This window comes from Xiphophorus couchianus, chromosome 12, assembly GCF_001444195.1.
Source record: "Xiphophorus couchianus chromosome 12, X_couchianus-1.0, whole genome shotgun sequence".
NCBI classification, from domain to species: domain Eukaryota; kingdom Metazoa; phylum Chordata; class Actinopteri; order Cyprinodontiformes; family Poeciliidae; genus Xiphophorus; species Xiphophorus couchianus.
The window spans coordinates 1,501,835-2,038,814 of record NC_040239.1 but is presented as its reverse complement, the minus strand read 5'-3'; the positions used below and the strand labels follow the sequence as shown (position 1 = coordinate 2,038,814).

The 536,980-nt window shown below is 40.1% G+C and overlaps 27 protein-coding genes, 4 long non-coding RNA genes and 2 pseudogenes across 47 annotated transcripts; 18 read left to right on the top strand and 15 right to left on the bottom strand.

Annotated features, from left to right (window-relative positions):
* The first annotated feature begins 7,232 nt into the window (after positions 1-7,232).
* LOC114154815 (tripartite motif-containing protein 35-like) lies at positions 7,233-9,182 on the top strand. The gene is made up of 2 exons (XM_028034238.1): positions 7,233-8,255; positions 8,385-9,182. Exons 1-2 carry the CDS (start codon positions 7,364-7,366, stop codon positions 8,927-8,929), a joined length of 1,437 nt encoding a protein of 478 aa, XP_027890039.1. The 5' UTR covers positions 7,233-7,363; the 3' UTR covers positions 8,930-9,182.
* A 10,291-nt stretch (positions 9,183-19,473) lies between these two features.
* On the top strand, positions 19,474-63,039 carry sh2d3cb (SH2 domain containing 3Cb). 2 transcript variants are annotated; one of them, XM_028034155.1, is made up of 12 exons: positions 19,474-19,598; positions 23,367-23,958; positions 31,790-31,829; positions 33,400-33,528; positions 35,499-35,866; positions 36,714-36,802; positions 56,968-57,395; positions 57,668-57,783; positions 58,872-59,043; positions 60,067-60,178; positions 60,346-60,552; positions 61,489-63,039. In XM_028034155.1, the coding sequence occupies exons 1-12, from the start codon at positions 19,580-19,582 to the stop codon at positions 61,656-61,658; spliced, it is 2,442 nt and encodes an 813-aa protein (XP_027889956.1). In that variant the 5' UTR covers positions 19,474-19,579; the 3' UTR covers positions 61,659-63,039. The 2 variants fall into 2 exon arrangements, with proteins under 2 accessions (XP_027889956.1, XP_027889957.1); XM_028034156.1 differs by lacking the exons at positions 19,474-19,598; positions 23,367-23,958 and adding an exon at positions 24,951-25,197.
* On the bottom strand, positions 37,471-55,453 carry LOC114154784 (UDP-glucuronosyltransferase 2B31 pseudogene; annotated as a pseudogene).
* LOC114154786 (UDP-glucuronosyltransferase 2B4 pseudogene) lies at positions 44,337-55,465 on the bottom strand (annotated as a pseudogene).
* LOC114154781 (UDP-glucuronosyltransferase 2A2-like) lies at positions 47,064-49,340 on the bottom strand. Its single transcript, XM_028034188.1, has 2 exons — positions 49,252-49,340; positions 47,064-49,102 (listed from the first exon to the last, which is right to left on the bottom strand). Exons 1-2 carry the CDS (start codon positions 49,322-49,324, stop codon positions 47,517-47,519), a joined length of 1,659 nt encoding a protein of 552 aa, XP_027889989.1. The 5' UTR covers positions 49,325-49,340; the 3' UTR covers positions 47,064-47,516.
* Positions 63,040-63,148: 109 nt separating the features above from the next.
* Positions 63,149-70,870, top strand: tor2a (torsin family 2, member A). 2 transcript variants are annotated; one of them, XM_028034218.1, is made up of 6 exons: positions 63,149-63,779; positions 64,398-64,536; positions 65,636-65,901; positions 66,062-66,237; positions 67,130-67,257; positions 68,343-70,870. In XM_028034218.1, the coding sequence occupies exons 2-6, from the start codon at positions 64,407-64,409 to the stop codon at positions 68,585-68,587; spliced, it is 945 nt and encodes a 314-aa protein (XP_027890019.1). In that variant the 5' UTR covers positions 63,149-63,779; positions 64,398-64,406; the 3' UTR covers positions 68,588-70,870. The 2 variants fall into 2 exon arrangements, with proteins under 2 accessions (XP_027890019.1, XP_027890018.1); XM_028034217.1 differs by having other exon boundaries at positions 66,023-66,237.
* LOC114154823 (uncharacterized) lies at positions 64,000-67,323 on the bottom strand. The gene is made up of 3 exons (XR_003597628.1): positions 67,282-67,323; positions 64,888-64,892; positions 64,000-64,010 (listed from the first exon to the last, which is right to left on the bottom strand). It is a non-coding gene; the product is annotated as an uncharacterized LOC114154823 (long non-coding RNA).
* A 13,043-nt stretch (positions 70,871-83,913) lies between the features above and the next one.
* Positions 83,914-89,082, bottom strand: ptrh1 (peptidyl-tRNA hydrolase 1 homolog). The gene is made up of 5 exons (XM_028034231.1): positions 88,655-89,082; positions 86,832-87,051; positions 86,392-86,491; positions 85,154-85,199; positions 83,914-84,426 (listed from the first exon to the last, which is right to left on the bottom strand). The coding sequence occupies exons 1-5, from the start codon at positions 88,841-88,843 to the stop codon at positions 84,184-84,186; spliced, it is 798 nt and encodes a 265-aa protein (XP_027890032.1). The 5' UTR covers positions 88,844-89,082; the 3' UTR covers positions 83,914-84,183.
* Positions 89,083-92,632: 3,550 nt separating this feature from the next.
* On the top strand, positions 92,633-97,005 carry LOC114154796 (natterin-3-like). 2 transcript variants are annotated; one of them, XM_028034210.1, is made up of 4 exons: positions 92,633-93,630; positions 93,805-93,857; positions 95,338-95,419; positions 95,601-97,005. In XM_028034210.1, exons 2-4 carry the CDS (start codon positions 93,855-93,857, stop codon positions 96,743-96,745), a joined length of 1,230 nt encoding a protein of 409 aa, XP_027890011.1. In that variant the 5' UTR covers positions 92,633-93,630; positions 93,805-93,854; the 3' UTR covers positions 96,746-97,005. The 2 variants fall into 2 exon arrangements, with proteins under 2 accessions (XP_027890011.1, XP_027890012.1); XM_028034211.1 differs by having other exon boundaries at positions 92,633-93,857.
* A 7,560-nt stretch (positions 97,006-104,565) lies between these two features.
* LOC114154797 (natterin-3-like) lies at positions 104,566-107,529 on the top strand. The gene is made up of 4 exons (XM_028034212.1): positions 104,566-104,815; positions 104,963-105,012; positions 106,148-106,226; positions 106,371-107,529. Exons 2-4 carry the CDS (start codon positions 105,010-105,012, stop codon positions 107,489-107,491), a joined length of 1,203 nt encoding a protein of 400 aa, XP_027890013.1. The 5' UTR covers positions 104,566-104,815; positions 104,963-105,009; the 3' UTR covers positions 107,492-107,529.
* A 17,715-nt stretch (positions 107,530-125,244) lies between these two features.
* On the top strand, positions 125,245-129,332 carry fam163b (family with sequence similarity 163 member B). The gene is made up of 3 exons (XM_028034236.1): positions 125,245-125,577; positions 127,815-127,930; positions 128,705-129,332. Exons 2-3 carry the CDS (start codon positions 127,838-127,840, stop codon positions 129,143-129,145), a joined length of 534 nt encoding a protein of 177 aa, XP_027890037.1. The 5' UTR covers positions 125,245-125,577; positions 127,815-127,837; the 3' UTR covers positions 129,146-129,332.
* A 247-nt stretch (positions 129,333-129,579) lies between these two features.
* Positions 129,580-161,073, bottom strand: ttc16 (tetratricopeptide repeat domain 16). Of its 2 annotated transcripts, none has more exons than XM_028034138.1 (19): positions 160,891-161,073; positions 151,121-151,226; positions 147,995-148,137; positions 147,071-147,146; positions 146,471-146,573; positions 144,449-144,594; positions 143,631-143,754; positions 143,471-143,551; positions 143,206-143,381; positions 141,869-142,172; positions 140,004-140,355; positions 138,907-139,010; positions 137,700-137,826; positions 137,412-137,625; positions 136,399-136,554; positions 135,667-135,837; positions 135,386-135,562; positions 134,427-134,571; positions 129,580-132,917 (listed from the first exon to the last, which is right to left on the bottom strand). In XM_028034138.1, exons 2-19 carry the CDS (start codon positions 151,223-151,225, stop codon positions 132,799-132,801), a joined length of 2,823 nt encoding a protein of 940 aa, XP_027889939.1. In that variant the 5' UTR covers position 151,226; positions 160,891-161,073; the 3' UTR covers positions 129,580-132,798. The 2 variants fall into 2 exon arrangements, with proteins under 2 accessions (XP_027889939.1, XP_027889940.1); XM_028034139.1 differs by having other exon boundaries at positions 132,828-132,917; positions 134,417-134,571.
* Positions 161,074-169,050: 7,977 nt separating this feature from the next.
* Positions 169,051-175,767, top strand: mymk (myomaker, myoblast fusion factor). Its single transcript, XM_028034226.1, has 6 exons — positions 169,051-170,599; positions 171,532-171,646; positions 172,506-172,654; positions 173,803-173,919; positions 174,034-174,174; positions 175,397-175,767. The coding sequence occupies exons 1-6, from the start codon at positions 170,465-170,467 to the stop codon at positions 175,598-175,600; spliced, it is 861 nt and encodes a 286-aa protein (XP_027890027.1). The 5' UTR covers positions 169,051-170,464; the 3' UTR covers positions 175,601-175,767.
* A 6,094-nt stretch (positions 175,768-181,861) lies between these two features.
* LOC114154777 (tetratricopeptide repeat protein 16) lies at positions 181,862-193,667 on the bottom strand. Of its 4 annotated transcripts, XM_028034177.1 has the most exons (13): positions 193,498-193,663; positions 192,838-193,013; positions 192,542-192,632; positions 192,329-192,466; positions 190,879-190,982; positions 189,883-190,009; positions 188,179-188,393; positions 186,903-187,165; positions 184,734-184,878; positions 184,495-184,660; positions 184,296-184,432; positions 183,371-183,512; positions 181,862-182,792 (listed from the first exon to the last, which is right to left on the bottom strand). In XM_028034177.1, exons 1-13 carry the CDS (start codon positions 193,528-193,530, stop codon positions 182,649-182,651), a joined length of 1,881 nt encoding a protein of 626 aa, XP_027889978.1. In that variant the 5' UTR covers positions 193,531-193,663; the 3' UTR covers positions 181,862-182,648. The 4 variants fall into 4 exon arrangements, with proteins under 4 accessions (XP_027889978.1, XP_027889979.1, XP_027889981.1 ...); XM_028034178.1 differs by lacking the exon at positions 190,879-190,982 and having other exon boundaries at positions 188,179-188,389; positions 193,498-193,665; XM_028034179.1 differs by lacking the exon at positions 181,862-182,792 and having other exon boundaries at positions 183,381-183,549; positions 193,498-193,667.
* Positions 193,668-194,172: 505 nt separating this feature from the next.
* On the top strand, positions 194,173-208,016 carry slc2a8 (solute carrier family 2 member 8). Its single transcript, XM_028034199.1, has 11 exons — positions 194,173-194,308; positions 194,409-194,581; positions 196,634-196,796; positions 197,220-197,426; positions 197,966-198,065; positions 201,043-201,254; positions 202,764-202,913; positions 203,621-203,729; positions 204,936-205,070; positions 205,137-205,282; positions 205,986-208,016. Exons 2-11 carry the CDS (start codon positions 194,487-194,489, stop codon positions 206,130-206,132), a joined length of 1,464 nt encoding a protein of 487 aa, XP_027890000.1. The 5' UTR covers positions 194,173-194,308; positions 194,409-194,486; the 3' UTR covers positions 206,133-208,016.
* A 1,051-nt stretch (positions 208,017-209,067) lies between these two features.
* On the top strand, positions 209,068-223,952 carry hira (histone cell cycle regulator a). The gene is made up of 25 exons (XM_028034136.1): positions 209,068-209,355; positions 211,292-211,354; positions 212,028-212,138; positions 212,724-212,814; positions 212,889-212,983; positions 213,053-213,148; positions 213,596-213,756; positions 214,529-214,696; positions 214,777-214,890; positions 214,967-215,037; positions 215,821-215,926; positions 216,647-216,871; positions 216,943-217,028; positions 217,982-218,182; positions 218,255-218,398; positions 218,470-218,686; positions 219,200-219,310; positions 219,885-220,033; positions 220,105-220,266; positions 220,418-220,476; positions 221,519-221,624; positions 221,690-221,812; positions 221,883-222,046; positions 222,585-222,673; positions 222,899-223,952. The coding sequence occupies exons 1-25, from the start codon at positions 209,319-209,321 to the stop codon at positions 223,013-223,015; spliced, it is 3,066 nt and encodes a 1,021-aa protein (XP_027889937.1). The 5' UTR covers positions 209,068-209,318; the 3' UTR covers positions 223,016-223,952.
* Positions 223,953-225,324: 1,372 nt separating this feature from the next.
* On the top strand, positions 225,325-235,845 carry LOC114154774 (uncharacterized). Of its 2 annotated transcripts, none has more exons than XM_028034172.1 (14): positions 225,325-225,618; positions 226,666-226,770; positions 228,067-228,175; positions 228,745-228,881; positions 229,584-229,652; positions 229,725-229,807; positions 230,308-230,497; positions 230,919-231,107; positions 232,283-232,381; positions 232,466-232,606; positions 233,273-233,398; positions 233,727-233,811; positions 234,216-234,297; positions 234,784-235,845. In XM_028034172.1, the coding sequence occupies exons 1-14, from the start codon at positions 225,546-225,548 to the stop codon at positions 235,300-235,302; spliced, it is 2,007 nt and encodes a 668-aa protein (XP_027889973.1). In that variant the 5' UTR covers positions 225,325-225,545; the 3' UTR covers positions 235,303-235,845. The 2 variants fall into 2 exon arrangements, with proteins under 2 accessions (XP_027889973.1, XP_027889972.1); XM_028034171.1 differs by having other exon boundaries at positions 225,334-225,618; positions 232,466-232,627.
* nudt12 (nudix (nucleoside diphosphate linked moiety X)-type motif 12) lies at positions 235,443-242,498 on the bottom strand. Its single transcript, XM_028034205.1, has 8 exons — positions 242,084-242,498; positions 240,793-240,998; positions 239,772-240,075; positions 238,683-238,962; positions 238,433-238,600; positions 237,171-237,284; positions 236,864-237,063; positions 235,443-236,069 (listed from the first exon to the last, which is right to left on the bottom strand). The coding sequence occupies exons 2-8, from the start codon at positions 240,996-240,998 to the stop codon at positions 235,959-235,961; spliced, it is 1,383 nt and encodes a 460-aa protein (XP_027890006.1). The 5' UTR covers positions 242,084-242,498; the 3' UTR covers positions 235,443-235,958.
* Positions 242,499-246,189: 3,691 nt separating this feature from the next.
* On the bottom strand, positions 246,190-260,367 carry LOC114154761 (solute carrier family 12 member 2). The gene is made up of 26 exons (XM_028034134.1): positions 259,681-260,367; positions 257,909-258,031; positions 257,751-257,826; positions 257,525-257,620; positions 257,061-257,200; positions 256,864-256,974; positions 256,047-256,155; positions 255,832-255,959; positions 255,544-255,628; positions 254,831-254,979; positions 252,499-252,606; positions 251,778-251,901; positions 251,591-251,692; positions 251,363-251,518; positions 250,480-250,579; positions 250,286-250,397; positions 250,067-250,207; positions 249,872-249,978; positions 249,032-249,111; positions 248,698-248,838; positions 248,505-248,624; positions 248,201-248,312; positions 248,023-248,109; positions 247,571-247,706; positions 247,420-247,487; positions 246,190-246,665 (listed from the first exon to the last, which is right to left on the bottom strand). The coding sequence occupies exons 1-26, from the start codon at positions 260,095-260,097 to the stop codon at positions 246,530-246,532; spliced, it is 3,264 nt and encodes a 1,087-aa protein (XP_027889935.1). The 5' UTR covers positions 260,098-260,367; the 3' UTR covers positions 246,190-246,529.
* LOC114154821 (uncharacterized) lies at positions 257,062-257,680 on the top strand. Its single transcript, XR_003597626.1, has 2 exons — positions 257,062-257,186; positions 257,498-257,680. It is a non-coding gene; the product is annotated as an uncharacterized LOC114154821 (long non-coding RNA).
* Positions 260,368-263,308: 2,941 nt separating the features above from the next.
* On the bottom strand, positions 263,309-277,784 carry gramd2b (GRAM domain containing 2B). 3 transcript variants are annotated; one of them, XM_028034207.1, is made up of 14 exons: positions 277,594-277,784; positions 275,892-276,014; positions 274,566-274,653; positions 273,608-273,677; positions 273,341-273,444; positions 271,394-271,489; positions 271,218-271,289; positions 270,086-270,175; positions 267,156-267,252; positions 266,182-266,319; positions 265,723-265,798; positions 265,351-265,455; positions 264,643-264,724; positions 263,309-263,770 (listed from the first exon to the last, which is right to left on the bottom strand). In XM_028034207.1, exons 1-14 carry the CDS (start codon positions 277,680-277,682, stop codon positions 263,708-263,710), a joined length of 1,293 nt encoding a protein of 430 aa, XP_027890008.1. In that variant the 5' UTR covers positions 277,683-277,784; the 3' UTR covers positions 263,309-263,707. The 3 variants fall into 3 exon arrangements, with proteins under 3 accessions (XP_027890008.1, XP_027890007.1, XP_027890010.1); XM_028034206.1 differs by having other exon boundaries at positions 264,643-264,727; positions 277,594-277,783; XM_028034209.1 differs by having other exon boundaries at positions 264,643-264,721; positions 277,594-277,783.
* On the top strand, positions 277,630-283,065 carry LOC114154803 (uncharacterized). Of its 3 annotated transcripts, none has more exons than XM_028034223.1 (3): positions 277,630-277,722; positions 281,510-281,612; positions 282,043-283,065. In XM_028034223.1, the coding sequence occupies exons 2-3, from the start codon at positions 281,592-281,594 to the stop codon at positions 282,925-282,927; spliced, it is 906 nt and encodes a 301-aa protein (XP_027890024.1). In that variant the 5' UTR covers positions 277,630-277,722; positions 281,510-281,591; the 3' UTR covers positions 282,928-283,065. The 3 variants fall into 3 exon arrangements, with proteins under 3 accessions (XP_027890024.1, XP_027890025.1, XP_027890021.1); XM_028034224.1 differs by lacking the exon at positions 277,630-277,722 and having other exon boundaries at positions 281,201-281,612; positions 282,043-282,250; positions 282,338-283,065; XM_028034220.1 differs by lacking the exon at positions 277,630-277,722 and having other exon boundaries at positions 281,203-281,612.
* A 1,048-nt stretch (positions 283,066-284,113) lies between these two features.
* Positions 284,114-324,610, top strand: znf608 (zinc finger protein 608). Of its 3 annotated transcripts, none has more exons than XM_028034122.1 (9): positions 284,114-285,286; positions 305,300-305,570; positions 310,536-310,623; positions 312,574-314,995; positions 315,800-316,244; positions 317,280-317,458; positions 318,590-318,692; positions 319,797-319,853; positions 321,248-324,610. In XM_028034122.1, exons 1-9 carry the CDS (start codon positions 284,570-284,572, stop codon positions 321,265-321,267), a joined length of 4,302 nt encoding a protein of 1,433 aa, XP_027889923.1. In that variant the 5' UTR covers positions 284,114-284,569; the 3' UTR covers positions 321,268-324,610. The 3 variants fall into 3 exon arrangements, with proteins under 3 accessions (XP_027889923.1, XP_027889924.1, XP_027889921.1); XM_028034120.1 differs by having other exon boundaries at positions 284,116-285,286; positions 318,590-318,737; XM_028034123.1 differs by lacking the exons at positions 315,800-316,244; positions 317,280-317,458 and having other exon boundaries at positions 318,590-318,737.
* A 758-nt stretch (positions 324,611-325,368) lies between these two features.
* Positions 325,369-341,342, top strand: cep120 (centrosomal protein 120). Its single transcript, XM_028034137.1, has 19 exons — positions 325,369-325,626; positions 327,076-327,232; positions 327,548-327,662; positions 327,734-327,878; positions 328,687-328,835; positions 329,477-329,674; positions 329,742-329,960; positions 331,047-331,369; positions 331,441-331,590; positions 332,337-332,516; positions 332,585-332,681; positions 333,370-333,555; positions 334,189-334,278; positions 334,351-334,443; positions 335,106-335,267; positions 335,341-335,463; positions 336,582-336,680; positions 339,078-339,223; positions 339,513-341,342. The coding sequence occupies exons 1-19, from the start codon at positions 325,578-325,580 to the stop codon at positions 339,727-339,729; spliced, it is 2,898 nt and encodes a 965-aa protein (XP_027889938.1). The 5' UTR covers positions 325,369-325,577; the 3' UTR covers positions 339,730-341,342.
* A 4,263-nt stretch (positions 341,343-345,605) lies between these two features.
* On the bottom strand, positions 345,606-414,886 carry prdm6 (PR domain containing 6). 2 transcript variants are annotated; one of them, XM_028034183.1, is made up of 9 exons: positions 414,548-414,886; positions 413,083-413,714; positions 403,722-403,870; positions 402,744-402,902; positions 386,580-386,707; positions 378,672-378,796; positions 367,367-367,748; positions 353,086-353,262; positions 345,606-347,301 (listed from the first exon to the last, which is right to left on the bottom strand). In XM_028034183.1, the coding sequence occupies exons 2-9, from the start codon at positions 413,705-413,707 to the stop codon at positions 347,187-347,189; spliced, it is 1,860 nt and encodes a 619-aa protein (XP_027889984.1). In that variant the 5' UTR covers positions 413,708-413,714; positions 414,548-414,886; the 3' UTR covers positions 345,606-347,186. The 2 variants fall into 2 exon arrangements, with proteins under 2 accessions (XP_027889984.1, XP_027889985.1); XM_028034184.1 differs by having other exon boundaries at positions 347,179-347,301; positions 353,076-353,262.
* On the top strand, positions 359,363-364,985 carry LOC114154820 (uncharacterized). Its single transcript, XR_003597625.1, has 3 exons — positions 359,363-359,417; positions 360,194-360,195; positions 364,975-364,985. It is a non-coding gene; the product is annotated as an uncharacterized LOC114154820 (long non-coding RNA).
* Positions 380,795-386,129, top strand: LOC114154770 (GTPase IMAP family member 8-like). The gene is made up of 3 exons (XM_028034157.1): positions 380,795-380,886; positions 381,463-381,531; positions 382,621-386,129. The coding sequence occupies exon 3, from the start codon at positions 382,766-382,768 to the stop codon at positions 385,202-385,204; it is 2,439 nt and encodes an 812-aa protein (XP_027889958.1). The 5' UTR covers positions 380,795-380,886; positions 381,463-381,531; positions 382,621-382,765; the 3' UTR covers positions 385,205-386,129.
* Positions 414,887-423,633: 8,747 nt separating the features above from the next.
* On the top strand, positions 423,634-429,721 carry ppic (peptidylprolyl isomerase C). Its single transcript, XM_028034235.1, has 6 exons — positions 423,634-423,861; positions 426,133-426,246; positions 426,627-426,720; positions 426,952-427,019; positions 427,210-427,326; positions 427,717-429,721. The coding sequence occupies exons 1-6, from the start codon at positions 423,757-423,759 to the stop codon at positions 427,843-427,845; spliced, it is 627 nt and encodes a 208-aa protein (XP_027890036.1). The 5' UTR covers positions 423,634-423,756; the 3' UTR covers positions 427,846-429,721.
* A 45,909-nt stretch (positions 429,722-475,630) lies between these two features.
* On the bottom strand, positions 475,631-477,846 carry LOC114154824 (uncharacterized). The gene is made up of 3 exons (XR_003597629.1): positions 477,722-477,846; positions 476,815-476,857; positions 475,631-476,026 (listed from the first exon to the last, which is right to left on the bottom strand). It is a non-coding gene; the product is annotated as an uncharacterized LOC114154824 (long non-coding RNA).
* Positions 477,847-479,023: 1,177 nt separating this feature from the next.
* snx2 (sorting nexin 2) lies at positions 479,024-501,232 on the bottom strand. 2 transcript variants are annotated; one of them, XM_028034196.1, is made up of 16 exons: positions 501,031-501,232; positions 496,520-496,619; positions 495,159-495,319; positions 494,959-495,025; positions 493,781-493,824; positions 493,319-493,460; positions 492,985-493,063; positions 491,284-491,359; positions 488,426-488,539; positions 487,947-488,040; positions 487,075-487,280; positions 486,097-486,240; positions 483,454-483,465; positions 481,861-481,941; positions 481,708-481,779; positions 479,024-481,408 (listed from the first exon to the last, which is right to left on the bottom strand). In XM_028034196.1, the coding sequence occupies exons 1-16, from the start codon at positions 501,130-501,132 to the stop codon at positions 481,358-481,360; spliced, it is 1,545 nt and encodes a 514-aa protein (XP_027889997.1). In that variant the 5' UTR covers positions 501,133-501,232; the 3' UTR covers positions 479,024-481,357. The 2 variants fall into 2 exon arrangements, with proteins under 2 accessions (XP_027889997.1, XP_027889998.1); XM_028034197.1 differs by lacking the exon at positions 483,454-483,465 and having other exon boundaries at positions 501,031-501,230.
* Positions 501,233-502,551: 1,319 nt separating this feature from the next.
* Positions 502,552-507,069, top strand: rnf214 (ring finger protein 214). Its single transcript, XM_028034189.1, has 6 exons — positions 502,552-502,910; positions 503,614-503,843; positions 503,912-504,045; positions 504,750-504,978; positions 505,673-505,882; positions 506,121-507,069. The coding sequence occupies exons 1-6, from the start codon at positions 502,790-502,792 to the stop codon at positions 506,844-506,846; spliced, it is 1,650 nt and encodes a 549-aa protein (XP_027889990.1). The 5' UTR covers positions 502,552-502,789; the 3' UTR covers positions 506,847-507,069.
* A 5,784-nt stretch (positions 507,070-512,853) lies between these two features.
* On the bottom strand, positions 512,854-527,314 carry sncaip (synuclein, alpha interacting protein). The gene is made up of 12 exons (XM_028034147.1): positions 527,162-527,314; positions 523,504-523,591; positions 523,345-523,417; positions 521,849-522,384; positions 521,512-521,695; positions 521,220-521,446; positions 520,333-520,512; positions 519,539-519,652; positions 518,431-518,556; positions 518,178-518,347; positions 517,993-518,082; positions 512,854-516,441 (listed from the first exon to the last, which is right to left on the bottom strand). The coding sequence occupies exons 2-12, from the start codon at positions 523,558-523,560 to the stop codon at positions 515,502-515,504; spliced, it is 2,697 nt and encodes an 898-aa protein (XP_027889948.1). The 5' UTR covers positions 523,561-523,591; positions 527,162-527,314; the 3' UTR covers positions 512,854-515,501.
* A 2,191-nt stretch (positions 527,315-529,505) lies between these two features.
* lox (lysyl oxidase) lies at positions 529,506-536,320 on the bottom strand. The gene is made up of 7 exons (XM_028034213.1): positions 535,457-536,320; positions 533,530-533,638; positions 532,386-532,517; positions 531,546-531,702; positions 530,936-531,031; positions 530,698-530,813; positions 529,506-530,362 (listed from the first exon to the last, which is right to left on the bottom strand). The coding sequence occupies exons 1-7, from the start codon at positions 535,980-535,982 to the stop codon at positions 530,356-530,358; spliced, it is 1,143 nt and encodes a 380-aa protein (XP_027890014.1). The 5' UTR covers positions 535,983-536,320; the 3' UTR covers positions 529,506-530,355.
* Between the last annotated feature and the right edge of the window lie 660 nt (positions 536,321-536,980).

The following is a 536,980-nucleotide window of genomic DNA, read 5'->3' as shown; positions in this document are numbered from 1 at the left end:
ATATGTTGTTAAACATTTGGAGGATGTATGAAGGAGATGCGATTCATCTCCATCACATCTATGAAATTATATATTTTTTGTCTGCTTCTTTCCTTTTATTGGACAGAGTTTTATGCAAACATTAAAGAACAGTGAGAATATAAAACCAACCTGGTACTCCTGGTACTGAAGCAGCACCCTTCAGTTTCAGTGTGCAGTCTGGTTTGAGCCCAGAGATACTCCACAAATCCACATTAAACAGACAAACATAGCAATAAATAATCCTTCAGTTAATCCTCAAAATAAACATTAAGCAATAACTGAATGACAAGTGACACAGAGTCACATTAGCAGCAAAAAAGGCATGCTAACAGATTATCAAGTAAGTTTATTTACAGTCGCTTTATTCAGTCTTATCAGAAACTGATGCAGCAGAACAATGTTAAGTCCACACCTTTGGACCCAGTATACACACACTATTCATCCAAAATGCTTTAAAGGTTTAACAGAACTGAATGTTCCACAAAATGTCTTTCAATAATCACTCTCAACACATTCCTGTTAGATTTTGTAGTCATAAAGAATACATTTTATTAACATGAAGTGATACCACCTCTGCTCCAGGTAACTAACCTGTTTGTTTACATTGTTTACACTTCCATGCTAATAATCATTTAAAATAATAAAATAATAATATGTATTATATCTCTATGCATAATGGATCCTGCAAAAATGTGATTTCTCTTTAAAATATTTACAAAATGCTCATGCCATCTTAAATAACCAAAATTCCTACAAATGATAACATATGCCAATCTCAGGGTTAGTTGTTTAATTTTTTGCTAAAGTGTTTCAGCAGCCAGTAGAGCAGCCAAACGTTCTTCCTGCTGTTTACGCTGACCCTGGTGGTGACCTTTACAGCTACTTTTCTTTCCCATAAATTCATAAAATAACTAAAATAGTACCACTTCGATTGTCTCATTTTAATATGTTTTTCTATGTGCGTATTGTTAATATATTACATTTATGTTTGTCTTTCAAAAGAAAGAACATCACAAGTAAGAATTTCTAGATTTCAGTGGAATGTGATTTTCACAAAGAGCTGCAAGGAAACAGGAGTTTTCTGCTAAACCTTTTAACATTAAACTTGTTGTTGCGCAACACCCCCCCCTCCTTTCTGTCTCTACTCTCTCACTCTCGTACTTCCTCTTCTGAGAGGGGAGATGTGCTACCAGCTCTCCGTCTAACGGGTCCGTTGAGTTTCCTAAATCTGCTGGGATTTACCCTGTCCAGAACTGAAGTAAACTCTGTTTAAGCTGGTTTCGAGAAACGATTCGCCTGGTTATCTGACGGCCTACATCCAGGTGTCCCACCCTTCTTCCCCCTGTGAATTAGCCAGACTGAGCAGCCTACAGCCAACTAGTTTCACAGAGCACACCTGTTAACGGTCGCTCGTTCTCTATTTTACAACTTGCATTTGTTATTGAACCAGGTAGGTTTTAGTGACTCGGTCGAGTCCCAAGGATGATGTTTTAAATATGGGCTACCAGCAACCTAAAAACATTTTCCACTTTTTCCTCTCCAGAATCAAACATCACAGCTATTTTACAACCATCAAAGAACTTTAAGGCGACTCATTAACTGAATGTCCACAACATCTTTTGATTTTCTTTATGCTAAATATTTTATTAGTAAGGCATTTTTGCAAGGGTCAGTACAGCTTAATTCAGTAGCAGAAATAATCAAATAAGTAAAATCAATCATCTAGTCTATCTTTCCCTACTGCTGACACTGAGAACTAAAAAAGGAACCTTAGAGCGAGACGGACGGAGTTTGGCGCCTCGAACCCCAGACCTGGCTTGATGATGAAGAAGGTGTGGCAGCAGGAGGAGGAAGTTGATCGACGAAGGCCAGGATCTCCGCAGGTCTGATGAGCCTCCTCTCCGCATGGATGCTGAGGTCACACAGGACTTGGTGCTGGCAGGAAAAAAGGCACCAGTTCTTCTTCCTTGTCTTTGTCTTCATCTTTGTCTTTGGGGTCAGAACCCAGCCGATGAGAGAAGTGCGATTCGAAGCCACAGATTGTGGGCCAGACGGGTTGGTCTCCATGTGCAGGACAGTCTCCGGCTCCGTGGCCCCGGCTCTTCTTCAGCTGCAGAGTTCTTTGTCCATCTCGATCTTGGCTCGAAGCTGCCCGGAGGATCCAACGAACGGTTCCTCTTTTGCACCCACCTTATATAGGGTTTATCTGTCTGCTTAGACAGATGATCTCATATCCGTCACTGTCTTAAGAGACATCATGTCATGATGTCTGTGCCAATGTCTCAGGGTTGCTCAACCTCCTGTGTCCCTTGCCTGCACAACCTTTCACCTACTCTCTACCTCCAACATATCAGTGATGTTTAATTGCAGTTACACCTTTTTACACCATTTCAAGTTTAATGTCAAAATCACATTTATTTTCTTTAGCTTCTCTGATTTAGCATTCATTTATAATTTTATAACCATAACTTATTAATTATTCTTATTATAATCTTAATGTGAGTTATTACAGATGTTTTCTGAAAAGAAACCAAGAATAATCTATTATTCTAATTATTTGATACCAAAGTTACATTTGCTTGTTTTTCTTATAAGTGTTCTCACAAATATAAGTGTAAGTATTATTACAAGTAAATCAATATTAATATAAGTATTTTACTTTGAATCTTATCAAATTACTCAAAATGTTTAGATTTAATTTTTTAAAACTTTCATGCTTTAAAATAGTCTCAGCTATTTTTATAAATCTGCAGGCTGGAAACTTCCTCTTTTTCCAGGAAACCTGCTTTTCTTGTTTAATGAATCTCTCTGACTGACTATGATTTCTTATGATTAGATAGAAAAAAGTAGAATTAAAGCAAAGTTTGCATGAGACAAAAACAACACACACAACCAGATTTATTTTATTGACACTTAAGTCTACTGTTGGGCCTTGATGTCACTTGAGTGATTCATTTTAAAGATAACTTTATTTATTATTACTGTTAAACTAAAATCTCTAGCATGGGGAAGTGGGATGAGCTCGGATTTTCTTGACACCCCCTCCACGAGGTCAGACCTTTCACATGCTGGGAGTCCATCACCCTCCTGCAGTTCGCCGTCCTCATCCCCTGGAAAGAGAAGATGTTCGTCTGGGATGTGAAGATGCAGATTCTTCATCCTCAGTTGTCACAGAGGGCTCAGTGTAGTCATCAAAACTCCACTTCTCTTGACAAACTACAACAAGCACACTTTGAAATTCTAACTTTAGCCAAACTACATCAGGAATAAAGTAAAAACTGTCTCCAGTGGTTCCAGATAAACGTTTGATGACCCACAACCATCCAAATCATCTATAGCCTTTAATTTGAACGCAGCAACGTCGTCATTACACTGAAATCTGTAGCAGAATAACTGGAGATGACTCAGAGACTGGTCGTCTGGGAAAGACTGGTTTCAGATTAACTGTTTTCCTGTAGAAACCCACAGCAAAGTTGGTTATGATAACTAAGATCCAGAGGCAAAGCAGCGACGTCATGTTTTCAATTCAAAGAAACTCTTTTTAGGCTTCAGGTGTGAATGATTCTGCATTACATGGACCTCATGCATAGTTTGTAAAGCTTTGTAAATAAAATTAAATTATTATCCTTTCTGAGCTTTGATTTGCTTCTGCTGCTCAGTTGTTGCAGAAGCAGAACCGTTTCATCACTGACAGGTTTTTAGTTAGAAACTGAAACAGTTTATAGTTTCTTTAAAAACTGAAATTAGCAGCAGTGACAGTCAGCTGTGACCTCATTCACATGATCTGAGGTGTGAACTTTGTTTTGTACGTTTTTTCTCTGATTGAGGATTTCTCCTCTTGCATCCTGTTGTGTGAAACTCATTTAAATACAACAGAGAGGCAGTGAGATCTGTGTGAAGATTCACAGCAGAGGTGTGAAGATTGTTAAAGTTTTATTTCTCCCTCTAACATGAGCCTCTTTAAAATCAAACTTATGATTTGAAATGTGGGGCTTTTCTATGGTTTGGTTTATAATCATCCTTTGGCTGCACAGAGCCACTTAAACCTCCTGCAGAGCAGCAGAAAACAGATTTTTGAAAATAGAAATGATTTCTTCAACTCAATTGTGTAAAGAAATGCTCACTATATTCCCAGAAATGGTTGGATTTAAGATGAAAATGGTTGTTTCTCTGGCCTTCAAGGCCATTCAAAACAAAAGAAATTCCTTCTTACTTGGAATAAACAACAGGCAGCGTAACGACATGCCATCTATAGCCGCGTAGAATAATTCCGTTAACTCAATGGAACTCGGAAATTTAGGTATTAATTATTCTATGCTCCACAGCAAAGGGAAAAGGTGTTGAAGCACAACTCAAAACTATAAATATATCGCTGCACTTTACGCTAGCTCGCTGTTACTGTCTCTTACTCTGCAGTTGTGGAGTCACAATGTCTGGGACCATGAGCGCCCCCTGCCATGAGGCAAGAGAACTGCCTGCCTCTCCTCGATTCTGTTCTCTGGTTTCTGATCGCTGCTCAGCACAAGAAACACGTTACACACAGTTGGTGACAAAAACACTGTACATTATATAGATAAGCTAAATTATGGAAAATCAGTTCATATATTAAATGTTTTTTAACCATTTTATTGGTGACGTTCAGACAGGAGGAGCATGGTCTCATTGAATAGCAGCCAGTGCAGTTAGTGAGAGGTTGATCAACTCAAGGTGAGACTCAGCTGGATGCTGCCTCACCTGCTGCGCTTCCGAGCATTTGAATGGGAAAATGTCAACATTCAGCGATTTTGAAGAAAAAAAATAATCAAAATTGGTTAAACTAAATAAAAAAGAAACTTTACAGTACATACCACAAGGTGAAAATAGCAATATAAATTATTTTATCATTATATTTTTCCATTATTACAGGTGAGGATACATATATATATATGTGTGTTTGTGCGTGTGTGTTTGTGAAGCTGAATGCTGAGGAATGAGGAAAATGTTCAGCAAGGAATCCATTCCTGTACAGAAATGTAAAAATGATCTTCAGTAGAAACTGATCAGCTGTTTTCATCAGAGATTTTCCTTCTGGAGGTTTGACTCACATCAGAGCAGCAGGGAAACTCAGCAGGTCTTGTTATTTGTTTTGACAGAATTTGTGGAATAAAATTAATTAAAAGCTTTTTTATCATTCAGTTGTTGAAGATTTGAAACCTTTCAGGGTATCATTGCCCTCGGTCCTTCTGAGTCCTTCTGCTGTTTTATCATCTATGTTTTTATGTCTTATTTTGTAAAGCACTGTGTGGTTTATGACATGTAGAATGTGCTACATAACTTAACTTTACTCACTTATTTACCTCAATGACAACTTTTCCCTGATAAAATAATGAACTGATTTCACATTTTTAAAAGACTCATGTTCAGTCTTTAATTTTTTGCTAGATATGAAAAGTCAGATCTCAGTTTTTCCTGTTCATAAATAATAAATGCCTAAAAGCATAAAAATATCTTTCCCTTCTCATATATTTAACTTAACTGACTCCTGTAGAACCAAAGAAGCAAGAATCACCTGATGACTTTGCTAGAGGTGAATAAAATTCAAAAACCTGCAAAAAAGGACCAATAAAAACAAAAAAATTTATAATTTAACTAAAAGTTGAAAATATAAGTTAAACACATTCAATTTCATAAAATGAAAGATCATCTTTCCCTTAGGGTTGAAGAGAAAAAAATGTTTGAATGTTTTATACTAAATTTAATTCAATGGACAACTCAAGAGCTAATCTACTGTTTCCATTTTTTTAGCAAATTATTTGTCCTCCTTAAACATCTTCAAAATTAAAAAACAATTTGTTTATTAAAATTTATGGCCGGCCTGCACGGTGGCGCAGTTGGTAGCACTGCTGCCTTGCAGCAAGAAGATTCTGGGTTTGATTCCCGGCCGGGGTCTTTCTGCATGGAGTTTGCATGTTCTCCCCGTGCATGCGTGGGTTCTCTCCGGGTACTCCGGCTTCCTCCCACAGTCCAAAAACAGGTTAATTGGTCTCTCTAAATTCTCCCTAGGTGTCAGTGTGTGTGTATGGTTGTGTGTCCTGTGTGTCTCTGTGATGCCCTGCAAAAGACTGGCGACCTGTCCAGGGTGACCCCGCCTCTCGCCCGGAACGTTAGCTGGACAGACACCAGCACCTCCTGACCCAACTAGGGACAAGGCAGCTCTTTCCTAACTGAAAAAGGAAATTAAACTGCAGTAAAACAAAAGCAGAGTTTCCCCAGAAGTTTCCAGTTAAACAATAACCTGTTTGACTGGAAACGTCACTGAGAGGAAATGAAAGTATTTTAACATAGTTGAGCAGAGCTGAGATGCCATTACAGGGAGGAGATCTGAGCTGAAACAAAAATGTTTCCCGGACTTTAAAGAACAATCTCAAGAAAAGTTAGCTAGATGAGTTCTGGAGGACTTTTGTAGAAAATGGCAGAGTTCTTTTTGAACAAGGAAAGTGAATTATTCAGATTTCCTGCATGAAGTGAGCCTGTCAGTATGTCTGCAGATGAACAGGTGGATGATGACTGCAGCTCTCTGCATGGATATGTTTTCCTGCCATGACTTCTGGGAAGGCATCAGTCAGCCAACAGTCACTTCCAGGAGACAAACGGTGTCTCCAAACAGCCGCCGTGATCCCTGAATTCACACATGAAGATTAGAGTCACAGAAATAAACCCAGGCAGGCGGTTCTGATCCAAATGTAGAATTTAAATCACGTTTGTCTGACAGAAAATGGTGTCGCTCCATTAATCAGATGTTTCAGGATAGTGTGTGTTTGGAGTTGATCATGTGTGGCATTTAGACTGAGGCTTGTTGCAAATCCCAGATTTTACAGGAGTTCAAACACTTAAGTCTGGTATGGAGTTTATATGTTCTCCCTGCGCATGCAGAGCTGCTCGCTGGGTACTCCTCCCTGTAACAAGCAGGAGGCAAAAATCACATTTATTACAAAAAGGATTCAATAGAAAACCTGATGGCTTTAATCTCTGTATTTATTGTTTCTATTGTTTCATCAAAATATTTGTGTTCCTTCTGGAGCTTTAGAATTAAAAACAATTTGATTCTGAAAATGTAAAGTAGGTCTTACTGATAGGGAAATTATGATGCAGTAAAAGAGATGCAGAGTTACAAAAAAAGAACCTGTTTGACTGGAAACGTAACTCAGAGGAAATGAAAGTATTTTAACTGAGTTGAACGGAGCTGAAACGCCATTACAGGGAGGAGATCTGAGCTGAAACACGAAGGTTTACTGGGATTTAAAGAAAAAACTGCAGAAACTTTGACCAGGTGAGTTCTGGTTCTGGAGGATTTCTGTAGAAAATGGCAGAGAGAGCTCTGATTGAACGTTACCTGAGCTGCCATGTTTGTTCAGAGACTTTCAGAGATCCTGTGTCTCTGAGCTGCAACCACAGCTTCTGTTCAAGCTGCCTGGAGAAATTCTGGGAACAAACTGGAAACAAGAACTGTCCCATCTGTAAAAGAAGATCTTCTAAGGATGATCTGCCAATAAATTTCTCTCTGAAGGAACTGGCTGAATCTTTTACTGAAAGACAGAAATCTGGATCATCAGAGACAGAAACTGGAGAAAAGCAGCTGATGGTGGTCTGCAGTAAACACCAAGAAGATCCTAAACTGTTCTGTGAAGACGAGCAGAGAGCTGTGTGTCCTGTCTGTGACTTTTCTCTCCACCAGAGTCACAAAGTGGTTCCTCTTGAACAAGCAGTCAGAGATCTGAAGGAGCAGCTGAAATCTGACTTAGAGTCTCTGCAGGACAAAAGGAACAAACACAAAGAAGTGGAGAAAACATACGATGATGTGATTCAACACTCCAAGAAGCAGCTGTCGTCCACAGAGAGACAGATCAGAGCAGAGTTCAACAAGCTCCACCAGTTCCTGAGAGAGGAAGAGGAGTCCAGACTGGCAGCTCTGAGGGAGGAAGAGGAGCAGAAGAAGAAGACTATCAGCAGAGAGATGAAGAGGATTGAGGAGCAGATCTCCTCTCTGTCAGACAGTATCTCTGCTGTTGAAGAAGAGCTGCAGAAAGACAACCTGTCGTTCCTCAGCAGTTATAAAGCCACTCAGAGAAGAGCCAGAGGTCAGAGGTCACTGCCAGATCCACAGCTGTTCTCAGGAGCTCTGATAGATGTGGCCAAACACCTGGGCAACCTGTCCTTCAGAGTCTGGGAGAAGATGAAGGGCAAGGTGAAGTTCAGTCCCATCATCCATCCATCCATCCATTTTCTGTTCACCCTTGTCCCTAATGGGGTCGGGAGGGTTGCTGGCGCCTATCTCCAGCTACGTTCCGGGCGAGAGGCGGGGTACACCCTGGACAGGTCGCCAGTCTGTCGCAGCAGTCCCATCATTCTGGACCCAAACACTGCAGGTAGATGTCTCTACTTGTCTGATGATCTGACCAGGGTGAGAAATGGAGACACATGGCAGAAGCTTCCTGATAATCCAGAGAGAAACACGAAGTATACATGGGTGTTTGGTTCTGAGGGCTTCAGCTCAGGGAAACACAGCTGGGAGGTGAAGGTGGGAGATCATCCTGACTGGAGAGTGGGTTTGGTTAGAGAGTCTGTTGACAGGAAGGGAGAGAGATATGCTTCACCAGAATATGGAATCTGGTGTTTGCTGCATGGTGATGGAAAATACACTAATGGTGCTGGTAAAACTGTCACACTGGATAAAAGTCTCCAGAGGATCAGAGTCCAGCTGGACTATGACAGAGGGGAGGTTTCCTTCTACGACTCTGAAGACAAGAGTCTCATCTACACTTACAGAGACACTTTCACTGAGAAACTCTTTGCTTATTTTAGTGTTGGAAAAGCTGCTGATGCCAAAACATCTGAGATCAAAATCTGTCAACCTGATTTTTCTGTTTAAAGATCAAAGTTGTGTTTTTTTACTAAAATATTTTACACTTTTAGTTCAGTTTCTATCTGCAATCTGAACAATATTCTTATGAAATTATTAATAAACATCTTTGATTATTGAAGATTTTGAAACTTTTTTGACAATAAGAATCTAAATGTGCTACTAAGAAACTATATTCGAAATTAAAACACCACTGAATGTATCTGCTGTTAATTTTGTGAAGTTTGTATAAAAAAAATGTTTTGATCTCAGTTACAGGGAAAAATGTAGAAAATATTAGGGAAAATGTTTTTCAAACTGGACAATATACACTGCCTGGCCAAAAAACAAGTCACCACCAAAAAATGGTCACACTCTCTAATATTTTGTTGGCCCGCCTTTAGCTTTGATTACAGCCCGCATTCGCTGTGGCATTGTTTCAATAAGCTTCTGCAGTGTCACAAGATTTATTTCCATCCAGTGTTGCATTAATCTTTCACCAAGATCTTGTATTGATGATGGGAGAGTCTGACCACTGCGCACAGCCTTCTCCAGCACATCCCAAAGATTCTCAATGGGGTTAAGGTCTGGACTCTGTGGTGGCCAATCCATGTGTGAAAAAGATGTCTCATGCTCCCTGAACCACTCTTTCACAATGTGAGCCCGATGAATCCTGGCATTGTCATCTTGGAATATGCCCGTTCCATTTGGGAAGACAAAATCCATTGATGGAATAACCTGGTCATTCAGTATATTCAGGTAGTCAGCTGACCTCATTCTTTGGGCCACAATGTTGCTGAACCTTGACCTGACCAACTGCAGCAACCCCAGATCATAGCACTGCCCCCACAGGCTTGTACAGTAGGCACTGGGCATGATGGGTGCATCACTTCACCTGCCTCTCTTCTTACCCTGATGCGCCCATCACTCTGGAACAGGGTAAATCTGGACTCATCAGACCACATGACCCTCTTCCATTCCTCCAGAGTCCAATCTTTATGCTCCCTAGGAAACTGAAGCCTTTTTTTCTGGTTAGCCTTACTGATTAGAGGTTTTCTTACGGCTACACAGCTGTTCAATCCCAACCCCTTGAGTTCCCTTCGCATTGTGCGTGTGGAAATACTTTTGTGTTCACAAAAACTCCTGAGTTCTGCTGTTGTTTTTCTTCGATTTGATTTGACCAAACGTTTAAGTAATCGCCGATCATGATCATTCAGGATTTTTTTCCGACCACATTTCTTCCTGGAAGACGATGGTTTCCCACCATCCTTCCAGTTTTTAATGATGCGTTGGACAGTTCTTAACCCAATTCTAGTAGTTTCTGCAATCTCCTTAGATGTTTTCTCTGCTTGATGCATGCCAATGATTTGACCCTTCTTAAACAGACTAACGTCTTTTCCACGACCACAGGATGTGTCTTTTGCCATGGTTGTTTAAGAAATGAGGAGTTACTCATTGCATCAGCTGGGGTTAAATAACTTGTTGCCAGCTGAAAGATAATCGCCTATGCAGTACTTATCCAATAGGAGGCTTGAACCTATTTGCTTAGTTAAATCCAGGTGGTGACTTTTTTTTGGCCAGGCTGTGTATTTTATCATTAATCTTCATTCAATTATCTTTCTCACCACCATTGGAATTTTTTTCACATTCTATTATTTTAACATTTTCTTTTTCTAACTCTGTTTTGTAAAAACTATTTACTGAATTTCAGAAAGAACATAAAGAGCTCAGATTCTTAACTGGGTTTTCTTGTTGCCGTTGTTTTTAATTGTAATAATTCATGTTAGGGGAAAAACTAGATATAAGAAATATTCATATTCCGTTTCTTAATGATTGTTTTTGGCTCATTAATATGATGATTTTTTTATTTCCTCAATACACAATTTATTCACAAAATATTAAACTGTAAAATTGAAGGAACTTTCTCAATAAAAAAATAAGGTTTTATGCTGAGGTGGTTTTTGTTTCTTCCAGAAATGAGTTAAAGTGCTGAAGTGGAGAATGAAACATATTTGCTGAATAAGTTCTGATGTAGTGAAGATTTGACTCACCGGACTGATGAACTGTTTCTGTTTGTGAGGACAGAAGGTGACATCACCAGTAGATTATGTGACAGAACAATAACAACCCATTGCATCACATTCCTGAAAACCTTCCTCCATTTTCCTAGAAGATAATTTTCAGCCTCCACTTCCTGTTTATTACAGCCATGTGTCATAAACATCTGATGAAATGATGATTTGTACTCTGGGTTTGGTCATCTTGGTTTTCTGTCTTGGTTTTTAGGACTTTCTCATGTTCTGTATTTCAGTTTTCTGTCATTATTACCTGCTCTGCTCTGCTGGTTCTGATCCCACAAGGATCCTGAGCCTCATACAGTCAATAAGATATTTACCTTCTGAACTGGGAATGAAGTTGATTAAAAGGTCAGAGGTCATGGTCCTAGATTTAGAGATAAAGCTCGTCTTGGTTTAACTTCTCAAATTATTTTCTTTTTTTATTACTTTATTTTTTGCTTCTGAAAAGCAGAAAAACATTTTACTGAACACTAAACCAGCAAACCAGTGACTGTCTGGAACATCTGGAGCATCCAGTGAACATCTGGTTGACTTTATGCTACAGCTGCTCTGACAGTCTCTGCTTTGCTTTTCTTTCCCAGCTGATCTGATCTGTAGCAGGTCAGCAGGTCAATAGGTCAACAGGTCAACTCTGAAGTCTTTTTGAGTGTTTAATTTGGTTAATCCTCCACTTGAAACGTTACAGATTTATAAAAACACATAAATCCATCAGCAGGTTCTGCCACTGATGGTTCAATAGATTTCCTGATGCAGCTTCCTGTTTCTACACAGTGACTGTTAGAGGAATCAATCTGGATTTATATTTATCTGCTTCTTTAAAGAAAAGAGTGGAGGAGTGATGCTGTGGGCTGTTGTCTCAGCAGGTTGCTGAGAAATGGTTACTATTAGGCCACTATAACAATCATTACAACAAATCATAGCATATAACATAATATAATCTAATCTAATCTAACATGACAAGACTCAATGGGATATGATGAGATATAATATACGATATGCAACACAGTGTAAATAATAGAAAACCACAGTGTTGAAAAATAAAAATATCCAGCAAAAGCAAAACGTTTTGACAAAAAGTGAAAGAATTAATGTGCATTTCTCATACATAAGGTTTTCCCATCCATGTGCTTATTAAAAGAAAAAACACAATTTTCCATAAGCAGATTTCTGTTTTAGTATATAAATGTTGGCCATATAAACATATTTGGTTTATAAATGTTGGATCTGAGCTGAAGGTTGGACAGTAAATGTTTGTTGGTTTCTGAGGTGAGCGCCTCTGGACCTGGAGCTTCAGCGTGTCTCCTGCAGCCGGGACTGAAGCAGCAAAGACTCATCTGATCCTGAATTAGACGTAAATATTTGATGAGCTGCTGCTTGTTTCCTGCAGATCCAAGGGCGTCCAAGGTGAGAGCGCTCTGCAGTTCCTCCTTCCAGTGTTTCCACACACAGAAACTTAGCAAAAGGGAATCCTGTCATATTTCTGACTGATAAAATTTATCATTCACACAGATAAATGTAAAGTTTACGTCTGATTTATCCCTCAGTTTGTGCTCATATAGCTGCGTTTCCATTAAACATAAAATTACACAAATTTAAATTACAAAAATAAATTTCCTAAAACTCACATTTTTTGATTTTCCTGTAGCTGTTTACATCCGTCGCTGCTTTGATTTATAATAACTTTCTGCATGAACAAGCTTATTCACATGTGATTTTAATTTAGTTTCTCATTTAATGGCGACACTGCACTTGCAAAATTGTGTTTTTCAACATTAGCAGAATATAGACAAAGTTTTGTACACATTTGTAATGAAAACGCAGAAAATGATCCGAGATTTAAAGTACACAGGTTGGATTTCACATGCTAACATAATGTATAATTTTTTTAATTCGAAGTCTAACCGAATGTTAAATGACATAACTTTGTACTTTATCTGACATCATAGCTAAACACACTCAATATATGCAGATATATTCCTTTATAGAATATCTCAGTTTATGTCTCACTTATCGTATCCATCAGACATGAGAAGCTTCCAAAGCCTGTTAGTGAATTTGTTCTAATCCACAGGAATCTTGTTATATATAAACTGTCATTGGTTTTAATTTGGTCACTAATTGAACAGAATCTCCTTTCTGCTGGTAGAGAAACGTGTCAGTAAAGTGAAAATCAGCTCAACCAGGTTCTAGAGCTTCACATGTGATTGAAAACAGAAGAGAAAAAAATCACAAATCCTCCTCAAGCTGCTTCCAAATGACGAGTTTTTTATTTCTGGCAGCCATTAAGTCAGGTAGCCTCACCTGGGAATAAGCAGGAAGCCGCAGAGGCAGATAAATCACAGCCGGAGAGATTTGTTCTGCAAACAAACTACAGAGTGAGAAAGAGAAAAGACAAAATAAAATCCTCCAGAAGGTAGAAAACAAGGACCAGGACTAACGAAGCTCTGCATGGAAGAAGCTGCTTTGCATTTACTTCAGTGTTTGGTTTAAAAAGCTGGGCCTGCTCTGCAGCTTCAGTTCAACCTTCATCAGTCAGAGACAAACATCTACAGCGGCAGAAAGAAGAACCTCATCTATATTTTAGAGCATTCAGCAACAAAAGGAGGCCAGAGGCTCCATGCAGACTTTCTGTCATTATTCATACGAGATCTGAGTTGTTCATTAAAGCTGCAGGGATGAAAGCAGCAGGTCTGAAGGATGAAAGCTGGAACGTTTCAGTGGAGGACAGAGAGAGAAAAGAACAGCGAGAATTAATCTGGTCAGAAGGTCCAGACCCGGAGGGACTGATTCCAGGACCCAGTTTGGGTCCAGCGCCACATGTTTAGGCCCCGACGATTTCCACGATGCAGAAAATACAGAATTTAATAAACAAAATGGAATCTACAATAAAAAGTGGAATTTCACAGAATTACCTGACAGCTGGGGAAAAGAAAGACTTTCAGGTTTCTGTAGAGTTTTGGCCACTGCAGCTTCCGTACCCGCCGTTGCCTGGTTACGCAACACAGGCCTGGTTTTCATTAAACATGAAATTTGCTAAAATTGAAAAATATATTTGTTTAATGGAAACACACCAATTAAAAAAACAAAACCCATTTATCAATAAAAAGTGAATCATGTTGATCTGTGCAGGTGAAATCAACCAAAACGCCGACAGTCGTCACATCAGTGGAGATTAGAACGAAGAAATTAAACCAAACGGGTTATTATAGAAGTATAAACACTTTTACTGTGTACAGGGTTTTTATGTGATAAATATTTTGTTGTTCAGTTTAACTCTACAGTGTTTTTAGAAGAGAGATTTTCTCTTATGTTAAAAATCAGATTCTAATGTTTCACATGTTTGACTTCTTTAAAAATGAGGAAATACATTTTAACTCCTTTTAAAACCAAACTTCTATTAAACCACAGCAGTTTGTTTCATTTGAGATACATAAGAACTGGAAATGTTGACGACTGGCTGTTGATATGTTCTTTTCTTCTATTCATGTCATAATTACACACTTTTGGTTAATAAATATAATCAAAATGAAAAACGTGGAATTCAGGAAAACTGAAACAGAAAAGGTGAATTTTGGGGAAAAAATCTATTGGATTTTATACGACTTTAAATGCTGTCAGGCTGATGGTTTTCAGTGTGGCTCCAGAAAACAAGAAAGGAGATGTTGGATGCTGAAGATGAACTTCTGGTCTGACAGAGACAGCGTTGAAAATGATGCTGCTATGAAAGGAGAGGCGGCGTGAAGCTCAGCGGGTCGATTCTGAGCGTTAAACATGAAATAAATGTCAGAAAACCTCCAACAGGCTGAACAAGCAGTTTCTGCTGCTGCTGGATTCATCCTCAGCTCAGATGCGGATCTGATCTGTCTCAGCATCACACATCCAGTCTGGGTTCATCACAGGAAATGACTTTTTACAAAAAAAAAAAAAATAAATTCTTATAGCTTCACAAGTCAGCTGATGCCAGATTTTATCGTACATGCTAGGCTACATGATGGTGAGACATTTTCTCCATGGTTACCAATGATTAAACACACACCTCCATAATTCAGTATTTGATTGCATATTACTAATTTTATTTACATGAGAAGTATGTTAAGGTTCTTACTTGTACAAATGTTTTGCTGTGAATCTGCACAGACCAACAGCTGGTTGGTCCTTCTGACTGACGGATTCTATCCATGCCGTCTTCAAAAGGTTTACGATAAAATAAAAGTTTAGTTTGCATCATTTTGTGGTTATGCACAGCATCCAGTGACCATTTTACAGTGAGATCAACTAAATAAAAGTAATTTCCTGGGACTTAATGGGTCATTTTTGGTTCTTTAAAAACTTTCATGAAACCTGCAGTTTACTATATATTTTTTGTAATTCATTGGTTGCTTTAATAACTTGCAGTCTGTTTTCTGGTAACCTGCAGGGTCCCTCAGCAGATCTTCAGCTGAGTTTACGTCGTATTCTCCTAGGATTCACCATAAATCACATTCCTGGAACAGACAGCCTGTTTTCCAGAACGCAGATTTTACTTTCCACTGATTGACAATCATCTCAGCCTGTAACTTTCTGCCACAGGAAGTGATGTGTGTTTAATTAACGTGCAGCAATTTGGCGTTTCTTGATTAAAACTCTGGAGAATAAAAATATAAAGCATCATAAATGAGCTGTAGCTGACTGAGCCAGATGGAGCTGCTGACAGAAACACGTTTTTAATTTGATCAACCAGATGTCCTCCTGTTCTTCCCGTCTCGTTGTGCTAAAGAAACCTTGACGGTTTGGCGTCTCAGGCAGACGGAGACGCTCCTGTGATTCAGTCAGGTTTCACCGTAACGAGGGTTTCTGCTCTGCAGCTGAAATTTATCTTGCATTATTAAAAGCGAGCCTCTGCTCCGAGAAGTGAATCGGGATCAGAACCTGTCTACATCTATGGACTTTAGAAAGGTTCTGATCCCAGAGCACAGTCAGCTCCCGTCTGAAGACATACGAGGTTTGACTGGTTTGAAGGAGATTAAACATTCAGATTATTATTTTTTTCCTGTTATGCAGAAACTAATCTGATTGTTAAAACACCAAACTGATCCTGGTTCAGTCTGACAGACGTAAACAGAACCGAGTCCAGCATGTTTCAGAAATCAAACTCTTCCTCAAACGTCTATAATTCATTATCTTTATAGTGAGACGGATCCAGTCTAGTTATGTTAGCATTAGCATGTTCATTATATGAACTGATGGATCGTTGGGATTTTGTTGAACCTCACAGTGAAATAATTACATTTTCCTTTATGAACTGAACTCCCTGTGAGATCATTTATTACTAGAGTCCCGATGCTTGAACAGAGGCGATAAAGGACCGTAAGAAAAGTCTGGAGTCTTCATTGCTTACCAGATGTTAACCCCAACATGAGAGAAAGTTAATGGACAACTTAACTTTCTCTTAACAGTTTACAGCCAAATCCTGTAAACTGGATCATTTTTACAGTTGTAGTAAAAAAAAAAAAGTTATATTCTGTCTTTATGGGCATTGATGTCATGTTAGTTTGAATTTAAAGATCCAGAGTCAACACAGCTTCAGTTATTACAGCTGGAAACCAGAGATCAGGATGAACTTTGACCTGAACCTTCAGATAAAGACGGTTCCAAAGTCGGCCTTCTATCACCTGAAGAACATTTCCAGGATCAGAGGACTAATGTCTCAGCATTAGAGAAACTCAACATGTATTTATCTTTAGTCACATTAATTACTGCAGCAGCATCTTCACAGATCTGCATAAACAATCAACCCTCCAGCTGATCCAGAAAACTACAAAACAGCCGAAACACTGAGTTTCTTTAAATCAAGGCTAAAATCCAACCTGTTTAGAGATTTGTTTGTTTCCAGAAACTAACCTGACTTTGTCCATAAATGTTTGGAATAGGCCGTCTCCAGATGTTTATTAACCTGTTTCTGTAACTTCAGTTCAGATGAGAGTTTAGTGTTGATGTGTGACGTTCATCAGGCTTTTCTTTAAGGTTGGTTCTGCTGCCATCTAGTGGCCGCAATGAGAAGATCCTGAATAAAAGTCCCAGCAGTGTAAATCATTTTCAGTGACTTTCTGCCTGTGTGTGTTTTTCTCATCCTGACTCGACTCTTTGCCTCTTTAAGCTGAAATGTTTCCTGGATGCCGGGAAGCTGCTCAGAGTTTGTGCTACATTCAGTAACAGTTTTTCTCTGCTAACGCCTCTTTCAGGCAACGTTGCAGCTGCTGGTGGCTGAACACAGAACAGTCAGCAGGAAAACCAGTAACAAACCAGTCAGTGTGAAACGGGGCAGGAGGTTTTCATGTGCAAAATATCTGTAAGAGGTTCTGCTTCAACAAGTTTCAGAGAATCTGAATATTCTGTTTTTCTTGCTGGGGAAGCAACAGTCCGACAGCTGGAACCTTTACCTCTGGAAATAAAAAGTAAGTCTGGAAGAAGTGAGCCAGACTGACGGGTCCAGTTCTGGAGAAAAGGGAGGGAGATGTGTCACATTTACAGAACCACCCCACAGAGTTCCTGTTTTTCTGTTTCACTGGCAAATAATATAATATATATATATATATATATGTAATATCAGACAAAAACAACCTGAGAAAAATAAAAAGTAAAGGAAGAAATCTGTCCAGATTAACAGATTAACCCTGTTTAAAGTAAAATATCCAATCTGGTAAAATGTGGATGTTTGTCTGTTGTTTCTATTGGTGCTTCATTCACTGAGGTTTGAGTTTTTAATTTGCTAAATGAACAAATAAACTGAGAATCTTTCAGATTCTGATGTGAAGTTTTAAATTGCACCGTTTGCTCACCTGCTGAAGGAACTCAAGAAAATCCCCTTTTTCTTAATCTCTGATTAAACGAGAGAAAATCGTCACGTTATTTTCAGCTTCATGATGCAGAAACAGGCTGAGCTGCTGAACAAACCCAAACAAACAGCCTTCATATGTTTGGTTTTCTCCAAACATCTTAAAGGGAGAAGAACCAAGTTTCCTCCTTCAAAACTGTCATTTTTTCTTCTTCGTTGTTTTTCTAACCATCCAGACATGAACTTTAACCTTTGACCTGCTAACTGATGCTGTTAGAATCTCAGGTGGAGATCTATGGATCGGTTTGGTTTAGTTTAGTTTGGGTTGGGTTGGGTTGGGTTGGTTTGGTTTGGTTTGGTTTAGTTTAGTTTGGTTTGGTTTGGTTTAGTTTGGTTTAGTTTGGACGCTTCAACTTTGGGATAAATTTGCTGGGATGTTGATTCCTGGAAGGAACGGCAGCTGATTTTTCTCATCACTCTTCCTCTATGTAGAATGAAGGACTTCAGTTCGTCTGAAAATCACAACAGTTGATACTCTGAGGTCATTGCTAACGTCTTTCTGCCTTGGCATCGGGTGATGTTTAAGAGCTCAGGAACCTTGTAGAATACATGTTTAATGAAAAAATAAGAAAACTTACAGAACTCTAAAAGACACAGAACAACAGAGAATCATGGAAAGAACATCTGGAGAAGAAGAACCAAAAACTGTCTAAACACTGAGTGGAAAATGACTGGGGAACCACAGGAGGTAATTAAAACAAAAAAACTGAACTCAGGTCTGGTGCGAAAGCAGATGTGAACACCAAGTGGACCAGAGACCGCTCCAAAAGCAGGAAGTGGCATTCTGCCCAGGGCATTCTGGGTAAATAAACCCAGTGCCAGCTCAAGAAATGTCTCCAAAGAGAAATCCTCCAACTGCTAAAATCTGACACCACTCCATTTTTGTGAAGAAGGAAGTTGTGCTCAGTGTCTCCTTCAGTGGTTCTTGGTGCAGCGCCCCCACAGGCGAGGAGGGGAACTGGTTGCTCAAAGGGTTTAGTTTGTTTAACTTAGTTCAGTGAGAAAGAAAACCACAGCAGCTGGAAATGGAACAGTTTTACAACATTGGTCCCCAATAAACTGAGTTACCAAACTCTCAAGTAGAAAAACACTGAAACACAAAAGAGAAACTTAAAATGATCAGATCTAGTAATGCAGCGACAAAGAAATGATCTAAAGCTCAAACTTCTAACACCCAGAAACCACAACAGTTTCAGTTTGATGATCATTGGATCACTTAAAACTGATCGGTGCAACAAGGAAGCGCTTAGTTTCTCCAACCAGGTTCCATTTTTGACTTCATCTTTGTTTTATAGATGAAAACCGTTTGTTCATTTCACATGAGCTCAGGGTGAGATGAGACATCATTTCATTAGACATGAAGAGACAGAAAAAGTCTGACACCTTCCTTCCCTTCATTTCTATTTGTAAAATCTGTGTGTACACCACAGCAGATTTCTGTTTTAGTAACACACACACACACACCCATCCACTCACGCACACATGCGCACACACACACACACACACACACACTCAGAGTGAAGTCGGTGACTTTTCTCTCTGATTACATCAACATAATGTGAAACCCAGTGTGAATTTCAGCCCTTCAACATTTCCGCTGCGTTGAAGGCAGGAAGTAGATTGTCTCTGTGGCGTGAAGCGCGTGCGGCTCAGCATCAAACTGCAGAACAAGTGGAGACGCCGGATTCCTGACACACCTTTCCTCACACACGTCCTCAACCCGACGCCATGAGCAAAATAAAAAAGGGTAAGGGTTCCTCCTGTTCTTAGTTGGAAAAACATTTTACACATAAAGTGATACTATCACTTTAAAAATGTAAAATCAGGAGAAACATGTTTTCTGTTGCTTGATGCAGTTATACTCAACTCATAATGAAGTCTTAAATCTAAAGGCAAAACATTTAGACTTTATCCAGGTCCGCTGTCATGTCGGCGCCCTAAATAATAATTTTGTATTTTTCTGTGTTTGATAATAAAAATACAATGAAATAAATATGGAAATAGGAAGTGAACGACTCATTCTATTAACTGCTGCTAGAATAAAACTTGCCGTTTTCACTTCGTTGATGCAAATCCCTAAAAGAAAATCAAAAAAGTTCGACTTTACAGAAAAAACTCACTCAACTCTTTTTATTTTCCTGCAGAAGGTTAATAAACATCTGACAAACTTTTTCACAGCAGCTTAAATGGTGACCTTCAGGACTTGATGTTAATTTGTGAAAATAGAATTGATTAACTCTTCCTAACGTTTTATAATCTGAAAGAAAGTAAAGATCTGCTGGAAATATTTTTGTGTTTTACCATTTAATAGTAGGAATATAAAACTTTAATGTTTTACTGTTGAATTTTTTAAGTCAATGTTTTTTCTTATTGAGCCTTGAATAGTTGAGAGTTTCTTTTATTTAAAACAAACACTTGAACCTCCTGTGAAAATGAAAAAGGAAATCACACAGTTTTAACTTTTACATTTTTAAAATGATCTTTCTCTGTCTGGTAAACCGGTGCTTTAATTAAATTTAAATATTTCCATCAGATGTTTTTATACAGTACTTATAATTATAGCAGTATAATCCCAGTAACACAGCAGTCCAGTCCCATTTAATGGAAACACATCAGTCACACAGTCGAACAGAGAAGTCGTATCTGATGGTCGGAGAAACGGGGCTGATGTGAGGATTCATGTAATCCTGACAGAATGTGATGAATTGACGTTTGTCTGCTGTATCTACTGTTTCTTTGTCCGCTGTTTCTCTTACAAACATCTTTTCGGACCATTGTAAAAGAAGCACAGGGTCTTCTTTGTGCGTCTTGAAGGGACTGAGGCTCAGCTGAGCAAAGAGAAGACAGTTCATGTCTGCTGGACGGGACAACACTTCACTGTGTGTTAGCTTCACAGTCTGAAGCTTAACGTTAGCCATGTTGAAGTTGCAGGTTGTTTATTTAGTCTGTAAGTTTCCCCAATCAGCATCATGACCCATAAATTCTTCACACAGAACAAACAGCGCCGTGTTAGTAACTGTGTCCATCATTTGGTTTGAAGCTAAATATTTAGCTTGTTTGGAAAATAAATATTTAATTTACTAGCTCTATATTTAATTTGAAGCTACAAATGTTACTTGCTCACTAAATGTTTAGCTTAAGCTAAATATGTAGTAACTATTTAGCCAGTAAGTTCACTTGTTAACTTCAAACTGAATATTTAGCTAGGAAACAAAATATTTAGTTAGCGAGTTAAATATTAGCGTGAAAAATAAATATTCAGTTGGCATAATAAGTGTTTAGCTAATAGCTAAAGACTTAGCTCAGAGCTAAAGTTTGAAGCTAAATATTTAGCTTGTTAACTGAATATTTTGCTAACTTGCTAACTAAACTTTACTTGTAAATTAAATATTTAGCTTGCTGATTAAATATTTAGTATGAAACTGTGAATGAATAACATGGAGAAAATATGATTTTGAAAGATTAACCTCCATTTCTTTGTGTCATGACCAAATAACCCAAATTATTGCTGTTAATTTTTAACTGAGTAACTTTGCAAATGGTAATGAGTAACAGAGTTTGGTGGTTTGTTACAGTTTCATATTGTTTGAGAGAATAAAGTTATGATCTGAACATGAGATCCTGTTGATTCTGTTTTTATTAAGTGATGAACTCTTCCTCTGCTGCAGGTTTTCAAGGCCAGAGGGAATAAAAACAGAATCAGTGACTCATTTTTTTATGCTTTTGGTAATATTTTCAGATAATATCTGTGGCCTTCTGACTTCACCGACAAACATGTTTCACAAGCATCATAACTTCAGAGGAAAACGTTTTATCTGCAGCGCCCAGCTCACAGCTCACAGTTAGTGAGTTAAATCAGGAGTTTTTCTGCAGTGCTACATGGAGCAGATAAATATCTGTCAGGCTTTTAGAGCCTAACTGGCCCCTGAGGCCGAAACTGGGTCTGCTGAGATCTTGTATATTAGAACGTTTCTCAGATGACATGAAAACATTTTGATTCTCCTGCAACATCAGATGAAAGATAAGATATCGGAGGCCAGATTAAACTTCTCTTTTTTATATAACATCTGGCTTCACCTCATTTCACCAGCGGATCAAAAGATTCAGAGGAATTTAAACTGAGGAAATATTAAAGACTTGTCATCTCTACATTTGTGATAAAAGCACACAGATGTTTTGTTTCCCTTTTTACCAAATGTTCTTCCTTGCAAGTCATTTCCTGCGTGTCAAAACTGTTATTGCGTTAAAACAAGTCACTCCAAAATGCAGCTATGACCTTTTTAATGCACGTATTACTCTGGATGTGTTGTTTCTGGTTACTGAACACAGATTCTTCATTTTTTATAGCAAGTGTGACAAGGAAACAGACTGAAGGTCTCCAGTTATACGAGTCATTAACAAGCTGACGGTTCAGAGAGCAGCAGGAGGGAAGCAGCAGGTCATCGGCGCTAGCTAGCTAGCTCACACCTCGCCTCATGACTGCATCTGGATCACTTTTATTTTACTTCCTGCTTGCTTTGCCGGTGTTTGTTACAATCTGAATAAGTCATATCATGAATATTAGCAAACATAAACACATCAACAAATCACTAAACACAACTACAAATTTAAAAACAGAACATTAGCAAAACGGTAGCGGTAGCTCCCAGTGAGAAACCAGGACATCACTGATTGGACGATTCCACTTTTGGCTTTAAAACATGAAATTATAATGATGTTAGTGGGTTTGTTGAAAATATGAATGTTATCAGTGATGCAAACGCAGCTGCTGCTTTACAGCGATGTTTGGAATCAGGACAGACTACAAAACTCAACTTAGTTCTTTCATGTAGACGCAGCTTTCAGCTTCTATGCACCACTAATCTGGAACAAACGCCCAGAAAACTGCAGAACAGGTGAAACACTGAGTTCCTTTAAATCCAGGCTAAGAGCCCAGATGTTTAGTTACTTTTGAACGATAAAAATGAAACATATTTTTTGTATATTGATGATTTTGATGATGGAACTCGGCAAAGTCTGTTACTGGGTCCTTATTTGGTGACTATATGATGTTTTTATGACTTAATTTTTTTGTTTTTATGATGTAAAGCACTTTGAACTGCCTTGTTGCTGAAATATACTAACTGATTGAGTGGTAGCTGCTGTCCACCCATCTAAACACACAGTAGAATCATCTAATCAACGATGTCTCAGGTTTCCACTTTAATCTCTTCTGTTGTCTTTGTTAAATCCTTTAAAAAGCAGCTTAAGACACTTTTATTCAGACAAGCTTTTAGTTAAATGCACCTCTTATTGTTCTTTTTAAATTTGTTTTAACTTGCTTTTCTTGTAATTTCATCTCTGAAAGGTGCAAAATAAATGAAGTTTACTCATTTACTACTTCAGGTTGTCTGAAGTCTGAGGTCCATAAAAAGTGTCAGAATGAGTCAGAAGTGTGTCTGGTGTGTGAATGCAGAGAAATGCTAATAAAACGGATGTTTCTTTGAAGCCTAATGAGCTGCGTCCTCCTCTGCAGGTTTGAAATGGTTGGGGAGCCTCAGCAGCCTCTCCTCCCGCCGCTCCCCGGAGAAAAGCAACAACAAAGCAGCCTCTCAGTCTGGTGCGAGTCTCTGCGGATCCAGGCAGCCGGCGGCAGCAGCGGCAGTGCTGGAGGAGACGCAGTCACTGGAGGACATGCAGTCCGGCCTCCGCAGCCCCGGCTATGCCCGCTCCAGCGACATGTACACCCATGTGGGGACGGTTCCCCGCGGCGAGAAACAGAAGAAGAGCCTCCGGGGCCGGAAGGCTGCGGAGAGCCCGGAGGGCGGGAGCCTGAACCGGGGGGAGCATGTCCGAGACTCCCCGCTGCTCGGCGCTCTGTCCAGCCTCAGCCTGACAAACCTGGAGCAGGTTCGGCCCGCCGCGCCCTGCCGGGTTTCACCTTTGACCCCAGCACCTGCCGGCTGCCCGTCAGATGACCCCGTTACTCAGCGCGAGGCGCAGCATTTCAACATGGCTTCAAAGCAGGACGTTTATGTTCCAATGGACCCGATTTCTGAAAGAGCGCGCAGCCACGGCGACCCACAGGAAACCACCGAGGCGCCACAGGAAGTGGAGGCTGGCGGCAGGTGAGAGGCTGATCGATTTTACCTACAGAGGGAAAAATGCATGTTTTTATAAACCTGCATACCTTACATCTGAATTTACCCATGTGGGATGTTTCCTTTACCCATAAAGGTGCGCAAATTAAAATTATGAAAATAAATTCATTTAATTTATTTTGTTTCTGAGTTAGGATGAAATTATTTTACCAGCCTAAAGAAATAGATTTATTTCAACTGCAAAACTGTCACACAAGTCACATGATCAACAGCCGGATGTTACTACTGACAGAAACGATGAAGGTAACAGGAAGTGGTTGGAGGAAGATGGTTTGTTTTTTCCTTTTTCGGACAATAATTGTGTTTCCATTAACCATAAAATTGCACAAATTGAAATTACGAAAATAAATTTGCTTAATGGAAACACGGCAATTTCGGGAAATAAAGCCTCTCATGTTTTTTGATAAGTTGGAAAGTTTTGAGTATAATTTTCACTTAAATGGGAAAAGTGTTTTTCATTTTGTTGCGCAATAATTGTGCAACTATTATTAGATTTTCCTAAGAAAACCAAAACCTCACTTTTGCTTTCTTGACCATCCATGTTAAGGTTTATTAATTAACAGTTTATATTAACTGAGAGTCTGTAGTTGGTGACTGATAAAAAATAATCCTCAAAAATAAGACTTGGCCAATAACAGTGCACACAGTGAATTTTGTAGATATTTAATCAATATATATTATTCAATCAGCAGCAATCTTATAATTGGTAAATGTAGTTTTCTGACTTTCTTTGTTAAACTGATATATTTTTAGTTCATCTTATAAGGAGTATATGACACATTATTCAGATTATTTCTCACCACTCCTGGATACTGAGTTTATTTTTTGTAACAGTTGTGTTGAATTTATGCTATGAATCCTCACTTTAAAATTATATTTTATTTCTGCTCATTTTTTTAGGGCCCACATTTAGAATTTCATGAGCCACTCTTGGCCCCCCCACCCCAAATTTGGAAACTAGAAGAATGAAATTAAACAGCACAAAAATGAACTGGTTGTTTAAATCTGAACAGCAGTAGAATGAGCGACCTGGTGAAGTTTATCACTAATGCATTGAGCTGGTACAGAAGCGGACATGCGCAGTGACCCTCCGCCTGCTCTGTCAGCTGTCCGCTGCGTGAATCAGAGTCTGCGGGGAAACATGAGCCAGGTCCGGGACGGTCGCTGTGTGTCAGTCCGCTGCAGGGAGGAGGAGACCCGGGGAAGGTGAGCAGCCGCCTCTCTGCGGGCTCAGCGCGTTAGAGCCGAGTTTTAAAAGCGAAACCACGAGAGTCGCAGCTGGAGGAGGAAAGTTGCTCAGGTTTAATCACCAGCTTTCAGGTTTTAACGTCAGAACTTTTAGTGGTTATCGCTGCTGATGGAGTTCTGGTGTCCCAGTGGAAACTGACCACGCGTGTTTGATTAGTTTGGCGCCATAAATAAAAGGTGAAAGCTGGATATTTACCTCCAGAGTGGGTTTACAGTCCGGGAGAGGGAGCGGAGTGGATCAGGATGCAGGCTTTGCCTTACATAAAAGGAGGAATCTGATCCTCCAGTCTAAAAACTGACAGAAACAGAAACAAGAGACTGAATACCTGACTGAGTCTGCAGGACCCGGCAGGCTGCGTCACTGTGCGAAACTTTCTATCACAAATGAGTTGAAACTTTGACTAAAGAAAAATACAAAGTTCATTCCTCAGTGTTTAGTGTAACACAGCAAAAGACTGATGGATGTACTGAGATGCTGCTGCAAAAAATGGCTTAATGCGTTTTATTATCCTGACACGTGATGTGACTACAGCCGTATAATCATAATGATACAGTGGATCCCTGGTTGGGATTAGGGACTACAGCCACGATAGCAAACACCCTCTAAAACGCTCAGAGCTGCCTGGGTTAACATTTCAAACACCAAATATTAATAAACTCTGGAAACCTTCACAGAAAATCTACAGACTCATTTTCATTTTGGGCCACAGATCATGAATGTTCTCAAAGAGCCGGTTGTCCAGAATATATTGATAAAACCCATTATAAACTGTTCAAATATGATTAAATAGCTGTGTCTGCCATCGACGTGTACTTAAAATTAAATATGATCTTTTTTTTAAAATTGACCAGGCCCTGCAGGATTTTGTGACAGTTTTTGTGATTATTATTATTATTATTATTATTTTTTGGCAATCAAAATCATTGATTTTGTGGTGCTAATTTAGAAATATAAGAAATTTTGAGTTATTTTGCTTATCGCGATATTACAGTGAAATACTTTTTGTTATTTCGGCTGAGGCAGAAAAGTAAAAAGAAATACTGCCACCTGCTGGTGGGAGTGTGTCATTTAAAACCAACGTTTTTGAAAATTTTGCAGAAAATTTGCAATGACCTCACAATTACACATTAGTGTGAAAACGTGCAGCGATCTGTTGATTTTGCTTGAATTTCCACGATTGTGGAATCAGGAGAAAGTGGAGGGACTGATTGATGTTGCACACAGATAAAAACTTTGCGTCTTTACCCTTTTTTTTTGCAACATTTTAAAAGTTTGCTCAAATTTGGATGGAAACATACATATTGTGCAGAGGAATCTCAGCTTTTCAAGCTGAACTTTTTCTTCAATACTTTACATGCTTTGTGAAAAATAAATCCATGAGTAGTTGGATTTCCTGCGAATAATTTATATTCACGTTCCAGAGAAAAATCTGAAAACTGAAGTGCGATTAGACGGGGATCCACTGTACTAGTGATATTTCTGCAGTAGCATCGCTATCGGCTGATCAGTTCTGTGAGTAAAACTGAGCCAATATGAACAATCAATGTTTATAGTAGGGAAATAATATTAGAAGACAATAAAATAATGTAACTATTGTTGCCTTTACTCTTATTAATGGACTAATAGTTATCCAAGCCACCTTGGTCTGATGTTAAAAGTAATAATCCTCTTTATTGCACCATAAATGAAATGTGAATTACCACATGTCTTTGCTTAATGCCTCTCCAGGTCTGGCAGGCTTGATATTGCCAAACCTGCAAAATCAATAAATCCCTTAAATAAACTAATAAGCAGCTGCTCTGTAGTAATACCAGGATAGATACTATGGAGCTCTGTTACAGTCAGAGTAACTGTAGTTTTAGTCACAGCTCCAGATTAAGAGCTGCTGAGGTTAATGACGCGACGCTGAAGGCATTTCTGTTTCCACTTCACCAACCAGTCTCAGCAGAAGTGATTATTGAGGCCATCCTGACTTTTGTTGTAGCTGCTTGTTTTTCCTCTTTCTGAGCTTTTTGTCAGCAGTTTCAGGAAACGCGGCAGTGCGAGGTTGTAATGGGAAGCTGCGAGCCGCAGAGCGTGTCTCTGTCTGAAAGCTGCTGCTGGTTTCAGGAGCAGGAAACGGTTTGGGGAATGAAGCCCTGAGGCAGAGAGGGACTTTAACTTCCTCTGGACCTCTACAATACTGCAATACAGATGAAACTGTTGCTATAATTTCTTAGAAAGATTATTGAATGATAAAAGGAAGTTTCTGATTTAAACTTGGATCAGTTATCATTTGTACAATTCTAAGAGAAAATCTTTATGTGGTTATTTAAATGATTCAGCTGTTATGTTTACTGGAGAAGAAAATATCCAAATGGAAATGGATTCCATAAAACCTAATAGTGTCAGACTAAAGACCGTGTCGTTTCAATGCAGCGATTAACTGATCATCAGTAAGTGAGTCTATTAAAGCTGGAGTTCTAGCAGCAGAACGGATTAAGGAAAAACATCAGCCATGACTGTCAGCTACATGTTCACAAAAACTTCTGATTCTTTCTTAATATTAGGAGTCAAAACAAATCTCAGAAATATTCTAGAAAAAACAAAAGACATTTCTGAGTTTGAAAAGTCAGAACATTTTCTGGAGAAAAACTTTCTGAGTTTCAGAAGTTGTAAATTTTCAACTTATGAAACTCAGAAATATTTGAGAGAAAATTTCCGAGTTTTTCTAAAATATTTTTGAAATTAATCTCAAAATTTCTGATTTTCTTTTTAGCAAACTAACAGGTGACTTAACTGAGTTGTTTTTCAATTTTAACATGTTGAGTGTCAGAATCTTTTTTAAGCTTCAGTTTAACACCAGCAGTAGGAGAGGAACCGTCTAAACAGTTTTGTTCCTTAAAACATGAAACTGTTTTTCTACAGTGGTAAGTGTTGGTGGTTTTCTGTTTCACTTTTCTGGTATATTTAAGGAACAAACAGAATTTTTTCATTTACATGAACATTTCAGGATTCACACCTTTATATTTTGTGTTTTGCATGACCAAATAAAGTAGCACATAACTGTGATGTGGAGAGAAATGCTACATATTTATTTGTTTTCAGAAAGAAAAATCTGAGCTGACTTAACCTCTTATTTTGATTCCCCTAAATAAAATCCAATGTATCCGACTGCCTTTAGAAGTCACCTACTTAGCAAAAAATAAATAAAAGTACACATCACAACTTTTATTCTTGGTAAAAAAAATAAAATCCTTCTACTTCATTATATGCTCAGCTCTGTGTTGGTGTTTCACAAAAAATCACAATAAAATGTATTGAAATTTACAGTTGAAACATGATAAACGCAGCAGAAAGGAAAAGGATGTGAATACTTTTAACAATCACTGGAAAATGCATAACTAGCTGTGCAAGTCTGAGTTCACTGCGGACATCATGCGATTAACTGCAGTTAAATATTTTAATTGATTGAGTTTTTTGACATTACAGATTATTTGAAAGGGGACATTGGATGCATATCAATACCCTTCTCAGTAATCAATGGAAAATGTTTTGTTGGCATTAATTGCTGAGCAGATTTTTGTACGTTTCTTCTGGTGCTTTAAAGATTTATAATCAGCGATCAGCTCCAAGTCTTTGAGGGTGGAAGGCCTTCTTTCCATCACCCTAATCTTCATCTCCCTCCCCAGATTCTTCATCAGATTAAAGTCGAGGCTTTGCCTGGGTCGCTCCAAAAAGCTTGTATGTCCTCCGGACAGAAGTAGAGATGCACCAATTCAATACTAATAATTTGTATCGTTACCGATATTGAAAACATTTCTAGATCAGGTATTGGTGACAACATGCCCAATCCATAAAGACAGATCTATTCAGTCTAATTCTATGTTTTCTTATTTATTTTACATTATATTTAGAATTTCTAACTTCACTTTCTGAACCATTTGAAGGAAAGTTTGTTGCCGTTTGTACATATTTGACGAAGGTAGTCAACCTTTTGTTTTTGTCAGTTTTAGTTTCTTTATTATTTATTTTGCATTGGCTGCTCTACCAGTAATTGTGCTTACTGAACAGATTAAATATGTTTTTTCATGTCTGACCAGGCGTGTGTAGCTATTGGTGCGTTTAAGTGTTCTCTACTGGTGAAAAGTTATCAAATTGATTGATTAGTCAGTACATTTATGTCTGTATTTAAAAAAAGAAATGTTTTAAGTTGATTCAGCTGTTTTTCAGCATCAAGTTGGTATCGGCCAATACTAAACCTCAGATATTGATATTGGCATTGGAAGTGAATAAAGTGGATCGGTGCATTCCTAATCAGAAGTAAAATGATCTCATGGCTTCAGATGTTTGTCCACCGTAGCTCATCTTAAATGACTGAGATATTCTCTCTTAATTAAGCCTCTCCTCCATACATGCCTGTTCTGTCTGGAGAGCTTCGCTTACTACAAAAGTTACGTAACTGTGCAGCAAACTGGAGCAACACAGGCTGGAAATCCAGCCTTTGGATCAAACTCTGTGGAGTTTCTCATGCTGAGCTCACATCTGCACCGTCTGCACTCAGAGTTTGTGTTTGGGAACAAAAGGTCGCCTCCCCTGACTCGCTGAAGTATGCAGCGTGCTGAGGAAGAACAGAGCGACAGAAAGAGAAGACGTTTCTCTCTGTCGGCTCGCATTGTTTCACTGACTCAACGCGTCACTGCTGTCAGGATAAAGATGTTACACTTTGTTTCTCTCTCCTTTGTAAAGCTGAGCATTGTGACTCCTGTCAGGCCTGGTGATGAGCCAGCGGATGTGAAAAGTGGATGGAAGAAATATGTTCCTTCTGCAGACAGTTTGTAGATGCATGAGTTTGAGAAATTCCCTCTCCTCCCTGGAGAAGTTTGCTGTGTTGCAAGTTGTTGCTGGGTGTTGTCGAATGAACTCACTGCTGCTGGTAGGAAGTTGTGCAAGAGGACAGACAGGAGACAGGAAGACATGTCTGATTCTAGCACTGATCCAACTCAATCATGCTGTAATATTAGAGTTAGCTATTTGCTTTCGTTACCATGGAGTTGAATGAATCAATCAATTCTGGTTAAATCACATCTCAATAATGCTGCAGTAAACAACATCTGACCTTGGTGTGCGAACCAGGCATGTTCATCTGGTGAGAGTTCATAAGCATTTAGAATAAAGACATGAACATGATCATCAGATTAATAAACTCATGCTGTATAGTAAAACTTTCCAACCACAACCACTAACTGAGTCACATATTGGTTAATTACACACAGATCAATGTTTTACAGACTTTACCTATGATGACTTTTCACTTCTAGCTAATAAAACATGCCCTTTAAAATTAGAATATTGCATCAGACCAATAAAGAAAAAAATTAAGGCAGAAACTGTGCTTTAATCGAAAGTATTTAATACCTGCTTAAGGTACTTTTAGTTTGACAAATGAGCTTCATTGGAACAGATATTCTAATTTATTGAATGACTTTGCATTAATCCAATTAATCTAAATAACAGATTAAAAACAATAAATACATTTGTTGTTGATTTCATATGTCTATTTGTGCTATAATCTAGCAGCAAAAAAGATTTTTGAATTGAAAATGTTGCTTCTTGAGTCAGACTTTTATCATACATTGTTCCTCTGCTGCCTGTCCATTAGAATGAGCTGGATCCAGTTAAATGACATTAATTGGAATATTTTTACCAACATTTGCAAGGATGTGGACCACAAGGCTGCAGCCAGTTTTGGTGATCTAACAGCACAGAAAATTTCTTCAGTTAATGCAAATTACAGAACATTACCAGGTAGTCATATGCATGAATTTATACATGGTTGGATTAATTTGTGCCCTGACCTGTAGCTCCATGTTTTCCTCCCAAAATTACTATTACTTCCTAATTTTCAAATACTTTAATATTGTTTATATTTATAAAAATCCCAAAATTCATCTTAGAAGGGCCTATGTGTTTTATATAAAGTGCAAATCAAAACATACATTAATTAAAAAAGTCTTTGGGCCTGTGCTTCTCAGATAAGTTGGACTAGTTTTTCTGCCAACAGTGTTGAGGCAATCTGTTTTGCAAGTTAGTGCAATGTATACAACCTTAAACTGAACTTCCTGTTTGCTTTTATTAAACTGGTGTCAAAAACAGGTTAGAGTGTCAACTTGAGCTGAAGGACAAAAATAAGACAGAAAAACCCCTGTCTCTTCAGGGTAAACAAAGAAAGAGAAAGAGAGAAAGCAGTCTAATTTGCCATTTAGCAGAAATTTGGGGATTTTTCTGGAAATATTTTCAGACAAGTGAATTTTGTTTGATTTCTCTGATATTCACATTGTTTGGTAAATACTGCATCCAGCATTTAGTCAAAAAGAATGTGTTGACAGAGTTCGATTGATGCCAAACTGGGAGCCAAATCGTGTCTAGTTTGTGTCTTCATTCCTTCTGAGCGTTAATCTGTGAGTGTACATATTGTTTAGCATTCACCAATAACAATAACCCAGTTTCATCCAGTTCAAATTATTTCACATTGCAGGGAAATAATTGTTGTTTCTTTCTGTTTTTCAGGTTAAAAAAAGTGACAAATTGCAATGGAGAATATGTGAAAGTGAGTTTCTTTGAAATGTTTTTTCTCCTCTTTCAGAACTTCTTTCATTCTTTTTTTTTTGCCAACTTCTGCTTTTATAAGACTTCCCTTTTTCTGTCATGTAAGCTTTCTCTGTTAAAGAAAAAATAATTAGAGAACATAATGCAGTTCAAACTTCACAGAGCAGCCCTCCCCACTCAGCTCCTCCAGACTAGTGACAGCAGCAATTAGTCTGCTGCTGCCACTAACAGTGGCATGTTTGTGCCACTAGCAGCAGCACACACATGCTCTTGTTTTGTTTTGAAGTGGTCCTGGCCTGGTTCCCAGTATCTGACTCCCCACTCAGAGGGAGGAACCACCAGGTCCGGGCTGAGGGGTAAACTCTTGATTCACACCTGATTGAACTGTGAGTCAGCTTATTGCAACACTCCTAAGAACAGTTTTAAACAGCATCATTGATGAGCATTGTTGTGATGACGTGCTGAAAGTGGAGTGCCTGAAAGAGCAGGAGCTTCTTAAAGAGACAGAATCCCAATTTCAAGGTGTCAATTTGCAAAGTTATTTAGTTGTGCTATAAAATGACACATGTACCTGGGAAACACATATTACTGCCCCCTTAACAGACACTCAAACTTAAAATAGGATGATATTTTAAGTGGAGTTGCAAGTTAAACACACATTGTTAAACACACACAATTAATATGGGTATTCCTACCCATATTAAGACTTTCTGTTAATTTTCTTTCATTGTAGATACTGGATTTATGCCTAACTCAAAAAATGAGGGTCTGCCACGTTAGAGCAGGGTTGGGTCCCCATAAGTCCTATCAATCGTCAGAGATCCTGAATAACAACATAAACAAGAATACACACACACACACAGTGAGTTCCATTCATTTCTATAGCCTAATACAGAGAATGTCTAATTCTAAACCTATAAATCAGTTCACATCTTATTCCTATACGTAACCTCTGACCCAGAACCAACACCTCCTCTTATGTTTGTCCTCACAACAAAGAATTTGTCAGAAAAATTGTCCTTTCACTGTAGTAAATACAAAGCCCCACACACACATGCTTGTGTTTTGTTTTGAAGCGGTCCTGGCCTGGTTCCCAGCGTCTGACTCCCGGTTCAGAGGGAGGAACCACTGGGTCCGGGCCGAGGGGTGGGACGTGTCAGGCTGAACCATTCCCAACTCATCCTCACCATAAACTCCTCATATACAGTAGCTTCTTTAGCGCCTTTCGTTTGTATAAAGACACAACGGACAAAAGCTGCTGAGTGATGACCCTGTTTCACAATGCCATTGCCAGGGCGACGAGGCCAAGACTCCAATGTCCCTAGTTTTGCTTTGGTGCCACTACTGTGGATGTCAGTGTGGGAATGCCAGAGATGTCTGTCCTTCCTCCCTCTTTCCTTCCCAACTGTCCGTTCTATAGTAAAAGAAATGAAAGCAGGGAAGGCAGCCGTTAGACTGCAGAGGAGATGCTGCAAACCAGCGATTCTTCTCACAGCCCAGCGTCTCATCTTTTGGGTTTCAGTCTGAGTTCTGGAGTTGTGTCTAATTCTGCAACTGTGATGCCTTTCAAGTTCTCCAAGGAGAAGTTCTGGTTGGAGCCGCCATCGGAAAAACTGAGGAAGCAGCTGGAGGAGGAACTGAGGCTGAGCGGCACCTACCTGAAGAGCCACGCCTGGTACCACGGCCCAATACCCTGGGAGGTTTGTTCTGACTGCATGAAAATATTTACATTTAACCGTTACATAGAGAATGCTTTTTCTTTAAAATGAGAACTAAAGGCCACATTGGAAGGATTTTTCATCTAGTTTCTAATGGAAGAATCTTAGTGCACTTGAAATAAGACAAAACTAACTTACAACTTTGCAGTGAGAAATAAGAGCTTATTTTAAGTCAGTAATTCATATTTATTAAAAGCACTGGTTCTACTGGCAGATTATTTTACTTTCCATCAAAATTAAGGAATTACTGACTTAAAACAAGCTCCTATTTCTTGCTGAAAATTACTTATAAGCTAGTTTTGTCGTATTTCAAGTATCCAAAGATATATGTACTTGGAACTCCACCAAAATTATTTGGTAAAATGTTGTGTTTTTGCAGTGTAGATGTTTGTTTTTAAAGAAGGGAAATATCTTCTTCCTGTTTTTGTTGTGAAAAACTATTGAAAATAAATAAAAACACCCACATCACAAAAAATGTGGTTCTTATAATCTTCCAGAGACAGGAAAACACAATTCCTACTAAACTAAACCAACATGTAGGCAATCTTATAGATCACCTTTAACATCGTAACTCTTTACAGTCATTTACTCTCTGACTTTATCTCTATCACATCGGAAATTTCCCCTTGCTCAAATCTCTTAAGATCCCACCACATTTTGTTTTGACTATATTCACGTTAGGACTTTAACTAGGTCATGTCAACAACTTCTTTTTTCTTCAGCCATTCTGTTGTAGATTTGTATTTGGGATTTTTATCCTGATATATTTTTGGTTTGGTTTTCTCCACACTTGCTGCTGTCCATTGTTGGAAAACATCTCCACTTTTGCTTCATCCTTTTAAAGGATTTTCTTTTGACCCAAATCATCACACCTCCACCACCATGCATAACAGTTACTAGACCTGCAGAGGTGTTTAGTTTTTGGTGCCCTATAAACATACATGTTGAAACTGAAAAAGGGTTCAGATAATTTCACATGGCTCTATATTTGTTAGCAAACATCTTTGGTACCTGTTATGGAACTGTCCATATCTAAATCAAAGTTAAGAGTCAAAACTCTCTGTAAGCCTTAAAATGGTCTTATAATAATAATAATAATAATAATAATAATAATAAATCTGATTTGCTGTTTTTGACATAGGAAATGGAATCTTTATTTAAATTGTAAAGGAAATATCTTCGTTGTTTACTCAAAGTCCTCCTATATAATTTAATTTGCTCCATGATGGAGTGCTGTTCAGTGACTTCAGGGAGAGCTCTGCTCAGTTCAAACAGAAATTTTTCCAACAATGAATAGAAGAACATGTTTACGGTGATACACCATGTTCTGTTACCACCGTACACTGTGACCATCGGGGGCGCTGTTGCTTCTTAATACTATTGTGCGTCAAAAACTTTTATGTATTTGTACAGCCTTTGTTTTTATGTACCACTTATAGAAAAAGTGAAAAAAAATTCTATATGTTATCACACTGTAACTTATATAAAAATATTAAATAGTTGAGTAGAGTTGCACAGTGTGGTCACAATATCTGATAAGAACAGTCATATTGTGTGACCGTCTATATTTTCATAACAGTCATAATATTATGTGATGTTCTTTGTCTTTTTCTTTAGACAAACAAAGAACATCACAAGAAAAAGGAAAACTTTTTCCTTAGTTTTCCTCTGCGTTTGTTTTCCCCCCTGCAAACCTTACATTTTTGACGTAGCTTAGTGTTAAAACACAACTACGCCTCCTTTGGTCACTATATGTGGTGGTCACAGAATATGCTGTAACACCTGCTTAGCAAACAGGAGAATTAAAGAATGATCTTCCAAGAGTGAGCAGAAAAACCACCTCAGAAAGTACTTTACTTTAGCAAGGCTTGTTATAATTTTATATCTGATGAGACGAAACATTAGAAACCTCCACCGATTCTCTGCTTTGGACGGATTAAATCTCTCTGCAGGTGTCGGAGAGCTTGGTGGTGAACAAAGGTGATTTCCTCCTCAGAGACTCCCAGTCCAGTCAGGGCGGCTTCGTCCTCACCTGCCGCTGGGAACAGGAAGCCCTTCACTTCCCCATCAGGAAGATGGAGGTCCAGTCCGGGGAATCGTACAGCCGGGCCCAGTACAGCCTGGAAAAAGAGGCCTTTGACTCGGTCCCGGCCCTCGTTCACTACTACGTGGGCAGCCAGGCGACTCTGACGCTGTGGAGCAGAGCTCAGATTAACCGGCCGGTGAACAGGACGCTGCCGCTCAGCTTCCTGGAAACGGCCTTCAGCGCATCGTCCAACCAGAGAGACCTGAAGGGAGAGGAGCGGGTCTGTCCGATCAGGTGGAGGATTACTCTGTTTTATTCTTTGAGTTTCAGTTCTGTTTCTGCATTTATGCAGATTTATGTGACTTCCATGGAAGCGACTTGAAGTGAGAAATTACAAAACCTGTAGAAGTGAAAAGCTGGAGCTCAAAATCTGGCCTGTAGGTAACAATAAGTTCATCAAGAATACAGAAATGTGTATCTCAGATAAGTCTGAGCTGCGCTGATGTGTGACAAGCCTATGTTGGATGTATTAAGATCTGATGATTAAGGTCTGATTTTAATGCTCCATTAAACGTATGGAGTACCATTTGTAAAGTTACACTGGCAAACATTTACTGCAGTAATTTGTTTTATTTAGCCTGACATGAGAGAAAACAAATGGGAATTCATTTGATTAATTTATTTTGAAATGGCATTGCTTAAATCTAAATTTAATTGAAATAGCAAGCTAAATATTTAGCTTACAAAGAAAAGATTTAACTCGTTACTTAAATGTTTAACTTCAAATTAAATACGTACTTGGCTAATTAAATATTGTTTGAAGCTAAATATTTTGTTAGCAAGCTTATTATTTAACTTGGTAACTAGATATTTAGTTTCAGATGATATTTAGCTTACGTAAATGCTTAGTTTGAGGCTAAATATTTAGTTAGCAGGCTCATCAATGATTGTGATCAGAGCTGTCCTCTGAATGAGTCGGGGTGAATGGTCATGTCTGAAGTATGAGCAGAGCCATTATTTGTTTTAGGTTCATTTCACCTCACTTTGATTAATAAGGAAAATTAAGAACCATAAGAAACACAAACTGTTTTCTTTTCCCTGTTTCCTGCTGTTTGATCCCCGTCATCCTGTCTCCTCACAGCCCATCCTCCGTTCAGCCCGGTACTGGATCTGACTGGAAACAGGACAGCCGGGCGCAGAATCCTGCTGCACATTCTCCTCACAGTCACAGTGAGTTCCAACATTTTCTTTTTGTTTTTTGTATCCTCTGATGTCGTATTTATTACATGTTCCATCTGAAAAAGGAAAGGGAGGTTTTTTCCAACAACAAAAAGATTTTAAAAATTGTCATATTTTGATAGTTTTCTCTTTCTTTTGTTATTCTTTGAACTGTTATTTACACTTTCTACTGATTAAAATTGAAACTATAAGAAGTAAATTCATCTGTAACTCTAAGCCTGGTTTAAAATAGCTATTTTATTTATTTATTTAGTGACTTAATAATAAACCTGGATATGTCACGAAGATTACAAAGAACACTGATAATTCAGAAAATTGATACAACTAAAGTGTTGTTTGCTCTGTTGCCTGCAGGTGTCACTAGTGAAGCAGTTTAATCCAGATTGTAATACTTGCTTTGGTGTTTAAAGCTGAGCTCTTCTGCTGCTGTCAATCAGTTTGATCAAATATCAATACAGATATTTGTTGCCATATGCCATAAAAGCGATTGCCCCGGTGAGGTTTAATATTCATAAAGCAAGATGTTTGCTTTAATGACAAATGTTATGATTAATTTTTCTTTTACACTTTATTAAATCAAACTCATACTTCATTAATTTATACATTAACAAGAGCATTTTGTTACTGCTGAGAAAAAACATTTCAGGCTCATTTCATCATGCAGTTTCCATAGAATAACAAAATTTATTCAAAAACATTCATAATTAACCTAAACCTGTCACTTAATTATCAATGCTGCAAACTTTAGGCATTTTTTCCCCTGTTGAACCAATAAATTATAATTACAACACCATCTTCCAATGAAACCTTTGATTATTCCTGTTATGCAAAATTACCATGGTTTACTTAGTTATACAAATTTATATATCAAAATGAGATCTGATGAAGAGCTTCACGCTTCTCAGAAATAGACATTAGAATATAAATTATAAATATTATAAACACAGAAACAGAATTTTTATATGTAGACTTTAGAGAAAAGTATCATCAACAGAAATCTGTGTTTTTACCATCATTCCTTTCTGTGACTGAAGAAAGGTAGATAGATTTCTAACCTATACTCTAATTGTCCTAAAATAATGATTAAACAAATTTAGGTCAGCCCATTCAGTTACACAATCCTATTTGTTTTCATGTATTACAATCTTTTTGTTGTGATATGCTTGAAGATGTTTATGGTCATGATAATTATTCCTTTTTGGCTTTGCTTCGATGAAATACTCTCCTCCATAAACACTTCACTACAGAAATAAAAACAGTTAAGAGCAGCAGAATAATTGCCAACAGAAATGCCAAAACATCAACAGAGTGGTACTGGATCATGGACATCTTGTAGGACTCAGTCCTCAGATGGGCCGCTCCTTTATGCCTCATGACAAACTCGATCCAGAACATGGCTCGATCCAGAGGTTTCATGGGCTGATCCCTGTGGAGGCTGGACAGCTCCTTCATCTTCTCTCTGTATGAAGGCTCATAGAGAACCTCCTTCAGAGCCTCCAAGAAGACATCTTTATTTAGTACTGCAATGTCCAGGACTTTGGCAATTCCTTTGGATGCCATCCTGAAGAAGTTGTCTTGTTGATCAAACATGAGGGGCAAGCCAACCAAGGGAACGCCATGATAGATGGCCTCTTGCAATCCATTGGTGCCTCCATGAGCCACAAACACTTTGGTTTTGGGATGGCCAAGGAGGTCATTTTGGGGTAACCAGTCCAAGATTAGGGTATTGTTGCCAAGGGTGGATGGTTTCTTTCCTTTGTGCCTCCAGATCACCTTCTGGGGAAGCTCAGCAAAAGCAGCAGCAATGTCCTCAGCCATGTCCTCAGGGAGATTTTCTACCAATGTCCCCAATGTCATCACAATGACACCATGTTCTCCAGAACTCTGTACAAACTCCTCCAGTTGTTTGGGGAGAGGTTTGGAGGGTTTGCACTGGAATCCTGACATGTAGATGATGTTTGGCATTGTTGGTCGTGGAAACTCAAAGGTGAAGTCGTTTCTCATCAGCCAGATGTCGGCTGATTGAAACAGCTCCATGTAATATATGTCACTGCCAAAGTGACGATGGACAAAAGGTTTGTAGCTTGGTTCCACAACGTACCAAATTTGGAAACATGTAAAGATGTAGTAGAGGAAGTTCTTGACCCTCTGCATAAAGGTCATCTTATCAGTCACCTCTGATCCTGGTACAGGGATGTAGGAGAGAGGGGAAGGCGTAATAGCTTGATGCCCCTCTCCCTGAATCGTCCATCTGACATTAAAGACAAGCGGAAGACCTAAACGGTGACCCAGAAGAACTCCTCCACCAATTGCTGGATCAGTAAGAACCAAATCATATTTGGCATCACGGAGGCTCTGCATTAGTGCTTTATCCTCAAAAATACCTTCCACCATTTGAAGCACTTGCTTACCCATTTGATAAAAGGTTTGCAATAGATCGTATTCCAGGGAAATGCGAGACCAAACTGAAGAACCATGACGCCTCATGTTTATTGTTTTCATGACATATGACCCAAAGTTCTGCCTGTCGAATCCAGCTGACAAATTTATGGTAATGGCCTTGTAGTGAGGGGAATCAGGCTTGATGTACCAGGTGTCTGAAGGTCGCAGCACTGTGACTTCATGGCCTCTGGCGTGAAGCTCTTCGATGATGACGTTCATGTTGATCCAGTGGCTTCCGTCCACTGGGAACACCAAGACTTTCCCTCCATTTACCGGGGATGACGAGCAGAGCAACACTGCCAGGGTCAACAGGGTCAGTTGGTACATCTCTGAAAGAGATCCCGATGGGAGATACAGAGGTGTTAGCATTGACCGTCATAACAAAGGACTTCCATCAACATGAGGACACTTGTGAATGAGGAACTGAGTTGTCTAATATCGGCTTTTGTAAGTATAAGCAACCTTCTGAGATATGAATGACTTGTAATGGATTAGAGTCTACAGCTGTAGTCTAAATAATGTGATTCTTTTTATTTGCTCCCATGAATTTTAACCCTTTTGCAACTAACACAAAACATCCAAACTGCAAAGATGGTGTCATGTAATTTAAACTACAGCTAGTTTCATTGTTTTCTGAGGTGTGTAAGTTCCTTTAAATGCTTTCCAAACTTCACATAATGTACTATTTTTACTTGATGCTGGAATGATTTGTACTCTTTTGATTATGAAAGTAGCTTGCATGTTGCAGAATTTTTAGCCCTATGTGGTGCTATGAAAAAGTATTTACCACCTCAACGATTTCTTCTGTTAAATGTTTGTGATCATCAAATACCACTTATAATTATATTTATTATGGAAAAAGCTACTCAAACCAACCTGCCTGTGTGGAAAAATGGAATTTTCTCTTATTGCCAAATAATGAATTAATTGTGACTAAATTGATTGTTTATTTTAGCTTCACCTGATTACTGCTATTTTTGCAGAATCTTGGAAACGCTTCAATAGAACATGTCTGACATGAGGTGGGCAAAGAGAGTTCAAATAACATCACATTGTGCCAAGAGCAGAAGAAATTCAAGAGTAGATGAGAAAATGGTCATTGACATCTATCAGTCTGGAAATGGTTACAAAGTTATTTCTAAGGGTACAGGGTATGTTCACACCAGCTTTGTTTAGTTCACTTTAATCCAGCTTTGTTTGCCTAGAAAGTTTGGTTCACTTGTGGAAGTGTGAATTCATAATTGAACTCTGATGCGTACCTAAAAAGTGAATTCTGGCTCGTCTACAAACCTTGGTCTTGGTTTGGTTTAAGTGAACTCTGGTGCACTTTCAATGCATATGTGAACAAGAAGTGGACCGGAGCCTGCTCCAAAAGCAGGAAGTAGACTATAGCGCAGGGCATTCTGGGTAAATACAACCAAAATATACACATGAGGCCAGTGCTAACCAGAGAAATGGCTCATAGTCTTTTACCATAGACAAAAGAAAAATCCTACAACTGCTAAAATCTGACACCACTCCATTTTTGTTCACATTTTGTGAAGAAGAAAGATGTGCTCAGTGTTTCCTTCAGAGGTTCTCATGTTATTTCCTTCAGTGTTTTTGGTGGACCACCCCTCCTGTTGAGAGGGTGAACAGGTAGCTCAAAGGGTCACATGGTCAGGTTGGTTTAGATTGCTTTTTTCTCCTTTAGAAATGAAATCTTCATTTGAAGGTATTGTAAATATGTCTGATCTAACTAATAGAAATAATCTGAGTAAATATAAATGTGACACAAACAGAAAAAACCTAGAAAAACGAGTTGTTGTTGGAACTGGAAATAAGTATTCATTGAGGTTTGTTATACTGCATGTGACTTTTGGGGGATTAGAAGCAATATAAAAATAAAAAACCATCTAATTAGAGGCGTCCATCCATCCATCCATCCATCCATCCATCCATCTTCCTCCGCTTATCCGAGGTCGGGTCGCGGGGGTAGCAGCTTCAGAAGGGAGGCCCAGACTTCCCTCTCCCCGGCCACTTCTTCCAGCTCTTCCGGGGGAATCCCGAGGCGTTCCCAGGCCAGCCGAGAGACATAGTCCCTCCAGCGTGTCCTGGGTCTTCCCCGGGGCCTCCTCCCGGTGGGACGTGCCCGGAACACCTCACCAGGGAGGCGTCCAGGAGGCATCCTGACCAGATGCCCAAGCCACCTCAACTGGCTCCTCTCGATGTGAAGGAGCAGCGGCTCTACTCTGAGTCCCTCCCGGATGACTGAGCTTCTCACCCTATCTCTAAGGGAGAGCCCAGCCACCCTACGGAGAAAACCCATTTCGGCCGCTTGTATCCGCGATCTCGTTCTTTCGGTCATGACCCAAAGCTCATGACCATAGATGAGGGTGGGAACGTAGATCGACCGGTAAATCGAGAGCTTCGCTTTTTGGCTCAGCTCTCTCTTCACCACGACGGACCGGTACAGCGCCCGCTTGACAGCAGACGCTGCGCCAATCCGCCTGTCGATCTCCCGCTCCCTTCTTCCCCCATTCGTGAACAAGATCCCGAGATACTTAAACTCCTCCACTTGGGGCAGGACACCCCCCCTGACCCGGAGAAGGCACTCTACCCTTTTCCAGCTCAAGACCATGGCCTCGGATTTGGAGGCACTGATCCCCATCCCGGCCGCTTCACACTCGGCTGCGAACCGCTCCAGCGAGAGCTGCAGATCACGATCTGATGAAGCCAAAAGGACCACATCGTCTGCGAAAAGCAGAGATGAGATCCTAAGGCCACCAAATCGGATCCCCTCAACACCTTGGCTGCGCCTAGAAATTCTGTCCATAAAAGTGATGAACAGAATCGGTGACAAAGGGCAGCCCTGGCGGAGTCCAACTCTCACCGGAAACGAGCCCGACTTACTGCCGGCAATGCGGACCAGACTCTGACACCGGTCATACAGGGACCTGACAGCCCGTATCAAAGGGCCCGGTACCCCATACTCCCGGAGAACCCCCCACAGGGCTCCCCGAGGGACACGGTCGAACGCCTTCTCCAAGTCCACAAAACACATGTAGACTGGTTGGGCGAACTCCCATGCACCCTCCAGGACCCTGCCGAGGGTGTAGAGCTGGTCCAGTGTTCCACGACCAGGACGAAAACCACACTGCTCTTCCTGAATCCGAGGTTCGACTATCCGACGGACCCTCCTCTCCAGGACCCCTGAATAGACCTTGCCAGGGAGGCTTAAGAGTGCGACCCCTCTATAATTGGAGCACACCCTCCGGTCCCCCTTTTTGAACAGGGGGACCACCACCCCAGTCTGCCAATCCAGGGGAACTGCCCCCGATGTCCATGCGATATTGCAGAGTCGCGTCAACCAACACAACCCTACAACATCCAGAGCCTTAAGGAACTCCGGGCGGATCTCATCCACCCCCGGGGCCTTGCCACCGAGGAGCTTTTTAACCACCTCGGCAACCTCGCCCCCAGAGATTGGAGAGCCCAACCCAGAGTCCCCAGGCTCCGCTTCCTCAGTGGAAGGCATGTTGGTGGGATTGAGGAGGTCTTGGAAGTACTCTGCCCACCGACCCACAACGTCCCGAGTAGAGGTCAGCAGCACACCATCCCCACTATAAACAGTGTTTGTGCTGCACCGCTTCCCCCCCCTGAGACGCCGGATGGTGGACCAGAATCGCCTCGAAGCCGTGCGGAAGTCTTTCTCCATGGCCTCTCCAAACTCCTCCCACGCCCGAGTTTTTGCCTCAGCAACCGCCCGAGCCGCATGCCGCTTCGCCCGCCGGTACCCATCAGCTGCTTCCGGAGTCCCACAGGCCAAAAAGGCCCGATAGGACTCCTTCTTCAGCCTGACGGCATCCCTCACCGAAGGTGTCCACCAACGGGTTCGAGGGTTGCCGCTGCGACAGGCACCGACAACCTTGCGGCCACAGCTCCGTTCGGCCGCCTCGACAATGGAGGCACGGAACACGGTCCACTCAGACTCCATGTCCCCCACCTCCCCCGGGACGTGTTCGAAGTTTTGCCGGAGATGGGAGTTAAAGCTCCGTCTCACAGGGGATTCTGCCAGACGTTCCCAGCAGACCCTCACAACACGTTTGGGCCTGCCAGGTCTGACCGGCTTTCGCCCCCACCACCGGAGCCAACTCACCACCAGGTAGTGGTCAGTGGACAGCTCCGCACCTCTCTTCACCCGAGTGTCCAAGACATACGGCCGCAGATCCGATGAAACGATGACAAAGTCGATCATCGAACTGCGGCCTAGGGTGTCCTGGTGCCAAGTGCACATATGGACACCCTTATGCTTGAACATGGTGTTCGTTATGGACAATCCATGGCGAGCACAGAAGTCCAGCAACAGAACACCGCTCGAGTTCAGGTCGGGCGGGCCGTTCCTCCCAACCACGCCCCTCCAGGTCTCACTGTCGTTGCCCACGTGAGCGTTGAAGTCCCCCAGCAGAACAAGGGAGTCCCCAGGAGGAGCACTCTCCAGTACCCCCTCTAAGGACTCCAAAAAGGGTGGGTAATCTGAACTGTCGTTCGGCCCGTAAGCACAAACGACAGTCAGAACCCGTCCCCCCACCCGTAGGCGGAGGGATGCTACCCTCTCGTTCACCGGGGTGAACCCCAACGTACAGGCGCCGAGATGGGGAGCAACAAGTATGCCCACTCCTGCCCGACGTCTCTCTCCCTGGGCAACTTCAGAGTGGAAGTATGTCCAGCCCCTCTCAAGGAGACTGGTTCCAGAACCAGAGCCATGCGTCGAGGTGAGACTGACTATTTCTAGCCGGAACCTAAGCCGGCTAATTAGAGGCGTGTAGTGTTGAATTACGTTTACTCCATTGCTTTTACTTCAATAAAATCTTTGGCTAGAAGACTCACCTCTGCATCTTAATAGGGGTTTTTATTGCATTTTGCTTTGATACACTGAAGAGTAATGCTGACTAAAGCTTGTTATCAAACTAAAATGTTAACATGTATGAAACAAGGATTAAATCGCTTTTTTCAGCCATCATGCAATTTTTGTTTTGTACCTTTTATTTTTGATGATACAAGTATTTACACACATTTTTGAACATGAGACAATAAAATCCCAAAGATTTGAGTTCAGTTTAAAGGTAAAAGATAAAAAGGAGTTACAGAGAACTGTTAACATACTTCAGAGAATCTGAATGTGCAACAGTTTATAAAAGAGTGCTCCAGCTTAGTTTAGTTACTGAAATTATATCAACAATTTCAACTGATTTACATGTTACACGTTGGTTTATAAAAGAGAATGTAACAATATCATACTCACAAATACTAAGTTTTAAGATGAAAACATAAACATGTTTCATACAAAAAGATCCATTTCACCAAACTTGAACAAAACTCTAAACAATTCTGCAAAGTGAGGTAAATAACCATAAACAATAGAGGATAATGACATTTCTAGAAAAAAGCAGTTTAATGATGGACATTAGACATGCATTTAACTTGACAGCTCTATTAAAGTTTTTTAAAACACAAGGCAGTCAGTTGGATAAGATAAGCAACAAGTATGAATGTGTAAGGTCAGATTAATTATTCCTTTTTGGCCTTGACTCTGTTGATTACTCTAGACCAGAAACATTTGACTACAGAAATGAAAACAGTTAATAGCAGCAGAATAATTGCCAACAGAAATGCCAACACATCAACAGAGTGGTACTGGATCATGGACATCTTGTAGGACTCAGTCCTCAGATGGGCCGCTCCTTTATGCCTCATGACAAACTCGATCCAGAACATGGCTCGATCCAGAGGTTTCATGGGCTGATCCCTGTGGAGGCTGGACAGCTCCTTCATCTTCTCTCTGTATGAAGGCTCATAGAGAACCTCCTTCAGAGCCTCCAAGAAGACATCTTTATTTACAGTTCCATAGTCCAGGACTTTGGCCACCCCTCTTGATGCCATCTTGAAGAAGTTGTCTGGCTGATCAAACATGAGGGGCAAGCCAACCAAGGGAACGCCATGATAGATGGCCTCTTGCAATCCATTGGTGCCTCCATGAGCCACAAACACTTTGGTTTTGGGATGGCCAAGGAGGTCATTTTGGGGTAACCAGTCCAAGATTAAGGTATTGTTGCCAAGGGTGGATGGTTTCTTTCCTTTGTGCCTCCAGATCACCTTCTGGGGAAGCTCAGCAAAAGCAGCAGCAATCCCTTCAGTGATGTCCTCAGGGAGTTTTTCTACTAATGTCCCCAATGTCATCACAATGACACCATGTTCTCCAGAACTCTGTACAAACTCCTCCAGTTGTTTGGGGAGAGGTTTGGAGGGTTTGCACTGGAATCCTGACATGTAGATGATGTTTGGCATTGTTGGTCGTGGAAACTCAAAGGTGAAGTCGTTTCTCATCAGCCAGATGTCAGCTGATTGAAACAGCTCTATGTAATCTACGTCTTTGCCAAAGTGACGATGTACAAATTCTGGGTAGAGTGGTTCCACAACGTACCAAAATTGGATACATGTCACAATATAAATGAGGAAGTTATTGACCCTTTGAATGAATGTCATCCTGTCGGTCAACTCTGATCCTGGTACAGGGATGTATGAGAGTGGAGAGGGTGCAATTGTAAAATGCCCCTCAACCTGAATAGTCCACCTGACATTAAAGACAAGAGGAAGACCCAAACGGTGACCCAAAAAAACACCCCCTCCAAATGCAGGATCTGTAAGAACCAGATCAAATTTTTCATCACGGAGGCTTTGCATTAGTACTTTATCTTCAAAAATCACCTCTGTCATTTGAAGAACCTGCTCATGCATGAGGTATGACTGTGACAGTAGGTTGCAAACTATAGAAATGTGAGTCCTAAATGAAGGTCCCTCTCGCCGTAACTCCAGTGTTCTGTTCACAAATAACCCAAAGCTTTGTTCACTAAAACCAGATGAGGAATTTACAGTTATGGCCTTGTAGTGAAGGGAGTCCGGTTTGATGTGCCAAGAGTCAAAAGGTCGCAGCACTGTGACTTCATGGCCTCTGGCGTGAAGCTGTTCAATGATGATGTTCATGTTGACCCAGTGGCTTCCATCAACTGGAAACACCAAGACTTTTCCTCCATTTACCAGGGATGACGAGCAGAGCAAGACTGCCAGGGTCAGCAGTGTCAGTTGGTACATCTCTGAAAGAGATCCCGATGGGAGATACAGAGATGTTAGACCTGACCCTACTAATCAAGCACTAATGTTAGGTAAACCAATCAACATGCAAATGTTTGGACGTAAAACATTTTGATGTTGGATACTGTCATTTTTTTAATTATGGGCAGTCCTAATTTGAGGTGAGGAACAAAATCCGTACCTATAAAAACAATGAGGTCAGAGCAATTTATTCTGGTTCCTGGAACATGGATTCATTTACTTCCGCACTAACAAGAGTTGGCAACTAATCTATAGGTACAACTGTCCACAGTAACTGTTTGTTTTTGTTAATTGGCAGATGGGAACCAAAGTCAATAATATCAACAATTACGTGTGAGATATTAAGATTTTAGAGATTTAAGTTTGACATTTATGAGGCAATGATGACTACTGGGGCACTTCAGCTTTTAAAGGAGCATTTCATGTTTATGTCTACAAGTCATATTTTGAATTGATGTTGATCTGTAGAGCTCAGTAACCATATAGTAAAGTTTTTGGAGACAACTTGCATTAACATAGGAATGAACAAATGAGAGTTTTTTGTTTTTATGTATATTTTAGCAAATTGGCAGCCGTGATTTTAGAAAAGATTTTTCTGATTTTGTGGCTTCCAGATATTCTGGAAATTCACGCATTTAAGTGGTCAGTCGACACTGTGTTTTCTACAATAGAAATGTAACTTTAATGCAACAGCAACAGTTTATTTATATGTTTATATGGACCAACATATCAGAATGTTTATCCATTTGTTTCATTCACTTACAGTGAAAAATCACTTCTCATTTTCACATATTTAAATCAGTGGTTTAGAATAATCATAAACAGGCAAAACACTTTCAACAACATCAGAAATAAAACATTTCCCTATTCAAAAACATGGAGCTCACCAAATGTTTTCAATTATATACAGTTTTAGATGTACTTAACAAGATGGCATCTGACAAAAAGACTGAGGAAATACATGGCATAATTTTTTGACATTTCTTAATTTCATTAGTAAGTTGATAAATATATTACTGGAAATTTTGTACTCAAGACACTGAAATCTAAAATGCATGGTAACCAACTGCACTGTATGAAATACATTTGCTTCAGTTTGAAAACATTTTCATTATTCTTTTTTAGCTTTACTGCTATAAAACACTCTCTTCCAGAGAAATTTGACTACAGAAATGAAAACAGTTAATAGCAGCAGAATAATTGCCAACAGAAATGCCAACACATCAACAGAGTGGTACTGGATCATGGACATCTTGTAGGACTCAGTCCTCAGATGGGCCGCTCCTTTATGCCTCATGACAAACTCGATCCAGAACATGGCTCGATCCAGAGGTTTCATGGGCTGATCCCTGTGGAGGCTGGACAGCTCCTTCATCTTCTCTCTGTATGAAGGCTCATAGAGAACCTCCTTCAGAGCCTCCAAGAAGACATCTTTATTTACAGTTCCATAGTCCAGGACTTTGGCCACCCCTCTTGATGCCATCTTGAAGAAGTTGTCTGGCTGATCAAACATGAGGGGCAAGCCAACCAAGGGAACGCCATGATAGATGGCCTCTTGCAATCCATTGGTGCCTCCATGAGCCACAAACACTTTGGTTTTGGGATGGCCAAGGAGGTCATTTTGGGGTAACCAGTCCAAGATTAAGGTATTGTTGCCAAGGGTGGATGGTTTCTTTCCTTTGTGCCTCCAGATCACCTTCTGGGGAAGCTCAGCAAAAGCAGCAGCAATGTCCTCAGCCATGTCCTCAGGGAGATTTTCTACCAACGTCCCCAATGTCATCACAATGACACCATGTTCTCCAGAACTCTGTACAAACTCCTCCAGTTGTTTGGGGAGAGGTTTGGAGGGTTTGCACTGGAATCCTGACATGTAGATGATGTTTGGCATTGTTGGTCGTGGAAACTCAAAGGTGAAGTCGTTTCTCATCAGCCAGATGTCGGCTGATTGAAACAGCTCCATGTAATGTACATCTTTGCCAAAGTGACGATGGACAAAGGGTTTGTAGTTTGGATCTGTGATGTACCAAATTTGGAGGCGTGAGAAGAAATAATAGAATACATTGTGGACCCTCTGGATGAATGTTATTCTATCAGGTAGTTCTGACCAAGGTACCGGGATATAAGACAGTGGGGAAGGTGCAATTGCGTAATGCCCTTCACCCTGAATTGTCCATCTGACGTTAAAAACAAGAGGGAGACCCAAACGGTGACCCAGAAGAACACCTCCACCAGTTGCAGGGTCAGTTAGAACCAGGTCATATTTGGCATCATGGAGACTCTGCATAAGTTGGTTATTTTCAAAAACATCTTCCACCATCTGAAGTCCTTGCTTATGCAGCTCGTAAAACTGTGTCATGACATCGTACTCTAGAGATATCCGAGTCCAGAAGGAAGCACCTTGGCGCCTCATGTTTAGAGTTCTTGTTACATATAGCTGAAAGCTTTCTTTCTCAAAACCTCCAGAAGTGTTAATGGTAATGGATTTATAGTGAGGGGAGTCTGGCTTGATGTACCAAGCATCTGATGGTCGCAAAACGGTGACCTCATGGCCTCTGGCGTGAAGCTCTTCTACGATGATGTTCATGTTGACCCAGTGACTTCCATCCAAAGGGAAGACCAAAACTTTCCCTCCATTTACCACGAATGGCAACACTGCCAAGGTCAGCAGGGTCAGTAGGTACATCTCAGAAATAGTTTCTGATGGGAGACACAGAGACATTAGATAGGACCCTCCTAACAAAGGACTTATGATAAAAGTAATGATTAAAACACAAGAGACAGTGTTCTCCACATTAAGCTAATGGACGTATGCAGTAACAAGCAGTCTTCCTACATCCAGAACTAACCAAAGTTTCTGGTGAGTCTTTTGGTACCATGTATACTCCAGAGGTCTGTGTTGCTTAAATTTGGTTTCAGCATTTACCAATGTCCCCAATGTCATCACAATGACACCATGTTCTCCAGAACTCTGTACAAACTCCTCCAGTTGTTTGGGGAGAGGTTTGGAGGGTTTGCACTGGAATCCTGACATGTAGATGAAGTTTGGCATTGTTGATCGTGGAAACTCAAAAGTGAAGTCGTTTCTCATCAGCCAGATGTCGGCTGATTGAAATAGCTCCATGTAATGTACATCACTGCCAAAGTGACGATGGACAAAGGGTTTGTAGTTTGGTTCTATCATAAACCAAATATGGATACATGTTAAGATATAAATAATGATGTTCTTGACCCTATACGTAAATGTTTTTCTATCAGTCAGTATTGACCCTGTTGTGGGGATATAAGAAAGTGGGGAAGGTGCAATAGCCTCATGACTCTCCCTGAATTGTCCATCTGACATTAAAGACAAGAGGAATTCCTTCTGTGAGTCGACTTGAGTTCAGAGTTGAAATAAGCATAAGCTCTAAAACACACGTGTCAAACAAGATTGTAGTTCTTGGGTGGAATAACATCTCTGGAAACCCAAGAAATCCAGATTGTCCAAAAATTAAATATTCCAAAATAGAACATCTGATTAATCGACTTATTGCCCAACCCACGTTAAAACTGACCTTTGCATGAATATGTTTGGTGGATGTTTGCTTTGAGTCTGCCTCAAGTTTGTTGGACCCTTTACAGCAGGGGTCTCAAACTCCAGTCCTCGAGGGCCGCTGTCCTGTAGGTTTAAATGTACCACAGGTACAAATCACTAGAATGAAATGGCTTAATTGCCTCCTTCTTGTGTAGATCAGTTGTCCAGAGCCTTGCTAATGACCTAATTAATCTATTCAGGTGTGGTGCAGCAGAGGCACATCTAAAAGTTGCAGGACTGCGGCCTTCGGGACTGGAGTTTGAGACCCCTGCTACAGTAACATCTTTAAAATAAAGGTCTGTAGGGATTTTACTGCTGTTTGGGGAATGCAGTGACAAATTATCCATAAAACATTTATAAATCAGGCTTAAGTTTTATTAAAACTTACATCTAGTGAGTTAATGATTTTGCACTACATGGTTACAACAGTGTTGTCTAAACTTGACTTTAGTGGTCGCATGAAATTTGTATAATTTTCACGCATATAATAATAACTAATGTTTTAGTCAAAACAGGAGTTAAATCTTGCTAATGCTACTTTGACCTAGCTTATTGCTGTATGACAGCTAATCTGACTAAAGGTTGATTAACTTTACTAATAGAGCCTTCAACATAACTTTGTCAAAAATAATTAGCTTAGCTTAAAGAATGACTTTTATTCTGATTTCTGTAATAGTTTTTTCTCCAGTGAGTTGCATTGCATTTAATGTTAGTTAACAAGGTTCCCTGTTACATTGCACAGAACTTTAAAACTGACAAAGTGCTGTGGTGTGTTTCCCTTGATTATGGTCATTTAACCCATTTAAAGCAAAAGTATAAGAACAATTTGAGATTCTTGCAATACATTAGTTAATTAATAATTATTATTTAAAGCAGAAATATAGAAGTGATTAGGAGCTAGAAATTCAACTTGGCATCACGTGTAATGTTAGGGTTCTTTCCCACCGTCAAGGTTGGGTCCACTTTAATCCAACTCCAGTCCATTTGTCTAGAAAGTCCGGTTCGTTTGGGAAGATGTGAATGCGTAATCAAACTCTGATGTGGACCAAAAAATCAAACTCTGGTCCGTCTACAAACCTCCGTCTTGGTTTGTTTGAAGTGAACTCTGGCTTGGTTTGAATACATACATGAACGCCAAGCGGACCGGAGTGGACTAAAGCACTAGGCATTCTGGGTAAATACAGCCAAAACAAACGTGAGTCTCGCGTTAGCTGGGGAAACACCTTTTGTTCTTTCACCACAAAAAGAAAAAAAAGATAAATCCTCCAACCGCTAAAATCTGATGACACTCCACTAGTGTTTCCATTATGTGAAGCAGGAAGTTGCACTCAGTGGTTTTTATGTCGTTTCCTTCACTGGTTTGTGGTGCAGCGCCCCCACAGGCGAGGAGGGGAGCAGGTTGTTCAAAGGGTTTGGTTGGTTTGACTCAGACTAGTGAGAAACAGAATCACAGCAGCTGAAAATGGAACGAATGTTGCAACTTTGGACCCTAATCAAACAGAGTCTATCAGACTATCAGGTGTTAAAACAGCTTTAACACCACAAGACACTGAGATACAGAAAAGAAAAATATAATTTAATGCTTAAAGCTGAAGGAGATAACTTTTATAGGAAAGAAAAATCACATATTTGTTGAAACTGTCACTATTTCAAATAAACAGTTAGTATGAGACAGAAATCTGTGACAAAGTGGTGCTGCCCTGCCTTTTCCCAGTTCTAACTAGAAACAACCAATCAGAGCTGGGAGTCTAGTCTTAGCGCTGTCAATCATGCCGGCGTGCACGCCACTCCCTGCCCTCTTGCTCTTTGCTACGATACAGCTTCTCCCTGTCAGCAGAGTCTGCCAGGAATGCTAAGCCTGGTTATCATGGCCACCAGTGATGGTGGAGAAATGGTTTTCCTGTGACAGTAAGCTGTTAATCCGCCATTAGCACATTTATTAGCGAGCACATGAAGTTGATTGACAGCGCTAAGCCCCGCCTCCTGGCTCTGATTTGTTGTGTTTGGTGCATTTCTTCAGACTGTAGCATAAAGAGGAGGTGGAGGAGATTCATCTTTTCACAGATTATCTGTCTCATAACAATCTGTTTAATCATGGTGACAGTTTCAAATATGGAAAAAAAACAGTTTTTATAAACTGCAGCTTTAAAGTATGCAATAAGTAGATATTATATTTTTGCTTGTTTCAGTAAAGAGCTGCTGTGTAAGTTAGCAAACATGTAACAATCTGTATTTAGATATAATATGTGATCAATATTCAATACCAACAATTTAACAATTGGATGAACACAATGTTATGTTTATGTTCATCAAAGATTGTTTGCTCATTTCTAGTTTCATATGTTTTGTCCTGATTTGGACCTTTGAACGTGCAGTTTAACAACCTCTTCACCAGAACAAATATTTTGAGAAAGCATGCCCAGAACCAACGATTCAGAGAACATAAAAACTGACTGCAAAGCTTTTTTGTTGTTGTTGAAGGTTTTCAGAAGGCTGTGGCCGTTTTCCAAGCTTTACATAACTCCCAGATCATGTGCAGTAATAGTTTCCTGAGTACACAGCAACAATGGGGAAATTCCTCAAGGTCTCAGGGGGTTTACAGTTTGTCAAGAAAATCCGAGCTCATCCCACTTCCCCATGCTGGAGATTTTAGTTTAACAGTAATAATAAATAAAGTTATCTTTAAAATGAATCACTCAAGTGACATCAGGGCCCAACAGTAGACTTAAGTGTCAATAAAGTTAGTTTAACAGGAATAATAAATAAAGTTATCTTTAAAATGAATCACTCAAGTGATATCAAGGCCCAACAGTAGACTTAAGTGTCAATAAAATAAATCTAGTTGTGTGTGTTGTTTTTGTCTCATGCAAACTTTGCTTTAATTCTACTTTTTTCTATCTAATCATAAGAAATCATAGTCAGTCAGAGAGAGTCATTAAACAAGAAAAGCAGGTTTCCTGGAAAAAGAGGAAGTTTCCAGCCTGCAGATTTATAAAAATAGCTGAGACTATTTTAAAGCATGAAAGTTTTAAAAAATTAAATCTAAACATTTTGAGTAATTTGATAAGATTCAAAGTAAAATACTTATATTAATATTGGTTTACTTGTAATAATACTTACACTTATATTTGTGAGAACACCTACAAGAAAAACAAGTAACTGTAACTTTAGTAGTAAATAATTAGAATCATGTATTATTCTTGGTTTCTTTTCAGAAAAACATCTGTAATAACTCACATTAAGATCATAAAAAGAGTAACTAATAAGTTATGGTTATAAAATCATAAATGAATGATAGATCAGAGAAGCTGAAGAAAATAAATGTGATATAAGTTATGGTTATAAAATTATAAATGAATGCTAAATCAGAGAAGCTAAAGAAAATAAATGTGATATAAATGTGATTTTGACATTGAACTTGAAATGGTGTAAAAGGTTGTAAAACTGCAATTAAACATCACTGATATGTTGGAGGTAGATGGTAGGTGAAAGGTGACAGGAAGGGAAAAAGGGGAACTAACAGGAGAGCAGAGATGATCAGCACCTTATATGGAAACAGGAGGTTGAGCAGCCCTGAGACATTGGCACAGACATCAGGAAATGTCTGTAAGACAGTGATGGATATGAGATCATCTGTCTAAGCAGACAGATAAACCCTATAAAAGGTGGGTGCAAAAGAGGAACCTTTTGTTGGATCCTCCGGGCAGCTTCGAGCCAAGATCGAGATGGACAAAAAACTCTGCAGCTGAAGAAGAGCCGGGGCCACGGAGCCGGAGACTGTCCTGCACATGGAGACCAACCCGTCTGGCCCACAATCTGTGGCTTCGAATCGCACTTCTCTCATCGGCTGGGTTCTGACCCCAAAGACAAAGATGAAGACAAAGACAAGGAAGAAGAACTGGTGCCTTTTTTCCTGCCAGCACCAAGTCCTGTGTGACCTCAGCATCCATGCGGAGAGGAGGCTCATCAGACCTGCGGAGATCCTGGCCTTCATCGATCAACATCTTCCTCCTGTTGCAACACCTTCTTCATCATCAAGCCAGGTCTGGGGTTCGAGACGCCAAACTCCGTCCGTCTCGCTCTAAGGTTCCCTTTTTTAGTTCTCAGTGTCAGCAGTAGGGAAAGATAGACTAGATGATTGATTTTACTTATTTGATTATTTCTGCTACTGAATTAAGCTGTACTGACCCTTGCAAAAATGCCTTACTAATAAAATATTTAGCATAAAGAAAATCTAAAAGATGTTGTGGACATTCAGTTAATGAGTCACCTTAAAGTTCTTTGATGGTTGTAAAATAGCTGTGATGTTTGATTCTGGAGAGGAAGAGGTGGAAAATGTTTTTAGGTTGCTGGTAGCCCATATTTAAAACATCATCCTTGGGACTCGCCCGAGTCACTAAAACCTACCTGGTTCAATAACAAATGCAAGTTGCAAAATAGAGAACGAGCGACCGTTAACAGGTGTGCTCTGTGAAACTAGTTGGCTGTAGGCTGCTCAGTCTGGCTAATTCACAGGGGGAAGAAGGGTGGGACACCTGGATGTAGGCCGTCAGATAACCAGGCGAATCGTTTCTCGAAACCAGCTTAAACAGAGTTTACTTCAGTTCTGGACAGGGTAAATCCCAGCAGATTTAGGAAACTCAACGTACCCGTTAGACGGAGAGCTGGTAGCACATCTCCCCTCTCAGAAGAGGAAGTACGAGAGTGAGAGAGTAGAGACAGAAAGGAGGGGGGGGTGTTGCGCAACAACAAGTTATTTAGTTACAGAAGTTTCTCTCAGGTTTCTCAGCTCTGTGTTTGTGTGCAGGTGTTGCCCGATAATTAAACCCGAGAAATAAACCCATGGAAAGGATTACAAAGTCACCTTTTGTGTTAAAAAGGACAAAGTTTGAAAGGTTTTGGTTGTATTATTCAGAAGCACAGCTGCTTGTTTTTGCGTCAGAATGGGTTAGGATTGTTTCAGTTTTCATAAGCGACTTGAATTTTTTTCATGGAAAATCATAAAAACAAAATATTGTATAAATCATGCAGAGATTAAGGTTTAGGAAGCTTCACAGCATGAAGTAAACAACAGGATCATATGGCTGAACATTCTGCAAACCAGAACCTGATTTCACTCAGGAATCTGTGCAGAAACATTTTCTAACTGAAATGTTCTTTACAATGAGCTTACGCAACACTTCATGCTCAATCTTGCTGTTTCATGCAGAAAACATCTGGAAATCACCAATCTGACTGAGTGAGACCACATCTACTCTGAGCTTATTTACAAAGAATCACAAGAAAACACAAAGCATCTGCACTGAAGCATCATCTTTCAGGGATTTCTCTCACTTTCATGGAAAAACTCACCGGGAGCGAAGCAGCCAGCAGATGTTTCTTGAACCAACCTGAACTCGCTGTCTGTGCTTCCAGTCTCCCTCAGAGCGAAGGCTGGAATGACTGCCAGCTCCGACAGGCGGAGGAGGTTGGTGGATGTCTAATGGGGCTGAAGTTCAGCTTATGAAAGGTTTACACAACCTCATACACAAGCAGAGGTGCTCTTCAGCAGAGCAGGAAGTGCTCTGGTGATTTAAATGTAGTAATGAACCATCACCCTGTGGGTGAGGATTCAGGCGGCACAAAGTTACTGGAAAACACCATAAAACAGGGATCAGCAACTCCAGATTCCTACTGCCCTGCAGCTTTTGAATGCATCCCTGCTCCAAAGCACATGAATCAAACGGAGAGCTGCTGACATGAAATTAAGACATAATAGAGACTTTTCATGCAGGTGTTGGAGCAGGAAAGTTGCAGTTTTTGTGTTTCCATCATAAATGTTTTGTTAATATTCCCCTAATGTAAAAAAACACAAAAGCAGCTCATTCTAGCACCAAAACCTTTTATTACAAAATGGGAGTTTATTCAAAATTGACATGTTTGAATTAAGTAAATTTATTTTTGAAACATCAAATTGTGCAATTATATAGTTAATAGAAACATAACTAGCAGAACTTGAGAACTGGCGTTACAGATGTCTTCTTCTTTTGTTTCTTCTCTTACGTTTTCTACTCATTGAGTCTCATTGGAGACGTCAGACAGTAAATATTTTAACTCCAGCTTTTACTCATATTAAAACAATTTCTGGTGGCTGAACTTAGATGATTAAATCTAAACTTTAGCACAAACACATGTTTCGTTTCTAGGATTACATATTTGCAGGATTCATAAAAAACTTTTTACTTGTGTGGGATTAAAGACGCAGCACAACCTCACAGACACTCAGTGCAGCAAATAAAAGACGGTGGAAGCATAAATTCAGGTGAAGCTCAGTGTGAAGATGCTTGTCTGGGCCTGTTGAAGATATGTGTTAACGTAACAGTGGAGAAAAAAATCTGATCAGCAGTGATTCTTAATGGTGAGCAAAGGTGCAGCTACAATAATCAATAATGAATGAGACGGTGTGTGTGTGTGTGTGTGTGTGTGTGTGTGTGTGTGTGTGTGTGTGTGTGGGTGTGTGTGTGTGTGTGTGTGCCACGCGCCGCCAAGGCATAAACAGAAGTCCTCTTTGTCCTAATAAATAGTGCTGACAGTATTTAGATGAAACTAAAGGACTTTATGGTTTAATAAGAACAAACATCTGTCTGAAGGAACATTGTCTGCTTCAGACTAACTTAGCTAACTTATTGTGCTGTAAATGTAATCTGTTATAATAATAAAACTACTCAATCAGCAGGATACTAAACATAACTAGAGCTGAAAGCAGTTATTAAAGGCTCCAAGCCACCTCCAGTCAATCCAGCTGTGGCTTTAGCATGCCATGATACGCAGCCATGTTTAATTTGTCTGTATATGGGTTTTAAAATATGAATAATTTTCATTAGTTAAAGACAGACCATGATTTATTTTGTGCCAAAAAAATCTAATGATCATGTTTTGTATAGGCCATAGACCTATGAACATGAAAGCAAAATACCTTAAAAGTTGTACTTTTTTACTCTCCTCCCTCCAGGCTCTCCATCCAGGAGCCTCAGTTGTAGCCGGGCCCCCTGTGTCACATCGTCTCCATCCCTATCAACCCCATCAGACTCCACCCTGCTGGGACAGCGGCTCCACGTTCCCCGCTCTGACCCGCCGCAGGACTCGGCCTCCTGCGACAGAGACGGCTCCTGGGAGCTGCAGCCTCAGACCTACGTGGAGCGGCTGCAGGCCGAGGAAGCCCCGCCCACTGCCGACTCTCTGTGTTCGGAGGATGGGGACGTGTACTTCTCTCCGGTAGTGGAGACGGCTTCCTGTTTCAGACCTGGCAGGTACCACTCAGCGCTGATGCCCCAGGAGAACAAGCCCCTGGAGGTGGGCATCCTGCGCAGGGTGAAGGAGCTGCTGGCCGAGGTCGACCCCAGGACGGCGGCCAGACACATCACCAGGACCGACTGCACGGTAACGCTGACGCCATGCTACCCAACGGCCATGAAATAACAACGATGTTTCAGTTTTACATGGGCTGCCTTCTCACAGCACGGCTTGTTGGTCAATTCCAGTTTTCTGCTGAAATCAGATTCTTTTTGCCTGGATATTTATACTAGTAACTAAAGGCAAAATAAACTGTGTGAAGGGTTTAACTATGAACACGTCTCAGTTATATTCTTTACTATGTTACGTTTCTAATATTTTTATGCTTTTCTGCGATCCGACATGTTTTCGGTTTCTAGGTGGCGAGAATTTTGGAGGTGAGTCCAGAGATGAAAAGAAAGATGGGAGTGAGTTCAGGGATGGAGCTGCTGACGCTGCCGCATGGACAGCAGCTGAGACTGGACCTGCTGGAGAGGCGAGCATCCAACCAGACATCCAACCAGACATACAACCAGACATCCAACCAGACATACAACCAGACATCCAACCAGAGTCCAACCAGACATACAACCAGACATCCAACCAGACATACAACCAGACATCCAACCAGACATACAACCAGACATACAACCAGACATCCAACCAGACATACAACCAGACATACAACCAGACATCCAACCAGAGTCCAACCAGACATACAACCAGACATCCAACCAGAGTCCAACCAGACATCCAACCAGACATCCAACCAGAGTCCAGCCAGACATCCAACCAGACATCCAACCAGAGTCCAACCAGACATACAACAAACCAACCAGACATACAACCAGACATCCAACCAGAGTCCAACCAGACATCCAACCAGACATCCAACCAGAGTCCAACCAGACATACAACCAGAGTCCAACCAGACATCCAACCAGACATCCAACCAGAGTCCAGCCAGACATCCAACCAGAGTCCAACCAGACATACAACAAACCAACCAGACATACAACCAGACATCCAACCAGAGTCCAACCAGACATCCAACCAGACATCCAATCAGAGTCCAGCCAGACATCCAACCAGACATCCAACCAGAGTCCAACCAGACATACAACAAACCAACCAGACATACAACCAGACATCCAACCAGAGTCCAACCAGACATCCAACCAGACATCCAACCAGAGTCCAGCCAGACATCCAACCAGACATCCAACCAGAGTCCAACCAGACATACAACAAACCAACCAGACATACAAACAGACATCCAACAGAATCCAACCAGACAAACATCCAACCAAACATCCAACAAATCAAATAAACAAACGTCCAACCAGACATCCAACAAACCAAACAAACAAACAACCAAACATCCATCCAGTCGTCCATTTTGATCAACATTGTCATTGTGGGTTTAAAAAACTTAAAAACCTTCTAAATCCTAAAACTTCTTATACTTTGTGAATATTTTTCCATATTTGAGAATTATGAAGAATCCAGAGGAATAAAGATTTTCCTTTGCATAACCGTTTCAGTTACTTCCCAGTTCTGATCAGGTGTTGGGTGTTGCTGCAGGTTTCAGACCATGGCCACCATGTTGGCCGTCAACGTGTTGGGATGCACGGGAACGACGGAGGAGCGGGCCGCCCTGCTGCACAAAGTCATCCAGATCGCAGCCGAGCTGAAGACCACCACAGGCGACATGTTCGGCTTCGCCGCCGTCATGAGAGCGCTGGAGCTGCCGCAGGTGAGAGGAACGGGCCGGATCAGCATTAATGCTGCTTTTTGCTAACCTTTACTGATGGACAGCTGGGATGGATGGAGCTGTGGAGTGTTTACCTCTTACACACAGAGAATAAAACACAATGAGCTGAACTCTGACCTGGTTATCTCTGGCTGTAAAGGTACAAAGATTGCTGTTATAATTAAACTAGCTGCTGTTACTTATGTCAAAGTTGGAGCTTTAGTTTGGAAAGACAGACAATAGTGTAAATGTGCCACATGTGATCCTTAATTTGACTCTTTCTTGCCTAAAAATGAAGATACATTATAAAACTAAACACAGCATCTTTGGTGTTAAAGCAGCAGGAAGAGAGGAGAGTAGAAGGTGATCAATTTTCCACCATGAATCCATCAAACTGCTGCTTGTTTTCCTGTCTGAGGCCAAATTCACTCAGCAGCTGATTTTTTTTTTTTTCATGCAAGAAAATTTTGATTTGTGCTGCTTCCATTATTTGTAACTGAGTCATATCTGGTGTTTTCAAAGCGTCTGCAGTCTGAACCGTCATGTCGCATTTTACCCGACTTTTACATCATTGCCAGGAGGCATGTGTCATAATTCTGCACCACAATAAGCCAGGCAATAAAACTGGATGTAAGCAACGGCTGAAAATTAGAATAATGAGATTATGAATGCAGTCTGTCAGTGAACGCATCACATCCCAACCCCAGCACTCCTGGTCCGACTCCACATCCAATCGGACTTCTCTACAGCAGCTGCAGTCAACGACCCGTTGCTGTTCGCTGGGTTTCCTTTTTATCAGCTTCCTTCATCTGGTTTCGATGCTTTCGGCTCCAAATAACTTTAAAATGTATCCTTAGACAGCGGCAGCCATTTTTCCACACAGAAGTCTAATTTCAGTTGCATTTAATTTTAGAATGAACAACCATGCAAAAAAAATTGGATTTCCAGAAAAACTCAAAATGAGCATCAAGTTACATAACCATCTTTTTCTGTTTGTGTGGTTTTTGACGCTCCTTCGTTCCTCAGGTGTCTCGTCTAGAGCAGACTTGGACGACGTTACGGCAGCGACACACAGAGGGCGCCATTCTCTACGAGAAAACGCTGCGGCCGTTTCTGAGGAGCCTGAATGATGGACGAGGTAAAACGTGTATAAATACATATTTTATGATATATATATCATAAAATATATCATAAAATATATATATATATATATATATATTTTTTTTTTTTTTTCTTTTCTTACTTTTACTCTGTGAAGTAAAGTTAGAATTAGCCATTGACGCTCTGGCTGTGTCTGTCCTGCAGAAAGCTGTCCGCTGTCCAGCACCACCTTCCCCCACGTCCTGCCCCTCCTCACCCTGCTGGAGAAGAGCTCTGCGGTGGGCGAGGGGACGGAGCCGTGGGAGACAGCGGAGGTCGGCGTGGAGGTGGTCATGCTCCACCTGATGGCGGCGAGAACTATCGCTCAGCTGGGCGGGATCTATCACTCCAACGCTAAGAGCAAATTAAAGGGTAAGAACCTGCAGAGTTCTGGTCCTGCTACCTCCATTGGCTTGGGTCGGGTCGGGTCACAGAGGCAGCAGCCTAAGCAAACCTTCAGCCTAGCTCTGCTTTAGCCATGCTCATTGTCTCCTTCTGTTGATGTATGTAATGTGGACCTCACTGCCACCTGCTGGCATGGAATAAGTATTACAGGATTTAATGGGAATCCCAAAAGCAATTTAGGCTATTTTCACACCTGATAATCTGATGGACTTGGTGCAACTGAGGACCAAAGTTTGTTCCATTTCCAGCTGCTGTGGTTCTTTCTCACTGCTCTGAGTCAAACCAACCAAACCCTTTGAGCAACCTGCCTGTTCCCCTCCTGGCCTGTGGGGGCGCTGCACCAAGAACCACTGACAAGGACACCGAGCACAACTTCCTTCTTCACAAAATGCAAACAAAAATGGAGTAATGTCATATTTTAGCGCTTGATGTTCACAGATGCATTTTAACTGAACCAGTTTTTACTTCAACCGAATCCCGACCGAGGTTTGTAGGCGGACCAGAATTTGATTGTTTTATTCTATTACGCATTCACACCTCCAAAAACAAACTGGACTTTCAAGGCAAGCAAACTAGAGGTGGATTAAAGCGGACTAAACCTGGCCGATGGGAATGCACCTTTAGATGCATATTTTCTTCAAAATCAGAACAAAAAAATATCCATTTAAAATATAATAGTGTAGTAGGGGCAAAATCAGTATTCCTGCAAACTCTTTTCTTTATTGTTTTTGTATTTTCCATTTCTGCTCAAACATAACAAAAGACAAAAAAAAATCTGAATTCTTTTTAGCATAAAATATAGAAACCCTGAGTTACCCTCAGTGGCAGCAGCATCTCAAAGTGTCAAAGTGAAACCAGACGGTTGTAACCGACGTGAGCTGATGGTGAACTGTGACGTTCCAGGTTTCCAGGAGCAGGCCGAGGTCAGGGAGATCTTCCTCACCGACTTCCAGATGAGGCTGCTGTGGGGGAGCAGGGGAGCCGAGGAGAACCAGGTCCTCAGATACTCCAAGTTCGACCAGGTGCTGACCGCCTTGTCCAACCGGCTGGAACCGCCGATCAGACGGCACTGATCCCAGAGACGTTTAACTGATCAGCTGGTGGATTCTCTGACATCCGTTCAAATCACTTTAAAGTGTAACTAACCCTCTGTGAAATCATAAACACGCTCCCTGACAACTGTAGAAAACTTCAAGAGGGTTTCGATGTGGGCATTTCTAAAGAGCAAATTTGATTGACTAGTTCCAGCAACAAAAACATTTCAGAAACTTACAGAAATCATCTGAGGTGACTGCTTTAAAAAGTCCAAGAAGAAAACAAGAAGTTAACGGTTCAATTTATTTTAGAAACATTATTTTTTTAAATGCTGTTTTTAATATCTTTTTTGTTTTTAACTACTTATATCAGTTTTATGTTACTTCAGTAACCAAAATGGATTTTTTTGTATTATTTTTGTTGTATTGATATATCTTTGTAATTTATTGCATAAATCTGAAAAATCAAAATGAATGAATTAAATCAAAAATATAAATGTTAAACCAAAATTCATCGTTGTAACCAATCAGAAAATTAAACTGCAGTGACCACAGTTCATCCAGAGGGGGCAGCGCTGTGCCAGTTTAGCTCTGCAAACATTGCAGAACTGAACAAATTTATCCAGAAACATCTTTAAGTCCGCAGAGAAACTTTACATAGAAACCTTAAGAATTTATTTAGAGAGTTTATCAGCAAAAAACTTGTTTTGGGGGTTAAATACACTTTAAATGTGACAGATTATACAGTTGCTGCATGGAAGCATTTTTATCTGAGCCTCACTGACGTAAACATAAAGGAAGGAGAATGAATGCATGATAAAAGTTTATTAAGGTTTACAGCACAAATTATCTTTAAATTTACATTTTTATTGGAAGGAAATGTGATATGGGTTTTGTTTTTTGTGTGTTTTCTAACATATATTTGGGTTTTAACGTTGAAAAACTCCAACTAAGACACTTAATCCTGTCATTTGTGAGGTGAAACTGTTCTTTTATCCTTTTATCATCCACCGGTACCAGATAATAAGAGTCCAGGACTTCAGACTGTGCAGCAGCCTGTAAACACAATGTTTGTGTGAAATGTGTAGAACTGCAGAATAAAGGAGGTCCAGTTCCCGGTTCTGTTGGGACTACAGGAAGCTAATGCTGAACCTTTGTCTGCAGTGTAGAAATGCTTTTGTCTGCCTGAAGGCTGGACCTTCATTACATATTGGACCAAACAATGTTTCTCCATCTTCACTATTAATTTTATTAATAAATGGTGAGTCGATTGAAGTAGAATCAGTTTGAGGGAACAACTTCTGACAGCAATAATTCAAATGTTCAGAGAACTTATTTAATCCTACAGTTAATATTTATCTGTATAGTGTTATAACTGTGAATAAATAACATTTTCCTCTGAAAATTGACTTTATTAAAACAGTTTCCTGTGTTATTTTTTCTCCAACTTTATTATGGATGTTAAAGGTTTTAATAAATTTACTCCGAAGATCACTGGATTATTTTTAGTGTGTTGCTCTAAAATGCTGCTGCCAGTTTACAAAAAGATGAAAATCTTTGTCTTGTTTGCTTTTGCAGGAATTTAAAAAATAAACATTTCACTAGTTTGAAAATAGCGCCATCTGCTGTTCAAAAATACATTTTCTATCACATTCTGTCTTTTATTTTTATACAATACAGTAATACGATTTGTAACAAGGATTTATTTAGTGTTTACATTTTTTAGATATCAATTTAACAAATAAATCATTGCTACAGGCAGAAGTTATGGCTGCTTTTACTTTTAAACAAAGGTTTGGAGTCAGAATATTAACTTTCTTATTGTTTTATTTATGTGGCGATGTTTTTGTTCATGGGGTGCAAACAATCAAGGATATTTCCATTTATTCTCTTAATTATTTTTCATATTACTCTCTGACAAAACATGAAACATCTTGCGATGTGTTGAGATCTTATTAATCCCAGTTTCTTGGTCAATTGGGAGAAAGTTCCCAGGAATGTTTGCTGATTAAGTCACACAAAACTCTTTATATTTCTATTAAAATGATCAAAATAAAAAACCGAAAAACAAAGAAAAATCTCTACAAGGTTTAGTGTGTAGATTTTAATGATGGGCTGAGTTGTAGCAAAAAAACTAAACAAATACAACCAAAGCCATGAGCAGCTCTTCTGCTTTACTTCCAATGAGCTTAAAGGTGGAATTAAAGTTTGGGTTATTGGAAAGAAGAAACGTACGATGGCGTATCAGTGCCATTGTAGAAAGGAAAAAAGAAGCATATTTCTGCCAAAAAACTCAAAATATAAGAAATTAGCTAGAAAAAAAACGTTGAAATTTATGAGTTTTAAAAGTCGAAAATGTGCTAGAAAAAAACCCGAAATTTTGAATTTAATCTCAAAAGTATTGTAGATATTTTTTTTCAACTTTAGGAAATCTTCTGAAACTTCCTCTTTCTTTTAAATTGATCTCATATTTTCGACTTCTTAAACTCATAAATTTCCTGTTTTTACTATAAGATTTCTGAGATTAATCTCAAAATGTCTATTTAAATCACCGCTCCAGCCCCGTTTCTGTCTATAATGGCCCAGAAATACCTTCACAGTTTTCTGTGAAAAATCAGCTGGACTGTGATCCTCCAACGTGTCCTGCTTCGCGTCGTTCTGGGATTTGTAGTCCCTTTAGTGACCACGTTCGGTACATCTGCATCACTTCCGGTTTCCTTAAAGAACTACAAGCGGCCCGGCGGTGCTCTGAGGAAAACAGCGGAGGTTTTCCGGTTGGGAACCAAAATGCTGGCCGTCCTGCCGGCGCTGCTGCTGCTGCTGCTGCTCAGCTCCAGGTCGGCCTGCGGCGTCTTCCAGAAGCTTTACTGCAGCTTCTCAGACAGCTGCGACTGCGACTTCAAGCCCAACATCAGAGGTGAGTTTGGTCATGTTGTTTACAGCTAATGCTACATGCTAGCAGGCGGCTAACAGGATAACATTCAGCTCAGAAAGACTTACCGGTATGTTTTGGGTCGCCGTCATGTTCTGCTTCAGCTTAAATGTCTTTTTCTGACGGTCTCACATTTTCCGGATTCTGTAACGATCAGCTATGCTGGTCCTGCTGCAGGAAATCATCCCCACACCATAACACTTCCACCTCTATGCTTCACATTTAGTATGAGGCTCTTAGGTCCAGAATTTGTTTCATGCCAAACTTGTGCTCCGTTCTGGTGTCCAAATATTTTCATATTCCAGAAGTCCAGATCTTAGAAAACAATAGTTTAACATTTTCTGTTTCTGATCTAGCATACAATGTTTGAAAACTTCTTTTATCATCTTCTGGTCTGCTCTCAGGGTGAACTTGCTTGGATTGTTGTTCTGAGTGTTTTCCTCCTTTACAGAGGAAAGATTGATGTCAGATTCTTCTGAGACCTGTTTGAATATCTTACTGGACTTGAAAACATGAACTATATTTGGTTTATGCAAAAAATGTCTAGTTTTCTTTAGTTTTAGTCAGTCTAAAACTTCAGCAGCAGTTTATCATTGAACGTCAGTATTTAACAGCACAGAAGGTGTAAACTTTGACAAAAATGTGACTTTTGTCAGTCTAAAAGGATCCTGGGATCCTGGGTGACCCACAAAACGTCTGGACTGAGGGAAACCGCCTCCAGGTTTTCTCGTGCAAATGGTCTCAAAACATTATTATTATTATTATTATTATTATTATTTATCGCGATAACCTATGGTATAATTTATTGTTAAATAACATTTGTAATTGTGACAGGCCTATCTAGTAGTTTGAAATATTAACGTTTCATGTCGTTCCTAAATAAAAACCTGTGGCTTGAATTTGTATCAAAATAACACAATTCAGGCTGATAAGTTTTTATGTATTTGATGCTGCCTCTCAATCAGGACTCCTTTAAAAAACTTTTTTTTTATTTGAATGTCATTTTTTTATCCTGGTAAAATAAAGGTTAAATAATAATAAATACCAGCTTTAAGCATTAACTTGTTTGTGTTGTGATGAAAAGACTTGGAGTGGGACCTGTACAAGAATGTCTTCGGTCAGCACCTGGCCCAGGACCTGGTCGCAGAAGAGGTTTCCAGGTTCCTCCTCAATAAGAGCCCGGATCGGCCCCTGGTTCTGTCCTTCCACGGCTCCTCTGGGACCGGGAAGACGCTGGTCAGCACCATGCTGGGGAACCACCTGTACGGCTCGGCCATGAGCAGCCCCTTCGTCCACCAGTTCGTCCCCGCGCTCCACTTCCCTTCAGCCAAGCGCGTCGCTCAGTACCAGGTGAGTCGCTCTGAACCAAGGCTGCAGAACCGCCGTCAGAACCGCTCTGGGTTTTTCATTATAGTTTAGTTTTATTCCGTTGTGACTTTGTGTTTGTCTAATTCAGTTAGTTTTATTCCAGAATCTGCTGGTTTTGAAGCTGTGTTGCTCTGGTTGGCAGGCGGAGCTGAAGAACTGGGTGAAGGGAAACCTGACGGCCTGCTCGCGCTCCGTCTTCATTTTTGATGAGATGGAGAAAATGCCTGCAGGCCTGATCGACGTCCTGGAGCCGTTCCTGGGTCCGTCCCACGTTGTGTTTCGCACCAACTACAGGAAGGCCATCTACGTCTTCATAAGGTAGCCTGGACACCAGACACACAACCACTCATCTAAAAATTACACAAATTGGAATCATGGAAATAAAAGAGCCTAATGCCATTTTTAAAAAAACTTGAGTTTTTCGATTTATAAGTTTTGCTGCTAGGATGAGGTGATTTTTCACAACAACAAGATGTTACTACTGGTGGAAACTATGAAGAAGAAGACAGGAAGTAGTTAGAGGATGATGGTGCTTCATGTTTTTTTATGACTTATCACATGAACAAACTTATTCATTTGATGTTATTTACGTTTCTATAACAGAAACGTAAATATGCTTCTATGTAATAGAAAGACAACAATTGCGGTATAGTGGTTTTTTTTAATGTTGGCAGAATATTGACGGAGTTTTGCTTCTTTTTCTTCTTGGTTTGCCTTTCACCATCCCAGGGTAAAGTACCTCTATGATGTTTTCCATCATAGATAGGAAAACGGAGGAACTTTCTGCCTAAAAAACAAGATTAATCACAGAGATTTGTAAGAAAAAACGTGGAAATTTCTGTTTGAAGTCAAAAATTTGCTAGAAAAGACAGAAAAGTCCTTGTTCCTCGAGTCTTTTGGTGGAAAAATTCTCCTCCTTTTTTTCTACCTGCGGCGGCCCGATACTCCGTGGTATTGTTGGTTCCCGGTGTGGCCGACTTCCTGACCTTCTCGTCTCCAGCTGTTTGTCACCTTTTCCTTGATGATTCCACCTGAGAGTCTGTTGTTGTTCAGCCGTTTGTTTAGTATGTGTCCGACCCAGCGCCGTCTCTTCTCCTGATTTCTGCCTCTGTTGACAGCTGGCCGGTTCTTTCCTTTGGGTTCATGTTACTGTCGTCATGGAAACGCAGCTGCTGTAAACCTCTGTCTCCTGGTTTCTGTTTGTCTGCAGCACCGCGGGACAGGAGGCGATACACCGGCTGGTTCTGGAGAACCGGCGGGCTGGACGGGACAGAGACGAGATCAAACCGTCCGACCTGCAGGAAGTCGTCCAGCAATCGGTTTACAGCAACAAAACCAGTAAGAGACGGCCCATCAGATCACTGGTTTCTGAAGATTTAGTTTAGGAAAATCTGTATTGTTTTTCCACCAATCCTCTCTCTGGGTTTCCAAAGTCCAGAGTGATGTCATCACTCCCACGGCGGCCATCTTGTTTTACAGCTTCTGTTTATTTGGACTTTGAATTCAGGCCAACTCGCAGAAGGAAAAACAGTTTCTGATAATATTTTCTGTCATTTGTAATTTCCTTTTAAGAAAAGAAAGCTAGAGAGGGAAAAAAATATTAAATTGGAAATTAAATTTAGTATAAAAAATTCACAGATGTTATTTTTAAGCCGTATTGTTCTGATATTGTGATCATCTCTATGGAAACCAGCAGCAGAAACCAGATTTTCTGCTTTTTTTATGATTTCACAAAATTCGGTTTTTACTACTGAAAGTTAAATCAAACTGGGAAACTGGTGCATTACTGAACATGGATAATTCATAAGTTATTACCAACAGAGATTTGAATGTTCCAGTTATTAGATTTACCATTTGGCTTCTTCTGCTGCAGAATTATGACCCATAATGTCTCATATCAACCACATGTGACATTCACACTGCAGACTCTCTGAAAACTGTCCAATATGACTTAGTTCCACATATGGAAGTGGCACAAACTGGATTTGGTCTTTTTTGGTTCATCATAATTGAGATGCTCAGACTGCCATGAAAAAGTCAGATGTATTTCATCTGACTAATAATTTGTCTGCTGTGTGAACGAAGCCAACCTGGAGTTGTTTTTACTCACCTCTATTTTAATAAATATACTGTATTTTGTTTATGTATTTGAAATTTCAGAGGGATCAGGGCCAAGGGTTGATCCACGCCTTCTGCACCTTTTTCCTTCCACTAAACTTTCCATCAATATATTTTGATACAACACTTTAACAGGCAGCTTCCTCACTGAAGTCATGACGATTAATGGCTGTGCAGAGCTGAACATGTTCATATCAACATGTCTGTGTTGGTTTTTTCTGATATCAGAATGACTCAGGATTTTTCCTGACTGATCGTCTCTGCAGTGAATCCAGTCCTGAACCCGTCTCTCTCTCTCTCCCCAGGTGGGCTCTACCTGTCCAGCATCGTCCAGCAGAATCTCATCACTCGCTTCGTCCCCTTCCTGCCTCTGACCCGGACCCACGTGGAGCGCTGCGTCCGCGCCCAGCTCTGCCAGCGCGGCAGCTGTAACCGTGACGACGTGGTGGAGGCGGTGGGAAGAGACATGACCTATGACCCCGCAGAGGGACACTACTTCTCCACCACGGGATGCAAGGCGGTCGCTGCGAAGATCAGCTTCTTCCTGTGAGCCCCAGCCGGACGGTTCTGGTTCCACTGGGAGGAAAATGCCTCCGATCCGCTTTCAGGACGCAGGATTTGAACCGACGACCCGATGCTCATGGGTAACCGGAGGGAAAAGCTCTGTGAAGGCAGAAAGCAGCAGGAGGAAACAAACCGCAGCAGCAGAGTTTGGTGGCTGCTGCCTCTTCTGGGTCTGAACCAGGAATCCTGTCTACCATGGAGATGACAGACAGAAAAACTCTGAAGTTTACAGATTAATCCAAGAAATTTCTGAGCTCCAAAAGTGAAAAATTCAAAAATCTGAAATTTTAACAATAATCTCATACATTTTCTATAGAAAATCTGGAAATTTCTCACTTTGAAAAGTCAGGAATTTGTTGGAAAAAATGTTTAGATTAACCTCTGAAATCTTCTAGAGAAAAACTGAACTTTCTGAACTCCAAAAGTCAAACATTTGCTAGAAAAACATCTGAAATGTTGAGATCTCAGATTATTTATAAGAAACTTGGAAATTTCTGAGTATCAAAGGTCAAACATTTTTTACTTTTCAAGCTCAGAATCTTCTAGAAAATGTTTAAAATGAATGTCAAAAAGTCTGAATTTTTGGCAGAAATTTACTCTTCCTTTTTTCCCCTAAATCTTACTTCTACCATGGACCAAACCTTAGACGACTTTTAAAACCTACAGCTTTTAAAAAAAGGCTGCAGCTGCTTCAGGTCATCAACTTATTTTCTTTAAATTATTTGTGCTCTGTAAAATCATCCGTCAGTTTTCAGACGCCTCACAGGGTTCAGTGAAGATTTTTGATTTCTTTGCAGGAACAAAGACTCTGACTTTATTTTATAAGTTATTATTTAACGGAAAGGGATCAGAGATTTTAATGAAACTGTTTTAATTTCAAGATGTTTAAACCATAAAACGGTTCTTCAGCTCAGATTTTCACTGATGTGAAGTGAAATATTGTATTAAGATGGAGGGAAACTAATGAGCTGAATATATCCAGATGAAGAAATTTCAAAACTGATGAAGTGAGACGGAGTATTAGGGCCGTCGTAGATAAAAATAATAATAATAATAATAATAATTGCCCATGAAGGAGTACATTCCAACAAACATTGTTTAGATTAGTTTCTCATACTAACAAGAAAAAACTTGGAAATTGTCTCATGTCACAAAGTAATAAGTTTGAAAAAATAACAATTTTCCATTATTAAAATCATAAATTTACAATGTAAAAGTGAAGATGTTGTCTGAGTTTATAAAATCAGACATTTCTGACAGAAAATGACAAAGGTTTTGATTGAAAAGATTTTTTTCCAATTTTATGACTTTTTTCTTTTACAGATTTCTAACTTTCCAAAGTCAGAAAATATCCAACTTATGTTAAATTTAAATTAAAATTAAAATTTATGTCTTTAATCATGGAAAATTGACCATTTCTTAGTTGAGATTTATGAATTTTTGACATCAGAGTTACCATGTTTTTTATGATAATGGGAAGTTTTATTATTTTTGTAGCTTTTTCTTATGTTCAATGACTCTAATATTCTGTCACAGATTAAAGGGACAAAACTAACTAAATAAATAAACAATTAATTAAATGTACCATGAAATAAATGTAATTCAATATTTAAATCTTTTTTAGAAACAATTTAAATGTAGTTAAATCAATAAAAATGCAAACTTATAATAATTATTTCATGGTGATGCTGCAGGAACAGAACCAAGAAATAATTAAATACATTTTTAAAAATGTGTTGCGGCTATCATGAGTTTACATTTTAATTATTTAATTTAATATTTAATTGTCTACTACATAAACTATGATCTGTTTATTTATTTAATTTTGTCCCTTTTGGCCTTTCATAGAATACCTTAAGTAGGATTCAAATGTTTAGGAGCTCATCTCTACTTCTGCCAGCAGGGGGCAGCAAAGACTTTTTTGTGCCAAAAGTGGAAGATGAGGCGAGAAAGAGTTCACCTGTTAGTTATATTTGTTCATATGTTTATCCGTTCTGATCAGTAGAGTGTGTGTGTGTGTGTGTGTGTGTGTGTGTGTGTGTGTGTGTGTGTGTGTGTGTGTGTGTGTGTGTGTGTGTGTGTGTGTGTGACAAACACTGCGGCTGCAGATTGAAACGGATCTGCTTCTGATCAGAATGGATCTGGATTCACTAAGATCTCAGCTGTTTCCTTCTGATTGAACCGTTTACAGCTTAAAAAGTGTTTACAGCTAAGAACTGAGTGTGGAAGAAATGATTCTTCAGTATGTTAAATAAACTGTCAGAGGAAATCATCGTTTGAGAACAGAATGTTTCCAAAGTGCGGCCCAGGGGCCGTTTTTGGGCGGCCCTTGATTTGAAATGTAAGGTGCAACACAAAGGATTCATTCAGGTTTTACTTTCAGTTTAATTTAATTTATTAATCAATCTTTGCTAAAATGCAAAAGACATTTTGAACTTTGCAAAATAAAGCAAAATTGAGCCATATCCTGTTCTGGTTTCTGAAAAGTCATAAAACGAATCTAGAAAAAAATGATCAACCTGAAAAAATGTATCTGGAAAAATTATTTACACACTCCTTGGCTACAGAAATCCGACTGATTTCATCAAAATAATATAATTAGAAAGAAAAATACTAAAACGTTTGTTTCAACTTGGCATCAGAGTTTGGACTCCGGTGCTTTGTGGCCAGCGGGGGGCGCCAGACTCACCAGCGAACCGACCCCGGTTTTCCATCCCAGTGGACATTTCGGAGTCGTCCTCCTTCCTACAGGAAGTCACTGCTGCCTCCTATATATGCCACATGGCCCCTCCAACCTGCGGTGATGACTTCATCAGCCTCCGCCCGCCGCCGTCACACAGGGCGGTGCGAGGAAGAGGAGGGGTTCAAAGGTCAGCTCTGAGGTCTCCTCACCCCAGCTGCTGTTGCTATGTGTCGCCATCTCAGTTCACAACAATAAAACACACACACACAGCTGATGATAGGATGGCCGCCCCATGCACACACACACACACACACACACACCTCGGTGACCTCTGGTTGATTTTCACACGCTCTCAGCTGAAGAGTCGACCTGCTTCTGGAAGTTTCTCCTCATCCTTTCATCGCTCTTCCTTTTCTCAACCTGGACAGAAAAATAACATTTTCAACCCGGTTCCATCTTTAATTCGCTTCCTGTCTTCCATCAGAGGTGCTGGGAGTGTTGGGAGTGTTGGGTGGGGGGGACAATGGGACGCTGCTCCGTCCTCCCCCTCTACACCCACCTTCACATCTGTGAGTGCCCCTCTGTCTCTTCATTCTTCTCGCTAACCGCTCCATTATTGGGGCTCTTTCACTTGTAAATGTGGCCAGCGATACTTCTGATGGGTCTTTTGTGCAGGCGGTCCGGGTCAGGAGGAAGGTAGGGGCCAGAGGGGAGGTGGTGGTGGGGGGGCAGGAACGGGGGGTGAGTGGGTCATGGTTGGGGGGGGGGGGGGGGGGGGGCTGTTTCAGGGTCTTGTGCTGTTTTTTCTAGCAGGGCAATTGTGACAAAGAGTTAAATCCTTTTTTTGTGCGTGCAGTCATTTGGGACGACCCAAGCTCTCACTTCAAATTCCAGCAGCCAGCCGGCCGCCCCCCAGGGCTCCCGATACCCCCAAATCTACCCCCACTCCACCCTCAGGGTAAGATGCAGAGGAACGGGGCAGGATGGAGGAGGAAGGACAGTCAGAGTGGAAGCTAAACAGGAAGTGATCAAAGATCATGTGCAGGTCATCCTTCGCTTCTTCACGGATCCCAACATCACACTATGTGTCAACACTAGCAACATCTGACAGATTTAAAGGGCCAGTAACGTCTAAAATCAACTTTTTCAGCTTTTCATCTTGTTATAATGTTAGTCATCTAAAACAAAGCTGGAGAGTTGTTTTGATTCTTTAATCTCCATGGCAGCCATTCAGCTGTGCAAAACACCTGGGTGGACCTGGCTCCGCCTTCGAGGCGCAGCTCCTCCCCCACTCAGCTCCTTCAGACTAGCCAGCAGCAATTAGCAAACAGCTGGTGGAACTGCTGAGCTTATTATAGCTCAGTGTTGCTTCTCAAAGCAACTCTGGTAAACATGTAGTTAAAGGGTTGATAGAGGAGCCATGTTGGGGTGACTTCCTGAAGGTGGAGCTTCTGAAAGAGCAGAAGCTTCTTAAAGAGACAGAGGCCCAAATTCATGGAGTTAAATTACAATGTCATATTTTTTTGTAGTCATATGATGTATTAAGCATTTTATAACTGAAGGTAACAGTAACCTTTAAAGATCAATTTTGAATTAGAAGCTTTGATTTTCTCTGGAAAACGTGACGAGATCAGAGGCTGTATCTGTGTTCTGCCGTCTTATCTGCTGCTTTAGTCTCTGCTGACCTCCGTCACAGATTCACACAGCAGAAGGGTGGTGGCAGTGACAGTCGGGTCTCCAGGACAACAGGTGAACAATGTGGACCCGGGGGGGAGGGGCTGCAGGGAGCTTGACCTTGGCCTCAGAGCGATGGTCAGATGGGGTGCGAAGGCCACCGGCCGTGAAGGCAGACGAGGAGGATGAAGAGCGTGGAGGGATAAAGGCTGTGACGTCCCTCAATCTCTTCAAACCTGCAGTGATTAATGACAAAACACACACACACCTACACACACAGAGGGAGCGAGGTGACCCCGGCGAGGCCGCTGCTCAAACATCGGGCCTCGGCTCTTTGACGTGGTCATTTTCCCAAAGCTTCTGATTGATGAGCGATTCCTTTCCCACCACAAATTATGGTAATATCGCCGATGGAGGAGCTGAGAGTCTGCAGCTGCCGCCTGCGGCTCCCTGATCCCACAGAAATGTTTACTCTTCACAGCAGATGGGACTTTATTCCCACTTCTTACACGCCTCTAAAAGTCTTAACTAGTGTTTAGATTTTGGTTACAACATTTCTGACCAAACACAACAGGAGTTGTTCTTTTTATGGAAGATGCAAATAAAAAAATGTTTTAAGAAACAGACAAAAGTCCGATTTAATGTGGAAATCCAGATCTGGACGTAATTCAGAAAACTGGGACCAAGAGATGAATCAGAGGAAGATGTCTCAACATGTAATGAAGTAACGATTCTCAAAGAAACGGTGGAAGTGGTTTTCATGTTTCCTGGACTGGACTCAGTGGACAGAGGAGTACAGTACTTCTGAAACTTGCTCAGATGCAGCATCCAGTGGATTTTCTTCACATCATCACACAGTCAGACTGCGATTGTGATCAGACAGATTCTAGATCTTGTACTGCAGAAATGGAGCAGAAAGTCCTTTAAACCCGGTGCTGATATGGTTCAGTTGTATCATTTTTCCATGGAATATTGTTCCATTATAGTATCCAGGTGTATCCAGGTGTTGTATTGAGGTATTTGGCTGTCATGGTCTGAGTTTTATCAGCGTCTTTGGCAAAGATTTCAGAGCAACAGATGTTGTCTTAAGACCATCTTTTCCAGGGCAAAGTGACAAAAATCCACATTCTTCACATTTTCCCACGGCACAACTATTCAACACATGAGGAAGACATTCCTTTTAAAGTTTCCCATCTGGATTTTAAAACCAAAAACGTTTTTTGAATGTTTTATTGTTTGCAAACAGAATCTTTCTTCTTTTTTTGGTAGAACTAAACAGTTTCATGATGCTAATCATTTGAGGAAGAGAGAATTGATTTCATGATTTCACGCCTGGGAGGAGAAAGAAAGCAGAAAGTTCTGTCAGTGAGTATCGGACACAAACCGGACCGACACTGTAAAAAAGGAACTGTTGAGAAAATTCATTTTCATTTTACCAACGACTTGTCTGAAAGAAATCCCAACATGTCTTCCTGCCACTATCCAACTGGTGTTGCCTAAAATAAAAGCAGCAAACGATTGGCTGTGAGGACGCGGTGATGTCACAGCACCTCTGCAGCTGAGGGTGGAGGTGGGGGCTGGGGGGGGGCAGTGGCGCAGTTTGTTTTCCTGTGGTGGTGGTCAGGGGCCGGCAGTCAGGGGCTATCAGGGAGGAGCTAACATAAGAGCATGTCTAAATTCACAAGCATGTAAAAGAAACTGTGTGCGGACGTGAAGCTAACAGGCTAATAGTTTGGCCCCAAAATGGCCGCCATGTTTCATACAAGCTTTCAATGGAAGAGCAGAGCACTGGGTTTCAGTGATGGTGGTGATATTGGAGCTGGTGTGTTTATGAATGTGGGCATGTGGGCGTGTGTGTGTGGGGGTGTGTAGGGGTGTGTGTGTGTGTGTGGGAGTGGGCGGGGGGCTCATGGGGTCCCCTCTCGCCCCCAAACATGAACCTATCAGAGCCTCCGTGACGCTCAGCAACCACTTTCTTTAAAAATGATGCTGCAGATTGTGAAGAAGCACACACACCCACACACAGTACCAGCTGATGTTGTAACTGTGTGTGTGTGTGTGTGTGTGTGTGTGTGTGTGTGTGTGTGTGTGTGTGTGTGTGTGTGTGTGTGTGTGTTATGGGAAGGACCAAGGCAGAGAGGGATGCTGGGAAGGAGGTCGTGACGTGACGTCACCCTGTGATGCTCCTCCGCCCACCTCCGCTCCCCTCCCTTCACCGCCACCCGGTTACTCTACAGCTGTGTGTGTGTGTGTGTGTGTGTGTGTTCAGCAATGACACAGCCCAGGTCATGTGACTGTGGAGGTGGTGCTGATGTTGGGAAAAGAGGAGGAGAAAGTGACCTAGAGCAGAAATCACCTGCTCAGCGCCATCCAACATGGAGGCCCGAACCGGAAGGGAAGAGTTTTCTGATCGTTTCAACGTGATGTCAACGTTCACACACATCTTAATGTTCAGTAAACGCTCGTCCACACACACATTCAGATTTGCAGAAATGAAGAAGGTCATGTAGAAATGCTTCTCTTTCTGATTTAAAGTCAGATTTTCTGCCTTTGACTCTTTGAGCTCAAACATTTAAAGCCCTTCAGATGTTCTGACTCTAAGCAGGAAGGAGTTCATAGCGTCAGCAGATGACAGAGAGGTTAAATAGCTGCAGTGATTTTTCTCTGATCATTTCTCTGCTCTCCTAATTGTTTCTTCAGGATATCCTTCCCATCAATAAGGCCATCGATTCGGATCAATTCCTCATTGCAGGTGAAGCGACTCTCCCAGCCGGAACAGAAAAGCTCCATCAGCACTTCTGACGGATTTAGATCCATTTAAATAGATCAGTTCTTGATCTATGTAACGTGGATCTAGACCAGGTTTCAGAACCTTCATGTAAACTCTGGATCTGAACCAACACAAGTTCAACTGTTTTCTTTAGAGTTTCTAGTTTTCTTACACACTATTGAACATTTATACCTGCAAAACAAACCCAGGTTGTAAAATATGTGTGAACTTTTAAACAGTAACTGGTGCATAGATAAGAATATTTTCGTCAGAAACTTGATAATGTTTTAAATAAAACTCCTCATTTGTTCCTGAGTCGTTGGTTTTAGTGGATCAGCTGAACTCCAGCAGCTCTAAGATCTTTTTTTTAGTCAGATGAAGTTTTTTGCAGCTGCAATAACAAGATCTGAACTTTGAACTTATATTTTTCCTGTTTTATCTTGTGTTTGGGAGGTGAGCGAACTCCTCCCTGAGGTTTTTAATCCGCCTGGAGCCGCTCAGCTCCTCAGAGGATTAAAACCTGGTCAGACGCTGTGGTGGGAAAATCAAACGAACCCTCAGACCTCCAACCCAAACCTGGAGGAGGAAAAACCCAACAGGAGCCTTTGGTTTGTTCTGCTGCTGCCCGGTTCTGCACTGAAATGGAAATTAAATAGCATCTAGATAAAAATGTAAAAAACCTGTTTCCTGAAAATAACCTGTGTGAAATGTTAGTTGTTACATTTATTGAACAGATATTTTTTGTTAAACGATTTAATTTCTAAATTGTAAATATTATTATAAAAACATATTTTAAATTATTCTTAATTCTGACTGATTGATCCAATTTCTCTGTAGGATAAATTAAATATGTTTCAATGAAACATAAAAAAAATCCGGCCTTGTTTGATTTAAGTCTTATTCATTTTGTATTTTTCTTTTCAGCTTTTATCTCATGTTTAATTATAACAAATTAAATCCAAATGATAAAAAAATACATTTGAATGATGCATCGAAAAAATGAGGAAAAACAGAAACAAAAACTGAAAAACATGCAACAATAAAAAAAATCAGTTTCTTCATTTAGTTAATAAATTTTTATTATTCATTAAGAGCAAAATGAACAAACGAGTTCCGCCTTTATTGGCTTGTAATGGCGCCTTTTATCAAAAAGGATAAAAGGCTTGGAAAAGGTCACGGTTTGTTAAAGAAAATTAAAATGATACATTCCTGCAGAATTATGCAAATTATAATCCCCAAAACGGCAACAAAAGGCGGCAACAAAAGCTCAGCAGTGGAGCGACAATAAACCTTTTCCAGGATCTGGGCCCGACCCGGCCAGACCCGATCCGACCCGGCCAGACCCGATCCGACCCGATCCGACCCGCCTCACAACCCGCAGCTTCACTCCGGCCAGTTGGACCAAATCTCATCACGGCTCTGATAACTCAGCTGCTTCCTGCGGGGGAAACCCCGAAACATGCAACGGAGCCAATTTAACAAAAAGGTGAAGAAGAAAAAGGTTTGAATTAAATCTGGAAAAGGCCTTAAACAGAAAGTTCTACATGTGCAAAAGAATATAAAAAAATCAAACGAAATGAGAGAAAATCTGATACATAAAGGATTGTTTGGAAAATAAAACCCTGATGATCTTGGTGGTGATGGATGGACGCAGGCAGAGCAGCAGCTCAACATCCCGCTGGGAACAAACACCAGGAGTTCAGGAGCTTCCAGCAACAGATGTCCAGGCACAATTCTCGGCTTGGATTTTTGAATTTTACAAGAATTGCGTTTGGACAATCAGCAGCTAGAGCTCAAAAACATAAAACACTAAAAAACAAGTTTCACTAGAAATGGAAGGATTAAAAGTAAAAGTGAGCTCCTGATGTGCAGCTCAGAGTGAGCAGCAGCAGCAGCGTGTGTGTGTGTGGGTGTGTGTGTGTGTGTGTGTGTGTGTGTTCGCTCTCATCCAGGTCCAGCTGCTAATTAAAGGCGCTTTCTGTTCGTCAGGAAAAACCAGCAGCCTAAAACTCCTGACCGCCATATCTGCACCTGTTACGACGCATTTCTCTCTTCCATCCTTCCATCCTTCCTTCCATCTTCCCCTCCTCCCTCTGGAAAAAAAGCTCCAAAAAGATGCAGCTGCGCTTCTTTTCCAGCTGCGCCTTTTCCCAGCACCAACAGTCCCGCTGCAGAGTGAGGAGGAGCCGGGCAGAGGCGTGATGCTGGCCGGGCTGCACGCACGGAGGACGGGGTGCGAGCGGAAGGCTGGCCGCTGCTGTCCCTCCTCCTCCCCGGTGTGGTGGCCCTTTTCTGGGGCTCCGCTGACAATAAGTGTCCGTGTCACCGAGAGAGAAAGATCCGGAGTGGGGCCGCTCCGCTCCTGGTACTGAGATTTGAATAAACACATACACACGCACCGCGGGGGTGATGATAAATGCCCATTGTGCCCGGAGGAGGAGGAGGAGGAGGAGGAAGAGAAGAGGAGGAGGAGGAGGAGAAGAAGTAATGAATCTGCACTGAGGGAGAGAGGGAGCGAGGAGCGGAGCTCTTAAAGGAACAAGACGCTCATTTTCTCCTTTTCTTCATTTCTGAACCGAAACACTGTGAACCCGCTGCTCACACACACACACACACACACACACACACACACACACACTCTACTGTAACACTCACACACACACACACACAGCTGTGTGAATGACGTCGCCCTTACTCAGCTGGAGCTCGTGGAGACTTCCCCTCTGATGCAGAACAACAACAATAAACAATAAACAACAACAAACAACAAACAGCATCAGGCTCTTTACGTCACCGCAGCAGAAAAGCTTCAAACCCAAAAATCCGTTTAATGGAGCAAAACTCAGCATTTTCGATTATTTTTCAAAATGAGATCAAACTTTGAATAAACATCAATACTGAGCAGATTTAGAATAATTAATAAGAATATTAAATGGGAGAATATTTATTAAATGATTGTTAAAGATTTGCATTTATATTTAAATCTGTATTTCGTTTGTAATAATTTCTCTCAATATAAAGATGCATAAATTAAAGGTAAGTTTATTCATTATTATTAATATTTCTGTTTGTTTAAAATTTTTCTGGTTAAAGTTAAACAGTTTATTGCCAATAACATATTATTAAAAACATCCTGATCATTTCAATCCAAATTAAATACAAATCAGATCCAGTTTAATGAAAAAGAAATTAATCTAGTAAAAAACTGAAAGTTCATTCATTTGATAAAAGTCAACTTTAATTCAATAAAGTATTTATTTAACAGATATCAGCTCAGTTTTGTTCCAGTCGATATGGTTCAGTTCAGATCAATTAAATCCATTTACATTCAATACAGATCGATTTATTCAGACTTTTGGATTCCAGATAGAGACAGAAAAATTTATTCAATCGAAATATTATCTGCTTAATTTAAAAATTTGTTCCAGTAAATCCAACAGAACCGGTGACCTGTAAAAATATCGACTTGGTTTGAATTTAATTTTCCAATTTTTCATTTTTTAGATAAAACAACATTTTTAAATGAACTTTAAACGAATTTAGATTCAGTTTAAATTAGAAACAGAATCCAGTTTCTACGTTAAACTGAAATCAAACTCAGTCCAGGTTTGAAAAATTATTCATTTCAATCAGATTGATATGGATTATTTATTCCCATTTAATCCAGTTTAATTCAACAGAGTAAAAATGTATCAAAATCATCAATTTATTTAATATATAATCCAGTTTAATGGAACATAGTGCAGGTTAAATCAGGTGCATGAAGTCTAATCAATATATTTATGTTTGATTTCTAAATTAATTTCATTCAATTCCATTTAAATCAATTTGAAATGTAAACCTGCTGTTTCTTCATTACATCAGAACCAACTTCAGTTCAGTGCAGTTTAATTTAATCAGGTACAAGCAGATTTATTTATTTTCAGCTGAAAATCAGATGTAATTCTTCAGATCCGGTTTGGTGAACTGGAACTTCTGACATGTAGATTATGGCTGAAATGGTTAGACTGGAAATCTGTGAAGACGATTCACTGAAAGTTTGACTCCACCGCAAAAATCAACATCATTTATTCCACCAATCAAACTGCGGGTAGCAGTTAGCTTCTTTTCTGAACAAATCCAGTCAAGCTAAAGCTACAGATGCTAAGGTAAACAGTCAGACTGCAGCTGCAGTCCGATCTGGAGCATAAACTCAAAAAGTAATAAATAAAAACACTATTTCAACCGCGATGTAACATTTAAAAGTATCTTCATCAGTTTAAGGCGTCACATTGAGGAGTTAAGATGGAGAATCATTTTTAGGATGGCTTTAAATGTGAGTTATTTTAAAATGTTGCTAGCTTCCTCCATGATCATTTCTCTCTGATTCTGACTGCCGTCGACCTCAGGTAAGATAGTGACTCCTCAGAGCTACTCCACACAGCCCTCCTTAAATTAAGCTACTTATTTAAACATAAGAACAGAAAAGGTCGACTCTGAGAGGAATGAGTGTCTGTACTTGATTCCTTTTTAAATTTGAACCAGAGGAGCGGTGAGCGTCCCAACAGAAGAACCGTTGGAGGAGAAGCTGCAGGATAAATCACCCGCAGCTCCTCCTGAACCCTTCATCTCACCGGCTCCCCTTTCCTGCAGTGAGGGAACATTTCCGTTGCTGGGAACGTCCCTGAACGTTGGGCGCTCATTTGTCTCCTGCAGGGCCCCGCTGCTGCCTTTTCATGGCCCTGTAAGAATAATTTAGAGCTGGAGGCCTGAGATCACTGGAGATTATTGCTTTGAAAGGGAAAAGGACAAGTCATTAATGCTTGATGGTCAGACAGAAGGAAGAGAAACGGATCCTTAACTGGAGCTGACACCAGAACCGACTCATTCAGAGACACGGGAGGAAAAACAGGCCTGATGAAGAACGAAGGAAAAACCTGGAGATGTTCAACATGTAGGAAAATATGGAAAATGAAGGACAAACGTTTGAGATGTTTAAAAGACTTAAATCTGGTTTTCATGTGGAAACGACTCACATGAGCATCTTAACTACAAAAAGTAACGAAAGTCTTTACAGAAATGTAGTGGAGTAAAAAGTATAATTTTTATTCTCAAAATGGAAAAAAAAACCTACTTAAAGCTGCAACATGTGACTTTTATTTAAAAACAAATGATTCTTACATATTTGTTAAAACTGTCGCCATGTTGTGACAGTTTGTTATGAGACAGATAATCTGTGAAAACTTTGATCTCCTCCCTGAGCTGCTACTGGCTGAAGAAATGCACCAAAACAACCAATCAGAGCCAGGAGGAGGGACTTATCGCTGTCAATCATCCTCATGTACTCGCTGATAAATGTACTAAAGGCAGAGAAACAATTCACAGTTACAGGAAAAACATTTATCCGCTATTATTGGATTCTATGCTAACTAGCCTTAGCGTTGACAGCATGCTATGCTAGCTCCCAGTGCAGCTAGCACAGGGAGAAGGCAGAGTAGACTGATTTTGTTCAGTTTATCTGTCTCATAACAAACTGTTACAACATGGTCACAGTTTCAACAAACAGCTCCTCCTGTCTCCTCCAAACAGTGTGTGTGTGTGTGTGTGTGTGTGTGTGTGTGTGCAGAGACCCCCCACCAGGCAGCCTCTCCTGGCCGGAGAGCAGAGGGGGGATTTCTCCATCTCTGAATAAATTTGGGGTCTCCTCTAAAGGCTCTGGTGTCCAGCCTGCTGCTGACCTTTGACCCCGGCAGAAGAAAAGTTATTGAGGCCTCCTGAAGCGGAGGAGAGGCTGGGAAAGTGGCCTGATGGAGGCGAAGGGTGGCTCACCGGGGTCACAGCACAGAAAGACGGGAGTTTTCAGAGGGTGGGGGGCAGAAGGGGCAGCTCTATGCCCCCCCCGCCGCCCCTGCCCCCCAGATCCATAAGTGTGTTCCTGCAGCTATTGTCACTCTGAGCTGCAGCAGGACAGAAGGCCTCACACTAACAATGTTTTCTGCCTTTTGTTTCTCGCCGGCCTTTCTTCTTCTGCTCCATCGCGATGCTGCGCCTCCTTTGTATCGATTTCCCTCATTCAGCCTCTTTCTGCCCGTTTTTATGCTCTTTCCACGCCGCACCTCCCCCGCTGCAGCCGTCGCCCCTCTGCTGGCATCCCCCGCAGTGTGAGAACCTCTTGGAGCGATGCTGCTCATTAAAGACAACTAATTGATTGAGAATGTAATTAGAGTGACAATCGGAAAAGGGAAATCAATACGCTGGAAGTCAGGAGAATCACATCAGGCAGGACAAAACGGAGCGGCGGATGTTTGCATCGCTGTCACCTCCAACAGAAGAGCTGAGCTCCGAGTCAACAGGTTTTTGTTGAGTCTATTAAAACTCTCGTCACCCAGATGACAAACTGTTGAGTTAAGTGGCTTAACAAGCCAAACAGCTTTCTGTGAAAATGTTCTGGTTCTGGACTGGAAATGAAAGAAAACGCAGAAAAATATTCAAATAAAAACTGAAAGATTTTCAAAAACCCTGGAAAATTAGGAACAAACAAGAAACAGTTCTGGAGTTTTAAAGAAATTAAGTTAATGCTTTGTTGTGTTTTCTCACACCTTGAATTTCAGAATAAACGAAACAAAAAAAAACTTCCAGGATTATTTTTACTCTTACTTTTAACTTTTACTTGATTAATTTTATTATGAAGTATTTTCTCTCTTACTGGAGTAAAATTGAACATGTTATAACCAAAAACTCACCACACATAAACACAAACCTGCAGTTTTTATTACAGTATCAGAATTTTATTGAAAAACTAATATGGGAAAAAAATATTTTGCCTGATTTTGTTATTTTGTGTTACTTATATGTATTATTGTCATTTTGGTTCTAAAAATACAAAAATGTCCACTCAACTTTATATTTTGGTCCATCTGATGATTTAATTTTTAAATATTAAACGATTGATAATTGGATCAGTTACTTTTACCAAATACTTTTTTACTCTTACCTGAGTACTTTCATGGCATTTTTACTTTTACTTTACATGGCAGCCAGCCTCCTTCCTCAGGTCAGGGTGTTCAATCTATGGCCCCGGGGCCATTTGTGGCCGTTGGAATGATTTTGTTCACATTTATAACGGAAATGCAGCTAAAGACTAAAAACTACAAGTTGTGTGGATGAACTCCTGGACCCAAGAGCAGCAGAACCTTCTGGTGCCACATCGTTATGCTGCAGTTTCATTTTGAGACATGAATAGTTAAAGACACTCTTCGGTTTTATAGAAACACTTAAAGCTGAGATTTACTGGGAGTGAATTAAATTCAGGTTTGGACTCTGCAGTCTGGGGAATTTGAGCCGAAGCAGACAGAAAACCTCTCAGTTCAATTCAACTTCAAATACTTTACTGAACCCAAAGGGAAAATTTATGTTGTAAATCAAATTATCTACGTTTCCTCGAAGATTCGAATGCAGGAAGCATCTCCTGTAGCAGTCTGTAATCCAACGGTAACTTCTGACTGAAGACTCTGTTGTTTGATTATAGATGCTCAGGTGGTTTCATTGCAATGTTCAATTCAGTTTGTTTATATGACCCCAATTCACAACAAATAGCAACTTCATTTACAAACAAACTAATTCAGTGATATTATAGAATGATATGAAAATTGTTTTTGCATAACACCTCCTTTTAAAGTTTAACTATGCTAAACTTTTAACTGGTTTAAACTCTGAATGTTTCTGATGTAAAGTAGGTCTGAGCCAGAGGGCCGGAGTTTCTTCCTCCTGCTACCAAATTATATTTATTATATAAATTAGTTTCTTTATATTTTGATGGATTAGATTTTTTTCCCATTAATTTTCCCTGAGGATCTTGATGAAAACAGAAAAATATATAAATTCACAGCACCTTGTTTTTGTTTTCCAGCCTCTAAGGCTGAATGGACCCAAATCCAGTTTTTGCCTTAATGTGACCTGAACCTGATCTTTTCCTGAGCCTCAGATTTTTTAGAATGCGATCCGCTCCGAAACCATTTCCTAAACTTGATACGTATCAGATCTTTTCAAATGTGACCCAGATCTTTTTGGCCAGTTCATCAGACCTGAACGTCGTCGATACTCGACAAACGTCACCATTCTGCGTCTGGATACGCGCAAACACAGAGCACTTCTTCTTCTTCTCTTCCTTTTATGGTGGTTGGCAAAAACACGACCACAAAAAAAATAAATAAATCTTTCTTTTTTTAACTGAGCATGAAGGCAGAAAGCAACCTAAGACCACAGACAGACTTTCTGCAGCAGAAGTCACCAAATAAGAGGAAACATCTGCAGCAGTTAAATTTTTTATAAAAGCAAGAGACAAAGTTTGTATGAATTGATCAGAGGGAACAGATGTTCAACAGATGTTTCTCCTCTTTGTTCTGAAGTTCAGACTTCATGAATTTTCTCCTCCTGTAATCAGGCGGCCATCTTTACTGGCTGCATCACAGAAAGTTCAGATAACAACTGTAGAGTCCTCCTTCTGCTTCCTGTGCTGCGCTGCTCGTCTGCCCCCTGCTGGTGAGGAGGCAGACTGCGCGTCCTGCTGGGACAGCTGGGAGATGAGCAGATCAACGCTCTGGACCAGAACCGCTTCCAGAACCTTCTGCTCCTCCGCCGTGAACCGACTCAGAACGTGGCGCTCCACTGAGGTTTTCCCGGACGGTCGGCCGATCCCAACCCGGAGTCTGGGCATCACCTGGGGGGAAAGGTCACCGAGAGGTCACTGCTGGCTCAGCAGGTTTCAGTAAGAAAAACGTAAGACCAACACATTACCAGAAACATTCAAAATAATGTTTTAACAAAGAAACCTTTTATTGTTATCAGGTTAGTTATCAATGAACAATCAGGCTTGTTAATAAATAAATGATAAATTAATATTAAATAATCAGCAGTAATCTCCCCAACTCAACACTATTACATGTTTACATACAAACTCATCCTACATACATCTGAGATCGTTACCTTTAGCACCTGGACATTTCTAAGACTTAAGGCCTTAAATTTTGAATTTCTTCCCCCAAACTGTTGACGTTTTAAGACCCTGAATCAAGTAAAGACTAAATTTCTCAAACATTTCTGGTCTCTGTTCCAATAGGCAGTGTGTTTTTGTTTTTGTATAAATACAGAATTATTATATAACATGAACTGGATGTCAGACCAACAGGTCACTGCTGGTTCTGAATACATGTATATTTATTATAAATATTTGTGTATATGTGAATGTATTATGTTGTCTTTGTTCCGTTTTTTACCTATTAATGTGTATAATATGCTTTTTTCCTTCATATGGTTCAAAAGGAAGCACTACAGCAACTCTCTGAAGAATGTGCAGGTTTAATGTGTGTGAGTGTGTGTGTGGTGCGTGCGTGTGTGTGAGTGTGTGTTCGTTCAGTGGAAATAAAGTCCTGCTGGGAATTTCTTACATCGGTCTGGAGACAGTCAACACACGATCGAACTCCGTTGTGACCCCTAGGAAGAAGAAAACAGAGATAAACTTCATGGTTCTCAAAGCTCGAACTGTCTCCTTGCTGGTGCCCACTGAAAGCAGAGGTCAGAGGTCAAAGTGAAAGAGCAGTGGCTCCACTATGTTCTCGTTAGTTTAGACATAATGCATCCAGGTTGGATGCATCATCAGCAGTGGTTCTGGAACTCCTCTGGTTCTGGCAGAGACCGACCCAGAGAGAGCGGTCCACACTGTTCTGGTACAGAACCACAGACTCTAATATTGGCTCCACAATCAACTGCTCCAGTGGGAGACAAGTGCAAACGAGCATGTAAACTCTGAAACACAAACACAATAAGACGCTGCAGACGCAGGAAACAGAAGTTTCACTTCTTCTGTATCCTGCAGGATTTTTATCCACAATCAACAAAACCAAAACAAAAAATGCATCATAATGCAGCTGTTAGAAAATGCTGCAACTACAGGAAACAGAAGCGAAAGGGAAAATGCTGCAAGTAGCAAAGACAAAAGTATCAAAATGCTGCAAATTCACTCCACCAAACAGAAGTCCTCCAGACCACTAGGGGGAGTTGACCACCAAATCATATGGGACGAGACCCTCAAAACGATGGGATCTCCAGAAAACAGTTGAAGAGATAAAATGTGTGTTATACTTTTACCACATCACAGAACAATAGCATATTTATGTATTTAATAGCTTCTACTCCAGACTCCCCCTAGTGGTCTGGAGGAATCTGGGGTAGATTCACTCTAAAGTGAGTTTTTGCTTCTTTTTTCTGTTTGCAGCATGTTTCTGTTGCATTTGTTCTTTGTTTTATATGTTTCAGAGTTTACATCATTCGTGTCTTTGCTGCGTATTTGCATCAGTCAGCCACACATGAAGACACTAACAGAACCTCAAGGTTTTCACACCAAACACTCTTTTCTCCATGACTACATGTTGAGATGCTGTCCTTCACAAACGGCTCCTAACTGCCCCCTGCTGGCCATCAGAAGAATACAGGTAAAATGTTGATTACCTCTTTCAGATTTTAAGTTTTTGTCCAATTTCTGAGCAGCTGGTCAACTCCACAAATGTGTTTAAAAACCCATCACCAACAAACACTTCCTGCTTCCTTCAACAGCCACTGTTGAAAATGAGATCTAGATCTCAACGGGGTTAAATAAAGGAATATGTTCCAGGTCATATAAACCCACCTGGCGCTTCCTCCATGTTTGATGGCAATTTTGCCCAAAGGTTTGTCCAGCTCATCGTGGACCAGCAGGATGTCCTCAGGCTTGACTCCGTATTTTCCAGCTGGAAAAGAACGTCAATAAAATTATTTCAAAGTGACCTTATGTGTTTCTGGTTTCATTCAGAAAAAAACACCGCTGAAATAAGAAGAACAAAAAAATAATAATCTTCTAGTAAAAGAAACATGAAAATTGATGCGATTCTTCTAGAAGAACTAATCAGATGTTCCGGTTCTCAGAGGCTAATCTCATCATAATCTGGAGTGGGATTAAAACTCTGAGAAACTAAAGTCATCTGACGTTTAAATATAAAATAATAAAACCATGATTGTTGAGTCAAACAGAACCGTGAACAACAAACAGGTCCTGAATGAGGCCATTCACCGAGCCGCCGATGACCTCACCCGCTCTGGCCACCGACACCCCGCTGACGTTCATCAGCAGCCGGGGACGGAGCAGAACCACGCGGGCCTGCTGGACCTCCGTCAGGATGACCTCACCGGATACATGACGGTCGCCGTGCCAACGATCGGCCACACCGAGCCTGGCAGCCAGCGCTCCCAGCACCGCCATCCCAACGCTGTGTCTGGTACCCTCCATCCCCGAGTTCCCGAGCCCCACCACCTGACACACACACACACACACACACACACACACACACACGCATTTGTGGTTTAGGAGATTATGACTTTTGGGGTGCTTATGGGGACACACCTTTTCCTTCATCGGGTGAACACAGAAATTGTAAAAAAAATTACCCCCCCCCCCCCACGCAAATATATAGAGATAGAGAAACTGATCTGAACTCTGATTCAATCAGGTTTTTAGGTGATTATTGATCAGTTATGCAATAATCACCCAAAAACTAAAACTATGATTGTTTTGTTTGGTCTTTATTACTTGTGGATTGAATCAAATAAATATTTTTGGTTTATCTGACCAGAAGTATTTCCTATGTACACATTTTTTTTTATAATATTATAATCCAAGACAGAGGTCCGGCCTCTCAATTAACCAGTGCTACTAGTAATTGGAATTTTTTTTATCATCTCCTGATTCAATTCAATTTGGACATTCGAGTGCAGAATATGATTTTAAAATCATTTTTGATTCAAAACAATTACTCCTAGTAGGGCAGAACTGATTTATCTGATTTATCAAGATGAATGATTATTGAAATAATAATCATTCATTATTGTATACTCCAGTCATTAACTGGAGTATACAAAACTAATAAAGAATAACTGCTGTAAGAAAAAAACACTTCAGAGGAGTAAATAACCAAAACTGCACAAAAATAAGTACAATTTGCAGAAGCAGAAAGGGCTGAGAAGCAGATGATGGATGGATGGGTATTTATAAAACCACAAGAAATTTTCTATTTTCCATAAGAAAAATGAAAACTTTTTATTCCACTAGATAGAGAAATTACTTTTAACACATTAAAAAAAATTCTAGCAATAAAACATGTTATGTGATGGTTTTCTACACTTACAAAAATCCCAAACTATAAATATTAATTGTAGTTGAGCTTAAAAAGATGGAGAGTTTCTGTGAATATTCATTTTCAAGTCTTCAACTGATTCTCAAATGACTGGGCCATTCTAACATATAGATTTGTGTTTTGATCTAAGTTTAGGTTTGTTGCCCTGCTGGAAGATGAACCTCCATTCAGTCTCAAGTCTTCAGAGTCCAACAGGTTTTTCTCCAGTGTTGCCCTTATTTAGCTCCCACCCATCTTCCCATCAACTCTGACCTCTTCCTCTATCCCTGCTAAAGACAAACATCCCCACAGCATGATGCTGCCACCTTCATGTTGAATGCTGGGACTGTGTGCTCCTGGGGATGTGCAGCATTCGTTTTATAGCATCTAATACATTAATATTTTGGTCTCATACGAGTATCCACGTCACATGCTGCTTGTTAAGGTGATCGGAAACAGCTATTAGAACGTGGATACCGTACAAAAAATAGTTATTAAAGGACAGAAACCTATGCCGAACAGTTAACGTCGTATAAATGTTTATGAGTTTTGTGTTTATTTCAGGAGATCTTATAAATAACTTGAAGAAAACCTCCAAAAATACTTAATTTGTTGATTCTTGAATGAGGTTTGGTTAGATCGGCTGGTTACGGTCATCGCAACAATAACTTATTTAAATAGCAGCTAATTTAAACAGTTTAAGAGTGAATACATTCTGAATAGAGGATGAAGGACTAAACTCACCAACTTTCTTCGACCCTCTGTGTGAATCTCCGCTTCAGCTCCTATCATCGTTGCTTTAAACTGCTCTCCCAGCAAAACTCGGTTTATGATTCTCGTTAAAAGTCTTCTCATCGTGACAAAGTTCAGCAGCTTCTTAAAAAAGTGCGATAAAAACGAACAGACTTTAGTTAAAAACGAGCGGTTTTTCATTCGGCTCGGATGTTCAGGCGGTTCGTCTTAATAATCAGTCAGTTCATGAGGTCACTTAACAGGAACGCAACATCCTGAACAGATGTACCTACGTTCACAACATCCTAAGAAAACTGTAAAACCTGCAAAATGTCCAATTAAATCTTTAATTTTTAAAACAAAACCCCTCTTTAATCATTGTCTCAATCATTCATGACCTTTTAGTCAAACTAGTCAAGGAGAAGACAAGACCACGCAATGAATTTATTTTTCTGTGTGGAGCTTCAGCGCCGTCTAGCGTCGCGGCAGACAACGTGCATTTCCTCCTTATATTGGGCAGGTGGAGAATATAGGCCAAAGGTCATACATTCCAATGAATAAAGAAATAAAGTATCAAATAAATATCTGATATGTGATAATTACGTGAAAATAATACATATCTAAATGTGTCGGGGCCTATGGAATTGTTTAAAATATTTCATTTCCCTTTAGGATCAATAAAGTATGTTTAATTTAACTGGTTGTGTTCCAGTTGTGCTAAAAGGATTTAGGCTTTCAGTGAAGCTATTCAAGCCTAAAATAGCATCTCAATGCTAAACATGTAGCAATAGCACAGACACTGGCGCTAATATCAGAATCTACATTTCCAAAGGAGTTCCAGGAATGATCAGAAGTTTCTGAAACACTTAGTACTTTTCACCAACTTGATTGTTGAATAACCAGAATAACAGATTAAAAACAATAAATATTTTTGTTGTTGAACTCATTGATTCAATAATTTAGCATTTAGGGGGATAATCAGAAACATTGTGCTTTTGAAATGGTCTATAAGCAGGATTTAGTTTTCATCTTTCATTACCTGACTAAAAAGATACAGAATTGTAAAAAACCCAATAACTAAAGTTATTTTGTGTATTCAATTCATTTATTTTGTACTTTTTTCTTTACAAAGTTCTCGTGACTTGTTTCAACCACAAGACGTCTGAAAGGATTCGGTTCCCTAAACTGCAATCACTCAACTTCCTGAAAAGCTCAAATGTTTTCTGCTTGCAGGAAGAAGTTGATCTGGCATCTTATGGTGGCATGTTGGGGCAAAATGCAGCAGCAGGGGAAAGGAAGGTGAATGCTGCATCCAGAACCTGGATTCATTTCAACTCTTTAGTCTGGTCTCGGTCTGCGATGAAGGCGGGAAAACAACAGTGAGGTAAAAAAAACAAAACATTTCTGCATCTGCTCTATGTAAAGGCTGTGTTTGCATCTGCATGTGTGAAAAGACGAGGCGTGCAACAAGAGCAGCAAAACGACCTGTGTGACCTCAACCCGTCTGGCCTGCAGTCCTGCTTTGATTCAGACTGAATCCTGTTTACAGCCGAGCATTTAGACTGAATCCTGTTTACAGCCGAGCATTTAGACTGAATCCTGTTTACAGCCGAGCATTTAGACTGAATCCTGTTTACAGCCGAGCATTTAGAAAAGAGCTTCCCACAACCATCCAACACTCTACCACTACCAACAGAGGCCGCAATCCTGTGAAGAAAATAGTTTCTTTGACTAAGACAACCACAGATGAGAGACGGTGGGACATCAGCTCCTCCATTGGCTTCGGTGTAAGAACGACCATCAGTGCAGGAATTCCCAGCATTGAGTGGAAATATTGAAATCAGTGCAGAGACGACTTATAAGTTCTCAGGTGGAAATACCTTAGTAGGGATGTAACGGTGAATTTAGTCATACAGGATATTTCCAGTACAAGCCTTTTGATTGATCAGATTAAGATGAATAATACCTACACCTCCAGGTTTCCTTTTGTTAACTGAATTATTTTACAGTGGCAGCGTGGCTGTGGATGGAAAGTAAAGGAAGAGTCTTTTTGAACCCTCAAAACATCTCCAAACATTTAAAATCAGATTTGGGGAAAGTTATCTGAAAATCTTCCTCAACGACAATTTCAACCATCCCAGGTTTTATTATTGTTTAATGCTTATATTAAATGATGGGATCAAACTTAGTCACTTATATAGGACCAACTTTTTAAAATGGTAACAATAAATAAAAAACATTACTGACAAGGAATCTTACCATCCGTTGGCCACTACAGAGTTAATCATTCTTTTTTAGTTATTTTATTTAAATGTATTAAAAACATATCAAACCGTGATGTTAAAACTCACTTACCCATGATTTGCTATTTTATTACCACTACATACAAGTTAATAAATATTGAAATTATTATGAGCAGGGAAAAGATTATATTTCTAAAGATATCATCCAAAAATCTATAATTGTGAATACTCAAAAGAGTGGCTTTTTATGAAATTCAGACAAAAGTATTTTTGTTAAAATCATCTTATTTAAAGATGACTGAGTCCTGTAAAAATACAGTCTCTTAGCTCACAGGGTACTAATACAGTACCCTGTGAGCTATTCTATGCAATTTCTTTGGCATTAATAAAGCTTAAAATCACTGAAAATAAAATAGTTTTTGTGCCAAACCAACATGAACTCCTCTCTCTTAATTTGTTGTTGTGTAAAATGACAAAAGGTTCGAAATGAGGCATCTGTTTCATGTCAGTACAAACCCCATTCTTCACTAAGCACTAGATTTTAAAACAGAGTCATCAGTTAGCTGTTGGGTGAATTTATAAACTATCCTTTTTCAGAGGTTTGAACAGATTAAACAGAAATAGACTGAAATGATCTCATTTTTTAGCTGGTTTGAACAGGTCAGTTATGGAGGAACAGAGCTGTTACACACAGGGAACCACTGCAGCGATTCAAGAGCTGCTGTAATGTAATCCATGTTCCTGGTGTTGGTCAGGACTCAGACAGCAGCAGCTGCTGGTTAACCTGGTGAAAATAAAAACCTGCAGCAGTTTTTCTTTGTCCTGATTAAATAGAAAACTCTTTATTCTGGGAATGTGTTTAAGGCAGCAGCTGCTGAATTATTGAAAGACTTTGTTTGGTTGATAAAATTCAGGTCAGAATCCATGACATATTTTAGGCTGAAACAAGAACTTCTGTCTTTTCTGTATTGAACTGAAAAGGCAGAAGTAACCAATCTGCTTATGGACATTTTGGACAAACCAAATGAGGGACTGTAGTTAAGTATGATCAAGGTTTTTTGTTATCAGTATAATATTCTGAGCTAAAGGGATCATAAAAATATCGAATAAAAATGGCTCAAGAATACAGCTCTGAGGTACCCCACATGTGACCTGCTTACCAAAGTAGTCATAGTGTAGCACATCAAGCTAATGGTTCATATTGCCTAATTGTAGAGTTGACTAGCAACATGTTTCAGCCAAACAAGTACGAAGCAACCTTTATTTTAAATCCCATTTAAATTGGAGTTTATTAAACCTTATTCATATTTTTTGTTTATACATATCTATTTATGGAACAGGACTCAATCCAAGAACAGAACCTGATTGGACCAAACATTCTGCAAATTCCCTGAGATGTTTCCTGATCGGTGTAACGCCGTCACTGACGTGTTTTAATCAGTTTTCAAAATAATTCCTCAATCAGGCCTAAAATTGAAAGAGCATATCTATAAAAAAGCATTGCCATAAGTTAAGCTATGTTTTTCAGTTATTTAAAGATTAATATTTTATTTATTTCATGTGACAGGCCAAGTGTTATAAACATTGCATCCACAGGTTCTACGTTTTAATTTTTGTCTTAAGGGTCAAGAATTTAGAAATGCAAAGTCTGAGATAAAGGACATAAAAAATGTTTAATACGATTCACTGCTTTCTGATTCTGTTTTAATAAGGTAAAGTGTTTTTTTAAATGATTGGTTTCAGATAAACTTTAGTAATTAAAATGAATGTGAACTGACTTCACACATGAGGTGTGAAGTCAGTTCACATTCATTCATCTGCTTGCTGCCCAGAAGCAGTTTGTGATAATCTATGATCTGTTGCTCAGACCAGTGAAGAAGAGCTTCATGATCACCAACACGTTTAGAGAAAAATGGGGAAGCTTCAGCGAACATCACTACTTAGTGGTACGGATGTGGTAGAATGAGGGGTGATTTGCTGCATGAGGCGCCTGGTGCATCTAATAAATTAGCATCAGAAGAAAATACGTTCATGTGGAAATGTTGGAGCAACATCTGAAGACAGGAGGTTGAAAAACAGCAGAGATGTTTTTTTTCAAGAGGATAATAACTCAAAACATACCACTAAATTAGATAAAGTCTATGTTAAAGGCAAAAAAGTGAATATTTGAAATGCTAAAATGATGTGTGTGAACCTACAAAGCAATAACAAACTAATGTAAGACACATGGAATAAAACATGTTTGACCAAATTCACACAGTTTAAAGGAAATTCTACTGAATCCAACAGGAAATGGAAACTTATGAATCTGAGGAATATTTAGAAAACTCTCTAAATGACCTGAAACTGTCTTTCAGGTCTGATTTAATGTTATATTAAAGTTTATTCTGATTTAATGTTGTATAGAGATAAAGGTGATGAGTTCATGCAATTATCTGCTTCAATATTCAGATAAAATGCAGAATAATTACTATAAGGACTCGCGGGGGGAGGGGGGGGGACTGGTAATCCCCAACAACCAATCCTGAGTGTCTGCAGGAGTCGTGTCTTTATTTGGTGTTGTGTGAGTTGAATTAAGCTCTGATAGGCTCTTTAGAAAAATCCTCCTTCAGATAATCAGATATTAAAGAAGCGTCAGGCTGAGATGAAACCATTTCTACATCTAAAACAAACCTGCAGGTTTATTTCACTGACTGAAAAAATGAGGACCTGAGAACTCGTCAGCTGATCAGTCCTCTAAATCAGGTAAGATGTCCACCTTCTTAACTCAAATAACACATTAGTCCATCATTTTGATTTTAAACTGGATCTGGTATTATATAAAACAAATACCCATCTAGGTTTGGTCAATAACTGGTTGATTAATTTGGTAATATTTTAGAATGGAACCTGAAACTGATTTGTGTCTGTTATTTACAGTTACCACCACCGTCGTCCCACCGCTGTGAAGAAGAACTCAGAGAACAGAAATGGTCAAATAAATTAACAACCAGGGGTCCTTTTAACCAGAAAATTTAAATAATAATTAAATTAAATTAAAAATAATAGCTTAATACGTTTTAAACATGTAAAAACAACTAGGTATGCATTAGATTCACTGATTAAAAATCTGGAATTATTTTTTTATTATTTGAAAATGATTTATTGTTCAAATTAGAAAATCCAAAGACGACAAAATTAGACTTTATAGACACAAAATATAATTTACAAAAAAATGATGCAGCTGCTTTTTTTGTTATGGATTTGCATTATTTGTCGTCTGGTAGCATTAAATTAATTTCTTCATAAGATGAATGTGTGAATGATGGTATCCCAACAAATTTTATTAATAATAAATGAGTAATCAAGCCAAACACCTAAGCTAATTCTTTTGATAATGAATAGTCTTCTGAAAAAATGTAATCCATAAATAAATTACTGACACCGGGGCGGTATGGCCGTCAGCTTTTAAAAATATTTATATTTCTTATCCATGAATGCAATGAAAATGTGATGTTTCCTGTCAGATTAACTGAGAAAAGGATGATTTTGATAACTTTCTATCTAAACACGTTTGAGTCGAATGTCTAAAGTTTCTCAATCATTTTTCTCTGCTGCGCCGTCACAGTCCAGCTTTTTCTACCAACATCATTTAAGCGTTGTACATCCAAACGGTTAAACTCTGTGGGTTTTTAACCACTAAGTGAGAATTTATATCTGCTGTTCATGACAATGAGCAAAACCTGGTCATGTGTAGGTCTAAAAACATATAAATAATACATAAATCAAAATCTTTGTTGTCTGTCATTTTGGCTGATGGCGTCAAAAATATCTGGTGATAATTTTCTCATGTATTTTTAGATTAAAATAAAATGTAATAATAATGACATTTAATTTGTATTTATTTTAATTAATATCCAAACAGCTGAACACAGAATCCACATTGTGCCATCACACATCGAGCAGATGAATGAATGTAACTTTTTCTCCACGATGATAAAATCCACTGACTGTTGCTCCAAAACAACGTATGAAATTATTGCATTTAATATCCTGAAATACACTGTGTGTGTGCGCGTGTGTGTGCGCGTTTGTTTCTAATACCTTGTGGGGACCATTTTCCTGACATACTACATTGTGGGGACCCACTGCTCCTTGTGGGGACCGAAGCCTGGTCCCCACAAGGGGAAACGCTGTTTTTGGGTCAGAGGTCAGATTTAGGACTAAGGTGTGAATTGAGTTTTGGTTACGGTTAGGGTTAGGTATGTAATGGATGGGGTTAGGATAAAGGTAAGAGTAAGGTTTAGGCTGTAGAAATGAATGGAAGTCAATGCAAAGTTCCCGCAAAGATAGCTGCGCAAACGTGTGTGTATTCTTGTCCAAACGGTTCATTGAGTTAAGATGCTGTTTTCTTCAGGGTCACATTTTATCCTGTTTATAACTGATAATAACTTTGATTTCTGCTCCTTTCAGCTGCCGTTGCTGCTGCTGGTTCTGGTTCTGTCCTCAGCCAGTCCTCTGGACCCGGACAGGAACCGGCCGCCGGATGAAACGGGTAAGATGGTTGAGCCCTCATGAGAATTGATGTTTGATTATTGGAGGGGTGATGTTGGAGTTAGCATGTCACCTCTGGCAAAGAAACAACAAAGAACTTCATTCAACTTAGAATTAAACAGCGAAATGTGGCAAAAGCTCAAGAAACAAAGTAAAAAAATAAATACTCTTCTTCTTCACAGTCTCCTCTGTGAATCCAGAACCTGCGGATGATGTTGCTAAAATCAAAGCTAAGTTGTACTACTCAACCGTCCGACGTGTTCTGTCTCCGGCTCCGTTCAGACAGAAAAGCCCAGTTAACTCGACGCTCCCAGAGTTCGGTAATACAGGAAAACTGCGATGGGAAAAATGGCAGGGTTCCCCTCCTAATGGAGCCATTTCTATTTACAACAGCTACGCTGATCGAATCGACTACATCTGCAAAGTTGGATGTCATTCTGGGTTTTACAACCCCAGCAAAGGCTCTTACTGCCACTACCCAAAAAAAAAAGAAGAGCATCGTTCCTCCAGCTTTCAAATCCTTGTGAATGAAGATAATTTTCAGATCCTGGAGTGGAAGGAAGGTTCTTATGGTTCTGTTCCACAGAATGCAATCAGAACCTGCTCCAGTGAGGAAATGTATGTAGGGAAGAACAAGTACGGACTGGGGAAGGTTGATCAACAGGATCAATGTTTTTATCTACCCTGGGAGGGAAGTGAGCATTGGTACCGGTACTATGAGGTTCTGACCCACATGAAGGCTGAAGAAGATCTCATCTCTGATGTCAAATATCACATCAAAACTGCTCAAATTTTCAAAGATCCTCCAAAAACCCTCCAAAGCTCTACTACTATCAACCATGCCCTCGGTCCTGTGACAAAAACAGTTTCTCTGACTAAGACAACCACAGATGTGAGATGGTGGGACATCAGCTCCTCCATCACTGCCGGTGTAAAAACGTCCATCACTACAGGAATTCCCTTCATTGTGGATGGAAAGATTGAAATCAATGCAGAGACGACTCATACGTTCTCAGGTGGAAATACCTGGACAGAGCAGATCTCCCACTCTGTGTCTTTACAGCTTACCGTACCACCAAACCACAGCTGCAAAGTAAAGATGGTTGGTTATCAGTACAAGATGGACATTCCCTTCACCGCCGTCCTCAAGCGAACCTATGAAGACGGAGAGACCAGATCAGTTACCATCTCTGGAAATTATCACGGAGTCCAAGTTGGAGACATTGAGGCTGAAGTTGAAAAATGTAAACCTTTGTCCAACTCCAAACGCTTCATCCTACAACAACCTGATGTAGGATATTTGGAGAGTGAAAACCTCCTGAAGTAAAGTTAGCATGACTTTACCAGCAGAGCTTCAGCTTCATTTATGCTTTTTTATTTATACTCTTTGAAACTGTAACCATGCGATTAGTCAAAGGAGTGACTTTATATGCAATTCTGATAAAAACCCACAGCATTTTTATTAACCATCATCTCATTTAACGTTGATCTAGAAACAGACAAGCTTTAAAGTTTATGAATATACCCTGTGAGCTATTCTATGCAATTTATTTGGCATTAATAAAGCTTATAAGCAATGAAAATGAATTTGGTGTTTTAATTATTGATCATCAATTATAACATGAACTCCTTTTCAAAATGTATAAAATCAGTGTTTAAAAATAAGGTTTGTCCATTTTCACTTCTTATGAAATAAAAAAGAATATTTTTTAAAACACATTTAACTATTGGTTTCATTTGTTAGCAGCTCATTACGCTTATTTTTCAGAGGCTTAAACAGATCAGAGAGCAAACAGAGAACATTTATCAAAGGACATTTATACCTTAAAGTTAACTTTGTTTTCTCAGGAGACAGTAAAAATAGTTTTAAATGTTTCTCTGTATATTCTGTTGACTCAGTTTTCCCAGAATGTATTCCTGAGGCATCTAGAAAAGGCCTGGAGTGTCTGTTGATGGATCCAAACGCAGCAGGCTGAGATGTCAAGTAGAGTTGAAGATTTAATGAAAGAAAGATGATAAAAAAAGATGATTATAAAAATCTCAGAGAACAAAGGGAGCCAGAGAAGAACAAAACCATAAATCCAAGGAGAGGAGCGGCAGGGAATCAACGGGGCGAGAACGGGAGGAACCGGCGAGGAGCGAGAGGAGAAAAGGTGCACAAGTCCTGGGAGGCCGAACTCTGGAAGGAGTTAGCTGATTGGCTAACTGATTAACCCTTTCAGGGTTAGAGGGGAGAGAGAGGTGCAGGGGCGAGGAAACGAATGTAACAGTAAAGCAACACTAAAACATAATTAAATTAGAGCAACTAAGAATAACTAGACATGAGAAATAAACTAGAATCACTAAGAACTGAACCAAAGAAAAACAGAAACAAAACTGATTTAATCTAAATAAAAAACTAAATAATGAAACTAGAATCAAATCAAACTCCAAAACAACCAGAGACCCTTTAACGAGTTTACATGAGCCTAAAATATCCACTGTGACCCGGCATTAAAATTAATCTCTAATAAAACATTTCATAAGGAGGTCTCAGGTTTTTAGGCTGATGCAGACTTTTCATAAATAGGCATAAAAACGGGGAAAAAATGAACTTTGTTTCAGTTGTAGTGGTAAAATTTGTACATTAATATTTATGAAGAAAGTTAAAAATGATATATTAAATGTATATTTTTATGCTTTCTTGGATTCCGTTTGATTTACAAAACGTTTGCAGCTGGAGTCACGTCTGTCTGCTGATGATGTTGAGTATGAAATAATCCTCATTCTGTCTGATCAACTTTAAAAACTTGTAAATTAATCACAGCACATTTTTGATAAACAGATTTCCATCAGACAATGAAGTTGAAACGTTGAAAGCATCTGATCATTTCCCCAGTTTCACAGCAGGGGGCAGCAACACGGTTTCCACTCAAACTGCTTGTTTCTTGTTTCAGAGTGTGAAGAACTGGACACACACATTTTTACTCATCAAACTGCATCTTGTCAGCAATCAACTCGCCAGTATTTATGCCTTTAAAATTGTATTACTTTTTTCACAGTGTTCTACTTTGTTTTAGACACAATATTGAGTTTTAATTATCTGTAAAATTTAATAATCATAAACGCAAGAAATAAATTGTTGGAATATATCAGTATGTCTGATGATTCTATGTAATGTGAGTTTTACTTACTGAGATATTACACTTCTATGCAGTATTTTAATTTATGAGATGTAGTAGTATACTATGTTTTAAAAATGGTTAAATTCCCAGGAGAAAATGAAATTTATTCCTGCAGACATGAACGCCTCATGTAAGCTGTCTTGGTGTTTTCTTCAGTATCTTTGTGGTGGATGTTGTCATCTTCAAATGTCCAACTACTCTGTGTGCTAACTCTTGTTCTTTTGGTTCAAAGATAAAATCTTCAGTTCATAAAGGAAGCTGTTGATACGACATTAAGACTGCAGGAGGCGGTGAAATGGAGCCATTTTCTCTGAATTTGTTATGTTTGGTCATAACATTAGCACTAGGTTTGATGTAGATGTTCAGATTAAACATCTACAGATCACAAGGTACAATCAGAAACCACCAGACTTTGTTTAGGCTTATCTCCATTCATTAATGAGACCGACACTAAGGGGGATAAATGAACATTTATATCTTTTTACGTTACATTTAATCGGCATGTATCTGCTAGCAGAAGGCAGCAGGCTGTGATGGTGATGAAGACGGAGATTTGGGTCAACATGGATCGCTTCAGCTTTCCTCGTTCCTCTGGTTCTGCAGAGCTGGAAGAGATACCAGACTTCCTGTCATTTTACTGCACATCCTTACAATCTGTTCAATCTGGGTTTATTTTTCAGGGAAAGCAACTCAAACCAAGAAAATGTTAAAACTGACTCAATAAAATAAGAGTAAAACATTTTCACAAAAACCTTGTCACATTGAAATTCCTTAATGCAAGCGCTGAGCACAAACTGCATCTGTTATTAACCTCAAAGCTCAAGCCGTTGTTGATAATTGTCCCAAGATATTTGCAATGCTGTACAACTTCAACAGCCTGACCATGATAAACCTGGTCAGGCCGAGACGTCTTCCTAAAATCAATTAACATCTCTTTGGTTTTAGAGACATTAGTGTCCAGAAATCAGTCAAGAAAACCCGTCACCACAGAGCCGAGACACAGTCCTGGTCATCAAGCAAAGACACAATTACAAAGTCATCAGCAAACTTTATAATGTGAATTTAGTTTGACTCATTAGGAGATAAACTGAATAAAATGGGTGAAAGGTCGGGGTAGTTTGGACTGAAACCAATAATGTCAGAAGGTAGATATTGATGTTGAGGTTTTTTAGTCTTGCAGCAAGTGAGCTGAACAAGTACAAAGCAACCACAATTTATACAGTATTTCCTTTCAATGTGCTTGATTAGACTTCTGTGTATTATTACATTGTTTTTACTACATTCAGGTAACAAGAATCGATCCAGAAACAGAACCTCACATTCAGCCAATCCTATGGGACGTTTAACTGATTAATTACATATTTTATGCAGTTTTTTAAATAATCCCCTAAAAGTAAAAGCCAGTTTGTCTGTGAAAAGCATTACAGTAACTTAAGCAATGTTCTGCAGATACATATACAATGTTAATATTTTCTAATTTATTTTATGTGGTACGTCTAGCCACAGGATTTACTTCCCCAGATAAGTTATATTAAATAAGAATTTAGAAATGCAAAGTTTGAATAAGATAAAGGACATTTATTACAACAAACTGATTTATTATTCAGTTTTGATAACTTTAAATATTAAAAAGTTGTTTGTTTCAGATAAACTTCAGTATTTTCAACCATGGCTGAATTAGCAACTCGTGTTTTCTTTCACTTTCTGCTCAGCAACTTCATGTTTGTGATAATATATGATTTGCTAAACCAATAACATAAGAAATAACACAAAGAGTTTAATGATAACTTGATTATAACGTTTGGTCAAGAAAGCGGGAAGTTTGTAGTTCTGTAGACATCACAACTTTGTGGTAAGGATGTGGTGAAGTCACTTCAAGCTTCTGTGTCAGTTGCTCTACAAAAATCAAATGATGTGTGTGAGTCTACAAACTAATAGCAAATTATTGTAAGATTCTTATTGAAGGAAACCAGACATTTGATCAAATTCACAGAGTTTAAGGGCATTCTGTGTAAACTTGTAAATCTGAAGAATTTTTAGTAAACCATCTTAATTCAGGTGATTCTAAGACTGGAAATGTTCAGTCTGATTTAATGTCATTGAGAAAACAATGTGATGGGTTCATACAATTATCTGCTTCAGTTTAATTCATAAGATGTGTTAATGCAAAATAAAAATATTCAGTAATAATTAAACATAATGCAATAAATTCACCTCAAAGAATTTATTGAGGAGGCTGGTAACAACCAATCCTGAGTGTCTGCAGGAGTCGTGTCTTTATTTGGTGTTGTGTGAGTTGAATTAAGCTCTGATAGGCTCTTTAGAAAAATCCTCCTTCAGATAATGAAGAAGCTCCTAATGTTTATATTTTTACAACAGCTAAATAAACATCGCTACAAAAGTAGCCACAAAATCATAATGCCAAATATAATTTCCAAAATGTCCTTTATACCCCAAATTACAAATACGATATTAAGGATGCTTAATCATCTTTTAATCAAGCCCACCTGTAGGTGACGCTGTATTATTGACAAAAGTGTAAAAATTACTTAACTTAATGACTTTAAAAAATAAAATAAAAAAATCACATTTACCCAAATTTTCATTTCAAAGCCCTGAAATGTTGGTTTTTGGCAGATTAATTTAAATAAATACAGTTCTGACATGTTTACCTAAACTCAAAAGTTTGATTAAAATGTTCTCTACTCTGTGGTTTTGTCATGTTTAGTTTTAACTGTCTGGCCCACATGCAGAACACCACACAGGAGAGACGAAAATCAGTAAATGATCATTTATTGAAGGACAGGAGGGATAAAGGTGAACCGGTCTGGTCGGGAGGGGGTAGGCTTACGGCGCGGTCAGCACACTATGAAAAACACAGCAAAGAGATGGTGAGTTCACGGTCGTCGGAGGCCAGAGTACTAGCGGGTAAACTGGGTTGATCTTACTTGTGAGGATGAAGATATCTGTTTGGAGTGGGTTGCTGAGGAGTTCGGGGTCCTGGTCTCTTGGTCGGTCCAGGTGATCCAACGCTTGGCCACAGAAAATCCGGAAGGCAACGAGGACGTGCGGCGGAGGGCGGACAGGTAAGTTCGGGTGGAGCGGAGACAGAGGAGCGGCGCGACAGCCAGTCGGGGAATCCAGGAGAGACTTGTAATTCAGCAGAGAAGGTGAGTGTGGGAACTCGGGCAACCAGTAGGTAAGTTCTACGGCGTCACGAGGGAGGTTTGGTGGACAAACCAGGCTTGATCTTGACAAAGGAGGATCCAGGGCGTCTCAAGGAAAACACCTGAAGACAGGAAACAACGAAAAAGATCACTAGGAGACAATTCTACGAGGAACACAGAGACTAGCTCTAAGGGGCTCAGAGTACAGTTAGTAGGCTAACACTCAAGCGTCGAAGTATCGGTAGTCCGCTACTCTTGTACTCCAGGATTGATGAGATGATTAAACTCTGGTGTGCAGAATGACGGCACACTTCTCTGAAAAGAGGACGGCTTGGCGCCATCTAGTGGATGAATGGTGAGTGGCAGCAGAGGGAGAAAGGGGAAAACAAAACAAAAAAAAAAACAAGAACCCCAGAACCCGACAGGTTTGCTACTATGTGTCACATGTCCTGCTTTTTCATCCAACACCTTAATAGTCTAAGCATTGTGTAACATCCAAACTGTCATATTTCATTTGTCCTTTGCACACTAAATATGAATTGGTTTCTCTATGAACATTCACAATTTTAGAAATACCTATTCTGGCACCTTGGACACGTTTGTCATGTTTAGAGGGACTCAACATCTCTTTGAGATCTGATCATCTTACAGTTTTAATATAGTTTTAATATTGTAGTGTCCGGCCTCTGAAGCTTGGGCCATTTCTTGTTCTGATTTCTCCATTCATCTGCATCTGGTCATTAAGACATATCCCATAATGTCAATTTGGTAACATAACTTCTCTTATCATGTGGTGATAAGCAGTTGTAGTGCACAACATGCTAACTAATGTTACAACCGTAGACATAAAGATCAACAAAAAGAGGTTTCTATTTTAAATGTTATTCTTATTGCACGATTTTATCAAATGCCTAAATGACCTGGAGTGGTAGTTTGGATAAATCTTCCCAGTGGGCAAAATCCTTTGGAATATTTTATTTTTAATTATGAAAAACAAACTTACAGGAAACATAGCAAACACAGGGAGCCAGAGTAGAACAAAAACAGAAATCCAGAACAAAAGGCAGCAGGTAAACCAGGGAAGTAATGGGATGATATTAGGAGGAACCAGTGAGAGGTGGCTGTGGAGAATAATAATAATAAAACTAGAATCAAACCTCAAAACAACCCAGGACCTGATAAAACAGGTCTTCTGGTTTAAGTCTGATCTGCTTACTCATGATTACCCAACATGGAGAAGCTGCATTCAGTTTAAATGCTCCAGAAATCTGGTCAAACTTCCAGAAAAATGACAAATGGCAAGGCAACTTTATTTATACAAGTGAACTTTCAGCCACAAACAACTCATAGTGCTCGTACAACGAAGTTAAAAGCAACAGATATTAAGAAAAAACACATCCAACAGAATCAAAACCAATGAAACTCTGAGTTCCTTTAAATCAAAGCTAACATTGTGTTTATTTAGCGCTACCTTTGAATAATAACTAAAACGAATTATTCTCGTCTAGATTACAACTCTTTATTACTTCTTTATCTTTCCATTGTAATATAATTTTTCTTTTATGTTTGTTAATTGTGTTAAAGTGCTGAAATGTCCTACACAAACAAACTTATAGGTATTTTATTTGTAGGTACAGATGTGACTGACGTAATTCTGCTTCCACAGGTTCTCATCATGGTTGTTTTTCTTCAAGGTTCTTTTCTGGAACTTGGAAGATGCAGAAGTCCTTAACATGTGCTGCATCTAACAGTTTTAGTAGTAGTTAACTGACTCAAAACAATTTCAAAGATGTGAAACATAAATGAGTGATAGTCAATTCAAGTAACTAATATCTCAAGTTCCCATCACTGTTTCTACAAACCACAGAGCACAAATGTAGAACAATGATTCATAATGATCTTGAGGTTTTAATGTGTGAGCTGAACAAGTACAAAGCAACCACAATTATAAATGGTATTAAAATTCATCATTAGACTTTTGCATTGTATATTTTTATCTTTTAGGTAACAGAACCTCACACTCTGCCAAAGATTTGCTGATTGTTGCGCTTTAAATTTTCATCTATTACATATATTATGCAGTTTTCAAAATAATCCTTCAATGTCTGTACAGCAGTAATTTAAGCTATGTTCTGAAGTAACATAAAGGTCGTTAATATTTTCTCATTTACTTTATGTGGTAGGTCTAGTAACAGGTTTAAGTTTTATGAAATAAGAATTTAGAAATGCAAAGTTTGAATAAGATAAAGGACATTTATTACAACAAACTGATTTATTATTCAGTTTTGATAACTTTAAATATTAAAAAGTTGTTTGTTTCAGATAAACTTCAGTATTTTCAACCATGGCTGAATTAGCAACTCATGTTTTCTTTCACTTTCTGCTCAGCAACTTCATAATGTTTGTGATAATATATGATTTGCTAAACCAATAACATAAGAAATAACACAAAGAGTTTAATGATAACTTGATTATAACGTTTGGTCAAGAAAGCGGGAAGTTTGTAGTTCTGTAGACATCACAACTTTGTGGTAAGGATGTGGTGAAGTCACTTCAAGCTTCTGTGTCAGTTGCTCTACAAAGATCAAATGATGTGAGTCTACAAACTAATAGCCACTAATATATGAATATTTAGAAAATATATATTTATAGATTAACTAAAACTGGAAATGTTCAGTCTGATTTAATGTCATTGAGAAAACAATGTGATGGGTTCATACAATTATCTGCTTCAGTTTAATTCATAAGATGTGTTAATGCAAAATAAAAATATTCAGTAACAATGCAATAAATTCACCTCAAAGACCCTGAGGAGGCTGGTAACAACCAACAACCAATCCTGAGTGTCTGCAGGAGTCGTGTCTTTATTTGGTGTTGTGTGAGTTGAATTAAGCTCTGATAGGCTCTTTAGAAAAATCCTCCTTCAGATAATCAGATATTAAAGCAGCGTCAGGCTGAGATGAAACCATTTCTACATCTAAAACAAACCTGCAGGTTTATTTCACCCACTGAAAAAACCAAGACCTGAGAACTCGTCAGCTGGTCAACGACTCTTCAGCAAATCAGGTAAAATGTTCACTTTCTTAACTCTGTTCTCTCCAATAATATATTAGACCATCATTATGATTTTAAACTAATCTGGTTTTAGATGATTAGATTAGTGTTATTATTTTTGGATTGTAACTAAAACTGACTCGTCTCTGTTATCTACAGTTTCTGCTGTTGCTCTGCTGCTCTGAAGTCGACCAACACGGACAGAAATGGTAAAGTAAAAACAATCTGTTGTACTTTTCACCAAAAACAATCATTTTAAAACTCTGCTAAACAATAAACTTTATAATAAGTAGTATAAAAGTGGACAGCTGAGTGTACCTTTAACCAAGAAGTGAAAATAATAATTATTAATAATTTACTGTTTGGAGACAAGTGTTTTAAAAGTTAAAACCAAGAGAAGAGAAGATAAGAAGTCCATCGATTAAAAACCTGGAATCCAGACAAAGATCTGAAAAACTGTTTATTAATCATTCCGGTTGAGACTTTTGAGACATGGAATAATAATATTAACAAAAGCTGATGCAGAAACTGTCATTGATTTTGAGTTTTTTTATATTTAAATAAATGAATAAATAGGAGCATTACTGACATAAAAGATTGACTTCTTTCCAACCTGTTTTTACAGCTGAAATTAGTAAAATAAACTAACTAAACTTACTTTAGCAGTTTTTTCTGGCATCTAAACTCTAGAGTATTTATTTTATCTATTTATCTTTGTAATTATTTTCAGTGCAGATAATTTTTTAGTTGTTCTTTTACCAAAGGAGTATCATTTCATACAGTATCAGTTGAGTAATTTCTTGACTCTGCATGTTGGCAGGAACTGGGTTTGGGTTTGGTGAGTGAAGCTAAAAGATGCACGATCACAGAACTGTGTGTTACCTTGTGGTCAGGTTGGCAGCTTTTAAATAATATAAAATCTGCTTTCTATTTGACTCATTGTAATTTTGATGCCAGTTTGTTTATTGATCTACAGCGTTCTGTTCATGCATCATAAACCTCATTAAATTACTACCTTCAGTTCAGAAAAACATCTTTAAATAATAAAAATAATCTGAATTTGTTACAATTTTCTACATTAAATAAATGTGTTTTAGAAACTAATTTGTCTGACATTTAAAATTAATCAAATTCTGAACCTTAAACAGTTTTTGCAAAGTTTTCTCAGCAGGTTTGAAGTTGAATCGTTGACTGGATTTTTATTATTCCTAAAATAATTAGCAAACAAAAAGACACAAGAGGAAAGACTTTACCATTTGCTGCAGCTGCATGTTTGCTGCATTTGCTGGAAGGCTGTATTATATTACGATTATACCTGATAACTTTGATTTCTGCTCCTCTTAGTTGCCGTTGCTGTTGCTGTTGGTTGCGTCCTCACCCAGTGCTCAGCATGTGGAGAGGAACCAGCCACCAGATGAAAACGGTACGAGGGAGGAGAGTTGAGCCTTAGAATAAAAATTTGATTCTTGTTTCTGGATTAAACAATAGAGAAGTCTGTCAAATATTAAAGGCTAAAACATCTTTAAAACCAACAGTAAAAATCCTAACTAGTCTTTGTCTTTCACAGTTTCCTTCCTGAAACCAGATCCAGCAGATGATGTTGCTAAGATCAGAGCTAACGTGTCTGTCTCAATAATCCGACGTGTTCTGACTTCTGCTCCGTTCAGACAGAAAAGCCCAGTTAACTCGACGCTTCCAGAGTTCGGTAGTACAGGAAAACTGCAATGGGTGACATGGAATGGTTCCCCTCCAAATGGATCCGTTTCCATTCAGAACAGCTACGCCGATCGAATCGACTACATCTGCAAAGTTGGATGTCATTCTGGGTTTTACAACCCAAGCAAAGGCTCTTACTGCCACTACCCAAATAAAAAAAAAGAGCATCGTTCCTCCAGCTTTCAAATCCTTGTGAATGAAGATAATTTTGAGATCTTGCAGTGGAAGGAAGGTTCTTATGGTTCTGTTCCACAGAATTCAGTCAGAACCTGCTCCAGTGAGGAAATGTATGTAGGGAAGAACAAGTACGGACTGGGGAAGGTTGATCCGAAAGATAAATGTTTTTATCTCCCCTGGAAGGGGAAGGAATATCGGTACAAGAAGAGCTATGAGGTTCTGACCCAGATGAAGGCTGAAGACAATCTCATCTCTGATGTCAAATATCACACAAATCAAGCTAAAATATTGAAAGATCCTCCAAAAACCCTCCAAAGCTCTACTACTACCAACCAGGACCTCAATCCTGTGACAAAAACAGTTTCTCTGACTAAGACAACCACAGATGTGAGATGGTGGGACATCAGCTCCTCCATCACTGCCGGTGTAAAAACGTCCATCACTACAGGAATTCCCTTCATTGTGGATGGAAATATTGAAATCAATGCAGAGACGACTCATACGTTCTCAGGTGGAAATACCTGGACAGAGCAGATCTCCCACTCTGTGTCGATACAGCTTACCGTACCACCAAACCACAGCTGCAAAGTAAAGATGGTTGGTTATCAGTACAAGATGGACGTTCCCTTCACCGCCGTCCTCCAGCGAACCTATGAAGACGGAGAGACCAGATCAGTTACCATCTCTGGAAATTATCACGGAGTCCAAGTTGGAGAAATTAGGGCCGAGGTGGAAAGATGTAAACCTTTGTCCGGTTCTCAAGCCTTTCAAAACAAAATACAGGAAGCAAACTGAGAAACTATAACGTATAGCTAGTACAGCTTTACCAGGCATTTGATTTAGAGCAGCGTTTCCTAATTCCGGTCCTCAGGCCTCCCTGCCCTGCATGTTTTAGGTGTTTCCCTTCTGCTACACACCTGGATTGAATATATGGGTGATCAACAGGTTTCTGCAGCACTTGATGGTCATGCAATCATTTGAATCAGCTGCTCTGGAATAGAGGCACATCTAAAACATGCAGAGCAGGGAGGCCTGAGGACCGGAATTGGGAAACTCTGATTTAGAGCTTCAGCTTCATTTATGCTTTTTAATTCCGACTATAAATGTAATCAGTAGGAGTGTAACTGTCACATAGAATATTTCTGGTACATTTCAGACCTTTTGGTTTGATTTGTTCAGAAAGTTGTCATAACCAAAGCACTTTTCACCAGTGATAATTTACTTGTTGGGCTCTGAACTTTATTATTTTCCTAAATCATGTTAAAATTCATGTAAACATCACCAGTACAGAGTCAAATGGGGAGAAAAGCTGCTTGTAGCAATTAACCAAAACACCAGGAAAGCTTTAATATCAGCAGTAGCTCTGGGACTGGAGGCGTTTTCACCACTGGTGAACTAACAAACTAACTGCTGAGTTAGTTGGTTAGCCTGTTGAGCTTTCAAGTACAATTTGTAAACTTTTCTGTCTACATTATCAAATCAACTCCAAACTTATGAAATCAGATTTGATTTTATAAAATTGTCAAATCACATTTTCATTTCTCACTGCAGAATAAAGAAAAAATATTCATGTATTTGACTGAAACTTAGTAAAAACAAACAAAAACATGATTTTAAACTGAAGTAGCATTATTTCTGTCTGCTGTTACATCCAAACTAACCTGCTGGTTTTTTTACTGCTGCATGTCAGATAATAAATATGGAAATGTTTGTGAACAGAGAAATTACTAGACTTACAAGGATATTATCCATAATACTTCAGTCATGTTTGTATGACCTACTGCATGTAATTTTTATGAAGAACATGAAATATTTTAACAATCATCTAATTTAATGTTTATTCAGATCCAGATGAATCATTTTGAGCCATGCTATGTAATTTTTTTGCATTAATAAAGCTTATAAGCAATGAAAATAAAATTCTTGTTTTGTTTCAAGCCTTCATGAACTAATGTTTAAATTGTATAAAATTACAGTTTCATAATGAGCCTTTTCCTTCAGTACAATCACCATTCCTTGATTCTTATGAAATAAAAACATAGTAGATTTTAAAAGCAACTCATCAGTTTAACGGTTGAGTTCATCTCCGTCTTATTTTCCAGAGGTTTGAACAGATCAGAGCTTCAGGCTGAATTTATCTCAATGATTTCTTGGATTCAGTTTGCTTTACCCAAAATGTTTACAGCCAGACTCACTTTGGTCAGAGGTTTTCTCACACCCCCATCCTGTCTGACCATTTTTTAATATCATTGAAATAAAAAAAAATTGAAATCACCTGATAATTTCCCCAGTTTCACAGCAGAGGGCAGCAGCATGTTTGTTCAATGTGTGAACTTGCAGTCTTTATAAAACCGAAGCCAGACTCACGTTCCCGCAGCTTCCTGGATTTATTCATAAATTAAACACATTCTGTCACCTGAACATGGTAACTATGTAACTGTGTCTCAGGAAAATGAGACAAAACTGTAGAACCTGATCTGGGTTTGGGATTCTTTGATCCAGTTCAGCTTTGAGTTTTCAAAATACAAAACATTTAACTAAAACTTTTGAATCGTTTTGTTTTTAACTTACTGAAAATTAATTTACACTGCAATATTTTAGTGAAACAATTTGTCATTTTTGAGAGCAGAACTGTAAAACATTTTCAGTTCAAAATGTTACATTTGATTTTCTGGTCTCTCCTCAGATCCAGGTCTGATAACACATTTTGCTGGACGATGAATTGTCCCTGAACTTATTGCGATAAATGATAATATTGTTATATTGAGACCATTTTCCAGTTATATAATAGTAATAGCATAATAATGCAAGACACATTCTGATCAATAATGGAAACTGAAGACATTTTAAATATCCAAAATAAATGAACAAAACAACAGAAACAACAAATAAAAGGAACTATCAAGAAAAATATTTAAATATCTAAAATAAAATAATAATTATGAAGTCTCTGTAAACAAAAAAATATCTGGTTGTAGCCCTTCCGGGTTCAACACCTACCTGCTATCGTCTGCCTCACCACCTTCACCGCTGCACTTCATGACAATATTTTAATATTAATCACATAGCAAATTTTATTCCATACCCACTGATTATGTTAAAGGAAATTCAGACATTCCATGTTATTAGAATGATAAGTGAAAAATTATCCCATAAATTTTCAAACATTACATGTTCATCTGACGAACATGAAAATGTTTTAACTGTAAAGAGTCACTCAGACACTTTATGAAAGCCAGTGTCTTATCCTACATTGTGAAAATATTGTCTGACAATATGGCCTTCAAATGTAAACCAAAACAGACGCAAAATACGAAAACATCCCGGCATCCATCCAAACATTTATTCTGTTATTCCATCTGAATCAAATAAATGTCAGTGAGGAAACCCAGACGATGGCATAATCTGCTTTAACTTTACTAAGTTTAAATCATATAATGTGTAAATGCAACACAAAAAACATTCTGTTACAATGCAATATATTTAGCAGAATAACAGTGAACTGGAAACGGCCAACAACCAATCATGTGTGTCTGCAGAGGTCACACATGGATGTTTAAAGGTTTAAAGGTCATTTTAGTTTAGTAAAAGTGCGAGCTGGTCGATGTTTTGACCTTTAAACTTTCATTAAAATTTTCAAAGCCAAAGCAGCACAAACAAAAAATGTTGCTGCAGAAACATAGTCGAGTTGACCGACACCAATTTTGTCTACAATTTGGTGGGGGGCTGGTTGACCTTTCATGACCTCTGGAAACATTTCTTAATATCTTTAAAATTATAGCGGCACAAATGGAAATGTTTGCTGCACAAACGTACCACAAACGTTTGACACCAATTTTGTGCCCAAACTACCTTGAAGCATTCAGGTGCATTAAATACCTGGAATAATCTAAATGATGACTAAAAAATTATTTATTAATCCTTCAAACAAAGAAATCCAAACAAGATAAAGATGCCTTTGAAATTATTTACAACAAATAATGTAAGCTTCTTGTTATTGATTTTCTTTTTTTATGAAAGATACCAAAGTACGTAAAATAAATAAACACATATATTATTCTAATAAAAGATACAACAGCAACTTATTCCCAAAACATTTTTATTTGGGTTTTTGTTGCATCTTAATGTATTAAAATGAGAAAAAAAATAAAATAAACCCAGAATGAGCTCAAACAAACTCCATAACTGGAAGTGGCAACAAGCTCCAAAAACGAGGTTTGGTTATTTCTGACTTGATTTTAAAAAGTTAGTATTTGGGGGCGTGCTGTGGTGGCGCAGGGGGTTAGCACGACCCACGTTTGGAGGCCTTAGTCCTCGACGCGGACGTCGCGGGTTCGACTCCCGGTCCCGACGACCTTTACCGCATGTCTTCCCCCCTCTCCTCACCCTCCTTCCTGTCTGCCTACTGTACCAAAAAAATACGAGCCACTAGCGCCGCAAAAAGCTCTTCGGAGAAAAAAAAAAAAAAAAAGTTAGTATTTCTGTTTCCAACCCTCCCTGGGTCTGCAGCAAATGTCACGGTCAGACAGCGGGGGGTTGTCCCATCAGACCGTCAATTCTCCAAACAACACAAAAACACGTGTAAAATCACACATGGGGTCAGTGCGACAAATACAGAGAAAAACACTCGTTGGGTCCAAATGACCAGAGGAGAGTTAAAGGAGGGAATCTCAGGAAGTCAAGTTGCATGAAACAAAACAGGAAATATGCAGACAAATGAAACAGGAAGTTCAAAAACAAAACAAAACCAGATCTACAAAAAAACACTTGCAAAAGAAAGTTTTAAATAAAGTAACCTTACCTCAAAAACACTTAATCAGCAGAGCTGCATATGACAAGATGGCTGTAAAAAGCAACAATAATCTAAATTATGTTTTGCAAAAATCAGATTATTATATAAAGTCTGTTAATATTTCATGATTTAGCTGGATGCCACTTATATGGTGGTCAAGTTTTATAAACATTATAATCAGAGTCTACTTTCTAAGTTAAATTTAGTTTAAGAATCAAAAACCTAGAAAGCCATAGTTTGAATGAGAGAAATGATATTTCATACAACACACCGCTTTTCAATTCTGCTTTGATAACCTAAAATATTCAAAGGTTGTTAGCTTCCAGATAAACCTTAGTACTTAAAACCATGATGTAAGTCTACAGATTTCACACCTGGTGTTTTTTATGAGCCTCATGATGTTTGTGATACTATATGAGGTGTTACCAAAACCAGTAAAATTAGAAATACCAAGTAACTCATTGCTTTCAGAAGAAAAGGGGAAGTTTGCAATCTTAAGAATATCACAGCTTAGTGGTACAGATATAATCAAGAACATTTGTTATGCAAATCTGAAATGGTGAGTGTGAGCCTGCAAACCAAAGTCACACAGCTTAAAGGCAATTCTATCAAATCTTATGAAAATGTATTTAAACTTATGAATTTGGAGGATATTTAGACAATCCTTTACCACAGTGTTTTCCATCCCTGGTCCTGAAGGTGCACTGACCTGCACTGACCTGCACTGACCTGCATGTTTTAGGTGTTTCCTTGCTTCAACACACCATCAGATGATTGTAAATCAGCAAAAGCCTGTTAATCAGCCATGAACTGAAATCATTTGGAAAGTTTAAACATGCAGGACAGTGTGGCTTCAGGACCAGGGCTGAAAAACACTTTTCTCAGGTACCTAAAACCAGAGGCGCTGCCAGGAATCTTGGCCAGGAATCCCCCCCCCCCCAACACACACACACACACGCGCAGCTGCGGTTACAGTTTCTTGTCTATCTGACCCATCAAAAGCGTCTCAATTTTAAAGGCTTGCAACTGCCTTGATTTCTTTGGTCCAATCCTGATAACTAGCATAATATTTACTGCTAGTGATTTTTACATGCAACAGTCCATATACAGTATGCAAGTAGGTTGCTTAAATTATTTCTATTAGTTTTAGATACTGAAATGTCTCTCGCCACGAGCAACAGTCATAGGCAACATGCAAAATATACATAAAGCAATTCAGACTTCTTCAAGCTGCAGTATATAACTTTAATAAAAATATGTTTTCTCCATATTTGCTAAAGCTGTCATCATGTTGTGACAGTTTGTTATGAGACAGATAATCTGTGAAAACAATCAATCTCTTCCACCTGCTCCCTGAGCTACTGTTGCTAGCTAAAGTAATGCACCGTTCCAACCGAAACAACCAATCAGAACCAGGAGGAGGGTCTTAGTGCTGTCAATCAACCTCATTCACTCACTGCTTAATGTGCTTATGGTGCTCCTTTTAGTTGCCGTTGCTGTTGCTGCTGGTTGCGTCCTCAGCCAGTCCTCTGGACCCGGACAGGAACCAGCAACCAGATGGAATCTGTAAGAAGGAAGAGAGTCGGATCCATCTTTTAAAAAATAAATGTTTCTGTAATGCTGTTGTTGAACTCAGTATTTTAGCTCTGGTGCAGAAACAGACGTTTGCATCATGAGTTGAGATTTAAACTTGAATTTTATTACACTCAGAATTAAACAACAAAATGTGGCAAAAAAAAAGGAATATAAAGCAACGTAAATAACCACAGGACTAAAGTGCTGCACATGATCATATGATACAAATATGATCAGTCATAAAATCAATGAGCAAAATATTAAAGAAAAATAATAGTTAAATTAACAGAATGCAGTATGATGGAGTTAATATCTCAGATTTGAGATAAATTTTTGCCTGTTAATGCAGAAACATTTTGTTCCTTAAGACCAGCTTCAATTTTAACCCCTAAATTAGTAATAATATTCCTGCTGGGCCAAGGAGCCGACATCAGTCACCAAAAATCATCACCTCTCTCTTCCCTCATTTAGGTTTAGAAAACTTAAAAATAAAATTTAAGAAATCTCATGTCTCTTAAAAATAGAGACTAAAGTGAAAGTCTTTAGTCTCTAAAGAGGAAAGAGTCCAGAAGCAGTGATGGTAGAGTTACTTTGAAAAAGTTACTTTAATCACATTACTGATTACTCCTTGAAAAAGTAACTTAGTTAGATTACTGATTACTTGATTTGGAAAGTAACTAAGTTACATTAAAAGTAACTTTTTTACTTACTTTCAGCTGCTGCTTACAACAACACTCTGCAGCTGTGAAGATTACATTAATCTTTGCCAACATTTAATTGCAAGTTATTTTATAAAGGTAACATCAACAACGTGTCTCCATTTATATGGTTGAGCTGAAGGGGAAATTGTTTAACGGTAACAACAGTACAAAAAAACTTTCATAATTTGAGCGTGTTTTTGTGTTTCTATTGTCTGGAAAACTATAAATAGGATTTTAGAACTACAGACTACAGTTACTTTCAATAAGTAACTGTAGTCTGACTACTGGATTTGAAGTAGGTTAGATTACTCGTTACTGAAAGTGGTCCAACATCAGTAACTCGTTACTGACATCAGCGCCCAGAACACAGCCCTGTGGGACACCACACACAATAGTGGAGACATATGGACATATTCACAACCAACAGTAAAAAACTTTCTTTTTTCTTTCACAGTTTCCTTCCTGAAACCAGATCCAGCAGGTGATGTTGCTAAAATCAAAGCTAACGTGTCTGTCTCAATAATCCGGCATCTTATGACTTCTGCACCGATCAGACAGAAAATCCCAGTTAACTCGACGCTCCCAGAGTTCGGCAGTATAGGAAAACTGCAATGGGTGACATGGAATGGTTCCCCTCCAAATGGATCCGTTTCCATCCATAACAGCTACGCCAAATGAATCGACTACATCTGCAAAGTCAGATGCAATTCTGGGTTTTACAACCCCAGCATGGGTTCTTACTGCCACTACCCCAATAAAAAAAAAGAGCATCGTTCCTCCTCTTTTCAAGTCCTTGTGAACAAAGATAATTTTGAGATCCTGGAGTGGAAAGAAGGTTCTTATGGTTCTGTTCCACAGAATGCAATCAGAACCTGCTCCAGTGGAAAAATGTATGTAGGGAAGAACAAGTACGGATTGGGCAAGGTTGATCCGAAAGATAAATGTTTTTATCTCCCCTGGAAGGGAAAAGAGCATTGGTACCAGAAGAGCTATGAGGTTCTGACCCACATGAAGGTGGAAGAAGATTTAATCTCTGATGTCAAATATAATATAGAGAAAGACAAGATTTTCAAAGAACCTCCAAAAACCATGCAAAGCACTACTGTCACTAACCGTGCCCTCAGACCTGTGACAAAGACGGTTTCTTTGCGTAAGACAACCAAAGATGAGAGAACATGGGACTTCAGCTTCTCTATCAGAGTTTCTGCAAAAATGACCATCAAAACAGGAATTCCCTACATTACAGAAGGACATGTTGAAGTCACTGCAGAGACATCTCTTGCATTCTCATATGGAAAATCCTGGACAGAAGAAATCTCCCACTCCATCACATTAGAGCTTACCATACCACCAAACCACAGCTGCAAAGTAAAGATGGTTGGTTATCAGTACAGAATGGACATTCCCTTCACCGCCCGCCTGAGTCACATCTATGAAGACGGAGAGACCAGATCAGTCATCATCTCTGGAACGTATCATGGAGTCCAAGTTGGAGATATTGGGACTGAAGTGGAAAGATGTAAACCTCTGTCCAACTCCAGTGTTGTTAAATAGCTGCTAATGTGTGGTTAGCACAGCTTTACCAGGCATTGATATAGAGCTCCAGCTTCACTTATGCTTTTAATTCATACTCTTTATGCTTCTCATCAGCAGGAGTGCAATGGTGCAGGTAGTTGAGTATTTTTCCAGTCCAGGTCTTTTGGTTTAGTACAACCTGCACACTGGATTGTCTATAGTGACAGATGAAAACACGTCTTCTCCAGGTTCATGATGTCACAGATCAAAGACGAGTCAGCAGTTAAAACTCAACCAAACCTTAATAAAATGCAAAAAATAACTTTCAGCCATCAGACAGAAGAATGCAGTCAGTCAGACCTGCTATCCATTCTGATTACATGCAGTTATTCAGATTTAAGTCAAACCTCAGGCTGCAAACAAACTGTGTGTCTGGAACAAACCGCCGCTCGCATAACTAATGACTTTGAGTTACTTCTAGTTTGATCATTATTCCATAATTCATTGTTTATGTTTTACTGTCTGTTGTTGAAGATGAACTGTTCTTCTCCAGGTTCGTGATTCTTTCATTCAGTTCTTCTTTAGTGATCCTGGTTTATTGTGTTTCTTATGTCTAGTTATTATTTAGCATTAGATTTATTTTAGTCTCCTCCCCTCTGAGGTGAAACTCATTCTCAGTTTCTGTCTAATCCTTTTACAAAAGCTGCTTTAAATGCATCGCTGAGATAATAAAATTATGGAAAACACTTTTGATGCTTTATTAAAATGTTGTGTCATAATCCATTGATGTTTGTGTTTCTTTATGTTTTTATATATAATTGATGTGTTCAGTTTTTCCAGAAAGGCCCTGCCATGTTCAGTTTATTTCTCTTTGTTCTTCATTTTTGTAGTTTTTAATGTTTTCTTGGATTCAGTTTGTTTTACCCAAAATGTTCTCACTCATTTCTGTCACGGCTCACTGGCAGATACACAACTTCTCTAACAATCACATTCTGTCCGACATTTATTAAGATTTGATTTTATTCTACCTACATTTTTGCCAGACTCTGAACTTTTAACCAGACGATGCCAAAACAATCTGAACGTTTCTGGTAATTCCCCCAGTTTCTCAGCAGAGGGCAGCAACACGATTTCTACTCAAACTGGTTGGTTGCGTCATAACTTTCTTTAGTAACGTTACGGGCTGTTTGGACTCTGCTCACCTTCATGTCTGATATTATCGCAGCTGTTCAACCGGCTTGTAAGTTTGGTGAAGAGAGTTTATTAAAGGACAACACTGGGAAATTCCCAGTACCAGAGTGGTTGTGAGTTTCTGACCGTCCTGCCAGGCTGCCGCTTCCTCTCCTCCCTTAAAACCAACCAAGCGTTACAGCGAGTCTGGAAATCAACCAATAAACCATCAACTTTAATCTCCTTCCTGTAAAAACCAGGTCCGACATTACAAGAGGTTTTTCTTATTTATCTCCGTGTCAGTGGAATGAGGACTGAACTGGTTTCCAGTGTCTCGTTGCAGCAGCTGTGATCTGGTCCGTAACGACCTGAGATCCGGGCCCAAACAGAACCGCTTTCTCAGCTCAAACCAGGCTGGATTCGACCTCCGGTGACCCGGTAAAGTGCAGGCTCACCTGAAACTCAGCGCTTTCCCCTCTGTGACCTTCTGCTGCTCAAACTGCTGGCAGCGCGCATCGATATCCTGATTGATCCTGTTCTCACCAGATCCACCAGGGGGCGCTACTGCACCGGAGAGACGCTGCTTGTACAGATTTCAGACTGCTCTGTTTGAAGAAGGCGCCTTAAGCACCAATAAGGGTTTTAATTGTGTGGTTCAGTTTAATTAAGGTTTGCTCAACTCTCTGAAGGTCCACAGCATTTCAGTCAGTTTGAAGTTTGTTTCTTTTCAGTAGTAAACATAGTAAACATCACCAGAGACATCAGAAATGTTTTATCAAGTAACCCTGCTTGCACCACAATCTGCATTTGATTCATTAAATCTGCTTAAATACAGCACAAATATTTCAAAGAGAAAATGTTTTATTTTGAATGGTTTACAAACTCAAAAATGACTAAATATTGCAGAGCAGTTCCACCACATTCTGGGGGAACATCACTGGTGAAGACAAAGGTCATTTATTTAGTATAAACTAAAATCTGATTCTGCAGTTTTTTCAAAGACAGTCTGAAGATCTGGTTTGTTCTGATTTGTAGGATTTTGTACTTGTAGTTTAATTTATGTTTCTGTTTTAGTCACTTTCTGTGTCGTTATGTTTCCACTAACTGGAGTTAGGGAGCTAACATGTCTGTCTAGCTGCTAGCACGTTTCTCCCACGCTCTCTACGGAGAAGCCGTGGCGCATACTTGTGACGTCATTAGCAATACTAGAGTATCTTAAAGAGACACTACACAATTACGGCTGTTACATCGGTTAAAACATGGCGGGAGCTAACAGGAGCATAAAGTAAATACTAGCTGCGTTTCCTTTCAGCTATTTGACATTTCGAAAGTAAATTCAACAATATCGAAATTGGTATATTTCTTACGTCACACAAGTTGTAACCAGATGTTTCCATTGGCGCAACACACAAAGAAGAAGGCGACAGGAAGTAGTTGGAGGATGATGGCGCTGCGTTTTTTAAAATGATTTATTGCCTGAACAAAATTGTTTAGGTGATTTTAATTGCTTCTTATTTTATGGAAACACTGCAATTGCAAAATTGTGTGACCTTGGAGTTTTGTGCATGTTTGTATAGAAATGCAGCTAATGATGCTACCAACCGTTTCATAGAAATACATTTAGAGCCTAAATGTATTTCTAAAGTCTAAACTTTAGACTTTAGGAAATTTAGGTGTAACAGCAGCATCAAGATATGTAGGTTCACTGAAAAAACTTCCAAATGTTAGAAAAATCAAGATTGAGAATAACAACAATAATAACATGCTGTACACAATTATAATTTAAAAAATACTGACATTATTAGAATAGAAATATCCTGCGATCCAACAGATGTGGAACTGAGTCGGACGAATTTTATAAGATGTAAAATCAGAACGGACTATTTACAGTGCAGTACATGGGTGCAGAGAAACAGACGTGCAATCACAGCAGAAATGTTATTAAAAATGAGTGAAAATCTGCAATAACTAAATATCAGCAGGATGTTGACATGTTGTATCTGGAGCAGTGATGTTACACCTGACAGGATCTGCAATAACTTTAGTTTGTGCATTAAAGAAAAACTGATGAAAATCCAGAATTTAAAAAGTACTTTAACTTTAAACAGTCCATCGGTGTAAAATAAGACATTAATCCTTATTTAATACAGTTTTTACTGTAAAAATGTAAAACAGTTTGATGGAGCACAGGTTATTCCTGTCGAATATCTTATTTAATTTCAAACTGACATTACGTCTGTTATCATTTCCTCAGAGTTCAGCGTCTCTGTAATGAAGCCAAACTAGTTGGAAAGTGGAGGTTTGTTTAGTTTCTCCTTCGCTCCACCTTCCTGTCAGCGCTTCCCGTCCCGTTCAGCTGCTGGACCATCTGTTTCTCTCTGAGCGTCCTCTGATTCAGCGCTTCCTCTGCGCCTGACGTTTCTGTCACAAATATCTTCAGCAATATGCTAATAAAGGCTAATAAAGGCTCTGAATATTCATTAGCTGGAGGGAGACAGCTGGGAACTCAGACCTCGTGTCAGGAAACTTTGGAGCGACCAAAATAAGACGTTAATGAATTCTTATAGGCTTGAGTTCATAATACTGAAATGCAATAATTATTTTTTCTTTTTAGATTTTTTTCACATTTTTTCCTATTTACTAAACTGCAGGTTTTTTCTATTTTTCTCTTTCTTTTTGTGTGTTTTTTAATTTTTCTCAAATGCAACTTTTTAAATTTTTCTTTTATTCCTTCTTTTCTAATTACCTTTACTTATTATTTCTGTTTTCAGTTTTTCCAAATGTTCTTTGTTCTCCACCAACATATTGTTTTCTATTCTTTTTCTTTTTGCTTTTCATTTTTCTTCTTTTGAAGTAAATCCCACTTTTTTTTTCTTGTCTCTTTTTTAAATTAAAACAAAAAAATTCAGTTTTTGTGTTAGTTTTTTTTACACTTTATTCCTTATTTTCTTACTTTCCTTTTTCACAATTTTTTTACATATTTCCTTTTTCCATTTTTTCTATTTTTTCCCAACTGCAATATTTTTCCTTAATTCTTTTTTAATCTTTTCTTCTTACTTTCTATTTTCTTTTTCTCTCAACTGCTATAATTTTTTAATCTTCCCCCTTTTTAGCCTTTTTCTACCTGCAGTATTTTTGGAAACAAGAATAAAACTTTACATTTGGGCTCAAATATAATCATCCATCTCTCCCAGTAGTTGATGAAATGCTCATAATGTTGCAGTATTACTACAGATATTTGTAGCCATCAGCAAACTTGTGGCTCGTTATTTTGATATTTTTTGTACATGTTTGAGATCATTTAAGTCGGCTGTGAAGCTGTGAAGCTTTGCTGACAGGAAGTCGGGTCGGTGAGAAGCTCCGCTTGTTTTCTTGACCTTCCTCTTCATGCTTGGCTTGTTAAGGAGACGCTGAGTTTTTCCCCATGCAGACTTTCTCTGCACACCATAAACACCCGACATGGAGAAGTTTTCAACTCATTAATTCAAAGATCCCATTTCCAGTCTGGTTATTATCTGATAATGAATGAAGCTTCTAAATGAATCTTCATCCACAGTTTGTTCTCCATCAATGCAGATCGATGGTTTCCATCCTTAAAGTGCTGATTCTCACTTCTGATTTTCATAAATGTGCAGAAAGTGCAGCTCTTTAGCTAAGTAGTCTTATACAAATGTCGTTTTGTGAATGTTTGCAGAGATTTTCTTTTGTTTCTTGTGCAAAATTTGACAACAGTCTTTAGATTTTAACTCATTTATGTGCACAAAAGACTAAAAAATAATAACTATAGTGAGCACTGAACAGAGAACCATCATACAGAATTTTTTATTTTTTTTGATTTTGTGCACAAACAGCAAAAACAGATGCAGAGTCTGGAAAGTGCAACAGCAGCAAATAATGTTTATTTTCTACAAACGCTCCTCTTCAGTCTTCCAGTTTGTTTAATAAGGAAAATAATCTTTAAGCAGCTGAAAGCATCAGATTAATAAGTTATTTGTGCTGCAGTGAAGTCGAGATGTTTGTGTGGAGCAGCAGCGTTGGTGCCGGCCTCCCCTGACAGCTGGGTGTGTGAACCAGCGGCTGTGGTGTTTGTGGGCTTTAAGAGGCCGGCGCGGCGCGGCGAGGACGGACGGACGGACGGACGGACGGACGTCGTCCCGCTCTCAGGCTGTGTGCAGTAAAAGCCTGGAACAGAAATGCTCTCAGCGCGCTTCACTGGAGATGAGCTCAAGTATCTTTTAAAAGAAGCTGCTCTGTTTTTTCTAAAAGTGGGGTCAGAGCGTCAGAGAGGGTCGGAACATAAACTGCAGATCTTTGTGTTTCATTATTAATGCTGGTTCTGTTCTGAGCTCCGGAGCAGAGAGGAGGGGAACCAGAAACCGGCTGGAGCAGGAATGAGGCGGAGATGCTGACTGAGGCCTGGATGTGTCCAGACCAGAGAGTCCGGAAGATCCGGTTCTACTGGGACAAAAACTGCAACATTTGTTCCATGTGGTTCTCTTCCTCTCTGCTCTGAGTCAAACCAGCCTGTTCCCCTCCTGACCTGCGGGGGCGCTGCACCAAGAACCACTGAAGGAAACAACTGAGCGCAACTTCCTTCTGCACCAAATGGAAACGAAGATGGAGGCGTCAGATTTTAGTGGTTGGAGGATTTTAGTCTTTGTCTAAAGACCAGGAGCCATTTCTCCTGCTAGCGCTAGGCTAGCACGTTTGATTTGATTGTATTTACCCAGAATGCCCTGCGCTTTGGTCCTTTTCCTCCTGTTGGAGCGGTCTCCAAAAAAGAAAAAAAAGAGACTTATTTTGGAAAAGGAAAAAATAGAAAAAAAGATAAAAAATTGAAATGGGTAAAAAAAAAAAAAAAAGGGAAAGACAAAAATAATTATTGCGTTTGAATATTATAAAATCAAGATTATAAAATGGCTGAATTCATTAATGTCTTATTTTGGTTCCTCCAACGTTTGCTGCCGTCGGCGCTGAGTTCCCAGCGGTCTCTGCTCTGCTTGGCGTTCACATCTGCATTCAAACAGAACCAGATGTCACTTCAACCAAACCGACGGCTGAACAATTAGCTAAACATTTGGGCGCCACGCTAAAGAGGGCGCCAAAGTTAAAGCGAAATGATCTTTTCTACTTTGCATGTTGTGAACATAGCAGCTGTGATCAGTAACTGATGTTGGATCTGGATACAGAACCACCTGCAAACCTCAAACTCCTGATTTTATTTGGGTTAAACATAAATGTGCTATTGTTTAGTTAATGAGTTTTTTTTATCAGCAGTGAATGGAAATCCTTATTTAGGTGTAATTCCTTTTTAAGACAACAAGACAAACATTTTGTTTTCTTATTTCCATGAAATCCAACGACGATTCCTTTAGTTTTATTATCCTGCACATCAACACAGCGTAGGACGGATCTGTTTATTATTTTTCTATTAAGTTATTAATAAATGGATGCAAAAGTTGCTTGAAATTTTTTTACAGGATTTGAACTGGCTGAAAGTAAAACTTCCTCTTTAGACGTTTTAAGAAGATTTTTGTAGAGAAAGGTTTTTAGGTTTTATCTCAACTGTAAATATTTTTGTACAGTTTTGGTTTAATTACAGCTCAGAGTTTGTTGTTCTTTCATCAAATGAATCTTTAGAGTCTGTACACTGCAGCGATTATATGTCAATAATCAATTAATCACAATCAATCCGATTAATCGTTTCCTACATTTTATTCATAAATCATCTAGAAACAGAGACATTGTTCAAAGTTCTCCCTTCTAGCTTTGTCTTTATTAACAGTAATATTTGTTATATAAACCCATAGATGAGGGTCAGAGTCTCTGATTAACATCATGAGAAGCGGTTAAATCGTCTGGACAGGCTCTCTGCTCCTGCTGGCCTCTGGATAATCGGCCTGATTGGTTCTGATGCTCCGTCCGTTTCAGCCGATCCTCCACTGACTGACAAACTGAAAGCATAAAGTCTCCAAACAAACCTCCAAAAACAAAACTTCACAGTTTTTCCAGCACACATCATGAAAAACGAGTGAAAATGACGTGTTTAGTGCAGCTGTTTCTGTAACATCCATCAAATGGAGAATTTAACTGAACCAGACTGAAAACATGAGTAAGATTTCAAATGGAACCAACTCAGCCTGACGGCCCAAAAACAGAAAACCTTAATGGGGTTTGAGTTTTCTTTGAAAATCAAATTAAACGCCTTCATCCAAACAAATCAAAGACAGTGGAACAGCAGATCTGGTTCTGATCCGGTCCTTCCTCTGTTTGGTCTGAAACGGCGGTTCTGTTTCTGCTGCCATGACGCAGAGCGACGATGGCTGACATCACGCGGCGAAACCTGAGGAAAACCTCAGGCGTCTGATGAACTCTGAGGTTAGGAGGGAAAGCAGAGGGGAAGGTCAGAGAGCGTCCCGCCTGCAGCGCCTGCAGCTCAGCCTGACCGCAGAGGGAAACTCTGGACGTTCATCTGGAGGCAGAATGACAGAAAAACAACAAACTGAGGAGGAACGCCGCTCTGACGGACAGACGTCTGCAGAAACTGCGGCTCCTTCCACAGGGTCAGAGCGCCGCGCTACGACGGCGTACAGGGCCAAGACAGACAGAAAAAAAAGAGAAAAGTTCTGTGAAAAATATCTGAAATTTTGAGATTAATCTCAAAAAGGTTCTAAAGTTTGAAAAGCTACAAAATGCCATAAAAAGGGGAAAAAATAAGATTAATCTCAGAAATGTTACAGAAAAACCTTGAAAACGTACGAGTTTCAGAAGTCAAATATTTTTGATTTTTGGAAATTTGTGGGTTTCTGCAACCGAGGATCGGACCGCCAGGGTCCCCTCCCTTGGCCGCCACCCATCACACAAAATTTTCAATTTGGGAGATTCAGAAACAGTTTTTGCATGAAAATGATAAACTTTTCAAACTCTCAGTTTCAAAAGTAAATTTTTTTGACTTTTGTTCTCAAAAAATTACTCGTATTCTTGTAGTTGTGACTTTTTTTGTAGTTATTCTGGTAATTATGAGCTAAAACCTGAAGAATTGGATACATTTTCACAGCTCCAGTGTTTTTGTGGTAAATAATCTAGATTAATTGTTCTTTCCTGTGATGGTTTCATCTGTTAAATAATGTGGAAAGTGAGTTTTAAAGTCTTCAGGATTTCTGCTCCGCTGGGAGCAGCTGAAGTGTTGAATGTCAGCATCAGAAACAGGAAGGAGGGAAAATAACCTCTAACTTCTCATCTCCATTAATATTACAAACTCTTGTCTGCACAATACAGGAGAATCTCAGCCTGTTAAATAATTCACACTATAAAATCCTCCCTTCCTTTTCCTCTGAAAGTCGTCGTTTCTCGGAGCGAGGCTGAAGGTCTCTTCACCGGTTCCGGGAAAACGTTTCCAAACCATCCAGAGGTTCTGGAAATCCACATTTCTTCTGGGTCATCACTTTAAAACAACTTAACTTAGGAGTAAAAATTATTATTATTGTTAGAATAAGGATGATTCACTTTGGTCATGGTGGCAGATTTAGACTGTGATGCATCTTGTCTCTCCCTTTGTGTCAGAAACCCTAAAATAATATTTTACAGCATCAAATATTCACTCTGGAAATGTAAAAACATCAATCTGATTTCCTTTAAACTTTTAGCAGCACATTGAGGGCAAGTGAGTTTTTGTGTTTAGTTTATGTTGACTGACTCACCACTTTCACTCACTTTCTTCTCCTACTCTCTAATTTGCATTATTTGATATTTTTTCAACTGTTAACTTTGTTTCTCAGTTTTTCTCTCCACAGAAGCTACAGCTGGTCTGATTGGCTGCGTCTCCGTTGACCATATAACTGCAGTTTGGCATTCAGAAATAAATCCTCTTAATGAAAACATGACAATTCAAAAAATCTCTTGTTTTTCAATCTAAAAAAAAAAACACTTTGAAGTTTTTTTTGTATCACGAATCACATGATCAACAACAGGATGTTTCCACTGGCGTAAACCACGAAGAAGACAACAGGAAATCCCTGAACGATGATGGAGCGGAATATTTCTTAACGACCTACTGCTAAATCAAACTTCCTCACGTGTGATTTTAATTGCCTTTCTTACTTAATTGAACCAGTGCAACTGCAGAGCTTTGTTTTTCTGACTTTAGTGGAACGTTTTGCGTTGTGTAGTGAAAATGCAGTTTGTGATTCTTTCCTGGAGGAGGAAAGTCAGGATGGTAGAAAAACTTCTCTACAGTTCAGCGCTCCAGATGTGAGATCTTCAGGAACTCTTTGAAATGTCAGGACATTTTCAGTAAAGCTCTACTGGTCAGCATCGAGTCACGATGTCAGATAAACCAACACAGAAACGATTCAACAGGCACTGAATCTAAACCCTGAGGGATTCCCCATTAAAATGTGTCAAACTACGGCAACATTAGGCTAATGTAGAAAAAAACTATTTCATAATTGTGTAGTTTCCATTAAATTATAAATTTTCAGCGTGAAATTCACTTGGATTATTTTACTTAATTTTTTTCCTTTATTTATTGCAGACCAGCTTCAGAGTCACGTTCTTCCTTAAACCAACCAAATCTAACAGTTTCACTACAATCAGCATCAGTTCCGGAAACCAGAGAAGAAAAATCAAAGTTTAAAGTCTCAGTTCCGGACGGAAATTTTCCTCTGATGCCTCTTTAGATTTCTGGGCTTTAAAGGACGTTTCGACGTGATGCTGCGGGATCATTTCCTCTGTTTGTTGTGACGCACTGTCTCATCCACGCAGCATCACGGACAGGATGAGACCGGATCCGCAGCGCGCAGTCAGTGACCAGTGATCTGATCTGCAGTCAGCCGCGCTCTGCCTGTTTCCATGAAGATCTGGACATTTTAACTGACGGGACTTTTCGTTGCTGCTTTAAATCGGAAAACCACAGAAAGTCCGTTCATCTCTGGAGAACTGTTCTGTTCTGCCACATCCACGGTGACTCCTGGTTGTGCGTGTTTCTGCCTCTGGTTCTCTCAGATCCCGGCCTGTGGATAAATCGGTTGGTTCCAGTTCGGAGTCTGGCGCTCGGTTCCACCTCTTCCCGCCTCCCGCTGCGCCCTGAAGCGGGGGAGACATGAGACCACCCAAACACTGAGTGACGGGTAAGACCCAGAGTGTTTATGGGATGAATCTGTGGCTGCAGCGAGGTGGGAAGTCTCTGCAGGAGTCGCTAGTTTCATGCGTAAAAAGTGCTGCAAATGCGTAAAATGGAATAGAAATAAGGAGGATGAATCTTTTTGGATCGTAACTATTTGAGATCAATTATTTGATACTATACGCTTATATAGTATCAGATAAAAAAAAAACTTAATTCGGTTTTTATTTCTTTAAAAGCTTCCTGTCGCCTTAAATCTGAAGTTCATGGAGTCTCAGCCTTGGTTGATAAAATTATGATAAAAAAAAAAGAGAAATCCTTATTTATACACTGTAAACATTTAATATTTCCAAACAGCTTCATCTTTCATTGAAGCGGAGCTGGAAGACGTTTCACTGGGTGAGTCTGAGCTGAGCTGCTGATTCATTTCACTTTCAGAAAATCTGAACTGATTTCTGCTGCTGAAGCTTCATCAGTTCCTTTAGTTTTCATGGTTAGAATCTGTCCAGATGAAGCTGCTTTACAGGGAAAACATGTTTATTTAGTTTTTATTTTAGTTTTTTAATTTATTTGCTCAAAAGAAACTTCCTCAGAATTTTCTGAGGAAGTTTCAGAAAATTAATGCCTTTAAAGGCATTAATTCAAAATGCCTTTAAAGATGAACTCTGACTCGTCTCTGGATGCAGGACTTCATGTTGGTCTCTGTTGTTTTGGTTCCTTTGTTTTCCAAATGTTTTCTCCTCACTGGCTCAACACCTGCTGCCAGGGTTTTATAAGCTCTGTACTGGTGGCAGCAGCATCCTGGCATCCTGCAGCCGAGTCTCTCATCTCATCTCTCTTTATAATCCAGTCTGCAGATTAGATTAAGAATAATTTCAGATTGATTATTTCACAGATTCACCTGAACTGAAGATTTAACTCAGGAATAATTGTTCTTCTTTTTAAAAGAATCATTTTAAGATGATAAAACTCTTTGCAATAAACAATAATCTAAATATTCAGAGCTGAACAAAAACTATAAAATGCCAGATTATTTCAACAGAATAACCGTGTTTCTGTAACAAACACATTTCCACTGAGGCGTTTAACAATCACTGATCCACCTGGACTAAAACGTTTCTGTCCAGATCATTAAAATGTATTTTAAACTCTTTTAAACCCAGATTTACATTTCAAGCCTCATCACACCCAGAGGCTCAGATCAAATAAGACATCCACAGTCATTTGTTTCCTGCATTTCTGGTTTAATTTTAGAAACACTGAAGGAACGTTGAATAAATGTAACTGTTCAGGCAGCAGAGGAGCGTGAGTCAGAGGCCTGCAGCGGCGGAACGGGAAACGGCTGCTGATGCCTTTTCTGTGTTTTAATTCACTAATTCCCACTTAATTCAGGTTTGGAAGTTGACAGGAAATAAATAAATGGTCTGTTATGTAACTTAAACTGCTCAACCTTTTGGACTGTGTGGTTTACTTCTTTTATTTTGAAATTCGTTCCCTTGTTCTTTAGATAAACCAGTCAGTTTTTTTGTTTCTGGTTTGTTGTTATTTCCTCTGCTTGTCTTTGTCTTATTAATTTTACTCCTTCAGTTCAGGAAAAGTTAAACTCTCTATTAACCCTTTACGGACCAGTGAAGCTAATTAGCTTTGCACCGTTTTCACTGTGAATGCAGCCAAACAGAAACATGAATACTACAAATGTTGGTCCATATGTACGTGGTTAATACTAATACATTGAATTTGGCTGAAAAACTCGGTAAATAATAATCATTTACAGTTTAATCTCTAATAACTCATAACTGAATATCTAAAGCATCATGAAAAAGTCAGATTTTGGTCAAACCAGTGGAACCTGCGATGTAATCAGTCATCAGCATAAGGACTGACAGTAACACCGCGTCTCCTGATGATGTATAAATTAAAAAGTTTAGGGCCTGAACTTTGAGGAACTCCACATCTAATTTGGTTTAGTTTAGATTTTCATGTTTTCTTCCCAATAAATGCACAAATGGTTGGAAAATATTCATTTTTTCAATCAGAACTGTTCAGAATAAACACAGAATCAGTGTAGGGTTTTTACTTGCTTGTTTCTCCTTCTTGTCATGATTTCAACACATTAACCTTCCCTCTCATAATCCTTCATCTCCTGTTTCTGCCATGTTCCCATTTGTCCTCCCCTCCATCTGCTGGTTTCTCCTGTTTGACCTTGTTATCCGTCCCGTCGCCTCTTTGTTTGGCCGCCTGCAGCTGGTTGATGGGGAGGATTTCGGATGTCAGCCGGGACAGTGGTCATCGCAGGAGGAATTCTGGCTACAGTCATTTTACTGACCATCGTCGCTGTGTTGTGTTTATGTAGGCTGCAGGTTCGTCACCTTAAAACTTTTCTTTTACAACACAGACTGTGTACGATCTAAAATTAAAATGTTAATGCACGTTTAGTCAGTGTGGACTTTTACTTTTACAAGTGTACATTTTATCTACTTACTTGTACTTTTACTTAAGTAAAGTGTTAAGTAAAGTAAAGTAAGTAAAGTATTAAGTAAAGTATTTTCTCCACCACAGGAAACTGCCAAACAGCTTGTTGACAAAGAGATTGTGTTTATTGGTTTTTATGTAGACCACTGCCACCTGCAGGTGGGAGTTAGCATCATTTAAGCCCAGTGTGCTTAACAATGTTTGGGGGAAATTTTGTAATAAACTCACTATTATGCATTAGAGTGAAAAATGCTGGGTGTGTTGAGTTTGTGTGATCGCGAAATCACGAGAAACTGGAGGGATTGATGTAATTTGGTGTCTGGAGTCTAGAGAGACAAATAAAATCTGTTACACCAGATTTTGTGACAACAGTATATGTGACAGTAGGAGGCGCTGCTGTAAAAAGCCTAACAAAAGCTAACATTTGAACAGTAATATTATGATTATTTTGGAAATATAGACAGTCACAGAACTTGATAGCTCGGGTCAGATTTTGTCACCACAGTGTAAGTTACAGAAAAAAACTAAACTTTACGACTCAAGTTTTTAATGTTTGTCTTGCAACAGCGCCTCCTACCGTCACAACATAAGGTCATCATTTGAGTGTGACACCTCAAAGGAACAGAAGATGTTTTGTTACTAATTGTTTAATTGCTGTGCAGTATTACTGCTGCAAGCCGGAGGAGTCTGAGAAGGACGACGAGGAACCGGAACTGTCCACCATGTCGCCCTCTCGGCCCCTGGCTCTGTGCGCTCCGCCCACGCCTCCCACGCCGGAGCACTACAGCGACGAGCTCGAGTCGTACCCGCCCACCTTCCTCACCGAGGCCAACGGGCCCTGCAGCTACTCCCCGCCGCCGCCGGCGCCGCCGCGCCGGGGCCAGCGGGTCCACGCCTTCTGCCCGTCCTGCGCCCGCTGCTCGCTGCCCTTCTACCTGCAGCATCCGGAGCGGCTGTGCAACGGCGGCCGCAGGATCAGCTACCGGACTGTGCAGCAGCAGGACCTGGAGCTGCCCGCCGACCTGGACAGCTTCTACCAGAAACTGATCCGCTCCTACACCATGAAGGAGGTGGTGAACCACAGCGTGAGCACCGACGTGTAGCTGCCGCCAGGATCTGGGCCGATGGAGAAAAGGAGCAAAGTTCTGCCAAAATATGCAGAAGTCTTGAGAGTAATCTAACATTTTTGAGAAAAAAAACAACAACAACGCAATTCCTGAGTTTGAAAAACCAAGAATTTGCTAGAAAAAAACTCACAAATTCTCAGATTGATCTCAGAAATGTTCTAAAAATCACAATTATTTCTGAATAAAATATTTTCTAGAACATTTTCTAGAAAAACTAAATTTCTGAGAAAAATCAGTGGAAATTTTTATATTAATTTCAGAAATATTCTAGATACGCAAATAATTTCTGAATATGAAAAGTTGTAAATTTGCTTGAAAAAAAAAGTTCAGTTTGACATTTCAAAAATTTGCAGGCAAAAAACTCAAACATTTTCACATTAATATCAGAAATTTCTAAGAAAAAACAAGGATATGTTCATTTGTAAAAAAAAATCTCTGAAATGTTTGAGAAAAAGACATTTCTGAGTTTCAAACATCAGAAATGATTCCTTCTTTCCACCTGCAGTGGCTCTGATACGCCGTGGAAAACTGTCTGCAGCTGAAAACGGTTTCTGAACAGATTCTGTCTGTCAGCATCAAAATGATCATTTATAACCAATATATCTGAATCTGTGGTAGCTAGACCACCAAATGAGAGACTTGCTGATGTTTCTTTATGGATTTAAATAAAAACATACGAGTAGATTTAAAGCTGCAGAATGTAACTTTAGAAAAATCACCATATGAGACAGGTAATCTGTGAAAGAAATTGATCTCCTCCACCTTCTGTCTGCAGAAATCCAACAGAAACAACCAATTAGAGCCAGGAGGAGGGTCTTAGCGCTGGCAATCATTCACATGTATGTGCTGCTCAATGTGCTAACGGCAGAGAAGCAACTCACTGTTCATCTATGGCTATGCTAACGATCCTTAGCATTCATGACAGGCTGTATAGAAGGAGCTGTAACAGCAGAGAGAAAGCAGAGGAAGTGAGCGCTGCATACAGGAGGATGATTGACAGCGCCAGGAACAGTGTATTTATGCAGATGGCAGTAGGACGACAGGGAGAAAGCAAAGGAGCTCTTTAGATTATCTGTCTTATTCTATCACGACATAATGATAGTTTTAACATATATGTAAGAATCTAACTTTTAAAAAAATAAGTTACATATTTTAACAGATTTTATTCAAGGAAACAAAATAATTCTGATAATGTTTCAAATAAATTGGTAAATAGATTCAATTTTCAGATAAAAAAAAACTTATTATAATGTAAGTTTAGCTTCTTTGTGTTATTCCTGTAAGTGATGGAGATCCACTGTTTAAATATTAATATTAGCACACATTTCACTTCGTGTTTGTTTTCACTTAAACTCGTAAAAATAAAAAATGTTGATTCATGTTCCTCAGCAAACTGCCTTTAAATGTTTAAAGAGTGTATGCTGAACCGGTTTTAGTTCCAGGAACAGAAAACATTTATTAATATATTAAATATTACTGTAAATGAAACTGTTTTTCAGAGACAGGATCCTTATGAGGGACTGACATGTATAAAACCATAAACTTTACACACAAAAACAGTTACAAATAAAGTGAAACTTTTGTAGAAATTGTCTGTTATGAGAATTTTGTTATGAGAATAAAGTCCAAAAAATACAAGAATGAAGTATTGCAATTTAATTCTTGTAATTTTATTATTTTATTCACCTCATTTTATTTTTTTTTATAAACTTAATATGGCCTCTAAACTCCGTCATAAGTTTGAAAGTCAAGCTGGGAGTTTTTGATCTTTGTTCAAACTTTAAAATAGAAAATTAAAAGTTGATTTCAGTAAAGTAGTTTGAGTCAGAGAGACAACAGAGACACAGCTCCAGATTTTATAAAATATATAAAAATGACCCATAATCTCACATCTGGACATGTTGTTTATAAATTGAGAAAATAACAAAAAAGAAAACATTTTCATTTGAGCTGTTATTTAATGGAAATTAAAGTACCTTCATGTTTTCAGCTAATATTAACAGTACACAATGTTCATACTTCAGTTTTGTACAAAGAGGTATCAGTTATATAAAAACACACAGTACCAACAGTTTAAAATACACATCTGAGTACATTTCAGCCATACTTCAAGTGTCAGGAATCTGTCTGTCTGCGCTCCGGAGAACCAGACCAGAACTGGCATCAGTTGACCCGACTGAGAACCGTCAGCTGGCGTCGGGACCGTCACGATAAATGAAAATGTGCTACGACTAATAAATACGCTCCCGCACGGTGCAGGCGGGTCCAACGGGAATGTTTCTGACATGGTGCTGCAGCGAGCCGGACACCAAAACCACATTAAATATCAACACTGTCTGTAATAAAGTCATGCAGGATATTTAGCTGGGAAATAATTTAGGATTTTTGCTGCAGCGAAGAACATGACACAAGGTGTAAAATCATCTTCATCTTCGGCTCGACAGCAGAACTGATAACTGATAAATAATCAATAACAACTGATACTAAAGGACTTACAGTCTGTGTAGCAAAAAAGGAAACAAAATCATGTAATAAAGTTCTGCTTTTTAAAAACGTTTCCTCATTATTCACAGTAGCTGCTTTAAAAACAAAAGGCCTCGATTGGACTGTCCCGGATATTATCCGGAAAAAATATCTCAAGAATCTGGAAAAGAATCCAAACGGTGCTGAAGTGAGCATGCCAAGCCAGTAGGGGGCGATGAGTTTCAATTTAAGGATGAAAACAAGAGGATGAAACATGATCACTACTATTGAGTTCTGTTTGTAAAGTTAACCAGTCAGTTTTTGAAAGTCATATTTAAACTTTTAGTCACTTATTTCTAAATGTCACAGTTTCAAACTATTTATTTAGCAAGCTAACTATTTAGCTTATAGCCAAATATTTATCTTGGCAAATAAATATTTGGCTCCAAACTAAGTATTTAGCTAGCAAGCTAAATGTTTAGCCTCAAACTAAATATTTAGGAAACAACCTAAGTAGTTTGCTAAATTAAATATTTAGATAGTAAGCTAGATAGTTAGTGTGAAGCTAACTAAATCTTCTGCTAAAAAAAGCTACATATTTAACTAGATTCAATATTTAATTAGTAAGGTAAATATTTAGCTCCAAACTAATTATGTAGCTAAAAAGCTGAATATTTAGCATCAACCTAAATATTTAGCTATTGAGTTATGTATTTAACTTGCAAGCTAAGTATTTAGTGTGGAGCTGACTAAATATTTGGTTACAAAAATTCATATTTAGCTTCAAATTAAATATTTAGCTACAAGCTAAATATATCTAAATATTTAGTTTGGATTTAAGTATTTAGCTTGCTAGCTGTCTATGTAGCTTGAATCTGTGACATTTATGAATTAATAAAAAAACCTGATGAAAATATGTTTGTTTTCTATTATTACAGGCTAAATAACCCAAATTATTTCTGTTCAATTTTGACTGTAACTTTACAAACGGCCCTCCAAATTCTACATCTTTAAATTTATAACAATCTAAGCTAATCACTGATGATTTTAACTAAAAAGCTGGACAGGTCAATAGAAACTTGACCAGACGAGGGAAACGGCGGAGATATTTGTGTGTTTTTATGAAGAGAGCTGAAGCGACGCTGCAGTTGCGGCGTCCCGGTCCGTCATGGCCGAACGGCTCGGCAGGAGTGGCAGCAGGCCTTGCTGTAGTACCAGTGGCTGCACAGGTTGACCTTCAGAGCCAGCAGGCAGTTGGTGGAGGGTCGGTCCTGACAGCTCTCATCTGGAAAACAATCAGGAAAAACAGCAGCCAATAAAGCTACTCAAAGCACAGAGGCTGGAGAAACATCCTGGAAAATTAGAGAAAAAAAGAATTCAACAAACACATAAAGCAGCTCAATGTATTTAATTATCTAGATGTATTTTATGCTTTTCTTCTCTCTTTTTGTAATGTATGTTGACCACTGTTTGCTTTTTCAGCTTCAGTTGTTTTTAAAGTAAAGTAAAATAAATGAACTTTAACTTGACATTACCTTTTGTCAGTACCGGATTGCCTGCATGTTTTGACAAGCGTTAATTTTTAATTACATAGATTTTAACGTGTTATAAAATGTTAACGCAATTAGTCAGGTTTTTTGCTGTATTTGCGTGATGCACAAGCGACCAAACAATAACAATGGACGATGACATTTTCTGCTTCATAATTGATCTGATTGGACACTTTAAAAGATGATTGTTGTGTTGAAGTTGTGCTGAAAGGATCTGGCATGTCAGTGAATAATAAAAGATTTATTCCATTATTGAACTGGTTGTTCAATCAAAATTCAATTCAATCTGGAGAGACTCAGACGGAGAAAGAGAAGCGATTAGGAGAGTTTATTGGCATGCATGAATTAAAGTCTTTGGCGCTCGGGCCCCGGCAGAGGACATCGAGCTGTGATTGCGATAAGCTCGGACGAGCGTTCCCGACACTGATAGGAACGTCATCCCCGGGACCCGACACTGGTGGTGGAGGTCGATGAAGGATGCATCCTTGAAGAGCTAGGAGAGTGGAGGTGGAGATGGGGTGGAGGTGGGATGAGCTCGGCTGGAAAGCGGAGGGGTCCTTGGATGAAGGTCCTTTTCAGCTGGGGCTTGAATGATGATAGGGCGTGACATGGCTTGGTCCGGCGTTGATTGGTCGAGGGTGATGCGTGGCGTGCGCTGATCGGTTGCTGAAGGTGTAGAGAGTCTTCCAGTTTGAATTTGCGCCTAGGCTTCATTTTACCATAGTTTTAAATTAATATTGTTTTACTTATTTTTATATTTTAATCTCATTCTAAAGAGGAGAGTCAGTGCTTTTTTAATTGGTTTTCAATATTTTAAAGTATTGAGTTCAGCGCCATTTTGAATCCTGTTATATTTATGTTTATTGTGTATTGATGGGAAGACATGTTGGGCGAGGCGGACATGTTGGGCGAGGCGGACATGTTGGGCGAGGCGGACATGTTGGAGGTGGCAGACATGTTGGGCGAGGCGGACATGTTGGGCGAGGCGGACATGTTGGAGGTGGCAGACATGTTGGGCGAGGCGGACATGTTGGGCGAGGCGGACATGTTGGGCGAGGCGGACATGTTGGAGGTGGCAGACATGTTGGGCGAGGCGGACATGTTGGAGGTGGCGGACATGTTGGGCGAGGCGGACATGTTGGAGGTGGCGGACATGTTGGGCGAGGCGGACATGTTGGAGGTGGCGGACATGTTGGGCGAGGCGGACATGTCGGAGTGGCTTTGTGTTCCACACCTTCTCCTACCTGGAGGCTCGGTGGGGCAGGCCTGCAGCGTGCACGTCTGCTTGGCCACCGGCTTGGTGAGCGGGTCGCAGCCCCGGACCAACTCCCTGCCCTGGTAGCACTTCACGTCCCGCATCCTCACGCCAACGCCGCATGTCTTTGTGCACTGAGGACATACAGAGACAGAAAGATGGCCGCCACCGCTGGATGACAAGTCCTGGACTCTAACTGGAGGAGACGGTCGACAATCAACTCCATTCTCTGACCTATGAACTTTAAAACTGCACCTGAATGTCTAGTAATGGATGGCAACTGACTGGCATCCAACCAACCAACCATCAACCAACTATCCAACCAACCAACCATCAACCAACCAACCAACCAACCAACCGCCCAACCATTCAACCAACCAACCAACCGCCCAACCATCCAACCAACCAACCAACCATCAACCAACTATCCAACCAACCAACCATTAACCAACCAACCAACCACCCAACCGTCCAACCATCCAACCAACCAACCAACCAACCATCAACCAACTATCCAACCAACCAACCGACCAACCAACCAACCGTCCAACCATCCAACCAACCAACCAACCAACCATCAACCAACTATCCAACCAACCAACCATCAACCAACCAACCAACCAACCGTCCAACCATCCAACCAACCAACCAACCAACCAACCATCAACCAACTATCCAACCAACCAACCAACCAACCGTCCAACCAACCAACCAACCAACCAACCAACCAACCATCAACCAACCAAACCAACCAACAATCCATGCATCATCTTTTTCTAAAGGTTCTTTGATTGATGGAGGAGTACAAACAAAATGTTATGACAGTAACTGAGCAATTGAAAATAGAAAGACAATAATAAAAATAAATGTGATTTAACGCTGAAGCATAAATTAAGCTAATAAAACAAACAAAAAGGTGCCGCATATAATAAAGTCAGAGTAACGTACCTCGGACCAGGGCGTGGTGTACCATTTGAAGCACGGCCTCTCGAAACACGTGGCTTCATCCTCTGGCTTCTCGCCGCCTCCACACGCCTCTTCATCAAACATCTGGAACTTTCCTCCGCTGACGCCGGCGCAGAGGACGATCCGCCGCTTCACTCCGCGGCCGCAGGTCGTGTTGCACTGCAGACAGAAACGCAGAGTTTACCGGCTCCGTAAACTCGCTCAGCAGATTTATTGCTGGAGATAAACCAGGTGAAGGTTCGCCGTGCCGACGCTGGACTCACCCGCTCCCAGTCCTGGCTCAGCCAGTGCGGAGCGCAGTCCCTCTCTCCACAGGGGTGGATGGCCAGAGGCTTGTTCTCCGGGGAACACTGGTGTTCAGGAACCACGCGGCCCTCAGGGGTCTTACAGTAAACATGTCGGACCATCCGGCCGTGGCCACACGACCCGGAGCACTGCAACCACCGACCGAGACACAAAGACACAAATCAGACACCGTTAGGCCTGTCACGATTACGATAATTATGTCCCAGTAATTATTATGATTAACAATAATACTCTTAATGGCAGTATACAATAATATTATAAGTTCATCCTCTGAAAAACCAATAAACTTTAATTTAATAAAGAACACTTTACTCTGGAACTGGCAGGTATTTTAAATATCCAAAATAAAACACGACAACCAAAAACAATAAATAAAACTGAAATAAAAACGTACAGAAAACCAAAACCATGTAGAAAATGGATAATGATGTCTGTTAAAAAATATTTAAATCATCAGGATGGAAACTCCTTTTTCATTTTTCATGCAATAATTTAATGAATTGTTTATTTGTTTATTGAACAGGATTACACATCATGTTCCATAAAGAAACGTAAACATGGTCAAAAATATTAAAAGGATTTGGAGACAAAGGATTTTATCTTTAACTTTCTATTTTCTTGCTGATGAGGGATTCCTGCTCGTTTCTGTAATTATGAATTAAAAACCAAATCCCGGTGAAAACACTCACAGGGCCCCACTCCGACACGGTCCAGTGGCGCTCGCAGGGCGGCCCCGTGCAGTTCTTCACGTTTGGCGGCTGGGTCATGGGGTCACAGGGTCGGGTCTCATCCGAGCAGCGGACGTCTCGCGTCACCTGAGCTTTACGGCCGCATTTCGCCGGGCACTGCAGCAGAGACAGCCACTGTCATCCCAAATGTTACAACAGTTTAGAGATGATAAAACTCACTGAAAATAAAACATCTGCAGAGATTTAGATCCTGAGACAAGAAAACAAATAATTTCTCTCTAAGTTGCTACGTCTGTAAGGTTAAAATCAGCAGCTATAATAAGGCTGGTATGATGTAAGTTAGCAGGTATATTAACGGGCCTGTCATGTTAACACATTTTACTGAACGATAAATCGTCTCTGAAGTTACAAAACTTATAATACTATTGAGACTATTTTCGTGTAATTTAATGGTAATGGCTTATTAATGCAAGAAGACATTCCCAAAGTTCAACAAACTTTGAATTCTAATGAACATTTAACACTGGAAGACATTTTAAATCTCCAAAATACATAGAAACAACAAATAAAATTCATCATAAAATCTCTGTAAACAAAATTGTCTTTAAAAAAAGATCAAGTTGAGACCAAAACACCAGACTGAAGAGTTTTAACATCCAGTTTTTTGTAGAAAGAGAGCAGAGAAAAAAAACATAAATAATGTAAACAGAAATTCTTGAGTTTGTTTTAATTTTTTATGCAATTAACTGATTTATTGCTTACTGCGACAGGCCTGTGTGTTACACATAGGGTAGCTTATAAATGCTAAAAAATCTGGTGTCGACATTTTGGAAAAGGGGGCCCCAAATGAAAACCTGCTCCGGGCCCCAAGAAGCCCTGGACCGGCCCTGACCTTCAACAGCTTAGAGGTTCCTGAAAACCAAATTCACTTGAAAATAAAACAAAAACGTGTCGAGATTTGGATCCAGAGTGGAAGGAGTTTGATGACGCGTGAATCCTGAGTGGAGCCTCACCTCCGTCCACTCCGCCACCTCCCACTGCGGACCGCAGGTGGGGCTCTTGCAGGCGCGCCTCTCCAGGGGGCGCTCCAGGTCGGCCATGGTGCAGAGGTCGCTGTAGACGGAGCTGTCCAGGCCCGGGGACAGCATCTTCCAGCAGCGGACCTGCCGGAACTGGAAGCCCTCGCCGCAGGTCCGGGAGCACTCGCTCCAGCTGCTCGCCTCCCACCTGGAAAACCCACATCCACCTCAAACTGGGACAAACTGGGACGCGATGGGAGGAGACGTTTTAACCGACTCTACCTCGGCTGACACTCTCTGCCGATGCAGAAGTCGTGGACCGGTTCTGGCCTAGTCAGAGCGTCACAGTACATGTCGTGGACCTCCACGCCGTCGTAGCGAACACACGAGACGAAGGACTTGGACACGCCTGGACCCGGAAGGACGAGATTAAAGTTATTCCTTCCTAAAGTTATTATTTAAATGTTCAACCTCTCCTCCAGGTCAGTATTCACTAAACTATCCTAATGTCTCGTTAAAATGAGATTCGCTCTAACGAGATTTAGTTTTATGTCTCATTATAACGACATATAGAATTTTGTCATGTTATAACAATTATAAATTTCACATTAAAATGAAAAGGTTTTTATGACTTTTTGTTATAAAGAGAAAGTTCTAGTTATAATGAGATGCACAACAAAAGATGAGTCTTTATGATTTTCCCTTTACTTTAATGAGTTTTATCTCTCGTCATAAAGGGAAACAACATCTTTTCTCAATGTATAAAACTTTATCTCTTTATGACAATCATAAATGTTTCATTGAAACAAGAAAATTTTCCACTTTAGTAAGTTTTGCATCTCATAAAGAGAAATTTAACTTGCTGCATACTTTTATAACAAGATGCAAAACCCAAAATGAAACATGTTTTAGATCATCATAATTCTGGTTATAATGAGAAACGTTCTCGTTTTTACGAGATGAGTCTTATATCTCGAAAATGTGTTTTAATGAGATACATTATTATTATTATTTTTATTTTTTAATGAGATATAAAAACGCACTCCTCTGAACAATTTCTTAGAAATTCGCTCTAATTTTTTAATTAGAAAAATAAATTCAGAGATGATACAATGACTGTTTGTAATATTTGCAGTGGTTGCATATTACCTAATAAAGAGAAATAATAGAGAGAAACTAAGATTATTTTAGTAAAACTGAAATTTTGTGGTAAATTATATCCCTATATCCCTAAATTATATTTTTTAAGGTGAAATATTGAATAAATGATATAATGTTTTATTTAACTGGTACTGTAAATACTGACTGATTGACTTGTAAATGTTAATGTTACTGTGAAACATTCTAACCTTTAAAAATAACAGAAAGATAAAAACACTTTTAGCTGTGATTGCTGCCACCCTCCTCTGTGAAAACTAAAAGGAGCTTCATGTGAGAGTGAAGAAGTTCTGGTTCCAGACGCTCTGAACCTGTCGGGTCGCAGCGTTACCTATGGAGCAGGTCATGCTGCACGGCTCCTGGGAGGAAAGTTTCCAGCGGTACATGTCTGCAGCGCTCAGCTTCAGATTCTTCTGGAAGAACCTCTGATTCCCCCTGGCGAACACAGAGACGGTCAGCAGCGCTGCTCAGGAAACACCGGCACAATTCACCAGAACTTTAATTCAGATGTGATTTCAGCTCACTGTGGACCAGAGCGACGCAGAAAACAGGAAGTACCTGCAGACAGAAACCTGCTACGGCAAGCCGTTGTAACATAAAATCTGTTTAATCTGTAATTACATCACAGATATCTAAAATGGTAATATAAAATATTTGTGTTACATCCTGACTAGTAAGAATAAAAATTACAGATGTTTTCTATTACATTTCCGGATGTCTGAAATGATGTCACCGGATTCGTCATTTGACGGGTCAGATATCCGTAAATAGAGCTCAAGATATCTGGAACATAATTATGACAAATCAAAGTAACATTTTTTGATCGCTGAATTAAGACTTGTGTGTAAGCGTCCATCTGCTGCCAGTCAGCTGTCCGAACTGTCGCCTGCAAAATGTTTGAGTTTCATGAACAAAACTGGAAGAAAATGGAAAAATGTGGAAAAATGAACATTTTTCTTCTCTTCTGACACACATTAAACTTAAAAAACAGCCTAGAGAAGCTGAAAGCTGTTCCCAAGCTGACAATAGAGCATCATTTAAAAATATTATTTTAATTTTTCATTGTTTTATTAATATTTCAAAACGTCACAAGTATATAACATTTTGACTCAACAGAAAACAAATCCAAGATATCAGGAAGGTCTTTCTAACCAGTCATGACACTGAAATCATTTAATTTCATTCTTAATTCTATTTTTTAAATCAATTATTTCAGAATTTATTTCCAGTTTTATTACTTAAAACTTGTAATTTATTTCTCTGCCAGGTGTTTTATTTAAACTTATTAACTCCTCGTCACATATTATTGGATAATTTGTGTTTTTTCTGTGTTTTCTTTCCATTTTCTCTGTTTTTTCCCTCCTGGCTGCTGAACAGGTGAAACCAACGTAAATTAAAGGATTATTGTTCGGTTCCGTTCGATCTCACCTGGTTCTGTTGGAGCGGCCGGCGCCGGTCTGGGCCGTGCGGTTCTGGTTGTCCCCGCGGTTCTGGTTGTCCCCGCTGTCGTTGCCTTTGTGGCCCAGAGCGAACTCCAGCGTGTCGTTCAGGTCTAGCGGGCTGGCCGGCTGCTCCGGGTCGCTCAGGCCCGCCTCGGGGGGGAACAGGGTGTCGCCCTCCGTCAGCAGCTGGTTGGTGGAGATGTTGATCAGCAGCTCATCCGGACCCATCCGTCCGTCCAGCAGAACCCGCCAGATCAGGTTGGTGGAGTCCGGCCCAGTATCCAGGGCGGCATCATCGGGGGGAGGCTTGGCGGTGCCGTGAGTTTGGCTGCTGTTTCCTTGACCCGGATCAGAGAGGATTAGCTTTGATCAGCGGCGCCACTGGCTCTAAAGGTCTCCTGTTCAGGTTAGGTCTCTACAAAACATGTTCACTTCATTTTTCAATAATTCCTAGATAACGAGACTTTATTCTGCTCAGTTCTGCACTTTGAGCCGTTTTAGGATGTGTGTCACTTTAAATGCAAATAAGCGGCTGCTGGCCCCGCCCCTAACTCGCACATGAAAATAGCTGCGCAACTATACAACCGTACATGGTGGAAAAGCAGAAGTGGAGCCTCCTGCACAACCAACAAGAATGCAGCAAGTGGTTTCTGGATGGGAAGTCAACAATAAAACACTCGTCTTTTCCAGCAGCCATTGTACAGTGAAAACTGAGCTAAAACCAGCTGGAGCTCAGCTTGCGTTGCTAGGTAACGGGCAGTGCCCGTTAATTGTGACTGAAGGTTTTAGAAACGCCTACTTACTTTTCTTAAGCGTTTGGGTTATTTTTAGAAGCAGTTGAGACACAAATGGAAACACAAAACATGCAAAATGTGAATCACATGCACAGGATGTGAGCGAAGGCAGCAGGCGAAGACAGAGTTCCTCAAACAGCAACAGAAACGGAGAAATTACTTTTCCACTTTAAGATGTTCAGGGGAATAGAAACCGATTCCAGTACAAAATATGATCGTCAGCAATTAAATGTAATTGCTTTCAGTAAGCAATAATACAAACAGACGAGCCAAAACGAGGAACCTGGGTCGTCGTGGAAACGGAGTCAACATGCTGTCAGTCCTGCAGCCGGCGCAGCGAGCCGAGAGGCCGCAGCAAAGCCATTAGTGCTCATGCTTCTGATGCGGCCATTTTTAAAAGACAAAAACGCCACAAAATTCTGAATTTTTCATCAACTGCTGGTTTTCTTTATGTGTCTGTTCTCTGAATAATGCAGAGCCTGAAGGGCCATCTCACACACACGCAGAAAATGGAGCATGAAAGAATCAGTGAAACTGGACCCATCTGTTCCCGGCCAACAAAAAAAAAACTCTGATTTATATTTGACTTACAGTAGAGAGGATCTACTGTTTGACTCTGCATGGAGAATCACCGATATTAAACAATCTTCACATTTTTATAACTAATTATCTGAGCATTTTGATTTCTTTAAATAATTTTTAAAAAATATTTAAAATAGTACTATTTAACAAAATACTACAATAGAATATTTCGGCCATGCTAAGAAAAAGATTAATTAAATTATCACAATAAAATCATATTACGAGAATAAAATTGTACAACATCGAAATAATACAAACATTAAGTCGTAATATTCTGAAAATAAAGTCTAAATATTATGAGAATAAAGTCAAAGTAATGCAAGAATCCAGTCATAATATTATAACTTTAGTTATTTTTGAGAAAGAAGCAAAAATTGTTTTTTTTAGGTTTTTACATCAGAAATGAAGATAAACGAATCAAATATTTCACCTTTTTGTAAGGAAAACAGGTGAATGTATCTGGTTTTGTCCTCACCTGTGAGTTTCGGCAGCCCGGCTTCGTCCTCGTCGCAGTCGATGGCCGTCGTCTCCTCAAACACCTCGTTGGTCTCCTGGCCCTTCGGCCCGTCGGCCCCGCCCGCCTCCATCGGGCCCCCGGGAACCTTCTGCTCGTAGACGCTGCCGTTGGGCAACGCGGGGCCGTCCTCCTCCACAGACACCTCGGCGGCGGACGTTTCCGACCCGGTGTAGACCGGCGGCGGCGGGACGGGGGGCAGAGAGTCCCGCAGGACCGTGTATTCGTAGGTGATGTAGGGCGTCCGGCCGTTCTGGTTCCACACCTGAACCAACAGAGACTTTTACAGATGATCCTGGACCCGGGTTGCCAGATCTGACTGACAGTTTCCACCCAAACACAAAGTAAAACCCGCCCAACTTAAAAAATAAAAAAGCACAAATCTCAACCTGTAATGAAAGATTTTCTGGATGATAAATTGTCCCAGAAGTTATTGCAATAAACAATGAGATTGTTGTTTTAAAACCATTTACAAGTAATATAATGGTACATAAACTTTAAATTATATTGAACTTTTAACACTGGAGCTGGAAAACATTTTAAGTTTTAAAAAATAACTAAATAAAAAAACAAAAACAACAAATAAAATAAATTATGAAGTCTCTACATAAAATTATTCTTCACAAAAATGGGCAAGTTGAGGCCAAAACACCAAAGAGAAAAAACATAAATTATGCAAATGAAAATTATTACGTTTGTTTTAATTCATTGTGAAATTTATTTATTTATTGCTTATTTTATCAGGCCGAGTCACACTGAGGTCTGGTTTTACAAAATTATGCAGAATAGCTGCTTCTCCAAATTTGTTTTTGTTAATGTCGACTAAAACATTTTTTAACAGGAAGTAGTTGGAGGATGACGGTGCAGCATGTTTTTAAATCACTTATTATGTGAACAAACTTATTCATCTGTGATTTTAATATCATTTGTTATTAAATGGAAACGCCAACATGGTGTTTTTTCAACATTAGAAGAAAATCTACAAAGATTTTCATGTTTGCAATGCAAACGCAGTTAATGATGATGTCATGTATGACAGAATCTTAGATTTCAAAATAAATTAACTAATAAGGTAAATGCAGAAATGTAATCCCAGAATCTTTTAGAGCATTTTGTGTTTTTCTGCCACACAATGACAACTATTTGAATGCTTTTGAAAACCTGCCAAATATTGTGAAAAGCTGTTTTTTGTGTTTAAAAAAAAGCCCAAATGGGTGAAAATCCGCCCAATCTGGCAACCCTGTCGGGGACGGTAACCGTTTCAGGAGAAATAAAAGGACTTTTTGATGCGTCTGTACCAGGATATTTATGGCCTGGTCGATGGGGCCTTTGGCGACGACGTACTCGATCCCAGTCTCGTAAACGTCCATGGGCCGCCGGTACTTAAAGATGGTTCCCGCGGCGTGGAAGTTCTGCGGACTGTCCAACTTGTAGGCGCCGTTAAAGAAGAAGTTTCCCGCCTGGTCGGTCACAGCTGGAATGCAAAACAATGGGAACTCAGCTGAGTTCACTTTTTACTTTTTATTCACTGTGTTCTGTTAAATAAAAGCCCAGAGAACGTACCGAGAACATCGGCTGATTTCTTCCTCTCGATGATCTGGATATCCCAGGATCCTTCAGGGATTTGGGTGATGAAAGAATAACCTGAACCAGACGGAATACAGACATGCTGAGCGTGTGGATGTTTGTATTTTGGTGTCTAGTCAAAGCCCGGCAGGCTCACCCAGCGTTGTGGCTCCACGCCGGAAGTTTCCGGTGACTCTGCTGCAGCTGCTGCCGTCTCCCTGGCAAACGCCGCACTTATCCAGCGTGTTGGAGGAAAACAGAACCCCGTCACATCCGATCGGCTGCAAACCAAAGCAGGAAGTAAAACATGAACTGTTTTAGTTGCTAAATTCATGAAATGTTTAGTCTCAGATTAGTTTTTATTAGTTACAGTAGTTGTTTTAGTTTTTCATACTTTGGTTAATTTTTAGATGCAGAATTCAAAAAGGTCAAAGTATTGAACTTTGGGTAATGAACACTGAACAGAAGATACTTTCTAAAATTCTCTAATAATGTATTTAATTATTGTTGAACAACCAACTGACTCTGACGTTTTCGCAAAACTTTTGCTGTCGCCATTTTACGGACTAGAATAAGTGCCATAAATTGGTGACAGCTGACATAAAAAAATCTATTTCACATCAGTTCAAAAAACTAACAAATAGATTCATAAACACAAAAACAAAGGGGATTATATCTATTATTTCTGTTTGTTTCAGCTTTATAAACACACAATATAGTTCCAATTAGTTTTAGTTTTTCCCCATTAATTACAGTTTCTATTTATTTCAGTTAACAAAAATATTTCTGTTGTTTTGTTTGTTTTAGTGAACTCTAATAACCTTGCAGAGAACAGGACCTTTTCAGCCAACATCAGTGTCTGACCTCACACATGCACTTCGGGGGAAAAGGTCAAGAATTCCCGTAAACGTGGAGCTAAAATCCGGCGTCATAAAGCCGGAGACAGCTGTGAGGGCAGGAACGGGTCAGACTCGCCTCACACGTCCCGTCCACGCACACGCCGCGGTAGCTGCTGTACTTGCAGGAAGTGCCGTCTCGCGCCGTCACCATGAGCTGCCGCTGGCCGTCGGTCGTGGTGCAGTGGAGGTCACAGGGGTTGCTGGAGATATGAACATAATCATCTGAAGACAAGGAGGAGGAGACGGGTCAGAGTACGATTCCCTTTTACTAACTCATTACTGATTCATTTTTAAGTGCAGGAAAGAACTGGACTTCTTCTCTTGATTCTTAAAGATGTTTCATTTCTCATCTAAAAACACTTCCTCGCTTCTGAACAAAGCTTTGGTCAGAGAAATCTCATTAACAGAACCAATTTATTCACATCCTGAGCTGGCAGAGTGAACAGTTCGAACAGTTCGAACAGTTTGAACAGTTCGAACAGGGAAGACGTGGAAAAAACAAAGCCGACATGACCTCTGGTTTCAATGTCGAACTCCTACAGGGCGGCCATGATGGTTTTACTGCCCGGCATGCCGGCATCGTTTGGCTCATGTTTGGATCATTAAATTAAAACAACCCAAATGTCGAAGGGTTAGTGACCTATGACCTTAAATGCCCAGTCGGACCCAGATACCTGCAGCCCAAGTTTGGTGCTGATGGAGCTTTTTGGATGAGAAGTTGGAGAAAATTCATGGTTTGTTTATCTTAATCATGTTTTGTCTTATATTTATTTTTGGTTGTCATTTACTTTTTCTAAATGATTGTTTTTATTTTCCAAAAACAAAATGATTTGTATTTTGTTCTGTTTAATATTTTTTGTACATGTTTTTTTCACTTATCCAGTTTTACTTTTATATTTTATACATTTAAAACTAAATGAAAAAAATCCTATTTATTTAGATTTTTCTGATTTATACAACAAATATAACAATACAACCAAAATAATAGCAAAAACACTAAAAGACATGGACATTGAATGACATAAAAGTAAAAGAAAAGAGACAAAAATGAAAAAATTGAAAAACAGAAACATTCATATATTAATAATTATTACCTTTTTGATTTAGTTATAAGTTGTTTTCTAATAAAAATTCTGAAACCAGAAGGTGAAGAAGGTCCAGTTAAAGATTCTGCTGTTGCTGCAGCTCTAACTCACATCCTGCCTGTTTAATGAAGTAAAAATGAATCGGGTCAGGGCCGGACCAGGGTTTAATGGGGCCTCAGGCAGAATTTAACTTTGGGCCCCAAACTTTCCATGACCCCCACTGACTGGAGAGAGGTGGAGCTTAATTCATTATCTGTATGTGTGAACAAATTTAACCCAAACAAAAAACAAAGATTAAACTCCTAGCATCAAATTGTTACTACGGTAACACAACAAACATTGAAGAATATTCTCCATAATTTCGCAAATTTCTTTAAATTTTAAATTATTTAAAAACTTTTAATTAATATAAACTATTTATTTAACTTTTACCTTTTTTCACATATTTGCTGAAACTGTCACCATGTTGTGGCAAAACATCCATCTCCTCTGTCTTCTCCCAGTGCTAACTAGAAACAACCAATCCGAGCCAAGAGGCGGTCTTAGACAGTCTTAGCACTGTCAATTACTATCTAACGTGGCGCTGCTCATACCCCTACACTGCAGCTGTTGTGAATGCTAAAGCTAGTTAAAATGGCCACAGATGACGGCAGATAAACAGTTTTCCTGTTATGCTAAGTTGTTTCTCTGCCTTTAAGACATTTAGCAGCGAGTACATGAGATTGACTGACAGCGCTAAGACCTGCCTCCTGGCTCTGATTAGTTGGTTTGATCAAGAGTTGTCCATTTCTTCAGACGGCAATATGATCTTTTCACAGATTATCTGTCTCATGTTATATGTCACAGCATGGCGATAATTTTAACAAATATGTAAAAAACATATTTTTTATAAAAGTTACATACTGCAACTTTTATAAGTCTTTGTTTCTCAAACAAACAGAAGTTTTACATATGGTTTAGTTTGCTTCTGCCTTGGGCCGGCTGTGGGCTGAGTGTTTTTGTGATGATATTACCAGGATAGAGAGGTTTCCACTGGTAGTTCCTCCCACTGTAACGCTGTGAGTTAAAGGACCAGCACTGCTCCTCCCTGAAGCTCCTCCCAGAGGCGGGACAGTCCTGGTGGACAGAGACACCAGAGACAGTGAGACACGTCTCCTCCCTGTCTCTGCTGAAACATAACTTAATGATCCAGGATTACAGGAGAGACGGCTGAAGATAAAACATTCTGCTGTGAAATGCAGAGTTGTCCATTAAAACACGTTTTTAAAATAGTAAAACAATAGCAGTATAGCAATATAACAATAGTAAAGCAGTCTTTTAATTTTTAAAATACAAATTTTAAGAAATATTTAAAATGTATTTGGGACATAGAAACATAAATGTACAATGTATATTAATTTCTATAATACTTTAATGAATTCAATATGCAATATTTTAAGTAAAAAAAGAAAACCGTTTTCATTAATGACAAAAAGCCTCTAATATTGCAGTGACAGTCTCTGGTTTTACAGTTTGTTTCTGTTTGTGAGGACGGTTTGAATCTGTTCCAGCTGGAGCGGCCATGTTTGTTTTTGTAAAGATGTGAAGTGATGAGGAGGAAGTTTGAGACTCACTACGGTGTTGCAGAGATGGTATTTCTTGGCCGTTCCTGTGCAGGTCATGTTGTCCTTTCCAGCAGCAACTTTCTTTCTTTGGACAGAAAACAAACGTTTGGAGAAACGGCGGCGCATTAAAGCTAAAAATCAGGCTGAGAAGATGAGAAAACACACACAGTAATCTGTTGGGTTAGGTTAAAGCTCCCAATCAACCAGAAATCAAACTAAAAGATGATTCCACTGATTAATAACACATTTAAACACATAAACGTTTAGATCCAGTTTTTTAAGTTACACTAAGTGTGTTTGCCAGTAAATGCATCTTGTATCATCCAGTATTTTGTAAGTTTTGTTATTATTATACATGAATATGTTTATCACTATAGTTTCTCGGTTCTCTGTTTATTTGTTTCTCTCTTTCTGCAGGTTTAGAAACAGATTTCCAGTGTCGTGTTCTCTCATCTCCTCTTATTTTGTTCTTTCCCTTTAAAACTTATTACTCATCTTCATTACATTTTACATATGTAAGAAAATATGAATACTGTGTCTTTTTTCTGCTAATATTTTGACTGTTTTCTTGTATTAAAAATAAAAATGATCTTAGTCTGGACCTAATAGTCTGTTGTAGTTCACAGCACATCGCTGCAGACGTCTTGTTCTGTGTTATTTTTAACATCCTTCTCTTGGGTTTTTGGTCATTTCTTTTATGTTTTGAACTCCTAGAAAATATTTCTGATGTCTTTCTGCCCTGGCATGCAGCAACTGTGACCTCACACTGCAGTTTTTCATGTTTATTTAGTAAGTAATGACATTGTGGAGTCTCTTCGGTTTTCTCCACTGTTCGATTTTTTGAATCAGTTTAAGAGCTGATAAAACCGGGTCACCAGCGAACTGAACCGGGTGGGCTCATCGTGTTTGGGTTGGACCGACCGACCGACTGACCTCTGTTTGAGGCAGTGGCGCTCCTGGGACATGACCCCCCCTCCGCAGGTCCGGGTGCAGGCCGTCCACTTGGCCCACTCGCCCCACCAGTAGGTGGTGACCTCCTGCTGGTCCTCCAGGCTGTTGGACGCAGCGCCCTCCTCCTGGTGAAACGGAGAATTACAACACACAGTATGAGTGTGATTAATACAACGGAAGAGGATTAGAACCACTGAAAACAAAATTCTGACTTTCGTTCTCACAGCTCTACGCCGAGCCACTGGAGACAGAAAAATAGGAAGAGTCAATTTCTGCCGAAAAACTCAAAAATGTTGAGACTGAACTCAGAAATTTTCTAGGGTTAAAATTTGCTACAACAAATTCCGTAATGTTCAGGTTAAAATTTCTCTGATTGAAAAGTCAAATATTTGCTAGAAAAGTTTTCAGATTAATCTCAGAAATATTCTAGAAAAGAAACCAGAAATTCCTGAGTTTGAAAAGTTGAGAATTTGCTAGAAACTGAGAAATTTTAATATTAAGCTCTGAAATTTTGTACAGTAAAAAAAATGTATGCGTTTCAAATATGAAGAAATTTCAACTTTTTAAAATTTTCTGAATTTTAATGGACTTGTGAAACTCCACCTTTTATCTAGAAAATTTCTGACATGAAAATCAAAATTGCTGATTTTTTTTCTACTTTTCAAGCTCAGAAATTACCATCGTTTGTTTCTTGAAAATTTTGACATTTTTCTCAGAATTCTGACTTTAATCTTTCGCAATCAAAAGTAGTTTTGATTACAAAAAGCAAAAATTCAGAGAAAAAGTCATTATTCTTTTTTTATTACTATTTTATTGGTTCTAATCTCCCGTAAATTATGATCCACTTCTCTTGGAATAAAAATGCTCCTAAACCAAAGTGATGAAGCAGAACCTGGGTCGGTTCTGGTGTGTTCAGGTGCAAGCGCAGCAGAACCGTTTTGTTTTGCTGATGGCCCGTGTTGTGTGTAGAGAACCTAAGCTCCTGACAGTAACAACAACAGCTGTAGGATTGTTGGACCGTCACGGGAGCGTGCGTCAGGAACCAGAACAAATCCCGGCCCGCGAAGTGACGGCCACCATGTTTTTGTACGGAGGCTTCGGTGCGCTTCCCACATTCCTGCCGTGGATTAGCAGCATTAGCCCGGGCTGAAGGCGGCATCCATTTATTCAAACAGATCCGTCCGAGGGGTCGCTGGAATGTGAGCTGAGCTCCTTGTAAAGGTGTGAGACAGCGCAGCTGTGAGGGAAACTCGGCAAATACCAGACAGACTGAGAGACACGGAGCAACAGAGTCCAGAGGAGAGTCCAGATTTATGAGGCCGGCGGCCGATTCCACCGCAGACATCCAGATTATCAACCTCTCTTTGTTTCTCAGGGAGTTTAAACACCTGAACTGGAAGACTTTGAGACTCTTTATTCCAAACGTTCGTCGGACACAAACTTGAATGTGTTTTATTGGGATTTGATTTAACATCTTAGCTCATATTTGTGAAGGAAGATGAAAGATCGCTTTCAAAATGTTTTATTGATGAAAATTCCTAAAATGTGGCTTTTCTTCACTCTCTTGGCCCATCTCAGAAAGAAAAATGGATCAATTAATTATTAATATTTTAAAATAAAATCTAATCTGTTTTCAATCAAAATTATGCTTTACAGTGCTTTACATCACAATAATTATGAAAGATAAGTTAAAATTATAAAATAAAATGTTTAAAAAGCCTTCAGTCCAATAGATGTGCACTATTGAAGACTGTATATATTTTTTTATCATTAATCTTATTTTTTAAAATATATTTTTAACACTTTTTGAACTTTTCTTTGTAGCCACTTGATGCTGCTGTTATAACCAAGTTACCCAGCTATGGGACAATAAAGGATATTTCTGTTTTATTCTGTCTAAAGTAACTTATTGAAAGTTATTTCTCATACTCATTTTTCTGATTGGTTGATTGTTAAACTCATGAAGCAGCTTTGCACCTTAAGTTATCGTAACAAGCGCTAAGAGGAAAGGTTTCTGTCAAGAAAAACCAAAGGATGTGGAAGACTCCACTGCTAAACCCTAAGAACTCCTGGCCAATTAAATCAGCAGGTCTGAGGCAGCATTCATGCTAAATGAATGGTGAATAAAGGTGCTACCTGTAGCCAATGGTGCTAGCTCCAGCTAATGCTATCAGTTTAGTTAATCACGTTAGTTTGTTTCAACATTTCTCTCACATAAAAAGTTTGAAGCAACTCCCGTAACGTTAGCCTTGACCTCTGATGTTTTGTTTAAAGACTTCAGTCACTATAACCTACCCACGTCTCCGGCCCAGCATGCATTGCACAGGTGTAAAAATGATGACCTCCATAAGTGAGGAATATAACAGAGGTTATTGAAGTAATTATGATACAGATGTTTACCATCTGAGCTGAGTGAGGATGGAGCTGTTTCCCCCCAAAAACTTGCAAAGATTTCAGCCTCCATGTATAAATGCACACCACACTTTTCAGATTGTTTTAGTAAAACAATGCAAAAAGTAATTTTCCCTCTACAGTGTGTTGGTCATCATAAAACCCAAATAAAACATATAGAAAGAGTGGGACAAAATATGGAAAAGTTTAAGGAGGCGGGGCTTAGTGCTGTCAATCAACCTTGTGTACTTGATGCTTAATGATGGAGAAACAACTCAACATTACAAGAAACCTAGACCGCGCATTCACAACAAGCTACACTAGCTGCAGCATAGTAGAGCTCGTGGAGGCGATGTGGAGAAAGGATGAGAAGCCAAACAGATTGTGATTGACAGCGCTAAGACCCGCCTCTGGGCTCTGATTAGCTGTTTCTAGTTAGCACTGGAAGAAGACAGAAAATCTCGATTTTTCACTGATCATCTGTCACACCAAACTAACATGACATAGACTGTTTCAACAAATAAGTAAGAAAATATTAATATTATACTGCAATATTAAGGTATTATAGACTTAAAGCAAGCTCCTCTTTTGCTGAAAAGCTACTTGTAAGTTAGATTTGTCTTATTTCTCGTGTGCTATGATATTTGCAGTAGAAAGTAGATAAAAAATACTTGGTAAGATTGTGTGTTTTTGCAGTGTTCTCCTGAGGTTGTGTACCTGCAGGCCTCTGGACGACAGGTTTCCCACAGACATGGCCAGTGTCAGGAAGCCAAGGAGGACCACACCTGTCTCCCCAAACTGCTCCCATGACCACACCCTCATCCTGCACAGAGGAACGGAAAAAACACTCAGTTTCAACATCTCCATACGGATCTGCATGTTTGTCTCCAGCAGAACCGAAACATTCAGAACATGCATGCAGGGGTTGTTATCAGCATTGGGGCCGCAGACCTCCATGTGTTTCTGGATAAAAACAGCACAGCGATGATTGCTTGACACAGACCGAAGGGTCTGGAGGGAAGCATCGCCACCGCTAATGAGTTCCTGCGGCAGCTACATGAGCTGCGGATGAAAGCTTTCAGCCGAGACATGCGGGTGGTTTTTTCAACTCCAATTTGAGGCTTCTCAGCTTCCAAAACCACACAAGAGTCTCGGCTGCTTCATGCACAGAGAACACATTAGGAGTCTTAATATTTCCTCTCTGACTGCAGTGATCTCGCTTTCTGAAACACAACGTTAGCGGTTTGAGTAGCTAGCATGAAGCTAAGCCAACATTTCCAAGCAGACAGTAAACTTACTGGGATTATCCTGGAACTGTTTAACTATAGATATAGATATACAATCAATCGACTTACTACTAATTGATGACTAATGGTTAATTAGATTTAAATTAGTTCCAATCGATTTTCTAATAACGTCCCGTTTTTACAGCCTATTATTGTTGTAGTTTGGTCGCCATCCAGCAGAGGGCGCCGCTGGTCATCCTTAAACGGAGCCAGGAGTAAAGATGGCGGTCATACCAGAACTGGGACAGGAAAAGGTCAGAACTGAGTCCGGGTTGAGATGCAAAATGCACTTTATGCGCTTTGGTTTTGATATATTAACACTCGACAAGCTCTTTACGTTTCACCTCAATGACGCGTCATTCAGCCGAGCTGCATAACGGAGCAGAGACAATTTCTGAAGCAGTTATTACAGATTTGCCATGAACGTGAGGAAAATGTTGGAAAAGCGAAAGAGCTAAGACGAGAAATAATGTTATGTGATAGAAAAAGACATGATGCTAATAAGCAAGGTTGATTTTGAAGATTATCGTAGCTTCTGTAGAACATCTCTGTTCATGGGAAATGAATTGTTTCACATTTTATTCTTCACATATTTGATTGTTCTATCCAACAACTGAAGAGGTTCCTGTCTTTTTATATTTTATAAATTTGTCTAAGTTTAATAATGTGAGAAAGCCACAATTTTCTGTTTATTCAGTCAGTATAACGGTGCAGTATGTAACTTTTATTGAAAAACAATATTTTATTTACATATTTGTTAAAACTGTCACCATGTTGTGACAGTATAATAGGTGACATATAATCTATGAAAAGTTAGGGGAGAAGCAGTATCATAGCAAAGATGGGGGATGAGCAGCACCACATGGAGTGGTGATTGACAGCGCTAAGACCCTCCTCCTGGCTCTGATTGCTTATTTCTAGATAGCACTGGAAGAAGATGATCTCTTATACCATAAACAAATATGTAAAAATCTACTTACATGCTGCAGCTTTAATACAGTTGACACAAAATAATGTTAAAAATGAATCTTTTTATTATCAGCATATGATGAAAAATGAAGTTCTTTGAAAGATGATCAGCCCACATGATACAAGAGAAAACTCAGATTTTTAAAAAAAAGACGCTCATCAGTTGATCAATCAACTCATTAATCGATAACTTGCCTCCCTTTAACCCATATAAATATTCAGAATTACCTGCATAACACGCAGCTTCGATATAAACTTGATGCGTCTGAATACAAGCCAGTTCCAAGCAGCCGAAACACAAAGTAACATCTGTTTTCTGGGCCATGCAGACCGGCTGGCGGTCCGCGCAGACGGCTACTGGCAGGTGGAGCGTGACGCAGATGGGCCGCCGAGAGGCCACAGGTGGTGCAGACGGGTGAGCTGGACTCTAAAAAGCCAAACACGCCCTAAAGCGCTGGAAGGAGGAAGGGAAGTTTCCCTTCGCTGCTACACAGGTAGGCCTTTGTTTAGCTCCACAGACCATAAGGAAATGTACATGTCTGTATGTAAAGGCTGGCAGGAACAGACACAGACTCACAGGAAAAGGAGGCTTCTCTAAGGAGTTTCCTGAAATTCAAGGATTCAGTGAAGTCCCAAAGACTTAAGAGGAAATTTCACTGAAAAAATTCAATTAATCCGTTTTTTGAGTTATCATCTGGTTAGGGAAAACTCAGAAACTTTACTTTTTTACATAAAATTAGGTCAAGTTTAGTAATATGGCACATTTCAGCAACAAGGCAGCTCAGTGTGTTATATGATAATAACATCATACAGTCATCAATTAAGAAACGAGCAATAAACATTATATTTAGTCAAACATCAAAATCACCAAGCAAATACGCATCAAATATGTTCCAGTTACTGACAATCAAACTCTAACCTGCTGCCTTTTCAGCTTGGTTTAAAGGATCTCAGTGTTTCAGCTGTTTTACAGTTTCCTGGAAGTTTGTTCCAGATTTGTGGTTCATAGAAGCTGAATGCTGGACTGAAATGATTTGTCCATCAGTCCACTCTTTGACTTTTGTTGGATTTTACGTTGCCCTTCACCTTCTGAATCTGACTTGTTGACCTTTGACCTGTACCGAATGCCGCTGAGCCACTGCCTCCACGTCCGTCTCAACATTTATAGTTACAGTTTCTACCACAGTCACGTTTCGCTGCAAAGGGAAAAAGCGATCACTAATGAACTTCTTGTTGATGTTCTGAGAACATCTCCTGAACTTTCGCATGTTAATTGTCGGCCATTATCTTTGCCATTAATTATCTGCCATTGTTGTTTCTCCTTTGGGTGTTTTTGCTCAAACTGTTCCCTATAAATTTCTCTCCTAACTGTGTTAATTTGGGTTTTAACTGTATGTAGAATGTGCTTTAAACCTCCCTGCATGTGCATGTTTTATCCAAACTGTAGAGGCTCCTCAGAGGAGGACGGTGATCACCAGCACAGGCTCATTGATCCCTGAACTCCCAGTTTTAGGACAGGTCTTAATAAAATAAGCAAGCAGCTGGTCTCACCCTCTGCAGTCTGGCTTTCTCTGCGTTAAATATTGGTGGCAGGTGTCTTGAAGCAGCCGCAAGAAAAACCTGGATTTCATTATCCAACCAGACGCAGCTGGAGTGCGGCCAGCTGCCAGACACACACTCAGGGAGGAGACAGACGCTTTGTCCGACACGGATACACGTGCACACACACGCAGCCAGTGGCATGACTCAGCGCCGGCACACACTGCGGCTCTGTGCACGCTGGAGCTCACACACAGGTATCCCAAACACACACAGGCATGTCTTACTCCACCTCTCTGCTGTTTACAGACACACACATTAGTAACGATGGAGCAGATTCTGACTTTGAGCTCAGCGTTTTGAGTTTGCGTACAAACTTTATTGGGGAAATTTGGCCAAAATGCTAAATTTCCAGCAAATGTTCTCCGTGTACAGCGTCCCCCGCTGAGGGAAGCATCTTCATTATCGTTCTGCATGTTCCCACTCTGCAGGCCTGGATAAAAACTGGATTAAAAACTACAGTCATCCTCAGGATGATGGTGTGAACCAGCCGGCCAGGAAACCACAGCTGAAAAGTTTTCTGTTTCTGCACATGAAATATTTTATCTCTGAAGTCAGGTTGAAGTTATTCTATTTAAAACTTTTATTTGAAAACTTGTTTTACTTTGAACGTCATTTGCCAAAACCTTAAAGTTGTTTCCCATAGAGACCAAAAAACAGAAACAATAGAAAGAAACATAAAATATTATTGTTAAATCATAGAAAATTAGTAATTTAATAGTAATTAGTAACTTAATTAACAGACAAAGTACTTAGTAACTTAATAATAAATGACCACAGGGACTTTCACAGACAGACACTAGGTGGTGCTAGAGCGCCTGCTCTTTTCCTCTGGACAAAGTGCCCTTCTGAAATCACTTTTTTTATTAATGTTTTTTTTTTTTTTTACAGTGTATTGGGTGTGGCCCAAGATAGTATTTATAAGTCTTTATTGCCATTTTTTTCATGACTAGACCTTTGAACTTTCCCTCAGTTCATTCATTCACTCATTCATCATACCATCATGTACTGTACACTGTAAAAATGGATTTCTGCACTATTTAAGCTGAGTTGAATTAAGAATTTTAATCTTGATCCTTCATTTCTAGGATTTATTAACTTATTAAAGCTAAACCTCTTCAGGATTATTCAACTCATTTGAGATATTCCATTTTGAGCTATCCTACTTTGTATTATTTATATTTTACTTGTTTTAGAAATTTTGTTTAGTTAAAATTAGTTAGCCAAACCTCTTTCTGTAGCCAGGTTAGCGTTGCATTTTGGGACGGAGGGAGTTTTTTCATAAAGCATAAAGTCCATCATTTAAGACGTCTTCTCATAATCACTCTGTATTTTACCTGAATTAGTTCCCAGAAACACTAATGATGTGTTTTCACACCATCTGCTTCCTGTGTACATCTGGTTCTGCCGGCCCGGAACAACTGACCCATAAACAGACCAAATGTTCCAGTTCTTGTTTGCTTTGTGTTTTCTCTGCGTGAAAAGAAACCGAGCCACCAGAAAAAGTTACAGGTGAACAAATTCATGGACTGATTCATACCAAAGTAACCAAGCCGCAGGATGAATGTTTCTGTCTGTCCTCAGTTCTGCTGGAAGTCTCCTCCTGTTGAAAGGAAATCATTCCTCTCCACTGTCGCCACATGCTTGCTCAGGAGCAGGCGGTGCAGAAAAGTCAAGATTCAATGTATCTGATTGATCTTCCTTAGATAACTTTACAGCCGTTGGTATCTTAGACAACTGGAGTTTTCAAAACCTGAGAGACCTCACACACAACGATAAAAAATCAAATTAAAGACAACACGCCACACACAAACTCTCACTAACGTTTAGATGTCGGGTCGGAAATCTAATAAAACCTCTCAATTTCAGTGTAAACAAACACGGCCGACTATGAAGAAGCAATGGTGGTAGTTTCAGAAATATATTTAACAGAGAAAAGCGAAACAAATCTCTGATGTCCATCGGATTTTCCGTTGTTTTGTCTTCAGTATTTTAGAGACTTTGTCACCTTGCTTACTGATTTGCTACACATTGCATTTAACAGGCTGTGTTCTTGCTTGTCCTACAATATACCCCGATTTTAGATGGAAGTGGTCAAAACGTCTTTCCAAGCGGAGCAGATCACTCTTCACACACGGCAGGAATAACTTCTAAGTTTACTTTAAGAGCCATCCAGATACTCAGAACGTTCCTAAGACTGGAAGGAAAAAATCTGGATAAAACTGTTTCCGTGTGAACTAGACATTACGTTAGTCATGTTGTGTTTAATTGCTTTTCCTAAATTTGGAGCAAATTAAACAGAATTATATATATATTTGTACTTTGGTGCTTCAGATTGCCTTGAGATGATGTTTGTTTTTCTGTTGGTTGTACAAGCTGAACTGAACAATAAAACATAATGATTGTTTTCCTTCAGTAAAGAGGACCATCTGTCCTCAGTGTAGCGAAGCGCTCTTTAGTTTCTACAACGTTAGGATGAAAGATTTGGTCGTGCAGAGCTGGGACTGAGCTGCTACAGGAAACCAATCCCAGGGTTGCAGGCTGCAGTCGTCCTGCTGCCGTCCAGACAGAGTCTTCCTCTCTCCTTCCTCACTCTGCTGTCGTTTCCCAGCAGCCAAGCAGGGCAGACAAAAAAAAAGAAGACAAAAGTAAACACAGTTCCCTCGTCTTCCCTGCTCCCGAACTCTCTCCCCACCCTGATGGACCCCTGGGGCCCCTCGCCTCTCCGTCTTGTTTTTGTAGTCGTGGAAACCTTAGGAGACAGACGGACAGCAGAGGTCTGTCCCCCAGGACGCCGGACTGGAGCTGATCACGCTGCCCGACACCTGTTATACGAATATCGTCTTTTAAATGAAGATGTTTTACAGGAAGACCTGAAATAATCCAACAGTTTAAGGTTTAATTAAATGTATAAATCATGAGCAGAATGTATTTAACTGGGGTGGAACATAAAGCTTTGAGCGTTTTATTCATCCATCCAGGATTAATGTTCTGATTCAAGATTTCCAGTCTTCAAATAGGTTTTCTGTTTCTGAGGTTTTCAGGGTTATTTACATCCATGTCTTTTATTGCTCTAGCATACAGACACGTCCGGTAAGTCACAATGATGCTCAGACGGCCAACATGCATTTGAAAGAAGAGAAGTCTAAGTGAACAATCACCAGGAGTTTTTCTTTCTGTTTTCCATCCTTCTATTTACTTTCCTGAGATTGGTTCAGAGGTAGCAGGAGGGAAACCCAGTCATCCCTTTCCACAGTAAAAAGGATGACTAACTCAACCCCGACTGACTCATGTTGCTATGAGTCAAAAGACATTCTCCAGCTCGTCTTCTGGGTCTGCCTAAAAGTCTCTACCAAGTGGTGCATCCTTTTGAAGCCTTCAACAAATGAGATGCTCAAACAACTTCAACTGACTCCTACTGATTTTAGACTCGGTTCAACTGGGAACCAAAACTGCAATATTTCTGACATTTTCAGCTTCTCTTTCTCACTGCACCGTGTCAAGTGAACCAAACCCTTTGAGCAACATGTTCCCCTCCTCACCTGTGGGGGCGCTGTACCAACAGCCACTGAAGGAAACGACACAAAACTTCTGAAGAAGACACTGAGCGCAACTTTGACTTTTTACGAAATTTCAACTAAACTGGAGTGGCGTCAGATTATAGCAGCTGGATAATTTCTCGTTTGTCTTTCGCTAAAGACCACAAGACATTTCTCCTGCTAGCGATAGATTCAAGTGTTTGTTCTGGTTGTTTTTACCCAGAATGCCCTGCAATGTAGCCCACTTCCTAGATCTGGCGTGGTTTCCGGTCCACTTGGTGTTCACATATGCATTCGAGCCGCACCAAAGTTCACTACAACCAAACCGAGACTGAGGTTTTTAGGCGGAGCAGAGTTTGATTACGTATTCTAAACTTCCCAAATGAACCAGACTGTCTAGGCAAGCAAACTAGATTTGGATTAGAGTGGTGTGAATGCAACCTGAGAATCATGTTGCTATGAGTGAAAAGACAAACTCCTCATCAGCAAAAGTCCATCGTCTCTGTGGTGACATCAGCATTCTCCTTACACTCATTCACACACTAATGGTGGTGAAATTGGGTGAAAGGTGACTCTTGTTTTTATGCTGACTTAAGAAGGATTCCCATGGAAGAACAATCTGAGAATCCTGACAAAAAGTTCTTTCTACTCTACAGCTGCGTGCACACAGACTTGGCAAAGATTTTACATCAGATGATCTTACCAGCCTAACACCTTTCTGTTATCTTGGGGGAAGAAGGACATGGGGTTCACAGCGGGAACCTACAGGTCTATGACCAACTTGCTCTGCCAACCTGAACCACTGCCGTCGGAGAAGTGCATTAAAGTACTTTTAATGATTTGTAGCAAAGAGGCTTTAGTAGTTCAGTAAATTCAGATACAGGTCATAAAGACAAAGGCAGTGGTCAGAAAACCTGCTGTTCACACATTCTGATCTCAGGTGAATTCAGATAATTGAGTCAATGTGAAGAAAACGATCAAACGAAGCGCCGTAAAGGAGACATTGTGGAACTTTGATATCTTATCATGGCTGCTGCTTGAATCTTTCTGGCTCATTTCACTCACTTCATCCCAGCTGTGTGTCGGGTAACATCAACAGCAAGTATCAACCAGGCTCACACAGTTGATGGTTCAATTCCCATCTATGTTTCTGTCTTAAAATCAGGATTCCCAATTGGCTGTACGAGAAAAGGTTGAGGTAAACGTCACCTGTGGAGCTTTGGCGATACCCGATCCCGGAAAAGCAGCCACTGAGCGTTGGAAAGGAGGCCGCGGCATTCTGATCATTTCTTAGCGACGAAAAGCCGAATGACACGTTGGTAATTAGACAAACCCCAGCATCGGTCAGACGCTGGGAGGCAAGAGGTTGGTTGTGCGTGTCTACTTGTCGAGAAACTGACTCATTCCGCGGTCTCCTCTCACAGGAATGATGACTGAGAAAGGGATCGGATCAGAGACGGGAGGAAGGAGCCGGAGGGAGGAAGGAGCCGGAGGGAGGAAGGCTCTTAGTGAAGTTCTTCAGAACCAGGATTTCCAGGAACGCAGCTATGTTCAGCTCATCTGGATTTGAAAAGAAGAGCTGGAGGGTTTCAATGCAGAGACTTGAGAAGGCAGAGTAATTGATCTAATAAAATTCTAATAGATCGCACACATTTACCGTGATTCAGATGCAGATTAAATGCTGTACTCAGAAATGTTTACTGCAGCTTCTCCCCACAAAACCTTTACTGCTTGGATCAGGAACAAAAGAGTCGGTTTAGACGTTGTTGCTCTGATCCATGTTGACTTGACTTCCTCACATGATTAATGGCTTTAATTTACAATACATAGCTAAAGCACTCATCAGATGGTCTGCATTAAAACTGCATAACACATCAAAGCGCTTTGTAACGTGTGCAGAGCTCAAATCTTTCTATTATGCCGTGAATTCTCAGCTTTTTCTTTCTTCACTTGTACTACCTAGCTAAAGAGTGGACAATATGAGCACAGGAGTTAACAGATGTTAAGTAACTTAGGTAAGTTTACCTAATGCTTTGATTGGAAATCCAGTTTGTTTGCCTAGAAAGTCTGGTTTGTTTGTGGAGGTGTGAATTCGTAATCGAACTCTGATGCGGACCAAAGAACTCCGGTCCGCCTACAAACCTCAATCTTGGTTTGGTTTAAGTGATCTCTGATGAGGTTCGAATGCAGATGTGAACACCAAACGCACCAGAAACCACTCCAAAAGCAGGAAGTGGACTACAGAGCAGGGCATGCTGGGTAAATACAACTAAAACAGACTAACATGTCTATCTCCAGTGGGAGAAATGGTTCAGTTGGAGGAGAAATCCTCCAATTGTTAACATATAGTGCCACTCCATTTTAGTTTACATTTTGTGAAGGAGGAAGTTGCGATCATTGTTTTCTTCAGAGGTTTTCGTGTCGTTTCCCTCAGTGGTTCTTGGTGCAGTGGAGATGAACAGGTTGCTCAAACTGTTTGGATTGTTTGACAGTGCAGTGTGAAAGCAAACCGCAGCAGCTGAAAATGCACCAAATGCTGCCATTTTGGTCTCTAATCAAACCGAGTCTGACGGACAGTGAAAACAGCCTTAGTGTTAACGGAGTTCAACAATGACCAGAAACATGGTTTTCTCTAAACAGCAGGAGCATTTTTTGAAAGCAAACATTTTCTGCATCAAGCAGAAAACGCTTGGTTGAAAAAGTTCAGCGTAGGATTTCTATCCCTTCAACTCCCCAGACGAGCCGTGCTGGACCCACTGTGAGCCTCTACCTCAACAGTTTACACTCACATCTCCCAACAGCTGACAAGTTTCCAGTCAGACTTCGGGCCTCTCCAGGAATACACATGCACGCATGCCTGCACAGGAACACACACTCCTCTGAGAGCGAGTCAGCATTATTTTGTGGATTTGTTTTGGTCTGGTGCAAAACACAATTCCCATTGGCTCTAGTGTGCCTCATAAACACACAAACACACACACAGAGCAGAGGGGAAACCACAACTGCACATGCAGGCATCCAAAGCGCCAACACAGAAATCACACAAACTGCACAGCAGCAACACACTCAGAGGAGTTCCCAAATATTTACTCACCTCGCCTGCAGCAGTCCAAGGGCGTCTTGGTGTGTGCTGAAGATGCCACTCAGCGTCAGTGAGTGGGATTTAACGTGTGTGTGTGCCTGAATGTGCTTCAGCCTGCCGGCAACAGCAGTGTTGAGTTGTGATGAGAGCTGCTGTCAATGTGGAGTGAGGAGGGATAGAAAGAGGGATGAAGAAAGGGAGGGAGGTAAGGTGTGCTTTCCCTGCATCCCTTTTCTTCCTCCTCCTCCTCCTCCTCCTCTGTCTGGGCTGGAGGAGGAGGAGGTGGGAGGACCAGAGGAGTCTGGCTGACTGCTCTGCTTTCTGACTGATTTTTTTTTAGTAATCAGTTCATTAGTCTGAACTTCACATCTTCTTACTCGTCTCCTTAAGATACTTTGACTACAGCTCTGAATCATACTTTCTACCTGACACTGATTTACTCCATAGCAACCAGAAAGTTTTGGTTAAAACTTTGCTACAGGCCAATTACTGTTTAAGTGTCGCTTGGAAGACATCTGTTTGGTTTTGGATGAAGGATGAGGGATCCCTAACCCAGGAGAACAATCGCTCCATCAGCACTAACGCCTCTGATGGACTCAGACTCAGTGATCGATCACCTCTTCCTCTGCTCCTCCTTCCTTGGACTGTAAGAGTCTTTCACCCGTTTCTTCATCTTCAGTGTCACTGAAACATCTACCAAAGCAGACATTGATTAGATCCATAGCGTTCTGGTTGATTGGTACCTTGCAAAGCCTAAAGTAGCCTTGATACAAAGTTCTTTATGTTTCTAAAGAACTAAAGAAATGTTTAGCTCCATGTTTGCTAATTTTCAGTGCTTTTTTCTGACCACATTAGTTCCTTTGCATTTAAGGAAACAATTATATGGTTCAAACCTCTGGGATAACATCGCTCATGTTCTGAGGTAAGTTGGAAACATAAAGTCTGAATGGGCCATGTCTTTGGTACCCACAATGACAGCAACCAGAGGACCCACTGGTGGTTGCCAGTGATGAAACCCATCAAGTTGCACTTTGGCTTTAGGGCTTGACCTTAAGCAGACAGGAACCAGGCAGCCAGAAGGTCTGCAGCTTCTTCGGTTGCAGAAACAAAAGCTCCGGAAAGGGAGGAATTTGAGGAGGTTGTTGAAAAAGACTTCTTGTTGACCTAAAGGAAAGCAGGACTTTCACCAGCTGTGTTTGGTTTGATGCTGACCAGGACTGATGATATTGTTGGTAAGTGGAAAGAGCACTTTGCAGATCTGCTCAGTCTGGTCACCATGTTCTTTGTGGAGATGGTCTGAGCTATAAGGCTATTCCAGAGACCGGCTTGATCATTTGAACCCTCAGGGAGTCAGAAGTGGATCAGTTAATTCATAATGGCTCAGAAGGTGGAAGTTCGGCTTTTAACTGGTGGGTTCTCCCAATTTGTCCGTCTCACTCGTTGTGTCCTTGGGCAAAAAAATGAACCTGCTTTCCCTGCTGGTGGCGGTCAGAGGGTCTGGTGGACCTTATCCATGAGGTTAAAACGTGGGATTCAATAGGAGAAGGATCCTCTCTTTGGAACAATGGACCCAAGGCCATGGTGAAACTGGTTCACATGTGCTTTGCTGGGTTGGTTTGTGGGTTCCCAGGGGCAGCATGGACCTTTACCGGGTCGCCATCCTGTTTGTGTTGTTCCTGGATAAGATGCAAGGCGTGGTCATGGAGAGGAGGGTCTCCGTTTTCGGGGTTTTGTCTACTTTTTGTAGCAGATGTGGTCCTAACAGAAAGGATTAGTCCGATTTAATGTCAGACAGTGAGAAAGAAAAAGGTTTTGTCTCAGTTTCTAACTGGAGGTCAAGAAGGGAGCAACTAGGTCCAATTTTTAGATCTTAGTAAAGTTTAAGAAATCTGTCATTTCTTTTAACAAATTCAGACATTTTCGTCTGTGGGATTTTTCCCAGAACTTTCCCTGATTCAGCAGCAGATTCAGGGCCTCTTTGTAAACCTAAATGCATCCACAGTATCTGTGTCTGTTTCTTTCCTTTAATTTCCTGCAGTGATTTGTTTGTTTCTTTTCTGATCATCTGAACTGGCTCATAGATCTCCTTCTGTAAATGACTCCTTTCAGGACACAAGGAACCGTCAGGTGAGCCCAGAAGATCCAGGTGAATGATGTGAAGCAGAGAAGTCTGAGGACCACCGTGTCTTCCTGTCCTTTTTTCCCCTGTCTGTCTCAGTCCTTCATGTTTTATTATGATTTCAGCTCGTCTCCTGTATCTTTCCCTCTGCTGTTATTTCTCGCTGCTCCCTCTTCCTCTCTACCTCGCTCAGTCGCTCCTCTGTTGGTACAGCTGTCTTTTCACTGTGCTGAACTCCTTCTGTGTCATTCCATGTTTCATGGTCTTACTTTCAGGTCTGTGAACTTACCTCCTGTCATGACCAGAGCGTCCTCTCAATCGTCTGTTCGCTTCCTGGTCAGATCGACTTCTTCTCCACTTCATTAACTGGTTAGAATACACCACAATTTATTTATCCAACATTACAGGTCATAATTGGTTCAGATTCAGTTATTTAGAAAACTAAAATTATAAGTTGACGAATGGATGGAGGGACATATGGACAGACAGCTTTTATGGAGACTTTCCAGCCCACAAAAACCCTCTAGGATTTTTATAAGATGAAGTTTGGCTGACATTGCAAGCAGGCAAAAATAAACACTTCAAAATAAAATAAAAGGAAAACATGTTTAGCATCTTCTCTGCAGCCAAACAGCTTGAATAATGACCATAATAGGCAACATTCAAGCAACGCTGTTGGACCTGACGTGTGTTGCTGAGGTCCTGTTCTTTAGCTTTAGCTCCCTGCTGATGGAGGCAGTTCACACCGTCTGCCAGACCAGAGCAATACGGTTCCACCAGTAATTCAAGCGTGCCACCTTGATGTGAGAGTTTAATAAAGGCTGCTGAGTGAATGTAAGTAACACTCCCATGGGTGTGTGTGTGGGTGTGTGTGTGTGTGTGTGTGTGTGTGTTTTGGAGCGTGCCCATTAGCAGCATGCAAAGTATTGGGAGTCATTAGGGTTAGAGCCACCAGACAAAGAGCAATTAAAAGTGTCATAAACGGAACCGCAGTGAGAAATATTCAGAGGAAGAAAACTGGCTTTGCTCAGTTATTGGATGTTAGATAAAACACAGTTAAAAATAAATAATTTAGATGTTTAAGATGAATTATTGGACTAAATGACCTCTACTTCTCAGTTCTTAAAAATCATTTAGTAGCATCCACAGCATGAAACTCTGAAGGAACGGTGGTATTTGGATCCACGTCAGGGGTGGCAATTATTTTTATAAACTCTGCGTTCTGCATCACTTTTTCCTCTTTGACGCTAGCTGACATATTTAAGTGCAAAAAACTTCTTGAAGGGCAGTTAACACATTTGCTGAGCCACATAAAGGCACTGATGACATTAGGAAAGCAGTGGCCTTCAAAATAAAAGTTGTAGCATTGAATTCCATGCAAATTAATGGGATTTCAACTTTTACAACAAACCGTTAGTCAAAAAATGTGTCATGAAAAGGAAAAATATACCAGATACACTGGAGCATAAGTTGCATTTATTTGGAAATTGTTCAGTGTTGATGTGATCTGGTGACACATCATGCTCAGTTGCTTTCAAAAAACTCACAGAAACTGTCAATGTTGACTCTGAAGTCTACTGGCAATTTCTGATGAGCAGATATCTGTGCTCTGAACCAGCCGGGTCAGGTACGGTGAAGTGCGCGGCGGAGACGCATGCGGTGGCAGTAACACCTGCACAGTCATTCATATTCGCCTGCTTGGCTTCCATGGCTTTCCTCATGGCTGCAGAGGGTAATGTTTAACCCCTGGTTCATGTCTCGAGTAATATTGAGCACATTAGTCAAAAAATGTGTCATGAAGTTGCTCCTATAAGTCTCATGACATGGAAAACTAAACAAAAAAAGTCTGTAAAATGCGATAATTTGGGGAATCTTTACATCTCAGTGCAGAAGGACAGTCTGTGAAAGGTTCCAAAAACCCACTAGTTCCAACATTGGACCACTAGATATCGTCATGGAAACCCATGATGTGACAACTAATAAAGTCCATCCTGGGTTGGTACTGTTGTCTAAAAGGAGGAAACCCTGCAGCAGAACCAAAACTACAGAACCTGATCTGGAAACGGCCTCGGATAACCCTGAGGGTGGATGGTTGCTGTACCTCAGGTTAAGTTAAATCAGCCAATAAATTGACCAAGGATGTTTTCACACCTGATAGTCCGGTAGATGTGGTTCGACTGGGGACTAGCCTGTTCCCCTCCTCACCTGTGGGGGCGCTGCAGCAAGAACCACTAAAGGAAACGACGACAAAACCTCTGAAGTCACTGAGAGCAACTTAATTTTTTTACAAAATGTAAACAAAGACGGAGTGGCGTCAGATTTTAGCGGTTCTGGGATTTCTCTAAAGACCACAAGTCATTTCTCTGGCTAGTGCTAGTGTAACCTGCAACTCACAAAAACAGGTTAATTAATTTATACTATATACATAGGAAGTTGGGCCTAATCAGAAGATTTTAAATTCTAGGGAACCCAGGTGTGAGCAACAACAGAACACACAGTGTCTACAAGAAAAGAGCAAATATTTAATATAATAAACAATTGTGGATCCACATTTAAAACAGACAAAAAATACTGCGCGCTTTTATAAAAAATAAATAAATAAATAAATTGAATACTTCAGTCTCCAATGAATTAATTCTTCAGTCTCAAAGTCTCTCAGCTGGTGACCAGTCGGGTCACTATCTACCCGTGCGCCTGGTCCTCTGGGCTGGGGCTCGCCATCCAGTTTCAGGTGAAGAGGGTCTTGGAATCTTTGGCCCTCCAAGCCAAAAGTGTACTGTACAAACTCCAAAAAAAAAAAACCTGACCTATAACAAGGCCAAAGTAAAACATTTTAGCACATAAGATGCTATTTAATAATTTCTCAAGTTCTTCTTATTTTTTTTCTTTCATGTTGTATAACAACAAGTTAACAGAACACAATTTTTCCAACATATTAGTAAAACTAAATAGATTAGCTTATATGTGGTAAAAAAAGAATATAATATACATTCAATCTTAAAATAAATGCAATTACATAAAACAAATACAACATACACAACAATAACAATACAAAATCTTACAATCAATTTTATTTTATATTAAATTTTATAATTTAATAGGTATTTTAGCCAATTTTCACCAAATTTACTTAACCAACTGCCGAGTGCGTGCGATGACTCACCGATGCTCCGAGTTGTCAACGGCTATTTTTCGGGCTTCAGCTGTTCACGGGGGAAACCCTCCGAGATCTAATAAAACCGAATGTAGTATTTTGAATTATATATTTAGTGAATTTATATTAATATTGTTTTCCTTACCAATTTCCAGATTCGTCAATTTCTTTCTACCTCTTTAAGGAAACGACCGTCAGCTGTTAGCTCTCAAGCGTTCGCAGCGAAGCAACCGTCAGCTGTTAGCTTTCAAGCCTGTCTGCCGCGCTCCGAACGAAACAACCGCCAGCTGTTAAAAAGGGGCGGGACGATCAACCCCATTGGCCGACACGAAACCAGACCGCGCCAGCCATTGGCTGCCTAATCTGTCAATAGAAGCTAACACTAAAAGCATATTTCACATTTTTTGAAGATTTACGTAATTACCTTTTAGCTATTTTGGTAGAATAAGACATTGAATCAACATCTATTATTTTTTTCTTGTGTTTTTAAACACTGGGTTACACTAGGCTAGCATATTTGTTTTAATTATATTTACCCAGAATGCCCTGCGCTGTAGTCTGCTTCCTGATTTTCCGCTTGGCGTTCACATATGCACTACAGAACCAAGATCGAGGTTTGTAGGTGACCCAGAGTTTGTTGTTTGGTCCAGTTACACAGTCAAACCTCCTCAAACCAACTGGACTTTCTGGACAGACGGACTGGAGTTGGATTAAAGTTATAAAACAGGCCTGGTGTGAATGTTTAGAGAGAAACACAAAGGACTCAGATATGGACTAATTATTTTAGCACTTCTGATAAATAAGTGTCGGTAGCCTTTTTTGTTGCTATAATATTATTCCTACAATAATAATTAGGACAAAGTCGGCCTTTTATATTATTCAGGTGGTAAAAATATCAGGCAAAGAAGATGTAACACATCCTATGAATTCCTTATACATAAATGAAAAAATCAAGGATATTTTGCAGCATTTTGCAGCACCAAACGCAGGCGGTATGTAGGCAGAATCATGTGAAGTGTGGATATTTATTGAAAATCCAAACACAGGGACATAAGCTGGTTAAAATGGCAGATTGAACAGAAGGAAGAGGATCCAGGGAAACGTAGAATAAATAAAACCAGTAAAACTAACTAACAATAACAAAATACAGGAGCTAATTCAAAACACCAAACTGAAAGGAATGTTTTGTTTTATTTAGTTCAGAGTTCCTGGGAACCTCTAATCATGACTTTTTGTTTCCATGAGGTATAAATATGAAGAACTGCACCGAAGAGGGGCCTTCAGGTTTCCATGACAACCGTCAGACGCCGTCTACAACCAAAAAAGTGTTTTCTGTCCTGCTGTCACACATAAATGTGAGGAGTTTGATCAACTTTACCAAACCTCTGAGTTTTAAGATTGAGCTTTTGTCCAACAAACAGGAACAAATCTAAAACATTTTGTTTTCTTCCACTAAAGGTTGGATTTCTGCCACAGCTTCAGGCTGAGATCATGCTGCCTTAGAAGAAAAGGTTTTATTTTTGCACAGCAGAGTTGCCAACAGATTTGTTTGTGTCGTATTTGCAGTTGATTCCCAGCAGATGGTGCGGTTTAGCCTCCCCGGTCCTCTGCCTGCTCTGGTTGATAAAACTCCCTGGGAATCAGAGGCATGTGGTGAGAGTCCTGTGACACTGCACCCTTTGTGCTGCTGCCTCGAGCCTTTGAGCAGGTGCAACAGCTGAGAGGGGAGCAGCAGAGCCAACTGCTGCCACGCCGTCTTCAGACATCCTTCAGAGTCAAATAAGGTTTCTCTGGGAGGCAAACACAGATTAGCCTGATGATTAGCTTGATGTGCCACATGGGGTTTGTTTACATTCACACAGTTTGACCATCATAGGTCTGAACTGGTTATGATCCAGTCGGGTTAGAAGTGGACGTTGACTGTCCAGTATATGATGGTTGATGTTTCAGCTGTTTCACTCAAAGTAGCCTTACAGCTTCATGTTAGCTTTTATTAGCTGGTGAGAAGATGCTGAGATATTCTGCTTTTTCTCATATAAAACCTTGAATCCAGAAGTTGTTTAATTTGACATAGATATAGGAAAATATCTGGTAAATGTGCAGAACACAAAGTCTGAATTTTCTCCATTTGATTTTTCATTAAACCTGATTCAGTAACAATAGACAATAATTCTGCTAATGCTAAATGCTATACCACCATGGTAATTAGCAGAAGCTATTGCTAACACACTAATGGTGCATTCAGTTTGAAGTTGGGACTCAGAAATTCCAACTTCCCAGTCATAAAAATCAACTGGAACGCCGTCCAAACTCTCTTTACGTTTCAATATGGCCGCTCTTTGCTTCAACAGTAGTAAGCTCTGGTGGAAACTTGGTCATTTTATAATTATACTTATAAGTAAATTAGCACTTTGGAATTTATTCTGAAAATTTTATTTAGGAGAAGCCAAGTACGTTTTCAAAGTGAGCAAAAGTGCTGGATTGCTAAACGCATTGGCTGAAGTGTTTGTTTTTATTTTACAGAGTAAAATAAAATCAAATATCTTTTTTTTTTCTTGTCTAACAGCAGCTTCGGTCCTAAAAATCTGGGAAATACTTTAAATCAACTCCCTGTCTCTGTTTTTCTTACTATTTCCATGTTTTCTGCAGTTTGTGTGACTCACTGTGGCGCTACTTTAACACGTGAAAGTAAATATTTAATCAGTTTATCCATTATTAATCTATCTACTGTAGTTATTTTATCCTAATAATGAAAGACATGAACAGAAATATTTTTTCTTTATCTGAATCAAAAGCAAATGCTGCACAGTTATAAAACAGATCAAAACAAGACAAAAAATAAAAATCAACAAAAACCAAAAAGTAAACTTTTCACATCTTGATGTTTGTGCGACAGGTTTTTACTCTCCAGCTGGAGCAGCGGAGGATTTCACCAGTGCTCCCAGCTGATGGGCGTAACTCGGCAGGATTTCAGCTCAACACTTACAAACCCCGTAATGAAGACATACAGCCTGGTGACGAGCCCGAGACGAGCAACCGCAGAGCGAAGCCGGCTATAAAATCTTCTCCCCGACAGGAAGTGACAAATAAAAACTACAGATTCCCTCCAAGCAGCAGAGCTGCAGAAAGCTGGACTCACTCTGCATTTCTTACTCTCCTCTCCCGTCCACACAAATCATCAGACTGGCCTGAAAGCTGTGCTGGAGAATGGCACTGAAGGTTCGACTGCAGAGAAACGTTTTTTAAATTCAACAAATTACAGTTTCTACTGCTAATCCAAGAAGGCTGAAGCTGGAAAAGGTTTTATAGCTAAAAATCCTCTTAAATGTTCTGAAGAGTCTCAGAATGGCTTCATAGAAACCAAAATATCACCAAACTTATTCCTGGTCAGTGGAAATGAATTTCTCCTAAAGTGATACTCCAGTGAGGCTCCATAAACTGGTGTCCATGTCCCAGCCGCTCACGGCCTCCACGCCTCCTACATGAGCACAGAGGAGGAGAAGAAGAAGAAAGGAGACGCCATACATCTATATATGTTTATGGGTTTTTTTAAACATATTTTGAGACTTTTTTTAGACTGTTTTCCACTTCTGCAACAATTTTTGGGTTTTGCTTTGGTGTCAGAAGAAACGCTGCTTATATTTAAATCATGTGGTTTGAATTCAGGCTATTTGATCGAGTCAGAAGGGAGAAGGAGAGGCTCCGTTTCTGAGCTTCCTACTTCTGACTTCTATAAACCGCCGTCTGTACGGTGTTTTCTCACCTTGTAGTCCAGTAGACTCGGTTCTGTTGAGACCAAAGCTTAAACATTTGTTCCATTTTCAGCTGCTTTGTTTCTCTTTCTATTTTCTATTGAGGCTTTTTATTATTTGAATGTTGCAATTAGTCAAGTTTATTTTCACAATTTCAATTTGTGCTATTTTATGGTAAATGGAAACGCAGCTGACGTTGGTCTCAACGTGGAAGAAATGATCCACAGAAGGTGTAATGATAAAGTGAGGAGCAGTTGGACCAGGAAGAAGAATCTAACAGGAGTCGTTTTAACGCTTCACCTCAACCTGCAGCCATTCACAGAAACAGTCGGCCATGTTGGTCCTCGCCCTGCGTCAAGTTGCTGGTATGCAGACAGCTGGTCACCAATAACACGGCCCCAGAGCCCAGATGGCCCCAGAGCCCACATGGCCCCGTCATCTGAGGGACGTTTAAACTTTAAATGGCCTCAGTGGACAGCTGTCTGCTGAGCGACAGAGAGGAGAGGAGCAGATCAGAAATGTTCTCCTGTGAAAGCTTCACCGCCTCAGTCTGATCCAGCCATGGGCGCCTTCATCGCCAAGATGCTGCTCCCCACCGCCAGCAGCCTGGTGTTCCTGCCGGCCGCCAGCGTGGCCGCCAAGAGGGGCTTCCACACCGAGGCCATGGTCTACTTCTTCACCATGTTCTTCACCGCGGTGAGAATCCAAAACCGTTTCACTTACCTGCAGCGTAAAGGACGACCAGTAAATCCCACCATCTGTTTTTTATTAAGCTTAGGAAAAAATGTATCAGCTTGTTTCAAAAAAGTTTGTTTCCATAATCTGTAACAAACTTCCAGAAAACTGCAAACAGCTGAAACCCTGAGTTCCTTTAAATCAGGACCAAAAACTCACCTGTTTATTTCTGTTCTTGAACCATAATTATTAGAACGTTGATCAACATATTTGATGTGAATGGATGATTTAGATGAGCTGTAACAAAATATAATGTTTACTAGTTTCTCTGTTGGTGACTGTATGATGTTTTTACTGCTTTTTATTTTTGTGTTTTTATGTTAAATTTGATTTGATTGGTTGAAAAAATACATAAATTTAAGTAATGTTACTTTAATTGCTTATGTATTAACCAAATACTTACTAATTAAATGACTGTTATTAAAAATCAGTTAATAGTTATTATTATTGTTAAATTAGCAGTTTAAATAATTTAAAATGTTACTGAAATAAACAAAGTAAATCAACAATCAAATAGTCAAACCACAAAAGTGTAAAAAGAAAAATCTAAAATCACAATGAAATATAAAAGTTATCATTAATGTAATATTAATCAGATAAAGGGTTAATTTCATTTTAAAATTCCTATTATTGTGTTTTTGAGCTATTTTGTTAGTTATAGTTGTTAATTTCTCATTGATAATCATTTTAAAATTATTTTTAAATTATTTTTGCATTTTAAAATTCTTCGTTTAGAAGTTTTATTGTAAAAAAATTGACTTAATTTTTGCAATGAATCAGCTGATCATTACACTGAATAAAAATCTCTTGTTGCGGTAACTTTAATGTGAAGGGTCCTGGATTAGTCCAGTTTATGGTGGTGAAAGTGTAACTCTGTGACTCTGTTCCTGCAGATTTATCATGCCTGCGACGGTCCAGGCCTCTCCATCCTCTGTTTTATGAGATACGACATCCTGGAGTACTTCAGCGTTTACGGCACGGCGCTCTCCATGTGGGTCACGCTCGTAGGTAAAACCATATTTATGCTGCTTGGAACGAAGAACAGCGCCTCACTCACAGGTTCAAACGTCCTGGCCTGCTGCAGTTGCTGCAACATTTGCTGCGTCTTTGATTTCTGAACACTCGGGCATACTCACTGCTCTGAAGCAAACAATTTGCTCCGCCTGCATCTGACTGAGCCTCTGCAGCAAATGTCAAACATCTGAGTCCTCTGATTGGTCCATCTGTCTTTTGCTTGTATCAAATATGTCCCTAAAAATATCTTTAAAATGCGCAACATTGTGCTAACTGGGGCTCCAATCAGAAATTAATCTGGAATTAAATGACATTAAATCCCAGTTTCTGATTGGTTCACTGCAAAAACACAAAATCTTACAAAGTATTTTTTGGTTTAATTTCTAGTGCAAATATCTTAGTACACTTGAAATGAGATGAAAGTAAATTTAAGATGTAGGAACTTGTTTTATGTTAATAATTCCTTAATATTGATTTAAAAAAATACTTATTCCATTGGCTGATTATTTCACTTATTACAAAACATTTCTCACATAAGTGAAATAATCTGCTAATGGAACTGGAACTTTTTCACAACTTTCTGATTTAAAACAAGCTCCTATTTCTTGCTGAATAGTTACTCGTAAAGTTACTTTTCAATATTTAAGTGTACTAAAATATTTGCACTAGTAACTAGACCAGAAATACTTGGTAATATTTTGTATTTCTGCAGTGTTGATTTAGATTTGCTCTTAATTTTACCTTATTGAATGTTAACCCAACTGGTGTGACTGGGTGTAGCGTCCAGCCACTGGTGTGACTGGGTGTAGCGTCCAGTAAAGACCTGGATCCGTCTCCGGTCTCGTCTCTCCAGCTCTGGGAGACTTTGACGAGCCGCAGCGCTCCACCATATCGATGTTTGGAGTGCTGACCATCGGCGTGAGGATCTACCAGGACCGCTGGGGCTACGGGATCTACTCCGGACCAATCGGATCAGCCGTCTTCATCATCACCATCAAATGGGTGAGCGATCCGGGCCGCCATTTGTAAAGATAACAGATAAAAATTTACAGATATAATTTGGGTTATTTAGATTGTCATTAGAGGAAAACAATTTTCACCAAGTTATTTATGTATTTATAAATGTCAGTTTCAGTCTAAATATTTAGCTTGCCAATTAAATGTTTAGTGTGAATATATTAATAACATGATAACTGATAAAAATATTTAGTTTAAAGCTGAATGTTTAGTTGGAAGATAAATATCAAGTCAGCAGGTAAAATATTTAGTTAACCAATTAAATTTTGCTCCAAATTAAATATTTATTTCAAAACCAAACATTGAAACATTTCATTTCAAACCAACTGTTTCCAGTTTGTTCATGGAAGCTGAACAAACTGAGGGGAAAGAGCTTGTACAGGGGGCGTGGCCATAGGACAAGGCGTGACCACACAGGGGCGTGGCCATAGGACAAGGCGTGACTTCATAGGGGGCGTGGCCATAGGACAAGGTGTGACCTCACAGGGGGCGTGGCCATAGGACAAGGCATGACCTCACAGGGGCGTGGCCATAGGACAAGGCGTGACCTCACAGGGGGCGTGGTCATAGGACAAGGCGTGACCTCACAGGGGGCGTGGTCATAGGACAAGGCGTGACCTCACAGGGGGCGTGGTCATAGGACAAGGCGTGACCTCACAGGGGGCGTGGCCATAGGACAAGGCATGACCTCACAGGGGCGTGGCCATATCACAAAGCGTGACCTCACAGGGGGCGTAGCCATAGGACAAGGCGTGACCTCACAGGGGGCGTGGTCATAGGACAAGGCGTGACCTCACAGGAGCTTGGCCACCATAGCTAAATATTTAACTCCCTAACTAAATATTTATCTGGTAAACCAAACAATTAGTTGATACCAACATTTATAAACGAATGAATATTATAATTACAATATGCTTTTGAAAAGTTCACTTCTACTTTTTTCTCTAAATAATTCAAATAATTTTATTAATTTCTGACTGTGTAATGACGGAAGAACCTCTCCTGATATTCTGAGTTCTTCCTTTCCAGCTTTCCCTCCATAAGCTGCATTTTAAGAAGCTTTTATTTTGATAGTGCTGCTTCCAGTCGGCCGGGTTTGTTATTGTCTGGTTGATGTTGTGCTGCTGTTCCAGCTGCAGAAGATGAAGCAGCTGAGGGCCGTCTACCCGGAGAAGAGCGTTTACACGCAGCAGGTCGGTCCAGGCTGCTGCTTCGGCGCCCTCGCTCTGATGCTGCGCTTCTACTTTGAGGTGCCTCATCGTGAAAACAAAGCCCAGCCCGGAAGATAAATGTCTGCCGCTCATCTGCGAGTCGATTGTTTGGGTTTTAATTACAGAGTCTGGCTGTCTTGTTTTGGCCTGCAGGAGTGGGACTACGCCTACGTCCACAGCTTCTACCATCTGTCTCTGGCCGTGTCCTTCGTGCTGCTGCTGCCCAAGAAGAACCGCTACGCCGGGACGGGAGAAAACGCTGCAAAGATCACCTGCTTGACGCTCTGCTGCTGCGTATGTCACATTCACAACCATACTCAGAGCCTGCACAAGTATTCACACCCCAGGAAGCTGTTCACATGTTGGCAGGTTGCAAAAATACAAAACACAAAAAAATCAGCAGCACCCACACAAAAGATGCTAACTAAGAAACACGAAAGAAACGTTGCAAAAGGAAAATTCTGCAACCACAGGAAATGGTAGCAAAAAGAAAATAAACTATAAAACATGGCTGACGCTAACACGCTAATCATAAACATTAGGCGCTACGCCACCATGGTAACATAAAGCTCTCATGTGACATCACACTTCCAGGAACTTTGTAGCTGACAGCCATCTTGGTAGGTATCTGTTAATAACTGTCATGACAGTTGCTATTGAGTTGCTACGACAACAATAAACAAGCGACAAGCTTAGCACTAGCTCTCGTCTTGTTCCTATCTAACGTATAAACAACACATTGAAACTATTACTGTATCAGAATTTCCGAGTACTTTACCCACCTCTGTGTGATACTAAATATTAAATATCATTGACATTTACTGTAGAACTTACTGCCGAACTAGCAAAATTAGCTTAGCTAATGTAGCTTTCACCTGCTAGCTAAGACAGACATGTAGCCTACATGTTTGTTACTACAGATACTTACTCTGCCAGTCACCAGAAGCTCATTATTCACATGAAGAGTTCGTAGTCCTTTACGAATCCGTTGAATTACGGATTGTAGGTATTCATGGTAGCAGTGGTGAACGATGTCATAGTCAGAGGCAGCTTGTCCACATCATCTGACATGTTTTCATTCTCCGTCTCATACCAGACGATTTCAACAGCAGCCATTTTGTTAATATGTACTTTTTATATTTTGATATCTACTTTCTCTGTTGTTCTGGAAGCCATGGCTCATCTATGCTTTGTGCTGCGTTGCCTACCAAGATGGCGCGGATCACTTCTGGAACAGACTTGTGGGAACAAAGTATGAGCGGAAGTTAATGCTAAGTGCTAACGGCTAATGATGCATTTCATTTGTAGTCGGAACTCGGAAACTCCAAATTCCTAGTCAGAAAATCAAATGGAATCATGTTTGAAAATGGCCGCTCCTGCATCAACAGTAAAAGTGATAAAATCCCAACGACATTCAGTTTGATGCTGAAACATTTTAATGTGTAATGGGTGTAAATACTTCAGTAAAGCTCTCTAGTTTCTGTGTTTCTTTATCTCTGCTCTGTTTGCTGTCCAGACAATGTGGCCGGGTTCTTCCAAAGAAAAGACGAACAAACCACAGAAGAAGAAGTCGTCTCGGTCGGTGTGGCGACTCCCCACGGAGAAGCTGTGGCCCCGAGGGTCCGGCACCCCCACCCTGCCGGTCTGCACCCCCCCACCCTCCCACCCAGTCAAAGGGACGAGCGTCAGCAAGCTGAAGGAGCTGAACGGCTGGAAGTGAAGCCGCGGTCAGCCGGACGGGCCGGCGGCGCTGGACCGGCACCAAGCGGCTGTCAGGACTCAGGAAACGCATGAGGATTTTCCTTCCTACCTAACTGAGACCTGGCTGGTTTTCTGTTTAAGCAGCCATCTGAGGAATCCGCCAGCGACTGGAAGCCAGATGATAAACAAACAAAAGTGACCCGATGTAAAACTCTGAGGTGAATGAGACGTCAGATCAGAATCCGGGACGCGCGAGACAGACGGCCGAGACGAGCCTGTAAAACTGACAGCGCGATTTATGAGATGATCAGACCAGCAGATGGTTTATCTCTCCAAGATGGATAAATTGTGTTTAGAGATGTTCCTCTGGGGAAAACGGCGGTCTGCTCGCCTCTTCCTTCTCCTTTCCGTCGCTCCTAGAAAGGAAGCACGCGGCTTCTGAGAATTATTAGACTGTAAAGCACAGCTAGGCGTTTCATCCGTCCTGCAGGTGCCAGAGACGTCATGAGGACATCAGTCTGTCTCTGGCGTCTTAATGTCTTCTGGAGGAGCAGGTGGACTCCTGCTGTCATCTGTCTCTGCTTAGCTCACGTCTATGAAAAATATGACAGAAAATTACTAGAATAAAGTCAAAACATTACAAAAAATAAAGTCAGAAAATCACCAAATATTCTCTTAATACTACAAATTTACTCATTACAAATGTATTCTCGTACGTCTTTTTTCTTGTAGTACTATGTCATAGTACTATAAATGTATTCTCATTGTACTACAACTTCATTCTTGCAATATTATGAATTTATTCTTGAATTATTTTGACTTTATTCTCGTAATATTGCTTTATTTTCTTATTGTGGCCCTAAAACTCGGTCGTACACGTCTCTCTGTGTGATGAAGTATTTATTTCATTTTGTTCTGATGTTTGTGTATTTTTTTAAAATAAACTGTGATATTTTAACAAAGTGTAGCAGCTTTTAACGTCTCCGTTTCTCTGAGAAATGCTCCGACGCCACATACTTCAGTCCAGAACCTCTAATCTAATTGAACAGGAACATACCGGGTTTCAGTGGGAGCTGAGCGCGCCGCACGTCACCTGTCCTGAACCCGACCCAAAGTCTACAAACCCGTCCGGCTTATCTCAGACCAAACAGTCTGCGTCCGCGGCGAGAGCGCCCCCCGCCCGGCCCCGTCAGGGAATGCGTTGACCGGGGGCCAAACCTGCGGCTCCGCGCCCTCAGAGAGGTGTTTGTGTCTGGGCCCTGACAGGACGGTAAGGCGAGCCGTTTATTGCCCTGCTCGGTGTGAAAAGCGGCTCCGTTACGGCCGGCGTCTGCCCACACGCAGCCAGGACTGGGACCAAACTGGGAGGACTGGACACCTTCTGCAAGGCTGCAGCTGCTTCCTGTGTGCTGGAGTGGTGGGACGGGGATGTGATGCGTTCACTGACACAGACCTCTAATAATTTCATAATTAGAATTTTTGACCTTTTATGTTGAATTTTATAAATCAAAAGTTTCCAACTTAGTTTTTCTTTGGGTTGTTAGAAAGTCCTTCAGTTGTTTCCTCTCTTCTTTTAAACCTCAGAGACGCTTCAGGAAAACAAAATGTTTTTGCTAAGTTTGTGAAAAACGATTGCTGGATGTTCATCCTGTAGTTAACCAGGTGAACTCTTCCAGTGTCAGTAGGTAAGTAATCCAGAAAGAAAAGATAAAGAACAACAAAATGAAACTAATAAATGTTCTGATGAATTAATGTAAAGCTGCAGGTCGGTACTTTTATAAAAACTATATTTCTCCATATTTATTGTGAGTTTATGAGGCAGATAAAATGTGAAAAGATCAATCTGAGCTGCTACTGCTGTCTGAAGAAATGCACCAAAAACATCCAGTCAGAGTCAGGAGGTGGGTTTTAGCGCTGCCAATCAACCTCATGAACGAGCTACCAAACGTGTGAAAGCCAGAAAAACAACTTACAATTATAGGAAAACTTTTTATCTGCCATCAGATAAACAATTGGCTACCCTAACTAGCCTTAGCATTCACAACAGACTATGTGGCGTACACAAAGGCATGAGTGACAGCACTAAGTCCCGCCTCCTGGCTCTGATTGGTTGTTTCTAGTTCGTACGAGGAGAAAGCAGAGCAGCTTGATATTTTCCACAGGTTGTCTTAAACTGTCATGACATGGTGACAATTTAAGCAAATATGTAAGAACCAATGTTTTATAAAAGTTGCGTCTTGCAGCAGAGTTCCAGAAATCTTCCTCAGATATTCGACCTGAAAGTCCTCAAAGCTCAGAACGGAGACGCTCTCTGGTATGTGTGGCATGTTTGTGCTTTTACTGCGCGGTGGTAGCCGGTGTGCCGCAGCTCCTGCTCCGACCGGGTGTGTGTGTGTTTGTGTTTGTGGGTGTGTGTGTGTGGGTCAGCTGTTGCCACAGCTGCTGTTAATGCTGCAGGTCAGCCGCCTCACGCAGCTGCAGCCACAACATGTCTGCGCTGCTGAAACTGATTCCCAGGGATGAAACCACTGCTGGGGTTTTATCTCTAAGAAAAGAACAAAGATGAAGAGATTTTTTTTATATTTCCACCATATTTATTAGAGGGAAGGAAGATAAATACATATGACTCCTCATCCTTCCTGGTTTTACACTTTTTAATTATTACTCAGCATAGATTTACTTTACTTACATGTTTTCTTGTCTTTCCTATTTTAAAAAGTGACAGAAAATGAGCTTTTGTTTCTTATTAACAGTTAAAAACAGTCATAGACGACAGATTTTAAATATCTAATGTAAAAAGACCTCCTCCATGGGCTGCCACCTTATCGTGGTGGAGGGGTTTGAGTGCCCCAATGATCCTAGGAGCTATGCTGTCTGGGGCTTCATGCCCCTGGTAGGGTCACCCAAGGCAGACAGGTCCTAGGTGAGGGACCAGACAAAGTGCAGCCCGAAGACCCCAATGATGAAGGAAAACCTTGGACTTGGTGTTCCCTCGCCCGGACGCGGGTCACCGGGGCCCCACTCTGGAGCCAGGCCTGGAGGGGGGGCACGATGGCGAGCGTCTGGTGGCCGGGCTTTTACCCATGGAGCCCGGCTGGGCTCAGCCCGAAGAGGAAACATGGGCCCCCCCTCCCATGGGCCCACCACCCGTGGGAGGGGCCAAAGGGGTCGGGTGCACTGTGTGATGGGTGGCGGCCAAGGGAGGGGACCCTGGCGGTCCGATCCTCGGTTGCAGAAACTGGCTCTTGGGACGTGGAATGTCACCTCTCTGGTGGGGAAGGAGCCGGAGCTAGTGCGTGAGGTCGAGAGGTTCCGGCTAGAAATAGTCGGTCTCGCCTCGACGCATGGCTCTGGTTCTGGAACCAGTCTCCTTGAGAGGGGCTGGACATACTTCCACTCTGGAGTTGCCCAGGGAGAGAGACGTCGGGCAGGAGTGGGCATACTTGTTGCTCCCCATCTCGGCGCCTGTACGTTGTTGCCTTTTTGGAGTCCTTAGAGGGGGTACTGGAGAGTGCTCCTCCTGGGGACTCCCTTGTTCTGCTGGGGGACTTCAACGCTCACGTGGGCAACGACAGTGAGACCTGGAGGGGCGTGGTTGGGAGGAACGGCCCACCCGACCTGAACTCGAGCGGTGTTCTGTTGCTGGACTTCTGTGCTCGCCATGGATTGTCCATAACGAACACCATGTTCAAGCATAAGGGTGTCCATATGTGCACTTGGCACCAGGACACCCTAGGCCGCAGTTCGATGATCGACTTTGTCATCGTTTCATCGGATCTGCGGCCGTATGTCTTGGACACTCGGGTGAAGAGAGGTGCGGAGCTGTCCACTGACCACTACCTGGTGGTGAGTTGGCTCCGGTGGCGGGGGCGAAAGCCGGTCAGACCTGGCAGGCCCAAACGTGTTGTGAGGGTCTGCTGGGAACGTCTGGCGGAATCCCCTGTGAGACGGAGCTTTAACTCCCATCTCCGGCAAAACTTCGAACACGTCCCGGGGGAGGTGGGGGACATGGAGTCTGAGTGGACCGTGTTCCGTGCCTCCATTGTCGAGGCGGCCGATCGGAGCTGTGGCCGCAAGGTTGTCGGTGCCTGTCGCGGCGGCAACCCTCGAACCCGTTGGTGGACACCTTCGGTGAGGGATGCCGTCAGGCTGAAGAAGGAGTCCTATCGAGCCTTTTTGGCCTGTGGGACTCCGGAAGCAGCTGATGGGTACCGGCGGGCGAAGCGGCATGCGGCTCGGGCGGTTGCTGAGGCAAAAACTCGGGTGTGGGAGGAGTTTGGAGAGGCCATGGAGAAAGACTTCCGCACGGCTTCGAGGCGATTCTGGTCCACCATCCGGCGTCTCAGGGGGGGGAAGCGGTGCAGCACCAACACTGTTTATAGTGGGGATGGTGTGCTGCTGACCTCTACTCGGGACGTTGTGGGCCGGTGGGCAGAGTACTTCGAAGACCTCCTCAATCCCACCAACATGCCTTCCACTGAGGAAGCGGAGCCTGGGGACTCTGGGTTGGGCTCTCCAATCTCTGGGGACGAGGTCGCCGAGGTGGTTAAAAAGCTCCGCGGTGGCAAGGCCCCGGGGGTGGATGAGATCCGCCCGGAGTTCCTTAAGGCTCTGGATGTTGTAGGGTTGTGTTGGTTGACGCGACTCTGCAATATCGCATGGACATCGGGGGCAGTTCCCCTGGATTGGCAGACTGGGGTGGTGGTCCCCCTGTTCAAAAAGGGGGACCGGAGGGTGTGCTCCAATTATAGAGGGGTCACACTCTTAAGCCTCCCTGGCAAGGTCTATTCAGGGGTCCTGGAGAGGAGGGTCCGTCGGATAGTCGAACCTCGGATTCAGGAAGAGCAGTGTGGTTTTCGTCCTGGTCGTGGAACACTGGACCAGCTCTACACCCTCAGCAGTGTCCTGGAGGGTGCATGGGAGTTCGCCCAACCAGTCTACATGTGTTTTGTGGACTTGGAGAAGGCGTTCGACCGTGTCCCTCGGGGAGCCCTGTGGGGGGTTCTCCGGGAGTATGGGGTACCGGGCCCTTTGATACGGGCTGTCAGGTCCCTGTATGACCGGTGTCAGAGTCTGGTCCGCATTGCCGGCAGTAAGTCGGGCTCGTTTCCGGTGAGAGTTGGACTCCGCCAGGGCTGCCCTTTGTCACCGATTCTGTTCATCACTTTCATGGACAGAATTTCTAGGCGCAGCCAAGGTGTTGAGGGGATCCGATTTGGTGGCCTCAGGATCTCATCTCTGCTTTTCGCAGACGATGTGGTCCTTTTGGCTTCATCAGATCGTGATCTGCAGCTCTCGCTGGATCGGTTCGCAGCCGAGTGTGAAGCGGCCGGGATGGGGATCAGTGCCTCCAAATCCGAGGCCATGGTCTTGAGCTGGAAAAGGGTAGAGTGCCTTCTCCGGGTCAGGGGGGGTGTCCTGCCCCAAGTGGAGGAGTTTAAGTATCTCGGGATCTTGTTCACGAATGGGGGAAGAAGGGAGCGGGAGATCGACAGGCGGATTGGCGCAGCGTCTGCTGTCAAGCGGGCGCTGTACCGGTCCGTCGTGGTGAAGAGAGAGCTGAGCCAAAAAGCGAAGCTCTCGATTTACCGGTCGATCTACGTTCCCACCCTCATCTATGGTCATGAGCTTTGGGTCATGACCGAAAGAACGAGATCGCGGATACAAGCGGCCGAAATGGGTTTTCTCCGTAGGGTGGCTGGGCTCTCCCTTAGAGATAGGGTGAGAAGCTCAGTCATCCGGGAGGGACTCAGAGTAGAGCCGCTGCTCCTTCACATCGAGAGGAGCCAGTTGAGGTGGCTTGGGCATCTGGTCAGGATGCCTCCTGGACGCCTCCCTGGTGAGGTGTTCCGGGCACGTCCCACCGGGAGGAGGCCCCGGGGAAGACCCAGGACACGCTGGAGGGACTATGTCTCTCGGCTGGCCTGGGAACGCCTCGGGATTCCCCCGGAGGAGCTGGAAGAAGTGGCTGGGGAGAGGGAAGTCTGGGCCTCCCTTCTGAAGCTGCTACCCCCGCGACCCGACCTCGGATAAGCGGAAGAAGATGGATGGATGGATGGATGGATGTAAAAAGACAATTTCACTTTTAATTTACAGTAAAGTTTACAGTAAAGGTACAACATATAGCAGCTGGGTTTTTTTATTAAAGATAATAATTATACTAGGATTTTCTTCACAGTTCATAAATTTACTCAAATTAGAGACTAGATTTTTATACACTTTTTAGTTTGTGATTAGAAGCTTCAGTCAAAACTCGCTTTATTTTAAGGCTTATTTTGGGGGACTTTTCTCAACAGCCTAATTATTATTTTAATATTGTTGAATAACTTACCTTTTTATTTCATAATGTGTTATTTATACAGCCACGTTGAGCAGAACAGATTTAAATTCAATCTTCAAGTTAAATAAAACAGAATAAATAAAACAATAAAATTAGAGCTCACCGCTCAAAGTGTGGCTCTGCTGCCACCTGCTGGACTAAATGTTACATTACAGCTGGAATCAGAAATGTCGTTTCTTCATTGCTGCAGGTTTCTTTCTCTACATTACTTGACTTTTGTGTTTTTTGGCTGTTCGTGTCTGTTTGGTGTCAAACTCAGTTATTTAGTAAAAATAAAAACTAAACGATCGGAGACATTAGCACCTTTCACACCTGAAATGTTTTGCCTGAATTTTCTGTTATTTTTAGTAAAAATGCTGAATCACATAACTTTTTCTAAGAGGATAAATATTTTTGTGTCCTGCAAATATAAGAAATATGAGACCATTTTCACTAAAAAGTGTTTTCTTTCATGGAAGATTTACTAAAGTGGTGTCCAAAGTGTGGCCCGGGGGCTATTTGTGGCCCATGGAATGTGTTTGAGTGGCCCTTGATTTACTCTTCAGAAAAGCTGATGCAAATGAACTTTTAGTAATTTCTGTAGGATTAGACTTTCAAATGTATGTCTAAAATGGAAAATACTACAGTTGTTCCATTGGATCAGTGACGGTACTGAATGACCTTCAGTAAGTAGAAACGTTAAAACAGAGAATCTAACAACAGAGAGGTGTGGATGTGAAAGCAGGTGTTATTTTTTAGACCCCAGGCGGCTCAGATTTGCTGTCAGTGGAAAAATAGATGCGCTTGCTGGTGGTGGACACTGTGAGGCGCTAGTGCTCCTCTGGCGCAGGACGGGACAGACGGGGATGAACGACTCCACAGCCTCCTTCACCTGAACACAGGACACAGAGCAACGTGGTCAGCAGCGTCAAAGGAAACCAATCATGAAAAATTCACATTTTTAATACTTTTTGAGTCTGAGCTGCTTCTATAAAATGTACAAACACTTAAAAAATACCGAGCCGTTTTATGGCAGTAAGATCATGTTTTTGGATGTTTCATGAGCTGTTTCATAAAAACGTTCCTATTGTCGCAGTGAGTACTGCGCTGTCACCTAGCAACTCAAGTGGAGCTCCAGCACATTTGGTCAGCTGGTTTTACCGTTGTGTGTACAATGGCTGCCAGAAAGGAAAAGTGTTTTGTTGCTGACTTACCATCCAGAAACCACTTGCTGCATTCTTATTGATTGTGCGGGAGGTTCCACTTCTGCTTTTCAAACATGCGTAGTTGTATAATTGCACATCTGTTTGCAGTCATTCTCACATGGGAGTGTAAACGTTAAGGTGAGGGGCGTGGCCAGCAGGATTTTAATTTGAAAAAAACTCACCACACTAAGATCTCATTATCTAAGAATGATTTTGTGCCAAAAATGCAGCGAACATGTTTAGTAACCCTGACTTGTCCCCGTACCTGCAGGAGGGCCTGGGCTGCGTTCTGCAGGTCCTTCCTGTTCACACACAGGCTGAGCTCCTGCGCCGCTTCAAACAGGCTCAACGCTTCGCCCTCCAGATTCTCACCGCTCACAGTCAGGCTGGTCAGACTTTCCTCCAGGCTAAAAACAAACCGAACAGACATTCCTGTCTGTAAGGCTGAAACAATTCATCGATTCTTGAAATAATCGTCAACTAATTTTGTAATTGGTTAATGTTTAAAAAATCTAAAGAGGCAATTTGCTGAAAGAACAACACACTCTGAGCAATAAGTAAGCCAGAACTGTACAGAAAATATATACATTTTACATTTCACTGCACAAACAAAAAAACATCGTACCCAGTAGTTTTGGTCTAGTTTCTAGTGCAGATAAATTTCTACATTTGAAATAAGACAATATTTACTTATAAGATACTTTTCAACAATATATAGGAGCTTGTTTTAACAAAATAAAAAATATTGATTATTGATTAAAAAAGTACAAGTTCAGATTATCTGGCAGATTATTTCACTTATAACAAGACATGTTACAAGGTTCAGCTGCAGATGCATCCTTTGCTACAAATGATCAAGCGTTCACTAAAGGAAGGCTTTGTTGTTGCATTTTAGGCAATAATGTGTTTATTTTTATTTAAAATTAATTATGTGCTTATTTGCATCTCATAATGTATTTCTAATATTAAACAAAGAAAACTGAAACCGTTACATGGAAAATTGGCAGAAGGTGCCAATTGTTTTTATCCTATTAATCACCAGAATAATCAATTAATCATCAGTGTAATCGATTGATTGTCAGAATAAGTAATTAGGCATCAAAATAATTGATAAATCATCAGAATAATCGATTACTAAACCACTGGTTAGTCTCTTGGAGGTTTTATCTGTTGGTGGCGGTTCTGCTAACCTCTTCTCTGGATCAGAAGAAGATTCCCAGACCCGGATGGTTTCCGTCAGCTCGTCTTGGAGCGACTGGCCCTTGGCGCTGGACAGAACCTGGGCCACGGTGCTGCCGGGGAACAGGTTCATCATCATCGGGGGGATCTGCACAAACAGACACACCGTCATCAGCTATCCTGAGTGAAATGTGAAGATCAGCTGCGGACCTCCTCGTTGTCGGGGTCCAGGATCAGCAGGCGGATCAGGTCCTCTCTGGCGCCACTCAGATCATGGATCCGGCGCAGCGCCTTCGACCGGTACTCATAGTACGGACTGGCGGTCGGGTTGTACATGATGGCCAGGGAAAACATGTCGGCTGCGTCCTGGAAGTACCTGCAGACACAAACACACAGTCACTGAACCTGTGAGGGAGTTCCTGTGGGAGTACTGGTGTTCTGGTTCTGACCATTCATGGAAGCAGAAGGAGCCCAGAGTGCTGTGAATGACGGCCAGGCGGAGCCTCAGGGCCGGCTCGTTGGGACTCAGCATCTCCTCGGCCTGCTGGTAGTCCAGCAGAGCGTAACACCAGTCGGCCTGCCTGAAGAAACAATCTGAGCAAAACACAGACCGGGTCACAGAAACTCAGCAGAACCCAGCAGAGCCCAGCAGAAACCAGCAGAACCCAACAGAACCCAACAGAACCCAGCAGAGCCCAGCAGAACCCAGCAGAGCCCAGCAGAACCCAGTAGAGCCCAGCAGAAACCAGCAGAACCCAACAGAACCCAGCAGAGCCCAGCAGAACCCAGCAGAGCCCAGCAGAACCCAGTAGAACCCAGCAGAGCCCAGCAAAACCCAACAGAACCCAGCAGAGCCCAGCAGAACCCAGTAGAACCCAGCAGAGCCCAGCAGAACCCAGCAGTACCCAGCAGAACCAGCGTTTAAATAGCTTCAGATCAGATTAAACCATGGCTGAAATGATAAATCCAAATAATCGTGATTAATTAATTATTGAAAGTCTGTTTATATCAAATATGACTAAAACAATGGATTTTGTAATTAACGCCTTCAAATTGGGTCTCTGTCCCTTTAAGAAACTCTTGCTCTTTCTTCAGGAAGTCATCCCAACATGGCTCTTCTATTAACCCTTTAACTACGTTTTCACCAGCGTTGCTCTGAGCAGATGAGCAGATCCACCAGGTGTTTGCTAATTGCTGCTGGCTAGTCTGAAGGGGCGGAGTGGAGGATTAAAGGACAGGATAAAAGGATTTCTCAAACATAGATGAAAGAATCAAGGCAACACTCCAGGTTTGTTTCTGATGAGGGAATAACATTAAAACATGAAGGAAAGCTCAAAAAAGTACATTTTACATAACACTGCCAAAACTGTAAAACAATATACTGTATATTCTTTGCATTTAAGACAAAAACAAACTTCAATCGGTTCAAATTCTGTAATAAAAACTAAAATCTAAAGTACCTTTGCATCCATTTATAAGAAGTATTTTTTAGCTGCAGACGGATCCTTTGCTACAGATGATCAAATGTTCACTACTTACATTTTAGGCAATAAGATGTTTATTTTCTTTCTTAAAAAACAAATTGATTTGTTTGTTTGCATTTTTTAGTTTATGTCTAATATTGAATAAAAGGAAAAATTAGCAGAATGTGCCAACTGATCAGAATAATTGATAGATGAATTGATAAATAAGATAATAGTTAGTTTCACTACTAGATATTATTATTATTGTTGTTGTTGTTGTTGAAACAGTGCAACAAATACAGAGTTACACTAAATGTATCACAGTGGGGCGTGCCGTGGTGGCGTAGCGGTTGGCGCGACCTGTATTTGGAGGCCTTGAGTCCTCGACGCGGCCGTCGCGGGTTCGACTCCCGGACCCGACAACATTGCCGCATGTCTTCCCCCCTCTCCTTCCCTGTTTCCTGTCAGCCCACTATCATATAAGGGACACTAGAGCCCACAAAAGACCCTGGAGGGGTAAAAAAAAAAAGTATCACAGTTATAGAATAAATACTATCAAACATTTAAGTAAAAGAAAAGTCATGAGATTTTAACAAATGACATTTTGAAACAATAATTGATTTATTAGAAGTGTAACTCTGCTCGTTGGAGTGGAGAGCAGTGAAACTGGACCCGCTCTGATCCGGTTTCTCAGGTTGTTCCTGTTGGCTGAGAGTCACATGACTTCCTGCCATGCAGTCCCTACCTGGACAGGTACCAGCTCTGACAGCTTCAGGGCTCAGTGGGAACATTTAACTCAAACTGTGCTGCAGGTTCCTCCTGTTAAAGGGGAGTTTTTCCTCACACATGCTAACAATGAGGGATTACTGTAAAGTTAACGATTTGATAAATAAAATATATAAATAATTTGAACTGAATTAAATATTTTGACTCTTTCAGATTTCAATCTGGAGAACAGAAGGACAAAGATGTCATTTCCTGACTGTAAGTCAGGTTCCTGTTAAACTTGAAGTTGTGGCAGCAAGAACAGGCAGTAAAAGGATCAAATCAAGTGCAAAAGATGATTTAGGTATCAGAAGAGATGCCTGATTTGACACCAGCTCAGTAACAAACAGCGTCTTATCAGGTCCTGATCGTTGGACAGTCCCAGCTCACCTCCTCGGTTCAGGTACAGGCCGCCCAGGTTCTTGTCCTCCTTGATAGCCTTGTTCAGAAGCAGGAGCGCCTCGTCGTAAAGGCCTCTGCTGAAGCACTGGACAGCGAAGTCGTTGTAGGTGAGAGCCAGCTGGAGCTGCACCTCCTTCAGGACAGAGCTGCTCTCCTTTCTCTCCTCCTCCTTCGGCTCGCAGAGCTCAGCAGCCAGGATCAGATCCTCGATGGCCGAGATAAACTCCTTCAGACGTCGGTACAGAGTCCCTCTGGGGGAGACAAGCTGATTCAAACACAAACGAGAATAAGGATGTTTTCACACCTTAGTGACGAAGGTCACACTGTCGACTCGGTTGGACTGGAGATTAAAACTGCAACATTTGTTACATTTCCAGCTGCTGTGGTTCTTTTTTTCACTGCATTGAGTCAAACCAAACGAACCTTTTGAAAAACCTGTTCCCCTCCTCACCTGTGGGGGCGCTGCACCAAGAACCACTCATGGAAACAACACAAAACCTCTGAAGACGCTGAGTGCAACTTCCTTCTTCGTTTGGGAGGATTTCTGTTCTGTCTCTGGTGAAAGACGCCGAGTCATTTCTCCTGTTAGCGATCATTTGGTTTGCTTGTATTTACCCAGAATGCCTTGCACTGTAATCCATTTCCTGCAATCAAACTGAACCAGAGTTCACTTCAACCTAATCCAAACCTAAGCCTGTCTTTTCTCTGCATGATGAATTATCCAAGAAGTTATTGCAATAGAAGATAATTCCGTTTGATTTGAGGCAATTTTCAAGTATTGCAATGGTAATGACATAAAAATGCAAGAAGATCAATAAACTTTCAATTCTAATGAACATTTATCACTGAAAGTGGAAAACATTTTAAAAATCAACAATAAATAAACATAACAACAGAAACAACAAATAAAATAAGTTTAAAAGTTTCTGTAAACAAAATTATCCTTTAAAAAAAACGGCTATTTGAGACCAAACTAGACTGAAGACTTTAGTCATCCAGTGTTTGGATGAAAAAAAAGAAAAAACAGAAAAATAATAAATTATGCAAATGAAAATTATTGAGTTTGTTTCAATTTACCATGCGATCAAATGCTATATTTCTTATTGTAACAGGCCAGAGTTTGTTTTTTTAGTTTGACTGCACATTCACACTTCCCCCAAACAAACCGGACTTTCTAGGCAAACGGACTGGAGTTGGATCAAAGTGAACTGGACTGGGGTGAACGTTGCACCAATAGAAACCTTCTGGTTCCAGATGATCCCACCTGAACAGGTAGAGCTGTCCGTTCTCCGGATTGCTCTCCAGGGCGGCGTTGATCAGGCAGAGCGCCTCCTGCAGTTGGCCTGACAGCATCCTGATCACCGCCTGCTGCCTGTTCTCCTCGCCGGCCTCCTTCAGGTGCTGCTGCATCGCTTTGGCCTGCTGGCTCTCCGGGTCCAACTCCAGCGCTGACCGCAGGTCTCGGAGACAACAGGCTGTCTGACGAAAGGCAGAATCCTGAGGTTAGGGCTGAAAATATTCACACCACTGAATTAAAAAAAACCTTTTTAAATCAAACCCAGTTTTTGTAATAAAATCATACAAAACATGAGAAGCATTATCAGGAAGTTCAGCTTTTAACTTCAACTGTATAAAACAAAGACAAAAATAAGTGATGGGACTTGTTTACATTTTTTTTTGTTTACAGAAAAATGGCTTTCCATCGCCATTAGCATAGCTGTTAGCATGGCTGTTAGCAGATGCTATCGGAAGCAGCTTGTGCGTCAGATTTACGGATGTACCAGAAACGTAGCGGAACGTATGTAAGTAAAAATAGCAATTAATTATGTTTTAAATTTGGACTTCTTAAAGCTATGTAATTATTTAATCTAAATTAACACACGGACGTCCCTGTTGTAATATAAATGCTAGCATGTGATTTTCCATGGTCACTGACATGTTCAACAGGTTTTCATGTTTCTGTAAAGTAAAGCCAACCAAACTGTTGGAGAAATGAAAGCTGGCCTCCAGATTCATGTGACTAATGATTTGGTTTCAGTTGCTAATTATAGTTCCTAACCGTCCTGTTGAACCAGCTTCATCACCTGAACTGAGTCGACTTTTTCTCCACATAAAACAAAAACAAAAACTGAGCAGGAAGTAGGAAACTGTGGTGATCTGCCCCTCAGCTTCTGGCCAAAAATGACAGAAATTTGGTGAAAATTATTGCAAACATATCGGAAAAAAACACATTTCTGGTTGGTTACTTTGAAGTCAGAAGGTTGTGGGTTCAAATCCTGCAGTGCTTCTGACCAACGCAGGTGATCTGCAGCATGTGAATGTGTGATGGTGGACATGTTTCAAATGACCAGAGCAGCACTGACAAAATGCAGCAGTTTGGCTGCACAAATGTTGCACATAAAAATTTTATTTTCTATATCTTGATGAAAATTGACTTATAAGTTAGTTTTCCTTATTCCAAGTGTACTAAGACATTTAATCTAGAAACTAGATCAAAACTACTTGGTAAAACTTTGTTTTTACAGTGTAACCAAGTGAGACCAGAACCTGGTGAGACCTACACTGCAAAAATACAAAATCTTAGCAAGTATTTTTGTCAAGTTATGTCGCTAATTTATAGAACACTTGAAATAAGATAAAACTAACTTTTCAGCAATATATAGGAGCCTGTTTGAAGTAAATAATTCCTTAACATATTTTACCTACAACATGGGAAACATGTTTTGCTATTAGTGAAGTAATCTGATAGTGGAAGTAGAACTTTTCATTAATATTAAAAACATATTTACTTAAAACAAGATCCTATTTATTGCTGAAAAATTACTTGTTAGTAACAAATTAGTTACATCTTATTTAAATTGTACTGAGATATTTGCACTAGAACCCAGATCAGAAATACTTGGTAGGATTTAGTGTTTTTGCAGTGCTGGTCTGACCTGGTTCCGGTCTCACCTGGTTCCGGTCTCACCTGGTTCATGGCCTTGTAAACTCTGGCTCTGAAGACGTAAAGCTCGGCAGACGGGCCCTCGGAGATGATGTGGTTCAGTTCCTTCAGACAGTCGTCGTGTCGCCCTGCGGCTGTCAGGCAGGCCAGGCTGCAACGAGAAACGCCACCCAAGACTGAAAACTCAAAACTCACCTGAAGGGTAAAAACCAGAATTAAACTGATTCTGGAGTGAAAAATAAAATGAGTTTTAAATTTAAAAAGAATGGCAAACTGTCTGTACAAACAACTAACTGACACTGCAAAAACACAAAACCCTAATATCTTTGGTCTAGTTTCCAATGCAAATATTTTAGTACAGTTGAAATAAACTAACTTAAAGTAAGATATAGGAATGTTTTTAGTCAATAATTCATTAATACTGATGGAAAAGTGCTAGTCCCATTTCCCTTTTAACAAAACATTTCTCCCAGGTTATAAATTAAATAATCTAGCAATTTTCACAAGTATTAAGAAATAATTTCTTACTGAAAAGTTACCTGTAAATCAGTTTTGTCTTATCTCAAGTGTACTAAGATATTTACACTAGAAAATGAACCAAAATACCTGGTGAGATTAAGTGATTTTGCAGTTGGTGCTTCAGGTCACTGCAGTACAAATGGTTAATGTGAATCTTTACTACACCAGTCAATGTAAGTGGGTTTAATCCCAGTAGACCAGACACATGCACAATATGTTTAGAATAAAAAGCATTGCATCTGGGAAATCTGGGAAATTAAAAAGTTTTGGAAAGCAATAAAACAAACTACAAAACATTTTGTCTCAAAGTTTTGTTCTATTTGATTAAAATACAGTAAAAATATTGACAGTATAAAAAATTAAATGAGTTTCTATCATGAAACATCTCCCTGTTTGCCATCAGGGTTTTTATTTTTCGATTCTCTTTTTGTTGAATTGCTCATGTTTGCAGCAGAGTGAGAATGAGGTGCTGAACCAGAACCAGGAGCAGATTCTGCGGACCTTCTGATTCTGAAGGCGCTGGCGGCCTCCGGCTTCAGCTCAGCAGCTTTCTCAAACAGGTCCAGAGCCTCCAGGAAGAGGCCGCGGTCGAACACACACTGAGCCTGAACAGAACCAGAACAGAACAGAACCAGAACTTCAGTCTGAACACAACAGAACAGAACCAGAACCAGGACGTCTGCATATGGTCTCCCTCTGACTCTTACTTAACATATAATAAACAGTAATTAATTATATGTAAATGACTTATAAATGAATTGAAAACATATTTATAAACTATTAGCCTTTCATACGAGGAGCTTTATTGTAAAATTGTACCAAACACTCAGTTTGCTGTTAAAGGTCTTTCTATAAGGTTGCAGTTTAGCTGTGGATATATAAACTGATTCAGATTGGATCTATGTTTTTATATCTGTCCCTCTCAAATAAACAGCAAATAAAAGTCAAAATGAGCAGAACCAGCTGGACTCCAGGTCAGAACAGAATTGGACTTAACTGGACTGATCCGTTTAAGATGCTAGCTGTCGGAAACCATCAGTTTTATTTACAGTAAAATAGAATAAATATTCCTCAGTTTTAAAATTTAAGTTGATTAGCAGAAAAATAAAAATTCAAAGCTTCTTTATTTCCCTAAAGAGAAATGTTGTTGTAACTCATCATCCAGATCTTTTCAAAGCTTTTCTGTGAATGGTGATGCTGAGGACCGGAAGGATCTCCTGTAGCAGTCAGTCTTCCATCAACTCTGTAGAGGCTTCTGACTGAAGACTGTCATGACATGCTAACAGCTCAGTTTCTGGGCAAACACTGCTAATCCACCTCGTTTGCTTTTGCCTCTTTAAATCTCTGCCTGACCGTTTGTTTAGAGGGATGTTGGAGTAGGGGTTACCATGGTTTCAACTTCCTCCTTCTCGCTCTCTGCATCCCGTAAACATCCTTTTAAACTCCTCTGGGATGACGGGTCGTAGTTCAGGTATTATTTATACTAACAGCTGAAAAAATAATACCTTGTTGCCATGGCTACACATCATAACAACTCTCCAAATGTAAAATAGTAAAGAGCAAAAATTCTTTCTGCTGCACAGCATCCAAACCTGAAGGAATAATTGTCCAAACAGCAACGATTCAACAAAAAGATTAACAAAAGTCTAGAAAAAGATATTCAATTTCTTTGAACAATAATAATGAACCAAAAACTACGAATACTTTTGAATAAATAGTAATAATTAAAAAATCAGTTCATATTTGCATCTTTTGTACAGATAACTGTGACATTAAAGTCTGGAAAGTATATTTTATTTCTTTTATTCTCGTTCTTTTAATGCAGTAAAAAAGTGAAAATGAGTCAAGAATCCTGATTCCTATTTAAGCAACAAATATTTAGATTTACATTGAGTTTGTCTTAGATGTTGTATTTGTAGGAGTTTCGGATAAATAACGCTGGACGTTTGACCTGCATGTTGTAGATGAAGGACAGACGAGCGTTGAAAACTCCAGGGTCCAGAAAATTGGCTTGATTATAAGAGTCGGCTGCCGACTGGAAGTCACACAGCTGAATAAAAGCCTCGCCCTGGCTCACATACAGCTCAGTCTGAAGCAGAAAAGTTCAAACACATTAAAAGTTTGTTCACCAAATCAAAAGCAAACATTGTTTGTGAGTTTTCACCTGTTCAGGCTGCAGGTAGATGGCTTTGGAGAAGCAGAGCACAGCCTCCTCATACTGGAACTTCTCCATTGCCTCTTTCCCTTTAATAAAACTGAAATGAAAAACTTTAATTATTGCCTAAAAGCATCAGATTATATGATCAGATGTTGCACATATTATTGGTATAAATCATCGACAGGTTTAATTGTATTATCTTTTAGGAATTGATTTCAGTAAATACTCGGTACTTCGGTAGATACTCTGGCAGTGAATTTGTTTCTTCTGCAGATTGTGTTAGTAATTGATTTTGTCCTCACTGCTCTGCAGCTTTGCTCCGAATGATTTTGTCCGGATTCAGTTTTGGTTTTAGAAAGCGATGTTCTCTGACTGCCACAAGCCGATCACTGAAGCCCACGAAGGTGCTTTTTCTCCTGGCCCGTTCCAGCTTCTCCTCAGACACGGCGGTGGGGAAAACACTTTGTTCATCTTCATCCTGATAGACAGCAGAGGACGGAACATATGGCAAACAAATAAAGACAAGAAATTTATCCCAATATTTAATTAGCTGCCTCTTTGTTTCACCTTCTAACCAGGCTTCTCTTAGACGAAAATAAAACAAATCAACTAAAATATTATTATAAAATCTCTTTCCATTTAAAATAAATGAAATTAGAATGGAAAAGATAAAATTGTTATTATATTTAATTTAGTTTTATAATAATATAAAATAAAGTTAATTAAAACAAAAGTAAGATAATGCATAAAAGTTAAAGCAACCAAATGAAAAATGACTGAACAAAAATATGCTAGATTGAAATTAAAAACAAAAATTAAATATACCAACAAAAAAAAAATGATTCAGTTAAAAAGTTTTGACTTGATTTGAATATAGTGATTGAGTTACGAAACCTAGCAGTTATCAAACTGAAAAAAGCTATTTTATCTTTATTTACGTTGTTTGTTAATAATTGACTTACTGTTTGATTATCTATCTTCTCGGACGTGTCCATGTTTGCAAAAACGCGTTTACCAAAGGGGAGTCACTCAACTGCTGCAGCATCTGCTTCGTTTCTTTCTGCTTCTGTTTCTATACCTTAACATTAAACCTGAATGTTTCCAAGGAAACCAACTCAAAACACCACCAGGGCTTTTATTTTCTTAACAAAGAGTTTCATCGCTGAGTCGTGTCCTTTCCTGTTCCGGTAACGTTTTTAAATAGCCGGAAGTGTCAAATTAAATCCACGAACTGTCATTTCGCTGCTAAAAGTCCTGTGTTATGTAACATAATATAGTAAAACTTTAAATGCAAACACATAGTCGTGTAAGAGTGAACAGTTGTTGATTTGTAATTCTTATTTTGTTGTGTTTCACTGCTAGCATCACGTTGCTAGCTAAACATGTAGTTAATGAGATATAAGAGAGAGAGAAAAAATGACTGGATATTTAAAAGTGGTGTTAAAAAGTAATTTTAGCTGTACAGTTTCCTGGGTTTTATCTTGGTTCCATATGTTAACGTATACTCGATATTATTTCAGTATGTTTATACGGTAATAAGCTGGTTTATAACACGTCTTTAATGTAAAAATCACCGGTAAATGTTTTAAAACGTGTACATTGAAACTCTCAACTATAACCAAGTCATAATATGTACTAACATGTAATAGATTGTGTTTGAGACTTTTATTTTGAAAGTCGTGTAACAGGCAATAGAGGTGATCAGCTGACTCTGATGTTAGTAAAGCAAGTTGTCAGCCGGTGGAGGAAGCTGAGATCAACTGGATCGTTCAGGTAACAACCGCAGATCTCATATTTGATCCCACGGCTTCATTTCTCTCTTTTGTTAGTTTATTAATTAACGCAGCTGCTGTTGTTTCTCCAGCAGCTGCAGCCTTTTCCGGCCGGTGGATTCATGCTGAGGGCGACCGAGAGCAGAAGGTGAACACCGGGAAGGATCGCTGCCGTCAGCATGGACATCCAGACCGAGAGACGGAGGCTGCTGGATGAGGAGGGTGGAGATGACGATCCTACCGGACTGCTGTCCGAGCAGGAGGCTTATCTCAGGTCAGCCTGACTAAAACCTATGCAGCCAGAATATCAGAGGACATCTGACCTTTTCAAACGGGTTTTCTGGACTTACAAAGTCTAAACAGTGTTTGTCAGCTCTCATCTTTGGTGGAAACGTACCTGGATGTTTCAGGTGCTTTAAAAAACACAAATCTGAGGCTTGAGTTGCACAATGAGTTGGTCAATTAGTTCTGCAGAATCTGGTTTTAAATCAGGTTTGTTAGAAAAGAGAAACACCTGAAGCGAACCATTTTACCCCGAGGACCAAGGCTGGGAAACACCCAACAATTTACATGAAATAACCACCTAGATTATTCTGCTGCGTTCAGCTTAAGCCATTTCTGCTCTCTGTTAAATAAAATAGTAGTTATGCTTGGTAGAGATAAAATTACGCGTTTCCAAAGTCCAAAATGACGAGTTGGACTTGCTTGTTTCGTCTGATCATCAAATCAAAAGTCAAAGGTTTTCTGTTTACAGGGACATAAAATTGTAAAATGCAGAAAATTGAGAATCATCAACTGGTTAAAAAGTTTCCTATTTTCAATCTCATCCACTCCAACAGAAACACGGTACTGGCTGCTGCAGCTTCCTACCTGCAGTCCAATGCAATACAGTTTATACACAAAAGTTAATTTATAAATCTTGTTTTCCTCCGTCTTGCTCCCCACTACCTGATCTGTACTCTGTTCATATTCTGGTTGTCTGGGTCTGGTGAACCTACTCAACTTATTTCTATCTTTATTTTGACTTTATTTGTTGAACACAAATGATCACAGCGTCAGCCTGGGACTGTGTGTGTCGGCTGTGAAGCATTTGGTATTTAAGCATTGAAAATGTTCCAACTTTATCCAGAAACCAGGAACACAAACGTCCTTCTATCAGTCTGAGGACTTTGTATTGATTTTGTTCATTTTAGTAACTTCATTTATGCCAAATTTAGAAATTTTCCTGCGCTGTCAATCAATACTACTCACTGTGCTAATCTGTGGTCATGCTAACCAGCTATGCTAACTAACCTTAGCATTCATGGCAGGTTATGTTGTGGTGAACCAGCTGTAGCGTAGCAGAAAGTAAGGGGGCGGGGATATGAGCATAAGAGTGATTGACAGCGCTTAAGCCCTCCTCCTGGCTCTGATTGGTTAGTTTCCTTTTAGGATTTATTTTAATACATAATTAGAAAACATGTGAAATTAATGGATGGCAATGGCCAGGGTTGACTGGAATGATGGACACTCTGGTCTGGATCGTTTCTGGTAGTGGCAGCATCATGCTGTGGGGACATGGAAGTTGGTCAGAGTTGGAGTTAAACCTGTTTGAGGTTCCTGTAAGACAATAACCTGAAACAGGACCGGGCGTGTCCAGACTCTGGTCAGCGGCCGCCTGCAGCATTTTAAGAATAATTCTGACTCATTTCAGTCTCCCTAGAATGGAAAATGTTGGTTACAGCACAAAGCATTTCTTTTTTAATATCACTGCTTTGCATTCTCTTTAATTTTCTGCTGAACAAAACCACATCTGTCTAGTGACTTTCACTGAAAAGCAGACTTTGTTGCATCTAAATCAGTTTTTATTTAATTTATTAAAGTTGGCTAAATCTAGCAACATTTCTAGAGGAAGAGTTCCCCAAATTCCTATTATTGCTGTGAAAATACTCAGTGTTTTCCTCTTTTTTTTTTACCAAATCAAGCCAAAAAGCATTTGCAAAACTTCTTTTAATAAAGAATAATTGGAAAACTAGATTTAACTTTTGGTTCTAAAGTGATTCACACAAATCTGGCAACTTTGTCTTGTTGTTTAGAGCATTTTCTGTTTACTTTATTGTTGAAGAAAACGTTTGGAAAACAATGCCTTCGATCATTTTCATATGGTAGAGTGGCCTAGTCAAAGTCCAGACCAAACCACAATTGAGAAACTATGGTAAGACTTGAAACAAAGTGGTTCTTACACAAAGTTTGAAAATTCTCCCTAAATAAAATAAATATGAACATATAAAACTGCACAGACATTTACAGTTCATTTAACCTGCTTCCTCTTTTGTTTCGCCCGCAGCAAAGTGAAGAACAGGAAGTTGTACCTGGCCTCGTTCGCCGCCGTTCTGGGTCCCATGAGCTTCGGGTTCGTGCTGGGATACAGCTCCCCCGCCATCCCTGAGCTCAGCAGGATTTCCGACCCTCGGCTGCGGCTCAGCGAAGTGGAGGGCTCCTGGTTTGGGGTACGATGACGCAACATCACATGGCTGGAAGCAGAGCCGACTTTGGGCTGCATCAGCAGCTTTATGTCGTCACATGCTGGCGTAAAATACTTATTACAGCAAAAAACAGTCAACCAGACACTTAAACAGGAAGATTTGGATTAAATAGATGGAAATTCATTTATTAACAAGGTAAAAGTTTTCAGATATTAGGTCTGATGAGACCTAATTGTACATATTTACATTTAGAACAAAGTACATAAAGAAGAGAAAATGCAAAACTGACTGTTAGCTGAATCTGGTTGAAGTCAAAGACGAAGATTTAGATAAATTATACAGTTTAGCTGAAAATTAACTTATTAATATTAATAAGTTCTGTTTAAAGTGAAGATTTGCATTGAGTTCATCAGAGGAGCGCTGAAGTTTCACGTTTTGTTTTTAAAGTCCATCGTAACGATCGGCGCGGCGGTAGGCGGCCTGCTGGGCGGCTGGATGGTGCAGAGGATCGGCAGGAAGCTGACGCTGATGTCCTGCACGCTGCCCTACGTCTTCGGCTTCACCATCATCATCGCCGCTCAGAACGTGTGGATGCTGTACGTGGGCAGGGTGCTGACCGGCATGGCCAGCGGCATCACCTCGCTGGTCGTCCCGGTGAGAAACGCCTGGAGGTTTTAAACCGGAACACCAGGAAATTCAATCTGTTCGAGCAAATCTGGAGCAGAGCGGCTGAAAAATGGAATAATCGATTCATCGCCTGGTCCAACACGAAGAGCATTAGGGCCAGACTAAGAGATTTATTTTTTAATTGTGAGAATAAAATCATTACGACAATAAAGTCAGCAGAATAAAGTTAGAATATTATGAGTAAAAATTATATTACCAGTAGAAGGTTGTAAAATTGTGAGAAAGAAGTTGCTTTAATGAGAAAAAATGGTTTATTTATTTATATGCAGTAGTATAGTATATTAGTATATTTATTTAGAAAAAGATGGTTCAAAATTAGACGGATAAAGATCAACAGAAAACCTCTACTGGGATTCATGGTTGCTGAAGCTGCTTCACCTTTTGATGGAGCGTTTGTTTAAAACCACCATTAGATTTTATTTTTACTAGAAAGTAGCCATAAATAACTTTTGAATTGCTTGTGAATGTGACAATAATTAACGGTTTTCTTCCCTCTTCCTCCTCAGTTGTATATTTCTGAGACGGCGCATGAGAAAGTCCGCGGGATGCTGGGCTCCTGCGTTCAGCTCATGGTGGTTTCTGGGATCATGGGAGTTTACCTGGCAGGTACGTCGCTGCTGCTTTTGTAACAATCGGGTCCAGGCTTCTGTGAATGATCAACGGATTCCTCTGATCAATGACAGAGTTCCTCCTCTGTAATCTGACGCCGGTCTGGCTGTCCGGTCGCGGTGTGAGTGTTTATCTGAGGCTTGTTTGTGGCTTTGATTGAAATGTTTGGAGGAAGAGGAGATCAGTTCAGCAGCTCAGCTATGATAAGATCGGATCCTCTCCGGCTGCTGCATGCCACTCATGTTTTCCAAATAAAAGCTGGAGTGTCCAGTCAGGTGGGCTGCCTCGTGATAGCCTGGCTGTGCAGAAAAGTTGATTATTAACAGAGCAAACACAAGTTCAGAAGGATAAAATGATGGATGCTGCCTGATTTCAGGGATCTTGTTCTGTTTTGTGTTAGAGTGTAATCAAAGTTTGAGCTGTTCTTCGTTGTTGTTTTCACTCTTATTCACAACCAGAACTCTGACGTAAATACGGATAAGATCTGGATTCTGCTTTTTCCACAGATAATGAAGAAATTTCATTAGTTTAATCTCACTAATTAGGTTAAAGGTGCGATGCAAACGTTGAACAGTGCACACCAGATAACCATGTGATATCTCAGTTCAATGTTTTACCAGATAAAATGGTAGTCAAGACAAATACTGAGTTTAACACAAAAATATAAAACTGTATAAAAATCTGTTTCTGTGGTAATTTAGACATTTTCAGAGATATTTAGAATAAGTCTGTGTTTTATGGGTTCTCCTTCTTCATCATAAACAAGTTAATATAATGTGATGGATAAAATCCAGTGTTTTCCTTTTTGTGCACATTAGTAAATTAGCTGCAAAACAACAGAACTTTCTGCTGGGTTAAAGTTTTTCAGAACGTGTTAAAGCGAACAACATGTTCATTGTCTTTCAGTTCTTTAGCTTCTGTTTGCTGAGCGACTCGCTGATGGCTCAACGGCTACAATCCTGGTTTATTTTTATAAACAATGCTACCTTCTGGATGTTTTTATGATTTCACCAAATTTCTTTTTGATGCTGTTCATCAAAATTGAATGTAAAACTTGTCTGTATCTATGGACACGACACCGTTTGCAAATGTTTCCTCCTCAGTGCTGGGACCCGAGGGCTCGACACTTAACACACAAAAATTATTTTGAATTTGGATTTGGAAAACCTGGAAAACCTGGAAAACGATTGAATCGACTTCTGTCCATATCTGTAGTGAGAAGCGTAATGTCTAGAAAAGTCATTTTGGCATCTTGACCTTTTTTCTGAAACAGATTCAGTGGAATTTCTCTTAAATCTTTCAAACATGTGAAGGGAGGAAGAGTTAGGATGAGTTTATGAAAGTGACTCATTGTCTGTCTGAGACTCTCCGGGAGGCTGACACGAATCCTCTGGATTAAAATGACCACATTAGCGTCAGACGCTGAATTAACAGCAAAACCGCTGTGGATGTCATGCACAGCAAAATTACACCCAACCAGACCCACTAAAGCTTCTCTTATTTGCACCAGTCTGATGGAAGCACGCTTATTTCAGCTGGAGACATTCCTACGAGGGTTTATTAGAGTCTTTAGATAGAAAGGGAAAAGCTGTAAATTTCCACACAAAAAATCTCTGAATTTTTCCAGAACAAATAAGAAAATTTCTGAGTCTGAGTCTGTTTTGTTTCTAGAAAATTTGAGATTAATCTAAACATTTCTGTGTTTATTTTCTAGCAAATTTTCCAACTTTTCCAGCTCAGAACTTTCCTTGTTTTTTTTTGTTTTTTTCCTGAAATTTACTCCTTTTTTTCTATCCACATTAACGGTAAGATGCTATCATACGTTCCTGACCAAAAGTAAACAATGCAATTAAATAATAATCAGTTAAGATTAAATGTTTCTCTGAAGGAGTTTGAACAAAGCTGGACTTTCTCAGAGCACTAACAGTCCACTACAGCTGGACGGAAAACACCTCAAATATATTTACTAAAATATAATTATTGATGTCACAGCATTTAATTACAAGGAAGCTTCACTTTGAACATTTTGAAATAAAATTTATTTATTTTTCTTTTATTCTTGGATGTATTTATCCTCTCTGAACATTTATTGTTTACTGAATGTTGTAAGCCAGAAAAATCATGTAATGATCCCTTTTATTACGTTATGTTATAAAGAGAATGATCATTAAATTGAGAGTTTATCCTCTGAAGGTCACACTTGTTCACTTTAGATCTTAGGAAAAAGTCCATCTGATGATCTCAGATTATTGAATTTCCTGATTCCTAGCAGGAATCTTTCTGTAACAGATCCAGTGATTCATTATGATCAAAACAAGTTTCCTTTTGTTTCCCTGTTGATTTTATTGTCTTGTTTTTGCAGCTTGACTCTTTTCAAAGATTTAAACAACCAGAATCTGAAATCTGTTTTTCTTTTCATCGTCTTTGTGGAAATGAGCAGCCTGTCGTCATCCGTTTCCTAAACCTGCTTTCTTTTGAGATCTTACATTTATGTTCAGGTACATGTGACCAAATCCAAAATGAGCTTCCATTAAAATAAGGTCAAACAAAATACGATGGGCAGCCCAATGTTACAGTAAAACAAAAAGAGTTCAGTTTAGAGTATGCTAAGCTAATCTGACCTAAGCTAACCTGCATCATACTGAGAAACTCTAACTTATACTGAGGTAGAAAAAAAACTTTTTTAATGGACAACTTTGTTTACAGAGTCTTCATAGTTCATTTCATTTGTTGTTTTGTTTATTTATTTTGGATATTTACAATGTTTTCCAGTTGCAAAGTTAAATGTTCATTAGAATTTAAAGTTTTAGAAAATGTTACTGTATTACTTAAAAATGGTCTCAAACCAACAATATCATCATTTATCGTAAACTCTGGGACAGTTTCTTGTCCAGCTAAGTGTGTTATGAATGGTTTTGTTTTCCTTCTGAAACGCCTCCCAGGTCTCAGCCGTGTGTCTGAACCCGTCCTGCAGGTTTGTTCGTGGACTGGCGCTGGCTGGCGATCTGCTGCTCGCTGCCGCCGTCGCTGCTGATGGTCGCCATGTGCTTCATGCCCGAGACGCCACGCTTCCTGCTGTCGAAGGGGAAGAGGCGGGAAGCTGAGGAGGCCTTACGCTTCCTGCGCGGGCCGGACGCTCCCATCGAGTGGGAGTGCTCCCGCATCGAGGACGCCTGCAACGAACAGGTGGAGTTACAAAATATCAGATTTACAACCTTAAAACCTTCCTATAACCATATTATTTCATTACTCATAAATCATTTGCTTACTCACACAATCCAGTTTAAGGAGGAAATTGTTCCCTGAATTTAGGAAACTAAAACTACATCAAAACCTGCTTTATGCGATGATAATGACTTCTATACAACTTCCTATAACCTATGGTTCCAAACAAAAACCCTAAAAAGCCCATCTCTATATTCTTTAGGAAAAAGGTTCATTGGATCCTTTGTAATTTTAGATTTCATAATTTATGTTTAAGGTTACTCCATGAGTCTGAGCGCTCGGAGCTGATACTAATTATACTCAGGCGTGTAGCATAATTTTCATGTCCTTCTTTTCCACAACACCAACATCCTGAATTATTTGAGTGGTTTTTATACCTCCAATCACACAATCAGACGTTTTACTGAATTTAAGCGTTTACTAGCAGGACTCTGACATCCTATCAATCACTCTCACAATTACACTTTGTTACAGAATTTAGGTTCCTGTCCTTCGCAGGACACCCTCGTCCTCACAGGTATTAGTCGGGCCCCTTGTCCCACAACAGCACCAGGTTCTAAACCTTGCTTTACATGTTAGAGCCTAGGATTCACACGGTTTATAAGGTTCCCAAAACCTTTGTCATTTCCCTTAACGCGGTGGACCCTCATTCACACTTTCGTTTAGAAGAAAGTTAACTTGCTTTCAGTTGTCTCTCCCTTCACTGAGTTCTATCAACCGTCAGATCCCAGCCGGTGATCCAGCCGACTCCAGTCCTGGAAAAGGATCTATAAACTCATTGTAAAGAGTTCAGCCGTGCACACGGTCTTTCTGGATTCTGACGCATCAGCTGGAATCCTTAGGTATATTGGACTCCAGCTCGAAGGACCAAAATAATGTCAAGTTTACAGCCTTAAAATAGATAACAGAAGAGAGAGACAAATGAACTGGATTTTACTGGCGAGGAGAAGAGAGGAGGGTCTGATTTTCAGTCTCCAAACTCGCTCTGAGAATCCTCTCTTGCTTCTCTTCCTTTATTTTGCAATCATGACATTATAATTTACATTGGCCTATTTGCATAAGGGGTGGAGGGAAACAAAACCCAGCTGCTAACACACAGTCAAATCTTTCTATACAATGAATCTTTCTGCATGTGAGGTCTCAAGCGCAGTTTCTGTATCTCTGGGTCACAAACTTTGACCTTTTAGCCTTTTGGTGTTTTATTAAGAGCAGTTCTTAGTTTTGTCTCCAGAGTGGCTGGTTTCTGCTTCCAGTCTGGCAGGTTATCAGGTTCCTGCAGACATCTCTCACAAAAACACACACAGGAGAATAATACGAAGAACCTCACAGTCCTTAAAGTTAATTTTGAGTATATATAGGATAAAAGATATTTACACTTCTAACACAAAAAACAAACAGTTTTTACTCCTTTAAAGGATCAATCTGAGATGTTCTCTGTCTGAATGTTTGAAGGATTCTGTCTTCTTCCAGGGTTCAGCGTTCCACCTGTCCGACCTGAAGGATCCCGGCGTCTTCAAGCCGCTGCTGATCAGCATCGTGCTGATGGTGTTTCAGCAGATGACCGGGATCAACGCCATCATGTTCTACGCTGAGGACATATTCGTACAGGCGCACTTCAAGGTAACACACACACACACACCCACACACTCTGCAGTTGCAGATACACAACCAGATGTTTTCCTCTCGTTAAGAATCAAAAATCTGCATTTTTCTTATTATTCTGAAATTTAAAAATACTTTATTAATCCCTCTGGGTTTAATAAAGTATCGTCCAACGGCCCTCAGGCAGTCATTGAGGAAGTTGTATTGTGGATTGGAATGTGGGCAGGAAGGATCTCCAGTAGCAGTCAGTCTACCAACGAATCTGAAGAGGCCTCTGACTGAAGACTGTTGCTGTGTGACCGTCTCATGACCGTCATGACATGCTAACAGCTCAACATCCAGGCAGCAGAGACGATATTCCACACTAACATGTTCAGGATGACAAGCTCTACTAATCCTCCTCATTTGCTTTTGCTACACCTCTTTATATCTCCATCTGCATCCATAAAGTCTCCGTTTCATCTCTGGGATTTCTTCCAGCTCCACAGCATCTAGAAACAGATTGAATAATAAACAAGCGACACTTTTACTTTCCACCTGGTGAGGTTTTGATCTTGAGACTTTCTGTTGTAAAAAAGTGATGCTGTGGGCTCAGATGAGAGTTTTAATTTGAAAATGCTTCAGCTTTACTGAATTTTAACTGAAATATTTCCATTGATTTCACAGGCAGAAGTAGATTTCAGTTTGAAAACTGGATTCCCTTCCTGATAGTTGCTGTTTTTCAGGAGAGCGAACTGGCTTCGGTGATCGTCGCTCTGATTCAGGTCATCTTCACTGGGATCGCGGCGGTGATCATGGACCGGGCCGGCAGGAAGGTTCTGCTCGTCATCTCAGGTTCTCTCAACAGAACCAGTTTTATTTCATCAAATCATCAATGCAGTTTTTGTTTTTTCTTCCTTTTTCCCCCCAAACTTTTCAGATATTTTCTGGCCTATTCCTGATTTTTCCAGGATCATAGATCCTTTTAATCTGATTGGATTAATCAGACTCTAGTGCTGTGATTAATTATGATTAACCATTATGTCTAGCTTTGTAAGCTTGAAATATAAATAAGCACGCAGTTGGGCAAGTCCCTCCTCCTGCCGCACTTCAACCAATTAAAACACAAACAATTATGTTTGTTTGCAGTAGAAAAATAGTTCAGGAAATGGCTGACAGATAGGATGGATTTTTTTTTCTAGTTCCTTGGACGTCCGCCCCTTTCCGATGCCGCCCTGGGCAACTGCCCATTTCAAAACCCGCCACACCAAACATAACTGAAGATTCTCAGTTTTTCAGGTTTTTATGTTCAGGAAGGTTTAAAAAACTTGTTTTAGGCGTTAATTTAGAAACTCTCCATTCATTTCCTGTTGGTTTTGTGTGACGAGGCGACAGCTGTTTGTTCTCATCCAAACTGCAAAAACACAAAATCTTGTTTTCTAGTGCAAATATCTCACCAGTAATTTTTCCGCAAGAATTAGGATCTTGTTTTAAGTCAAGAATTTCTTAATATTAAAGAAGTTCTAGTTTCATTAACAAATTAATTCACTTGTGAGAAAAATGTTTGGTTACAAGTCAAATAATCTGCCAGTGGATTTATTTACTTAAAACAAGGTAAAGGTAATTTTATTTATATGGCACATTTTCAGCAAAGTGCATCCACACAATCAAGCTCCTAATTCTTGCGGAATAGTCACTAACATGTTAGTTTTGTCATATTTCTAAGATATTTGCACCAGAAACTGGACCAAAAATACTTGGTAGTATTTTGTGTTTTTACAGTGCATCCAAGCGACGTTGATGTTCATGCACCGGTTAGCAACGCAACACAAGAACGTTGAACATTTTCAACCTCTGTTGCCGTCTGTTGTCTCGGAAACCTTTAATCTTCTGTTGTCGTTTGTTGCTCCCCATAATGCTCTGCTGTTACCACAGGACAGACACTTTTATGTGAAAATAGAGTTTAATTAACCTTTTTAATGTGAGTTAAAATCTTCAGGTTAATTGCACGTGCTAACGTTGACAGCCCTACTAAATTTGACTTGTTCTGATTGAATCCAGGCGTGGCCATGATGATCAGCACCACGGCGTTTGGCGTCTACTTCTACTTGACGCCCAAAGTTCCCAGCGGAGCGGCGGCGCCCCACGCTGACCTCACCTGGCTGGCTCTGGCCAGCATGGCCGTCTTCATCGCAGGTGAGTTCAGGTTCACGTCAGCAGGAGGATGTAAAGGAGAGCGTTGGTAACGCGTGTGGTTTTCAGGCTTCGCCATCGGCTGGGGTCCCATCCCGTGGCTGATCATGTCGGAGGTCATTCCCATCAGAGTGAGAGGGTTTGCTGGAGCGGCGGTGGTTCTCAGTAACTGGGGCATGGCCTTCGTCGTCACCAAAACCTTCCAGGACATGATGGTGGGTCAACCAGGAAAATGTTCCTTCTTTTCCTGATGTTTCCTTCAGCTACACCTTTTACCAGGACAGATCAAGGCTTCCTGCTTGGTCTAATTAGTTAACTTAGTTTAATAGATTCAGATCAGATTCTCTCATTTTCTTTACATTTTTTAAATTTATTTTTTTAGTATTTGCATTCTTAAATTTTTGTTGTTGATTTATTTTATGTACTTTTAACCTATTATTTTTGACCATCTGTTTATTTGTTTTTTCATGCTTTTAATATTTTTCATTATTTTTATTTATTTATTTTGTTTTGTTTTCATTTAATTTATTTTCATACTTTTAATATTTTATATTTTATTTTATGTATTTAGTGTTTTTAAAATATTTTGGTTAGGTTTTTTATTTTTATGCATTTCATATTTTTAAATTGTTATATTATCTTTATCTTTTATGCATTTATTTTTATACATTTTGTGTTTTTTAATTATTTTTATTCTTTTTAACCTAATTTTAATGCATTTAATATATTTTTAATTATTTTGATTTCTTTACTCTTTATTTATTTACTTGTTATGCTTTTTATATTTATTATTATTTTTTATTCCATTTGTTTATTTGTGTTTCAATATTTTAATAATATCCCAGTGGTGTTGATGTGAACGATCTGATTTGCTTCAGTTCATTCACAGCCTCTATCCGTTTCTCCGCCTCCTCCCAGAACCTCATAACCAGCGCCGGGACGTTCTGGCTCTTCGCCTGCATGTGCGGCCTCAACATCATCTTCACCATCATCTTCGTCCCGGAAACCAAAGGCAAGACGCTGGAGCAGATCGAAGCCCTTTTCAAAGGGACATCAGGTCCATGAAAGCCTCAATCATCGGACCTCAGGGGCCTGAACAGACTGCTAAAGTGGGCATTCAGAAAATATCCTCCAAGAACATGAAGCTAACTCAAACATTTTCTCTATTTGCGTTTATGACAGAAAACAGGTGAATATTTTTAAGTGATTCTTGTCTGTTTTGTGAAAACTCAACTGTATTTTATTACTGTATTAGTGAGGTGCAACCAAACTGCCAACGGAGATGATGATGATAAGTTGGACATGTTGGCTCCTGAAAAATATCATAATCTGACATCAACAGAGTCAGAAAGCTGTGAGGCGCCTGTTACTCTTCACTGCCCCCTGCAGGCCACAGAGGGAAGGAAGCAAAGCTTTAACGGCTTCTTTAAAGATTTCAGCGATGCGATGCAAAAACTTCACTAAGGCAAAAAGATGTCTGTGGAGTTTCTGTCTGTGTGTGTCCACACAGCGTTTTACATATTCTACCACTTATAAAAAAGGGTTTAATGTGATAATATATAAAAAAGATGGTTTTTGCTGTTAAGTTGATAAAATCTTTAACTCTTCCAACAAAACGTGAACTAAAACTTTTTCCTTTCTGAGTTTTTATGCTGCTTTTTGCTACATTTCTGTTATGATTTTCAGTTTGCTGATTTAAGCTCAGTGTTGGGAAAATTCATACAGGAAAATGTAAAACCATAAGCCATGATCAGGACAAAAATGTAAAAAGTCTCCACTTATTCATTAGTTTACACTAGAAACACTATTTAAAGTTTAAACGAGTCGGCGGGTGTTAGGTTGTACCCGACTGGTATTTGGATGTCATACACAGTTTTTAAATATTCACAGTGAATATTTAGGAGTGTTTTTATTTGATTTTACCACAAAATGTTCATGCTAGTGTCATGATCGAGTTTGAGCCTTTTAAATATTCAGAAACTATTTTAGTTAAGCTATTTTCATGGTTGTAGTTTTATTTTATGTAAAATTTGTGCATCAAAGTGCATAAATGCTCAAAATTCACCAACAGTATGTATTTCCTTTCTGAATTATTCTTTCACAGCCGCAACTGAAGGGACGTTTTAACCATATTTAACAAATAAATCACAGTAAGCACAATAACTTTCCATTTTCTCTTCCACAAGGTTCTTCTGCAGTTAGAAATGTCCTTAATAAGACTTAAAACTTTTGCACAGTCACTGTCTGCTTGAGGTTTGATTTCTATCTGTCTGATAAAAAATGCTGAATCGCCTTAGCAACCAGACTCAGCATTTTCTGATTCGCTGTGGTTTCTTTATTCTTATATGAATCCATTATCAAGTAAGTTGCAAATTAGCAGAAGGAAGTTTGTGTGTTTTGCTCTTCCTTTGAAATATCTGCTGAATTTTAAAAGTTTTAAATTTGGAATCAGCTCTGTTGATCCTTAAAGTAAAGCGGAACGGGACTTCCTAAAAACACTTCCTGTTTTTGCTTGGCTTGATGCCGTTTCAGTGTAAAAAAATAACATCTTGTTGCTGTAAGTTTTGCCGAGGAAAGAATACGATGTTATAAAGATGGTGGGAAGTGAATGCATCATGAGCTGATGGAGTTCCTGTTTACACTAACTGCATTTTTATTCAAAAAGCTGACATCTGTTAACTGTAACAACTACATGTGTCTGTTTGTACCGGTGTTTTATTCTTATGGTTTTATAAATTTAATGTTTTAAAGATGGATGCCTTGTGCTGATTTGACCTGGGAACAATTTTCCTTTGTTTCTTCACAGTTTGTAATTTTTATGTCCTATTTTTTGCTGATTCATCTTCTTCTTTGGTACAAAAAAATAGTCTGTTTTGTAAAGTCATGATGTTCAAAATTACTCGTTTCATATCTCCACAATGACAAAAAAATAAAATTTGTGATTCTTTTTTTGTGTTGCAGTAATTATTCATTTTCTCATCAAAAACCGAATTTGTGATTTTAAAAAACAAATATAAAATCAAATCTAAGACAAAAACACATGCAATTAGTAATAAATTGCAATACAGAAGAATTGAGTTCAACTTTTCAAAACAAAAAGTCTCATTCAGATGCAGTTACACCGGATCAACTAGGTTTACTCACAACAGTAGTTTTCCCATCAATCCAATCAGAAAAGTTCCAATTAGATCCAGATTCTGACAAATTATTTAAAAGTTTTCCAAAGAAACAAACAGAGGAGGTCAAATCTTCACTTTGATGAGCAAACACTTAAAATTTATATTTTTACTTTGATTTTGTACCATTAACCTGGACATTATAAAATTAAAATTAATAATAATCACATGTTGATTTTAAAGTAGGACAAGTATTTAATAAAATCAAACATAATGGCAAAAATAGATAACATAATTTTAAATTCTTTGCATTGCTTCTGTGGGACCCTTAACAATTATCTTAAAAAGTAATTAAGTATTTGGATAATATTTTGTACCTCTTATATTTATATATTTATGACATAAAAAATACCTCCTACAATCAAATACATTAAAGCTAAATAAAAAAATATTTATTTTCATTTTATTGTATAACAAATAACGTACAATAAACAGAAATTGTGTTTAATCCATGTGTATATTTTAATATTTATATATCCGTTATATGATTGCAAAATTATGAGAATATCTATTCCAATGTTTAACAATAGATTTGTACTAAAAGCTTCATTTTACCCAAAGTAGTTCGAATTTCCGCGTTTGCGCACTTGCTCTGTTTTTAATATTTCAAAATAAAAGTCACCTTCATCACGATGACCGCTTCGTCTTACTTTTTAAATAAAAAAGAATAAGAAACATCATAAAAATATAGCTAATAAAAGCATGATTACGATTATTACTTTTAAATTTTGTTTTAATTTTAATTGAGAAGTATTTTAGGTGCACGAGCTCCTTCCTGTGCGCGGTTAAATGTAACGGAAATGGTCCCGAAGCGCCTGCTGGTGTCACCCGGTTTATGTTCCGGCGCGCTGCTGGCTGTCAGCCTGCCCGCTGCTCGGCTCTGATAGCCGGGGATGCTGCTTGCCGCGCCGCGGACAGAGATGGAGTTCAACCGCAGAAACAGCGAAGTGACGGACGGAGTTTGAAACAAAGGGAGGGCGGTTGGCGTTAGTTCACCGCCTGAACTCGCCGATCGGGGAGCTTTTCCCCATTTTTTTTATACCGATAACAGAGAAATCAAAAAGTCCCGGTGAAGATGAAGCTGCTGAAGCCGAGCTGGGTGAGCCACAACGGTAAGCTGCTTGTGCAGGAATCTGTTGGACCAAGTTGTGCTTTTGTTGTCGGAGGGGGGAACTAGTTGAGGAGGTATGATGGTGGTCCTCACTTGTTTTTTATTAACTCACTTTCCTGTTCTCAAATATTCCAGAATATGGGATGAAAACATCCCATAATTTTTATTTTAGGACACATATTCTCTCTGTTGAATAGATTTAAATTAGCTAACACAGCTAGCTGGTTAGCCCCCAGACTAGCTCGGATGCCCCGACGCCAAACCACCCAAAAAATTATCTACGTCCACAGCTAATATGTCAAACTGGACATTTTGATAAATATCTTTCCCGCTTCGAGTGACATTTTCTCAAACTGCTGACAGTTTCCAGGCTGAGCTGGAGGAAGCTTCCAGCTGCTGTTACTTTGGAAAGTTAACCGCTGAAGGAAACGGCCTGAACGCGGAGCTGCGGCTGCAGGTATCGGGTTAAACTGAACACCTGAGCAGGGCTGTTAACAGCTACAATATCGCAGGTCACATATTCAGTCTCTGCAGCTCATAACTGATATTTACATCAGATTATAAGCTGCAGAAACTTGAGGTTATTTTTCCACATAACTGTTGACGCTCCAAACAGTTGAACTGTTGTGCCACAGTTTTTCCCTCTTAATGTCTGAATTCATGTTCAGTTGTGTTTTTGCTGTCAATCGATATTAAACTAAGTATGAATTATAAATTGAAACATTGCATCTCTCGTTAGTATATTTAAGGTTGTTATGATTGTGGTCACGCAGTAGTTTGAAATTAAGTCAAGCTATGTCTCTTCCCAACATTACAGGGTTTTAAATACAGCCAAATTTATTCGTTGCTTCACTGTTTGTTTTGTTTTTTTGCTATTCAAAATAATTTTCACGAATTGAATCTCATCCTGCAGTGTGTCTACTTTGAACTTTGATTCTGCAGGTTTTTTACTGCCAGTTATCAAGCCATGAGAATCTCATAACCATTCAAGCTCTTGATGTTTCATAACTTTAGTTTAAGTTATTCTTTTTTTAGATCGAACACTTTTCTCTGATTTCTCTGCCAAGAACAAAGTAAAACTTTGGGGTTTGCTTCATGTATGCAGCATAAAAATGTAGTATTTCTGCTAGCGTGTCGTCAGAAACGCCGAGGTGTTTAGGGTTGAATCTGACTCCATCGTCATCCTGTATGCTGGTCCAGATGTTCAGCAGCTGGACATGAACTCAAACGTCCGTTTTGGTTTGAAAACACCTGAAAATACTGATGGAAATGTAAAACTTTCAAATTTATGCAGGATAATTGCAGACAGAATAATGTGACAGACTAGAAAAGCTGCAGGAACATCGTGTTTCCACATCTAACCTGTATTTACTTTGCACCTCTGTTCCACCTGTTCTGTCATTTAAATGCTTTTAACGCTGCACATTCCTGGGCTCATTACTGTCCTGCAGCTCCAGCTTGATTAAACATCCTGGAAAATTACCAGCACCTAAACTGACTCATGAATGGATAAAACCACTCATTTCTACTCCATTTTTATCCATTTCTATTAGCATTATTAGAGGAAAACTAAACACTAACAGGGTTGTTCAGGTTACAGCTGAGTAAATGTGCATTAACACAGAGATATAGATCTATGAGACAGAGGTGGAGTCGACCCAGAAGGTTCACCAGGAGCAGATTTCTTTCTAAGAAAGTCCTAGATTGCAGAGCGGGCGTGAGCAGCTTGGAGAGCAGAGGAGGAACCGGTTTCAGCTCGTCCCCGTTCGCCGACAAACCTGTTTAAAATCACACAATATCTGGGAAATTTCCATTAAGACAAAATGCTGGGATGTTCTTCTGATGCTGCCTGTGTTTGTGCTTCAACAACAAGTTTTAACTGTGGATTAAAGATGATTTGAGTCAAATGTTGACATGTTAGCGTTTGTGTTTTTCAGGCAAACCCATTTTTTCAGTCGATATTCATCCAGATGGGACGAAATTTGCAACAGGTGGACAAGGTGAGACGTCGTCCTGCGCTCCATTCTGTGGAAATGTTATTTCTAATAATTACAGTCATCATAAACTCATCTGTCTGTTTTTTATTTCAACAATTAAATGTGAAAGTCTATAAATTTATTATAATTAAATTTAAAGAATATAACCGGCTTAAATTTGTTCAAAAAACAAACCAAACGGTCAAACAGAGCACTCCAGGCATAATGTTTCTTTTTATTGGCATGTTTTTAATTTCTTTGTTCTACATTTATGAGTTTGGATACATTCTTAATATCATGTTTTATTATTTTACATTATTATTATTCCTATTTTACTTGCCAGTAGTTTTTAGACGTACTGTGTAGAAAAGTCGATCGAGGGACGAGTTGGATTGGGACTGTTCTTTTATTCAGTTTGTTTATGTACTCTGAGTCTGTCCCTATCAAATAAAATAGTTAATTAAATAAACAATGATTTTCTATAATTGGATCATAAATGTGCTGCAGGTTCATTGATAGAGATGGTAGCTTTGAATCTAACAGGAAATGAAAGAAATACAAGATGATTCTTTTTGTCTCTGATTTTTAATCAACTCAAATGAAAATTGCAAAGTAAATATTGTTTAATGATGTTTTCCAGAGTGAAAATGGAAACTCTCCTGATGGAAATCACTGATTTTAAATGTTTGTTTTGCAGGGGAGGATTCTGGGAAGGTGATGATCTGGAACATGGCGCCTGTCCTCAGGGAGGAAGACGAGAAGAATGAGAATATTCCCAAAATGCTCTGTCAGATGGACAATCACTTGGGTAAACAATCAAGTATCAGCTCTGTTTGTGTTGTGACTGAGATGCATTTTTATATTTCTTTAGACCGAACTTTAACGGTTGTAAGGTCCTTCAGTGAAAAGTGGGTCCGAAGCATAAAAATAGCCACATAAAACAGAGTTTATGTAAAAATCAGAACTGTAATATGCTGCAAATCGTTTCCGGTCTGAATGGAAATGATCCACAGAATTTCTGCATCATCTCTGTGTTTATCACCAATCAGTTGCTCTGATAAAACCCTGGAGCCTGAAGGTTTTGGTCAAGATGTTGATTAGTTCACTGATCCAGTTTGAATTCAGGTTTCAGGCATCAAATTAAATGGATGTATAAATATTAACAAAATTGTCAGTTTGCCATTTAAAGTGTAACTTTTGCCAGGAGCCACTGAGGGGCGTGGCCAAGAGTGGAACAGCAGAGGGAACGCATTGATGCTAGCTTAGCGACTTTGTTGCTATATTCAGCAACATTTCAGACCCTTTGATGATTAGTGACAAATCTGGTGACTTTTTTTTCTGTTAGAAAATTTTAAACCTGGAGTGAATGTGTGTGTGTGTGTTTCCTCTGCAGCCTGTGTGAACTGCGTGCGCTGGTCCAACAACGGGCTGTGCCTGGCTTCAGGAGGAGACGACAAGCTGGTGATGGTGTGGAAGAGAGCGGCGTAGGTCCACAAACCGCCGCCGTGTTTCTCAGAAACGGTCCGTTCTGTCTGAGACTCCATGTTTGTCTCCGCAGGCTGATCGGCCCGAGCACGGTGTTCGGCTCCAGCAGCAAGCTGGCCAACGTGGAGCAGTGGAGGTGTGTGACCATCCTGAGGAACCACACCGGAGGTACGCCGCCGCCGGCCGCCATGTTGGATCCGTCTGCTTCTGGTGCTCAGTGTTCTGCTGTGTTTGCAGATGTGATGGATGTGGCTTGGTCGCCTCACGACGTGTGGCTGGCGTCCTGCAGCGTCGACAACACCATCGTCATCTGGAATGCTCGCAAGTTCCCAGGTGGGAGAAAACTCAAATCTGAAAACTGGAACCCTGACTGCAGGAAGAACCGATAAATCAGGAGGAATCCAAGTGAATCGCAGAACAACTCCTCGCTTCTGTGAACGAATCTGACTCCAATCCCTCTGATTGTTCTAGTTGGTAAAATTCAGCAGATGAACTGGTTTCCAGTTCCAAGGCAGCTTAGTCTGTAAAAGGTCACAGTTTCCGACCCAAAGGTCGCACTGGACTTTTTGTTTTCCATAATTTTTGACTGATTTTTGAAAGATGAAAAAACCCTGTCAGTCTGTTTTTATTTGTAAATTTTCAAATGGATAATAATGACACAACAGTCAGAACTTCACACAGAACCACGACTGAAATGTTTATTTCCCCAGAAAAGATGTTGGATGGAATCTGCCTTTGGTTTGTGCAGTGATATAATCGAACTGTTCACTGTTTCCTCAGAGATGGTGACCTGCCTGCGCGGCCACACGGGCCTGGTGAAAGGTTTGACCTGGGACCCGGTGGGGAAGTACATCGCCTCGCAGGCTGACGACCACAGCCTGAAGGTGTGGAGGACGGTGGACTGGCAGATGGAGGCGAACATCACCAAACCCTTCAACGAGGTGCGGCGCTCAGGCTGCAGCTGCTGCTCTCTAAAACTACCCAACATCCACAGCGCTGAGCTAACGCTAACCACCAGGATTAAACTACCGGGTCTTCAGGACTACAAGTCAAAAAGTTTTTAATGTTTTGTCTGGAACTTTAAATGAGGCTGAAGTGAATCGGTTGACTCGGCTCTATGAACTCTGTAGTTTACAACAACATGGTGACCATATGTGCCAAAGTTTGTTCACAAAACATAAATATGATTTATTTTGGAGCTGAAATGATTAATCGAGTATTAAAATAATCGTCGACTAATTTAGTAATCAATTAGTCGTCTGGATAAAAAGACAAAAAAGCCATTTGCTAAAAGAACAACACAGTCAGAGCTGTGATTAAACCTAAACTGTACAGAAAATACAAACATTTTGTATTTAAGGTAAAAAGAAAAATCCTTTTATCTTAAACCTGCTCTACTAAAACACCAAGTGGCATTTTTAACTTCACCCAATTTAAATTATGACCTTCTGCCATCCAATTAATCAATAATAAACAGATCAGCCCTATGATGTATTGATAAGTTGAGCAAAAAGGCCTCAGTTGCTAGGCAACCGATGAATGAGTGCGTTAGTTGATTCCACCAACACTGCAGTTCAGTGAATATTCTAGTTATTGAATATTTTATCAATCATATTGCTTGTTGTGTCTATCGTGATACATATTTCTATTGATTTATTATAAAAATGATTCTCTTTTGTTTTGACTGAAGTGTTTTGTAAACTCGTGTTGCAGTGCGGCGGGACGACCCACGTCCTGCGCCTGTCCTGGTCCCCGGACGGCCAGTACCTGGTGTCGGCCCACGCCATGAACAACTCGGGCCCCACCGCCCAGATCGTGGAGCGCGACGGCTGGAAGACCAACATGGACTTTGTGGGCCACCGTAAAGCCGTCACCGTGGTGGTAAGGAGGCTCCGGCGACGCGTCCAGCCCGGGTTTTACCGTCCGACCCGCCCACCGACGCGGTTCTGTTGGTTTTGCAGAAATTCAACCCAAAGATCTTCAAGAAGAAGCAGAAGAACGGCAGCTCTCCGAAGCCCAGCTGTCCGTACTGCTGCTGCGCCGTGGGGAGCAAAGACCGCTCGCTCTCCGTCTGGGTCGGTCCCGCTCAGCCGCTCACACCAACCAGAACCAGAACCAGCCCGTTTCCTAACGCATCCCTTCTCTCCTCAGCTCACCTCACTGAAGCGCCCTCTGGTGGTCATCCATGACCTGTTTGATAAATCGATTATGGATATTTCCTGGTGAGAATTTGACAAAATCATCCTTGAAAGTTCTTGAATTTCATTGAGGGGTTTTCAAGGTTTGGAAAGTGCTTACTGTTCAAAATGCACAATTTTGTAGTAAAGAGCAATCTAACGTTTGATTAAAAGCCTAAATTTGAAAAATATTATTTACAGTTGAAACCAGATGTTTTCATACAGCTGACAAAAAGACAGATTTTTATTTTTATTTTGCCATCTGAAATTAAATCAGACTAAAGTTTTCTTTTACGTCAATCATGATCAAAAGTATTTCTGTTTGCTAAATGCCAGAAAACAAGAACATTTTTAGTAACATTTACTGTAACATGATTTGTTTGGATGTAATGAGTATTTATTATTCCTGCACTGCAAAAACACAAAATCTTACCAAACATTTAGTCTAGTTCCCAAATGTCTTCAAACAAGACAAAACTAACTTAAAAGTAACTTTTAAGAAGATGTAGGAGTTTGTTTTATGTCAATAATTCCTTAATATTGATCAAAAAGTAGTTGGCAGATTATTACATGTTAAACATTTTTCCCATGTTACTTTATTTTAGTTTAGCTTGTCCCTGCTGCAGAATGTAAAACAGTCACATGACTTTATTAACAGTAATAAATGATGCCATGTAATAGTGAATTACTTTCTTTTTAGTTTATTTGTTTAGTTTTTTCTCTAAAGTTTGAAAACTTACCTTGAAAAAAGTTTTGCGGAGTTAAAGGTTCTGAACGTCTGTGACGCGGGTCTGAAGTGAACTCTGAGGTGTTTCTGTTGACCTTTAGGACCCTGACCGGTCTGGGGATGCTGGTGTGCTCCATGGACGGCACCGTGGCCTACCTGGACTTTTCCCTGGACGAGCTGGGAGACCCTCTGAGTGAGGAGGAGAAGGTGAAACACGCTGCAGCCATCTGCTCTGGCTCCTGTTACAAAACATCAGATAAAGTGTTCAGATTAATCATTTCTGATTAATTTAACATTTGATTGAGATTAAAAACACAACAGTAATTTTTTGTATAATTGAAACTTTTGAAATTACTTCCTGTTTTTTCCTCACATGATATTAATTTTATTCCCTCTTTGAATCTCATTTTCAGTTTGTTTTAATATTATTTTGATTTTGATCTTTATATTTAGTTAATTTTATTCAAAGAGGGAATATTTGCAGTGGATTCAGAGAAACATCTGTTCAGTAACCAAACCTCTACTGGGAGAAATGGTTTTCATTTGTGGAAGTAAAACTGAATCCGTGTCTAAAAACCGCAGAAGGTCTCAGAGTTAAACGCTCAGACAGGAAGAGGCTTTCTGCTGGTGACTGTGGCTCACAGAGGAGGAGGCTCTTCAGCCTGTAAAGATAAATGCAAACTGTTTAATATTCCCAGTGGATCCCTGGTGGATCCGGTGTGAAAAGCACCAGCGGCTCCACAGAAACCAGTAAAACTGCTGAGTTTCTGCCACATAAACACAAATAATTTTAAAGAAAAACGTCCAAACAGCTGATTTGGATCCAGTCAAAAACATTTGATCAGATCAAAACATTCCAACATCCAACATGAGTTTCAATCTTTTAGTTTTTCTGAATCAGTCCGTCTGTCTGTCTCTGCCGGTCAGAACACCATCCACCAGAACATCTACGGGAAGAGCCTGGCCATCACCAGCACCGAGGTCCAGCTCTCCACCACCATCATCGAGAACCCAGAGATGCTCAAGTACCAGCAGGAGCGCCAGAACTCGGCCCAGAACAACGCCGGTGCCGCCGCTGCCGCCGGGCCCGAAGCCGCCGCCCCCAAGGTCAACAGCGTGATGAACGGCGAGTCTCTGGAGGACATCCGGAAGGTGAGCCCAGTCGGGATAAACGGACCGCACCAGCTGGGAGGTTCTGGTTCTGATGGTTCTCCGTGTTGCAGAACCTCCTGAAGAAGCAGGTCGAGACGAGGACGGCAGACGGGAGGAGACGGATCACGCCGCTGTGCATCGCTCAGCTGGACACGGGGTGAGGAAACCGGCAGATTGGGATGTGAGCCGTTTTTAATGGGGCAGCGTCACTTAAAATCAACTTCCTGAGCTTCACATTATGTTCTGATGTTTCCCCTCATTAAAAACACACCTGCTGCTTTGATCTAGATCTGCACCGACTGCAGTTTGTGGCCTATCACCAATTTTAAAAAGCCTGACATGCTGACTGATTTAGGCTGACACCAGTGTTTTTGGTTTGAATCTTCGCTAAATATGGCAAGAAAGTCGCTGAATCAGCAACAGTGGAGAGACTATTGATAACTGCAGACATGACCTGGGTGGTGTGTCAGTCAAACCGCCGTCACTGCAGAGCAGAAGAAGATATTTGCTCTTTTTTTAGGAAGTAGATGAGATCGGCTTCCTGTCAGCCGATCACCGATCTCCCAGGATTAAGCAGATCAGCGTCGATAATTTGGTGCATCCTGCTTGATTCTTTCATGCATGTTTCCAGAAATCTTTCATTTCCATGGCAACCATTCAGCTGTGAATCATTTTTCATAATTGTTGCCTATGTGATGTTTTTATGATGAAAAGCACTTTGAACTGCCATGTTGCTGATAAACTGGACCTGCTGCCTCCTGGTTCACTCACTGACCGGGAAGTTTTGACCAGCTGCTTTATTAATTATTTACAGCCGATTAAAGAAAGTTTTGGGGTTTTTGTCTATTTTTGAGAATTATTCATATTTGAAACTCCAGACAGCAGGAACAGATTTATGACCATGTCCCCAGTTCCTGTTGTTCCTGGTTAAATAGTTTCTTGGTTGTAGTTGGTCTAAGAAAAGTCTTCATCCACACAAACCCACTGAATTACATGTTGATTTAAACATTAAGAGTCGTTTTTAGTTCCGTTAAACGGAGGTTATATGTGGATTAAAGCATAAAAATCTATTTGGTTTATCAGACTGAGTCTGTCCTGGTTCCTCTTTAGGGATTTCTCCCCGGCTCTCTTCAACAGCGCCCCCATCCTGCCCTCCGGTTCCTCCTTGTCCAATCAGATCGCTCCGCAGCTCAACTCCGACTCCAGCCCGGGTCAGCCGTCGTCTCTGGGCGCCCGGCCCAACCAGGACGGGCTGCTCATCTCGCCTCCTGCCGCCGGCGTCGCAAAAGTCCTGGAGGACGACAAAGACGGGTCCGTCTGGCCGCTGGGGTTCTGGTCCGGTTCCAGCCTCCAGCACTCACTCTTCTTCTTCTCTGGTTTCAGGCTGAAGTCCGGCCTGCTGCTCACCTCGGCCTCCAAGATCGAGCCGATGAAGGCCCTGGACTCCCGCTTCACAGAGAGGTCAAAGGCCACGCCGGGGATCCCGTCGGCCATCTCGTCCACGGCCGGACTCGCCCCTCTGGAGAGGTGAGCGACCCCGGGAACGGATCCTGAAAACGCGTCCGAAACCCGTCTCACCCGTTCTGTCCGTCCAACAGGCCGAAGGACGGCGTCTCCGCCCTGAAGGACGCCAAAGCCAAAGAGGAAACCAGCAGCGACAGCGAAGACAAGATGGCCGCCATCAACAAGAACCTGGCGTTCGCCAAGAGGAAACCCGAGCTGCTGCTGGACGGAGGAGAGGTGGTGGAGAAGAGGAAGAAGGGACGGCCCAGGAAGGACAAGATGGCCGCCTCCATCCCTCAGCCCTTCACCCAGGTAACGAGTCAAGCTGACGCTAAAGCTGCAGGACCTGACCTTTTAAACCTCTCTTAGGGTCTATAAAAAATGTTTTTTACATATTTGTTAAAACTGTCACCAAAAACAACAAATCAGAGCCAGGAGGAGGGTCTTAATGCTGTTAATCAACCTCATGTATGTGCTGCTAAATATTCTGATGGTGGAGAAACAACTTACCGTTACAGGAAAACCATTTATCTGTGGTTATGCTAACTAGCTTAGCAGTCAGGACAAGCTATGCTAACGGTAGCGTAGCAGAGGGAAACGGAGGGATTAGCAACACTAAGGCCCGCCTCCTGGCTCTGATTGGTTGTTTTTATTTAGCACTGAGAGAACCCAGAGGAGCTCCTTATTTTTATTTTCTCTTATTAAACTGGTGGCAGCTTCAACAAATACGTAAAAATCAATTTTTGTGAAAGTTACATACTGCAGCTTTAAACCAGAGGAGTCGTCGTTGTAACCTGACCTCTCTGTTTGACCTTTGACCTCCAGATAACTCCTCTTCCTCTGGAGCGGGAGCCGAGCAGAGCGGCAGCTCCTCCAGCTGCGGCTGCCGTTCTGCGGCTGCCAACGCCGAGTCCGCAGAAAACCTTCAGCCTGCAGGTAGCTGCTTGTAGTTTCCTTTGACTCAACATTTTTTAAATCCCAGAGAAAAATTTCTGATTAGATGAAAATATTAACGAAGCACAAATATTTAGGTAGTAATCAGAGATTTAGTTTTATTTGGCTCTGATTGGTGATCAACAGGTTAAATAAAGAAGGTATTTTTTAATTCAGTTTATTAAAAACTGCAACACTTTTTGGTCTATAAAAGCATCAAAGTTTTTTTTTTGTATTTAATTTTTTAAACCTCTTTTAGGTTTAATATGTGATAAAAGTTTTCGGCTTTGATACATAAATGAGGATAATCTGATACTTCAAATTTAATCTCCTTTCTTTGTTTTATTCTAAAGATATTTGTTTTAGATAAAGATATGTTTAAGTAAATATGTTAGAATTTAGTAAAGTCAGACGTCAGCAGAAAAAAACTATAAAAACACTATTTCCTCATTTCTCCTTTCATCAGCAGCTTTAGTAAAACCTCTGTAGTTTAATTTAACCTCCATCTTTGTTAAAAGCCGTTCTCTAGCAGGCGGTTTAAAGGTGTGTGTGTGTGTGTGTGTGTGTGTGTGTTCAGGTAAGCATGGATCCGTCTGTGTTCCTGGAGGTGGAGAACGATGTGTCGGTGGTTGCCGGTTCGAAGCTCAGCCAGCTACGTTGCTCCAGGGACGGGCGGGACTGGAACACGCTGCTGCCCAGCTCTGTGTTGGCCGCCGCGGGGAGCAGGTAGGGGGCGCTGTTGGCTCTCAGCTGAGAGAACCAAGAAGACCCGCTGAATTTTTCCTCCTCTCCTCCAGCGACGTCCTCGCCGTCGCCTGTGACGACAGGATGCTGTCGGTGTTTTCCTGCTCCGGGCGACGCCTCCTCCCCGCCATCCAGCTGGCCACGCCCGTCTCCGCCCTGCATTGCTCCGCCCACTTCGTCATGGTGCTGACCGCCGGAGCCACGCTGTCTGTCTGGTCAGCGCCGCACACTGAGACACTTCTACTGACGTTTGATTAGCTGCTTTCCTCATGAAGAGCAGGAAGTGGATGGTTGATGTTGGATAAACTGAAGGAGTGTGTGTGTGTGTGTGTGTGTGTGTGTGTGTGTGTGTGTGTGTGTGCGCAGGGACGCGCAGAGGCAGAAGGCTCTGGTGAAGAATGAATCTCTGCAGACCATTTTCTCTGGTGAGTCTAAATGTTATTATACTTTGTAAAAGTTCAAAGAACAATATTCACTTTGATTTGTTACCATAGCAACAATCTGATGTTGTGAGTTTAATCTTTGAGTTTGAGCCGTTTGTTCACAAATACAAATTAGTAAACTGCAGTTATAACTTGTTGGGTTGGCCAGTTAATCTACTCCCTCTCTTCCAGATTAAATCTGACACAGAAGCTGTTAGCTGTGCTAATGTTTTTAGCAGCTAAAGGGGCCCCTGGGTCAGATTCTGCTCCAGGCCTCATGCAGCCTGGGACCGGCCCTGCAGGATGAGTTAAATCCGCTGCACTGAGATTTAATTTAATTCTGCTAATGTGGCTTTAGTGGCTCTAACATTTCTGTCTGTTTTCAACAAGGGGACACAGAAACTGTTTTGGTTGGTCCAGTTTCTCAGATCTTAACTCTGACTGACTAAGTGGACAAAACATTTGATACGGTTTGATGCTTCGTAACCAGAAAAATAATACTAAAAATTATAATAAAATAATATAAACCCAGCATGAAGTTTGACTACGAGGCAAGTGTGATAGCTGGTTTCAGTCTGGCTCAAAAATAAAAAATAGTGTTTTTTTATTTATTATTTTTTCCTGAAAACATAAACAAGAAAGGTTTAGCCTGGCGGTGAGGCGTGTAAAGCATGGCGGGCCGCCAGGCCTATAATACACCGAGGGAAACCCTGCAACTTTATTCTATTAATATTACAACTTTACTTTGGTAATTAGAAATAACTCAACCTTATCCTGGCAGTAACTTTGCTTCACAGAGTTGACCTGAATTCAATGTCCAAATAAATAGAAGCTGAAAACGTGTCAAACAAGATGGTCGCCCTGGGCGTGATGACATCACTCTGAACTATGGAAACCCAACGAGTTCATTGGTGGAAAGTTTAAATCTTCACCAACCAAAAGTTCAGTGACTGAATGAAGTGGATGTGTAGTTCTGATTGTCCCGATGAAACGTCCATCAGGACGTCTCTCTTCTGACTGAACGTCTTCCTGTTTGTGTCCACAGGCGCTGAGACGACGGTGTCCCTGTCCCTGCTGACCCAGCAGGGCGTCCCGATCATCGGACTGTCCAACGGGAAGTCCTTCTGCTTCAGCGTGTCTCTGGAGACATGGTGAGACCCGGACCGGACCGGCTGACCCGGTAAATCTCCGGTTAATGACGCTGTGTCTCCTGCAGGACGCTGATTGCGGACAAAGGAGACTCTCTGGTCCAGTGCGCCGACTTTAGGAGCTGCCTCCCGTCGCAGGACGCCGCCGCGTCGTCGGGGCCGCTGGCCGTCGTTCAGGGACGCAACTTGAAGTAGGTCTTCCTGTCTAAGCTCCGCCTCCTGCCGCGGCGTGCCAGCTAACGCTTCCTGTCCCCCCCGCAGCGCCGGGCGGCTGGCGTCCCGCCTGTCCTCCACGCCGCATCACCTGCAGCAGAGCATGACGCTGGCCTTCCTGGAGAACCAGCTGGCGTCTGCGCTGACGCTGCAGTCGGCGCAGGAGTACCGCTACTGGCTGCTCATCTACGCCCGCTTCCTGGTCAACGAAGGTACCGAGCGCCACTACCGGGTTCTGTTCGCTCTGACCCGAGGCTGAGCAAACAGAACCAACACTTACTCTTTCTCAGTGATTTGTTCAACCAACACGGGCCGCCATGTTCATTTTCTTTACTCTGATCAACCAGAATCCGTTGGTTTGATCGTGCATCGATCCATTATTCTCACCTTTGTTACTTTTATTGTTTACTCCTGGAAATGATGAGATTTTAAATATATAAAAAGGAAATAAAATTAAGTTTGTAGTAAATGTATATTTATGAAAACAGGAAGAAGATGTTGAATCGGTGTAAATACGCTGGCAGCAGGTTGAGAAAAGCCTCAACAGGTGGAGGTGTTTGCTGCCCTTTTCCTGACCTTTGACCTCTACATGTTGTGAAGGGAAGATCTGAAGCTCCTCTCTGCTGACCTGACGGTTGACAGGAAATGATCAGAGTGAAAACTGCAGCTGGAGTCGGGAAGCAGAGAGACGTTATGAATTTAGTACAGATTATTAATCTGACAGATTATTATTCCTTCTCCTCCGTCCAGGTTCTGAGTACCGGCTCCGGGAACTCTGTAAAGAACTTCTGGGTCCGGTCCACAAATCTGCTGCTTCATCCTGGCAACCAACAACTTTGGTAACAGAACTTTATTTTCAGTTTCTGTTTGGTTAGAAGTCTGGCTGAATAAATCGCTGCTGCTGCCAATAAGGTTTGGCGACTGGATGAATTTATCCAGCATCAGCGACGGGCTGCGTCCGCATTTCTTTAAGAGAAATCTTTGTTTTTCTCTTTTTCAAAACTTTTTCCTGACCTTATCTACTTGTTCTGTGTTCGTGTCTCTTCCTGTGTCGCTGTTTTTAGGGTCTGCACAAACGCGAGCTGCTGCAGGAGGTTCTGCCCGTCATCGGAGAGAATCTGCGCTTTCAGAGACTTTTCACAGAGTACCAGGACCAGCTGGAGCTGCTCCGCCCCAAATAACACCCGGCCCGACCCGGATACACACACACTAACACACATGCAGACCGGACCCGCTCAGGTTTGGTCCCGCTCAGCCCGGTTTGGCCTGGAGCCGCTGGGAGTCAGTACCGAGGGGTTTTCTGGGAGTTTCTTCAAACATGTCTGCCTCTGTTTGGACTCTGGGCCTCTTCAGAACCTCTCCAGAACCCACCGGACCTCTTCAGAATCCACCGGACCTCTTCAGAACCTCTTCAGAACCCACCATTTTGCTTCTTTCTCCACTTTTCCCTTTGATTTCGCCTCTTTTTTTGTCTTTTTTTTTTTACCTGTGTTTTCTTTCCCTCCGACCCGATCCGGGATTTTCAATCATGAATTTCATGAGTTGTTTCCATGGAAACGGTGAGCGAATGGTCGGATCCGGCTCCTCAGAACCGAGGCAGAACCCTGGGCGGTGCAGCTCAGTGAGTTCTCCTGCTGTCCAGTCTTTGGGTTCACAGGAAGCACTTAATGAAGGTTTCTAGAACCAAATCAGAACCGGAACCGTCTGGACATCGTGTTTTTAGAAAACATTCATTTCCTGCTGGAATTGATTAAAATCAGGAAGTTGAAATGTTTTAAAGGTCATAATGTTCATCGTAAAGGAAGCGGGGCGGCTGCCGATGTGGGAAATCATCCGATCAAACGGAAATGTTTAATTCTGCAGTTTGACTTTCTGCCAGCAGGTGGCAGCAGCAGCAGCCTCAGTGTGTCGCAGTGAAAACGTTCCCCCTCCGTGTGGGCCCACCGGTCCGTCTGTACAGAATTTCTCTCTCCTGCTTCTTTTGTGTTTTCGAATGTTTGTAAAAGTTTTTGTAATTTTGTTTTGTTTTGTTTTTTCATTTTATATGAAACAAAACTTGCAGAAATTTTGTTTTGGAGCAAAAATGGAGATTAAAAGTGGAACTGATGAGTTTGTTAATTTCATGGTTTTTGGAGTTTTATTTCTCCTGCAGTAGAGAACCAGTTCAGCTCATAAATATTCATACCCCAGACCCCGCCGGAGTCCTGGCCTGAATCTGAGGAGGGAGCTGAAGATTAGGGCGATGGCACAGAGGCTTTCCAACCATCTAAACACCTGAGGTGACCTGTAGATAGAAGGATTTGATGCTAATGAGGATTATTCAAGAAAAGTAAAAAATTTGGGTGACTGCAAAAAAATGTTCCAACTGAAACTCCTTTTTCTATTGTTCATCTTTCAGAACCAAACCTGAATGAACATTTAAATCAATGTGCTGAAGGTGTGAATAAAGGTTATTATGGTTAACTAAAAATAACAAAAACTGATCAAACATTTTTAACTGAAATAAATGAAAACAGTAATTAATGAGGAAAACCTTTAACTAACTGGAACTATATGTATGTGTTTATATAATATCCTTTGTTTTTGTGCTAAAAAATTTGTTTATTAGCCTTTCAAACTGAAGTGAAAGATTTTTTTGTTTTCCTCCACACACAAGCAGTTTATGTCAGCCATCTGCAAATTTGACCTTTTTGACTTTTGCACCTAAAAATTAACCAAAGTATGAAAAACCAAACTGTAACTAATAAAAACTACATTAAAACTAAACGATATTTAACTAATGACTAGTAAAAACTAATTCAAACTGGAGAAAATGAAAACTTAAAACTATCATAACCCAGCCGGGTGTGAATACTTCTGGCTTTAACTGAATCAGAGTTTATAAAGATGAACGGATGACGACAGAAACCCAAAAGATTCTGGTTTAAATGTGACAAAAGAAAATGACCTCCTATAAAAAGAAATGTGTGATTTGTGAAGGATTCGTCTTAAAATCAAACAAATGGACAACCCTGAGCATCCTCTTCAGTCAGAGGCTTCTTCAGGACCACTGTGATACAGACTGCTACAGGAGATCTTTACTTCCTACAGCCAACAGCAACAACTGTTTGAAGAAAACTGGATGATATGAGTTGCAGTAAATTTTTGGAATTAATTGTGAAAAAGACATGAAATTATAATACTATGAATTTATTCTCATTATTTAATGACTAGTTTCAAACATTTTAAATTGGGTGAATAAATGTTTTACTTCTGGAATTGTGAAAATAGTCATAAAATTATATTATGACTTAATTCTCAAAAAAAATTTTCTTATAATTCTAATTATTAAAGTAATTTTGAACTTAAATGTTTTTTACTTACAGAAACCACTCTTTATTTAACTTGGTGATTTTGTTTGTGTTTACATCCAACAATGAAGAAATGAAATTGTTTTTATCTCTACTGAGTAAAAACCAGCTCCCATGATGATGATGATGATGATGATGATGGAGAGGAAGTGAAAGCCTCAGTGTGACGCATCGAGCCGCTGAACGGAGTCGCTTCCTGCTCGGCCTCAGAGGCGAGTCCTTCGGGTTCAGGGCTGCAGCAGACAGCAGCTGGATGTCTCCTGATGTTTCCTGATGTTTCTTGATGTTTCTTGAGGTTAAGAAATTTCTGAGATTAATATAAAAATCCTGAGGTTCCTCCTGCTGGTTCTGTTCTGCTGAAATGGACCGCTGCTCTCTGGAGCGGCTCTTTCTCATCTGGATGCTGGTGATTCGCCTCGGTGGATTCTGCTTCGGTGAGTTTGGCTCACAGCTCCACCATGGAGGGAAACATCTGAGGCAGATCCAGCTTTTATTCAACTTTAATTCTTCTGAGCGTTTTTCATTTTCAGAAACGTTTTGAAACATTTTCCACATCCGATCGATCGGTAACCTTGTTTTTTCATTGATCCGTTCAAAGTTCAGTCAGATGTGAGTCCCACCTGTCTGAACCCAAAACTCGTTTCATTAAATTCACGAGTTTGAGTATAAAAGTGTTCGATGTAGAAAACAAACCGATTTAATACTAATTCAGGTCACTTTTTAAGTTTGCACTAATTTACTATACTAGTACTTTATGTATAAAGGAATCACTAAGTGAATCTTAATAAACTTCAAGTCTACTAAAATATTTCCAGTAGAAAATAGACCAGATACTTAGTAAGGTTTAGTTTTTGCAGTGTATTTTTACACTTTTTTTATGAATTACTAAAACTAAAATGTACTGTTTTAATATTTGTAATACTATAAATACATTTGTAATTTCCCTTATTACTGGCAGTATAATATTTATATGCTGAAATATAATTCTTAATGTATTCTTTACTTACATCTAACTACTTTTCTCATAAAATGATAAAGTAACATTTTTGTATTTATATAGAATAACAATTGGATTTCCAAAACACATTAAACATTTTTTTCTTGTCAGTATGTTGGAAACTTTATGCTTTTCTTTAAATTATTTTTTCTTAAATATCAACTTTTGCTGTTTCTGAGTTTTATGGTTTGTTTGTTTTTGTTTTAGTCTTTGTAGTTTGTTTGTATTTTTGCTTCTATATTTTTTTAATTTTCTTAATTATTATTTATGTCTTTGATTGAACTGTTTTATGGCAATACTTTGTTTATTTTTATTTTTTTATAAAAAAATTTTCTTCAAATTGTTTTTCTTGATTTTAGAACCAAAAACGTAGAGCTAAAATTTAGATTCTTTAAAAATTTTATAAAGTAAATATTTATTTAAAATAAGTTGTGTATATTAAATTATAGCAGTTTAAGGATCTGTTTGTGTTTTTCTATGGTAGAAATCACAGTGAGACACTTTGAGCTGAGACCATGTGAGGGAAACAACCGGATCTGTGTCACCAACCAGAGAGACTGCAAACCTCCGCCGCCTTCACCTTCACAGAGTGAGACACATTCATGGAAACACTTTGAAATATTAGACAAAAGCCTTAAAAATCTGATGAAATTGCATTTTACCACACTTTATGTTTTATTAATATTTTTAAAGGTCTGAAATTATGATGTAATACCTCAAGGTTCCTCCAGGGGCGCTACTTTAGATCCAGACTTGAATCTTTAGAGTTCAGAATTATTTATGTTTCATTATAAACTATATTTGGCAATTTATTGGCTTTTTTTTCTCCGAAGAGATTTTGCGGCGCTAGTGGCTCGCATTTTTTTTGGACAGTAGGCAGACCAGGAGTCGAACCCGCGACGACTCCCGGTCTCCCGGACGACTAAGGCCTCCAAACGTGGGGCGTGCTAACCCCCTGTGCCACCACAGCACGCCCCAATTTATTGGCTTTTTAAATAAATGTTTTACCTCCAAACGTATGGAGTTCTCTGTGTGCCACATGGGCTTTTATTCTAGTTTGTTGACTGTGACTGAATGGGAAAAGAAAACCGAGTAGCTCCGCCCCCTGATGATTTAGGGGCGGGGCCAAAAATAAAAAAGCCCGAAGGGCGTGGCCAAGTTTGAGAATGAGGGGAGGGCCTAAGTGGGCTTGTTGTCAGGACAACAGCCCAACCTGGAGACTTTTCAGACCCTCTAGAGATTTTATTATTATCACAAAAGCAACGAGTGACAAACCTGACGACTTGTTCCTTTGTTGTTGGAAACTTTCATGGCGACAGCATTGAACATTTCCTTTCCTAAACCCTGCTGCCAGTCTCTGACATGGCTGTATAGCAAACGGGGGGCTGTGATGTAGACGGCAACCCAACTGGACTGTTGGAACCAACAGAAACATTCAACTGCAGTACCACCGTTCAACCCACAGGGGGCAGCACTGGTTTCATACTAAATGTTGCACAATTAAACAAATTTACACAACAATATCACAATTTGCTAAAAGGTACGAGACAAACTGAATTTAGCGGATAAACTGTCTAAATTCAGGACCAATTTAGACCCAAAAAAGATAAATATTAGGATATTACAATTTAAACTGAAATATGGGCTTTATTCTAGTTGGTTGATTATGACTGTAACTGTTGGATGATGGGAAGTTTCCATGTTTTTTGCTTCTCGATGATAATCTTTGAGCACAATCAGTAAATGTGCAGGCAGGAAGTAAAGTTTCAGAGCAGCTAGCTGCTAGCTGGTGGTAAAGGTGACATTTTGTCCAGAAAACCAAACTGAGACGGTTGAAAGTGTCGGGTGTTGAACTTGACTGGAGGTTTTTGATTCTCCTCTGCAGAGATGCTGAACATGTCCTGTTACTACCAGCAGACTGCAGACGGAGTCAGATCTGTGAGCTGCAGCTGGAGCCAGCAGGCTGAGAGTCGAGTCTCGCTCGTCTTCACCAGGTGAGACGATCTGAAGTCACTCCACCGCGTCCGGTTCTGCACCGCGGCGGGTCGGGGCGGATAAAAAGGACGAGAACATTTCCACCAAGACATTTAGAGATTTTGAGATTAATCTCAGAAAGAACAAGGAAATTTCTGAGTTTCAAAAGTGAATAAAAAAACAACTTCCAAGGTTTTTCTAAGAAATTTCTGAGATTAATACCAAAATTTAAGTTTTTCTAGCAAATTTGGACTTTTCAAAATCAGAAATGTCCTAGCTGTTTTTTTTTTTTTTTTAATTTCTGAGAATCTCAAAATGTAAAAAATTTTTCTTTCAGATTTTCCACTTTTGAAGGTCAGATTTTCCTAATTTTCCTAATATTTCTTTTATTAATTTCAATGTTTTTCTGGCAGATTCAAAAGTTTGCTAGAAATGTCCTTATTTTTGATATCTGAAACTTAAAAACTTCCTTGTTTTTTCCAAATAATTTCGGAGCTTAATCTAATATTTCTGAGTATTTTAGCAGAAATTTACTCCTTTTTTATCTACAGTGCCTCTAACACGCCGCCATCTTTGTGTCTTTCCTCAGCGGGTCAGAAGTCTATTCCTGTCTGGGGATCTTCAACCCTGCGGCCTTCCTGGGTTCTCTCCGTGTGACGGCCCGGATACGGAGTTACCTGACCGGGACAGACGAATGGTCTCAGCCTCAGCTCCTGTTGGATGCAGGTTAAAACATTTCCTCTGGTTTTAAATCTTTCAGACAATCTTTCAGAATGTCTCTCTAAACTACTGAACACACTTTTCTTTCCCCAGGTAGGAGCATTTTCTCTTTTGCTTCTGTTTCCTGTGGTTGCAGAATTTTTCTGTTGCATTAGTTTTTTTGTGTGTTTTGGAGTTTACATCATTCATGCGTTTGGACTTGTTGGCCACCGTAGTTTTGCAACTTAATTACATGTCTAGTTTTGTCTGCCGTTCTAATATCTTATCTACAAATTTCATCTTGTGAAAATGTCATTTTTTTCCATTCCACACCTTGTTTTGTTCACATTTTCTGTATTTAGTTGCTTCAGTAACTTCCTCTTCTGCAAGTCCACATCCCGCCTAGGTGTCACTGCATCGTGTTCAGACGTTACTAAATGACGTGAACGTGTTATCAAAGTGAGAATATGCTCTTATCTCATTTTAAACCCGCTGTTCCCACACTAATCTTTTCATGCATGTGAAAATGTTTTGTGCTAAAGAGGACGCATCTTGTTTTTACACAAGTAAACCTGAGGTGTTTTTATTTCTTTTTGTGTGGAATTTAAACATTTACTGGTGCACACATTAATATCTATAAATGTCACAGTATAGTTTGGTTGTGTTGTCGTCTGTTTCTGCGCCTGAGAAAGTCGACTGACTGATGAAATCTGTATTTGGTTTCTGCAGCCAAAACTTCAGAGTCTGTGATTGGGAGCGACAGGAGCGGAGACACGACCGTACAAACCCTGGACAGAGGTACAAACTATTTATTCATATTAATTAACTGAAATGATGGGTTGGCATCATTTTTAACCGTTATGTCTCCAGTTCCCTCCAGGCCTGCAGAGTTGTGTTACAGAGTGGAGAAGACAGGCGATGAAGAGTCTCTCCTCCTTCATCTCATCTGGATGGTAAAACTTGTCGAATCAATTCATGCTGTCAGATAAGAACCAGATGTTGAACATATTAAATATATACTGAAAAATTAATTTGATAGGACCTAAATGCACTAAAAGCACAAAATAAAAAATTAGCTTTTAGCTAATATCAGGCAAAGTATTTACATAATTAGATTTACCTTTTCATGATTTTACAGTTTCAAATTCACTTACTTTTTTCAAATTATTAAACAAATTTTAAGGGCCTAATTTTGCTCCATACAGTTATTTTTGTAATTTAACAGTTTCAAAATTTTTTAAACGCATTTCTTGATCACAATTCAGCTCCTTGCTATTTTTTAAAACTTCAGTAAAACATTTTTAAACAAATTTTATGGCAATAATTTAGCTCCATACTGCTCCACCCTGCAACCCTCATAATTCATAACGTGTTGATTAATAATTCAAAAAGTAACAGAAACATTTTAATCGTGTGGAAGAATCTCATGTTCTATATTTTCTCTGTATTTCAGGGTTCTGATCCAGGTCGGGTCCTCGGGTACCAGGTCCGCATCGACCCAAACGAACACGTTCAAAACGTCACCGAGACGACTTTCCTCCTGGTGGTGAAGGGGGGGAACTACAGCGCCACAGTTCGGGCCTTCAACGCAGCTGGTTTCGGACCCGCAACCCGACTGCAGATCGACACACAGGATCAGAACTGTGAGTATTTCACAGCTTGACTGATCAGAGGATTCAGTTCATTGTAAATTAAACACCGAAAACGTTTCTCCTGTCTCATCAAAACAGGAAAGTTGACCATTATCTTTTAAATTGTCACGTTTTAATTTCTGTTGCTTCAGTTTTGCAACATCCTGAGTGAGTTTGAGTTTCTTATCAGAGGAGAAACTGAGAATTCAGAGAGGAAGTGACCAGATGTTGGATAAAACGACTTCCTGTCACATCAGATGGGTTAAATTATCAAGGGTTGTTTGAAAAACCTCTGAATCAAAAACTGACAAGCTGACAAACTTCAATACTTTACTTTAAATACTTTAAAATGAGAAGATTTTTTAAAACGTGTTCGTTCATTAGTGGGTTCTCTAACCGTTTCATTTTCCGTGAAACTTTCTTCCTCCTGCAGCTCGACTCTCTGTGAGGAACTTGTGGATTTCCAGCGGTTATCCTGAAAACGAAGAGCTGCAGGTCCGGTGGACGACCGCCACCGCTCCGCCTGGCGGCCATGTTGTCGTTCAGTGGCGCTCAGAAGAGAACCCGTCCAGCAGCCGATGGGTCAGAGTCAACGGTTCCAGTTCCTCTGCTGTCATCACAGGTCACCTGACATGTTTATAGTTCATAATTCTAAAAAATACTATCTATTTTTCCTATTATTATAAATCTAAGGCAACTTTAATCAGGTGTTTCTAATCCTGGAAATGTTCTTCAGGTGACAGAAGGCCGACTTTGTAACTGTCTTTATGTGACTCTGAAGGTTCAACCTGATCTCTGGTTTCCAGCAGTAATACCAGAAGCTGTGCACTGAAACTAGATCTACAGCTCTAGATTTATAACTCTAGATTTATAACAAAGATAACTCAGTTTTGGCACATCCATACATTTATCTGTTCTAAGCATCTGTTCAGTGATTGGATGGTTCAAAGGTCACCTGGTGACATCGTCATGTAAATCTGCATAGTTATGGTAACTAATATTATTACTTATGAGAGCTCATAGATATTAGATAGGAGTGGTCCAAGAATTGAACCTTGTTGTACTCCACATGTAATTTTTAGGCCTGAAGAAATTAAGTGATTCATATCAGTCGATATCAATAATTAAGAATTTTTTTTTTGCTTTTTGCTTTTAAATATCAGAAATACTGTCAAACTGCTGGTGACGTTTCCTGTTTTATCCAGTTTCCCTCCATGTTCTTCTGTTTTTAAGAAGTTATGAGGCTCGTTAGCGAAACATGGAACTGCTGCTGCGCAAGTTACTCAACAGGTTGTTGCTAGGTAGCCAAAGAGTGAGTGAGTTGCTAGGTAACCAAAGAGTGAGTGAGTTGCTAGGTAACCAAAGAGTGAGTGAGTTGCTAGGTAGCCAAAGAGTGAGTGAGTTGCTAGGTAACCAAAGAGTGAGTGAGTTAGTTGATGCCACCAAATCTTGCGTAGCTGTGAGTCTTTCCTCTGCCTACATCTCCCAGAATGCCGTGCGCTTGTGGATCAGAGTTAGGTGAATATTCTATATATTGAATACTTTATAGATGCGTTATCTATTGATTATTGATAATACATCTATCATGAAATGCATTATTGTCCAGCCCTAATTTCCTGTAATATTCTTAATTTTTTTTTTGCTGAATTTAGTTAATTTAGTTAAAATTTCCAAACCAACACAAGTGTCTGAGCTGCAGCTGCTTCTTAAAATCTCTTTGGAAAACTTTGTTTGTACTTTTGTGTTGTTTCTTTTTTCCATCTTGTTCAGAGCTTCTGACCCTGTTTGTGTCTCCAGGTGTTGACCCTGATGAGTTGTACCTGGTCAGTGTGTTCCCCGTCTATAACCAGCAGTGTGGACCTCCTCGGTCTCTGGCCGGCAGTCTGCAATATGGAGGTAACCATGGCAACCACTGTTTTTAACGAAGAGGATGAAGAGAAGCATGACCTCTGGGTGATTTTCTTCTGCGTTTTCTCTCAGCCCTGATGGAGGTTGTCAGTCTGAAGGTCGTCAGCGTCACTAAAACCACGGTGACCGTCGTGTGGGCGTGGCAAAGGAAGCCCGGACCAATCAGAGTTGACCAATACCGAGTGATGCTGAGGAGAGACGCCGACACACAACGTCTGTTTTCACCTGAAGCATGTTAGTATCGTGTATTTAAAGTTTAGTGAAGCTGAGACACAAGCAGCCAATACTATCAGTTTTGGTGGCAACCGCTAGTAGCAGAGCTAATTTTTCGCTTTAGCATCTTAGCTAACTTTGAATCGTTTTTCTGGCTAAATAAAGTTCAACATCTCTGTTGACGTTTTGTCATTGCCAGTTAGAAATTCTGGTTATATTCATGCTCAAATGTAGAAGTCTGTTTCCACAGCAGTTCTGTTTCATCTCATTTTCTCTTTTTTAGTGAACATTGAGTAAAACAAATAAATTATACAGAAGAATACAGCACTTATATGAACAACAACTAGGGGTGTTAGTTAAACTAATACATTCATAAATTCACAGTTATGAATTTTTTTGAGAGCCCAATGTTGGTATAGCGCTTTAGCGTTAGCTACCACTAAATACTATGTTGGTATCGGGATTTAGCATTAGCATAACTAATATTTATGATTAGTGCTTTTGAGTTAGCACAGCTACATTTTTAGTTAGAGGTGTCCACCACTGTTAATTAGCTTCACCCAAATTAGCTTGATTATCCAGGTTTGGCTGCTTGGAAGGAAATAAAAACAAATGTTTGTTTCTTTCACCTGTGAACAGCCATCAGGTCTATAATCTGTTTTCCAGCTCTGTCTTTGTGGCCGGACCAGCAGCAGCACACCTTCTCCAACCTGACTCCCAGCACTGAGTATTCTCTGCTCCTATTGGCTGACAATGTTTCCAGAATCATCATCCCTGTGGCCACTCATTATGGTGAGCTGTTCAGCCCCGAAACTCAAATGAAAGAGACACCAGCTTGTTGTTTTTAATCGTGTGAAATTAAAAAGCAACGAGTTGATCTGAGCAGGGAGGAACTCCTGGTTGGTTGGAGTTTGGACTGTTTATGGTGACTGTCTTTAGTTTGAGGGGAATCCGACATTCCTCATTGCTGATTGGCCTGCTCTTCATGCGCCACCTGCTGGTGACAGCATGTTATTGCAGCAACATGTAATCTGCGATCTGTCAAACTAAACCAGCATCTGAGTCTCAGAGGATGAAGTTGTTGGAGCCGGTTTGATATTCTGGGATTGTCTCTCCTCAGATGAAGTTCCAGCGGTTGCCATGGTGATTTCTCTGCTGCTCCTGGTCGTCATGGTGACGATCATCTCCGTCCTCTCCAGAACTCTGTGAGTTACTGGAGACGAACATGACATCTGATAATGCTGCTCCGTCCGTCTGTTGCTTCTGTTTAATATGTTGAAATGTAGTTTATGTTATATTATTTATTAATTTTTAGTATCTAAAACATATTTATCACCAGTTTCTAAAATGTAAAAGTTTCTTCTTGCTAAACCATTTTTGATTCTGATTATTAGTTTCAGGCGTTTCTTAAAGATCCTCAGTGAACTTTGATGGTTTATTTTGTTATTTTTCACTTTACTGAGAGGAAGTTCAGATGTGAAGGCGATAAGATAATTCAGCTTTCCTCAGGATTTCCTGTGACTTTATCTCTTAGACATTTTGCTTGTAGAGATCATGTCTTCATGTTTGTATATTTTTGATTCTGACTATAAATGGCGTCTCTGTGCAGATACAAGTCGTACTTCTTCCCGATGATCTCCAGCCCTAGAAAAAGCACGGCAGGCCAGTGGCTGCTGAACCCGAACCTGAAGGTGATCTGACTGTTATTCTTTCATTTCGTTTCTGTTTGGGGAAGAGTTCTTCCTCCAATAAAAGATTTTACAATCCAAGCTATATGCAGTAAAAAAATTGACAAATTAGCTAGGTTCTGCAAACAACTGGAGCCAAAAATAAAATGGTGTTTGGGGGCAACATGGACACTTGGCCATGCCCCTCTGTGTCTTTGCTCCGCCCACTTTGGTAGGATTTTTCTAAATTAGTTTGGGGGCGGAGCTATGCGGTTAGTTACACGTTAACTAGAGTACACATTGCGCTACAACTGGAGAAATAAAATAATGAAGAAAAAAATAATACAGCAATAAACTTCACAGCTTTTCACTTTCTGTTAAAGCAACTAAAAATGTAAGGTTATAACAAATGAGAAGTTTTCATTGATCGAAAGCAAAACATTTAAAAATCAGCCAAACTGCAGGAACAAAACATCTTCATCATCTGAGTGTTTCTGTTGTTTTTCTCAGAAATGTGCGGAGAGGAACTTCCTGGACGTGGCCGACTTCCAGGTGACGGACATTTTAGGACAGAAGCATCTGATCCTGGTCCGCCCCAAAGATCTGCATAAGGAGACGTCTCTGCCACCAATCAGCAGCCTCTCAGTCAAACTGGACACTGTGCACATTACTGGTACCAAACCAATCACAGGACACGAGTGGGACGTTCGGCCAATCACAGAGCAGCAGCTGCTCTCTCTTCAGTCAGTTTTTACGTCGGAGATCGGAGGAACCGAAGTTCCTCTGCTGCAGGAACAGGAAGAGAGCGGCTGCTCTCCTCAGAACGAGGAAGATGTTTATCCACCCTATCATCATCATCATCAGGCTTTCACGTTTCGGTTTCCAGAACTCCTGACGGACTTCCTGGAGCAACCGGAACCGGTGACTGGACCGCTCAAACCGGTCCCTGAGGTCGAGTATTTAACAAACGGCTGCTTCAGAGCAGAACCAGCAGCTGGATCAGAACCTTCAGTATCAGTCCTGCATTAACTCAGAGGGGGAACACTGACCCCTAGTGGCTGAAAAGTCCATGACAACACAAACAGGAAACTGCTTTAATGAGTTACTGAACCTTCGTTATGAATATAAAAATAAAAACATCTGAAATGGCAACTTATAAAAGAAAAGTATTCATTTGAGATCTTTTATTTGTTTAGAGATCCAACATGTGCAGCACTGGTTTAAATTTGATGTGGGAAAAATTAATCAGTAAAAACGTTTGACATTAATAAAAACAGTTTTATGAACCAAAAGGACCAAAAAGATTTAATTATTTTCTTTTAACTGTTTCTCCTATCCAGTTATGTTAGTCAAGGTAAGTCAGGGAATTTATTAAACATTTTTGCAAAACTTGCTAAAGTTTACTTCCCTGGAAAAATGACTTTTTTTTGCTGATGACGATGATCTGTTATTCTCCAATCTCCAAAAACCTACGCTAGCAGATTTCTTCCTCTGTGGTTTCTCTTTGTGTTGCAGCTTTGTGTAAATGTTTGTTTCTCTTCATGAACCAGGAAATAAAAAGTAAAACCTGAAGCGCCAGGTGGAGATGAGTCTATAGAGCCCAGCAGTTGTTGTGTTTCATTTAAAATCAGATGTTTGGTCCATTTGAACATTTCAGCAGCAGATCGAATCCTGAACGTTTCGTATCAGAGGTTGGAGTTCATGCAGATCCAGTGTCTGACCAGCTGATGGGCGATTGTCTGCCTGGGCGGGATGACGAACACTGAGCGGTCTCCTCTGAATAAAGAATCGATGACCTAGAAACAGAAGATGAAAACTCAGTTTTGTGTTTGTGTTTGTGAGGGTGAATGAGAAACCCTGCTGAGAGCTGAGACCTTCTGCCTGCAGCGGCTGATTCTGCTGTCAGAGGAAGATGAACTGAACTGAACCCGCTGAGCCTGAAGCTGATCCAAAAACACCAACAAGTTCATGGCTCAAAAACAAGCCATGAACTTGTTGGCGGGGTCCAGCCAGGTGTTTTACAGCTGAATGGTTGCCATGGAGATTACAGGATTTCTCATGCATGAAAGAGTCAAAGCAACACTCCATGTTTGTTTCTGATGAGGTGAAACATTTTATAACAAGATGGAAAGATAGAAAAGGTTGACTTTACATGATACTGGCTTTTTAAAATGGGTAAAACTGGTAATAAATAAATTCATCCCATAATAAACCAAAACAAACTCAATAATTTCCTCTTAATTGATTTGTTTTTCTTTCTTTCTACCAAAAACTGGATGACAAAAGTCTTCAGTCTGGTGTTTTGGTCTCAACTAAACCTTTTAAAGGACAATTTTGTTTTCATAATTCTTTTTACTTGTTGTTTTGTTTGGATATTTAAAATGTTTTCCAGTTACAGTGTTAAATGTTTATCAGAGTTTAAACTTTATCGATCTTTGAGAGGATGAACTCCTTTCATTATATTATCTCAAAACAACAATATTATAATTAATGAATAACTTCTGGGACAATTTATCATCCAGTAAAATTAGTTACTGCAACAGGCCTAAAATAACGTCTCTTAATGTCGTCAGGATTATTTATTGCTGACCTGTTGCCGTGGAAACCACCGCGCCTCCTCGATCTCCTTCTCGTCCACCTTGATGTCGGTGGACACGGCGACGGCGAGGCAGCCGATCATGAGGTTGGAGGGCATGGGCCACGGCTGGCAGGAGACGTACTGGACCGGGCCCACCGTCACGCCGCTCTCCTCCTCCGTCTCCCTCCTCACCGCCTCCTCCAGCGTCTCCCCTGCAGCCATGGAGACCCGCTCAGACCGCGGCCGGCGGCTTTTCAGGCCAGGATGTGTGTGTGTGTGTGTGTGTGTGTGTGTGTGTGTGTGTGTGCTGTCAGCTCACCAGGCTCCACAAATCCGGCGAGACAGGAAAACATCCTGACGGGGAAAACCTTCTTCCTGCCCAGCAGACACTGGTTTCCATCAGGGTGGATCACCAGCATGATGACCACTGGGTCTGAAATCAGGTTGACAAACATCCATGTTCATCTGTGATCAGAAATAAATTTACATAAAAAGATTTTTTAAAAAGTTAAAGATAACTTATTTAAACTGTATTTTAAGTTTTGTTCAGTGTTTACCTGGAAATTTCACATGTTGTAATTAGATTAACATTTTAAACTTGGACAATTTTAAAGGTATTTTCATTGAAGATCAGATAAATGGATCCAGTTCTGATCGGTGGTGTTCAAGCGCTCCCCCTAGTGGTGAACAAGTGAACCTCAGTTCAGCCAACCAAAGACTTCATTCTGGTATTATTTTGACTTTATTGTTGTACGACGTTATTTTCATATTTTTATGACTGTCATATTATTACCACTTTATTTTTGTATTATTTTGACTTTACTGAAGTTTTATTACTTTATTCTCATTATGCAACTATTGTTGCTTGACTTATAATATTACGAATTTTTTCATGTATTATCTGACTTGCTGATGGAGCCCCACAGGGATGTGTTCAGGGTCCTGCTCTGTTTAGTTTGAACATTAACTCTTCATTATAACTACGATCGCTCACTGTTAAAGGGGCAGTATCATAGAAACCACATTTCTGATTTTCCATCACGTTATAATGTTATTCCCTCATCAAAAACTTGATTCTTTAATGAATGTCTGAGAAATACTTTAGTCTCCATGCCAACCATTCAGCTGTGCAAAACACCTGGGAGAACCTAGCTCCGCCTTCGAGGCACAGCTCCTCCTCCACTCAGCTCCTTCAGACTAGCCAGCAGCAATTAGCAAACACCTGCTGAGGTTATTAAGGAGCTGCTTCTCAGATCAACGCAGGAAAAAAACGTTAAAGGGTTAATAGAGTAGCCATGTTGGAACGACGTCCTGAAGGCGGAGCTTCAGAAAGAGCAGGAGTTTTTAAAGAGACAGAGGCCCAATTTCAAGGTGTTATGAAGTCAAATTTCTTTTAAATCATATTTGATACATTTAGCATTTTATAGTAACTGAAGGCGACAGCTGAAAAATTGGGAATTACATAAGAACTTCACCTTTTTGGTGCTTGTCATTTAACTATCTTCTTGCTGTTTCTTTGCAGCTTTGTCTAAACTTTCCTGCTGATGTTGGTGTTTGAGGAGCAGAGCGGCAGATTCGTACCGACTCTTGGGTAGCATGTGTTGTGGACGCCCTGCAGGCTGCGGCACTCAGAGTTCAGACAGCTCCGCTTGTAGCCGCCCTCCTCCATCTTGGTGGCGCCGCCACACGTCGGGCAGAAGCTGTAGCGGCTGTGCCAGGCCAGCACCGACCGGGCCTGCGCCACGACGCCTGGAGCCGCACAGAGGGAAGCATCACCGCTCAGGAAGAACCGGCAGGAAAACCACAGAAGAAGAAGAAGAAAGCTCCTGACCTGCCTCTTCCTCGCTCAGCTTCAGCAGGTCTCTGTTGGGACTTCTTGGGAATGAACAGTTCTTTTCTCTGCAGCGCTCCAGGAGGGCAGCAGCGTCTTCGTCTGTGTTGATGGCGAACCAAACCGGAGGCTCAGAGAGACTCTCTGCTTTCTCAGAGGAGGAGGAAGAGGAAGGGCTCTTCGTCTTCTCTATTCCGAGGAAGATCGTCACGGTTGAAGGTTTCTGCAGGAGATCCTTCACTTCCTCAAACCTGAACAGGCACAGTTTCATGTCCCCCTGCTGCAGGAGGAGCCACAAAAGGTTAAATAAATAGCTGAGATGAATCTCAACATGTTGGATTCAAATTTCTGACCCAAACTCAACAGATTTTCCAACCAGCTGCTTTAAATGCTAATTCAGTTGTACTTCATACTTATCTGCACTAAATTACCTCTGTGTTCCCTGAACAAACACTAAAACACATCAGATGTGACTGAGGATGAGAAAACTAGCTATAGCATGCTAACATCAGGGCTTGCTAGCTAGTGCTAGTATTTAGACTTATTTTAATTTAGTTTAAGAATCCATTTATTTGACGCAAAGGAAAGAAAGTCAAGAGAAAATCTGTTACATTTGAACATTTTCAACAAGTTTGAAAGCTAAAACAATTAACTGTGTGCCAGTGGCGGTTATAGACCTTTTTTTAAAATGAAATCAAAACAATGAAACAAAAGAAATATTTATTATATTAAGCTAAAAGTGCAACATCTTACTTTTTAATTTATTAATATAAGACTGTGAAAGTAAAGTAAATTTCTTTATGCCATTACAGGACTTGTTGTGTTTCAGGATTTTGAGCAAAATTAAAATCAAAGGTTCACTATAAAAGTTTTCTTTAGCATGCTAATGTTAGCGTTAGCTTGCTCAATCTACTCATACTAATATGTTTTAGTTGATTTCATCCGTCAAAAATAGAAATCTTTGTTTCTACTTGTATTACTTTGATGAACCTTTAATGCAGTGTATGTTAGATCCTTATGGTGACCTTCTGCAGCGTCGTATTTTGACCCGATCAACCCGTCGATGCGGCGTTAGCCTCAGGGTCGTACCGCTTCACTGCCGTCCTGCTGCTGCGTTCTGACCATGGGGCTGAGGTTGGAGAACAGGAGGTAGACGGTCTCCGAGTCGCTCTGTTTGGCCTCTAACCAGACCTTATCGGTTCTCCTCCCGCTCTGCCGGTCCAGCGTCTCTCTGCTGAAGTAGTTTTCGTGCGGGTGGAGGTCGGCGCCGGGCAGGATTCGCCCGCAGCCGTCGGCCGCGCGGCCCAGCAGGCCGGCGATGTGTCTGTGACCCCAGAACGTGGCGATATCGTAGGCGGTCTGTGATGAACTGTTCACTGAGAACTTGTCACAACTGAATGACAAAAAAAAACAAAAACAGATTAGATTCAGAAATCAAAATCAGTGAAAGTTTACAGCATTTTAAATGTTGATTAGAGTTAAACTTTTTGAGTTTGACCCAGTTCTGTATTTCTGTATCACCTGAATAGTGAATCATAATTAGAGACGCACTGATCAGATATTAATATCTTTATCTCTCCATTACTGAAAAAAATTCCAGATTGGTATCGGTGATCCATAAGGGCAGATCTATTCAATCTAGTTCTATACTTTGTGCTGTGAGTGACATCATGCTTTATTATTTATTTTACATCATGTTTAGATTTCCTAACTGAACTTTCTGAACCGTTTGAAAGACGATTTGTTGCAGTTTATTTTTAAGTTTTATCAAGTTGGTCAACATGTTGTTTCTGTCAGTTTGTTTCTTTATTATTTATTTTACGTTTGCTGTTAAAATTCTAATTGCTCTGACTGAACAAATTAACGTTGTTTTAATCGGTTTTGAAGCTATTGGTGTATTTCAGTGAGCTGCATTGGTGCATCAAATACATTTATAATTCAGTACATTTATGTCTGTGTTTTTAAAAAAAAGAAACATTTAAAGTCATTCAGCTGTTGTCGGTATCGGTTGATGCTAACCCTCAGATATCGGTATCGGTATCGGAAGTGTAAAACGTGGATCGGTGCGTCTCTAATCATAATTGTTGCAGACGAAGGAGCAGCGTTTTACCCGAACAGCAGCAGCTTCTCCGCCACATGGTGGTGGCCGTTACGAGCTGCTAGCATCAGCGCCGTCCAGCCGCTGTGTCCCGTCTGGTTGATGAGTGAAGGGGTGTTGGACAGAAGGGTGGACACCTGGGACAGGTCTCCTCTTGCTGCAGCGTCCAGAAACGTCTCCAACATTTCCTCTTTGGCGCTCAGCTGCAAACTCGTCATCTGGAAAAACCAAATAATCTTCCGTTAAACGTAAACCAGCTGCACTAATCTTACTAACAACTTTATTTATCAGTTATCTTCGGTAACTTATTGGGTTTCTGTGGAATTTGAAATGCAGATGCTTCTCAGTAAATTAGCAAATCATTTCTCCAAACTAAATATTTAGTTTTAAGACTGAACATTTAACTCCCACTATTTAGTTTTTCAACTAAATATTTAGCTCCAATTAGATATTTAGTGAGTAAACTAAATATTTAACTCTAACTAAATATTTTGTTAGCAAGCTAAATGTTTCACTCCAAAGTAAATTTCCAGAGAGAATATTTAGCTTTTTTAGCTATGAAGCTTAAGTTTTCAAACTGAATGTCTGAAAACTTATTGCAATAACATTTAGCTTATTTACTAAATATTTACCTCCCGCTAAATAAAATAAAACGTTTGTGTTACTCTCTTGGTGAAGCAGGTCAGTCACTGCAGTCTTCATCGTAGACCTCAGTGTCTAAGGTGAAGGCCATAAAATTACATTTATTTATTAAAATTCCTACATTTTTGTTTGATCTTATAATTTAACCTTTATTTAGTTTTCATTTTGTAAGCCAGAATCATCAGAGTTAAAGAAGTATATAACTCTGTTTGTTATTTATCTACTTTAGTTTCAGTCATACAGAACACAAAGGAAAATAAATGAGATAATTTGAGATAAACTTAAGTTCAGTCAAAAGCCGGAAGTCCTCTGGGCCTTTAAATATTTTCTCCCTCTCCTATTGGACCAGAGGGCCGTCAATCACATCGAAGCCCCGCCCACCGGATCCCACTGTGTTATAAATCAAACTGTTTTATAAAAAGCGGGCGGACTTCCAGCTTTAACACGCCAGGAATCACTTCCTGCTGACTCTTCATGCTTCGCTCCTGGAAGTTAAAAACCTCACAGATATTTTACCGATTCCTCTGGTTCATTAACCGCCTGGACACAGAAACTACAGCCGGGTTACGGTTCACGGTTCACCGGGACTTTAACTCCGGGAAATAACCGCCTGCAGTTTCACTTACAGGCAGAAGATGATCGTAACGCGGCTTCTGCTCACCTTGTTCGCCGCGTCCTGCTTCACCTTTCAGCTGTTGGATCAACGGCGACGAGCTGCGTTCAAAGGACAACACAGGAACTGTGAGGCGTTCAGGTGCTGCCCGCACTGTAGTAGTTCAGAGTTTTTCATGTCTTGTAATTTTAAAATTTTTTTTCTTATCTTTTCTTCTCCCCTTAAAGCCGTATCCCCCAGTATCCAGCTTCATAGTTTTGATGTGTTGTGAATTTGATTAGTTCTGTTATCTTTCTGAAAGTCTTAATTTTTACAGCTGTTAAAATGTTTTTTCTGGTTTTCCAGAAAATGTGACTTTCTTCCTTCAGATCTGGAACCAGTCTGATCAGAATCAGCTTCACTGGCAAAGATTGAGGAACAACTAAATAATTTCACTTTGGTTTCAGATATAAAGTATAAAAATATGTTGCCAAACTTTTCAGCCTGACCCCCAAAATTATTATAAAATACATATTATTTTCTTCTATTTATTTAAAAATATATGGAAGAAAATAATTATATGAATTTTTTATTAATTATTTTTACAAAAAGATTTAAATATATATTACTGTACATTATTTAATGGGTTTTTAAAACATTTTTATTTCATGATATATTTATTTAATTTAGTCCCTTTTGGTGCTACATACACACACCACAAAGGATACGGGATATTTTTCATTTAATTTATATTTTTCATAGTTTCAGCTGGAGAAATGGGAGCATGTCCCTTTAAGAACCTGCAGGGCTGCATGCTGGGAAGCAGAGGTGGGGACTCGAGTCACATGACTTGGACTCGAGTCAGACTCGAGTTGTTAAAATCACGACTTGAGACTTAACTTGAAAAAATGCTCAGACTCGGACTTGACTTTGACTTTCATGCCATTGACTTGGGACTTGACTCGACTTGAAGCTGTTTACTTGAAAAGACTTGATATTTTTTACTCAGTCTTAAAATTTAAAACACATTATTTATAAAGTGGCGTCATTAATTAATGTCACTCATTCCGTATCAATATGCGCAGACCGTCACTATGGTTTTCCTCTCTCCTTATGTATGTATGTGTACGTAGCTGCAGCACAACCAATCAAATTAACAGGATTTGGACGTTTAAAAAAACGCGGCTAAGCTACAGAGCTCAGGGAACGAAATACGAAATAACCGCTCGAATATGCTTCCGCGAGTAATTTCTTTTGGCTACGTAGGTTATGAACTTTCGACTAAAAACCGAACTGCAACTTGTAAAACATGCAAGAAGAGAATATCGGATGGAGATGCCACGACGTCCAACTTTGTCCGGCATTTGAAGCTTCACAAAGATCGGTAGGTGGCGCTTTTCTTTTGCTGTAAGATAGCTGACTTTAGCTAACTTCGTGTTAGCATGTGTACTCCGGGTTAAATTGGTGATTATTTACCATAAATCTACGGTGGCCGACAGGTGCAAATGCGCAGCAAAAGAGAAAACATGCAAACAAACAAAAAACACGCGCACAAATTAAATGCAGCAAACAAAAAGAGAGACGCAAACAAAAAAGAAGACACCCCCGAATGAAATGCAGCAAACAAAAAGAGAGACGCAAACAAAAAAGAAGACACCCCCGAATGAAATGCAGCAAACAAAAAGTGTTGAAAACGGAAGTGCTCCAGACCACTAGGGGGAGTCAAAGAGTCGAGACCGAGCCCAGAACGGTATGACTGACACAAAGTCTATCACGCTACCCATAAATTATTCTGTTATTCTATAATATTATAAAAGACGGCGTATCTGAAAATAAATATAGTAATACGTACCTTTACTTTCTTTCAAATTTCTTTCTCTGAATCTTGCATCTGGTCCCATAGAAATGAATACTATTTTCTTTGACTCCCCCTAGTGGTCTGGAGCACTTCCGTTTTCAACACTTTTTGTTTGCTGCATTTCATTCGGGGGTGTCTTCTTTTTTGTTTGCGTCTCTTTTTGTTTGCTGCATTTCATTCGGGGGTGTCTTCTTTTTTGTTTGCGTCTCTCTTTTTGTTTGCTGCATTTCATTCGCTTTTTGCTTGCCGCATTTAATTTGTGCGCGTGTTTTTTGTTTGTTTGCATGTTTTCTCTTTTGCTGCGCATTTGCACCTGTCGGCCACCGTATAAATCCGGTCCTTCAAATGCCTCCACAAATAATGTGCACCGTGTTAGCTCAGGAAGCCGGTGGATAGTGAGCGGGGCTCCGGAACAGAAAGCAGATTCTGGACCTGAACACAGGGAACAGAGTCTCTCTGTCCCATCATGATGATGAGCCGGGTCTAGTATCATCTAAGGATGGTTGGTGTATTTGAAGACATCTACGTTGGGAAATTATATTGACAATATATTGTTTTGACAGGTCAGAGAAAAGAGGAAAAAAACTGCTGTTATGGTTCTTTGTATTGTGCTGTGGAAATGTCAGCATTTTCCTCTTTTTTTATTGAATATCAAGTTTAACAGAACTGGGCAATAAAGTGGTCCAATTTAAAAATGTTTTTTATACTTTGTGTAGCACCTTAAACCACTCTATGAGAAAAAACTAAAATGGTGGGTGCTTGGGTTCGATATCAATGAGGTACCCCATTATGTAGGTAATACCACTGACCTGGTTTGTAACAAATATGACCCAGAGAAATAGAAATTCAGGCAAAATTACTCAGCTTCACTTTATTAACTACTGTGACAGGGAACCCTCACTGTTAATCACCATTGAACTGTAAGCTGTGAATACTTTTAAGTGTTAGGAAAACAAAACAAAAAAAAATGGAAAACAACATATACTTTTCACATAAGGCAGCACATAAGGCAGGCCCACTAAACACTTAATGTTCACAAGCAATGTCCAAGCTAATATATCGTCCTGAACAGTCAGTTCTACTCACGACCTTCAAATGGTGGTGGAGAAATGGGAAAAACCCAAGAAAACCCAACGGTGCAGGCCTGTGACCAACGAGGAGTAGACGTTGAAATCCCAGAGGGAGGACGAAGGAAAGAAACAATTTGAGAGCGGTGCAATTCGGGGAAAACATAGGAAACGCTGAGATGCCTCCCTCCTCTCAACTTCGCAGCGGCTCAACGGCTGCCGCAGGACCGTGGCGCTAAAGCGTTAGCCCACTTAGCTTAGCCCGAAGTCCGTCGCGACCACTTGCTCCGGTCCCCTCTTGGCTGGTCCCTCCAGCGTCAACTGAACTCCTTCAACTTCTCCCGACTTCCGTGCTCTCTCGTCCTGTTGTCCCTTTGTCTCTCCTTTTCGCCTCTCTTCTCTTTCTTATTTATTCCTCTTTTGTTATTGTCTTTTTTTTCTCCTCGTCCGCCTCCGTTCTCCACCCTTACCACTCTCTCCCTTGCTCCCGCCTTCTCCTCCTCTCCACCAATCCCCATCCCGCACCGGACAAACTGTCCCCACTGCCAATGAAAATGGTGAGATCAGAGAATGCGCAGTGCAGCTTACGTCACACTGCTTCTTTCAGTTACAATATTTACACAATAGCTCACTAACAAACAATAGTTTTAATCATCAAATAAGATAATTACTCAATAGTGACCTTTATATTATTCAACTATTAAGGTGAAGGAAAATACCAATGTATTTCTTTCAGAAAGAAGAATACTAAACACTTAGTTGTTCACCAATGTATGTTTGAGTAAACAGTAATTTACTTTTAATATACTTGTATCTTATTTTGAACTATGTAAAATTAACCTTAACAAATAGTAACTACCATAACCTCAGTTTATCACTGGGCTACATTTGTGTTCAGCTACACATGTTCTATCATTTGAGATAAATACATATTTTAAAACGAACAAATGGTCTATTATTTGAATTTTATGTATAATTGCAAATTATAAAAATAAAATAAAATAAAAACGACTTGAAATGAAAGGTTCCTGACTTGACTCGACTTTTGCCTGTCTTTGCTTGAGACTTGACTCGGACTTGAGGACAAAGACTTGAGGATTACTTGAGACTTGCAACACAGTGACTTGGTCACACCTCTGCTGGGAAGCCATTAGCTTTATTGTATTATTATATTGCAGCAAGATGTGAACAATTGATGTTTTTCTGTCTGTATGAAACCTCAGAACCGGATATAAAAAAAAACTACCAAATTTCTGTTTAGTTAATATTTTATTAAAATCACCTACAAAATTATTACAAAAGAAAAACAATGTTTGGCAACATGAAAACCCAGAGGAATAAAACTTAACTGAACACCTGGATTTGAACACATTAAATTAAATGTTGACCATAATTAATTAAAATGTCTTCAATCAGTTGGAACCAATAAACATATAAACAGCTTCATATTAGAGAAGTTAATGAGAACAAATGACGCGACGGGAGGAAACCTTCAAAAACCTGGAGTCTGATCATGTTTCTGTTTCTGTGCAGATGTAAATGTGAAATAAATAAACGGTGACACACACCATGCCGGTGTTGGTGTGTGTGTTATGAGTAGAAGGTGAGGACACTCTGGTGGTTTCCTCGGACCAGCAGCAGCGGAGGAAGGTCTTTGGACAGCGTTTCCAACCAGCACATGTAGAGGGCGCTAGACACGGTGCCCTTCCTGGCCAACGGCATGCTTCTGCTCACACACACACACACACACACAAATAATCATTTATATTAGAGAAATTTAAGATTAAAATATCCCAAAAATATAACTTTGAAAACATGTAGCGCACTTAGCTTCCCCTAAATACATTTTTACAGATAAAATACTTTGCTGTTTTGCAAACTTTAGCTAATGAGCTAATAGACTAAATTAGTTTGTCCTGAGAAATTCCAAGGCGCTAATTTACTTGACTGCATTATAAGCTTTTGGTTGAAGGTTAAAGTGAATTTGAGCTAATCTTTCATTTAACGCTTCAGCATTTTTGCTAATTTTAAAAAACATTCGATTAGTTATACTTTTTAAAAGTTTCGTTAATAGTGCAGCAAAGTTTACATTTAGCGCTTTAGTTTCTACTAAATTAGCTTTTGAAGAGAAACCGTAAAGCACTAATTTACTTGGCTGTATTGTAAGCTTTAATAAAATTCCACTAATGTGCTAATAGCTGATCTAATTTATTTTTTAGCATTTTAGCAAGTTTGAAAATGTAAAAATTAAATTGGTGCTCAAAGGTTGTAGCTCACGTTCAGATATAACATGAATTAAAGTTAGCACTTTAGCATTAGCGCCCGCTAAATATATTGTTGGTGTAGCACCTTAGCATTAGCAGAACTAATGTTTATGATTGGTGCGTTAGCTTTGCGCTGTGTTAGGTAATATCAGGTTTATTGTAACAAGTGGAATAAATGGGTTGGTTTCTCTCATAGGAAGCTGAAGGAGTCCTTACACCACGATTAGCTTGGCGCTGCTGGAGTGTTCCTTCAGCAGCTCGTTCAGTCGGATCTGACGGTTGGTCTGGAGGAGAAGTCATAAATTCATCTTTGTTTCACTAATGAGTTCAGGTTTTATCAGGGTCGGTGTGAGTGAGAAGAGAGAACCTTGGCTTTGTAGAGCTCCAGCTCGTTGTCGGTGATCCTCCAGGGCTCCTGGGCCTTCAGCCTCTCTGCAGCCTCCTGCTCCATGTCGTCCTCCTTCAGCCGGTACGGCTCGATCAGCTCCTTAAAGCTCAGCTTACTGTCACAGCAAAAACACTGTTGGAAATATCTCTAAATTATGGATTTACAACACAGTTAGCTGCAAAACTTGAGCTACATTTGGTGTCAAAAAGGAAAAGTTTTGCTGAGATTTATTAGTTTTTAATTGATATGGAACAGGCTGAGACTGCATAGTTTCCCTCACCAGGTGTTTTGATTTAGATTTAATATTTTCTATTACTGAGCTCTTGGTTTCATACCAGTTTACCAGTTGTGTTTCCATTGAACCAGAGACTGAACCCCAGCAGGTTTAGCTGTCTGTCAACCGGAGGAGAGGCAGAAGGCTTTAGTCTTACTTGTGTTTTTTGGGTTTCACGTTGATGTCTCCGAGAACGTTGATGTCAGAGAAGTCGATTCTGAACCTGCTGAGCAGCGTGGCCATCCTGCAGAGACGAAGTGGCAGATTGGAGCGATCGGGACAGAAATCCTGCCGTCTGGACTCGGCTGGACAGAAAACAGCAGACGGAGACTCACGCTCGGCGGTCGTGGTCGATCCGGTTGATCTTTCCACCAATGAAGACCCGGATCCTGCAGTCGGCCCATTTGCTCCTGTTGGTCAGCAGGTAGGGGATCAGCAGAGTCAGACCTGAGGAAAACACAAGAAAACAGGTTTGTTTTCACTTTAACAGGATTTCCTCTGTTCTTCTCTGATTCCTGGTATTAAAAGGATTAAAGAAACATCTGAACGGTTCAGTAACACGCAGTGAAATGCTAAACAGAACTGGTTCTGTCTGAATGTGGGTTCATAAGTTTGGTGGAATACATTTTAAAATCTGACCTCCGTCGTCAAACAGCCACCAGACGTCGATGGTTCCCTTCCCCTGTTTCTTCTTGAACATCTGGCTGCTCTCCAGCAGGCGCTGGTCAGTCAGACTCAGAGGACTTTTGGTCTCTGTAGCTGCAGAGTAAAATATTTAACATCTAAATGTGATAATCGGTGATTAAAAGCAGCAGTTCAGGTTTTCCTCTACCTCTGATGATGAGCGGGCTGCTCTGGTTGCTGTGGGTTTTGGATGGACAGGAATCTGAGTCCGAGTCTTTAGCCGGACCGACGGAAATCAGAACATCTTTGCTTTCCTTTGGCGGTTTCTCACTGGGCGACAGCAGCTCATCTACAGATTAAAACACCTTTGTTTCTGACATTTCCTAAAACTTAGAACTGCATTAGAATGAAGTTCAGGAAGACGTTTCTGGTTCTTTTTATGTTTCATTTGCTTGGAAAAGCAAGAAAGAAGAACTGAGGATATGAATTTGGAGAAAACGACGTTGAAAACTGACATATTTACAGTAAAAACACGGAGGTACCTTGTCCTGGAATGTGAGAGATGTCCAGACCATCCATCAGCCTGAGGATCACCACGCCAAACTGCAGGTCAAACGCATCACTGCAACGTTTTACAACAAAACTTTGTGTCACAAAAGATTCATGGACAGAGAAGACGATGAAATCAGCAGATCTGGAACAGAGACTAAAATATTCAGGGAGTTCAGAAACGTCGCGCTAACGTATGACGCTTATAGATAGCTACCATTTTTCTTTGATGTACAAGATGCAGGTGACCAGATTAGCCTGCTAGATGCTAGCCTGTCCACGGCTGATGTTAGCATATGAAAGGCTAATGTTTACATATAAAGATAAGATACTTTATTAGTTTCCTGTAGGAGAAATTTGTCTAGGAAGAAGGCTATCCAAGGCTAACACTAGCTTATCATGCTAATGGACAGCATAAGAAGTAGATAATGCAGTAGATGACCAGCCTAGGAAAGCTAGTTAGCCTCTCCAAAGCTAATGCTAGCCAGTATTCTCCTTCTCATTTGGCGGTGCTGGTCGATCATTAATCAGATCAATATCTATCTTTGGCGTAGCTGTAGCTTCCTGCAACAAGGAAGTTTCCACCACTGGTGCCCAGTAGTCTTAATCTTGGCACTAAAATCGCTCCATACAAAGGGAGTAAGTTGACTCAGGTAAATGATTGGGATGTTTTCTTTGGAGGTTTTCAGGGAAATTGGTGAGACCCAGAACTTTCTGGAGGAACCGTGTTTCCTGTTTGGACCTCGATTAGGATCAGGGCAATGAATGAATGGGCGGATATTTCTGATGTTCTTAAAGCTACAACATATAAATTGTTAAATTTCAGCCCTCACTGTATTGTGTTGATGTAATTCTCCAGGTCTCTCATGTTTCCGTCGCTCCAGTTGGTTTTGAAACCCATGACCAGCGTGTTGGGCTTCAGACGACCCAAACCAACCGCCTGGAGCAAAGAAGTCACCATGGAGAATCTTTTAATTTAATTTAACGGGTTTTAATTCACATATCAGATCTGAGAGCAGTCTTTGTACCTGGAGGAGTAACTGCGCCCCGTGCCTCAGGTTGTCTGCAAAAACCGGAGAATAAAAAGCCTTGATCCGTTTTTTAATCAGCCAGCGTCGACACCGAACGTAGTCCTGGGAAAGATCCTTGAAGTTTGGCCGCCGGGAAACCTGGAGGAGGAAACGGAGACACGGTTGGAGAAACTGTTGCATGAAACATTCCCGCAGGACGCTGAGTGCAGTTCGCACCGTCCTGACGTGACCGCAGACCATGAGGCTGACGTTCTTGGTGAACGAATGAACCAACTGCAGCAGCGCCGGGCGGGAGTTTGGGTAACCGGCCAGAACCAAACACTGCGGCCTGAAAAAGGAAAGAAAGAGAACGCATCAAGGAGAAAACAGCCACGCTTCTGGTGAGAATCTGCAAAGTTTCTGAGGAAGACCTGAAGTTTTTGACGTGGTCCTCGACACTGGACAGGTTGAGGCAGTGGGTCAGAGCCTGGTTATAGATCAGAGCCTGAGTGGATGAACCCCAGTTCACATCTACAGGGTAAAAACACAAAAATCAGAAAACAAATGGAATACAAGGTAAAATATCAGTGATGAATTAAATTTTTAAAAAGTAGATGCAGGGCTAAAAGAACCGATTTCAGCCTGGATTTAGACTTTAACCAGCAGGAAAAATCAACTGCAGTAGCCACTGTTTAACCCTAAGAGGGCAGCACTGAGACACTTCTAGGCTTAATATTGCAGAATTAAACACATTTACACAAAAATGTCACAATTTGAACAAACACAGAACCCTTAAGAATCAATTTAGACAATTTATCTGTGGTTAAGGTTTAGTAGCGTCATGGTGACACTGCAGGAACAGAAAGCATTTAATAATTAAATTAACTTTTAATTAGTTATCTACGTCTGCTATTATAAGATTGCATTTTAATGATTTGATTACATATTGTATTATATTTAATGTAGCTATTTCATGTTACATTCATTTAATAATTTAATAATGTATTTGTTCATTTAAATTTGTCCCTTTTGGCCCTCCATACACATGCAAACCTCTGGCTTCTGGGATGGATGGATAAATGTGAGTTAAACTAAACTAAAATATATTAAATTTGACATCTTTTAAAAACAAATCCATGCCGTGTTTCATTCAACCAACCTCTAAAATGCCTGATATGTTGAGATTTTATATTATTTTTGGGGTTATTAAGACATTTTTAGAAGATTTTAGAGGTTTTGGTGTATTTTTTCAGAGATGTTCCCACTGATGGTGAATATTTAAGTTCTTCTTCTGTGGTTTTGCCTCCTTCTCACCTGGTTTCTTGTATCCGACGTAGATGTAGAGGGCGAGGATGATGAGCAGCGTGACGAGGGCGGCCCACCAGTTGATGACAAACATCACAACGCAGCACAGGACGGCCCCAGCCAGAGAAACCCACATGTTGTAGTACTTGAAGCTAGGGCGCCACCCTGTGGAGAAATAGGGAATCAGCACACCAGAGCGATTTCTGCAGGAATAAAGTTTGATTTTATGGATTTAACCTGGAGAGTTGGCCAGGGAGGCATGGAAGACAGAGAAGTTGATGAGCGCATAAGAGGCCAGGAAGAAGTTGGAGATGATGGGAGCGATGATGTTCAGTTCGGCTGGTCGGACACAAACAGATTCGTTAGCTTTGTGTTTAGATATTTATTCTGTTTTTATCTGAGAGGATGAAGCTCAGCTGCCCACCGATGAGGATGAAGGCGAGGCCGATGCAGAAGGTCAGGACGTATCCGCGCAGAGGCTCGTTGTTTTTACCGTAACCTTTCGCAAAAATCCCCAGACCAGGATAGATGTTGTCCTTACAGAGAGCCTGGAGAGCCAACAGCTGCTGTTAGAAAATACATCTGGGCCTTCGAGTTTTATTCACATTACTCATTTATTTAAGAAAGAAACAAAATATGAAAAGAAAAAATGGAAATTAGGATGACAGAATGGCTCTTTTGCACCTGATTTGCTCCATTTTTATGCTTTAATTGTCATTAAATAATCAAATAAAAGACTAATTCTTAAAGGTCAAACTGCCCCACAAAGCTACAGGGAAATGGCGGCATTAACATTAATAATATGATAATATAATATAAAGCAGACAGAAATGGAAAATTTAAGAGAACGGAAATTAAGTGAAATACAAAAAATATATACAAAATGTAAATGTGAAATATTTTCCGTTGAATAGTTTAAACAAAAAATAAAAGAAAGTAAAACGGGACCAAAAAAAATTAGATGGAGCAAAATTATAATAAACATAAAACAACACAAAATGTAAATAAAATATTAGACACCATGAAAACCTGAATTAATTTCTAATAAAACAATAAAATCAGATAAAATATACATATTAAAAAAGGTAAAAGAAAAAATACAAAAAACTTAAATTGTGAATCAAATAAAAATTTTTTCATCTGACCTGGAAGACTTTGGGTGCGCTGACCAGTGAAGCTAAAGCTGAAGACAAAGTAGCTGAAAAAATCCCTGCAGTGATCAACGGCCCAAAGTACGACACCAGACTCATTACCTGGACACACACACACACACACACACACACACACACACACACACACACACACACACCTTTTACTTTAAATACACTCTGGACATCTGATCGACTGGCTGTTCTATCCTCACACATGAAAACATTTATCCAGAATTTCTCTTTTTCATTGATCCGATTTGATTGAGCTGCTTCATGAACAGAAAAATTCAGTAACAGAGGCTGATAGATTCCTGATAGCTGGGATCGGACCGGCCCAAGATATATGCAAGTTAAATATCTGGACCACCAGGGGGCTCCAAAGAGCACCAGCTAGCATAATAAAATATATATATTGAAAATAACATTGGATAGTACAAACTAAATGCTATTAAAACAAAAATGTCTAAAATGTTTTTATAGTTTATACACATATGATAAATTAATCCCGTATAACATGTCAAACTTGTTAACTGACTGTAAATTTAATGTTTATCAGCTGATGTTACTTATAAATAACTAAAATAAAATCACACACTTAATATTCTGCATCTCAAAATCTTTTTTTTTTTCATTTGCTGCTCTCATAAAGTTAAATTTAATAGTCATGTTAAAAGCTATGATAACACTGGCATGATGTAAGCTAATTACAAAGGATGCTAATTGTGGTAGGGATGTTAAACATACAGAGTAGTGTAGAAATGATAAAGCATGTTGGTAAAGGCGAATGGGGGCCCAGAATGACAATCTACTTTGGGCCCCAAAAAGGCTCTGGCCGGCCCTGGCTGGGCTGTAACAGATACTCAGAGTGTGTTTTAGTCCAGAGCCGTCCTGTGGTCACATTAGCAGCAGCGTGGTGTGTGTTGGAGCGCGCTCAGTGAGATCAGTGTCAGCGGGTTGGAAGTGAGCGCAGGCGGCGGCCATAATGCGCTCATTCAGGTCCGACCAGCACCAATCTTGTGACCCAGAACAACGGACGCCATTATCTCTGTACGGCTCTCTGCATGATGCTGAGAACCGTTCTGTTTCTAACAGACACACACACACACACACACAGTCTGAGGGCATCTATACTCCCTCAGCATCACTCCAACACCTTCTAACCAGATTAAGTTGTGACAAAGTTTTCTGCAGCAGCAGAAATGATGGTGGCGGCCTGGTGTTGGTGCGGCGGCGTGTGGACGGCTGTGACGTGTTTTGGACTCTGGGAAGTGGGACAGCGTTGTGTCCTGACACGGCATCGCCAGCGGCCAGAGAGCGATGGGCCTCCAGGGAAAACAATGACGGTGGGTGTGTTGATGCACGTCGCTCTCTGTCCGCTCCCTGGCCTTTACGTAACACACATTCCCAAGCTTCTCTGCATCTTTCCTCAAATATCAAATATCTTAGCCTCTCTTCAAAACAGGAAAGACACAAGAACATGTTAGGTGATGATCCTCATAAAACATGAAATTACCACAAGATCAGTGACCTATATCTGCTCAGATCATCAACTTCTCAGTAACTAAGCTAAATATTTAGTTCCCAGCACTTTGTAAGCTTGCTAATTTTTTATTTGAATTAACATGATGAAAAGTTGGCTTTGAAAATTAATTAATTTTTATTGTCATTATAGGCTAAATAACCCAAAATATTGCTGTTAATTTTTGAGTGTGTAACAGCTTGAAACACACAGAAAACAAGATATTAAAAAGAGGAAAAAAATTCAACAGCAACAATTTCATTAATTGTGACTTTTCATTCTTATTTATTGTATTATTGGTGTCAGATTGAGAGACTTTATAACAATAGTTTCTGTCTGAATCTCTGACAAGATAGATGTGGTGCCCAGATTTCATTACAGAATTTATAATAAGATTGTATGTTGGTTGTGTCCATGTCTTTAATTTTGATTAATCAGTCACGTAGTTTATTTTTTTTTTTTAAAAAGTTAACGCAATTGATCGCTTTTTATCCCCAGGCGGAACCTTTGCATTCATGCGTTTCTGGTGCGACCTTAAATCTGACGCACAAGCTACATCCACAAACAACGATGGAAGACGAAGCTGCTTCCCTCTGCCGGTTAATTTCTGCTTCTAAACCTGATCTCATCTGACGGGACGCTGAACTGGCTGTTGTTGCGTTAAAGTTGTGCTAAACGGAATTAGCCTACTAGCAAAGCTATTCAAGCCTAAAGTAGCATCAATGCTAACGTCCACACTGCGATGAGGCAATTACACCAATTAACTTGATTAAAATGGAGGGATGGTCTGGCCCGAGGTGTTTCTACCTGGAAGTCGTTCATCAGGCCGTACTGGCAGCCTCCCTCCTTACAGATGGAGAAATCGTAGCCCAGCGTACAGGCGGCGTCTGTGCAGTTCACCGTGTCGCTCACCGTGTCGTTGTGGTCACCAGTCGCATCTCTCACAATACAGGAACCTGAGAAACGACAGGAACTTCACCGAAGGAGCAAAAACAACAACAACAACCAGGCCTTTAAGGTACATTTAATCTGAATTTAACTTTGATTTTTAAATCAAAGAGTCTTTAAAAAATGTAAGACAAAAAATATACAAATAAATTGTCCCAGAAGTTGTTGCAATAAATGATAATATTGTTGTTTTGAGACCATTTTCATGTAATATATTGATGGATATATTGATGGTGGCAATAATAATGCAAGAATACCCTCTAACACTGTGATAAGGACATCCCACAATGCAACTGGCAGACATTTTAAAATCCAAAATAAAATAATCAGATACAATAAATAAAATGGAAATAATAACTTCACACAATCTAATCCATAAATAATATGGATTATATGTTTTATAAGAAAAATTACATTTCACAAGATATTAATCAAATTGGAGCTCATTTTAATTTAGCATTCAATCAATTGACTAATTGCTTATTGCGACGTGTTTAAATATAATAATTTTACGTCTGGCTAAACATTAGCTCGGTTATAGCTAAAATAAAATAATGTATATTTAAATGAACCTGCAGAAAAGGCAACAGCCACGTAGGTGAAGCCTGTGATGAGGATGGCCAGCAGGGTTCCTTTAGGGATCGCAGACTGAGGGTCCTAACGGCGAAGAAATGAAAATATTCACTTTTAATTAGATTATTTTATGAAAACAAAACCAGAAAAAATTAAAACAAGTAGATTAATCTATTTTAAGGTCCCTACACAAAGCCCTGAGGAACACCAGATATTTTAGCTGGCAGAGAGACCTAAAATTTCTATTTAAATTGATTATGTATTTATTTTATGCGATAAAAACGCACAGCGAGGTCACCAGAGATGTTGGCTCCTGCTAGGATCCCAGTGGCAGCAGGGAAGAAAATCGCAAACACAGAGAAAAACGTTTCTTCTTCTCTAAAATCTGGACCGAAGTTCTCAAAAAGGATGGCAGCTGAGAAACAGGACAGTTAAAAAAGAGTCAAATAAAATCTGGAGTAACAATTTAAGAGGATGGTTAACATGTAGGATGTAAACTTACTGTGGTAACCAAAGAATCCTTTGGGCTCTTTGTTGTCCACCGGGATGAAAGAGCCGAGGAAGTAGTTAGCGATAGCCGCTAGCAGGATCACCAAGAGGACGATCTGAGCCTGATGGATCCAGAGAACAAAAGGATTCAATTACTTAACTGCATGAACAGAAAGCACTGCAAACTCACAATCTTACAAAGTATTTTTATCCTGTTTCTAGTGCAAATATCTTCCTACACTTAAAACAAGACAAAAATAAATTTTCAGCAACATATATGAGATTTTTTTTTTTTTAACTCAAAATTCATTAATTTTGATAAAAAAGTTCTAGTTCCACTGGCAGATTATTTAATTCATAACCAAAATCTTTTACCCTGTTAGAAATGAAATGATGTGCTAGTGGAACTAGAACTTTTTCATCAAAATGAAGGAATTAATGACTCAAAATAAACTCATATGTTGCTGAAAAATTACTTGTAAGTTTGTTTTGTCTCATTTGAAGTGTAATAAGATGTTTGCACTAGAAACTAGACCTAAGACTTAATGAGTTAGTGATGCATTTACCCAAAAAAAGAAAATATAAAACTTCATTTAACTCAAACAAAATGTTAACATAGATTCTTAAAGGAAAAATCATTATAAAATCCTTATACTGTAGGAGAACGACTGTCAGTATTCAAGATGCTCCATGAACTGACTACTGAACACATTACTGTCAAAAGAAAAAATAAAATGTACCTTTGATGAATCTGTAAGAACTAACAACTTTGGTTCATCATTTTTAATAAACCAAATGTATAATTTCCTGTTTTTTCAGTGTTTTCTTACCTTGGCTTCCCACTCCATCCCAGCTACGGAGATTCCCAGCAGCAGGATGACGGTCAGCGTCCCGACGATGCGAATGTCGTTCAGCTCATCGGTCATCAGAGCGTCGACATCCTGCAGCAAAGCAGCAGGAAAATGTTTCATTTTAGGCCTAATCTTCATCATCAGACAGGTTTTAAAATGTTTTATAAAGTTCTTACACTGAGCATCTCAACCACCGTCTCAGCAAAACCCACGACGTACATGGCCACCGCCACAGCGTTGGCGAAGGCGAAGATGAGACCGATGGAGCCTCCGAACTCTGGACCCAGACTTCTGGAGATCAGGTAGTACGCTCCACCTCAAGTAATCATTAATACGTACAGATGACAAATACTGCTGCATAAGAGCTCTTAAATTAAATCTTATTGTATTTATTAATGATTATAGTGACAATTTTTACAATATTTTATCTGATAATATTGAATCTTCTGCTAATATTAGGATTTTATTCTGTTATTCTGTCTGGCTCTGATACTCAGTCATGCAGATCTTATTTATTTTAGTCCTAAAATCAGAGAAAAATCCACGTATTTAATCTTAGATGTGGTTAAAACTGAATCTTTCCCTCTATCTGCTCTGCTGAATCCGTCTGAAGTTTTCCTCCTGCTGGTCGGTTCCTCACCTCCACGTACGAAGCCGTTGGTTGCTATGGCGGAGGTCGACAGGCCGGTGATGGTGGTGACCAGAGTGGCCATGAGGATGATGGCGATGGTGAGTCCTGTTTCACAAAAACACCTAAACCGTTAAAACCCTGAACAAGAAAAGCTCCTTCACTTCACGCCCAACATCTGAGAACAAAAACCAAACTTTAACTCCAACGTTCGTCTGGATGGGAGATTTTCACCCACCGATTCCAGCCTGACCAACGATCCAGGACATCCTGATGAAGAGCATCACTCCCCAGATGTTCAGCATGCAGCGCACCTGGAACACGTTTCTACAGGTTAACAACACCTGACTGCCGTAAACACTCAGTGTATCAGAGACTCCATCTGTCGTCACCAACCAGGACGCCCTTCACCCAGCCGAACTTCACCGCTCCTCCCTTCGCCTCCTTCGCCATCAACGCCGCCGCCTCCTCGGCTGCTGACGGCTCCTCGCCGTTGACCAGGCCGTCCTCGAACGGCTCCTGAAGGGAAAAGGAATTTCAAAAAGAAGAAATGTCAGGAAAAATATCCAGGTAAATCAAGAAAGTGGGTCAGAGTTTCAACATTTGTTTTCTAAATTCTTCAGCGGTTCTTTGGTAGGATGACGTATCAGGGCCATTGTTGATAGAAAAAGGAATAAATTTCAACCAAAAAACTGAAATTAGTCTCAAAAATTTACTAGAAAAACTTCGAAATTTATGAGCCTGAAAATTTTAAAGTTTTCTATAAAAAACTCATAAATTGTTCTAATAATCTTAGAATTTTTCTAGAAAAAATAAGGAAATTTCTGAGTTTGAAAAGTTGAAATTGTGAGATTAACCTCAGAAATGTTCTAGACAAAACAGGAAGTTGGAAAAAAAAACTTTAGACATTTTGAAAGGTCAAACATTTTTGAACTTTTGTAAATTTTCTGACTTTCAATTTGTTAGAAAATGGGAGTTTTGAGAATAATCTCAGAAATTTTCTAGAAAAAAGTGGAAATTTCTGAGTTTGAAAAGAAGAAAATTTGCTAGAAAATTTCTGAGGAACCATTTATTGATGTCTGAGATGTTTTGAAAAGTGAAAAGATTGTTAAAGTTTATAGAACAGAATCTAGACCAGAGTTTCCTGGTTGTTTGGCTCTGTTGACCCTGTGGGGCCTCGACGTTTACAGCATGGACGGTTCTAGATGGGGGCCGTCAGGGGCCAGTGTCCCTGTAGAACGAATAAAGGCGTCGAGTTTGTTCTAATAAAGATTGGAGTCTAAATTGACAGAGCAAGTCAACTAAAACTACAGCTGAAAAATCACAAAGAAAAGAGTTTTAGTTGCTTTTGACAGTCAGTCATGTTTTTATGCTTTAATGCTTTTAAAACTAAACAGATTGACTGTAAATGCTGATTTTTGTCTATCTAAACATATCTATCCCAGTAGAAATGAGCCTTTTTGTTAAAGACTTGACTAGAACAAACCCTGCACCTTTATTTCCCCCCAGCATCAACAGTATATTGAAATGTTAGCATGGTGATGAGCCTGATGGCTGTTCGGCTAAATGAGGCTCCATGAATGTCAGGCCTTCAAATCTCCAAAACTCACTGATAGAAAACTGCAGCAAAGAGAAAAAAGAAGAAAAGAGTTCCTCTCTGTCAAACAGAAACATGAAGTTTGCTGACGGGACGTTTTTTTAGCCACTGAGTCTGAAACAAAGGAAGGATGGTGGAGGACCTGTGATGCTGTGGGCCAGTTGTTCTTCTAAAGGCCCTGTTAGTCGGTGGAATGATCAAATAATTAAAAAAACATCTGTTAGCTTCTGCCAGAGATCTTTGAAAATCATCGGTTCATTCAGCTGTAAAACCAGCAGGGAAATGCCAGTCAGTTTTTATTCTCTGTTATTTTTTCATCAATAATTTATCAGATCAAAACTAATATTTTACAGTTTTACAGGTTTTACAGTTCATCAGACTTGCTGTGCAAATAAAGCCAAATGTACGGAAAAGGATGAGGGACACTGAACAAAAATTTACTTTTTTCCTCAGAATTCTGAGAAAAAAGTCAAAAAAATTAAAACATTGAAAATCAGCATTTTGTCTGATTTCCGTACCAACCTGCTCCTCCTAACTAAAACGACTTTGAACGTAAACTGATTATTGTTACTTTATCGAGTTCGTCGTGCAGCTCCGACAGCGACGGTCTGGTGAGTTTCTCCCCGAACGGCGCCGCGGTCTGCCGGTAGAACTCGATGTTCGGTACCGCGTCGATGGTGTTGTGTCCGAAGGTCCGCATGTAGTAGGTGTTGGAGTGGGAGTCAGAGATGTGGGTCTGCCCGGTGCCCGTGGAGTGGAGGCTCACGGAGTCGCTCTTTGCCGTGTCCGGCTCGTGGAAGACATCCGGCGGGGACCCGATGTCCCCGGCGGGGCCCAGACCCGGGTCCATGAAGCCCACCACCTTGAAGCGGCCCTTGGACTCCTCTGGAGCCGGGGCCGCGGCGGAGGAACCCTCCGTCACCACATCCACCTGGAAGCGGCTCTGCGCGGAGCCGCCGGCCCTCAGCGACGGTTTCCTTTCCGACATGATTCAAACGATAACAGAGGAAAAGTTTTACTGCTCCGAACTGGACCCGTCACTTCACAGACATATCGAACTTCAAGCTGAGTGGAAACACAAATCCGATATGAAACGAATCTAGAAACAATATTTTCTCTCCTGCTGAGCTCCGGATGGATGCGCCAGGACGCACAGCGGAGATGCGCAGTCCGTGCGTAAAGGACACCGGACTCTGCCGCAACTCTGCGTTTTTCTCCCTCACATGATGAATCAAGCGCTTTATTGAGATGAGCGTCTCCTCCTCCCTCTGCGCTGCAGGAGACCTGAAGAGGAGGGGATGGAGGCCGTTACGCACCAGAACAATCAAAACAAAACAAAACTAACTTGCATAACTGCAGAAAAAAACAACAGTTTAACTTTTATTAAAACATATTTATACTTTTAGTCTTTGAAACCGGTAGAAAATGAGAATATTTCACATATTCTTTAGGTTTGGTGCGCAGCTCTGTTTTTAACAAAGCCATTTGTTATCGGTGACACACTGAGTCATTCACACAGATCCGCGGCGGGATTAGCATACAGAGAACAACAGCCGCTTTCTGCGCCAAACACTGAACAACAAACCCAGCAGGCACAAACCTGCGCACAGCTTCTGATTCTACAGCTAAATCACTTCATTTACAGCCATTTTATCACTGAGCGGAACGAATGTAACACATTTTATTATGAATATTATCCTGAAACAGATTCTGCTGCAGTTTTAATTCTCAGTTTGTGATTTTGAAGGTGTTTCTGTTTGGGTTCAGAGGGAAGCACCTGTGGATTAAATCCAGCGACAAGAGTCACGTGTCAAACGGCGACATCTGGTGGTTCAACGTGGAACTGCAGGAAAGATCCAGCTGTTAAGAGTCTGAAATTATCTGCTGAAATTTCTGTTAAAACCAGAATAACAAATAGGATGAAGAACATTTTTATATTCCATTTTGTTCTATCATCTCCCTCTTGAAGACATGTTTTAGTTTTTAAGGAATTATAGATATTTACAGTTTTCCAGATAATGATTTAAATACTTCAGATTGCAGGCAGGTCAAACAGTTTTGATATTCCTGCAGAAAAATGTCTGGAAGATCAAAATCCTTCAGAAAATATGGAAACAAGTTAAACCTATTTTCATTTTATTACCAAACTTTAACATCCTCACTGATATAAAATCTTAAAATCTGCAAATTCTTTAACTTTTTTCTTCATCAGCTCCAGTTTTTTTTACATTTGAATCTGAAAGGTAGTTGTACATTTCATTTTGAGAAATTCTTAATTATATGTAGAAAGTTTTCTTCAAATTTTTGCAGCAGATTTATTGGTAATTGACCAGATTGTCGAATTAAAATAAGGAGAAATAAAGCCCCCAAAAAGGCGCCTCTTTGGGGGGGCAGAATAATAATAATAATAATAATAATAATAAACAGCACAGATACAATAGGCCTTCGCAGCGCTTTGCTGCTCGGGCCTAATAAATGAAGCCAGGCTTTTATTTTTTGTTTTAGTAAAGTATTTATGGATCGCCTCAGGTTAAATATTCTCCAGCTGAGCAGAAACGGATCATCAGCTGGTCTCTGTGGTCAGCAGGAATTAGGATTGACCCTGGAAAGAATCACAATCTCCAGGAAAATCCTCCTCAAACAGCCGAGGATTAACGGCCGAAACCGATAACTGGACCTGCTAATCATTTAGCCGAGTTCGTCAGACTTTGGCCCTGAGCAGATTTTAATAACCCACTTTTTATTCTTTTTGTTTGCAATCAGATTAAATTAAATTATTAATCTAATAAATTTCTTCAAGAAACATCAGCAGCTTCTTTCCTTTCATGAACATTTTGTCACCAGTTTTTAACACTCATCAGTTCAAGAAGCAGCAAATGATGAAACAACATTAAATTAAAAATGGACAAATTACAACTAAAAAAAATCCAATTCATGAATAAAGATAAGTATATTTAACTGCTTTGAAAAAATGTCACACCGCTGGATGTTTTATCTTTTATTTTTGTAAAATATTTAGCTCTACTAAATACTGAAGTCACGTTTAATATTTTAATCCTCATTTTGTAGAAACTAGTTTGAATTGTGACATGAAAAGGTTTTTTGTTTCAGGAAAATTTCTGTTGACAAAAAGCCAAATTTTGTTGATTATGATTAATTTGTAAAAACAATAAAAACAGCAAAACGTCCAACAGGGTGAAAAACTTTTAATTGAAGCTTCAGTAAAAAAATCAAACAGTTCAAAAACTGTGAAATAAAAACGTTTCAAAATGAGAGAAAAATGACAAAATTACACCAAAAATAAACTTTTATTTAGAAAATAGATAATTACTTCCCAAAATGAATTCATTTCCCCAAAATAGCATTTATTTCTCAATAGATTTAATAAATCACAACAGTTTAATGCATGAAAAAATGAACCCAGTTTTTGTCTGCACACATATTCACATTCAGTCTTAAATGTTAAATAATCTGAAATGCATATTCATGCATCCTTCAAGTTTCCAAATAATCTGAAATAAACTGAGGTTAAAACATGTTTGAGTAAAACACTGAATTAAAAAAAACACAAAACTAAACAAACTAAACATGAATCTGAAGTGATTCACATTCAGCTACTTGAAATGTCCAAAAACTTGAATAAAATCAGGAGAAGAGCAGCTCAACACGGATAAATTAGATACGACGACTTCCAGATGAAGTTTTAAAAGTTTTCTGGGTTTAATGCTCTATAAAAAAAAAGACGTAAAAACTTTGTTTATTAGTTATTTAGCAACTAAGTCCAAATGGCTGCTAACTGTTGAGGTTTGTCTCCACTTACAGTCACTTATTTTCTTTACAACGTCGGTTTATTTTGCCATTTCCTTTTAGATAAAGAATGCAGGTGTTTGCCTCTATAGTTCATTAATTTCTCATTTTCATCCCTGAAAATAAACGAGAAAAAAAATAAACTCACGTTTTTTGATAAAAAAAAGGTTTTGTGTTTCTATCAAAATTAGTTTGATGTCACACGAGTCAAATGATCAACAACCGGATGTTACTACTGCTGGAAACCATGAAGAAGACAGGAAGTGGTTGGACGATGGCGGCGCTGCGTGATTTTTTTAATGACTTATTACATGATCAAACTTATTTATGTTTGATTTTAATTGAATTAACTGAATTAATGGAAACACTGAAATTACAAAACTCTGTTTTTTGACATTAGTGTGATATCAACACAGTTTATATCAACACAGTTTATATCAACACAGTTTTGCGTACATTTGTAACTTAAACGCAGCTGCTGATTCCCACCAGCAGCTCCACCTGTGAAGATGTGTTTTGGCCTAGTCAAAGCCAGTTAATTGTTTACATTGATCCAGTTTGGTTCTGATTGTTTCTTTACAGTTATGAGATGCAGATACTTTTCCTGCAGGTAGAGGGCGACGTCACTGTTTGTTGTTTCTAAAAGTAGGCGTCAGTTTCACTGCCAGCATGAATTTAACAGAAAATCAATCAGTTTACAGTTTGGTTAATTTCTCGGCGGGTTCCCGTTTTACTGCCTGCATAGAATAAATTAAATATTCACAGTTTATGTACAAAGCTGTCAGCAGCTCTCATACTGGTTCCCAGTTCAGTAATGCAGCTTCTTCCAGCAGCCTCTGCAGATTCTTCTGGACCTGAAAACACAGACAGTCTGTCAGGACGATTCTGAACATATAAACATAATAAATGACTAGATTAATGTAGGTTAGATTTGATTATTCATACAATCAGTATGAGCACAAAAAGTTATGATGTAAATTATACAATTAAGTATTTTATGAACAATGTTAATCTATAAGGTTTGAAGGAAGATATGCTCACTACACATTTAGTTAGAGCTAAATACTTAGCTTGCTAGCTCAATATTCCATATGGAGCTAAATATTTAGTTGGTTAGCATTTAGCTTCAAATAAATACTTAGCTTGCTAGCTAAATATTTAGTTTCTACCTAACAAAATATGTAGTTTGAAGCTAAATATTAAGCTTTAAACTGTGATATTTACACAGTTTCAACATCTTTTCCCCTAATGACGGATTAAATAATCCAAATTACTGCTGTTATTTTGTCACAGTGTAACTTTAGAAGCGATGCCCTGTAGACGTGCGTCAGCCTGAAATGTTGATGTTTCTCAGAAACACAAAGTTCAGACTGAGGAGATCGTCTGATCAGATCCACGGTTCTCTGATGAGATCACTGACTATAAATGTTTGATTATTGCCAATCAGAGAGTTTTATCTGAAAAACCTCCCTGCTTTTTTCTCTACATGCAGTTATGTCTGTGAGTTGGACGAATAAAACTATTTCCAGAGACCAAAGGAGAATTTTTTGTGGATTGTTTTAAAGAAAGAAAAGCAAAATATACAAGAGAACCAGAAGATCTGTTGTTTCCAGTGATGGCATGATCCGCTGATTTCTGGAAAACCTTCTTAATTTGACCCTGCAGATGTTCAGAACCTGTTAATCATCAAGAGACGACGAGTTTTAATGGGATTAGGAAGACAAACCTTCTCCAGTTTCAGCAGGTTGATGGTCAGCAGTTCAGAGAAGAGCTCTGTGTTCACATCAGGACTCCCAGAAAGAAAACTGCTTCTAGGAAAACACACACGCACACACACACACACACACACACACACACACACACACACACACACACACACACAGAGGAACATGGGAATCCTCCGAAAAATTCTGCATACATCAGCAAATATCTCCAGTTAAAGATTTCTGGACTTTTCTTTACACCAAAAGTCGTCCAGAGTCAAAATTAATGCAAACCAAATGTAGGAAAGATTTATTGGACCGATACCGACACCGGTGCTGGTATTGGACCAACACCGGTGCTGGTATTGGACCGATACCAACACCGGTGCTGGTGTTGGACCGATACCAGCATGGGTACCGGTCCGATAAGTAGAACTGGGATGATGTTAGCAAACCAACGTTTATTTCCTCCTTATTGCTGTTTGTGTTTCAGTTGGATGCTGGTCGTCTGGTTTGTTTGGTCATGTGACACAATGTGTGTTTTTGTAGCGTGTAAATTATAGAGAAATATGTTGGTAAAATTCTGTTTCCTCATTTTAAACACGGATCTCAGCTAAAAGCTAGAAAGTTTTCCAAATTATCCAACCTCTTTTCTACACATTTAAGTTTCTCAAACTAAAGTAGATTTTTAAAAAAAATAATTATTTGAAACGATTGAGACTGAAACTCACTCGTGATGCGTGAAGTCGCTGATGGAGCCGAGCGTCGTCAGTTTCTGCTCCAGTGAAACGATCCTGAAGGCCAGATAGCAGGAAGACAGGACCAGAACGCAGACCCTGAGGGGAACGGAGAGGGAACAGGGAACGGAGAGGGGAACGGAGAGGGAACATATATTTTATATTAGCTAAATATTTTGCTAGCTCAGAGCTAAATATTCAGTTTTGTAAACTAAATATTCAGTTTTGTAAACTAAATGTAAACTTGTAGACGTTAATTCTGTACCTTTACCAACGGGACCCAGTATTATTCTCTCTCTGTGTGTGAATGTTTAGTAAACAAATCAGTGAAATATTAATTTGAATAAAAGAACGACTGAATCTTACAGAAACATGTAGATAATCAGCAGAGTGTTGAGAGAAACGGTTTTCATGACTCTGCTGTCGAACACGACCTCCGAACCTGGAAACAACCAGAAATACGTTTAGTTTTTCAAATTATTTTACTAATTATGACTGTTAGTCACAAAAAACATGGAAAACTCTTCAGAATCTAGTTAAATCAATCATGTATTTCAGTCTAAATGAATATTTAGGAATATGAAATTTGGCTCAACTTAAAACATTTTAGGTTCATGTTTTTTTAATCTAAAACATAAAACTTATTGTGGAAATGTTTTGTCCTTGTTGATTTGTTATAAAGTGCAGCGTCTTTATCAGAGCATCCTGGTTAAAGTTAAAATGGCCGACGGTTTTATTAATGTTTGTTAATTCATTCCTTTCAGAGGATGAATCAGCTGAAGATTCATCCGGGTTGTTTTCTGTGAACATGTGAGCAGAACTCACTGGACCGGAGCGAGTTCTGCGGCTTCTTGGTGCCGCTCTGCTGGTTCTGATGCTGCTTCTTCACTTTGTGCTTCTGCTCCGGAGAAGACGAGTTCCCTTTTTGTTTCAGTGCGTCCAGGAAGTGAGGAATGGGCAGGTCTGTTGGAAAACGATTTGGTTAAAAATCCAAAGTCGATTTTCAGAGTTTTTGTTCTTTTTGTTATTTTAATCAGCAGAGTCGACTTTTAAGGCTCTGATGACAGACGTTCCTCCGAATTATTGATGAAAAATTAGCAGATTTAGACACAATGCTGCTTCACACACTATTGGACAGGATTTGGTTTAAAGCAGCCAATCCCAGAGCAGCATTTATTTTCCTGGCCACTGATTGGTTGAATAAGGAAGACTGTGAATGTTAGCTGCATTAGTGCTAAGACGGTTTCCACTCTGCATATTAATGCGTTTTAAGGTACATTTGCTGTTTGAACATTAAAATATTCAGTAATAATTGTTTTCAGATGGAAACTCAAATATTCTCATTTTATGTATTTGTCTAAAACTCCTGCGAATATAAGGGATCCACATTACTTTTTAAAAATACTGTTATTGTTTCTTCTCAGTCAGAAATAATCCTAAAAGTTTTCATTTAAATTCTACTTTTAAATGATAATAATTTGAGAACATTTCTGTTTGTTTCATATTTTTATTCAAGCGCTTTAATCACTTGTGGTGTGCCTCAGGGCTGCATCCTGGGCCCACTGCTGTTCCTAAACAATACGATGCTTCTGTGCTACGCTTCTATTATTTATTTAATATTTTCAACATTTCCAAAATGTTTAGTGTATCAAATTCATCAGATGTTCAAAGCTTCGCCCAGCGACTCCCTCCCACCTCACCGCCGATATCTGCTGTTCGTTGTCCATGTTTTAGTTTCAGAGCATCACACTCTGCATGTGTGCTATGAATGCTGGGTAATGTGTAATGTAAACACACACCGGCTATCTTATCGTAGTCTGGAGCCGGAGAGTCGGAGCTGCTGTTTTCCTCCAACTCCTGCCGTCTCTGCCTCACGTCCAGGTCCACAAAATTACTCTGCAGGAAAATTACACACGGCTGAAAACATCGTCCTCATCCTCATCCTCATCCTCATCCTCAGGCGTGTTGTTACAACTGGCTGCACAAATATACATAAAACAGTCCTTGGCAGGAAGGTCCCCGGTTCGATTCCTGAGTATTAAAGCCAGTATAAGAGAATTTAGTGTTTTGAATTACCAGAATAAAGTCATAATATTAAAACAATAAAATCACGATATTATCAGAATAAAGCAGTAAATGATAACACAAGAAAAAAGTCCTAATAATATGAGAATAAAACTGTAAAAATACAAAAATTAAGTTGTAATATGATGACAAAGTCAGATAATATATGAATAAAGTCGTAATAATAAAAGTCATATGAGAATAAGATTGCAATAAAAATTATAAAATTACTTTCATGACTTTCGTCTGGTAATTTTGCATCTTTATTCTGGTAATAGTTTGACTTTTGCAAAAACTCAAAATCTTACCGAGTAATGTTGGTCTAGTTTTCACTCGTTAGTGTTCATCTTAAGAAAACACTAACTTACATATCTAACTTTTCAGCAAGAGCTTTTTTAAGTCAATAATTCATTACTATTGATGAAAATGTTTCATTTGCAGATCATTTCGTTTGTAACATGGAAAAATGTCCTGTTATTATTGAAATAATCTGCCAACGGAACCAGGACTTTTTAAATTAATATTAAGAAGTGATTGATTTCAAACAAGCTCCTGTGTCTGAAAGCTGAAAAGTTACCTGTCAGCGTAAGAAGTGTAATAAGATATTTGCAGGAGAAACTAAACCAAACTTACTGGTCAGATTTAGTGATTTTGCAGAGTCGTCTGGACCTGAAACTCTCTGGCCTTTTTCCTGCCAAGCTAATAAGAAATTAAGGCCAATCTGTAAATAAACTAGGAAAATCTGAATAAATGAGAACATTTATGACTTGAACTCGACTGTTTGGGTTTCCTAACAAGTTCAGGATGGATTAGCGCTGCTAGCTAATCAGTAACCGCTTCAATCCTGCAGCTTTAAAAGCTGCAGTCTGATGAGGCGCGCAGGCGGTGATAACTGGTGGATAACTGGTGGATAACTGGTGGATAACTGGTTTGAACTGGTGATAACCGATAATCTATCGGACTACAATAGACCGGTTTGATATGAAGTGGCGAGTCGGCAGAGGTGTGACCAAGTCACTGTGTTGCAAGTCTCAAGTAAGTCTCAAGTCTCTGTCCTCAAGTCCGAGTCAAGTCTCAAGTAAAGACAGGCAAAAGTCGAGTCAAGTCTCAAGTCAGGAACCTTTAATTTCAAGTCATTTCGAGTCGTTTTTATTTTTTTTATTTTTATAATTTGCAATTATACAAAAAATTCAAATAATAGACCATTTGTTCTTTTTAAAATATGTATTTGAGGTTCATTTGTGATCCTCTTATTCATCTGGTATTCTTCAAATCTGTCAGAAGTAAACAGATGTCAGAAAATAAATTACAGCCTTTCATGAATTACATTTGACTTCAGTTTACTCCTTCTATTCATAAATAAACATCAACACTACAACAATCATAGTTTTCAAAAAATGAAATAAGTATAAATGAAGTTATCACAAGTAAACTCAGGAAGGTCTGGTGCATTTATTTTTCTGCTTTTATTTCTAAGTATGTTAGTTTCAGTCCTCCGTAAATATGGGACAGATATTCTAAACACAAAATTTATTTGGGACAGTCACTGTATTTGGTCTTTTTTTTTTTTTTTTCCCAGCAAAGCTATACTACTTGGAAATGGGTTCTGTGCGACATGTGACAGTCACGCTGGTCAGTGCATTAAGTCAAAAGCAGTTGACTTAATGCACTGACTGCAGTAAACAATATATTGTCAATATAATTTCCCAACGTAGATGTCTTCAAACACACCAACCATCCTTAGATGATACTAGACCCGGCTCATCATCATGATGGGACAGAGAGACTCTGTTCCCTGTGTTCAGGTCCAGAATCTGCTTTCTGTTCCGGAGCCCCGCTCACTATCCACCGGCTTCCTGAGCTAACACGGTGCACATTATTTGTGGAGGCATTTGAAGGACCGGATTTATGGTAAATAATCACCAATTTAACCCGGAGTACACATGCTAACACGAAGTTAGCTAAAGTCAGCTATCTTACAGCAAAAGAAAAGCGCCACCTACCGATCTTTGTGAAGCTTCAAATGCCGGACAAAGTTGGACGTCGTGGCATCTCCATCCAATATTCTCTTCTTGCATGTTTTACAAGTTGCAGTTCGGTTTTTAGTCGAAAGTTCATAACCTACGTAGCCAAAAGAAATTACTCGCGGAAGCATATTCGAGCGGTTATTTCGTATTTCGTTCCCTGAGCTCTGTAGCTTAGCCGCGTTTTTTTAAACGTCCAGATCCTGTTAATTTGATTGGTTGTGCTGCAGCTACGTACACATACATACATAAGGAGAGAGGAAAACCATAGTGACGGTCTGCGCATATTGATACGGAATGAGTGACGTTAATTAATGACGCCACTTTATAAATAATGTGTTTTAAATTTTAAGACTTTGAGTAAAAAATATCAAGTCTTTTCAAGTAAACAGCTTCAAGTCGAGTCAAGTCCCAAGTCAATGGCATGAAAGTCAAAGTCAAGTCCGAGTCTTTGAGCATTTTTTCAAGTCAAGTCTCAAGTCGTGATTTTAACAACTCGAGTCTGACTCGAGTCCAAGTCATGTGACTCGAGTCCCCACCTCTGCGAGTCGGACACCAAACAGGCCTGCCAGTGATTCCCTCTGTGGCCTTTCACAGGTCAGGCTGTAAAATGTTGAGTCATTTTGTGACCGTGAACTCACCATAGGAAAGGGGGTCAACAGCGGTGACCTCTGACCTCTGAAGCTGTGTTTAGCTGAGGAAGGAACGGGGCTGTTGCACGGACTCCTCCCCTGTGAACGTCAACACAACCAGAAGCTGCAGGTTCAAATATTACGACTCAGATTTGATGTTTAAATGAGTTAATTTAACATCAAAACGTTCAAATAAAGCAGCGAACTGGGAGAAATCTGCCAGTTTACATCAAATTATTGGTTATTTATTGATAAATTATGAGTTTTCATGTTACACATCAGGATCTCTGTTATGCAGGAAATCATTTGTTGAATTCATCTTAAAAGCCAGAATATTTTACAGAAAAGAAAATTTACTCTTAAAGCTGCAGGATGTAACTTTAACAAAATGTTTTACTCATTTGTTGAAACTGTTAGTATGTTTATGAGACAGATAATCTGTGAAATATTGATCTCCTCCACTTTCTCCCAGAGCTAACTATGAACAGCCAATCAGAGCCAGGAGGCGGGCCTTAGTGCTGTCAATCACCCTCCTCACTCTCTTTTATGCTGCAGATAGCATAGCCAGCCTTGAATGCTAACTCTAGTTAGCGTAGCTACGGATGACAGTGGAAAAATGGTTTTCCTGTAACGTTATATTGTTTCTCTGTCATCAGCACATTTAGCAGCAAGTAAACGAGTTGATTGACAGCACTAAGCCCCTCCTCCTGGCTCTGATTGGCTGCATTTCTTCAGACGGTTATAGTAACTCAGGGGAAGATCGATCTTTCCACAGATCAGTCGAATAACAAACCGTCACATCAATTTTAACAAATATGTAAAAAAAAAACAACATACTTTTTCAAATAAGAATTTCATGCTGCAACTTTAAATGATCTATCCTGATTAGAATCTAGTTTTTAATTTCTAGCTCTTGTTTCAAAGTGTTTCAGTTGCTGTTTTATTAATATTCCATGAAAGAATGTTTCACTAAAAACAAATTTATAAAGTATTATTCTTTTGCTGGATTTCAGTTGAAACAACAATAAAATATTTCAGATTTACTCTAATCAACATATAAATGATCAGCTACTGAAACCAGAATGAAGCTAACCTGCTAATCTGCTCTCCCTGCTTACTGACATGCTTTACTCCATCTCACCTCTAGGTGGAGACAGACTGACGTCAGGAACTTGTAGGTGTTGTCTCTGGACAGGAAGGAGACGAACAAGTACTGTGGCAACAGAAAAAGAAACTCTGCTCACCCACCAGTCAGTATCAGCTGATTATCGGTTATTGAACAGGAAGTGAGCTGGTTGGGTGCGTTTGGTTTCTCACTCTGTCGTTGGTGGTGGCGATCACCAGCGCGTTTGGCAGCAGGATGGCGGTTTTGGTCTTTTTGATGTTGGTGATGGACATCACTGGGATGGCAATCTGAAATAAAAAATATTTTCAGCTAATCCACATCTGGAGTTGGTTGAATTATACAATAAAACTACTTCAGGGATTTTAAAACGTTTAAATTTATTTCAGATTTACTCTAATCAACATATAATACATAATATATATGATTTAATTTTGTCATGTATTTTTTGCACTGCTTTCATATTACTGAAGCTTGTTGTGAGAACTATTTACCCCCTGGGATGTTTTACTCTTTTTATTGCATTTATAAATCTATCATAATCAACAAAATTCTGTTTTTTTGACAGAAATGTAAAAAAAACCCTATAAAGTCAAATTGAAGTAAGATAAAGATAAAGACACTTAAGCTATAATATTTGGGTGTTTTCATAAATATTCACGCCGCTCCAGTCAGTGTTTAGTATCTGTGCCTCCCAGCAGGGAGTCTGTGTGGATCAGTCAGACAGTTTTTCTTCCTGCTAAACTGTTGGTAGGAATCAGCTGTGAACAGGCCAGGGCTTTGACTAGGCCACTCCAGAACCCTCTCTGTGTAGTTTTAGCTGGACATGCTTTAAAGGGGGGGGGGGACATTTATTCACTTATTTTATGTTAAATGTTTTTGATTTTTAAATTTTTTTTGCAGAAATGAGCTTTAATTTTGGCACTGAAGAATTTTTTGGAGGAATTTTAATTTTTTAATTTATTTATTTTTACAAAAATGGCACTAGATAAAAAGTTATGTTTTGATACTGGTTTGTCAATTGGTGACTATGATATTTCTATGACTTTTTACTTTGTCTTTTTATGAAACGTTTCTGAACTGCCTTGTTGCTGAAATGTGCAATACAAATAATCTTGATTGATTGATTGATTGGAAAAAGCCAAATGTTGTTGATCATGATTGATTTATAAAAGCAACAAAAGGGTAAAACATCCAAGGAGTTGAATACTTTATTAAGGCAGTGTAGATATTGTCCTGATCTTTGGTTGTTAATTAGTTTTCTAATTAGTCCCAGTCTGCTGTCCCAGTCATCCCAGTATATAACCAGCTCTCTTTATCTCACATTTTAACGTTTCTATTACAAATATGCACAAAACGTTGTTGATATTCTGCTAATAACAACAAAACAAAAACAATTTGCTATTGAGGTGTTTCCATTGCATAAGGAACGCGATTAAAGTCACACAATAATAAGTTTAAGTGATAAATCATTAAAAACATGCCGTTGTCGTCATCGTACTACTACTTCCTGTCGTCTTCTTCTTCTTCATCATCTTTTCTACTAGTACTAACATCCGGTTGTTGATCTTGTGATTCCTGTGGTGGGGAAACTGTTTCCATTGCACTTCTGCAAAATAAACTGATTTCAATACAGCCAAAAAAAGCCCCTCATCCCAGCCAAAACGTTTTATTGGAAAAAGTTGTTTTTCTAGAAATAGCTGTTTCCATTAAGCTAATTGCAATTAGCTGCACAATGTAAGCTCAGCTTCTGCTAGCTTTTTCCCTCTTGGTGCATTTTGTTTGTTCTTGTTCTCACAACCCGGTTCATAAGTTCTGATTTTATGAGTTTTTCATTAAAGTTTCATAATCTGCTCCACTAACAGCAGAATCCATCATCACTATCCTTGGATATTTGACTGTTTGGCTGTTTTTCAGCTCAAACTTACTTTAATTGTTTGGTTTCTGGGAATGGATTCAGTTTTTAGTTTATAACAATATTTAAGGTGAACCAGAAACTTTTAGTCCCAACCAGAACTCTACAGTAACAACAGGCTCTGTCTCTCTCTCTGTGTGTGTGTGTGTGTGTGTGTGTGTGTGTGTGTGTGTGTGTGTGTGTGTGTGTGTGTGTGTGTGTGTGTGTGTGTGTGTGTGTGTGGTACCTTGGTGTCTTTGCCAAAAACCTTGGAGTGGAAGCAGATCCAGTGATCGGAGACGAACATCCGGCCCTGGTACAGGATGTCTTTCTGCAGGGCGCAGGTGTAACCTGGCAGGCAGGTGAGTAAACCTTTTATATAATATAATATTTAAAACAGGGAATATTTCAGCTGTTTCACGTCATCCTGGCTCAATAAAGTGGAATCAGACGTTCAGCTCTGATTTAAGGTTCATTTAAGGTGGAGCAGAGAGTTGTGACCGTTCAGACTCACTCTGTCGGAGCTGCTCCTCTTTGCTGATCTCCTTAAATATTTTATGGTACTGACAGTTGCTCTTGGAAATCTGCAACACAAAGAACAACGGAGAGCAGCGCTGAGAGCTGACCGAGCCGAGCAGCTTCCTGTCTAAACGTCACTGAGAAAAATAAAAAATAAACATCAGTGAGAGAAAAATAAAATAAAATAAAGAATAAACATCACTGAGATGGAAAACTGGAAGGAAAAGGATTATAAAAATAACAGAAATTGAAAAGATTTACTGATGAACTGGTTAAATATTTTAGTTTTGCATTCCAGTTGGTTTGTGTGACGACATTTTGACATGTTAACATTTTGTAAGTTTTGTGGAATTCCACGTTAACTTTGTTTTTATTCATCTTCTTGGAGCAGAAAACGGAGAACTGTTGTGTCTTCAGTGACTTCCACTATCAGTAGGTCTGTTTATTTAGTTACACACCTGAAACAACACACACACATTCACACACACTTTTCTATCACATGCCAGCGACTTGACGTGTTTAGACACTGGACACTTAGATTGTCCCTAGGACAAAATGAGCACCCCTACATTTATAAAAATATAATTTATTAGGTTAGAGAACCTTTTCTTCACAAAGAAAAGAGAAAACCTTTACAGTAAATAAATGGGTCATGAAAATGTTCTGGAGAGACGAGATTAACGCAGGAAGAAATGCCTGTTGTTGATCATGTGATGCGAAAAATTGTTTCCGTTGTAGTTTTGTGAAATAAACCAATTTTGAAAAAAAAGAAACCCATCTGATCCCAGCACCAAAACTTTTTATCAAAAAAACGAGATATTTTTCTACATTTTCTTGCTCCCATTAAGCAAATTTATTTTCAAACTGTCGAGTTACACAGTTACCTACTCAGTGGAAATGCAGCTACTGATCGTAGGCCTGGACAGAACCAATTAATTACCGATCAGACTCACCTGGCTGTAGTGGAACTTCTTCCTGTCTATCTTGGACTCCGGGTCGATCTGGACCTGAGTCAGCATGCAGTTGTCTAAAGTTTTTGACCTGCAGAGATCAACAGAGAGAATTATTACCCAATATAAAAATACAGTTTTAGTCCTCCATACGTGACTCTTCACTTCCAACAGTGCTAATTTACTGCTAATGTGTTTTATTGGTTTAAATAAAATGTCTTTATACACATTAACATAACTCCAACATGGAGTGTTGGGCACACCTCTGCTAATGAGCTAACTGTGAAGCCAACATTACCTTTAGTGTTTGTGATAACGTTGAAATATTTAGTTATTAGCATTAGCATTAGCTTATGCTAATAACTAAAGCTTATTAGCATAAGCTAATGCTTATGCTAATAACTTTAGCATAAGCATTAGCTTATGCTAATAACTGTGTTGTTGTGCTTCAGTCTTAACAGATAAATGTTTATGATTACTGCTTTAGATTTGGGCTCAGTTGGTGTAGCGCCCACATGCTAGCATATTAGCATTATTGCCTAAGTCATATTTTATATCTGTGTATTGATCTGCTTCAATGCTACATAATCAGGCTAACTACTCATGACCTCAGCCTTTCAGAACATTTGTTTCAGTCCAAAATCTGCATCTTTTCCAAATTTTATTGCACAAATGCAATAAAATATTAGCCAATATAGTATATTGGCTAATATAACTTAGCCAATATGCTATGAGGCTAACACTGTGGATGCTAATGGTTGTCCTGGGTTCAGTTCCCAGTTTTTCTCTTGTTCCTCCTGATTTAATTATTATTGAATAAAGACCACTGGTGCCCACCTTTCCCCAAAAATATGTTTCTTTCAGGTTAGCATGGAGTCCACCGCCGCCAACAAAGGAGGCATAAAATAATGAAATTCACACATTCAGTGAGCAAAAATCTGTTCATTTCTTCTGCATTTTAAGCAAAATTACAGTTTTTTTTATTCCAGTTCCAGACGGATGTTTTGGCTTCACCTTGATATTCAAAATTATGTTTAAAATAAAAACATGACATAAACAAGCTGTGTGCTGTTAGTACTGAAAGCATGTTTTATGTAAATGAATTTATGAATATTTTATATTTCTATAAGATAAGAAAATACTTTCTTATTCCCACAGATGGGAAATTTAAGCTGTGGCTGCAGAAAGTGGACAGAAAAAAGAGAAAAACTGAATAAAAAACTAGAAGAATTTATATATAAATATAATTTTGTAATATTGGGAATCCTTGCTTTGTCCCCCAGAATGTTTAATTAAATAAAATTGAATTTAATAACCCATGGTGGATACCTGACCAGCTGCGGTTTCCTCCTGCCTGACGGCTCTAGTTGCTCCTGATCTGCAGCCTGCAGAGAATCTGAAAACATCCTGTTGATTTTCTGACTCTCCTCCATCACATCCTCATCATCAGAACTGGACATAAACAAAACAATAAAAGCAGAAAATATTAACCTGCAAACATCCGTTCTTCATGCAGCTCTTATGCTGCTGTCCATTTTAACTCACCAATCAGCCTCAGTTCATTTTAAGATTCGTTCTTTGTACAGGTAGCTCATTTGGAGGCGTGGCCTAAAGTCTACCTGCAGCTGATCAGCTGAATGAATAATTGACTCTCCTGGCAGCGACTAACGGCTGCAACATGAATCCTCAGTGGATCCTCCTGAATCATGTTTAAGATGCTCAAAGCAAACAAGTTTTGTTCCTCAGCAGGTTTTTAGGCTCATTTAGTTTTTATTTGAGGTGATTTTAGTGACATTAATGTTGTTTTCTGTGGATTTTCTATATTTTAAAATGTCATGACTTTCAAAATCTTTTATTTTTATCTACAGTTTTGATGAAACGTAAAAGTTTGGAGTGTTGAACTTTCATAGATCAGATTTTCTTCTGATCTTTGCTCTGCTGGAAAAGCCACAGATGGTCCTGGAAGAGGTTCCATCTGGAGGACGGTTTGGACCTGGAAGAGGTTCCATCTGGAGGACGGTTTGGACCTGGAAGAGGTTCCATCTGGAGGACGGTTTGGTCCTGGAAGAGGTTCCACCTGGAGGACGGTTTGGTCCTGGAAGAGGTTCCACCTGGAGGACGGTTTGGTTCTGGAACAGGTTCCACCTGGAGGACGGTTTGCTCCTCCAGGTGGAACCTCTGGAAGTTCCGCCCTGCCGGCAGCCGGACTCTGTTGGACCAACTGGATCGCTCTTTGTTGCCGCTCTCAGCCTGAACTCCCTGATGCTGCTGCTGCTTCTCAGTGGAGGTGATCATCAGTTCATGCAACAATAGTAAAATGTTTGTATTCCAGTGTTTTGTGTTGACAGGGAGATTTCCTTTCTACGATCTCCACATGCTTTGTTCAGAATGAGAGATTGCTGCAGAATTAATCTAATCAACACTGTTGCTCCATGTTGCTCAGGGGGAGGAGTTGTTGCACAGTCAGCAGCTCGATGCATCGACTGGTTTTCTCAGGTTTTGTTTGTTTTGTGTTTTTTTTTCAGTTTCAGTGATAACTGGAATTTAAACTGGAATGCAGGTAAAATGTCTCTGCTTAGAATTTATGATTGGATTATTTTTGCTCTAACTCAGAATAAATAAACTGAATTGATGCAATAAAATAACATCTGAAAACGGCACCAAAATGTGAAACTATGAGAACTCTTCACCAAACTCAACCGGCAAAGTCTGCAACTTGCATGTTTTTTCAATTTGTGAAAAGAATTTTTAAGCTGCTGAATTATCATTATAATCAGAAGTTGTTTGTTGCATCTCTGTTAATGTCTGCAGCTTTATCAAAGACATCAAATTTACCAAGCGTAAATTCAGATCAAAATCAGGATCTTTCCTGCAACAGCTTCCAAAGTGAAAGTCTTGGTTCACTTTCCATCATGCAGCTTCTACAGAACTCCAACTTTACTTTCCAAATGGGCTCATCAGACACTTGAAGTCATTTTTAACGCCGTGAAGCAGAGATAATAACAGTACATCAGCTGTTCCCTGAACTCACTGATAATCTCCGCCTTGCTCGGCGGCTCCTCTGCTGCTCGTCCTGACATCCTCCTGAGACGTCTGCTGCTCCACGCATTCCTCCGTCATCTCAGCCTGGACGTCCCGCTTCCTGCCGCCGAGACGTAAGGTGAGCCGCGGCTGTACCTGCACCCCCTCTGTCTCACATGTCCCGGCCAATCAGACTGCAGGATGGGGTGGTGTGTGTGTGTGTGTGTGTGTGTGTGTTTGAACCTTTGATCGGTGACATTTCACCCTGCAGTGTTTGGAAACTAAACCTTCATCTTTTTAAAAAGTGGGCAGCCTGGAGGTGTAGAGGGGAAACAGCGAAGCTCCTTCCTCTTCCTCAAATTACAGCAACAATAAAACATTTCAGACACAAACTGGCTGAAATCTAGGCCACATTTTACAGTCATAGGTGGAAAAAAAGTAACTGGCAAAAACTTTTTTAATGTTTTCTAGAAAAAACAAGAAAGTTTCTGAGCTCCAAAAGTGAAAACTTTGCTGCAAAATCTCTGAAAGGTTTAAATTAATCTTAGAAATTTTGTACAAAAACTTTAGAATTTTTCTTAGTTTCAAAAAAAGACAAAAACTTTCTAGAAAAAAAATCTGAACATAGATTAATCCTAGAAACCTCAGAAAATTTCTTTTTAGCTCCAAAAGTCAAAAAATTGCCTGAAAAAACAAACTTTAAAATATTTAGATTAATCTCAGAAATCTTCATTTCTGTGCTGAGTAGAAATTTTCCAACTTTTTCAACTTTTGAAATTTTCACACCAGAACTGAAGAGCAGAAATAAAACCTGTTGACTGGTGGATTTTTTTTAGTTTCTGTTTATTTACGGACTGATGAACCAACTTCAGCCCCTCACAGATCCAACCTGATGCACTTTGAAACGCAAACAGAGACGAACCTGAAGCCAAATCTTTACTCCATAATATTTTGAATGGAGCCTGAAACATAAAATCTCCTCAGATTTTTCCTGCTGCCAACAGGAGGCGATGATTTCTGCACATCTGCTCCTCTTTTCTGCTGATTAGACTGATAGATTTTTGCTGTTCTCCTCCACAGACTGACCTTCACATGCTGCTCCAACATCCTCCCACCACTTCATGTCTTCTTCTTCATTTCTGCCAGTAGTAACATCCAGTTGTTGACCATGTGACTCGTGTGACGTGAAAAAAGTGTCTTCAGTTCAGATTTGCAAAGTAAACTAATTTCAATCTTAGTGCAGCTCTTTGTTTAAACTGCCATGTTTCCTTTCAGCAGATTTATTTTCAAAATGTTAAATTGTGTAATTATCTGGCCAATAGAAACGCTGCTGCTGTTCTGGCCTGAATGAAGCTTTTCGGGCTCAGAAAACTTTTGGGAAACAACAAACTTCCTGCAGAAAAAGTTTGATAAACAGCAACATTTGTGTTGCAGCTGAAGGTTTTGATCAGGACAGTAAATTTTCGTGGATCAGCTCGTGTTGCACCATAACGCATCAGAAACTCTGTGTTCCAGAACGCGGCGTTCTGGCTCAGCCTGAGCGTTTGTCTCAGGTAAACATGGCGGGGCATGTGGGTGGATGACCCCCCTCCCTGACCCCTCAGACTGTCTGCTGCTCTGTTTGTTTGCTTTGATAGCTGCTCCATTTACTGCTGCTCTAATTATCAGGTGCTGTTTTTACGCTGCAATAGGCTGAAGCTGCTGCACAAACTCACCACGTTCTTCTCCTGCTACTCTCCGTTTTGCATCATTTGCTGGTTTTTCTGCTGATCTGTTTGGCTGTGAAACTGTGATCAGTTCTTTTCTTTCTTTCTTGTGTCTCAGTTCAGTTCCTTTATTGTAATCCCAGGGGGAAATGTTTTGCATTTTAAACACAAAGTACAACAAAAAACAATATCAAACAATATCAAAAACAGACAAAACACCAATTTATAAATATATAAACCTGAATTATAATTAACTATAAGAAGTAAAACCTTTTGCCCTCTCTGCTCTGTCTGCAGTCAAATTTCTTATAAGTCATAATTGATAAAACATTTCTATAACAACTGAAGCTATCATAGCTACTGATTATACTATAAAATAGGATTATGTGCCTTGAGAACACAGTACTGTCACTTTAAGAGGGCTGTATTATTATAAAATCTACTTTGTTGAGATTTACGTCTTTCTGTCATGTTGATTGATTGATTTCTCTTTCAGTCTGATTCAAAATGACTCCTGAGTTGCAGATAAATGTACATGGAACTGACTGAACAGGATCAGGTGAACCGACCGGTTCTCCTAAACCAATCAGTTTCCTCACAAAATAGAAACTGATTGTTTCACAACAATCTGCAGCTTTAAAGGAGCAGCAATGAGGACGAGATGAGAAACAGTGGGAAAGCTCTCCGCCTTTCTATGGGTGTGATTGACAGCGGTAAGACCCGCCTCCGGGCTGTGATTGGTTGTTTCTGACTGGAATCGCGTGTGTTTCTGCAGAATGATTCTCCTTGAACATTTTCATAATATTTTGAAAGTGACTAAACCACGTTACTAAGCAACGCTTTTTTTTTTTTTCTGACCTGAACCCTCAGAGCCTCATAAAGACAGTTACAAAGTCGGCTTCTGTCGCCTGAAGATCATTTCCAGGACCAGAGAACTGAAGGCTGAGCCAAATCTGGAGAAACTCATTGATTCCTGCAGCAGGTCTGACTAACAAACCAGGAAGATAGAGACACCACCCAGTTCTACACCACCCACTTCTACACCATCCACTTCTACACCACCCAGTTCTACACCACCCACTTCTACACCACCCAGTTCTACACCACCCACTTCTACACCATCCACTTCTACACCACCCAGTTCTACACCACCCACTTCTACACCACCCAGTTCTACACCACCCACTTCTACACCATCCAGTTCTACACCACCCACTTCTACACCACCCACTTCTACACCATCCAGTTCTACACCACCCAGTTCTACATCACCCAGTTCTACACCATCCAGTTCTACACCACCCACTTCTACACCACCCAGTTCTACACCACCCACTTCTACACCATCCAGTTCTACACCACCCAGTTCTACACCACCCACTTCTACACCATCCAGTTCTACACCACCCAGTTCTACATCACCCAGTTCTACACCACCCAGTTCTACACCACCCAGTTCTACATCACCCAGTTCTACACCACACAGTTCTACATCACCCAGTTCTACATCACCCAGTTCTACACCACCCAGTTCTACATCACCCAGTTCTACACCACCCAGTTCTACATCACCCAGTTCTACATCACCCAGTTCTACACCACCCAGTTCTACATCACCCAATTCTACATCACCCAGTTCTACATTCCTTCACTGAGCAAACAGACTTTAAATGCTGCTGGTAGTTTATAAATCACTGAATATCTGCTGTTGTTATATCAACCTTCAGATCTCTCAGGTTCTTCTGGTTCTGGTTCTGGTTCTGGTCTGCATCCCCAGAACCAAAAATGGAGAAGCAGCATTCAGCTTCTATGCACCACAAATCTGGAACAAACTTCCAGAAAACTGTAAAACAGCTGAAACACTGAGCTCCTTTAAATCTTGGCTGAAAATCCAGCTGGTTTCTGCTGCTTTTGAAATGAAATCAATGATACATTAATAAATATTTAACAATGGAACTCGACTAAATGCAATACTTCAGCTGTTGACTGTTTCCTGTCTTTGTATTGTTGATCCAATCTTTTAAACCGGTTGGTTTCCAGTGAAACCAGGTGGATGGTGGTTTCACAGCATTTTTGCAGCTGAAGGAACAGAAAAATGCTTCATGTTCCAGTTTGACAAGAAGTTCTGACCCAACAGGAAGTAGTTGTTGTTGTTTTTTTATTGCTTATCGCAGCAGATGGAAGAGCGTGCTAATCATCAGGTCGTGTTTCTTTGTGTAGATCATTTGTTTTTAGAGAAACTCAGAGGTTTCCCACCATCTCTCGGCTCCCAGCAGGTTTATAAAAACCAGGTGATCAACTCATGGCCAGCAGCTTCAGACAGGTGAGTGTTCAGCCTCATCCATTCATCTCTCTCTATCTGTTTAACAGTAAAACTGTCACTCAGCAGTTTCACATGGAATCCCTCATTACCTGGACAGAACCAGCTGGATTCATATTTGACCAGTTTTTCTATCAAATCCTTTTAAAATCTGGAAATGGTTCTGTTTTCTATGAATTTCATGCTAGATTCTTCTTTACAGTTTTATCAATGCATATAAATTATATTTTATTTTTGTTTGTTGCAGCTGAATCTGTGAGAAATAGGGATGTTTCATATTTATCAGATATAAAATCTCCAGTTTGTTTCCTTTATTGACTTTTGTAAATAAAATAATTTCTTTCTGTAAATTCTCCTCTGCAACCAGACGTATGTTTTATTACATGTAGTCTCCATCAATGTGTTTCTCGTGTTTGGTTTAACTTTGATGCAGGAGCCTAAGATGCCGAAGTTCATCACCCACATCGATATTTCTCTGAACGGTGATGAGGAGCTTTGGTTTAGTAATAATGGCTACACCAAACTTCCTCTTGATCTGAACAAAGAGGCAGGAGGAAACGACGTCTTTCTCTGGTACAAAACCGGTGACTACAGAGCCATCACCAGGATCCAGTTTTCCTTCAATGACTGGATGAAGAAAGGTCTGATGAATGAAGGGTACCACCTGGTCAATAAAGATCTCCACAACGGAGCCGGGGGCAGCAACGTCTCCCTGTGGTTCTTCAAAGGTTATACTGAGTGTGACGTCCCGATCGTGGAGCTGGACCTGTCCACTAACGAAGCAGATGATACCAAAAAGGTCCAGCCTCAGTGGGAGAGGTCAGCCTGCGATCTGAACCGGGGAGCTGGAGGAGATTGGATCCACCTGTGGATGAAGCGACAGCATCAAACCTACATCTGCGACATCCAGGCCAGTGATGGCGACATATCCAACCACGAATTGCTCCGTCAAGGTTACACCCGCATAGATGAAGACATCAACAGAGATTCGGGTGGGCCTGACATCTTCATCTACTACCAGCAAACCACTGATGAGAAGATGGCCATCACAGATCTGAAGATCTCCACTGATACGAAGGAGAGTCGTTTGGTGAAAGCCGGATATCAGAAAGTGAAAACAAACCTGAATGATGGAACCAGAGGAACCCCGCTGTACCTGTGGTACAAGAAAGATGAAACCAACAAACCTCCCATCACGTTCATCACTGTGGTAAACATGATGGCAAAGGAAGAGTATGTCAAAGCCGGCTTCAATGTCATCGATACGGATCTCAACCTGAAGAATTCAGGTCACAAAATGTTTCTGTGTTTTAAGTAAAGTTTGATCGTTTCTGAGCATGCTCAGTGAGAGCCAATACTGATCACATCTTCTATCTGGAATCTGTGAAAAGAGTTTTTTCTCAAACATTTTCTCTGAATCTGATCACTGATCAATAAAGTTGAGCATCTGATCATATCTGGTGCGAATTTTATTATTTTATAACATTTATAAAGTAAACACCAGAAGAAGATTTACTTTGGTATCCAGCAACTTTTCATCTCTGTTAGAATCAGCTTCCAGTTACTCAGTGGTTCTGATCCAATATCCAGTAATATTGAATCTTTCTTATAAAGTCATAACATGATGACAGGATTCTTGTAATTTTATTACTTTATTCAAAAAACCAAAACTCTCAGTCTGGCTCTGATTCTCTGTTGAAGAGTTGAGATCAGAAATTATGAACCTGATTCCTGCCAGAGAAACGTATCGATCACTCTGTCAAAATGAATATCACATATTAATTTATTATTTTCTCCTTAGGGAATGTTTCTTGCAGCAAGAGTAAAAGAGTATTTATAATTAGCTACTCAAGTACTGATCAAAACATCATTTAATATTTAAAACTTACATCATCAGATGGACCAAAATATAAAGTTAAGAGGAAATTTGGGGATTTTAAAGACCAAAATGACAATAATTCATATAAGTAACAAAAAATAACAGAATTGGGCGAAATACAAAAAAGTTTTCAAATTAGTTTTTTCAATAAAAGCTACTTTTATTTATTTTTATTTATTTTATTAAAATCTGCCAGTGTGTCTCTGTTGAATTTTTGTTTTTCATTCAGTGGGTAGAAAATTCAGAAATTTTACTCCAGTAAGAGTAAAAATACTTCATACTAAAATTACTTAAGTCAAAGTAAAAAGTACAGCATAGTAAAAATACCCTTAAAAGTTCTATCTATCTATCTATCTATCTATCTATCTATCTATCTATCTATCTATCTATCTATCTATCTATCTATCTATCTATATATATCTATATGATATTAAGTGTGCCATGTTATTTTTATTATTTGAAAGTGCCATCAATTGAAAAACATTTTTTTGCATATATAGAAAGAACAAACATTTAAGCTAACACAAAAATTAAATTAAAAATAAAATACAAATTATTTGTATATGTATATAATGCATAATGGTAAATACACATAAATAACTTTTCATGTCTAGCCTAGGTAAAAGTATTGCTCTTTAAAAAAAATTAAAATATGAATACTATATGAATTGAGAAATACTTAATTCACACTGAATAAGTTAACAAGTTGGATATTTTTAAATTTCCCCAAGAGTTACCTTTCATTGGTGTAACAAAAATAATAAATAGTTTTTCCATTTAGTTTGGAAAACTAAACAGCATTTAGTTTGTATTATTTGTAGTTAAAGTATATTTATTAACATGCCAGCTTGGTGTTTTGGGGCCTCTTGATGGTTCAGCCGCTTAAACCGCTCTGAACAATATTATCGTTTCTCACGATAACTTCTGGGACAGTTTATCGTGCAGCAGCATTTGTTATCGTGACAGGCCCGCTGCTGAAGGCGCCCACCGCCTCCGAGCCTCACTGCGGCTGCTGGCGCGCTGACAATGACTTGAATGCTGATGATCGTGGAGATCAACAAAGGAGACAAGGCGAGAGGAGATGAAACGCTTCCTGAGCGCTGAGGAGAATGGAGAGGCGCTGACAGACTGCAGGGAGCTGTCACACAACCTCACCGCCTCCTCTTCCTCCTCCTCCTCCTCCTCAGCCCACAGACACGCGGCCCTGTCCTCGCTCCAGACCCGGGGACCAGGCGGCGGGTCGGAGCCGAGGAGATCCGCGCTGAAACGCAGCCGAGGCGGCCAGGAAGGACGAGCGGACCCGGAGGAGGCGGCGGCGGCGGATCATCCAGCGGCTCCGGGGTTCGTCGTTCAGCGGCGGCTGCAGCCTCAAGGACGCGGCGTCGGAGGAGCGGAAGGTGTGGAGATGATTTCAGCGGCCGGAAGGGACGCGGACGGGAACAATAACAGCAGCAGCATCTCTGAGCCTCCTGCGGGCAAAGTCAAGGAGGAGCGGAAGGGGAAGAACCTGATCCGGGGCTGGAAGAGGGACCGGGACGCCGCCGCTCCTCCCGCCCGGATCAGGAAGGAGAAGTCCGGCGACGATGGCGCGTCTCCTCCGCCTGCCGCCTTCCTGCCGGAGCATCACCTGGGACCCGGAACCGACTCCCGGATCCCCGCGGGAGACAGCAGCACCATCACCGGAGGCTCCGGGAAAACAGCGGCGGACTGTGGAGTAAAGAGCGGCGGAGGAGCTATTGTTGTCCGGCGGCTGCACGACGAGCCTCCGGCGGCCAAGAAACACAGAGGAGCCGAGAAGGTAGGCGTTTTATCACCCCGAGGCACAAAACAGGATTTATTTTAGCGATGCAATAAATAAATATAGTGAGGGATGCAGGTGTGAAGGCCACAAAGACACAAACGGAGCATCTTGATGTCCTTTTGTTGCTGCCCAGCTGCTGTCATTGTTCCCGGGCTGATCAGCACATATGTCTGATTTTCTCTTTCTTCTTCTTTTGGGGACATTTAGAAAAGGATGGATGCATGTTTTAACAAATCGTTTTCTCTGAATGCTTTGTTTGCTTTTTCCCATGTGGGAAAAATCCCCATGATGTCAAATTTATTCACATTTTATGTCATCAGCCCCCTTTTGTATCTTTCTTTTTAAATTTTTTTAATAAAAAGGCTGACAGGTTGTGCTTCTGAAATTATTTTTGGGAGCTTTAAATAAGTCATCCAGAGGGAGAAGATGGAGGAAGATGAAGGGAAGGGTGGAGGGGTGAGGTGAGGAAAAGAGAGATGTATGATGGAGAGCGAGGAATTTGATTTGACAGCAGAGGACGCAGGCTGGAAGAGTCTGGCAGACAAAGAGGGAGGATGTCCAGGAGGAGTTTGTGTCTGCAGGAGAGACGCTGCTTTGTTTACGTGTTGATCTGAAGGCTTTTCTAAAAATCATTTCCTGCCATGGAGACTCTGAGCTCCACTCAGCTGTTTGGTGTCGGTTCAGTTCATGGCTGGACTGCAGCAGCTTTACGTCATCAAACGCTGAAAACTCTGGGTTTAACTGAGCCAACCCGACCAGGATCCTGTTGGATCCTCACTGCTAATGAGCAGCTTCTCATTCTTATGGCTTTCAGCTCAGATTATAACAAATAATAAGATTTGCTGCTATAGCTATGCAGATGATACACTGCTCTTCATTACATTGTCACATATCAGTGCCTGGAGGAGCTGAAGTTACCTGTTGTTGGATCAACCTTCCAGACCTCTCAGGTGTTCTGGTTCTGGTTCTGGTCCAAGCAGCATTCACTTTCTAAGCTCCACAAATCTGGGACAAATGTCTGTAACTCTAGACTAACACACAGCTGGTTAGAGGTGATTGTGATACTATAGAGCATTGATCAATATATCAATCGATGATTGTAGCGATGGCACTTGACAAAATTACTGGTTTTCACAGTTGTTGACTAATTGATGTTTTTATGTTTTCAGTCATGTTGCTGAAATGTGATGTACAAATAAACATGATTGATTGATTGATTGATTGGTTGGTATCTCTGGACCAATCTAGAGTCGGCATGTAGCTTCAGTCATTGCAGCTGTAAACTGGAGATCAGGATGAACTTTGACTGAACCTTCAGAACAACATAAAGACAGTCACGAAGTCGGCCTTCTATCAGCTGAAGAACGTTTCCAGGATCAGAGGACGAATGTCTCAGCAGGATCTAGAGAAACTCATCCATGTGTTTATCTTTAGTCGTATCGATTCCTGCAGCAGCGTCTTCACAGGTCTGACTAACAAATCAATCCTCCAGCTGCAGCTGAGCCAGAACGCTGCTGCTGGCGTTCTGACTAAAACCAGGAAGATAGAACAAAACAGCCAGTTCTAAAGTCCCTCCACTGAGAGAAGAGACTTTGAAATACTGTTGTTAGTTTATAAATCACTATACATTAAAGATCTGCTGCTGTTGTATCAAAAACTGGAACATGGTCTGGATTACAACGTTTTATTATTTCACTTTATTTTGCTACTGCAGGGTAATATATATTGTGTTTTTGAAGTGCCTTGTTGCTGGAATGTGCTATGCTAATAAACTTGATTTGTTTTTGTGGAAAAGATGTTAATGTGTTTAGGAACGGTCATTAAGGACAGGAAACATCTGAGGAAACGACTGAATTAGGTTCAGATATGGCCAACTTCTTAAAAACCGCAGGAAAGTGAAGAACAATCGTCTTCAGGGAAGGAATGTGGTTGAGAAAAATCTGAAATATTAAATAATTTCCACACAATGTGAAGTGAAGTTAGTGGGTTGTGCTGTGTGAGAACCACTGATCAGTGAGGCGAACCAGAGGAAAACACTAGTATTGGTCTCTGCTGCTGTTCGTTTTAATCTTATTTATTAGAATTTATTTCTCTGCTTGTGTGACCCTGAAACAATTACTGTGAAAATAATTGAGCCTCTACTGGGTAGGAAATGACAAACTTTTGGTATTTTCAGTTTTTTAAAGGACATTTAAGTCTGAGCTAAAAGATATTTCTTGTCATAAAACCTCCAGGTGAACAACTGATCCATCAGGTTTGAGTAAACATGGTGTAATAAAAGACACCATGCAGTCAGTAATTGAGAAAACCATGAACGAACATGACATTTTGATGAGTGCGGCTATCAAAATCAATTAACATCAAATATGTTTAATTTATTATGGTTCAAAAAGTCAAGTCAACATTGAGTTAAATGAGGTATTTATCATTTTGACTCTAAACATAAGGCCTGTTGTAGTTTCTCTGGATAATGAAACGTTTTCTCTGGTTAATAAATGCAGCAACGTCTCCATCTTTGTTACGTTGATGTGGTGGATTGTTTGGGTCTCCTGTTAGCCGCAGCTGATTAAAAACAATAGCAACAGTTAGCAACCTTTACTTCCTGTTTATTAGAGGCCATGTGTAGCGTTAGCATCTGATGAAATCACGCTTTGTGTAGCCTGGTGGAGTCGCTCCAAACTAGAAGATGGAAACTCAGCTACTTTGCTTGTTTTTTTGTTTGTTTTTGCGACATTTTAACTCAAACACTCATTTTAAAGTATCGCCTTAGAAACGGTTCTAAATTCAAAGTAACTTCTTCAATCTTACAATTTAAAAAGTCACTTGACTTTGTTTTGGGTTTTTCAAATAATAATAATAATAATAATAATAAAAAAAAACAATCAATGTGCTAAAGGAGAGATGAAAATAAATTAGCCAAATAAACGATGAAGAGACGTACTGATCCGCGCTGAGAGGAATAAAATAATCCAGCTGCTGCTGAGGCTCCGGCTTTCATCTGCATGACAACAAGATGCTGGAGTTAGCTGGAGTTAGCTGGAGTTAGGTGGAGTTAGCTGGAGTTAGGTGGAGTTAGGTGGAGTTAGCTGGAGTTAGGTGGAGTTAGGTGGAGTTAGGTGGAGTTAGGTGGAGTTAGCTGGAGTTAGCTGGAGTTAGGTGGAGTTAGCTGGAGTTAGGTGGAGTTAGGTGGAGTTAGCTGGAGTTAGCTGGAGTTAGGTGGAGTTAGCTGGAGTTAGGTGGAGTTAGGTGGAGTTAGCTGGAGTTAGGTGGAGTTAGGTGGAGTTAGGTGGAGTTAGCTGGAGTTAGCTGGAGTTAGGTGGAGTTAGCTGGAGTTAGGTGGAGTTAGGTGGAGTTAGCTGGAGTTAGGTGGAGTTAGGTGGAGTTAGCTGGAGTTAGCTGGAGTTAGCTGGAGTTAGGTGGAGTTAGGTGGAGTTAGGTGGAGTTAGCTGGAGTTAGGTGGAGTTAGCTGGAGTTAGGTGGAGTTAGGTGGAGTTAGGTGGAGTTAGCTGGAGTTAGGTGGAGTTAGCTGGAGTTAGGTGGAGTTAGCTGTGAGCGGCTGCTTTGCCTCCCTGTCCGTCCGTCTGTCAGGCCGGTCCTGCAGGCTGCAGCGGGAAGGAGAGCCGGTCGCAGCGGACTTTAATAAAATCTGCTCAGCTGCTCCTCGACGCTCGCTAAAATGATTTTGGTTTTTCTTTCTGTGAAACTCGGCTGAGACGATCCGAGTTTGGATCTGTTTGGTGGCGTTGCTGTGATCTGAAAGTGATTTCCAAGCTAATCTGCAGGTAGCAAACATTTGACTGCTGAGTGTCTTCAACTGTAGGAAAAATAAACGCGATATAAGCAGAACCAGTCAGCTGAGTGAGTCCTCTACATGAATTATTCACATTTCTTCATTTCCATTCAGAATCGCTCTTTTCTCTCCTGCTTTTCTTCTCCTTGCTAACCTGTTAGCATGTTAGCATCTCGTTAAGATTGAAGATGGAGGACTTCAAACCCAACAAAGTAGTTCTTACCAACTAACCTGCTGAGGAAGCAAAAACCAAAACATTATTTTATTTAAAGTAAAGACTAAAGAGAATTTAAAAACCAAACCTGCCTACATGCTGAACTCAAAGCTACAGTAAATACAGAAAGTCTGAACGTTTGAAAAACCATTAAAAATACAAACTTTTTCACATAAATATGTTTTTACTTGTAAGTAGGCCTGTGACAATAAATTAAAATGAGCTGAATAATTTCCATTTGGTTTATTTATTGTTTTTCTCTTTCTACCAAAAATTGGTTGGTAAAAGTTTTCAGTTTGGTATTTTGGTCTCAATAATCATTTTTTGGAAGAAACATCATAATTCATTTTATTTGTCTCTTGTTTTTCTTGTTTTATTTATTTTGGATGTTTTCCAGTTCAAATGTTCACTAGAATTTAAAGTTTATTGTTCTTTAATATTGTGTTCTTGCATTATTATGCCATTACCAATACACAATATTATCGTTTATCCCAATAACTTCTGGTTTGAATTTATGAGCCAGCAAAATGTGTCATCATGCTTATATAAGTCCTTGTACTTTTCACTCCTTAGCAACAGCAACAGCTTTGATTTAATCTAACATTTAACATCATGGATGGATTTTCACTCAGGGAAATGAGTGAAAATCCTTCAAATGAGAGGAAAGTAAACGTATCTGGTCTTTATTCTGTTTTTGTTCTGACAATATTTACATTTCTCAACAGTAGCTTCATACCTTCTGGATTGTTTTGTAAATGTTGACGTCTTAAACATTATAAACCGTCTAGAAAAACACCAGAAAACTTTTGAATGATGCATTCTGCTTAGTAACACCCTGATTATCATTCATGTTTTAGAAAGTCTGATTATTATATGAAAACAAAAGCATGAGATGGAAGTTAAACACCTTTAGGTGATAATAAACCTAAAACAGGAATAAAATATGTAAATTCCTCCAGCTTCTAGAGTAAACCCGCCGTTATTTTCACTTCTTGTTTGCCTGGTTGATGTTTTCATTCATCAGACGTTGCCTGGGCTTCACCTGAGGCTCATAATCTGCAACTTTCATTTTCATCCTCAGACTGTTATCTAACAGGAAGCCAGATGTCTTTTCCAAATGCGCGTCTGATTTTCTGCAGCTGCGAAACGCCTGGATGTAGATTCCAGACCGTCGGAGATCTGACTCATCCCTCTCGCTTGGAGAGATTTCACAAGCTGGGAGAGTTGATTTAAAACGGGGACAAAGCCTGATGTCACCGCGTCAAAGCAGATAAATCTGATTCGACGCTTCTTTTGTTATATTTCAGCACCAGAAAAGATGAAAAGCAGAGATATCGTCCAAATTTCTGTAAAAATAACCACATCTGGTGGTGGAATATGAACCTCCTGTCAGCTCAGATGGAGGAGGAATCAGGAATAAATTGGCGCCACTAAGAAAAACAGGAGAAATGTCAGCATGTTGAATTTAGCAGGATGATAAAAGCTGATAGGAAAAGAGAGAAATGTGAAAATAAAACAACTGGAGGAGGAGTATCTTTAGTTCCTATTTACGAGATTTTCTAAAGTTTCATGTTATGTATTTAGTGCTTTCTTGCATCCAGATTATTTTATTGTTTATTTTTAAATTATTTTTTAGTTCCTTTTCCTTCTTCCTTCATTCCTGTTGACTGAGTCTCAGTTTTCTTATTTCTCCTGAATTAACAGGCTGATTTTTTGTAAACTAAGGTGCACATTTTGGAAAACGTGTTGCAGAGACGACCAGATTGCTAATCCCAAATTAGCTGCTTTACAGTTTTTGATTGTTTTATTTAAGATCTCTGCAAAATCCAACATTTCTTTTATCTACAGGAATTACAGCACATATAGTGGCACAAACATTTGTTCTTGTTTTCCTCAAACGGTGGAGCGATTCACAATCTGGTAGCAAATCACAAACAGTTTCATCACTTTGGATTCTCACATTCTGTTGATTTTCTAACATTAAGAGATTCAGCTGCTGAATCAAAACCCATGAATGTGAGCAGAGTTAGCATTTGTCTGGGTGGGTGGAAACAGGATGAGCCGTGCGAACGAAACAAAACAATGTTCTTCTAAACAACTTTCCTGGAACTTACAGTTCGCTTTCTTTACCGAATACTTTACAGAGCATGCAGAAGCTTAACTGGTACTTTCCCCAAAGTTACAGGTTCTTTTCCACCAGTTTACTGGTTAATTTCCAGAACTAATTCAAAATTTGTTTCTTAAATGTTCGTAGTAAATTCCAGAATAACAGCTCACTTTCCCTCAACTTACACATCATTTCTTATACGTTACTTTTCCTGAAATTACAGCGTAACTTTTTGGAAGGTGTAAATTTTGGAAGATATGTTGCAAGAAATATCAAGACTGCTAATAAAAATGTAGCTTCTTTACAGTTCTTCATGGTTTTATCTTAAAATCTCTGCACAACGAATTCAGATCCTTTTCTTGAGTTTTCTGGATAAATTCCTGATTTCTTTCCCTTTCATTTCCTCTCAAATTACAAATTGTTGTGCTTGAACTCACTGGGAAACGTTTTGCAACGTATGCTGTAAACTGTGGAAGATATTTTTTGAGTAAACTGTAAGTTTTATTGTTTCTTAAAAAACAATAATAAATTCCAGCTTGTAATTAGCGAATGTTCCTGACATTTTAAAATAATCTTTCTAGTGTAGATTTTGAAATAACTCTGTGTTTATTTCACCTTTTTTGAGTTTAGTTGTGATAGTAACTAACCTTTGAGCGAGGTTTTGTGTTTTAAAGCTTTCCAAAAAGTACTTTAAATTCATCTAGAAGTGTTCAAATTCTTTCATTTCTGCACATAATCGAGATAATTATTCATTTTCAGTTGTTTGTTTGTGTGAGTATAAAAAACCCCGATGTTTGTTGTATAAAAATAATCTGAGAGCAGCAGAAAGGGCCGGCTGCGCTGAAGGCTGTTTATTCCTGAGAGTTCCTGATCCTGGTTAATATTTATACTCCTGATTCCTCGGCGTTAATTGTTCTTTCTGTCCGACTGCAAGGCGTTTTTCTGTGGCTGTGATTGACGGGAAGTTATTGGTTTCAAAAAATGGAAATCAGGCCGGCAGAGAGCAGCAGGAGGCTCCCTGGTGGATTTCAGAGAAAAGCCGAAGCTTCAGATGTTTTTCAAAATGAGCGAATGACCTTGAAAGAATGTATTTTCTCCTTTCCTTTGAATAAGTCTTTTCACCTCTCCTGTGAATATAATTTAGCTCTTCAGGTTTAACACTAGCAGATTTAACAGGGGATGCTCAGGAACTGAGATTTTATTTTTAAAAACAATCACTTGTATTTTGGTGAAGACATCGATCTCTCCGCCGTTTTCTGATGTAGGTTGTTTTTCTTTTAATGGGAGGAAACGCCTGAAAAACAGGAATTTAACAAGATCCGTCGAGCTGGACGAGACTTTGATGAACGGCCGAGCTTTTCCAGAGCTTACAATAAACTCAGGCTAACTGGCAATCCTCTAACAGGTCAAAAGGTTATAGCTGTTTTTATAGAGTGGAATATTTTTACCACTTACTACACAGAAAGAGATTCGGCTCATTTTTTAAAGTAAATAAATTTTAATTTTACGGAAACATTTAACTGCCAGAGCTTGGAAATAAGAAAACTTTATCGTTATAAGAAGATGAAAAGCTTGTTCTAATGAGATTCATATCTAATTAAAACTAGAAATTGTAAGTAAGAAATGTTGTAACAGTAAAACAGAAACTCTTCCTGTCAGATTTGACGTTATCTAACCGTAACGTTTCCATACCATGACCTCCAAACAGCATCAGCTTCTGACTGGTGATCTCCTTCAGAAACCCTCAGACAATAATACAAAATACATAAAGAAATGTTGACTTTTAAAAAATCTTACTTTTATTCACTATTCTATAATTATTACGTTCCTTTAGCAGAAACAGCGCTTCATACTTTTTGATTTTTTTTGGCAAGTAGTTCTGTGGTGGAATATCTTTATGAGCGAATATATTTTGACTTTATTAATCTGATGTTTGTCATAATATATTACCAGATAAAATGTTGCACCACAATCTCATCTTTTCTAAATGTTTATTTTTAGTTTTTTGCAGTAAAATCCTCCACAGCAGGACTAATGAACAGTTCCTTTGGGCTTTGTCTTGTCAGAAACTTTTGAAAACTTGATCGATTTGACAGGATTTAATTAAGAAAACAAATAGCGACTAGTGCAGTTATGCTAGCTTGACTTTGACGACCTTAACTTGTAGATGTGCTGCAGAATGCGATGCGTTTTTGGTTCAGTTACAAAAACAAAAAAGTGACTTTAACACAACTCTGACAGATCATCAGCAGAGCAGATGCTTAAATTAGCTAATAAGCCACGACCTCTGCTAATAGCAGCAGTATCTAATCAACCGCTGCAGTGTTAGCTTAGCAAGTAGCCGTGGTAGCTAATCCACCACAGCCATCACTTATCAATAATCACAAACTAAACATTAAGCCTAAAAACATAAAACTGTAACAGACTGAATGTTTGTTTTTTAGTGTTGAATCTGTAAACATGAAGTAGCGCTGTCGACGGTTGTTATGGCAACAAGTCTGTGTGTAGCATAACTGACAGAGAGAGTGAAAAAATGCACTATTTCTGGATTATTGTTCACTTTGCTGTGGTGAACTAGACTGAATGAATAAAACCTTCATCTCCAGGTTTCATTTATTTAACGGTTCTACTGAGAATCGTGTTTTTCCCTCCATCGTTGTGCCAATTCAGGAAGTTTCTGGATGTAAACAGTAACTTGTAAGGGGCTTCTACAAAACAAAACCCCACAATATATGGAACATTTCTTCATTGACTTTAATGAGCTGTTATCTATTACGCATTGATTATGGCTGTTTAATAATTGTGGGACATTTCAACATCCATGTTGACAAACTCAAAGACAGAAACACAAAAAAGCTGTGATGTTCTTGATCATTTTGGTCTAATTTAGACAAATTTAGACTGTGTGGTGAACAAGCAACACACACCCAAACACACACACACACACACACCCAAACACACACACACACACGACATGATTATCAGTAAGGGTGTGAATGTTTCCCATATCTCTGCTGCAGATTTTGCCCTTTTTGATGGTTTCTCTGTTATCCTTGAACTTTAGCAAAACAGCTACTACAAAACGTTTGTTCACAGCAGAAACTTTTCATATCTCGTTATAACGAAAAGGTTTCTTGTTGCCGATCAACGCTAGCCACACTCGAATATCTGGGATTATTCCAACTCCTGACTCGCCACTAGGGGGCGTACAGCTTTCCTATTGCAACGTTGTAACCAATAGGAAAATTCGACTGTAATACCACTGTTCAACCCAAAGAGGGCAGCACTGAGCCAGCATTCAGCTTCTAAGCACCACAAATCTGGAACAAACTTCCAGGAAACTTCAAAACAGCCGAAACACTGAGATTCTTTACCTACAACGTTTAAAGTTGCTTTTGAAACATCATGAATTTATCATTGACCAACGTGTTTCATGTGAAATGGTGATTTTGATGTTGGTCAACGAAAAAATGTAATTACTGCATGATATTTTTATAACTGAAAATAAGATATGAAAGCTTATTTTTGGTCAATATTTCCTTAATATTGATGAATTAGTACTTGATTCATTGACAGATTATTTCACTTATAACAAGACATTTCTCTCATAAGTGAAAAGATATGCCAATGGAACTAGTATTTGCATCAATATTAATGCTTAAAATAAGCTTTGATATTTTGCTGAAAAGTTTCTTATGACTTAGTTTTGTCTCATTTTAAGTGTAAAATGCTTTTACAATAAACTAGACCAGAAATACTTGGTAAGACTTTTTTTGTTTTTGCAGTGAGTTTATCAGAAAATAGAAGTTGATTTTTGGATTAGTTACACTCTAAAAAGGCCACATTTACCTGGAAATAGCAGAAAAAATTAGCAAATTGCCTGTAAGTATTATCTTTGAGTGTGAAAAATATTTAAAAAACAAACCACTAATTGCTTTGAGCATAAATGCTAAAATGTTCCAGCTTGTCTGTAATTCTCCAGTCAGATATAAAATGCTCCGCAGGTTTTCTCCATTATCGCATCAGATTAAATCGTTTCAGACAAACTCCACCGCAGCCAGATTGACTAATCAGCTTGACTCTTTCATGATTTTCCGTTTGACCTCGTTCCTCGGCAGCGTTCATGAAAGACGGGATGGAAAACAAGCAGAGGAGCAAATGGCGACGTGGCTTCAGAGTGTTTTCAGAGCAGCAGCTGAGAGTCCATTAGCTGTTAGCGTGAAAAGGCTCCATACGCCCACACACTCATTCACCAGACTCTCCGCTGCTACGCATCCACTCCCACCTGAAAACACACAATCTCCTCACACATCCAGTTCCTCTAACTGTGACCAACCGCCATGTTGGTTAACCAACCTGCAGAGTTTAAAATAAAGCCTCAGTTACGACCTGAAGCTGCTGCATCAGCTGCTTCCAGAGCTTCTTCATTCCTGTTAGCATCTTTTCAGCAATTTCTGGCTTCCAGAGAAGGAATCCTTCACACAAAATGGAGATTATTTCCAAATAATATATTTTTAATAATCTACAGTACTAATCTGAATTTATATGGACTATAAACCTTTTATTTGGAAGGATGCAGTTTGTAAAGTTACACAGTAAAAAATTAACAGGAATAATGTGGTTTATTTAGCCTATCATAGAGGAAAATATGTCATATTTTCACCATGTCATTTCTCCATTTATAAATGTCGAGTTCAAAACTAAATATTTAATTTGAAAGTTAAATATTTAGCTTGTAAACTAAATACTCCATGTGTTATAGCTTATAGTTACTAACTATTAGTAATATTGAGTGTTAATTAACATATATACAGTATAGATATCATGCTAGATTTTTGGGGAACCTTGGTGGTGCACTGGAGGCCCTTAGCAGCCGCTTAACTCGCATTGCCTTGGGCCGGCTCGGCTTTTATGGGATAATTGCTCCCAGTCGTTCGCCGATGTGTGAAGAACATTTATTGTTGTTATTCTGGAAACAGCGGCTCCTCAGCCTGTCCGGTTGAGATTTACTCCCAGTAAACCTGATTAAAGCACCGACAGCTTGTGACGCCTGTCGGCTCGGATGTTTGGTCTTTATGGAAACGCGGCGCTTTACCGCACACACAGCCGCTTTACCGCACACACAGCCGCTTTACCGCACACACCGCCGCTTTACCGCACATACAGCCGCTTTACCGCACACACAGCCGCTTTACCGCACACACAGCCGCTTTACCGCACACACCGCCGCTTTACCGCACACACAGCCGCTTTACCGCACACACAACCGCTTTACCGCACACACAGCCGCTTTACCGCACACACCGCCGCTTTACCGCACACACAGCCGCTTTACCGCACACACAGCCGCTTTACCGCACACACAGCCGCTTTACCGCACATACAGCCGCTTTACCGCACACACCGCCGCTTTACCGCACATACAGCCGCTTTACCGCACACACAGCCGCTTTACCGCACATACAGCCGCTTTACCGCACACACCGCCGCTTTACCGCACATACAGCCGCTTTACCGCACACACCGCCGCTTTAATTGTTTCTAAGGGCTGATTGTGGAGCGGCAGCCTGCAGACATCATGATCAGGGCGACGAGGAACGTCCGATGTTTTTTCCTTCGGTTTGGTGTAAATGCCATTAGAGCCTGTCATTCAATTTCAATTCAAAGGTGTGTGCGTGTGTGTGTGCGCGCGCGCGTCTGCGTGATGCCGGGAAACTAAAAACATGAGATCAGAGATGAAGGAGGCTGCCGTGGAAAAACCCTGGAGGAGAAAAAAGTCATCTATTCATTCAAAACACACACACACACACACACACACACACACACACACTTCCTCTTTCTGAAGCCCGACAAGACAGACAGGGATGATTTCTGTCTGGTAAAAAGAACAGGAGTGTGGCTGCTCACTCAGGGGTTTAATGGGAGGGGAGGAGGAAGAGGATGAGGAAGAGGATGGGCACAAAGAGGGGAAAGAGGGACGAAGAGGAAATGATACATGAAGGGCAAGAAAAAGAAAACGGTAATGATGAAGTAAAGAGAAACAGACCGGAACGTATAATGACAAGACAAAAACAGACATTTAGGAAGCATTCACACCGTTAATCTGGTTTAATCTCAAGTCCGTTTGTTTAGAAAGTTCGGTTCGTTTTGGAGGTGAGAATGATTAACTGAAGCCAAACGGCAAACTCTGGTCTGCCTACAAACTTATGCTTCGTTTCTGTTGAAGTGAAATCTGGTGAACGGCAGCAGACCGGAGACCGCTTCTGTTTTCACACATGACAGCCCAGAAGATTCAATTCAATTAGGGACAAAACTGCAACATCTGTTCCACCTCCAGCTGCTGTGGTTCTTTCTCTGCTCTGAGTCAAACCAACCAAACCCTTTGAGCAACCTATTCCCTCCTCGCCTGTGGGGGCGCTGCACCAAGAACACCTGAAAAATGACACATAAACCTCTGAGAGACACTGAGCACAACTTCCTTCTTCACCAGATGTAAACAAACGGAGTGGCGTGAGATTGTAGCGGTTGGAGGATTTCTCTTTAGCGCTCGGTGAAAGACCACAAGCCATTTCTCTCGCTAGCGCTAGGCTAGTGCGTTTGTTTTAGTTGCATATTCTGGGTAAATGCATTCTGGGCATTTACCCATAATGCCCCATGCTGTAGTCCACTTCCTGAGTTTGGAGCCATCTCCAGTCCACTTGGCATTCACATTTGCTCTCAAACTGCAACAGAGTTCACTTCAACCGAACCGAGATCGAGGTTTGTAGACGGACCAGAGTTTGTTTTTTGGTCTGATTCGCTCCTCCACAAACCAACCCAACTTTCTAGACCAACAGACTGGAGTTGATTTGAGGTGGACTAAACAAAGCTGGAGTGACTGCGCCTAACGTCCAGGGCATTCTGGGAAAATGCAACCAAATCAAACGTGCTAGCCTAGCACTAGCAGTAGAAATGACTTGTGTTTTTTTTTTTTATCTAAACAAAAGAGAAATCCTCCAACCATTAAAATCTGACGCCTCTCCAATTTTGTTTGCATTTCGTGAAGAAGGAAGTTTCGTTTCCTTCAGTGGTTCCTGGTGTAGCGCCCCCACAGACGAGGAGGGGAAAAGGCTTCTCAGCTAGTTTGGATGGTTTGAAACAGTGCAGTGGGAATCAAACCGCAGCAGCTGGAAAAGGAACAAATGCTTCAAATTCTGCCCCGAATTCAACCAGGTCCACCGGACACCTGATAGTCTGGTGTGGACTTGGATTTGGGACCAAAACTGCAACATTTACTGCACTTAAATCTGTCTTAGAATAAATGATTATTGTGACAAGAAGTGGAGGGACAGTAGAAGGAAATGAGGGGACAGATTAGGCTAAAGGGACTCAAACATGACGAGAGTCTGAATTTAGTTGAAAATTAGAAATAAATGATGAAAGTAAATGATGGGAAAAGATAAGAAGACAAGTTTAATGGAAGCAAAGTAAAGCAACAAAGAATCATCCATCCATCCATCCATTTTCTGTTCACCCTTGTCCCTAATGGGGTCGGGAGGGTTGCTGGTGCCCATCTCCAGCTACGTTCCGGGCGAGAGGCGGGGTACACCCTGGACAGGTCGCCAGTCTGTCGCAGGGCAACACAGAGACATACAGGACAAACAACCATGCACACACACACTCACACCTAGGGAGAATTTAGAGAAACCAATTGACCTGACAGTCATGTTTTTGGACTGTGGGAGGAAGCCGGAGTACCCGGAGAGAACCCATGCATGCACAGGGAGAACATGCAAACTCCATGCAGAAAGACCCTGGCCGGGAATCGAACCCAGGATCTTCTTGCTGCAAGGCAACAGTGCTACCAACTGCGCCACTGTGCAGCCCAACAAAGAATCAGAATAATGGAAAAGAAGGTTTGAAAAATGATGAAAAGGAAGAACAAAAACAACGGAGTACAACAAATCCAGTCAACATAGAAAATGACTGCAGAACAAAGGAAAGAAAACATTAGTGCAGCTGGATTAAGATGATGAATGTAGTGAGGGGAAAAAATGAACGATTTATGAATAATTACATCATTGGACTGAATAAATCTCTGCCTGCATTTCTGAGCACAAATACAATCGTCTGTCATCTTTAGTGCATAAAAATGTGATTGAAGACGAAATAAAACGGCAGAAAAACAGAGTGGAAACAGTGTGTCTTTGTTTAATTATAGATTTTAGAGGCAGAATTAATGGAAAACTCAGCTGGCTCCCCCGACGCCCGCCGCTCAGCCTCCCTCTCCTGATTAATTTGGGTAAAACCGGCTCCGCTCGCCCGTTAGGACGGCTCTTTGTTATTCAACCTCGACACGGAGCGCCAGAGGAGCCGCTTCGCTCCAACTGCAGCAGATTCTTCCCACCTCCGCCTTCAACTGGAGAATCACACTTTAAACGGTGAAGATGAGTTTATGAAAGGATGAGGAATTCACCTTTTTATAAAATTGATGCCCTTTAAACTGTACTTATAGATCAAGCCGTGAAGGAAATAAATCACAGAAACTACGACCACTTCCTGTTGTTTTCAGATTAGAGCAGCTAACGGAGTCATTTCTCCCGCTAACGCTTTTGTTTTGGTTGTATTTACCCAGAATGCCCTGCGCTGTAGTCCACTTCCTGTATTTGGAGCGGACGCTGGTCCGTTTGGCGTTCACATGTGCATTCAAACAGCTTCTCTTGGAGAGCTTTGAAGAACACTTCAACAGAACCGAACCGAGACCGAGGCTGGTAGGCGGACCAGAGTTAGCTTTGTTGGTACGATTAGCATTCCTCCTCAAACAAACTGGACTGAACAGGTGGGAATAATCCCTTAAAATACAGACAGAAAACTCATGTAAGGGCACAAGAAAAAGAAAATGCTGAGTCTATGGTTGCCATGGTGATTCTCACCATTACTGGAAGGGAGGGAGTCGTGACCAAATTCTGGAGTCGCATTTGAATGCCAATTAAATCGCAGCGATGCTACAAATCAGAGCTTTGAATGACCTTTTCAGCATGTTAGTAAGTTTAGCAGAAACCTGGTAGAGTGGAATAACCCTGATGCACACACAGGCACTTTTGATAAACATATGAATGTGATATTGTTATTATTACAGGAATAAATAAATTCTTTAATAATGAAATTATGATGGCAGTTTGAGACAGGCGGTTTGTTAAAATGTTTGTTTTTGGATTGTTTTGCAGGTTCTCTGTTAAACGTGGAACATTACCGCCACCCTGTGGTCGGTGTGGGAACATGTCACTAACAGGCTACACTTTGACTTACCTGGTTTAAAATAAATGTTGTCCATTTGTTTGCTTTCATCAAACAAATGAAAGCAAATTCAGCTTTAGGGGAGCTTTGGAGGAGAATAGCACTTATAACATTATAAATTAACACATTTTACTGTCTGAATGGATTCGGTGAGGAAGAGGAGGGTCGATATTGATTTCAGGCAAAATGAAGAAGACGGCTGTGTGCTTGTGCACAGCTTCAGGGTCCATGCATCTTTTATATTTGTTTGGGTCTTTGTGTACCTGGCTCTCCTGCGTGGTTTAGTTGGGAGTTGGGTTTCTCTTTGTCTTTTTGTTGTGCAGAAATGCCAACGAGTTTACAACACAAGATGTTAGAAAGTCATGAAAGGGGAAAAAATAAAATCAATGTCTGCAGAGCTGAAAGCATCAGCAGGGATATAAACCTTCACACACTATCAGCACAATCCTGGAGAAGAACACAAACAACCTGATGGTGTCAACATGAGTAGAATTTAATGGATTCATCAGAAGAAGATTATCCACTTATCATTTGCTAAAATCCAGAATTATGACAGCAATATTTTTTTCTTTGAAGTCAGAAGTTTAGATCCACGCTGCCGCCTCCTTCGCTGCTGTCATAAAAACAAACAAAGATATCAGCCGAGGTTGATAGGAAGAGAACTGTTGCTATAATTTCCAGGTCTGCCTACAAACCTCAGTATGGTTCGGCTGAAGTGAACTCTGGTTCAGTTCAAATTCACATGTGAATGCCAAGTGGACTCTTCTGAGGTTTTCATGTTGTGTCCTCCAGTGGTTCTTGGTGCAGCGCCCCCGCAGGCGAGGATTGGAACAGGTTTTTCAAAGGATTTGGATTGTTAGACACAGTGTGGCGTGAAAGTGAACTGCACCAGCTGAAAATGTGAAACATGTTGCAATTTTGGTCCCCAATCCAACCAAGTCCACCAGACTATCAGGTGTGAAAACATCCTAGTCTGGTAGACTTGGTTTCCAAACTAGTTGAGCAACCTGTTCTCCTCCTCCCCTGTGGGGGCGCTGCACCAAGAACCACTACAGGAAACGACACTGAGCGCAACTTCCTTCTTCACCAAATCTAAACAAAACTGGATTTTAATGGTTGTAGAATTTCTCTTTTGTCTTTGACTAAAAGACCATCAGCCATTTCTCTTGCTAGCGCTAGGCTAGCATGTTAGTTTTGGTTGTATTTACCCAGAATGCCTTTCGGAGCGGTCTGCTGTCCGCGCCACAGTTCACATCAACCAAACGGAGACTGAGGTTTGTAGACGGACCACAGTTCAATTTCACATTCACACTTCCCCAAGTGAACTGGACTTTGTAGGCAAACGGACTGGAGTTCAGTTCTGCCTGTTACCAGTAGAGGGAGCTCTACTTTAAGAGTAGCTTAATGTTTGGCTTGTGATCATTGAACCTTTGAGGAATTTCATATGTTAGTTATTATTTTTATGGCAGACATAGTTTTGTAAACATTTAAAAAACATTAGTGTTTTGTTATGAACCTCATACAAAGGTTTTTGTTGACTATATATATATATATATATATATATACAGATATAAATGTATGTATACTGTATATATTAATGCTGTATATATTTATTTAGTAAAATTTATGACTGTTTGTGTCTTGTCTGTTTATGGAACTATGGATGTAAATTAGAATTGTGCTAAATCTGGTTTATTTGTGACAACATTGTACGTTCGTTAATGTCCAATTTAAGTAAAATCAATTCTTAAATCAATCAATCAAACCATAGCGGGGCCCAACAAGGGCCAGAGGGTCAGGTTGGTTTGGATAGCTTATTTTTCCTTAACAAATAAAATCATAATGTGAAAAAAAAAAATTACTCTGGTTACCTTTGTTTATTATTCATTTGTACATTTAGAGTCTTTAATTTTGGCAGTTTCAGCGCTCCATACATTCGTTAGTAGAGAAAAAGGATAATAACTGATTTTGTAGTGATTATGAAGAAACTCCCTTTGTTGCACATTACCACCTATTTTATAGTATTTCTGCTCTTTAAAATGAGAAACGTGTTGAATTTGGCGTTTTGTTTTTCTCTCCCAGGAGCAGCTTTGTGTTTCTATCGTCAGTTTTCTGTGTGGCTGTTTCAGCCGATCACTGCTGCCGTTTTGTTCAGCGTGTTTGCAGAAAGCAAAGCTTCAAAAACCGCCGGGGATCCAGAGTTTTGTTTTTGTTGTTAATTTGCTCTGTGAATTTGTGGACGACGTCTTTGGAGGTGTTTGTCAGCAGCTGTGTGGGAGTGAACAGGTTGTTTCAAGAATCACAGAGGAATTAATACCTTTTGTTTTATTGCCGTTTAGAATTGTAAATTTGCAGAGCCTGGGAAGGATTTTACATAAATTTAGAGCAGCACGCAGCTTCTCAATATCCCTGGATTAAAAGCTCTTAATGATGGCTTTCGAAGCATTGATTCGTGCAGCTAAAACAATTATTTTTCAAAGTTAAGCCAAAAGTAAACATCACTGATACTGAGGAAAAATGATAAAGTCCAAATCAGTTGTTTCTTGTATTAAACCAGCTGATAAAGCTGCAGGAAACCAGAGATGTTTTCACAGCTTTGCCTCTGGTTTTACATTTTAAATTAAAAAAACACTCAAGTATATGTAGATTTATGTTGTTGTTTTTTTGGCAAATTGCGAAAATGATTCTTATGGCTGCAAAATAAAATGTAAAAAATATGTTTTTTCTTCAAACATATTGAAAATGTACTCAGTTGTAGTCGCTTAAGAGTTTTCGTACAATATTAGACATTAAACAAATAATTAAATTCTTTTTTAAATCAGAAAATAAGCACCTTATTGTCTAAAAAGAAGAATATAGCATTCCTCTAGTTGATCATTTGTAGTAAAAAAAAAAACTTCTAACATCAACATGTGATATTTATTGTGTAGTTTTGGTTTATTTATTGCTCTCAATGTGTTGCGTCTCCAGTTAGCAATTAGTTGATTACTAAATGAGTTGATTATTTTAATCATCGATTAATCCGATTAAAGTAGACACATGTATGTTTAATCTGTTTGTCAGAGAATCCAGAAGAGGTTTGGGTGAAAAGTTTTTCCTTTCAGATGAATATATGTTACAGAACCGTGTAATGTTGCATCATTATGACGGACTTTAATGGTTAAATCATCATGAAGAAAATCTTTGTTGCTGTTGAAACAAAAAGTAATCTGAAGTCTTTTGTTTTTCCTGCTGAGGAAATGAGAGATTTCCTCTTGTCAGATGTAAGGAGACGTTTGAGCCACTGATTGATCCTCATAATGACACAACAGAGACTCGACTTCTTTTTCTGGGAAACCTCGGAGCAGCTCTGAGCGCCGGACCTGATTTGTGACGAAGGCTTCCTTCATGGGTCTTTAAATCACTCAAGAACAAATGCAGCGAGATTTCTGTCAGGCTTGTAATCTTTATTAAGTCGTGATGATGGTGAGAAGACGCCGCCGCTGCTCTCTCAGCAGACTTATTCCCTGCAGCGGTTGTAATTGTTCTCATAATAAGTGCTGGTGATAAGACCTGAGCGCTGGAAGCCGCCGGTGACGAGGATTTCATTACATGTTGCCATGGTGATAATGATAGTTATGACTGTTTGAAAGGCTGAAAACGTTGTTCGGGGTTTTATTAAGGTTCAGTCGCGACTAGACAGTCTGTAAAAATAGAAATATCTCAAAATAAAACACCAAATATTATGATTTAAACTCGAGAGGAACTTTCTGTTACAACAAACTTTAATAATTGTATTAATAGAGTGCTTTTCTAATTTGTATTTTTATATATATTAATATATATAATTTTTCTTATTAAAGGATATAAAAAATCTTTCATTCATTTAATACTTTGCAGTTTATAGAACAGTGTCCTTGAGTTAACAGCAACTTATTCCTTTTTTCTTTATAATAAAGCTGATGAACTTTATTCTCACCTTCATTATTTTTGCTCAGTGACTCAAGTCACTTCTTTTAAAATGTTCAGATAAATTTAATCCTCCTGTTTGCATGAGACCAGAGAAAAGTTTGCCTTGTCAGGATTCCTCCACTCATGACTGACAGAGAAAGGAGGAAAAGCTCAGGAATATGAAGTTAATAACTGAAGAAATGTGGAAGATTTAATTAATGCCACATTTAATGAAAATGTGTCTTTTAAAATATGTTCTGTTCTACGGAAAAGGATTAGGGACACTTTAAAAGAGATCTGACTTTGTTCTCAGAAGATTAAAGTCAAAATTAAAAAAAAAAAGAAGAAAAAAAGCCTGAATTCTGAAATTAAAGTCAGAATTGTGTGGGAATGTCATACATTTGAGAAAAATGTCAAATTCTGAAATTAAAGTGAACATTTTGAAATTAAAGTCAGAATTAAAAAAAATCTGAATTTGGAAATTAAATCAACAATTTTGGGAAAAAGTCAGTCGTTTCAGGTTACAAGTCAAATTCTGAAATTAAATTGAGAATTTTGAGAAAAAAGTCAGAATTCTTTTTTTTTTTTCGGTGGCCCTAATCCTCTCCCGTACTGTACAACTAAAGAAAAATCCCATTTAAATGATCAGAAACCTTCGTTATGAATCTAATAAAAGCGTTTTTTTTATTTCAGATGGACCCCATGTTCACAGTCCCAGCCCCCCCGGCTCCAGGCCACCCTGGGGCCCCTGGATCCTCCCTGCCCTCGGTCCCCTCGTTCTCTTCCCCGGCCCTGCCCACTTCCAACCCCAAGCCTCTAACGGTCCGGACGCGGTCCGTCGGCACCAACACGCAGGACAGAGGCGCTCCGGGCCCGGCGGATGGGGACCCGGCGTCCTTGGGGCCCTGTCAGCCCGGAACCAGCGTCAACCTGGAGGGAATCGTCTGGCACGAGACGGAAGAAGGTCAGGAATGTTCTGGAAACTTTACATCTATGGCTGGAAGCAACATGGACACGCGATTAACCGATTAATAATCATAAATAATGTCATGTTCAACAGATTCTATATTTCAAAGTATATTAATATTTTAACAACCAGCCCAAACCTTTTCATTCAGTCCTACGTCTTCAAAAGCAGAAAGCAAAACCTGCAGAATCCGGCAACAAAGTCAATCAAACAATTCAGACTTTAGTAAAAGTCAATATTTGTGATTTTAATTTAAGGTCATTTGCAACAGAGATGTCTGGGAAACTTTACTAAACTTTACTAAGCAGAAACTCGCCCAATCTGGCAACACTGCCATAATGGAAGGAATCTCCATGGTAACCGCTGACTCAGCATTTTCCTTTTTTTAACCTTTCTGATCTGGATTCTTTGATTTTTCTATATTTTTGGTGATTTTCTCAGGAAATCAGAAAATATTCTGATTCCTGTTAAGGAAAATCAAAAAATAAAAAATATAATCAGTGACAGTTTTTTTCTTTACCATTTAAAAAAACTGAATATTTAAACATTATTTTTGCTCTTTCAGAGACTCGCTTAATTAATGAATTAATGAATTGAAGAGTGTGTTTGTGGGGGTTTAAAATGCTCCAAGAAGAAAACATGAGGCCTGTTTCTGTTCCAGGTTTTTCAGTTTATTTGCACTTTAAAAAAAAACCTGGAAAAATAACCCAAATCTGTCTCAGTGTGGAGCGGGAATCCTCCAGAGAGGCCTTCGGTTCAAATGGAGAAGAAAAGCAGAACCAGATCCAGTCCAACGGTGCAAAACGGTACCGTGGGACTGCTGGGCTGCGGATCAGATGGGCAGATGATTCACCGGCTGATCCGGGCGCCGGGCGCTTTGATTTCCCGTTAACGAGGACGCCGCGCCTCTCCACGGAGGCGTAATGAATAAATCTCCGCCTCGTCTCACTCTGCCAGCCGCCGGGCCTCTGATGCTGGCTGCTGGTTTTAGTGGGGAGAAGCGTTTGAATCCCAGCCCAGCGTTAATTAACGCGGAAGAGGCAAAACAGAAACAGAAATAAAAAGGGACAGAGAGGAAAATATGTCTCCTGTCTTCAACCGGGGTCAAAAAGGCTCTTAGATCAAGTTTTATGGAGTGAAAAAAGGCTCAAAATTTAGGTAGTTAACTCAGATTAAGCATCAATAATCAAGCTAATATTTCTTAAACAGAAAAATGACAACTGAAGTTCCTGAATGTGGATCAATCAGACAAATAGAAATGGTGAGAAGCAATCATTGGGTGAGAAATAAAAACTCTTTAATCATCCAAGTCATTTATTTAACTTTATTCATTATAAACTGTTTTTTAGGGAAAACCTTTAGATTATATTAGAGCTGCAGTATTTTATAAAATATATGTTCTAGGTATTTGTTGAAAACTGTCACCATGTCATGACAGAATATGAGACACAATATCTGTGAAAAAGTTGATGACTCTGCCTTCTATTGCTAACTTTAAACAACCAATCAGAGCCAGGGGGCGGGGCTTAATGTTGTTATTTACGTTCCGTCTATGCCATGCTACAGTTAGCAGAGCCTGTTGTAAATGCTAAGGCTAGTTAGCATAGCCTCTGATGACAGTAAGACAGCAAGCCGCTTCTTTTGGGTCTGCAGGGGGTCAATCTGCTTCTGAATGGATCTGATTGGACGCTAGAAAACACTATTGTAGTGTTCAAGTTGTGCTAAACCAAGTTAGCCAATCAGTGAAGTTACTCAAACCTAAAATAGCATCTCAGTGCTAACAGGTAGCAGCAGCACAGATGCTAATGCTAATGTTAGTGTCCACATGTCTAAAGAAGTTTCTCAAACACCGGAAAGCTGAATTTCTAACATTTCCCTCCAATCTAATGTTTGAATATAAGATTATAAACAATAAATATATTTACTGTTGAGCTAACATGTTTATTTATTCAACAATTTAGCAGCAAAAATGATTTTTGAACTGAAGATGTTGCTTATGTGGTTGACACATGATTATAATTTTAAAATGTGATGATTAATCACAGTTAAGTTGATTAAAAAAATATAATCAAGTCTCACCACCAGTTTGAACAAATAAATACAATATATTGTATTTATATTTGTATTTATATATTGTGTTTATAAAAGATGGCAGGAAAGTTGGATCATTTAAAATAAAAAACTGAAGGAAAAGTTTTTTTTTCATTCATGCTGCTGTTGGACGGAGGGACAGATTCTCTGCCTGCAGCTCCAGGATAATTGTTTGGTGGTGGAGGGATAGATACAACTGGGAGGGGGGATGCAGGTTGCATGTTAATTAAACTGAATACTAATTGGACAGACAGAAAGGAGATGAAGAGCTGCTCTTCTTCCTCCTCTCTGCAGGAGTTCAGACTGAGGATCTTTAATCAAACAGGAATTGGCTTCAACCTCAGACTGTCTGTCTGGATGCTGGAGACTCAGTCAGCTAGAATCTGATTTGACCTCCGAGAAATAAACGGAAAAATCATTAGCAAGGTAAATATTTAGCTTGAAGTAACAATTTTAACAACTTAGTTTATAAACTAAACAATTAGTTCTGAGTCAGATAAATATTTAGTTAACTCTGGGTTGGCTACAAAGCTAGTTAGCTCAGAGCTAGCTAAATATTAAGTATTTAGCTTGCTAATAAAATATATGGTTAGGTAGCTAACTGTGTAGTTAACATGCTAAATATTTAGATTGAAGCAAAGCTTTTAATTCGAGGCAAAACTTAATTTACAAACAAAACTTTTAGCTCTGACCTAAATATTTAGTTAGCTCTGGGCTAGCTACATATATAGATAACACACAGCTAGCTACATATATAGATATCGCAGAGCTAGCTACATATATAGATAATGCACAGCTAGCTACATATATAGATAGCACACAGCTAGCTACATATATAGATAACGCACAGCTAGCTACATATATAGATAGCGCAGAGCTAGCTACATATATAGATAGTGCACAGCTAGCTACATATATAGATAACGCACAGCTAGCTACATATATAGATAACGCACAGCTAGCTACATATATAGATAGCACACAGCTAGCTACATATATAGATAACGCACAGCTAGCTACATATATAGATAGCGCAAAGCTAGCTACATATATAGATAGCGCAAAGCTAGCTACATATATAGATAGTGCACAGCTAGCTACATATATGGATAATGCACAGCTGGCTACATATATAGATAGCGCAGAGCTAGCTACATATATAGATAACGCACAGCTAGCTACATATTTGAATATTTCATTAGATTTCTTATGAAATATTTAGTTTAAAACTGTTGAAAAATGTTAAAGTTTTTTCTTGAAAATTTAAGAGATTAATCTCAAATGTTCTTTTCTCTTTTTGACTTTCGGAGCTCAGAAATGTCCTAAATATTGTTTTGTTATAAATGAACTCCTGCTGCACATCGTTCATAACTGAAGGGGTTCTCGAATCTTTACTTCCAAAATAATAAAGGCTGTAAAGAAATAAAAATAGGAAACAGACCATGAAGTGTTTAGAGTTGTGGATCTGCTCTTTAGACGCCCTGATGTTGACATCCAGTGTTTTGGTTTCTTCCCAGTAAGAGAGTAAAAATAGAAACTGTGTCACTTTCAGACCTGAAGAAGCTTCAACTTGTCAGAGTGACGAGGGAAACCTTCTCTGGCTTGAAAGATGCTAACACACAATTTATTTTTATTTTCTTTTTAGCTGTAGAAGACACTTTTCATAGAGTAATCAGGTGTTTCGTTCTGGGGAAGCCGCATTTCTAACTGAGGAGCGTCTTCAGTGTGACAGACGGTTAAACTGCCACTTCACCGTCTCACTGCTGGAAGAGCTAATGAGCAGGAAATCGGATCTTCAGGGCAGTTCTGGTTGCTGTTGACTGAGAGACCAAATGATGAGGCTCACACTCCAGTTCGACATCGACTGAGATTTATGAATCAGAACCGAGAGAGAAAGAAGAACAGAGAGTGAGAGAGAAGTCATAAACATGAAGATAAACACAATTATGTCTTTGTAAACACAGAGAGAACACAGTGGGCGGACGGTCGGACGGACAGACGTCCGTCCGTCCATCTCCATGTTGAAACCTTCCAGGAACCAGAAATCTGCTCTACTCTTCACCATCATCCGGTTTAAATCCTCTCAGCTTCCTCTTCATCTTCTCTTCATCTCCATTTCATCTCCTCTTCCTCGCCTCTCAGCTCCGTTGGTTTGTTGTTTCTGTTTCCGGCCTTCTTCCTCTCATCATCGTCATTCTTCATCAGAAACAAGCGAGAGCTAAGAACAGAAATCCTGCAGGCCATAGAACGAGGATCTTGCCTCTCGATATTCGGTGGAATAATCTGTCCGAACACCTGCCTGACTGAATAACATCCATCACTGGATCCTGTGAAGCACCGCAGCGTATTTTTATTTTTCTGTACTTCCTGGTACTTAGAGCTGTATTAATCTGATGTGGTGTCTGTTCCTGTCAGGATTGTTGGTTCGCTGTCTCACCGTTAGCGCTGGAAAAACATCAAAGTTGCATCTGGAATAATGTGCTATGATACATGAAGGGTTGCCTTAATTACAGAAGGAAACTGGAAGAGTCAGACAGCAAATGAACTTTAGTGAGTTTAATAGAATAATATGTAATGGACGCCGTCTGGACATTATTTTATAAGAAAGGAGAGACAAATGTTTGTTCTGCAGTTCCTATAAATAAATGAGGAATATTTCATTTTGCATTCACACTGATGTTTGGTTTCTCCCTCTGCAGAGAGATCTTCAATAGAACAGTCATGGACTGTAAGGCAGCTAATTTGGGATTAGTAATCTGGTTTTGGAACCAGAGGTTAAAGTATCTGGTCCAGGATCAGCCTTTTTAAAATTAATTTTAACATTGCAGTATTTCTAACCTGAAGGTTCTGGTTCTGTGTGGTCCGATTCAGGTGTGCTGGTGGTGAACGTTACCTGGAGGAAGAGAACCTACGTGGGAACTCTGCTGGACTGCACCAAACACGACTGGGCTCCTCCGAGGTAAACATTCACCTCGTCTTCTACTATGGAAACGACTAATTTGCATTTCCTCTTTTTGTTCTTTTTTGTGACATTTTAAAAGTTCACACAACAATTGGATGGAAACATGGCTGCTGATTACAATCTGTTAATGAATGCGTTTGATTAGCAGCACCTGGCTGCATCAGATGCAGATGTAAGCAGGAATGCTGTCCTGAAATGACAGACGGAAACCTGTTGTCTCTGTTTCTACACGTATGAAATCCTCCTGGTGGAGATAAACACAATGAAAGAGTTTAAACTGTGTCAGTTCAGCCTGATCCCGGGTGTTAAACCGAAGACCACTGCTCCGGTTCGCAGGACAGAAACTTGTTTTTTCTTTATTGCTGCAAAAATGATTAAAGGTGTAAGTTGTCTCAGAGGGTTTCAGCCGCTGTTCGGTGATGAGCTTTAATAAAAACACTCTCAGCTCTGCATCCAAAGCGCTTTATAAACTGAGTGCTGCTGAGTGGGAAACGTGACTGTGCCTCCCTCGCTCTCCTGAAACCTTTCAATTATTGCTGCTGTATGTAAGTGATAGTTGTCATGGCAATTACAGCTTAATCTCCAAAAGTGGGGACTAAATTGCTTTTTTCATTTCGACTCGTCTCTCGGCGGAGACCGAATGCAGTTTCATAACGTAGTTCAATGGAATAAAGCTCCTTTTTTTCTTGTTGATTCATTTTCTGAATTAAGTGAAAAAGATTAAATATAATCAGACAAACTTCTGTAGAAAATGTGTTTCTGAATCACCGTCACTCTGTTAAATAAAGGCACAAAAGCAGGAAATATGGTTAAAACGTCAAATAAATAGCTGGAGGTTTTGGCACATATTTCAGCAGCAACTGTGCAAATAAAGCATTTACAAACATCACAGGAAACCTGAGATGTCTTCTTCTTAAAAAATCTAAACTGAATGTGCTCTGGATTATTTAACACCATCCGGTTCTGGGAAAAAGTGCAGCGAAGACTGCATTAACGGGTCATTATGGATGCAGAGCCGCAGCATCAGCAGACAGATTCCTGATATAAATAACAGCACGTATTGGAGTGTGGAAAAGCAGCGTTAAGATGCGAAGCGCAGCAGCGAACAGCATCAAAAGACTTCAAGGTAAAAGGGGAACGCAGTGTGAATACGAAACGACTCAAAGACAGAGATAATGGTGAATTTTACTGATTCTTTCATGTTTATCAAATAAAAACAGGCTTTGTGCAGGAAAAAAACTATGTTTGTGCTTAACGTCAGGGTGAAGTGGTTCACTTTGAGTTGGAATCTGATTTCAGCTCAATCTTGGTTAAAATATGAAGTGCCCTCCATTTCCACCCCAAATGCTCATCATTTTAAAATGTTCAGCCAAGGTTGTGTTTGGGTTTCCAGTTCAAACACAATATAAAACCCTCCCAACTCCAATAAATGTGTAAATTAAATGATGTCCATCGACTGCTTTTTAAGACTTTTCACTGTGTTTTTGCTGTCGTTCCTAATATTCTGACCAGAAGCAGATCCCACTGCAAAAAACTTGACTCTTTGAACATAACAAGACTTGTGTTTTTTGTGGCATTATTTAAATCACAATATTGTTCTGGGATTTCTGTTTTACAACACCACTACATATAGTGACACTTGATTAACCAATGACTGGACATTGATGATGTTCCGTTTGAGAGATTCTAGACATTTGGGGATTCTTGTTGGTGGAGGAGGCGACCTTCTACATAATCATAGGGGAAATGCTGCACACATATACGAACCTTGTCATATATATACAAGGTTCATATATGTGTGACAAGGTTCAGCTCAACTATGATGCTAAGCTGTGGTTCAATGTGCTTTAAAGGTTTCTACTAGTGAGGCCTGCGGTAGCCACTGGGGATGGCTGTTGTGTTGGGTCTAATCTAATCAACCTATCGGCTTTCTTTCTGTCTCTCCAGGTTTTGTGAGTCTCCTTGCAGTGATCCAGAATTCCCCGGCAGCCGCGGACGAGGGAAAAGAATGAGAATGGCCATGTCTGAGCGGCCCTGCATAGAGCCGTCCCATGCCACTAAAGTCAGAGGTCTTCCACACCACCGGAGCCGAGGAGGCGGCGTAGCGGGATCCATCCACAGCAAAGGACGGAGGGGCAGCCTGAACCTCATCAACAGCAACGGCAGAGCACCTCCTTCCTTCTTCACGGTCGATGATGTTAAAGCCACCAACGTAACCTCCTCTATTCCTGCCGGGAAGCGAAAGAACAAACCACCAGCCGACTTGGACCTAAGTCTTGTTTCCTCGGACGACATTAAAAACGGGAATGGGAAGAGGATCCGAGCGAAATCCCGGAGCGCCCCTTCGACGCCTTTGGGCAAATCGGACCCATCTTTCATGGATCCAGGAGGAGGCTGCGCTTCCTCTCCTCCCCCGCCCATTCTCATCGACTGCCCACATCCAAACTGCACTAAACGCTACAAGCACATCAACGGCCTGCGCTACCACCAGACACACGCACACCTGGAGGCGGAGGAGCAGAGGAAGCCTGAGCTGGGACACTCAAAGGACGGAGACGGTGAGGATCGACTATCAGACTGTGAGGACAACATCGGCAACTTGACGTATGAGCCCCCAGAGAACAGCACAAACACTCACAGCTCCTCCAAGAAACCCACTCCTCTCTACAAGGTGACTACAGTGGGGTCACCTAAGAACAGACGGTTACTCCTCAGCACGGACCACAGTCCTTCCGCCAACTCCAAAACCAGAAGAACCTCACTCCTGAAAGACGGTCTGATTGATGACCTCAGCAATCTGCCTATCATTTCCAACATGACTGTGGTTTTAGAGAACTGCATGATCCCAGACAGAAGCACGTCTGTAGAGATGCCGAAACTGGAAGCAGAAGGACTGATTGATAAAAAGGGAGGAGCATCTGATAAAGGTAAGAAAGCCAATGGGAAGGTGGAAAAACTGTCCAAGTCCAGGACTAACCGTCCAATCGCTCCAGCTCCAGCTCCACCGAAGCTGATTGCCATACCCAACACGACATATCCGACCAGCACAGCTGATGTTGCCCCCCCACAACAGTCGTCCCCGGTGGCTGCCATTGGCCTCACTAGTAAAAACCTTTCCTTAAAACCCATTAAACCAAAGCTTAGCATCGTAGTGGAGCCAAACCTCGTCAAAGCCACAATGGTCACGTGCAAAGAGACCAGGAAAAAGGAAAAACGGAAGATAAAGGACAAACATAATAAAGAACCAGCAAACAGAACTCCCAATGGTGATAGTACTGTGATCAAAGTGGAAGACGTTGGAATTGGACTTAAAGGTGGCATTAAGGAAATATCCGGAAGTCTTCTGAAGGAGCACCTTAGCAAACAGGATGTAATGAACGGACTCTCAGAGAGCCAGGAGAGCAGGATGGCCAGCATACGTGCAGAGGCTGATAAGGTCTACACTTTCACAGACAATGCCCCCAGTCCTTCTATCGGTGGTTCGTCGAGACTCGACTCAAGTCTAGCAGCAGACGGAGGCAGTAAGAACGACAGCCCTGCCTACTCCGATATCTCAGATGCCGGAGATGATGGAGGGTCTTCTGAGTGTCGCTCAGATGGACTCAGGTCCAAGTCCAGCTCCTCGTCTTCCTCCGAGGTGAGCTCCAATAGCAACTATGCTAACTCTAGTAAAACCCCTCCCACAGCTTTGAAGGAGCCCCAGTCCCCATACTACCATGGCTACGATCCCTACTACCTGCAAGGGTACATGCAGCCCGACAGGCAGAGCAGCGGGGCTGTTGCTTTCCATAAAAACTCTCCTCACGACAGCAAAGGGAAAGACAGGAAAGAGGACATTAAAGACAATGACAAAAATTCGTCCCACGAGTTCTCAGATCCTAAGAAAGGTGACGGGCCTCCTCAGTCTCAGCTCCAGCTGGCGATGAGTCAGACCCAGACGGCTCTGGCCCAGTCCCTGTACTATGGCCAGTACTCCAGAGGTCTGTACATGGACCAGAAACTTTTACTGGCTTCCAAATGCTGTGACCAGACCCTAACTGCCAAGCAAAGGGGACAAGGGTTGAGGGACACTGAGGATGTTAAACATATGGTTGGGGTTTCAGCCAGTGGGGTCTTGCTAGGTAAAGGCCCGGATGGTGCTAAAGGTTGCTGTGCCAAACCGGTTCTTTCCTATGTGGAGATGAGCGAAAGGGGAGAAAGGGGGCAGAGTCTGGGCGTAAAGGTGGTGCACAGTGGCATAGTGGACCAGCACCAGGTCTCAATGAAAGACTGTGATGACATCAAGTCACCCTCCTCTTCCTCCTCTTCTTCATCCCTCCACAATCCAAACAGTCAAACAGATCTGGACTCAAATGTTTCGTTTTCCAGTGTAAGTTTCTCCCTCTGTTTATAACCCGCCGCCGCCGCTGATGGTGTTGTTGGTGTGCTTTACTGACTGCTGTTGAGTGTCACAAAGAGATTAACCTCACATTGTGTACAATAGGTGCTAATATCAAGGACCATGTGACTTCTGTGCTGCTATAGCTCTACTCTGATATACTACTTCAGTTGTTTCCAATGCAAATGTCTTTTAACGTTTAGAGTGAGATTTATTGGAGGAAATGTGTTTTTTCCAACTTTAGCTGTAAAGGAACAAAAAGCTTGTGCAGTTTTGGTACCAGTGTCATCCCTTTAACCGAGCCGTGTTGAAGAGGTTGCTCGTTTTTCCTCCAAATTGCTCTAAACTCTTCACTTAATCATGTGTGAGACGCCACTCTCTGCCTCACATCTCACTGCTGAATGGCCGCCTGCTGTTGAAACGTCGTCATCCTTCATCAACATCTCATCCAGAGCCAATGATAGATGGTCTGTCTATGGCTCTGTTCACTCAACTACAGTGTTTCCTCTATAGTCATTCAGCAGCGGTGGGCCACCGTTGAGAGAAATTGTCAAATGAACAGATGAAAGTCATAAATTACCCTTCGCTTGTACTTAAAAAGCACTAAAGAGACAATTTGCTGATGCTTAAATAGAACGGTATCTAAGTTTATCCCTCGCACCTGGCAATGTAAGCAGGACCGAGACGTGGACCGAAGTCGAGCTGACCCAAAAAATGGCTGCCACCCACCACTGTTAACAAAGAATTATAGGGGAAACACTGAACCAGCACCAACACTTGTCCCCATCAATCTAGTCCCCAGACGGCCCCGCCTGGGCGCACCGCCTCGCGCTCAGCAAATATTCAGAGCTTCAGAGTCAGCACGGGGAGAATGTCGAGGAGGGGGAAGCGGGCAGTGGGAAGGAGTGGGGCGCTACCGTGGAGCCTGCTGGGGCCAAGATGACCTCAGGTGGTGTAGATGCTAAAAAACCCAGAGCTCACGGGCTCCAGGACTTCCCGCCCGTCACTGACACGGAGGATTCAGACCGACAGGAGGGGCTGGAGGACCAGGACCAGGAACCCACTGGAGGGCTGTCAGAGGAGTCTCACAGTACCAGGGCGGCAGTGTCTCCTCCCATGAACCCCCAGCAGCCCTACATCCAGTACCAGCACACCTCCTACTCTCCCTACCTGGCGATGTGTGAGGGCAGCGGGGGCTCCTACAGGGGAGTGTCCCCAACCCTGGTCCACAACTACCCAGGTAACAGACAGACATCAGCTGCCTGCATATTTAGACCAAATATATATTCATAACCGCAGAAACGTAAAGTAACATCTCTTCCCTACGACATGAAGCCAAAGGAAAAATACCTGCATTTTATGTAATGGCCAGTAGAGGGCAATGATGAAAAATAATGCACAGCTTAAAGGGGCAGTATTATGTGTTTCCAGGCATATTGTGCCATTTTATAGTCTGTAAAACTGACTTCCTTAATTACCACCTCGAAACTGGGGCTCTGTCTCTTTAAAATCTCCTGCTCTTTCTGAAGCTCTGCACAACATGGCTCCTCTATTAAAAATAATGGGGGGAAAAAACCGTTTTAATTATAATAGTAAAGATTTTGGCTAAATTGGAATTGATTTTAATCACAATTCAAACTGTTACACGTCACTAATGTAGCGAGATTTATTTAACATTAGTATTGTTGACTTTAATCTTTTAAATTAATTTAAATAATCTTTGTACCAACCAAAATCAAAGGGTTTTTCATATTTTTCTGTAGGTTTTGTTTGGATGCTTTCAACACTACAGCAAATAGAAAATGCAGCACTGATCTGATCTTTTTCCACAGTTCTGTGTGTCTAGGCCTGTTGCAATAAGCAATAAATCAGTAAATCAATTATTCACATAATAAATTAAAACAATATAAATAATTTCCATTTGCATGATTTATTGTTTTTCTCTCTGTCTACCAAAAAGTCTTCAGTCTGGTGTTTTGGTCTCAACTAGTCATTTTTGTGAAGAACTTCACAATTTATTTTATTTGTTGTTACTTTTGTTTTGTTTATTTATTATTATTATTATTATTATTTGTTTATTTAATCCAGTTCAGTGTTAAATGTTCATTAGAATTTAAAGTTTACTTGTATTGTTGCATCATTATGCCATTACCATTATGGTTTCAAAACAACAATATTATCATTTATTGCAATAACTTCTGGGACAGTTTTCATGGTCCAGTTATTTGTTATTGTGACAGGAATATTTGCTCCTGCTTTGTGTTACGTTCTCCAGGTTTCCACTATCCTTTGTATGGAAAGACGGCAGGCAGGGAGGAGGTGGAGGTGACTCCGCCCGGCAGAGGAGAACCGGCCAGCAACAAGCTGATCGGTGACTCTTCGTCCTCCTCCTCCTCTTCCTCCGTGGAGCTGCTGCAGCAGCCCAACCACCATTTCCATGGAAAATCCCCTGCTGTGAGAAAACGCTTGCTTCCTTCACGGCCACACTCACACTGCGCCGCTCCTCTGATGTTTGTTTTTCCTTCACATGTTGGATCTGATGGTTACTCTGACAGAAACCCCCCACAGCGAAGGATAAAAAGAAAGACAAACACGACAGGAAGCAGATGTTTTATCTGTTCTTGAAAAAGTTAATTCTAACTTCAAGCAATTAGGCTGACATTTACTGCATAAACACCAGGCATGATTAAACATATGCCTGGCACTAAGCATCTTTAATTTCAAACATAAACACTTCTTCCATGAAGAGCCTCTGTAAATATCCAGGGCAGCTGAAGTCCAGTAGAAAGTTCTCTGAACACGCTTAATATTAAGATTTCTGGATTAATTTCACTTTTTAAAAATTCTGTGGTTTTTATCAGAAATTATATAAATATACCCTTGGATTGACAATCTGACATGTTACATAAAGTGAAAATCACCAGGAATACAGAAGCAGTGATTGTAAGCTAACAGTGGTGGTCACTTTGGCTAATGCGCTAATAGCAAAGCTAACTGTTTGTTTTGTCATTATTGCTAACTTTGCTAGCTTCCCTAAATGAATTTTTCTGGGCAGATTCTAAATTACTTGGTTGTTTTGTAAACGTTCAGTTGAATTAATTTCTACATATGTGTTTGTAACGTTTGTTACCGACTGTTAGAAATTCTTCAAATAGTCAGACATTAGTATTAATGCTCTTATTTTGAAGTGTCTGTTTACGCAGAAATTCCGTTTCCTCTCTTCATCTTCTCCTCTGTGCAGACCTGCTCCTGGCTCTGATTGGTTGTTTCTGACAGAGCTGGGATCAAAGCAGCTCCGTTTTTTCACAGATTATCTTCCTCCTTTCAAACTGTCACAAAATGGTGATAGCTTTAACAAATATGTCAAAAACATTTATTTTTAAATGTTACATATTGCAGCTTTAAATATTGTATATTTATAACTTAACATGATGATTCTTTACCAGCATGACTCAACGAATCGTTGTAGGTTTAGAACCGGTTCCGGTTCTGATTGTTGTTTGTGAGCTCAGAAACTTTAACGTTTGACCCAATGTGAGTCAGAAAACCCAGAACGAGTCGAGTGTTTGTCTGTTTTCTGCCCAGCCTGGTGAGAAGGGTTCGCCTGAGGAAGACAGAGACATCGAGCGGGAGAGGAACCACTTGTCGTTTGCTCGACACCTCCACACACACCATCACACACACCTGGGTATGAGCTACAACCTGATGTCCGGGCAATTTGATATCTACCAAGGTACAGAGCTGCCGCTTCTTCAGACCTGGTCCCATGTTTTAAAGGCCGTAGCTTAAATTCTAATTCAAAAAGATCTTTTATTAATCCACAAGTGAAATAAACACAGTTCTGCTTCTTTTTTTTTTTTTTTTTTTTTTTACTAATTCCTAAAATAAAAAAGCATAAAAATGTAAATGTGAACAAACCCTGTTTAGCTAAGCTTGTCTTTTCATTTAAAAGTTGCTGTGTAATATTGTTATTGAATTCAGTTTTGTTTCATTACAGAAATTAAGACTCAGAACCTGTAAATGTTCTGCAGTGAAAACATCTAGTCTCTATCAGATGTGCGATTTGGAATCAAATTAATATCCTGATATCTATTGAGATCTGTGGCGATAACGATATATATCATGATCTGTTTTAGTTATAAAACTTACAACAGAAATGAAAAAAAATCACACACCAATTAAGTGGAATGTATATGTATGTGTTAAAACGTTTTTAGGTCGTTTTTGTGGTTGTTGTTTGTATTTTAGCTGTTTCCCCTTAGATTATAAATCTCAATGGTGAGAGTAACATGGAAACACAATTATTCTTGTCACAATAACAAATTTTACTGGGTGATAAATTATCCCAGAAGTTATTACAATGAACGATAAAACTGCTGTATTGAGACTATAATGATATCATTCTCAAAGATCAATAAACTGTAAATTATAGTTTAACACTAGAACAAGAAGATGTTTTAAAATCCCAAATAAATAAACAAAACAATTTAAATAATAAATAAGATGAATAATAAAGTTTTTGTAAACAAAAGTTTCCTTTCAATAAAGGGCTAGTTGAGACCAAAGCATCAGACTGAAGATTTCATCGTCCAGTTTTTGGTAGAAAGAGAAAAACAATCATGAAAATAGAAATGACTGAGCTCATTTTAATTTATCATGCGATGAACTGATTATTGTTTTATTAATTTATTTATTTATATAAGTTTTATTTCAGGATGTTTCATGTTGAAGCATTTTGTGGTAGATGTTCAAACTCTGATTTTCTTGTTTTTTTCTGTTTTCTGTTTTGCAGGTCTGAGCTCCAGGTCGCTGGTGTCCAGCCAGCAGGTGTCGGGTCATTCCTCAGCAGGTCAGACGGAAACTGAACCAGAAAAATGTCTCCGTTCAATACATGCCATGTTTACAAGGCTGTAAAACTGATGACACAGCACACATAACTACTTACCACTGTGTCAAAAAAAAAACACAAAAAAAGAAAGAAAACATTGCAGTGTCAAAACTAAAGAAAGCAAAATACACATTTTTATATTTTCATGTTTAAACCATAAGATAAAACATGTGAATGGATTATTTTAAGATGTTCTGATGGATGAAACTGCTCTGCTTTTCCAGAATAAATTAGCAGAAGTTTCATTATTTAAATGCAAACAGAGAGTAAATGATGTTGAGATCTGTCTTAATCAATCTAACTGTTAAACTTTCCTCTCTGGAGAAAATCACCTTCTGAGTAAATGATCCTCTGTCTGCAGTGTTTTCTGCTGCTTTGTTTGAATGTGTAAAATAATGCAGTGGGAACCTGCCAGGCGTTTTCAGAGCACAATGTGACGATTATGTAATCCTGCAAAGACTGCAGTTACCTGGAAATGGTGGAGATAGAAGAGATTAGCTTCGTTTTCTCCACATCCTAACTCACCAGGTTGGATGCATTTGCTGCAAAGTTGCATCATCACATAAAAAAATCTCGTAAACAAAATGTTTTCACTATATGCGTTGTATATTTTGTCAATATTTTAGATTAAAACGCGATTAATTGCAGACCCTACAATTATCTCCATTAATAAAAGCTCAACTGGCTTTTCTGAAGTATGTGTTTAAAATAACAGCCAAATATAATGTAATGTCTCTCTTTCATTACAAACTCTATTTCAATAATCTTGGTATTAAAATAAATCTAACACTTGGGAGACGCAATCAGAAGAGTAATTACCACAGCAGCTGCTGCAGTTTCAGAGAAAATGAGGAAGAAATGTACAATAATTTGGATGGTTTTGTCCTTCACCAGAATTTGTTTTTATTATACATTATTTAAGTGTTTTAGAAACCATCTTTGTTTTTTCACCCAGTTATAATAAGTGTAGTTTCTGGAAATCCACTGTTAAAATAATAAATAAATAAAGTGACGTCTGACCTGCAGACCTGGGATGTAAAGTCAAATACTCAAATGCTTTCTATCAATTATTTTGGATATTTGCCCGCCACTAGTTTTTGCACTTTGATTCAAGGGTTATATGTATTTTCTTTTAAAGAACTGTTTGGTGTGTCATCATGTCAGATCAAGAGACTCTCTAAAGTCAGGATGAATAAGAGCAGAAATCCTCACAGCTTCATTGAGCGCGTTTCTTCACTCCCAGAAGGTTTTTCCCGCTGAACGTAACTCTGACTGGTTTCTCTCTGAAGTCAAGCAGAACTGAATGTTCCAAACACCTGAACATCTTTATTTTGTCTCTTTCTTTCCCTCCACAGACAGCGAAGGGAAGAAGTAGAACCATGTGACCGCGTCTCACATGAGGGACGGCAGATTTATCAGACATCAATTCCTTGGTGTGGAATAAGCTTCGCCTCGCTGAGAGGCAGGAAACAAACAAACAGAGAAACCTCTTTCATTTCGTACTGATGACATCCACTGGTTTTAGAACAGAGGAGCAGATGAAGCTGCGGGGGACAGATCGCAGGAATGAGACTTTCTTTTTTTTTCTTTTTTTAAAAAGCAGGACTTCTTGTAAAAAGCGAGATGCCATCGAATTAAAATGCTGTGTATAAGATGACATTAGAGCCCTGTGCACTCAGCTTTACCTCTGCTGTTGTGTTTAACTTTATAAAATGCACATTTATTGTAGTGTAATATAATGACGATATGACTGAATGTAAAGATAATAACTCAAACTCACTGTTCTTTTTTTTTAAAGCCCCATTGGGACAAAAACAGCATTAGGAAGCTAAAGTGTATAATTATTGTTCTCATTCTGATTATTGAAGTGGTCCTCCCTCCTTCATAGTGCTGACGCTACATTTGTATAACTAACCTGTACTTGAGTGTAACCATGTTGATTGTATTGTCTTTATGTGGGAGTAAAACCTTCACTTCAACTTGCCCAGTGCCATTTACCAACCCCAGTGGTGTAAATATATTCTGTACAAATTTATAGCAGAGCACTAAGATGCTCACACTGTTGATCACCATGCAGGGGGCAAAGCAGGCGCACCCAACAGGAAGTAGAACCACTAGCCTGTTTATTTCCCTCATCCGCTCAGTTTCTGTTACATATTTTATCAAAAACTTTTGTTTCAAGCAAAACCTCATGTTTATACACACTTACTCACAATTAAGTTCAGATGAAAAAGCATTTAATCTAAAAGAAAAATAAATTTTGTACTGAATTATTAAAACATCAGATAACAAATTTAAGTTTTTTAAAAAAATTGTGCTTTGCTGCATAGTAGTCCAAATTTAAGCTAACATCATAAAATGTTTCGACTTGTAGCCTGAGTGCTAGCTGTTCTTGCTAATATGACAGGCTGTGATGATGTTTGCTGAAATAAATACGTTAGTTCAACAGGAAGCTAAAGGAACAACATATTTGTTGTAATCTAAATTAAAATGACATCAGCAATATTTTTAGGAGAAGTTGGAGTGGGTTGTTTCAAAATCTACAGGTTCCACTGACAGACCTGTATTAGCTCACCTGTTAGCATAGCTGGTAGCATGATAGCTGTGCGATTTTTGGCTACAACATTAAAATATGTTAAAATAATAATAGAAACTATACATTTTATTTATCATATTTATTTAAATGTTTGTTTTTATGTTAGTAACACTGAACAAAACAAAGGGAGTAACTAGATTTGGCTAGCTATTAGCTTGCAAGCCAAAGGTGTTAGCTAACACGATTATTTTACTCATGTATATTTTCAGAGGAACATTTAAATTTTATAGTAGGTTGACAGTTTGATATTTAGGTGTTTTCTGCAGCTAAAACTAATCATGAAAGAAAAATATCAACAGCTAATTAAAGCTAGTTATGCTACATGCAGTATATTAGCCATAACAATACAGATTAGCAGGTGCTAATTACGGTTACACATTATTTCTCTTTGATTTAAACAAAACAACATTATTTCAACTAAATAAAAAATAACATTCCCATTTTGCGGTCTGTGTTTTAAGAAATATAATGTTTTGTGATAAATGTTACAAAAAGGATTAAATGTAATTAATTCAGTTAAGTTGGATTCAGTTTACACAGTGCCAAATCACAATAAATATTGTCTTATGGTGCTTTATATAAAAACCAACAGGCCCAATTCCAATCTAATCACTTTTATCTCAGTTGCACTTTTGTTCATGTTTGTTTCCAAACAATTCTGTTCCAAAAAGTCAGATTTTCATTTTTTTATTAATTATTAAACTTTCTTCATCAGTAATGTTAAATGATGATAATAATAAAATTAGATTAGATAGATCAAGATTGTCCTTCACAAGACAGGCAACAGGAACTTTTCCCTTTATCAATTAAAACATTATAATTTGTAATCTATAAAATCCGAGTTTGTCTTAATTTGCAACTTTTTGATCTAAATAAGTTTTTGTTGTTATCATTTCTTCCTGACATTGCATGCTGTGTTTTTAGTATCACTGATGTGGACAAAATGTAGCCCAAACATTAAGTTTTAACCTCAATATAAAGTTTATAAAAATAAAATAAAAGTCAGTGTTAAACTGATATGTTTACAAACAGATCAGGGCATTTTCCTTTAGATAAACTAGGAATTATTTTGACCAAAAACCAAAAATGTCACTTTGTTGTTTGTTACAAGACAGAGTTTAATGCTTCGATATCTTGTTCCTATAAATGTGTAAATTGTTTGTTAGAACATTTACATGCAGCAGGACTGTATTTTTCCAGCTCATGAAGAAGAGTTTTTAAAAACATCTTGTCTTGATTTTTTTCTTGGTTGCAGTTAAACCTGAGCAGGTCTGGAAATGTTTGATTTTCTTTACTTATTAAGTGATAATTAGCATGTTATAGAACATAATAACTAACTTAATATCTGATGATGGTAAATGGATGCACAAAGTAACTATGGTACACATTTGTGTTGTTAATGAGTGTGGTGGATGTTTTGCCCATTTTCTGCTCCCAGCAGAGCCTCTGAAAAACACAATCAGCTTTTACCTCTGGTGTTGTAACACTGCCAAACCTTCAAGATAATTTTATCTGACCAAGTTGGTCTACAATTATTTTGCTAAAAAAAAGAAGCCTAAATAACATGGATGATCATAAATTTTGTCATTTAAAACATCTGGATCAAACTCTTTATTAAATATTTGGCCAGTAGCTGGTTTAAAACTCCTGCTGGACGACTGTAAACACAACGTTAGCTCGCTGACAGCTCACTGTTTTTGCAGCACTTTGATCCTTGCGGATCTCCAAACTCGAGGGACATACCGAATGTTGTTTTAAACTAATATTTAAAAAATTAAGTTCATGCGTTTACAAACAGAAACAATGTAAAAACAGCAGAACAAGGCTGAGAACAAGTATTTCTATCAGCGGCTCTTCCACCTTACCTTCAAAGTTTCAGTGCTCATTTTATTACTTGAATTTAGTGCGATGGACTCTGTTTACAAACTTCAATCTACTTTGTGGAGACACTACTGTTGTCTCATAGAGGCTGCTTGTTCTGTTCAGTTCATCCGCCTGGTTTAACCAGTAAATAACGCTCAGAAACTGTATAAACATAAGTCCTGCTGTTGCTTTTTTATACTGTATATGCCTTAATTCATATGGTTGGCAATCATGATTAAAGGATGTTTATATATATAAACTGGTTTGTATTTATTTTCTTCACATTTAAGTATTTACAGAACGAGTTACACACTCGTCTCAGGGGAAGATGATTTCATTTGTTTTTTTCTTAAGTGTTGTATTAAATACACATATTTTATACATTTAATAAGAAAAAACAATACAAAACACAATGCAACAAAATATACAGTAATGCCACAGATATGCAGTATTTTTGGGGAACCGTATTTTTACTTTTATTTGAGTAATATTATTATGAATTTTTCCACTCCTGCTTGTGTAAAATTTCTGCATTTCAAACATATTGTGACCAAAAAATGCATCAGACACAAACCTAGAATTTATGTCAGAGTGAGACTTCTTGTTTGTAGACAAGCTCTGTTATACTAATGTTATTTTTTATTTGCTGACCCTTTGGTGCCATTTAGAGGTGAAAAGGATATAGTAAATACGTATTTTAAACTGTTAAATAAATATATGCAACACCTACTGTAAATATGAATTTAATAAGTTTTATCTTGAAAAAAAAACATATTAGATTTTTTTTCTTTTGTCTGAATTTGTTGTTTTGTAATTGTTATTCTTTTTTATTTTAGTCTTTTGAGAATAACTTTATATGATATTGTATTTTCGATGTAAAATATTAAATCAGGAGTTACAATCAGTGACTGTATTTGAGTAACCTTTTTACATGTTACGTTTTTACTGATTCAGTGTTTGCAGTTCCGCCTCCAACCGGCAGAGGCGCGGTGGAGCGCCTCCTGCATTTTCTCCGCTTTTAAAACAGGATGGGTGGCGCCAAAGCTTGACAACAAAGCGGCTGTTTGATGTCGTAACGGTCGGTGACGCTCTGCTTTTTAATTTAACACCAACTGTTAACAGTTACAGCTCAACAATTCAACCCTAAATGAAACCGACGACGTGAAGTCGGAGTTTGTCACTTCGACGTGGTTTTTTTCCTTCTTTGAAGCGGAGCTGATGTCAACATGGCTGCGAAGTCTGACCAACTTCTCATCGTTGTGTCCGTCCTGGAAGGTGAGCTGGGTTTAATGGGATAAACGGGGACAGTTAGAGTTCAAACTGCAGGTGTCTTGAGTTTAGTTCGGTGATTTTAAATCTGTTTCTGGGAGATAAAGTGTTGCGGTAGCAGCTTAACTCTGACTGTTGGGTTCGGATAAACAGTTAAGGTGGGATGAACAGTTCGTTAAGGTGGGATGAACAGTTCACCGGTTGCTTCTTTTTAGCCTTTTCAGTTCTAAATGAACAGCCTAGTTTTCCTGTTTCTGTTGGGCAGGAATTTATAAACATTCCTGTTAGAAAGCATTCATGGCTGCAGGCTGACATAATTAAAACGTTTAACTTATCTTAGAATAAAGCTTTTGTTTGGGAAAGTCACAATATTTCAGCAGATCACAGATGGACACAGAAAGATGAGACGTTGGGAAAGACACGCAGTGGCTCTGAAAGTTTTCAGCCCATTGGATGTTTTACTCTGATTGTTTTTACAAATTAGTCATGATAAACAAAATTTTGCTTTTTGACAAACGAATAATAATAAAAAACATTTTTATGTCTATATTAGAATCAATTTTTATAAAATGACAAAAATATTTTACATAAAACTGGTGATTGCATAAATATTTATGCAGCAGCAGGGGTGGATTTACAAAGATGGGCGCCCTGGAGCAGGTTTGGGGCCCTATCTACAAAGGAAAAATTATTTTAATAATGCAAATTACAGTACATTAATAGGCATGATATAATATGTCCATAGCCAATAACACCATGTGGTTTTCAAAGAAATCAACTGTTACTTAATCATTTTTCAAATATTTGAATGTTGTTTATGTTAATAAAAATTCTAAAATGTTAATGCAACTCGACTAATTTGGGTAGATAATTTTTAGTACAGCAGACTCATTCAAAATAAATAACTAAAAGCTGTTTTCCTCCATCTTAACCAAACGGCCAGACAGAGACTTAAAGAGGTGCAGCAAAAGCAAAGAGGCGGATCAGCAGAGCTTGGGTTCATCCAGGACATGTTAATGGGAAAATCGGAGCTGCTAGCAGGTCAGCAGATTCAGATTTGTTGGAGGACTGATTGCTACAGGAATTCACCATTAACAACGAGTCTATGGAGACAGCTGGATGATTTAGTTATGACAGCATTTAATTTCCATTTGGGACAAATGAAGTGTTTTTAATTTAATTGAATCTTTGGTGTTGAAAGACTGAAATAAAAGTGACTGAGTTGTGTTTATGCCAGCTGGTGACAAAGATCCAATTAAAAAATTGCAGCTGGACGTTGTTGGTCATTACTGGTTCGTCTTTGATATTCAGATTTATTACTGGAACTTTGAACTGAAAATGAGTGAAAAAGGAGCAGGAGCTTGAAGAAATGTCCATCAGAATGCTGGGAAGTCTGGGAATCAAGAAGAAATGGATTCATACTTAAATTAAATTTAACAAACTGTCGTCATTCAGGTCGGCATTTTCCGAAGAGCCCTCGCCTCAGTCTGGTGGTCCAGGCGAGCTTCGACGGCGAACATCTGGAAACGGATCCAGTGGAGCATCGAGAGCAGCCGCAGTTCAGCACCGAGCTGGCCTGGGAACTGGACCGCAAGACGCTGCATCAGCACAGGTTGACCCTCTGACCCTCCGTGTTGACCCTCTGTCCCTCAGTGTTGACCCTCTGACCCTCCGTGTTGACCCTCTGTCCCTCAGTGTTGACCCTCTGTCCCTCTGTGTTGACTGTCTGTCCCTCAGTGTTGACCCTCTGACCCTCAGTGTTGACCCTCTGACCCTCAGTGTTGACCCTCTGTCCCTCAGTGTTGACCCTCTGTCCCTCAGTGTTGACTGTCTGTCCTTCAGTGTTGTCCCTCTGTCCCTCAGTGTTGACCGTCTGTCCCTCAGTGTTGACCGTCTGTCCCTCAGTGTTGACCGTCTGTCCCTCCAGGCTGCAGCGGACGCCCATCAAGCTGCAGTGCTTAACTCTGGACTCCGTCAGTAAGAAGAAGGAGAGCGTGGGCTACATCGTCCTGGACCTGCGGTCCGTCCAGGAGGCCAGGCAGGTAAAGCGGCCGCTGCAGGCCCAGGTGAGCGTGTTTCTGCCCCGTGGTGACGAGGCTGCGCTGTGTTCCAGGATCCCCGCTGGTACCCGCTGCTCAGCAGTAAATACACCAAGCAGAAGGCGGCGCTGCTCGTCGGCACGCTGCTGGAGAACGACTCCAAGGCAGCAGCAGCTTCTCCTGACAAGATCCGAGCCAAGAAGGCCGCGCCTCGACAAGGTCGGCTGGTCTGGACCCGCTCTGCTTGATATGGGGCGTTTAGGACCCTGCAGATGGTTTGCTGTTTATTTACCTGCTGATGCTCTGGAACCAGAGAGCAGCTCATGATTATTTTACTAATCCATTATCCTGACAATTGATCGATTGATCGGGGGAGAAATAGACCCACATTCTGCAGACTTTTTATCTAACCACTTAAGCTTTTTTATATACAATATTAGAAAAACATTAAAAGATGCACATAAATAAAAAATTTAATTAATTAAAAATAATTAAAAAAAGAAAAATATTTTATTGCCTGAAATTTTGGGCTGAACATTTTTACAAAGGTGTTTTTTTTTTTTTTTAAATCTTAAATGCAAAAATGTGTTGTTCTTTCAGGAAATAGCCTGAGTCTGTATACTACATTAATTGATTAGTAAACTGATGATTATTTATTCTGATTAATCATGACTAGTTAAAACAAAAATTTTATGAAACTTTTTCTACAGGCTCAGGATGAACAGAAATGATTTATTTTGGGTAAAAAAAACCAACAGTATTTTCTGCTTTTACATTAAATGTTAGTGTTTTAACTTTGCACAGACATGTATTCAGTGTTTTAAAATTCTCGTTATTTAGATAATAATTCGAGGTTTTCAGCCTTTGTTTTTTTATGACTGAGACGTTGAGCCGTTTCTAAACTTTGTCATCTTTTTATCATTCAGGTTCTGTTGAGTATTTTCTAAGATGGAGTAAATTCCTCTGGATCATAAGTTAAACTTCTGGTCCTGTCTGAATAAAAACATGACGTTTATTGTCTCTGCAGCTTCTGGTCCGGTGAGCGACGCGCTGCCCGCCAGGCTGGAGGCGGAGCTTGTCCCGGATCAGGGCTACCATCAGGTCGGTCCGGCGCATCGCTGTGGCGACATGTTCATCCTCTCCGTTACCGTCGCCTTCGCTACCAAACTGGAACAGGTGAAGAAACCTGTCAGCTTCCACGCCGACCGGCCGCTCACTGGTTACATTTCATATGATGTCATCGGGAAAATGAATTCTGGGGTTTTAGGTATCGGGGCATTTAGAAACGTGACGGATTAACACGTCTGGTGTTTTTCTGTCTCGGTGAACGGACCTTAAAAAGTCTTAATAGGCGTTAAATTCATCAATCTAAAAATAAAACCTTTATTGTTGTTAAAATCTTTCAGAAATTTTAAAATTTTGATTGATGCATGTGAAACATGAAACACACAGAACCTCAAGATCAGTCTGCCAACAAACTGCAGGTACTTTTAGTTTTCACAAGCATTATTTTATGATGCTTCACTAGAAGAAAAAACACAAACATGTTTTTCAAATCTTGAATCTTTTACACTCGACCTAAAACTCATGTTTTATGTTCAAATTGTTGCTAACTGACAAGTTTTTGTTTTGATTTGAATCTGATCTTAAATTTGATTCCAAGTGGTTTTAAAAAAAGTCTTAAAGTTTTTAATTTATCTTAATTTAAGCTGCAGCAGGGCTGGATCATATGTCTTAATAAAATTAGTTTGATTTTATTTTTCTTACCATCTTTTCTTAAAACTGACCCCAGGTTGTTTTTTCTGTCGTTGCTGCAGCTGATTCCCAGCACTAAGAAGCTGCCAGCGGAGGACTCCAGTTTCTTCTTCTACTACTCCCTGCTGGGGAACGACATCACCAGCGAGCCGTTCCACAACCTGCTGAGTCCAGACTTCGAGCCGGAGCGCGCCTCCGTGCGCATCCGCAGCAGCACGCATGCGCTGCAGGCCTTCCTGACGCAGCAGCCCGGCCTACAGGTGAGCCGGCGCCTCAGACCGAAGCGTCATGGCGGCGGCCGGTCCTGACGTCCCGCTGCGTCCGCAGGTCCACCTCTGCTGCGGGAACCGCTCTCTGGGCAGCAGCGATGTTTCGCTCTCCGCCCTCGCTGCCGCCGCCGTCGATCTGGAGGCCAAGGGCGCCACGGTGGAGGGAGCATTCGTCCTGCGGCCGCCGCCGCGCAGCAAGCTGCCGGCTCTTCCTGCGGAGCTGCAGCCGACGGTGGGCGTGGCCGTCACCCTGAGGAGGGAGGAGCCAGCGCCTCGGGTAGGAAAACGCCACAGCGCTTCTGGAAACTCCGAATTAATGAGTTACAACAACATTTCATTTCCCTGTGGATCAATACAGGATTTTTGAGTTTGAATTGCAGTGATTAGGCATGCCATGTACCGGTACCGGCCCGATAAATAAAACTGGGCCGATATCAACAGCTGATATCATTTACACGAAACTACAAGAAATGATTTATAGTGCTGCAAAATAGCAGCTATAAAAAGCAAGACACAAATAAAACATTAATTCAGAGTTTTGATTATTTAGAAGTTTAAACGTCAGTTTAAACTGCAGTCCAGCCTACAGGTGAGCCGGCGCCGAAGCGTCATGGCGGCGGCCGGTCCGGACGTTCCGCTGCGTTACTCTATAGTTTTACTTTAGATTTAAAAATCCCTCTGGATGTTTGACCCTTTTTATTGCTTTTACAAATCAGACATTACCAACAAAATGTTTATTTTTATTGGAAAAAAAAATTCAAAAAATAACTTTCGTTTCAAAGTGAAAACTTATTTTACAAAATAATCGTTTAATAAAAATATTTAATATAAAGCTGGAAGAGTTTAGCAGGGAAAATGAAGAAAAAATGATGGATCCAGTCAGATTCCCTGTTGGGACTATAAAGGTGTGAATATTTATACAATAACTTATTTTAAGGTTAAGTAATTTTGTCATTTTTTAGAAACCAGTTTTCAATTTTTTTCAAAATTATTTTGTCAAAAATGTCTATTTTTTTCATGATTTATTTATAAAACAGTAAAAAAACATCCAAGGGGCTGAAAACTTTCTATGGAGCTCCTTGTATTTATGTACCTCGTTAGCAGCCTGTCAGATTAATTAGTGTTTTTTAATTTAATCCTAGAATCGTTTCTGGTTTATTATAATCCTGTCTTCCTCTTGACGGCCACCAGAGGGCAGCAGAGTCAATGTTAAGCTGAATTTGGCAGAGAAACAGTTTTAAACTGTTATCTCTGTTGTTTGAGCTTCATAAAGATGCTGAAAGTATTTATGGTGAAATAGGTGAGAGTTCAAAGGTTGAGTTTTGTTTTTATTTGGATATTTAAAATATTTTGTGTTTTTCAGGTTTCAGGTGGAAAGGATCCCAGCAGAGCTCCGCCTCTTCCTCCTGCTGTCGCTCCGACCCAGAAACCTGCTGCTTCGCCTCCTTCGTTCCGTACGGAGAGCGAGGCGGAGAGTCTGCTGGAGGAGCTGGAGCTCGACAGGAAGCTGGCGGCAGGTGATGAAGGTGATGCTCCTCTTCGTCACCCTGAAGGCGGAGCGTCCTCCGTCAGCGTCTCCGCTCCCAAAGTCTCCATCCCCTCCTCCGCGCATCACTACTGCTTCTCTCTGGACCTGCGCAGCCTGGCCAAGCTCGCCACGCCATACCCCATCGCCGCCATGCTCAGGTGGGCTCCCAGTCTGACCAGTACTGCCGTCGATCCTGCTCCCAGTCTGACCAGTTTGGGTCGCTCTGCAGGTATTCGTACCAGTTCTTTGGCAGCTCTGCTCCCATCATGACCAGTCCGCCAGTGGAGCTGCAGAGAAACATGGAGGCGTCGCTGCCGCAGTCCTACTGCGCCTTCGACTTCGCCGCGTTGCCACAGCAGCTGCAGGACACCTTCCTCAGGTAGGACACCTGTCCTCAGGTAGGACACCTGTCCACATCCAGGTTCTTGTCTGAGACACACGGCAGGTTCAGACTTTCTGCCCATCCTTAAAATGTCTTGTATTAATTAAACCAGTAATTTGGCCTTAAATACATCAATCCCAATTCTTAAAGTACTATTTAATCACATTGACACGTTGCATCGTGACGTCATGCAGGTAAGATCCTGAACTCTTCTTCCTGCTGGAGGCAGAAAGCTGCTAATGATGTCTAGCATTGGTTTTAGCTGCCAAGTTGTCAACATAACGCACTAAATCTTACATGTACGCCTGACATTAGAAGAAAAACCAAGCAGTTCTCTGATGATGGATCAGCAGAGCAGATGTTTACATTAGCAACCACTGCCTTGTTAGCTTAGCTAATAGCAGCAATAGCTAATCTACCACCGTGACCAAAATAAACATCAAGCCTGAAAACATAAAACTGTAACGGACTGAATGTTCAGTTTTTGTGTGGGAAATGTGGAGCTGACACAGAAAACGAGAAAAAATAATAGTTTTGAGTTCAACAGTTTTTCTGTTATTTTCTATTTGCTGTGACTCACAACACTGGATTATTGATTCCAACGTCTCCAGGTTTCATCTCGTTAGCGGGATAGTTCTACCGCGGCAGCACGACTACAGATTGCATGTAAAAGAATCTCATTATCTGGCGTTGCTGCGTGTTGCCATGGTAACGTGGAGACATACCTGGCGTTGCTTTTCCAGGGTTCCTCTGGTCGTGGAGCTGTGGGACCGCGGCTCCTCCAGCAGAGACCAGCTGCTGGGCTCGGCCTCCATCCAGCTGCACCAGCTGCTGAGCTCAGAGAAGACCCAGCTGGGCCCGACGGGGGACCCGGGCTGGAGGCAGACCCACCAGGACCGGATCCCCGTGGTCCACCCGCAGCGGTAGGGACGCCTCCGACAGACAGGCGGGTCGCCTGGCGGTTGCTAACGGCGGTGTGTCGGTCCTCCAGGCCCTCGGAGCGCGTGGCGGAGCTGAGCTACGTGGCGACGCTGGAGGACCTGGGCTTCATTAAAGCTAAAGAGGTTCTGGTGTCGGATTCGATCCAGGTGGGTCCAGATGGTTCTGAACCTGGTTTAGTGGGTCAGCATTAAGACTGCAGCTGACGATTATTTTAGTGATTGTTAATCTGATACAGATTTAAGCTTTTTACAACATTAGAAATAAATTAAAGCTGCAGTACGTAACTTTTATAAAAAAATAAAGAAATTCATAAGAAATAAACATTTTATTGCCTAAAATGCAGTGACATCATTCCTCTGGTGAACCTGAAGCTAAAACTGCCACTAGAGGACGTCTGCACTTCTTTACAGATAAAATGTAATTTATTATAAATGCAAAATGTTTTATTGTACAGTTCTGCTTTAATTACTGCAGAAAATTCTGAATATGCTCAGAATATGCCATTTTCTAAAAGAGGCCATTTAAAAAAATTATTTCTTTTGAGTCTGTATATATCATTAACAAATAAATATTAGTTAATAATTGATCGATTGCTAAATTAGTTGACTTTTATTTAAATGATCAATTAATCGCGGTTAATTTTTTCATCCCTGATCAGCTGAAGATTATAAATACAAACATCAAATCAAAACAAAAATCAATGAGGAACAAAATTCCACTGAATTTATTAAACATGATATGAATGTAAAATAAAAAGCTGTTTTTTTATTTTTTATAGTTTCCGTTCCTCTGAGTCGGTACGTTTTCCTTTATTTCTCCTCATCGTGTCTCTAGGACGGATGTCCCGCCGTCCCTCAGTCTTCTCACCCAGCGGCGCCCAAACCGTCCCTGCTGCCGCCGGCCCCCCAGGGGCCCGGGGCCCCGCCAGCTCCCCAGGCTACCAGGGACACCCTGGAGTACCGCGCGGCCCTGGAGCTGGAGATGTGGAAGGAGGAGCAGGAGGATCTGTTCGACGATCAGGTACAAACAGAAGCGTTAGCTCTGTTAGCCACCAGCTAGCTGTCCGTCCAATCTTCTGTCTTTTAGTGCCAACTAGAAACAACCAATCAGAGCCAGGAGGCGGGTCTTAGTGTTGTCAATCACCCTGCTCATCCCCGAGCCTCCAAGGCCAAATGTACAAATCGATGTTTCTCAGACATTACCGCAGTTAGCAGCGCGTACATGATATTGATTGACAGCGCTAAGCTCCTCCTCCTGGCTGCCATTGGTTGTTTTTGGTTCATTTCGTCAGACAGCAGAAGGAGATCAATCTTTTCAGATTATTTGTCTCATAACAAACATTAACAACATGGTGACAGTTTTAACAAATTAGTAAAAAACAACAGCTTTAGTTGAAATTAATGTTAAATTTCCGACCCGAATAAAAAATATCTAAAATCTGTCAACAGAAGAATAAAGTTTATCTGTTTCCTGTAAAACTGTCAGAATTTTCCACATTTTCTAAGTTTTTCTGTTTATAGTTGTTATTTTTACATAAAGTCAGAATTGCAGTGTGAGGATGGAGCAGAAGCAGCTCAGTAAACAGGAGCAGTGACTGTGGTTCTGACCCGGTGAGGAGTTCTGGTTTAAAGATGGCGGCGGTTCTGTTTGCAGCTGAAGCAGAAGGAGCTGCGGCACATGCAGGCGCTGGCGGACGAGTGGAGGAAGAGAGACAGAGAGAGGGAGGCGCTGGTCAAGAAGAAGGTGAAGAGTTGATCTGATTCGGTTCTGATCTGGCTCTGATCCGATTCTGAACCGGTTCTGGTGGTTCTGCAGGAGCTGGAGTTCAACCTGCTGGAGGAGAAGCTGCAGAAGACGCTGTGTGATCTGGAGAAGAGGGAGAAGCAGCTGGCTGAGGCGGAGCTGCAGGTCAGACTGATCAAACCTGATCAATACAAACAATCGATCATTTTTAGATCATCTTCAGTGATCTTTACTAAAATGTTCTGATGCCACTTCCTCTCAATAACCTGATCAGTTTCTCCTGAGCCACTTCAGGCCTGCAGCTCCACCTAGTGGACAGAATGAGCCTAAACAGGCCAATACAGAGGAAACCACAGAAATGGTTTTTCTTTTTACATTTGACCAAATATTAAAATTTTTCAGCCATGATTAGAAATAAATCTTAATATTATATGAACATGTGAAAAATCTGGAAGTAATGGTAAAATAAACCAATAATTTCAGACTTTTTATAATGTTTTATAATTAAAGGGGATGCCGTAGCTTCATGTTGGTGCAGAAAAATGAATATTATTGAAAAGTTCAGTTTTGTATTAATGTTTTCCAGCCTTTATTTCTGTTAATTTTCTGCTTCCATCCAATAAAAACACATTTAAAGTCAGATTTAAAAAAAAGGGTTTAATGAAACCGATGAAAACCTGCTTAGAGGTTCTGAGTCTCATCAGAACCAGATTCAAATTTATTCTGTCAGAATCTAAAACTCTTCAGTAATTTCTTGGACTGTAACTTGAGTAAAAACATGTTGAAGTATTTTTTAAAATCTCTGACCTGGTTCTGTGTTTCTCCAGACTCAGCGTCTGCAGCGGGAGCTGAGAGCCGAACACGACCTGACCCAGAAGGAGCTGCAGGAGGCCAGCAGGCGGCTGCAGAGGGAGAGCGACCACCTGGTGGCGCTAGAGAAGGAGAAGGTCCGGCTGATGGAGGAGGAGCGCGGCCGGCTGCTGCAGCAGGTAGAGAGGAGGCGGTTCTGCCGGGTCCATAACGGCCTGGTTAAACTCGTTAACGTTCTGGTTCTGGGTCCAGATGGCGGACGCAGAGGCCCGGTACCAGCAGCTGCAGAAGGAGTTCCAGCTCTTCCGGGAGCAGCAGAACCTGCGGCCCGAGTTCAGACTGCAGGCAGAAGTCAACCTGCTGGCGCTGGAGAAGGTGAGCCGAGACCCGACCCGCTGACCTCTGGGTTCATACCAGGACTGCAAATCCTGGAAAATCATTCAGGTGTTTTTCCAGGTTTGGAAAGTCCTTAATTTCTGTTTAAAGTCCCAGGAAGTGTTTGGACTTTATTCAAAAACTGCAGATTGAAAATCAAAGTAACTTTTGATTATAAGATTAAATTTATGAAACATTATTTACATTATTTAGTGTATGAATATAACCAGATGTTTTCATCTGGTTATATTCATACACTAAATAAAAATCAGACATATTGTTTTCCTCGCTGTCTGAAGTTAAATCAGATTAAAAACGTTTCCTGTTTTAAGTCGGTCAGAATCACCTAAATTATTTTCTAAATGACAGAAAACATTTTTTTGTTACTTTATTGTGTTTCGGCTTTTAATATGAGCAGGAATTTACTTCAACACAATCTGTCTGGATTGTTTCAATGTGATTATTATTATTCCTGATCCCTCGGTGATTTATGTATCGTTTGTTTTAATACATTGCAGAAAGTTGTTGAAAATGTGGGATTGTTTTATGTGAAATTATTGTTTCTTTGTCAGATCGTTTAGTTCTGAGGTCTGTGACTCACAGGATGTTAGAGCGAGACGTTCATCAACATTATTATGTTTTAGTTTCTTTGTTCCTGAAGCAGAATGTAGAATAATATCACAAGACATTAATAATAAGAGTAATAAATTATATATAATAGTGAATAGAAACTGTATTTTTTAGTTTAATTGTTTTTAATCTCCCAAAGTTTGAAAACGAACCTTGGAAATCCTTAAAAAGTGATTTTCATTTTACTGGAGAAAATGTTTGAACCTGCGGTTCTGTTGCTGCGGTTCTGCTGCTGCAGCAGCGGTTCTGTTGCTGCGGTTCTGCTGCTGCAGCAGCGGTTCTGTTGCTGCGGTTCTGCTGCTGCAGCAGCGGTTCTGTTGCTGCGGTTCTGCTGCTGCAGCAGCGGTTCTGTTGCTGCGGTTCTGCTGCTGCAGCAGCGGTTCTGTTGCTGTGGTTCTGCTGCTGCAGCAGCGGTTCTGTTGCTGCGGTTCCGCTGCTGCAGCAGCGGTTCTGTTGCGGTTCTGCTCTGACGGTTTGTTTCTGTGAAGGTGGAACTGGAGAGGAAGTTGGAGTCGACCACCAAGTCCAAGCTGCACTACAAGCAGCAGTGGGGCCGCGCGCTGAAGGAGCTGGCTCGGTTCAAACAGGTACCGCTCCGGCCGGGTCGGAGGTTCTGCCTGGTTCTGCTCAAAGGTTAACCTGAATTGAAAAGGGTTTGGGTTTCCGTAGTTCAGTGATGTCATCACGCGCAGGGCGGCCATCTTGTTTGACAAGCAGCAAACTTTGAGATCATCTGAGGAATATCAGATTAAGATTTATTTATTATTATGACTAGAATAAAGTTATAACATTAGAAGAATTCAGTCGTACAGAAAAATCTAAATAAAACAAGAAAGTTTTATTGTTGCAGGAATAAAGTCATAATATCAGTAAGGTGAAGTGGTAATTTTATTAAATTATAAAAGTTGTGAAGTGATACTTTGGTATCAGTTTTACAGATGAGGAAATATTTTCTCATAATGATAAAAACACATTTTTGAAAATATTTTCTGTCATCGATAATTAAATGTTTTAAATTATTAAATTTTGCAGAGTTGGACTGATTCGAGTCCAGTTCTGCTCTGAACTCGTCAGATGAACTAATAACTGTTCCTGACAGGAAGCAGCTGGAGAACCCGACCCAGATCTTCCTCCTCCTCCTCTTCATCATCTCTCCCTCCATTTTCTCACATCCTTTACCTCCGCCTCCCTTCGTTCTCGTCGTGGTTGCAGAGAAAACACGTGGTGATTTATGCGTCTTTAAGGGTTTCGTCGCCTCCTGCAGATCAGTCTGACGCAGCGTCTCTGTTTACACGGCCGCTTCTAAACTTGTCTGTTGGGGTTTTCTCCTCGTCGATTTGTTCTCGCCTCCCGTTTCGCTCGGCGGATCATAAAAATTCCTGAGGAATGATGTTCTTTCCGCGCCGCGAGTCGAAGCCCAAACAGCGCCGAGGTGTTGGGTCAAAATATTGGGACGGACCCGGAGTTGTTCTTTTCTGAGGGAAAATATTGGGACAGGCAGATGAAAGATGTGAGGCTCGCAGCTAAAGTTGGTGTTTTTAAGGCTGAGCGGGAGGTCTGGTGGTTTTAAAAGCTGCTTTTATGAACAGAAACATAAACAAAGATATTTTTATTGTAAAAACAATAGAGGATTGGGCCTCAGAGAAACCAAAAAAGGAAACTTCTAGAATGGAAGCCGTTTCTTCCTGCTGGCGGTTTAACGAGGAACGATGAGTCAAATATTCAGACATTTTATGTCTTATTTTAAATTCAGAAGAAAACAGTTTAATGGCATTTATGGGGTTCTGTGAGGAATCAATAAGCAGTCAGTATCTTACCTCCAGTCAGGGAAAAATGACTACATTTCTCAAAGTTGTTTTAACATATTTTATTTTGCTTAGTTCTTCACAAATAGATTTATAGAAGTTTTTCATCCGTTTCCGACCTTCTGGTTTGATTTCTTGTTGGAACTAAAATGATCAGCATAACTTTTTTTATCTTTATATTTATTTTTTGCTTCCTAATAAGTAAATTCTCAGAATCAGCACAACTCTTTCATTACAATTAAAACAACAACAACAAAACGTCTTGGATTGTGGGACTGATGCATTTATTAATGGTTGTAGATCTTTAACTTTTTTATTCACTTTGACTCAAAACATTGAAGAATCACATATTCATCATTTTCTGTATAACTCACTTAGAATGAGCTTGAAGTTGATATTTGGCAGGAAGTGTTTTTTTTATGAGTGTTTCTGTGGCGAGTGGAGGCGACGTCACACTGTGTGTGAAAGGAATCGTCTTTTAACCAAAGACAGCAGGAGAAATGACCTGAAGCTGAATAAACTGTAATTTAATTTAATAAATTAAAATGTTTCAGGACTGCCTGGACGTTTCTGAGCTTTAAGGTTCTGACCCGTCTGGAGTCGGACCTGCAAACGTATAAAACGCAAAATAAAAGCTCATATTTCAAACTTGACTTTCTGAGCGGTGAAAGTTTTCCTTTTATCGGAGGGAAACGGATTTATGTCGTTTCTGCATGTTGCAGCTGCAGTTCTGACCCGTTCAGCCCAAACAGTTTGTTTCCTTCCTGATTGGATCAGATCTCAACCTTTATTTTTCTAATTAGACGCCGGAGGAGCCGAGCCGCTCTGAAACGTGTTGGCGCTGCTCTGATTTACGGGTCGTCCTGACCTCAGATCAGCTGTTCTGGTAAATCTGTCCCGGCGGCGGAGAGAAATACGACTCGGGACGTTTTTATGGCGTTTCTCTCACGGCGATGCGGTTGGTCTCTGTGGATCGGCTCCTCAGGGAGACTTTATGAAAATGTACAAGCAGACAAATTTATCATCGCGCCGCTCTGCGCTCTAATTAAGGACAAACACGGAGCTGGCAGCTGAACTCAGCGCTGAGGTCAGAGGTCAGAAGTCTGTTTGCTAATGATTTTAGTCAAGATCTGAAGAGTTCAGATGCTAACGGCGATGCTAATGTGTTTGTGCACACAGAGGGAGCAGGAGAACGCCATGGCCCGGCTGAAGAAGCAGCAGGCAGAGCTGGAGGCCATGAGGCTCCGTTACCTAGCAACAGAGGAGAAGGAGGTGGTGCGGCAGGACCGTCAGGAGCTGGACGACATCAGGAACGAGCTCAACAGGTGAGGAAGACGTTTCAGTCTGGAGGGTCAAAGGTCAGGAGGTCAGGACCTACACCTGCAGGAACACTGGAGATAAAATAAATACTATGTTGCTTCAGCGCTTTAGCATTAGCAGGATTAGCGCCTTCGCATTAGCAGGATTAGTGCTTTAACGTTAGCAGAATTAGCGCTTTAGCGTTAGCCAAAAATAACTTTTTATTTAGCGGAGCTGAAAGTAAAACAACCTGATGTGAACTGTTTTGTTTTAGGTTGCGTTTTACTCTGAATGTTTCCACCTCCTGCCCTACAGGCTGAAGAAGCAGGAACAGGAGAAGTTAGGCCCCGCCCCCGCAGAGCCAGACTCCGCCCCCAGCCTGAACCTGAACGAGAGCGCGGAGGAACACCTGAGCCGCCTGCTGGAGGAGAGAGACACGCTGCTGAGGACCGGCGTTTACACGCACGACGACCGCATCATCGCTGAGCTCAGCAGGCAGATACAGGAAGCCATGAGGGACAGGAAGCTCTGACGGCCAATCAGAGGGAGACGGCCGCCACACCGGCCAATCAGAGGAGGACGTTTAACCTGACGCCCATGGAGAGGAACTGAGCCTGATTCAGCTCCGTTGAGTTTACGTTACACAGAAATAAAACTTACATTTGTAGTTTTTACAGCGTCCGAAGCTGCTCTGCTCTTTCTGATTGGCCGATAACTGATCAGCTGGGATCAATATTCAGCTGATCAGAACCAGAGCTCTCATGTTGAAGGTTTGGTTTCTCGTCAACAAACAGCAGGTGAGGGTGGAAGGTTTGGGGAAAAAACTTAAACTTAATTCCCATTTTCTAAGTCTGACTGTGTTTGTTCTGCCTCCACTTTAAATTAATCATTTAAAATAGTTTTAATTATTAAAAATTAATTTTTCCCCTGTGAAACTTATTTGACCATTTTTATTTTTATAAAGCCTTTCTGACTAAAGAAATAAATCTCTTTTCAAGGAAACATCAAAGTGGAAAATAAGTTATTTGATCATTTTGTTTAGAAAGACAAGTGAAATATTTTCAGATTTTTATAAATCTTTTATTTTCTTATCCAACACAGCAAAATAAAACTTTTTTACACTCAGTGTTAGAGCAACGCTAAGAAACAAATTATGAGAATAAAGTCACATGGTTCAGCTATTATTATGACTACTGGCGCATTATTCTGCCTTTATCATCTATTATTTTATTCTTGTAATGACGTTTTTCTTATAATTGTAATAAATTTGTAAGTTTAAGTTCTGATGAGTAACAGATTTATCATCTCGTTTGTTTTTGTGTTTCAGCTGCAATGAAAATACGTTTAAAAATATTTTTATTACTTTATGTTATACAGTGGAGAGAAGAAAAACATTTGGTCAGACTTAGAAAATGGATTCCTAAAACAAACAACAAAAAATGTTCATTTTGGCTTTCTGGGCTTCCGTAGAATCAGCTAACTGAGCGCAGAAACGTTAAAACGTCATCAGGAAAACAGAAACGTTAATAAAACTTGATTAAAACGTTTTCAGCTCTGATCTGCAGCAGCTCATATGTATTCATACAGCTGAACTGATTATTGATGTTTTCAGGAGCTGAGATGCAGAAAAACAATTTTCAGCATTTTAGTAAAACCTCCTGATTTCATTCAAGCCTAAATAATCATTTCTAAGATGCTGAAACCTTCAGTTCACTAGAAAAAGTCAAACTGTTTTTATTAACGGATCAAAACAAAACGAGTCAGAAAATCAGTTTTTTTTTCACTAGTTTGAAGTTTGAAGTTGTGAACTAACCAGCTGCTTCTGTTACACAAACATTTCTATTAAAATCTTTCATTATTTTATAACTTCAGATGTTTCTGCAGCTTGAATTTGATCGTTGGGTCGAATTTAAAATGTAACATTTCTCAGAAATTAAAGTGATCATGTGACGTTACTGTGATAAGGAGAAACATCAGACTCGACATTCGAAGCGTTTTTACTGAAATAATCGATGTCGTCAGGAAATGTTGAAGTTTTCTGTCCCTGATGGAAGAGTTGGTGCCTGACAGCAGGGGGCGCTGCAGCCTCATCATTTAATTTATTGTTTTGTCTTTTTGTTTGGAATAAATTATTTTTGCATTAAAGATGTCAGCATGATGTTTTTCACAGAATCTCTCATAATTAGTTTCACAGGTTTATTCCACCAACAAGGTTAAATTGATGTATTTTATATTTAATGTTAATGGTTTCATTTTTTAGCCTGAGCTAAATTAAAACGCCAGAAAAAAAAACATTTTTGTTGCAGCTGCAGAATAACTTCAGTTTCTGTGGAAACGTCCTGCGTTAAACTAAAACAGATATTGATCCAATAAATTCAGATACTTGAGTTGAACAAAACTTTTCAATCTTAGTCTGAATATTTTATCAATACTGGTATTGATCAAGTATGACTTTGAAACTGATCACAAATATGTTTTTGAATCCTCAGAGTTGCATAATCAAAATACATGCAGGTAATTTACTTTTTCTACAATTATACCTTAATGATAAATGTTGCCTCTTAACATGAGTATTACTCATTTTCTTTCCTTAGGTGCTGAATGTCGCTAAAAAGCATCAAACCCAGAATTATAAATAATTTTAATAACTTTGGTTGTCCTGACACATCAGGTGTAGAAGACATTTTTCTGCCTGAATTAAATTTTTTGCACATTCCTCGCTGAAGGTTCATTATTTACGGATTTTAAATTTCAAATCATTCCACATGTAGTTCACATTTCCACCACTAGGTTTCATACAAACATCCAGCTTAAAATAAAGTGAAGTTTTGTTGTTCTGATGTTCTGACTGAGCCGTTTATGGATCAGAAGATACAGTAAACGTTCTTAAATACATATTCAACACCAGTAAATCTAAAGAATAAACTCATTTGTGGTTTGACAGATTTTCTCACAGTTCAACTTTTCCACTTTGCTTTTCCTTCAATGTGTTTCCAATTAGACCTGAGAAGAAAAACTCTCCTTAAGTTCATGACTAATTGGATCTGAAAGTGTGAGCAGCCTGCTAAACATCCAGCAGGAAGCTCCACCTACAGCAAACCATTAAAACCATTAAACAGCTGACCTCCTGGTTTCCAGTTTCTTCTGGGTTTGTTCTCACTGTTGCTGCTTATAGAGCAAAACTGAGACAAATATTATTCTGGACTTTAGCTTTGTCACATTGAACAAACAAACGTTTCTTGAGTAAAATTAGATTTTAAAAAATCTGAAAAGTGTGGCATGATGTAAACAGATAAATTGTTTCCAAATTTTTTCACCTTAAACGTGACAAATATCCTATGAGAATAAAATTTAATTAAAAGCCAATTTTAAAACACAACAATTAACTGAATATCCACAGCCTGAAATTAAAACTTTTATTTTCGAACTAAATCTCTTCTTGGTTTCATGTCTAACACACATTTTTTTCATCCCATCAAAGCAAGTTCATATTTTTAAAATCAGGTTATGTGGAGCATTAACTTTAATTTATTTTAATTAATGACAGATTTTAATGCAATGAATTGGTTTTTGTTTTACAGCCACACATTTCTGATGCGTTCATAAATCTATCAGCGATGGAAAGCTGCTTCTCTTGGGTTCGTTCTGCTGGAGACGCTGGAAAGGACCAGTATGTTCAGGTTGTGCTAAAAGCAGTTAGCTTATCAGAGAAGCTAGCATCTTGATGCTAACCATGTAGCGGCAGCACAGACGCTACGCTAATGTCAGCGTCTACAGCCACATTTCTAAAGAAGCTCCTGAAACTCTGGGAAGCTGAACTTTACTCCAGTCTGAAGGTTGAAGAATCGAAATAACAGATTAATAACAGTAAATATTTTTGTTGTTGAGCTAAAATGTTTTTTTATTTAATAACTTGGCAGCAAAAATGGCCTTTGAATTGAAAATTAAAATTAAAATGTGATTACTTAATTACAGTGAACTCAAACATGGCCGCCGATTCTGTCCTGCAGCTTTTTATATTGTGGATATTTAATGATTTAAAGATTTTATAAAAATGTTATTGATGAGCAGGTAAAGCTAAAATAAAATTTAAAAATTCAATCACAGTAAACTAATTTTTAGGTCCATACTAAGAAAAAATGTTAAAAATAAAATCAACAGGATAAAGTTGAAATATAAAAGACTTGCTGACTGACCTCATATTCTGACTTTATTCTCATATTCTGACTTTATTCTTGAAATATAAATTTTTGTATGTTTGTAGTTTTAATGCGTTTTGTAGTTTAAATTTGTCGTTTTTCCCCCAGATTGATGTTAAATATTGTAAAATCTGAGTATTGATGTTATTTTAAAGCCTTTAATGAGAGTTGGAGCAGTTGGAGCAGTTGGAGCAGATGGAGCAGTTGGAGCAGATGGAGCAGTTGGAGCAGATGGAGCAGTTGGAGCAGATGGAGCAGTTGGAGCAGTTGGAGCAGATGGAGCAGTTGGAGCAGATGGAGCAGATGGAGCAGTTGGAGCAGATGGAGCAGTTGGAGCAGATGGAGCAGTTGGAGCAGTTGGAGCAGATGGAGCAGTTGGAGCAGATGGAGCAGATGGAGCAGTTGGAGCAGATGGAGCAGTTGGAGCAGTTGGAGCAGATGGAGCAGATGGAGCAGTTGGAGCAGATGGAGCAGTTGGAGCAGATGGAGCAGTTGGAGCAGATGGAGCAGTTGGAGCAGTTGGAGCAGATGGAGCAGTTGGAGCAGATGGAGCAGATGGAGCAGTTGGAGCAGATGGAGCAGTTGGAGCAGATGGAGCAGTTGGAGCAGATGGAGCAGTTGGAGCAGATGGAGCAGATGGAGCAGTTGGAGCAGATGGAGCAGTTGGAGCAGTTGGAGCAGTTGGAGCAGTTGGAGCAGATGGAGCAGTTGGAGCAGATGGAGCAGTTGGAGCAGATGGAGCAGTTGGAGCAGATGGAGCAGTTGGAGCAGTTGGAGCAGATGGAGCAGTTGGAGCAGATGGAGCAGTTGGAGCAGATGGAGCAGTTGGAGCAGATGGAGCAGATGGAGCAGTTGGAGCAGATGGAGCAGTTGGAGCAGATGGAGCAGTTGGAGCAGTTGGAGCAGTTGGAGCAGTTGGAGCAGATGGAGCAGATGGAGCAGTTGGAGCAGTTGGAGCAGATGGAGCAGTTGGAGCAGTTGGAGCAGATGGAGCAGTTGGAGCAGATGGAGCAGTTGGAGCAGATGGAGCAGTTGGAGCAGATGGAGCAGATGGAGCAGTTGGAGCAGATGGAGCAGTTGGAGCAGATGGAGCAGTTGGAGCAGATGGAGCAGTTGGAGCAGACCTGCGGCTCCTTCAGCATCCAGCAGAAAAATCCTCCCCTTCATGTGACTCCATCTTTTTTCTTCCTTTGTTTTTTCTTCCTCTGTTCAAACAAATGAAGTTCTGCCGTCTTCCTCGTCCGTCAGCAGCTCCTCGGTTTGTTTTCCTTCTAACTGCTGCTAATTAAAACGATCACTGCTGTAATCTCATTACATGAAACCCGATCTGGCTCGTCAGAACCTGGAGCAAAACGTCCTGAAACGGGTCGGTGTGTGACGGTTTGTTTGGGCTGCGGCTCCAGATCCGGTTCTCACAGGGAAAAAGCGGCCATGATGGATGTCCCGACGCGCCGGCCGTGTTTGTTCTGGGATTTTTCTGGAATCCTCGCAGGAATAATCTGCAGATTGAGACGGAAAAGAGGAGAAAAGCAGACGGAGGGATGGAGGGAGGCGCCGCTCGGCCCAGAAGGGTCGGGATTAAATGAGCTTTAAACCGCAGAAATACAATCAATAATGCTTAACGTTTGTTTTAAAAGTCTAAAAATTCAGATCTCCTTTTTTTATGCATATTACATTTTTTATTATTTATTTTTTAACTAATTTTTACTGCGTTGATGTAAATTCCTGGCTGAGAATCTTTTTGAAAGTTTAGATTTTTTTAGACTTTTATAAAAAAATTTAAAAATTGAAAATCCTTTCTGCATTTTTTGTACCATTAATTTCAAATACAGCTTAAAAATGAATCTGTTTTCATGTCATGAAAATCACTGAATTTTCACGTTCATTTTAATAATAATTCTATTGTAAACTTTAAAATATTTTTGTGTCCAAAATAAAATAAATGTAAATATTAAACTAAATAAATCCCTCGCTGTTTTCTGTGAAAAGATTTGAAATGGAAATTAGAATAAAACATTTTGGTGGATTTAGTTTGTCATCTTTTTAACTTCTGTTTTTAAAAAGGGAACATTTAAAATGTCAACACGAACCTTTTGTTTTAGTTTTGCTTTTTTCTGTGGTTCTGGTCATTCAGGATTAGAAACTCTTTATAGAGAAAATATTGTAAATAAAATAAAACAGAAGGAAAAAAGTCAGAGAACGTTGCAGATCAGAATCAAAAGCAGATCTCAGTTTTATTTCCAACGGATCAAAGTTATTTTGATTTATGATGTTTGTTAAAAAACAAACCAAAAGATGGAAACTCATGCAGAGATCAGATCAACGGGAAGCAGAACCTGAACTCAACCTGGATCTTTGGTTCATATTAAACATGGAAAGTTTTAGAAATCACAGATTTGTTTGATTTTTCAAACTGACTTCAGATCCTCTGGATCCAAACAGGAAGTGGATCTGATGAGTCATATAAAACCTGTACACATCCAGCATCGGCTCACTCTGCGCCGTGAAAACAGAGATGCTTCACTCAGGAGGGAGGAGTTCCTCAGGGCTCAGAGTCCGGCCCGGTGACACAAACCGATTTAAATCAGCCGGGTTCTGAAGAGAGAATCCCTCCAGCCGGGGAGATCCGGTAGAACCAACATTTTAATAAAATGCTGCGTCTTTCCCTCATTCTAGTAATTTATTCTGAAATGTCCAGAATCTGTCTGTGACATCGATGATTAGTGGTCACTTTGTCCAAACCTTTTATTATTAAATTTAAACATGTCAGTTTCCTGTCCTCAGTGAAACATCCCTTTGTGCTGATTTTCGGTGTTTCTTTGGATCGGAGCCGATTTAAAGCTTTTTAACTCTCAGGCACAACGACCTTTAACCTTCAGAGCTTCAACACAAAACGAAACTTCATCATTATTTACATGTCTGAGGCTTTTGGTGCATCAATAAACTCTTTGAGAGAAGAAGGAAGGTGAGTTTTTAAAACATTCAGAGTCGAGTTTCCTTCAGAGGAGATTTAGAAAACAGGAAACAGGAAGTAGAAACATCTGAAATGTGAAGATGATTGAAGTCATGCTTCATATTAACTCTGGGATCATTTCTATAAGAAATCCCTCTGTACATGTATCAACATTAGAGCTGCAAATATTAACGTTTCAAAATAAAAAGTGCTTGCAGCACAATATGAGCAGGAAGATAAATAGAATATTTATGTTTTTCTCTTTTCTGGTTCTACAGTCGCTGCTGTGGGTTTGGACCGTAAACGGGTCGGTGAGCCTCTCAGTCCGTCACCTGGAGGTAAAGCTGCAGGAAGACAATCAGACGCTTTATTTGGCTTTTCAGAAGGTTTTCTTTGGAACAAAGCATGTTGGTATTCCCAGAAGTCTCCAGTAAATATCTGTGTCCAGAACGCTGCGACCGGTCGGATCTTTGGTTTGGTGGAGTCGAGGTTTTCACTCCGTTTCTCTGAACCCGGATCTGTTTCTGCACGAGTCCGACAGCAGAAACAGACCAGAGGATCGGATGATTTCTGCCGTGATTTTAGATTTCTGTAAACGGGATGAACGTTGGTGGAGTCCGGGAACGCCACAGCGGGAACGCCGCAGCGGGAACGCCGCAGCGGGAGCGCCGCAGCGGGAACGCCGCAGCGGGATCGCCGCAGCGGGAGCGCCGCAGCGGGAGCGCCGCAGCGAGGAGGGCAGACATCTGGATGTGTCAGACTCTGAGGTGTGGACATGTCGGCTTACTGTGGACGGATGGATGGACAGTGAGGTGGCGGGCAGCCAGAGGTCAGAGGTTAATCCACCTCGATGGACTCGGTGCTGTCGTTGACCGGTTTGCACTCGTTGGGGAGTCGCTGGTGGCGGCTGAGCTGCGTCGCCTGCGTGAAGCTGCGGTCGCAACGCTCACACCTGATGGACCAACAGACACAAAGAAGACAGGAACTAGAGCGAAACTTTAACTTTCAAACTTCTTATTAAAGCAGATTTTAAATTGGAAACAGCAGCAATAATAATAATCACTGATATAAAACTAAACCAGTGAATAAAATCATTTAGAAGAGCAGAAATAAAACATACAGTTAAAAACATTCAGCTTTAATATCAGGAGACAAAAAGTCGAGATAAACATGAAACTCAATTAGAAGCTTTAAATGTTTATAATTAATTCATCAGAATTAATCAGTCTGCTGATCCAGACTCACTGTAGGCCAATCAGAGTGACCTGCTTCACAGGTCACAGGTCAGAATAAAAATCTGGTCAGAAAACTATTTAAAAATAAATCTGACAAAATCTGAAGGAAAATGTTAAAAATACGTCCAGAAAGTCTGAAAACGACGGAAAAAGATCGAATCAAAAAACAACAATAATGTCGGTTACAAAATACAAAATAAGAACCGGATTATTGGTTGTCATGTAAACAGAGATAAACACCAAATATATTCAACTCAATTTAAAAATACTTTATTTATCCTAAAGAAAATTTAAAAGTAACTCCTATCATCTAAACATGATCAAAGAGTCGCTATGGATGGAAGAATCTCCTGTAGCAGTCTGTATCGCAACGAATAGTAAGAGGCCTCTGACTGAAGGCTGTTAGCATGCTAACAGTTTGATATCCAGGCAGTGGAGACGACAGTAACGTGACACCAAGTTCTGCTGGTCTCCTCTGACCGTTCAGTTGGAGATGCTGGAGTAGGGGATCCCATGGATAAAGAAACGGGTTGAACTTCCTCCGCATCCAGAACCAGAGATGATTCAACTCAAAAGATCAAACAGTCATGAACTAAAGTCAACAAAAAGATCCAATCAGAACCAACAGAGCTGCTGTATCAGATCCAAACATCTGATGTGTGACAGAGCTAACTGCTGCTAGCTTCATCCACGTTAGAAAGTTGTATTTTTCTCAGAGCAGCAGATGCTAACAGCAGACACTAATGACATTACCCAAAAGGTTAAAGGTCACAGAGTGATGGAAGAACAGACAGGCAGATGTCACACCTGATGTCATCACAGGATTTTCTAGGAAACTAAAACCTGCAAAAAGCTGAAAATGTGAAACTTTGTCTGAATAAAAGGCTGAAACATTAAAAAGTTTGTTTTTCAGGAGGATCTGCTAAACTGCAGAGATACAACCTTTAGTTTTGCTAACACATGCAAACACACCCCAACACACACACACACACACACACACCCCTCCAGGTTAACTCTAATGTCCAGCGACAGAACAAAGTGTGTGTGAGGCCCAGCGGAGCAGCAACTGTAATTGTTGCCCTGATCTTCGCAACCTGACCGACAAATTACACTCACACTCCACCTGTCAATAATCTATCTAGTGAGCCGTGGAGGGCATTCCCGTCTCACACACTTTAACGCACCCCGACACACACACACACACACTTGCAGATAAATCCCGGCCTGATAAGGCAGCATCACTGTCACTTTCAATAGCAGCAGAGAAGAGAAGGAGCTTTTAGTCTGAGCTGGAGGGGGGAGCATTTAAATGGATATCAAGGTGTATGTGTGTGTGTGTGTGTGTGTGTGTGTGTTGGGGTTCAAAGAGAACGCTGAGCAGAAATATTGGACCTAACAGGGCAGAAACAGGACTAACATGCTGTTAGATGGACAGGAGGAAGAGGAGGAGATGAAGAGCAGAGCTCAGCTTCAGGGAAAATCCTCCAAAAATCCTCAAATGTTTGATTCATGTTTTCAGTCTCAGTTACTTCCTAGAAACATCATCCATCAGAAGGAGACTTGGAGTGTTTTCACACCAGCAAGTCCGTCTGTCCTTCTGTCCGTCTGTCCTTCTGTCCGCAGAACAAAACTGGACTTTATTTTCTGGGTTTGTTGCTGTTTTCCTTCACATGGGATTTTTTCCCAATTGGACTGTAACAAAGTCAGGGGGGAGAAAAGCTTTGATGTGGGCGGGTCAGAATGCAGAACCATGGAGGAAACAAAGATGGAGGAAACAAAGATGGAGGAAACAAACATGGAGGTCATGCTTGCACACTGAAGGCTCACCCCACCATGCTGCTCAGCTACGGTGGCCTGTGAAGTCCAAACAGACGCTGGTTTCATGTAGTTGTTTGAGATTGAGGCTCGTCTGTGTTCACACCAGAACCGGACCGAGACCAGCTCAGAAATGGGTCTGGAGTGGAGAAAAGGTCCAGACTCTGGTGTGAACACGCCGTCAAGGACCCAGGTTTTCACTTCCACTGTTTTCAGACATATTTCATAAAATAACCAGTTCATCTGTTTATCACTTCCTCTGCCTGACAGGTTAAACTTTTGGACCGAGGTTCTTTTGGACCGAGGTTCTATGGTTTCTGGCGCAGTGTGCAGGACGTATTGACTACAGAGAATATTGTGTTGATGGTTATAAACAGCTGAACTGGTTAATGAACATTAAATAAAGTAGAACTGAGGGTTTAAACGCCACCTGGTTCTGAACTCTAACCATTTTTACCTAAAGTGAAAAATGGTCTCTACCTGAACTCGCCTTACGGTGTTTGTTGCTGCGGTTATTTGTCTGATTTTATCACCGTACTGTCGCTGCTGCTTTGATCCAGCAGGACGAACATGAAGACGGTTCTGCAGAACAAAGCGGGTCCGAAAGCAGGCGGCTCCGTCTGCAGCCTATCGACCGGCTACTGCTGAGCAGCAGGAAAAATAATGTTGAGACGTTTGTCCTGACAGCCTGACAGAGGCTTTAATCAGTTTCCCTTAAGGATCAGTGGAGTTTAAGATCTCCTCTTATCTTAATCTGCGCTGTGCAGCAGGTAGAAAATGAGACAAACCGCTTCTGATTGTGTTCATTTACAGCCTGATGGAAACTGACCGCCTGACACAGGAGAAAATGAAGCCTCAGCAGCACAGAGGGAGGAATTCAGGTTTTATCCATAAAACTCCCCGGATCTCCACCAAAACCCAACTGGTCCATTTAACTAACAATATGAATGAAAAGCAAGTTATTCCTTTTGGTGGTAAATCAGATGAAGTCAGTTCTGTTTCCTAACCTGCCAGGTAAGCTGCTGGTTTGATTAAATGTGTTTAATGTAACTTTAAATGTGAGGAAATGAAACAGATGTTTTGGATCATAAAACTGTTTCACTGTCTTTGAACAATGTGTTGCTTTGGTGGCGTCTCAGTTTAAACAGAGCCTGTACTGTATGCTGGGATAAAGATGGAAACCAGCGTCTCATTTTGTCCGTTTTTATATCTCCAGGTTCTGCTGCGGCCCTGTTCAGTTCGCTTTAGTCCAATAAGTTCTTTTGTTGATGTGTGAACGTTAATCGGACTCAGGTCCGCCTCCAAACCTCAGTCTGGGTTCTGTTGAAATGAACTCTGGTTCATATGTGAACACCAAACAGACTGGAGACCACTCCAAACACAGGAACCGGACTATAGGCAGTGCATTCTGGGTAAATACAACCAAATCAAATGAGCTAGCTTAGCGCTAACAGGAGGTTGTATTTTTTTTTACCAAAGACTAAAGAGAAATCCTACAACAATAAAATCTGATGCTACTCCCTTTTTATTTACATTTAGTGAAGAAGGAAGTTGCTCTCAGAGTCTTCAGAGGTTTTTGTGCTGTTTCCTTCAGTGGTTCTTGGTGCAGCGCCCCCACAGGCCAGGAGGGGAACAGGTTGCTGAAAGGGTTTGCATTGTTTGTGAAAGAGAACCACAGCTGCTGGAAAGGTTTTGTCCCAACTGAACTGATCCTACTGGACCATCAGACAGGAAAACATCCCAAGTCTCTGGTTGTTGTGCTTTGCAGAAAGTGAAATTATGTGGTTGGGAACCCAGATGCCATTACTGAAACCATTTTATCCTGAAAAGATGGCTGAGGAAGAAATGTTTGTAAGAAATGAAACATTATGTTGAAACCTTGTCTCCTTCAGTGATGTCTGAGGTTCTGCAGATCATTTTAAAGTGTGAATCTGGAGCAGGAAGTCAGAAACCAGCGTCTTCTCGGACCGTCTGCCTCCGTAGGAAGATAAAGTTGAGCGTTTTCCTCCTGACAAAGTGACAGTGGCAGCTTTAATTTGTCCGCTGCTCCGTCTGAAAGGCGATAACTCTCGCAGGCCATCGATCCAGTAAGGATTTGTGACGACCGTCGGTGATTGTCTTTGTCCCGGCTGTGCCTTCAGAGACTCTGAAGTGCTGATGAACAGGTTCGGCTCATTAGGAACGCTGATTTGCTTTCAGTCGCTCCACTTTTCACTCCCTGATCTTTTGTTCCTCCTCGAACTTCCTCCGACATTCATTTCATCCGTCGCCCTCATGCTCTTCACGTCAATGACAGAACGACATCACTAATTGCTTTTTAAGAATGTTAATTGTTTTCCACAGATCTCCCCTCTGCTCCAGTCTTTAATCCTGTTCTCTTTAACTCTTCTTGCTCTCGCTCTCCCTACATGTCGACCTCTTTGTCCACCGGGGGAATCCTGGTCGTCTTCCTCGGCTGATTGGATGACAGCCGACAGCAGAGAGCTTCTCCTTCTAATCGTTTCCATCTTTAGTGAGAGGAAAATATGGAAATGAGGCAGATTAGGACAGGAAAGATTTATTACGACGTGGCTAACTGCTGAGGTTGAGCTGCGTTCACAGCAGGTCTTCCTGCTCAGTTCAGACTTTTGTTTTCTGAAATCAGATTTTTTTTTTTTGGATGGACGTTCATTCTACTAGTTAAATGCGACTCAATCAGACTTCTGCATGAACGACCTCAAAGCGACGTCACACAGTAATAAACGGAACAGATCTTAGAGTTTTTAATTCCCTGGTGAAACAACGGCTAAAACAAAAACACATCTGTGAATCTCAGCTGCTGTGTCGATGTATACCAATGTACTTGTGGAGAATTAGTTTTCTTTAATATGCATTTTCATGCTTTTGATGTTTAGAGTTGCAGACATTCAGTGTTTTTGTGAGAGATAATCCTGAATTAAATTTTTTCTGTCTTTTAATAAAGATCCAACCAAAGACAAACATCAGATGTTCTGTTTATAACATATAATATGGTTTAATGTGATGAAATAAATTTGCGCTCTGTGTACGGCAGTAACAATGGACGCAGCCGCCTGTGGATGGGTTTTCACGTTGTTCGGAGCCGACAGCATCGCCACCAGATCAGAACCAGACGAAGGAAGCTGAGAAAAGGAAACACAACTAAAAGTATCGGCCCTCAGTGGAGCATCGACTGCAGCCTCTGGAGATACGATGCGTTTCAACAGCTGCCACTGCATTTACTGTTTCCACAATATGAATTTCAGAAATAAATTTGTGTAAAGGAAATACGACAAGCTTTTAAAAACCCACATTTTTCAGTGATGAGTTAGAGTGAGGTGGTTTTTCAGCCGTATCAAAACTTGAGTATTTCGCAATGGAAACACTTTTCTTAGCATAATTCTAGTTTGGATCTCAGTGATTTCCAGATATAAAACATTCAGGATGTTTTTCCTCCTGATGGTCCGGTAGGCTCGGTTCTACTGGAACCAAAACTTCACCATCTGCTCCACCTCCAGCTGCTGTGGTTCTTTCTCTCTGCTCTGAATCAAACCAACCAAACCCTTTGAGCAACCTGTTCCCCTCCTGGCCTGTGGGGGCGCCGCACCGAGCACAGTGTAGGAAACGGCTTTAACCGAGAGCGAGGCGTGGAGCTGAGGTTTGGGCGGAGGGTACTCACTGTTACTTACTTGAACGGCTTCTCTCCGGTGTGCGTCCGGATGTGGTTGTTGAGGGTGGTGGCGCCGGCGAAGGCGCGGCCGCAGTATCCGCACTTGAAGGGCCGGTCGCTGGAGTGCGTCACCACGTGGTTCCTCAGCTCCGACGGCTGCGAGAAGGACTGGGAGCAGTGGCCACACTGGTACGGCCTGGAGGGGCGAGGAGACACTTTAATCATTTTAAAACAATCACCAATCATGAAGGTTTTTACAAGCTAAACAGAACCAAATGCAGAACCTTAAGAACCTGAACCTTCCTGGAATCAATCTGGGCTTCTTTGGTCTCTGAGGTTTTTCAATGTTTTGCTTAAATTAATCAGGTTTTTTTCTCTAATTTCTCATCTAATACTTGTTTCTGAAAGCAAGTAATTCAATGTTTTCCTAAAAAAAACAAGGAAAACTTTGATCTGTTTTAAAGTAAAAATAGTGAACTTTAAATAAATTCATTTTCATGCTTCATATTTTTAATGGTTCACTGTTTCCTTATTGATCATTTTTAGTTGTATTTTATGAATGAATCATTTGTGCAGATCCTGTAACATTCATTTTCATTTCAACGTATTGATTAAAATAGTCAGATCAATAGAATACGCTGCAAAAAACAAACAGAAGAAGAAAAACGAAAAAACCAGGAAATGATGTAAAAACTACATAACGAAGACAGAAAGGACAAAAGAGCGAAGACGTAACAACACTGAGAAACAAAGATGGCCTCCACCCACACGGGGCAGGGGGAGTCGGACTCCGCTCCGGTTGCCATGGCAGTGTGACCCTCATCCACCCGGCAGGCCCGGATCCTGACCGGACCATTTATCACAGAGAGAGGAGCCACAGATAGAGACGGAACCACAGCAGAACAAGAGATAGCTTTAGAAATGACTGTGTGTGTGTGTGTGTGTGTGCAGCCCAAATGGGACTAAATCAGATTGAACCAAAGCACCAAACAGTGGCTACATGAGTCCTAATAGAGTCCTGCTGTTAAACATATAAACAGATGAATCTGATTCTTTCTCATAGTTTAATAATCTGGATCAGTTTCATAATCTGGACCAGTTTAATAATCTGGACCAGTTTAATAATCTGGACCAGTTTAATAATCTGGACCAGTTTCATAATCTGGACCAGTTTAATAATCTGGACCAGTTTCATAATCTGGACCAGTTTAATAATCTGGACCAGTTTAATAATCTGGACCAGTTTCATAATCTGGACCAGTTTAATAATCTGGACCAGTTTAATAATCTGGACCAGTTTCATAATCTGGACCAGTTTAATAATCTGGACCAGTTTAATAATCTGGACCAGTTTCATAATCTGGACCAGTTTAATAATCTGGACCAGTTTAATAATCTGGACCAGTTTCATAATCTGGATCAGTTTAATAATCTGGACCAGTTTCATAATCTGGACCAGTTTAATAATCTGGACCAGTTTAATAATCTGGACCAGTTTCATAATCTGGACCAGTTTAATAATCTGGATCAGTTAAAGTCGAGATTAAACAGTAAAAGCAAATCATTATCACGTTGAGAAAAACAAAGAGAAAATATGAGAAAATGTTGGACGAAGGTGCAGAACAGAACGAAACTGTGAGCTTTATAAAACAGTTAGAGCCTTAAATAAGGTTAAACTGAGGGGCAAGCAGGATAATGATTATTTTAATCCATTATTCTGATGATTGAGGAAGTAATTGGATAAAAAAAATCCATATTCTGCAGATCTTTCATTAAACCGCTGCAGTTTATTATACATGATATTATAAATACATTAAAATATGCAAATAAACTAATAATTTACTTAAACGTAAACATTATATTGCCTAAAACGCAATAGCAGCATTTCTTTAGTGAATGTTTTGTATAAAGGATGAATCTGCAGCTAAATAAATATTTCTAACATCAACATGTGAAAACTGAATATTAATACGATGTAGGGCTGATCTGCAGGTTAATTTTTTAATTAACCGACATGATTGGATGAAAAACATGATAAGTAGATTCATTTTTTACAGAACTTGAACCAGGTGGAGCTGAAACTGCCGCCTCAGCAGTCCTGAGTGGAAAATATCTAAAAGAAGATTTTTCATCTGATAAGCAAATTGTTTATATTTTGCACAGTTTTGGTGTCTTTGCTGCCGGGGCGTTTTGTTCTTTTAGCAAATTATTTAAATAATTATTTAACTAAATTATTTAACGATTATTTGAATAAATGATTGTTTCAGCCCTAACTCAAAGTATTAAAGTAAATCATGATGTAGATGATCAGTATTTAATGAAATCTGGACGTGAAGACGTCCTGTTGGGAGAACCTTGGATGAAATCCTGATACCATCAAACTTCAGCTTATTTAACCTTCACTTGAGGAACATGTTAGCCTAGCCTAGCCTAGCTTAACTTAGCTTAGGACCACAGAGTCTGAGCCTTTGGAGGGAAAACCAGGAGATGGGAACTGAGTCAGAGGAGAAAATCTTTTGACTGATAAACGGCTGAAGCTTGCAGAGACGGGAAACGGAGAAAATCCAGTTTTCCAGCAGCTGCAGGATGTTTTCCTCAGCCAGTTTAGAAACAGATGAAGATCAGTAAAGACTGTCAGCAGACAGAAGTCCATCCCTGGATGAGAGGCGATTAGCTGCAGTCGCTCACATTAAGCAGCTGATGAGGAAACTCATCACTTTACTTTATATCAGAGACGCTGAAGGATAAAATCACTTCTTTACCCAGAAACCATCAGCTCCCTCTGACTGGATGGTTTATGTAAATCAGATGAAACTGAAATGAAATGAGGTTCAATCCATCATCCTCAGTCTGATCAATAACTGGCCTAATTGTTCTTGTATCACAGCAATTATTATCATAACCACACTAATAAACAGAATAATATATTCAACCAGAAGCAGCTCATCTGGTCATAATGAGAACAAACACACCGACAGACTTTCTTCTACTTGAAACTTTAGTTTCATTGAGGCATAAGAACATTTTCCCACCAGCTAATTGACTCAGAGTTTAAACAGTTCATATCATTTGTAACAGAAATAAAGTCATTCAGTCGATAGTCATAAACTGAATCCTTTGTTTTGAACAGCCTCGACTTTCCCATCAACCATCTGGGAAAACGAGTCGAGTTTGAAACTGTTGGTCAGATTTTCACGTTTTTAATTTTAAGTGTTAAATATGTTGATGAAATTAGATTTTAAAATCCTTCTAATCGAGTTAGGTGTTTAATTTTTAATAAGTGTATAATTTGTGTGCATTTATAAAGCGATCAGAGGAGATTTTGTGAATGTTGAATATCTGTGATGAATAACTATGCAGAGCAACATTTTTGTTCCATAGATGATCATCCATCCGTTTCATTTTTCCTATGAAAACAAACACTTTCTTCTGCTGAAGCGAAGCGTTGAGACGCCTCCGCTTCAGAATAAAGTGATTCATTCTCTGGAACCAATCGGAGCGAAGCGCCATCAGAAGCTCAGCAGCAGGAAAACAGCCCAGAACTAGAACAAAACAAATAGACCAACATCTTCACCGCCTTAATAAATCACAAACTCCTACAGCAGGACAAACACACACACTAACAGTAATAAGAGTAAAATAGTGTAATATAAAATCGAAAAATTCTCACTTGCAGTTTTCCACATAAAAGGTGTCTCTGTGTGGGGGAGGGTTCATTTATCAGCCGGCCGGTCTATAAGTTCACGCCTCAGCGGGCCGCTCCACTATTTATTAGGTGGGTTTTCTATGAAGAGCCGCATTGATTGTGAATAGTTTAAGTTGATGAATGTGTGGATATTATTTATTAAGGCGGCAGGCCGGGAGATTAATGCCCAGTTATTGTTTATTACGGTGGAAAGAGGAGGAGGTGAAGCGCACACACACACACACACTTCACGTTAATATCTGCACACATAAGAACATGCAAAAATGTTCTGGAATGCATAAATTACCACATATGAATCCTGGAACAGCTTTAGAACGGATATTTAACAGATAAACTGTGGAAATAAACCAAAAACGAGTAAAAGCTTCAGAGCAGAAAGAACCGCCGTTCTCTGAGTCTGAAGCCCAGATTTCCTAATCCAGATTAATCTGAGAAAACTCAACTCAAAAACTTAAACAGTTCTTACGGTAAGTTCTTAGTTCATGTTAATAGGAAAACCTGCAAACGACAGAATCAGATGATTCTGGACAGATTCAGTCGACTTCCAGCCGAGAACAAACAAAGTCACACAGTCTGATCACTTTTCCCTCAGCAAAATGAAAAATTTAAACTTTTTAAAAGTTTACAGGGAAAGTTTTCAAACTGTTCCAGCACCGCACAGAAACAACACAAATGAACTAAAAAAGAGAAGCTTCAATTCACAATTATATAAACAAATAGCATTAGCCAACAGAAACAACCTAAAACAAGAAAAGTTTAATCTGATTTAACTTCAGACAGAAAAATGTTTGTGTCTTTTTGCTAGCGTATGAAAACATCTGGTTTTATTTTCCAAATTCAGGTTTTTAATCAAATCTTACATTTTATTACAAAATTTACAGTTTGGATATCAAGCACAGAAATAAAAAACTTCCCAAACCTTAAAAACAGCTCAATGAAATTCCAGCATTTTCAAGGATATGAACCTTGAATGCAGTAAAAATCAAACTGAGTTAACTGTGTGTAACTCAGGTTAATATTCCTCTGCGTTCTGCCATGAAGCCGTTTGCTTTTCGCTATTTAGTTGTTATTGTGATTTAATGAAAACGAAGCTTTGTTGAAACCTGAAGCTCGTTTGGTTTTCAGAGCAGCGGAGGATGATCTGTAATTTTCTCCTGACCAGATATGGGCTGGAATAATAACCTAAGATAAAAATATCACTGTATCGGAGTATTATGATCATGTCTCTAAAATGTGTTATTTTGCATTTTCTTTCGTGTGTTTAGATGAAAATGCATAAAAGGATTTGTTGAAATTCAACCAGAGAAATCCAGCTCAATGGGAGGAATCCCAGACAGAGCTCTGAGGGAGATGAGAATTGAGTTTAACTGCGAAGGAACATGAAATATTTTTTAGAAACGTTTTAAACCGATGGATGATCTTCAGTCCAGTCGTTTCCTCTCAGCCCTGAGCTGCACTCAGCAGATATATGAAGAGAAATGACGGACAGACGGGCTTGTTGTGTTTGTTTTGACCTCGGTCTGCAGCGCTCCTCTGAACCGCTCGGCGGTCGTTAACATCCAGCAGTTAATCAGTGCGGCCGCGTCACGAGCCGCTGACAGCACAAACAGCCTGATACGCTCAGAGTCAACACGGCTGCTCACTAACACAAACACAGACGGCCACTTCTGTGTGTCTCTTACACAAACTAACAGCTCTTCATGTGGAGCGCCGATCAGAGGAGAACCGCCCGCCGCAGAGTTTACTCCGCGTTGACGTGACGGAGATCTGTCAAATTAATCACCTGGAAAACGTGGGTGAAAAGCGGCTCAGGACAATAAACTCTGCGACGCCTTTCAACACAACGTGTGGTAACAACAACAGGATCGGTGTCGACGTCTCACTGGGCCCACACCTCCAACACATGAGCTGATGAAAGAGGCAGAAGGCCTGTGAGGCCGAACGCCGCTGCCAGCTCCGAGCCGGCGCGGCGGCGTGGGAACAAGATGGCCGCAGCCGCAGCACAGACGGGTCAGAGGTCAACGGAGAGGACAGGGACAGCAGACGCTTAGTGAGAATGTGTCCATTAGTCAACCATAATGAAACGCTTTCAATAGTTTAAAGACTTTAAAAGTTTTCAGATTTAAAAACCCTGAAAACATTGATAAATAATCAGCCTCCTCAGTTCATCCTCTACAGAAGCTCCTGGCTCTGCACTTTCAGCTGAAACCAAAAGTTTACATACACCAGCTTAATGAATGAAACCCAAACGTTTGACCAAACACTGAGGACGTGTATGTAAACTTCTGACTCTGAAGACATTAATAAAGAAGTTCTTGCTCTCATTTTTGTGGCATTTTGTCTTTTTCTTGCAAAAAGAACAGAACAAGTCTCGCTTCATTTTGACAAGTTAATTAACCTGAAACTCCCAGGTTGATTTTTAATTAAAGCCACCAGATGTTTATTTTTAATTTGTCTCCTTTTACTATAAAAACAAATTCGATTCAAAACACAAACCTGGATGAATACTTTGTGTTGCACCATCAGTGAAAATTTCACCTCAACATTGTTTTTAAATCCGCTGCCTGGACTGTAATCAAGGGCCGCTCTGAATTGTTCTGAGGGCCACAAATGGGCCCGGTGCCGCACTTTGGACACCCCCGGTTGTTCATTTTGTTTGTGTTGATCAACAGTTGAAATTTTAATGTTCTGAGATAAAAACAGTTTCATGTTTTCTAAATCCTCTGTAGGTTGAACTCTAAACGTGTTCAAAACGTTTCAGCAGGTGACGACTTGATTTCCTCTGCTTCAGTGTTAATTCTGGACTAATTGCCTCTGTGTGTGTGGGGTGTGTGTGTGTGTGTGTGGGGGGGGGGGGGGGGGGGGGGGGGGGGGGGGGGTGTGTTTGCAGTGCAGTCATGCAGAGTGATGTGCTTCCATGGATCCGTATGGATGCGGTCTAATCCATATGGAGTTCTATCGGAGGACGTCTTCTGTGTCCGACTCGTATGAAGACGTTTCTCCCTGGAGACCAGCGGCCATAAATCACCGCTCTGACCTCATCGATACATAATCAATGAGACAAATATTCTGTAGGAACAGAAACCGACTCGCTGAAATCCACAAAAAGATCAAAATCACTTCTGAGAAACAGGAAAAGCTTCTCCAGCTTCCTTTCGTTTCATCAAACCTCCTTCTGTCTGTTTCTGTTTTAAAGCACAAAGTTCAGATGTTCTTCAAAATGCCAAAATATGGCTGAGCATCATGGGTAATGTAGTGTGAAAGGACACAGCAATTTAAATACGTATTTCATTACTTTTTTACATATTTTTGTTTTATTTCTGCTTTTGAACTACCAAGTCAAACCTTGTGAACAGCAGCAGCAACATGAAACATTTAAATTCAGCAACATGAAGATGGAACAGAAATGATTTTTTTAAAGTAGTAAACATCTGCATCCAGCATGGCGGCACACATCTGTGTTTGTGTTAAATACAAATATATCCTCACTGTAAGGTGATAAATCTGCTTAACATCAACAGTTTAATAACACAGAGAAACAGTCGGACATGCAAACACTTTGAGTTATTTCTGCTCTGAGACTTTTCTCAGCTCGACAAGAAAACAAGAAAGAGTCGCATGTTAAAGATTACGGTCAATCAATCATTTTCCCCTTCAATTTTACTAAATATTTACGGTGGCTGCTTACCCATAATATCCCACAGATGCAGTAAAAGTAACACATTTATGAAATGGGCTCATCTGAGCCCAGCAGGACCTTTTAAAAGGCTCATTTTGAGAAAGTAAAATATAATTTATCTGCTTGTTGAATCACATCTGTCAGTTTCTGGATGCAACAGAAAGTTTGGTCAGTCAGGAGGGAATGAGACATTCTGAGTATCTGGGAAAGAAACTAAATCACAACTTTTTCTCCCACAAACTAACAGATTGAGTTTTACAGTGTAGAATAATTCAGTCCAGGTTTCACCTCTGCAGTTTTCAACAGGACCAGGTGTTTGGTCGTCCCAGCGCCTCAAAATAAACATTTAATCACATTTTGTGACTTAACAGAGTAAAGGTTTCACATACCAGGAACTGTTTTCAGAAATTATTTAGATATTTTCATGTTTCATCAATTCAAGTTGGTCTGAATTAAAAAAATGTTTTCTTTGTTTTCACAAATAAAATGACGTTTTCCTGCTTCTTACAGTATTATTAGATGAATCGATCTGATATTAATATCTGTATCGGCCCCAATTCTAGATCTGGTATCAGATTCTAGATCTGGTATCAGATCTAGAATAGATCTAGAATAGAATAAATCTGTCCGATCTATTCAGTCTAATTCTACGCTCTGTACTCTGAGTGACGTCATGGTCTATTATTTATTTTACATATTTATAATTCCTAATTGCATTTTCTGAACCATTTGAAAGAAAGTCTGTTTCTGTGTTTTTAATTTTACTCATTGTTTTTAATTTTACTCATTGTTTTTAATTTTACTCATTGTTTTTAATTTTACTCATTGTTTCTGTGTTTTAAATTTTACTCATTGTTTTTAATTTTACTCATTGTTTTTAATTTTACTCATTGTTTTTAATTTTACTCATTGTTTCTGTGTTTTAAATTTTACTCATTGTTTTTAATTTTACTCATTGTTTTTAATTTTACTCATTGTTTTTAATTTTACTCATTGTTTCTGTGTTTTAAATTTTACTCATTGTTTTTAATTTTACTCATTGTTTCTGTTTTTAATTTTACTCATTGTTTTTAATTTTACTCATTGTTTTTAATTTTACTCATTGTTTTTAATTTTACTCATTGTTTCTGTGTTTTAAATTTTACTCATTGTTTTTAATTTTACTCATTGTTTCTGTTTTTAATTTTACTCATTGTTTTTAATTTTACTCATTGTTTCTGTTTTTAATTTTACTCATTGTTTTTAATTTTACTCATTGTTTCTGTGTTTTTAATTTTACTCATTGTTTTTAATTTTACTCATTGTTTCTGTTTTTAATTTTACTCATTGTTTTTAATTTTACTCATTGTTTCTGTGTTTTTAATTTTACTCATTGTTTTTAATTTTACTCATTGTTTCTGTGTTTTTAATTTTACTCATTGTTTTTAATTTTACTCATTGTTTCTGTTTTTAATTTTACTCATTGTTTTTAATTTTACTCATTGTTTCTGTTTTTAATTTTACTCATTGTTTTTAATTTTACTCATTGTTTCTGTGTTTTTAATTTTACTCATTGTTTTTAATTTTACTCATTGTTTCTGTTTTTAATTTTACTCATTGTTTTTAATTTTACTCATTGTTTCTGTGTTTTTAATTTTACTCATTGTTTTTAATTTTACTCATTGTTTCTGTCAGTTTTTAGTTTCTTATATAAGAACTACGTACATAAGAGCTAACTTTAGTGACTGAACAGATTAAAGTTGTTTTTCATGTTTGATCAGCTTCTGAAGCTGTTGGTGGATTTCAATGAGCTGTACTGGTGCAGAATTATCAAATAAATTTGTAATCCAGTACATTTATGCTAAAAAACAAAGTTTTAAGTCATTCAGCTGTTTTTCTGCATCGAATCGTATCGGCAGATACTAAACCTCAGATATCGTATCGGAAATGAAAGCAGTGTATCGGTGCGTCCTTAGTCAAGCTAATTAATGTAAATCTAAATTCCTCATAGTAACATCTGACTGAACTTCGGCGCCATCAGCCATGATGAAAACGTTCGGGTCACATGGTTCATCACGAGTTTCATTTCTGAATTCAGAACTTTCCCAAACTAAGATTTAAACAGTTTGTTTAAATAATTTAAGTCAAACAGATTTGACTGAGTTGGTTTTAACTTCATGTTGTATAAATCATAAGACGCCTTTTCTTCTGATCCGGCGGAGAAGAAGCAACACGACAGGAACTCCAGACTCTGAAAAGCTAATTTTGGTTCCTGTTTGCAGAAGTTTTCAGTTGGACTCGGAGGCAGGCCGGTTTTAAACCTCCACTCGGCTCGCTGATGTTTACCTGTGGTTTCTCTCACGCAGTAACTCTAAAATTGTGGCCCTATAAAATCCACTTTAGTTTATATTGTTTTCTATTTGTGCCTAAATTCTTTTTTAAGTCTTTTAAACAAACATTAGATCCTAAAGCAAATAACGATGTAGAGGAGAAACCTAAATTTAACTTTATGAGACCCAGTAAACCAAACCAATCGATATTTGTTTTCACAAAAAGATTAGGTTGAGACGTGGCGTTTCAAAAGTAGGTTTTTATCTTTTAGATAGATGTGTAATAAAGTTTAGGAACTCTTTTCTGTTTTCCAGAGTCTGGCAGCCTGGGTAAAATCCCTGAGGGCATTGTTAGAATAACAGCTCATAAAAATAGAATGAAATCACATTTTTTATGGGCATTGGTGAAAAAGCTGAAGGTTGCTGACGAGAAACCACAGAAACACGGTTGTTCGGCCCAAAACGATGACAGAAGCACCAGTTAATCCCAGTAAACAGCCAGCTGTGGTGATGCCCTCTCCCAGTCGGCTGTAAACTCTCTGTCCTCTGATTATATTCATGTGCAAATAGCAGCCTGATCCATAAACACCAAGCACCAGCAGCATGAGAGGTGCAGGCTGCCGATCAAAGCGTTTGGTAATAATAACCCGTTTTCCCTAAAAAGCTCTAATGACTGTTTTAAACAGCAGCGCAGTAAACACATCCATCACAGCAGCCGCGGTTATTAACGCAGCTCGCCGCGGCGGTTTGATGCTGCACCGTTTCTGCAACATGTAGAGACGGAGAGTGGAGTCACAGTTCATTCGTCTTCTCATTTTTCTCCCTGATTCATCACTCATCATCATCGCAGAAGCTAAACAGCGTCCAGCATCCCGACAGCGGTTTAAAAGCAGCGCTGACAGAAACAAACGGCTCCTCTCCTGATGGATTCTGGTCAAATGACACGCAGGGAAATGACAAAGAAGAAAAAGTTGGGAAAAAGAAACAGTCAGCAGAAAAAACAGAGCTGAAAGAGATGGAGCTGGGCTGTTTTTTTACTGACGTAAAGAGCCATCAGTCTTCAGCTGCTGATGTTCCCATCAAGCAAACATCGATAAGTATGTATGAAGAAACAGAGGAGAGAGGGAGAAATCCAGAGGTGGATGAGAGATCGACAGATAAAACAGCAGCAGCCCTGAAGGTGGAATATAGAAATAATTCATTTAAATATGCTGATTATTTTACACCAAAAACACAAAATGCTCCTGCTGCGTCTTTAGAGGCGAATAAAAACAGATAAAAACTGTAATATCAGTAGATAAGCAAACACCAATCAAAGCTGAGAGCTATGTAAGGCGCAGAGGCGACGTCACACTGTGTGTGTTTCTGTACATGTATCGTATTTTCAGGCAAATAAGTTGCATAATTCAAAAATGTGCCATGAAGAAGAAAAAATAACTTATAGAATTTATAGTCCAGAAAATACAGAATTTACTTCATAGAACAAGTTTCACTTATTCACCCACAAAACGACGTCATTTGCTTTTTAATTTCCCTTTGAGATCACTGAAGTATTTCTGAATTTTAATTTGAATTGAAAGAGAAGACATTTTCCTTGTCCTCACTTTTTTTCAGCTCAATTAATTTAAAGCTCTGAGGAGAAACGAGGAACGTTGAGCATCTTGTGAAGTTTACTGTGGTATCAGTTTTACCAATAAGGAAATATTTCATCTTTTCACACATCTGGCTGAACACATTATTATCAGCATCACATTATTATCTGGAGTTTGAAATGACTGAAGGTGAATTTAAAAGAAACAATCACGGACTAGATGAGCTTTAACTCATTAAAACATTTTATAGTAATTTTACGAATTTCTTCTGGTAATATTGTGTCTTTATTCTGCTAATATTATGAGTTTATTTTAGTACATCTCTTAGTTTGACCCTATCCAGAACCAGCGAGGGCTGATCAAGGTGACAGGAGCAGATTTGGGTCAGCAGATCGTTTCTCGGTAATCTCTGGTTCCTTTGGTTTAGTTTGATGATTAAACTAAACTCCAGATATCCGAATCGTCCAGATGACCAGGTTGGGAGTGTGTTAGCACCGTAAACCCTGTTCAGTGAACAGGTGAACATGGAGGCCAAACTTTTCTGCAGACTAACAGGGACGGCGGTGCTGCTCTGCCTGGCAGCTGCCTGAATATGAGGGATAATGCAGCCTTGGAGCTGCAGGACTCTGTTCTGTTTGGCTTGTTCAGCTGAATTTTATCTGCTCCTCTGTCCCATAAAACCTTCCTATTGACAGGCAGCCCCCGATCGACCCCTCCGCCCCCCTCCATATCCAGCCCACATTTTTCTTCCCTATGAGTATTAGTTTATTGAATAAGTGGCATCTGTTTTCCTGGCCCCGTCACCGTAAGGCGAGGTATTTCTCACTGACGCGCCGCCGTGATTTATACGCCGCTCTGACTCTCCCCACAAAAAATAAAGCTAAGCAAAAAATTTCCAATACATCCTCCGACCCCAACACACACATATAGATCTCATCTTCCTCCATCCATGCTGCACATAATTAACTTGGCAGATGTTATACAAACTCAAACACTTTACGCTTTCTCCACTCGAATCCACAGACTTCCACACATAAATGTTGAGATGATGAGACAACAAAGATGGTAAGTCACAGCAGAAGAGTCCGACTTTCTCTGAACAGCTACGGCAACAGTTCAGGTCCAAATACAACCAGCAGGTTTCACTTACAGCTTGCTGACTCATTATTATTATTATTCTCTCTCTGAGCCACAATCGTGCATAAAAACAAGATGATTAACCAGAAACGGTGCCTTCAATTCTCATAGTCAGGAAATAAATGTAAAAGAGTCAACAAAGTTTACAAAAAGAGAAACAAGTTGAGAAATAGAGTCCTGATTCCTTCCTGAAGTTAAAATGTTACATTTTTTAGTATTTTTCAACGAAAAACAAAAGGTTTTGTTCAGCAAATCTCACAGCAGAAACCATTTATTAAAAACAGAAATGATTGCAGGACGAAGTCCTAATCAGAACCACGTGTTCACGGGCCAGCAGACAAACAGCTGGGAGTTGGAAACTAACATTATTTACATTCTGCACTTTGACTGTTTTCTGGTTTCAGTGGAATCGTCCAGGGAGTTTCTGACGTGAAGGAAGGAAAATTGATGAGTCACTGAAAGCAACAAACAAAACCTCAATCATGGTTTCTTACATCAGAGAAGACGTAGGCAGGCGGACCTGTCTCCTCTTCAGAACCCCTGAAGAATATCTGCGTCCCAATGCTCCCAGTAAAAGCAGCCCAGCATGGAGAGAACCGGCACCGCTGGAGCTTTGGAGCTGCAGATCCGACTTGAATCAGCTACAGACTCTGGCCATTGGTCAATCTGCAGAAACTATCTCCTTCCATGTGGGATCTTCTGTCTTTCTTGTTCAGTTTGACCAGTCAGCTGTTCGTCCCGCAGACAGACCAGATCCCAACATTAACACAATTTACGTACAACAGAAAATCCTCCAGAAACAGATCAGACACATCCGGATAAAAACGTTTCCTCAATCAGAAGCTAAAAGCTGCTGTTGTTCCCAGAAAACTCAAATCAGAAATCGATTCAGCCAGGATGTTTACCACTGCAGTGCCACAACTTTCTGTTGCCTACAGGACAATTTAACCAAACAGCCTCAGTAATTAAATAACCAATCAAGTAGTAATAAACCCTCAAAGCCCATAATCAGCATGTCACTTTGAATCTTTTATGGCTAACAATCATTTTGGGTTTTTATAAACTGCAGCTTGAGTTCCTCCTCTGGACTTCAGGCCTTTTTCTCACAGCAGAGCCTGAACAACCCAGTTCCAAAAACAAAAATCAGACTGGTTCCACTTCCACTATGTGGAACCAAATTGGATTTGAATTGGATAGTTTTCAGAGAGTCTGCAGTCAGAACATTTCATCCGACCTTCATGTCACTGCTGTGAGACGAGCGTCTAATTCTGCAGCAGAAGAAGGTGAATCTGGATGTAAACAATGGCTGACAATAATAATGATGAAATTATGAAAGCAGTCTGTGTCAGTGAACGCATCACATCCCGACCCCACCTCTCCAGGTCCGACTCCACATCCAGTCCGACTTCTGGAGCCAAGGCTCCACTAACAGCCGTTCTGTTAGCGGGACTTTCTTTTTATCAGCTTCATTCGTCTGGTGACGATCTGGTGACGAGTTTAAAATCCATCCGTCGTTGTCGGCAGCCATTATTGCAGCCGTAAACGGAGCGCTGCTGTGTGACGCTTTGGGATCGTAAACCGTTCACGCAGAAGTCTGACTGCTGTCGCAATTAATTAGCAGCATGAACAAACGCAGAAAATAAAATCTGAATTTAACACAAAAATGTGAACGTAGTCAAAGATACACACAGACAAACTGTCCATCTCAGAATAATCATAAAAATGACAAATGAATGTTTCAGACATGGAATGTTTTACACTATAACTAGTTAATGTTATCTATCTTGAACTCCCCGTCTAAAAGAATCAATCTACATCTCAGATTAGTCTTACTAAGCCTGATCACAGTGGGTTAGTGGGATCAGATGAACTCTGACCTGTCGGGGTTCTGCGGACAGACGTGCATCTGCAGCAGGATCCTCTGGGTGAAGGTCTTGAAGCACTGGCCGCACTTCCACAGATGCCAGTCGCTGAACTCGCTGCTCAGCTGGCTGGTGGAGGTCGGGCTCGCCAGAACCCGCTGGTTCTTCGAGCCCAGCTGGCCGAAGCCAGAGTCCGACTGAACTCCGACCCCAACCTTGTCCAGCAGCGAGAAGCTCCGGGAACAGGGGGGGTGGGGGAAGACCATGGAGCGCAGCAGGGCAGCCGGAGGGGAGGAGGAGGAGGACGATGAAGACGAGGATGGCTTGCTGTTTTTGCTGAAGGACTGGAGGGATTCCTGTCTGCTCATGGCCTCCACCACTGTAGCTGGAACGTTTACTGTAAAAACACACAGGATAGGCAGGGAGGTCAGCTGAGGTCAGCTGAGGCCGCATCACCAAGTCAGAATAACGTCCCATGATGCAATATGGTGTAAACAACAATATGATGTAAGTGTGGGCTGACAAACATTAAATAATGGGGCTGTTACTGCTTCATGCTAAAGCAGAAAATGTAAAAACTTTGCTCAGAGTGGAGGGAATCATGAAGCTGCTGCACTTTCAGTTTTTTTTTTGTTTCTTTCCACATCCCTGAAACTCTCTCTGGGTATTCCCACGACAACTCGCCCTGGCCCCGCCCCCAAACTCATCCTAGCCCCGCCCCCAAACTCATCTATTCCATATATGGCAGGTTTTTGCACCAGCACAGTCAGTTTCAGACTGGCTGTAATTTCATCAGGTCATCAGTAACATGGGAGGGTCTTCAACTTCTTCCTCCATCGCCCTGGCAACGAGCCAAACCGCGCTGTAAGCAAAGGATATGATGCGGTTGTAGTTCAGTATTAGTAGAAGACGTTGCTAGGACTCTGCACAGACTGCCGATGTTCTAGCTGATTAGTTTTAAGTCATAGTGGGAATTCTAAAATAAAAAGAAGTACATTTATATTCCAACCAAAGAATTAAGCAGAATAACTAAGTAAATTAGCTCAGCTTTCTTCTTCATGAAAGGTAAACAATAACAGTGTAGTGTCTGATTTAATCTTTCAGTCTTTTCATTTCTACCTCTAGCATTAGACTCTTGCGTTTGTTTTGGTTGTATTTACCCAGAATGCCCTATGTTCAAGTTGGATTAAAGTGGACTAAACAAGGTTGGTGTGAACTATTAGGATACATTTGGAGTGTTTTTAGAGGAGGCCTGAGTATTTGTGAATTTGACATTTACCGGGGATCCACTGTAGCATTAAATTAAAACAGTACAATGAAATGTAATCCGAAGCGTTTAATTGAGGCTGAACTTCCTTCTTTCTGTTTCTTGTAGACGTTTCATCACTCACCAGAAAAATATTTAGTTTTTCACATGTCAGAGTTTGTGAGCTTCTAGACTTTGTTCTGGAGAAATCTAGCAGCTAAATCAATAACCAATGAAAGGCTCAAATTCTGGCCCTCAAGTTTTTAACTGATTCAAACTGAAGGGCTTCTGGATACTCTTACAAATTTAAAATACTAAACAAATCTTTACAAAATGCACATGTTTGATTTATTTACATGTTGGCGTTTTACTCTCTGAGAAATGTAGCTGCAAATAAATCCAGCACCAAAACATTCAAGTGCAATCAGTGTGAGTTACTACGCTGAACTCAGCCTGACCTTTATTTCCACTGTTTGGTGTAATCATCCTTTGTGCTCTAAAGTTTTATCCACTCCACCTAATTCTATTTTTCCGGTTCTGTTTTTCTTTACAGAAAGAAATCTGAACATAAATGCGGCACGATAAATAAATTTGGCAGATAAGAAGCTCCGATTAAAAATAAAGTGTTGCTGTAAAACAAACAGTTGAGTAAAATGATAAAACAGGAAAGAAGACGTTATATGAAAGCGTGTAAATTAGATTTGGGGTAAACCAGCTGTCCTCACTCGACCCAAAAGTCAGCTGCTTTGTGTTGTGAGGTCTGACCAACTGACAGATCTGGACTCCATAACCCTTCATCATGTTTGAATTGACATTAGGATGTCTGTTTTTGCTTTAAGTCGCTGCGGATGGTTTTGGTTCTGTAAAACTGGCTTGTTTGTGAAAACGTGGCATGTGGCCTGGCTCTGTTCTCCGACACCAGAAACAGACTTTGTTTCCCTTCATCATTAGTTTGATGACAATGATCCCAAACCTTGACCAACGTTTTCTTTTACTTCTCTAAACTTAAACAGATATTGGTTATGAAGGCTCAAACTGAATGTTGTGGATTATTATGGAATCTCTGGACAAGCTGTTTATTTTGTGAACCTGGTATCAGTTGTCAAGACAAACCAAGGAAGGTGACATAAACAGTGGTAAGCTGAAGTTCACAGTGATGCTACTAATTAAATGCAATCTGTGTGAACGGTTTACGACCCCAAAGCGACCCGCATGCGCAGAAGTAGAACGTAGCCGTCACCCAGCAGCGCGCTGTTTACGGCAGTAATAATGGCCGCCGCCGTCTGTAGATGGATTTTGAAGTCTTCAGGGCCGACAGCATCGTCACCAAATCAGAACAAGACGAAGGAAGATAATCAAAGAAAGCAACGGCCTGAGTGGAGCGTTGACTGCAGCTTCTGTAGAGAGTCTGTCTGGATGTGGAGTCGGACCAAGAACGGCAGGGTTGGGATGCGATTCACTTCACTGACTCTTAAATAAATTTAGAAATATAATCTTACAAAAACTACAGCGGATCCCTGGTGATAGCAGAAGTTAGGGACAGGAGTTGACATGAATACCTGACAAATACCCCTCTAAAAACGCTTAAAATTTACCATTTTATTAGTTCAAATTTACCTTAATATGCATTAATTTGCACAAAGAAAGCCATATACACAGAAGCTACCATCCATAGTCATCTTTATCTCGGCTCTTTGGTGTTCAGCCAATCAGTAGTAAATAAAATGACTAACAATCCTGGATTAGAGTATTTACAAAGTAGCACTTCTCTGAGGAATTTCAGCTTTCCACACTGAATTTACTTTGGAATGCCTTAGATATGCTCTATAGAAAATCTGTGAATAGGTGAATTTTCCATAAATATCTTAGAATTACTTTCCAAGCAAAGATCTACAGTCTACCGTAGCTCAAAGTTAATCATATTTTCTATAAATCACCTCAACTATAAGTTACATTTTCTGTAGAGAAAAGAGAAAAAAGTGGACAAATAAAAGCTGAAAAGCAAAAAAAGCTTGCAGATAAACATCCTCTCAGTGTTGTATCTCTTCAGTCAGAGCATCATAACCATTTTCCATCCTTCATCAGCTCACCTCTGCCATCAGGCCACCAGGCTTCATTGATCCTCTAATAACCTTATGAGGAGATAATTACACCATTTGTAAGTCGGCCGACGGCACTATCGACGGCCACGTTTCGCGCCGCTCGCCCTCTCTTAATTCATTTTCCTACAAACGTCGTATTTACAAAAAATGTGAGTCGATATGTTTTGGGTTGTGAATGAAATGCATCATCAGAATGGGAGAATTATGCAGATGGAGTTTGCAACATTGCAGAGTCTGTGATTTCTTCCTTTCTGGGTGTGTGTGTGTGTGTGTGTGTGTGTGTGTGTTCTCCTCCAGATGGGTGTGACGTGAATACCAATGGACTCCTTTCTTCAGGATCAGAGAAAAGTTTTAAAAGCAACTTTTTCAAGCTGATGGAGAGCAGAAGATGGGTGGAGCACCACCCTCTGCTCCCATATCAGATTCAGCCACATACCAACACCCTTCGTCTCTCTTTGTTATGAAACCATGTGAAGATCCTCCTGTTTTATGTCAACATGACTTTCTTTTACACTCTTAGGTTCAAACATCCATCAACAGCAGATTATCGCTCTTCCAAGAAAAAGTTTTAACCTCAAGTCTCTGGGGTATATTTTAAATTAAATCATCAAAGAAACAATTTGTAGCAATAAAAGTTTGGGGACATAATTACTCTATAAAACAAATGTTTTTATGAATAACAGAATTAAAACATTCATTTTCAGAGACAAACATGTCAAATACTTATGATTAGATAGTTTCTTACCTTTAGCAGATTCTTTACAGCTAAAACCAAATTTTTTCAAACTTTAACTTTATCTGAACTTTATCATGTTTATTTTAACTGAAAATCATATAGATGCTTATAAAAAATATGACTCTACAATGTGCCAGAGATTTAATCAAAAAACAAACAATTGCTTTGATTTATTTTAAGTTAAAAAATGTCTGATATTATTCATATGATAATTTGTGAAATCTGTGGGAAACTTGCAGGTTTCCTGCCGTGAAGAATCCTAATTACCCTGAGCAGCTGGTAACAGCTGTTTTTAATTGAGCTGTTTTACCTGAACAGGTGAAAACTGCAGATTTCTGCAGGTTGTGACGAGTCGAGTTCAGAGAAACCTGCAGCTGAACGTTCTGCCTGCTCACGTCTCAGCAAAGAGCTACAAGGACACGACTAAACGTCTCCAAGTTTTAGAGGATTTAATCAGTTCTAACTCCTTTTGAAAAAGGCAAGACCTTCTTCATGCTGGATCTCACAGAGGTTGGGAAACTTGCTGACAAGTCTGACCCTGAGAAATGTGACAGAGTGGCGGCCATGTTGGTGACATCAGCTAAAGGCTAACGCTGCGTACGGCTGATCTCCTTGGATTCAGACCTGAAGGAGCTTCAGACACTAAGAGCCTGTTTGGCCTTTCTAAGATTTATCTGGGCCAAGAAAAATACTTTTTCTCTAACAATGACCACAGCTTTCAGTTTCACTTCACAGAAACTGTTTCTAACTGACAGAAAATAACAGAGAAAAGGTGTGTGTGTCTTTTTATATGGCGGATGTAAATTTTTGCTTTCGACTGAACCTTCCCAGAAGTTTAGGATGGAATGAAGACGTGCCAGTAAATTCACTGCCTTACGGAAATGTTCTTTACTGCACAGCGTCATACCAGACCTGTTACTGTAAAACAAGTTACAGCGAGTCTCTTTCCTCCATCCTGCTGTCACCAGGAACTAAACACCGAGACACCTGAACCGCTCCATCCGGGCCAGAAACCGACCCGCTCCACCTGGGCCGGAGACCGACCCGCTCCACCTGGGCCAGAAACCGACCCGCTCCACCTGGGCCAGAAACCGACCCGCTCCACCTGGGCCAGAAACCGACCCGCTCCACCTGAGCCACAGACCCACCCGCTCCACCTGAGCCAGAAACCGACCCGCTCCACCTGGGCCAGAAACCGACCCGTTCCACCTGGGCCAGAAACCGACCCGCTCCACCTGAGCCACAGACCCACCCGCTCCACCTGAGCCAGAAACCGACCCGCTCCACCTGGGCCAGAAACCGACCCGTTCCACCTGGGCCAGAAACCGACCCGCTCCACCTGAGCCACAGACCCACCCGCTCCACCTGGGCCAGAGACCGACCCGCTCCACCTGGGCCAGAAACCGACCCGCTCCACCTGAGCCACAGACCCACCCGCTCCACCTGGGCCAGAAACCGACCCGCTCCACCTGGGCCAGAAACCGACCCGCTCCACCTGGGCCAGAAACCGACCCGCTCCACCTGAGCCACAGACCCACCCGCTCCACCTGAGCCAGAAACCGACCCGCTCCACCTGGGCCAGAAACCGACCCGCTCCACCTGGGCCAGAAATCGACCCGCTCCACCTGGGCCAGAAACCGACCCGCTCCACCTGGGCCACAGACCGACCTGCTCCACCTGGGCCACAGACCGACCCGCTCCACCTGGGCCAGAAACCGACCCGCTCCACCTGGGCCAGAAACCGACCCGCTCCACCTGAGCCACAGACCCACCCGCTCCACCTGAGCCAGAAACCGACCCGCTCCACCTGGGCCAGAAACCGACCCGCTCCACCTGGGCCAGAAACCGACCCGCTCCACCTGGGCCAGAAACCGACCCGCTCCACCTGGGCCAGAAACCGACCCGCTCCACCTGAGCCACAGACCCACCCGCTCCACCTGAGCCAGAAACCGACCCGCTCCACCTGGGCCAGAAATCGACCCGTTCCACCTGGGCCAGAAACCGACCCGCTCCACCTGGGCCAGAAACCGACCCGCTCCACCTGGGCCACAGACCGACCCGCTCCACCTGGGCCAGAAACCGACCCGCTCCACCTGGGCCAGAAACCGACCCGCTCCACCTGGGCCACAGACCGACCTGCTCCACCTGGGCCACAGACCGACCCGCTCCACCTGGGCCAGAAACCGACCCGCTCCACCTGGGCCAGAAACCGACCCGCTCCACCTGGGCCACAGACCGACCTGCTCCACCTGGGCCACAGACCGACCCGCTCCACCTGGACGGTGCATTCTGGGTTGTTCTAGTTCAGAAACATCAACAAAATAAGCACATTTTCAAATGAAAAACCGTTTTTATCGAGTTTCTACCAGTGAAGCTGTTTGGACGTCTGTAACTAAAACTTCTGACCAAAGGAGATTATCTGGTTAAAACCAACTGATTGATCTGAAAACGTATCTGAATCGTTTTTCATTTGCTGTTCAGATTATTGCTGAAGCTTTCCTGATGATCAATGGCCTACCATTAATCATTAAACATTTAAATGCTCATCTAATTAATACAGACCATTCTAAGAGTAATAACAATATTTCATTTTTAATAAAGAAGAGATGTGAGGTTACTTTAAGCAAGTCAATATAAATGTAGCGCCTCTTTGTCTAACCAACATTTCTTTCAGATTTTTCTCCACCGTTCCTATCAGAACCTTCCTCACAGCGATAATAAACACTGAGGAAGACGAGGTGGAAAAGTATGAGTGGAGAGGAGAAGAGGAGGAAATGAAGTGTGTGTCTGCGGACATGTTGTTGTTGTTAGCGGTCCGCTGGGCTGTGGAGTGTCAGGCCGACAAACTCTGATTGGAGGGAACGTTTTTCAGTAAACAACCACAGGGTGTGTGTGTTTTCTTCGTGTTTCTCTTTCCCGGGTTACAGTGTGGACTGGTGGAAACATAAAGGTGGATTTTATTCACGTCGTGTTTTTAGGTGAAGTTGAGTTTTGATCAGTTGATGGAAGATGTTAAAATTAAATCTATACTAACATGGGTACTAGTTTATTGATTTCACAACATGAATTTCAGGATTTTCACATTTCTATTGAACATTAGATTTTTAATCGGAACCGGGAACCGCTCAAAAAAAGAAAGGAAGCGGACTACACCGCAAGGCACTCTGGGTAAATACAACCAAAACAAAGGCATGAGTCTGGCGCTAGAAGGAGAAATGTTTAGATTTTGTGAAGAAGGAAGTTGCGCTCAGTGTCTTCAGAGGGTTTTGTGTCGTTTCTTTCAGTGGTTCTTGATGCAGCGCCCCCACAGGCCAGGAGGGGAAAAGTTTCTACAAAAGGTTCAGGGGAGTCCAAAGTCGGTCCTCGAGGCCCGGCATCCTGCTCGTTTTGGTTCTCTCCCTGGTGGTACCAACAACCTGTTCAGCATGTCAATGTTCTTCTTAGGCCTCTAACGAGCCATAATTTGATCCAGGTGTGTTAAACCAGGGAGAGAACTAAAACATGCTGGATGCCGGGCCTCCTGGATCAACTTTGGGTTCCCCTGGTTTAGTTGGTTTGACTTTGCAGTGAGAAAGAGAACCACAGCAGCTGGAAAAGAAACCAGTGTTGCAACTTTTGGATCCCAAAGTGTGAAAACATCATTGAAGTGATTCACAGATTTTCTGATCTCAAAGAATGAAATGTAATTAGTATCGAAGAGGTAAAAAGTCTCTAATTAATTGGATCTTTAAGCTTTTTGTTACCAACAGTCTGTCATTAACTCTACTTTGGGGTTAAGTACTTCTGAAGCAAATTTATTCGGGTTTCAGTTGTGAATTAGATCTTGATGCAGCAGGTTTTGGATTTATCTGGTTGATGAGGGATGGGAGCTGCCAGTCTCAGTGCGTTCAGTCGGCTCGCTCTGCACCGATACGGGTCAAATAGTTCAACATCTCCTAACCCGAGGACACAACCCTGCTGTCCTTCAGCGTCACATTTAAACATGGACGCCACAATCAGCAGATAACAATGCCAACCCGAGAACAATGCACAGCCTAAATGCAGTTAGTAGCAAAGTGTCTTTAATTAAGACCAGAGTTTCTGGTTTCTATTTGGTACAAAACATATAATCTGATTTAAGCTAATTGGGATGTGAACAAACCTTTGTTCACTGCAGGCTGAATCAATGTGTTGAACATCTCTTTGTGTAGGATTTACTTTGTACTTTCAGGGACTAAATGTCTTCACATGGACAGAGATGATTTAAAATCAGCCTACAGCCTGAATCGTTGACAGCGTTTCTGAGTTGTTTTAACTTGCTGACATCTTCCACGTCTCAAACTCTGACAGCAGACATCAGTGTCAAAAGGCAGATGACTCTGGATTCAAACCCAGAAGAAAACAAGCTGATTTCTTTATACAGGACAGGAAATGGACCATTTTTAAAACAAACAGAACAAACAAGAGGCATCAAAGTAACTGAGTAACTCAGTAGAAAGCAGTAAAAGAAACAAAATCATCCCATAATAGTAAAGTGATTTCATCTGGTGAGTTGGTAAAGCTGCACTCATAAAATTACATAATAATTAAAATAATGAACAATAGCTAAGTTAGTAAATATGGGTTAATTTCTGCTTCTAAACTGATCTGATGGGACGCTGAAAAAGATCTCTGTTGTGTTCAAGCTGTGCTGAAAGGAGTTAGCCTGAAGCTATTCAGGCCTAAAATAGCATCTCAATGCTAAACATGTAGCAGCAGCACAGATGCTAACGCTAGTGTCCACATTTCCAAAGAAGCTCCATGAATAATGAGGAGTTTTTGATTAAACATGCTTAAAGAACATGAATATCAAATTAAAAATATATATTTTTTGCCCTCATATGTCCATTTATTCAGTGATTTAGCAGTAGAAATGTTTTTTGAAACGAAAAGGTTATTTATTTTGTCGGTGGTTTTTGATTAATTACGATTAATTAATTACACCAATTAAAATTAACTTAATTACACATTTTAATTGAGTCCCACTTCTAGTTTTAACACAACACCAAGATGGAGAGGCATCAGCAATGTGCAGAGAAAGATGCAACTGTTTCCTGAGTGGCTCATTTTAAATGGCTGAAGATAAAAAAAAAAACTCTACCAGCTAAAAACAGCACAATGTACACCTCACACCAAGTATCAGGCATGGAGGTGGAGGAGTGATAGTTGGGGTTTTGTCCTCAACCTGCAGTCACTGATTACAGACTGAACTAAAGTTTCTGGGTCGTCACCATCACACAGATCCCATCAACAGCAGCAGATCTACAGCAGAATGGCTGAAAATGACAACAATTGAGGTGTTGTAATGGCCTAGTCAAAGTTCAGACTTCAACCTGTATCGGGTCAGAGAGCTGTGCAGAAAGTGGCCATTTCAGACACATTTAAAAAGGCATTAGTCATTTTTTAAATTAAATAGAAATGAACCAAGATAACCCTAAACTACTGGAAGCCATTAATGAAAAGAGCAGCCATGTGTGGCTTTTAGAGATACAAACAATAAAGACAGGAAGTATTCGCTCCTTCAGAGCGTTTCACTCATGGCAGCAGCTCTTCTTCTTGTCCTAATGCAGAAAGAACACAGTGGAATGTCGGATGTTTGTTTGTGTGCCTGTGATTATGTTTACAGAGGACGCCACAGCGCTGTCATGATGAACAATGTCATGTAAAAGACTCGTTTTGTCTGTAATGCAAACCAGCTTGTGGCCAAACGTCTCTAATTTGCAATCAGCACGATCTCGTTTCAACACGGCTCTGTTAAAGGAGAGTCCCTAATTCAATTTATTTCAGTTTAGATTCCGCAGATTAAAACCTTCTTCTGCTCCTTTTTCCCTTCGAGTTTTTCTTTCTAAATAATTATGTAGAAAAAAAGGCAATGTTTGTTTTCCGCCTGCAGGGAGTTATTCTGCAAGATGTACAAGAAAACGTGAATATAAACAAGCTGACAGAGCAGAAAACTGGGGGATAGGTAAACAAAAAACAGAGAAAAGAGAAGGAAGGGTGAAGAGGAGGGATGGAGGAGAAATGGAAAAAGAACAGGATGGAAGAAAAGAAGAAACAGGTGACCAAATGGGAAAAAATATATTTAATATAAGATAGTCAGAAATACGTGACTGAGGAGGTTTTAGCTAAAATTTGTGATGTTTCTTGTTCTATAGACAAACCTAAAGGAAGTTATTATAAAAGATGAGAAAGAAGCAGAGGAGCTTACAGATGTTCTTAGTGTTTATGTGACTTCAATGTTTTATATATTTGCTCTTTTCCTTTAGAAAACTTAAAAAGCAGCAACAATCTGCAGAAAATCCAGCTTTTCCAGTTCAGGAGAAATAAAAAATTAAGCTTTTGCTTTCCAAAATCAAACTGGAGACAGAATTTCATGCTTTTATTACCTCCCACCGCTATTATTGCTTTTCTTCTTGTTACACTGTTCGCCTACAGCTGGTGCAAAACGTTTTTCTCCTTTTGATAAAAACAATAATGTAATAAAACTAATTCTACTCCATTTTATCTGTCTGATCTGCTCATTCCCTCAGATCTGGACAGCAGCTGCTTTTAGTTAGCCAACCTTTGCCTTTTTACTCAATTCCACTGGACTAGATTCTCATTTCCCTTCACTGCTCCATCTGGGATTTCTCCCATTAACTTGGATTCCCTCCGATAGATTTTTGACTGGGCCAATGAGCGAACAGAAAGAGAAGTTGTGAACAATGATGCTTATTTTCTGCTCTGTTTTAGTCTTTTTTTAGTCTGCTTGTAGTTTTAGCAGCAGCTAAAGGAAGTGAAGGATTCAGTCCATGTTATATTAACATTCGTGTGAGACGCTGACTATTTATTATGCTTAATCCGAAACACTTTGGTCGGTTTTGTGGGTTTGATTTTTGAGGTGCTCTGCTAATAAATTTGGTCGTTCTTCCTGCCCTCTGTTATTCTCTCTGCATCCTAATTTCTTCTTCTTCTGTGGTTTAGAGTTGATCCAAGTATAAATATTTATTGTAAAATGTTACATAGACTTAATAATTCCACAGATAGTCAACCTGTCTAATTAGAGTTCATGGAAAATGTGCTTCTAATTTCTTCCAGTTGTTGATTTTTCTACTATCTGAACTAAGAACTGCAGTGAGTTGTGTGTCTGAAGCAGCAAATTTAAAGGCTGAGACCAGAAGAGTCAATTCCTGAGTCTTCAACCAACAAATACAGGTAAAGTTGGAAATGTCTCCTCACGGTTTTCGTCCTGAGCGATGCACTGCAGCGGGATGCCGAAGAAGGACGTGTAGGAGTCGTTGTACCAAACCAGCAGCTCCGTTCCTCTGGGGATGTCCATGCAGGCTCTGTAGAAGATGCACGACCTGCAAGACATACACAGAAAAGCTGACTTTTTATTTTATAACTTGTGTCTTTACTTGTGAGTCTGAGTAAACTCATGAGGCAGGCGGCGGACCAGACCCCAGGTCCACCAAAAACAAATGACTCAACTATTCTGCACAGGAGAAGATGGGAGACGGATAAAAACTTCCATCTGATAACAGCTTCAGTTCACATCAGACCAAACTCGAGATGATTTATGGGAAATATCTGGTGTCTCTCACTTTTCACAGAGCAGCTACGTTTCAGCATGTTGTTCGCTGACGTATCCAGAGAGCTGATGGTTCCTGGGTCACACCGCCACTAGAATAACACTTCCTCTGCCCAAAAACATCATTCTAACAACATGAGCAAAGCCACATTCAAAACCACACTTTTATTTCCAGCGCTAACTATTTTAAAACATTTCCCACATGTTTTCCTCTCTCCCTGCTGGCAGAGTGGCAGCCAGAGCAGATTATAGCTGAGAGGTCACAGGTTCAAGTCCCACAACGGCTCCGTTATTGTGTCTTGAAGCCAGAAAACTAATTCATTTTTTACGTCCAGTTTATTTGTGTGGCACATTTCAGCAACAAGGACTTTCAAAGTCCTTTACACCATAAAAACATAATATAGTAATGTTAAACACAGCACGTCTCAGCAACAAACAATACATTTTGTCAAATACCATCATCAAAATCATCAAATATATTGATCAATGTCCCAGTAATTATTAATCAAAGGCAACTTTAAACAGGCGGGTTTAAGACTTCACTGTTTTGAAGTTTTCTGAAAGTTTTGTTCCAGATTGGAGGAGCATTAAAACTTTTAAGACAAATAAAAACTAAAGGAAGTCAAATAAATCTAAACTGTTACATAAAACTCTTCAGGTTCACCTGTTACCTGGCTAAACTGAGCTAAACGTCATTACCTGCTTATCCAACTAAAGGTTTAAAGAAGTTCATAAAACCTGAGGAATGAGACCAGACAAACTCAAATGAGTTCAATGCATCAGGATAATTTCCTACTGAATTACATAAAATAAAGATTCAGAGATATCAGCTGGTGATTATGTAAATGAATCAGGCTAAACTAAATGCTGACACATGAAGCATTTTAGTATGAAACTGTGGTGAGTGAAACAAAAGGCAGTAAAACCTGATTTAGTTCAGTCTGACATCATCTTCTCCTAACGTTGACTTTCTGTGGGGGGTGGAGGGTGAGGATTGACGGCCGCTGGAGGGATTTTTGTTCTTCAACCAGTTTGACTAAATAAGGAACTAAAACTCATTCAAGAAAACACAACCGATTCTGGTATTCTCTCTCACTGCCACAGAGTTTACATCACTTCACCACAGCAGGGAAACCAAAGCCAGTTCAGCATTTTTTACTGAGTGGGATTAAACAGCACCAGTCAAATTTACTGGCATCTGTGGTGAAAAGGTGTAAACTTTATTACTAATACTGGTAATGTGTTTAGTTAGTCCAGTCCCATAAAAGACGAAAACATAAAACAAACAAAAACCATAACATCACAGTGGCAAAATGAAGTATATTTAATGATGTTATTAATCAGAGGCAGCTCTAAACTGGAAGGTTTTTAGGTTTTTTTAGGTTTAAAGGATCTCTGTGTTTCAGCTGTAACTTTAACACTGTTTGGTGTTTTATGGAAACTTGCTCCAGATTAGAGAAGCATCAAAACTGCTGCTTCTACATATATTTTAGCCCTTAATTAAATCTTATGAACTATAGCTTTATGAGGTGGTAAAAGTTAAAATCCCAAAGTAAAGTTGATTAAATGTACATCTTTATGGTAAAATCCACACTCAGACTTATTACCTTTGGGTTGGTACAGCCACACTGCCATGCTAATAATAGTTATGGTATCTAGATATGTGCTGAAAGCACATAAAAGTTTTCATTCCTGTCATACTTGTCAGCATATTTGGGTCAATGCCAACCAGGAACTCCTCAGTGTGACGCATCCATTCTTTCTCTGAGAACAAGCTTCACATAAACAGGAAAGATCAGATCACATCTGTGCATTGGAGCAGCAACTGAAGATCTGGAAACAAAGACAGACTGAGAAAAAATGGTAAGCCTAATAAATAATATGTTTATATTTTGTTATGCTCATGACATAGGAAGGATTCAGATCTCTGGAGAGCAGCTAAAATCAGTTCAGATATCAACCAGATTAGATATTACAACTAAACAGAAAAACCTCAGGTAGGTTCAGAACCTTTGACAAAAATGTTACTAAAAACTAGTCCAAGTTTTAGTAGTAAAGATCATTTTAGGTTGATTGACCTTGTTAAAGGTAATTTAAATTAATACTTTTCTAAGTATGAATACAAAAGGGAAATTTACTTATCACTGTTATTTATTAAGTAGTAATTAAGCCGCTTTGTTGTATCTGTTGGTTTATTTATTCCATTAAAGGTTATACAACATGTTACATATCTGATTATTGTGTTCATTGTGGGATGTACATTTAGCAGTCAGTATTATAGTGTTGCTTTGATTTTAATAACGTTTGACGATTTTAAATCATTAAAAAAACATAAATGTTTTCCACCTGATCATGATTATAATTCAACCTCTGTAGCTTCCATTGGTTAAACTGGTTTAGCCACACTTCTTACTTAACATCAACATTGTCTGGTTTCAGGTGCAGCTTTTACCTTCCAGCAGTATCAGAGTGGAAATTTCCCTCAGGTAAAAATGGCAACATCACCAGGTGAGTTTGGAACTGAACGCATCTGCAGCACTAAAGGTTATTGCACTAAAAACAATGAATGCAAATCATTAATCCTGCCACAAACAGCTGTGGATTAACTAGATCAACACTGTTAGTAACAATCACAAGGTTAGTATTATTTAACTATTAATAATTACATAACATGAAAATCAGAAACAGACACTCCTGTTTTACTTGCTTCATCTTTGGAGAGAAAGCTTCAGTAAACTCTACACTGACTGCTCACCTGCAAACAACAGTAAAGAGCAAAACCTGGTGTTTTAATATGATCATAGGTTAGTTTTATCAACAGCCTCTGGTTTGTTCTTTCTCTCTGAAATCCTGTGGAATCAACTGAATTATACTGAGTCCTTTAAAAAGGTTTTTCATTTTAGCTTTGTTAATAATGACAGCACAGAATTTAGTTTTTGCACTTCTGGAGGTAAGATTTAAATCAAAAATACAAAAACATTTTTATCCTTCTGAGGAACTTGGAGGCTGGTTTGTTTTAACGAGTAGCAAGCAAAAGATTTCACTTCATGGAAATTGAGATGAATAAATTAGGAATATGACTACAAATAAAAGATCCAAATCCAATTTCTTACTTTAAATTTTTTTTCTTACTTTCTTAAAAATAAATTACAAATGACAGAAAGTATTTTCAAAAACTTGCCTTTATTTTAATCAACCCTTCTGGGAATTGAATTCAAAGTCCAACTAAATACAAAATGAAAGGCCCCATTTAAACGACTGAAACTCCAGCAATAAATCATTTAAAAATATATATATAAATAAAAAGAAATCCAGATTTTCAAAAATGAAATCTTCCAAGACAGCAAATTGGATCAATTGATAAAAAATTATTTATCGCCCAGCTCTACTGCTAACAAAACAATGTCATATTAGCTTTGGATATAAATAACATTTGGTTTGTACATTTTGCTATCTCAATATTTGCAATGATGCAATACAGCATGTTACTTAAAGTAATTGTACTTTTGCATAATAAAACTAAACATGTCACAGTAAAAATATTAGTTAGTGAATCAGGATAAAGAAAAATCTAATTCAACTTTTTTTTGTTTTCAGTTCTTTTTTGGGAAAGAAGTCTTTAATTATGCAATAGTCATCACAACTGAAAATGATCAGCGATGGAGGTTTTCTGTGAACCAAAAGGATTCATAATCTAAATTTGGATGAAACTGATTTTTCTGCCGATAATCTTGAAGAACTGATGAACGAAATGGAGAATTTGGTGAAAGAGAACAAAAGGCGACATTTAACCTTTGCTGAAGACATGGATCCTATGGATCGTCCTCGATCTGTAAAACCTCAACTGAATCTGGTCTTATGTGGAAGACATGCAGTCAAGAAAGCTTCAGTAGCTCGCACCATCCTGGGAGAAAATTATTCTGGTGGTTCAGAGATGATTAGAAATCAGGGAACTGCCTGTGGGTATCCGGTGTCCATAATGGAGCTGCCTGCTCTGTATGGAAGACCAAAGGAAGCAGCGAAGAAAGAATGCTTCCAGTGTGTTTCTCTTTGTGACCCTGACGGCGTCCACGCCTTCATTTTGGTCGTCCCATTGCACTGTTCGACTGAGGAAGATAAGAAGGAGCTGGAAACCATCCAGGAAATCTTCAGTTTAGGAATCAATGATTTCACCATGATTCTTTTTACCATGGAGGCAACTGACACACATTCTGCAGCGCTGAGGTTTATGAGGGAAAATAAAGATATTCAAGATCTCTGTCAGAAATGTAGGGAACGATATATAGTCTTCTACACCAAGAATCAGATCTCTGAAGTGCTGCTATGTGTCCAAACAATGACAAGATTAGGAACAAGAAGTTTTACTAAAAAGATGTTTCCCAAGCCTGCTGTAGTGCAAAGGAGAACAACATTCAACTCTGGGACCAATTTCAACAAGCACAGACCGAATCCACAGAAGATGCAGAGGACGCAGCATCCATTCAGGGTCCAGGTTCTACCAAAAGACTCTGGATCAGGGATGATACAGAACCTAACCATAAACCAAAATCTATCCACGCCGCAGAGTAAAGAGCCTCTCCGTATGGTGATGATTGGGAAGACCGGTTGTGGTAAAAGTGCCACTGGAAACACCATCCTGGGCAGGAAATGCTTTTCATCAAAGGTTTCTCAAAAATCAGTGACAAAACATTGTCAGAAAGAGACAGGAGAGGTCAATGGTCGTCCTATTGCAGTGGTGGACACACCAGGACTGTTTGACACGTCTCTGTCTAATGACCAAGTTAAACAAGAGCTGATAAAATGCATCAGCTTGTCGGCCCCCGGACCTCATGTCTTCTTACTCGTCCTGCAGATCGGACGCTTTACGCAGGAAGAAAAAGAAACTGTGGAACTGCTCAAGGATTTCTTCGGAGAGAAGTCAGTGAACTTCATCATCGTTGTGTTCACCAGAGGAGACGAACTTAGAGATCAGACATTTGACAGTTACTTAAACGAAAGCAGGGAATTTGTCAAAAGGCTGATCACTGATTGTGGGGATAGATATCAAGTCTTTAACAACAATGACCAAGAGAATCAACTTCAAGCCACAGAGCTCCTAGACAAAGTGGAGGCAATGCTAAGGGAAAATGGTGGTAGCTACTACAGTTCACATCTCTTCAAAGAGGCAGAAGAAGCCATACAAAAAGAAACCAAGAAGATACTGACAGAAAAAGACACAGAGCTACAGAAAAAGAAGGAAGACTTAAAAAAAGAAATTGAAGACAACATTCAAAAGAAAAGAAAGAAGGAAGTCACAAAAGCAAAACAACTGGCGAAGTCTGAACAAGGATCAGAAGAGAGCGCCCAAAGAGTCAAGGAGACAGAGGAGAATTTTATGAGGGAGGAAAAGAAGATGAAGATGGACAGAAGAAAAAGAGAAGAGGAAGAAGAGGTGAAGAAAAAGGAAGATGAGATGCAAGAACATGAGTTTGAACAAAAATATGAAAACCTACAGAAGAAACAGCGACTGAGCAAAGTATTTGGAGAGAGGGCTATATTAGCACAAAGCAGAGAAGACATGACAAAAGAAAGAGAAGCTTGGGAACAAGAAAAGAGGGAATGGTGGGAGAACAGACATCGTGAGGACATACAGAGACAAGAAGATGAGCAGAAACGACTCCAAAAGCTAAGAGAAGAATATGAAGAGGAAAAGCGTATTTATGAAATAAAAAGGACAGAAGAAGAACAAATCCGGAGGGAACAAGAGGAAAGCGAATGGAGAGAAGCAAGAGAAATGTTTCGCAAGCAAATGGAGGAATTAGAGAGGAGAAGTTATGAGGATGCTAGAAAACAAGCAGAACAATGCAATGATTTCAGGAACAAGTATGCCTGCGATGTCTCGGCTGAGATGGAAAAAATTGAGAAAGAAATAAAAGACTTGAAGCAGAAGGAACAGAAACAAAATGAACAAATTATGAAGCAGCTGACTACAAAGAAAGCTCACCAGAAAAGTTTCGACAAGCTGTTGAGAAAACACGATGAAGAAATAAACCAGTTGAAATCATCGCTTTGTTTCCACAGTGAGACATATATCCAAAATAGAATAAGTGAGCTGAAGGAGACCCATCAGGAGGAAATCAACGAGTGGATGCAGGAACAAGTGAAAAAGGCTGCAGAGAAAAGAATTTGTAGCATTTCATGAGATTATTTCTCCCTGAGAGCAAAACCAGAATACTGCGTCCTCAAGACATGGAAAATGTTGCTTTTTACTCATTTATACATAAATGCTTTCATTTCACTTGACATGCAAAATGTATAACAGCTTTAAATTAAAATATTAGGATTATGGGATCTTAATCACACATATTCAATGTAGATTTTAACGGATATTGTGAAGATTTGAATATGAGTGATATTTTATATCATGTATAATCATGTTTGCAACGTATCAATATGAGATGATCTAAGAATAAAAAAATAATGTGTGTTATGCAGAAGATTATGTGACTAACGGTACAATTGGTGAAATTTTAACTGTTTGTTAAATTGGTTGCAAACAATCACAGAAGACCTTTGTATAAACGTTCATGCTGAAAGAGGTAAAGAAAGTTTATGACTTTGTTAGAACATGTTACTGAATGTGTTTTTGCTCTCACTCCTTCGAAACAACACAGGTAGAATTTCTCAGAATCTTTGACTTGAAACACTGAGCGTCCAGTTTGACTGGTTTGTCAGAAGGATTTCCTGGTAAAGCCGGCAGATCCGATTACGACATGCAACGTTTGTGTAACGAACATTTTACAGCATATTCTGGTGGATTTATTAATGGGGCTGATTCTCAACACAAAGGAAGGAAGTGTAATGGATGAGGTCGTTCCACCTCATGTACAAAACTATGAAATTATGTTGGTGCTTGAATAACTTGCATGTTTTCTGGGTGTTTTGCTGTGTGAATAAAGAGAAAATGTCAAAACAAAATAAGGAAACCATGACGTCTTATTGTATTACCCACAGAAACAGTGGTGCCAGCTCTCTTCAGGTTATTGACCAGCTTTTTGACTGATTGGCAGATGTTCAAATACTTATTTGCAGCAGTAACGTACAAATAAATTATTTTTTAAAAACCATACGTTGTGATTTTTGAACTTTTTAGATTATGTCTCTCACAGTGGACATGCACCTAAGATGAAAATTTTAACGGCCCCCATAATTTCTAAGTGGGAGAACTTGCAAAGTCAGGATGTTCAAATACTTATTTTCCTCATTGTATTTGGGAATTCAGTAGACAAGCTATGACAGAAAAAACAACCAGAATACTTGACTGTAATTCAACATCAACACATTTTGACAATCCAAAGACAGAAACTGACCCATATCTTCGTAACCCTGGTAACTCCATAAACTATTTTGTTAGAACTTTGCTACTGGCATGGAGGTAAAATTCAAAGCTTTCTGCTTTATACCCATTTTGCTACTAACCACTAATAAACAGTATATTTTGACAACTTAACAAAACAACCAAAGCTACGTTTAGGAAAAACACCAACTTTGCATCAGAGAACATCAGAAGTTCTTACCTGTACTGGACCACCATCATGTTCTGCTCCCCACAGTGCCTCGCACAGCGGATGTACCTCATCCAACTGGATTTACTGGGATCGTTTCCATCTATAAAGTGCTGCAATGTTCCCTCTGAATCATAGATCTAGAACACACAGACACAGAAACAATGGTGTACGTTACTGGCATTTAAATTAGTTTGTATTTAGTTAAAAACAGTTTTACTAGTTTAAATTATACAGTGTCTTATTTTTCAAGAATGAGTTTCCACCATCACCCACTGTTGGTCCAAAGTGGGCCCCACAAGTACCAGACTGGTACCTATATGGGACCAGTTCCTACTTTAGCCAGGTTAGCAGGTCTGGTATTACAGAGAGTCACCAAGAAATGATACAAAAACATTAAAACAGTTATACCAAAAAAAACCAAGAAAAACTCTAAAATTCCTCTAAAACACTAAAACATGAGCATTTGACATTTTCCAGCCTAAGAGTCATGTTTATGAATGAATACATGAATAAATGTATTTCTATTTGTTCTGTTGGCCAGTATTTTTCTGAATGTCTGTTGTTTTTATTTGGCTTTGTCAGGACGGATTCTTTAAGCTCAGAATATAATTTAATCTGCAGACCTGGACGCTCTGAGCGGCACAGAAACGACTCATTGATGTCGACTTTAGGTGGAAAACAACATGATGATGAAACTCGTACATCAACAGGAAGCCGAGGACTTCACAGCTAACAGTGATCATAAACAGTTAAAGCGTTTCAATCTCACCCAGCCTCTGTGTGTGTGTGTGTTAGTGTGTGTGTGTTCATTATTAATCCATCCCTCCATCCATCCGTGGTGATGCAGTGTGACTGTATTGAGGAGGCGTCGAGTGTGTTTATAAGGTGATGACCTGAGCCAATAGCCAGCCTCTGTTCTGTCCATACAGCCTGCAAACAATCAATGCAGTAAATGGCTGAGAGAATCAAAGGAAACAGCCTCATTCATTATTCTCAGTATGTCACACTGTAACGTCTGTCACTGTCAGTCTGTCTGCAGACTCTCAGGTTTTAGCTCAGTGGTTATCTGATCTGGTAAAAACCCAACAGATTCATCACTGAACATGAGGAGTGAACCTCAGAAACATAAAGTAAACCACCTTTAGGGGGGAAATCAGTTCTGGTGAACTGAGCTACCCAGTCAAACTGTCACATCTATCAGTCCGGTGATGTAATTCATTACACCTGTTACCTGTCCAAGCCTCTCATCCACAGATAACATCCCTGTAACAAGTCGGTCTTAATCATGAGCTAAAGTTATTTTTTTATCAACCTTGATGGTGGCTGAAGGTTCATTGTGTCCACGTTTTAACTGGCTGTAAAGGTTACGGTGTGCATCCATTCCTAAATGTTTTGCTCACATAAATGAGCTCTGGTAGAGGCAGAGGGAGGGACGGTTCATCCTGTTTGTCTGACTGTCTGTGGTCTGATGTCGATTTGGTGAAGATTCATCGCTTTAAGGCTGCATTCCCACCAGACATGTTTGCTCCACTTTAATCCAACTTCAGTCCATTTGTCTAGAAGGTCCGGTTCGTTTGGGGAAGTGTGAATGTGTAATCGAACTCTGATGTGGACCAAAAAAGCTAATTCTACTCCTACTCTGGTCCACTTCAACTCTGTTTGGTTGAAGTTAACTGTTGTGCCTTTCAAAATGCATGTGAACGCCAAGCAGACAGTAGGTTGGTCCAAAAGCAGGAAGTGGACTATAGCGCAGGGCATTCTGGGTAAATACAACCAAAAGAAACGTGTTAGTTCAGCGCTAGCAGGAGAAATGACTTGAGGTCTTTTACCAAAGACAAAAAAGATAAATCCTCCAACCGCTAAAATCCGATTTGTGTTTACATTTGGCGAAGGAAGCTGCGCTCAGTGTCTTCAGAGGTTTTTGTGTCATAATGGTTCTTGTTGCAGCGCCTCCACAGGTGAGAAGGGGAACAGGTTTTTCAATTGGTTTGGTTGGTTTGGCAGTGCAGTGTGAAAGCAAACCGCAGCAGCTGAAAATGTAACAATTTTGGTCCCCAATCTAACCAAATACCCATAAGGTGGGTAAACAGCCTAATTAAAATGAAGATGAACTCTGGAATGATGTTCCTGTTTGGCCTTATAAATATTCTGGCAACCAAAGGAAAATTCCCCTCATGCAGGAGTCCCTGCTGGTGCTTAACTCTGTGTTACTAGTGATTTAAATGGGGATGTTGTGAATAAAACTCAAATTAAGAAAAAAGGAGGAGGAAGATTAAGAACAAGAATCTCCTGCCGGTAATAAAACTCTCTAATGCCTGATCCCGTCCTGACCACTTCAGTCAGTCCATGCCTCACCACCACAACACCAGAGTATGTGGGAACATTTTAAATAGACTTGATGCATGTTCACATATATTGCAGACATTTCAAAACTCTGATGACTCTTTAGTATTTATGTCAGTTTGTGTTTTAATCCTGTATTTTTCAAGTCAGTGAGAGCGTTCAGCAGGTCTTTATTGTGACGCTTTTTATCGCCTGAGAAACTTTCTGCTGCCTGTACAGTAATGCTGCTGAAGCTAACAGCTGGTTTCTAGCTTCATGCTGTTCTGTCAGGTTTTTTGGCCGCCTGTGTTTATCGAATCCATCGCTGAGAAATTCCATCTGAAAGATAAACGACCAAAGATCTCATATTGTTTAGTTCAACGGCTGCAAAATGTTGCAAACGCTGCCAGGCTCAAAGCTCCAGCTGTCACTTTTCTGTCCGAGCACAAAAAGCTGATTTTTTTGTTGTTGTTGTTGTTAAAACTCCGTAAATTATTCTAGTTCAGTTTTATCTTGTGTTGAACAGATGCAGCACAAATCTTTATTTTCACACACTGAGATCACACGTCAGCTGCTGGTGAGTCGATCCTTTTCTCACAATCTTCACAGTTCAGCTGATTATCTCAATATCTTCTCTCTTGTCTGATCAATTATCAGACAGGTAAAGGAAATACTCGGGTACATTTTTAACATTTCTCTTTCCAAACAGTCTGATGTCCCATTATTTAACAGTTCAGGACAAAGAAAGAGGATCAGTCTGAATATTTTCTTAAATATTAGAATATGGATTTATTGATCATAGCTGCATTCTACTTAATTTTAGGAAATAATTCTCAATATTTATCAGGAATATACTTGAAAAACACAACAGAGAATAATGTTAGTCTAAAGTTGATCAGTCAACTTTAGACTAACATTAAAGTGACATTATTATCGATTGACTAACGATCAATAGAAAGCAGCCATTTTTTTTTAAATCCTGAGTTTTGATTTGCATCAAGATTATCGGCCTTCCTCTAACATGAATGTATATTTTTTCATAATTTCCTGAATTTAAAAAAGAAGTACATCTACTATATTTTAACATTTATTGTGTCAGTTTTATTAAATACTGACTGAATAAACAGAAAATTGTGGTTTTCTCACATTGTTAACTTTGACATGTTTATAAAATATAACCAAACAGGAAGCGGACTGCATTTGGGCCATTTAACTTTCCTGTTCTGGGATGCCTCTGCCATGATTATTTCCCTTAGAACTATCAACTGGTTCTGCTTAAGGATGAGCAGCAGCGCCCTCCTCTGGATGACACCAGACTACAACACTGAAGGGAGGTCCAAGCGGATGTTATCAGTTAATCAATTATTTATTCTAATAAACCATTAATTTAATTAATCATAAGTCAATTATTTGCATCCATATTTTTAAATATCTTAAATAAATATTTCTTCTAAATTTTCTCAATTATAGTATGCTAAAAAATATTAGTATAAGTATAAGAGAACACAAATCTAAACTAGATTTAAACATAAAAGAAAACAGGAAACAAATATTGGATTCTCCATAAAATGAAAATCTCAGATGTTGCCTGCCATTCCATTAATTTAATAAATACAACTGGGCAACAACTGGGCAACCGGAAAAATGTCCAGGTTCCCTTATGTTGCTCACCATAAGGCAACCAGACCTGCCACACCGCCAGGAAACTCCAAAATAAAACAGAGATGACGCATGGCATGAACACAGTTTTATTCCAAAAACGTTTTTCCTTAGAAACTCAGGCGCTGATGCATCCTGAGTGAAAACTATCAGAGAGAGATCTGCACAATTTCAACTGACAGCAGGTGTTTACTGAAGTGTTTTGACCTGTTGACATTATTACAGAGTAAATCTTCAGTTTGTCCCATCTGAATAGATGCTGCGGAGCTATTTCAAAGTTTATGGTGTGTGTGTGTGTGTGTGTGTGTGTGTGTGTGTGTGTGTGTGTGTGTGTGTGTGTGTGTGAGGAATGTTCTTCAGTTATCAGTTAAAACCCTTGAGTGCAGCTCTGCTCCACCGCTGGCATGTAAATGGCTGCTTGGCCGTCAGAGGACGATGTGTGTGTGACGAGCGGCTGAGCTTTTATCACAGAGTGGATGTCATTAAGTCACTAATGCAGCTGTGAGTTATCATGTCTGAAGGTGTTCCAGCTCTCTAACACACACAGATCACACACACATAAGTTAAGACAATGTATCTGAAGCGGTTTTAACACCTAATTCTTCATCAGCTCAGCTCAGTCCCTCTGGCTGTTTGTGTCCAGGCCTCAAAGATTTATGACATTTGAGCAGATGAGGCCATGAGATCAAGTTTGGTAAACAGTTTCAAACTAAAAAGCTGAGAAAGTAAGCTATGAAAAATGTTGCTCTAAGATGTATTTCTCTACTTAAAACAATATCTTGGATTTCTTTAGGAATGTAAATCAAAGTAAAAAAAACCAACTTGAAATGTAAAAACTGTTTACACTCAGGAGTAAAATATGGTTCATAAAACCTACAAATCTATTGCTTGAAAAGACACTTGAATCAGAACAACATAGATCTCTCATGGTGAGACTAGCGCTTCATTGTTATTAAACTAAACTGCAGTTTTACTGATTCGCCACAGAGGTCGCCATCAGGCTCCAGAACAAGCTAAACGATCCTGAAACCCTCACTGGGTCTGAAAACACATGACGCATTAAGGTCGTGTGTTTTCACTGAACTCGTTTCACTCAAGATGTCTTATGGTCACGAAACTCCATTGTCTCTTCATCATAAAGATACAGCGACTCACAGATACCTCCAAATGTATTTTTGTAAATGACTCAGAAAAAAGGTGGGTCCGCAAAACAGTACCACAGAAAATGGTGCAGTAGGTCTGCCGGGCCAATCGGTGGCGCTGTAACACTGCCAGAGAGCAGCAAAAACACTGAACAGCAGTGTTGCCAGGTTGGACAGGTATGCGCCCAGTTGGGCTTCTTTTAAACATGGTGGGCTGGAAAAAATGGGTTTGGGGCAAAGTGTTAAAATTTAGGCTGCTTTTCACAACTTTTGATGGATTTTTAGGAAGTTTTCAGATGAAAATTATTTCAAAATAGTTGCAATTGTGCGACAGAAAAACCCAAACTTGTGCATAAAATGTTTTGTTCTCGCCCTCATTTTATTCATTTATTTTGAAACGTCCAGATCCCTCAAACGTGACATCATCAATGATTTGTCATTTGTTAATCAATAGTTACTATGTGTTCATTTTTCAGCTGCAAGCTTTATAACAGAAAACAGAAAATCCCAGAGCAACTTCATAATTTAAAACAATATAGTGCTGGGCACTGTAAAAGATGGTGCACATAAGGATTCTTCATAAAATAAAGAAGACAAACCTCAGGTCTTCATCAAACTGGCAAACAACAATGTCTTCAGTCAGAGGCTTCTTCTACCTGTTGTATTACTGACTGTTACAGGAGATCCTTCCTTCCTACAGCCATCAGCATTTACAACTCTGAAAATATTTTTGAATTGAATTAAACTGAAATATTTTTGCACCATAACTTGGAGTCATCTCTCATCTGAAGCCATGTTTCTCTTGTGAAAAGTCTTGGTCAAATACAACAGGATGAAGAGTTTGATCAGCTGTTGGTGCAGCTACCAGACTGAAGAAGTTGCTTTAATTCAGTGCAGAGTGAGAAGTTCTGCCAAACAAGTAAAATTCTCAGTTTATTCATCCTGATTATTTATCTAAACAGTACCAACAGGATGAAACAGTCTGGACGATAGTTTTAAATACCCAACAAACCAAAGCCAGGTAATCCTCTGCCCTCAGCTCATCAGGGTCTTAGTAACTATTCAGGAGATAAATCTCAGAGGAAGCAGCGGTGTGCTGAACACATCGGTGTCTCTTTCTTTTCCATTTTTCTTTTTTTTACTCCAGATTGTGTAAAACTGCCCCTGAGAGCCAATCAATGATCACGGGCTTCTGTTCTACAGCTAATCAATGAACTCTCACTAATTCTACTGTTATCTGTTCTCTTCATCTTCCTCCTGCTTATCCCACCATCCCTCCTCCACCTTCTGCTGCTTCCGTCACCTCATGACAGGAGACAATGATCAAACTTCCACTCTGATTTATTCAGCTTTTATCTAACGTACTTGTGACAATAACAGCACAAACAAATCCATCCATGTTTGTAGCCGTTTATCCAAACAGACACACACAAGTTCCCAACCTCCTCAGCTCATATCTGGATTTAATCCGTCAATCAGAAAGAACGAAAACACAAAGAAACCAGATGGATTACTGGGTTTAATAGAAAGTGTTCATCGGATCTCTGTAATTGTCTTTATTTATCTCTAGATATTCAGTAAACACAACTTTTTAAAATTATATATTTATCCTCAATAAAAAAAAAACCTTTTAATGTGAAAAAGAAATGCACAGAGAAACTTTCTGTTTAGCTAAATATCTGTTGATGTGGAACCAGAATCAGAACGGAAAGCAAAGAGAATCTTTGCATCAAAGCCAGAGAACAAAATATGGAAAAGGAGCAAAATAAAAAATCACATTTTCATTTTCCGCCTATCAAGAGAAAATAAACATGGCAAACGTTTTTCTGGACGGCATAAAAGCAGAAAAGAAACTAAACAGATTGATTTGAGTTTGGTAAAACCTATGAAGAGGAAAAGTTTTTATTAGTTTTTGTTTGTTGTTTAGTGGGTCTAACATCCATCACTTTTCTGTTGCAAACAGCAGAAACATTTTTCACTGATGTTTCCATAAAACAGTGAAAAGTTTAAATTCTTGAACATATGATTAAATTGGCAATGACTTAAACTAAACACAAGAAAGTCCAAATGCTTGATGTTTGAGTCACAGAAAGATTTTTTTTGAACTTGGGATTTTTCATGTCCCTGTGGTCATTTATTTTATTCAGTCTCTCCATTTTCAAATCATTACCTCTAAGCTCTGCAATCTGCATTTTCTCTATAACTAAGAGCTTAAAGCTGCTTCTTTGAACAGATTTCTGCTTTTCCATCACATTTCCCATCCACCTCTCAACGATTCCTGTCTTTCCATTAAATAAAAAACCTTCCAGGTTGTTCCTGTGAGATCTAAAACCTTATTTTAATATTTTTTAATCTTCTTCTTTACAAAGTGCTCAACTCCGTGTGAGGTATCAGAGCAGTCTGTTCTCATGCCAACTCTGCTGCAATAAAAGCAACGTTGGCCAAACCAAAACAAAGCGACAAAGCTGCTCATTCTTCCTGCTGCTCCCTCCTTCAAACGCAGCGTGTCACTGAGGTGTTCATTATTCAGCTGCAAGCCTTATAAACTCTGCTGCCATCACCGCCACTGCCGCTGTGCCCAAGAGCAACAGTCGGGGCTCCGCGTGAAGCCAGAGCCACTTCAGCGTCTGACCGGGCTTCCAGCGGCCCGCCGGGCCGGTCATAAATCAGGACGGCAATAATCGTCGATAATATTTGGATAACCGACTCTGATGCAGCTCAGCGTCAACACCAAGCGGTTTCCATCTGGAGACAGCAGAGAGTGAAGCAACAACACCACCCAGAACAGGGTACCACCACCCACTAACACCACCCACAGAACAGGGTACCACCACCCACTAACACCACCCACAGAACAGGGTACCACCACCCACTAACCACCCACAGAACAGGGTACCACCACCCACTAACCACCCACAGAACAGGGTACCACCACCCACTAACACCACCCACAGTGTTGTATCCATCTGTCCAAACGGCTCAAACTCTTAACTAATCAGCTGCTGTCTCTGTAAGCTTCACATGAAACAAGTGTCACTAGATAAATTTCAGACACAGAACCTGGACGGCTGGTTTTTAAACAATTAATCTGCAGTCCAGACGGTTCTCTGTGATATTCAAACAGAAACTGACAAACATCCCTTTGTGATCTAATGGTATTGCACTGGTGTTGCATTATCCTCTGAACATCCTTGTACAGTTAACGCCTGACAGTGTTCATACTGCTTTCAGATTTAATATTATTAAATTAAAAATTCTTTCCACCAAGAAGAAGATTGTTTCTGATAAATTTATCTTTTAGCATCTCCTAAAAGATAAAATAATGTCAATATATCACTTTTGGAAAAAGAAAAAAAAAACATTTTTTCATAATTTTTTTGTAAAACAAAACATCTCAAAACTTCTCTGTAACTTTCTTAATAGTTGTTGTAAAACACACACAGCAGCATTTCTGTGCTGATCCAGGTATCACAGTTAGTCTCAGCTGTAAAATCTGTGCTGAGGTTGTGAACATTCATGGCTCTGCAGTGACTCCAGCTCCAGTTTTTCCTCCTGGTGTTCAGCACCATTCCCTCCTCTCTGATGTTTGCTTTCCTACGGTTTCCTTTCTTCTCCTTTCACAGATCTGCTGTTTGGAGAAGTTCTGGATAAATAACGTTTGGCCTCATCGCTCCCTTCACCAGCTGTCTGACTGAACATCTCTCATCATGAAGCTGCAGACGACGTGTTGCACTGACCGCTGAAAACTGATTTAACAAGAGATTTTACATCGTTTTTGTCTGCGAACCATTGAAGCAGTTTTATGCAGAGGCGAGATCCTTCAGAGCCAAACAAAGCAACACATGTGAGCTACAAATCTGCTTCAGACATGTGGGATGGTTTGCTTTCCTGTTTCCAAAATGTATTTTAAAAACCTCCCAGAATGTCACCAACTTTTTAAAAAATGAATTTTTTACACCTTGTCTATTATTTACAGACTAAATATCATAAAACTTTCAAATTTTCAGACTTAAAGAAAACAGTTGTTACTGACGCTCATCACAGCAGGTGAAGCTGCTGCAGAAACAGCAGAAAGTTTGAGGAAAACATGCAGATCAAACATTCAGCGGCTAATGAAGAGACGGCACACATGAACACATACATGTTGCTCTGACACGCCGGTCCTGGTGGAAAACCCCGGGCTTTGTTCTGCAGCGCCCTGCGGTTATCGGGCCTACAGAGTGAAGTCACACAGAGCGAGGAATGAGAGCGGCTTCGATCCGACTCACAGGGAGGGTTTAACCAAACAGCGCCGAGCCGAACGGCGGTTTCACTGCAGCCGCAGGCGACCCAAAGGTCACCGCCTCTCCTGGGACCGCCTCGCCGTTTTATGACAGAAAAATACAAAACGAGATGGACGGTGCAGAAAAATTAAACCAGAGAGCTAAAGTTAAAACCTAAAACTAAACAGCAGAGGAGGGCTGTCCAAAGTGCGGTCCGGGGCCCATTTGTGGACTTTGAAACAACTCTGAGCGGCCCTTGATCACAGGCCAGGCGGTTGATGGAGATTTAAAAACCATGTTGGGGTGAAGTTTTCACTGATGGTGCAACACAAAGTATTCATCCAGGTTTCTGCTTTGACTTTAATTTCTATTAATACTAAAAAAACATCCAGTGATTTAACTAAAATGCAACCTGGGAATTTTAGGTTAATAAACTGGTCAAAATGAAGCTGGACTGATCCATGTTCTGTTCTTGTTACTAAAAAGACAAAATAAATGAATCAGAAGATGGAAAATTTAAGGTATAGTTTGCTGTTTTGCTTTATCTGGCAAACCTTTTTTGTTTTAAATCTACGATTTGAACATCTCGTCTACAGGAATCCGACTGCTTTGCTCATTACATTACATGTCCAGTCGGCTCAGAGCACATTGGTTTCAGCTCTAACAGGAAACACGGCTGCAAGCAGAGAGCAGAAACAATGGGGAGGATTACAGGAGGTAAACCAGCGCAGACAAACATGTCAGCTGTTCTCAGTCAGACGTGTCTAAAGCTTACAGCGTCAAACATAAAGAGAAACTGTTTCACCAAACAAAACATCAAGATGGAAAACTAAAAGCAATTATCTAGAAAACAAAAAAATGTACAACAAAGGAAAAGAAAAACAAATTTCAGAAATAGGAAACAGCACCAAACAGTTTGGTGTCATATTAGTAATAAGTTTTTTTCTACAACATTAAACTGTCTGAACATCTTCCACAGCAGTGAGTCCACATTTCTTGCCAATGTTTTGCACACAGTTCAAAAAGGGAAATTATCATGTGACTCATCTCAACCACAAACTGAAGCTTTCAACAGAAATTCAGAGGATATCAAGACACTTTTTCCCTGAAGAGAGAGAAGTGGAGGAGTTGTTCAAGCTGGGGGCCATCTATCACAATGTTTTCACAAGTTCACTTTTTCTCAGCTTCTGGTTATTCAGACATTTTTTACAGTTCTCAGCAGCTCAAATTACAAACTCTTCCCGGGTCTTTCAGACACTGAAGGACCAACAAACAGCCACACGCTGTTAAATTAGTGCTGGGTCACACCAGGCTTCACTTAACATACAATAAAACATCATACAATTATTATTTTATGATCCATAATTTGTTACTAGACACCTTAGAAGCTAAAAACTATTATTTGCACAATTTTCAAAGGGAATGTCAGTTTTTTCATTTATAATATTTTTATTTTAATTATATTCACTGTTTTTATTTTCTGTGTCTTTCAGTCTCTGAAATGGAAAAAAGGAAAAATGACCATAAACTCACTATGATAGAGAGAATTATGTATTGGCTGACAAAATGACAAAACCAAAATAAGCAGGAAAAGATCTGATACAAGTAGACACCTGCACTGTAAAACATTTGAAGATAGTTTAACTTGAAAAAAATTAAAGTCAACTTAATTGACTTTAAAAGTCAAAAATTGTCTTGGTTTAAACTCAGAAATGAAAAACATTAAGTTGATTTAACAACAAAACAATGAGTTAAACATTGTTTATAACTATATATAGCTCATTAAGCTTATGTTATAACTTAATGCTGTATTTTAAACCAAATTATTATTTCACATTATGCAAAAAACTGCTTTCATCTAGTTGAACAAGCTCACATTTTAAACTTATCGAGTTAATTTATCTTAATTTTCACAAATTTAAATTCTTTATCCAAATTGAACATCATAAACAAAAAACTTGATAATAATAATAATTACAATGAATTTTTGCTCAGATACTTATTCTGAACAGAGCTTCAGCAACGTGAGCAGACGTTGTCCTCAACCATGAGAAACTGACCATAACAGGAGGAAAGTCAAAGCAACACAGGACACAAAAACCTGCCGCTAAGCATCCTGGGAAATAATTCCCACTCCTTTTCCTTCTTTAAGTTTTTTGGGTGCCAACTTAAAAACCCTCATTATTCAATTCTTGGAGACAAAATTAATAAAAAGTAAATGCAGCTTATTGCTATAAGTTTATGACACAAGAATTCACACATTTAAGTTCAAAATGTAAAAAAAATGTAAGATTTCTGAGACTGAAAGAGTCGAAGAAAATAAACAACTAAATGCGGCTCAAATGTTTTTGAGTGAACAGTAAAGCACCAGCTGTAAATCAAATAAAAACCGTTTGATTGGACACGGCAGCCCAGCTGCTCCGAGTCTGACTGAGATTTAAAGATGATTTTTAAGGAAAATCCTTATTCTAGTAACTACTGATAACTACAACAGAGGTCCAGAGGTAGAGCACCAAGACGTCCCACTGGATGTTACTAGAACCACAGATTGAGAAACATCAGTTAAAAAAAAATCATACACAAGCAGAAACAGACGGTGTTAGAAAAACACGGCTGTGAAATTACAGTTCAAGAATGCAATGACATAATCAGCCATGAAAAACACTCCATCCTTTCTCTGTCATGTACTTTAATATCTGGGCTCCATTATTTAAACTCGATATTATCAGCGCAAGTGTGAAAGCATAATGCAACACAAACAGATGCAGCTTTTCACAGGAAGAATAGAAAAGGAGGAAAATAGTGGTTGAGTTTCTGGAAACTTCACCAGAAAACGTCTGAACTTCTGCAGGAAACAAGTTACCATCAAAGAACAATAAGCAGAGGAACATTAATAACTGCAGATTCCTCATATCATCATTGTGATAAAAACACGTTTGCCTCACTGAAATCTAAGCATGTAGAAAACCATCTAATGTTTGACAGAAACCATTTATGATTCTGTAAACAGAGCGATGATGTCAAAGGCGATGGGAGCCTTTAATAAAACCCAGAGAACAAACATAAAATGATGACATCAGTCAGAAAGCATAGCAGCGCCGAGGCGAACGCTGGAACCACAAACCGCTGCAAACGGAGTCAGGGGGAAATCTGCAGCAACACCATGATGGACGGACTGACAAACACACACACACAAAGGAAATACTTTACCATGAAGAATAAAGCCAACCTGCCAACCGGCGTTTTGGATTTTTCTCCGTCCTCCAGTGTCCCACCAGCGTCCCACACTGGCCAAATATTTTGCCTGAAGCTGTTCTGAAGTTTAGATGTTGGTCTCTTGTTTTTTCTAACTCTGCTCCAACAGTTGGGCCTCTGATGTCTCCAAAAGAAAAAGTGTGTAAAAGCCAGCGGGGAGAGGTCAGAGCCGCGAGCATCCAAGCGTTTCTCCTGTTTTTACTGCACATTCTTTTCAATCAGAACCGGCCCGAACGATCCCGCCGCGAGGCCCGGCCCGGCCCGCCCCGGCCAATCAGCACAAACCGTCCGTCTGAAAGCTTCACTCTCTCTGATACACACCCGATCCTTTATCACATCAACTGTAGCAGAGAACAAACGTCTCATTTTTTCAGAAAAGTTTTCTTATCTGTGTGAGTTTTTAGATGTTTGGACTTTTATCTGACAGGAACTCAGACAAGGCTGCAGAAATAAAAAATAATAATTTAACTGTAACTCAGTCATTTACTTTCCCCCATGGAAATGTGGACTTCCAGCAGTAACCCGACAGTCTCTGCAGTTTGTTTCAGTGAATCCCACTGATACATCGTTCTGAACCGGAAGTGATCTGCACCACTGAACCGCCACCCTCCCATCGCCACGCTGCCACCACCACACTGCCATCGCCACACTGCCATCGCCACGCTGCCACCACCACACTACCACCGCCACACTCCCACCACCACACTGCCATCGCCACACTGCCATCGCCACGCCACCACCACCACACTCCCACCACCACACTGCCATTGCCACACTGCCATCGCCACGCCACCACCACCACACTCCCACTGCCACACTGCCACCACCACGCTGCATCGCCACGCTGCATCGCCACGCTGCTGCCACCGCCACGCTGCCACCGCCACGCTGCATCGCCACTCTGCATCGCCACGCTGCTGCCACCGCCACGCTGCCACCGCCACGCTGCATCGCCACGCTGCCTCGCCACGCTGCATCGCCATGCTGCCACCGCCAAGCTGCATCGCCACGCTGCATCGCCACGCTCCCACCGCCACGCTGCCACCGCCACGCTGCATCGCCACGCTGCCACCGCCAAGCTGCATCGGCACGCTGCATCGCCACGCTCCCACCGCCACGCTGCCACCGCCACGCTGCATCGCCACGCTGCCACCGCCACGCTGCCTCGCCACGCTGCATTGCCACGCTGCATTGCCACGCTGCATTGCCACGCTGCCACCGCCACGCTGCCATCGCCACGCTGCCACCGCCACTGCATCGCCACGCTGCCATCGCCACGCTGCCATCGCCACGCTGCATCGCCACGCTGCCATCGCCACGCTGCCATCGCCACGCTGCCATCGCCACGCTGCCATCGCCACGCTGCCACTACCAGCAATGCTGTTCTACAACTGTTCTCACATTATCTCTTTACTTCTGTTATTTTCTTCTTTTTCCTCTTTAACTCAACACTTTCTTCTCATCTTTGAATAATTTTATTTTCCCTCCTTTGACCTTTTTGTCGTTTTGTAAATCCTTTTAGTTCACTTCACCTTATAGAGTTTCTCTCTTCTCTTTTTCTTTTTCCATCTTTGTTTGTATGGATCTTATTTGTTTCCTATTTAACATTTATTGACATCATAAAAAAATGTCTTACTTTGAAAAAACCTCAATAGTTTATCTCAAATGTATTTATGCAACTGAAGCTCAAGCTTCAAACTTTAAAATAACACATCTATTAATTATAATCAATCACTATGTAAGGTGTATTTATCTGTTCACTAACCTAAACCTGAAATAAGCCCTTCCTCTTCAACGTTTAGTCTCTTTTTTATAGAAGAATCTCATTTGTCTGTTTACTCAGAGTTGAAGTGTAATCGCCGGAGTAAAACGGAGCGCTGGTCGCGGCGCCTCGGGTCAGAGCGACGCAGGATTATTCCTCCGTAACTCTTCCTGGAAGGAGATCAATTTATCTCGTCGTAAAATACTGCGGCACCAGAAAATCTTGTACTCCTGCATCCAAACGTAACGGCAAGTATCTCAATTAAAGCTGGCCCTTCCTGAATGCCATAGACAACATGACACGAGCTCCCTGATTGGCTATAGGACAGACATCACTTCCTGTTTTGGGGGGCGTCAATAAGAGCGTTTAGCAGCCGCTGGTTTTAATGAGATCTGTGTGCACCGTTTCTTCATCGATAGACCTAATGACCGGTTGCAGCCTGGCAGCCGATACCGTGGCAACGGTTAGAGGCAGATTATCGGATCAGCGTTTCTCCAGGGCCGACGAGATCCAAAGGCTGGTTTGAGGGCCAAACAGGATCCAAAATAAACGCTCTGGGTCCAAATAAACTGTGCCAAGAAAATTACTGACAGAACTTATTAGATAATAAGTGGCATCATTTTGTTCTTTAAAATGTTTCCATACAGGACTTCAGTCACTCAACATTTCAGTCCAGGGAAACGGTCACTGCACATTTCCAAACTTCCAGACAAAATCCATTTTCTGCCTAGACGACTTCAGGCCTAAAAATCGATCTTCAGAAGATGAACGGATCTGAAAGTCGAGTCTTTAAGAAAAGGAAGAACATCAGGAAGGATCAGATTACTCAGCTGGTTTCTGATGCCAGGTTTTCAGCCAACAGTTCTTTGAGCTAAAATCTGCTCTTTATCTTTCAGATGTTTTATAATTTCAAGTAAAGAAATGGAAATAAATCCTGTTTGCGACCGACAGCTCCTCATTAGATTAAAAATATCATTAATAAACCTTTTCCTCCTCGATGTTTAGGTTCTGTTTTCTGCTGCTAGACTTGGCCATTGTGTCCCCTTGGTTCCGCTGACCTCTGACCTCCTGCAGGATCCCCTCCACCGTTCAGCAGCAGAGAGACTGATGTCCGGTCGGCAGCGCCTGGCTGACCTTTAGCGGCTCAGTCACCGGGGACTCATCTGTCTCTGTGTCCGTCTCCCAGCATGCCTCAGTGCCGCCCTGCTGTCTCTTGCTAATGCAGCTGTTTCTAACGGCCACATTGACTTTCTCCTGCCACTGTATGTAAATACAATCTGCTCTGATCAATGCTCTGAGAGGTGACATGACGGCGGCCATGACACCTCACTGCTAACACAGACATGCACCCCTCACATCCAGTCTGAACTTTAAAAATCTATTAAATGATTACATTTATCAGCTCTATGATGAGGCAAAATAGTTGAGATCAAAAAGTGTAATGATGGATGTTTGAGGTCAAGTAAGCTTCGCTCAGATCACATGTAAATATGTATTACAGCCATCAGAACTGGTTATTCAGTACTTCAGTAGACTTTTTATCAAAATATATCCTACTCTTACTTGGGTTATTTTATAGACAGATACTGTTTACTTTTCCCTGAGTAAAATCAAGTCTAGGTTGTGCCACTCTAACATGACTGCAGTTTTTGGGTTCTCTGTCCACCTCTGGCATCAATCTTTAGAACAGTGCAGATTTTCTTCAGCATCATCTCAGTTTGACCTGATCCAGAGTTTCTGTCGTCACTCTGAGGCGTTGGGATGAACTCACCTCCCACAGGTGTCTGGTGTTCCTGACGGCCCCGGAGTGCAGTCTGTCCACCAGGAGGGGGACGCCCTGGAACGGGCCGATCCAGGTTCCCTGAGGGATCCTCTGGGCGGCACAGATCCCATAACCCAGACCGGGAACCGTACTGGTGCAGAGACACACCTGCAGTTAACGAGGAGCAGCTAATTAAAACTCTGCAGTCTGGCTCTTTGATCCACAGCTTAAAAATAATGCAGCAGAAAGGATGATGGAGATAAACTGAGTTTCACTGAGAAATGTTTATGTTTCATCATATAATCATGCTTTATTCTTATTCTTAACTTTATTCATCTTTTTGTTATTTTGGTTTTATTTTGTTCTCAGATTAGGTTTGTCACAGTAACAATTTTTTTCTGGATGATAAATCCTCCCAGAATTTACTGCGATAAACGATAATATTATTGTTTAGAGACCATTTTCAATAACATAATGGTAATCACCTAATAATGCCAGAACACATTCTCACAGATCAATAAACTTTAAATTCTGACAAACATTTAACACTGGAACTGGAAGACATTTTAAATATCCAAGATAAATTAACAAAGCAACAAATAAAATGAATTATAAAGTCTCTGTAAATAAAATTGTCCTTCAAAACAGAGCAGATTGAAGACTTTGTTATCCGGTTTTTGGTAGGAAGAGAATAACGATTAATCATGGAAATTTATTGAGCTCATTTTAATTTATCATTATTATATGATTTATTGTGACAGGTCCAATTCAGATGTTATCTGATCATTTACATTTGTGTATGTTAAAGAACTCATAAAGCACAGTAAAAATTTTATTTGATCAGTAGATTACAGGCTTAGCAAGACACTAAATTTGTAACCTGAAAATATTAAATTTGTCTTTATGTTTGAGCCTCAAGACTTCATCCAAACAAACATAAATATTTCACATTACATTTCAGACGACAGACAGGTATGTAGACGTCACCTCTCTGGGCAGATCCCTCAGCCAATCAGGGACGTCCGGCAGAGGAACAGGCGCTGCAGTGCTGCTGGTGCCCACCAGGCGGCGCAGTGAGTGAAGAGGGCCGTGCATCGGACACTCACCGTTCCTGTTGTCTGCACACATGTCGCAACCTGCAGAGAAACGGGAGGACTTTACCAAGTTGAACTGTGCGCTCTCTCTTGTTTCCGAGTGACACTTTGGATTTATTTAGTTTGAATTACACAACTGTGATTAGTCACCAACACATTACTCGTATTTACAGCAGATCTGATCTTCTCCAGCATCTAAGTCAGATATAAACTTGTTTATCAACTATTTAAAAATTGCTTTAAAATGTCCTGTTCAGTTAAAAACTAAAAACTGACACCTGCTAACTTCCGGTTCACCAGATACAGCCAGACACTTGTTGCTAATTTAGTGCTCGAAATTTTAAAGCTCAGCTCCAGAATGCTGATCATTTTCAGAGTCGACAGATTATTACTATTTCAAACTATTTCCAGTTTTATTTAGATGTATTTGTTCCTCATTAAGGTTTTGTGAAATGTTGTGTTATGCTGCGCCTGAAGATAACTCCAGAAATTTCTGGAAGAAACCGTTAGCTTAGAGCTGCTAACGCTAGCAAGCTCAACTATAAATGGAAGCAAATCCTTCAAAGTTTATTCTTATCCCTCAAAAGCCTCGCACAGTCAGAAACACTAAAGCAAAAATAAATAAATAAAACAACATAAACAATTTACAACATTTCTAAATAACTTACCAGCGTCTGCTTTTGTCAGAAACCAACTGAAACAGAAGGTTAGTACGGAGGCCTCTATGGGACATGGGGAAAAAATCTTTTGCGTTCCCTCGCAAAACTTATAAATTCTTAACTCTTTGGTGCAAAATCTGATCGAAAATCAATTTATTTACTGCATGTTTATGTTTGTTTGTGTGAGGTTGAGATGGAACTGCACAAACGGTCCTTTATTAACCATTCAGACTGTCAACACAAAGAAAACATTCAAAACGGTCAGAAATGACTTTATTACCCCATGAAAATAACGCAGAAATAGTTCAGATAGTTTGGATATATATTTTCTTTCTTTTCTTCTTACAGAAAGTTTGTTTACATCTTAGGAGAGATGGAAAGAAATGGAAAGCATGTTTGGCCTGTTTTGCATTTCTATCCAAAAGAAGAAATAAAACTTCAGATATCTCACAAACATGGATAAACCTTACAAAGCCTTATATTATAGCAGAAAGTACTGTGGCCACTGTAAGAATGACTTTCAGTATTCATTTATGCCACATGAACTGATCAGTACATTATTGCGAGAGAACTCAAAAGAAAAGAAATTATTTGCTTTGGCTTTTTTTTTTGCTTGTTGACATATTTCAGTTATGTATTAGCCTGGCTTTTCATTTAATAATATGTTTGGTAGTTTTTCTTTTCTTTTTTTAAGTTAGCATTGTTTGATATTTTGTTCAGTATTAGATTTTCCTTGTGTATTTTTCACTCTCCTTCTTTAAAAACCTGATTTTCTTCAGTTTTCAGTCTCCAGGCCGTATAATAATCTACAGGCAAGTCTACAGCTTGGCCCAGTCTACTTTAAAACCTTTTTTTAAAACGCTCCACGGGAATTATTTTGTTCCTGACTGTGTGAAAAACTGAAACTGATGAAAAAAGGATCCTGTTTCCACAATAAAGTCCAAATGAGGGGAAAAAGTCCTCTGTGGTGTTTTTCTACGCTAATGTAGCGCGCAGCTTATTGCCTGGAGTTAGTGAGTGTCAACATTTACTTACAGATGCAGTCTGACAGTAATGGATGCTAATTGACTGTAGCAACATAATGAGAGATGATTATCTGGACAGAAAACTCCCACAAAGGCTGAGAGAAACAGGATGTGAATGTTGTTTTTTCTGACTTTCCCAAAATGAAAACATTTTCCATTTGATAGACTGGCAGCTGCTTTTACACCATGATGAATGGAAGTTAATTAAATCATATTAAAGTCATTTATTAACCGCAAAGTGCAGCTCTGGTTCATGGCTGAGTAAATGGGAAAAATTCTCCATGTGTTTCTTTTAATGACGGTTTTTTTGTTTGTTTTTGTTTTGATTTTAAGGACAGAAATCTGGGATTCACCTAAAGTGGAGACATTTGCGTGAGTATTCGAAATGTTTCCATATGAGTGGAAGAAAACTAACAAAATCATTTAATGGCCAGAAGCTTAGCAGGGATATGGTAGCTGTGTTTTAAATACTTTCTGTTTTAGTAAGTTCATTAGAAAAAGGTTTCGTAGTGCTATGAAAAAACTGTACAAATCTATAAAGGAGTGCAGATGAAATCCATCCACTGGTACAATTATCAGCCTGGTTGCTCCAAAACCTGTTCTAAACCATTTTCCTCTTATGCTAGCAAAGAATCATGCAACCATCAAGACATCAAAATGACAGAAAGCTGCTGCTAAAAGTGTTTCAGCTGAAAAAATAGATTTATGGATCATCAGAAAGTTCAAGATACACAGAACCCTCAAGAATGGGTTTCAGATTCTCCAGGAAGTAAAAGGATGGACTGCAGAAGAAAATCAGAACCACAGTGACCAGTTAGATTTGAAACAAAAAAAACTAAAAAAAATAATTCAGGACAAGAAATGACTCATAAAAACAACAAAACACAGAGTCACAGATTTGACTGGGACCCAAATCAGACTTTTTCACAGCAGTGACCCAGTACTGATATCCAATATGTGCCACTTCCAAATGAGGATCTAAATCAAATACGTATGAGATTGTTTTCGAAGCGTCTGCAGCCTGAACAGTCGTTTCGCATGTAGTCTGACTTTTACGTCATTGTTGTGAGACATGAATCTAATTCTGCACCAGAAGAAGCCATCCATCCACCCATCCATTTTCCGGTCACCCTTGTCCCTAATGGGGTCGGGAGGGTTGCTGGTGCCTATCTCCAGCTACATTCCGGGCGAGAGGCGGGGTACACCCTGGACAGGTCGCCAGTCTGTCGCAGACCAGAAGAAGCCAGAAGTGATAAATCAGGATGTAAACAATGGCTGAAAATTATAATTACGAACTTATGAAAGCAGTCTGAGTGAGTGAAATGCATCACATCACAACCCCACCGTGATAAGACATTTTTCAGGATAAATGATAAACCATATGATAAATGTCCAACCCGACCTGGAAGACATGCTAGCAGCTACGAAGACGTTCAGCTGTTATTTTATTCTGTTCTTTCTAAAGATAAACCTCCTCACTGCGTCCCGGACGCCATCTCAGTTTTACATCCACAGCTGAACGGTGCGGTGTTCTGCTGAGCCCGGTTAGAGCTGAAACGGGTCGTTCATCTGTGATTCAGGCTCGGTTCTCCGGTCCGCCTCCAGCAGACGGACTGAGTCGCTCTGTTCCCAGAACTCTCAGAGGAATCTGAGGGAACTTTCTAATTTACAGGAGAGATTTTTAATGGTTGCTCTAATTGAAACATTTTACACCGTGGTAATGAGAATTAGCCGGTTTCACAACACGCTCTGTGGCTCCCATGCTAAGATTTTGCATCATTTCCTGACCTGCTGCCAGCTAAAGCATTAAAACCAGAGGTTCAGTAACAAACTCCTGGACTCTCCCTCAGTCCAATCATCTGATGATGATTATGGATGATATCTGTGTTTGTTTGCAGTTTAGATGAAGAGCGGCCACACACTAAGCCCAAACATATTTATCTGATCCGGACTCTCCTGGATGACACTTTCTGGGCTCCTCGCTAAAGGCAGCAGGAGTCAGGTTGAACAAATAAAAGCCTTTATTGGTTAAAGGTGAGACAGAAGCAGTTTAAGCCCACAGAGAAAAATGCTTGAAAAACAGCTAAAAATTCCCAACTCAGTTAAAATTGACTCTTTAGAGAAATAAATTACACATCTATGCAATAACACAGTTAATACCGAGTACAGAACCTGTCAGAACCGGTAAAGCAGCAGAAACTAAACTTACGATTTGAGTAAAAATCTGATGTGCGGGATCACAGAGATCCTCATGACATTCCAGTCACTGATTGGACAATTTTCACATCAGATTTATGGTGTTTTCACACCTGGTAGCCTGGTGGACCGTTCAGTTGGTCCGCTTAGCGTTTACATATGCATTCAAACCGAACCAGAGTTCACTTCAACAGAACCAGTCCTGAGGTTTGTAGGTGGACCAGAGTTCACTTGGTCTGAATCAGAGTTTGATTACACATTCACACTTCCCCAAGAGAACTGGACTTTCTACACAGTTGGATTAAAGCAAATTAAACAGGTGGGAATAATCCTTCAGTCATTTTCAGTAAAGTTTCAGCAACATTTAAGTGAAATGCTCAAGAATGAAAAGCAGGAAGGTTTGTCCTCCTTCTCTGTGCTGCTGCAGACGCTGCATTATGTAAATAATAATTTCCTATTGGATTTTTCAAAATAAAGTTAAAGCAAAACTTAAGAGCATATTCTTTAAATTCTAGGTTTTCTGCTTTTTGTTTGTATTTCAGGTGTCATTATTCCCCCATTCTGAAGTGCAGTGTTCTCGAGGAGTAACCACTTCACTAGAAGGTGCAGGATACAGGATGTGACATCAGCAGCAAATTTCCAGCTGTTAACCTCTGTCTGACCTCCATAAAACTTCACCAAATGCTGCCTGACTGTCAGAGGCTTCTGCCAGGACCTGATGAAGCTCCCTCTATCGGCCGTTTGAAGCATTCCAGCCTTTTACCAGGGGGCCCATGGCCCCCCGTGGCCACCTCTGGAGGGCGCCACTGCACACTTTCCAATCATTGGTAAAATCAAAGTTGCAGTATTATATTACATTGATTTTTTTTTTTTAGCTTTACATCATGTTATGATGTTATTCCCTCATCAGAAACACACCTGGTGTGTTGCCTTTCATGCATGTATTAGAAATAATTTAATCTCCATGGCAACCATTAAGCTGCAAAACACCTGGGTGGACCTAGCCCCGCCTTCGAGGTGCAGCTCCTCCTCTGACCTGCAGTTTCCAAGCTAACGAGTTTCCACCTCACAAAGCAGCCCTCCACCGTGACCCCCCCACTCAGCTCCTTCAGCCAGCAGGAATTAGCAAACACCTGGTGGATCTGCACATATACTGAGCTCAATATAGGAGCTGCTTCTCAGTGAAACGCTGATAGAAACATTGTTAAAGGGCTGATAGAGGAGCCATGTTGAGACGACGTCCTGAAGGCGGAGCTTCAGAAAGAGCAGGAGTTTTTAAAGAGACGGAGGCCCAATTTCAAAACATTAAATCAGGAAGTAAATTTTGTTTTAAATCATATTTTATATACAGCCTTTTGTAGAAACTGAAGGTGACATAGTTACTTTATTGTGCTATAAAATGACATTAAGTCCCTGGAAAAGACAAAACGCTGCCAACAAATCAGAAATTATTTCCTTTTGGAAGCTGAACTTTTGCTCAGTTAATTAATTTTGCTTAAAGTAAAACTACCATGAATTTAACTAGTTTATTGTAATAAGTAATAAGAACAATTAAAATACTGGAGGTTGTCTTCAAACAACTTTCATCATTAATTTAAATATTAATTTTGCTTTTTTAGGTTTGAAACTCTGTGAGAAAAAGAAAGATGAAGAAACTGAACCAAAAGAAGATGAACCCAAAGAGACCGTCTGTAGAACCAACAGAACCGACAGAACCCATGAGGTTCCTGCAGCAGACAGACCCGCTGCGTTTCCTCCGAAACGCTTCAGCCGCTAACGAGGTGTGAAGAGCTGAAGGTGCTTCCTGCTCTTCATCGTCCCGTTTCTCCTCATCCCTGGTCTGACTGGATCTGACCAAACTGACCTCACTTAGAAAATCACTGAAGATGTTTCAGGTTTAATCTACCAAACAAAAAGTCCAAATTCTGCCTGTTTTTCTGCTTTTACTCCTTTTCTTTCTGACCTTTTACAGGAAACTCTTACATTTACGGGTTCTGAGTTAGAAAATAGGAAAAGGATAAAAAGTTCCAAATTAATTTACTTTCTAACTTTATTGTACTCTTTTCTTTTCATTATTATTTTATATAACTTCCCAAACACTAAGGTGTAGCATTTATGTGTTTCTGTTTAAATTTTGGCGTCTTTGTGTTGCATTTACTTCAGTTGGCTCTTTAGGCCTTGTGTGTTTGTAATAAATCAGATTTTATTAAAAGTTTCCAAGCCACTGGAAAATGTTCCGTTTTAAGTATAAATTTAAATGTAAATGTTGCCGTTGGAGTTCAGTTTGTCCTCATATGAAGCCATGCTGCAGTAAAATTTGTGATCAACCCTTTAATGTTTTCATTAAACTTAAAAATATTTTTTTCCCTGAAGCAAATCATTTTTCTCTTCATTAAAACTCAGAGATTTACTGAACGATGACAAACTAATGAGCAACTTTAAAGGATTCAGAGGAAAAACTGAACTCACTTTATTTTAGAACAAAGTTCTCCTCCTGCTGAAATTTATGAATTTCTTAGCTTTTCAATAAATCCTGTGAAAATTATGAATATTCGAGAAAAAATAAAGAAAAATTCCAAAATGTCTGAAAAATTTTAAGATGAAAATGTAACTGAATTTTTAAAGTAATTTTAAACTGATATCCTGCTGCCTGCTTCAGGAATTATCTTTATAATTATTTAATATTTATTCTCAGTGAAACAAAACTAAAACACTTTAAACCTTTTAATCTGATTGTTTTATTAATTCAAATACATGAATATTGATACTAATCACTGCAAACATAAACAGAAATGATTCATTTAAAGACTAAAAGTGACCGGAATTATTATTATTATTATTATTATTATTATTAGAGGTCAGACAGTGACATGTGAGTGTGTGACTTTATCTATAACTCCCCCCGTCCACACACACGCGCACACCCACACACACACACACACACACACACACACACACACACACACACACACACACACACACACACACACTCACCCCAGAGACCCGCATACGGCCGTGTTGGGATGATAAATAGCGGGCCGGCAGGCCGGTGGATCGATCTTCCTCCCCCTCTCCTCCTCTTCCTCCTCCTCTTCCTCCCCCCTCTCTCCTCCACAAACACAAAACTATATACAGCAATTAATTCCTGCTTGTCCCTCCATCCCTCATCGGGCTGCCGGAGCGTATTGACTCAGATTACTGCTGATGGTCCGTTTTATCACCGCGGGATGAACAGCGAGGGGCGGCGGGGCTTTTAGGCCCGCAGACAGCCGGGAGGAGGAGGAGGAGGAGGAAGGTGATGCGGCAGCGGCGCGGAGATGATCTGAAGATGTTGGAGGTTTTTGATCCAGGAGATCAGCGCTTCCGGCTTCCGGTCCTTCCGGAAGGTTTTCTCTCCGGATCAGAATAAACCATCCAGTCCGACTGACGCGGCTCATAAAGCCGCTAATGTGGCAAAAAGGAGCAGAAAATGTTTCACTTTTCACACCGAAAACTAAAGTTAAACTGGTCAAAGAAACGACTAATAAAGTCTGTTAAAGGCTTTTAGTGAGACTTTTTTATTCAATAAATGATGAGTTTGAAAAACATTTATGAAAACCATAAAAGAGAAATTTCTCCGATCTCAGCAGATCATTTATTATTATTATTATTATTATTATTATTATTATTATTATTATTATTATTATTATTATTATTATTATTCAGTAAAATCCGTACAGATAAAAACATTGAAGTCGCCCTTTAACCGAGCGCCGAGTCGGAAACTAAAACCAACTGGTTAAAAGTTTAACAGATTAAACTCGTTATTAAAATGTTTATTAATTATTTTACTGCTTAGAGACTCCATCAGCAAGGAGCAGTTAACGAGGAATCGATGACGCTTCGATTAATTATTACTTCCTTAATAATAATATTTAATTAAAAAATATTTGATCATATATATTGTCCTGCCACAGGCCTTGATAAGTTATTACATCCACAGAAATATGAATCAGCATATCGCTGAATATTGCATAAATGCACTGACTAAATCTAATTAAACCGGGACTGAGACACAGATTAATTTGAAATATTTGCAAAATAATTGACAACGTAAAAAACAAACATTTAACTTAATATTAAAATGTATTTATTCTAACAGAAACTTACGTTTATGCAGAAAAATAGCAAGTATCTACATTTTACACAGTTATTTGCAATGTTGGAACTTATATGTATAATATTTTAAACTTTTATTATTTATTATCTACGTCCTCAGTGACTTTTCTTCTTCTTCTTCTTTATTTATCTGCGCGCTCTAACAGGAACTTCCGCTTTTCATTTCAGGAAAATCATAAAATATAAATTATGAAGTTTTGTGGAAACAGAACAATTCACGAGAAATGAACTGATCCCACGGGGGGGCTGTGACACGCGCCTTTAAATTGATCCCGCACGTGCGCCGCTTCAAAGGGCCGCTTGGCGCGCGTTGTGACGGAAGAGCGCGCGAGCTGAACGCCCCACGCCGCCGCGAGAGCTGAGAGTCTCAGGCCGCGTGCGCGTGGAAGTGTGAGTGGTTTTTACGCATGAAGGGACGCTGTCAATGTCGGTGCACGCGCACGAGCGCGCGCATCCGCAGGAGGTAAAGATTGAAGCTTGAAGAAAAGATAAAACTCAAGGATTATTTTTTAATAAATTATGATAAGATGGGAAAATTAGAACAATAGATATTGGTTGGTGTTTTTTTTCTCTTCAGATGAGCAAAAATAATTTAACTTATTTATTTGATTTCGACAAATTATAATCAGAAATGGAAAACCGGCAGGAGAAAAAATGTAATTTAAAAGACAATCTGCAGGTTCAGAGCCTGCTGGGCTGCTGGCCTTTGACCTCTGACCCTCCACATCCCAACAACCTTCCTCCTCCTCCTCCTCCTCCTCCTCCTGCAGCTACTGTCCAACAGCCTCTGCCTGAGAAATCATTTCAAATTCAAGGTTTCCGTTTATTTTTCACCTGATTCTGGTTTTAGTCAAAGAAAATGTGAAATTTCAGATTTTGTTTAGAAATATGACAGAAAAAATAGAATAAAGCTTTAAATGAAAAACTATAAAATGATGTAAAGCACTTTGAACTGCCACGCTGCTGGTTGAAACATTATGTTTCATATTTTTAAATGATTAAATCAACTCAGTATAAATATGCAAAATGATTTTCAATGTAGAAAAACTGTTAGGAGCTTTTTATGCTGCTGGATGTTTTCATGTCGAGATAACAGATCAAAGAAGATCTAAACCCGGAGAGGTTATAGGTCACAGACTAATGGGTGGATGTCTGCAGAGCGCGGAAACATCTCTCTGTGTGTGAGAGTGTGTGTGTGTGAGTGTGTGTGACGTACGGTTGTTGAGCTCCCCGGTGTGGTTGCTCAGCGGGATGATCTCCATCCTCTGCTGGCCGTACAGGTAGTAGTCCAGCTCCTCGGAGGTCAGCTTGCATCGCCCCCCCGCAGCCTTCCCGCTCTCCTCCGCGCCGCCGCCGCTCTTCACGCTGGACGACACCACCCCGACCGCCGCGCACCGCTGCTCCTTGGCCTGCTGGAGGAGCTCCGCCGCCGGGTTGTGGCCCTGCTGGTTGTCCGGGGGGACCACCACCACCAGGTCCGCCGCGGCCCCTGGCGCCGGGGCCAGCGCCTGCCCGAAGAGCACGATCTGCTGCGGGACGGGCAGCTGAGCGAGGCCTGCGGGGGCGGAGATGGAGGAGGAGGAGGAAGGAGCTGCGGAGGAGGAGGAGGTGGAGGAAGATGAGGAAGAGGATGTGCAGGCCAGGAGGTGCGCGTGCAGGCGGGACGGGCGCAGGGCGTCCACGGCGATGGAGAGGCGGTCTGGTGGAGGCGCAGGTGGAGGCGGTGGCGGGGCCAGCGGAGCCTTGAGCTGGGCCTGCGGGAAGAGCTGCTGCCAGTGCTGCAGGTAGGACGGGTCCACCTTGAGGAAGGCCGAACCGCTCGGGTCACCCGGCTTCAGCATGGCGGCACTGCGGGGGTCAGAGGGCGACATTAAACACAGAGAGGTCACAAAACCAACCCGATTCATCCAGAGTCCAGGAAAAACAAAAAGAACCGGTTCTCTACAGTCACTCCGACTTCAGTCAGAAAAGAGTTCACTTTGAACTGAGATTTATTTTCTCTACTGATGTCTGATCAGTGATTATTATAAAAAATAACGTTATGACAGCTGTATACATTTATATAAATGTAGATGAATCAGTGATTTAGTTTATGAATTTAGAAAAACATTTAAGTTTTTCTAAATAAAACATAATAATTTCTACCAACAATCACTTCCTTTATGCTTAGAAACTTAAAACCATTTATCCATATAATTACCAGGTTTTCTGGAGATTCTGTTTAGTTTTGGTTCAAGTTTTCTTTTGTTGTTTTTGATTTGCCTTAACTGTAAACTGGATCATTACCTCTTGCGCACTGTGCGCTTTTATTTAAAGGAAACAGAGCAATTCAAAGGACATTAGCTTTAGAGATTGATTTCCTATTGGTGAAAAGTGTCAGGAAATCCATGCAATCTCTGCTCTGCTTATTAGCAAATTAAAATAATCAAATTATTTAAAACAGAAGAAATAATAATAAAAAATGTCCTGTTGCGCAGCTTTTAAACGTTTCTAAAGACTTGCAGTTTTGACCCAATAATTTTCTTTTCTAGATATAATTTGGTGATTCTTTGAATAAAATCTTTAGCCTGTTGAAGTTTAATTAATTTAACTCTTAAACAGTAAATCTTGGTTTCCGCTGCAACTTTGTTGTTTTATTTTACGCGCAAAAACGCACAAAACCAAAACCAGGAAAGGCTCACCTGCTCTGTCTGAAGTGGTTCAGCAGCCTGCTGGAGAACGTTTCATCTGAACAAATGAACTGAAGATCCGTTTGGGTCCAGCGGAGACCAGCGGTGCGCCGCTCCGAGCGCGTCCCGGCAGAGGCAGCTGTCGGCGGGGTGAAGACGCGGGGAGTCTCCGCTGATCTTCCTGGTTTATTCCGGTTTTGTTTTTAAAGCGGAAGTTGTTTAAAAAGCTCGGATCGGTTCCGAACCGACCGGGTGCTGATGTCCAGTCAGCGGGGAGCTTCTCTCCACCTCCAGGCTGCAGAGAACCAGCCGGGACAGTCCGCTGCGTCCAGCGCGTCTCCGCAGCCAAAACTGCTCGACCCGCTCCTCCTCTCTCTCTCTCCCCCCACTCACTCTCTCTCTCTCCTCCTCTCTCTCTCTCTCTCTCCTCCCTCTCTCCCCCTTTCTCTCTTCCTCTCGCTCTCACGATAAAACACACATGTTGTTTCTCTAAGCCTCCTTTAAAAAAAACAAAAAAAAATTCACAATTCTCACATTTTTCTCAGTCCTCTTTTTCTCCATCCACATTTTCCCAAAAACTCCCACAGCTTGACTTCCTCATCTCCCCTGTTTTTTTTGCTTTTCTTCATGTCAGTTCATTCAAAGAGTCTTCGACGTAAACAGATAATTGGGTCGGAACCGGCTGGACTCCAACTCTCTCTGCATCAGCAGTAATAGATATGTAATATGTCATCTTAAATGTTGCCTTTTTCACCCAAACATCAAAGTTTGTCTCAAAAGTTTTGTCCAGTTTTGTTCTCTGGATTCCAGATGTTCCGAACTGATCCTGAAATTTTCATTATGTAGAAAAAAATATCTGAAACTTCTAAACAGAAAACGCGCATTAACCTCGGACTGCACCACCAGTAGGTGGTGCTATTGGCCACTTTTCACACAATATTTACCAAAACCAGGAAAACTGATTGATTTTCTTTGCTGTTCATATTCAGTCTTCAGGAATTAAAATGAGAAATAACGAGACTCGTTATGCAGTACCACTAGCGACCAACAGGGGATGACTCAATGACGTCACTGCCTCCATCTCAGGTTTGATCAAGAAGAAACTCACCATTGCAATTTTTCCAAAGTGTCAAAGTCAAACTGAGACAAACATGAATTCACTGATGAATCTTCAGTAAAACTGTAGATTCTGACTGAATGAGGAGATTTATGGGCAGATGGAAGACAAAGAAAATAACATCCTAAAGAACAACTGAGGAGTTCTGACCTCTGGAGACTATCAGGGTGGAGCGGGTGGATGAATGGATGGATGGATGGATGGATGGATGGGTGGATGGGTGGATGGATGGATGAATGGATGGATGGGTGGATGGATGGATGAATGGATGGATGGGTGGATGGGTGGATGGATGGGTGGATGGGTGGATGGATGGATGGATGGATGGAGGAGAGGAGGAAGAACTTGTTCATCAGCTAGACTTCCCACTGTGATCAGATAGGATTCAGTTCATTCTGAACCAGTTCATTGTGAACCAGTTGATTCTGAACCAGTTCACTGTGAACCAGTTCAGCTGAGGAACTCCTCTCCTGCCTGATTCTTTCTAAGGTTTCTGGTTTTTGCTCCTCTGCTGGTTTTTCTCCTGCTGCTCTCTGCAGGATCTGCTCTCTGTTAAAATGGAGATTATCGCTGTTACAACATTCGCTATCGCCTCCTGTGGTTGGTGGCCGTCCTGTTGTGGTCTCACCTCACCGAGATCCAGGCACTTTCACTCGGCCTGTGTGTGTGTGTGTGTGTGTGTGTGTGTGTGTGTGTAGATAAGACGGATTACAGCCCAGCTCATTGTGTTTAGGCTCTGACTTGTTATCCAACAGCCTGAATTTTCCCACCCGTCGTCCTACACACACACTCCCAACGGTTGGATACATGTGTGTATGTGTGTCCATCAGCTATTGTAAGTTTCTATGGATAATAACATCAGCTGTGTGTGTGTGTGTGCGTGTGTGTGTGTATTGTTATGACTGGCATTGGCCTGACAGGCCCCATTCGTCATCCCAGAGTCCTCTGCAGGATTGATAAAGAACAAAAACACAAACATCAGCGTCTGAAAATGAACTCCTGTCGGTTTAAAGACACTTTTTCAGCTCAGAGGAATGCGCCGCTGCGACGAGTTGGAAGTTCAAATCCCACTTCTGGCTGCTCCTCATCAACTGTTTTTATTTCATTTCACCTCTCAGGCTCTCAGCTCCAAACATCATCTCTGAATGATCCAGAGAAAAGTCACAAAACACCCATATGGACTCATAATCTGAAAAATAAATGCATTCTTCATTAGCTTAGTGCTAAAATAGCTTCGGTCACATTTGTGTCGTCTCACTTAAAGACGTTTGACACAAAATAACTGAATCGACATGAATAAAACCACCAGCTGACGGCACAATCCCCACTGTGTCCTAGTATTTAAATGAATCAATAATTTATTTTAGGAAAGTTATTTTCAATTTTGCCATTTCCAACCTTTTCTAATGCAATGCTTAAAAAATAGTCATAAAAAACAGGGATTCATATTTCTTTAGTGTTTAATATATTTATTGAAATGTTTATGTTACAAACGTGCAGAAATTACTAATGAGAAAACAGAAATAGTAATAACTAAAAATAATAAAAACTTGGCCTACAGTAATGAACAGACCCAGAACTCACTGTCATTCAAGTGCTGAGCAAAGAGAATGAAATGATATTTGCTGCTAAATGATCCCAGCTGGACCAGAACAACTAAAAACCATCTTTCCTGAACCTGCGACGAATTAAAAAACAGAAGAAAAGATTCCCAAGTCTGGTAAAAACTTATTTCTTGAGCGTCTTGTTACACATCTCATATTCTCCAGTTTTAAATTTCGCATCTTTCTTTGGGGGTAGCAGAGTTTAGGAGGGTGGAATAGAAAAGCATGCCACACTATTCAGATGGGAAATAGTTTTCCTCCCACTTTGAAACCATGTTGTAGTTAATTTGTCTCGGTTTATATCATAAAACATGAAGCAGTAACGTTTGTGCCTCTAATGGATCAACATTCAAACAGAATCATTTTCATGAATCCCAGATGAACTTAAATTCTCAGGAACCGTTCTGTGATGGAAAATGATGAACTTCCCAAACTTTTCTGAGATTGGAGTTTTCTGAATGAGAAACTTTGGTGAATATTTTTAACTCCATGTTTGCTGAGTCTGGAGGCGCCATCATTCAGCTGTCTGACGTTTGGTTTAATTTGACCGATAAAAGTTTCTCTGAAGTCTGACTGACTGAAACTGAATTTCCCTCCACCCCAGGGGTGTCCAACATGTGGCTCAGGGGCCAAATGTGGCCGCTGGCCTGATTTTATGTGGCCTGCCAGCACACATGGTTGATGCAGACGGAGACTTTCAGTCTTTAATTTGGGCTAAATTATTTCAATCAAGTTCAAATGTTTGACACAATGGAAAGTATTCATCTTTTAATAACCACACTGTTTAATTTCATTGTGAATAGAAACACATCTGGCTGTAAATGTTATAAATACTTTTCTGGTTTTATTTAAGTGTTTTATTAAAGTGTAAAGTGATTTTTTTTTAAAAAATGTTAAAGCTTGCTCTTCAGATATAAACATGGTAATCTGTTTTCTGTTGGATTACCTTTTTTTTCTCCGTCTTCATCATCATTTTTAGTTCAAATCATAATTTCTCTCCATGCGGTCGCCGGGGAGACGGAAAACAGAGAAGAAACAGAGAGAAAAGGGAGGAAAGCAGAGCAGGAGCAGAATTAGGTGTTTTCATCCATTGATTAATGGCTTTCTAAAGCAAAGCACATCGAAAGGCGCCGGCCCGATCAATAAATTAACTGCCCAAATTCATCATTTTCTACAACAAAAGCTAATTATTTAGACGGCTGCAGGAAAGACAGGAAAAAACAACGCATTATTAACAAGAGTTTATTTAGCAGAGCTTTGTATTCCTGTGTGTGAGGAGACTGCAGATTCAACAGCAGCCATGAGGAAATGCAACGTTAGAGTCCGTAAAGAAGACGAAACGGTTTCCAACCAGGACCAGTAATTAAAACGACGCAGAAACAAAAAGCTGAACATCAGAAACACCTGCAGATTTATTATAACAAAAACTGAATTAATAATTAAAGCTTTCCTCACCTTACAGCCACACTGACCTCATTTAAAGATGTTTCTACATCATAAAACATGGAGGATTCTGACTGAAACACTTATGTTCATTTCTATAAGACATATTTTAAAAACATGCATTGAATCAGTGAGTTAAAGCCTCATAGCAGCAAGACTTTAAGTACAGAAACGGTTCCATCTTTATTTAAAAAACCCAACAATGTCAGGCTGACTAAAAAGCTGCACAGCAAGTAAAACAAGACAAAAATAAAAATTAAACACAGAATCTGACGTCATTAAAACACCAATAAATATAAACATCAGACCACTTAGTGGATATAAACATGATTTATATTCCACTCACTGTGAGACAAGCAGCACCGGTTGACTGGACCTCTGTTGAATTAGGTCAGACACTTTCACAAAGGTAAATATTCATGCTTTCACTTTGTTACATATTCTTATGTTATTGTTATTTTTGTAGAAATCAAATTTCCATTTGATATTAAGGATTTTATTCCTTTATTGTCAAAAAGTAGGCAAAAGTTTGTTGATTATTATTGATTTTTAAAATCAATAAAAGTGTAAAACATCCAAAGCGGTGAATACTTCTTACAGGCTCTGAAACAGGTTTACAAAGCTGCATCTTCTGTGAGAAAGTCGAGATGTTTGATGATGATGCAGAGCACCATGTTTGTATAAAACCAGACAGAGCACATTACCAACCGTCAGCACGGTGGTGGCAGGGTGATGATGTGGGATGTTTCAGCAGTCAGAGGACCCGGTCCCATGAAGTTCACATCAACTCCTCTGGAGTCAAATGTGAGTCTGTCTGTCTGACAGCTGGAGTTTCGTCCAAACTGGGATCATTACAGGATACGGCAAGCCGTTTTAACATAAAATCAGTTTCATCTGACTGTCAGTAATTACATTCCAGATATCTGAAGAGTAGTTTGGAGACAAATCTGCGGTGATCCTGAATCGTAATTCAAAATATCTGCATTTACATTCTGACGAGTTATAATTCCTATCAAGATAAATAATGTCACCAAATTCATTACCTGTAATTACGATTAAAAATATCAAACATAATTATGAGTCAAATCTATATTTTTAGATATCTGAATTAAGAATTGATTTTTTCAGCTCCACTGTCCAAACAGTTGTCTGCAGAACATTTTGTTTCCTGCACAAAATAGCCAGAAAATGCCACCATAGAGAAAGAGCTCAGCAGTTTGGGATATAAACAGAACTTAAACTTTGTGAACTTGAAGACACATTGCACTTTTAAATAGCTTAGAAGAGCAAAAAATGCAACTGGCAAAAAAATTAATGAGCTGAAAATGGAGCAATTCTAGAATCATTTTGCATTTTTTCATCAGAATTTCAAAATGCTTCATAAATCTGGGACATTGTGACTAGACAGAATAATTATTTAAGGTGTCCTTAACAGAAAGACTGTCTAGATTTTTTTCCAGGATATCTCTAATTCATTTGGAAAGTTAAATACAATTCCAGGTATCTCTTATTTAGTTTTGCTGAGTCATTATTTGCTTTCAAGTTGTCCAAAATGTAACTTAAACTAGTTGAGTTTTATGTGCCTCACATATAAAAATACATTTAGGACATTTTAAATTATGACTTCAGTCATGTTCTTTCACTTTTTGACAAATCTTAAATTAACTTTTAGATGAGACAATTGAATTGTTGCTATCTGAAATATATGTATCAGATAGTCAATTTAATGTAGATATCCTATAATATATCATATAGTAATAAAATATTTACAAATTAAAGATAAATAAGTTGTAATTTATGCTAGCCTGAATGACATTAGAGGAAAACTAATTAACTAATAGTCATGAATTAATTTCAGATATCTGGAATGGAAGCATGGTGAAGATTATTTTATGTCATAACGGCCTGCCGTAGAACTGCAGCTCGACCTCAGGAGTAAAAGGTGTTGAAATGGTCCAGTCAAAGTCCAAAGTGAATTTTAAAAGCGAAACCATGCAGATTGTGTTTATATTGAGTTATCATGGTGAACATTAATTTGTCCAAGCAGCAGCAGGAATGCAGAGGGAGTTGGGATGTTTGACCGTTTCACGGCGATAAATCAGTGACGAGGTTTATAAGCTCTGTTTCCACCGCAGGTTCATTCAAGCCTTATTGGTTTAAATCCGTGAGGGTTAGTTAGTGCACAAGTGACGGTAATTCAATTAAAACATTTGCACTTCACTCTGCAGCCAACACACACACACACACACACACACGACCAGGCGCTGTAACCTTGGTATATACAAACACACAGGTTTAAGCTGTGTCACATTCATTTACATAGCAGCATGTTGTTAAGGTCCTGCTTTGACATTCAATTAAAATGTTTACATTTCTGCTTAATTAATTTGGAGGAAGGCGGCAGGAAAAGACGAATGGACGGGCTTCTTTGACAGGAGGCCGATAACTCTCCGTGTGTGTGTGTGTGTGTGTGTGTGTGTGTGTGTGTGTGTGTGTGTTAAGGTCACGCCACGCTGACTATTATAATTCATCTCTACAGACATGTATTCATCAGGGACTTATATTCTGTTTTTCAGCTTTATTTCCTGCAGCTGAAGCCGGGCCGTTTTAAAGGCTGCTGAAGCTGGACTCCGCTCGGCTGCTCCCGCCTCATTATTCTTCCCTTTAATGTTAAAAAACAACCAGATGAATATTGATCATACGGCGAAGATGCATTTGTTTGTCAGTCAGGAAGGAAAATTAAAAGTCGTTGAGCTGCAGGCTTGTTTTTCTTGTTTGTGTATTTACATTTCATATTCAATAAATCACTCAGTTTTACAGCAAAGGGTTTTGAAAAGACGTTTTCATTCTGGCTTTTCTTTTTAAATACATATTTTTGTTTTTCACATAAACACTGTTTTATAAAACAAATTGTAAAAAAGAAAAACTACGAAACTGAGCTCAGATTATGAATAATTTGCTTTCTTAAGGGGCAGGATCATGACTTCTAACCTGGAATAGGATTAACAACAGATTACTCAATCAGTGGAAGAAAATGCACCAAAGATTAAACCTGGAAGATCAAGTTTAGCAGCAGTGGATGAGATTATTTATGGGATTTAGCTACAAAGATTATAGTCTGAGTGACAGGAAATAATGATACAGCATTTAAGACCTTCAGCTGGTTGTCTGAATAATAAAAAAATGTTTACAACGAAAATAAAACTATGATGAAAAAATAAGCAGAAGTACTCATACCAGCCAGTAGGGGGCGATTTAATAAATAATAACACATGGCTTTAGTCTCAAACAAAAAATATATTTAACACTACTTGTCTTTATTTAAAAGTATTTGAACTTTTCCGCATATAATCTAAGTTTTACTTGGAAAATATGCACAGAGGATGTTTATTCAGTGAGGAGAAAGAACTAATGGATTCTGCTCATCGTTCCTTTTCTGCAGTTCAACCAGCCAAGTGTTCAGTCTGATCCAGGAACATTTCAAAATTTATATATTAAACCATGACCTCCCACCCTCACTGACGGTCTGACGCCATATGTTTTGGTGATCTTGCTATTGTTTGTTATATTTGCCGCAATTTTCTTTATGCTTCTATAAAGAAAAAATATTTATTTGTAGCATTTGTAGCATTTTTTGTTGATAATTGTTTTTTTGTATTTGCATGATTCAGATTTTGCATCAATCAAGTGTTTTGCCAGTTGCTGTCCATTTGCACCTGTCCTCCTCCTCCACTGTGTGGCCTGTTCAGGTCAAGCTGGTAAAGATCAACACACATCTGCTTCGCTCAAATGGAATGTTCTCTTGTCTTTCCCATCTTTAAAGTGTAATTAATCCTCAAATCAACTTTTTTGTGTCCGATAAACTGTCTTCAATGGTCTTTAAAGACCGTTTTATGTTTATGTTTCCGTCCAAATCTTGATATTTTTGTGTAAATTTAAACAGTTCTGTAATATTTAGCTTATAACTGCCTGAGTGCTGCCCCCTTCTGGTCAGACGCTAGCTACTGCAGTTGGATATTGCTATTACAACAACACAGGAGTTGGACTGGTGAGAGTTGATTGATAGTGTTCAGCTTTGCTTTGCTCATGTGTGATTCACATGTTTTACTGACTGCAGCACATTTCCAAGTTTTCACCATAAAAGTCTCCAAGCAGAAAAAAAGTTGCTGGATTTGATGGCAGTTGCTGAAAAAAGTCCAGAAGGTGTGAGAAGTTAATAAATTGGCAACAGAGATTCTCTGGTACCGACCACAACCTCCTCACCTCATCCCCACACTTGGAAACGCCCTCTGTATTTTGGCTCCGCCCATTTTTGTAGGATTTGTTGAAATTTGTGAGGCGGTGTGGCTATGGTTTCATAGAGGGAGTTAATTTCACTTTAAAAGTGACTATAAGAACAAAAACCCTGTCATGTGGTGGTGACTCATATAGTCTTCCAAGAGTTTGAGTCCAGGTTCCCTGCCACGTCAGAGAGCCCATGAGCAAGGCGCCTAATTCTAAGATGCCTGAAAATCTGTCATAGTTTGAGTCTGTGTGGGTTTACTCAATGTTAACATGGGATCTGTTTCGCCTGAATATTTACTGAGATTAAAGGTTATAATCTGCCGCTGTAATTAAAGGTGCAGCTTTCTGCACATCTTTCTGGGGACCAATAAGTATGACGGGTGCTTTGATGGCAAAACTGTTACAACAGTTATTATTGTTATTCCAGCCAATAACATCCATAAAGCAGATGGAAACATGTGGAAAATAAATATTAATATGCTTTTTATCTACTTTTGTCACAAAGAATAGAAAATAAACTGGTTGCTACATAACTATGTTGTTGTTATAAGCCAGATATGATCTCCTGATTCTGACTCATCTGTTATAATGATCTTTCTGTCCTCTTTATGGGCGGTTCTGTGATTCGGGCTCGGCCCACCGGGGGGAGTGGTCTGCTGATGTAGCCGGTCTGGATCGCAGTCTCCCGGCCCGCCGTGATCCTTCTTCCTCTCCCCCGCCTCGTCGTCACTTCCAGCCGGGCCGCTGACGGCGCTCAGTCCGGCTCTGAAACCATGGAGCTCCGATCGATCTTCCCAGCGCTGCTCTGCCTCTCTGCCGCCGCTCTGCACTCGGTGTCCGGCGCCTTTTCACGAAGAGGACCGAAGGTCACCGAGAAGGTGGGTGACATATTTGCTGCATCTGTTTAACCGCACAACCGCCTTACCGCACAGCAGCGGCATCTTCGTGCGTGGCAAGGAGCCGCGCACCGTGCAGGAGCGCGCGTCGAAGTTCGTGCACGCACGTACTCGCGTACATACAGGTGAAGCTAAGGTCCCGCATCAGCAGAAAGAAGCAACCCGTTATTTTATCTCTCCGAGGATCTGCAGATTCTTCCAGAACATCTGGGCCAGCCCACGCACAGACACGCACATTCACAGCTGTACACGTGTCCACTCAGATTATGCTTAATGCGCAGTGCGTCTGCCTGCAGGGCATCCACGCACACACACGTACACACACATACACGTTTATATTACCTCATGGGGAGCACAGAGATACGCATGTTTAATGGGAACCACCATTTCTGAAAGGCTTAAAAATAATTTTAATTGCTAAATTTATTTTAAAATCTAATAAAAAGTTGAAATTTTGTTAACACTCCTATTGAGTTTTTACCTGACTTTTTGGAACCTCCCAGGACACACACACAGAAACAGATTGCTCGCTTTCTGACCTTCATAAAAATAGAACTAAAACCTGCCTGAAGCCACTGGAGGAATGAACGGTTCAGTGGACTGATTCAGTTTGTGTAAAGAAGCAAACACAATGTTATAAAAGCAGTCAGGGCCAGATATAGCCAGGGGGCAAGAGCCTGTTTTAATTTCGGGATGCATGTAGAGTACAGTGAATTAATAGGAGGTTTAATAAAGGTTTCTATGCTTTGTGCATGTTAAAAGGAAAGAGTATTTCTAAAAATGTCATCAGTTATATGAAAAATGACCTGAGTAACTCCAACCTGCAGAGCTTTTCTTCACTACCTGCTTTTAAAAGTCATCTAAAAAAAAACAAAACAACTATGGGCGGGACTTTTAAATATACATTACATGGACTAATTACATGGATTTTAACATGTTAAAAGTTTTAATGCAATTAATCACTTTTTTGTTTTTATTAACATATAAATGTATTGTATAGGAACCTTTGCATTCATATGTTTCTGGTACAACAGTAATTTGACGCACAGATTTACCTACAACAGTGATGGAAGACAAAAACTGCTTCTCTCAGCTCACTGGGGGTTAATTTCTGCTTCAAAACCATCTGATTGGTCGTTGGAAAAGACTATTGTTTTGTCCAGTTTCCTTTTAGTTGTGCTAAAAGGAGATAGCCTATCAGCATAACTATTCAAACCTTAAATAGCATCTCAATGCTAACCATGTAGCAGCAGCACAGATGCTAATGCTAATAACAAAATGCTATTCTAGTTTGCACCAATGTCTGTATTATGTCATTTTAAAAAATAATTTATCAGCGAAAAGGAGTTTTGAAGTGAGAATGTTTTTTATTTTGTCGATATGTTTTTGATTTGTTGTGATTAATTAATTACACACCCTGCAATTAATTCAATTAAAGATTCTAATTGAGTCCCACCACTATTTAAAATCAACTTTTATCCAACCCCAGATTTAGTTTTGTTTGTTTTTGGTATTTGATTTATTATTGGTGCATATTATGTGTGTTTCTTTTAATGCATGGTTTTAGTATGCAGTTATGTGCAGTATTTGGTTCAGCTGTGGGTTTTTTTGCAGTGCTTTATAAATAAAGTTTGCATGGTAAAGCCTGATGTGATGTGGATGGACTTTTGTTTTTTGTCATTTTTCAGTTACTGGTCTTTTGGTTTTCTGCTAAAAAAATCCATCAAAATTTCTCTATAACTTCTAATAAGTTTTCTATAATATTGCATTATGGAAACTTGTGTGCTGTAGTTAGTTTATGTGAGCGACTGGTTTCTTGGTTTATAAAGATCATAAATCTGCCTCACTTAAAAATAAAAACAGAAAATTATGGATGATCAATTAAGGTTCCTAAAATCTGAAAAACCATAAAGGATTGTTTTAGTAACTGGAATATTTTCTTTAAGTGGGATTCTTTTCCTCTCCTGAATTAATAACTGGAATAGTCCTGATTCAAAAACAGCTGAGGTTAAAAGCATTGCATGGGATAGTGTGGAGTAGTTCTAAAGAGTTAGAACTTTTTATGTTCTAACTTTTTACAACATAAAAAGTATGTTACCCCCACAGGAGAAAGGTTGGAAACATGAAACAATTTGAAAACCTAAAAGATTTTTGAATGAATGCTTTTAAATATTTTTTACTTTTGTTTATTTCTCACTAATCAAAGATGCAGATATATAAGTTTTAATAAAATTCTGTGTTTTCTGTGTCCAGGTGTTTTTTGACATCACAGTGGGAGGTCACGAGGTGGGGCGCATCGTCATTGGTCTGTTTGGAGAGGTTGTCCCTCTTACTGTTAGCAACTTTGTCGCCCTGGCAACAGGAGAGGTACAGTACCACAGCACAGGCTGCACTATAAAACATTCTTCATGCAGTGGTAAAAATTTAAAAAAGGACTGAAAAGTTTCAATCCAGACTAAAATTAATCGGCATTACTTTTTTGCAGAATAAATATGTTTCAGATTTAAACTATAGTTTCCTTCAAACAAACTTGTTTGTTTTGGAATAAAAACTCTTATTTCATAAAATTCTTCTCTGCTGTCCAAAATTGTATAAAATGTTTTGCAATATTACATATTTTTCTGCTTTTGTCCACTTTGAGTTTAGGATTATTTCTTGAAGGAGTTATCAGTGATAAATTAATTCTTTTCTGACTTGTGGCAGCAAAGGAGTTTTCACAGCTAACAATTTCATCTGTGTCTCTGTAGAAAGGTTACGGCTACAAGGGAACAAAGTTTCACAGAGTCATCAAGGATTTTATGATCCAGGGAGGAGACTTCACAGCTGGAGACGGAACCGGAGGTGGGAACGAAACCCAAACTGACCGTATTGATTTACAAAATGAACACAAAAGTCAAACAAATCAATTTGATTGAATCTACTGGGTCTATAAATGTTACATTAGGATGCATAAGAACACACTGTTGGATCTTAAGTTGTTTGTGGTAAATTAGCTTTGAACTATGCACTTATCTGCAATGATAAGTTTTAAAACTCATCAAGCTCTACTTTTCATGTCACATTTTTGTCCAGGTCACAGCATCTATGGTACAACATTTGCAGACGAGAACTTTAAACTGAAACATATAGGAGCTAGCTGGGTAAGCACAAGCTCTGGACCTAAACCCGGAAAATAGTTCTGGACCAGGAAGTTTGTTTGTTTTTCTCAGATTTAGCTTTAACAATTGTAATGTGTGTGTGGGGGTGCATGTGTGTGTGTGTGTGTGTGTGTGTGTGTGTGTGTGTGTGTGTGTGTGTGTGTGTGTGCGTGCTTGCATGTATGTGTACCAGGTGAGTATGGCCAACGCTGGTCCAGACACCAACGGCTCTCAGTTCTTCATCCTGTCCACCAAAGCACCTTGGCTGGACGGGAAGCACGTGGTTTTCGGCAAAGTTTTGGACGGGATGGTGGGTTGAAGCCTGGAACGCAACTCTGTGTGTCTGTAATCAGTAGAACCAGCGACCCAATGTACTGACTGGTTCCTGTACCAAACCTTCTTATTTAATTTATTTAACACTGCTAAGTATAGCGTTCGAAATAAACTGACCCAAATTCTGTTATTATAATTAAGAATAAATTTGTTCTACCAAGTCTAAAAGAATTTGAAAACTAGATACCTTTCTTTGAACACAGCAGATGTGCAAAAATGTTTTTAAATTTTCGATCTACAATGATTAACATCCCTTTATTTGCTTGATTTTTTTTCTTGACCCATGAATATATTTGATTCAACGATTTTAGAAGTCTGAAAGTTTGGACACCCTTGGTCTGACCTGCATGTGCATCTCTGTTGGCAGGCCGTCGTTCACACCATCGAGCTTCAGGACACCAACGACAGAAACCTGCCGTACACCGAATGCGTCATCGTCAACAGCGGCCGGATCCCGGTCAAAGAGCCATTCGTGGTGGAGGTGGAGGGCTGGTAAACACTGTATTCTGGAGGACAGACACTGAATATCAATGTGAAACTCCATTTCAGTTGGTGCCAAATTAATTTTTTCAATTCATTTGTATAATTTAACAGTAATGCTAACACATTGGACAGGATATATGTTTGGATTTTCTTAGAGAAACTTAGTTTTTCATTTGAGCTACTAAAAAAGTGAAACTATTCCAACAATGGATTAAATGCAAGCAAGCTAGCATAATAGACACATCACTGAAATGCTAACTAAATCCTAGCTAATGTTAGCATGTTTACATGATCCAAAGGTATGCTAGCCTGCTAGCTGTGAGCTAGATGTTAACACATGGAAAAGTGGGTGAGCTAGCAAATTTAGAATCAGTGTTGTGTAGGTTTGGCCTTCATATTAACTAATTTGAGGTTCAGTTGACACAAATTCACAAATTATTCATGCTAATATATCAAATCATATCAAGGATGAATATTATAAAACAACTTTTTAAATGTTTGTAAAAGTTTAGTTAAAACCATGTAAGGCATCATAATACAGTTCCCAAATATTTCTCTCTATTTCTGTTGTCAAAAACCAGAATAAAAAGAAACTGAAATTCAGACTGAAAATTTGATCTTTGCATTACAGTCACACTGAAAGCACTACTGGCTGTTTTAATATTTAATCCCTTAATGTTTATATATTTAAAAAAACATTTTAGCTGTTGAGCAGGTATTAAATCAAATACTAATAGATTATGAACAACCAATAAAAATTATTTATGATGCAAATCAGCGACATTAGGCATCAATGGGTTGAACAAATGATTAAATTTTCTCATCAGGAATTATAGGACTCCTGGTATGTGTAGAAAAGGCATCAACAGGCAATTTGGCTGCATTAAGCCCCAAAAGGACTGAAAGTAACGGGCGTGAAAATATAAACTCCATTTGTGAAAGAGCCTATTTACGCACAACACTGGTTGGAACGTGACATACTATCTACACGTTATGCAGTTGTGTTATTAATAAAAGAGCAAGCATGTTTGTATAAAAAATAGGGTTTTATTGATGCATGTTAATTCAATTTTACTGATCTACCAGATTATGATACTTTATTATTCTCATATGTTCCCATAAGATTTTTATTTCCAAAATCTGAACAGAAACAATCTAGAAACCTTTTGCATTGGACACAAATTACAATAAATTTTAGTAATATATGTGAGCACATATTCAACCAATGTCACCAGTTAGTTTTATTTAATACTAATTTATCAGGTTCTCTGTAGTTTATGTTGGCATGCGTGTATATTTAGTATCTTTGTAAACATAAAATAGGCTGTTTTACTTTTTTACAGAGGATATTATAATAAATGCAGAGATGATGCTGTGAAATAATAAAACCCAGAGTTGTAGCTCTCTGTGCCAAATCGTTCAGCTCTATGAAACACATCTTATGCACTTAATCTGAACATATGAGACTTTCAATGCCTGTTTTTAACTTTATGCCATAAAAACCCAACTCAGTAGCAAGTGTCAAATGTTGTTGTAGCAAAACCATTTTCATTGCATTTTCAAAAGGTTTATGCATCATATCATGTTTACTAAAACTACAGCACAAATTTGCATAAGTGAATATTAAATAATGTGGAATGAGTGATGATAATTTTATTGCCCTGTCAGTACTGATGTTAACTGTTGCATTATGTCAATGACTGTGATCCTGTTGGATAAGTTGACTGTTATTTTTATCCAACTGTCTTTATTACCTGAAAGACTTGTTGTAGCATTAAATGCAAACAATGCTTATCCTCATATTGAATCTTATGCAGAATTTATCAGAAGAGCAAAGTGCCAACCAATGATGTTTTTCTACAATAAAACTGTGGATTATTCTAAAATGATTTATGTGTCACAGATTTTTTTCTTTTCATTTAAAATGTAATTCACCTTTCAGTGACTTTATCCATTATTGAGATGCTGTTGTTTATGTCTTTTTGGCACTTACTATTCAAAAAATCTGAAAATTACATTAAGTTTTACAGCAGTGGTAGATCATCAGAAAATACCAAATCATAAATATTTAGCTCTGAATTAAATAGTTAGCTTCTAGCAAATGAACTACTTATTGACAAGCTAAATAGTTAAACTGTTGTACAAGAAAAGAGGAAAAGAAACGATTATCTTCATCAGTTCAGTCTCTCCAGCTGGAGTAGAGGTCCACAATAGCCAGCTTTAATTTTGGTAGTCCACTTTTGGCTACCGGCAACTGAATTTGCATATTACCTAAATATTTAGCCATGACGTAAATATTTAGCTTTGAACTAAATATCTATATTTAGTTGAAACTGTGATATTTATAAATTAATGAAAAACATGGTGAAAATATGACTATGAAAGATGAACCACTATTTTTCTCTTGTTGCTGGTTATTTAGTAATATTTCAAAATTATTGCTGTTAATTTTTGATTGTGTAACTTTACAAATGGAACCTCTTACATGTAAGCTTCATATTAATGTAGAAGGAACAAAATGCAGACCAAACATGCTGTATTTTGCTACTAATGAGGTAAATGACGACTGTTTTAGACAAAATTTGCTTTCATCTATACTCAGTTTTGAACATGCAATAAAAAATCAAAACACTTTTTACATTCCGACTTTATCCTGAATAAACCAGACCCATTTGGGTCGGCCGAGTGTTTGTTGGGAAAGTGGCGCCGTTAAACGATGTAATTATCGTCTGTAAAAGGTGAAGCTGCAGAGGCTGACAGCTGATCTCTCAGCGCTGACACCAAACCACTGCTAATGAGAACTACAGCGGGTGATTTGTTTTCCCCTGTTCTACAACGCACACACGCACACAGAAACAAACGGATAAACGGATCCGAACGCAGACGCGGCAGGAAAACGGCTTCGAACACAAAGGTCAGAGCGGAGCAGAAATCTCTGGAGGAAGACAGGAAGTCAACAGAAAACAGTGAAATATATCACAGCTGTCTGATCAACGCAGCCCCCTGCGAAAAGCCAGATCTTAACATGTTAACAACAGCAAAAACAGCTAAAGGTGAGCAGATTCCTGACTGGAAGTTGAGCATAAAGCCTCCAAACAGACGTTAGTGGCTTGCTACATTCATTTTTACTGAAGGCCAACTTATTTACCCACCAGCTGTCAGCTGGATGAGCTGCAAGCCAGTAAAATCAAAACCTGATTAGAAAATGAGTCAGAACAAATCACATATATTCCATTTACTGGTGTGAAACACAGAAGGTGAGGTTAATATCTTTCGACTCAATCTTTGCCCTTTTTCTCAGGTTTGTCAGGGTGCAAGGCCGGTTCCTTTATTCCTTTATTATCCTGCATATTTTGTATTTCACTGAAGTGCTGAACCATGGATGCTGTTGCCAATTTAATGCCAAGTCCCCCTTGTCCCAACAATAATCTCATTTTACATTCAAGAACTGATTGGTCAGTCCACACAAGACCTACGAGCCCCAAGTACATACATGGCAAAAAAGGGAGTAAATTTCTGCCAAAAAACTCAGAATTTTTTAGAGTAATCTCAGAAATTTTCTAGAAAAAAACGTGGAAATTTCTGTGATCCAAAAGATGGGTTTTTTTTTAACTTTTTGAAATCAGAAAATTTCTGTGATCCATGTTATAAAATTCCTGTTTTGTCATTGGAAAAAGACTACGTGTAGTTACTCTCACTGGCACTGGTCTTACATGTTTGTCCTGGTTGCATTTACCCAGAATGCCCTGCTCTGTAGTCTGCTTCCTGCTTTTGTATTTACTGTCATTACAAAATGTCACATCTTCTTCATCTCTTCTGATTAACTGAAATATTAGCAAAGTTGTTGCGAATTTTGAACAAAAAATATAAAAAATCTATACATCTGTTTGAAAAGGAATAAACTGAAGAAGCTGATAAGAAACCAGTGTTTACATTTTAAAATGCACATCCCAGGGATTCGTTTGCACTTTTTCTCTTTTGAGACGGCAGTCTGGATTAAATGTTACAAACTGAGATAATAAACTGAACAAGGAGATTGTTCTAAGACGTAAAACAATAAAATGAGTTGTTGCAGCTCATTTTCAGCTTTTATAAACAGGCGATTGAATATTGTACAGATAAACAAATATCAGGTTCTCAATTCAGAGGTGGCATAACTGAAAACCACTGATGTAAAGTAACTTTCCTTTGGCTGAAACCTCTCAGCTCGCTCCATGTTTTTCGTGCTCTTTGTTTTTTGTTTTTTTTGCAGAGGACCACCAGGTGAGACGAACGGACAGATGGACAAACTAGCGCCTTCAGCGTTGGGAGAATATCGGAGAAAGCCCTCTTCGTTTGTCAGCCGACATAACAAGACTGTCTCAACTTGGAGATGGAGGGCAGAGAGGGTTTATGAGGACGACGGAGAGAGAAACAGAAAGCAACGGAGAGGAGGAGGAGGAGAAAGTGGTGGTAGGTTTTTAAATGGTCCAGAGGGATGAATGTCGAGGAGGAAGAGGAGGAGGAAGAGGAGAAGCTCCCACAGCGACTGCTAGTTGTTATATTGGGGATCCGTTAGTGGATCAATGAAAGAAGAGAGATGGAAAGAGGAAGAAGGAGGCAGAGTGGAAGGATGACAGGCCTCATTACCACCAAACCGCAGACAGTGATGCCTCGGTGTGTGTGTGCGCGTTCATGTGTGTGTTTGCCCATTTTTACATGCATAGTGTGTGCTTTCATATGTTCGCAAAAACATGTTTACAGGCAGAGTGCTTGAGCTTATATGACTGTCTTCCCTTGTAACTTTGAGTGTTTGTGTGTTCGTGTGTGTGTGTGTGTGATCCCTGTGGGCCCTGCGAGAGCAGCAGAGGATGATGGGACAGAGTTGTTTAAAGGTCAGCAGCAAACATCATCAGATTGAGAGCGCCGCTCAGAGAACGATCAGTTAACCGACACACAACCCCAAAGTGAAGCAGCGCGGCGCTGCAGCCGCGGCTCCAAGCTACAGCCCAGGATTCAGATTAATCTCAGCCAATTCTGCAGCTCAGATTAGGAATTACGACATCTGTATACTCATTTTACAGAATTAGAAACACAAGAAAACTCACAGACAATAAAATCAGAGGACAGCCGCAGATGCAGCATCATTTGCAGAACTAAAATTCTGTTCATTAATGAAACTTTAAGGTGGAGGCAATATTACTTGTAATGCCACTGTGTGAAATATCTCACTATCGTTATATGATCTTAGAGAAACTAGATAAAGGTTGTAATTTTCTCATAAGAGACATTAAAACAGCTTATTTGTTGCAAATAAACAGATTGAAAATGAAACTGAAATTAAAACAATAAAAAATACAAACTTGAAATTACCTTGTAGAGGGAACTAACAGATTCAGAGGAAAACATTTATTACAGTTGGTGATTCCTCAAAATCCACTCACACCTGATCCGGTAGAGTCAGAGCCACTGGAAACCAAAACTACATCATCTGTTTCATCTCCAGCTGCTGTGGTTCTCTTTCTCTCTGCTTTGATTCAAACCAACCTGTTCTCCTCCTGGCCTGTGGGGGCGCTGCACCAAGAACCACTGAAGGAAACGACAAGAAAACCTCTGAAGACACTGAGCGTAACTTCCTTCTTCACAAAATGGAAGCCAAAAATGGACTAGCGTCAGATTTTAGCGGTTGGAGGATTTCTCTTTTGTCTTTGGTTGAAGACCACGAGTCATTTTTCCCGCTAATGCTACGCTGTTTTGGTTTAATGTACCCAGAATGCCCTGCACTATGGTCCACTACCTGCTTTTGGAGCAGTCTTCAGTCCACTTCGCGTTCACATATGTATTCAAACCACACCAAAGTTCACTTCAATCAAACCCAGACTGAGGTTTGTAGGTTAACCAGAGTTTGATTATGCATTCACCACCAAAGAAACTAGAGTTACTGATCCCACCATAAGAACTGAACTAATGCCTGGGTTTGGTGCTTCATCTACATGCTTCTGCTCACCTGCAGCCATTTTTAACATGTTTAATCACTTTAAACATTGACATTAGCTGTAAAGGTTTTGCTCTGTAAGGATTTGCTCTGTGCAGCTGCAGCACCGGTTAAATGGAGAAACCCTCCTACCAGTGTGTTCTTGTTAAAAATGAGCTTCTCCTCTCCAGTGAAACCTGGAGCCACGGCGTCAAACATTCATTATTGTGTTTTTTAAAAAACTATTTAGTCTTTTCTTTTTAAGAATATTTGGATTAGAAATCATATACCATTTAGCATTAAATCCTAAATCTTTCTCCTGAGTATTTAAGGCATTTTTTAGTGCTAGTTGCATTTTGATTATGGTTAAATGCTGTAAAGCAGATGTCACCCAGAAGACTTTCTAAGTTTTGGATCTGGAAGCCGTCCTCTCAGCCACGCTGATAACACTCTCCTCTCTGTGGCGTTCCCACCTGACTCTAATGACCGCCAGCCTGTCTCTTCTTTCCATCAACAGTTTTCACCTCTGTCTCCTCCTCTTATCCCCACCTCGAGCCTCGCGCTCCTCCCTGACTTCAATTAGACGGAGGAATAATCATATTGACAGGACTGACAGGTCGGGGCAGGGGAGCAGGAGCATGAATACTTACACGCGGCGACGCAGACGGGCCGCAGGAGGGCTATCACCGGCTCTTATTGTACATTTGATAATATGACAATGACACACAGTCAATTCAGATTCACAATCACCGTGGGGCCACCGGCTCCTCTAACTGCTCATGAATTAGTCTGCTGACATTTCACAGACATGCTGACATCTAACACTGGAGCGGTTCACTTTAAGACAATCAGCCTCTATTTTACTGAATCCCATCCTGACTCACAGGGAACTGAAAGGGTTTGAACTGGACTTCAGTACCTGGCAGGTGAGGAAGGTAGGAACCATTTGTCTATTTGCCTTTAATATTTTCAGAAAATGTGAAATCTAAAATCTATTTCAGATAATCAATAGTTTTTTATGATAGTTTCCAACAATCTTAATCTGTTGTGATTCTATACACCTAAAGCTCAGCAGGTCAGTTTATCTGTTTATTTTGTTATTTTATATTTCTATTTTTACTTCTTGACAGTTGTCATCACTGAGCAGTTATTAGACTCACCTCTGTTGTGTTCCAGTAACCATTATCCACATCCCAAAAGCCTCTCAGTTTAGTGTATCTTTGTCAGATCCTCCTGTTTCCTGGATCTCAAAACATGAATTTTATCTAAGGTGCAGATCCCAGCAATCTTTCGACTGGCACCATGTTCCCACACCACAAAACCCTTCACAAGGTGCCACACCCTCAGCCTCCACGTCTTTTAACGAACCACAATGGTCACAGCGTTTTAGGGAGCGGTCAGAACCTGAGCAGTAGCAGCTCTCCCTTTGTTTGGTTAACAGCTTCTTCACCATTTCCAGCTTCAGCTCAAGCAGCAATCTCCAGAATCAACGGAGTCTGAAAATCATGGCTCCATCATGATTACCTTCAGATCCTCCATTATCTCCAGTCTCCTTCACCTTTAGAGATTCCTTTGCCTCTAAAGGTTCCTTCACCAAAACCACAATGTCCATGTCCAGCAGAGTCAGTATCCTTCAGGGTCAAACTTTGAGGTCCAAACCTTTTTATTAATTGTGGCAGAAGAGCATACACATAGTTATCTGGATGGAGCAACCCAGAACTAACAAATATGCTGAGATTGAGGAAAAACTGGCCACTGAAAGGTGCAAAAAGACATAATTGGAGCATCAACCACAGTGAGGGAAAGACAGCCAATGGACACACATCCAACTTTGCTGGAACTGAACCAGACATTAACAGGTTAGAGAGAAACTTGAAAATGAAAGGGCTTCTGGGAAGCTACATCAAGGCAGTTGCATATTCTGGTGACCCTGTATCACCTAAAGCCACAATGTGACTCGTCTCAAACTGCATGAAATGCTGGTAATGAGTCGACGAGGCACCGCTGACCTTCTCTCGCTGTTCTGACCGACTCCCGGACCATTTAAAACCGCACCAGCACCACTTCTCTCTGCTCTCCGCTCTAAACATCATTTAGTGTAGTTTGAGCAATTACCCTCCAGGTAATTTCATCTTGCATTCCTGTCTCATTGATATTCATCCCAACAACAGACGCTCATCTCCTACTCGTTCTCTCTTACATTAAACATCAAGTTTTCTCTTTGAATGCCTTTTCATCATTAACTCCTAATTGTTGAGTAATTTTTTTGCCTCCCTGCTTGCAGTCCTGCATTAAGAGTCCTATTTCTGTCTGCTGGTCTCCTCTGAGCTACGCATATTAAAAGCCATTTTCCTGCTTCATTTCTGTCTTAAATACATGCTTTCCACCATTAAAAGCTAATTTTCTGACAGTCGTATCCCCATCTATATGCATAGCCGCTGTGAAGCCTAATTTTTCTACTTTCTCTGCGCCTCCGCCCCTCCAGGCTCCATCAGTTGAAGGGAGCTGGCCAGGGAAATCGTTAGAGCTCCTTTCTTTTTAAATTGGGGAGGTGGACGGCAGGTGAACAGCGCATTGATCGCCCTCTCAAGGCCTCTTTCTCCCCCCTTCATCCCTCTCTGGTGCATCCCTCACCACCAATTGTCTGGCCTTTACTCCCCTCATCCTCGCCCCCCCCTTCCCTCACGCACACACACACACACACATCACCACCAATTGCCGGCCATTTTCCTCCCTCTATCCCAGCCGTTTTTTCATCGCAAGCTAGTGGAGGACACACACTTACAAGAGAGTGAAGTGGCAGAGGGTTTAGGGTGGGGCTACTTTCTGTCTGTCTTTCTAACAACCCCCATCATGGGGCGGAAAACAGAGATATGGGGGGTGCAGGTTGGAGAGAACCAGGACAGGGGAGGTGGATGGTGTAGGAGGGAGGGGTCCGAAGTAAACACGGTGATGATTTCCCTCGAGTTTCGTTCATCGGTGAGGAGGAAGAGAGTCACCGAAAGAAAAAAGAAGAAGAAGAAAGAGAGAGCAGCTGCTGTCCTGTCACAGACAACAACTGGAGCCTCGGTGACACCTCCTCTTCCTCCTCTTCCTCCTCCTCCTCCTCTTCTCCCTCCTTACAACAAGCAAAAAAAGGGACAGTACAGAAAAATCGAAACGTTCACACAGATATGCTTCAAACACACACACCAAACACCCTCAGCGGGACCCTCATCGTCCAATTAGAGTCCTAACAGAGGAGAAAGGCAGAGAGGTTCCTGTGTCAGACTCCGTTTTACTAAAACTACGACTTTTCTCAAATTTTACTTTGTACTCTCCGACTTTGACTTTTTAAAACAACACTGGAAAAAATAAAACCCTTTAAACAGAACCTGGGTCACTTGGCATTAGAGCTAAAGAGACAAACTTTTATTTGGAGCAGAAAGAAGGATTTAGGGGCAACAAGATAAAGTTTGGATGGAAAGAGAGAAGACAAGTGGACTTTATTACTGAAGTTGTTTCAGGCGTTCACACCAGCCGTCTTCAATCCAAAACCAGTCCGTCTGCAAGGAAAGTCCGGTTCGTTTGTGGAGGTGTGAATGGGTAATCAAACCCTAATGTGGACCAAAAAGTGGACTTTCTGTCCCCGTTGCTCATGCATAAACCCCACATGATGCTGCAGCCACCACTGTGCTTCTCAATAGAAAAGGCTGCTGCTTATCAACATCCAGCTGGTTGGTCAGAACCAGGCTGTTGGTTTGTATCTGGAACCCAAACAGGATCTTAGTTTGGTTACTTTCCCCCCATTGGGAGGTGAGTCTCCAGTTCATATTCCTCGGATGTTTCTCCACCTGGTTGTGGCGTTACATCGATTCCCTTCCGGCCAGCAGCCAGAGAGTTAGCAGGAAATCAGGCTGCCATGTTGGACACCCAGGATCCAAACCTGCCTGGGTCACATATCATGATTTATACCGTCTTCCTTAGGAAAAACCCTTAATGCCCACCGCATAGCATGAGAGGGAATCAACTGCTCAGCTGCACAGAAACAAAACTGAAGTTATTATCTTTTGGCCTAAAGAGGAACAATCTAAAGGTATAGATCTATAGTCAACACACAGCTTCAGTTATTCCAGCTAGAAACTAGAGATCAGTCTGACCTCTGACCTTCCAGAGCCACATAAAACCTTCTGCAGAACATTTCCAGGACCAGAGACTAAAGTCTCAGATCAGAGAAACTCATCCAGGTTTTGGTTTCTCTTTAGTGGCTTTGATTCCTGCAGCAGCGTCTCCACAGGTCTGATTGACAACCCAACGGTCCAGAACGCTGCTGCTGGAGTTCTGACTAGAACCAGGAGGATAGAGACACCACCTGGTTCTACACCACCCAGTTCTACATCACCCAGATCTACACCACCCGGTTCTACATCACCCAGTTCTACATCACCCGGTTCTACACCACCCGGTTCTACATCACCCGGTTCTACATCACCCAGTTCTACACCACCCGGTTCTACATCACCCAGTTCTACATCACCTAGTTCTATAGTCCTTCAGACTGTAGAACTAGAGACTTTAAATGCTGCTGGTAGTTTATAAATCACTGAACAGATTAGAGATCTGCCTTCTGACCTCTCAGGTCTTCTGGACCTGACAGGTTCTGGTTCTGGTTCCGGTTCTATTCTGCAGCCCCAAAACCAAACATGGAGAAGCAGCTTTCAGCTTCTATGCACCACAAATCTGAAACAAACTTCCAGAAAACCAAAAAACAGCCGAAACACTGAGTTCCTTTAAGTCAGAACTAAAAGCCCAGCTGGTTAGAATTGACTTTGATCAGCAGTAAATGGATCATTGATCAACATATTTCTGTGTATTGATGATTTTAATGAGGGTATTTGACAAGATGAAATATTTCTGCATTGTTTTCACTATTTGTGACTTTTTGATGTTTTTATAAATTAAAGTAAATAAACCTGAAGTAAAATAATGTTCTCTTCCTCTTGTTCTCAAATGTTTAGATTAAATTTCCAACATCGACTGTCCTGATGCTAAATAAGAACAAGTTTTTCTGTCGTCATGAGAAAACAGATGTCAAGAAAAGAAGCTTCATTTTCTCACGACAAACATGAACTCAAAATGAACATTTAATAAACCAGAGAATGAAATAAATACGTCATTAACTCTGTTTTCTGTTCTCTACTGAACTAAATCTCTACACCTCTATGACACAGATATCTGGTTGTAAAGCAACAACATGATCTTATAAATAGTGACCTAAAGATGGGAAACTGAGCTAACTGCATTCTGCCTTCTGGCCCGGTCACCGTCAGTTACAACAGAAATAAGAGCAGCAGTTATACAATTAGTCTGATCTGCGGATGGAGAGAACATCTTTCCCCTCTTTGTCTCTCGGTTCTCCCTCTCCTCGTCCGTCCTTTTTCTCCTCCCTCCCTCGGTCCGCTCCCTCTGAAACTAATTATCAGTGAAGTGGGGAGCAGAGGGAGGAGCGCGGCGCGGAGACATGAAGAATGTGAGGAGGGAAGATACCAGGAGGAGGAGGGAGGAGAAAAACAGGAAAACTGAAATGAGGAGAAACCGTCCAGATCCTCATCATCCTGCTACCGAGGAGACGAATCCTCAAACATAATGTTTTTATTAAATTACACATTTAAACGACGTTGTGAGGAGACAACGAAACGGCCGTTTTTTAAAACTTGGGAGAAAATCTCTCCATGTTCATGTCACCAGACAGAGATGGAAACTTTTACTTTTTCTGGCTTTTTTATTGAATCTACATGAAAAACGTTTGGTTTGGCTTAACTAATGTTTTTAAATCACGAAGTCTGAGATGCTGACGTGCGTCTAAGACTAACATGAACTGATGTATAAAAAATGTAAAAACTACTGACTGACTTAAATAAATGCAACAACAATCTATAAAAACATGTTTTTATAGATAACCAACAGCTGGTTTCACTCAACTGTCCTGAATTTCTGCCAAAAACACGAAGCAGAAAATGTATAAACACATGAAATATGCTGCATTTCTGACATTATTCTACTGGATCAAACCTAGAAAACTCTTACAGTCCATTGTGCATTAATAAATGAAATGAAAGTTGGTTTTTGGTGTTGAGTTCTTCCGATAAACAGGATGTAAAAAAAGATCAACAAAGTAAAAAGAAAACTGTTTTTGAAACCCTGGTTTTCCTGAACACCATTCAGATGTTTAAAGTGGATTTTTATTTTTCTCTGCTGTTTCAGAAAACTCGTTTTTTAGGACGATGCTGCAGCAGCAGACGAAGCTTCTGCCGGAGCTGAAGCTGATTTTTCTGCCAGTAAACAGCTGATTGGTCCTGCGGTGTGATGCTGCGGCTGATCAATAACATTATGCAAAAGAAAGAAAAATATATACGGAGTAACGCAGGCGGGGAGGAAAGCAGCAGGTGAGAGGAAATCAATGCATGAAGCGTTTTTCCTCTAAAGGCCGGGAGTTTGTTTGGTTTCTGCAGGTTTGGGAGTTTAATACGCAGAAATTCATCTACCTCCACTCTGATTATTTTCTTTTATTCAGATTTTTATTCCAACTTTTAATGAAGCAAATTGGATAAAAAAAATGTGTTCAGAACAAACATGACTACCAGCCTGAGAAAGAAAAACCCGATAATATCTAACTGAATAAATCTTAGCTTAGTAAAATCTGGTTTCCTCCTGAATCACAGAAACTCTCCATGTTTCTGTGAGAAGCAGACTGTGACCTCTGACCTTTAGTTCTTTTAATCTTTATTAAAATTTTATTTCAATTATATTTCTGATCAAATGTGTGATTTTATTGTTGGAACAATTTCAACTAGAAATCTGAACACATTATGAAAAACTTCTGCTAATCTGCTAATAGCACAGCTAATGTTTAGCTTAGTGCTTTAGCATTCTGCTAACTTTGAAAACATTTAGCATACTTAGCTTCCCCTAAATTAATAGATACATTCCAAAGCACAAATTTACTTGGCCGTTTTGCAAACTTTCGGTTGAATAAAGTTTAACATCTTTATTAAAGTTCTACTGTTATGAAATAATTCAGGTAGTTAGACTTTTAAAGTCATGCTTTTATTTTGAAGTGGGTGAAGAATGAAACAGTTGTTTGGTGCAGGCATCATCATGGTTGAAGGTAGAGCTGAAAACACACGTTGTCTACTGTATAGTGGATATTTATCAGACAAGAAAAGCAGCAGTTTTTTTAAAAAATGTTTGTTTTTATGGTTTTAAGTTAGTTTCATTCAGGCAGATTGAAGGCAAAAATGGTTCTGTGGTTCATAGTGGGGATGGTGTGATGCTGACTGCGGAAGAGGGAGGGAAGTCTGGGCCTCCCTTCTGAAGCTGCTACCCCCGCGACCCGACCCGGATAAAGAAAATGGATGGATGGATGGATGGATGGATGGATGGATGGATGCAGATCTTTGGCCTTTGACTTTAGTCTGGAAAACTACAGAATTAGAAAATTCAGACAAATGTATGTTTTAGCTGAATGGGAAATTATTTAACATTTCTCATTAATGTGATCTAAAAACAAAAAAATAAATCAGAAAAAACAAAATAGGTTTGTAAATTTTCAACGCTGCTGCTTGAGCCGTTTGTTCCACTGAGAATATAAAAATATCTTTACTAGAAAACATGATTAAAGGTAATTACTGCTGCTGTGAGTCAAATGAAGCTTTTACTGCCTCATCTCCCATCCCAATTATAAACAAATTAATAAATGTCCTATTCACCTGATTTGTGTAACGCCTAATCATAATCACTTTATTAGACAAACTGGTCCAAGTTCATATTAATTTGAATAAAATAAACTTCTCTTATTCTTGTGGAAAACACGGATAAAACTTCAGTAATTGGATCCAGTTTTAATGAAGCAGAGAAACCTTAATGCTGCTGCTTCCTGTGGGAGTTTGGCTGTTTTTAATGAGCTCTTCATGAAGTCTCAGCTGTAAATCTGAAGCCACCAACAGAGAGAGGAAAAGATTTTTTAGGGATGATGGAGCGCTCTCTCTCTCCTTCCTCAGTGGGATGGATGGACTTTTCATCCTCCTCCATCTCTCTTATTGTTTTCACACTTCAGTGGGACGAGATGCTCCACTGAATGAGCCCAATCCCTGCGGACTCGGCACCTTTTCTCTGGACTTCTCGTCTGATCAAACCCGAGCTACTCGTGACCTCACACTGAGGAAACTGAATCCAGCCGACATGAATCAGGTTTAATTTCCTTTTAAAAAGTCAAAAACCTGGAAAACAAACTCAGAACGGAGATGGAAACAAAACTGGCTGTGTTTGAATAAATAAAAACACCATAAAGTTTTTTCTGTTTGCAGGATTTCAATCAGAAACCAGATAATTTGAACAGAACAGAGATGAGAAATGAAAACGTCTCAGTTCAACAAACTGATCCACAAGAACAACAAAAACTGAATTTCAGTCACTTCTTTTTCTAACATTTTTACTTCAATAAATTTGATTCCTCAGTAAAATTATATATATATATATATATATATTGCCAAATACTTAAAAATGTCAAATGAATCCCTTCAATGTAGAGAAAGAATTTGAATCTTAAAACCAAAATGAATTTGATTCTATTTTTTCTCATTTATATATTTTTTCTAAGCTTTTGTTTGGTTAAAAATATTGAGAAAAAGTAAGAATAAATAAATAAATAAATAAATAAATAAATAAGTCATCTACGTCTCCAGGGGAAACCTGTCTGTTGCGTTTCCATGGCGTTCCCGGGGCAGATGGGACATGTAGTCCAGTGACCAGTTTAGTGCAACTGGAGGCAAACTGGCCGTTTTCCTCTCAGATTTCCACTTAAACTTCCTTCATGTTCTCAGTTTCATCCTCATATTTAGATTCAATCATTAAAACTGGCAGAAAAACTGAATCTTTACAGAAAAATCCCATGAAATTCACATTTTCACATCATCCACAGTCATCTCACATTCAGTTTATTTATATAAAGATAGTTCATCACAAATGTGTCAAGACACTTTCAAAATATTTAATCACACAAACATCCCAGTTACTGAACACACAGATGAACATCTGATCACATATTTTATGTGTAAACATGAAAATATGTGGAGATTTTCACTGGCAAAAATTTAAATCTCCTAAAAATGGATATCCAAAAGCAAATTGGATTAAAAAAAATGTGTTCAGAACAAACATGACTACCAGCCTGAGAAAGAAAAACCCGATAATATCTAACTGAATAAATCTTAGCTTAGTAAAATCTGGTTTCCTCCTGAATCACAGAAACTCTCCATGTTTCTGTGAGAAGCAGACTGTGACCTCTGACCTTTAGTTCTTTTAATATTTATTAAAATTTTATTTCAATTATATTTCTGATCAAATGTGTGATTTTATTGTTGGAACAATTTCAACTAGAAATCTGAACACATTATGAAAAACTTCTGCTAATCTGCTAATAGCACAGCTAATGTTTAGCTTAGTGCTTTAGCATTCTGCTAACTTTGAAAACATTTAGCATACTTAGCTTCCCCTAAATTAATAGATACATTCCAAAGCACAAATTTACTTGGCCGTTTTGCAAACTTTCGGTTGAATAAAGTTTAACATCTTTATTAAAGTTCTACTGTTATGAAATAATTCAGGTAGTTAGACTTTTAAAGTCATGCTTTTATTTTGAAGTGGGTAAAGAATGAAACAGTTGTTTGGTGCAGGCATCATCATGGTTGAAGGTAGAGCTGAAAACACACGTTGTCTACTGTATAGTGGATATTTATCAGACAAGAAAAGCAGCAGTTTTTTATTTTTATTTTTGGTATTTATAGTTTTAAGTTAGTTTCATTCAGGCAGATTGAAGGCAAAAATGGTTCTGTGGTTCATAGTGGGGATGGTGTGATGCTGACCGCGGAAGAGGGAGGGAAGTCTGGGCCTCCCTTCTGAAGCTGCTACCCCCGCGACCCGACCCGGATAAAGAAAATGGATGGATGGATGGATGGATGGATGGATGGATGGATGGATGCAGATCTTTGGCCTTTGACTTTAGTCTGGAAAACTACAGAATTAGAAAATTCAGACAAATGTATGTTTTAGCTGAATGGGAAATTATTTAACATTTCTCATTAATGTGATCTAAAAACAAAAAAATAAATCAGAAAAAACAAAATAGGTTTGTAAATTTTCAGATGAACATCTGATCACATATTTTATGTGTAAACATGAAAATATGTGGAGATTTTCACTGGCAAAAATTTAAATCTCCTAAAAATGTCTCATAAAATGATTCCATGTTTTACATCCAGTCATTAAAGTGGGATGAATTAAAATAAGGCTCTTATTTTTCTTGCTGGGAATAAATTAAAAACATTTTCTAGAACAAGAAACAGAACATTTTTGAGTTAGAAAACTATAAACCTTTCTGTTGTTAAGGGAGACTCGTTTTTAGATCTAAAAATCATTTTAATGTTCTATTAAAATATGATATTGCATGTTTGATTTATTGCTGAATAGGCAAAAAATAATCCATAAAAAAAAAAATATGAATGTAACTTTTTTATAGGGTTGCAACTTTTAATAATCAATTTTCTATCAATTATTTTGACAATTAGATTAAAAAAAATTCACATTGTGCATATTTTCATTTAACCGCTTTAGCTTATTTTGTACGATATTAGAAATATGTTAAAGATGGAAATAAAAAGCTGAATTTATTTTTTAAATAGGAAAACATTTGAACAGATTTCCTTCAGTGAATCTGAATCAGGTGGAGATAAAAATGCAACTAAAATATTAGTTTAGACTAAAATATGTTTACAGGCAAAGAAGGTTTTATTATAAAATAGATTTTTGTAAAGTTTTATCTGAGTTACTGATGTGAAAATGTCTTTTTTTTCAGCAAATTGACCTTTTTTGCATTAAGAATTAATTGATTACTAAATTATTTCAATAATTTGCCTTCCTCCCCTCCTTGCATCTGCAAATGAATCCTAATTTCCTGAGTTTTTATCGTTTAACCTCTTTTTCGTTCTCCCTCATCGCTCTCTCCCGCCTCCCTCCATCCGTCCGTCAGTTATTGTTTAAAAAGCGGAGCTGCAGTTTGATGGTTAAAACGCTGGCAAATCGATACCTTCACACATGACAGACCGCCGGCGGACGGCAGGACGGAGGGCGAGCGAGGCGGAGGGGGAGGAGGGAGAAATAACAAGCTGACAGCGAGGAGGCCCTTATTTCCACCGGCTGAGACGGATGGAGAGCAGAGGGACGAGAGTGTTTCTGTCTTCCAGCTTCGCTCCATTACTTCTTATCTTCACTGTTTGTTTCTTTCGCTCTGCCTCTTCTTCTTCCCTTCTTCTCCGGTTTCACCCTTCAATCCGACATCACTCCCTCCTCTTCATCACTGCTTTTATCCACTTGATTTGTCACTTAACATGTTAACGTCTTTTCTTCTCGTCTCTCTAAAGTCGTGCGTTTAACTCTGATGATTCATTTCTTGACCTTAAATTCAACAATGTTTAATAGATTCATTTAAAAATAATGATAAAACTCTAAAGATTTCAATTTGAAGGAGAAATCAGAGAAATGTTATTTTCTTACTTTACATCCTGAACTTTCTAAATAATAAAAATTTGTTGAAATTAAACGGAACAATTTCAGCCACAGTTTCTGTCCAACTGGTATTAAACATTTGGACCTGGTGCTGATTAGACCAGCTGATTGGACCAGCTGCTGATTAATTGTGGCCTAAATTAATCCGCTCATTCACTCAATTTAAAAGATTTCTTCATTAATTCACATCCAAACCTAAATCTTTCTCAACAATTACAAACATTTTCACGGCCGCGTACATTAAGTTAACAATAAAAGTTGCAAACATTATATAATTCTCTCATTATTAACTCAGAAGTGATTATAGATGATTGATTATTGTGATAAAATGATCCAAAACAAACGCAGCATCAGTTGAAGTTCAGGATTTTTTCTTTTACATTTTCAGTGAAAAGAAAATGGAGGCTGCCAACAAAATGGATCAGTTATTATGAAAACTCTCACTATAAGACAGTCTCAGTAAAATGACTGCAAAGATGATTTGTTTTAAATTTCTAGTTTAATTTTTAAGTTACGATCTACAAACAGCTCTTCATCTTTTTGAAGAGGATTAAAGTGTTTAAATGTGGGAAGAGGAGCAAAGCTGCTGATCCAACTAAATGTTAGAAAACAGTTTCATTTGATTTAGTTTTTTCTAATGTTAGAAACAAAATAAAAGTTTCTGTAAATCAGATTCAATCAAACCAGGAAACCTAAATAAGCTGCAGGTCAGTAAAAACAAAAATGATTTTTATTTATTGAAATTTCTTCAGTGATGAACAGAAAACATGTCCGAAGAAATTAATTCCTAAAACTTTCAGTTTGTTTTATTTTGCTATTCATCTTTTATTGCATAGTAAAAATATAAAATTAAATATTAAGTTACTTATAAGTTATAGTTGTTTTAAAAAGCAGCTGAAGATTTAAATATGTAGTTACAAATATTTGATTCATTTTCCTCATTTTAGTCGATAAAGTATAAATTCTTCTTATTTTTATCTGTAGAAGTTGATATGTCACAAAATAAATCATATAAATACTAAATTAAAGCCTGATTATAAAACTGTTCCAATGTTTCCCTTACATTTTTCAAAAGATTTATTTAATGAAAATTATTAATTTAAATCCTCTTTTTGGAAAATTCTTATAATCAGACAATATTTGACTTTTCCTGCAGGTTTTGATAATAAAAAAAACAAACAGAGATGAGAATATTGTGCATAGAAAAAGCAAACTGTGGATGTAACTTTGGTTAAAAGGTAAACTGAGAGAAAGACTGGCATGATGTCCGAGTGTGGGAACGGAGGAGGATGAAGAGAGAGAAAGGAGGAGGTGATGGAGGGAAGGAGGCTGAAAGCTGAAAAATAGAAAGAGAGTAAAGAGAGGAGAGCTGATTAACCCTTTCTGCAGCCGCTTGACAAATGGACGAAATCAACAGGAGCTGCAGAGCATCTATCACGGCTGAAACACACACACCGGCGCTCACAGGGGGGCCCAGAAATAACTAGTTTCTGCTAATAAACCCAACTAGCATGCCAGGACACATTACTCTGTCATAGGCCACACAGGCTCACATCCATCTTGTGCAGAGGAGGGAGCGGCGGCTGATCGAGCTTCACTGCAGCCGCCGCGACTGATGGGGACATTTGTTAAGGACGCGCTGCGCTCAATAGCAGTCATAGACCTCCGCCGTCACTTTAAAGCCTCATCCGTCTCCTCCTTTCCACCTTAATTTTTCAAAAAAAGAAGAGCTTTGTGAGGAAATATGACTTCCTGTTTTTATAGCTTCATCATTTGTTAGCAGGCCGGATGTTTCCCGCCTCAGCGCGTCGATACGCTTCAGAGCTGATCTGTGCGGAGCGAGGAGGCCGATCGCAGGTCAGGACCGGATCCGGGAACAAATCCATCCTGCTTGTTAGCCGGAGGAAACTCCAATGCTGCTCCCATCCCACGCAGACGCTCCAGGTCCGTTTATAAATCTGAATCCGTGTCGGGTGGCATTAAAACGCTGCGGCGAAGCTAGCTTCAGTCCGGAGACGGATCAGAGCCGGTATAACACAAGAGCTTCATCAATCATCTTCTAAACAAGCTGCTGGGAAAGTTTCTCTCCTCCGCCATGTTTCCTCAGAAAGAAAACAGAGAACCGAAACTTTTAGGAAACAGGAATCCAGTATTTACTCCTAACTAGTGAAAAATTCAATTAAACTTGAATTAAATGATCTTAGCTGGGACGGATCGATATGAAAATAATCCAATATTAATATCCCTGTTACAGCAGATTACTGATATTTCACCGTTTCTCTACTGTTTCAACACCTTTAGAGAAGAAAATTAATAAATGAACCAGAAACTGATGGAATCAAGTTAAAAATAAACATTAATTCATTTAGCAATCCGATATCGATATGTTAAAAAATCATCAATATCAGTTGATACCGATGTTAAGTGCTGAAATATTAACCTTAATCTTAACCACCTAAAAATCTGTTTAAAATTTGAACTGAAAAACATCCAATATTTTTATCACAGGCCTCACAACAGCCATAAAATCCTGAAAATCAGAATTAAGAAAATAAAGTTGCTTTTTATCAAAAAACTTTTTTGCATTAGGTTGAGGTGGTTTTTTGTCTCTATCAAAATTATTTTGCAATACTCCAATAGAAATATTGATCGAGTCAAATGATCAACAACCAGATGTTAGTGGTGGAAAAGATGAAGAGGAAGACAACAGGAAGTAGTAGGAGGAGGATGGCGGCGAATGTGTTTCATGACTTGTCACTTGATTTTAATGGCGTTTACTTACTTTCTTATTAAAAGCAGACTCTCCTTAACTGGAGAAAAATAAATAAATCAGGTAAAAAGCTGTGCATTGTGTTCCCAGCTTTACATGTTTGGATTTTCATGCTCATATTTGCTTATAGAACTTCCCAGAAATCCAGATTTAAATCTGAAAAACAGCTTAAAACTCTCCTGAAAAATCCTTCTGTTGTCAAACTGGATGAACAACCTGGACTGACCGACTGTTCTGTGCTTTGGAAAGTCAACTGGTTCCCAGCTTGTTTGGCTGCTTTTTCTTGGTCTGATGCTTGTAAACAAACCCAGTAAAGCCGAGTCGGGTCGCTGTGGGTCACAGGGTTTCCCTGCTGGTTTGTGTAACGAGGAGTCACACACATCCATCACGGCTAACGCTAGCAATCTGAGGCTAACACGCGCTCACAACACCAGGTCAATTGGCCTGACCCAGCTAATTACAGAGCGGCCACCTGACACACACACACACACACACACACGTTGAACCAGTTGGTGTAGCACGGCGGTGTGGAACGCAGGTCCATTAAGCAGAGTGTTGGTCCAAATGAAGACCAATGACCAGGAAGCTTCAGACAGGAAACAAAACGAGGTGAAACGCCGAGCAGCAGCCGAAAGACAAGATGGCCGCCGGAAGGAAAAACACTCTGAGGAACAAGAGTGAGAACAACGATGGAGGGAGGCACAAAAATCCAACTACACGTTAATCCATCCAACTGAACATCCATCCATCCATCCATCCAACTGAACATCCATCCATCCATCCAACTGAACATTCATCCATCCATCCAACTGAACATCCATCCATCCATCCAACTGAACATTCATCCATCCATCTAACATCCATTCATCCACCCATCCATCCATCCAACATCCATCCATAAAAGCTGAATTGATTCTAAGCCAGATGTCAGGAGCTGCTAGTCAGCGTCCTGATGGCATCAGCCACCAATACCAACATGTTCTAGTGTTTAATTAACCAATGAATAATAATACAATCACCTTACAGCGCCCTCTGCTGGTCTTTATTTAAACTACTTTTAAGTTTTTAACCTTTATCAGGTGTTTGACTTTCCAAAAACATTCAAATAAAATAACATCTATTATCTAACACTTTTAAACCTCAGAGTTTAGCAACGTTTCCAACCCTGACTCACCTGTTGACCAACCGACGGCTGTGTGTGTGTGTGTGTGTGTGCCTGTGTGTAGGGGTGTGTGTGTGTGTGTGTTAGCGCAGCCACCAGGTCTCTCTGAGTAATTAGTCTTTGAGCTTAGCAGAGAGCCAATTCACAGTTTCTACACTGGCCGACACTCCTGAGACTCTCTCTCACACACACACACACACACACACACACACACACACACACACACACACACCAACGCAGACACACACACACACACACACAGCGACGCAGCAGTAGCAGGTTAGATTAATGTGTGTTGTGTTTGCCGTCCCGGAGGAAAGCAGCTCACTTAATAAAGAAAAATAATTCGTCTCTCCACAACACCACCCCCCCCCCCCCACACACACACACACACACACACACTGTAAACATGCTGGTTTGGTATTAGTGAAACTCTCTTGCTAATATTTTGGATCAACACATTGATCCAAAATAAAAATATTTTAATAGTTTCTAGTCAAAGGGAAACAAATGCTAATAATAAAGAACAAACCTCAATTCAACTTATATCTGCTCTTAAAGGACTAAAGCCCTCAAGCACCAATTTATTTTTGATAATATAGTTTAAATATTCTGTAACATCCTTAGATATTGTACTTATAAATATCTTCTCATCTCGTGTCTGTTTATTTTATTCCTGTTTAGTTTTTGTTTGAAATAAAATTATCAGGGAAAAAAGAGAGGAAATGGAAATGTTGTGTAAACAGCTTTCACCCCCTTCAAAATAAGAGCATGAATCAAACTACTTGAGAAATCCTTAAAGAGGCAGTATCACGTAAAAGCAACTTTTTAAAACTTTCCATCAAGTTATAATGTTTTTCCCTGGAGTGTTGCTTTGATTCACTCCATGTTTGAGAAATCCTTTAATCTCCATGGCAACCATTCAGCTGCAAAACGCCTGGGCGGACCTAGCCCCGCCTTCGAGGCGCAGCTCCTCCTCAGCTCCTCCTCAGCAGCAGTTAGCAAACAGCTGCTGAGCTCCTTATAGGAGCTGCTGCTCAGAGCAACGCTGGTAAAAAACATTAAAGGGTTAATAGAGGAGCCATGTTGGGATGACTTCCTGGAGGCGGAGCTTCAGACAGAGCAGGAGATTTTAAAGAGACAGAGGCCCAATTTCAATGTGTCTTATTTCTTTTACATCATATTTGATTTAACATTTTACAACAATAGAGTTTAAGTGTGAAGATAAATACACAATACTCACTTTTTCTTTGATTTCAATTTTTCCTTCTCAATGATTAGAGGAACTTTACAGGCGGCTTTTCTTTCCCTTTTAGTTATTTAGTTCATCCAAAGTAAAAAGCTTCTTTTTTACTCATGTTCTTTATTTATATCTGATCTCTTCTATCTTCCATTTTTATTATATATTGAGTTAATTTTATTTTTTTCTTTCCATATCAACTTGTTTATTCCCAAATGATTTTATTTCTCTCCACTATAACATTTTGAAATGTAATCAAAACCTTTTCATGGTTGAACTGAAAGTTAAACACTCAGTTCATCTCAAAACCAAGTAAAACAAACGATAAAAATAAAAAACAAAAGGTTAGCAAAAGGAAAAAACCAAGACTTTTCCTTTTCAGAGTAACAGGAAGGACTCTGAGCTCAACGTGGAGGCGGAGAGGTGGAATGAACAAACGCAGAGCGGAGTAAATAAAGGAAAAGAGAAGACGAAAATGAACACGAACAGATAAAGTGGAGGGAATAAAAAACACACACGCACACACACACACACACACGTCGGGCCCAAACCGAGGGAAACAGTGATGGATTTCAGTTATTAGCCAATCAGAAAGATGGATGGCGCCGCGCTCCGTCCAATCAACGTCATCATCTAGATCCAGTTAGCAGATAGCGCCTCGCTGCTAATCAACTTATTAAAGTTCCTGATAATATCGCCGCAGAATAATCTCCCTCTCACATAAACACACACACACAGCGCGGCGGAGGAGTGGCGAGTCGATAAAATCACTTGAGGCGAGGCCGAGCTCAGAGGAAAGTAATGGCGCTAGAGGTCATTAATATTATTTAACACCTAAAGGCACAAACGCTAATGAAGAAGAAAAACTGGACCCCCGCCTACTTCCTGCCGCCTCCTCCTCCACTTAGAGGGAGAAACGCTGCACACATTTCAGATTCATCACCGTTTAAACGTTTCTACACAGCTGGCTTTTTATTCAGCAGGTAGATCCAACGAAACGTCACAGAAACCAAGAAACACGTTTTACTGCAGTGAAACGCAAGATGACATTCAACAGTCACAATGAAAACAAGATAAAACACACACACACACACTTCCAGTAAACTAGAAATCTAAACTTTCAGTCGAAACTTTAAGGGCCACAAAAATCAGACTTGTTTGTTTTTTATTCAAAAAGAAAATTTTAATTTAGCCTGAATTTTCATATTCTTTTAGATAATAAACCTAAGTTTTCTATATTTCTTTGCAGCAGATCATTTGAAGTGTTAAGTGTTTTCCAGGCACTGACTGACATTTTATAGCACAATCAAGTAATCAAGAATGACTGAGAAGAAATTTGACGTTGCAATTTAACACCTGTAAATTGTGCTTCTGTGTTTTTAAAATCTTCTGCTCTTTCTGAAGCTCCGCCTCCAGGAAGTCATCCCAACATGGCTCCTCTATTAACCCTTTAACGTTTTACCAGCGTTTCACTGAGCAGTAGCTCCTATAATGAGCTCAGCAGGTGTTTGCTAATTACTTAAGGCTAGTCTGAAGGAGCTGAGTGGGGGAGGAGCTGCGTCCTGAGGGTGGAGCTAGGTCGGCCCAGGCGATTCACACAGCTGAATGGTTGTCATGGAGACTAAAGGATTTCTCAAACATGCATGAAAGAATCAAGGTGTGTTTTTGATGAATAGCATGATGGAAAACTCAAAAAAGTTTCTGTTAATTTGTAAAGAAGATGAAAGTCTGAGTGTCCTGAAGATCAGGAAAGAAAACACGAGCTGCACAGCTGTAGCGTGATTGGATTGAGCTTTGATTGATGCAGAAACCCAGAAGGAATCGAACCTGAGACTCCGCACTGCCTGGATCACCTGCAGCAGTCTGAAGATGAAGAGGCGATGAAGGATCCCTCCTCATCGTCAGCAAGGTTTAATCTGAACAAACGAGCAGGAGCTCAGCAGCAAACGGGAAAAGGAAGAAAACTGCTTTTCTGCTCATTCTATAAACTCCTAGCGGAGCATCAATCCCAGTTAGAGACGTTTCCAGGGCTACAGGATGGACAGGATTTTTATTCAGCTCAGGGTTTTTCACAGCAACTTTGACTCCAAACTCTTTACATTTACAGACCATCCGGCCTCCTGAGTTACACCTTAAAGATCTCTAAAAGCTGCAGCTAACGGCTAATTCACACGTCGTTTCTGCACTGAAGATGTGATGAAACCCGTAGAAGTGGCAGGAACATCATCTTTTGTCTCGGGTTTTGTGGTTTGTCTGGTTTTTTCTACACTTGTTCACTCTGAAGTTGATACCATCAAACCATTTAACTAACTTTTCCATTTCATGCTGCTACACTAAACTAAGGAGCAAAGCAGTTTGATGGATTTGACCAGCAGTCAATGAGTTAAAAACAAATTAATTAATAAAAAGATTTTAAAAGTATTGCATTCAATTTCTCATCTTTTCTCCAACTTTCTTAAAAACTTCCCAGTTTGAAAAAACTGCTCTAATTATTTACCATGCAGTCACTGACCTTCATATCTCCTTGTTTTCTTAAAAACCTTTCAAGTTTCTCCTCTCAGGAATTTTCTCCTCAGAAAAATTTCCTTCAAGCTCCGACTGAGAATGAAGAAACCAACCTGGAATACAAAGATCAGCAAGTCAAACAACTAAAATCACTGAAGAAACTTTGTTTTTTGTACCTTGAAACGATAAACTGCAGCTCAGAGTCCTTTCTGGTTGTCAAGATACTAAAATGTAAAACTCCACACTGATGCTAGAGAACACATTCAACCTAAAAAAGAGAACAGGCTTTCAACAGTTCGCCCCCAGCAAGATGACGCTCTGAGCAGTGAGCCATTTTACCCACATCTAAAAAAAACACCACAGATGATAGGAAATGATGCAGGAAAACAAGATTCATGAAAACTGATTCAGTGAGGCTTCAGAGGCAGCCATTTTGGATTTTAAAGTCAGAGATTTAAAATCTTTCAGTCAGAATCCTGGATCATTCTCCAGACTCGGACCTCAAACTCTGACTTCCTGTTATAGACCAGCTATTGTTTTAACTACCAAGTAACCATGACAACATGTGGACACAGACATTTTGTGTCTCAGCATGCAGCTCGTCCTGAGAGACGGCTGCGGTTTGATCGGGTCAGCGTGGAGGATTAGAAAGGTTAGGAGTGACGGAGGTGTCGCCGCCCAGCAGGCTGACACTGACAGACGTCACCCTGGGAAAACGACTGTCACACACACACAGAGGCGTGTGTGTGTGTGATGTAGGGGGGTCAGGGTCCCGGTGTGACCCCGGATCGATAACGGGGCTGACAGATGGCAAACCTGAGCCTGACTCCACCAGAGAATTTCTGCCACGTCCCGTGTCTGACTGACAGCGAACGCACCGTGAAGCTCCGCCCCGTACCTGCCTGAAGGCGGTCAGAGGCCAACGTTTGCAGACGACTGTCAGGTCATTTGGCTGCAGTTCTGTCCTTCATTTTATTTATTAGTTTATCTGACAGGAAAAATTCATACAAACTTGGAACACAAGAAATTTGTAACTCAGAGTTTAGAGCTGCAGCTATTTCACAACTCCAGCCTGTGGTTGGGACTTTCTCTGCTGTATATACACATAGATATGAGTTTACACATAGATATGAATTTACATATTATATATGAATTTACACACATATATGAGTTTACACATTATATATAAATTTACACATATATATGAATTTACACATCCATCCATCCATCCATCCATCTTCTTCCGCTTATCCGAGGTCGGGTCGCGGGGGTAGCAGCTTCAGAAGGGAGGCCCAGACTTCCCTCTCCCCAGCCACTTCTTCCAGCTCCTCCGGGGGAATCCCGAGGCGTTCCCAGGCCAGCCGAGAGACATAGTCCCTCCAGCGTGTCCTGGGTCTTCCCCGGGGCCTCCTCCCGGTGGGACCTGAACACCTCACCAGGGAGGCGTCCAGGAGGCATCCTGACCAGATGCCCAAGCCACCTCAACTGGCTCCTCTCGATGTGAAGGAGCAGCGGCTCTACTCTGAGTCCCTCCCGGATGACTGAGCTTCTCACCCTATCTCTAAGGGAGAGCCCAGCCACCCTACGGAGAAAACCCATTTCGGCCGCTTGTATCCGCGATCTCGTTCTTTCGGTCATGACCCAAAGCTCATGACCATAGATGAGGGTGGGAACGTAGATCGACCGGTAAATCGAGAGCTTCGCTTTTTGGCTCAGCTCTCTCTTCACCACGACGGACCGGTACAGCGCCCGCTTGACAGCAGACGCTGCGCCAATCCGCCTGTCGATCTCCCGCTCCCTTCTTCCCCCATTCGTGAACAAGATCCCGAGATACTTAAACTCCTCCACTTGGGGCAGGACACCCCCCCTGACCCGGAGAAGGCACTCTACCCTTTTCCGGCTCAAGACCATGGCCTCGGATTTGGAGGCACTGATCCCCATCCCGGCCGCTTCACACTCGGCTGCGAACCGATCCAGCGAGAGCTGCAGATCACGATCTGATGAAGCCAAAAGGACCACATCGTCTGCGAAAAGCAGAGATGAGATCCTGAGGCCACCAAATCGGATCCCCTCAACACCTTGGCTGCGCCTAGAAATTCTGTCCATGAAAGTGATGAACAGAATCGGTGACAAAGGGCAGCCCTGGCGGAGTCCAACTCTCACCGGAAACGAGCCCGACTTACTGCCGGCAATGCGGACCAGACTCTGACACCGGTCATACAGGGACCTGACAGCCCGTATCAAAGGGCCCGGTACCCCATACTCCCGGAGAACCCCCCACAGGGCTCCCCGAGGGACACGGTCGAACGCCTTCTCCAAGTCCACAAAACACATGTAGACTGGTTGGGCGAACTCCCATGCACCCTCCAGGACCCTGCTGAGGGTGTAGAGCTGGTCCAGTGTTCCACGACCAGGACGAAAACCACACTGCTCTTCCTGAATCCGAGGTTCGACTATCCGACGGACCCTCCTCTCCAGGACCCCTGAATAGACCTTGCCAGGGAGGCTTAAGAGTGTGACCCCTCTATAATTGGAGCACACCCTCCGGTCCCCCTTTTTGAACAGGGGGACCACCACCCCAGTCTGCCAATCCAGGGGAACTGCCCCCGATGTCCATGCGATATTGCAGAGTCGCGTCAACCAACACAACCCTACAACATCCAGAGCCTTAAGGAACTCCGGGCGGATCTCATCCACCCCCGGGGCCTTGCCACCGAGGAGCTTTTTAACCACCTCGGCGACCTCGCCCCCAGAGATTGGAGAGCCCAACCCAGAGTCCCCAGGCTCCGCTTCCTCAGTGGAAGGCATGTTGGTGGGATTGAGGAGGTCTTCGAAGTACTCTGCCCACCGGCCCACAACGTCCCGAGTAGAGGTCAGCAGCACACCATCCCCACTATAAACAGTGTTTGTGCTGCACCGCTTCCCCCCCCTGAGACGCCGGATGGTGGACCAGAATCGCCTCGAAGCCGTGCGGAAGTCTTTCTCCATGGCCTCTCCAAACTCCTCCCACACCCGAGTTTTTGCCTCAGCAACCGCCCGAGCCGCAGGCCGCTTCGCCCGCCGGTACCCATCAGCTGCTTCCGGAGTCCCACAGGCCAAAAAGGCTCGATAGGACTCCTTCTTCAGCCTGACGGCATCCCTCACCGAAGGTGTCCACCAACGGGTTCGAGGGTTGCCGCCGCGACAGGCACCGACAACCTTGCGGCCACAGCTCCGATCGGCCGCCTCGACAATGGAGGCACGGAACACGGTCCACTCAGACTCCATGTCCCCCACCTCCCCCGGGACGTGTTCGAAGTTTTGCCGGAGATGGGAGTTAAAGCTCCGTCTCACAGGGGATTCCGCCAGACGTTCCCAGCAGACCCTCACAACACGTTTGGGCCTGCCAGGTCTGACCGGCTTCCTCCCCCACCACCGGAGCCAACTCACCACCAGGTAGTGGTCAGTGGACAGCTCCGCACCTCTCTTCACCCGAGTGTCCAAGACATACGGCCGCAGATCCGATGAAACGATGACAAAGTCGATCATCGAACTGCGGCCTAGGGTGTCCTGGTGCCAAGTGCACATATGGACACCCTTATGCTTGAACATGGTGTTTGTTATGGACAATCCATGGCGAGCACAGAAGTCCAGCAACAGAACACCGCTCGAGTTCAGGTCGGGCGGGCCGTTCCTCCCAACCACGCCCCTCCAGGTCTCACTGTCGTTGCCCACGTGAGCGTTGAAGTCCCCCAGCAGAACAAGGGAGTCCCCAGGAGGAGCACTCTCCAGTACCCCCTCTAAGGACTCCAAAAAGGGTGGGTAATCTGAACTGTCGTTCGGCCCGTAAGCACAAACGACGGTCAGAACCCGTCCCCCCACCCGTAGGCGGAGGGATCCTACCCTCTCGTTCACCGGGGTAAACCCCAACGTACAGGCGCCGAGATGGGGAGCAACAAGTATGCCCACTCCTGCCCGACGTCTCTCTCCCTGGGCAACTCCAGAGTGGAAGTATGTCCAGCCCCTCTCAAGGAGACTGGTTCCAGAACCAGAGCCATGCGTCGAGGTGAGACCGACTATTTCTAGCCGGAACCTCTCGACCTCACGCACTAGCTCCGGCTCCTTCCCCACCAGAGAGGTGACATTCCACGTCCCAAGAGCCAGTTTCTGCAACCGAGGATCGGACCGCCAGGGTCCCCTCCCTTGGCCGCCACCCATCACACAGTGCACCCGACCCCTTTGGCCCCTCCCACGGGTGGTGGGCCCATGGGAGGGGGGGCCCATGTTTCCTCTTCGGGCTGAGCCCGGCCGGGCTCCATGGGTAAAAGCCTGGCCACCAGACGCTCGCCATCGTGCCCCCCCTCCAGGCCTGGCTCCAGAGTGGGGCCCCGGTGACCCGCGTCCGGGCGAGGGAACACCAAGTCCAAGGTTTTCCTTCATCATTGGGGTCTTCGGGCTGCACTTTGTCTGGTCCCTCACCTAGGACCTGTCTGCCTTGGGTGACCCTACCAGGGGCATGAAGCCCCAGACAGCATAGCTCCTAGGATCATTGGGGCACTCAAACCCCTCCACCACGATAAGGTGGCAGCCCATGGAGGAGTGAATTTACACATATATATGAATTTACATATTATATATGAATTTACACATATATATGAATTTACATATTATATATGAATTTACACATATATATGAATTTACACACATATATGAGTTTACACATTATATATAAATTTACACATAGATATAAGTTTACACATAGATATGAATTTATACATAGATATGAATTTATACATAGATATGAGTTTACACATATATATGAATTTACACATAGATATGAGTTTACACATAGATATGAGTTTACACATATATGAGTTTACACATATATATATGAATTTACACACATATATGAATTTACACATAGATATCCCTGCATATTAATGTAATCAACCTTGCAAACTGCAAATTCACTAAACAAAAATTATGTAGAAATAGAAAATATACAATTTATAAATCAAGATTAAATAAAAACACAAAACCTTGGTACCTCTAAATGTATAAATATTCTCACACATTCAGCTAACGTACTAAAAATTGTTTTGTCTGTGGGATTTTTTTCATTAACTACTAATTATGTTGCTAAGCGTTCATCAGCCATCCTTCCAGTTCGAATTAAAGAGTTTAGTTTTGTGATATTTTAAGTCTGAAGATAAATTCAAGCGGCTCAGCGGAGAGGAACGGGGCGCCGGACCCGGACGCAGCGTGGAGAAGCTTCAGGTTTGAACAGCAGCGTCTCTGTGAGGAACAACGGACAGAACAACAGCAACTCCATCCTGGCTGGGGATCAACGCGCTCTGCAGGAATTTATTTATTTTGCTTTATTTTCTAAAGCAAGATAAATCTGTTAATGTCTTAAATGTTTTGTTGTGTGTTTTCTGACAGTAGTGAACTGATTTATGTATCAGGTTCAGGTGAATAGTTCTATATAATTCATCATACATCCCATCGCTCTACATTTAAAGGGCACTTTTCTGAAATTTAGGTGATTTGTAACTTGGTGTTCATTAGTCTTATTGACTTTCCTAGAACTTTACTGGATGTTTCCCGTTACTTTTACCTGCAACCTGCAGGAATATTTCAGGTTCTGGGTTGTGACTAGTAACCTCATTCTAAAGGTTAGTTGAAACATCTTGAATTACTGAAACCTTGTAGGACCAATTTGGACCCGGTTAGGAGTCTGATGGCCAGAACTTTTCCAACAATCACTGGGCTGTAGGTGCATTATACCCTACTGACACCAGCCCATCACACACACACACACACACACACACACACACACACACACACACACACACACACACACCTGGCCACTTTACAGGACCAGTAATCCCAACACGCCTGTCTCTGGAAGGTGGGAAGGAGAACCCGGACAAAAGGTGCAAACTCAAAACGCCTGCAGCACAAACCACAGATGTGGTTATTTAGGTGTGAAGATTTGTTGGAGGAGTCATAAAATTCCTCAATAATCATTTGTAAAATTGTCTCTGGATAAAAAAAACTGAACACAGCTGGTACCTGAGTGCACAGGTGTGAATGTTTGCTGCTGTTCGTTTTACTGATGCTCAGTCCGCCTTCACTACGGGTCACACATGATGCATTCCAGCAGAATAAATCACCTTCTGATTATAACAGTAATAAAATAAAACAATCAGAAGAAGCAAAGTCAAAGAAAATGAAGAAAAACAAGTTGCAACACTGAGCTGCTGTGTCTAGAGATGAAATCTTTGCTTTGTGGAGAATCTGGAGCTGGAAGTCTCCCAGCGGCTCCAGACCAGCCTAATGATGATCCCCGACACACTCCACTGAGAGGTCAGAGGTCAGGGGTCAACATCACAGCCAGGGAAAGAAGAATGTGGGAGGATTCCTCCTCCCTATCCAGGAGGCTGCTGGATTTTTTGTTCTTCAAAACTGTAAAAACAAAAAAGCCTTCATAAACTTCAGAAGAAGCCTGATCTGCTGAAAATCCGGCCTGATCTGACGAATCGCAGTGTGAGGATTTAGGAGGAGCGAAGATGCAGATGTGCATCTGAAGAGCGACAGACTGACCTCTCCTCCTCCTTTGATGAACACAGAGAAACAGATTCTGACAGAGACGGTTTTACTGATCCTGACAGCCGTCCAGACGTCCGTCTGCTTCGTTACCATGGCGACGCAGCATGGGGGCGGCGACAGCCTCGTTTCGGCTTGACCCATTAGCTGAAAGTCGCCAGAGTGATTACAGTTAATCCTGAGATTAATGACTGTAAAACAGGAATGTAAAAGACTAAAGGCTCCCACATACCCGGGCCTAAGCAGCGAACCGACGGGACTGCTGAGATTTCATGGTTCAACGAACCGATTTCTGACATTTTTCATGACAAATTCCTTCATTTCCCACAAATGACGTCAACGGAGAAGAAGAAAGAGAAAATAATTTGCCTTTTAGCTTAAAGAAAAAAAGAAGGCGAAGGAAAATGCTTCCATTCCTTTTTTCTATAGTTTAGAATCTCTTCCATTAGATGTTGTTCAAAATTCGACTGCATTTCGTCCACAAGGTGGCGCCGACTCAACCTTATCAGCTCGGTGTCGCATACAAAACAGTTCGATGTCAACAGGTCAAAAAAACTCAGAAATGTAACAATGTCACAAATCAGCAGGCATTGCCTGTTACCTAGCAACCCTAGCAAAGCCCAACCTGTTACCTAGCAACCCAACCCACACAATGGCTGCTGGAAAAGACAAGCAATTGGTGGTTGTCTTACCATCCACAAACCACTTGCTGCATTCTTGTTGGTTGTGCAGGAGGCTCCACTTCTGCTTTTCAAAGATGTACAGCTGTATAAGTTTATAATAGACCAAAATAGGCAGAACTCAATAGACTAAAGTCTCATTATCTAAATGATTTTGTGCAAAAATAAGCCTGAAATCTAAACAACTTTAAAGGAACATTGATTTGGAAGCTGAAATACCAAGAGGAGCAAATGGATTTGAGCTGCAGCTGATCTGGAAGAGCCATTTGTTTTTGTCGGTTCATGTTAGCTTCCAGCACAAAAACTGTTTCAATGTGTCTATGAATGCATATTAGATATATTTGGTGTTTCAACTACTTAAAATGGGCAGTTAAAAGTGAATACTTGTGATTCACTGCATAACTTCAGATAAGAAGTTTCATCCATTCACCAAATGTTATATTCTGATCTTAAATGTCATGTTTTCATTGACTGTAATCAAAAATATCATCACTACTAACATTCTAATCGATAAACTGTCTTACTTTGTGAACTGAGCCACTGACATAAACTTTAATATCTTAATGTACTGAATATGATTGTAACTAGCTTGTCACATTTCAGTAAAACCTGCAGGAATCCCATCAGTTTGTGTAAAAAGCCTTCATATCTTCTGGTTGCAGTTTTGATTCTACAGCAGTTTGTAGAAACTGGGAAATGGAGCAGAAATTTTGACGCTACAATTAGTTTTTAGCTTCAGACAGGCCACACTTTTTTATCTAGGTCTCTCTCTGTCAGCCACGTCGGCTCGCTTCCTGCACATCTGTGGCCTCAAAGCTACAAATGATGTGATTATGATATATCATGTAACAGAGAAAGTCTCTTTGTTTCTGCAGATAAAAAAAAAGGTAAAATCAATACCAGGGAGGTGTGAAGCCTTCAGGGGCCACGGCGTCTTGCCTGGACTGACCAGGTAGGGGTTAGGCCCAGCCGGAGGTTCGGCCCGCTCAGAAATGCTGATTCCACATTTAGGCTGACAGTGATGCATGCTCCAGCCTCTGCTTCCGGTTATCCTGGTACCTGAGGGCTCGGCCGAGGAAGATCAGCTGCAGAGCAGGATGGGGTTACGGATGGACGGGGGAGCAGAGAGACTTATTTATAGAGCCAACAAAGACTGGAGGGAGGAGAGGAGACAGAGGGAGGATGTTTTATGGGAATAGTTGATGAGGAAGTTGAAGAAAAAATAAGAGTTCAACAGTTTAATGTGTTTGTTAGGTTAGGCATGATGTTAGTAAACCTTAAAGCGTAAAAAATGTATTCAACTTATCCAAACATTTTTACTTTCAGTGTTTGCTTTCTCTCTGCTCCGAGTCAAACCAACCAAACCCTTTGAGCAACATGTTCCCCTCCTCACCAGTGGGGGCGCTGCAGCAAGAGCTACTGAAAGAAACGACACATAAACCTTTGAAGGAGACACTAAGTGCAACTTCCTTCTTCACAAAACGTAAACCAAACTGAAGTGGAGTCAGATCTTAGCAGTTGGAGGATTTCTCTTCTTTTTTTGATATTGGACCACGAGCCCAGGCGTTTGGTTTGGTTGTCTTTACCCAGAATGCCCTGCGCTGTAGTCCACTTCCTGCTTCTGGAGCAGTCTCCGGTCCGCTTGGCGTTCACATTCAAACAGAATCAGAGTTCACTTCAACCAAACTGAGGCGTGTAGACGGACCAGAGTCAGATTTTTTGTTTGGGTTATGCATTCACACCTCCACAACAAACTGGACTTTCTGAACAAACGGAGTTTAAAGCGAACCGAACCTGGACAGATGGGGATCAAAAAATAAAAACACAGTAAAGAAAGTCAAAATGTTCATTGTGGTGTCTCCAAGAATATCCAAACCACTAAACTGAATGATTTCAGAGTTAAATGATCCATTCAAAATGAATAAAAAAATGTATTTTAAGAGAAAAACACTAAATAAAAACTATCTGTTCCGCCAGACTTTCTTGTAAACTTATCTGGTCTTGATCAATTGTTGTTTTTAAGTTTACTAAATCTTTTAGTTTTTCTTGGACGTTCTCTGCTTTTTTAACCCACCATTTTCAGTGAAACTATTTTTCATTCAGTATTTTTTCATTTCTACATTCAGGGAGTCTCAGTTTGTGAGATAAAACGTTTAAATAAACAGAAAAGCCAGTTAACTGTCAGAGTTATTAGTTCAGGCTTATGAACTTGAGAGGAACGATTGTGGCATCAAATCATCAGCCAACGTAAAGAACACCATGTTTTAGTTGATTTTCTTTTTAGCAGTAAGTTGTTAAACTACTTGTTCCCATTTTATTTTCTAACTAAATAACTAACACAGCAAGCAACCACGGTGGCTGACAGCAGTCAGTTGATTTAATTCATACTGAAAAAAACAATAATATCGAAGAAATATTTCTACAGAAGAATAATATTTGCTGAAAACTAAAGGATCCTCTCCAAGGATTTGACACATTTATAGTTATTGAAGTGGAAATTATAATTTATTTTGTAATTTACAGCCTAATTTTTACTCTTTAGACTTCACCATGAAGGTTTCGATTCAGTTTTGATAAAAAAGCAGTGACTAATCTGAATGTTTGAAGTTTTCTGATGTATATTCTGTGTATGGTTATGATAATCAGAGGTGCTTTCAGACCCTTAATCAGTTTAAAAACTCTTGAGGCTCGCATGTGAAAACTGAATTTATGCTCTCATGCTCCTAAGCTATGGATCACTTCAACTTTTAACATAAACAGCCATAAAGTGTCGGGATATGTTCACACAGCACAATTTATGAGGATGAAAATTAAGCAATTTGTGGAAAGAATTTTCTGTGTTTGGCTTCTTGGACTGCTGTGTCGCGCTCAGAGCTATGATGGATGGTTTCCAAACAAAAAGCACGTTTGAGTAAAACACAGCAGAGAGTCTATGAGGCGATGATGGATGGATCAGTTGGCTGAAACGCCGGGCCGCAGCGCAGACTTCACTCCACAACACGTCATCCAGCTCTGAGTAAACCTGAAAAACTTGAGATTACAAGATAAGCTCACACTGACTTTTTAAAAATACACAACCTCTCCGTCCGGCATGGGACGCTTTCCCTGCGCGACATCAAGCGTGAAAATATAATTGAGCTAGTGAAAATCAAGTTTCTTCAGAAGGCAGGAAAGTTGGGCTTTAAAGTCCATGTTTACAGTAAAACACATCAAGCGAAGGAATGCAAACGTAGCTTCAGCGGAGGCTGATGGTTTCCTTTCATTGCTGCGGCGACGACTCAGAGCAGGTTTCAGTTTCACTGCTAGAAAAACATTCACTTCAGACGTGGGAACCATCAGTTTAAGGCCAACTTCAGCTTCTCATGGTGTCAAAACCTTGTTGTTTCTGTCCAGTATGTGGCATCAAGGTGTTTATTTTATAGAAATATCAGAAATGGCAAAGGCAACAATATCCAATGTAAACAGTGGAATAAGGTAAAGGTCACAGGTCAAACAAACATGACCTGAATTTGAGACAAAGACGAGTTTTAATCATCATCTTTCTGTCACATTTTGGGTCAAAGGTGTAGAATTAGAAATTGTTTGTTAAATTCAATAAGTCGACAAAACTTTAACCTGCAGATTTGGTAGCAAACCAGGAAATTCTGCATGTAAACAATGAATTAGACTAAAATGTTGGGAAAGTTTTTCCTTCTGAGCAGTCCGTCTCCATTTGCTCCTGACGTTACGGTCTTCAGAAAACGGCCCACTCCACCATGACAGACGTCAACAGGATTTACGTAAACTCCTGTAAAGCTCGTCAAGAACAACTGATCGCCTGATATCACTTTTATTTAGTCGGTTATGTTGTAAAAAATTTCATGGGCTGCTGCATAAACAGACCAGGAGGCAAAGCAAAAATTTACTTTATCATAAACGTTTTGATTAGGAAATCAGACGGATCACATCGTCTATCACCAGCTCTTGGTGTATTTGCAGATTTGCAGTGAACATTTTTTACAAGGTAAGAAGATTAGCATTCATAGGCTTATTACTGTAAGTGTCACTATGGAGAAAGTAAGCATCTAATCTAATTTTCCTTCATATTCCAGTATTTCCACTTACTTTGACAGTACCTTTTCCTTACCCTGAGTCTGAGTTATTTCCAACCACAGTTTGTTTTCTGAAGGTCCTTATATTCCCTCATTAATGTATCAAACAAGTTTCTATATTTTATAATCTCTTCCATGTGACGTTCTTCAAAATTTGACTGCATTTCCTCCACAAGATGGCACCGAGTCTCAACCTCATCAGTTTGCAGTAAACGATGGTTTTCAAGCATTTTACTGTGCAACATGTGGATCTAAAAATGTCTCCACTGGGCGTGAGGTGAAAAACGCCGAGAACTAAATTCATCTCAGTCACTTCAGTAACAACTGACCAGAAACTTCTTGTCTGAATCCAAGTAATTCAAAGTTTCTTCCTTTGAAACGTAGTTTTAATAATCCTATTTGTGAAACGCAACAATTCAAGCACATTTAATACTCTTTAAAAAATAATAGAAAGATGTCAGACTGCCTTTTTTTAACCAGTAAACTCATCATTGTATTAAAAATTGGTTTTCTATGAAATGAATAAAGTCTTGTAGATGATTAAAAGTCCTTGAATCTGATGCCCAAGTGTGCAGAAACATCATTAGCAGCAGAGGCTGACGCCAGCTGAACTCTTAGTAACTCCTGTCACCGAGCGTCAGGGGAAAACACGTTCGGCCGCCGAACAGAGCGACTCCGACTCACTTCATATAATCAATACCAACAGATCCCAGAGCCCTGCGCTCCTCTGAGACTCCAGCATTTACATTTTGATTCAGGTCCTGGATGAAAAGAGGAGGCAGTCATCAGAAAAAGAAAGGTTAACTCTGCGGCCTCCTCCTTTGGTTCAGGAGATGAAGGCTGGTTTGATCCTCCTCTCAACCCGGCCGCAGACACCCGGAGCATCACAGATAGTTTGCCTTCGTTCTCTCCGACAAGTCCGAAGCACTTCTTCTGATTCGTGGCTCGCTGATGGCTTGTCAATATATAGATTCCCCCTGAAACCCCTCTCTGTATTTTAGTGAAAAAAATCTAGTTTTCCATTACTCTCTGGCCCGACAACGGTACCTCGACCTTCTGCACCTGTAATTATTAAAGACAGATTCCCGGAAAGCAATCAACTTGCCGGCATTTGTATCTTTGAGATCTTAATAAGCCGAAAGAAGAGAGCGGAAGATGAGCAGAAAACAGGAGAGAAGGGAAAGGAAGAAAATGGAAAAACAAAGAGGTGGTTTGGTGAAATAAGTTCACAGAGAAACAAAACAGAAGAAAAACAGCAGAAGGAGAAAAACTGCAGAAAATCCAAAGGAAAGAGTGGAACAGCTCCACAAATGGAGTTTATTTGAAAGATATAATTAGGATTTTCTGTGTTATTTCAAGTCAGTTTATGTATAGAAGCCAAATTCACAACAAAAAATAATATATTTTATTTATAACGCCTTTAAATCTTTAGATCCCAAAGGACAGAATGTCCTATAAAGGCACTTTACCAAAAAATAAATAAAAAGTTAAATCTGGCTTAACCAGGTTCTGCTGGAACTGAAACACTAAACTATTCCTGGATTTATCTGACAACCAGGAACTCAGCAAAATCCAACAGATATGAATGTTTATAGATCTGAGTCAACAAAACCCGTTTAGTTCCATCAGAATCTGACCCAGAAACATCACAATATCAGCAAAACATGATCAGAACAGCAGCAACTTCAACAAGAACATCTTTAACTTAAAAAATTAAATTTTAGCAACATTTATCTAAAGCTGCATTAGCATTATGCTAACCAGAGCAGCATTAGCATTACTCATTCAACCTTTATTTAACCAAGTAAGCTGTTAAAAATGACAATCAGGCTAACCACAGCAACACAAGCATCAAATAAACAGCAACGTTCATAACTAATTATCAGCAAAAACAAATGACTGTAGCTGAAAAACAGCAGCGCAACATGTTGGGTAAAACTGATAAACCACTCAGAGGACCAGAAGCTGCAGCTTCAGGCCATCTGGAAAATCTTTCCCTCTACCGTTATCAACTTTATTAACTTTATCACCATAGTGACACAAAACTTTCCAACATTTTCTATGGAAGGTCGAAAGACAAATTCATCGTTGCTGATTATTTTTCCGATTGGCTATTTACCGACGTTCTCCTCCATCTTGGGGACTAAACAAAGATGGAGTCTGGTTCTGGACTGCAGGGGAAGAAACACTTTTATGTTCATCGTTACCACGATGCAACAATTTTTAAAGGTTGTGATTTTTTGTGATAAAATCTCCCGGAAACTTTCCCACTGATTTATTTACCATTTGGCCACTGATTTCCAACTTCAAACGTGTTCAAGTTTTTATTTTAAATGTTAACGTCCTTCTCTAAGTTAGTTCTATAAAAGGACATAATGTAGATTAAAACTGCTGAAATATTTCCAACATGTCTGTTTTCATCTGTAACCAGAGTTTCTAAGAGCAGCAGTAAAAAGCTTTTTAAGCTTCACTGTAGTGAAGAAGTTTTAAAGTGGGTCAAGAAGAAGAAAGTACATCATGTGATCGTTTCCCCGGCGATTCAGTTTCCCAAAGGAAATCCCAGGAGACGGAAGAAGGCAGAACTCGGATTATTACTGGACCCTCTGGGTTTGCAGGTAAAACAGGGTCAGACTGTTAGGGTTTAAAATAGTTATTAACATTTTTTGTTTTTAGGTCAACTTACAAAATAATCTTCAAAATCTGTCAACTAGATAAAAAAATTATAAACTTCATAAAATTCTACTGAACGAGAGCAGCGATACTTTAAATATGAACCGAAATCTTAACTGAAGTTATTTAAAGGTTTAATCAATATTAAAATGTATTGATTATGGATAATTCTAAGACTTTTTAGATTTACAAATTAAACTAAATCTGGTTAATAATATTAACTAGCAGGAATAAAATGGTAGACGTTTGTTCTGTAGGGAGGAACTTTCATGGGTCCCAGTTGGCTGCTGCAGATTGATGCTGCAGCAACCGACTGGGATTGAAGAAAAGAAAAAAGAAAAGAAAGATGGAAAACGATGCACTGGAGATGGTTGATGGTCAAGTCCACTCCGCAAAGAGCCGGCCGAGTAGTTGCACGTTGAACGTTCACGTTTCTGAAAAACTATGAAGAAGGATTTGTTCTGACTAAATCTGAAGTCTGGCGAAGACGTTCTCTATAATCTGAAGTAAAAGGTCGGATCTGAGGTCTGTGTGTCGACAACCTTCAGAAATAACAGCAGCATCAAGTTTTCCAGGGGCTCTGGTTGATCCCTTCTGGTTTTCACCAGATTAAACATGTTGATTGTCGTGTGATCTGGAAGGAAAGATGATTTCTGAGACGAGATTTTTTTCTGTCCGATACTCGTCTTCAACGATCTTCAAGACATTTCCTCTGTGGGGATCAGATATAATATTTTGTACCCAATTCCTGACATTTTAAATGTGACTTTTGATCTTAGTTGTGGTCACCCAGCATTCATACACTTGATATGAAACAATCATTGCAAGAAAAATCAAAAATGACCATAAAATACATCTCTAAAAAAGCTAAATAATAAGTTCAGTTCAGTTGATGGATGATCTTTTCTTTCTTCAGCAGCAGTTTTTCATGTTATGTCACCAAGAAAAATGTTGGAGCCGTTTTCTTTCCCTCACAGTTTGTTCTTAGTTTCATTTAGTTTCTAAAACTTTTTTATTTCCCCCCTCAGAAAGCAGAAATCAAAGAACTTTTCTTCCTTTTCTGTCTTTGCAGTTTCCCCAGCCTCTGGAGAGAGATGAACTTTACCGGGTGTCCTTTCACATCCTCGTCTTGTCAGAGCAAAGAGAGAAAACTTTGATGGAAAAGGTCTCCCTCTCTCTGAGAAATGAGGCCTTCACCCCGTTTATTGCTGAGCCGCGGCGTTTTCGCGCTCTGGACGCTGACAGGAAAAGTGTCAGGCCAGTTTCTGATGTGAATTTGCATCCCTCAATGACGGGTGACAGAACCGAAAGGCCAGGAGAAAACCGGCCCATCGATCGGCGCGCGGAAACTATTCAAAGAAACAGATGAGAAGAAGGTGCAGAGGGCTGGTCGTACCGCGGCTCCATCCCGGCCTTAAAGAACAGAACTTCATTAAATTCTGCCACTCTGTGTTTGTATCAGGGCGACGAGGAGGGGAGGGGCGGCGCTGATGAGAGCTGGACCGCAGCTTTACCACAGAGCAGCTATTAACTGGGCTCCGGCACTACCGGCCATCTCCTGCATGCACAAACAGCAGGTTGTCACGGGTCGTTCCCACGGCGACGACACCAGGAACACCTCCAGGTGAGGAGGGAGCCACACATGCTCAGATGCAAGCAGTCAGGAGGCAGCTGGAATAAAAACACTGCCAACAGCAGGACGCTCAGGTGGAAACGTTGGTGTGTTTCCAGTTTAAACCGGATCATAAAACCAGAACTACAGGCTGAAACGGTTCCTGAACGGGACGTACAGGATGATATCCGACTTCTTTGGATAAGATTACAGAGACATTAAGGCGTAAATGTCATAATTTATAAAAAGACTTCTAATAGAGACTTTTACGTTACATTTCATGTTACAAAACAGCAAATAATGTCCAATACATGTTAGTTTGTGGAAACGTGAAATCATAACTTCTGAACAGCAGGAGAGAATCTGTAGAAGAACTTTAACACGAACGTGTCCAGAGCTGAGGACAGTTTTGGAGCAGTTCAAGGAGTCTTACACATCAGCAGGTCTGAACTGATCCATGTTGTATTACCTCCTCTAGCCCAGTTCTCCCCAACCTTTTTATTACCGCGGACCGGTCAAGACTTGGCAATTTTGCTGCGGCCTGGGGGAGCAAGGGGGGGCGTCAGATAATGCTTCTGCATGTTGGTGTTCCCGCTAAAGACTTTGATTTTCTTGCTCCGATTTTCCCTTTACGACAATCTTACAACGTCCTGCAGTGAGTGCTGTGATACGTGGTGCTGTGTTGAATATGTTTTACTGAATTTTCTCCTGGAATCGGTTCTGTGGTGTGTTGCTTCTGCCGTGTGTCTGGACTCACGAACCGACCGAACCTGTTGGACTTTTATCGGCTCTGTGGTCACAGAGGTTTGGAAAATCGGCCCACAATCCTTAAATGGTGTGAACCAGACCTAAAACTCACAAGCTCCTCTCCTCTCGTCTCTCCACTGCCCTAACGCTCTCTGACTCTGGTCGCTATGGTAACGTTTACATATCCCTTCAAAATAAGATACAGATGCGCCACAAAAACGAACATTTTACTTTGGTGAAAACTTTAACTCAGGATAACGACTAATGGAGCCCTGAGCTTGTTTCTCTGCAACCAGACGGTCCATCTGGGAGAGATGAGAGACGATGAGACCGGAAGTGTTGCTGATGCTCCGGGTTCTTGGTCTCTAGTGGAGAAGCAGCTTGAAGCTTCATTTCCTCATTAACATCCGGTCACCATATCATGCAGAGCTTGGACTGTGGGAATCACCTGCCGGGATAAATCCATCCTCCTGTCTCTTCTCTGGGCCTTTTCCCTTCACAAAGAAACTTTACAAACAATCTGATCCGTTTCTGACTCATTTTGCTGCTTGTGGCTCCATGTTGGCGGCAAGACGGAACCGAGAGAGTCCAGTTAAAGGATTTTCAAAATAAAAGATCCTCCAGACTCAAATAATACATAAAATGGAAATATTTAATTATTTCTTGTGCGGCCCGGTACCAATTGGTCCACGGCCCGGTACCGGTCCGTGGCCCGGGGTTTGGGGACCACTGCGCTATATAGCTCCATGTTGTTCTTTAAAAAATTTACTAACTTTTTAATTTCCACTTGAACATTGTTAATAATAAAGATCCCAAAGTATTAATACAGCTCTCCTAATTTGGACACTTGAGTTTTATATAAAGTACAAAACTTGCAAAACCCACATTCATTTTAAAAAATTAAATAATAATAATAATCTTTGTCCATCCTCAAAAATCTGTGCCTTGGATTAATGTCTGACTTTTAATAACTTTTTTTATTGAAAGTATTAAATATACTTTCAATATATTATTTTCACAAGCTGCATTCCCATTACATATGTGTGCAAATCTTTGCTGATTTTCTGTTAATGTTGAAAAAACTATTTTGTAATTCCTTGTTTCCTTTAAATAACAAGCAATTAAATAATTAAATAAGAAACAATAAATAAATCGCCGCGCCATCATCCTCCAACTACTTCCTGTCATCTTCTTCTTCCTAGTTTGCAGCAGTAGTAACATTTGGTTGTTGATCATGTGACTGGTGATGCAAAAAATTGTTTCTATTGCAGTTTTGCAAAATAAACCAAAAAAAAAAAAAAAACTCACTTCATACTGGCGCCAAGACTTTTTGTCAAAAAACAGGTTTTGTCAAAATTGGCGTTTTTTGTGTTAAGCGAATTTATTTTCAAAATGTCTTTTGTAATTATACGGTAACACAGTTAAAGTTGGACATACTATAATTTATGTGCTTCCATATAGTTTGTGTTTCTTGCACTCCTCTGGTTCCATACTTAGAACCAGCTAGAAGTAAAGAGTGATTTTTTACAGTGCGTTTCCTCAGACAGTCAGCAGCCGTGCGGCGCTGTCACACTTCATCAAAGCTCCATCACCAATGATAATGTGACCCGACCGACTCAGCACCGCCGCTTCCCGCTGCCCAGAATATTGGCAAGTGTCAGATAGCCGATAGATTTATGTATGCAAATGAGGCGGATCGATGGCGTCTGCCACGGCCGGAGATCTACAACCACGCCGCATCGCCTGGAATATTTCCTGTCAAGTAAAACCGGCGGCAGAGCAGAGAGAGTGGAGAAAAAACCTGATATGAAAGGAAAAATGATTTGAGGAAGAAGAGAGGAAAAGTGGAGATTTGATGAAGAAGGTTGACTGTCAAGGCGACGGCAGCCGGCCAATCATCAGGGGGAATAAATCAGAGCTGGGCTGTCATTGGAGGAGCAGCTGAGTTTTACACGAGATTACGGATTCATGAGGATTAAATCTGGTCATACAGGAAACAAATCTACTGTTACTGATAAAAACTGAAAATATGATTCACTGAAGCTTTTACTACTTTCATTTACTCTGTTCACGAGTTTAGGCAGCATTAACGTACAAATTTAAAGTTTATTTAATGTGTATCTGATTCTAATTGTGTTCATTTTTAAGATGGTTTTAGCAACTGCCAAAAAAATAAACTTTCTTTAAATAACGCGGAAAAATTTACATTGTATGATGTTGACTATATGTGTAACAACAAAAACAAGTTTTAATTTATTTTAAAACGCCATTCACTTTTAGTTTTATTTCTATTTTAAAGACACCATTACCATCTACAATAACTGAAGAATTAGATTTAATGAGTTGTTACAACGTTTAATTTTCCTTTGGGAATAATACAGTATTTTTTAATTTTATCTACAAAAAAGTATTTTTCTTTACAAAACTCCTTCATATCACAAATCTGTTTCATAAATAAACTTTTCTAGCAAAATGTTACAAAATAAATGAATTTATTTAGTGTGGACAGAAAATAGATACTTAAAAAACAATCAATAATTGGCCTATTTTGTAATTAACCTACCCCAAATAAATAATCTAAATATATAAAAAAAATAATGACTTATATAATAATTATTTTATCTGTCTCTGTTCATATAACCCAGTGGAGCCCAAAGTCGGTTCTGGAGGCCCGGCATCCTGCATGTTTTAGTCTCTCCCTGGTTTAACACACCTGGACCCAATGATGTCTAAGAAGAACATTGACCTGCTGAAAAGGTTGTTGGTACCAGGGAGAGAATAAAACATGCAGGATGCCGGGCTGGGCCTCCAGAACCGACTTTGGGCTCCACTGATGTAGACATATTGCAAAAAATAACTACTGATCCCTAAAAAGTTGTTCTGAAACCTAAAAAGGTTTTTATCTGCGTCCCATTAGAGTTCAGAACAGAACAGGAGGAATGAACGGGTCGGGTTGGGGACGGGTGAGGCGGGGTGACAGAGTGAGGCGGGGTGACAGAGTGAGGCGGGGGTGACGGTCGCTTGTCGGCGTGGCAGCCGCCGCCGTGTCACCGCCTCCCCGTGGGAACCGGCCGTCAAACGGAAAGGTTGTCTCACATCTGCATAATCATTAAAACGGCGACAGAAAGTCATTCTGGGAAACAATCAATGTTGTTTTAAAGAGCCTTAAAAAAACAAAAAGACCTTGAAAAAAGGCTGGAGGTGTCTTAAAGAAGATTTAGTGTCTCATCCCGACGAACGGCAGCGCTGGCAGTTTTACCGGAGACACAGAACCGCCGAGGGTTTTACAGAAACACTGGATCCAATTTTATTTAACAAGACGGGAAACAAAGACTCTGGATCAGTTTACCTGCTAAACAGATTTAATTATTATGAAGGATGCAAAATACATCATCTTGATAACATCCTTTATTCTGGACTACAGCTGAGCCGATGTTGTTTGGAAGCAGTAAAGTTTGTCCGTCTGATTAAAGCTACATGAGCTAAGCTAATTTTGCTAGTTCAGCAGTAAATAAATATCGCTGATATTTATCTAAGTATTACACAGAGGTGGGAAGAGTACTCAAATATTGTGACTGGAAAAAAGTTGTATTGTACTTCTATTGTTAGTTCTAAGCTTATGGCTTGTTTATTGTTGTCATAGCAACTCTGTAGCAACTGCCTACCAAGATGGCCGCTGCCATCTTGATCACAAATGCCATCAGGAAAATAGTTACCACTTCAATATGTGGCACTAAAGCTGGATACGTATCCGGTAGTTTCTAAGGCATCAGAACTTTCACGTCGCATTTCATCCATTTTTTCATGAGACATTCGTCTTAATTCTTCACCTCAATGATTTGGTTTTCTTAGCTTCTTTCATCTAATTAGCTTGTGGTGATACCGTCAGCTCTGATTACTGAATAAGTTTAAAACTGATTTGTAGACGGCGTCCGTCATTATTACTGCTGTGAACAGAGCGCTGCAGCAAACGGTTCACACAAGTCTGATGCTGTCGCTTGGCGGAGCCACAGACGGACTTAGTTTTATAACTGCCTGCAGTTCCAGTTTATTCATATATTTTATTGTGTTTTTCCTTCATTGTTTTGGCCACATAAGCAAAGAACAAAAACTTCAACACTAGTCTCAGAAGACGAGAGACGGATGCAGCACAACAGAGACAAAATGCTTCAAACAAAAGAAAATAACAAATACTTAAAAGTAGCACAAATAATTAAATAAACCTGATTATACCAAATCATTGGTACATAATGTTAATGTGTAAAAGAAAACACATTAATTCATATTTATATTAATATTAAAGTTTTTGTAATGTAAACGCAGATAACACAGTTTTACCTCATAAATGTCTCAGAACCAGAATGCCTGTTAGCAAATGATTAGTTTTTATTAATTGGGCCAGAAACTTTTCAGCACTAAGAAAACGCTGTGAAAAAAGTTGAAACTAAATCAGAACTAAATTAAAAAGTATGAAATCCTATTAAATAAAAATAGCAGATAACGGTGACACAGGGAAGAAGAGGAACATAGAAAAAAGAGGAAAAAGAACAAGAAATAATAAAAGAAGTGATGAGGAAGCAGAGGGAAGGAGAGGAGGTAAGGAGAGAGTCCTCCTCTATCAGCAGATAAGCGGCAGAAACAGATGAATCCTATTGGCCGGAGAGCCTCATCCAGCCCCTTATCTCCTCGCCTCCATGAACTCAGGACACATTTCATAGAAATTTGCGAAATCAGGAAAGCCGTGTATCGTGTCATCTATCACCGGGCGACGCCGGCCCATACATCCTCCCAGCTTCACAATAAAAGCCACAATTGACATTTTTTTAAAACGTTTCTCAACAATTATGCTGCAGCGGCTTCGAAGCAGCTTTCAAGGTCGAACAAAACTTTGAGGAGTTTAAGTTTCAGGTCCAGAATGAACAAATTTACAGATAAGCAGCCAGGCAGTCGGGACGAGGAACTTGTTACGGAAAAACTTACGATGAAATTAAAATAAAGACAAAAAATTTATCTTATTGTTTGAATTCCCTCAAACGCCAAACAATCAAACGGTAAACTGACTTCATGAAATAAAACCATCATTAACCATCGGCTCTTTCTTCCCTATAAACAAGATTGTTTTACTTTTAGCTACAGAAGCCCAGAAAAGACAAAAGTCTCTAAAATGGCTCTTTGAAGGATAAACTGGGTTTTTTTTGTTTCTTTTTTTGCAGCGTTTTCATTGGCAGTCGGCTAAAGAATGATTCTTTTATTGGTCGTAATCAGAAATGTAGGCTTTGAAAATATTCTACATACTGAACTTTTATTGAACTTTATGCTCAGTTTTAAAATCTTTGGGCTCGTTCACAAACAGCCGGGTGTTTATAAAAACAAATATTTCTGTCACATTATTTAAAATACAATATAATTCACACAGGATCGGTTTCACAAAAGTTTTCATCCACATGAACCTGCACAACTTTAACCCTAAGCGTTGTTTCACACATGCCAAACCCGTAGGGGGCAGTGTAGCACAAAGCTAAAACCTGTCAGCAAATCAGATTGCTTCAAAACAAAAAACTTCCTGTTAGGAATTAAATCTGGAGGATCATTTGTGCAGACAGACATATGGGTTGAACTACTTTTAAATATATTAGAGCATTAAGTTAATAAAACACAAGATAACTTTGAAACCAAGTTTCTTTCAGTTGGGTCTGAATTATGTGGAACAATTTAAACAGAATGCAGATTACATGTATTAGAGGAAATTAATTTTCAGATTCCTCAGTTTTTTTATTGTTTGATTGATTTATATTTTTATTATGAATCTCCTTTCTGCTCTGACTGCTGGAGGTTTGTCACTGTCTCCAAAAAACAAACAAAAAAGAGTTTTTAGGTTTGGTGCTAGTCGCTATTTTGAGCAAAACAGACACTAGACTGAAAAGTTGCTAAATATTGTTGACCCATTAAAGCCCCTCTGCTCATCCCCACACCTGGCCACGCCCCTCAGAGTCAGGGGGCGGGGCTAAGCTTTCATAGCAGGGTTAGTTATACTTTAATAATTTATTCATTTAAAACAGATTTTTGAGTTTTCTCATTTTCTTGAGTGGAAGAAAAAAAATAGAAAAAACTACATTTTTTTTACAGTGCTCATGAGTCTGTTTACAACTTAAAAAATGCTTTTGAATTTACACTTTTAAGCAAATGTACATTATAAATAATTAAAATAATTAAAAGCCTGAAACTTTGGTTTATGCATTTTAATTTGGATAATGTTTGATTTTGTATTTGTTCTCTCCAGAGATGAACTGAGAGGCTAAGATCACTTTATTCAGCGTTTCCTCTCTGGTCTTAAGCAGAACCTGGTTTGCTGTTGCAGTAAAGTCTGGATCGGTTCTGATTGGCCGTTTGAATGTGTGCTCTCGGGTTGTGCATGACAAACTGGTCCAATTCCAGGCGTGTCGGGACGCCGAGCTGATATTTGTCTTGCTGGTGTTGAAGATGTTTTCCCTCCTCCTCCTCTTGTGTTTTTTTTCCTTTTTTTTAGTTTTCCTGCAGATTTAAATCGGCTGGAGGGCCCGCGGTTCGTTCCTCCTCTGACAGCGCAGAAATAATTACAGTTACAGACCGGCTTGTTGTTATATTAGCCCTCTTATCAGGCTGCAGAGGGGAGTAGTTGATCAAGCGAGGTCACTGTATCCTGACCACAGCACAACAGCTACACGGTTATTTGGAGATATGATAAATAAAAGCTGCAACAACACTCTTATCAGCCTCTGAGTGCTTTTTGTTTCATTCTCTCTGCTCTGTGGCCGTGTCTCCGGAGAAAACAGGGGAAAGTTAACAAAAATCTGCAACCATCTGGTGATTAACTCCTGAGCTAAAATAACAGATGATTTCTCTGCATGATTTTAAAGCTTCAAGCTGAGAAAGTGTGCTTTCAGCATGCATGCGAGGCTATTTATTTATTCCCCGACCCTGTCAGATAGAGTGTGAGGTTGTGTAAATGCAGCCACATTATTCTAACAACGGGGTCGCAGACAGCAGCGCAGCAGAGAGCAGAGATAATAGATGCACCTACATTATCCTGAGGTGGCGGGGAAATTGAGAGGTGAGGAGGGTGAGCAGAAAAGATGTGCCTACATTATTAGAAAGCCAGATTGATAGTGACGGAGGTCGAGGCTGAGGGGGTAAAAATAAATACATCTACATTATTCTGGAGTCATGTGAGTGCGAGAGGTTAGGCTGAGCGAGAAAAACAGATGCAGACGCATTATTCTTTAGTCAAAGTGAAATTTTTAGAGGTGGAGGTGAAGCTGGAAAACTGCATGAACCATTACTCTTCGGTTAAAGTGATAGTGGGAGGTTAAGGATGCAGCTTTACCTGCTTTATTCAGAGCCTGGAAGAGCCTGGAAGGCTGAGGCTGCTGGATGAAAGAAAACAGACAGTTATTACAGAAATCAGTTCATTATTAATTCAGTTTATTGATACAGAACACATTCATAACAAATGTTGTCACACTTTGCTAAAAACAAAAAAGACTTCCATACAAAAATTAGGACCAAGTATTTAACTTTCTACTACTTAATTACATACATTACTTGTATATATCTTAATGTGTACATTTTTTTATTCAACTAATTGTTTTTTGTTTTTACATACACAGGTTAAAGTCTGTGCTTATTAATACCTATAGTAGCATCAATGCACACTTTCCAGAGATAATACTGGCTAGCTAGTACTAAATGCTAACTGCTAGCTAACTTATGTTTAGTTAATGATGGATGAAGAAGACAATTAACCAAAACACATTAGTCGTTTCATGGAAATTTGTATATTAAAGTACTGAAAGAGTTGAAGTTTAGAGTTTAGCCATATCAAATATTTGTATAATTGATGCTAAATATTAAATACTAGCTTGATAATATCATTGTTTAAATTATTTTATCAGTAAAATTCATGCTACATAAATTAGCAACAGATACTACAACTAAAGGAAAATCATAATGCAATGTCAAAAATATGTAGAAAATGCTAAGGGCGAGTAATTAAAATAGTTTAATGAGAGTAAAAATGCAAATAATTTCAAATGGTCACTAAAGTAAATGACTGATTTACAAATAAACAAAACTATTTTGAATATTGTTTTTAGGTCACGACGAGGCAAAGTGCTTAAGTTTAGTCTGGAGTCTGCATGTTGAAATTCAGACTGACATGCAGCGTTAATAATAATAACTGTTGCTCAGGACGGTTTTAATAAAGTCAGATATGAATTGTGTTGTGCAGAAACCTTCAGCATGAATATGACAGCTAGTCAATGTAGCGACAGCCACAATGCAAACTACCACAGCGGCAACTTTCTGACAGCAGTTTGAGCTCAGATATGCAGAGCTGATGGGAAACCGGCTGACAGCCTGGGGAACCGATTCACATTTCCAGTGTCAGGACGGCGAAAAATAAAGAGCAGAACACAGGTGACACTCAGAGAGACAAAAACACAAACTACAGTAAAATATCTACAAACTGACATCTTACACAGTTAGAAGGTTAAAACACCTACTGTAGTTCACATTTATGTTTAATAAACTCCTCACAACTCTGTTTGTATATTCATATATTAAATAAATAAAATTATTTAAAAGTTAATTTATTTCAGTTACTCAAACAAGTGAGGTTTTTATTGTATTTAAATTTAGCCTTGGGTTAGAAACATTTATCAGAGTCAAAATAAAAAAACTTAAAATAAGATTATTCTGATCTAATAACCTGATTAATTTAACCTGATCAGTTTGACCACCTGTAATAAAGACGCCTTTATTACTGGGTCCATTTTAAAAGCACTTTATTAAAAACACTTTACTGAGCACTGGTTGCACTTTAAGCAAAGATTTGTACATCAACAGAAGTTTCAACTACTGAATATTTAACTAGCATGTCGCCATTTGCAGACGTGGGTTGATTAACCAATTTACTTTAAATCAAACGGAATTAGTGTCGTTTGCGCTGCTATCATTTTAAAGATATTAGTAAATGTTTCCAGAGGTTATCGATGGTCAACCAGACCGTCTACATTCACAAAATCAAACAAATTTTGTTAATTAACGATGCGACAAATATTTTCGTTGCACAAATAGCAAACTTAATTTATATCAATTTTGTTTGCTTTAAACTTTTTCATCTTAAAAATTATCAGCACAAACAAAAACTTTCGCTGCACAAACGTTTGACACCAATTTCGCTCAATTAGAAGAAAATTCAAACGCTCACCGGTCTTTTCCGTTTCCTCTCCAGGGTGTTTGGGCAAATCTTTCCCCAGGGATACGGGCAATATTTATTGGTTCCGGGACAGGAAAGGTCCCGGGATAAAATTGTGGGCAAGTTTCATAACTGCGCTTGGGTGTAAGGCTAAACCATAAAATATTTATAAACGGGATAATGTGTATATATTTGTATTTGTTAAAAAATTGTATAGATGTTAGTTGGTAAACTCAAACTCAAAAAAAATCTATCAACAGCTAAATCTGACATTATCTACAAAGGAGTGTTTTATTAAAGCATTAAAGGTCAAACAAATACTCAGAACACAGTAAAATAAAGGATGAGATACATTCTTTATTGTAATTAAAGTCTTCAATCATCAGCTCAGCTGCACTGCAGGAATGTCACATCAAAAGATTTCCAAACAATCAAGAATTTCTTCGTCTTTGAAAATACAAAAGAAAATCAGCAAAAACCTTCCCAACCATTGCACATCAATGGTTAACAAGAATGTAAAAGATTTTTAAAAAATCATACAAACCAATAAATGTTGAGATTTCAGATGAGCAGAGCTGGAAATATGCAGAAGATTAAATTACTCAAAATCAAAGCTGCTTCCATTTCTTCGGTTTCAAACCATTTAGAGATGAAAACACTTTCAGGTCAAACTGATTCTGGACGTTTTTCTGCAACGTGATTTAAAATCAATCAAAAACATCAAAACAAACTGCAGGGTTTGCTACAAAACATGTAAAACTGCAGCTTTCACAAAGATTCACAGACGGATAAAAAAAAAACTCAACGTCTTCAGTTTTTTCAGGGACGGACAAACAGTCAGCTGATAAATTCACACTTTCAGGAAAATAACAGCTCACAGCATCACCTTCACTTTCCCGGTTTATTCATATAAAGAACATAAACTGGTTCTGTTCAGTCTGCAAATAAATTTAAAGATTATACTAAAAAAAACAGCATTGATTGAACAGAAATCTGTTTTTTATGAAAATCCAACCAGTTTCTGTTCTTATATTTATGTCTGAACAAATTTTTAGAAATAAAAGATGCTTGTTTATAACCCAAAGTGCCATTTTGGACACTTCAAAAGCCACATTTTGTAAATTTATCAGATGTTTCAGTCTTTTCTAAACTGAACCTTTTTATTAAATCTGCAGTGAACAGAACCAGAGGGAGAGACTCTTCCAGTTTGGGCTCAAACAAAAACGTTGCCTTCACTTTCGATCATACAGCAACAGAAACAAGGCTCTTATTATGAAAGGTTTAACAGGAAGTAATAGCAAAGAGGAATAACTTTATGATGAGATCAGTGATTGAAGAAGCTGTAATTGTTCCTCTGCTGATGGCGAAGGATTGTTTTTGGAAAAATGTTTAAAAAGCGTCATGCTCAATGCAGTGAATAAAGGTGGAAAATGGTTCTGGTTCTAAATGATATTCTGGATCTTTCTGAGTAACTTTGCTCACTAAAACAACAGAAAAAGTAAAAAAATATAAACAACCAATCAGAGAGCACTTCAACTCAGTTGCCAGGCAGGGAATGTTGCATTGAAGCTCCAGGATTGTGCAGCTCTCTGGAAAATCCTGAAACAAACTTCTGATCTCAGCAAGGCTCATGGGTAATGGAGTATTTTGCATTAAGTACGGAAGCTCCTTGTTGACAAAAAAGCAGAAAAATGTTATTAATTTTGAGCGTATTTTAAACTGAAATACTGAATGTTTAACCTTCTAATGTTTGCAGTGTTTTGAAGTTCCAGTATGAATCACAGCGCCATCTAGTGGCACAAACACCGAACAACATTTAGCTGTTGGACTGCTGTCAAACCTTTTCAACATATTAGCATCTCAAGACATTTTTATTTGTAACCATGTTTGGATGATTTTGACATCAGCTTGATAATTAATAATCTGAAACCAGGAAGCATGATTGAAATTTTAATTAAGAATTTTATAAATTGACTGAAATTTTCTATTTTCTACATTTGTTAATTAGTTTAGTCATGTATTCAACTTTTCTTACTGTTTGGGCTGATTTTTTAATTGACAGAGCCAGAAAATAACTGAAAGTTAAAAACTAAATTAAAGCTTTGTTGTTTTTTGTATTTCTGCAAAATAAGTAAAAGATTTTAGTTTTTGTGCTGAAAAAGCAACAGAGTTTATTTTCTGTTTTCATTTCAACTTTCAAACTTTTTCTACATTTTTAGACAACAATGGGCTTCCATAAATCCAAAAACTAATTTCTTTACCTAACACTTTTCTTTCGTTGGGCAATTTTAAATGATCCTTTAATAGAAATGTCCCGATAAAGCGCCCCCTTGTGTCAGATGTTGGAATAAATCAATGAAAGCTTTGGATGTTTCAGATTAAAGCTGTCGTTCTTCTGTGTTGTAAACTCGTGCTGCGTTCACTGTCTGACAGAAATTACTGTTTATTTCAGGCTTTATAAGAATTTGGTTGTTTCCTGAATCATAATTCGGGACGTAAAATCAATCAGTTCAGTTCAAAAACAAAAACCACAAACTGTGAGCTTTGCTTTTTTAATTGCAAAAAGACACTTTGATTATCTGACTCGCTCCTCATCTTGGCTTCCACGTCAAACAGGAGGAGAGGTGCATGATGGGTAGTGTAGTCTGTCCCTCTGCTGCGTGACGGGGCTCTATGAGATGGCCTTGGCTTCAGGGAGGAAGGCTTCCCAGTATTTAATGAGCTGCAGGTCAGGAAACAGACGATTCTGTTGCTTTTTGCCATAAATTGATTCTCATTAAAGTTGCAGCAACAATTTAAAAAATTTGACACAAAAGAAAAATGTACAACTTCAAATTAATTTCCTGTTTTGTTTCAATTTTTTATTTTGTTTTTTTATAAAAAAAATTATGAATAATAAAAATTTGCTAATTCAAACATTTTCCACAAAAATATGTTTCAAACAAAAACAAGTCATTTTTTAGTCACTTTAACTCTCGAACAATGAAATGTGTAACTCAGGTTTAATATAAAATGTTTTACCTGCTGCTGTGTTTGAACCAGCGACTCCAGGTATTTAACAATGATCATTTTGAAGTCCTTTACTCTCTCTTTCTGCAGGAAAAACATGGATGAATTTAAACTAACAGAGCAGAAAGCGTTGGATTTAAAAATGAAGCCGGGTCCGACTCGTACCTCGAACCTGCTGACTTCTTTGCGGATGGTTTTGGAGATTTGCTCGAAGTCTCTCTCGCCCTGCTGGACTTTTCCCTCCAACTGAAACACAGACAGCAGAAAATATTCAGAGTTTCTGTCTTTACTCGTTTTAACACACTGCCTGGTACAAATGTGTCATTTTATTTTTTGTTGCACCAGCATTATGGCAGAGGTTAGGGCTACGCTAAGGACTTTTTAAAATTTTGAGTATAAAACTGTAAAATTATGAGAAAAAGTCATTTTAATTAGAACTATTTAATTAGTTGGAGCTATAAATGATCAGCTCACCAAGTCTGTGGTTCTTTTTTGAAACAGACTCAGTCGTTTGCACAATCTTTACAAAGTCCTGCTACCAATAATTATTTGATGATGTATTTAAAAATAAATCATTTTCTTTTTAGTAACATAAATAATGTATAACTTCACAAGACGCTCTACATTCCCTTAATTTGAAAAAGATTGGATTCAGGAGTTGTCATAAAATTACAACTTTGTTCCAGTAATATTATGAATTTATTCTCATTAAAACGACTTTATTCTTGTATTATTACGAGCGTGCTCTGTGGCATTTTTCTGGTAACTTTGCTTTTTTTTCTTAAGACTCCATCATAGCAGCATAAACTCAGTGAGAAATTTAGAAAAAAAACTAAATTTTAGTATTTTATTTCCCAGGTGAAAAATATTCCACATTATAAAATTACTTTAATAACTCATCACTTCTGTCCAACCAGCTTATAAAACGCTTCAGTAACATCAATTTAAAAAGTGTTGTTGGTACCAATCATTTTTTAAAGTGTGATTTTGTGATCAGTGGAGTTTAAAAGCTGAGTTGTGACAACAAGTTGGAGGTTTTCATTCTGTTCAAAACTACAACCTACCATAATCTCTGGAAATTAATACAATAACTGCCACATAGAAATCTGGCAACAATATTAAGAGTTTATAAAACAATCATATGAAAAAAGGTCTATGAAACTGTTATATGCTGCAGGTAACATATTTACTGCTCTTAACCTCTTGACATAACCTCACTGTAAATAAATCTGGACTGTCCCTTTAAGTTTTTATGAAATTTAGTTTTAAGTTCAGCTTCATTAATAGATACATTTAAAAACTTCAGTGTAATTTCTTGATTCTGATTAAGTCACTTTTTGGACTGAATAAAATCATTTAGGTTCTGCTCCTGGGGGCGTGTACCAACATTTCATCCAATGACAAAGTAAGACGGGTGGGCGGGGTTTGATCAGGCCACGAGTTCAACCAATCAGAGCAGACTAGGATTTAAACCAGCAACCTACTTAAACAGGAAGTATTTTCCTTATTAAATCAACGTTTCAGAGGAACTTTGAGGTTTTAAAAGTCAAATTTAAGGTCAGAAAACTTTTTCATCTCTACTCAGGCTAATTTATGTGGCAGAGGATGGATGGATGTGAAAACACAACTGTAAGCAAAACCAAAAATATGTAGAACTAAATGTGCTAGAGGTGAAATAAATGAGGCAAATGAAGGCGTGAAGCAGGCAGCAGGCAGGCAGCACACGGACAGACAGAAACAGGCGGGGGCGGGGCCTACCTCCTCAATCTCCTGGTGGTGGGAAGGCATGGCAAGGAAAATGCAACAAAATTTAAGAGGCTGGAGAAAATAAACTCAGAGCTTCCAGAGCCAAAGAGGAAGATCCAGAAAGATGAGCAAACAGCGAGGAAGAACAAAACCACTGAGGGAAAATTTGCACACTTACAGAAAAAATGTTGCTAAATTTCAGCCCTTTAGTGGAATTCATGAAAAACTTAAAACTTTAGGAGAAATTCAGAAAATGTCTGGAGCAGAAGAAGTTAATATTCTGAAAATATTCCTTAGTTTTTGCTCCAAAGAATCTAAAACTTTTCTTTCTGTTTATTAAAACTGAGAGCAGACATTTACAACGAGTTACGGCCACTGAAGATAGAAAAAAGGAGCAAATTTCTGCCAAAAAGTCTCAGAAATTTTCTAGAAAAAAAACCTGAAAATGTCTGAGTTTGAGTTTTTAAATACTTCAGAGATTTAGTTTAAGGTTAAAATGTATTTATTGGCCAGTTTTAGAAGCATCAGCGATTTTAAACAGATTTTAGAGCAGCAGCTTCCCAGCTGACTGCAGTTTGAGTTTGGTGCCCACAGGGGGCAGTGTGGGCTAATGCTATGGTTTACAGCGGAGGAGCCTTCCTCACAAAGAAGCTTGATGATTAGAAATATAACTGAACTCAAAATTAAATTATTATTTCTTTTTAATTCAACCAAGAAAGGAAAATTATTTTGACAGAATTATTATTACTTTTCTATATTTTTCTGAATTAATGATTGAATTTTTTAAAATCAAAATATGCAACTTTTTAATTTAAGTTTTTGACTCAGAGATTGTGTCGCAGCAGAAACTGTTTATTAATATTAGAGTTAATTTGCTGATTCTGCCTGGTGTTAAATTAAATTAAAAACTGCAGGTTTTAATTTGGTTTGTCGTGTTTCCTCCAGGTTCTGCTCCCAGGTTTCCCTCCAGCTCCGGTTCGGATCAGCTGCAGGTTTCCAGCAGCAGCGGCGAGGAAAACTCGTTTTCCCGTCAGAAAAAGCCGCTGTGTGTTTTCTGCTGTCAGAGCCGAAGTCCGACTGCTGACAGGAAACTCCAAATAAATGTGGGTTGTAACTCTACTGCGATCGCTGCGCCTGCAGCCTCTGACAGACAGCTCCCCCTCCCCCGGTGCTCCGACCCCCGACCTCGCTCGCCTCGCTGTGTCTGTGGGTTCTGACGGGTGAATTTGTGCAGTGACGGCTTCAACAGAAGCTCTAATAAAGTATTTTTTGACTCTCCTGTTTGTCGTTGTGAGTTGGGCTGAAGTCTGCAGACGGGAAGGAAAAGAAGTTTTCGGATGACTGAGCCGAGTTTCTGCCGGCTGCCGGACGGGATCCGCTTTGTTTCACTGGGAAAGGATTCAGCTGATCAGAGCAAAACGCTGCAGAGTCCGAGGAAACGATGATGACTGGTTCCATCGAAGCAGCTCATAAATTCAGTTTTTATTAAAATGTGCATCCATTTATTCTGCATCAGCTTTAATCAGAAGTTTCCTTTCTTCTCTCTTCAGATCAGATCAACATTTTGCCTCTTTTCAGAAAAATAAACACAGCTTAGCGCAAACAAAGACAAGCGGGGGCAGAAACTGCGCCAATGATAATTAGATGTAATGCTGCTTTTCACTGCCAGAGGGCGCTCCAGACTCTGCCACCTGGAGTTAAAGGTCCCTGATCAAGAGCTTCCTGTTGCAGCCTGAGGTTTGATTTCTGTGAGAAATTTACCTACATGAACAATTTTTATGTGGATGAAACATGAACAAGAAAAAATGACCCGGAAACGATCCAGCTATGATCCAGAGTGATCACTTGTAAAACTGTCGACACATTCTGCCGTTTTTCAGATGAAAGTCGATAAAATCAACGACGTGATTTGTTGATTAATTTGTTTTTAAAAGTCCAGTTAAGGTCAAAAGTATTCATACCCTGCCAGATTCAGGTTTCTTTTAACGGGGCCGACATGTTAATGTTTTGGATCGACTCAGACGATTCCCGATACGATTCTGAGAATCAGTGAAAATCTGGAGATCATCACCACAGGAAACATAGAAAAAGATCTAATGCTGTCAGATTAAGGTTAAAAATTATTCTCCACATTTTATGTCCTTTAATAAAATGTGAATAAAACTACAGATATATTTTTGTTTTTTTATGATTTGATAGATGTCTGTCTTATTTCCCATCAGAAATAAACTTATTGTTAAAATTAAAATAATTTAATATCTAAATCTGCTGGGGGTATGAATAGTTATGGGCTGTAAAAATCTGAAAAAGCACAAAATCTCAACTTCCTGTTAAAAATTACAATTTCTTCTGATCATAGAAAATCTTCCGAGTAATGTCAGGAGATGCTGAAACAAAGGTTGCCATGGTGATTACCAGTTTTTTTAGGAAGCCCACAGCATCACTCTTTCTCACTGAGCTGAAAATTCTGTGAAAAAATATCTGAAGAAAATCCAGGAAATGAAACTGTGATTGTATGAAAACCACAACAGGGATGAAAATGAGTTGAGGTGAATCTGTTTCTGATCCGTTTCAGGACGGTACCAGCAGAACCCGAACAGCTGGAACCACAGCTCTGTTCTGCCCGGCGACCCGGTCGGTTCTGGACTCTCTCACCTCTTTGATCTCGTCTTTGGCCTGCTGCAGTTTGTCCGGTTTGTTGGTGAACTGCAGTTTGGCTTCAGCTTCCCGTTTCTTCTGCAGCAGCATCTGGCTGTCCTGCCACTTCTGCCACGTCTTCATGCGGTGGTCAAACACTCCCTGGACACAAACACGCTCACTTTCAGAATAAAAGTCAGAAATTAAAACACTTTCCTCTCAGGTTTTATTAAGATTTTCATGTCATCAAACTGGATATTTGTGAGAAAATGTTTTTCCCCAAACGGTTTGGAAAACATTAATTCTGCTACACCATGCTAATTAGAAGAAGCTAATGCTAAAGAGCTAACACCCACCATGTGAAAATGACTAAATGTAAATTGGCGCTTTAGAATTCATCTGGAATAATTAATTTAGGGGAAGCTAATTGTGCTAAATGTTTTTAAAGTTAGCAAATGTGACGTAGCACTATTAGAGGATTAGCATGAGTTTTCTCACCGTTGGTTAAAAATGTATGATGATGATGATGATGATGTTCTTCATTGGTGTTGCAGTTCAGACAACATTCATACATTTCTGAGAACTTTTTCATAACACAGAAAAGCTCGTCTGTCCAAAGGGAAACTGCAGTGAACCTCTGTGGATTTTTCTCCAAATTATTAGCGGATCATTTATGTGGTACCAGATGTTTTTTGTACAGCATATCTAAATTATTCAAAAGAAAATGCAGCCATAAAAGCTGAAATATCTGGACACCGTGCTAATTGACTAGCTATCAGATGGCATTTGCAAAATGGCTACTCTAGAAGCGCCATTCATTGTCCTTGGCTCTGATTGGCTGAACCACAAGAATGGAGATCAGGAAGATCATAGATATTAGTTTTTGCGGTAGAACCAAGACATCTGGTTCAGACGTCTGATGTGAAAACATAAAGAATCAAAGTAAATATTTAGATTTTCCTGCAGGTTGTTTCCACGCTGTCTCTGCTGTCGTACCTTGACGGCGCCGATCAGCCGGACGTAGTCGCCCAGTAACTCAGAGAACAGGTACAGGTCGGCGTTGGCCTGGTCCTGGTGCAGCTGGTCGATCTTCTCCTCCACCTCGGCCAGCTGGGACAGAGCTCTGGACAGCGCCGTGTGGTCCTCGCTGTTCCCCAACATGGCCGCCGACTTGGCGAACTGCGCCGTGTTTACAGACAGCTCTGGAGGCGAGGAAGATGAAGAACTTAAAGGTCTGATCCGTACGTCAGGATGATTTATCGTTCTTCTGAGCTGTCGGATCAAAGAGTTCTCAGACTAAAAGTAGCTCCTAATGACGTCACTTTAGGAAAATTCTTAGAATTTCTTGATTTCTTTAAGATAAAGTTTATTATTAAACCACCTTCAGCCTTAAGAAATCACCTAACATTACTAAATGTTAGGAGAAGTGAGGAGGATCTTCAGTTGAACATAAATTTTACGGCTGGAAGGTTGTGGAAACACCAACAGAAAGGAAAAACACTCTCCATAAAATGGCTAGAGCTCTGCCAACAGCAGGTTCTGCATATCAATTAATTCAATTTTACAGTTTCATCATCATCATGACTCACTTTTCTTAATCCAGTATAAATTCCATGATTCGTTTAATTTCCATCAGCTGATTACTGGGGGCATATTTGGGTTTTTCTGAGTCTTTTTCAACCAATTACAGCTAAAACTAGATATTATTGATTTATTTCATAAAGACTCAAGAAAGCTACCAGATCATATTCTATTTTTAAGACAAGCATTATCAAAATCACACAAATCTCTCAAGTAATATTGACATTTTTAAATGTATAAAAGCCAAACTAGTTCATATGCTTTTATTTTGGCAACAGGAAGTGTACCTTTCCTGTGACAGACCAGCGACTCCACGCTGGCGTGAAGTTTCTTGAGCTGCAGGTCCAGATTCTCAAAGTGTTGCTGCTTTTCCTCGAACCACTGATGGAAAAACACAAACAGAATCTGATGAACGGCTGAAACTTTCTCCCAGTTTTTAAAACTAAATCCTTCATTCATCCCGTTTTCGCCCACTGCTCTTCTTTAATATTTCATCTGTATCGTTTATCCTCGATTCTTCCATCTATTTTAGTTTTTTGCTGCCTCCTCTGTACCTCTTCCTTTCTTCATTTGTCACAACTTTTTTCTTTTCCTATCTTATTCCTTCCTGTTTCCAGCAGCTTTCTCTCCTCTCTCTTTAACTTCTTTGTCGTTTCCATCTCTCCATCCATCCTTTAACTTTCTTATTTACTCTCTACTCTGCATCCAGGCTCCTTTTCCTTCCTTTTCCCTCTCTCTGTTCATCCCTCTGTTTTCTTCCACTCACGGCGTCCGACTCGTTCATCTTGATGGTCATCTTGTTGACGGCGTCGGCGGCCTTGTTGACCATCCGGAGGATCCCGGCGCTGCTCAGAGCCTGGGTGTTGACGGCGCGCGGCAGCTGCAACACAAACTTAAACTTAATCCGTTTTCTGGTTATTTTTCTGCGGCTCTTATTTTTTATTTAATTTATCATTCTCATTTCTGTCTCTGCTGGAACGCTGCTGATGTTTTCTTGCTCCTAAATCAGCCACTTTATGTGCGGAGCAACTGTAGCAGAAGCAGAACCAATCGGATCAGGTGGGAAACAGGCTCATTTTTCTTCATTTTGGGAAAGTTTTACCTTTTCCCCTTCCGGCTGCTCAGATCTCATTTAGCCGGCGCGGCGGCGCTGAGGGGACGGCTGAGTCCCCGGGGCCCTCGGTGAGGGAGGGACGGGGGGAAAGCAGCTCTAAATTGCGTCTCGTCCGCTCGTGTTTCATTAACCGGACCGGACGGAACGCCGCGCTCAGCTTCCCGGCGATTCGTCTGATAGATCTGTGACACGCAGCCATTTATCGGAGCCAGAACAATCCCGGCCGCAGTTAGGCGTCGGGTCGACAGGAACCAGGGCGGATCGGTCGGAGGCGACAGGACGACACGCTGCAGGCGATTAAGTGTGAGTGGAAATAAATGGAAGAAACAGGAAACGTCGGCGGCTCTTAAAGCCTGCGCTAGTTTTCAGAGGATCTCTGGTTTGACCTTGTTGGGAAAAAACGAAACAAAGACATCCGAGTTTCCAGCCTTTTTTCGGAGAGAAGTGTTATTTATCTGTGTGACCGGATGTTTCTGAAAGTTAAACTCAACAAACACTGGAGTCAAATTTTACTGGATTAAGTGAAGCTGTTTATATTTGCTGAAGATAAAAAGTATTACAAATGATTTTCCAGGAAGAAACAAAATAAATGACAGAATAAATTCATTTACTGGTGGCCTTGGCGACTTTTCCAACAGCAGCTGGAGGTTTTAGTACTTTTCAAACTCAACGTTTTAGGTATAAAATAAAACCAACCTAAGGGACGTTTCGTTCTGCTCAGGCTTCAAGCAGCAACTTAAAGTCATTTAATAATTCTCCTACCCAGAACTCCAGTGCAGGGAAATTTAGTTGTATGACTCAAATATTATCTGCCAGGTCTGAGTCGGGTTGAAAATGGATTATAATCGATCATCTGTCACAGTGGTTCAAATTTGGATTAGAAACATCAGAGAGAAAATAGGACATTTCAAGATTGAACAACTAAAATGCAAAATGTGTGTGTATTAATTGGGCAAGTAATCTCTAATAAAATCAACTTTTTTTGCAGATAAACAGTGTAAATATGTTGAGGGTGCCATCTTTATGTTTCTGAGAATTATTTTTAAGTTTTCATGTAAATTTTCCTAATTCTGCTTCTATTAGCCTAAAACATTTTCAGTGTTGCTCTCTATGTGTTGAATACTGCAGGTGAATTTTCCTATTGGTTCTAGCAGTACACCGTAGTTAACGTCCACTTCATACATCCATAAAAGTCTCCTATAAGAAACAACTAAGTAGATTTTTTGCTAGTCGCTTTAAAAAAAAAAAAAAAAAAAGTAGCTAGCAAGTCTGAAAAGTTGCTAAAAATAGCGACAAAATCATTAAACTGGCAGCGATGCTTCTCTTGTCCTGCTCACAGCCCGGTAAGCCCCTCTGCTCATCCCACACATGGCCACGCCTCCGGTGTCTCTTGGCTCCGCCCACTTTGGCTTTTTCTAAATTCGTCAGGGAGCGGGGCTACGCTATCACAGGGCGCTAGTTACATACAGTATGTAACTGTAACTGCTAGTTACAGCTACATACTGTAAATTGGAAAAAAAAAAAGCATTTTTATGTTTTTAGTTCTTAGAATAGAGTTGTTTTGGTCTTGTTTTGGCTACAGTAACTGTAACTGTTACATTTACAGTATGTAACTGTAACTGTAACATACTTTAAATGTAAGAAAAGTGAACTGATAAGCAAAAGATGTTCACCAGAAATCTGCAACCTGCAGATCTGAATCTTCCACGATGGCTCTAAAAACGTCTGGCTAAACATTACAAAAAACAATAAAAATCTTTTTAAACACAATAACAAACAGGTCTTAGAAGTTTTTTCATAAAACTGGACAGAATGATATTAAAAGTACCAGGAATATATTTTACATTATTTCCTTGATTTTTTTTTTTCAGAATTAACACCCCATAGAAAAATATGTATCCATCCTCTTTTTGCTAAAGTTTTATGATTTCCTTCATTTTAAAACCTAAAAACATAAATAAAATGGTGGTTTCTTTTAACATTACAACAATCACTGAGTAATCTACAGATTGGGAGAAAGAACTGGCCAATTAATGTTATTTTTATTGGACAACCAGATTCGACGCCATTTGTGATGGATTGTTTTAAAAGTTCCTGAAATGATAAACCAAACAACCTGAACCCTCCTGGAATCGTTGAGGGATTTTTATCACCCATCTTTTGTTTGGAATTGGCAGTTATTCAGCTTCCTGGGGACAGTTTTCCCTCTTTAGGAGGACAGGAGTACAGATGAGGACGTTTTATTACCAAGTAAAGACGGTTTTGGGTAAAATCAAACAAAATGTGTGTTTTTCAATTTAGAGTTAAAGCAACAAACTTCCAATTTGGAGCTCAGACACCAGCAGTTTGCAGGTGTTGATTTTCTGCAGTGAAGCACAACCAGCAGCAGTTTCTAAGTATTGATGCTGCTCTTTGTCTTTTTTATTAAAAGGGGCTCCAGATGAGGCAGAAATGTGGAGAAGTGGCGATAATGAGCGGGCTGCAGCTCCTGGTTAAAGCGTCTGATTTACCTCGGTGCTCTCCAGGAACTGCAGGACGTCAGGATCCTTCAGCAGGATGGGATGTTTGACCGTTCTCATCAGATACCTGAAGCAGGGAGGAAATACCGATCAGAAGAGGAAGAGCAGCGTTTCTTCGACTACATCTGGGTTGTTAATGCAGGGCAGCTTCCTGCTTGACATGCTCCACTGCTGCCAAACATCTAACTTTACTTTTTAGTAAAGTGTGAAAATCTATGTGAAGCTGGGAAGCCAATAATGAGAAGCAAACGAGGTCACTAAATCATAAATATTCACAGTTTATGACAAAAAAGAAAAATGTGTTTCCTAAATTCCTGAGTGAGGATTTTTGTCCTCATTAAGCGTTTCTGAGTGTTTGTCCATCAGCATGTAGTTCTGTCACTCTGAGCTCCGTCAGCTGTCTCCGGCTGACCTTCCTGCCAGTCAAACGGCATCAATAAAGGGCAGCAGAATGTCAACCCGCCTCCTCACCCTCCAACCTCTTCAGTATTCTACATACAAACACAGGATGTGTGTTGTGATAATGATGTATCTAATATTTGTAGTTTAACCTTTCAGCCTTTACTGTTCTGATCTCATTGAACTTTAATACGCAGACACACAATGGGAGCAGAGGCAGCATTTTTCACCTTTTTAGACAGTATAGGTTAAAACTCAGTTTTTTATTTACATGGAAGGTATTTATGTTCTCTGTTTAAGTTATAAATAAAATGTTTTAATTCAGAATATCAGCTATGTCTGATTTCAAGGCTAACAAAATTAAAGTTAGTGATTGGCTGCTCATCCCTTCTAGATTTGTTAAAATTGCTCATTTTGTTAGCAGTTAACTATTGCTGACAAAATTAATATAGTCCATAATAATGTCGTTTAGCACCTAAACAACTACTAATAAATTAATAATGATTAGGTGATCGCCTGCTAATTTTATCAGAAGTATGAGTGGTTAGGAAGTAGCAGCATCACAATTAGCTGCAGTTAGCTGCTTAGCACTGCTTGCAATGCTAGGGTAATTAACGCAATTAGCAGCTAACAAAACACTGCTAACATAAATAGCGGTCAGGTGTGAACCTACTGATTTTGTCTAAAGTGCTCATTTTAAATCAAAGGAACATTGGCTGTTTCTGAAGGACCAGCGTCCGCAACTAGCATCTGTTAGCAAATTACCAGTAGTACAGTAATCAGTATTATTTATAATAGTAGTGATTAGCACCTGAGTAACAACTGCTAACAAAATTAAAAGTAGTTCGATGATCATCTGATAAATTTTCTAGTACTTATGGTTGGGACGTAGCAGCGCTCAGCAAAATTATCTCTATTTAGCTCCTTAGAACTGCTGGTCTAATTAATGCTAGTAGCAGTTAGCAGTTAAAAAACAATGCTAAAATTAACAGAACAAATTTTTCATAGTGCATCTCTACTCTTTAAACCGTATTTCTTTGCACTACATATTCCAAAGCCAGCATTGTGCAGCTTTATTAAATAAAACTGAGTAAATATCAGGATTATGATTCCAAGCAAGAGTTGAACACCTGATGAAAATATGTTTAGTTTTTGAAGCTTCTTTTATTACTTTATAATCAAATTATTAAAATAAATGTAGCAGCAAATATTACTTCAAAAATGAGTAACACTAATTTAAGACAAAAACAGTTTTATAATTAACTACATTTTGTTTCTTTCTCTTCTTCGTACCTCTCTAGTGCAGACCTCCGTTTCTCCACAAACTCATTGGATGACTGATCCTCCTTCCCAACCTTCACTTTGGTCATCCCTGCAGAAAAGAACAAATATTTAAGATATTTTAAAATATTTATTTAAGAGAACACTTTAAAAACTTTGTTTGAATTCCTCTTCCTGACATTCTGACTATCTAATAATTTGCTTGGAGATAAATCACTGAGAACTGCTTGTAAGGAATCAAAAATTCTCCATGAGTTTTCTTCAGCTTCAGCAGAAGATGATGATGCAAACCTGATAATCTCGGTCACTGAAGGCCCAGGACTGTCCTGGTTCTAGTTCAACTTACCCACAATGCTTTTCTCTGGTGCAGGGGGAACGATGTACCCTATGTGCAGGTACTTGGAGGCCAGTTTACTGTGCAGACCCAGAAAATCACTGAAACGCCTTTTAACTGCGAAGTCTCTCTGCTTAAACAGAGACATGGAGGTCTGGGAGCGACACACAGAGAGAAAGACTTAAAAGCTTTTAAAATAATTTAAGTTGGTTCTGTGAAGGAACCAGCCAGAGAACATCATGGAGGTCTGGAAACTGTACACTAAGCTAAGCAGTGAAGATTTGCACAGAGAAGGAATGAAGATGCATCTCTTATATCAATGCTTTCCTAAAATAAACTGTTGTCTAACAGAGCGATGCAGGGCTAAAAATAAAACATTAGTAGGTAAAAATATGTCATCAAGGAGTATTTTTCTGCACCGAGGTTCTGCTTTGACCTGGACGGGAGATAAAAACTCAGTTTGATGAAACTCACCTTCGTTGTCACCTTGTAGGCCATGTATGCGTTCATACCGTCACCTGAAACACAGATACCAGTTTGAACTGCTCTGCTTGTTTCATGGCATGATGTTTTAAAACAGAAACTCTGATAAATAGAATAACTGGTGCTTGAAGGGAGAATACAGTTCAGTTAACTGGTTAAACTGGTTATTAACCGTTTTATTTACTGCTGCTGATTTAATGTTTAACACAGGAACTGAGGACCAAGTTGAGTATTAGTGAACATATAAAACAAGGTTCCTGCAGGTTCTACCAACTCTAATTTAACACATTTTAAGGCTTTTATGAATGACATTTAACACGTGTTTCATGACAGAAATGTACTGAGTCTAGCATGGATTTGAACTAACACATAACACACAAGCTAGCAAGCAAGGGTATATTAGCAACTAGTTACTAGTCACAAAACACTATGTCTGTTCGTGACTCAACATTTGGCAAGACTAAAAAATTCCCACAATTAAAAATATGAAATAAAATACATGATTATATGAGATTAAATAGTCATGTTACAACAAAATCCAAGAAATTTGATTAATATATTTAAGGCAACCTTACTTTTTCATGAGTAAGAAATTTTAAGGCATTAATTTTAGACACATCAATTTAAGACTTTGTAAGGATGTGTGGACACACTGTAAAGAATTTGTTGTCAGTTCAGAACAAACATGTCTTCAGTTCCAAACAATGAAGTTATTCTGTTGGAAATATACTGTAGCTGCAGTGACAAGTAGAACCTCCGGGGGGCTCTACTGCACCAATTAGACCAGGGGTGTCCAAAGTCGGTCCTGGAGGGCCGCCATCCTGTGTGTTTTAGTTCTCTCCCTGGTTTAACGCACCTGGATCCAATGATGGCTCATTAGAGGCCTTAGGAGAACATTGACAAGCTGAGAAGGTTGTTACTACAACCAGGGAGAGAACAAAAACATGCAGGATGCCGGCCCTTGAGGACCGACTTTGGACACGCCTGAATTAGACCAATAACCTCAGAAACTTAAGTAAATTTCATGAAGCAAATTCAGCTTAGTCCTCTATTGGGGAAAAATATCATCTCACTCTTGTTCTGCCCAACTTTTTGTTTCATCTCTTTGAATGTTGGGACATGCTGAGTTATTTCAGGGCTACAGGGACACTTTATCAGCGAGAACCCACCAATTTTCTCAGGATCTGACACTGATATGTGGATGTCGAATGAATCTCCACTTTCTTCCTCTTCAATCTACAGGAAACAGAAATAAAGTACCTTCGCTTTTTTATAGGACACATAATTTTTTAAGCGTTTCATATTTAAAGCAAAACTGTGTGTGTGCGCGTAGGGGTGGGTGTGTGCATGTGTGTGTGCGAGAGATTACCTCGTCAAAGGAGGAGTGTGTGAACATGTCGTCATGTGTGTGGCCAATGCGAGGAGTTATCACAGAGGTGGGGGGCGTGATGGGAGTGATGGCGGGCGACGGGCCGTCAGACAGCAAGACGTCTCTCTCTGGACTGTCCAACGACACTTCCTCTGTAGCCTCTATACACACACACACACACACACACACACACACACACACACACACACACACACACACACACACACACACACACACACGCCATCATTTCTCAGTGGAACTCCTGGGTATCAACTGCTTTATGGGCTCAAAAATGTCCTCCATGTTTTTTTTTCTTCTTTTATTTTAAACAGATATTCATGTTGCTATTTCGCACAGATTAAAATATCACCAAAGGCCCATCAGGGACTCTTGAATGAAAAGTCTGAGAGAACAATCTGAAACAAACATCTCATTAACAGACAATACAAGAAAAATGCTGAAGTTAGCACATCCTAAACATAAAATACCCTTCAAAACCAATTTTAACAAACACAAATTTCCCAAAGTTGTAGTTTAGGTTTAAAGCTGTATCAGCAAAATCAGCAACATATTGGCAAAAGGGTATAAAAGCAGATTATTTGAAACATGTGATTAAAAAACAATTAATGAATTAAGAAGCAGCCGATATGAAATTCCTTAAACAAAAATGTGATTTAAAAGAATAAGTTTATGAGTTGGAACCTTGCTAAAAAGATTTTCCAGATAATCTTCACCATGAAATTCTTGTCTTGAGTAGTTAAAGCAGAATAGTGACGTAAAATACTGTTAAAAGTAAATACTTCCCTTTTAATAAATAAACATGGAAATCTGGAATATCCGATATGGCCCCTCAATTTGATTACTTGATCATTTCCATATTTAAAGGAAAAACAGGAGCTGTCATTTACAACATGGCTCATTTCATATCCCCAAAACTGTGCAGTTTTTATTATCCGAGTAAGACATAAGATGAGATGAAATTCAGACGGTATCATAACCTTGAACAAACACACCATTACAATAACAATGTGTTAAAATATTATATTAACAAAAAACATCAAAATATATGTAGTAATGTATAATGTAAGTTCTGAATACAGAAACTACATATAATTTTACTTAAGAATAATTTATTCTTCAATGTTGATGACAAAGTGAAAAAACCTCAAAATGTTCAATCTTTTCTTCAGCTGCCTTGAGGGGGCGCCACAGCAGATCTTTTCGCTCCATTTCCCTCTGAGCACTTCTTCTGCTGTCTCTTGGTCAATAAACATCACTGGAAACACTTCAGACCCTTGAGTAAAGTATAAACTAAAGTAAAAATTACCTATTTGTTATTATTATCCTGTGTGTATTCATACCTGCGAACAGATCCTCGTTGTCATCATCAAAAAATGAGTCCTGCTTGGGTCCATTTGCGTTGGTGCTGATGTCCACAGCAGACAGACTGGCTGGTTGTGACTAAACACACAGAAACAGAGATTTAAAGCAACTTAAGAAAACAAATAAGCATGTTAGGTTCTTTACGTCAGAGACGAACAAATACAAACTGAAACCCAAACAAGCATCCAGGATCTCTGAAATAATCCAACATTCCATAAATTATATACTAGTTTGGGTTTGTTTTTTTAAACTCATCTGATGTGGATGAAAATAAAGGTAAAAATGTTCATGATGGGATTTTCAGAACAAGTAAAGTTAAATTCTTCATGAAAAGTATTACTAACTTTTACTTAGTAACCTTTTTATTTTGTGTTTTTATGATGTAAAGCACTTTGAACTGCCCTGTTGTATTGTACTGAAATGTATTGTACTAATAAACTTGATTGATCAATGAAAACAGGATTTGAGTGAAAACCTAAATAAATGTATCTCACAGTCAGTACGGGACATTTTTAATTTTCCTCTAACAGTTTTGTAATTTCTACTTGTAAATGCCGAACTTGCAGAATGCATGAATTAATTTGCTCCCTGTTTGTGTCCAACTTGACTTTAGATGTGTTGCTTTGCAGAAGCACCCACCACTGCTGCAACAAATTTTAGCTTAGTAGCATTTTTTAAGTAAGGCTAATCTAAAAAAATTATTTTATTTCCAATTTAATTTTGCTAGTTAAAATAAAAATATTCCCAGATTTACTTTATGCCATTAAAAGCTTATAAATGAAGTCAAACTGCAGCAGTTTTCAGTTCCAAACCACAGAGTGACGCAACTTTACTGCTGAACCAGTTTAAGACCAAAGGCCTCTTTTCGTCACACAGGCTGCGTCCTTCAGCCTGAACCCAGCAACGTTCCTGTGATGCAGCTGAAACTAAACTACAGGGTCGTTTTTCGTGCTGCTGCAGATGGCAGACGTGTTGCTGGGTGTGTCTGGCAGCAGGTGGAGGTTTCTCAGGTCAGCTGGATTAAAAACAACAAGCCTGTAGAGACAGAAACAGAACCGGGCTCACAGCTGGAGTCCAGGAAGAGCAAAAGAAGGACAAGACAGACAGATTATAGCTGACTGGACAAAAAAGAGGAGAGGATGAACGAGTGAGGAGGAAATGAGTGATAACGGTCGACTTCCTCCCTTCTTACTCAGCAATGCGTGAAGGAAACCAAGGAGGAAAACGTCACATTTAAAACCAGAATAAGGATGAATATGAGTGAAATCACCCAGAAACAAACCGATGAAGCAAAAAACACAAAAAGTCAGAATGAAAAGATAAATCAGAAAATAAAAATTTTATTATCATCTAAGACAGAATCTGCTGTAATCTGGGTCCTGAAGTTCAGAGATAGTGAGGTAATATCATTTATTATTATTTTTAATTCTTTGTTGTCTCTTTTCATCAACTTTTTGGTTTTTGCACAGCACTTTGGTGCAGAAACCTGTTTTTAAAATGCTATATAAATAAATTTCACATTGTACATTTTTAGTTGCAGTCCTAATTTTGACAATTATTTTAGTAACTGATTGTTCTAACGATTAATCAAGTAATCAAATAAAAATTATTTAAATGAACTAATCTTATTTTATACAATATCAAAAATGTAAAAATGCAAATAAACAATTCAAATCTTTTTTTTAAATAAGAATTTATTTTGCGTAAAATTCAATAACAAAGCAACTGAAGCATCTGCAGCAAAAGAAACACTAAATAAATATTTAAATGAACAATTTCTGCTTGATTTAACATTAATGCAGCGAAGGGTTGGCTGAAAAAAAATAACTTGCAAGTAACTTTCAGCAACATGTAGAAGCTTATTTTAACTCAATCATTCTTAAATATTGATTATTTCTCATTACACATCAGAGATGGGAAAAATTCCATGTTATAAATGTACGTATAATAATGCAAAACATTTTCTGTGCTTCATAGTTGCAGCAAAACCCAATAAGAACCCAGCTGAGAGTGGATCATCATGAACCAAAAACAAAATCAGATCCAGTTCTGCAAACTGACGCCTCAAAGGAGGAAACAGGTTAACCAGCACTGGACCTGACCCCCGGTCCATCTTAAAGGCAATAAAACATCCTTCATCCATTTAATGAGGCTTTGTGAAGCAGCGACACCATGAACACACACACACACACACACACACATCATTGAATAGCTGCTGTAATACTTGAGGAAGACAATCATCACCAGGAATGAAACCCAGAGTGCTGACAGGACAAAAGAGGCCAACCAGGCCTCTTTTAGTGTGTGTGTGCATGCATATGTGTGTGTGTGTGTGTGTGTGTGTGTGTGTGTGTGTGTGTGTGTGTGTGGGCGCAGGGGTGCATGCATGTGTGTGTGTGTGTGTGCGTGTGTGTGTGGGCGTGGGGGTGCATGCATAAAATCCTGCATGCTGTGTAGTTTGTTTCTGAACTGACTTTAGGTCCTGATAAACCCATTTCTGCTCCTGCTTTGTCACCGTTTGTGTTTCTGCAGCAATAAAGTTTTATTCCAGCCTCTGCAGGAGCAGTAAAGACTTCGAGCTGAAAGCTGAGCTGTGGTTCCTCTTCAGGACAGGAGAACATGAGAGAGAGCATCAGGCTGCGAACAACTGTGATGTTTTCATGCCAAACCGGACCAGAACCTCAGAGGACTGGTTCTGATATGTTGTTGAATCCTTTCCATGCATGATTAAAGCGGTTCTGAAGGATAAAATGGATCCAACCTCCCAGAAAGGCGACCCAGTCCAGCCTGCTATATGAACATCTGGGTCACTGCTCGGCCTGTCAGAATAACAAATGTTACTGGATGATAAAAAGCCCCAGTAATCGATGTGATAAACCAGAATATTGTCATTTTGAAACCTTTCTTGAGTCACCTACTGATAATGGGACAATAATGCAAGTTTCTCTCTCAAAGACCATTAAATTACAAAAAACAGGAACTGGAAGATATCTTCAAATATCCAAAATAAAACAAAACAACCCAAAACAAGTAACAAAAAATATATATAAACCACACTCAACCAAACCATGAATAAAATGGATTACAAAGTCTCTGTAAGCAGAATTACAGCTCATCAGAACAGAAATTATTGGGCTCATTTTAACCAGTAGAAACTAAAACATAACTGATCAAAATGCTTCAATATAACACTAATATAACTATATATATATATTTTTTTTTTTTTAAAGTTTACTTAATGGTAAAGCAGTGAAGAAACTCAGAAACGCTGATGAATCGATTGTTTTGGACCTAAACAGCAAAACTAAAAAAGTGGCAAACAAACAGTTAAAAAAATTATTTTAAAAAACAAAACTGTTTTAATTCAGAAACCAGACATAAAAAAGTCCAAACCGTTAGAAATAACACCAAACCTGGACCTCCAGCTGCTTTCTGCTCAGATCAGGTTCTGAAAGTCCAATTCAAGCATTTCTGAACCACCAGGAGAATCTATAAACGAAACGCGCTCTCCTAAATATTACAACAAGTTTTTGATTTCACTTCTTCATCCCATAAACCTGATGGGTCGTAAACCCTGCTGATGTTGGTTTCTTCACTCTGTGGCACATACTGACCTCACAAAGCAGCACAAAGCTGATCCAGTTTCTAAAAACATCAAATTCAGGCATTTTCAAGCATTTCTAAGCAACAAGAAGAATCCTCTTCCCGTGAGAAACGGATCATAGATCCTATCTGAGAGCAGCAGGAAGCTCCAACCTTCAGAGGTTGATGATCATTTTTCTAATTATTGTTTATAGTTTGATTAACATGTTCAGAACCCAAAACAAACCCAGATCAGCCACGTCATCAGTCAACGGTCCTTCAGATATAAAGATAACATGGGGAAGAAATCCTTCAAGGCAACTTTGTGACTTTTACTCAGAAAACAGCGAAGGTTTGGTTTATTTATGAGGTTACCCCAACCCAAACCCAAACCCTAACCCAAACCCGAACAAATATAATTCAGTTAAGCTTTAAGGTTTTATTTCCTTTTCTGACTGTAAAACACCCATAAACATGTTAAGCTCGTGTCTTTATTCTTTAATGTTATTTGTCTTTAATTATTGTTGAAAATAAAAAAACAGATGTAAGAACAGCAGAAAACAGCTGAAATGCAGCATTATAACTGTTTCTTTTTTCCTGGCCTCCCCTGAAAGCACCACCATGCTCACCTGTGTGACCGTCACCTGACCTGCGCGTTTATTTCTAACAGTTAGGGAACCTAATCGGCTCCTGTACGTGAAGGCCACTGTTTGGAGGTAAAATCCCGCTTCTCCTCCAAAACAACACTGAACCAGAACTCCCCGTCCGAACCGAACTCCATTCATCCGTGCTTGGATTTAAGCGGAGTTTTCCTCCGCTGTCAGCCGGAGCCATCACGCCCTGCCCGGCTGTCTGCCTCCCCTCGGCCTCCCCCGTCCATCACCCCGCCGCCTCCCTCCCGCCTCACCTCCGGGGTTTCGGCGCTCGGCTCCGGGAACAGGTCCTCTCCGTCCTCCACCTCATGGAAGTCGGTTCGGTCCGGTGGAGGGTCCCGGGCTGTGTCCGCCATGTTTCTGCTGCTAACGGAGGTCCAAACACCGAGGAGCTGACAGGAAGAGAGGAGGAGCAGGAGTCAGGAGGTTCTCCTGCTGCGTCATGTGACTGTCCTGCTGGGAACCAGAGAGGAGCGGGAAAACGAAGATGGCTCACTCTGATTAAAGTTTTATTTTTATTTCATTCTTAGCAAATGTACACAGAAGTACATCCCAGTACATAGAATAAAGAGTTTGTTACAACATCTAAATAAAGATAAATGAGAAGCAGATTAAGAGTTATTGTTTTTACAATTTTCTGATTATTTAAATCCAAAGTTTTAACAGAAGTAACATATGTTTTAAATTAGTTTCTTTTTAAATTATTACATCATATATTTCATCCAAAGAAAAGGGTTAACTGTTAATGAGCACTATTTACACCTATGATAATACGACGTTCTTTCCAGCTTTTTCTGTAAGGAAACTTTGCAAATGTGACCAAATTATTACAGAATGACAACATTGGATGTTCCCCAAATAAATGTTCAGTACTTTCTTCCTCACAGTGAGAAGAAGAGTGAAATCAGAATCAGCTTTCCTCACCACGTTGGTGAACACAAACAAGGAATATGACGTTCGTTCTGCTTTGTGCTCAGTGTAAAGATATTTAAAATATAAACATGTACAGATATAAAAAAATAACATTTTGTTCATCTTGTAAATATATGTATATATACTGTGCTTTGTTGAAAGAGTTTGTGTCCAGGATGTGTGGGTTCCCAGTCCATGTTAACGTTTAACCTCATCATTAATGTAACCCAAATGTTTCTGCAGAAGTTGTGGTTGGATGGTCAGATCATGAAGAAATGAATGGAGGAACCGACAGAAATGTCTGTATAAACAGGAAAAATTCACTGAGGAGGTCGGTGCCCTCCCTGATTCTCCATGTGGAATGAATCCGATTAGCTGCAAAAAGGAAAGTTTTCTGGAAGTTAACAATTTCTGGCTTTAAAAACTGTTTTATATTTAACCTCATCCCATAATTTTAGTTTTGTTTATTTGAAATTTAATAATTCCTTTAGCTAGAACGGATAACAAACCGACCCTATCCAAGATGTGTTAAAAATGTTCTCTTGTTATCAAATTTATTATGTGACAACTTTTTTATTACCTGTGAATTTATTAGATCAGGTGTGTCAAACTCCAGTCCTGGAGGGCCGCAGTCCTGCAACTTTTAGATGTGCCTCTGCTGCAGCACCTGAATAGAATAATTAGGTCATTAAGGCTCTGGAGATCTGATCTACACCAGGAGGAGGTCATTAAGTCATTCCATTCCAGCTTTTTGTACCTGTGGCGCATCTAAAAACTGCAGGACTGCGGCCCTTAAGGACTGGAGTTTGACTCCTGTGCATTAGATGTTATAGACGATCTTTGTTCCGTAACGTCCCAACGGTAACAGTATTTCCGCCGGACCTTTTTTAGGGAAGCACAAACATCCGTGTGGGCAACTAGCGGAAACTGTAAACTGCGTGTTGAAATAGTAAAATAAATCGGTTTTTGTTCTTCAAAAGCGTTTTTTGTTAAACGAAGATAAATCCCACTGAGACATCCACCAAGCGGACGGACCGGTAGCTTGGCGTGTTGTCGTCAGCCGGAAGTCTTCACGTTTGTTTTTGTAGTTCAGGTAGGAGCATGTATGCTAACTGGGAAATAGCTGCTCCCGGTGAGGAGGACGAGGAGCTGGGAACCCAGATCCAGGAGGAGGACCTGGACGTGGACCTAGAACTGGAGTTGGCTAAAATGACGGTTGAAGGTAAAATCTCGGTGTTCATGTCTAGAATGTGTTTGTAGTTCGGTTCTGGTTCCGTTTTATATCTAGAGAAGAAGAAGAAACTTCCAGGAAAACAAAACTTTCAGACTGTTGTTGAATAGTCTCATTATGTCGTCAAACTGAACGGAAACACTTTTGCTATGTAGAATTAAATAGTTTATTAAAACAACTTCATCACGTTTCTTTCTGATTCTATTAAAAATAATTTTAATGTGTTAAAAAAGTAGCAGGATCTCTGTTTTCCTTCGTTTTTATTGATACAATAAAGTTTCACTCATCGGAATCTGTTTCCAAAGATGCACATAAACATCCCCATAAACTGTAAATTTAATAAAACTTATATATCGTATATATTGTGAACATTTATTTCTGATAATATTTGTGATTATGGCACACAACTAAAGAAAACCTCAAATTTAGTTTATCAGATCAATAAATACGACATTCTTAATACAGATGCATGAATGTTATTACTTACAAATTTATAACTGTAGTCTTGCAAGATAATTGCGAAATAAATTACTTTATCTTCCATATGTATGGAAGATTTAGTGGAAGGAAGAAAAAGGCTGAACAATAAAGTCAGATTAAAGCTTTTTTTTTTTTAACTTTATCAGGAAATTAAACTCCTCCTGATTGTTTGATTGATTGATCGTCTCCTAATGAACCGTCCGTCTCCTCCCAGACCTGATCTTTAAGGTCCAGGCTGTGCAGACGGACAGCACCACGACGGACACCGGCGTCAACACGGAGCCCGACTGGGAGAGCCAGGTGGCTGCCGTGTTCCAGTTCGGCTCCCAGCTGAAGGAGCGCTACGAGCGTCTGCAGAGGGAGCAGGAGGAGGAGAAGGAGGCGCAAGAGAGGCATAAAGTTCAGCTGAAGAAGAGGAGGGAGGAAGGCATCCGGCAGCACCAGGTGACCCAGACTGACTTCGACTCGCCGCTGCTGCTGTTCTGCTGGGTTCTGACCGTCTGTTGTTCCAGGCTCTGCTGGAGAAGCTGGAGTCGCTGCGGGTGAAGCTGCAGCTCAACAACTCCAAGGCCACCAGGAAAAACTTCGAGAGCAAGAAACGGGAGCTGCTGACGGAGAGGAACAGAGCGGAGGAGGAAAGGAACAGGTGAGGAGCCGCCTGAGGTTCCGGCTGCTTCCTCAAGGTTTCCTTCTGCAGGGGAAACTGTTTACAGACGGGATCCGGTCCGCGGCTGCCGCGGGAAGGTCCGCTGCGTTTCCGATGAACAACTCCGGCTCAAGTCTTAAATAAAAAAGCACCGATCCACATTTTTCACTACCGATATCTGGGGTTTAATATCTGCTTATAGTGAAAACCAACTTAATTTACTTAAAATGTTTCTTTTTTTAAACGCAGACATAAATGTACTGATTTATACATTTATTTGATCAAATAAATATTTAAACCTTTTGGTCAAACATGAAAAAACAACTTGAGATGTTCAGTCAGGAGAAAACAGACAATATAAAATATATGATAAAGAACTGAAACTGACAAACAAAAGGTTAATAATTAACAATTATTAACCTTTCAAATGATTCAGAAAGTGGAATTAGGCTTTTTAAATATAATGTAAAGTAAATAAACATAGAATTAGACTGAATAGTTTGGGCTCATTTTCACTGATACCAATCTAGAATGTTTTTCACTATCAAGATCAATAAAGATATTAATATCAGATCGGTGCATCTCTAGTCTTTCCACAAATTTTCAAGTAGATATATGTCTGGCCTTGGACTAGGCCATTCTAACGCTATGCTTTGATGTGAAGCTGCAGTTTGACCATGTGACCCGACTTGTTCCTCCGTCAGACTGGCGAAGGAGCTGGAGGAGAGCGACAAGAAGCTGTCTGCGCTGAGCGAGGAGCAGAGCGAGGAGCAGCAGCGCTGGGCGGAGGAGCTGGAGCAGCTGAGGAGGGAGATGGAGCGGGTGAAGAAGGAGGCGACCAAGGCCCAACTGCAGGTCCTCAAGGACGAGATCACCGCCGTGGAGAAGCAGAGAGACGGCGCCATGTCCCGCATCGAGGCCTGGCTCAAAGAGGTTCGGACACAAGGCTTTTATTCCAGGAACCTTCTCTCCTCTAATTGGGGCCAGGCTGCAAGAATTATTATTTATTTTTGAAAATAATTCAGAATATTGGTAAACAAAGACTGACGGAGCGAAGAAAAACCCTAATTCATCACAAAGCAAAAACTGATGAATTGATTTAATGAATTAATCACTCAGTCCTGCTTTCTTTGCTTATTCTGCATATTTAATCTGCTCAAATTAAATGTGACAGATTTTGTCAAAAAGAGTAAATCTGTCTTAAAGGGACAGTACATGCTAAAGTTTTTCAACAATACTGTAAAAAAAACAAAAAAATTATTACCAAGAATTCCTTGTTTAGTTTCTAGAGCAAATATTTTACTACAAAAATATAAAACAAAACAAACTTTTTCAGTGAGATATAGGAGCTTATTTTAGTTCAATAATTCCTTAATATTCTCGTCCCACTGGCAGATTATTGCGAAATAATCTGCCAGTGGGACGAGAATGTTTTATCAATATTAAGGAATTATTGACTCAAAATAAGCTCCTGTATCTCACTGAAAAGTTACTTTTAAGTTAGTTTAGTTGAAATAAGACAAATTTAAGATATTTGTACCAGAAACTAAAACATTCTTGGTAAGATTTTGTTTTTTACATTCAGACTTCATAACTGTCGTTTTTTCACCCTGCTTGTCTCCTCTAGGTGGCGCAGTACCTGAACACCCTGCGGGTGGAGTTCCCTCAGCAGTACCACAACGACCGGGGCAAGTGGGAGAAGAAGGAGAGTCTGGTCCGGAAGAGCCAGGCGGAGCTGCAGAGCCGCTTCCAGGAGGTTCTGCAGCAGCTGCAGCAGGGCCGCGAGCTGGAGTCCCTCCCCAGGATCACCGTGCCGACGCTGCCGCACGTCCCCAAGGTGAGACACTTACTGGTCCGGAAGGGAGAGGAAATGTTGTAACTCATTTAAACCGTCTGGAATTTCCCGCAGAATTTTTCCTGTAACTCCAATAAAACATGAAACTGTTTGATCCGTCTATAACTTCTGGCGCCCCCTGGTGGCCCCCCGGTGGGGCGCCCGGTGGGGCGCCCAGTGGCCTCCTGGGGGCGCCGTCTCAGCTCCTCTCTGACTAACGCAGCACTTCCTGTCTCCTCAGGCCGACCTCAGGTTCAGACAGGTGATGCAGGCGGTGACGCAGCCGCCCCCCGCCATGCCGCCGCCCCCCCAGCACCAGCTCTACCAGCCCCCCCTCCCACACTATTACCCCCCTCGCCACAGACACCCCCACCCGCGCCACCCCATCCACCGCGGCGCCTTCCACCCTCCTCCTTACGTGTACTACCCACACCCCCCTTCTCACCACCAGGCTCCGCCCTCTTTCCACACCCGCCCCCCGCCGAGGGTGACGCCCCCTCTCAGCCTGTCCCCGTCCCCGCCGGTCCAGCCCGTGGGTCTGTCCCCGCCCCCGGCCGGCGCCGCGCCCTCGGCCCCGGCGGAGAAGCTGGAGAAGGTTCTGGAGAAGCTGGGGGCCCGGTTCCCGCAGTGCGGCAAGCCGCAGCTGATGTCGCTGCTGCAGCAGGTGAAGAGTTCCCGCGGGACGCTGGCCGGGATGTCGGTGGAGGACCTGATGGAGCAGGTCGGCTTCAAGCTGAGCCAGAGCGAGCGCTCGGCGCCGGGGCCCATCGGCCGGCCCGCCCCGGGGCCCATCCAGAGGCCCTCGACCCCCGCCGGGCCCCGCAAGCTCTGCCTCATGTGCCAGAACCACGTGGACCCGGAGAACCGGCACCCGCTCAGCTGCTCGCACACCATCCACAGAGAATGCATCCAGATGTGGCTCCAGTCCAGCAAGAACAACTCCTGTCCCTTCTGTCCGGGCCAGTAATGGACTGGACCGGACCGGACTGGACAGCTACACGACCCAGATTGGACCGCTTTCTGGTTCTGTTTCCTTGAATCTTGATTTCATGTTTCATGTTTTGCGTCTCGGTTCCGGTTCTTCATTTGAACCCAGAAACCGTGAAAATCAGTGAAGTTATTGATATTATTAATTTGTTAATAAATTAAATCAACTTTAATAAGAATAAAATCCATTTCTGTTGATTTCTGATTGGTTTTAGATCATTCAGATCAAACTTTTGTTATTTTATGAGGTTTTGGACAGGAAATGTTTTGTAAACTTGACTTTTTTAGCTCCTTATTAAATTATAATTTATTCCCTCATCAAAGACAAACCTGGAGTTTTCCCTTGATTCTGAGAAATGCTTTCATCTCCATGGCAACTGTTCAGTGGGAAAACACCTGGTGGATCAGCTGAGCTCATTATAGGAGCTGCTGGTAAAAACATTAAAGGGTTAATAGAGAAGCCATGTTTGACTAGAATAGGAGCTTCTTAAAGAGACAGAGGCCTAATTTCAAAGTGTCAAATTTCTTTTAATTGATGTTTGATATTTAAAGCATCTTTATAATAACTGAAGGTGACATCGCTGCTTGATAACGTGATAAAATTTCATGATCTCCCTCTAAAAATCCTGATTCGTGTTCAGAGGAAGAATTGCTGGTTTTATTGGATTATGGAAGGTCAGTGTGAGGATTTGTTAGTATGCTGCCCCCTGCTGACCGCAACAGAAACAAATTCATCGAGTTTCATTAGGACCTAAATCATCTGTTTCCTCTTTAATTCATTTAAAACAACTTCGTTTTTCTTCAGTTTCAGCTGAGCTTCCAGTTTATGCTGTTAAAGATGGCCGCCGTGGGTTTAACACTCCTGCTCTGTGTGTGTGTGTGTGTGTGTGTGTTATGGATCGGCTCGGCTCCGGGGTGTTGCTGATGCTCTGCTGTGTCTCCTGTGGCAGCTCTAATGTCGGTGTGATTTACAAACCGCTGGACAAACAAGCATCGTTACTGCAGCCTGTAAACGTGGCCCTGACTGACTGCTCCCAAAATGCGGAGTGGGGACCCTCAGGGGCCCTTACGAGGCTCCCGCCGGACCCCTCCGTGAAATGGGAGACTTTTATTCGACTATTACTTCACCGAGGGGGAGAGCAGAGGGTTGGGTCTGTGCTGTGATCCAGGATGGAGTTAAAGGGAACGTCTGCCATAAAGCAAACCTGTAAAAACGAGAAACGCCTCCACTGATCGTCACTTTGGGTAATTGATTCCTCAGAGTCTCGTTTCCTCACAGAGAAAAACCTTCTCAGGAGGAACAGGAGTTATTTACTGCTGCATCTTTAAATCTGGGGTGAGAATCATTAAAAACGGATTTTCTCTTTAACTAAGCTACTGACCACTGACAGACCCAAAGGTGGGCTAAAGGGGCCAAAAGCCCCCCGCTGACATTTGATAAACCTGTAAAATATCTTTTAATTTATTTTTACTTCTTTCATTCCTTCTTCACATAGACCAGAGGTCTGGAGCCATTTTGCTTTTGAGCTAAATAAACAAAATTTAGAGTAAATGTCACATGATCTTTCACACACAAAAATACTTATTTTTGTAGATCTAAAATTTTACTTCTATTAAGTTTTAAATAGAGAAAAGACAAAACTTTTAAATGAGTATGGATACATTTTCTTCTAAGATGCTGATATTTGTGGAAAATATCAACAAGTTAATTTTTTCAACCTGATAAGAAAAACAGAATCACAAATATATTCCAAGCAAATTTTAGTGCCATTCTACTTTGAAAGTTTCAAAATTTATCTATGCTACTTTATTATTAAAAATTTTTAGTTCACAATGTAAGACAAAGTCATCAAGACCCGGCGTGGAACAGCCAGAGAGCCACTTGTGGCTCGGGAGCCTCAGGTTGCAAACCCCTGAGAGAACCCAATGTATGAAGTAAATGTTAATGTTAACATCTTCTTACAGTTCATAAACTTATTTAAACTTCTAAAAATGGAGAGAAATAATTTCTGATGTTTTCCTGCAGCAGATTCTTCTATCAATAAACCGGTTCCCGGTTTGTCCGGATGTTTCTCCAGATGTTTCTCCAGATGTTCCAGGAGGTGAAGAAACGCAGCTCGTTAAAGATCTGCGCTAAAAACATCCAGACTTTCAGGAAAGTGCAGAGAAATCGATGTTGTGTTTGAGAGGAACTTTGTGTGACATTCAGCAGAACATCTGCAACGATCGGAGTCTGTAGAGGAATATAATTATGTTACATTATGTTGCTTGGTTGGTTCGCACTAAGATATACTTTAACCTAAACCAAATGGACTGGGTCAAATGGACTGGGTCAATCTGACCTAGAAGTCAGGAAGGAGTTCAGATTTGGAGAGATGTGGAATAACAATCACTAAAGAGAGGAAAGATGTTAGTTTTAAGCTTTTGTGCAAGAAAGGTCTGGCTCTGGACCTTTCTCCTGTTCGCCTGCAAAGGAACCGGGCCGGAGCCCAAGACTTGGGGAAGAACCTCTGTTGGTCAGATAAGGAACAAACAACTTAACTAATTGTTCTGCTGATGGAGCAGATTTGGTTCCAGGAGGTCAAACAATAATTCTAGGGTACAAACTAAATACAGCGACAGGAGGATTAAAACAAACCGCTTTACGGCAGCGTGTTCCGATCCGGGCAGTTCAGGGTTAAAACAAACCGCTTTACGGCAGCGTGTTCCGATCCGGGCAGTTCAGGGTTAAAACAAACCGCTTTACGGCAGCGTGTTCCGATCCGGGCAGTTCAGGGTTAAAACAAACCGCTTTACGGCAGCGTGTTCCGATCCGGGCAGTTCAGGGTTAAAACAAACCGCTTTACGGCAGCGTGTTCCGATCCGGGCAGTTCAGGAGAAAAACGCGTCAACAAGGATCCGCTGGAAGCACAATGCTGCCCCCTGCTGGCCCTGCAGCGGAACTACAGGAAATACAATTAAATCCAGAAAATGACTTGGACATTTTAGGAAGGTAACGAGATTCGACTTGGATGCTTCATCAAATTCAATGACAAAAGCAAAGGAATAACACAAAGACAGGTGTAGAATAAGAAACATACATTAAATTTTAGTCTAACATATAATAAAATCATCTACTTAAATGTTTATGAGGGAGTATTGATAAGAAATAAATCAAAGTTCAGCAGCATAAAAAAGCCTAAAAAATGTGATTATATGATTATAATATATATGAAAAGTTTCTAAACTTGTATTAATTTCATTTACTCTTTCTCTGTGCAAATTGTTACATATTCAAAAACAACAAAATAAAAAAATATATTTTCTACAAGGTCACAATTCATGTCATTTTATGAATAAAGGCTGAAAATAATGTGAACTATTTCTATGATTTGAATTCTTCCAGGTTGGACCTTTAAGCAGAGGAAACACAGCTGTTGGCCCGAAATGAAGCTGAGCTTTACATCCTGATTTAGTTCAGGTTCTGCTGAGGAGTTCAGGAAGAACCCAGCGGACCAGAACCAGCAGACGACAAGGCGACCCAAACCATCATTGACTGTGACGTAAACAACGTTTCCAGATGTTAGTTTTCACCTCGACAATCTCCCCAAATTCTGCAACCTGGGCATCTTTTTCTACCAAACTTTTTCTTTCCACTCAACTTTCCATTTATATGCTTGGACCTTCTTCAGCAATGCCTTTTGGTGACTTTTCCTCTTTGTATCTTTTTTCTCTAGCAGGCCCAGATCATCATACTGACACCGCCATGCCTGACTGTAGCTTCTTCTGAAATGGTTCTTTTGGGTTTAGCTGATTGGAGGCTCGTTTTGTCTCATTAGTCCACAAAATATTTTCAAGAAAATCTCAAAGATCATCAAGATGATTGAGTTCTAGTTATTTATTCACTTGCAAGTTTCACAATTTCAAGCTAAATATTTAACTTAGAAATTAAATATTTAGTTCGGAGATAAATATTTAACTTGCTAACTAAATGTTTAGCTAGCAGGCTAAATGTTTAGCCTGCTAGCTAAATAAGCAGTTTGGAGCTAAATATTTAGTTAGCAAGTTAAATATTTATCTCCGAACTAAATATTTAATTTGTAAGTTAAATATTTTGTTAACAAGCTAACATTTAGCTTGCTAACTATATATTTAGTTTGAAGCTAAATATTTAGCCGTGATGACCGGTTTCTCTTTGGACTCATGGAACAGGAACAAAACGCTTGACATGACATTCAGTCCTGGGCAAAATGTAAATGTAGAGTTTGATCTGAATATTAACTGTGTGTGTGTGTGTGTGTGTGTGTGTCTGAAGGCCTCGCTGGAAGACGAATGGTGTTTATCAGTGCGGCTCTTTGATCAGGGCGTCATCCAATTACCTTTTTCCTTAAAGGTTGGATTTATTAGCATCAGTCATCGCCGTAGTTACATCAATTAATGCCGTTGACGGGTCACTGCCCCCCCCACGCTCCATCCTTCAGAAACAGAAGAACCTCCTCTCTCTCGTTGGCATTAAAGGCCTGTCATATCCCAGCATGCCGCGGGGCCCCTGGCCACAGCCCAGTGGTGTCAATTAAATTTGATTGACTGAGTAAAAGAAGCACACAAATAAGCTGAAACAACAGACACAAAAATCTATACATGACCCCCCCACACGCCTCCGCCCCCCCGGCTGTCAAATCAGCGGCTCGTCTCTCCCAGTTTCATGGAGCCGGTGTGTGAGGCCCCCAGCAAACAGAGTGAACCAATTAGCGGCTGTGGAGCCTCGTCCAGAGGCCCCTGGGTATCGACTCAAACTGTTGTCCAATAAATGAGGCCTAATTTTTCAGCTTAACTCCCCCCGCCCCCCGCTGCAGGACGGAGGAAAGAAAACAAACAGCTTGTGGTTTTTGTTTTGTGAGCTCCTTCAGCCTTCCTCACATCTCGACTTGTTGTTTTACTAATTGTCAGGCGGCGAGCTCGTGTTTCATATTTGCCGCCGTGATGGAGGGCGGCCATTAGAGCGGGCCCCATTAGGCTCCGTGGGGAAGCGGCGGCGCTGCGTGGGAACCATCAAAGACCAATTTGCCCTCCAAGCACCATAAATCCTGACCGCCGGTAAGTGACTGTTTTTGATGCTGCTGAACAGCGCAGAAATAAATACACGCTCCGTTATGAATCGTCCATTAAACCAGCAGTGAGAACAATTCGCACAACACATCCGTCTTGATCAGGGTGGTGAAAAGTGGGGTCCTGGGGCCTGAGAGGGCCTCTGGAGGCCTGTAGGCGGACTCAGAGAAGGAAACAGATATTCTGCTGCCGGACATTCAGGAAAACACTGTGATGAGTTAACAACTGTCTGACCTTTGACCCTTATTACTGCTGTTTTAAATGGCAGTTTGAACTCATAATCATGTTTGTAACATGATGCTGTTTGTAAAGTTAAAAATAAACAATCTGGGTTATTTAGCCTCTCAGACAAATAAGTCATATTTCTTTTACCATATTATTTATTCTTGTTAGTTTCAAAATAGTTGTTTTTTTTAGCAAGCTAAACCTTTAGTTAGCAGGCTAAATATTTAGCTTGAAAACTAAATATTAAGCTTGTTAAATAAACATCTATTCCAAACTAAATATTAAGATTTCTAACTAAATATTTAATTAGCAACCTAATGAAGTTAGGCATACTTTCTACAAAAAGAAGAAATGGTGAAAAACCAAAGAAATGTAAAAGTTAACAGTGATTGTTCACTTTTATATAAAATGTTTTGCTTTGAATGTGATGAAAAAAAATCTTGTTTTTCAGTGAACGTTTAAAATTCAAACTTCATCAGAGGAAAAACTTTCTGAAGTGTTTTATTTTGTTCCCTTCCTTCCATAGAGACCATTTTGCTTTGGCATATTTCCTTAGTCACAACATCTTAAGATTATTTTGAGACTTTGTGAGATTAAAAAAAACAAAACAAAAAAAGATTAATATTTTACAGTCAGAGTGAAAATAAAACTGAGAAAATCAACGTGACTCCAAATGAAAGTCCAGAAATAAAAGTTTATTTCAGTTTGTCTGAAACCCTCCACACTGTGAACTCAGATCAGACGCCTTCATTCAACAAGGTTCTGGGTTTTTCTTTTGTTTGGAGTTTTTCGATCATCTGAGAATGTTTCTGTCTGAACTTGATCCCAAAATAAACTTTAACTTACAAAAAACAACCAGAATCAGAAGAAATTTCTGGAAACAGACAGACTGTCCTCTAAAAATGGTGCTGAGGTCATGAAGGAGCAAACTGCACAGCAGAAGCTCACAGCGACGACCTTTAACCCAGGAAGTGAATTTGACAAAATGGAAAACAGAGACAGAGGCTGAACTCTGCTGCACATCCCCTAGTTCTCACCAGGGGGCGCTAGATCTGTAAAAATAACCTGAAAATCCAGGCAAAGCTCCCAATAAGAGAGAATTTAACGGCTGAACATTTTATCATTTTGAATATAAACCAACTGGACTCACTGAAGGAGATTGTTCAAGAACTTTGGTGCCAAACAGAAACTTTAAAAATCGACCAAAAAACAAAAATCAGACTCCTGGAGGTTTTCATAAACGGAGCATCAGATTCCAGCTTCATCAAAACAAGCTGCAGAAAATTTTCTCCTCTCACTTCAAACTTCATGCAGATAAAATGTAGAAGGTGCTTCTTCAAACCTCCCCGTCATCTAACGTCTACCTCATGCCAAAAATACTGCATAGATAATGAAGAAATAAAACGTGGAATATAACGTAAACAATTTAAATACTAATGAAATATGTACAGTGGGTTTTTTAAAGTATTTGTTGTGCTGGTGCATGATTAAAACATTTCATTTTAAACTGTAACACTGTGCGCAGAAACATAAATACTTCGTCTGTAGTGGAGTTCAGGAAATAAACATGAATCAGTTCCAACGTTTCCCACTGAAAATCAGCTAAAAATGATGGAACAAACGAAACCTGAAGAATTCAGACTCACCTCACAAAAACTGTCCGTCTGTGAAAACTTTAAAAAGGTTGAAGATTTGAGGCAAAGAACATGAGAACCTTTAAAACAAAACTGTTCAAAATGAACAACTTGTGTCAGATTGCTGTGATGCATTGTGGGTCGTGTAGTTTTGAGACGGTGTTTTAAATCAAACTTATAAAAAAGGAAACAGAATTTACTATTCAATTATATCATAAAATAATTGGGAATTACTGGAAAATCCGAACACATTTAAACTGAAAATCCCTAAATGGAGATTATTAAAAAGTTACCAGTTTTTCTGACTTTTAAAGGCAAAAGGAAACCAGAGGACTGGATGAGACTGAAACCCGGAGAAAGTCCCAGAACCAGGGATGTGAAATTTAACAACCAGAAACTAAATCATTTCATTAAAGATCTAAAAAATGATTTGGTTCATGAAGAACCTGATTTAAGCTTACAATAAAACAACTATAGAAAAGAGAAGTAAAGCAGAGAGCAGCAACTCATCCAGAATCCCGACCAGCACCAGGAAACCGGATCAGCTGCAGCTGCCTAGTTTTAGGGGTCCTGTTGGTTTAAAAGGCACTGAAAGGTTTGGGGTCCAAATCCAGACTAAAATTCTCCTCTGGTCATCCAGAACCAGAAGTCTCATCATCAGCTCTGAATTTGGACCTCTGACAACCTGAGATGTTCAGAACCGGTTCAGAACCGACTGGGTTCTTTCAGCCAGAGCTGAAAACAAACAAAAATGAAATGTGGCAGTTCGATCTGGACAGACGGGTCAGAAAAGAAATTCTTTGGACAAATCTAGAATTGTTTCTGGAGGACCGGGTCGGGAACCGGACCCGTCAGGATCAACGGCTTCATAAATTTAGAGCTTATTGTGAAAAACTCAAGAAAATGTCAACAAAAAGCTGCAGCTTGTGATGGAAAAGCTAATCAGAAAGGAGAGCAGCGTTTCTAACTCAGGCTGTTTCAGTTAACGAAACATTTTGTTCTCATGAAGATGATTTTCATTTAAACATAATTTCATTTACTTACAATTTGTTCTGATTTCACGTTGGCTCCAGCTAACGGTGCTAGCTAACGTGGTCAGATTTAGCTAACGTGTTAGCTAACGTGGTCAGATTTAGCTAAGGGTGTTAGCTAACGTGGTCAGATTTAGCTAACGGTGCTAGCTAACGTGGTCAGATTTAGCTAACGGTGTTAGCTAACGTGGTCAGATTTAGTTAAGGGTGCTAGCTAATGTGGTCAGATTTAGCTAACGGTGCTAGCTAACGTGGTCAGATTTAGCTAAGGGTGTTAGCTAACGTGGTCAGATTTAGCTAACGGTGTTAGCTAACGTGGTCAGATTTAGCTAACGGTGCTAGCTAACATGGTCAGATTTAGCTAACGGTGCTAGCTAACGTGGTCAGATTTAGCTAACGGTGTTAGCCAACGTGGTCAGATTTAGCTAAGGGTGCTAGCTCTATCAGTGTTGGATCTGACTAAAGGCTAGTCATAGATTCCTTTAAAGTCGAATGAGTTAACAGGAAAATGATCCGTTTATTTTTAGCTACAAAATGTTTTAATTAATTAACTTAAATTTTCATGTGTTGGAATGAAGTTGATCAGTTTTCATGAAACACTAAATATTTACGATCTGATTGGTTCTCATGTTCTGTGCCTCGTCCGTTTTCGGCTGGTCAGACGTTGCTGACTCGGCTCTTGCCCTTGGCTCCGCCCCCAACGGACTTCCTGCCAGGTGAGTTCTGATAGGCTGACGGTTTAACTGGACCGCCGCCGCCGCTGTTGTTGTTGCTGTGGTTGGAGTTCCCGCTCAGCGTCTCCATGATGGAGCGGAACGTCCCGAACGACCTCTTGCCCTCTGAGCTGGCGGCCGCAGTCCTGTCCTTGCCCGGCGGCGCCCGGCTGGGTTCTGGCTCCTGATTGGTCGAGCTCTTGTGGACCTGCTCGTCGAAGGTGACCCGGAGCTTCAGGTTCTGGGAGGTCTTCCTGCGGGACGACGGCGACTTCAGGGCGCTCTTGGGGCTGGTGGCGACCTTCTGGCCGTCGGCGGCGGGGGTTTCCGAGATTCTGGTTTCCGTGGCGTCCGGGTCGCTGGACGTGGGCGACGGCGTGTAGCCGATGCTGTCCACAGACTTTGACCCGCTGAGAGAAAAGGCCAGCTTCCTCTCAGCCGAGGATGAGGAGGGGAGGTGCTTCCTCATCACCTGATGGAGGTGGTTGGTCGCCGGCTCCTCCTCTGCGATCGGCAGGTGGGTCGGCCTATCGGGTCGCAGCGCGGCCTGGTTCCGCCCCTCCTCCGGCGGGTAGCCCTCGGAGTCGGACTCGCTCAGAGAGCGCTGCATGATCTGTTTGAGTCTGGCCAGTTTGAGCTCCCTCCTCTCCAGCAGGCCGGTCCTGTGGCCCCCGGGGGTCCCCGCGGCGCCGGGGCCCTCTCTGCCCGGGCCGGCCCCCGGCTGCAGCCTCTCTCTGACGCCGTCGCCATCTTTCCCCAGAAGCTGCCGCAGCACCGAGTCCGGAGCCACGCCCCCCTGCCGGACCAACCAGTGTCCGTCGCCAGGCGCCGCCTCGGCCGTCAGCAGCAGCTCTGGACACGCCTCCACCAGGGGCTGATGGGAACTGGAGGCCAGGGAGGGACACACATCAAATCATCACCAGGGACCAATCAGCTCCCTGACGGCTGAACGTCCTGAACTCTTCACATTATAACTGTTCAAAACTTTGCCAAGTTTCCATTAATGTTAAAAACACAATTTTACATTTGTGGTCTTTCTATTAAATAAGAAACAATTAAAATCACACATGAGTCAGTTTAAGGCATTTAAAACTGCCACACCATCATCATCCTCCAACCACTTCCTGTCGTCTTCTTCATGGTTTAACATCTGGTTGCTGATCAAATCGTTTCCATCTCAGTTTTTTAAATAAGCCAATTTCAATACGATAAAAAAAAAAACTCACCTCATCCTAGTGCCAAAAGTTTTAATAAAAGAAAAACAAGTTTTCTTAAAATTGCCATGATTCCATTAAAATGTATTTCTGAAATGAACAGCAGCAGATATATAGTCAAAGGAAACAGCTGGAGAAAAACAAACATCTGAAAGATGAAGAACCAAAAACTGCTGAAACCTGGTTGAGTTTAGTCTTTACAACTTTAAACTAAAACCTTCAACTTTTTACCTGATGTTAAAGAAAACAAACAGATTCAATATTTCTGTCAGGACAAAATTTAAAACCCAGGATTAACATAAAGACCAGTTTATTATTTTAAATGAATTTAAGGCTTTCTAAGGAGGCGCAGATACACTGTTCACTGTAAGTGTAGAGGAGTGTGCAGTGAGTGTGTGTGTGTGCAGTGAGTGTGTGTGCGTGTGTGTCCAGTGCGTGTGTGTGTGTGCAGTGTGTGTGTGTGTGTGTGTGTGTCCAGGGCGTGTGTGTGTGTGTGCAGTGTGTGTGTGTGTGTGCAGTGTGTGTGTGTGCAGTGTGTGTGTGCAGTGAGTGTGTGTGCGTGTGTGTCCAGTGCGTGTGTGTGTGTCCTGTGCGTGTGTGTGTGTGCAGTGTGTGTGTGTGTGTGTGTGTGTGTCCAGGGCGTGTGTGTGTGTGTGCAGTGTGTGTGTGTGTGTGCAGTGAGTGTGTGTGCGTGTGTGTCCAGTGCGTGTGTGTGTGTGCAGTGTGTGTGTGTGTGTGTGTGTGTCCAGGGCGTGTGTGTGCAGTGTGTGTGTGTGTGTGCAGTGAGTGTGTGTGTGTGCAGTGAGTGTGTGTGCGTGTGTGTCCAGTGCGTGTGTGTGTGTGCAGTGTGTGTGTGTGTGTGTGTGTGTCCAGGGCGTGTGTGTGCAGTGTGTGTGTGTGCAGTGTGTGTGTGCAGTGAGTGTGTGTGCGTGTGTGTCCAGTGCGTGTGTGTGTGTCCTGTGCGTGTGTGTGTGTGCAGTGTGTGTGTGTGTGTGTGTGTGTCCAGGGCGTGTGTGTGTGTGTGCAGTGTGTGTGTGTGTGTGCAGTGTGTGTGTGTGCAGTGTGTGTGTGTGTGTGCAGTGTGTGTGTGTGTGTGTGTCCAGTGCGTGTGCAGTGTGCGTGTGCAGTGTGTGTGTGTGCAGTGTGTGTGTGTGTGTGTGTGCGTGTGCAGTGTGTGTGTGTGTGTGTGCAGTGTGTGTGCAGTGTGTGTGTGTGCGTTACCTGGGTGACCTGGACGGCGTCCCCTCAGCCTTGCTGGGGTCCATCAGCCTCTGCAGGTGTTTCTGCAGGTTGATTCTCTCTGCTGTTTGTCTAAATGACATCAGATGAAAGAAACTCAGTTTGTTCTCAGACAGCTGAAGGTTTGGTTCTGGTCCAGCGGTCAGGTTGGATCTGGGCCCACTCACTCGTTGAGCTGCTTGGTGAGCTTGACGACCTGCGAGGCCAGAGACATGCAGGTCTCCACCACCACCAGGTAGCGGGCGCAGGTGGTGTGGCCCTGCCGCTCGGCGCTCTGCGACGGCCGCTCCCCCTGCTGGTTCTGGATCGTCACGTTGGATCCGTACTCCACCAGAGTCTGGACTCACAGAGGCAGGAGCTCAGCTTCCACACATCAGGAAACCAGCGGCTTCATTCAACCGGCTGCCAGTGCCAGGTTACCTGGATACAGGTGAGGTGTCCGTACTGCGCCGCCACGTGGACGGCCGTGTTTCCGTTCTGGTCCACTTCGTCCAGGGAGATGGCCTGTTCCTGCATGAACTGCAGCAGCCACAGCAGAACCTTCTCCTGCACAGAACCAAACCGGTTTCTTCCTGGAGGTGGAGCATTACCTCATAACACCACAGGGGGCAGCAGCGCGTCAGGCAGCTTCATAACAGCCATGAAGAAAATGGTTCTGGAGTTCTTTAGTGTTTATTTAGCTCTAACTGGACAGAACCTGGTTCTGGAGAACAAAGTGATACTTTTGGATTTTGCTGAATGATGTTTCTGAATGATACTGTTTTTTACGTGATGACCTTGAACTGAGCACAGCGTTGCTGAAACGGCTGAACCTGAGTTTAAACTGCACCACGAGTTTATTAATGAGGAAAACGGCTTCAGGTGATTTAAGATTTCAATCAAAATGCCATTTATTTCACTGACAATAAAAACTGGGGAAATATGAACATGAGAGCAGCTTCATCAGCCGCAACTAAATTATTTTACTAATCGTTTATTCAGTCAATGAATTGGGAAAAATAACTGACCCATTCTGCAGATTTTTCCATTGAACCACTTTGTCTTATTTTACACAATATTTGAAATACATAAAAATACAAATAGTTTAGTTCCTTTTTTAGATAAGATGTGTACCTAAGAGTCCTGTGTGGAAAACAGAAATTACAATTTCCTTGAGGGAAAATCCTAAAGGGATCAATAAACTTTCTATTTAATACAGTGTTGGACTGATCTGGTGATTATTGATGGATGAACTTATTAATAGCAAGAGATGTTGAATATGAGATTTTAATTTTTTTTACAGAATTTGAACCAGGTGATGCTAAAACTGCTACTTCAGTTCTGAAAACATTTCTTTCATCTTCAGTGCAAAATGTTTATTTTTTTACAGTTTGGCTTCATTAATGCTCTGAATGATTTATTTTAGCAGATTGCATGTTTTTGGGTTCATATACATCAGTTGACTATTAATCGATTAGTGAATTAGTTGATTACTTGAAGCAGTGAGTGTTGGTAACGCTAACTCGGCTGCAGGTGTTGCCGTGGTTACCTGTCCGTATCGAGCAGCATAGTGGATCAAACTGGGATGCTCTCTGGTGCAGCTCAGCTCGGCGATGGCCTCCGTCTCACTCACCATCCACCTCACACACTCCAGATGGCCATTCTGAAACACGCACACACACACACACACACACACACACACACACTCTTATTACCCAGATCCGAGTTCTGCAGAGCGACACCGGCTCCTGAACCCGGAGCTCTAAACAGTTTGATCCCAACATCAACAAACTTTGACTGTCTGACATATTTTATTAACAATCAGCTGGTAGGAAATCTGTCTTCCTTCAACTAGATGAGCCAATCAGAGCAGAGAGCACCCGCTCAGCTTCCTGTCTGGCAGCCAATCAGAGCAGCTGGGCTGAACTCTCCTCCCTCCGTCTGATTGGACAGACCAGCTGCTGTTAGCGTTCACAGCGTTTTATCTCAGACCTGATCTTCCTGCCTATCAGAGTTTTTACAGCCGACTTCCTGTCTGCAGAGGAAGTTAAACCAAAGCTTAACTGGACAGCAGAAACAAAAACAACCAGAACCGTCGGGACGCTGATCCGGTACTTTATTCACAACCGAACCAGACAGAACAACAGTCTGAAACTTTAAATGAGCTCATTCAGATTTGATGCTGCAGAAAAAGAAAACATGAGTGAAAAAGCAGGAAAATCCTAAAGGATTCAGCTGAGAGAAGTTTTAACAGCTAATGAAATAAAATATGACAATGGCCTAGTCCAAGTCCAGCCCTGAGCGCAATGCTGTAGTGGGACATTCGGGGAGCGTATGCCTGACCTTTACCCCCAGGCCGGCGGGGGTGAGCTGCAGGCTGTTGCGCTCGTTGAGGCCGTCCTCGCCCATCAGGGAGGTGAGGTGCTGCAGGCAGTCGGCGTGGCCCTGAGAGGCGGCGGCGTGCAGCAGGTTGTTCCCGTCCTCGTCTCGGATCAGCTCCAGGTTGTCGGCCGCCAGGTGAGGCTGCAGGAGGAAGAGGAGGAGGAAGAGGCCTTTTTATCATATTAAAATGTGAGATCACTTTGAACTAAATGGAAACGATAAAACTGCTCTCCAATCTCTCACTTTAACTAGCTTAAGTTGCTGCTGCAGGATGGAAGAATCTTTTATTTCATTAATTCAAAATATTCAATAAATTACTCAGTCACAGGGCTGGAACAAAAAAACAACACGATGTCAGCTTTCATATCAGTCGATACCAATAATTATCGATTCATTTTTTGTTTTAAATGTCTGAAATTCTGCCAAACTGCTGACGTGACATTTTGACATTTCCTGTTTTATCTACAGTTTTCACTCCATGGTTTTTATTTTTCAGCTGCTAGGAGGCGCAGAGGAAAAAACCTGAACCGGGTAACACAACAGGTTGTTGCTAAGCAACCAGCCTGAGTGAGTGAGTTAGTTGATGCCACCCAACCTTTCCTCCGCCTACATCTCCCAGAATGCTGTGCGGTTCTGGATCGGAGATCAGTGAAATTATCTTCCATTCTATCAGACGTATTATCTATCGATATTGATCACGTGTCCATTGTGATATTGTGATTATTGATTTATTGTCCAGCCCTGCTTCAGTCCTACCGTTTGCAGCGGTTCCGTTTCCTCCAGATAAATTAACGTTTTTATGAAATGTGTGTAGAAATCGTTGAGGTCGCTGTAATGCCTCCACCCACCAGCAGGGAGATCTGCCCCTCCCTGACGATGTTGATGATGTTCTGGTTCTTCTTCGTCTCCTCGTCCAGCTCTCCCCTCGCTCCTCCTCCTCCAGGAGTCCAGGGTTTGGAGGCGTCCGGTTTACCCACAATGCACCCTGCCAGGGGGAACGCCAGCCCCCCCGGAGGCTCCGCCCCCGACCGCTGGCTCTGGGGGTCTGGGAAGACGCGCGCCGACAGCAGCTTGTCTGGAAGCAGAACCGATTGGGTCAGAGCGTTTCCTGATGTCAGAGGGAAACTTTTCACAGCCCACCTGCGTCAGAGAAGGAGGAGAGAGAGGAGGAGCTGAGGAGGCCGGGCGGCGGCGGCTCCGCCTGGTAGCCGCTGCCGCCACCGCCGCCGGCTCCTCCTGGGGAGCGGTGCAGGTGATGGAGGTCCGGGTCCATGGACTTGGACTTCCTGAGGTCCGACCACTTCACCGGAGACAGAACGCAGAACTGCAGGAGAGCAAAACCCAGACGGAGCTTCAGGGTCACAGAGGCTCGTTTATTAAAAATAAAAAACTGTTTTTCTTTTCTAGAAAAAACACTAAAAACTGGATTGTGAGACGTCAGAACCAGGCAGGATCAGAACCAGGCGTTTGGACTCACCGGGGTCTGGCTGCTGCTGCTGCCCAGGCTCAGAGGCTCGTTGTGGGTCAGAGTGGAGCTCTTCATCCCTCCTCCTCCTCCTCGGTTCCTCTCCAGGGTTCCTCCCCCGGCGCCGCCCCCCGCCGCAGACCGCCTGCCACGCGGCAGGGTGGACATCTGCTGGCTGGACTTGATGTACGGTACGTCCAGAATCTCGTCCATGTCCAGGTCGTAGTGCTCCAGCTCCCCGAACAGAGCCTGAGCGTTGCCGCCGACCCCGCCGACCTTCGCCTTGCCCCCGGAGCCGTCGCACGGCGTGGAGGCGCCGGCCTGCTTCTCGGAGCCGGACTCGTCCTTACCCACCTCGCTCTGCTCCAGAACCGGACCCTGGTTCTGGTTCTTCCCGTCCGAGTCCGACTCTGTGGTTTCGGGCTGGTGCTTCAGGGGGGAGACCCGCTTCACCGGACGGAACTTGCTGTGGACCTCGGCCAGGCCCGTGGGTTTGATCCCCGCCCCGCTGTGGGAGGGAACGCCGCGGCTCCAGTTGATGGCCGGAGCTGCAGAAGAAGAAAATATTCCAACTGAAACAATCCTTAAAAAGCAGACTGGATGTTTTTTATTCATTTTAAAATCCTTTTCTGGTTCTATGATCCTTGAATCCAGAAATCAGAGGGTTAAAAAATCTGCCAGTCTGATGAAAACGTCTCTAAAGTTTCCTGATGTGAAAACATGCTGACATCCTGGAATATGGAGGACTGATCCTGTCAAAATTGTCTATTAATACAGAAATACATAAATGACTTGGTAATTAATGTGTCAAATATTACATCCAAAAAATAAGAACTTTGTATGATCAAATAATTTTTCAAAGTATAAATTTAACATTATTACTATTATGTAATTTACCATTTCATGTTAAAGCATATTGTTTTATTAGTTTTCTTTTATATCTCAATATTTCCCTTATTTTCATGATTTTTAATTGTCACTATTTTGTTTGCTAATTTTTTTTCATATTCTGCATTTATTTTGTTTTCATTTACAGTAACTTTTACTTCTTTCTATACTTTACTTTTTTTCATCTACTCTCACTTTTTTCCATATGTTGAACTTCAAATGGATTTTGTTTACATCACTTATATTTTTTTACAATTTCTCCACATTTTGCATTTATTAGTAACTCTTGTATTTACAAATTCATAATCATACATTGACTTATTTTTTTATTTAACATTTCTTCTTTGCTTTTTCTTGTTTGTTTATTTAAATATTTCTTTTTAATTTTCCTCATATCCTTTGATTTTTCCTTCTTATTCGTTTCCAGAATGATTCACAGGTCAAAGGTCAGCAAATCAACAAACAAAACAATTCCTCCAAGAATAGTTTCAGAGAGTTCATTACAAAGCTCCTCAGAAAGCTGCAGAAACATTGATCTGAACCGGTTTCCATGACCCAACCGTCCGGTCCGGTCCGGTCCGGTCCGGTTCGATCAGGACCGGTCCGGTCCAGTTGCTCACCTGGTCTCTCCTCTGCCGGGCCATCGCTCCTTCTGGACAGTTCTGGGATGTTCTTCAGTGATGTCACAGAATACTGGAAAACAAATAATAGGTTCTGATGTTGTGAATCATAAACGGGTCGGTACAGAACCGAGCATGGTTTTGGGTTTCCATACGGACCACTGAGTCATCGGAGAAGTCGATCTCATCCAGATCCAGGTATTCAGGAGCCTCCATGTTTCCACCTCATCATCAGAATCAGAACCAGCTGCAGACAGAAACTGAGTCACAAACCGGGCCGGACCAGAACATTCTGCTCTGCTGCCGCGGCACAATCAGCAGGAATCAAACAGGAAGCGGCTGCAGGAAACCCGGCCAGCCCTGGTAAAAACTGGGTTTCTGACCCGACTGGGCCCAGATTTACACACAATACAGAGGAAGTTCTGGAAGTCGGGTCCAATCTCAGCAGAACTTTCCCCTCAGCAGTAAACGGACTGAAGCTCAGAGCTGAAACCAACAAACAGCAGGATAATCTGGATTATTGAGGAGCCGACCTCAGACGACCCGAACGGGTCGAACCGACACCACAGAGGTCCAGCTGGAATCCAGAACCGGGTTGAACCGACACCACAGAGGTCCAGCTGGAATCCAGAACCGGGTCGAACCGACACCACAGAGGTCCAGCTGGAATCCAGAACCGGCCCAAAGAGGGTCAAGAGGTCAAAAAGCAGAAAGGCTCCAGGAGAAACTTTAATACTGATACTTCTGGTGATGCAGATTAAGATTATGTCAGATATAAATAGCCAAATATATCTAAATATTTAGATATGTAGATATAAATATTTATTTAGATATAATACAAATATAAATATCTACATTAATACCATCTTTAATAAATAGATAAATATCAAACTAAATATTGATTTAGATAAATATCTAAATACATTTTAGAGATACAAGTAAATAATTATTTATTACCTAAAATATAAATTTATATATATATATATATATACACATACTTCAAACTTGAGATTAAAAGTGATATTTGAATCATTTCATATTTTAAGCTATAAAATGTTTTCTAGCCCAAAAAAAGAGAAAATAATTATTTTTTACCAACATTTTCTCTCTATATATATATTTTTACTAACTCAAGTATCCGGTAACGAACGAGGCAATATCAATAGCATAATCGATATCAGTTATACTATTGATATTGCTGATGTTTGTTTACGAACATCCTAACAAATTTGCTTTGTGGCAGAAATTTTTCACATAATTAATTTTAAATCATGAATCTGATTTAACATGATGTAATACTTAAAACGTAACTTTTACATAATACTTTAAAATGTATTAATTCACAGTGGACCCGCCTCAGCGCTAACATCAGAAGCTAACATCAGAAGCTAACATCTTCAGTCTTATTGCCGCTCATTAGGGTTCAGCCAATCAGATCCAAGGAAAATAAAAGAAGATCCTGGATTGGCTGGTTTGTAAACATCAGCCAACAGTGAGACAAGCAGCATTGAAAAAAAGTATTTCAGATTCTAAGCTGCAATTTCTGTTATTCAGACATGCTTTATGGGAAAATCCACAAATAGGTGAATTTTCTGCAGATAATTTGAAGCTTTGATTCAGAAAAAAATCCATAAATCCTGAACCAGAACCAGGCAGTTCAGGATTGGTGGATTTTTCTGTAGTAGCTCGAATGGGTGTAAGAAAATCTGAAGTTCTGAGACAAACCAAACAATTCCTCTTCCTACTGCGACCGGAACCAAGGTTTTATGATTTTATTTGTTTTTATCATGTGAACACTTTGAACTACCTTATTACTGAAATGTGCGACATAAATAAACTTGATGGATTGATTGTTACAGCAGGACAGCTACTGACTACCTATCTCTACTCCCCAGAACCCAACTGTAAAACAACAACAGAACGACCTGGAATCACATCCAGATGTTCCAGGATCGCTTTCTACTGGTCCCAGCAGAACATCTGGGTCCTTCTGGACTCATCCGCTGGTTCTGTCCGGGCTCACAGACCCACCAGAACCTCAGCGTCAGACCTCTGCTCACAGGATGGCAGAACCGTCCAGAAAACCCGACCGGGTTAGAACCTGCAGCAGTAGGAAGTCCACAGAATAATAAAAAGTTCTGGTTCTGGTCCAGCTTCCATTGAGGCCGCAGGACGCTCAGAAAGCCGTGGAGCTGCTTTCTGTGTGGGAGGAACCGCTGAGCTGAAACCCCTAAATGCAGCTTACAGAACCGGGCCGGCCCGGATAACAACCGTTTGGGTCGGGAAGCTGAAAATAAGAGCAAAGAGAAAATGGGAACAAACATCTGGCCGCCGTGTTTATGTGAACAGCTGATGATCCGCCCGGCTGCCAGCAGCTAAAATAAGCCTAGCAGGTCGGCGGCTCCGGACCGGTTCTGGAAGATCCACCCGAACTTTACTAGAAAAGCATCAGAGGTTCTGCTAGAACCAGAACCAGAACCTTTAACCGACCCGACCGAACGCAGCAGACCGAAGGGAACAACAGGCTGGTTAACTGAGAGAGAACCAGAACTAGAACCAACTGGGTCTGGTTCTGTCAGTGGAAATGTTTCCACCAGTAAGAACAGCTAAAAAAAAAAAAAACACACGAAAGGACGAATCAGAGCAAACCGACGAGATCCGACGAGCGGTTCTGAGCGATCCAGAGATTTAAAATCTGATTTATCAAACGAAAAAAACAAAACAATATTTTACAAAAATAAAGAGAAAAGATAAAAATTTTTATGTGGGTGTCAAATTCTTGACTAGGTCAAAAATTCATAACATGGATTTTTATGCATTATTATTTTTGAAAAAATGAGAGTTAAAAGAAAAAAAACGACCCAAAATGGAATATCTTATAAAAGTATATCTTATAAAAGTGTAGCAAAAATTCAATTTCCTTTTTTCACTTTTACTGCATTAAATCTTTTAATTTTAACTTCAGGATTTTCTGTCTGCAGATGAATCATAATAATATAAAAATAGTTCAGAACCACGAATCTGAACAATTCAGTCAACTGATTCTTCAGGTTAAAGTTATTATAATGTCACATCACTCAACACTGTTTAAGGCTTTAAATTATTTAAGTTTTAAATCCCTGTAAAAACCCAGCCATGCAGCGTAGAACCAGAACCTGACCCAAACCGGACGGGCAGGTTCTGATTCGTGGTTTTCCTGGAGTTTGAACCTGGAAATGACGAGTTTCCTTCTAACTGCAGCAAAAACAAACTCAGTCAGATCTGGTTTCATTCAGCAGCTAAATTTAAAGAAAACTGATCCTGAAAGACAATAAAATCTAAGCAGGTATTTTCTGTAAACTTGCATCCAATAGAATTTAACATTTATGCGTTTTTCCCTAAAGAATAAAATGATAACTGATAACTAGTAGTAAACATAAATTCAGTCATTTAAATTTCGGTCCTTTAGCAACTACCTTTTAAAGAAAAAAATATTTTCTGGAAAGTTTACAGATAAACTTCTGCCCATTTAATTAAAAACTTAAAGACACCTGAACGCAACATTTAGTGATTCCAGGTAAATTTTCCTCCAGTTTAAAAACGAGCTGAATGTTTTCAGGCCGGGATGAGAGCCAGACTGATCTGATCTGTCCTGACTGTTGCTGCCAGCTGGTTTAATCCGCTCATCCTCCAGCAGGATCAGCAGCTAAGCTAACAGGCTAATCAGCTAACTGGCTAACGGGGAAAGCTGCTGGAAAACTGGGTCGAACCGGCGGCTCGGCTGGGAAACCTGGAGCTGCCCGCTCAGGGAGTCATGGAAAGCCGTGGAAGACTGTACCGTATCGAAGTCAGGGTGGGAACCCGGAGGAATGAGCCGGTGGAGGGGCTGGAGGAGCCAGCGGAGCCGCTAGCTGATCCAGCTGTTTTTTCCCTGCTGTCGCCTCGACGTCTTCAGGAGCACAAAGACTTTGACATATGGGCCAATCAGAGAGGAGCGCAGGACAGGAGGGCTCACTCCGACACGTTTTCACGAACACGGAGAGTTGCTACTGTTTGGGATGCCGAAGCTGCTCCGTTAAAATATGGAATTATGAAGAATGTACAGGGGCAAAACAGCAAGAAAACAAATACATTAAGGTTTAGAAATCAAGATTAATAAAATAAATTACATGAGAACAAATTTTTAAAAAATATTTTTTTAATGAATAATGCATCATAATTGAAAATTAAGGAAATCATTCATAACAGCAGCTGTTTTATATTTGAAATAATAATGTTTGCCATACATTTTTAAAAAAGAAAATCTAATTTCTGTAAAATAAAACAAAACAAACAATATTTTTTAAAGTTGTGGATAAACGTAAATTGTGACATAATTTAGTGAGTGAAAAACAGGGATTCATTTAATCAGTTTTCAGTTATTTTAAGTTTTGTTGCTCATAATTAAACACTACTGTACTCCAGAACGAAATCTGGATCTTTCTGTATTATTATAACATGATTTAAACTGAAACACATATTTTGTTATCACAGTCAGTGGTGGTTTTATTTATTTGTTTTTTTTAATTATTTTTTGATATGGTTAACATGGCTCACCACCCAGGGCGGCATGAGGGGGTAGGCATCCGTTTTGTGCACAGTGTGAGAAAATAGTTAATATTTGCTTTTGTTTGTTCTATTGATTTTCTGCCAGACCAGAAAATTAAAATTAAAAACTTTTTTAAATTGATTTTTCTAATGCAAGCATTGTTAGATTTTCCTGCTGCCTTCTTAAATCTGCTGCAATTACATTAAATTAAATTGAAGATGCTGCTTGCTAAAAATTGAACTTTATTTTTCTTTCCGATCTGGGTGACTCATCGTTACAATAGACGATCTTTGGCAGCCAGACAGGAGGAGGAGAGCCGTTATTTGGACCCGTTATCCCTAGAATAAAATAACCCGGTTATAACACCATGCAGAGTACTTTAATCATTATTCTCAACACACTGTGAAAATTAACAGATTTAATTCTCATAAAACTTTCATTTTGCTCTTATTTAAATAAACTTTATTGATTCAATCAGCTCAGATAAGTAATCAATAAATTTCTACATGACACGTTCATCCTTAACGTTAAATCATTTTTATAGGTTTATCTTTTTTAAATATCATTTGGTTTCTTTATAGTGGAATAAATATAGCAGTTGTATATTTTTGACTTTATTGAGCAGCTAATTACTTTAATTTACTTATTTACTAGTTTTATTAGATTAATAAATATCTGCATCAACTTTTAAGATGCAGGACTAAATCTAATATTGTTAACTTTGTGACATTTATTGATATATTTTATGACACAAAGTGATGAACTGCAGCACATTGAAGTCCCAGCATCAGCAGCTTCAGCTCAACACCGCCACCCAGTGACAAACTCAGAAAATAACAGCTAGAAAAATGTTTTAAAGCTGAGTGACGCTGAACGTCCTCTGTCTGGACGCTAGGTGGAGACAAACTCTCTCTGCCAGAGTTTCCAGTCCAACCTGAGAGTTTTCTTCTTCTTTGCCGCGTTTCACTGGACGGTTCTTGCTTGGTTAATGTTTATAGCTAAATAGTTGTTTACCATCTGTGTGTTGCCCTGATTGTTATATTTAATGGTGAGAAAGAAGAAACACTCGTAAAAACCTGGGTGTGTGACATTTATATTTTGAAAAGTAATATTTTATGAACATACACATTTTTTTCTGCATTTCTCTAAGACAGAGTATTAGAGTCATGCTAAGAAAAAAAATAAAATGAGGAGAATGAAGTCATAAAATTACCAGAGTAAAGTTGTAATATTACGACTTATTCTTGTAATACTATAAAAATAATATTCTTTGATTATTTTGACTTTATTTTCCTAATATAATGACTTCCTAATATTATTACTTTGTTTTGGAATTTAATTATTTTTGTGTTCTTAGCGTGGCCCTAATACTGTCGTAGTTTTTCAGTGTCGTTTTGTTAATAAAAATCAAGCCTACATGTTGTTTTCCTTCCACTTAACTTTGTGCTGCTTTGTGTTGGTCTGACACAAAACACTGCAGTTTATTGCTTTAAAGTGACAGAATGTGAAAAGTTTAAAGTGTGTAAATGTGTGTGCATCAAGAAGACGATGCATCTTTAAAATATCATTTTGTTAAAACATCCAAACACAGGAGTTCAAGTTTAAGCCAAATTTATTGAAGCAGCGATGGAGGAAGACACTGGGAGCTCATCCGTTTACAGCCCGGCTGGCTCGTGTGTTTACAGGCAAACACACACTCCACTCCTCACCCCACAGCAGAAAACACACACACACACACACACATCCACAGAAATCTGACTGCAGCTTTACTTAATAGAAATGAAAAGCCACAGAGGGAAAACCTGGTTTTTAGCACCAAAAGACAAAGATCTGTTCTTTATCACCATAAAGGAAATATCAAAGTTTGAGTCAGTTTCCTGTAAAAATATCTAAAAATTATTTAAAATGATTAAATTAAACATCACATATCATGTTTTATATAAAAAGCAAGAGAAAACATGCAGATAAAAGTCTTGGTGTTATAAAGGAAAGTTTTTTTGTTGTTTTTTTGCTCTAGAAATAAACAGATTTGAAGAAAATATTTCTGAACTGTGAGAAAACGCTCATATTTCCCTGGGACTCTAACACAGATAAAACTAGATTAAATAATAGTTTTTAAGCTTTGCATTAATCTTCATTTCTGCCATACAGTCTAACTAAATAATCAGCCTCCATCAGTAAATGCCGTGAATATAAAAACCTGTAAGGGAAGAAGAAGAAGCAGGAAACCAGTAAGTCCAGCTGTGAGGTAATACAGAACCCATACGAGGAACCAGAACAGAGTCCAGTAAGAACCGGGTCTCTGCTGTGGAAACGTGTCACCGCTCTGCTTCAGGTGTTTGCTTATAAGTGAATATTTTGGGTTTCATGTAAACAAAGTGTAACTTTAACTTCATGAACTTCGACCTTTGACTTTGTCTTCAGGCTCATTTTAAAGATTCTTTTCAATACCTGCAAAAACAAACAAAGACAAACACAACCAAGTTACCGGGTTAATCTTTCATTTATAAGTTTCACAGGTTATCCTAAATATTTAAACAGCAAGGTAAATATTTAGCTCCAAACTAAATATTCAATTAGAAAGCTAACAATTAATTAATAAATGTAAATATCTACCTCCAGACCAAATGTTTAGCCTCAAACTAAGTATCTTAATTAGTAAACTATATATGGAGGGATTCCATAGACGTTTGTTTTGTAGCTGAAGTGAAGCAGATGTTTCTGGAGGTTCCAGTATTTTTGATAATCCCTGAACCTGCAGGTTTCCCTCAGTCTGAGAGTTTTACCCCGTCAGGCTGCATCCGGAGATGTGAGCCGCGTTGCCTGTGTAGTGAACGTCACAGCGAGCCACATTGTTGTTGTAGTTGGACTCTGGAACCTGCTGCCTGGGATTCACCGTCACCTGCAGGAGGACAGGGAACGCCAACAGGTTTGTCTTCTGGACATGAGATTTCACAGGCTGGACATTAATCTCCACTGTAACAGCTGAACGGAGATAAAGAGAGGAGGGATTTTCATCCGGACCTTCAGGATGTATTTTCCAGGCGAGACGTCGGTGATGTCGATCCACTGGCAGTCGATGTCGGCGCTGTAGGTATCGTAACATCCGGGACTCAAACCCTGAACACCAACAGCAGCAAAAACAACTTCTTGAGATTTTTATACTTTAAACTATTTTTACATTGTGTCTTTATTTACAGTTGGAGCAGGTGAATCTTATTTTAGGAAACTGAATCTTCTACTTCCATTTTGCTGCCTGTAGAGGGCGCCACAGTGCATCACCAGCCATCACATCCATGAACTTTGACCTGTCTGGTGATTACACTGTCTTGCTTTAACTATGCTTCATTCCTCCACCTCTACAGACTGTTGGGTACTGAGAACTAAACAGCTAGCTACACCAATGCAGTATTTAGTGGAAGCTAATGCTACAGCGCTAACTTCAATTCAAAAACCCCGGAGCACCAACTTCATTTTATAATAAGTTTATAATTTACATGTTCAATAATTGTCATTGTATTTATGTCTGTACCTTGTTCTCTACTGTCTGTTTTATTTTCTTGTTTGAAATAATGTTAGTGGGAAAAAATAACAAAAACACGAAGAATGAAATAGGTTCAGCAGGTGTGTGTACCTGGGTGTGTGAGGTGCAGGCGTAGCGGCGGTAGTATCCCGGGTCGCAGGACGTGTCCTCCAAGCAGAAGCTGGCCTTGTGGCCCTCGGCGACGTGGCTGTGGCTCCGGGCGTCCAGCAGCTCGTACAGGCTGAACTCATCCATGCTGTGAAAGTGGCTGAACAAACACGACGGAGGTCAATCTAAAAACTAAAAATCATTAAAATATTCCAGAAAGATGCTAAACCTTGCCGACAAACATGTGAGTAAAATAGATCCTGTAGATTAATATCATTTTTATCTGCTGCATTCACTTGTGGAGTTCCTCAGGGGGCAGAGTTCAGACTTTCCTTTTTTGGATCATGTTTTATATTTCAGATTATTTAAAATCCCTCACATGAATCTGAGCTATAGAAGAAAAGCTAATTCAATGTTAGACATATTCTAATTCATCTAGCAATGATAAAATGTTTCTAGTTTTATGATTAATAAATTAATTTAATCAAATTTGATTATGTTCTGTTCCTTGTTGTTTTATTTAAATATTTAGGAATATGTTCAGCTCTTGGTTTTAGTTGTGCTCTAAATGTGATTAAACTGAGTAATTTCAGAATATTTATGGTGACCAAAGCAAAGTTTTAAAGGAAGGTGATGTTAGCAATGAGGCTAAACATCCTTCTTTTTTATTTTTGCATTAATGTACTCAGATTTTCCTCAGTTATATGGTGGAATATAACAATATGTTCACATTAATAGAAGAATTTCAGAACAATAACTCAGTTTGTAGTTTGTTGGGTTTGTTTTTACCTTCATCCTCCATAAAATCAGACCTAAAGTGGAAATCTGTAATGATCTGCGTACTTGTGACAGCTGTGCCACTCCCAGGCGTATCGGGGTCTGCTGGGCAGGAAGTCGGCCGTCCCCTGATTCTTCACCCGCTGAGTGAACCTCAGCAAAACTCTGGTGTCATAATCAGCAGCGTAGCGAGCCGAGCTGGAAAACAGAGATTATTCATGTCGAAAGAACAAATTCACAACCTTTAAAAACAGAAAGGATAAAAAAATAATCTGCTTTTCAGTTTTAATGTAGAATATCATGTCTTCACTTTTCTTTGGAGGAAACATAAATGTGGCTCAGATGGATCAGCAGCCAGTCTGAATGAAAACTTTCAGAATATTTTATTGATCCCAGAGCAAATTAAAGATTGCTGTAACTCTTATTAAAGCAGCAGCAGCTGCTGCCCCCACAGATGAAGGCAGAAGAAAAGTCACTTTCAACTGGCTTATATTTATATGATTGTAGTTTTCTGGCTGATATTTAAAAAGTTTGATCTGCTGATTCTGAGTTTGTTTGATTTAGTTTTTTGTCTGAAAAGCCTTGAAGTTGTTAACATTGGGTGAATATTGTTAACTGTGGCCTGGAGGTGTCAGTCATCCCTCTGTCACAGCAGAGCAACAAAACAAAAAACTCATTTTCAGGCTTTAGCAGAATATCAGCTGATCTCTGATCTCTCTAAACTAAGGAAATGGTTCCTGATTTATGAACCAGCTGATATTTTACAGATCTGCAGCAGTTTGCAGTGAACCTTGAAGGATCTGAGCTTCCTGAAGTTGAACTTTCTGCTCTGGGCTTCCTGCTTCATTAGCTGCTTCATTAGCTGCGTTTTTATTACAAATGTGAGCAAAACTTTGTCAATATTCTGCTAAAGTCGAAAAAACACAATTTTGGATTGCTGTGTTTCCATTAAGAAACACGTTTAAAATCAAACCTAAATAAGTTTGTTCACATAATAAGTCATAGAAAGAGCCAGGCCATCATCGTCATTAATGTTTCGTTAACGTTCCAGTTGAGGTGATTGTTTCCACACCAAAGCGGTTCATCAGATCTCTACTGATTCTGGACTTGGTTCAGGAAACAGAAAGAACCAAATTTAAAAAGCAGGCTGGGAAATTCAAATATTTCTTTGATATCTTCACCAATAACACTGAGGAAGAGGAGAGCTTACGAGGCGAGGCAGTTCTCCTCAGCAGCGCAGCGCAGGTTGTACATGGGCGACCGCTGGACGTACGAGGCGATCTGGATGTAATACGGATCCGGAACCAGATCCGGGAGACCTGCAGCCAGGAGGAAGCAGTTCAGGGGGGGGAAACTTTCTTTAAGATCATTTTAACATATCTGAACACCAAACATGGATCTACAGAAACTTTTAAACGGTTTCAGTGAGAAAGAGAAGACGACTGAAGGAAAGTTAACTATAAAACCTCTTCTGATGACAGGAAACATGTTTATATTAATGATATAATGATATGAACTGATCTCTGCTTTAAATGAAATCAGACTTGGTTTAGATGAAGCTGCAGCCTCTCAGTTCTTTCTAGTGTTACAATCTGACTTTTTAAAAATAAAATCAATCTCCAAATTTGAATCTTACAGGTTTGAAAAGAACAACATGCCATTTTTCTTTCTTTCTTTGGTTCCATTTCATCTGTTGTTCTGGTTCTGTAGTTCTAGAGACTGGGTTGGAAAGATTGCAATAACAGCTCTATAACCAACAGGGGGCGCTTTTGAATGAAAACAAAGAAAAGCTCAATATTTCATTATGAATTATACAAGTTAAAGCTTAAAATACGTCATGTAGAAAATGGCATCTCTTCTTGTGCAGTCATAGAAGAACCAGAGGAACAACTGAAACATTTAATGTTTAAAGTGTTTGATAGATTATGAATGCAAATAAATTTTTTTCTGAGATTTATTAACCAGAATCAGAAGGAAACTGTAAAAAGTCAGAATTTTAAGCTGCTGGCTGAGATCTGGAATAAAAACTGAACATCTTGTGTCTAATAAAACGAAGAGAAACCAGGAAGTACGAGCCGTTTCACTTAAACTTTTTATTCTCTTTCCCACCTGATTCTGATTAAACCTGAGAGGCAAAAAGACCAGAACCGAAGGTTTGACACCGAGAACGAGATTTAATCCGAATCTCTCCTGAGAGGAACCAGAACCTCAGTGGAGCTGAAAATCCATCAGACATGTTAGGATGAACAAAAACTGTTTTATCATTTTAATTTAAAGTTTTTTTTGTTTTGTTAAAAGAAAAGGCTAAATCTTTGTTTACATCCAAAGCAGAATTATCAACAGATGTAATTTAACTGAATGTACTGATCACATAAACTGAAACGAGACGATCCTGGTTCTGGTCTGAGCTGGAGTTTGTGTGTGTGGGGTGTGTGTGTGTGTAGGTGTGTGTGTGTGTGTGTGTTTATTTTCTGTGGTTTGTCTCTCGGTGTCTCTGTTTTTCTCCCAGAGTCCAACAGAACCTGAACTCCTCATTCTGAATATCTGAGTTGTTCTGGTGAGTTTTTCTCTTCATGTTTATTAAAATTATTTTCAGAGACAGAATAATTAGATTTGTTGGTTGGACAACAGAAAGTTAACTTGTTGAGTTCTTATAGTGAATCTCAGGATGGATTTTCTCTCACCATCAGATCTGATTCCAGATCAGAAACTTATTTTTTGCAATATGAGCCACACCTCACATTCCTAATATTTACTCATTTTTAAAATGTTTTCTGTTTTGAACTCCTCTCTTATTATTGTTGATGCTGCTGTAACGGTTCTGTTTGGACCAGTTGAGGTTCGGTAAAGATGCTGTGATGAGGATAAATAAATGTTTTCCTGCAGAGATCAGGAGGTTTACAGTATGAAGTCAAACATCTGTCTTCCTTTAGCTGGGAGCTGATTGGGGGCCTGAGCTGCAGTAACGAGTCAATAAAAGCAGGAATTCCATGAGAGAAAGACATAAAAATCCACAGAAGACAGAAACTTAACTTATTATTGAACATGAACCAGTATGACTCAAATTTTTCATTAATTAAACAAAACCAAACTCAAAATGGCAGCATTCAGATAGAAAAGTTCGGCGTTGCTCTGACCGTTCTGGTGGTACCGGGTTCCGTATCCGGGCCGGGCCTGGGCCTCAGGTCTGGGTCTGCGGTACGTGTCAAAGTAGTTGTAGTAGGGGTCGTAGCCGTGGCGCTTGTAGGGGTTGTAGGGGTCATCTCCGACCATCACGTCCTCCCTGTTGGCCGGGGCAGTGCCACCTTCCCCCGCGGCCTGAGGCTGCCGGCGCGCCATGGCGCGGAGCTGCGCGGAGCTGCTGGCGGCGGGGACCCGCGGCGCCCCCCGGGGCGCAGCGCCCGCCGCCGTGTCGTTGGCGCTGCTGAGGACCAGGACCGGGTCGCTGCGGCGCGGGGAGCCGCTCTGCCGCCTCCCGGTGGGTCTGTACTGGGCCCCGCGGCTCAGGATGCTGAAGACCTGCCCGTTGTGTTGCCATGTCAACCCCCTCCGGAGCGCATCAGACTCAGCAGCTTCCTGAGCGCAAACTGCCTCCAGAAAGCAGCAGAGGAAGCAAACATGCGCAAAGGACAGCGCCAGGCGTGCAAAAGAGCGCAACTTCATGGTTCAATAAATTAGGAGCCGCTGCTTTCCGCTCAGCTGCTGATCTGAGGAGGTTTGGAGCTCAGCTGCTCCAACCTCTGATGGAGGGAGGAGTGAGAGAGGAAGAGCTTCTCCACCTCCAGCAGCTCCTGAGTCACAGGAAGGTTTAACTCTTCACTTCTCATCGGCTGTGAAACTAAAGATCAACCTGCTGGTTTTAACCACAAACAAACAAAAATGACAAATCAAAACTAATTTCTCTTCAAATTCATCCAATTTATTTAACCTGAAAACGTCTTTAGTTTGATTCTTAAAGGTTTGAAAAGTTCAGTTTAGTTGTAAACAAGCTGGAGCCTGAAGCTGTGGTCTGACTCTTTGTCCTGAGATTCTTTCATAATGATGCTGCTGCTGCTGCTGCTGCTGCTGCTTGGTGCTGCAGGCGTCACACAATTGCAATTGTGCTGCAGCCAAACCAAAGTGCAGCAGCTGCAGCTCAAAGCTGCATCATTTTATCTGGAATAATCAATCACTGCCAAACATCTTTTCAAATTATTTTTCATAATCACAAAATCAATAAAACCATCTGGAGTTTTTCCAGAGGTTTCAGCTTGTTGAGGTGATTTGAGTGAAAATCTGAGTTTTGCTCCATTTTCCAGTGTGAAGCTCTGCCTGTTTGTCTCTAATTACAGCATCTCAGTGGTCACAGCTGAGGCTGAAATTATTCTGAGGTTTCACTTCTGACTCAAAGTCACTTCAAACTGAAGAACCTCTCCGAGGTTTTCAGATTATTTATCACAGACGTTAAACAACATGAAGCACCAGAGCAGCTCTGTGATGGAGAGTCTTTATTTTGTCATGTGACGACCAGTAATGTCTGCTTGAGGTTTTTGGAAATGGACCAACGCAAAGTGATGAACGAGAAGGAAAATGATGCGTTTTTTTTTTTTTTTTTTTTTTTAAAGAAAGAACTATGAAAAATGTATTTGTATTTACACTTTTGAAGTAATTTTTTTGGTAAA

What these genes read in the sequence shown, in the direction of transcription:
- lox (XM_028034213.1), bottom strand. Translation starts at nt 535,982, where the DNA reads ATGAAGTTGCGCTCTTTTGCACGCCTGGCGCTGTCCTTTGCGCATGTT. An exon ending in GAGGAGAACTGCCTCGCCTC is followed by an intron (nt 532,518 to 533,529) that starts GTAAGCTCTCCT and finishes TCTGTTTTCCAG; the next exon opens with CTCGGCTCGCTACGCTGCTG. An exon ending in CTGGAAAATACATCCTGAAG is followed by an intron (nt 530,814 to 530,935) that starts GTCCGGATGAAA and finishes GTCCTCCTGCAG; the next exon opens with GTGACGGTGAATCCCAGGCA.
- hira (XM_028034136.1), top strand. Translation starts at nt 209,319, where the DNA reads ATGAAGCTGCTGAAGCCGAGCTGGGTGAGCCACAACG. An exon ending in ACCGCTCGCTCTCCGTCTGG is followed by an intron (nt 214,891 to 214,966) that starts GTCGGTCCCGCT and finishes TTCTCTCCTCAG; the next exon opens with CTCACCTCACTGAAGCGCCC. An exon ending in GGAGCCACGCTGTCTGTCTG is followed by an intron (nt 220,267 to 220,417) that starts GTCAGCGCCGCA and finishes GTGTGTGCGCAG; the next exon opens with GGACGCGCAGAGGCAGAAGG.
- LOC114154796 (XM_028034210.1), top strand. An exon ending in CCGGCCGCCGGATGAAACGG is followed by an intron (nt 95,420 to 95,600) that starts GTAAGATGGTTG and finishes TCTTCTTCACAG; the next exon opens with TCTCCTCTGTGAATCCAGAA.
- rnf214 (XM_028034189.1), top strand. Translation starts at nt 502,790, where the DNA reads ATGTATGCTAACTGGGAAATAGCTGCTCCCGGTGAGGAGGACGAGGAG. An exon ending in TCGAGGCCTGGCTCAAAGAG is followed by an intron (nt 504,979 to 505,672) that starts GTTCGGACACAA and finishes TGTCTCCTCTAG; the next exon opens with GTGGCGCAGTACCTGAACAC. An exon ending in CGCTGCCGCACGTCCCCAAG is followed by an intron (nt 505,883 to 506,120) that starts GTGAGACACTTA and finishes CTGTCTCCTCAG; the next exon opens with GCCGACCTCAGGTTCAGACA.
- LOC114154803 (XM_028034223.1), top strand. Translation starts at nt 281,592, where the DNA reads ATGGCCAGCAGCTTCAGACAG. An exon ending in TGGCCAGCAGCTTCAGACAG is followed by an intron (nt 281,613 to 282,042) that starts GTGAGTGTTCAG and finishes ACTTTGATGCAG; the next exon opens with GAGCCTAAGATGCCGAAGTT.
- ttc16 (XM_028034138.1), bottom strand. Translation starts at nt 151,225, where the DNA reads ATGAGGGTGTGGTCATGGGAGCAGTTTGGGGAGACAGGTGTGGTCCTC. An exon ending in ACACCACGCCCTGGTCCGAG is followed by an intron (nt 134,572 to 135,385) that starts GTACGTTACTCT and finishes GTATGTCCTCAG; the next exon opens with TGCACAAAGACATGCGGCGT. An exon ending in CTGCCCCACCGAGCCTCCAG is followed by an intron (nt 132,918 to 134,426) that starts GTAGGAGAAGGT and finishes ATTGTTTTCCAG; the next exon opens with ATGAGAGCTGTCAGGACCGA.
- ptrh1 (XM_028034231.1), bottom strand. Translation starts at nt 88,843, where the DNA reads ATGAAAAACCGCTCGTTTTTAACTAAAGTCTGTTCGTTTTTATCGCAC. An exon ending in GGTGTCGGTGGCCAGAGCGG is followed by an intron (nt 86,492 to 86,831) that starts GTGAGGTCATCG and finishes GTTCTTTTCCAG; the next exon opens with CTGGAAAATACGGAGTCAAG. An exon ending in TTGACTGTCTCCAGACCGAT is followed by an intron (nt 84,427 to 85,153) that starts GTAAGAAATTCC and finishes CTTTCCCCCCAG; the next exon opens with GTGATGCCCAGACTCCGGGT.
- slc2a8 (XM_028034199.1), top strand. Translation starts at nt 194,487, where the DNA reads ATGGACATCCAGACCGAGAGACGGAGGCTGCTGGATGAGGAGGGTGGA. An exon ending in TGGAGGGCTCCTGGTTTGGG is followed by an intron (nt 196,797 to 197,219) that starts GTACGATGACGC and finishes TTGTTTTTAAAG; the next exon opens with TCCATCGTAACGATCGGCGC. An exon ending in AAACCTTCCAGGACATGATG is followed by an intron (nt 205,283 to 205,985) that starts GTGGGTCAACCA and finishes GCCTCCTCCCAG; the next exon opens with AACCTCATAACCAGCGCCGG.
- gramd2b (XM_028034206.1), bottom strand. Translation starts at nt 277,682, where the DNA reads ATGACGGAGGAATGCGTGGAGCAGCAGACGTCTCAGGAGGATGTCAGG. An exon ending in CAGTCTGTCTCCACCTAGAG is followed by an intron (nt 270,176 to 271,217) that starts GTGAGATGGAGT and finishes TGACGTTCACAG; the next exon opens with GGGAGGAGTCCGTGCAACAG. An exon ending in TGTTGACCCCCTTTCCTATG is followed by an intron (nt 267,253 to 270,085) that starts GTGAGTTCACGG and finishes ATTTTCCTGCAG; the next exon opens with AGTAATTTTGTGGACCTGGA.
- znf608 (XM_028034120.1), top strand. Translation starts at nt 284,570, where the DNA reads ATGAAACGCTTCCTGAGCGCTGAGGAGAATGGAGAGGCGCTGACAGAC. An exon ending in CACGACTGGGCTCCTCCGAG is followed by an intron (nt 310,624 to 312,573) that starts GTAAACATTCAC and finishes CTGTCTCTCCAG; the next exon opens with GTTTTGTGAGTCTCCTTGCA. An exon ending in TCCATGGAAAATCCCCTGCT is followed by an intron (nt 317,459 to 318,589) that starts GTGAGAAAACGC and finishes TTTTCTGCCCAG; the next exon opens with CCTGGTGAGAAGGGTTCGCC.
- LOC114154815 (XM_028034238.1), top strand. Translation starts at nt 7,364, where the DNA reads ATGGCAGAGAGAGCTCTGATTGAACGTTACCTGAGCTGCCATGTTTGT. An exon ending in GAAGGGCAAGGTGAAGTTCA is followed by an intron (nt 8,256 to 8,384) that starts GTCCCATCATCC and finishes ACAGGTCGCCAG; the next exon opens with TCTGTCGCAGCAGTCCCATC.
- nudt12 (XM_028034205.1), bottom strand. Translation starts at nt 240,998, where the DNA reads ATGACGAGTTTGCAGCTGAGCGCCAAAGAGGAAATGTTGGAGACGTTT. An exon ending in AGCAGGACGGCAGTGAAGCG is followed by an intron (nt 238,963 to 239,771) that starts GTACGACCCTGA and finishes CTCCTCCTGCAG; the next exon opens with CAGGGGGACATGAAACTGTG. An exon ending in CACATGCTACCCAAGAGTCG is followed by an intron (nt 237,285 to 238,432) that starts GTACGAATCTGC and finishes ACCTGATTTCAG; the next exon opens with ACCCAGTGGTCATCATGCTG.
- tor2a (XM_028034217.1), top strand. Translation starts at nt 64,407, where the DNA reads ATGCTGGCCGTCCTGCCGGCGCTGCTGCTGCTGCTGCTGCTCAGCTCC. An exon ending in AGCGCGTCGCTCAGTACCAG is followed by an intron (nt 65,902 to 66,022) that starts GTGAGTCGCTCT and finishes GTTTTATTCCAG; the next exon opens with AATCTGCTGGTTTTGAAGCT. An exon ending in GCCATCTACGTCTTCATAAG is followed by an intron (nt 66,238 to 67,129) that starts GTAGCCTGGACA and finishes GTTTGTCTGCAG; the next exon opens with CACCGCGGGACAGGAGGCGA.
- sncaip (XM_028034147.1), bottom strand. Translation starts at nt 523,560, where the DNA reads ATGGAGGCTCCTGAATACCTGGATCTGGATGAGATCGACTTCTCCGAT. An exon ending in CTCCTCCTTCTCTGACGCAG is followed by an intron (nt 521,447 to 521,511) that starts GTGGGCTGTGAA and finishes TTCTGCTTCCAG; the next exon opens with ACAAGCTGCTGTCGGCGCGC. An exon ending in AGGGGCAGATCTCCCTGCTG is followed by an intron (nt 520,513 to 521,219) that starts GTGGGTGGAGGC and finishes TTCCTCCTGCAG; the next exon opens with CCTCACCTGGCGGCCGACAA.
- LOC114154777 (XM_028034177.1), bottom strand. Translation starts at nt 193,530, where the DNA reads ATGGACACGTCCGAGAAGATAGATAATCAAACA. An exon ending in TCTACCTGCAGCCTGAACAG is followed by an intron (nt 192,467 to 192,541) that starts GTGAAAACTCAC and finishes TTTCTGCTTCAG; the next exon opens with ACTGAGCTGTATGTGAGCCA. An exon ending in CCTTCATCTACAACATGCAG is followed by an intron (nt 190,983 to 192,328) that starts GTCAAACGTCCA and finishes GGTTCTGTTCAG; the next exon opens with GCTCAGTGTGTGTTCGACCG.
- mymk (XM_028034226.1), top strand. Translation starts at nt 170,465, where the DNA reads ATGGGCGCCTTCATCGCCAAGATGCTGCTCCCCACCGCCAGCAGCCTG. An exon ending in TCATCATCACCATCAAATGG is followed by an intron (nt 172,655 to 173,802) that starts GTGAGCGATCCG and finishes CTGCTGTTCCAG; the next exon opens with CTGCAGAAGATGAAGCAGCT. An exon ending in TGCTGCGCTTCTACTTTGAG is followed by an intron (nt 173,920 to 174,033) that starts GTGCCTCATCGT and finishes TTTGGCCTGCAG; the next exon opens with GAGTGGGACTACGCCTACGT.
- LOC114154761 (XM_028034134.1), bottom strand. Translation starts at nt 260,097, where the DNA reads ATGTCGGAAAGGAAACCGTCGCTGAGGGCCGGCGGCTCCGCGCAGAGC. An exon ending in CGTTGGTCAGGCTGGAATCG is followed by an intron (nt 257,621 to 257,750) that starts GTGGGTGAAAAT and finishes TTTGTGAAACAG; the next exon opens with GACTCACCATCGCCATCATC. An exon ending in ATCGACCACGACCGCCGAGC is followed by an intron (nt 248,110 to 248,200) that starts GTGAGTCTCCGT and finishes TCGTCTCTGCAG; the next exon opens with GATGGCCACGCTGCTCAGCA.
- LOC114154781 (XM_028034188.1), bottom strand. Translation starts at nt 49,324, where the DNA reads ATGCTGAAACCAAATTTAAGCAACACAGACCTCTGGAGTATACATGGT. An exon ending in AAGACTCACCAGAAACTTTG is followed by an intron (nt 49,103 to 49,251) that starts GTTAGTTCTGGA and finishes GTCTCCCATCAG; the next exon opens with AAACTATTTCTGAGATGTAC.
- LOC114154797 (XM_028034212.1), top strand. An exon ending in CCAGCCACCAGATGAAAACG is followed by an intron (nt 106,227 to 106,370) that starts GTACGAGGGAGG and finishes TGTCTTTCACAG; the next exon opens with TTTCCTTCCTGAAACCAGAT.
- sh2d3cb (XM_028034155.1), top strand. An exon ending in ACATTCTCCTCACAGTCACA is followed by an intron (nt 36,803 to 56,967) that starts GTGAGTTCCAAC and finishes TCCTCCCTCCAG; the next exon opens with GCTCTCCATCCAGGAGCCTC. An exon ending in TCACCAGGACCGACTGCACG is followed by an intron (nt 57,396 to 57,667) that starts GTAACGCTGACG and finishes TTCGGTTTCTAG; the next exon opens with GTGGCGAGAATTTTGGAGGT.
- prdm6 (XM_028034183.1), bottom strand. Translation starts at nt 413,707, where the DNA reads ATGCTGAAGCCGGGTGACCCGAGCGGTTCGGCCTTCCTCAAGGTGGAC. An exon ending in CACCGGGGAGCTCAACAACC is followed by an intron (nt 403,871 to 413,082) that starts GTACGTCACACA and finishes GTTTCTCTGCAG; the next exon opens with GTTGCGACATGTGTGCAGAC. An exon ending in TGTCCGCAGAACCCCGACAG is followed by an intron (nt 353,263 to 367,366) that starts GTCAGAGTTCAT and finishes TCGCCCCTCCAG; the next exon opens with GCCGTACCAGTGTGGCCACT.
- cep120 (XM_028034137.1), top strand. Translation starts at nt 325,578, where the DNA reads ATGGCTGCGAAGTCTGACCAACTTCTCATCGTTGTGTCCGTCCTGGAA. An exon ending in CTGCAGGACACCTTCCTCAG is followed by an intron (nt 331,591 to 332,336) that starts GTAGGACACCTG and finishes TTGCTTTTCCAG; the next exon opens with GGTTCCTCTGGTCGTGGAGC. An exon ending in AGGCGCTGGTCAAGAAGAAG is followed by an intron (nt 334,279 to 334,350) that starts GTGAAGAGTTGA and finishes GTGGTTCTGCAG; the next exon opens with GAGCTGGAGTTCAACCTGCT.
- ppic (XM_028034235.1), top strand. Translation starts at nt 423,757, where the DNA reads ATGGAGCTCCGATCGATCTTCCCAGCGCTGCTCTGCCTCTCTGCCGCC. An exon ending in TCGCCCTGGCAACAGGAGAG is followed by an intron (nt 426,247 to 426,626) that starts GTACAGTACCAC and finishes GTGTCTCTGTAG; the next exon opens with AAAGGTTACGGCTACAAGGG. An exon ending in AACATATAGGAGCTAGCTGG is followed by an intron (nt 427,020 to 427,209) that starts GTAAGCACAAGC and finishes TATGTGTACCAG; the next exon opens with GTGAGTATGGCCAACGCTGG.
- LOC114154774 (XM_028034171.1), top strand. Translation starts at nt 225,546, where the DNA reads ATGGACCGCTGCTCTCTGGAGCGGCTCTTTCTCATCTGGATGCTGGTG. An exon ending in GTCTCGCTCGTCTTCACCAG is followed by an intron (nt 228,176 to 228,744) that starts GTGAGACGATCT and finishes GTCTTTCCTCAG; the next exon opens with CGGGTCAGAAGTCTATTCCT. An exon ending in TCCGTCCTCTCCAGAACTCT is followed by an intron (nt 233,812 to 234,215) that starts GTGAGTTACTGG and finishes GTCTCTGTGCAG; the next exon opens with ATACAAGTCGTACTTCTTCC.
- LOC114154770 (XM_028034157.1), top strand. Translation starts at nt 382,766, where the DNA reads ATGAACGAAATGGAGAATTTGGTGAAAGAGAACAAAAGGCGACATTTA.
- fam163b (XM_028034236.1), top strand. Translation starts at nt 127,838, where the DNA reads ATGTCAGCCGGGACAGTGGTCATCGCAGGAGGAATTCTGGCTACAGTC. An exon ending in TGTGTTTATGTAGGCTGCAG is followed by an intron (nt 127,931 to 128,704) that starts GTTCGTCACCTT and finishes ATTGCTGTGCAG; the next exon opens with TATTACTGCTGCAAGCCGGA.
- snx2 (XM_028034196.1), bottom strand. Translation starts at nt 501,132, where the DNA reads ATGGCGGACACAGCCCGGGACCCTCCACCGGACCGAACCGACTTCCAT. An exon ending in AAGAAGTCAGCAGGTTCGAG is followed by an intron (nt 481,780 to 481,860) that starts GTACGAGTCGGA and finishes TTTTTCCTGCAG; the next exon opens with AAAGAGAGAGTAAAGGACTT. An exon ending in TGGTTCAAACACAGCAGCAG is followed by an intron (nt 481,409 to 481,707) that starts GTAAAACATTTT and finishes CCTGACCTGCAG; the next exon opens with CTCATTAAATACTGGGAAGC.